General features: G+C 39.0%; 2 protein-coding genes across 5 annotated transcripts; one reads left to right on the forward strand and one right to left on the reverse strand.

Annotated features, from left to right (window-relative positions):
- The first annotated feature begins 106,603 nt into the window (after positions 1–106,603).
- On the forward strand, positions 106,604–401,426 carry INPP4B (inositol polyphosphate-4-phosphatase type II B). 4 transcript variants are annotated; one of them, XM_075150074.1, is made up of 28 exons: positions 106,605–108,287; positions 111,005–111,063; positions 185,095–185,179; positions 196,063–196,287; positions 198,061–198,105; positions 221,893–222,011; positions 223,879–223,995; positions 266,888–266,938; positions 270,273–270,352; positions 280,858–280,969; positions 281,290–281,400; positions 283,397–283,469; positions 289,683–289,830; positions 300,694–300,824; positions 307,720–307,824; positions 313,823–313,931; positions 322,912–323,089; positions 328,516–328,728; positions 334,860–335,004; positions 345,563–345,735; positions 346,736–346,859; positions 347,930–348,047; positions 352,401–352,541; positions 357,617–357,714; positions 361,911–362,023; positions 366,641–366,795; positions 396,026–396,171; positions 397,262–401,426. In XM_075150074.1, exons 1-27 carry the CDS (start codon positions 108,176–108,178, stop codon positions 396,156–396,158), a joined length of 3,273 nt encoding a protein of 1,090 aa, XP_075006175.1. In that variant the 5' UTR covers positions 106,605–108,175; the 3' UTR covers positions 396,159–396,171; positions 397,262–401,426. The 4 variants fall into 4 exon arrangements, with proteins under 4 accessions (XP_075006177.1, XP_075006175.1, XP_075006178.1 ...); XM_075150076.1 differs by lacking the exons at positions 281,290–281,400; positions 396,026–396,171; positions 397,262–401,426 and adding an exon at positions 394,615–395,977 and having other exon boundaries at positions 106,604–108,287; XM_075150077.1 differs by lacking the exon at positions 281,290–281,400 and having other exon boundaries at positions 396,031–401,426.
- Positions 401,427–462,332: 60,906 nt separating this feature from the next.
- Positions 462,333–506,420, reverse strand: IL15 (interleukin 15). The gene is made up of 7 exons (XM_075150078.1): positions 506,174–506,420; positions 498,361–498,490; positions 474,647–474,756; positions 473,301–473,382; positions 472,769–472,810; positions 471,620–471,763; positions 462,333–471,042 (listed from the first exon to the last, which is right to left on the reverse strand). Exons 2-7 carry the CDS (start codon positions 498,421–498,423, stop codon positions 470,929–470,931), a joined length of 555 nt encoding a protein of 184 aa, XP_075006179.1. The 5' UTR covers positions 498,424–498,490; positions 506,174–506,420; the 3' UTR covers positions 462,333–470,928.
- Positions 506,421–576,716: the final 70,296 nt, after the last annotated feature.

Here is a 576,716-nt window from a genome sequence, read left to right on the forward strand (position 1 = left end):
TGCGCACGTAAGGTCCCGCCGGCCCCCCGGCCGCTCAGTCTGCAGTCACAGGGATACCCGGGTGTGGTGAGGCGATGGCCGGGCCTGTCCCGCCTTCGGTCTGTGTGCACAGCCCGTCCTCTCCTCCTGGGACGAGCGGTTGTTGCTTGGTTTATCACTCGTTCTTGCCTGTAAGTGTGCTTGGAACCAGCAGCACTTGCTCAGAGAAGCCTTTGCTGTTCAACAGCAGCTTAACAGAGTAGCAGTTACCGTCAACATACGCACGCACGCTGAGAGAGTGTTCCCACCCTTGCTTAAGCCTGTTTATCCCTCGTTTTGACCCAGTTTAACTCCGGTCTCCAAGGCTCAAATTTTGTTAGTATACCTTGCATTTTCATACCAGAATGCATTCCCAGCATGAGAAAAAAAGAATTCTGCAATTTCCAAGGACTGAATATTATCTTTTGAGAGCTAGGTAACAAGAAAGGTCACAAAATTGAATTAAAACCATCGTCGGCAGTAAGCAAACTCCACTTCCTTAGTCAAATAAAATCCTCTAGGCCAGCTCACTGGTCACATAAGCTGGGTGTGCTGGCAAAGCCCTCTCCTTGGTTCTCTCTTTCTCAATACAAACACCTTCATGCTCTGTAGTTGACTAATACCTGTAATTCAGCATCAGGGAAGTATGGAAAATGAGCCTAATTAATCCCTGGTGATATTTGATGTGTAACAGGTGCAGAATCTGAGCTGGACTTAAGGTTGCCAACAGATACTGTTGAGGGTAACGAAAAAGACCCACAAACTCTACAGGGACAGCTGCAAGATATTACAACTGTCAAAAAGCAAAACATGAAACCAAGAAGTTCAGAGTTAACTTGAAAATTGAGTCCACTGTTTATAAAATATTTCAAATGTTCAGTTAAGCTGCTCAGATAACTTCAACTTTGCTCCTCTGTGCTCCAGTTTTCTGTTTCCTCCTCACAGATGTAAAGTCTAGTTCTAGAAATCACTGTGCACAAAAAAAATTGCTGAGTCATTACATTCCAGTATAAATTGTGATGATCAAGGGCTTTTTTCTGAGAACTTTACAAAGGTCAGAGACTGTTGCCACCAGTATCTTAATTATATAAATTATCTTTGTAAAGTATACTGTGTTGGAATGATATCTAAATTAACTTTTTTTTTTTTTCCCCAAAAGGACTTTGTAGTTAATATGCATTAAAAAATTAACCTTGAAGAAGGTGCTGGATTACGTAGCTAGTACACCTCTGGAGCTTAATGCTTTGCCTTTTGTGATCTTTACCAGGAATGTTTTCATTTTCTTAAGTTCACTAGTACAAACTCTCTTCTTTTTAATTTTTTTTTCCTAGCACTGTTCATGGTATCTTCTGAAGCCAGAAGGGGAGAGGAGTCCACTCAGGAGCCGAACCAGAACTCTGAAAGTAAGGGGAAGGACTGAAATCAAGATGCCAGAGGCACATGTATGGAAAGGGGTAAAGTGAGACCTTATCTGGAGAGAGGATCATGTGGAGAATGGAAGGAGAAAGAAAGTTTGGAGGTGTCAGAAGCTGCAAAGGTGCTCAGATATGTCAGGGTGTATGAGAAAGAGAATAAAGGAGGCCAAATGGAGAAAGGCAGGTGGTATGGTAGGCTCATAAGGTGTACAATGGAGTAGGAAAAACAGAGGGATGACAAGAGGAGCAGTTGCCATGAATAGCAGAGAAGCAAATGTGAAAGAGCTGGAACGGCCATCTGAAAAGCTGGAGGCATACAGATGGCTTGCGGGCACATGAAGATATGGGGAATGCAGGAAGCATGAGCAGCTGCAGATTAGCAGGATCAGGGACTCCTGTGAGCTAGGAGATCAAAGGTCTGAGCAGGTTTTCAGTGCTTTGTCCTTTGTTTACATAGCATTGTGGATGGGCGGGGAGGCAGTGCCCGCTGCTTGGGATGAGGGAACAGTCTTCTCGACAGTCCGGGAGCATTCTGCCTAGCAGCGATCACAGCGATCACTGCGTAGATGAGGCAATTCCTCCAAAAAAGCCACAGAAAGGTCTGAAAATCTACAGCCCTGAGAAAAACTAAAATTGGTAGTTGGAGCTGTATAGTTGGAGAGAGGATAAGGTAACCTCTAGCATAAGAGCTTGGAAATCGTATTCTTATTTGCATCCAGATGACCAAGTATGCGTACTCCTTATTTAATGAATTTATTTCAAGTAATAGAACTAGCAATGAAAACCAAGTGGTTCAGAGTTACAATGGTTGGTTGATTCACTGAGTATGGTTATGACCTCAGAGCTAGGAATAAACTGAGCTATGGGGATGATCCTAATTACAACCTTACTATTAGATATGCAATTATCAATATAGGCGTATGAGCTAAATTTTGGAACGCACACTGTTCCTCTGTTTTCAGTGAAATCTAACTCCTATATATAAATATAGTACTAAGTTGTGACAAAATGAAGAATAAGTGAATTCTTCAGTGAATAAAATATATCTTAAAATATTTTCTCTGAAAAAGTAAGAAAAAACCCCAGATATGTTTCATCAAAACCAAAGATTATTGGCAAAACTGAACAATAATTACTCTTACTGTGAAAGAGCACAAATAGCAGCAGAAGGTTAACCATGGTGGCATCTCCTTAATGACTCAAAAATCTTAAAGACAATGAGGCAGAAAGGAAGCTTTTTACTAAGAAGCCTGGATTAAAAATACCCTGTCAGCCTACAGACATGTTATACCTTATGCACGAGATGACTGCTTTCTAGCAGAACATTCTGTAGGTAAGGGGTCATCCTGCAGGGCCATCCTAAGGGCTGGGGAGGCTCTAGATGCAACATCTGCCCACTCCTTATGCCACCCAGATGAACAAGTCTAACATGCTGGACTTCCTGCTGATATACAGAGATATCCACATTGCATGTACAGTGAATTCAGTCTCCCTGAGAGGTAGGATCCCCATATACCTGCAGTAGGTTCAGGGCGTCTGACATTGAGCGTCATGTGGCTTGGCTGTGTGGTTGCATGACTGATAAATCTAGTGCAAGATGGGCAACGAGAGCCCCGGGGAGGTGGCGAGCAGGCCTCCCTTTTCAGTCACAGCTTGCTGTTAGATCAGTTTCACCGTAACGTGAAACTGCACCGTGAGTCAGGAGCTTCTGAGCGCTGATCATGGCTCTGATATCAACTCCATTGGTGGCTGCAAGCAGCTTATTTAACTGCAGGGTCGGTATCTGTCAAGTATAAATAGTAGTAGCTAGGTACTTGAGAGCACTGTAAGGTTCAATTAGATAATGTTTACCAAGTATTAATTAAGTATTTTAATTTTTGAAGTGTTGATTAAAAATGCCTGAATGTTGAGTCATCATGTTCTAGTTGTACACTGTCACATGTCCCAAAGGTTTGTTCATCCAATAAACAACAGGGCACAGGTTCATCTATCCAAAAATCAAGACAGCACAGCATGTGGCCCCAGTGTCTTACTGAAACCTGTTATCATGATGCAATTATTTATTTTTGAGGAGAGAAGCTTTGATTTGAAAGAGCTATTTTGTCTCCTGCGGATACAATCTGTCATGATTCAGTTTTGCATATAAAATATATATATTTGACCTGTCAAGGAGCAACATCTGACTGAATGTGACTTTATTACTAATTCTGTATTACTTTTCCTCTGTGGAACAGAAAGATGCTGCAGACATTGCATTTGGTATTCAGAAGACCTGTGTAGTAATCGCCTTGAAAACGAGGGGCATCTGTAGCTTCAGCCAACTGACTGACTATTAACAACTATGATTAAAGGCTGTAGTCCTGCAATGGTGGGAGATCTAGGTGGCTCTTCAGCATTCATGTGGCAATAATCTGCCTGGGTATTAGGTTGAGACACTAAAAAGTTTAAGGAGACTCAGGCCTCTGTTGGGATTAAAAGACATACAGTGTGGACTGCAGAGCCAGAAAGTTGATGTCTTAAAAGGCAGGCATATCCACATGAGAGAAACTGATAGACCATATCTGCTACTGGAAGTTTCCAGGAATAAGAAGCATCTCTCTGCTTCAGCATGGCTCAGATTTAGTTTGTCTGAAATACTGTTTCTAGACTTAGGCTTCTTTGCTAGATACATCTGCCTTTTTTACTAAGTACTCTGGCTCAGTAAGGGGTTCAGCTGGTCCACTATGATAAGTGTATTTTTTATTTCGTCCTTTTACTTAAAAGGATAACTGGCAAATCTTTCTACAATATCTTTCTCTCAAATCTCCATTACATGAATAAACAAAATTGCTTGTTACCAAATATAACTGTTTTCACTCATGTCTATCTTATTGCATACCCTAAAGAAAGTGAATGTACTAGCCATAGTGAAAAATTGGCGGTTAGATTGGTATTTGGACCATTGGAAACTTGGCTGTGCATTAGAATCCCCTTGATTGTTATTCACTTATGTCTTTGTGAAATTTAGAATTACGTCAGTGAAGTCCCACAGAGGTCAGGAAGGTTTAAGGTACCTAGACATTCACAGCAGCTACCCAGAGGCGATGTATATGCCAACAGCTTACGTTTCACTGGTAAGATGTGCCTAACTTTTCAAAGCCCTGACAGTCTAAAAAGTGAGCTTTTGGGGGCTCCATATCTCTTCCTTCTCTTGCACTGCACAAAATGTTCACAGTAAATGTCCCAGATTTTAAAGTCAACATAAACTGCATTATGTTTAGGATGTGTAAGGCTAGATGTTTAAATATGGAGAATCAGACTAAGTTATGCCAAAACCTCTTGAATTTGTGCAATCCTTTATCTATTTTGCTTGTGCAAATGCCTATTTTGCATGCATACATTTGCAATACAAATGCAACTTGAGTGTGTTCATATGAAAATGTGGCATTATGTAGGAATTTATATGCAATGATACATACTATTTTCAGGAAAAAAATTTGTAATGGTGATCGTCTCTTTCAAGTACAGACTGCTCTTAAAACAAGAAAAGCTGTGCCTATATGAAGAGCTTCCTTTGATAAATGAAACATTTGATAAAATTCAGATACCTGCTGAGGAAATAGCCTGTTTATAGAAATAGACTTATACATCAGCCCAGCTATCTGACAGAAAGTAATAAAAGCAAATTGCCTGCAAGGTCATCTGTGGCTCAGAAATCAGACAGAATATGGACTGTGGAAGTCAGCTGTGAGGCTATGGCAGAGAACAGTGCATACTTCATTGAATCTGCCCCAAAAAATGTGTCAAATATCACACCTTTCTCTAGAAAGAAAAGATTCAGTAGGTGAAGAAAATATTAAGCATTGTACTTCACTGCATGCACTGTTATGCACAACTGACTTAACAGGTTTTTCACCATGTGATATATCTAAAATTTTAGTGAAATTTTTGGTAGTTGCACATGCATCCAAATAGATATATATTCTAATTTGTAAAAATATGACAGCATACTTTGTTTGGAAAAGTAGCAGGTTTAGCTTAAGTTAATCTGCTGTTTCTTTTATCAGTTTTTAATGAGGCACTAGGCAGAACCAGTACTGAAATCTTTACAGCCATTGGCTGACACTTACAATGTCTGCTGCTTAATGAAGGAGTAAATTGTATCATAAATCTCCTATTTTTATTGCCGTTTCTTGATATGAGGAGTGCAAATCACCTTTCACACTTAGGGATTTCTGCTGTCTCCTTCTTCATATATTATCCATGTGTATTGTAAAGGATACCATAAAAGAATGTCCAAGACCAAATATCAAAGATGTTCATGCTATCAGATCATCTGGATATATATTTTACGGATGACATTTGAAGGAATAACCGAGGATCAAATGCACATTATCATTAAAAACAAATCCAAAAATACATGGGGAATCCAGGAAAAAAAAGGAGGAAGTGAAGTTTCACAGAACAAAAAGTTTATCTCTGAGAGATACGACCATGGCTTGGTTGGTGTGTACCTTAAAAGAGGTGCTTCGCCTTATTAGAGCCTAGGGATTTGCCAGTATTAAAAGATGTATACATCCTGTGAGGAATCAAGCATCTCTGTGTACCTTTTCTAGTTGTTACCTTACATTTATTTATAAGACTTTTTCACTAACCCAGCATTTTGGCTTATATGAAATCCTTTGCCCTGAGCTAAGAAAACAAAATGTTTCCGTATATGCCTGATAATGGGGCACAAAAGAAGTCTCATTGTTTTCCGTGGGACTACTGTAATGCTCAGCTGGTCATCATTGCCTGGGACTTTTCTGCTCTACTGACATGTGCAGACTCCTCCTAAGTGAAATAATCCACTGTGTCTTGCATCTTGGTTTGTGTCTTGTTTTGCGTTGCGTCTGCTACAGCATATAAGATCTATGCACCATTTTTTTAACTCTGAGGTCTTGGTGCTTTTCTTCTCTTACCTTTTTGGGCGGTTTTGTTGTTTTGGTTTTTTTTATAGCATACATAGAGTCTAAATTTCCTCTTACTTCCATAGTGCTATCATTACCACTGGTCAGGCTTTACAGTCCATTTCATGGACTGTATGACTTCCTTTGTTCTAATTATTTTGCCAAAGATTAAGCATTGGTTTTCCCAGGGTCTGAGAATTTTGTCCCAGGTCATAACTGTGATTTTTCCTTCTCCACTTAAGCCAGCAAAAATCCAAGATGGGTTTGTCAATTGTAAATCAGTCACAAACTTCTCTTAGCATCTTTTTTTTTTTGGTCTCTGTTTAAAAATATGCTGCTTGGACCTTAAGGCAAACTTCAGATGTCTACAGTTTCACCATTAGCTCCCTTCTGACTCTGGACTCTTTCCTGGCAGCTAGTTGCTTACAGTTGTGAAGCAAGTCATTGTTTAATTTATTCAGGTTTCATTTTTGAAAGTACGTCAGTGCTGATAGGTCCCACCTCAATATTTCCTTGGTTATGCTTACAATACTCTGAATTATTCAGTAAACACTCCATGTCAAAAATGTCTGACAGAGGTTCCTTTCATCCTCAGTCATCACTCTGACTGCATCTAAACTACATTGCATGGTGGAGATACCCAGCTTAGTTCCAGCCTGAGCAGGTATGTCTGCACCCTGCCTCAAATAATAAGCAGTGCAATCTTTTCGTTCATAGGGGCACAGCTGGGCTACTGCTGCTTCTGACACTGGAGTTCAGTTGCCACCAGTTTAAGTATCTCTGCACTATGCTTTGTTGCGGGGTAGATAGGTCCTTCATTGCCCAAAGAAAGTCTATTTGATGAGGTTAAATTGGCATTCAGAGCCCATCTGCAGTGTCAAAGTATTACATCTCTGAAATCTCTTCCTCCTGTTAAATACAAGTGAAATCAGCCCTTTTATTCTAATGCTTATATGAGGAAGAGGAGGGCAGACACATGGACGTGACCACATATGCCTTGTTCGCTTGCAACACTAAGCAAAGGTGTCTGATTTCCAGCTCAAGTAATCCCAAAACACTACAGAGATCATACACACTGTGTACACAGATTAAGTTCACCCAGCAATGACGTAGTGTGGAATGAGGAACACAGTTGCCCTGGACAATAACAAGGGACAGAAAATAAAGAGTATTTATGCAAACATGCAAGCACGTTTAATGAAACAGAAGTCAGATGCAGACCCACTAGCGTAGATTCTCCAAAATCAGGGACAGCATAAGAAGTGCATTATGTTGGTCTTGTACAGGCATCCTCGAAGCTTTCACACTTAAGTGAGCAGATCATAAGGAGTAATTTAGCCCTAAGACACAGAGTAGTCACACTGGTAATCAGAATGTACAATTAGTTTCTATCTTCTGCCAGAAATGTCAATGCAGTTTAGTGATTTTTTGGAAGACCTTGCACAGCTGCAATAGCACTTACCTATTAGATTGTGGGTTTTTTTGCTTTTTGAATTTAGCTCCGATATTTGAATCCCCAGAAGAATTCTTAGCAACAAAGCAATATACCTAATTCAGATTATTTTGGTTTGGAATCTGTGGTAATCTTCCAAAATAAGGCAGCCTGTCCATATTTTGACACTTTGTGTGGTGTTGCATCCACTAATTCAAATGCTTAACAACAAAAGGAATTGTAACCATTTTTTGGTTTGAATAGCTGAATTCTTTAGTAAAAATTTGGATCGCTAAAAAAATTTTCTATGCCTCAAGCTTACTTAAGATCCATGAAAAAAAGAATTGTGCGGTATAGAAGAACGCAGGGTCAGATGTGTACTCTGAAATGTGAAATTGTGTAAACACGTTTTTATTTGGATTCCATTTTAAATTTCAGCACAGATGGAGCCTGTGATAATTCAATAGTGGTGGTATTTTGTCTTCATCTTAAACCAGGATCTGACATGTTCTTCACTTACAGTAGCTGCTGAGAGGAGCTTAGGTTAATGTGTAAAATAATTGGTTCTCTGAACAGTTGGGCACAGTCTCAATCAGTTCCAGTTTCGGTATCAGATTTCTTTTAATCAGAGGGAAGTACAGTCTTTTTCTGATGCTCTGTATGCACTGAAATTGGTTGGAAAGAAAATGCTTTGAACAGTGCAGCGTAGAAGCAAATGTTCAATGTTATAAATAACATACGATTATACAAATATACTAAGCTTGTAGAGCTTATTTATGTTGAATCATGTGTCAGGGTGTACTATGGACTTTTCTGCCCTGATTTCAATGATCTCATTCTTCTAGGAGAGGACCTATTTAAAGTAAAAGTTCATTTCATGCAAAGCATAAATACATGTAGAAAAAAAATTATTTTTCTTTTTTGAAGACAAAATTCTCTACTACCTATTATTTACGATAGGAAAAAATGAAAACTTATTACTGGTGGCCCAAAACATTTGAAAAAATGAGGCAGATCCAGACACATCTTTTTAAAAATTACATGGTGCATACTGATATAGCTTGATACAGAACTTACCCAAATAAAAAGCAGACGGATACTTTTTTGCCTGTAGTTGTTACATGTGTTTGAGTATCTTCATTTTCCTTGAATGATTTAAAGGCAATGAGAGAATCACAGAAGGTTTATAGTGTCATAAACTACTACAGGAAAATCTGGATAACAGAGAGGAAAATTAATTTTTATTTAAGTGGCTATAAATTGCTTTTGGTTTGTTAATGCTCATTTAGCTTAATGTAAATCAGGCAACAAATACATGGAGTGTTCTTTCTGATAAAAAGAATTGCCATTTCAGTTTTTCAACAAAGATCTGGCTTAGGTCAGTCCCCTGGGGAGGGCTCGAAGGTACTTGCTACCCTCGTCATGCCCTTAGGCCAGTTGCCTTCCAGCCCAGCCGCTCACCAGTCAGAACTTCAGTTCTGACATAAGGATTTTTGTCTCATGTTGTTTCTTGCACTGCTTATTATCACTGTAAGAGTAACAGCTTCCTGGCTCATGCTCGCTTCCTGAGTTTGCTGCTAGTATTTACCTGCCGTGCATCCGTATTTCTGCTAGCGGTGGAGGAGTATCTTCCTCTCAGAGTAGATCAAGGCAGGTTGGAGAGGATTGCCAAAAAACTTCTGCCTCTGAGGGCAATGTCTGGTTGCACAAAGCACTCAAATTCTTGTTTCCTATCAGTATTAGACAGGTCCCCTTCAGAACCAAACCATGACCAATGATCATCCTCTTGTCCTGCAACCCACCATGGATAAGGGGATGGTTGAGGCAGCTGACATACCTGTGTTCAAGCAGGGCTGCCAAACCAGACATCCCTGTCTGAATGTGCTCTGTTGGGTGCTTGTGAGTCCTGCTTTCTACTAATACTCCACACGTACCAATCCTTTTGAAGGTAAAAGGCCTTTAATGCTTGGTTATTTAAAGTTTGTTTTTCCTACTGTCTCATAGAACCCTTGCAAAAGATTAACTGTGGCCCACAACTTCCTTGTGAAATAGACATCTCTATAGACAGTCTAAATGATTCACCAAAGGCCACAAAATGATTTTACAGCACCTGGGACTCTCAGAGAATTATGCTTGATGTTAGCTGGTAAAGCAATTTGATTTTGTTTATATTGTAATTTATCTGTATTTTAAAAGTGGATCGGGAGGACAAAGAAATTACACCTTGCACTTTTAGAGATCTTTATGAGTATCAGCCTTAAGAAAAGCCAATAGGGCGCACTTTCTAAAATGACTTAGGTGCTTTTGAAAATCCTCCTCGTAAACACCTTAACATTTTTCCTGATGAAGCTCCATCTCACATACCCTCATAAAAATCTGCAAAATCACCTCATTCTCTTTTCGTGACTCTCTGTCAAACTACCACTTGATGTGATACCTACAGAAGAGCTCCAGTTTGCTTTCTGTGATCGTTCCTTGTTTTACTGGCCTTGACTGTCTTGTTACCACCTCCATGCTCCATCTATTTGTTAGCTCTTCTCTCTTGGCTTATATTTACATTGACAGTGTTCAAGAACTGGACTACTCTTTCCATTTTGTGCTTTTACAGCATGTACTGGGCATGGCTTGCTTCACAGTGAACATTTCCAGCAATGACAAAATAATAATGCACCAACTTTGCACAGCAGAGAAAAAGTAAGTGAATATTACACAAACCTAGGTGCATCTGGCAACATGTAAGTAGGAAACCCCACCCACACAGGGGATTTGCCACTGCAGTGCTAAGAAGAGATTCAGAATGGGGTGGAGGTTACCAAAGTCTTGTTCATAGTTTTGCCTTAGTATGCAGGCTTATGTCCTGACAGTAAGATTGCAGAGGACATGCCATGAAAAGATGTTTCATTATCGTGGAATAGTGTAGCATTGGAAATAAGTATAAATAGGGATGTTTAAATAAAAGGAGTTGGGATTCATCTGGAACGAATGAAATGGAACTGATTTTTGCTTCATTTGGATAGTTAAAATAGGAAAAAGAGAACCATTATAGTGCCAGTGATACACTTGCTAGCAGAATAGAAATAATCAGGATTCCAGTTTAATGAGATATTGTAGAACGTGAGAATATTTTGAAGTGCTAATGAAAAAGAAAGAAGTGTTATGAGTGGTAGAAAATGGTAATTGGTAGATAGTAACACATATAAGGAATAGTGACAGTTTCATATGAAAAAGCATTCTAAGAATGTTGATCAGTTTAACTGGGACAGGAAAGATTTACAGAACAAGGGATTCAAAAGAGCAGCCTTACTCCTGTCCTTGCAAAGCATTGATTAGTCTTAATTAAAACTGAGACAGACAAAGCTTAGGACATGCATAATAGCACAACTCCTTTTATGTGCAACATAATTCCTTTCATGTCCATGCAGCCAACAAAATATCCTCTGAATGGCATTGACCAACACAGGTGAGTGGTAGGTGAGCGTAATATTGCAGAACGTTTGGCAGAATTACTAATTGGAGAGCACTTTGCATTGTACGTAAGAGGTTGCATTGGTAAAGTGTTCATATCCCAGCTGTTGGTTTACATAGTCCTGTCTGCATGCTAGGTGGCGTGGAGTGGGAGCTCGCTGCCCGCAGGAAATGTACGTTCAATTCTCATTTTGTGTAACCACTACCATAATATTTAAACCCTCTATACCTTAGTTTTTCACATGAAACTGAGAATTATGTAATGTGATGCTTCTGGCATGGCTTTGTGCATTGTATTTATCTAGATAATGAGACAGTCCCACTGCAGGAGCTTTCAGTATCTGACACAACTGGATCCTAGTCTGGGCTGATTGAGTGCGATCCAGGTCTCAAACTGCCTGTTACAACCTGCCCTCTGCTCTGAGCAGCTGCTGTGCCTTTCCCAGTTTCAGCTGGATTAAATTAATGTGTTTCTTAAAGGAGCTCTACAATCCCACTTCTATCTGGAGCGATAGCAATAACCTGCTTTCTCAACAGGCCCCAAACAAGTATACCAATAACCATGAAACCATCTTTACCTTTTGGGGAAGACAGTAAGAATCCAGCCATCCTGGCTCTAGGTGCAAAACAGGGAAACAGCAAGTGATAACCTGAACTTCTATCTGGGTGTATTTAGTAAGATCTGTCTTGTTCACACTAATCACTGGCAAAATTCATACCATCTTCAGAAAGCAGAGTTAGGTCCACTTTTTCCTTTAATGTCCACAGGCTTCTCCATTACTGTGACAAATTTGTAATTCTGCAGATTCTGAGACTGCATCTTTACTATGAGTTTTGTGCCCCTAATTGCTTTCAGCTAAGTAGGAATTCCATTTAATCTCAAAATACTCTACTACCAATTCAGCAAACTCCATGCAATGAAAACTTTTCCTTTTATTTGGTTTTTATTTTACCTTACTTATTTATGATACCGAAAATACTTTTTAGAAATACATTTAACATAAAATGAAAATTTTTTATTCAGAACCATCTAATGCCATTGTCCAAATACCTTATTGTGCTTGTCACTAACATAATTAATCTCTTAAAACAGAAATAAATTACCAGATTCATCCTAATCATTATTCTCTGATTTGTCAGCTGAAGTTAGACCACATTTAATGGTAATGCTATGTAAAATCTGACATGCTGGGAATATATAACATATTTCTGAAGGGCATGATGATAATCAGATTTGTCTAGACATGTAAAACATATTTGTGATGCTGTGAATTCCTCCAATTAATTTCATGAGTTTTTGAGACTCATGACAATTTAACTCAGATGTAGTGTGGGAATTAGAAATTGTAATAGTCACAAAGTTTTTAGCAGAAAAGCCACTGCAATCTTAAAATAATAAGGCCACATCACCACGTGTTGTGAATAATATTAGTATGTTATTTCCAGTATTTAATATATTCACTAAGCTTTTTACTTAATGCAGGTACTTGTCTGTCTGAGGAGGAATAAATTTAGCCATTAGCCAATATAGTGTATAAACTTGTTACTTAATGGCATACTTTCTTCTGATACCCATGCAGCTGTGAGCTTTTTCAGTTCGTTACGCTTCTCTCATTCCGATGCAGCACATGCTGGCTGCACCAGGAACCGGCGCTTACATGCAATCCCTCTCCAGAGTGGCTGAGGAGTAGCGGAGCAGGTCAGGGTATCCATGATGTTCTGTCACAGGTCTGTTCGGTAGGAAAATGACGTTGTCCAAAACAGCACCAGTATGCTGGTCACGTGTTTTAAAGTTGCAAAATGAGAGGTACCACAATGCCAATTTTTAAGCTGGTCAGTGATGTGGCCAGTCCTGCAGTCATGGCAGTGGCATGTTGCCACCACTTCAAAGCCATGGAAAACCCACTATTTTTCGTATCTGTCTCTTTGGTTCCCCTTGCTTTCCCCAAAGTTGGGTGTACAAGCAGCTGGCAGAAGCAGGCCTCTGCTGATGAATGTGTTCATCTGAAGTACTGATGACATTTCATTTGTCAAGCTGAGCCTTTTCCCACCCCAGTTTGAGTTTGGAGTGAGGATTCTCCATACCTCATTTCCCCAAGTGGAAAGAGAGGTTTGTCTTTCTCTCTTTATTCCCTCCTGCAGACTGTCCACAGACAATATAACAAAATGTGAGCTGGCACGGGAGACCAGGGTGTGCTGGGCATGGCCGTGGGGGACTGAAGGCAGTCTCTCTCCACTGTCTCCCTGTCTGTCTCCATCGGTCAGCTTGTCCATCTGCACTGTCGGCCTTCACAGGAGCAGTGGCCGACTGAGAAGGATGGGCTGTTTCATGGAAAGGACAGCCCCTGCCCCAGCAACACCCCAGCTGGGCTGGTTTCCAGCCCCCCCACAGCTGCCCTGCTCCTGGCTGGGGCGCTGGGACAGGCCCTGGCTGCCAGACCTTGCCCCGATGGACCCCCTGTGGGTAGCCCCCACTGCCTCCGGCTCCCATTCCTAAGGCAGCAACTCGCTCTTGCTGCGCTCAAAAAGAGCCACCCGGAGAATAAAGGCTTGGAAGTCACGGTGACATTTAAAAAATAAATCTCCATCACTGAAAGATATACTTATGTCTTTTTTTTCTCCCAGGAGAAACTTATAACAACCTTCTTGTTTAGCTTGACTGTATTAATGTAACTGCTCTTTGCTGCTAATAATAATTACAGGCAAAGATTACATAAAGAAAATAAAATTTGTCTTCCTTTTAAAGGTGTGGCTTGAAAAGTTTTGGTGTGTGAAATCCAGTTCTAGCTGGGAGTTGTCTGACTTCCCTGAGTAAAATAAGCCCATCGTGGAAGTGTGGTTAAAAATCAGGAGCAAAAAGCGTGACCTAGAAGCCATAGGGCTTCATAGGGGTGAATATAGGAAGGGTTTTCCAGGAGGCTCCTCTGCTTGGCAGGGTCATCACCAGGAGACCTCTGTAGAGGTCTGAATGCCAGCCTGTCAAGCCAGAGTGCATGAGAAGGAAAGAAAGACAGGAGGTGAAGAGGTTCCCGCTGTCTTTCCCCAGTTAAAAAGTAAACTCTCCAAAGGGGGCGATTAATTTCTTGTAGAAAGGTAAAATATCTCCATAGGATAAAGAAGGAGAGAATCTTTTAGGCAAGACTGGAATGATTGGTCCTTGAAGAACAGATGAAAATCCTAAAGAATGATGGAAGACATAATCGGAGGCTTTGACAGTCTGAGCTCGAGCACTTGCAGTGTGTTGTGGGATAAAAGAGTCTCCGAGACTCTGTGGACAGTCTCCGAAAATCTGCAAGACTATTCTCTGCAAGGATGGAGAAGGGAGGGAGTGTTCCCACTGCATCTGGGGTTTCTCAGCATAGGGTCTAGCTGTACCTCTGCTCAGAGAAGATGGTAGAAGAACAGGCACAGCCAAAGGTAAGGCACACAACGTGTCTTCCCCTTCCACCCCTGTGTCCATGCATAGGTGTCAGTGTCATTGTACCTGGGGAAAAAAAGCCTGACTGGAAACTTTCACTTGTCAGCTGTCTTCCTTCAGCAGTACCTTGGTTTGTTCACCCACCTGGCTGCTTGCTTGTGGGGTGCTGCTGAAAATGGTAGTCCCATCTCCTCTGATGAATGTTTCAGCACAGAAGGTTTGAAGATATAGGCATTTTTATTGTGATGTTAGCATTTGCCAGCTTGAATGTACGGTGCCAAAATAGCAATTCCCCACATCAGACACCATATGTGAGCCTTATTCTGAGAGTGGGGATTAGAGGAGGGTGCAAACAGTTTTCCCTCAGTTGACAGGAAAACCTGGGGTTTGAGGTAGCTCCCCAGGGGAGCTGAATATCATTCCCTGGGGAATACTGGTGATGACCTTAGCATCATCATCAAAACCATTAAAAGTTATTCCTCCTCCCTCGAGATTAGTCTGAAATGTGGGACTTAGCAGACCACCAAAAAAGTTTTCCTTGTTTCCATAGGAAGTCCTGAGCTATGATATTCTTCATACTTGCTAGAAGCAGAATCACCTCTGCAGTATAAAAAGAAATTAGGTTCCTTTTCCTTCAATTATATTGTTATAATGCCTTACTCAGTGTTCATATAGGAATATACTAGTAATGGAAAGTACAATTATAAAATCTCTTGAGTTGGTGCATGAATAAAGCCATCAAATAAGACAAAGTGCTAATAAAATCTTATACAACTTAGGGAATATTACCGTAATAACACTGAATGAAGAGTAAGTCATACATAACAAAAATACAGTAATATAATAAAAATAATATAACTGTAGTTAAGCGTTACTTAATTAAAGCCCTTTCCCTTAATGTTATTTGATTATGCTCCCATTCCACCAGGGGTCAAATTCATCCCTGGTGTGACTTCAAGAAGAGTGCTAACAGATGGATTTTTGCCTTTGATTAGGGCTACTCAGAAGTTTATGCCATGCTGCTTCTGAAGAAGTTCTGAGCATCCTCTTTTGTCATTTGTGTAAACCCGAGCTACAGTTTTTCAGGCTTCTTAACGTCATGTCCCTGCATGTCCCTGCTCCTTGTGCTCTTGTCCTTGAATGTCTTCTAATGATACCGGCACTCCTACAGAAACAGAAATGTTTGCTTAAACCCAGGCAGCAGAGTCGTCCTGTTATCTAGGGAATACTCGCATCAGTAGATGGGGCTGTACCGCGCAACAGGAGCTCATTTAGATACACTGGGTACATCCACATTAGCACAGGCATTACATTAGTACACGTCAGGGGAGCACATTTGAAGAAAATATCCTGCCAGTTGTCCCTGCACACTTTGGTCCACGCCACAGAGCGGAGCGGGGAGCGCTCCTGTGTGATCCTGAAGGGACAGGACCTTTCTGTTGGCAGAGCAGAGCATTACATTAAGGAGCCACTAGCAAGAAAAACTGCTTGCTGAACGTGCTTGAGAGAAAACTGGCGAGAGGTTGATCAGAAATCAATAAGCATTCTTTGTTTAAATACCATGTTTGTCTCTTACTAATCAGCTTGCCGACTATTTCATAACTATGAAATTGAGCATCTTCAGTGCTGCCCCAGGATGTATTAGCTACAGTCAGAGGTCTGCATGTGCAGATTACTTTCTTATTAGGTGTGTCTTCTGCCTTCTCACCAAAATAAAACCATCACTTGCACTCATTGGATTCATTTTATGTTTGTTTTCGTTACTTGGTAATTTATTCTGTATGACTGCTGGTGTTTGAATGGAATAGCTGTATGAGTTCATTAGTCAAACAATGAGTAGGCTACCTGGAGCTATCTCCCCTTGCTAGCATTAAAACTTTATTTCTATCAGTTTTACTAGTCCCTTTCACAATTTTCCATTCTGTTAGGCCACGCTGAAGTCTTTTTTCATACAAGTGTATCTCCAGCTCCACAGAAATTCCCTGATGGTGTTGAGACCTGATATTTTTATTGCCTTAGTAGCTCTCAAAAGGCGTGGTGCTCCATACAGCAAGCAGTGGGACTTATACAATATATCCTGTAACCTCTCTTGTTTTTACTCTGATTGCACAGCAGAACATGTAGAAACATAGTATTTCATTTGCCTCCTTCTTTATTGCATATATGTACAGCACAGATGGATGTTTCAATGATTCTTCCACTATAACTGCAAAATCCTTTCCCTGTTTACTTTGCTGGATGATTGCTCCATTTAGCACATTCTTGAGCTTGATTCTTCACTTCCAGGCTAATTATTTTACAAGGTGCAATGACTAATCTAAACTGTTATGTCAAACTGTCAATACCTAGAGCCCATTTTTTTCCCTTACAGAAACAGCAAACCCAACATTCAATGGAAAAAAAAGAATGTAGAGGACAACTCTCATTCAGCTGTCATTCATACTGCTGTGTAAACCACGTGACAAAGGTCAGAGATCAATGAAGTAGCACACTGTGTGTCCCACTTCTTTTTGAGTTTTCCTCGACTCTGTCACTTAATTATCTAAGTGCTGCTTTGCCATAGTAACATCTGAGAAGATCTATACTTACCCACTTTTACCTATAATCTCAGTTATATGAAATACTGCTTCAGCAATGTTTTCTTTTAAAAACAGCGGATCCCTTTTGCTGCCATTCCATATTCTGCCTTGGGCTATATGACCTTTATGCAGAAAATAACTTAGCATCTCTCAACCAGTGTTTGTTCTCCTTGTTGTCTGAGAGGCATTAATTTCTTTCAAGAACTTCTTTCCAGGGACTTCAGACTGATAAAGACATCTTAATCTTCTCTTTGCTAAAACATTCAGACTAAATGATGTCGATCTCAGTATTAGCAATGAAAACTTGTTTCCCTGCCAACCAGGTATGTGTCTTGCAGTAGGCTGATCAAAGATGCCAGTATGCAATCACGAAGTCTATGTGTCAGCAAAGCCTGAGGTGACTTAAAGCCCTTAAGATTATATACTTGAAAAATATATTTTGGAAGAAATTCTGGATGCAAGTAGCAAGGACTATTGCAATGCCATGGTTGTCTAAAGCAACAAAAGTGGTCTTGTTTTGTACCCAGTTTTTGCCTCAATCACTGTTAAAGGGAGCCGAAAGAGTGTATGGACTCAAGGAAGGCACAACTTACAGCAAGGGAAATTCCAGATAGACTCTAGGAAAAAAATGAGGTTGGACAATCATTGAATCAGGCTGCCCAGGAAGGTTGTGGAATCTCCATCCTTAGAGATATTCAACACTGGTCTGGATGTGACCCTCAGTAACTTGGTCTAGTTTTGAAGCTGGATCTGACTTTGAAGTTGGTGATGCTTAGTGCAGTAGACCAAATGACCTTCAGAGGTCCCTTCTAACCTACATCATTCTGATCCTGTGGTTATAAAACATCTGATGAGGTGGGATCAGAAAGTAGAAATTGGGAGAGTGAAGGGAAAAGACAATGCTAGTTTTGCTGCCTACTGTAAACATTTATCTTATGTTTTTATTCTGTCTTGGGCTATTACAGAAAGTTTAAGAAAATGATGTTATGTCCAGATGACTCAGATACATAATGCTTATGGTAGTACAACGGCAGCACATTTCAAAAAAGAAGTTTTTGTTTAAGTATTTGCTCTTCTTAGCATGCATTTGCTTGAATCTTGTCGAATTTAGCACCATTAAGAACTATATCTGTAGCAATACAATCTTGAAATGTAGTAGAAATATGCATAAAGATAGACCATTTAGAATCTATCTTCCAAAGAGAGTTATCTGTAAAACAACAGCAAATGTACTAATTACAATATCTGCTTTTGGCATTATTGAATCTTTTCTGTGGAAGCAAAACTAGATGGGATTTTCAGTATTTTTGGTAGCCAGTTTATCCCTTATAACTTATATCCATTCCTATTGATTTTTACATCCATCCATCGATCAGTTGTTTTGTGATTGAATCTGCAAATAGTTTCTGGCTTAAAACTCTAAATTTTGGGATGGAATAGTGCTTTAAATGGAAAGTTGCAGCTCAGCGCAGAAGAGAAAGTCAGAAGGTACTGTGGTGATTGTGCTGATTTCTCATGTTTGATTGTCTCGTTCGTTTATGAGTCTTTGAAGACAGTGCTTAAAATCCTTGGGCAAGGATGGTAGGATGGTGGTCAGTGGTCTAAAAATAGCAATGAGAACATGCGCAGATTTAGCAGTGACACTGGTGAATCATGATTTATCTGATTCTTCCACTTCAAAAATTATTTTCTTGCGTCTCTGCATGGCATCATCTTAACATCTTCTCTCTAAGATCTGCTGCATTAAAAAATCAGTAGAGCATAAAGTTGTTCCATTTTCAACATAATAGGAATCCGTTTTTTTTCTGGATTTCATATTTTTAGGGGCTCTGAATGAGATCTCTGGCTCATATTATACATTTGTAACATTTCATTTTCCTTTCTATAATACTCTTGTGCTGAACTAAGAGAGGCTACGTGTAGTAAAAATTGAAATTATTTATGCTCCAATCAGTATTTTTCCTCAGAAATGCTGTGCAAACATAGCAGCACATTACAGCCTTTCACATACACACAAAGAATATATTGTCATTCAGTGATCAGTGTAAGGGAAACTCGCTAAAGTGACATTTCAGTGTAAATTTATGATTTATTAAAACATTTGAAATGCTCTGTTGAATCACTTTCATCTTTCCTTTCTCTTGTGCCTTCACTATCTTATTCATGTATAATTCCTTTCTTCCTTGTATGAAAACTCGCTATGCCATATAAACTGTGAAAGCATTACTATCAACGCCGTTACTGCTTCTCTGATCCTGAATGAGGGACGAAGGCATTGAAAGCAATGGGAAATGACTGCTGAGAAGTAATTTTAATCTACTTAATTGAACACAGCCAAACAACAGTTACTAAAATGAAACTCCAGTGTAGTATTTCCAGCAGATATTTATGTTTATGGTTCTGTGTCTATGTTTATGTTTAGTGGTTAAACCAGTAAATACCACCATCTCTGTAGAGGCAGTGAAACTGAGCTGTCTTTTTCACTTCGCAGTGAAGAAGATTATTTCCATTACCAGCAGAAGAGTTTCTGAAAGGAAGGTGTATGCTCATCGAGATCACTGTATTGTTGATCTTCCTGTGGGATGCTCCAGGGCAATCCTCCCCAGCCAGTACTTCCAGCTGGGCTGGGCTGGGCTGGACACCTGCTGAAGGAAAAGGCCCGAGTGTCGTGCAGAAACATTTATTTCTGTGATTTTGTGCAGGAACTGAGGCTCCATTTTTGTTTGAGTAGGGGTATGGTGATGATGGCCAACTCATGGCTGAAAAGCAAGTCAAGAGCTGTCCTGCTTACTATGTTTCCAAAGTTGAATGGTTGGCTTCTGATCATCATAAGACCAGCTATTGAGATTTGTGGTCAAAACTTAACCCTGATCCCATCAAAGACAGTGAGAGTTCTGCCGAGTATAGTAGGACTCAGATTTTACATGCAGCGGCAAGTATTTTCTCTCACCTGACTAACCAACTGACAGGAGAATAAAGGCATTAGAGCCTAGGGGTGGGAAGGTTGGCTGTAGCTCTGTAACTTCTTTCATTCTCCCCAAGTTTGTTAATTAAGGGAATTTTGGAGGCTAAGAATCTGTTAAATGAAGAGCTGCTATGGCTACTCTCCCTCTGGAGTTCCCTCTTGCTGAAGAGGACTTCCTCCTCCCTTGCTGCTGAAAATCGTTTTAGAAAGCCCCTGCAGTCCTCTACTGTAATTGTTAGCTTATTCAGTGAAGTTCTTACATAGCTTTTTTAGAAGCTACTAAAATGTGCGCATATATAGCCCTGGAGCCCTAGTTCCCATCTTTGCATTTACAGGAGCGTCTGTGTTTAATTAACAGCTATGACTGGCACACAGAAAAATAATACATAAAATCAGAGGTAAATAAACATACTTTCATCCTGAGTCTGTGTGGAGAAGTAGCCTTTATACCTCATTACCAAAGTCTCTACTGCATATACCTCTGCTTGATAATAAATGACAGCCAGAGATGTAAAGTCTGTAACGAGTGACACTCCTGCACCACTGAGCAGCCCGCACTGCCACTGACATGAACTGGGAACACAGGGCTCTCAGCACCCTACAGGCGCTGCTCTTTAGTAAGTATTTAATTTAACAATATATCAGACTTCTGTCCTTGGATTGTGCTCTTACCTGTTACAGCTCTAGAGTCTGACATGAAGAAAACTTGCTTTTATCACCAAAATTCAGCAGATGTGACTGTGATCACACTTCAGGAGTGAATTTGTTGCTGAAGTAGAAACTATTTTTGTAATCACATTTTCAGGGAGCCAAGCTAGAAATTATTTAACATTGGCAAAGCAGACATATTTTTATGGTGGGAAAGAGCTCATCTTTCTATGGTTCTTGGTGATAACAAACCCAAAGATACTGGTTTTGTGTATTTGATATAAAAAATGAATTCCCTTTAGCATATCCCTGCAAGTGAGTGCTGAATAAAATCAAAAGGGAATGTGTGCATTTTTATAAATACATGGATCAGTTGGTATCGTATCTTCCATTAAAAGGAAATCAAATCAAACGCTGCTTATGTCATCATCTGTTTCTAAGAGTGCAAGTGACAGATTATTTGAATCTCAATAGGAAAAAGTGCAGTGCACCTGTGTCTCCCAGTTCAGTCAGCTTTCCATGAAATGTAGCTTGGTCTTCAAAGCCCACATACAGGTGATGGTGCATAAGAAGAATATAACCTAGCTAAAGTTTCATAATCCTGTCCAAAGGGTCTGTAATTCGGATGGCAGGAGAGAAGGGGAGGTAGAGGAGGAGAAATATTTTTGATTTACAAACTAACACATCTGATACAAATTTTTTTGAGACAATAAGCGGGGTTCCTGTTGAAATCAGCTGGAGTTGCACATGTTTCAGAGGCTCTTGTGGGTAATTGCAACGTTGAACCCATCTTGAGGACCTCCTTTACGCTACAGGGTAGCTGGGTGCTGATGTATTTAACTTTCAGTGTGACATTTCAAATAGTTCCTACTAACTTGGGCCCTGAGGTGACACTTTATGACAGCAAGGTTCCCAGGTAACAGAACACAAGATAGGGATGGAAAGTTGTACAGAAAGAAAATTCTTTTTTTCTTTTTTTTTTTTAAACATAGGGTTGCCTTAAAAAATAGTAAGCGAAGCCCTGTTATTTATCAAATCCAGGTACAATGTACCTAATTACAATTGGAAAATACCTTGATCACAGTAACCTCTCCTCCAACAAGAAAATACTGACCCTGCATCAGAAGCCCCGAAGCCATTACTACCTGGCCCAGCAGCAAGGTTGTGGGCTGAGACAGGAGCTACTTTTTATTCTGTTGTTGCAAACATCTAGCAGAGTTAAGACATAATCCTGCAGCAGTTTGGTGTTACCACATGATGTTGCTAGAGTGCTTAGTGGCAAATAACATACAGATGGAACAAATCATCTGTGATGCATTTTTTTATCACCACAATCATTTTTGTGTGATGTGGTTAGGTTTTTGTATATGAAGGCTCATTTTTATGACCTTTTGGTTTTTTTTTTTAATTTTGTGCCAACTTATTTTTTCCTTATCTCTCATGATCAAACATTGCATTAGTATTATATAAACATTTTAAAATGATCGTCATTTAAATGATTTTATTACAAATGTTATGTGTAGTTTCCCGTGTTCTTTCTATTTATATGTCTGATGAAAGTCTATAGTAAAGAGTGATTTACTAAATGTGTTTGAGGATTATACAATGCTTATTAATAAATGTCCCATGTTGCTGTTTTACCAGCAAAATGTGAAGCACAAAAATTCAGTATAAGGAAATACATTGAAATTTCCTTAAATTGTATTGAACACAGCTATACTCATCATAAGAGATGATAGCATAGATGGATAAAATAAGCTCAGTTTATCTGTCAGCAGGTGCAAGATAATTAATCAAGAAAGTACGTTAACCATATTTCTATTTCTGCCATCCAGAAGTGAAAACCCCAGAAGGAAAAAAACCCCATATCTAATAAGAAAATGCTTCTTTTTCTAGGTATTTTATTTCCCCTTTCACAAACCTCTGTAATCCTCTTCAGTCGTGTGCGTAGGTGTTTACAAATACTCTGAAGGAGCACCTCCTGGAAGAGCTTCTGGCAGCTGGGAATTGGCTCCGGTGCACACAGCAGTGTTATCAGTGCTGTAGGTTTAACTGCTTCATGCTTTCACTATTCAAACAACTTGTCAGGATAAACTTTGTATTATGCATTATCTGTTAGAAAAGCTGGTACTGGAGCAAGAATGCAGCCTCCGTACAGATATCCCTTTCTCCCTTTCCTGGCCTTCTCAGAAAGGTGGAAACAGATATATTTGCACTTTCCCCTGGAGATTTTGAGAGGCAAGAGAGTGCAGTGAAAACTCACTTTTTCTTCTTGTCCTTCTTATGCTTTTGAGACTCTAAAAATGTAAGTTTAATGAGGTAGTTTATAAACCTTCGAGTATTACTGGATCAAATCTATTATTTTTGGACTCTACCGGTAATTCTTATTCTGTGACCCGTACAGTCCAGCTTATCTGCAGTTGCCTACAGTCACATTTTCCTACTTCCAATTCAGGCAACTAAAACCCTACTGAGCACTTCCCTAACAACCCTCCTTCACATAACCAGCTGTTGCTGCTGTGACCATCTTTACGGGATGACTGATTGTAGGATTACAGCACAGGCAGTACAGGTGCGTGCCTACGGCCCCATCTTTTGGAGTTGTACAGTGAGAGAAAGTTGTCAACATTGACTTAGGAAATGTGAATTTTGTGAATACAAAGCATATGTCCCAAGACACAACTCAGGTGTGACTCATGAATACAGTGCCCTTCTGAGGACGTGGAAAGGTGGCTTTGGGTGGTACTAGTTGGCCCCTTCATCATAACTGGCTCTCTCTACCATGTTAAAGGAAGGACAGGAACAGATATGCGTAATGGCCATAATGTGGGAGTGTGCAGGGAGAAGCACTTTACAGATTCCATGCAGGGCCCAGAACGACATAATTTTTGCTCTGGAAATACTTTAGGTACAACACGGATATGTTCTGAAAGAGACTTTGCTTGCAGGCTGCTGAGGCAGAATTGGTGGGCTGAGGGCTGGTAATGGAAGAAATAGCTGGAATAATATGAAACCCTAAAGTATAGTAACGGGATGTATTTTCGAATGTAAAAATTTTATGATGGCTGTTTTTTGGAGTAGGATGAAATCCCGACTGAATTGCAATTGGCAGTTTGTTATAACAGCTCGTCCTGAATTTCTCGTAAACTGAGACAGGGTTGTTTTGGTTGAGGGTAAACAGTCCCCCAAAGGGAAGAATGGTACTAACGCGTTCCTAGCTCTAAATCAGAAAGAATTGCCTGTTGTCCTTCTTTAACTGGAATTTCATTCTAATATAATTCAATCCTTCTGACTTCCATCTTTTTTCTCCAGATAATTTTAAAGAAGCACGTGCACTCAAAGCTAATAAAAAAATTTTATTGAAACAGTTTTTATAAAGAAACAAATTTCTGTCAGATAGTTCTTCTCCCCTCCCCATTATGTCTTTTACTTTGAAGAAACTTTATCTTAAAGTGAGGAGAATTATTTTGGAAAACATTTAAGTGTCTTGTTGAACAGCTGCAGAATGAAGTGTCTTGGGTTTTGCTCTTATTTAAAATGTCTTTGCATAAATTAACAGAACTAAACCATTTATAATTTATTGACATGTTTTGACTTTGAACTTGTGTTACAAAAATTTTGATTAATTGAAAAAATCACAATAATTCGCCTCTTTCTCCCAACTTAGAATGAAACCACTTCATTTTCCAGTCACCACTATGTGCTTTTACATCAGAAAGAAGAAATATGGAAATGGATAGGCATAACAGCTACGGAAATTCTCTGGAATGCCTCTTTAAATTTTTTTCCTTTTCTATAGATTCCATCAGTTGTGGTTACATTTGGTTTTGTTGTGCTTTGGGACAAAGGACATAATTGATCACAGCAGCTCGCTATTTTACACCACCACCAGCAGCAAAATGTTGACTATCACAAAATTAGGCCAAAGCCCACAACATTAAATGATAATAGTCCCTGTCTTCTGTGTCTGTCTGCTGCTCTGTGCGCTCCCACCAGCCTGGCCCTGAGAGATTATTATAATTTTGCCAGTCTTTCCAAATTCAGACTGAATTGGTTGCAGCCTCCCATGGCGGGTTTACTACTGGGAGTTTTCTGGGCGGCTGCGCACCCTCCCATGCTTGGCACTGCACAAACACACAGCGAGAGTTTGAGCCTGACCTAAAAAACTACCTCAAAGCTGCGCAGGCAAATACGTGAAGCAGAAGCTGGAGCTGAGACTAATTAATCTAGTGCGGTGACTCCAAACATCAATTAGCGGGGAATAAATTTTAATCCCTGCTTGAGCCGGGCAGGATTTCATTTGGTATCAAGAGGTGACAGGCTGTACCGTTCATTTGCCACATTTTGTGTTCTGGGAAGAGCCTTATTATATTAAGTCCTAATCTTTTTGGATTTTGCACAGACCCAGTCTCCTTGTTTCTGGGAATACAAGCGAAGCTGCCCAGGACAAAGAGTGCTCAATGTTATTTCTTCGTTTTTGTTGGATGCCACCCTTGTCAGTAGCACCAGTTTGCACCCCAGTTTGTGTACTGGTTTGAGGTGGTCGGCCTTCCACCGCTGGAGTGCACGCTGCAGGCTGAGAAGCATGGTCCCAGCGAAGCATGGAGGCTGCCACAGATCGTCCTAAAAGGGCTGGATGCTGTTAGTCAAAGTAACAAATGTACAGCAGTAAAAGATATATTAACACAGATTTTGAAGTCATACATGAATTCAATATATAGGAAGCAAATTATTCTAGAAGCATCTGATTTGACTTCTCGTCAGTCTGTGTGATAGCCTTTCCCGGCCTGGTGGTCCTGGTTTCAATGCTGTCCAAATCACTTTTAAACTTCCTTTTTCTGCAGAACTGGGGAATAATAGTTACTGTGCTATTGAATGTAATGTCTTGGGTTGTGAAGGGCTGAAAAATATTAACCACAGTTGGCAGAACAGCTGGGACTTGAACAATTTGCCTCTAGACACGTAGATAAAGCTCTCTTCCTCCAAGCCGTAAGACATTTTGATAGGGATTAGTTCCTCATTCTCATTTTGCTTTGCAAAAATTGTGTGAAGGTTGCAAGATTATATATAGTGACAAAACAGCCCATAGCAGTGACCAGAATTATGTTACCTGTGATTAATAAAAAATGACAACACTGCCTGTATGTGGCCTATTTCAGCGTGAGGAATCCAAAAGTTGCAATCACAAAGTCTGATCTCCATCCCACTTATACCTATGGTGGAGGAGTCATCACTTTAGCTAATGTAAGAACAGGCTTGCAGAACTAGTGTACAAGCTACACGCGTGGCACAATTTATCTTCCACCGTACTGTAGCCACTACCTGCTTGAAACACTGTAAAATCCAACCGTTCACGGCCTCGCTGCATAAGGCGAGGAGCATCACAGCCACCTCAGTCTGCAGAGGGAACAGGCCCGCCAGCCACAGCCCCGTCGGGGTACCTGTGCTAGGCTGCTTACACTTAATAAAATCTCTGTGAAAGAATGAGTAGTAGTTGGTTCGAGACTTTGGGACAGATGTTTTCTCTTCCTGTGGTTACTACCTGACCCATCAGGGCCAGAGGAGCCAACTGCTGAATACAGTTTGGGGGGCATGGGCCCAAGCTAAGTGACCTGGGGGAGCTTCCCCATCAGCACCCGCATGCTGAGGGAGTCACAGGGAGGTGGACTAGGGTAAAAGTAAAGCCCTTGTGCGTGGCTCTGCAGGGTTTCTGAGGTGTACAGCAGTCTGCAGGTCATATGGGATGATCTTCTGTAACTTGGAGTAGCTGATAATTTGTCCTCATTTACTCTAGGTTTAATTTTTAACCTCCAAAATGGCCTAGACCCTGCAGGGCAAAAAATAAAAGCAACTATTAGCCATACAAATTCCTGTATCTTTTGTTTTTCTGGGTCCTCTCCAGCAAGTACAGCATGGCATCATGTCTTTTAGTTGGTTTCTTTCGAAACGAGGTGCCTTCAGCAACTCGATGCCCCTTTCTCACGGCACTGAGGAAGTGATTCATTACTGACTGGGAGACAGGACGCTGTGCAATCGGTATCTGTTACGACTTGATTTCTCTGTGCTGTTTTATTTGCTTTTTTTCTAAATATGAAAAATTCCAGTGAAGTTGGAGTGGTGATCAGTTTTGTGATCAGATGTAGCTTGCAGCAAAATAAACATGGAAATGGTAAGGAAGACCTTATATTTACTCTCTGAAGCTTTTTGTATAGCTAAAGCTCATATAGTATAAGATAAAGGTCATTCTGGAGGAACACGTCAAGAATTCTAGTGAGGCTGGCAGACATCTAACATAACCAGAGAACCAGGAGGTTTAAAAAGGATTTAAAACAGTAAGGGGGAAAAAAAAATTCTAAAAATATTTTTAGAAATCTGAGAGTTTGCTATTTGAATGTAAGAACAATCATCTGGGTCATGTCTTCTGAACTGGGCAGTACACACACTGCAGAAAGCTTCAGGTGTAAAATGATCTTTCCTGTTACTGTTTGGAGATACAACACTACGAACCCATCCCTCTCCCCTCCCTTGTGTTTTCCAACCATGTCGGTAGAGTGAGATGATACTTAGCAGACACCTGTATGCTAGATTGCAATAACAAACATATAGCTGAAAGAACAAGCCTTAACAGATACAAGTGATAATACCAATTTCTGAATCACTTCCTGAAACCTCCTTTTCCTTTGAGGTGTCTCATTCCTGCTGAAATTGGAAGAACTGGAATGCAAGTTATTACGGAGGTTGCTATAATCAGGAAGCGTAAATTTAAAAAGAGCCCTTTAAACATAGACAGGAGTATGTAAAATGTGCTTTTCATCCCCCCCCGCCTTTGCCTGATTCAGAATGACATTGGTTTTCTTCTTTGATAGTCAAGGTTTCCAAGTTCGTGTACTAACCGGTACACAAAGTATGAGGGCAAGGGAAACTCTGATTTTGAAGCTGTTGGCTTCTTATCTGGTAGGCGGATATGCAGGATCAAAACTCCTCTGGGTTTGGAGAGCTAAATGGATGAGGATTGGAGATACAGCACCATTTTCATCTGATTGACAGAGAATCTGGTGAAAAGTTGGCCTTGGTCATCAGCCTAAATCAAATTAGTAGCTTAAGAGTGTCTTTCCTGTTCTAATTGTATCACAAAGAGCACCACCATGACTGTTGCTAGTTGCCACTCTTTCTCACTGTACAAAGGTGAAGGGTAAAAAGACAAAGCAGGGTGCCCTTTTGGGGGGCAGCGGCCTGGCTGGGAGCATTGGCTGAATTGTTACTGGTGTTTACTTCTTTTTTAAATGCAGAAGTAAGTGTGATCTGCCTCACCAGCTGCTATAAAGGCCTTCCATGAGCAAAGTGGATAAAGAACATGTAAGAATTTGGCTTGGCACTTCCAGAGGATGCCTCTGAGGTTTGAAACTGGGTAATGCAGTTCAGAAAGGGTGTTTACAAGCTGGTCATAATACAGCTCACATCAGGCTTGCATTGCCCACCTTGTAGCAGTTTAACCATTTATAATCTGACAACTTTGAAAAACCCATAATGGTATGGTATTGTTTATTGTTGATAAATTTAATTATTATCTTTATTTCATTCATTTTTGAGATGAGCCTCTAAAATCAAACTTGCTTTTAGGGTCTGCTGGAAAAACACAGGCTTGTGTCAGACACTCATTTCCCAATGCAATGGGTACTCTGCACCCTGTCCCTCCTTCCCCCAACAGCAAACTAAAATATTTCAAGTGTTAATAATTTCTTATGGAAGAGCCAAAGCAACTGAGCTTCCCCAGCTAGCTGCCAGGTTGACTTTGGGCCCTCTCTCCTCCACCGGTACGTCCCCCTGCCCTCGGGCACCGTGGCCGGGGCGCAGCATGGCGGCCCCCCCCTGCCGCCGCGGGAGTGCCACGCATGTGCCGTGGGCGTGTTGCCACGCGGGCTCTTGCACCCGTACCCCTCACTTCACAGCTCCTCGGTTCCAGCTGATCCTGCCAATACTGTGAGGGTGGCACTGCTTAACTTTTAAATTAGGACGGGGGAGAGAGGTGAGAGGGGTGAAAAGACAATCAGTTTAGGGTCACTTTATTGAAATTAAGCTGTAAAATTATTATATTTTCAGGCTAGATCCCACATCATGAGCACGAGTGGTTCCAGGAGCTTTTTTTCTATATAGGAGATGACTTATCCGTGGTTTAGGACAAGTAATGTAGCTTCACTGCCACTTCTAGGACACTAGGAGTGCAGCTGGGTGCAGGATGGCACAGCTAAGATTATCAGGGCACGCCTGTCCTTGTTCCGGGTGATGTTCTCGGTTGCAACTTGATGCTAGGACAGTCTGAAAACTGCTCTGAAAGATGACTCACAAATGTGTGACATGGCTGGCCTAAGAAGAAAGAATAAAACAGTAGGAAACTACACATGCAGGCACTGAAAATTGGGACCATAGCGCCTGAATGTGTCCATAAGCAATACTACCAGAATATATGTATATCCATGCTTTTTTTTGTATTTCAGATTGATAAACATTGTGTTAGGTTATTCACCAAAGTTAATAAAAGATGCTGGTAGCAGGCTTCGAGACTGAATTCCTTTATTCATGGAAGATATTCAGCAGAGGCAGTGACAATGTTCATGTCCCCTAGACAGTTCTTTCAGAGTGCCTTTATGCTCAGTCACCATCTCTGAGACGTTAAAGGGCAGTTCAGTCACAATGTTTATTGAATCCTTGCCCTTTCTACTTAAATTGCCTACAGGGAAGGCAACGAATTCTGGCTTTTTGGGATGCAAACAGTAAGGACTGTTTTATGAGCACTGTTTTTTTTTCCCTCCAAAAATTCTAACTATGATTTATAATAAGGTTTTTCATTTTACTTAAAACTTTCTCTACTATAGTAATTCCCATATTATGCTGAAGTATAGATTGTCATGACCAAATACTCTTTGCTAATTTACAGAGGTGTTTTTATTAGGAATAGCTCCTGAGTGGGCCATGGGACTGCCTCCCTTGCACAGAGGCAAGAAATGAGGAGCTTCTGCTCACTTCCAACCTTGCAACCAGCATCCTCAAGCACAGAATGATGGCGAGTAGAGCTCCATCCCTCCAACATGCTGACTCATTTACCTCTGCTCAGTTGGTACATAAGTCAGTAGCATTTACCTCCTCTGTGAAGCATAAAAATCCTTTTTTTTATAGCTCACAGGCAACAGTATTTCTCCTCCTGCAACTGGTCATGTACCTAGAACATAATCACATTCTTAGCAGTTAATTTTAGAAAGGAGAATAAATAGTGGGCTGTCAAGATTATCTGTATATTTAGCATCTTGTTATAGTTTTGTTTTGTTCTCAAGTGTTCATTATTTGGCAATGGTAGATACATTTTTTTCCCTTGTTAAGTAACAAGACTTCCATTTGAACAGCTTATTGCTCTTAAGAAAGTGACTGTACAGAAAAATCACTCAGAATTCAGGGCGGGCTAGCCTGTTTTTGGCTAGATTTTACTTTCTGTGGTGGGCTTATGCTTTACACAGTTAATCTGGGGCCAAGCAGCCATTAAGCAGAAGGGATCTTCTCTTCTTTATATTAATTGCTGAAATAGCCTTGTGTAGAGCACATTGTAGGAGGAGATATGTGCCAAGTCGCAGGTTCCTATCCCACAAGTTGTAGAATTTTAGAGAACATAAAAAAATAAATACAAACACAGAATACTGAGGGCTTGTATTAGCTGAAATCTCATGAGGGATCTTAGGTAAACGGAGTCCATTTCACTCACCGTAGTCTGTGTGGAGAAAAAGTTAGGAAAGATCCAGGTCACCATTGCTCAACTCTTTTTGTTGGTAGTGCAAAGAGGGTATTAAAAGATACCATTTACATTTCATAGTTTTTAGTATTTGCTCTGCACCAGTTTATCATTAGTGCAAATGGACGTCGTACTTGTTTTCTGAAAGTGGCAGAGGCTGTGGCATTTTGTCTGCTTCCTCTTTGATGTTGCTTTCCTTTTATTTTCACAGCCATAGTTCAATACAGATTTGACTCCCCCTCAGTGTTGAACCCTAAGCCAGCCTAACCAAAAGGAAACATCTTACCACAGTGAATATGAGGCAGAAATCACCTTTCCATTGAGGGAAGACAACTACTTCAGGAAAACCAGCAAACCAAAGAGATGCGGAGGCAGCAGTTCTGGGAGGATGGTGACCAGCACCTGCCACCACAAGGAACTCCATGTTGTCCCATAGACCAGCCACCTAGCCTGGGCCTGCCACCTTAAAGTGGATCTGTGTCTCCCAGGATGGAGCTGGGCTGCACTCCATCGGCTGGAAATATGGGTAGGCGTGCTGGGACTGGCCTAAACATGCGTGGGGAGACTTACCCCAAATCCTCTTTATTCTATTATGGAGAGCTCCACTAGGGCTCTCTATAAGGAAATAGTCCCTCATCCCACCCCAAACACCACACCTGAAACCTCGGGCTGTCCCATTTCATGGCTACCTGCTGCTCAGAGTCGTTCCTTCATGTTTCTTCCGCTGATCACCAGGCAGGGATCCCACCCAGCTGCTCTCCCTGAAGTCCCTCCAGCATCCCTGCAAGACTTGCCTTGAGGACCAGGCTTACCACCTAGAGGAAGAGGGATGTAAGGCAGACCGCTCTTCATCTAGAGCTGTCCTTAAACATCCAGTGCTCAGCCTGTTATGCCAGATAAACCTTTTCCTTCTTTTTATCTACATTGTAGTATTACATAGATTAAAAAGAAAAAAAAAAAAGCTTTCTCTTGCTGCTTTGTGGCAATTTAATCTCCTCTGACATATTCTAACACCAGTAGTTCCTGATCAAGGAGTTGAAACCTTGTGTTTTGTTTTCAGTATTCTGTGAGCAAAGGAGTAAGTCTGACTGGTATTGAAATAAAGACAAGTTTGCTTTCCAAGACCAAATAGTTTATCATTTTCTGCCCTTCTTGGTATGTTCTCAACTTTTAGCTGTTCTCGTATTAAGAGCTGCTGTGCATAACTGGGTTGTTGTTTACAGGCAGAGATGTAACTGTCAGGGTGGTTGAGGGGTTCTGGTCCTATATCCATTTTTGACCTATGTTTACTACTGCCTCATGTTTCTTTTCTTAGATATCTAATTACCATTCCCAGTTTGCCCTGTCATTAGTTCCCCGTGCCTTTTACCTGGTGCTGCTGTGATTTAGGAGCTCTCCTATCTACCTGAAGTTTTGTGGATGAATTGAAGATACATCTCCATCTGCAAGGCTTTGGGATTGCCATGCTCTCAGTTGCATGACAGAGGAGCAGGTATTGGCAAGCATCCAAAATACAAGTGCCCGAGAAACTGCTAGAAGAAACAACAGTTAGACTCCCAAATACTAGGGGAATAATATTTTTGGTGCCAGATAGAAGTCCTGATAAGAGGAGAGCTGAATGAGCTTTGACCTCTGATTTGTCAGGTTTTGTCCTTCAGTTAAGACCTCCACAGAAGGGCATTTTTACAGAACAAAAAATATGGAGAAAAGCGAGATTGCAGTAAAAAGAAAGAAGAAAGGATTAAAAGGTAAATAAATAAATGGAGAAAATCATAATCTTTTCCCTTTGAACCTTCCACCAAATCATTTGATCTGTTTTTGGAGTTGTGGTCTCTCTGTTGAGGGCGATGAAGCAATGTCCCTTCCAAATCTTTGCAGAGGTATCTGTTTGGTTTGTTTATACCAGACAGCCAAATTCATTCTCGCTTTTTGCTCCATCAATATACTAGACCTAGGGAAAAGGGGAAAGACTAGCAGTTGTTGTGCTAATACAGCTTGATTAGTGTGTGAAACCAACGCTTAAAATCAAGTGCATCCTATCATTTTGACAGTTGGCCCAGCTGCTATAATGAAATCCTTTTCCTGCTCTACGGGCATGATGCTAAAAAATGTTGTCAATTGCTTAGATTTCAGCTCAGGATTATGTTTTCATTCCCATTTATGTGATAGCTGTTAAACAATGTTATGAGATTTTACAGGACCAAATCCTCCACACGAGTAGCCCCACTGAGCTGGATTTTGGCTCAGTAATACAGGGGTAAAAGCAGATTAGTTCCTTCAAAGGCAATGGAATAAGTCCAGAGTTACGGTGGTGTAACCAGGTAACTAACATTATTATGACTATTTCTGTGAAACAAAAAAAGACGAGCAGACATTTGCTTAAACTCTCCTGAGAGAGTCTGGAAGAAATTGTGTTCAGGTTATCAGACGTGATGGTTCAGGAGAAAGAAAAATCTGGCTGCGAAAGTTTTGAACCAACAGCCATTAATGAAGCAAGATTTCCAGAGACCCCAACAGGGAGTTTGGTGAAGAGTGAAGGATCTCAGTACTATACATAGGTCTGTTGTCAGAACTCTAACGGAGTAATTGCACAGGGAGACAGGGTGACTGCTGTGAGCAAACTCACAAATTGTTTAGGAGAAACAGTACACTTAATAGGTAGGAAACGCTGACTTTAAAGCACTGTTTTTTACTTTGCATTTTAAGTTAGCTTACAACCCAGCCTAACATTTAGATCACAACACACTAGCCTGAGAAACTACTGCCTGGGAAGACAGCCAAGAGCTAAGAAAATTAGCAAAGGGAGAAAACACGTTCTGTAAATGTTGAGCTTCAAAGAAGGTATGCTCTAGCCTGATGTTTTTACAATTTCCTTGGGACTGATATTCATATCCTTAAAGCAGTATGCTTTTATGTGAACAACAGTTACTTCTTTTTGATGAGAAGTGAAAGATTTTGCACCTCTGGTTCCTTTCGCTTTATTTCCTCCTGTGCTCACTTCTCCTCTCCCCATCCCAGTAACAGGTTATACCAACTGTTTTACAGCAGTCTAAGACTACTGAATTCAGGTTAAAAGTGACGAGTCCTTCCTTCTGTCTTGTCACTGACTGCAACTTTAAAAAGGAAATGTAGGTTGGGTGGTCTGCAGTACTGTTTATTACTAAGCTATTCTCTAAAGTAGAGAATACTGTACAATTAGCTTAGTAATAAACAGAACTGTAGTTCACTAAAGACTGTAAAATTAAAAAATTCTAGAGCGTTTTAGTTGTGCACCTTATTGGCCTGCCAAGATGAGGAGTTATATGCATTTTTTAAACAACAACACATGCCATTACAAGAGTAGAGCTTGGACAGAAAAAAATTCCCTTCAACTCTGTTGCATAAAAATGACTCAGAAGGGTGTAGTGTCCTCTGAAGATGCAACGCTGTATTTCATGGAGCTTATGGCTACAGGAGAATTCCACTTCAGATAGCGAACATATCTTTGGGAACAGAGTTATAGGATAAAGCATAGGGCTGCTAAGTAAGAATGTTTGCATTGTTTAGTATCCTGTAATAAAATAGGGGAAATAAACTGGAATAACATGGCTGATCTAATTTGAACTTACTGCCCAGAGATGTTCATAGAGCTTTCTGGTAATGTAAATCAAATAATGCTATAAATCAAGGACTATAAAAGGTGAATAAAAGGAGCCTAGGTCACACATCAGTGTTTTCTGAAGTGTGTGAGCTCCAAGTTGCTTCTTAAAGAGAAACATCTGAAATATTACTTCAGTTGAATTAATTGAAAGTCTTTCTAAAGCAGTGTAGCATTAAATTTGTTTTTACTTTCCTAAATTGTGGGGTTTATGCATTAAATTTGAGCACATCCCAAAAGTTTGGCCAATGAAGTAGTCCTAGCGTATTAGGAAATGGAGATATTTTACAGCTAAAGGAAGATGTATGCAAAATGCCGGAAACTTCAGAATGTAAAAGGAAGGGAATAACTCTTGCAAACTTACCAGAACTGGCAAATTACTCTACCACTGGCACTGAAAGATTGTGCTAGCATGACCAGTGATGAGTAAAGCTTTTTGAAATTGAAAATAATAAAACCTATTCCCATTCCTGCATGGGTCGCAAGAAGTTGAACACATTAGATGCTTAAACACAGCAGAAAGTTGTCTTTTCTTAAATGATAAATTGCTTTGCAGCAGACAAGCCTCACACAAAGTGGTTTTGTACTCCTATTTTCTATAAAATATGTGATTGGTTTTATGATCATTTTACTTTATTTTATTGCTTTCATACGGATTCTTGTAATAAATTTTCAGCATTATTTTTACCAGTAGAGTAGTAAAAAATAATAATAGAGTTATATGGTTGCTGAAATGATTTATGTTTGCATATGTAGATATATTATATATTTTGCTACTCAAAATCATTATTAATTTATTACCTTAGATGGAAGGTGGCTGAAACAATAAATAGAAACTCTATTTTAATGGCTTTATCACTTTTTAAAAAGCCCTGAACACAAAAATGACCAATCAAGGACATTTACAGAAACACATCCTTTCTCCAATAAAAACAATTATAAAAAATAATAAAATTATAATAAAATATAATTGTTCTAAAGAAATAACTGTAATAATTACTATAATAATTATATTTTTATATAATTACCAACAACAGTGACATAAGAAAATGAATCTAGAAAACTAGGCAGCACTGGTTTTTCTGATTGACCATCATTCTTTCTGTCCACAGAATGCAGGTCTAGTTTTAGGTATAAAATAGAAACAGTTCTGCTCATATCTAATGCCAGTGAGGTTCTCCTGGTTTGCAGCACAGCCCCATTCCACTTTTCCCTGCCTTCAGTACAGATATTGTGCTGTCGGTAAGCTACAGTACCTTTATGCCTGCTGAAGGCTGCCTGTGGTGAGATTCTTCTCCAGAGAAGTTGGTCCATTTTTCAGTGTCGTTCTTTGCAGGAGCCCAAAGGGGATGGAGCAGGCCAGAGTCTGGATTATAATTTTAGACACTTCAATAAGAAAGAGATGCATAAAGTTCCTGCTACGATATACAGCAGGGATCCCAGATTTAATTGGCCAGATGTTTTGACAGCTGTGATAGATTACAAGTAAGACCTGGTTCTTTTACATATGCACAAGTTCAGGAGTCAGAGACAAGGAAAGAGCTTTCCCCACGTGTGAAACCTTGCTGTGCGGTTAGGCAGGCACCTTCCCCAGGGCTTCTCTGCTGCCTGCGGCGGGCTCTGACCCCCTGCCCTGACCACACACTTCCGAGGAACCGCCTGGTTTTCCTAGCGCTGTTAGAAACAAAGCCCTGTACTAACTTCCCACCTAAGGTTTTCTTCTGATCGGTTGTCGTACGCACCAATCTGATGGGGAAAAAACCAAGGCTGGGGTATGTGGGCTGGCTAGGTATGTCCAGTGGTGTCATTTTAGTGGACTAGTGGACACAGCTGTGGAGAAGGAGCCTCTGTACTCAGTCTCTCCCTCTTCCCTAGCAATCTCTGGGGCCAGCAGCTTTTGATCTACCCTTGATGCAAACGCTTTTAGGTTGTAGCACAATGTCTGCAAGAAAGAAGCGTTACTATGAAAGGGATATTCCGTTATATTATACAACCTATCATTTTTCTTCTTCTTTTCTTATATCCCACAGTGGAAACCATCTACTACGAATTTGTTACAGAATTCAAAAACTTCTTGCTAACCAGAATCCTGGTTTACTGTGTAGGAATGAGAGCAGAGAGGAGCCTGTTGCAAACCACTGTCAGGGAGGGGGTTTCCATTTTCACTTTTTTTGGCGAACTCGCCATGCGTATTTGACATGTTATCTGTCATATTTGACATGACAATCTTCTTCAGATAATTTTTTCTTTCCTACAAAGGAAGTTTTGATACCTTCAGATATTCAGGTTTTTTGTCCTTCACAGAAGACATTTAAGAATTCACAGCTTCAAATAATGGCAGAACAGTCTACAGTAAGAGTTTAGTAGATACTAAGATGTGTGCCCTTTGCCTTCAACCACTTTTTTTACCTTAAAATGAAAACTGGATTACTATTGTGTGGTCTTGTAATTTGATTTTTTTCAATATGCTGTGCATTTTCCAGTCTCTGAAATATACATTGTGCCTTGCAGAGCCCAGAAAATTAGCTGTTTCATGCTCAGGTGATCACTTTTGTGGTAGAGGTGGATCTAAATAACGGCTTATATCTGAATCACACACACTTATACTCTCGTCTTCTTGCATACTGGTCACATTTGATTACATTTGAACTCAGTTGCTGATGACTATTGTCAGAACGGGCAAAACAAACCCTGTGGCTCCTGACTTGCTAGAAAACAGCATTCAGCACTGCTGTGCTGTGCTGGCTGGAGGAACTTGTGCTCTCTTACAGTAATTGAACTCCAGTGAGGGGAAAGCCACTTGCCGTAGAGAAGTGTAGAAACCCCCCTGCAACGTGGTCATCATCATTCGTTGGTCCTTTGCACCTCAAAAGCTCAAGCCTGAAAGTATACTTTTTTCTTTTCTTATAAACAGAGCCCAGTACAAGAAAAGCATCTGATTGTTTGGCAAGTATGCCAGTGGTGCAGGTATCTGGCACTAACATACATGTCAGAACTTGTTAAACAGTTTGCCTGCTTAATACATAAAGAAAACCCCCTAAGGAAAACATCTTAGTTTTAACCTGTGATTTGAATTACCATTGAGCTCAGTCCTATTCTTTTCCTTCTTTGCTGAGCAGAAACTCATATTTAATCCCCACTTAATTTGATGGGCATTTGATCTGTTTAATCAATCTGAATAAGGAAGGCAGGATTTGGTCCAGTGACTTTAAAGGATAAAAGACTTCTAAAATCTGTAACCAATTTTGGAAACCAATTCCGTGTAGGTCTCAGAATAGAGATACGTATACACAACTATGGTATTTTGTTTCAGCTTTTGGATACCAGTGGGTTTTCTTACTTCCTGAAAGTAAGGGTTAGAGCATCTGAGGTAAAATGGTGCAAAGAAGCAGTGCTGTTCTTTATAGCCCCAGTACAACTATTGCATTAGCAAACTTTCCAATTAACCTATGATCCACAGCTTGATGATGCAGTGATCACTCAAAGATGTTGCAGCTGTCCCAGAGGAATCCAAAGTGTCTAAAGTGCTAGATGCATTTATCACAGAGTCTACTTTCTATCACGCCAGATACCATTGTAAGTTCATTCTCCATCTGCATTAATGGCTGGTTTAACTAAAATGCATACTCAGGCTGAGTGGTCTCTAGAAAATCTGACAATAAGTGAAGACAGCCTCTGTGATGTGGGGTGCAAATGCACACATCGTAGCCGCTTTAGTTTAGAAATAGCTCAGGCAAAAATCAATATACAAGTGAGGCAGAAGGTAGGTGTCAGACAAGATGAATAATCTTGTTCACCTGCCTGTACCCCAACCCAAAATCACTAACACACTTGGCTGCCAATCTTGCATCTGTTTTTAAAAGATTCTGATGCATCATTAAGCAATCCTCATGTGTGAACTACCAGCTTAAGTCGGCCTTTGTTTGAAGAAAAACAGGCTGCTGGGCTCCACTTAGGCATTTTTGTACTCCAGAAATGGCAACAAACATGGGTAAAACCCCATATTTGTGTCTTAAATCCTAGGTTGCTCTTAAAGGAAGCACGTAATGAGTGATGTACAGTACAAGAAAGTGGGCTGTTCCCGTTTGGCACTGCTGGGCTCATAGGGAGCAGAGGCAGCCTGCAGTAGCCCTCTTCTATCTGGCACTGCTGTCGACAGCCAGCCGGCGTGATGGCAAGGTACCCACCAGTGTCTCAGACAGAGCTGAAGCAGCGCTGCGTGCCCAGGGACGAGTGCGTGCATTGCTGCTGTGCGCCCCACCTCATTCCCCATCCACCAAATGATGGCAGGGACAGGGTTTTGCCCAAAAGTAAGCAGTCCAGCTTCTGTTTTAGCTGAGAAGCCACCTAGTGCCCTCGAGTGAAATGAATGAAACACTTCTAGACCAGGTAGTCTCTGACATTGGATAACAGACAAGCAGTAATATACATCTTAAATAAAGAAATACGCTGATTTTTTTTCTAAAATCCTTACCGGTGTGACAGTATATCAGATCTGAGATGTTCTGTTCTCCTTAAATTTTTCTTTAATACTTACCTTCTGTCTAAACCATTTGAGTAAAACCAGAAAAATTTGAAATATTCAGGATAAACTTCAATTTGTTTTTTGATGGTGAAGCAGGCACAATCAGCCATTACCATGTTAAAATCTGCTGTTTCTCTAATATTTGATAATCAGTCCTTGAATCATCTGATCTGCCCAGGACAATTCTTCCAGTATGTAAAATCTAACATTGCAAATGTATCAGGTCACAAAGATAACAGCCATCCTAACTGGAAATCACCTTTTGTATTCATTTTTTAGTAGGGATCAGACTATATCAGCTTCTTAATAAGAAATTTAAGGAGTATTATTCTCAGACTGGTGAGTTGCATATTGAATAACATTTATAAGTAATTTTACCTTGTTCCCTTTTTGAAACTAAATTCTACTGCTCAGAAGTACCAGGCATATATTTTTTATAGCTCTAGCCTTATGCAGTGTTTCTGGATTTAAGAACCTAGAAACTGCAGAATACTATGAGCCCAGTTATCCCTGATACAATTCAACTGAAGTAATCAGAATTGCATTGGAGATTAACTTGGAGCTAGTTTTGATATCACATATTTCTGCAGGAAAAGGTAACCTCTTTGGGTATTTTTAAATTATTGAAGTTACTACAGAGCATCTGCTAAAGATTACTTTTCTTTTTTTGTTATTGTATTATTTTTACAAATGTTACAAATACTGTTGTTTTCTTATTAAGACATACAGCATCCAAGGAAGTCATATGCACTGTGAATCTCCATTGGGTGAATTTTGGACCTTAAAGACAGAACTTATGAAAAATAATTTAGTTGAGGGATTCTATGATGCTGAAGACATGAGCTTTGAGGACTTAAAGCTAAAATAGCAACGTGGTGATGCATTCTTCACTCTCACCAAAAGACAAGCAAATTTAAATCACTTTTTGCCGTCTTGAAATTCAGCATCTTTTTGTCAAAGAAGCTACCAGGAGAAACTAAGCAAGTGTCTTGGAATGCACTGAGTAGTTTAAAGTCCATCAGGTTTTCTCAGGACAAAATTATTTGCTTACTTCACTGGAGAGTTTACAAGCAGCTAAGAGGTAAATCTTTTTGAGTTCAATGCCAAAGCTCATAAGATACTACAGAGAACGGAGAGACTTCTGTTAAAGAGTGAAAAAAATTAGTTAGCCTTTTCTGTTTTGAATAGGACGACATAGTAGAAATGGCTATAAACTAAAAGTTGTGAGGTGAACATGGACATCATAGGAGCATGGACAAGGTATTGAGACCATTGTAGTTCTGATCACTGTCTATTCCATTAATTCTCATATAATAATTTGTCATTTAGTCTAGTTAAACGCCTAGATCTAACAAAAAGGTCAAAGCTCATGAGCGAGCTAGTAGATTACATAAATGTAGAGTATACTTGTAGAGTATAACTGCCCTCCATTAAATATTTTCACTGTTCTTGACTGATAAGCTGTGTGCTTCTCTCTGGAAGCCCCTGTGGGGCATGGAGGGAGGAGATGAAGTATGATCCAAGGTGAGACAACAGTGATTCCTCTAAGCACTGAAACTGATGAAGTCTGGTTTTCAATCATAATTGGTTGATTTTAGCATAGATTTTAGAAGGTGTAAATTTAATGGGATGTTTTCCCCATTGTAGTGTTATTGGAAAGTGTCTCTGTCTCTCTGTCCCCTTGTCCCCCATGTAGATTCTCCAGTGTCTAATAATGTGCGAGTGCATGTTGTTGCCTTTCCCTCAGTCCAGGCTCTGAGTAGGGTTTCCTTTCTACTTGACTGTCTATATTAACAAAACGTATAAAAACCAAATTATTTTGGGGATTCCTTATTTGTATTAGATTAAATGTGGCCAGGATATGAAAACAGTATTGAAGGAATGGAATGGAAATCCACACACAAGTACATATACACAGCTTGAACTTGAAGGCCAGTTCCCACATAAACCAATCTAACCTAACATACAAAAAATGTGAATAAAAGATAAGTTTCAGCCTATAGGTTGGGTACAAGGGAGGTTACAAGGAAGCGAGAAAGAGTAATGTCCATAGTTCATGCACCATAGCGCGTCTGCATAGAGTACAGCCAAAACCGGGTACGTGCGACGGGACCTTGTGATACAAACCTCAGCTTTATCAAGACTGCGAGGAATTATGCACATTGAGAAATCCTGATTGCTCAGGTGCCTAAATTAGGGACATAGCTAAAGTATAACAGTTATAACAGTTCTTCCCTTTGGCTCAGGTGCCTAAGTTTCATTCCCCAAAACCCTGGATGCAACAAGGGATCTAGGGCTTAACGGAGCCAGGGGCCAACACAGAGGAATCAGGATGTGGCCGGGGCATGGGCAACCGTGGGAGGCACATCCAAATCCTCAGGTTAGACATAGTTTAGCAGCATATTCTCCCTGTAAAAATGGAACAATCGCAAAAGGAACAACATACATCACAGTAGGATATGAAACCTGTTGCAGTTTTTTTTCGTGTTATGTAAAATGGAAGTTTCCTGCCTACTGTAAGTTGAACTTTAGCTACTGTTGGCTTATTGAAAATTCTCTTTGGTCTGACTTTGAAAGAGACCTCCAACTTGCTTTTTTATATTTTAAAGCAATAATTTTTTTTTGGAGCTAGTTATTTTACAGCCTGAGTTAATGATGATTCATTCAGTTTGCATTTCTAGGGCATTTTGTGCTGAAATTATCACCAAGGTAATTAAATGTTTGTTATCAGGCAATAATAAAACATAATAACCTCTAGCAATTATGAAGGCCTTAGAACCTGAGGTTGAGATTGGCTAGGAAAATAAAAGGTTGAATTTAAAGAGTAACACATTTTCTTGAAGGACATTCTTGCCTCTGTGCCCTATTTTAGTAGTTACATTTTGGCTAAAACTTCTTTTTTGTGACAGCGATATTGTCAGTATTTTTAGGTTGAGTTCCTTTACTATAAATTTAATATCTTATTTAATATCTTATTTAATATTCCAGCTTCACTACATTTGGATTGTTTTATTGTATATTGTATTGCATGCTTTAGAGAGATTTCTGTTATGATAGATCTGCTTTGAAACATCAACGATTTTTATGATTCTGCAGAAAGCACAACGTTCTATGTTTATGCTTTGCCAAATCTATCAATTTAAATAATGAATTATCTTAACAAACAGTATATACAAATAATTTCAAAGTATTATATTTACATAAAATTTAATTTTAAATAATTGTGTTAACTATATATATGATATATAGTTCTACAAGTTATGTAGTATGAATAGAGTAGTATGAATAGAGTATAATATAGTATACTTAACATACTAGATCTATGTTATATATAATACACTCATGTATAATATGTACTATAGATGTGTGTGTGTATATATATATACTATATAACTATCTAAATAGTTAACAGAAGTATCTACAATTAAAAGTTAGTATATATTTTAGTATGTATATTAATTTGCATTGGAATAGAATTTTTCTATTGAAGGCAGCATAGGCAGACAAGCATATTTTGTTAAGATACTTCCAAATTTTTAGTAAAAATGTAATAAATTTAGTACAATGGAAAAAATTGAGAGTATGTTGGATAACCGGGTAACATATTTCCTTCACAGCAACCCGGTAGATTTCAGCAAAAGATTGGATACAATAAGGGATGATGCAATATTTTGCTGGTCGCACCTGAAGACCAGCAAGCGCTGACAGAGTCTTGCTTCTGGACTGCAGTGAAGGGGGGCATCTGCCTGTGTGCTCAACCTGATTTAGTCCACCACTGCCTCATTTAGACTGTGCTGAGAGCTAAAAAGATCCATCTTTTGAATTGGGTCTCCACTGACGGCAATTTGTTCAATCTTTTGGTATATGCTGAATGCATATTTGACAAGGATGAGATCATATAACATCTTTGCTCAACAACAGGATGGTTCTTCTGCTGCTGGCAATGGGAGGTGGTGGTGTATCTCGGCCCCAGAGATACCAGCGATGCCTCTCAGTGAGCTTTACGTCCCTCCAGACCGCCCCGGCGCCCTCCCGACCCAGGCTGCCGTAGCAATCTGCTATCCGCTGTCTGTGTAGCTACCCATCCCCACCGGCACAAACCTCCTCACTGGACTTTCTGCCACAGGCAGGGAGTTGAACCAGTTAATGTTGCAGTTCCTCATGATAAAGGTACAGCTGTGACTGAAGTTTGACTCAGAAACTGGTTCAGACTCATTCCCATTTTGAGGCAAAAAAAGATGGTCCAGAGCATTTTGAGGCTTGGGCTTCATTCAACTCCCTTGTCAGAGACTCTCCGACAGTTTCTGCCATCTCCGAATAGGCGGAGATCCTATTTCTCTGGCTTTGCTGTATCAACATCTGATCCTCTGCTGGGAAAAATTGAAGCCCGTGGAGCTATGACACTTCACATTAGCAGGGAATCTTCATTTTTCTCCTTCAGCTGCAAGGAAAGAGGTGGAAAACACCACAGAGAAAAAGGGAGAATGAAACAATTTATTTGCGGGGCTTGGTGTATGGTTGGGAGAAGGGCTACTGGGGAGGCTGGGAAGGTCCTGATTTCAGATGCCTTGCTCAGCTCCCTCTGGATGCCAGCAGCAAATGAAGGGGTACTTTGGACTGATCTGGAATACTGGGGTTTTTTTGCCCTTGAAATCTGTATTTTCTTCCAGTCAGGAGTCCTACCTCCCACGAGGGCCCTAGCTGCAGGAGACCGCCTCTCACACTGCCTTACCTGCCACGTAGTCCGGCAGCAAGCCCCTGCCCCTGCCCCTGCCCCTGCCCTGCCCCTGCCTCTGCCCCTGCCCCTGCCCCTGCCCCTGCCCCTGCCCCTGCCCTGCCTCTGCCCTTGCCCCTGCCCCTGCCCCTGCCCCTGCCCCTGCCCTTGCCCTTGCCCTTGCCCTGCCCCTGCCCCTGCCCCTGCCCTGCCTCTGCCCCTGCCCCTGCCCCTGCCCCTGCCTCTGCCCCTGCCCCTGCCCCTGCCTCTGCCCCTGCCCCGCCCTTGCCCCTGCCCCTGCCTCTGCCCCTGCCCCGCCCTTGCCCCTGCTCCTGCCCTGCCTCTGCCCCTGCCCCTGCCCTGCCCCTGCTCCTGCCCCTACCCCTGCCCCTGTCCCTGCCCCTGCCCATGCAGACGGGCTGCTCCGTCCTGGCAGACCCTGCTCCCGGGGCCTGCGGCACCGCAGTGCGAGTGCTGGTTGATCCAGAACCCCCCCACGACAGCCCCTCCCAAGCATGAACTGCAACAACTCTTACTCTTGAAAGTCAGCGTGACTCCCATAATTTATTCATCCCAAGATGTATTCATCCATCCATTATTTATTTGCATTTGTTTTACTACTATCATTACAATTTCATATACAGCAGCACAGAGAAAGAGGTGGAAGTTAAAGACAGAGGTAGCTGCTGGACAAAGGCCCTGGGCTTGCACCTCCCCGGCTGCTGACTGCCTCCAGGTTTTGTGTAAAGGCATAGCTCAGAACAAGCAAAACTCCTCCTCTCTCCGTTCCCTTCGCTAGGTTGGTGGAAATCCTCTGTTCCACCTAAATTCCTCTCCGTAGTCATTTATATCCTGTTAATGCGATGAGGACACCGGAGCGTACCGAAGTGGTGGGGAACGCTGCCGTGTGGAGAAGCCGAGAGGGAGGAGGGGGTGGATGGGGAAGGGGTGTCGATGCTGCAGGTCCACCGTCTCCCCTCCTCGGTGCGTTCTGGGGGTGCAGGTTTCTGCGAGCAGGAGGAATGAACTGGTTTAAGGCCTACTTGTACAATGAATAGATTTAGATTTACTATTTCCGGCCGTAATCTGGTGTGGGGATTACAAGAGAAATGGGAGATTGTGTGGAAAGGAGTGGGAGGCAAATCCTGTGCAGAACGTCACCTCCCCGGCATCCTTCCTCCGCAGGCTCGACTACCCGGGCTGTGGGGAGATTATTCGGAGTGATCGGTTTCCCATGCCATGGCCACGGCAGCTGACTGTCCCTACGTGCTCCTCACTAATCAACTGCAAGGTGATAAGTGTTGGCTTAAACCGCCTTCATGATTACAGTGTGGAGAGAGAAGTTCAAATATCAGGTACATTAAGGCACAAGATTGAAAGCCACTGGGTTTCCCGTTAGGGAACTCAAGCCATTCTGTAGCACAGGGCTTTTTGCAACGTGTAATTGACTTTATAAAGGCCATAGCAGCTTTGTTCTAAGAACTGCACTCTAGACCTCCTTCTTTCAAACAATATACAGCTCTATTGTAAATCAATGTCCAAAGCCACTGCAGCAATACTACTTTAATCTGGAGGAACCATTTTGTAGAAAAGGGACATTTCTTTAAAAAAAAAAGGTATACAGAATTTCCTAAGGAATCATTTTGAGCCTTTTCAATCAGCCAGATTATTCACTTCATAGTACAGAAACACAGATTTGTTATTCAATTTAAAAAAAAAAAAAGAAAAGAAAAGAAAAAGATTGCTACTTTACTTCATATAGAAGGAAAAATAAATTGCCATGGAATTAGATGGTGGCATATAAAACTTTTATGTAAATCAGGAGAAGAGGTTAAGTAGTTGTAAAAAAGCCTTTAGCCCTGGGAAACATGAAAAGTGGACTGTTTCAGATTACACGTGTTCTGGATTTTTAGAAGGACAACTTATTTGTAGCTTTGTTTAAAACAATTGGAGGTTTTGCAATACATGAATCCAGCAAAATGAAATCAGGGTCTTAGAGATGAAAATTTAATCAGGAAAAAAAAAGCCCTAAATAATACATGGAAATGTCATGGATATTTGAACATTTTGTTGCACAATATACGGTACATAGGGTTGTTTCTTACAACACAAGAAGGTTATATTCTGGGTTTTTTTTCTGAGCATAAGCACAGGTGAAAAGAACAGCTGTGAGATGGAGGAGCAGAAGTCAGCATCCCCTGTTCTCTCCTCCATAACTGTAGCAAGTATGTTTTGCTGATTGTCCTTGCTGGGCATGAGTGAACACGTAGGCTCTAGGTCCAGCAGATCTGGGGCATGGTCTGTGTATTTCAATGTGTAAGCAGCCAAGAAAAGGAGTTTTTAGACCCTATTCTCTTACTTGGGCATCCTTACTAATATCCTTTCTACTAGATTTTAAGGGGTCCCTGGCTAGCTCTGGCTGCAATAATCAGCTTACTTCCCCATTATTTTCAAACAAAAATGCTAATAGTATGTCTTAAGTTGAGGAAAAAGCTATGGCCAAGGATGTACCATTAGATAACAAGACTAGCACGTGGCAAGTTTCCTTATTTCTGTACTTGGAGGATGCAGAGGAAATGTACACATTTGCCATTTGGTTTAGAAATGCTATCCCGAAATAATGTTCTCTCTCTGGGTATTATGCATGTATTGGAACTGTATGGTGTTTGTTAAGCACCTGCATCACATAATTCTGCATTAAACCAGTGAAAATTTGGGTCAGTTTCACTCACACGTACATCATAACACAGAATGTAGAGTGACTTAAAATATTTATAGTATTGTGCTGTATGATATCTTAATGCAATCCCTGCATTTACATTTCATTTAGCTGTTATCCTGCCCTTAGGGAAATCTCTTTTGCCCAAGAATGCACACTGTCTGTAACAAATAGAATCACAAAATCTCAAAAAAAAGAGAACAGTAGTAATATTTATAGAAGGAGGAAGTATCTATCCGTTCACTGTTATCAAGAATATTGGCCTGGAGAAGCACTTTTGCACCCGATTAAAACAGCTATTAAGTACCTGGACTCTGCAAACTTTTAAGGAAAAATGAACAGAATATTTATTACATAGTGTGATCCGTTGTTGAAACTTTCTATAAATCAAAGGTGTATGATGTGTCCATAACAATACCTTACGGCATCTGATCCCCTGTGGTTTAGATCCCCATTAGAAGTTCTCTGATCATCTCCTGTGCGGACTGAAGCAATTAAGGGAATCTGGACCATTTTATAATCCTTCACTAACCTCAGAAGGTGAATGGCAGTTTCCAGTGGTCTAGGAAAAATAAACCAAAATAAGCTCTAGGGAAATAAGTGTTTCTGAGAGACTTGCAGTTAAAAATGAGGGGAGCTTTCTCCAAAATTGAAGTTCAACAGAAACTCCAAGCCACGTGACTTGAAAGCAAATCAAAGGTGGAAGAATAGTCCTTTGATCAAGGCACCGACCTGAGAGCAAGCACCAGGTTCATGTCTTTGCTCCACTGCAGACTTCTTGCCTTTACGTGTGCTGTCTCTGTGCTGTGCTTTGTCTTCTGTGTACTGAGACTGACAGCATCTAAACTGCACGCTGCCTGGGATGGGGCTATCTTTGTCTTCTGCAGAGAAGTGCCCAGTTCAGTGAAGGCTCCACCCTGCGGTATCGTGGCACAATGGTAATGCTGCACAGGGCGGCAGAAGCACATCTCAAGCAAAATGTTTCTGCATTTGGCATGTCTTTGCAACGGTGAGCCATAGTTTCACTGCACAATACAACTGCTCAGAAGTTTTTCAGACAAAAGTTTTTCCATTGGAAAGAGCTGACTGAAGTGAATTAAAACATTTCAGGAGAATATATCAACCTCATCACATTCTTTAAGGTGCTTTATGAAAACGTTTTGCTGTGGAAGGGACAAAAAGATTTCCTTCAAATTTACCATTTACTCTTTTGCACCCTTAAAAAGAAGTTTGAGCCTTATCAGCTCTAAGTATTTTATAGTATGTTGGTTCATGAAAAATTGGGAGCTTTTGACATTTTGCCTTGACCTGTGATTAAAACAAATGTAAAAAATCTTCGAATTTCCTTTCCAACATATGTCCTACTTTTCAACCAGCGCTACTGCATAGCGTCCACCGAGATCCCCATTTTAATAAAAATGCCTTCAAAGCATTAATTCCACTGTTATTAATTCAAAAAAACCTCTCAGAAGTTCAGTATTCATAAAAGAAAAATCTTCTTTGGCTCACCAATATATAAATGTAATCCTTCTAATACGGCAGCACTGAATAATAAGGAGCCAAAAGCTACAGATCTAATTACTGGGCACCCCTAGCTCAGGAGTCATAAAAACCTTGACTCTGAATAAACAACCTAGACTTCTATTATTAAAGTATAACAATTACTTCTTGTAGCAAACAAACCCTGTATCTTCTTATGATAAAGAAATGCATCTTTATGAAAAGATTAAATCATCTGATTATGTAACAGCATATTTGTGGCCTGAAAATGTCCAACCAGCACCAGTCATGCTATCACTAATCTTTACACTGAATTCTAATCAGGGTATGGTAACGAGAAAAGGAGGAGAGAGCTGTCCTTCAATGCAATTTGAGAGACAGGGCTTGCTGACTTTCCTCCAGGGAAAGGAAATGTCAGAAATTTTATGTCCGGCTCCACCACTGTCTGTCTGAGAAGAAGACGTGTAGGGCGGCGTTTTCAAAAGTGCTCATCAGCTGGCTGATTTCAGTAGACTCAGCTCTTTCAGTGGGAACTGAGCTGGGCCACTGACAAGGGCTTTCTGAAGTCCTTCCCTCCTCTGCTGTCTGTGGACCAAATCACTCCTTCCCATGGCAGAATGAAAAAAGAAACTTTTACAAGAGGGAAATCTCCAGATCGCTCCTTTGCATTGTTTTTTGTTGTTTTCCAAATTGTAACATACAGGAAAAGAGTTTGCATTATTAAGCTAAGAAGCAAATGACTGAAGTTGTGTTTTCACTCAAAACCGGTGGTGGCAGCTGGGGAGCAGCGTGAGAGCACAGACCAAAAGGGGAGCACGGTGAAAGCTTGGCATCACCTTGGGGATCCTTGTTCAAGTGCCTGGCACCACAGCTGGCCTTGAAGCCCTCTAAGAAAGGGGTTTTCTAGCCTCCAAGGAGCACCACGGGAAAGGTAAAGGGCGTTTGATCTTACTAGCTTTTCTGGTCCTCGCTGTCCCTAGGCAGCTTCCTTTTTCCAAATACATTCCTGGACTTTCACAAAGCCTACCATTGATTAATGAGAAGATAGCAAGATAGTTGTGGGAATCGCTTTGAGGTGGTGCATAGAGCAATAGCTTTCTGTGTCCACACACTGTTACTCACATTCGTTTGAGGGGCATGAGCAGATTCTGTGTAAATCCTTAATTTGTGTCATCTGAATTCAAATGAATACCATTTACCTGGTTCTCGAAGAGAAAGTTGATTTCCTAATTATGGAGATATCCGTCACTGAGAAATTAAAAAGAAAGGGAAAAAACCTACTAAAAATGAAAGTAGTCATTTCCAGGCTCTGTTTGGTTTGGGAATTTACAAACATTGGGTCCATGCAGGCACAGAAGAAATACCGGTTGTAATACAAACACAGGCACCCTGGAATCAGAAGACTGTAGACATCAGAAGAACAGAGTCAGGCTTGCAGCATGTGCTGATTTAAGTGGTGGAGCAGAAAACAGTGGAATAGATATAGATGTGGCAGGACTGGATTTCAAATGAATGAGGCTATGCATCAGGACTACAGGAGATAAAAGATCAGGAGTGTGTAAGTTAAGTACATCTTAAATTAAGGCTGTTTTCCATTCAGATTGAATGAATCCACTAGTAGTTACACAAAGCGCTATAAACTATAATCTTGGAAAAAACATATAAAGAGCACTCAGCCTTTGTGATAACATGAGGCAAGAATAAATTTGGTCCTTGATATATCAAATCATGTGGCTAAGATCACCTTTACTTCAGTGGTGCGGAATTCAGCCCAATGTGAACAAGAGACAACTGCCATGACAGGATATTCAAAGTGCCCTAATCCTGTAGGCACATCTGAATAACCTACCATGACAGCAGAGGAGACTTACAAAAGAAATAGGCAATAAAAGACTAATAATTCAAATATAGCCATTCCACTGTATTTGTAACAGGAAAAATTAAACCCTTCCAGATTAGATTTGAGGAACTAGTGACTAGTGAGGAGCTATAAGAGAAATGGTGGAGAAATATAGTACCCTGGTGAGCAGCTGAATCCGTCTTGTAAGGAGAAGCCATGACTCAGAAGCGTCTTGAAGTTGTCTAAACATTCAGTTTAGGGTGATCGAGTTGATGTAGTCCACCTGGATTTCCAGAAGATTTTGGGTTAGGTATAAAGTCTCTTAATAAAACCTTGCACAATAGCATAAGGGGAAAGATCATGGATACATGGATAAAAAATTGTTAAACGACCATTATCAGAGGATAGGAGTAAGGAAAAATTTGGCAGTGGAGAGAGTCAGTAGAGAGTTCTGCAGGATCAATGCTCGGATCTATGCTGTGCAATATATTCATAAACAATCTGAGAAAGATGATGAGCAGTGAGATGAAAAACTTTGCTGATAATACTAACTGATGCGGGAGAATAAAAAAGTCCAGTTAAGAAATATTGGCAAAAGATCCCATCATCTTAATAATAACACAATGGCAATTGAAATTCCATATAATTCAAGTGTGAAAGGGAAAAAAACCCCTAAGTTTACATGAACTCTGCATTTACTAGTGACACTAGAGAATGAGATCTTGAGTTTGTAATAGACGTTTTATGAAAATTTCTGGTCAGTGCCCAACTGCAGTCAAAAAAAGTTAATCTAGCATTAGAAATTGTGAGGAAAAGAACAGAGAACGTAACAGAGAACCATTTCCCATCTTTGAATACTGCACACTGTTCCAGTCCCTGCATTTCAAAGGATGTAGGAGAACTGGAAAGCTTCAGAAAATGGCAACAGGCTCGTCAAAGTTATTGGAATGACTCCAGTTGAAGGCAGGATTAAATAGATGGGAATCCTTCAGACTGAAAAAAAGAGATGCCTGAGGGATGTAAACCAATGAGTGACATGACAGAGTGGATAGTGATTGACTGTTCACAGTTTCTTCCACTTCAAGAACAAAAAGACACCAAATAGAGCTAACAGAAGCCAAATTCAAAATAAAGGAGATGGTTTTCATGCAGTCGGTTACAGACCTGAGGAACTCCTTGCCACAGGATGCTGTGAACGCTGACGGTTTACAGGCATTTGGGTGAAGATGGCATGAATTTATGTAAGGGAAGTCTGTGGAGGGATGCTCAATGCCCAGAAACCAGTCTGGTTCAGGAATCCCCTGAGTTGTAAAAGGTTGAAGGGTGGGAGAGACTCCGGGGAGGACCACGTATGTTCATCCTGTTCCTCAGGCACCTGCATTTGACTGTTGGTGGAAACAGAATACTAGGTTAACTGGATCTTTTGTCCAATCCTGTATGGTTTGCTTATGTTCTTCTGTAACACTCTATCAGTAACAGGGCAAAGCAATTTCTAGTTGCAGGCCATGCTATGTTTGGAGGTTCAAGACAAACCTTTACGGAGAACAATACCAATCTCAAAGTCTTTGTGAAGCTCCTCTGGCTAAAATATATATCCAGCGCAGTTCACAGAGAAATCTTTGTCAAGCAAATGAAGCAAATAAACCCTGGCATCTCATCTTGTGCCCTGGAGAGTTGTCTGACAGACCGATATTGAGTTAAAATGCTTAGCCGCAATTTGCTAAACATACAAAGTTTCTGCATACTTTGACCCCACATGAGTATAATAGGTACAGATTATACTGTAGAGACTGTGCTGTAATTTGTAAATCTTCCGATGTCTCGGCAACAGGACGGAATATGCCAAGTTACAGATCTGTAGCAATACCGTGCATGCAATAAAATTGTAACAGTTAACGTTTAGATCTGGATTGTTGGTTACTCTGAAGCTGCTTTATACATCACTGGCAATATAACGGGGGAATTAAAGTGAGTGTAAGTTACCCTTTTACATCCATTTAAGTCTCTTTTATGCTGTCAGAGCAACGTAAAATTGTCTCAGAGTAGTGAGCAGCAGGCTGTTCCAGTTTAAATCTGCCGTTGTTCAAGAGAGGTAGTGCCTGCCCATTTTATTTCAGACAGGAAAAAAGTACGAGGAAATGGTAGGAGAATAAACTTGCCACTGATGCAGCCCATAAATGCCTGCTGCAGAGCTACTTCCTTGATTTTAGGTGACAAAGAAGAACAAGTTGAAACAAATGACACAGAAAAATGTTCTGTGATTTGAGCTGTTTCACCAATAATTTGTTGTCCATCAGACTCATGAGGCTTAACTAATGCTTTGTGAACTATATCAACTAGGATATCCTTTTTCTTCAAATATCTTTTCCAGTTGATTAGCCTGTAACTAAAATGTCTCTTAGGTAAGCTACAACTTCTAGAAGACCTAATAAACCGACTAACCAGTAACCTGTTCCCACTGCCACGCTGCTTTCACTTCTGTAATTCCAGGGGATTATTCCTGTCAGTATAATTTTTCTATAAAAAGAGTTGATTATTCCCCACCAGCTCTGTATTTGACCTCACCCTTCCCAATGTAAATTTTACAATTAGTGTGGTACCACATGTATCAGCTGAATTCTGCATTTAAAGCCAGGCCTCCCCTTTTAATGACTCCACCAGGCCAGCATCATAGAGGTAACCGGTAGAGTTGCTTTTTATGGATATTTGGCTGGTTTGAATTTTCATATGTATGATGTTGTTAAAAGATATTCATTAGCTGAGAAATATAAAACATCTTTTGTACTATGACATAGGTGTGCAGTACCATTTTTTGTGGGCTTGTGGGAAAGCAAATAACAAGAACTCACCTCTAACTGCAGTAGACTATCAACATAAAAATCAAGCCTTGCCTTAGCAGCTCTTCATCCTAGCATGGTGTGCAACAATAGGCAAAGCTTTTAGCCTGCAGAGACTAACGGGGAAGTAATTCTGATATATAAGACACAAGCACTTTCATTATCATTAGCAAGCATGCTGGATTATTCATGAAAGCCCCACTTACAGATATAAGCAGGCATTCGCCATTTATTCCTTAGTGTAATTTAACTCAACACATCACTTTTTATGTTAACCTTGTGGAAGGTATTTTGATCTTAATTGGGTTTTTTATTAACACATTACTAAAACTCTGTAGCTATTTGCACCTACCCATCTAGCACTGGGCTGCAGAGCCATTCATCAGGGACAATACATACGCCTATGTTATGGGAAATCTTGCAAGGATTACCTAAATGAGGAGTCCGAATTTAGCTGGAAGTGTGCGGGGAGGACACGCTCTATAGGGCCACCCGCCTTCAGCAGGGAGATTGTGACACCCAGCTTGCAAACATTGCTCCAGACAAAAGAGCTGAACTGGCTGAAAAAGCGTGTTTTATAGGAAAGGAAGCCTTACTGTCAGACACCATTCCTTCCCAGGCTCCTCCTTCCACAGCGCTCCTCTCCCTCCTTCCTTGAGACTCCTCGGGAAGCGTGGTGGTGCATTCACCCCCCCGTCTCCTGGGCCGCTTGTTCATCTCAGGAATTCCTGTGAAACCTTGGCCTTGGTGTACTGGCTCTGGCGGTGGAGCGCTCCTTGACTGTATCAGAAGCTCTGCATAGCTGAGACTGGGAACGTACTCCTGCTGCCTGGGCCAGGTGTCATCCCCTGATACCCTTATCTGAGTTGTAGCTCAAGAGGAACAAGACTGGAACCTTGAGAATTTTTAGTCACTACCACCTGGGACTGTGGTCAGGATGGAAATTTACGGATGATTAAAGCCAATCATCTTGTGAACCTACAAACGGTGGTCCTGAGCGAGACCCTTTGAGCTCTCCAGGACCGCAGCAAGCTGCACCCAGCATCTCCCTCTGAGTGGGACGCCTCTCAGAGCCTGCGAACTCTCGAGTCTGCGATATTCGGAGGACCGTCACCGAAAGCTGGCGATGGGACCTGGGCTGAAACCCTTCACTCCTCGAGGCTCAACCCTCGCCCGTTGAGAAATACTCAGACATTTGATGTGAATATTTCTTCACTGAACTCGAGGGGAATTTTTAACAGGTATACCTTTTGTATATTTATATATATTTCTGTGTGTGCGCGTGTGAACTAATAGTAAGCATAGCATAATCTGTAATTAAGTCACTGTTGCGATTGTAGTAAGACTCCACTAACTTACTTTGTAAATGTTAAATTAGTTAACGATTAAGTGCTGCTAAAGTCTTGTGATCCACGTTAAAACTGCGAATGAACCTTAGACTGTTGCTAAACACATAATCCCTTAGACATAAGCTGTTGACCAAGTCTGGGACTAAGGGTAGATCCAGGCAAGTCTACTTGGAACCTCGTGACTCAAGGGGAGGGTCTCCCTTACCCTTTTCGTCCTTGGTCTCTGTACAAATCATTCTAGCTCAATTATAACACAATTTTACTTTGTATACTTTATCTGTGTAGTGAGTAATAGAGTGAACCTTGCCATCGAACTCTGTTAAGTCGCGTTTTTGTAAGTTACTATTAACATCACTTTCTGTTAATACCTTTGATGGTCATTCTTTAAGTGGCCTCTAAACCACTCATTCGCGTCAGGAAGTCGCAGCGTGGAGCTGTGTCCTGCCGCTGCTGCTCCTGGTCATCGCTCCTCTGTGCGGTGCCACGGATCCCCTGCACGTCCAGGGGAGGATGAGCAAGGTGAGGCACGACTCAGCATGGCAAAGGATAGCAAAATTTGCCTCCCTGTGCTATGATCTCGTCTCCAAAGAAAAGGTTGAACAAAATGGTCTTTATGTAGCCATTTATGTAGTTTTGATTAGGCATGATCAAGTTACAACATCCTGGTATGTGTTTAGCTGAAGAGCAAATAAAAGGAATACTTCATAGCAAACTTACCTTGTTTATTTTGATGGGACCAGGAGGGAACAGAGATGTTAGAGGAAAACAATTTGCCTAGTTTTTACACTGAAGAGGCAAAAATATATTTACATATGGCTACGTCTTCAAATTCTGGTCAGTGAAGTAGCGGTAAAATGAAGTGTTGCTAAACTTGAAATCTGGTGTTTTGTGGTAAAGCAGGCAGAAGTGGTTAATTTCTATTTTGCCAAATTAGAGGAAGCCTCCCTCCGTTGACTTGCATTTTTCCTTGACTACACAACTGCATGTAGTTATATCTCTGTTTTCTTCATATTCATAATACGTAATGGTAGCTCAAATCAAACAAAAGGCACTAAAAAGTTTACACTGTTAAAGTGATAATAATCAACTCAAAATGGTCTGCTTAGCACCTTTAACGGGTATATACTTCAAAATGGTTGGCTATATATTTTTTGCATTTTTACTCCTTCATTACTGAAAAATAACTTCATTTCTAAAGAAATGAAATAGAATGCCCTAGAAATTGCTCTAACAAAGCTAAAAAGTCATGGTATTTCTACGAGATTTTTGACTTGTATTATACATTACAATTCTCTTTTAAACTGAATAGTATATATAAAAGTAATACCCCAGGGAAGTTTAATAGTTTATTATTTCATGATCCTTTTCCATAAAATGCTTTATTTTTTACACACTTCCTCTCACCTCTTCTCTTCTCGATTGTTCTGCCTACTCCCATCCCTCTTCACTATTCTAATAAATGACAGTCATATCAAAAAGCCAGATAAATCAATGAAATCATCGATTTAGCGCAGAACGAAAAATGGTGCTGTAGAAATACCCCTCAACAAGAGGCAGTGAAAGTTTGACTAGGTTGTTGCGGAGGGAAAAGCAGCTTCTTGGAGGGGGATCTTCATCTGTTAACTAGAATGATCTCTGTATAACAGCCTTATTTTCTTCAGTTCCTATTCTTCCTTGTCTTGGCTCCTACACTGAAACGTTTATTGTGGCAATAACAGACATTTATGCTGTTTATGCTATCATCCAAACGTGTGATGTCATTAGCGTGCTTGCAATATGACAGTATTACAATGTTGTTTATGGCAGCTACTGGCTGGGAAAGCGTGTAGAAGGGAGGGACACCCCACACTACCTTACAGCTCACACTGAGGCTGAACAAGCCGCTGTGTTCCTCCTTCATGGGGAACAGAAGATCAGTTGCTTTCTCTCAGCTTGTATCTCTCTGAGCTTCTTTTTGGATTTTGTTTGAAAATCCAATGAGGAGAAAATAAGAACAGTTGAAGTGGCGTATAGAATCATTGCATTTCATCTTGATTGAATGTGAAGCAATAAATACGCCCAGGCTGAACATTTTGATAGACCCGCATTACACAGTGATGCAGGGAAACCAAAACAGGTTTCATGTTATCTCAGATTTTTGAAAGAAATTACAGATATTTCCTACAGCTGTTGTGCTATCATTTTCTATGGGCCAAAATTGGGCCATCATCAAAGGTAGCATTTCTGCCCGGTTATGGGTATTTGAAATCCCTGCCAATATTTCGGAACATCCACAAATATAATTAAAATACGTGTTTCAGTCCAGCCACCAGGTGCAGGAGATGACAATTGTTTTTTTCCTAAATCCACCATCCTCATTTAAAAAAAAAAAGTCTGTCTTTACAAGCCGGTCTTGCTTTAACACTCCAGATCAGAGATTTCAGACTGCTATTTTGTCTGGGGAAGGTTTGTTTTTCTTTCGTTTTCAGGAGTTTTGCTTGATCAGTAAGTAAAAGAACTTCAGGAATGTATTTCTTATTTTTATTGAAATGTACACATAGAAATTCGATTGCCTGTATGTATTGCACCACAGAATGCAATAAATATTTTCCATGTGCATACTACCTGATCTCACAGACTGGAAAATGGCATAAAAAAAATGTCAGGTGAGAAAAATGCTAGATTCTGTGTACCCGATCAGCAACTACAGGTTTAATTTTAAAGAAACATTTTGACATATTTCCTGACATTTTAACCTTTTTATTATTACACTATTACCTTTGTTAACAGCACTGTAGTGGCATGTGGATTTATCTGAGTACCATTTCCAAACAGCAGACTTGTTTACTAGATTTCTTCTAGAAATCCTAAAGTAAGGGGAATAAATGCCTCAGTGCTGATCAGAGTAGATTACATCTGTGCTGAAATGCATAAACTTGGTATCTAAATCAGCACTACCCCATTTTGATAGTATTTCATGTTATGATAGCTTTTTGTGTTCTCTTTTCCAACAAATGTATCTACAGAAATTGTACTTGGAGATTTAAAGCATCCTATTACATTTTATACAAAGTATAACAGCACAGTAATGATCAGCCTATAGTCTGAGGGAGGAATTCCTTGATAAGACCGTGGTCATTGTTTTAATCTTCCACCTCCTTTGTTTATAACAAGTTTTGTCACAAGGAAAATATCATGCACCAGAATGCATCTGGCAAGAAAGTGAAGATGCTGTTGCCAATAGCTGTTGAGGTAAAAAATGTCAATGCTAAATGAAGGCCTGCAACACCTTGAAGAGCATCAGATCTTATTGTGCTTCTCAGTCCTTGCTCAGATTTTGGCTGGATTATCTCTGCAGTCAGATCGCTTTCCCAAATTTTGATCTGATTGTCTTAATGTCAGTTATACAAAGAAAAGTTTCAATGTACAGGAAAGATAAACATTTGAACAGTGAATGGCAAGAAGCCCTGACATACTTCTACCTTCCTTCATGAAATCTGTTGTCTTATACTTCAGGTCCCCTTGCTTTCTAGGATTTAATATGAAAATGAGTATGAAAAGAAATCCATTTCTGCAGGTGTAATCAAGAGAGATGGCATTCAGCAGTTTCTTCAGAAAGTAAAGTGCTAGTGAAAGCACTGGATAGACTCAAGCTCTTGGAGACTCATTACTAGTAGCAATTTCACAGGCTTTTTCCTTGTACACTGCCGTCCTCCTCTCACCTCTAATTGTGAAATGCTTGTTCATTCTCCATGTTTTAACCGCTGCCCTCATTAAGGAGAGGAAAATGAATGGCTAACTTAGAAGCAGTGTTGTGATATAAACGTTACCCAGTACATGTGTTTCCTCTCTAGCCGGTTCCACACGCAGGTTGATTTTGTTCTTCAAGCCCCAAGGGAGGTATCTTCACCCTGTCTTTTGCAGGCAAGTTGGAGTTCATTCTGCATGTCCTCTGAGCATGGCAGAGGTGACCCAGCTCTGACTCAAGGACTCTGTTTAATCTATACCCATTATTTCTTTTATCCAATAAATGTCTGGGAAAAACTTCTCCTCTGGGGGGATTATTTCCACCTAAAGGAGAATTTATCTCCAAAAATGTAATGTACAAACCCAGAATTCCATAGTTCCCATATAGTTTTTTCTTTGCCATTGTTTCTTCTCCATTTTTTTTTCTTTCTTCATTTAAATTAATTTGCAAGCAACCTCCTCAGGCAGACCACTATTTGGCCACAAAAGGCAGAAAGGTAAAACATATGTATATTCTGGAATGAGATTTTTGGGAAATCCTAAAGAAAATCAGTATTTGCCCCAATATACATTTCAGTAGGAATATAATTTTTCTGTGAGAACCTGAATTTCTTACCACAGCAGAAGTAAATATCCCTCAGATTCCCTTGGCAAAGGTTGCTGGACAACAACCTTGTGGAAGCCAACGTTTGCTTCACCGCTTCTACTCTCACCTTTCGTTCCCCACAAAATGTTTTGAGGTTGATTTGAAGGATTATTGTTTCTCCACAAAACAGCCCCTGTGCCATGTACAGCACAGGCTTTTCTCCTTCCTAGCAACATCAAACCCTCTGCTGCTCCTACGAGCTCTGAGTAACGCTAGAGAAAAGACAAGGTAGCCACAAGGCATGTCGTCACACCGGCCCGCGGGTGGAGAAGCGATGGAGTGCGTCGGCAGCATTTGCCTCTGACTTGCTGTCCACCCCCATCCTTCCTTCTCAGCTCACCTCTCGCTCCCTCCCCAGCCCACACCACTTGGTTCACGTTTCCTGAGGTTCTGCTGTGTAATTTTAACAAGAAACGTTAAAGGTGCAAGGTAAAACCTACCTGTGCCTGGTTGGCAGGCAGTGACATACACATCTCTTACGGAGCGGGTGAATCCTGTTCTTAGCCAGACGCTGTAGTTTCAGGAGAGTTCAGCTGGATCCAACAGAATTTCTCTGAATTTGTCTCAGGGAAAAAAAAAGTAAACCGACTCTGACACAATGTATGAAATGTAGATAACTTAATACTTCTATAAGAAGCTGTATTTTGTATTTCTTTTCTGGCTTGACTTACAAGCAGTGTATGTGTACACCAGTTGATCTCACTTTGTCCCTAAAAACAGCAGGGAGGAAGTAGTTGCAGAGTTATTTTACATATTAACACCATCTACACTTGCTAAAATACTTTTCCAGCAGCATGTTTTTATAACTCTAAAGTTAACATCTACTTAGCAACTAATGTTTGTTAACTAGTAAAAGAGACAAAAAAAAAAATGCATGAATGCAAACATTATATTGTAATGGATGTATACTTTGAATGTGGAAGTAAGTTACCTTTTATTAAGTATATAAAATAGTGGCAGTCACATAGGTTAATTAACCCTGAAATAGCTGAAATAGTATTTACTCTGAAGACATTTATCTATAGGCAGTCAACCAAGCAAATTAACACACTCTGGAGTTACTGTTACATATCTACCAAATATATATTTTTCTGAGAATGAACAAGAAAAAATATTTCTCTCTAACCAGATGTGCTGTAACTATATAGCTGTCTGCTCTGTGTGGTTCTGCTCCAGGACACAGAATCCTTTATTTTTCATGATAGCAGCAAGATATTAGAATGTTTGCAGACAAATACATAAAGCATAGAGCTAAATATTCTTACTGTTGAGCTGCAGAAAGAGGTCCTAAAGCTTCATGAGAGTAACTCTGTTAAATTCAGAGGAATATTTGCATGTGTCAAGATGACCTAGATAAAACCCAGGAAGGAGCAGGGGATGGTTCTTGACACCAATCTACTGCTAACCAGAGAAGCTGAGATACTAATTCCTGATAAAAATGGGCTTGACTTCTCATATGACCTGACACATGACTTAAATTCTTTTAAATATGTTTCTCTTAAAATGAATAATAATACTTTGCTCTTCTGTTGGTTGAGGATTTTAACTTGTGCTAAACCTCAATTAATTAAAGGCCAGTCTGTCCTAGACATGGAGAAACAGGCAATAGTCTGACAAAGACTGGAAGAAAATATGGTTCCTTCCTAAGCTTTGTGACCCTTTTTAGGCCAACTACTTCGTATGATTCCACTTTCTCCCAAGCTCTTTGAAGCAATTTACTGCCCTATGGCACACAAAGGAAAGTTTCCCCTGACACTTCACCAAAATTAATTGATTTTTCTTGGTCAAAATAAGGCGCATATAGAGCAAAATTCTTTTTTATACCCTGAATGACACACAAGTGCCGAAAGGTCAGTTATAGCCAGGGCCCAAATCTAACGGTACCTTGTGAGGGAGATTATAGCTATTTTACAAGTGGGTCAGATCTATACAAATTAAGTGAAACTCTCAAAATTATGCAACAGGTCAGCGACAAAGCTGGAACTAAACCCCACTGTCCTCACTATCAATCACCACGTACTAATTCTTTCCATTTATTTCATTTATTTTACAATGCAAGGCAGATACTCTTTGCAAACACAGCGGAAGAAACAGACCTCGGCCAGCAGAACGTACAGCCCACTTTAAGCAGTGAACATCATTAGCTCTTAGCTAGTCGATTCATCTTACACACAAGTTTCTACAGGACAGACAGGGTCAAAATTCAAAATATATCAAAGATCAGGAGATGAGAAGTGAGGGACATAATCAGCTAGGCATATATCAAGCTCTCAAAAATTTTCTTTGTATTACTGTTTTAAATTGCAGCACAGGGAAAAGAATACACCATTAAGCGGTGATGATTTTAGATTAAGCATTTACCCTAAGACTGGCTGCAATATCATACACAGACAAGAGACGGCTATTTTTGAATGGTATCAAATTGTGAATTGAAGCACAGTGGGTAGGAAAATGCTGCAAAGAGCTTTGAAAGTGATTGCTCATCTGTGTAGTAAAACATATCCTTTTTAAAGTCCTGCTGTGACCAGCATAAAAAGATCAGGGGTGAGAGTCTGCAGGCGGTCTGCCGACGTGTAGGAAACAGAAGGAAAATCATTGTCCAACGTAGGCCGGGGTACATTACAGGTACATGAATGAGCCAATACCAATTGGTGATAGAAAGTTATCCTAGAAGTAAAACTTCTCTGAAATCAAGGCGGCGGTGATTTAAAGCATTAGCTGATTAGAACAGGGGCTAGCAAATTTTCAAACAAGGGGTGTCAGAACTGTATTTTTCTGCCTTAAATTAGAGGAAAAGTGTGACAGCAGGAGCTCAGCAGAAGCTCAGCAAGAGCGAGAAGAGGTTTCCCCTTCAAGAGACGAGATGTTGCCAATTAGCTGAGTGGTGGTATCTTACCTCTGCGGCAGGCAGACGGGAGCTCTCTGCTCCTGCTGCTTCTGGTATTCACATGGAGCTGTGAGCCAGCCCCTCCTTCAGACGTCTCCCTTGAGGTGCTATACCTGCAACAGCCCGCTACGCGCTATTCACACCTACGTGCTTGCTGACTCGAGCCCTGGCTGTACCTTACGAATCCTTGATTTTGCCAGTTGGTATTTGGCGTGGTTAATCTACTTTTGTTGTCAATGACATTCCCTTTGATGCATGGATGAAATACGGTGAGAGAAAAATGTGTGCTGGAAGCTTTACATTAGTTCACTTGAGTGAGTTCCCCGGTGGTTACTCTGAGAGGGTTGGAGTGTCATGGCGCAGGGCACCAGGTTTGCCCCCAGCTCTAAGGTTTTGTTAGCACACGTGTCAGAAATCCACCCAGGAGCTGCGAAATTTACCATCCCAGGCTTTATTTATGTGCACGATGCCCTGGGAAAATTGTCTAGGTCTAAGTTAAAGGCAAAAATCGCTTCAGAAATCTGCTGCTCAACACAGTAATGGGCTTGCACAAAGCACTGCCTCAGTTATCGGCTCCACCTGCCACGCAGGCCTGGACCCCCTTCCAATGCAAGAGGGAATAGCCAGTAAATGGAAGAAAATAGAATTTCTAAAGATTATTTCTCTATCTGCATTCACACCTTATTTCTGAACATTCTTTTCAAGCTCTAGAAACCTACTTTTATATGGAAGAGAGTATCTGTTAAAGCTTCAGCTTAAATTATTTTCTTTAGTTTTCAGGTGGTTAGTTTTCTTCAGACAAGTGTGGTATCTTGTTGGGCTCTTCTTGCTATGAATTTGCAGGCTATGCATTAGAGGATATATGTATGTGGCTGTAAAAGGAAATACATATTAAATGAGAATGGAGTTCACATAATCATTTTATCAAGCTACCAATGGTAAGGTATCCTATCATCTTGCTACTTCAATCTGGCAGGCATTTGTGAATATTCAGTTTTTTAGATGTTGCTCGTTTTCAACCAGCTGCCACAAATGGAGCCAAAATCTATTTCAAAGGAGGGTGTGAACTACTGTGTGAACTGCTCCACCAAAAGCACTGGAAAGCTCTAAGGGCTGGGTTTTCTATTGCATCAAACCTTTTAATTTTCACCATGCAAAATAAAAAAAAAATGCTATCATGGTTTGAGAGAACGTTGTCTTCACTATAACGTGATATGAATAATTACACCAGTGGAGGGCAATGCAAATGTGAACTCAGCTGCTTTTTGCCAATTCGTCCCTCTGGAAAATGAGAGAATTGGGAACAGCTGGCCATTGGCAGGGGCACTCTTTTAGTAGACATTGCTATGCCGGAGGACAGTTTTGCCTCTGAATGGTGAGGCAAAGAGAACATGGGATTAAATTTAGGACAAAACCAGATTCCCTTGAGTTTTTGACAGAGTTTTAGACAGAGTTTTAAAGGGAGAAGATGGATAATATTCTTTTTGTAAGTAGAGAACGGTTACAGTTCTAACTTCTAAGAATGGAACTGGAAGTTCCTAAGAACTCTAATTTGAGGGGGTGGTTGTGGGGGAATAAAAAGTGCCACGAAACTGCACTTAAAGCCATAGGAATGGGATTGGGGTTTTGTTTTTGAGGTGTGGGGTTTTTTTTTTTTTGAGAACTTTTCTTGACAGCTGATTTTTTTTTTCTGGTGGATGTCAACACAACACTTTAAAACAGGTCTGTTCTGGCATTGTACAAACCTTCCTTGAAATTCAGCCTACATAGGGAATGTGAAAAAAGCAATGGCAAAATCTTGTCAGCAAGTAGGGAATCATGTATTGCTTCCATTTTAGCTGGTCTGATGACTTTATTGTTTTAGACAGTAAACTAACTGCTGGCTTGCCCTTTCACCTTCTGTCCCAAACAAGTATTGCTGAAAGATATTGCAGTATTTTTGCCTTCTGAGATAAAATAGAGCAGTGTGATTTTCTTGGCAGAGGTTAAGTGTCCAACATCCAGTAACAGAGTGTTTGGCCTGAAAGATGGCATACAATACTAGTCGACCTAATAAAAACTATGGCTTCTGCCCTGTGCAAAGGTCAGTAAAAAGACACCTAAAGTCTACAGAGTTTGTATTAATGCAACTGGACCAATAATTTAATCACTGAACTTGATTGTTTAGAGCCTTGCATGCTATATATAGTAATTTATGTTGGTGCAAAGTGAGCAGAAAATGAAATTAAAACTCTCTCTCTCTCTTTCTCTGTGTCTTTCTCTCTTTTTTCCCCCCCCCCAAGGCTGCAGCCCCCAGAGTCTTTAATACAAGATCTGCATATGTCTCTCTTACCTGGCAAATCTGATCCAGATTAGGCCTGGGCACACAACTCCACTATAGTCAAAGTGGGCAGAGCACGTGATACAGCGGTTATGCAAGTTTTATGAGAGGCTATCTGACATAGAGGCTATTACAATAAAGTCACTCCATTCTCATGATTTGAAGAGTAGAGTAGGCTTATGCTGTGCAGCATTTTGTGTTGCATGAATATGGTATTTCCAAGATCACATTAGTGGTAAAATCACATTTGCTGTCCTTTGGAACTCTGCTTGTTGTTCCTTGATTTTATACAAAACTTTGCACAGCAATAAATGACGAAATTCAGAGAAACTGCTATTGAAAAAGAGAACAATAATAGTGCAACAGTGCTTTGTCTGGGATTTCTAAGACTGAGTTTTTCCTGACAGTGGGGCAAGAAGTGAAATTACTGTTCAGATTGGCATTGATGATATACCGAATGCACAGAAAAACATTTGAGTCGGGTCACTTTGTTACAATCCTTCCCTACTCATACAACAAACACAATAAATATTGCCAAAGTGTAAAGGAAGCAAATCTATCTGTCTTTCAGCAGGAGGTGCAATCTACTCAGCACAAGACTTCATTTTGGTTTGGGGTTTTTTTATTATTTGCACTGCCACCCATCTCTCATTTGGTACACGGTATGATACTATCTCTGCAGTTGCTTTCTCTAGTGGTTCTGTATCGTTTTTCCTCATTGTTTTTTGATGAAAAGTCTGCGATCATTTCAGATAACTGAGGAAGTGTTTTCCTTTGACATTGCTTTCTTCGGTCTCTTGTAGTATGGTATTTGTCTCAATTCCGGTTTCACCTCCGTTATATTAGTTATACAGCTCTTCCTCCGGCGGGTGTTGATCCTGCAAGTTGTTTTATGTTGGCAGTGGCCTGCACAGGCCTCACTGGAGCCACTGGCACAATCGATTGCCCATGCAGAACCACCTGTAAAGTCAAGACTTGATTTGTTCAGTAACGCGTGGTTTTCTGTTCCCTTGCAGAACCTAGTTCACCATCTTCTCGCTTCTTTTGCAATCATTCTGTAGCTGCATTGTCGTATGTATATTGGGTATAAATCATGATTAGATTAGCAGGGTAACTGTTTGCACACATTCATCATTACTGTAAGTAACAAGGTGTGAGGCACCGAGAGCCAAACTGTAGTTCAGAGTCACCGATTCTGCTTGTTAAGAGCCTGACATAGTTCACAGACTTCAATTTTGTGCAGTAATCTACAGTGACACCGTTACGCAGGAAGCTGTACCAGTCAAGTTCAGTCCTGCTTAGGATGCGTTTTTGCTGATTTTCATCTGGTGCTTTAGGTTTTGGCTCAGTGCCAAAGCATCCTTTGGTTTCAGGCAGGGTTGTTGGTTCCACCATGAGGAGGACAGTGGCTTTAAGGGGCAGGAATGATCAGCTACTGATAGGGGAACGGCTTATGCTTTCATTAGGATATTAGGTATATTAGCTTATTAGTATATTAATGGATTAATTTTTGATTCCCTAGTTCTTTGCAGTTACAAAGCAGGTATAAATTCAATATGCTTTGCTGTATTGTGGTTAGTATGGAGAAGCAATGCAATTATGCTATGCAGTCATTCATACTAACTGTCCTGAGAACAAGCAGCCCTGGGTTTTTACCCTCGCTGTGCCTTCAAAGATGTTTCAGTGCTCAGGAATACAGAATGTTTTAGATCCTTTTCAGTCCCCCTTTGATACTGAGCTTAAATTGAACTACTCTGGCTGACACAGCCCTGCTTGCTAACAAGGTTAGCATGACAGACCCAATTGCGTTTGGTGTACATTAACTCCTCTCCCTTGGTAAACTGTTACACAGAACGCTGATTGAAGATAACACAAAAAGAGCTTCTTGAAAAGAAACCATTTTTATCCATCGAAATGTACTCTGAGCAAAGGCCTATAGCAATAAAGATTTGCATTTCCTCTTGCTTAGACCTTTGCCTTTCCTCAAAAGTTTAGTAAATTCTTATCAACCCTGTTACTTCCCCGTGTGCACTGGGAGACTCGGATTGCTTGCTAGAGCTTCTCCAGCAGAGAGGTTCTACTCCAGCTGCTGACAGGCCATTAAATCCTACTTCTTTTTCTCATCCTGAAATTCTCTAATGATTTAATGTTCTCTTTGATCCCAGGCCTTGGCCTGGAAATAGTAAACCTTGCTAGCCAGATCCAATCTGGGGAGGGGATAGCAGGGATATTCTCCAATAGCTCTGCGTGCTGTTCCCTTGGGAAGTCTTAAGTCTGTCACAGTTTAATTTCTTGTTTGCTGCCTCTCTCACCTCCTTATCCTCATCTTTTTCACTAAGTAAGAGACTCTTGATTTGACTCGACAGTCAAATAGAATAGTATCACACCAGGAAGCTTAGATATACTTAATATTTATTAGGTGGAATATAGGAGGTCATACATAGGAGTTGGGGAGATAGCAGAAAGGGAGATTTTAAAGAAAGAAGCAGGTTGATTTGGAAAATGTTGGGAAATACCAGTAAGAAAGTAACAGGAAAAAACTGCCCCAGTAGGCGTTTCATTTTAATTTTTCTCCTGCTACTACAGTTGTCTGTTAAACCCTGGGCTTCAGATGCCACTTTCCATATACCAGAATGAGTTGAATTATACAGCCAAGTACTTTATCAGGTTGGTGTCTCATCTTCTAATGGCTCAAGTCTGCATTGCTTTTTTGAGAATGCTTTTATAGCTTGTCTGAAGCTTTCTGATACATTTATTATGAAGCACAGGTATATGTAGGCTAAAATTTTCAAGCCTGAGTGGATGCAGTTAGACACCCTGAATCCATATCCAGGCACTTAAAAAAACGTGATTTTTAGAGGTAGGAAGCATTGAAACACATTTGAAATAATTTTGAGCTCAGTACTTTTGAACATCAGATGACATTTTTTATGCTTAAGTGTAATTTCAAGCTCTGAAAATTTTGACTGCATGATGAAAGAGAGTTTTAGACTATATATCCATTTTAAAACATTTCAGAAGGGGATAAAACTCTAATTATCTTACCTTTTTTCCATACTGATATATGGTAGGTTTCTGAACAGGCATCCTCCAGTAACATGTTGCATCTTAGCACAAGAGTAATCTAAAAATCAGCCTTTTTCCTTCCTGTGGTCTGCAGTATGACCAGCTGTACAACAAAGCCTTGCCCAAGAAAAAGCATACTTCAAGACCATACTTTTGATAACTGTTCTTTGTATGTTCAGTGAGTATGTATTTCTGTAATGAAACCTTAAATAAATAAGCAGGCACTCTCATAGCAATACCTTCCAAATCTAACAGGACATCAATTTTACAGCCTATGTCTTCAGTTCTGAACACATCTAAGAGCTTGGGATTGGTTTCGTTTGAAAAGTAACCGCAGACTAAACCTGAGTAATAGTCAGTTCTTAAGGGAGCACAGAGACAGAAACACCCTACACCACTGAATTACACCTAGCTAAGTTTTGCGAGTTCCCTGATCACAAGCTGGATTTTCACTGATGGCACTCTGAGCCTGCTGGTATCGACTCCTATGCCGGCAGGATCTTTTCTGCTATGTGTTATGCTATGGAACATTAAAAATTGAACAAGAAGGAAGATTATGAAGAAATTCCTGTTGTGAGAAGCATAATATTGTTCATGAGAGATATTTGAGAGAATCATCTCTGTATTTAAAAGGCAGTTTCACATCGTTACAATGGTTTGTTAAACATGAGCCTGATTCTGCAAACATTTATGCATGAGTAGCTTTACATAAATGGGTAGTTCCATCAAGCTAGGTTTTTGTGTATTATTTCTTATGTTTAAGTGTTTGGACAAGGCCAAATCTCTCTCTTTTGTGCCTTCTCAGAGTTTTCCTTTCAATTTTTATGTAACTTTTATAATGCAAGTATTTGGTTAGTTCCCCTCTGCTCCCAACTTTGTCTCTCTGTATAACTTTGTTTTCACTTCAAGCTCTTGAAACTAAATCAATCTTGCTTTGCACAGATCATTGTCAGGCTTTGTCCTGGTACCTTGCAGATGACTGCCCTTATTACAACATAGGAAACCCTAAAATCCAACCCTGTACCAAATGCTATTGAGTAGGCCAAAGTAGCTATCTAATCTGTATTAACTTCAGTTTTGTGTATGATGGTGTAGGAGTTGCTTACGCAGCTCAAATCCCAGGCGGTGTCTTGCTATAATGCACAAGTAGTCTCAACAGGATTAATTGAAGTTTGAAATACCGGAATTTATCTAACTACAAGAGAAACAAAAAACTGGATTACATGAAGATTATTATCAAGTGAGTAAGATGCATTAGAAATTACTTTTCTTAATTCCTCTGTTGCCTTACACACTAAACCAATTTTCAAACGACGTCCCAGAGATGCGGCATTTCCTAGCTGAGCTTCGTGCGGGCTGAAGGGGTCAGCTCTGCCATCGGGGCCTCCTGGGGCGGCTTTCGTGAGGAAGTGGGACCGACTACGCAAAGCCCAGCTTTGTAGCTTCGATGCAAAGTCATTTATTTACAAGGAGCAAAGCACAAAAAGCCCTCCCGCGCCATGCCTCAACGCGGGCTGCCCCGCGGGGCGGCCGGTGGCTGGACTGGCAGGCGGGGGCTGCGGCTCCCCGCGGACCGCGGGCCGGGTGTACGGAGGCCGTGAGCGCTTTCCGGAGCGGCGGCGCCGGCCGGAGGCTGGGGGATGGCCTCCCACCCCCCTCGCTGCCACGAAGGGGCTTCCCTCATCGCCCACCCCCCCCAAACTTTTGAAGCTCAAAGGAAGCCAGCCCGACGGCTCCGAGAAGCCGCTCGCTTGCCTCCCAGGAAGCCCCTATGTCCAGCTCGGAGCGGGGGAAGTGATTAACGTTCCCCCCCGGTCACGCTGCGTTCCCCTGAGTGACCGTGTCCAGGGCTTTCCAGCCCGGGGGAGGGGGAGGAGGGGCCGGCCAGCAGCTTGTCAGTCCGGGCCCGGCGCTGGCGCCGGCCTCCCCGGGAGGGACCCCCGCCTCGCCCGACCGTCCCCTCGGGCCGGGCGGGCTCCCGCCACCGCCTCTCAGCCCCCGGCACTCGGCAGAGGCGGCCGCGGAGGCCGGGCTCCCTCTGGGCGGCAGGAGGTGAATGGCAAGCGGCGGCTTCTCCCTCCCACACCCCAGTGTCGGTCTCGCCTCCTCCAGCAGCAGCAGCAGCGGGTCACCTCTGCGCGGCTGAGCCGCGCCGCGCCGCGCTGCCTGCCGGCCGCAGGGCTGCCAGAGAGGCGGAGGCGGCTCCCGGCTCCCCTCGCCGCCGCGGGCTCAGGGGCTCTACCTGCGGGGCTGCCGCCGGGCTGCGGTGACATTGGGAGGAGACTCCGCCGAGGGCGGCGCCGGGGGGGCAGGAGCGCCTTGTGCCCGCGGCCAGCGCCAGCCGCAACTCGCCCTCCGTGTGGCGGCGGGGAGGGGGGCGGCGGGCGGGCTGGGCTCCGGCTGCCCGGCGCGGCTGCCGGGGCGCTCAGCCCTTCGTTTCTTCTGGCCGTCGCGCTGCTGGAGGCTCCGGACTATAAATAGCAGGCTCGCCAGCCGCCCAGCGACACACGCACGCACCGGAGGAAAGTGCCGCGCCGGTCGCCCCGCCGGGCGGGCGCCCGGCTGCCAGCCAGGTAACCGCCGCTCGGGGCGGGCGGGGCGCGGGGGCTCGTTCCGCTGGCGAGGGGGTTGTTTCCTTGTTTCCCCGCTGGCTCCGGCGCGTCAGGAGAGATTAAAAGCTGGGAATCGGTTCCGCCAAAGTCCCTCCCTTTTATTCCCTTATCAAGTTTCTTAAGGTTACAGCCCGCAAGGCGTGCGCAGCCCTGGCAGAAGGCGAAGGAACTCTCGTCGGGGGCCGCCGCAGCCCGGCGGGCGGCGATCCGGCCGGGGGCGCGCTGAGGGCGGCTGCCGCTCTCCCGCCTCCGGGGCGGGCGCCGCGCCCCCCCTCAGGGCCGGGGCTGAGGGAAGGGAGGCGGCCCGGCCCCCCCGGGAACCCCCGCCCGGCCCGCCGCCACTCTCCGGGGACCACCGGGGGCGCGGAGGGACGCGGGCTGCCGGGGCGACTTCCAGCCGAGACCCGCTGGGGATTCCGCCGACTTTCTGCCGGCGGCGGCGGCGGCGTTGCCTGCCGGGGAGCCTCGGTGCCGCCTTGGCCGCCCCCCGCGCAGCTGCAGCCGTGGCTCCTCTGAAGGGGCGTCGTGGGGGGGCTGAGGACCTTCTTGGCGACGGTTTTCTGTCGTGTTTGAAAGTTGGGGTACTTGGCTGGTGAGGCGGGTGGCGGGCTCCCTAGGTGCCGCTGAGGGGTTAATTTGGTTGAGTAATTGAGCTGTGGAATACCCATCCCCATCTTGCAAATAACAGTCTGCTGAAATGTGATGGACACCACAAGAAAGGTATTACATGTAGGTAAGTTGAGCAGAGTTGTAACTTGAAATTGTATCAGCCAGAAAAGGGGAGTGAGGGATGATATTTCATTTCCGAACAGTGATCAAGCGGAGCTCTATTTTCTTTTCCCCCAAATGACTACAGATTTTGAAGCATGGATGGCAGAGCTTGTGCTCTCTGCTTGCCTGGTCCCCAAAGCTAACCTGGTGCCGTATCTGAAATAAAAATAATAGGATGAAGTCTTTGTGGAGCTATGTTTTCATCTGATGCGTAATTATGTTTCCATTTCTCTTCCTCGCCAGAAGAAATTTATTTGTTTATTTACCCATTAATGATGTGTTAAAATAGATATGCTAAAATCAGGCCATATATATGCCATTTAAATCTGGCTTTGAATCTCAAAAACGAGACTAATTTTCAGTCTTCACTGGTTTACAGTCACCCTCTATCTATATTTAAAGGATATCTACATAGAAAGAATGACGGGGGGAAAATGTCTGTTTCCCAATCTGTATCAAAGCAAGAATTTATGTAAATAATTGGTTACTAACAAAACTTCATATATTTGGATAAGTATTTACAAGTGTGATAGCAGTCTTTAAAAAGACAGTGTTCCAGTCATCTGATTTTTTTTTTTTTAATGTTATTTTTATTTTACTTGATTAAATTTGAACTAGCTTCAAAGCCCTGCGGTATCTTAGTTTTTTGGCCTGTGAACCTGTATATTGGATGGAGTTTGTGCATGTAAGTCCTCATTACTGTAACTATCCATGCAGGACTAAATGCTGTTTACTTCACACATTCTGATAATTCCACTAAAATTAAGATACAAGTCACAAGATTAATATGAGCAGAAATCAGTTCTGTGAGATTTTTCCAGTCCTGATGACATTAGTGGGAGCATGTGGCAGCAGAGCCCTATTTTTGCTATTTTTCCTCTGCTTTCTGACAGAATTTCTACAGTGCTCAAGATAAGATTAAATCTTTCTTTAAAATATATCTTTTCTTTTACTGGCTCTCTTGGACTATCTAAAGCTTCAAGTTCCAGTTCTCCATGGGTTCCTCAAACCTTGCAAGTGCTGCTGATCTCTCTTTTGCTCTGGTTTCTCTGGAGAGACTTATCCGTGAGGCTGCCTTAGTTCTTTTTGATCAAAGAATTCTGTCTTCCTCAGGCTAGGGTATGTTAGTTTGAGCAGGTGTATCCAGGTGCCTCCTACAGATCCTCCTTTATGACTGTCTCCTTATCTTCTGATCTGACCTGAAGATTTCACAACATTAGGTGAAGGCTTTGTGAATCAAAATGCATGATTAATAGTGTGCTTAATACCTGGAAGTCTACTGTACTGCAAGAAGACCCCCCCAAAAAACCCAAAACCCCAACAAAAAAAAAACAGGAGCAGAAGATCTGCCTGGAGCATCGAAGTCAGCCCGTGGAGGACAGCACTGCTAGTTGACAATAAAGAGTGGAGGCTGCGAGATAGTCTGCAGGGGAAGTAATTGGCCTAGGCCTAAATTCATGATGAATGTTGAGGAAAAGTAGTGGGATTGATATGTCTGCTGAATTATTTAGCTTGTTATGGATATATATTTTTAGCATATGACTTCTGCTGAGAAATATGAAAACAATACTTTTTTGGATTTATGTAACAGATTTACAGGAGAAAGTAAGATAGCTTGCTAAGAGAGACAAACGGAAAAGTGGACCATGACTCCCAACACTAATGTTTCTTCAAAATTTATGATAACTTGAACTAGCGTTCTTAAACACTTGGGCAGCTAGCTACGTTTCTCTCCCTAATTTATATTTTCATAAACTTTCCTGTATGCCAGATGCTCTGACTGATGGAAATTTTTAGGAAGCGCTAATTTTGTTTGGCTTATTAAATCTTTTGTATTACATTAATATTTTATTGTTACCATTGATGAACGGCCAATGTTATTTATCACACTTTTGAGGAAGGATTCCTTCTTCTATAGTAATCTGGACTGATACAAATCAAATTCTATGAAGTACTTTTCCTTGCCCTTTAAAATAACTTGGAAATCTAACTTCACATGTCAAAACGCGGGGTGGACGGAAGGCTGAAATGTTATTTGGGGAGAGTTGGCAGTCCTGGCCTCACCAAGCCTTCGGTCTTGCCCACTACTTACCCTGGGTTTAGGAGCCCTCCCCACGCTTCCTGATTTCACCTACAAACCTGGCAGCCTCGCTACAATTTTGTCCCAGATTCTCCATCTCGTTCTTTAGGAGCAGTCACAGTTGATTTTGCTCTTGTAGCCCTGAAGAAATTTTTTTTTTTTAAAGGAATGCCTAATTCTTCCTTAACTCTGCCAGATAAGGATCTGGTCATTTAGCTTAACAGGCTTTCCTGTGGTGGATAGTTGATCTGTAACAGAAAACCTGGGACAAACCTTGAAAGGCCGGCTGGATTGCACAGGGTTTGCGTGTGGTGCTGGACTTTACCTCATAGATGTCTTCACAGTGATAGAGGATTTTAATTAAAAAGACTTGCTCCTCTTGATACAAAATCCACCACTGGCAATTCTAAAAAGGAGTTGAGGTTTGTGAATTTCAGTTTCCTGCTGTTTGGAAGACTATGTTAACTGCTTGCCAGCTGAATATTAAGAAGAGAAAAAAATATAAATTAATAATGAAGGATTCTTTAGTTTCTTTTCCCCATAATCTGCAAAGGTAGATTCAGTTAATTTGTCCAGGTCAGTAGCAGATCATTTCAGGGAAGAGGTTTTTTGCCATTTCTTCTGTCATCGTAAGTTAACTAAAGATGGGCAGAATCTCAAACAGCAAATCAGATTTATACAATGCATTCCACTATGAAAATTGCCGTTAGGAGACAGGATACGTTGTCTGTCTTCCAAGTCTTGTATACCTTTTTGGCAAGGTATACTGAGATAACATACTGAAAAGTGAAGTGGGCATCTTACGTTGTACATGGTACGTTTATTAATTTGTCTTGTAAGGGGGAGTGAATAGAACAAATTGAATTAACTTACTCTCTAGGTTTTTCAAGTTTACAATGATAAAGTTTGCTTACGCTTTGCAGTGATGGGTTTTAAATTGTTTGATGTCAGTATCTTTAGTGAGATTATTTAAAAATGTAGAATTATTTCTGCTTCTAAGGTGTTTTAGATCCAAGTTCTATAGAACTCACCACCCTTCTGAATCCAGAAGAGACTGGGCAGGACAATTCTGTTTACAGTAGTTTCAACTCTATAGCTGCACAGGAGGTTTAATGTTGGTTTCCATAGGTTAGGATGCTAATAGGCTTTTTGCCTTAGCCTGACAAACTAAGCCTCTTCTTCCTGTTCATCAGTGAATTTGCCCCATAGGTTCCTTTAGATTGTTTTTAACGTTGAAGAAGGTTCTATTTAATGAAAATATGCTCACTTGACATAGTACGGTGTCAAAGTTGTTAAATGTGATGCTGTTTATCAAGTTCATTTCTTTGGCAGGCTGAGTTCGTGCTCTGTTGCTATGTGCCATGGCATTAAAAATCAAATCCATCTGTGTTTTTTTGGTGGATGTTTTTCATTTTGTTGTATATCCTGTTTCTATGAAATTTCACCCTATGCTATGACTTCAGTGAAAATTTGCCCTGAGTACAGTAGTAAAGTCAATCTGGGCTAAGTCTGTCTGGGGAGCATTTTCTCTTGAACTTGCCATATATACATAAGTAAAACGCTTTCATTTGTATCAATTTCTTTAATTCTGTTACCTGTACTCTTGTCAATAGGAGTTTCTTGCTTGCTGTGAAAACACTAATTTGGCAAATAGAGGGAAATCTTCTAATATGAGGCACTAAAAAGACTCCGTTTTTTATTGTAATTGTAAGAGGTGGATGTGTAATGGACAATTAAGAGGGAGAAAGTCTTACGGGAAATAAGCTTTTATTGTATTTTGACAGTTTTTCATGTGCCATCAGGTTTTTGTATTGTTTGTTTATTTATAAACTATGATCTTAGCATATTATAGCAATGCTAGTAAGATGCACTGAACCTAGGGTGCATATTTTTCTTATAAAAATGACTCAAAACCATGAAAATGGGTATAAAAGTCTAGGCGCTAAACGTGACTTGGTATCTTGTGTATTTACTGCTGTGCAAATGGAGCATTAAGCAGAACGCATCAACACTTTGGTATTGTACAGTTTTTCTATTACAGCAGTAACATCGCTGCTCTGCCTGGATTTTGTTTGCTTTGTGTATGTGTAAATGGCTAAAGAAAACAGGTATCGGTAGAACTGAGTTTTATAGGATGAAATTACTTTCACTGCTATAGTGACATAATTTTGGAATAAGTCTCTTTAATGGGTTTATACTGTAAATGAGAAAAGGATTTGGTACACAGAGTAGAAGATACTGTGTTTGACATTCAGAATAACGTCAGTCTGCTATTTTTATAGTTTTAAAAATATACTTTAATTGATGAGAAGATCTTTAATTTTTCAAATTAATAATCTAAAAGTTGGAGTGTGTATGAAAAGCGCCTTTTTGCTTTAGCCATGTAAGTGTGTGGGTTGGGTATCTCCCCCTCCCCGCCTCCAAAAGGCAGCTATAGAGCTACACTATATCTGGAATTTCTGTGCTACTGTCTGTCATGACACACAATTCGTGTGGCTTTTGCAGAACGGCCACGTGGGGTGGCCTCTCTGTGTTAGCTGGAAATGATAAAGACGGCACTGTTGCCCACGTGGGGGAAGTTGATGGTACAGCAAACTTTCCTGCAGTCCTGCACAACAGCTCTTTCCACAGGAGCAGTGCGATCAGGCTCATCAGGCGGTGACCCAGGGCCTAAACCTCGGAGTAAAGATAGAGGATGTAAATGATGAAGAAACACCTGGTTTAAAAAAACATACATTGAAATAAGCATGCTCAGTTTAGACCTGCTATTGAGAAATACCGTTTAGTTTGATCTGTAGTTTCTATACTTAAGCACAGATGCTTAACCTGCATTAATTAAGTTTTCACTCACTGAATCTACATTAAAGATTTTTCCAAATGAATCATACATGATGGTTGTTTAGCCACCGCGTTAAAAATGTACGTATATCCTTCTTAATTGTTGTATCTAGGAATTTTTTTCGGCTCCCCTACTGTCGGTGTCAGATAGCTTTAAGTTTTGGTATTTTGTTTCAGCTGGCTAGTGTAGTCTTTTTCTTCTAGGAGTTGATAGTTTCCAAGTAATATAAACAAAAGTGGTGGCTGCTACTTTTATGGAAGTTTTTTTAGTTTTGGATACCTCAGGTGCTGGTAGTTGGAAACTTGGAACGTATGACTACAGCCTACACTAGATGGCAGTGTAAAATATGAAGAAGCCTTAAGACGTTTGGAATTCTTAGCAAACGCAGTAGAAGCTGCCACACTTATGGCTCAGTTCATAGATAAGCATATTTTTACTGCATGTACTCCTGTTAAATATGAGGTCATTTATTTTTCATGATCTAAATTTGTCTTGAATTTACCTTGTCTGAGTAAGAGAATATGTTTGGGCAGTTATTGTAAGATAGCTGGCATACTGTAAATTCAGGCTACAGTTTAATCTTGGTTAGCTGGCTTGTGTTTGTAGTTATTTATTGGTTAGGAAAACCACATGTGTTTTTGAAAATGTTATTTGAGATGTATATTTTAAAACTGTAGGACAAAAGCTATCAACTGATAAAACAACAATGGATGAGACTTCATTTTAATATTTTATGGCTGTATTATGGCCATTTATCATTTACATAGGATGATCTGGTATGTATATGTTTTTTTTTTTTTAAAAAAAAAATTGTACATAATCTCCAGGGCAAATTACTGATGTCAAATTGCATGTACTGTTACAGTTTATTGTCTTTCCCTTGTGTCTATGTGTGTGAAGTGATACAAATATAAAACCAGTTGCTGTGATGTCAATCTTTTTTAAAAAGGTATGATGTGTGAGCCTCAAAAAGCCCAAAACGCATCTTAATGTTATTCAAGCATTGCAAGGGGGCTTCGGTGAGAATGGGAGTTAGGACAGTTGTTTGTGAGCAAAGAACATCCTTTGTTAGTAAACCTGGGAGTGCTTTCAAAGTGTTCCTTTAGCAGTGTCTGATTATACAAAAATTCTGATCAAGGTGGAGAAAATAACATTTACAAGACACCTTTAAATCAGTTTCTGTACCATCAAGATGTGATAGCCTAGAGATAGATTTCCCTACTAAAGCATAAAAAGCAAGAGGGATTAGAGGACCCAGCCTATAAAGGTTGTGTGCATAGTTGTTGAACTGCTTTGTTATATATTTGCAAGTGAAATTAGATAGCAGTTTGATGTAACACCGTGAAAGCTTTACGTTTTTATAAATTGGATTTTCTTTCTCTGACAAAAATGAAAAGCCTGGTCACAATAGCTTCTTTGGAACTGCGTATTGGAAAAAGCAAAGCTATCCACATGCTGGGATTATTAAATGTACTTAGGCTGTCAAAATATATATGTAAATATATGTAGTACTTTGCACTAAAATTGATCAGTAATCAATCTGGTGGTAAATTAGGAAGACTGCACATGCTTAAGATATAAGTCATGACATGCTGAATATGTTTGAGGAAAGAATGTTGTACAAAATCCCAACTTCTGATAATGACTCCTTTTAAGTAGAAGATAGAAAAGTACTATAAAACAGTAGGAGTGTTTAGTGAGGAAATAACACTTCGCTTTCCTTGCTTTTCTTCCACTACTGTAACGTTTTTCACAGAAGCAAACGTTAGGTACCATTGATACCTGTAATGTCAGTATTTTGAAGATAATGTGAAAGATTTACCAGCAGAAAATGTAGATGTTCCAATAAACCTATGCTTGGAGACATACTGCCTGTGTGTAGATGGGTCTTGGAGGGACACAGTAAGTAGTGTCCCTCTACGTTTATGCAGTCTTTTGAAAATCCAGCTTTAACTTTTGTCATTCATAGATTGCAGCAAAGGAAACCTTGTGTGAATTCTCCTTGGCAGCTCAGAATCTTAGTTGTTGCTTGAACTCCAAGTGTAAACTGAGATACCACATCTCAGTTCGGATCTCTTTGGTTCAGCATTCACAGATAATTTGTTTGTTTGATTGTTTTGTTTTGATTAGCGTTCTTAATTGAATGGCAAACTCTGGTAACCTTGCACAAAAGAAAAAGCATGTTGAACACCAGTTTATTCCAAAAAAAGGTTGTGGATGCCCATGTTAATGTGGATAGGAGTTGTCCTACAATTTGCAGCTGAAGACTGATCTAAACCTGTGTGGGGACCTGACAGAGCAGATCCCTGACAAAAGCATACTGTGAGAAGTCACCGACTGACTCACAGGGAGAAGGAAATATAGACGCTGAAGCAAGATTAAATGGCAGTTTATTTTAGACCCATATAAAAAGTATTCCAGAAATAAACTGTCTGATCTGGTGTCCAGTGCTCTTACCTCCAACCATGATCATGGGGAAACTGAAATCCCTTTGTCCAGTTTGGGATTGTGTTTCATAAAGGCTGAGGAGGCTTGGTCTGTGCAGGCGTGGTGGTATCAGTCCTATTTTCTTCCCACCCTCCCCGCCCTCAACCTGGAGGTCAGTCACCCAGTTTCCTGATATTTTTGTTCTGGGCTAGCACTTGGCTATCATTTGAGGTCCACCAGCTTGTTCTCTGAAACTTTACTCCTGAGAATGGGTCTCGTGGCTAAGTGTTTGGGACGCTCCTGAGTGTATCATGCCCATGGCATGCTGTGTGATCAAAGATGCGCTAGACTACCAAAGTAACCCTCTAAGCTTACTGTTCTTGGTAGTATGATGTTACAAGGAAGGTAGAAACTTCTTATTTATTTTACTTTTTTGCACGTGTAGGAGAAAATTCCTCTGTTTCTGTTACCACAGGTGGTTCAGTTGCCACTTGCAGATGTAGCTTTCTTGTCTGTTACCTGTGGTCATGGCTGCAAGGCGGAGGAATTACTGATACTGATCTTGGAAAGAAGGTGATGAGTCCCAGGTTAAGCAAAGCAAGAAGAGCCTCCGGAGCTCCTGGGAACAAGTCACTTCTTACCTGAGCAGTGGGGACAAAAGGAAGCTAACCCTTCCGGAGTCATCCACATCTTTTTCTGGTACAGCCGAACCTTGCAGTCGTCTTTCAGGTGGTAGCATTTGGTGGCTACCGTGTTTAAATAAATCTGATGTTCCACTGAGAAACATGCTACAATTGTTTCCATGTTACTATGAGAAGATACATTTATAATAATTATTTTAAATACCTAATTCAGCACTTGCTCAACTTGTTGAACAGCTTGCTAATGAGGTGTCCTAGAGTTATCTATGAATATTTATTAAGATTTATATCAACAAGAGAACACAGAAAAACTGTACTCTTTTTCAAAAGAAAAATTATGGTTACTCATTTTCAGTGCGCTCAAATTACCTTAACAATCAATTTTGGTATGTTACAATTGAATGACATGCTTGGGCATTTTGCCTGAAGCAGTGATCTATTTTTTTTCTCCTCTGTCTGATCTAGTTCATCAAAACAACATAATGCAGGTAAAGTGGAATTTTACCTGAGGTTTGTGGCTACCTCTTTTTTAAATACAAAAATAATTAATAGCTTTGTCCTCATGAACTGTTCCAGTTGGGGAAAAAAATAAACCAAAACACCCCAAAACATAGGCACCTCTTGCCGATTTTAAATAAAATACTGATGAAGATCTAGCCCATGTCTGTGGGAATTTGTGTTCTTGTCAGATACGTCGTAAGTTCTGAGAAACATCAGCTCTGAAAATCTGTTTCTGTGTTCTGAAAAAGCAATGTCTCCCATTATAGTTTGAAGGTTAAGGTAGAAATATTTTTATGAAAATTGAATTATGAAGTGCAAGAATACTGAAAACATAGCAGAAGATACATTTTTAAGAAATTTTAAAAGACCATACCAGCCCATCAGTTGTGATGCTAGTTTTTCACTTCTGAATTTGGAGCAGTGTTGCAGCTTTATATCCAGATGATTTGTTAGCTCTGCTCAAAAGAGCCTTTGTTGTATAGTCAGCAATGTCACACATCTCTCACCTCCCCTGCGTGATGGGAGCAGATTCTGACCCCATTTGCAGTGCTGTAAGTTTATGGAAGCTCAAGGAAGCACTCTGTAAGATCTTGGCTTTTGGGTTTTGTTTTCTAAAAAAATTTCCGTAGCTTAATTTAAAAATTAAATTTTAAAAATTGTTAGTAATGTAGCCCCTCATCAACACTGTTAAGCAGTGAGTTTTTTGTTTTTTAATGAAAGGTGCATATAGTTATTTTTTGGAACTTAATGAGAAGTGTTCAGTATGCCTGTGTTCATTAGTGAAGAAAACTTGTAAAGTCTCTGACATACTACAGTTAACTTGTCCTCTTATTACAGTCAGCGATACTGTTTTTTGCTCTTTTTTCATACATGGTTATCTTTCAGCTTGTTCTATTTCTGTCCAAATAGTGTTGTTCCCATTCTAGCCCAGTGAAGGATATTCATAGCTTTAAGACCTAGTTCTTGTCATACCCAGCCTACTATTAGAATCAGACAGTGTAAGCCAGGACCTACCGTTGAGGTGGGAGATGCGTGTAACTTGCCATGCTTTTCTCAGTAGAATTTTCTGCATCTGACAGATGATGAAACCGAGTAAACAAAATTCAGATCTTGCAATATCTGTAGGTAGCAGATGTCTGTATAGGTCATGGACTGCACTGGCTCAGGTAACTGGAAATAAATAAAATATATAATATATTTAAAATAAACACTGCCTTAATCCATCAACTTAAAAGTCATCACATGTGAAGAAGGGGACATAAAGTGTAAGGAAGTTCATAAGATTGAACAGAGAAAGACAAGCCAAGCTATGCCACAGAAAAACAAAGAAATGCCTTAAAAGAATTACCAGGCAAGGAGGAGATAATTAAACCATCAAACACAGGGAATTTCACGGCCATTGTGGGTAAACAACTCTGGCTGCTCCAGGCAAGGGACTGACTTAATTAAAAAAAAAAAATTAAAAAAAAAAATCTAATTTAGTTAACCCATTTATCAAAGAAATATGTTGGAAAACCATTAGTCTTTTTACAGACATTAACACTTTGCCTACAAGTGCAACATTTTAGAAAGGGAACTTCCTAAATTTTCTTTGGCATTACTTTAAAAACGTACAAACAGCATGGTGTGCAGAAGTTGTTGGTTTTGTTTTGGTGTTTTCTTTTCTCCCTAACTACCTGATACTTCATTCCTTTTTTTCATCATAAAATATTTAATTTTCCTTTTCTAAATAAGGGGAAAGCTGAGATCTGCAGCAGGAGTTGCATTTTCTTCTGTTTATTGGAAGATAAATACCTTATGACCTTTCTATTAGTATTTAGTGTGTACTCCACAGGTATAAAACTACCTCTCAGTTGGTCTTGATGATACATAGCTAATGAAAGTTTGTTTTTTCTCACTTCTACCAATGAGTCTGATAAGGCTTTTTCTTCAAGAAAAATGTATTTTATCTCATTTATGGATAATGGTAGTTTTAATGAGATATTGACTGTTAGAAAATATGCTTAGGTATTTAAAAATTAAGGGGGGGGAACCCAAAATGCAGAACTCTTTTATACTAATTTCTTTGTCTAGTAAAAACAGCCAGCGGAGATTTTTTTATAGTTTTTTAATTGGGCTAAAAAAGAATGAATAGTAAGCAAGCCAACATACAGTCTGGAGAAATATATTAAAAAAAAAAAAAAAGTGTTGGTCCATAGTAAAGATATAAATAACTTTACAATTGACAGAGTAAAGGCAGGTAGACATTTGAGAATCACAAAGGTAACTTCTATTAGCATACCAGAGAACAAATCCCAAATCACATGGGAAACGCATTGTTGTTCAAGAAGCATTGCATAAGCTGCAGCGCCGTGTTGGAGTAGGGGATGAATTTCGACAACTGTGAAGCCGACAGTTTTGAAACTTGAAGAAGCCCTGGTTTGTATTCCATGTGATTTGGAATGAATGCCTCTTCAATATTGGGCAATGTGAGAAAGAAAAGACCAATTATTTTTTGAAGGGAGGAAACGTGGAGGGTTTTCTTTAATCTACAATACAAAAATCTGAGAATATTTTTTGCCGCATTTCCCCTCAGTTACTGTGTTGAGAGAGACTTCTGCTCCCAAAGGTGAAAGTGTTACAAAATTAGCGTGAATCCAATTTTTTTCTACTAACTCCTGTGGTATCCTGTCTCCTCAAAATTCCGTTGGGAATCGGAGCTTTAATCAGCAGACAAGTTAACCTGGACAGCATTATTGTGATTTGTATTCCACAATTTATCCAGGGGTTTGGCTAGGGAATTCAGAATGGCCCGTTAAGTATCTGTCATCCCTGTCCTTACCAGTCTGCATGTCATAACCAGATAAAATAATACTATATGTGGTTGGGGTAATAGTATCAAGCCAGACATCCTCCTCCGGTAATTTACTCTTCAAAATAAGTAAGGTTGAGGAATAAGAAGTGAGTGGATGAGAGCATCAATTGGGAGATTTGCTGCTCATGTGTTTTTTCAGGGCAGGAAAGAAGATCAGGGAGAAGAGGCAGGTGAGGTCTCGAAGCTCTGTATACAGAGTGTAGTCTCCTTAGGTATGATTCCATACATTTTCAAAATATTCAAAGAAATTCATAGATAAATTATTAAAAAAGAATGTTTTGGTCTGGCCAATCATCACTCGTCCCTGAGTGAGCTCGAGCAGTGCATCATCTGAGCAATCCAGCTGTTTGCACTAGGTTATGCAGCTTATGGTGTGGATGGCCTGCAAGCCTTGTCTTGTCTGTTATTGCACCGTTGTGGCTACAGCATTACCAGCTGAATATACTCATTAACACGTGGGAAGTGTATGGAAATGGTAATGGCTGGATTGCCCAGGGAAGCGCTCAACTGCTCAAGTATGGATGAGTGTTTGTGTGAGCTTGAGGCTGGACTGTAACTGGAGCTGCCAAATCTAAAACTTTAAAATCACTGTTAACCTAAAAATTCAGAATGAATCAAGGTAATACTTTCAGCCTTCAGTTTGAAATAACATTTTTACTTGAACTTGGTTTCCTAAATTGTTACAGAATATGTGATGTGGTACTTGCAAATAGCAGCATTACTTCATAAATTACTGGTCTGTGTAGATGCATTAGTCACTGACTGTTTTACTGTAGTTAGGGAAAAAGCTAGAACTAAGCGCTCACGTGTAAATGAACATATATAAAGCTCAGTGCCAGAAGGGCAGCAGGGGAGAAAACACAGGCATGCCAGAGGTACCTGTGAAACCAAAAGGAAGAAATCACCGTTCTCGTAAGAAGCTTCTGCTGCTGTGCTTACACTAAATTAACAGTATGTAACAAGTTTTCCTGTTGTGTCTAGTTGTACTACTACCTGGCGCCTCTCTGACATAATTTTGGAAATGTTTTGAGTCAGAGCGTGTGCATATGAATCTCTTCTAGCTCAGTGGGGCAGTGATTCTTGATAATAGCAACTAGATTCAACTTCAAATTCGTATTATTACAGGGCATAGTTATTTAACACATTTTTTGCAAGTATCTTACTTTTAGTTGTGGATTTAATATTTAAAATGTGAGGATTCTTAATGTTAAAAGTAATATTAAGGAACATTAATATTTAATTCGATGTCATAAGAAATAGCTTACTGTCATTTTTGCAGATGAGATAGGCAAGATATCTCTCATAGTTCCTTGGGAATTTTGGTGCTTATTAATCGCTCTTTGCTTAAGGGATAAGGCATAAAATCTTCCTTTGTATGTGTCTGCCAGAAGTTAGATTACCTTGGAACTAAATAAACCCTAAGTTGGAAGGAATTTAGATTAAGATCCAGATTTGTAGATTTTTAAAGTACCTTAATCCTGAAAAACAAAGCTGAAAGTTCTCATCTGTGTCAGGACTACCGTAAACTCTGGGTTGGCACAGTTCATATTTCTGTGCTGGTCTGTCCCTGGCACTTGATATTTTACACCTCTATTCCTTATTCATGGAAGTGCATAAGTAGAAGTAGGATGTAGTGGAAAACTTGTCTCCTTAGATGTACGCTTATAAGAATTTCACTCTGCAGGGCAGTTTGCTGGTCATAGTTGATGACTTAACTGGAACAGAAGGTTCAGAGCAGACCAAGAAATTAAGCTCGATTAAGGTCTTCAGTTTTAAATCTGCACCCTTATTAAAAACAGAACACACTGGTGGTCTTATTAAAAGTCTTGCTGTGAGTTGTGGTTTGAATATCTTTTTTGAAGAATTTTTTGCAAGATTTCTTCTTGTTCCCCTGTGCCTCTGCCCCTCGAGGTGCAGGGGCACTTTTGTTTGTGCTCTTAGCTGCTTACCAGCCCAGTTTCCTATTCTTCGGCTTAGTTGTAACACAATATCATTAAGAATTATTTAATGATCTGGTTAGAACTATGTATTGCCATATCCTGAAATGATATATTCAACATTTCTTTTCTTTGTTCTTTATGTCTTTAAAAGTAGTAGTTTTCTGTCTTAATCTAAAATATAATGTTACTCTTCACACTGGATGCAGGAGGTTTAATTCTTTTCTTTTCAACACAAAAGTATAGTATCTGATAGTATCTGGCTGGAAAATGTCTTGTCTTTTTTTTTTTTTTTTTTTTTAGTGGAATGCTCTTAAAACTATTTAAGAGCATTTTAGGTACAGCCTTGTAGAGAATTTCTGCCTCTATATGGAAAAAAATTACCATGTTTACCTGGGAAAGATTTGGGAATAGAGTGATTCTTCTAGAGAAAGCTTATGGTGGAAATCCAGCTTTGTGGAAAGAAAGACTGGGTGGTTCCATCAATAAGAGCCAGGGATAATTGAAGTAGGAGGTAGGTATGAAGGATCAGGATGAGAATATTTTAGTAAGGACGAAAAGGATGGGCACTGATAGCCTGGAAAGCTGAAGGTAAGCGACTGTCCCTTTGTTCGTTTTGCTGTCTTCATTGTTTTCTTCCTCAGTTTTTAAGGTTTTTTTCCTGACAAATTCTATTAATTCAGTGACGAGAAAAAGAAGATGAAAGTTTGAAGTGTAGTTGTGCATGTTGTTTTAGACTAAGGAAGTCAAATGAAAAGTAACAAAGTTTATCTAAACTGTCTCATTATACGTCTTGTCTCCTGGTTTTGGTGGTGATAGCAGGGCAGCTGCAAATAAGTTGATTGCGCAAACCTTTGGGCAGTTTGAGAAACTCTTAGACCAGAAAAATGAGAAATGACAGAAATGCTGGGAGAACAAGGGAAAAGATGACATTCTTTGTCAGTTTCTGTCTTTGTTTTTCTTTATAAAATTTAAGTGCAGCTTACTTCAGGGCATGACAGATAGCTGTTGTCTTTTTTTTTTTTTTTTTTTTTTGTGGAAAAAGAAAAGCCCAGACAAAAAACCCTCTCAATTGCATGTCAAAAGTAGTCTTTTGTTTTCAAATAACATTCCTATGCCTGTGTAGATATGACATTCAAATATAAAATAAGACATTTAAAAATTTTAATATAGTTTATCAATAAAATGCAATTTATTTTGGATAGTCTACAAATAAATTGCCTGGTGACTATGGAAAATGCTGTGCAAACCATAATCAAAATGTTAATTAAAAAAAAAAATATCCAGTCACCCTTTTCCATTTGAAGAGAATGGGGAGTGACTGTAATTTTTCGATCCAACACAGGAATAAGTAATCTTAATTAAGCAATCTTAATCTGTAAAACTAAGACTGATTTCTTATCCTACTGGGACAGGATGACTGGTTTCAAGGCACTTGGATAGCAGTAATGTTTAGTGGTATATAATTTGTTAGATGGAGAGAAAGCTTTATTCTATGAACAGATGAAAATTTGATCGTCAGAGTATAAGAAGACTTGGAGATGTCTGTTGTAGATAGGCATGAAATAAAAGATAATCTAATGGTAGTCACTGACTTGCACTTTTTTTGTTAAAGTCAGTATCTTCTTAAATGAAGGTTGGTTGCCATGTTTTCCCCCACTCTATGGGGACCATACTGGAAAGTGGACCATGCTGGATCCATCTGGACTGAGTCCAGTAACCCAGTGCCATGAGAAGGTGATAACAAGTTCTTAGTTCTAGTAGTTTCTCTTCTTTTGTCACTTCTTACCACTGATAGAAAAAGAAGGACAGAAGAGCATGCAAAGCCTTTCCAGGTAGTATTGAGTTCCACCATATGAAATAAAAGGGTGATAGGAGTATTCTGTAATCAGTTGATACAGGACAGCAGTGTATTTATTGTACTGGATGACTTGTCACCCAATAAAGTTTCCGGAATGCTGTAACTTAAATGCATAATTTAGTGTTTTTTTTTTTTAAAAAAAAAAGTTAAGCTTATATCAAGTGCAGTGCTGAGTTGGAATCTGTATGTATCTGCCAGCAGCCACTGGCGAACTGGTACTCCTTGGAGCATAATTTAGCAGACCCAACAAAGGAAGGGGGCAGAATTGGTAACTTGGAATTGAGTCCCCCAGTGACATAAAAAGAGGCAAATGATACTCTTCTGAGCCAATGATGTAGGGGTCAAAACTTACTGTTGTGTTTTTTGACCACTTTTTACTGTTTTCTTCCTTTAGTTTTAATATGCAAATTACCAGTCAAATCTATTAATTGTTTTATCAGCATCCACGGAAATGAAATAAAATGGGGGAGAATGCAGCTGTCGGTGGGAGCTGTGCTTATTTAATGACTGTAAAATTTGACCTCAAGCTAGGCCTCCTTTTATTTCCTTTCCTATGGATAAGGGATTTGATGGAAGCATTTTGGTATGATAGCATTTCAAAATTTTGACATATATTTAAACAGATACGGACTGCGTGCTTGAATCTGTACTTAGCCTTTCACTTAACCCGAAGACTTATAAATGCAAACAAAATAAATGAACAAAGCATTCAGTAAAATCATCTTGAGTGATGCTGCCGTGTAAGGGAAACCGCAAACTGACTGCCAGGCAGTATCAGACCTAAAGGGGACAACCTCGGCTCTGGCCAGGTATGGCAAAGAGTTGTAGTAAAACATGGTTACTGCAAAGCAGGTATGAGGCGGTAAGCTCTCTCTTCTGTATTTTTGTATTTTAAATGCACTGGTTTAGAGTAAATAGACAGCATAAATGCTGCTGATATGTCTTAAAATGTATGAAATGTCCTAGAACAATGTTCCCCCACCTCTGATACACGGCAGCTGGTGACACAGCTGTCTTCTGTGACAAGTCAGTCTGGCAGCGCTGTAGGCAGAGCGGGGTTACTGAGAAACCTCAGGTACGTTTTGTCTTCAGGGCTCCTTTTCTGTTAACTAAATAGATGTCCCGGCACTGATCATCATCTCCAGAGTGCAAGATCTGAAGTACAGTACTGGATTTTGGGACAGTGGAAGATTAAACTGCTACGTTTTTCTCTTCAGGCTCAATTGGGATTGCTCTAATTTATGTCAATTTTAGCTGATGCCTCACAGTCTCTGTGCTGTTCAGATTAGTCCAAGCATAAGGTGCTTTGGGTAAATTGCTTCCCTCCTGCTCAGATTGGCTTCCAGCACGTCTCTCCCTGGGGTGAAGGGGGATGTAGGACCATTTTGTTGCTCAGGAGATGAGGGTTTAGTTTACTGCCAGCCACATTATGGCCTTTTTTAAGGATTAGCCCAGAATAGAGATGTGAAATATTTAATTTGGATACTACTCCCCTCCTTTCCCCTTCTCTTCGAAATGGTTCCAAACACTGTGCAACCAGATCCTTGAACTATACATTGGTAGGTGTCAGTTTTTCTGTTGCTGGATTTTTATTTGTTTACTTATCTTTACTATGTTGGGGTGAAATGCAGCAGCCATTTAACAGAACTAAGTAGCCACCATTAAGGACAAAGGGAAGAATAGTGTCTATCTGAAACTGCATAGGAAATTCTAGGTATGTAACGGAGTTAGTGAGATTTTGCCCAGGATGCCATAACTAATGCCCTTAATGAAAGGCAAGTCTTCATTGCTTAGACTCTTAACACCAGCTGTCATATGTACGTTTGTCCCAGTGTCACAGGGTGCTGTGCCACTATGAAACTATCAGTTTTTCACCTTTTGTTTTGAGCTGTAGGTACCCAGAAGCCCTTTCTATCTTGGCACAGTGATGAGTCCGTGAAAGCTCTTAGGCTGCTTGTGTTGTGTTGTATGTATTTTTGATCTCCTTGCTCCTGAGAATACATAATACACAATTCAATACACTCCCCAGATTTTGCTGCAGCAGCGGAAGAATGCTTAACTCACAATTTTAGTTTGAATTATTTTTTCAAATGTAAGTGAAATTGTAGCTCACCTCAGCGTGAATATTCTATTGAGAATGTGAATTTAATTAGGAAATGTTCTCAAAATTAAACTTCCACCTTTTCTTTAGATGGAATCTTTTAATAAAATTTGACTAGTTCTCCACAGTATTTTCTGTGTTCTCTATCAGTAATACTTAGATATAAGCTTTTTTTCTGAAGAAAATTTCAGCAAGTTGATCAGTTGCTGCTTTCTGCTCCATTATCCGTTTAGCTCAGCTTGATTTGTGTTGGTAGCAGCAGTGAAATGTAAGGAGCAGAAAAATAAATTGCTGGTTCTGCATGTCTCCTGACCAGAAGTGTTTGTTAGTTAGCTATTCCATTCTTCTTATCCTTCCAGTCAGGGCAGTCTGTACAGAAATGAATTTCTTCATCAAAGTGGGAGAACATACCACTTACAGTGCCATTTTCATCCTGGAAATGGAAAATTACTTTTTCTCTGGAAGGCACGAGCATTCAGACACATCTAATGTCTTTGCAACTCTTCAAGAAAATGAATAAATCAAGCTGTCAGGCCTATAATCTCTGTTCAAGAACTCTATGATTCTTCCAAAGCTCAACGTGTAGAACCAGAATTTTGTCCCTTGGAAATGAGAGTCCTGTGAGTAAGCAGAGGTCACTGTTCCACAATACCTTAAGTATATCATCGACCTTTCTAATATGTCTGAAACATTTGCTCCACAAATATACCATGCATTGGCTGGTTGAATGTTAAGACTGAGGTAAGATTTCTTTTTTTTTCTTTCTTTCCCTAGTAACCAAAATGCGTACTGTGGAGAACTATGGTGTAAGACAAGCAGAAGTGGATTGAAGTTGTACAGTAATTGATCAAGTGACCAGTCCTTGAAAGGCAAAGCATTTGCAGGATCACAGCACTAACGTCCATCTGTCTGTGATTTCCAGGGCCTGTTTTATCTACCAAGGTTTTGAGGAATATAGACCCACCTTGTAAAGACCTCTGCTGAGGAATGATTTATTTTACTGCCAACAGGATGACACCAGTCTATAGTTAGCCATGTCTAGTCTGTAATCGGACTCAGTGGGGCAGATTAGGTGCTGTCATGAAGGAAACATGACTGGAGAAGATTGGCAGGAGAAAACAACATAGATACTGAAGCAGCTGGACTTAGGTAATCAGTACTCCAGGTGGGCAGAGAGATTTGTTTGTTTCTGAATGCTTTGCTTAAATTTTAGGCTAAGAAGTAAAACTGTGCCATCCTCTAGACATAGCGCTGAGTCCTTTCAGATCTTAGGAAATTGTTTATTTGCATACATTTATCTGCTTGATTATGTCGTTTTTTTTATTTGCTTAATGGTGGTCATCAGCTATGCTATTACAAGAATTAATCCCATCAAGAGCGGTCTTGCAAGTATGGAAAACCATAACCTTCAGGGATTATGATTCATCTGTGTTTAAAAGGAACATTCAGGCATTAAACCCAAGTTTTATTACTGAACATCCTGAGATCCCTGCCCCCTGGCTTGGTTCAGGGGAATGGGAAGAAAGAGTAGAAAGCGGATGATGAGCTCTGCTGTGTCTTGCTGAAGTGGCTGGGGAAGTTACTGTCTTTACTGGTTTGTGGTGTTGTTAGTGCCGGGCAGCAGAAGCAAATGATGTTCTGGCTCTTCAGCTGTCAGCGGTCTCAGCCAGGTGTTCTAGTTTGTGTTGATACCGGTGCTCATTTGTGTTAAATAGCAGATGTTGAGGATCAGCATATCTTTATTTTTGTCCCCCTTGCTGTGGGGGTGGTGCCTTCTGCAAGTAGGGAGGAGTGGCAACTGGGAGTACTACAATTTAGCACTGGTACTGCTGAATTCAACAAAGCCTGTTTGAGAGGGAGAGAGTAGGCTTTGTAGAAAATAAAAATCTCCAGGAAGAGAGAAAAAGCAGAAGCCATCAACACTAGTTTCTTGATGTCAGTGTCTTGACACCCTAAGCTCAGGTAAGGTAGTTGGGTGTAATTGTTTTTGCTTTAAAAGTTATTCTTGACTATTACGTGTGGAGTCATGCTACTGTTCTTTTTGTTTCCATGCTCAGGTTGGTCCTACATCATAAAGGGGAAGCTTTGAGAGGTATCTAAAAGCTGTTTGGCCTTATGGAGCAATCATCATTGGAATATAGGCTTTATATTATGTAGCAGCCTAAAGAGAACTGTAGCAAATATGTGCTGTCTGCATCAGTGTGGTCTCCTATTGCATGAAAAAAATGCTGTTTTAGTTGAAGCTAGCTCTAAAAAGACTCTTAATAGTGTTAATGTTAATTCTTTATCAATACCAGTCCTGTGAAAATAACTGTAGGTGTCCATTGCAGCATCATGTTAGACTTATTTGCTAGGTGTTTCTGGTCACACAGTGCCTGGGAGCTTTGTATTTCCCCTGTGCCTTTTTTTTTCCCCCTTATTCCACACAAAACAAAAAGCCCAACAACAATAAACCCCACAATACGCAGGTTTTGGTCCTACCTGCATCTCCAGAGATCTGCTATGAAGGAAATCTTGAGCTATCTATACCTTATTGATGTCTCATAAATTAGAAAGCATGGATTTGTACTTTGTATATTTGTAAATAACCCCTCCATTATCTCTGTTCTTTTATTTTTCCTAGCAGCTTTTTGGTTTTGTGACCCTATGAGAGCACTGAATTAATATCTTTCCTTATCTATTCTTTTATTTTGGGACTAGCTTGTCTTCTTCTCTTCAATAGCAGAACTTGATGCCGTAGTATTTCCTGTCCTCTGAGGATATACCATTCTCTTATCCTCTATAGGCTGCGGTAGAAATTGCTGTAATACATACAAAACCTGCTAAAGTGATTAGGAAGTCTAAAGGTTTTACCAGTAATCCTCATTAGTTTCCATGTAAGGGTACACATCTAAATGCCAGACTTCCTCCCTCTGGCACAAGGGCCATTTGCAGTTGAATAGGCTGTTCAGTGTTTTTTGAAATTTATAAAATTCATAATAAGCAAGTTGTAGGTTGGTACAAGTTGGTTTCTATTGTCTCTGAAAAAATACAGATGCAATCAGGCATACCGAGAGTTACCTGCGGTCCAATCCCAGGCTAAATCCACAATGATTTTTCAGTAATTCATCTAATACTACCCAGAAGTCCTATCAGTGAGTTGGTCTCTTAATCCCAGATGGATTAATTTACGTATCACATGTGCTTATATATCCCGCTAATCCTTTATATGATCAATCCTACTTTAGGTTTTCAGTAAATCATTTTTCCTTTAACCCCATCAATTCATGCATGCAGCTTCTTTACTGGCTGTCATTTGACTGTCTTGTACCTGCATCAGTGAACTAGATCTGAGTATATAAGAGCTCTGGACAGAGAACTGGTAGCAGAGCATAATGTCTGGGTGGAACTTCTATCTTTTTATCATTTTTGTGAAATACACATTGCCAAGTTTGTCTTCAAAGTAATCCCAAAGTTGCAACTCGATTAGAAAAAAAAATTAATTGAATATTAAAAAGAAAAAAGGAATCAATAATAAACAAAAGACAGTCAAAGACAGACCAGAAGTTTGCTGACCTGTGTATTATAAATACAGCCCGTATGTGGGATATCAAGCTGCATTTAAAATACTAAGATGCTTAAAAATGACAAGAAGCAAGGTTGCTAGTAAGAAGTTAGTGTGTGTGTGTGTATATATGTGTGCGTGTGTATATATGTGTTCAAGCAGATGCAGTAAGTCTAACCAAGTTCTGTCATTTGCTGAAAAATAATTTGGAAGCCAAATGTAAATTACTTGCAGTAGAATTATTATTTTAGCTTTAAAAACAGTCTAGTGTGCATCAAAGCAGCTCTTCTTGTTTTACTAGACTTGTCTGATTGTATGTTATAGGCAACTTATTCAGACTTTGTCAGGGTGAAGTGCCTGTGGCTTACATTGTGCCTGAAATTAAGTAACTGCTAGAAAAGTGAGGTTGAGTAGACAAGAAACAGGGTTAGGTTAATGCTTGCAGTAGGGCCAGGCTTCCTTGAAGGAGCGAGTTGATGGCCATGAAATGCCCTGGGAGAATTTACGCTGTGCCCTTCAGCAGGTGTGGTAGAAGCTGTGCTGGCAGCAGTTACTGCGTTTCTGTATGCTGACGAGTGAAGTGGTGAGAGAGTTGCATTTCAAATCTATAAAGATGACTGGCTTTTCTTTTTCTTTCTGTAAAATGGGTGAAATTCTGGTCTGTGAATGGATGGATAGCTCTTAGATGCTATGAAGTAAGTGGAGATAATGGATGTTGTCATTTTTAGTACTTCAAAAGATGCAACTGTAAGTTTGGTTTTAGGGTTTTAAACTTCTGTGATACAGTCTGGACCCAGAGAGCAGGCTCAGTATTTTAAATAACCTTTAGGCTCAAAGCTTTTTGATAAAGGTATCTGCATATATTTAGCTTTCCAGCAAGAATATGGGGCTTACTTTGGGGGAGTGCTAAAGTAAATCAGTATCCATAAACTTTGGATTCAGTACCAAAATACATTTGGTATTGAATCCATGTAGTGTTTTGGTAGTGTTCCTGTTTGCATCTTCTCTGTATATAAAGCCAAGTGCTGGTAAAAACAAACTTGTACTGTTATGGTAACGTGCAACTACTTCTTTACTTTCCCTCCTCCATTTTTTTAACAAATCATATAGTAGCAGAAAGAAGAAAAGTATACTAACTACTGCTCTGTCCTTCCACCGTGATAATATGGTAAGGAGTTTAAGGGAGAAGATTCTGAGAAGAGATGCTGTTTTTCTTTAAAAGGCATATAATGTTATTACAAATTATGTTACTGAGATTGAGAGGGGCATGTCGAATGAGGAAAAATATCCATATTTACTTCAAGCGTGTGTGAATAACACTTGTTCTTCCTAATGAAAACATGAACACCAAATACCTTCAGAAAATACATGTTAAAAAGATTTGCTGTTCTTTTCATAGGAGAAAGTACTATCATTTCATAAATAGACCCAATAAAATTAGTGTTCTATCATAACTTTCTGAACTTTAAGCAAAGCATCTTGTAAATAGTATAATCTCAAAGAATTTTAAGTGTTACATGGATTGATTAGAAATCTGTCTTAAGGATCCAGAACAGAGTTGTTACATTAACTTTTTCTATTCTATGCCATGAGAAACTGCAACTCTTTGTCTTTGCTGCTTATATTCTGCATGTTTTTTCATTTCACATTCTCTTTTAGTAAGTAAAGCTTGTTTTTTTAATCAATATCTCCTAGTGACAGAGATAGTGCTATCGTTTCTTATTCTAAATTGCTTCTGGGTTCATTTTACATGTTGTGGGTATGGAAGTACAGATTTGTGGCTGCTGCTTTCATGCTTTGTCATGATTTTCTTTGTTGTTGCTTAAGAACAGTGACAAGCCACCGTTGGAGATTCAGAGCTTTCTTACTATGGTAGTACCCTTGCAGCTCTGTAAGTTAAAACTGCATTGTTCTGCTATGAATGTAGAACTACAGTGTCTCATAGTTTTCAGTGACTAAAGCCCATTCCAGTTTGAATGTTTTCTAACTTCAGTTTCTAGTAGGATACTTGGATTTTTGGTATCTAGAGGAGTATGTTTAGTAAATATTAAAAAGATAGAATATTTAGAAATAAACCTGCCCTGTATTTTCCTGTTGGATTTTTTTTTTTTCCTTATTATTAATGGTTAGAAAATGAGTCACTAGAAGCTCCAGGTAACCCATGTTTTACTTCAGGAGGGGGAGAAGGTGAAAGAACTGTTAAGTTGCAATGAGCTTCTTTTCCAAGCCTGTTAACCTATTGTGTTTAATGTGTTGCTTTGTCATGGGTAGGCCAAAAGCGTACAGCTGGAGGTCACATAAGACTTTGACATATTGGAGGAATGGAGACATGGGGATATGTACAAATGTAAGTTTACAGATGTGCTGGACAAAATGATAAATCCACTTCAATGTAACATGTCTATTCAGTATACCAGTGGAAGCTTGTGACTCTAAAAAACAAGGCTGAAGAGAAATCTGGCTAATGGAGGATAATTAGAGATGTATGTTTGTGACTCTACAGACAGTAGAAATATTGAAGGTTTCTTTTGGAAGAGTCCAGTGGGCTGGAGAAGCCACATGGCTGTGTGGAGGCTCATTTGGCACTGAACAGAATTCTCCCAGGCCCTGAAAGAAAGAGGTGTAGCAGGAAAACAAAGTCATGGATTACTGGAGACCTGGTCCTACAGAAAGGATTTGGAAATTTTGACCATTTAAAATGCATCTACTGGAAGAGGAATCTTTTAAAAGATGAGCTCAAACGGTAATCCCTGGAGAAACAGCTTGCTGGCATTGAGAATTTGTGCCATTGTTGAAGAACTTCAAACTGAGAAATGTGATAGATTTGCATAATGACTATGATTTTCTTTTTTTTCTTTTTGTTTAAAGTATACATGAAAAGAGGTAGGAAACCCAGGATAGCACAGCAGGTAAAGCGGTGTAACTGTGGACCTAAAGCAGTGGAACAGTGGACAATTATTAGAATAAAAGTTAAGTGCAATAAATATTAAAATAAATAAAATAAAGGTAATATAACTAGTGGGTATGACTATGCCAGCTTTGATTGCAGTTAAGGTTGTATTAGCTGAAGCGCAAACAAGGCTGAAACACTTTGTGCAAATACCAGGAGCTTGGGGTATAAAATGGAATAGGTTGAACTGCAGAATATTAAACTGGGTATCACAGCCATAAGATAGTAGCATAGCAGTCATGACAGAACATGAATGTTGAAGGATACAACCTTTTCAAGAAAGCTAGAAATAGAGGTTATTGAATAGCACTATAATACATGATGCATTGCTCTAATAATTTAGAGACAATGTAAGTGAAACAGAAGCTGCTTAGGTTGATGTCAGTTTAGTGAAAGGTGGTAAGAGACTGCCGGGGTGTTGGTAGATTTCTGAAGTAGATGCAGTGCTGGATCTGGAAACAGGTAATTGTAATGATGCAAAGATTAAAATTACTGGACACATTGTCAGAGACTACCTTCATGCTTATCAACTGGAGAACCTGATAACGGTAGATAGGGCCAATACATTGTGGTTGAGAGGTCTAACAATTTTTTTTAATTTGAAAATACATTATGGGGCCACAAACAGGTGAGGCTGGTTTTGAGTACTGTAGTTTCAACTCAGACTTTGTGTATCTTGAGTATTTATATGTTCTTGGTCCTGTATGTTTTCCTGAGAGATGGGTTCAGGGAAGGATTATGAGGACTGGAAAGCATTTTCTACAGTGGAAGAATTAAAAAACAAACAAACAAACAAAACCCGAACAAAACTTGGCTTGCTTTGACACTTCCAGTAAGGGAAAGAAGAGAACGTAAATGTAAGGCATAGGTCAGTGTTGGCATAATGATGTGGATAATTTGGACTTTAAGACATCTAGTCTCAATATTACAGAAGGTTCTTGCCATTAAACCAGTCAGGTGCTGGAACAACATTCCTTTGGGGATATCGAGACAAAGCTATCTAGCTGCTTTTAGGTTTGAGCTCAATAATATATGTTGTGAAAAGGATTGGATTCTGATGTTGCATATAATAGTAGGTTTGATAACTCAGAGGTCTCTTTCTGTTTGGTTTTTAATGTGATTGGACTAACCCTGTGTGTCCAGCGTGTGCTCTCTGGGTTCCATTGACTGTTTGATGTCTGGTAGAAACCATAAGTAACTGGTTGTAGTCAGCTTGTCTCTTTGGATTATCTCTACAAGCTTTACAAGGAGTAATTTTTTGTTACAGTTTCTTTTGAGGATTAAGTCCAATTAAGTTGAAATGCCACTATAACACTTACAAAAAGTTGCCCTAAACCTTTCATTTCCATGTCAAGAGAAATGTTTTATAGGACTTCAGGCCTTTAAAACAGGTGATATTATAACTGACGGGTTTCTGACCCTTCATAATTTTTTGTGCTTGAAAAGTAATCAGAGGAACAGTTTTTCATTCTCACACATTTCAAAAGCAGCAGTACAAAAAAAGAAAAAAAGAGGCAACACTAATACTACTCCTCCTTCACCTGCTACCCCTCCAGACTTCACACCTCTTCTGTCCACCTGCAGAAAGTCTGATGTGACTGGTCTTGACGCTCGTGCTAATGGCAAGGGAGTTGCCTATGCATCTCCCTACATAATGATTTTAAGTTAATGTTATACTATTTCGCTAGAGCAAAATAAAGATTGAATCTTCGTATTTTTGTAGAGCAGGAGGAATCAGTTGATGTATCCATAGACTAATTAAATTTAGTGAAGTATTTTTTGGGGAAGCAGATAAACAGTAAATGGCTTAATAAAAAAGTCTTGTGGGTCTGTGTTACTGCTTGGGGGGGTGGGGCACGGAATAATATTTTAAAACCAAAGAGAAATGTTGGGCAGAAGTTAAAGCTTTGGTCATATTTACCTAGAGTGTACAAAGAAAGCGACAACGTAGTGGCATTCCAGACAAAATACAAAATTTCAGTCTTCCTTTTTTTTATTTATTTAGTTTAAAAATCTGTATGCTGGGAAGGGGATAGTTAAGTCTGAGAAACAACCAGAGAAACTTGGCACTGTGCGTATCCTCCAACTAACATACTCCTAATTGCCTGACTGCCTTGAGGAAATTAAGAAAGAAACCAGTTTTCGATCATTTATGGATATGTGTTTTGTCTTGCTTGTAAGGTACTGATACACCATAGTGAATTGGGGTGTGGGGGGGGAATCTACGCTGGGTAAATTGAGTGGAACACTTTTGTAAAATACTGTTCATATGCATGCATGTGTGTGCGTGCTTGCAATCTGCAAATTTTAAGACGTTCTCTGGCAAAGGCAACAGCTATTTACCAGCAGAATTTAAGTTTCTTAAACTTCGTCTAAACTCCCGCACAAGTTGCTTTTCTGCCTTGAAGCAAGGTGGACAAAATAGTTTAGACTAGGAACTGAAAATTCAAGAACGGGGCGGGGAGAAATCCTGAAGCCATTGATATTCTACTTGAAATAACAGTTTTAAGGCTGTAATGCATTAATTGCAGAAAGTGCTCCCCTCCACCAGCTGCAGCAGAGCTGTTGGTCCACCGAGCAGCCGCCTTACCCGGGTTTGTTCAGAGAGCTGGAAGAAGCTGTGGGTGGATCATAAAACTGACTCTCTTCTGGCCTGGACCCTGAGGTTTGAGTGTGCTGCCTTCTTACCTCTCTGTTACCCTTCTAGATCTGCCAGCAGCTCCCACACAGGGCTCTTTTTCCACAATCCTTCGCATACATTCTCTCCTTTCTGTTCCCATGAACTCTAATTACTCTTCCCGGGCCAGACCCGGTTGCTATTTCAGCTCTAAACATGGACGCTGATACTTCTGCTGCTTGTCACCTTTAAAGTGCATTGGCATGTTTGGTCCTTTCTTTCTCCGTCCCTAAACATTCCTTCTCTTTGTGGTGTCCTAGTCCAGTTGTTACTCTCTGGTCTGCAGTCTTGAAGCAGACTTCGAGAAGTATGTCCTTGAATGCATGTCTTAGAAAATGCTTTTGCCTCGCTTTCTCGAGAAACATTTTTGTTTCTTAAGTTACCTAATATTCCCGGTTATTTAATACAAAAGAAAGCATTCATTGTGAAAGATTTAAATCTTAAGAGGTTCACATCCATTAATGTATGCAAATGTAGTTAAGATCAAAATAACTTCAAGTCTGCAGTGATGCAATGAAATTATATTGGAGTGATGCAGTGAGGAGGAGGAAGATAGGTTATTATGGTATTATTAAAATTTATTTTTGTCCTGAATTAATTGTACTGCTATATAGTCACTCCATCTCTATGGGTGTTTATCTTCTCCAATATCTGGCTGTATGTCACCAGTAAGCATTGATAACTGCTCCAGGGCTGACTGGGATTGAGTTTAGTCCAGCCGCACCACACAGTTGCTTGATCACTCCCCTCGCAGTGGGATGGGGGAGGGAATCAGAAGGGTAAAAGTGAGAAAACTCGTGGGTTGAGATAAAGGCAGTTCAATAGGGAAAGCAAAAGCCGCGCACACAAGCAAAGCAAAACAAGGAATTCATTCACTCCTTCCCATCGGCAGGCAGGTGTTCAGCCATCGCCAGGAAAGCAGGACTCCACCATGCATAACGGTTACTTGGGAAGACCATGCCATCACTCCAAACGTCTCCCCCTTCCTTCTTCTTCCCTCAGCCTTATATTGCTGAGCATGACATCATATGGTATGGAATATCCCTGTGGTCAGTTGGGGTCAGCTGTCCCAGCTGTGTCCCCTCCCAACTTCTTGTGCACCCCCAGCCTCCTCGCTGGTGGGGTGGGGTGAGGAGCAGAAGAGCCCTCAACTCTGTGTAAGCACTGCTCAGCAATAACAAAAACATCCCTGTGTTATCAACATTATTCTCATACTACATCCAAAACCAGCACTATACCAGCTACTAGGAAGAAAATTAACTCTATCCCAGCCGAAACCCAGCCCAGTGGTATCATACCACTGAAGTCATGGGCTTTTTACCCAAAAAAATCTGTACCTATGGAGCATCAATATCTTATGAAACCAACTCTTGAATTTTGTATTTTGTGTATAACTGCAACAACCTTATTTTTCTTTAAGTTATTGGTGTGAACTTTTTGTATTTGCATGAGGTGTTTAATCTGAAAAAACATGTATTTTTGGTGGGTTTTATGTAGCTGGGCTATTTGTCAGTTCCAACTTCTTCCAGACTAAGGTTGTTTAAAAAAATATTTACAAAACATTTGCCCATGACCCCTTATAGCCAAGAGAATAGGGTGTCATATGTTACAGAGTTGATAACTGTATGCAGAAATCCAGTTAAATATATGGCTTTATTGCCCAATTAAGAACTTATGAAATAAGATTTAATTTATTTTCCAGGATTTTTTTTTTATTTCCTCTGTATTTCCAGCTAGTGAAAAGTTGCATATTAGCAAAAACAGGCAGTGTAATGATGGATATTCAGGAACAGGAAATTTCAGTTTACTCGAGTGAAGTGTTACACTTCCCGAATTGCCTGTCTGCATGGGAAGGCATTAGTAGGTTTTGACTTTCCACACATGGTGTCTGTGTCGCTTGCAGGTTGCAATAGCAAGGAATTCTGCAGCCACGAAATCAGCAGTCACATAGGTCACCGTGGAATAATCAAGGAAGAGAGCTTTTGTACTTGCAAATATGCAGGTTGAGCAGTCCTAATCTTAATTAAAATAGGTATGTGGGGAGAGCTTGATTGTCTTCTGTATCGTCTTTTGGCCTTGGATTCAAATTGTGGTTCTAAAGTATCACCTCTTACTTTCTTCTAATCTTTTTCCAGTTTGTATGAGTTTAGGGAGATTTCATCAGCAGCTTGGTTTAAAAAAAACTGTGAAGCTTGTAAGTCTTCTTGAGGTGTCTTATTCATTCTTTAAAATACATAAACTTTACTCCTATCTGCTAATTTGAGGATATGTCGTTGATCTTGAGGCAAAAGGTCAATAAATGACTTGTTATTGCTGTAGCTGCCAGATCAGTATAAAGCAGTAACCCCTGTAGTGATTTTCATGTTCCATGAATTTTGTTGCATTTCTTCCCCCCATAACTTTGTTTTGTGTCTATCCCTGAATATTCCCTTCCCCAGACGACATAATAGTTTCTGCTGAACTGAGACTTCCATTGCATATAGAAATTGAATCATTATTATTGAGACACAGTTAAAATGATTTATTGCTCTTCCTTAATATAACGGCACTAAGTCACCATTTCCTAGATTTATTTGTTCAGCAATTATGTTCTCAACAATGATACTAGCTTTTTAATTAGAAATGTTGGTAACCAGATATTTGTGAACATTCAGGAGTAGCTTATTTAAGTAGGGAATGTACTTCATATAAAGAATTTTTTTTTTCTGGTATTTTGGTTGGCTTTCAATTAGTCAAATTAAATATCATAAACAAATACTATCTCCCTTACTTTTCCATGCTTTCCTGCTTTAAAATTACCTTTAGAGGTAATTGAGGGAAACCCAGTAATCTCTTTCCCTTGGAAAGTGCAGGAGCAGGAGAGCTCATGGTCCCTCCCTGACTGTGAGGTAGTAAAATTGAAGCCTCTGCTGGGTCTTCATAGGTGTGTTAAAGAGTTTCTGTACGGAAAAACTTCTGTTACTTTCTTGAAGATGGGGAAAAGACAGCCAAAGCAGAGTTGATACTATTGAGAAAAATGGGAGGGGTTTCTTCCTGTTAATATCAAAAGAAAAATGGTGGTGAACTCCAGAGCTGTCTGAAACTTAGTGAAGGGATTTTCTTCCAAGTACTTTACATCTCAAGTACTTTATATCTCTAATCTTAAAATATGATACTATGTTGTATTTTACTTTATGTGGGGGACTTGACTCAGTCGTCTTCTAGCTAAAATCTTTTTAGAGCTCAAGTTAACCCCAAATCTCTCAAATTTGCTGTTAAAATCTTTAAATCTTTTTAATATCTATAGCTTAGATAAACCCCAGATATCACAAATTTGGGGGATGGGGAGAAGTAGAGAGAAACTCTCACCACTATATTTTTTTCAGCAATGTAGTGATCTTTTTTTTTTTTCCCCTCTGTCAATACAGATGCCAAGACTGTCAAAGTTGCTTGGTTCTAGGATACGATGCAAAGCAAAAAAGGCTAAGAATTCAAGTTGTTTGGGGACTGCAAACTTTTTAGGATTAAAAAAAAAATCCTATATCTTACAGAGTACAAGCTGCAGTCTTAGTAGAGTAGTTTGTCTGTTATAGTAAAAACGACCAGTAAAATTGATATCATAGCAATGTTGTATTTTAAGTTTGTCCCTATCTTTTGCATCTTTACAGATATCGGAAGAGAGAGGCAATAAGTCTTCTAGAGGCAAAAGTTCCAGTTATTGCCACTCAGATAGTGTATCTTGCAGAATGGAGCATGCTACCATTTTTAATAGAGTGCAATATTTTTTTGAAACTGTTTACTGTGCCCTCCCCTCATCCCTTTCTTTATGGGATCGGTGGTCCCAGCACGCTACCTCCTCCAGACGGGTTTGCCTACTGTCACGTGTATAGGAGCTCCTAGTGAAGGGAGCTATACTATACTCAGGTTTGCTTTGGGGTTTGGTTTTGTTCGAAAGGGCAGGTTACAAAAGGTTTGCGTGTTTACATTCCTGGAGACTAGAGAAGGGAATCTGCTGTGTAAATAAATTTGTAACCAAGTAGTGAGTGAAATGCTAATTAGCTGGAGACCACCTGTGCTGAAACCATGGTGTCATAATAGTGGCTGAACTCGTATTAACAGAGTCATTTGTGTGTAGCTGATGTCTTTGAAACATTAATTGATGCAGTCACCTTTGAATACGGTTTTGGAAGACTGACTTAATCTTCTGCTATTTGTTTTCGAGCGTCGGTTTTAAAGTGGATCACTTCCATAATCCAGCTTTCTTGCTGGCCTAAAAGAAAGTCCTAGCCAGTGCAGCTGGGCTCTTCAGCAGTGGGAGGAGGGCAGTGTGGCTGGGCAGGCAGTCACCTGGGCGGACACGGGAGAAAGAGGAGTTTAAGACAGTGTCGCTTGAAAGTACAGTTGGAGATTGGAGAAAAGCTCGTGGATTAATTTGGATTGTTGAGTAAGGACTGTTTGACGTCCTTTATACGTGAATTTTGTCCTAAGGCTGCAGTTATACCATCATACTAAGCTTGACGCATCTGTGATTACCTGTGGGTGCACATTTTTGTCCTCTGTATTGGGCTGGCACCGGCATTTCTGCAGCCAGGTAGCCAGTCTGATCAGGGAACAGCTTGATTAGGTTGGTTTTCATCAAGGTAAGTTCCTTCAGCTGACTGTGCGGCTGCATCAGCACTGGTGCTGCGGTGGGGAAGAAGGGCTCCCGTTCCCTCTCAGGTCAGCGGCCGCTCGAGCCCAGCCTGAGGGAAGTTGCAGTTCGAGCACTTCGAGTCACGGTAAGGTGGCCGTGCCGGTGAAAGCAGCAGTCTCATTCTTGTTCAGTCCTCTGCCTTGCGTGGTACGGTTTGTTAGGCTGTGAACCACGCGGGGCAACTCCCACAATTGATAAATGATGACTTTTTCACAGAGCTGGTTTTCAGCTGGATCAGTGTCAGTAGCTAGAAGTACATCGTTCAGCGGGTGTGCCAGGTGATACCTGTTTGCAGTAAGTGATTACTTATATTACCCTTTTTAGGGAAAGCAAAATTTTTCTGAATTTTTCTGAAAATTCACATCTGCGCTCTGGGAAACTACGAGAATCATTTAGGAATTTGCTTGACTGTGGGGAGTCTGTCAGCTGAAGGGAAGACAGAGCTCTTCTGTGTGGTTGGTTTTTTTTTTTTCAGCTGAAGGGAATTCCTTCAAGCCAAGCCAGCATTTTATTTTTCATTATCTATCTCCAAATAGAATAACTCACCTCTCACAGCTTTTTTTAAGTCGTCTTAGTTTTAAAACTTTAAAAGGGACTTGCAGACAGTAGTGATACTGATACAAGGGTGCTGGTTTGTTTATGTGGTGCTGTATTATGCCATTGGAAGGTCATGCCTCCCTTGGAAGAAGGCTGGCACTGCGAGGGAAGGGTGACGGATCTGAGAACTTAGGGAGGATAAAGGCATAAAAGTTATTACAATATGGTGTGTGTGTGTTTCCGCATAAAATACAACTGAAATTACCACTGGTACTACTGGGAAAAACAGGTAACTATTTAATGTTTATGTTACCTTCCCTCTATACACAAAAAAAAATTTCAGAATTGTTTTTCTAGGTTATTGTTGTTTTATGCAAACTAGGAGAGATCAGTAAAGGGTGTCCTAGGAAGTGACATGACTCACTAACTTGCTGAATATCGCAGGCCTGTCATTTTTTATTCTGATTTTTTTTTTGAAGGCCACAATGGCTGATAAATGGTAGGAAGCAACATTTGAACTCGTTTAAGATGATAATCTGTTCAAATAGATTACAATAGTACTGGCGGCCTACCAAAGTATAAGTGAAAATTACAAACAATATATGATCAGCCTAGCTTTGATCTTGCTAGTAGGAAATAAAATAGTCAGGAGACAGCAGTGAAGAGATCAAAAAGTTAGAAATAAACTGAAATTTTCCATGGTTAGAATCAGCTAGCTTGACTGCGTGCAGCCAGCTGATACGCATCTGTAACTTCATATAGAAAGGAATAACTTCGGATTGCCAATAGATACCTTCTGTAAATAACCTAGCATTTAGTGATACTTGGTATATAGATCTTGCCTATCTTACCTCAGTGGGAAAAAGAAATACTAAAAGGAAGATTCAGCTGTAAGATGAATGTTCCCCTACTGTTACATCCTTTCGTATTAAGGTTGCCATCTGCAGATCCCCTGAAATCTTCTTTGGAATAGTCTCTGAATTTATGTAAGGCAGGACAGTTTTCTTCCCTAATCAGTTGATCACCTGTTAATGATTTTCAAGGTAAAACTGAAATACAGTTTAGATTTTCAAACTTTTCATTTAGATATATCAGTATATCTGCATATTTGAAACTCCTGTTATATATTAATTCTTTTTGCTGACTCTGCACTGCGCTTTTATTTCCTCAATCCAAGACAGAAAACCTAGTGTTTTGTTTGACTGTGCAGGGGATCAGTGATAGAATGGAGAATTTTAATGGGGGGGCATAATGTGTCTTATTTATATTTTATGGCCTAATAATTACTTTATGGGTAAAATAAAGAGACAGTATGTGGAATTAGCAATAACTCTTTGCTTAAAAAGAGTATCGTTCTTGAAGACAAAATTGTGGACTAATTTTGCAGCTTTCCTTTTGAAGGCTGTTTCCTGCTCTGTGTGTGTTCCGAAGATTAAAGAAGTTCTTCATACAAAATGATGTGAACTAAAAATATTGTACCTTTTCAAAGGAAGAGAAGGGAAATTTAGAATGTATTTGGCAGGGTCTCTGAGGACTTGCAGACATGAGTTCTAATGTTTTTCTTTTTGAAATTGCTAAACTAGTGAAATTGGGCAGCCGATTTTATTGACCTTGTTTTAGAGGTTTAGGAGATTGCATCATTAGAAAGCTTGTGTTTTAACACTTTACCAAAATAACTAGAATAAAATGCAGTACTAACGAAAGCTGCAAGGTATTATGTGCTAATTTCTTTAATGTTGAACTGCGCTTAAGATACATAAGAAAACTTGGAACCTAAAAGATAGTGCTGAAAGTGTTGTTTCAGCATAGTGTATGCAGCCATGAAGGTGGTTACTCTCTTTCGTGTTGGCACTAGTGACCCCCTGCACTTACTGCTTTGGACAGCTACAGCGTGGTGGTTATCCGAAACTAGTAAAATACATCTTGGTAGCTGTCCTGCAGGGTGCAAGAGTTGGAGATCCATTGCAAATTGTTTCAATGTGTAGCTTTTTTCATGCTGGTCTTACGTGCTGAAGTCAATTTTGTGCAGGTCTTGACTGATAAAACTTCCTTGTAATTTAAGATTACTTGAACACGCTACTAGTTTTGATTGACTTCTAACATTTATGTATAGGGTAATAGGTGTCTTTACGTCTCTTCAAATGATCAAAAACGTACATTCCTCTCATTGTGATAATAAAAAATGTGCAACTATACGGCTGGTGCTTAACAGTTACAATACGTCTCAGCTCTTTTTCTGCGTCACGTGAATCAAATAGTTCTGATTATTCCACGTCCATAGAAAGTGATTGGGAAAACTATAATTGCTAATGCAGGGGGACGGGGGATATCCAACAGAGACTTCATAAATTTTGTGGTCCATGAGCTGTCAAAACTGTCATCTGTTCTAAAATTATTGCTTCCAAGGACGTAGACTCCTCCACCTCTTTCTTTCCTGGCCACTCGCAAAGTAATTGACTGGTCTGGTTTCCTTATAAATTATGGTTGTGGTGATTGTGTGGGGAAAAATGTTGAGAGGGACTTTAGATTCAGCATGCCTCTCTCTAACCACGAGTATTAAATAATGCCTGTCTCTTGAACCACCAGTATTAAATAACTGAAGATAATATCTTTCCTATCTGAGTTCAAGCTAGGAAAGAGATTAGCTAGGAGAAACATTTAAAGGCACTATATGACTAAGTAGTTTCCCTGACTGACAGCTTTATTCCGTAATGGAGACAGAAGGGAAGTGGATTATTGAGCTAAAAAGTCTTTCTGCTCCTTCAGGGAGACCCAGTGCTGCAGCTGAAGATAGACACTTCTATCGGGGTTTTTTAACTGTAATTTTATTGTTGTGTCAACACTGGCTGTGATTGCCTTTGGATGGTCATCGAGTTTCTAAGTTAAACCTCAGTTTGAATCCCACGGTCTCTTATGCCTTTTAGGTGGGAATAATATTCAGACATTGTCAGATTAGTTTACCTTCTCTGGCAAACTTCCAGGGAACGGCACCTTCATTATTATCACTGTGGAACTCTGCTGGCCCAGCTGCCTTGCATTTCAAGACTGGTACTGGCTTATATGTACTGAAGCATGCTGTCTCAAGGGTTTTAACTGCTGTGTACCACTCTTAATGTCCCACATGATTTACATGTTATGGCTCATATGCAGAGCAAGTGATGCACAGATGTGATAAAACGAATTTCTAGGCCGTTACCACTTTACTGATAGATGAGTGCAAGAGAGAGACCATCTCCCTTGGGGGAGAAAAAAATAACAAAATCAATATGCACGTCTCCTCCTGGCGTTTCTTTATTCCTTTTAATAGCCTTTCCAGAAACCCAACATTCTATTTACCTGGGTCTGTGTCTTCCTTTGCTGGAAAGCAAAAGCTTTCTTAAATAGCAGTTTACAACCTGTCTCATCCCCTGGTCTTCTGGGTTTTGCAGTCCTGTGTGGAGTACAGATGTCCATGCATTACAGCAATTACTGCATTTAAGTATAATTAGAGTTTAGCCAGTAACCTTCATTACTTTGATAGCATAGGTTTTATTCCGTTATTGACGGTTTTCAATGACTCTTCCATCTGGGATCAGACTTACAGAGTCTTCGTACTCAAAAAGATTGAAGCCATGTAAAGTAACTGTACGTAGCTGAAGATGCTGGTTAGGTGTCCTGGTTTTGGCTGGGATGGAGTTGATTTTCTTCCTATTAACTGGTATAGTGCTGTGTTTTGGATGTAGTGTGCGAATAATGTTGATGACACGCTGATGTTTTGGTTGTTGCTAGGTATTGTTTACGCTAGTCAAGGACTTTTCACCTTCCCATGCCCTGCCAGATGTGCAGGGGGCTGGGAGGGAGTGTGGCCAGGGCGGCTGGCCCAGCTGGCCAATGGGCTATTCCATACCATATGACGTCATGCTCAGCATATAAGGCTGGGTGAAGAAGAAGGAGGGGGGGGCGTTCGGAGCGATGGCGTGTGTCTTCCCAAGTAACCGTTACGCGTGATGGAGCCCTGCTTTCCTGGCGATGGCTGAACACCTGCCTGCCGGTGGGAAGTGGTGAATGAATTCCTTGTTTTGCTTTGCTTGCGTGCGTGGCTTTTGCTTTCCCTATTGAACTGTCTTTATCTCAACCCATGAGTTTTTCTCACTCTTACCCTTCCGATTCTCTCCGCGTCCCACTGGGGGGCGGGGGGAGTGAGTGAGCGGCTGCGTGGTATTTGGCTGCCTGCCAGGTTAAGCCACGACATTAGGGTAGATTTATAAGGTGTTTATAAAATGGACTGGAACTGATTAGTTCACAAATAAATAACTGAGTAGGTTGCAGTTGAATTTCTAGAACTGTGTTCACCAAAACAAGAAGGCTACCAATGAGCTATGTGAAAGGTGTCTGCCTGAGAGGGGACCGGCCGGTAACAAAACAGTGCGCAGTTGGAGATCACAAAAACTATTTACCTTGCCAAGTTTATGTTTGTTTTTTTTTTTTTTTTAAAAAAACAAATAGGTCTATTGCAAACACTGTGCTCTGTTGTTAAAAATACAGTCTGTGGCTGTAAAACAAAACCAACAATTAATTCCACTCAGCGCACAGAGGCTAGTAGGAATACACACATTGCCAGTCCCAAAGTCCCTGTATGCCCTAGTAAGCCTTTTGCAAGGGTCAGCGTGGCTGGGTTTCGTGTATCGTGTGGCCAAGCCAGCATCTTCCCCTGCCCCCCCCGATGGATTTGGTCTTCAATGCTGAATATGCTTGTAGTATTAGATTACAGTGTATGATAAATACCCTTTTTGTAAGTGCTGTATGACTCATCTTTCCACAGTTGTGGTCTATCAATTTACAAAACATAGGCAGCCAGCTGCACCTGCATGGAGCCTCCCTTGGAGTCAGTAGGTCGTTTTGGGCACAGCAGCATCCTTGTATGTTGTAAATTGCAGGTCTGGTTCTGTGATGACCATAAGGTTATGAGGTTATAATTTCAACAAGATTATGAAATGGAGTCAAAGGCATGAAGATGGGCTTAAAAAAAAGAAGTATAGCCGCTGATGCTAAAGGGAAAACAAGGAAGAAAGTGTATATGGGGGAATGAATGGAAAGGTTGAAGCTGCAACCTTCTACTGCTTAGATGTGTGTTGGGACTGCTTGTGCATATTCGGTTTTTTGCTTGCAAGGGTATTTGATAATGAAAGGGAAACTTAAAAGAGCTTTTAGCTTTATGGAAGTTCTCCATAGAATTGTAGAACCTTCCTGGGAGGTAAAAATTACTTGGAGATTGGTCTTCTGAACATCATATTTATGGCTTGGCCATATTTCATACGTACAAAGTAATAGGTAAGCTTGGTCTGCTTTCACTGTTGTTGTGCTATTGGAATTGGCTGTGGTTTGGTGATTGGAAATTAAAGGACACGGCAGCAGTCATTGACTGAGGGATAAACTTGAGCAAAGAAAGTGAATATAAAGGGAAAAGTAAGAATGAAAGGGCCCACAGAAAGATACAGTGCAGAAGATGTAACTTGTCCTTCAGCTCAACAGGTGAGAGGAGCTTGATCAGGAGTTGTTAAGAGTTGTAGTTCTTCATCAGATAAAGATGTCAGTGCTGTCCTCTGAAGAACTGGCTTCTGAAGCTCAAGTGCTGAGGATTGGGTGCCTTTTTTTTTTTTTTTAAAGTGTATAGGAGTATTAAAATTCATCTGACAAACTTCTGTTACTTCATTGTATAAGGGTGGTACCAAGAATTCTTTTTTTGAGAAGGGCCTGTACAAAAGGGTTGGATATTAAGAGCATAGAGTATTTCGGGGATGAAAAGGAAGATCTATTCTATTAGATCTATTCTATTTGGAACTATCTTTCTGGTCTTATTTTCTCATTCTTGCAGCAGTGTGAAATGGTGCTGTGTTAACTGCAATTGGCACAAAAATACTTGTTTCCAAACTTCCACTGGTCAAAACTACAGCTATTGAACCTAATATTAAAATGATTTCAGAAAAACAGAGGAGGGGCTCTGAGAGAAACAAAGATCTCTTATATAAGTGTCAAGTATAATTTTTTCACTAAGTTTAGTAGATGTAATTCTAATAAATGAAAATTGTTTTTTTTGGAGTGGGGCGGCGCAACTCATTTTCTGAAAACACAGAAGAAAATGTTCCAAAAGACTTGAAAACTATTAGAATATACCATGAACAAAAGGGAAGCACTCAGTGTCCTAATCAGTGTCAGTATAGCAAAACATGAATACTTGAGTGTGTGGTGAACTTTTATAGTTAACACTTTGTATTGTATTAGAGTTATTGTTCCTGTGAAGCAGATGAAAGTACAAGGCAATTTTCCCCCATCCCCCTGCCCCATGAATGCATATTTGAGCTTTCTAGTTATTTATATGCGTACAGCCAAAATATATTTTTAGCAATATTGATAAACTGTGGAAATACTGCGTAAAATTACAGCTTCTGCAGGAGGTTATAGAGACACTGGAAAGCAAAACTACAATTTTCTTTCTTAAAAAGTGTGTGGGGAGATGATGTCACCTATGTAACCTTGGTTTTTCTCTATTACTTACACTGCTCCCATACTATGAAAGAAAGTACAGTGTTTGGAGTGCACAACAGAGTGGAAATCACAATAAACAGCAGCATCTCGTTTTCTTTTTTTGTTTTGTTTTTAATATTTCAGTTGACCTTCATATCTGCTGCCTAGATTTTGCTCAGCTTCAACAAACTCACTAGCATCATCATTGTCCTCCTCCACCTCTTACTCATCTTCATCCTCTTCCCTGGCAACCCCATGAGATTCAATGCTAAAGATTTGGCTTCGCTGGCCAGGCGACCATCAGGTTGTTTTGACAAGGAAGGAAAACTGAAGATTTGCAGAGTGGTCGGGGATGAAAAATTAATAGGTAAAAATGACTTGCACTGAAAACTACCTGTGGTAGTTGCGCATGTTTTCTGCAGTTGTCAGCTTACAGTTTCGCTAATTACATACACCTCAGTTTTCAGTTTTCTTCATTGCTGATGCTTGAGTGATGCTAAATACCTTTCTAAATAAAGTTTTTAAAGCTAGCTCTTTAGTTTGCTCAAGTTCTCAAGTTTCCTTTGTCATGTACCTGAGAAACAGTACTCAGTCCTTAACATTATTATTATTTTTTCCTGTAAAGAAAGATTGTTTTCTACTAGTGATTGCTAGTCACCAATCATTAGTTGCCATGTTTTAAAGTTTAGATATCCAGTTCCTCAGGACCCCACCCCTCCCACCCCCAAAAACTGTGTTCTTTTATCTTTACAGATTTTCTATTGCTCACTTCCCACCTCCTTTGCAGGTTTCTTCAGGCTTTTATGATCTTATTCTAAATGTCTTTCAATTTCCAGTAAGCTTGAATAAATGTCTGTTCCCTTGGTAGCTGTTAGGAAATAGCTCCTGTTTAGCTGTAAAATCAGTCCTAATGCAATAATTTCAGCAACGGCAAATGTTTTATTTTCACTTGTCCCAGTTGATCTTCATTGTGATTATATTTACTTTTATTTTATTAGGGGGGAAAAAAAACCCCAAAACAGCACAGACTCAATTATGATAAGGGGCTGAGAAAATTTTGTGCCACATTTTCAGAGTATTTTATACGTTTTCTGGTGACAAATAGCCAGAGTTTCCTGTGGAGGATGCAGGAATTCCTAGACAGAGTACTAGTGAGCATCCACTTCTGGCTGCTTTGGGGTTCCTCAACAGGATTCTCTCCCTGTCTTCTCATCGTAGGCAGTCTATCGAGCCCTGTCCAGTGAATATCTGATGTTCATGAGGATATTTTGAATTTTTCTTCACTTACGAATATGTTGACTGCTAATTTTGCTGCTAAAAACCTTAGGTTGGCCAGAGACAGACCAAACATTCATCTAGCCCAGTATCGTGGGCTATCTATGCCATGGTCAGTGGTGGTGGATTCTAGGAAAGTGTTTAAGTTGCTATGCATGTGTAGGATGTTCCTATTGCCCGGTAAATCCTTCTGGCTCCCAGCAATCAGATTATGACCCCTTGAGAGAAGGGTCATTTCTCTCGAGGCATTTTGGTCACTGTATATGCTGTCTACTGATAGGCTTGTCATCGTTAGTCCGACTAAGCTTTGGACTTGTTTATTTTTCACACTTACGAGGTAGTGACTTTCCCAATCCTATACAAAAATATCTTTTGTTATAAAAAGCTGCAGTGTGAATGTGATAGGATTCCTTCCTTCCGATGCTCATAACGCAGGGTTATGGAGGGTGGAATTTAGTCTTAGCAGAGTCCTGTACTTGTACTGTAAAACAACATACTCGATCTGATAATTGTGTTTAGATTTATAGTTGGTGGATGTGCATCAATTTATATTATATTATTTTCTGTATTGTTCTTGCACTTTAGAGGGTCTGCAAAGATCCAGGAACTTCAATTTCTTTTCTGAAAAAAAACAAACCCCGTTTATAACTGAAAACAGTTATTGTAAGTCCCAGTGCCTGCGAGTGTAAACCTTCCACTTTCTTGTAGGGGAAAAGCTATTCTGATTTTTAAACGTTGCCTATTGAAACATCTTAATCGAAATTATCAAGAGGACAAGGGAATTGTAGTTATTTATTTACTGTTACAAGACATCTCCCTGGTCAGTATTATGTCTCTAGTGGCGGCCAGCTTTGAGGGAAGTACAAGAGTTCCACAGAGGCAGTAACGTGACCTTAGGGGACAGCTCTTCTTCCAGCTCCCCAGCCATTCAAAGTTGGCTGCTGTCTGGAGACATGGGGTCTCATGTGCCCTCTCAAAAATAAAGAAGAATACACTTTTGTAAAGCTGTTCCTTCCTCTGTTAAGAAGTGATGTAGGGTTTGTTGAAAGAGATCACGTTTGTCTGCGAGATCTATATCTGTATATATCTGTAATAGGTATGGGTATCTATCTGTACCTACAGATACATATACAAGTGCTTTTTTAAAAGAAAAATGATGCCATTTTAAAAATGGCTAGTTTAGGAAGAATAACTTTTTAAAGTTTTTTGACCCACTCACTGACCCTGAAGTTCTGAAACATTCCCTGTCTTTAAAAGTTTGATTACGTGCCTGCATGTGTGTATAAACACAAATATGTTGTTATTGCCAGCGGTTAAGCTCTTTTAAAAGGTGTAGTAAAATAGTAATAGCAAAGTGACTGTAAATATTTAGGTCTCATTTGCTCATTTTTATTTTCTGAAAATTGTAAATTCAGATTAGCATGTTCTAATCTAAGTGGAATAGTAAATGTTTTTGTGTCTTAACAAGGATTATGTTTCGTCTCTTGAAATGATGGGAGCAAAAGCCGTTCCATGCTAAAGTGGCTGTTTCTGCTCCCATGTGAGGAAAAGAGAGAAAAGCAGAGAAAACACAGTTGAGTGTATGCCGCAGTCACCAATTCTCTCAGCTGCAGAGTAGAAGAAACCTTCTGGGAAGTTATTTGGCATTTAACAGCATGTTGTACATAGGCAGCTGCTGAGTGAAGCTGGCTTTTTTTGGTTAATGATTTTATTTTCTGACCTTTATAACTAATGCATCTTCTTTAAGAAGCATTTAATGTGTGAAGACAAAAGGTTGTTTTTATTAATCTCTTACTTCTTTGCATACAGAACCGAGAGAGAGATGGTGCCGACTGAAAGGAAATCTGCTTTTTCTAATGAAAAATAAGGTAATTAATTTTCCTACTGCTTTTCTTGATGTGTTAGTCTAATCTTAAGTAAGAACTTGAGTAATCCCTTTTCATGATAGTTATTGGCATTGTGCTTTTAGGGAGGAAAAAAAAAAAATTGCTATTATTAGAATAGTGGAGATGAAAAAAATTCCATTGTTTGCCTTCTATAACACTAGGTATTCTTCATGATATCAACATCCTTTAGCTGAATCATAAATATTCTATGGCCAGGTTCTGCTCATAACGTACAGGGGTCTAAATCCAGAATTACTCCACCAAAATCCATTGGAATAATGAAAGGAAAATCTCACCGCTAAATGAGGTATTGTGGTAATGTTCAAGATGCCATTTCAGACCCTCACTGCAATTTTTTAGTGTGGTTTTGTAACTAAACTTGTTACGAAGAGTGGTGTTATTTTCTCTTCCTTTGTTGTAAAAAGCAATTATAGGCCTAAAATGAAGGGCCTATTAAAATAGGGTCTGACCCTGACACGCAATGGAAGTCGTGCAGGAGCTGTTGAGTGCCCTCATTTGCCACTGGCTTTATTAGGAGTTGAGGCCACTCATCCTCTGGAAAGATCAAGCACTAAGTGTGGAATTACTCTTTTTCTTACCCTTTCTGTCTGAACACTGCTTCTGTAGTTGCCTGAAAATAGCACTGGATTGTAAAAAATTAGGGAGTAGTATGAACACTTACCTGTTAACAGTAAATATTTTATAACTGGCTCCTAGGATATTTTTATACTGTATGGACCAGCAGCTGGACGGAAATGATAGTACTGCTTGACAGATTGTATATTCTGTTTGAAAGATTTTTCAATGTGATATAGTGGCTTATTTTAATATAGTGATGAATGTGTGCATATGGTATACTTTTAAAGCAGTATCTGCTTTCAAAGCACTGTTCAGGAGCATGTGATAGATTTATGTATGTGTGCAAACAGAATGAGACAGTATGACGTAAAGGTTTCTCTGGCTTGAGTTTCGTAGGGCTGCATTCCCCTGGGTGGTAAAAGGACCAACAAGTTTTATGTAGGTGAAAGCAAGCTCATGGCCACCCCTTTGTCACACGCTCATACGTTATCGTTCTGCTGTATGACTTGCAGAAACTATTTTTAGTTAAGGGCTTTAAGTTTCAAACTACTCTCTTCTACTCCATGTTCTTCCAAGCATCCTATTTTCATGGGAGCCTCTGGCACTTTGTAAAACAGTTTCAGGAAATATTTTGATCAACATTGCAGCTGTGAAGAGAGGAGTAGGAGAGTTTTGCCGAAATCAAATGTAGCTATCAGTTTGGCTCTGGAAATTTAGAGAATTAATGTTGCTAGTAGAGGGTTTAGTGTGGATTGGTACTCATATGGTGTGCGATGTTTTTTTGTGTGGTGTTTTGTTTTGGGTTTTTTTTTTATGTGTAGATGAGGTGCAGATGGATGGAATGAGGCAATCTCAGTTGGACAAGCAAATCAGCTAACCCACTAGGTCCACTCAGGCTGTTCAAATGCAAAGCTGTATTTTGAGAAACTTGGAGGACGAGACACAAATTAATAGCTTGTTACTGAAATGATTTAGGCTTACAGTAAATAAATGGGAGTTCTCCTTGAAAGGCTGTGGTTTGACTGAACCAGTTAAATAGGTGGGTGATTTTTATCTCTATGTTTAGGTCAATGCTAGAGAACTGCATCTCATTCTGGTTTCCTTGTTTAAAGAAGTTTTCAAAATTTGCAGAAATTGTGGAAGGAACCAGGAGTTTTGACAAATTTTAGCTTATCAAAAAGACCGATGAGTTGATTAATGTCAAAGTGTTTTCAAGAGGTGATTTTATCACGTACTTTCTTTAATTAGGGAGGTCACAGTAAGAGAAAAACTTGGAAATTGAAGTCAGACAAATTAAAATGATTGCAGGCTGATTGGCCACTGAAACCCAAGTGTGGTAAGATGTGGTGCTCAGTTTTAAAATGTCACAACTTACTAGGCTCAGTACAGAGACCACTGAGTGATTAAAGGGCAGTGTCTAGAACAGATCAAACTAAATGATGTAGCACTTCCTAGTCAGCTTATATCCTAGGAATTTGTGAAACGGTCATTTTCAGAGGCTTCATCTGTTGGGTGCTGTAAAGCATAGCTTCTTTGACAACGACAGATCTCTCTTCAATCTCAAACCTCTGTTTCAAAGGATGCAATTTATAGGCATACTAAGTAAAACCAAAGCAAGTTGTGTGCTGTGAGGGAGTGCACCCTGTATTTCTCCCCCTCCCTCCCCATGTCCTTCTAGAAATGAACAAGCATCCCCTCTGAAGCAGATTCTTGACATAGGAAATCATAGTTTGAATTTTGGGAGCGTAGTTTGCCAGTATAATAACCAAAAATAGTCTTACCATAAAAGTTATTAAGCATCTTAATAAGCATAGTTGCCAATTTTCTGCTTTTTAATATCCTACTGAAACCTTTGCTAATTCAAATAATGTAATGTGTGAAATATGTGCCCAGAACAGAGCTGATGAAGCCATGTTCCTATTTTTGTTGCTGGAACCTGACTTGGCTTATGGCTTGACACAGAGGAAAAGTAACTCTGATGTTTTAGAAGCTCATCCGAATGCTGAACAGTTAACTCCAGAAGTCACTGTTGTGAAATGAAGACTGATTTGCTGCTATTCATTAATTGCTGTCAGAGGCACGTGCATGTCTGCATATACAAGTGCTTATATTTTAATGACAGACTCATTGTAGTTCAAATGTACATGAATTATATTACTTGTGTAAGAAGAATCTTCTCTATGAAATTGCAAAGGATGCTTCCTGACTTATCTGTGCTGTAAATCCTAAGTAGTGTGGCAGTACCTTTTCAGTGTGGGGAAAAAATGTGGTTTATTCCTCTACTTTATCATATTTGGATGCTGCAGAATAACCTATTAGGCATCTTAAGGACGTTTATTTTCCTTGGTCTAGCAGTGGAGTTGGTTATTTTGGACTTTGAGTGGGCTAAGAAGTAGACCTACTTGTAGGCCTGAGGCACAATCCAGCATCTGCTAGCGTTAGTGAAACTTTTTTCCTTTGTAGGCTTCAGTGTGGTTTTGTGTGGTGTGGGTAGTGGGATGGTTTGAGGTTTTCGGGTTTTTTTTGGTTTTTTTTTTTTTTGAGTGTTTTTTTGTTTGTCTGTTTTTGTGGTTTTTTTTTTTTTTCCAGATTGGTTCCCTACCATATTGTATTGGTTGTAGGGCAAAGTTATGGTAGCAAAAGGTCTGCAGGAGTGGCCTCTGTCAGAGGCAAGATCAGGGGCTCTGCAACAGACCCACCCAGGACACAGCTGTGCCCAACAGCAAAGCAAGTGGTGCCTCTGGGAAAATGTATTTAAGAAAGGGCAAAATGCTGCACAGCAGTGAGGAAATGTGAGAAACAGCCCTGTAAACACCAAGGTCAGAGAAGAAGGAGAGGAAGGATCTGCTCATCTGCTCCAGGTGCAGGAGCAGATATTCCCCTGCAGCCTGTGGGGGAGACCATGCTAGAACACATGGATATGTCCTGAATACTCTGCAGCTCATGGCCAGCCCATGCTGGAGCAGGTTCTCCTGGAAGGAACTCTAGCCCATGGAGAGGACCCACGCTGGAGCAGGTCTTCAATGTCTGTAGCCCATGGTAGGGACCCCACATTGGAGCAGGGGAAAAGCGTGAGGAGGAAAGAGTGGCAGAGAGGAGTGGACTGACCACAACCCCATTCCTCATCCTCCCTGTGCCACCTGGGGGCATGAGGAGGAGGAGGTAGAGGAGTTGAGAATGAAGGAGTGAAGTTGAGCCTTGGGATAAAGGGGGATGGGAGGAAGCTGCTTTAGTTCTTCTCTTTGTTTCTCACCATCCAGGTCTTTTTAATTGGCAATAAACAAAATTAATTTTCCCTGGGTGGAGTCTGTTTTGCCAGTGATGGTAATTGGTAAGTGATCTCTTTGTCTTCATCTTGACCCATGAGCTTTGAAATTTTATTTTCTCCACCAGCCCTGTTAAAAAGGGGGAGTGAGAGAGCAGCTGGGTGGGTGGCTGGCAGCCTGCCAATGTCAGCCAACCACAGATACAGTCCCCTGTGGGAACTATATGTTGTTAATACCTTCCTGTGTGAAGTCCTAAACCCTCGAGTTTACATGTGTAGGCTTTCTGTCCACTTCTTGGGAAATGGCAGATGTGTGCATTTGCATCCTATGAAACACAGTCAGTATACGATGCTTTTGAAGGCAGCAGTTTTGAAACTGTGCTCCCTAAAGCCATGATTAGCAGTGTGACTGGGCTGGGGAACCTAGTGCGTGGCAGGGCTTCCCGAGAAAAGTTTGACTTCATGCTAATCTTGGAGCAATTGTTACAGATCCTAGTCCAAAATACTTAAAAATAGTATTATTAGATAGTGTTTTCAAAACAGTTAAGATTTGGAACTAGAAAGCAATATGTGCCTCACCTAAAGTATGTGGTATGTGCGTTCTTTACTTATTTACTTAGATTCTACCCAATTCCAGCATGGGAGGTACTTTCTTCCAGAACTCATGTGAGTGGGAAACGGGGAGGAAGATTGCTGGGCAACAGTTGCTAATGCGTGTAATAAGTATTATATACTTATGTGCCTTTTGTCATTGGCATAGGAGGGGACTTTTGATTAGAAGTTTCAGATCTCTCTGGGGGTTGCAGTATTATGTACTGGTTTTGTTTTTAATTACAGATCAGAATTTATAACAATGGTTTTCTCTCGTCTTTTTTTTTTTTTAAAGAGCAGTGCATATTTTTATATCAAATGTCACGCTGTGTCATTTCTTTGTTTTCTGTTCATAGGTCCTTCAGAATAATTTCCTGGTTTTTTTTTTTCCAAGAAAGAAGTAACCGGATTACTTTAACCTTTCTCAATCTCTTTTAATCCTCATGCCAATTCAGGGCTGGATTTCCCCCCTGCCCCCCCACCTGTGGTTAAAAAACCTAAACTGTTGTTTGCTAAATATGTGTGAATTTGGAGTGATTGCTACTGAAGTAAAGAAGGAAGCTGCCTAACCCATCTATGGTTCATTTTCACATATACTAATATTCCCAAATGGTAATGCTGATACTTAGCCAGTTTTGTAAATTACTTTGCAATCTACACATAACTGTACTTTTTAGTGTGTCTTTTTATGTTTTTGCATCTCAGTAATAGCTCCAGAGGGCCCATTATGTTCTATTGAGTAAACATTTTGACATTCCGACTTATTTTTGAATATGCATTTAGTAATTTATTTAAAAATGGATTTTTGATCAATAGTCTGTAGTGGATTCTCTAGGAGAGTCATTAGTGTCTATTGTGTAAATCTTTCTTGGTTTGTGGTTTAATGATCCTGTGGAGGTAACCATTCCAATCTATGAGGTCAGTTTGTCCGTGCACTGGCTCAATAAACTCATGCTGCTGTGTGAAAGGTTGCCTTTTAAGATTTTTATGATGTATTGATTTTTAAAAATTACCATGTAGAAGGAAAGAAGTTTAGTTATACGGATGACCATATTTAAAATAAAAGCTGTAATGAGTGCTGAAAGTATCTTAAATTAGCAGTCATACTTCACACACAAAATTATAAACCTGTCTTTTTTTCTCTAATCTAAACAATGTTGTGGTAGCAAACTTGTACGGCACGTTCGTACTGTAGTGAATCTATGTGCTTGTTTCCTAACCCGCTAAAAACAAGGGATTTATATTGAAGAAATGACAGACTTAACTACACAGCTGTAAATTGGAGTGCTATAATACACCTAATACCAGAGAGAATTAAGTAAAAGGTGGTGAATATTTTGAGATTTCTCTTGTAATGAATTACCTTCCCTTAAACCAAATGATTGTTGGGCTTAAGATTTTGTACGCAAGATTAATGAGCAAATCTAAATGGTTGTGCTGTCAATAATCACAAGCTTTCTTGCAATGTTTGTGAAAGCTTAACATAAATTATGTTGTTACAGCATTTATCACAAGTGTAATGTATTATTAACAGTTGGCAGAAAAGCCTCAAAGTAAAATTTCAGATTGACTCATAAATCAATAACCAGAGAACCACGTGCAAGCTAGAAATAATAGAATAATGACATACTTTTGAGGTTCTGATGTGAATTACATTGTAATGCACCTGTGAAAATGTTATTCAGGTTTTCATGGCATAGTTGTATGTAAGTTCTGCCATAAAAATGTGAGAATGTATCAATGAATCTTCTCTGCAGTTAGGCAGGCATACACAATGTATTTGCAGAATTTCAGCATAGCTGTGTAGCTTTAGTATTTTCCTTTCCAATTTGATATCTTTTAAATATTCTTACAGAGTGAGATTGCTTTATTTATATTGAAGCTGTGGAGCCTTTTCTGGTCTGTTGGACTATGGGGTTTTCTCTGTGTGTGTGCTTTAGCATTCTGTAAGTCAGTGATCTCTCCAGGGCATCTTGAAATAAAAGTGTCTCTTCTGGCTAAGGATGTACTTTTTATAAACCATTTTTCAGCAGTGATTTCAATTTTCTAGAGCATGCTCTGTATCAGTTTAAGTGTTAAGGTCTGAGCAGCCGGAATAAGTGTTGCTGCACTGTGTAGCATTGCTTTGGGATTGAATGTCATTGCTGATGTGTTTTTTGGCTAAATACTACATGTATGATGTTGGTTATGACCATGTTTTGCAACGTCTGTAAGCTGAGAAACAGGTAAGTGAATCTATGCCTGTAATATAATATCCCTTCAGTAAGTTTCGGTGAAATATGTTGTTGCTGTGTTGGTAAGATTTTGATTTACAGTAGGAAGTGTGCTAAATAGAGAAGGAAGCAGAAAATGACAAAACTGTGGCATAGGCAGATCTGGAAGCCATACCACCCCTTACATGGCTCAGAAGTCTTAGTGTGTTTCTGAGCATTCTCAGCCCTAACCTTGCATGTACTTCTGCCTGCACTTAACTGGGATGTGGGTTGTCCTCTTACTGTTGGAATGAGGTTTTTATATGTATATAACAATACACACGTGCATATACGTAAGTTAAATATCTGGCAGTGTTCAGTTAAGAACTCAAATGAATTTGGTTGTGTTGAGAGAAGGAATGTTGCTGCGTGGGCTTTTTAATCGGCCTTAGTAAGGTATTGTGTCCTGTTACTGTAGTCGTGGATGAAGTCAGCGAGATATCTCGTTTATATGTTTAAAGTCCCTTACTTACGCTGGGCCTGTTTTTAAATAACCAGTTTTGTTGCCCCTTATGTTGGGGCATGTAAAGGCATGTAAAGGCATTTTAGAATGCTTATTTTTTTGCATGCCTTAATTGAAATAGAATTTTTTTTAAAAGATTTTTTTGATGTTTTAGCCATATTGAATTGGAAGAATGCTATGCAGAGAATTCTATGCTAGTTGAATGTTGTGTACTCTAGCCTTAAAACCCCATTAAGCGTGATGTACATAATGCCAATGTAGTGTTAGGAGGGAGGGCGCTGCTGTCTTCACATTGCTCATGAAGGGAGATAATGTGGAGAGCATGAAGTTGTCTGGAATAGTTGGGGCAGAACAGTAAGTAGACAAGCATAACCCTTGATTTCCTTAGTAGCTGTTCCTCCGAAGCAGTTGTAGTGCTGACCCGGACCCATACATTTTCAGAGTCCTGCAGACCACTGCAAGCCCAGTGGCACCAGAACACCATGTCTCCTTGGGGTAGCAAGGGCACACTGAGCTTTCGTTACTGAGAGTCTGTGCAGTACCACTGAGGTATATGTGCTGACTGTTGTTGCAGTCTACTTTCCAACAGTACTTGAAATGCAATTTATAACCATCAAGTAATGAGAATAATTATTTGCTCCTATTTTTACTATGAATTGAAAGACTTTATATCTCTTTTTTTCCAGCTTAACAGGATCCTGGCAAGCCCTGCTGCCTTTTTGCCATCTTTGATTCCTTTATTTATCTTGCTGTTTCTCCTTCCTGCTGCCAGATGTTACTGACTTGCTCTCCAGATAGTGAAGCCCTCCCTTTCCTTCCACTGCTGTCGGAGGCAGACCTTCTTATAACATGTGCTTGCTTTGATAATTCCATTCTGTCTCCTGGTTTTCTTCTGTGTCTACTTTCATCTCTTGCTTAGCTTGTTCCATAATGTCTTCCTTTCCTTTAGTTTTTTCATAGCATAAGCATGCTTTAATCCTTTTTTTGTGCGTACCTGTCCTTGACCTGCCTGTTTCCCCAGCTGTGCCCATTACTCTCTCTCTCTGAAGTCTATTACTACTTAGTTTACAGTGTCACCCATTGCATTTCCAACCCAGTATCCTCCCCGGTCCTGTTGCTATCCCTTCCACTCTACAGAACAGTCTTCTACTAATCTCCTTTGAATAATCTCTTTGGAATGAGAGCTAAGAAGCATCTCTCGTGTTCATGCAACTGTCTGCCACTTCCAACGCTAGCTCACCCTCTGACTGTGACTCCATTTTCTCCTGGTCGTTCTTAACTTCTTCCTTTGACTTTATTCTTTTTAGGGATTCGTGATGTGCCGTACCTAGAGTTGAAGTATATATGAGAAAGATGTAACTTAAAACTGCATATTCTTCAGTACTAAATTGCATCTAGATCTGCCTCAATACCTGTTTGTCCAAAGTACACTTTCATCTTGCCTTTCAGAGACCTCTTCCTGTGCATTTAGCCATGAATTCAATTTCAACGGGAATCAAACAGCTGCTTAATCTTTCCTGTCAAGTTCTTCCTCCTATTGCTTTTGATGGCTGAAGCAAACATCACTTCTCTTCCTGCTACTCCTACCATTTTTAGCATTGCTTTCAACAGGAATGTGTTTCTAAGTACTCATGTTCTGGCTATGTCTGTGTTTTGCAGATTCTTTTTAAGATAGACCACTCCTTCCATCTCACTATCACCTAAAACTCTGGACTGGGATAGTTGTATTTTGTGTTTTCATTTACTGAAATATCCTTCTCCTGATCTTGGGAAAGACAAGATTTGGTTATATCCATTAGAGCTCTTGCAAAAATAATTTTCCTAGGCTTTTTTTTTTGACTGTTACTCTTTCCTTTGCATCTGAATCTGGCTTCCTTCCTTTTGTAAGCTCTTTGTTTTCACTGTGAAGATTTTTCCCAGTCTCCAGTACCCTACCTGTTCTTCGTTTAAAGGTCTTCTGATTCTGAGCTGTCCCCAGCACGCAGTGCCTGCTTTCATAGATCTGTGAAACCCACAAGGAAGTACTAAAACAAGACACTTAATAAAAAGTGTAATCTCATTCTCTTCCTTTAAGTTCTGCCTTTACAAATCTTCCTTGCTATGATGCGTACAAGAAGTTCACAATGATAATGCCGTTGTTTTTTTTTATGTTCATTGGCTCACCTGTAGGCTTGATGTGGGCTTGCATGTTTGTGGTGTATAAACCCTCCGTCTTTCTTGTGGTTTAACATCTGTGTTCTGTATCTATACAGTGGATAATATCATAGGGTCCTGTGGTCCTTGATCTGCATTTGTAAATGCTCTGGTGATATAGATACACATTTAATCTGAGCAAATCACTGAATTTGTAGGTGTTACCTAGTGAAATAGATTTTTTTTTTTAAAGTTGTTTGTGTTCTCTTCTGTTCCTGCAGCAATTGGTATGTTATTTTGCATAATATATGGCATTATATATATATAATTGCATAATATATGGCAGTGTATATGTTACAATTACATAATTGGCAGTAATCAAGCACCAATCTTGTTTAGAATAGATAATTGTGTAGATAACTGTATTTAACAAAAGGTTATAGAGCATCCCCGTGCAGTTCTGTCTTGGTTCACTGGCTCTTGCTGTATTTGGTGTTGCAGTGAACCCTGTGGTGGTTCTCAAAGAGTGTGGGGTCTGGCAGATGGTTTTTTTGGGCAGCTTCATGCGTGGTTGCAGAGGGACTCTTGGGGCTGAGTAGGCATTGGCTATTTGAGATAAGGTTGCAGGATCGGGACTCTGTTAGCTTCCATAGCTATTTTGGGAGATTTGGGTGAGAACTTTTACGATGCAAGCTATGGTTTTTAGAGACGACTCTTACACTGTCTGGTTTTGGTGAGAGAAGACTTGATAGCTATATTGGAAACAAGAAAGGCTTTGAATTTCTGTGCGCAAGTGCTGAGCGGACAATGTGTAGCAGTTTCCAGCTGAGTAGACCGCAACTAAAATACTTGGCAGTTGCCTCATTGAATATTAGTTCTTAACACGTGAAAGAAACCTAGGGATGGAGGAAGACTAATAATACCAGTGGATTAACATGCTGCACTAAGAGACAACTCTTGCTGCAGTCAGTGAATCTGCACTGAAGGGAATCATGGAAATGTTTTGGTTTGTGTTTTGAAGTTGGTATCGACTGTAGCTGGAAGAGCTGCTTGGCCCGTGAAACTGTTTAACTTCACAACGCATTCCAGTGAAGAGCCCCTTAGGAAGAGAAAACTATCAAGCCAAGCACAGAACTGGCAGTTTTGATCATGTTAATCTGAATGGGGATACTACTCCTAAGAGAAAATGTGTGAAAGAAAGTTTAAAGGCTGAGCTTTGAAATAGTATACCTACATTTCTTTAGTGCTGAGTGACTAGTCAAAGGAAGAACCGCCCACCTTTTATTTCAAAAACAAACAAACCAACCAATCCACCCCCAAAACAATGGGTTACATCAGTTTTCTTTTGTACAAGGCAGTAAACCAGTTTGTCAGGATACTGTTGCTAAATTCTTCCTTCACTGAAAGCGGTCTGAGCCTGATATGAAGTGTTATTCATGCTTCTGTTGGATATGCTTCCATGTCCTGTTGGATAGGTAATGTAGCCTGGCTGCCGGTTGGTGCATGCTGGGCTTTCCTATTGAATCAGTTTGACTCATTTTAGAATATAACCTCTGTTTAAGTTGTTTTATATTTTGTTTATAATGGAAGTTGTCAGTAGATGGCAGCAGCAATCTCTTCAGATAATTGTTTTAGGTTACCAGCCAAATGAACATCTTATGCTAATGTTAACTAATCCTAAGAAAAAACACTCTACTGAAGTAATTCACTGAGGGCAAAACTTGCTTTAATTTTTGGCCTGAAGCAGGATTTTGAAGCCAGGGGCTGCTGATTAACCTCGGTTTAAGCTTGTATGAGCAGGATGATGAGAGAAGAAGGGAAGCCAGAGGAGTGTATGTACAGCTAGAGTCGTCTTGCAGCTGCAAAGTGATTGATGCCAGCCAGCCCAAGGAACTCGTGGGTAGAGCCCCTTGTACCATCAAAGATGATCTTCTGGCTAGTCTGTGCTTGTCCCACCATATACTCATTAGCGAAGGCTGTATTTAGCAGAAGGGAGGGGAGGAGCTGTGCATATTTATACATACATTAGGGTGCTTAAATTGCATCCCAGGTGATCCTAACTAGCTTTTTTTTTTCCTAGTGCTTGTTACTGTAGTGGCTCTCAAGTTTGAGACCAGCCTGGTCTATGCTGTACTCTCTGCCCCTTTAGGAAGTGAAGCGTAAAGGGTTGTTTTGTTCTGCTCACATCCCTTCTTTTCTGTCCTTCTGAGCAGGGTTGACTCCGGAGGATGTGCTGTGGCTGCTGGAAAGTGCTCCAGGGAGGGGCTGTTTTCCTCCTCCTGAGGGCCTGGCTGTATAACCCAGCTGCCATGACTCGGTTGCGGTAGGGATGAGGGGCGACTTCCACGTGTCGTCTTGGTATCAGCATGGGGTGCGCGTGGTGAGGATGAGGTGCTAGTCACACTGGGACCAGAAGGTGTTTTAGGACGGTGGTGGGAAGGGGAGGGAAAGAGGAGGTCAGTTAGATAGCAGTGAAGGGCAGCCATGCTTCCAGAGGCTCCTGGCTGTGCCAAGAAGAAAAATGCTGTTTTTTAAACGCATCTCTCACTCTGAGATCTAATGAGATTTTCTTTTTCCCTGAATAAGTCGAGTGCCTCTAATTTATAAGAAAGGCTGTAATGCAATTCTAGCCTCACATTTGGTTTGTCAGCAGCTACTAATGACTGTTAAGGACAAAATAGTGCCTTCTCCTTCCGTATCTTCACTAAGCACTACTATTTACTATTCTCTTTCTTTTTCTGACCAATCCTGAAACTGAGCTGGATTCTCCACAGTGCCACCAGAACTTACTTGCTGAGTGATGATAGCTAATTTTAAGTCCAATATTATAAAAGTGGTTATGTGTTTTGCCAAATGTGCACAGTTTGCACTTATCAGCACTGAATTTTATTTAATATTTTATCACTTGGTTGGTGAGGATACTGAGAGCCGATACCTTTGCCTTCACTTGTAGGTTTGAGTCTCTTCTGTTGGCATTAGCAAATGTTACCACCTCACTATACACATCCTTGTTCCTGAGCCTCTATTAATGCAAGGCATCTGCCCTTTATGACTTTGCAGTGTAATTTTCCCAAGCAATTGGTGAAGGACCTTGTATGCTACAGCAGTGCTTCTCATAACTCGTAACAGGTTTGTGACATGTGACTTCTACGAAACCTGTTAACTCTTTACCTTCCTATTAATATTTTATTTTTATAACTTTCTCTTATTTTATTCTGTATTATAATTTCTACCCATTTGTCCAGTACAAAGGAGTTCTTCAATAGAAAGACTGGAAATCTACTGTTACGTACCTGCTTGTAGAAGATTGGTAATACTAATCGCAGGCAAGGATAGGCTGGAATATTAACCTAACTTTAGTTTTTTAGAGTAAGTTAAACACTTTTTTTTTTTCCGGCCGAAAATGTTACCTCGATTAATCAAAAACTTGCACTTGATGATACTTAGAGCTTTATTGTAGCTCCCTAATAGAAGTTCAGAAGAAGTGAAAGGTGGGGAAAACAATCTGTAGCTGAAGTCATGCATACTCCACTTTCTTTTGTAGAAAGAAAGAAACAATTGCAGATCTGATACATTAAAAAGAATTGCTAGGTTTGGGAGAGTTTTGATTGGTGGTTTTGTGGTGTGTGGGGTTTTTTTTGTTTTGGGTTTTTTTTGTGGGTTTTTTGGGTTTTTTTTGTGGTTTTTTTTTTAATTATTTTTTAATTTTTTCTTAACTCTCAATAAAAATTCCAGCTAACACCTTGGTGGGTTTTTTGGTGGTGGGTTTTTGTTTTGTGTGGTGCGTTTTAATCGTATGCATCTGGCCTTTAGTTTGGTCGTGGCTTATTCAAGTTCTTAGACTTTGGCTCATCTTGACTATTTGAAAAGTCTGCCTGATATTGAATGTATCTGTAGACTTTTGCCATTGACCTTTCCTTTGGAGCAATATTTATAAAGAATAGAACAGATGTGGAACACAAAAGCTCGTTAAACAAAAGTGGATATCTATGTACTGTTTCAGAAGGGTATAAAAGCTTTCCTAATATAAAAACATTCTGAAGTATTCCCATGAGAGAAGATAAGCCTCAGCATTGCCAGTGATGTCTCCTTTTTATCACAGCCTAACACACTAGTGCTAATGGATCAACTCTTTAGAGGATGACAATTAATTCTATTTCTGTTAAGTGCATTGCAGATACTACTGCAGCATGGTACCTGGGGGACAAGCTCCTGTGTCCTACCACCATCAGGTGGTTTGATTTCATTGGAGTAGGGATTACGGGATGCAGCACTACTGCTTTGTTGAGCAGGTTAACTAGTGATTATGAAGAATCTGCAGCTGTTCACTCGGTCACCTTTTTTGCAGGAGTTATTTTGATGATGGTGGCTTGTTGATGTGCTACAAAGTTGAGGTAAAAGGAAAAAAAAAAAAATCATTTGTTCCATTAAAAAAAAAAATATCCCCCCCCTCTTAAAATAGCAAGGAACACACCCCTATTTCAGAATCAGTAGGTGGAACTGCTTTTAGCTGACACAATCTTTGATTTTATGGATATCTCCTAGATACATAGCAAGGTTAAATAAACAGACTTAAACTCTAATGGGACATTTTGAGGATTAATGTCAGTGTAGTCCAAGGGCATAATGGGATTCAGTAAGAGGTCAATGTGTTTGGCATTTTAGAATGGATTTTAGAGAAATAAATACAGTGTATGATCAGTTTTTACTGATGAGATTTTCTGTCTTTGAGGAGCAAGACTTTTTTATCAATGCTCTGGTAAGTAATCAGTGTTACTTGGTCTGGGTTTTATCAAAATTTTGATAGATTCCACTCTACTCAACATTATTTTAATAGCCGTGTATGGCCATCTCAAGCAACACTGATGTTTATTAACAAGCTGATTAATTCTTTGAGATATATGCAGCAGTATGGAAATGTAATTTTTTTTTCTTTTTTTTTAAAGTGAAAATGGCTGAAGAGAGAGAATAAAACGGGGAGGAAGAAGCATTAGGGTGGTATAGGTTTTCCTGGATGTGTCCTTCCTCTTTTTACATGTACTGACCTTGTTGTTTTGTTTTCTTCTTTTGGGAAATTTTGTAGACTTTAAGGAGTTAGGACTTATGTCTGGAATGCTGGACACATGGCAGCTACCAGAAGCCAAGTTATTTTTTAGAATATTTCTGACTTCCTCTGCTTTTCTCTTTAATGAACATGGCAACTCTAGTCAGGCTTATGGGAAGTACTTCTGCGTTCCCTGATTTCCCCCCTCCCTCTCCCCCCCCCCCCGATCCATGGTGTGCACATACGTGGAGGCAAAGTCTCTTAATTGATCCTGCAAAGCTCACTGAACACTTTGAAGACCCATCTTACATTTTAAAAAAGGTTTTAAGGTGTTGGTGCTTGCTGTGTTTTGTCTTGGAATCTTTCTTTCTGCTGTCACCAGGGATCACAGTATGATTGTGTTAAAAAGGCAGGATCTGAGACTTTTTCTGGTGCTGGCTGGAACAAGCTGTGCTGCACTTTCTCACAGTTTCAGTTAACTTGCATGTGGAAAAAAAACCCCAACACAACTCCATTCTGTAAGTTATAATATTAATGTTTTGAGTAACTTTAGGGTTGAGAACTGTGCTGAGAAACTAAGACACAAACAGAATTCCTGTGGTGAAAAAATAATTAACGCTTGAATAGTCACTATTAAAACTTAGGTGTTTATCTAGCCTATTCAAAAAGATGCGTATCGAAGGAAGAAGAGTATGTTTTTATACGTGTTAACACTAAACATTTTAAGGAATTATTTGAAATGCTAAATAATCTAGATTGGGGAGAATTGCGGGTGGGAATTAAATCTGTGTCAATAGAAACCTGAAAAACTGTGACGCTCTGTGCGTGCTGCAACCCCGAGGTAGGTGTTTAGCTGTTGCGGAGGCCAGCGCGGCTGGCCGGCTTGGCGTGGTGGCACGTAGCTGCGGCAGCCTGGGCTTCAGCTGCCGGGTGTTCACCCAGGGTCCTGGGCAAGCTTGTGGAAAGCCAGCTGAGCCCTCCACCTGGACTGCTGCATCGACCTGTCCCGTGTGGCACCGGGCGTGAATGCTGTGAAAGGCTGTTAGGTTATAGAAGAGGCACCGTGGGCAAAGTCACAGGCTATTAATAATCATCAGAGGCTTTAAATACCACTGAAGCTTGACCTTTGTAAGGAAGCTTGATAGCCTCTGCTAGAAAACTTATGCAGTCTGCAGCCTGGATAGAAGCAATTCTTTAAATTTATTTTGCTTTTATTTGACGTGTTGCTTGGTTCTGAAATAAAAATGATTTTTGTTGAAGTATTCTCTGCAGAGAAAGAAGGATTATTCTTAGGAAAGGCAATACAAATAAATATGCTAAGTTTTATCTGGCAGATTTTAAACCAGGAAGAAAATACAGTTTCTCCCCTTATCTCATCTTCCTAATAAAGTGTAAAGCTTTTGCTTGATTTTTGGTTTCGGGTTTTTTTTGGTTCCCCACCCCCCAAGCTAAAAATAGTGGATGTAGGATTATGATTGGCAAAATCCTACTGACTTTAAAATTGATGATCTTGAAATGACAATAAATATCCAATGGTGTCACAGACTCAGAAATGCAAGACCTGGAAGGAAGTTCAGAATTTCTCATCCTTCCATGTTATGGAACACGGGAAGACCCAGTCCTCTACCCTCTCTACTCGGACATGAGTTATGTCATTATAGCTTTCCACTGCTTCTGGAAACTCTGAAGCTGGGGGAGGAAAGAAAAGCATCTGGGGCAGGCTTCTGCTGCTGGGAATCTGCAGAGATACAGGGCTTTGTGTGTGTTTGGGGGGGGCGGGTTGTCTTTTTTTAATTTTTTAAAATTTTTTTTATTTTAGTGTTCATGGGGACAAGTGGTAGAGCAAAAATCTTCATGCATAGTTGTCCTCTAATTTGCTAGCTGTCTGTCTTAGGCAGATTCCCTTCATGGCCTAGACTCCTATGGCTGCAACTCATGGATTTACCTGGTAGTCTTTGATCCAGTCCGGGCAACAAAATTCATGTTGCTGTCTCCTGATATAACAGACTTACCTTTTGAGTTTCAGCCTGATGCTCATTCACACTTTGCACATTCATAAACTGCTTCACTGTAACTAATTTTACTTTAAAAATTAAAGTTGAGCTACTACTCTTCCATTGTTTTTAAAAAATAATTCTATTCATCCATTGATTATTTTTTTTTTTGGCAAACTGTTCAGATAAATATATTACTGTTAACAGAACTAATAGTTTATTTTCTAGAATAAAAGAATAAAGATTTTCAGTCCTAGTAGAGAAAAACTGGGAAAAAAAAAATCATTGAGACATTATTTGTGCATACTTATCATAAAATGAATGCATGACTGTTTTAGATATTCCAAAAACTTTAATAGAAACAATTGATTAGCCAGTAGTGCCAGAAATGGCACAAGGAAACATCTAAAATCTTGATTTGAATTTGGATTAAAATGTGTGTTTCTCAAAGACAGACACAAAAGCTTTGTATTTCGCCTGAACAAATTTCCCTTGACCTGATGATACAGGTAGCTACCAACCTGTGTGCTTGCTCTAGACTATTACATACAGGGATATAATGTTAAGCTTAAGAAAGATTGCATATAACAACTCTGAAAGATGTGTGGGGCTGGTTTTCCACGACTTATGTTTTATACGGTCTGGCTGCATTTGATCCATGAAGCTGAGTAAAGTTTTCTGGATATGGCAGTGAGCACCCAAAGTGGGTATTTATCCTGTAGAAGTGTATTTTAATTGCACCTGTTCCCATTCTGGTCCACTGGTGTATTGTATTTCTTTCCTTACTGATAGTTTTAGTCTGACTGCTTTTCTGTTACATGGGGTCACATGCTGGTCTTTTAAGTAAGTTCACACCTGAAATGTTCAGAAATTCTCTGTTGGGAAGAACAGGTCTCTCTACCTTGTGGAAGAATCGATCACATTCCCCCGTGCCTGCCCCTGTCCTGCTCTGATAAAATTGCTAGCAAAAATGTAGGATGAACTTTCATACCTTATTCAATAATGTGTCCTTGTTTATTCAGTGGAACGTTATTTTGGTGCTCAGCCAGGTTGGATGAACATGAAGACCTCTTACACTTAAAGCAGCATGAGACCAGGAACAAGAGTGTCATGGACAGGAATGCATTATTTGCCTTTTATTTTTTATTTTATTGTATTCATGGAGACCGATCTCTTTTTTTTTTCAGTGTCTGTGCTCCCCCACACCCCCGATCCATAGCAGGTGCAAATATCTTTTGCCTAAATCTGCAAACGGCCCATGGTTTTAGCCTCTACATCACTATTTTTGCATTTGAAAACTTAATTCAGACTGCTGTTTGGAGAGAAATGTCTTCAATTTCTTTCAGCTTGGTGCTGGAAATAAGTTGGATATGTGTCTGACCTGCTAATGCTAACAACTTTGTCATCTTCCAAAACTTGAAAGAATCTGGCAATGTTCTTCAGAGTGGTTTCTTTAGCTGTCACTTAAATAACAGGGAATCCAGATCTTCTTTGCATACATGCAAGCTAATTTGAATGTTTTCAGCCCTGTTCTACAGTATTATACACATGCTTTTCTGTGGAGGAATAGTCTTCTAACTCTTTTTCAAAAGAGGTTTTGAGTACATGTTTTAATTTATACAAAGTAGATAAATTGAGGATGAGGTAGAACTATAATTAATTTGTTACTTGATTTCTTAATTGCTTACTCTGTTTTTTGATTATATGCCTTATTCCCCACCTTCCTTTTAGAGGGTGTTTATTTTTGAGTGTAAAGCTTAAAGCTGAGAGAATCTTTATAGTGATCATTTCACTGCTCAGCTGTATTTGTAAACCAGACGTTTGTAGTCGTACATTTTAAAACGTTCTTCCCTGCTCACTGTGTAGAAAAATGTAACCTGAAAGCAAGGTCTTGCCTTTTATGAAGAAAGCAGCATAATCTGTGTGTAAACGTTACCATGTGTAAAATAAGTTACCAAGAGAAGTGAGCTTATGTATTCTAGAAATTCTGATTAAGGAAATGTGAACTGCGCTTCCGTGATCTCCTAGTAGATGCTTTCTGGTCTTTACTTCATCTCTCCCTGCTTATCACGAATCAGGATTGTCTAGGTGACCCTGCTATAATGGGTTTATTGTTTTAGGTGCCTCCCTTGTCTCCCTGCCTCATGGAAGAGGCCACTAAAGACAATGTGAATTCTACGTTTCACCCCTTTAAGGTTATTATTCCTACCTGTGCCCTTCTTGCTTCTTGCCAGCAGGAGTTCCCATCCCTGAAAGAAGGTTATAGGTTTTTTCCTGGTGCTAGATGCCGCCTAAATTGTGACTGCTGTCTTCTAGGACAGCCGTGAAGATAGACACTGAAACTTGCCAACAATGTCAAAATACTCTTTTGGTGGAATGGTGGAATCTTGCTGATGACAGCTTAAGATTTTTAAATTTGACTTTCTACACCTCTTCCCATTTTTATGGGAAAACTAAAATATTGCCATCCACTTTTAAAATATATTAAAACTTTGCCTATTTAAAGATAGGAGCATATTCTGTTAAAGTTGAAGAGATTTTTAGAGCTGTGCAGCTTAAAAAAAAAAAAAAGCCTGGTATCAAGTCTTATATGTGATCTTTTTTATTGCTTAACGTTTCTCCCAAGGGGAATCTCTAAGTATTTATTATTTTTCAAAAAAGCAGGTTATTTTTTTTTCTTCTTACAACAACCAGTGAAATAGGAACAGTGTGAAATATCTCCGTGATGAAGTATTGTTCTAAAACATTGCTGACTCTTTCTCCTTTCTTTCCAGTCGTGCAGGAGTTCCAAAACTGTAAATATTCAAATGTTCTACTTGTACAGGAATATATATTTTCCTATCCAAAGTGAATAGAAGACTGTTGAAGGAAGCCAGCTCTTGCCTATTAAGTAATATTGTTGTGGCTTGTAAAATAGGGAAGTGGAATATCTGAAACTGCAGCTTTCATTTTGATGTATTGCTGGCTGTTATGCCTTTCAGAATTATAAAAGACATACTTAAGTATGTATTGGAGAATAATGTCAAGAGAAAAAAATGTTACTTTTTGGCAGTGGTTTAAAATAAATTAAACTTTAGAAATGTTCGGAGTCAGGTGTTCCCATTTTGATTCATTCCCTTGCATTAATATATTTCCAGCATTTTGTGTCGTGAATGACCTTTTCCATTTCAAATTAAAAAAAAAAAAAGACTGAAATTAGAGAGGCAAGGCTTTTTCTTTTTTTATTCTCCCATGCTGAAATAGACCAATAAATAAGCAAACATTTACAAATGGGGAAGGAGTAGAATTTTAGAGTGAGATGTTCCGTAAAACTGCAGTAAACACAGAATTTTCAATTAACTGGTAACAGAAGGAAAAAATTGGGTAGATTTCCCCCCCCCCCCCCCCCCCCCCGAAGGATTCAGGAATGTGTGTGTAGGTGGTGTTTGTGGGGTGGGGGTGGGTGTGTGTGTTTTGGGTTTTTTTTCATTTGTTTTTTTTTTTACTCAGCAGCTCTTTCCACATTACTGGCTGTTCTTTTGGATTGTGAGATCTGAAGGCCATAGATATTGCTGGCCTTAGGCCAGGCCACCTTTCAAGACCCATGGAAGCCATGGACTCTAGCTAGAACTCGCCAGACTGTCTTCCTGAGGTGTTTTGCTTTCCCCAGATCAGCTGGTTATAACAAAACCTTAATTCTGATTAGCTCTGCTGAAGTGTAGCCTAACACACTTGTACTTCTAGAAGAAGATTAAGGTAAGCTGCTTTCTAAGAATTTCTAACCTCTTCAACATACCAGTGTAAAAACTGAGCAGTGTGATGGCCATTTCACTGTGTATTTGTGTGCATCTATGCAAACATACATTAGAAATTGGACAGAAGGTTGAGACTGTTCTCTAAACTTCTCTCGCAACAGTTCTATGTGATTTGCCATCGTGGTGAGATCTTCCGCATCTGGATTCCTCCATTTAATTAAAAAAAAAAAGAAAAAAAAAGAAAAAAAAGAAGGTCTAAATGAGAAGTCAGCCAGGGCAAAAGGTGGTGTTAATACTATATACAGCAGAAATTGGTGGTGGTAATTACCGGATTTTTGAGAGCTTTGTGCATCAGATAAGTGGTTGCAGACCTGGTCACCATTAATGCAGAAATGCTATATGAATGCTGATGTCTTTAGAGTAATGAGCTGATCATGAGAGACTGCTATTTTTAATTTCATCCGAAGGACAGTAGTGCTCATTCTGCAATATTTTAGTACTTTAACTCTGCATTGCTGCTAAATATCAGTTTGTGATTGTGCAAAGATGCATAGATAAACTTAACAAATATGATGGATGTGATGTATTAATTGTTTTAAAATATTACCACTAAGGAATGTGACTCTTTTTACTCTGTTGTGACAAAAATAGACTAGACTATTTCAGTTGGAAGGGACCTACAACGATCATCTCGTTCAACTGCCTGTCCAATTCAGGGCTGACCAAAAGTTAAAGCATGTTATTAAGGGCATTGTCCAAATGCCTCTTAAACACTGACAGGCTTGGGGTATCGACCACCTCTCTAGGAAGCCTGTTCCAGTGTTCGATCACCCTTTCAGTAAAGAAATGCTTCCTAATGTCCAGTCTGAACTTCCCCTGGTGCAGCTTTGAACCATTCCCACGCGTCCTATCACTGGACACCAGGGAGAAGAGCTCAGCACCTCCCTCTCCACTTCCCCTCCTCAGGAAGCTGTAGAGAGCAATGAGGTCTCCCCTCAGCCTCCTTTTCTCCAAACTAGACAAGCCCAAAGTCCTTAGCTGCTCCCCATAGGACGTGCCTTCCAGCCCTTTCACCAGCTCTGTTGTCCTCCTCTGGATGCGTTAAAGGACCTTCACATCCTTCTGAAATTGTGGGGCCCAGAACTGCACACAGTACTCAAGGTGAAGCCACACCAATGCTGAATACAGTGGGATAAATCACCTTTTTTGACCGGCTGGTTATGCTGTGTTTGATGCCCCCCAGGATGCGGTTTGCCCTCTTGGCTGCCGGGGCACGCTGCTGACTGATACTGAGCCTGCTGTCACCCAGACACCCCCGGATCCCCTTCTGCAGGGCTGCTCTCCAGCCACTCCTTTCCCATGTGCCCGGCATTACTTCATCCTAGGTAGAGAATCCGGCATTTCAACTTGTTAAATTTCATCCCATTACTCATAGCCCAATGCTCCAGTCTATCTAGAACCTGCAAGGCCTCTTGTCCCTCAAGAGAGTTAACAGCACCTCCCAGTTTGATATCATCAGCAAACTTGGTAATGGTGCATTCAACTCCTGCATCCAGATAATTGATAAATATATTGAACAGAACTGGCCCTAGAAATGAACCCTGAGGAACACCACTGGTGACTGGTCGCCAGCGAGATGTAGCCCCATTCAGTACAACCCTTTGAGCTCTGCCCTTCAGCCAGTTCTTCACCCAGCGCACCGTGAACCCGCTGATCCCAAAGTTGGACAACTTGTCCAGAAGGATGCTGTGAGGGACAGTATCAAAAGCCTTACTAAAATCCAGAAAAACTACATCCACCGCCTTCCCTTCATCCACTGGACGGGTGATGACATTATCATAGAAGGATATCAAATTAGTTAAACAGGACTTTCCCTTTGTGAACCCATGTTGACTGTGCCTGACGACTGCATTGTTCTTTAAATGCCTTTCAATGGTAGCCAGTATAATCTTCTCCATAGTTTTTCCAGGAACTGAGGTTAGGCTAAGAGGTCTAACAGAAGAACAAGGGTAAAAATGTATATTGAGTGCTTTTGAAGTAAGAATCAAGTGTGTTAATTCCAGAATTAAGTGTGGATTTTCTTCTGTGGATTTTTTGTTGAGTTTAACTCTATCATATCTTGTGCAGGTGAAGGGGGTAAGACAAAAGCAAGTGACGAGGGTGTGAAAAAGGGGAACAGTGTTTGCCCTTTCCACATGCCATTTCCCCCCAGCCTCATTCACACTAGATATTGCTTGACCTACAGCACTCTAAATGGAATATGGCTTGTCAAGTACTAGATGGCCGTGTAAATTAACTTTCTTATCTTAAATTTAACAATTATCTTGAGTCTCCTACAAGAAAACCGCAGTTTATGCTCCAGAGCAGACGCCTCAGTAAACTTCCTTCAACTCCTTCGGGTTCTCAGCAAAGGAAGACAATGACACGTCCCTCCAATTCAATAATCAATTTGAGATTTTATTACTCTGTTGGTCAGGATGTTTCTAAAAGCTGGCTGAGAAAAATATTTGGAAACTTCCCCATAATTGGTAAAACCCTTAGATGCTGAGAGTAGGTGGTGTGAGATTTAAAAGTCCATAGGTATAAAGAAGAGAAATTTTTCTGTAGTAACTGAACATTGTTTCAAAAAGTATCCTTTGATATACTTCACGTGATACTTACCTTTTAAAAAAATGCATATGCATTTTTTATTTCTTATTTAAAGAATGAGTATATTTTTGGAATTCCATAATACTGACTGTTTTGGTAGGCTGTATTATGCAAAAGGGTATATTATATTCTAATCAGAAGTTAATGTAGGTTAAGCAAACTTCGAATTTTCCAAGTTTAGTTCTGTTTAAATTTCCATTAAGCAAACGTTTGTGTTTAAGCAAAGCTCTCCAAAGGCATAATTTAGGCATCTTTATCTTGCAATCAGTGTCAATATACCTTTTTTCTTTGAAAATTTTAAAAGGAATAGTGTATGTTAGTGTCATTCTTTCAAATTATAGAGCTGAATGATAACCAAGTTCAGCAAATGTAGCCTATGACCTTTATTATGAACTTTATTTGGAATAGTGCGTGGTGCCAAAAATAACATTCCTTCACGTTGTTACAGATGACTGTATCACATGCTTCAGATTATCTTGTCTTTTTTGTCCTTTTCGGTGACATTAGATTTTGTGGTTGAGATATATGTTAATGCGCAGTTATATTTGTTTGTAGTCTTACTTAAGACGAAAATTTTGTAGTGCAGTCCACCTTGCTTTATTAGTAAAAATTCTATACCAAAAAAAATCTATTGACTTTTATTTACTAACGTGATGTCAGCAATATATCAGTTTATGCTTTGTGTGTAATTTCGTATTTGTCTACCAGTAATAGAGGTTACAATAACTGGGAGGCTCTCCAAACTATTCCCATATGTCATTCTTTTTGACTCACTGAGAGTACTGTGGGCTTAAGGTTTTTAAGGTTATGCCCTTAGTATATGAAACATTTGAGATCAGATAATTCAAATTTAAACTCAACGTTGCTGTATGAGTATTACGTTGATTTCTTAGATGAGTGAGATGTGCACGTACTGCATGCAAACTAATTATGTTAAATATTCTCTCCAGTGGGAAAAATGTCCAAGTAGTACAAAACATGTTAAAATTATAGAATGAACTAACTGGATGAAAGACAGTTTTCCACATCATTGAAAGACTTTTTTTCAAATGTCATAAAACTGATAAAATAACGGAATTGAGGTTATTTCTTCAAGGGTAAGACTAAATTATAAAGCAGTGGAAAATGGAGAATAAAGTATGTGCTGAATATATTTATAAAGATTAAAAATACGTACTGAACAGAAAGATAAAATTCAATGTGCTTTATTACATTCAGTGTACCAAGGATCAATGAGAAAGATGGCTAATCAAAATAAGCCAAAAATAACATGAATATTGAAATTATTAAAAAGACATTTTTTTGTGTCTTAAGCTAGGAATCTGGTATCTTTGGCTGGATAGGTTAGGAACATCTCAGAGGACTATTTATAAATTCTCAGGACAAGTTTTTAGGCTTATTAATGATATTAGCAGTAAAATCTGTTGTGTTGTTTTTTTTTTTTTTCCCCTTGAGGGGAAAACTTATCTATAAAAGCACTGAAAATCCTACTTTATGATCTCACTAGCTTGAAAAAAGATCTTTCGGTGCAATCTACCAACGGCAGGGTAGGGCATCATCCTTCAGGAGAAGGAACAAATGTAAAATAGAACAGAGCTAGCTTAAAATTGCATAATTGTAATGGTTACAACAATACTAATGTAAGTAGTATTTCAGATACTTGTTTCTGCGCAGATACCGGTTGAGGGTTAGTTAAGGATTACCACAGTACAGGACTGTAATGCTGTTCTGGTAGCAGGTCTTGTTTTGTGCTTTGCGGACCTCAGGAAGGTAGTAACTTGACTGAGCCTTTTCAGGTCTTGAAATCGCCTTGTTCTTTTTGTTCTTCCTTGTTACCAACAGAATCAGCTGTACTATGTGTGCTTCTACTTTGCTGCTGCAACTGACTGCAAGCCAAACAACGGAACAGGTTTGTTTTCCAGGAACTGAATGCTGATGTTCATCCCTCTTCCATGCTTTTCATAGGATGATCTAGAGGCAGTATCTGTCACAGTAGAAACAGTTGATGAGAAAGTGCTCCTTCGGTGGCTGAGAGTCCCAAATGGGAGATGAATACACTGTTAAACCATGCTCCAACAATCATGACTGTTGGGTATCTTAGAAAATCTTCTGTTTGTGGGTAGGAGCATGAATGTGGAATAGCGTTGGTTAAAGTAAAATGTAGGGGAGGAGGATCAGTAAGGTTCAGTGAAGAAAGGCACCTAGAGAAACAGCAACTTTCAAGGTGGTGAATATAAAAGAAATCCTTTTCCTGGATTCTTTTCTTGCTGAGAGGAATTTGAATATATGTAGAATTATGTCTTAAAGGGTGCTTTTTCAAAATGTACAGAACATGCTTCACCTTCTATGGTTCTTTTCCCTCACCGATAGCAGGGCAGCCTGCTGTCTCTCTAATAGCATTGCTCTCTGCATACTGACTTTTCTCAGTAGAAGCGAGTGACCTTACGATCTTAAGGAACTGAGGAAATTGTAGCTGAGTTGGGTCTGATTTGGTGAATGGGTCATATTCTCTGCACCAGTTTGATCCTGCTGTCCAGAATTTGATGATTAGACCATTAGAGCAATGGCTGCTAATTAATTCTTCATTGTAGCATTCATTTAGGTTGCTCTTTTTTTTAAAAAAAAAAAAATAATTTGGAATTCTGGCAGGTATTGTATATTCTTGTGTCTCAATTTCTTCCTGATTTCTGTAAGTGACAGCTGGAAATGCATTTTGCTATGTGTGGGCTTGCTTTCGTTAAATGGATTGAAAGGAAGAGAGGCTTACGAAGTGTCGCAGTTTCAGACTCCTGCGTCCAAGGCGCTAAGCCTGAAGAGCTCCTACGGGAATGTGCGTTCTATGTGGCAAGCACTTAACCGTATCTGCACTGTTGGACTGATGGTCCTTTTTTTCAGATGCCAGAGTCGTTTGTTTCCTAAATGCTTCAAACTGGATTTTTCTGCCCTGGTATACAAGTTATTTAGCCCCTTCCTTGGGCTTCCTTCTTGTCAAATTGTTGCAGGGATATCTGTTTTAGCTGTTCTTTTAATCTAGTTGCTTCATCTAGGAGTTGACGTAGTTTAATGTAGTCAGGTCTTTTTGTTTCTTCCATTTTCATTCTTTTCATCTCTCTGTTGGCTTTCTCGCCCTATTTCTTGAGGGAGAGGTTCTTCTTTCTTCCAGTTTTGTGTGAAATCCCCAGTTATCCATCTGCCTCTTGGTTTTATTTTCCACTATAGCTCTTTTTGTCCTCCCATTTTGTCCAGTTTGTCCGTTTTCATCCCAACATCCTTTTCTGCGTTAGCTGTTGTCTTTTCTCATTTTGTACTGGTATTTTTTCTTATTTTTCATGTGAGCCATGTTTCAGATGCTACGTAATTTCAGTGTTACTAGGCGTATCAATATCATGCTGCAATTTTGAAGAAGCCATTAAACTTGACATATTTTGTGACTCTTACTATTATATGTTACAATAATTATCCCTAACTATTAATCAAGACAGAAAGGCTAGTAACTAATATAATGAACTAATTCTTTGCCACATTGTTAAAATAAATTATTATTTACTTTATGTGGGGAATATTTTAAGTATGTTAGAAAGGATGTTGTAAGGATGGAAAACATTAAAATGGTTCCGTTAACAAACTGTGATTGCTTTTTCCATCTACTGAAGAGTCTAGTTGTTCAAGAGGTTGAATGACTTCAACACCCACTCATTGTTCACCATGCAATAAGAAATACTGTGCCTCCTAAATCAAATTTTAACAATCTGCTCCCAATTTAACACCCATTTAACCTTTTGAGCCTAATTATTTTTCAGTAAACCAGCTAAATCAGTAGCCTATCTTATAATGCCAACCAATTTTCACCTCTAAGTAGAGCGTTTCTTAATATTTGGAATTGAAGATATATTGGGCTACAGCTGCAAGACTACTGCAGTTTTTCTTGCTGCTAAAAGAATGCAAATTTGTCGCATATAATTCTATGTGCGTTGACAGTGACCTTACTGCTAGAACTTGCTGTGACTTGTGTTGACTCACTGACAGCAAGCTCTCGAGTTTCCTTCAGTTTAAATACAGGGTATGGAATTAAATCTGCACTTCTTAATAATAACTGAAAAGCTGATGGACCTCAAATTTAGTGGACTCCTAAATTTAATTTTTGATAAAGGAAACTTGTTGTTCAAAAAATTAAAGCTATTGCTATTTCAAAACAAATTACAGCATTGTGTTAAAATTCTGCTCATATTAGCCACAAAATTCAAGGTGCTGAAGTGTTCTGCAGTATAAATGCAATTGCATTGTCCTCTGTTGTGCTAATTTGTTTTACTTCTGTAGAGGGTGGGTGAAAATCATGGAAGAGGGCTATAATTGTGCTTTGTTTATGACCGGAAGGCAAGGATTGCAGAGAGAAAGTGTGGGGTTTTTCCTTTCTCCCCGAACCAAAAATTTAAAGATATATATAGTATTAGGCTTGTCCATCTTACTCGATTAGTCCCATAATTTCAAGTTTGAGAAGTGTTATCCAAAAGGTCTTTTGGGATCAAGGCTAAGCCAAGCAGGCAGTGCAAGAGGAGTATTGTTTGGCTTTTGCTGTCTGGGAGAAAGGCAAATGTTTGCTTTGAGGTTATCCCTCGAGCCGGATCGTGCTCCGGTTGCCTGAGGTTTCCCCGGGGTGGGAATTCCGCAGGGCGGAATGCACGCAGGGCGGATGGGAGGCCTCTGCCGCGCCAGCCCTCCTGAGCGTCTTTGCAAGAGCTGCCCTTGCCCTCGTCTGGAGCCCTGTGCTGTTTCCCTGAAGCAGGAAGCCTATGGAATAGCAGTCTCTTAGTTACACGAAGGCTCCGTGTTGACCTGTTTGTCAAAGATTACACTGGGACTAACTTGCCCCCCTCTCCAGGGCTTATGCCTCTGCTGAAGCATGAGTTTTCTTGGCTTGATCAGTTCTTTTTCAGTACCCTTTGAAAGAAATACAGTAAATAAGTTTTTCTTTTCAGCTAAACGTTAGAAATATCATGATGCAAATTGGCTGTCACGTAAATACCTGTCAAAATAATGAAGTGGTTACAAAACCCCTCCAACTGCTCACAAAAACATGAATCAGAGTCATGAATTGATCTGTTTTGGGAACTGGCATGTTTAAAGAATGCCTTTGGTGCAGTGGATGGGAATTTAAATGCAAAATAAATGGAAAGTAAGAGCAGGAAGTCATGGGGCTCCAGGCAGGTTGTCAATGCCGGACCCTGGCAGATAGTACGTGGCCATGGATAGCTAGGAAGGTAACAAGCTGCAACTTCCATAGATGAGCTATATGTTGCAGAAGAAACTCCAGGAAAAACAAAACCAAAACAACTCCCCCCAGCAATTCTATTATTAGGAATTGTGTACAAATTTAATGAATGGAGAAATGCTGCTGCACATCTGTCACCCAACTTCCCTTTCTGTTTGTGGGTGGGGTTTTTGGTTTTTTTAAAGCTCCTTTCTGTATTTTGTCTTTGATCCATCTAGGATGGAAGCATTAGTTGTTTGCAATACGGAAAATTTGACAACTGCTTTCAATAATCATTTTGTAGCTTTAGGTCTTTTCAGCTGTACTTATTTTTGGTTTTGTTGTCTAAGTTGATGTACAAAGTAATTTGGAAATCTTCTGTGGGAAGCAAAATTCATACTCTAATCTGGCCATGAATAAGTAGATGTTTGTTATATGTAACTTTGTTACTGATAAATAAAACAATCTTTAGTTATTAGTATGCAGTTTATAAACGTATGGGTGTGACAGAACATAAAGATGGGAGGAAAACCCAATAAACAAAACATGCTGTTGTTTGTGAACACAGGAAAAGCTCCTTACTTGAACAAAAAAAGAATTGGGATGGAAAACTGCATCTACTTAGTGTATTCCATATAGAAAAGCAGTAGTGAATGATTAAAGCAAAAGGTCGACTCCTGGATTGCCAGCAGTATTTTGTACAGTTGGTGTATTGAACGGCAGGGTTGGTGCAAATACATTGATATGACAGGTGGGGGTTTTCTTGAAGGTCAGCTGCTATACCAGGTGAAAATTGCTTGCTCAGTCAGGTGACACTTACTACTGATAGTGGTTTTAAAAAATGGATTTATTTAATTTGCTATGGATTCTAACAAAATTTTCTAATGTCTTGAGCTTTATTGGTTTTAGTTTTAGTTTTATTATTTTGTAGACTTCACAGTAATAGAATTATGCCCTCTGTCTTGTTGTTTTAACCACCATCACCCAAAAGGCTTAAATGCTCCAAAAGTGCCAAGGGACAAAAAGGCAGCCGAACCTTGACTGGTTTTAAATCAGTTCAGTTTGACTTTGGCCAGCAGATCTGCATCTGTTAATGCCACATGAGGCTCTGGCATAATAGGCAAAGGCCACTGATGTTGTAACTGTAATATGTAAAGTCTTCACAGACTGACAGGGAAGTATATCAGCCTTCTCTCTCATTCATTTTAGTTCCTATTCTGTTGACAACTTCCCCAGCTCTCCTCCTTGAAATCTGGCATTTATACATGTTTCTAATCTGGGCAGAGGGAAGAAAGAGAGAAGAAAAAATTTGAATGAATCTGGTGGTGATGGGGATAGGTGAGGTTGTTAATTTGTTTTCTTTGAGCACTTTTTGAGCTGATAGTCTCAAGTTTTGGTATACAAGTGTTTTGTGCAGGACAGAGGTGGGAATGAAGATAGCTTTTGTATTATATTTTGTAATATCCTTAGTGTCATAGGCAAGCCAAACTAACCTTACAATTTTGCACAGTCTCTGTTCTGCTGTGTTGTACCTTCTAATTTATAGCCCCAAAGAGTGGCTCGAGATCTACCCTGTCTTTAGACTGTAGCGTTGTTCCCCTCTGCTCCATTGCACAGAGCTCTACCTCTGCAAAGAAGCAGCATGTAGAGGTTGAAAACATGGAAAATCTCTAGGTATCTAATTAAGCCATGTCTTATGTCTTCATCACATACTTCTTAATATAAACAAATGAATAAAAGTTTAATCTTCATGGTAACTGGTTTTTAGAAGTGGAAAAATCAGTGTTAAATGTCCCTGTTAAATGTTAAAATCTGAAAGAAGTAATTTGGAAATTTTTCTTGGAACTCAGTCATTTTGTTTTGAGAAATCTTTGTTTTAAATTGAAACCGTGATTTGGGTATATACTACTCTGGATGAGGTTTGTCTATTCTGCTGCAAGCACCACAGTAAATTTGTGCTGTAAGCAGCATGCTGATTACATTAGAGAGAGAATCGTTATCTTTGCTCTAAGTGATTTGAGATTATTTTCCCTAGATCAGCTAGTCCATGAGGTTCTGTAAGCACGCAGCAGACTGCTTTCCCTTTATGTGCTAAAATGGTTGCCTGAAAAAATAAATGTGGCATCTCAATGTGCTGCTGTTTCAAGTCAGTTATTTGAATCTATGCGTGTATGCATGCAAGTGCATGCGTGTGTATACCAACAAGGGCATGATATGAGGGAAGCAGTGATAAACACTTGAGAAGGCATCACAAGCCGCACATTCAAACTTCCAAAATTACTGTGAGTAAATCATCTTCCTACAGGAGAACAATATATGGTGCACAATGCATAGCACAAAGTTGTTTCTCTTCTCTTTAGCTATGTGAGAAATGCCACAGAGTTCCTCATTTACTGTTTTCTGTTTGAGTGACAGACTGGGATCCAGCATGTAATCTCGAGGGGGTGGTTGAAAAGCACGCTAGCCCACGCGAATTTTATCCTATGCCAGCCAATGTTTTACTGTTTTTCAGAACACGTTCTGAAGAGTAATTTACTGTTTTTTCTTTACCCCAAATTCATAAATGGCTTAAAATAATCTGATTAAGGTCAAGGATGTTAACATGTGCCACAAGCTGTGAGCATTTTTATACTCCAGGATGAATTTTTTAAAGTTTATTTTGTTTACACATTCTTCAAGGTGCTGTGCAGTTAAACTACAGTCATTGTCGTTTTCAGGGCATTGTGAAATAGGGGATTCTATTGCTCTGCTGAGGCTTCTAAAGTGATGATGGCAAGTGCTGCTTAGAGACAGTTTTTAAAAAAATATTACTTGTAATTGACGGCAGGTAGAATAGCGATTTTTTTTTTTTTCCTTTTTTAATTTTTTTAAAGCATTTTTAGTTTGCCCTATTTCTTGGTGCACTCTCATAATTTACTGGCAAAGTTAATTGATTTAACCCTAATAGTTATCCTGCCTCCTTCTCCTTCTTAGTACTGGCAGTTAACTGAAATTCTCAAATTTATGCTGCTAGGTATACATTTTAACATGAATATTTCCCCCTGTAAACTATCTGAAGTATTTATCTAAACAAAAGAAATGCTTTGGGTCGTGCTGAATACCAGAGGTGTATGCTGTTAAAGTAATTGTTCATTTCTTGAATAATCTGTAGTCCTTATTGTGCTTTGCCTTCTGATAGAGGACATTTGGGTTCTAACTGTATCGCAGCAGTGGTGTTTCCCTTGCACTAAATAAAATTCTTCTGGTTATAAAGAAGTTCACTTGTCCTTAAAAAAAATTCCTATATCAGCCTTTCCTACTTCAGGTAAATGAGGTGATGTACAGGGGAGTGAAGGAGTGATTTGTGTCAAGGGTAGGGCTTTGCTTGGGTATGTCTCCTGCCAACCCTCTGTCCCATTTCACATAGCAGCGTTTAACTTTCTGTGGAGCTGAGTAGCTCAGACCAAGAAGATGCTACCAGATGTCTGTATGCTCTGCTATACAGACCTGATCAATGCAAAGTGTAGTTTGCGTAGTGTTCCTCTGCCCCGTTATGCCCAAATACTTTCTGTGCTATACCGGCATGATATCAGAGTAACTTCTATGACTTCAGTGAAGCTAATGAGTTTCATTTTAAAATGCACGTATGTGATGATGGGGTCCTATGTTTTTTCAGAGTCATATCCTCTTTCTTATAGTAGAATAGGTGAACAGAAGACTACATGTTGAGCGATGAATCAGCCTGTTTGTGCGGGCTGTGGGAAGGATTGAGGAGAGGTGGTTAAGGATTCTGCAAATACGTGTATGTAAGTGTCTGTTTTCTGTAATGTTCAGTGGGCTGTGAAATGATAAAGTATTAGCCAAGAATTGTATAGTAGCTAGGTTATTTTGAAGCCTGGTAAATTTTACCTTCAGAGATTTCCCCCCCCCCCCTTTTTTTCTTCTTTTGGAGGCAATCTGTTTTAGAATTAAAGGGAGATTCTAAAAATGACCAGATGGAAATGGAAAAACTGCCCAGGTAGCAGTTTCCCAGGTGCAGATTAGGTATCCCAATCTGTTCTTGGGGAGATTATTCTCTAAAATTTCAGATAACACCGGAGGACGGCCTACTTTCATTTGTTATGGTCAAGCTCTCAACGTGCAAGCAGGCTTGTTTTCTTCAGGATACTTTAAAAAGGTATTGAATAACTACATCTGTGGGCTTTGCATGTGAAAAATGGATGGATAAATTTTAAAAAGGAATGGAGAGCAGTCCCAGTAGTTACAGATTTAGTTAGGATGCAATAAGATATTTTTTTCTTTGTAAAGAGATAATAGAAATAATATAGCTAGTGTTAGGAATCAGCTCTCCACATGATTTGGCTGTCTGAATTCATATGAATATTGCTATGCTAATAGACCGACACCGTAGTGAAGAAAGATGGTTTCTAATGGCCTTGACAATAGCCGGGAAATCACCCCTGGAAATCTACATATACAAATCAAATAATACACTGGCACATAGAAATGAATTGCTGATCCCAGGGCCGTTTCTTTCAGACTTAATAATAATTCAGCAAAACCTGGTGCAGTGGAAAGACTTCTGCCTGAATGTGTGCCCCGATGTGCTAGCAGTCCTTCCTTCCCCCCCACGCTCTCCCTGTGGCACTCAGCTGAGCTGCGTCGCTTGTCTTCCTTTTGTGGATAAGTAAGACTAATAATTCTAAATGTAATGAAAATGTGCAGTAGCGCTAACTTTTGTGATAAATTCCAACCAAGTCACCAATATATGCAGTAATTATGAATGCTTTTACGGTCTATTATGTACTTGACATTTTTAATTAAGTCCCCAAAACCCCCCAAATATCCCTTTCTTCTATTCCTCTAATTAAGGCTCTGCTAAAGTGAGAGAATAAATAATCTGAGTAGAACGAAAGCTATATTTTAGTAGAAAAACCACTATGTTTCAAAATTACTTGTCCAACAGTGGTATGAATTGCACTTTTGTTCCAAGTTTGGGCCAGAGAAGAATATAGGGTTTTCTCCTTCGTTTTAAGATAGTGCAAACTATTGTTTTATCTTAACTTGCATCACAAGTTTTGCTTTCAAGGGCAAACTGCTGATTTGCCTTGCATTTGACGGTCCTGCATTTATCAACTGAGAACTTTCTAAAATCCCAAACTGTAACTTTGAAATTTTCTTTTCTCAATTTTCCATGTAAACATAGTATGTGGGGCTACGAGCTTTGAATAAGACTTTGTCCAAGCTGAAAGAATAGGGAAACAGCTATTTGGGCAGCTCTGGAGCTAGATTGAGCAGAGCAAGTGGGAGGAATCACTTGCATTCTCTGACTATGCCTGAGTCTGCAGCTGGACGATGTCCTTCATTTTTGCTCTGAGATTATAGACACTGGCCTGTTCTGTAAGGTTCTTCCTTACCAATGTCATCACCCTGGATGGGTTGGTTTGTACAACTGCAATTGTTGCTTGTTAGGTGAGGAACTTGGAGTTTCTCCTAATTTGTGTGAGTAATTTGCCCAAGAGTGCAAACTCTGCAGGCTGTCTTTAAATAGTGTATATTTGAAATGTTTTCTTGTTGAATTGTTATCAAAATTCTCATGGTACTTATTGAGTCTTATCATTTAAGATAGGGTTGGTCTTGGAAATAGCAAATGGAAACTTTAATCAATTTATTGATTTATTGATCAAAGCAATTTATTAAAAATTCAGGTTTATATATGTAAAAGCAACAATTTGAAGAAAAGGGTAATATTCGTCTTTCAGCATATGCAGAGTTGGTACCTCATGAGCAAAGACTGTCTCCAGAATAGGGAAGGGTGGGCATGGCTGGAAGATAACCTGTTTCAGGCAAGTAGATGAAAGTGATTTTTTTTTTTTATTTCTCTCCTCTGTATGGAAGGGAAATCAGAAGGTAGTTTTATTGCATTCAGCAGCACTGGGCCTTAAAGGGAGTCCAAGTGGAATAAATGAGCTTTGGTTCATTTTGTGTAACTTCTGTGAATATGAAAATACTCATTCACTGTATGCAGTTCCAAAATAGTGTTTTCCCTCTCATCTTTGGTAGCCTTCCAAAAATGGGAACCATTACAGTAAGTCTGTTTAATTTTTCTGACCTGGGTCAGAGAAGTGTTCTCATCTGTCTTGTGAAGAACTGTGAATTGCATAGATTTTTCTTTCAGAAACGATTAGTTTCTTGCAGTTAGTTTACTATTTTAAAGAAAGGATTCACTTGTGTGTAAAATACTGTGTTTCTTTCTACCTCTGTTAGTGGAGAGTTCGGAAGAGTAACTCCAGAATAAAGGAGCTTTGATTGCTTCCTTATCATCTTTAAAAATTCTGATATATTTATCTGTCATAGTGGTAAGTGGTGAAACTGTCCTGTTATCTTTGGTTAGACGTCACTTCACATAGGTACCCCACTGAGAGCCTGGGGGCTGAAAGAACAGACTAGACACTGCTTTCACTGTTGTTCTTCACAAAACCCTATTTAATGTCAAGAGAAACAGAAGTAGAGGATTTCTAACTCATCGTGTAGTTGAGCCCTGAAAAATAGTTTGGGACACTGAGGCTTCTCACAAGGCTTGGTTGGAAGAAACTGTATTTAATTTTGGTTTTAACTTTCTGACGTGCATCTATTGTGCATCTGAGTTAGAGACTTGAAACAGTTTCGAGTCTTGACCAGTATATACGTGGCTTGCTACTGAGACCAGGAACCATCGAAACTCTTCTGATCATATTCAGGGGTCTTTAGTGTGTTTTAAACACCAGTAATGTATTAGATTGTTGTCATACTGTGGGGTTTTTTATTATAGTTATTATTTTAAATGATATTATTTGTTTTTAAATCAGCGTAGCACATTGTAATTTTGAAGTCAGTTAGTATGTGGAGTTGCTTACTGAAAGTTAGTCTCTGTTTTCAACCTCTGTTGGCTAATTAAATATATAGTTGCCTCATGTATCTTAAGTATTGCTTTTGGGAATCTAGATGTGACTGCCTGTGATCTAAACATTATGTCCCTGCTGCCAGGCACTGATATTTGCTATTTCAGCTTTTCTGTAACGCAGTTTTGTGCAACACTTGAAAATTACGGTGGAAATGAAATAACAGAAATGAAAATTATGTTTTGCTTTCTTCTGTATAGCAATTCTAAAGTACTTGATAATGTCAACTTTCCTGTTATTAAAAAAAACTATTAAAAACCCTCAAAAGGTCTTCAAAAACACATGCCAGATAACTGAGACTGTTATTAAAGAATGTTTTTGTAGTCTGTGGAGCTACATTTATGTTATGATTGTGTTATTCCCCAGGTCAACATTTCAAAATAGATGACTAGAAAGAAGAGCTTCAGCTGAGAGCTTTAAAAGACAGACAGACAGGCAGTCACTGCTTTTGAGAAATTTCATTCATTAAACATGGTAGGAATGTAATATTCCAAATGAGATAAGACATTTAAATTATTTAGTTGTGGAATAATGCCAAATTGCTCGTAGCTTTTTTTGTATCATGAGTGGTTTTAAGGATATCACTGGTTGAATGCATTTCAGGTTCTTAACTACAGCGAAGCTGCTATTTCAAGTCCTTTTATTCTCCTGGGGTTCTACTTTTGAAGACCAACATCTTCAGTCAGGAGAGTCTTAAAAGCTCTGAGCAAGGTTTCTGTTGGCAGAGGCAACTGTTGATTTAGCCCCTCTGCGTGTCTATCTGCTCCATTTTGAGCAAATCACCTGGCTTCAGTCTGTTGGGATTCACAAATATGCTGAAGTGCAGATTTTGAGGAAGCTCCAGAACAGAACGTGGTGGGGAAGAAAAAGCTCGACTGTGCAGCCACATGAATATGCAAAGTTTGAATTATGGGACGTACCAGCCATGTTCTTGAATCCATGCCCCGCCACCAGTATAGGCATAATTAGTACAATAATTTTCTTTGACTTTGCAGACGTGGTGAGCTAATGAGAAGCAGAAGCTTGGGGAGAAATTGTGGCCATTGATTTAGACCAGATCTTCTTCCACTTTCCTCTGTCACCAGGCAATTCTTAAGGTCAGACTTCACATCAGCTAATCAGGTGCGAGATTAAGTCGTTAGAAGCAGTGGCAGAGGCTGTGAGAGAAATGAGTCTTTTCTGTTTCTGTGTAACTTCAAGTTCACTGTGAAATGGTACACAAGGACCTCGCTGATTCGAAGGGGGCGATACTGGTCAACAACCTGGTCATTCGGCAGTAACTCTAGTCTTCTGCTTGTCTGCCCTCAGCTTCCACTGAGGCTGAAGCTGAATGATGTTGTTGTGCGCGAATGAGTGCCGTGATGGCCTTTGAAATGCAGTATGTATAGTATCAATGCATGCTTTGGAAATTGTTTTTCTGAAGCTGTTGATTCTGTTTTGATTGCAGATTCCTCTGCACTGTTGGCAACATCCCACATTCAAGTAGTATGTCCTTTGAACTGTATCAGTTTTAAAATCTTTAAATGAATACACTTTTTGTAGTATTTATTTGCTTAGGTGTTAAAATTGAAAGGCTTAACTTACAGGAGTTTTTAATTTTGCTACTAATGCTTCACTGATGGGTTGTGGGTTTTTTTTTGTTGACCATACCATGAATAATTAAGGTGTAAAATGGCCATAGAATTCGCAATTATGTGAATTAAGAATTCCTGTAATGAGGTGATTAAAGTGGTTGTTGCCTGTATGTGACAGGGTTGACCAGCTGTTTAGTAGCTAATGGAAGCCATTCTTGTTGAAAGGTTCTAAAATACTGTTGTATATGTGAATGAACGAGAGAGATCCTTTAAAATAAAGATAAATTATTCAGAAAGACAAAAACAGTGGATCAAAGCTGTATTAATTGAGTTTCTTCATTAAAAAAAAAAAAAAACAAAACAAAATATTTGGACTGTGAAGGAATGTAGGGTATTCTGATGCAAAACAGTGAGCATAGATTCCCAACTTCACATGAAAATATTGCATATTAGAAAGCAGGAATTTTTTTTTTCCTCAACTTTTTGGAAGATATGGCATAAACTTGTGTCAAAACATGTGAAATCTTGTAAGCTTCAATTTTTCAACACGTTTGCCTGTGTTTTCGTAATTTGGAGACTTGGCTTAGTCTACTATTTTATCTTTTGGGCTAAGAATATGCAGACGCCGCAAATCTGAATACAGTGTGGTGAACCGCATGTCTTTTTTGTTTTTAAAATGGCCAGTTTGCACTAAGTGCAACATAGAGATACTTCTTGGTCACCTTTCTCAGTTCTGGGGAAGGTTTTAAAGCCAAGATGGATCCTTGGAATTGACAGATGTTTTGAATCGGCTAAGGTTAGCAATTACCCTCCATGGTTGATCTGAGGTACCACAATTTTCATCTGTAATACGTGTGACCTGCTGTGACTGGTCATACTGATGAAATATTAGTGGTTTGTGAAGGTTTTGGTGGTACTGCTTTTAGTGATACAGAAGAAGGATGAAAGGCTGGAGTTCTCCATGTGTGGATAACTAAGTTCTTTACCACCTGCTGTTTGACTTCATTGAGACCCACAAAATGTCTTCTCTTCATTGCTGCTGTTTGCTCAGGTGACATAGAAGTATTGCAAGGAATGAGTATCTGTGTTTTACACTTGCTTGCTGCTCTGTGTTATGGTATTTTTGTTGTTGGCTGTGGGAATTAAAAATGGACCCCTATGTGCCATTCAGAACTGGACACAGGAAATGTGGCAGTATGGAGACTGAAAACTGCTTGCTGAGGTAGGGTTGCTCAAATTCTTTTATTAGTATTTAAGCTTAGATTTTGGAACTGGAAACTTTCAAGACAAGTCAATAAGATAGCCTTTTAGATTTGGCTACAGTTTTTAATGAGGTTTGAGGATTTCAGATCCATATTCAGACTTCCACTAAACTACCCCTACTGGAAAAATGCGTATTAGTGGAAATCTGGTCTTTAAACCTTACGGTAGAGACTTGGTTAAAATTTCTTTAAAAAAACAACCAACCAATATCCCTCAACCCCGCCAACAAAAAGCCTTCCCTGAAGCTTGTTGGTTGCCTAAGATTCTTCTGTTCAGCCACTGGAAGTAGTTATCTTTATTATGGTGCCAGCTTGTACTCCGCTGTATTGTCGCATTTCTGAAATGTTCTATTTAGATTTGAAGTCATAGACAAAGGGAGCCTAAATTATATAAATCTTGTCAGAACCACTCTTCAAACCTCTAGAGGAATTGCTGCTTGGTTCCTGTCCATAAATATAATTTAAAGTGCAGGGCTTTCTGAAGAACAGAGAGACCACCTGTATAAAAGCCATTTCTTTTTTTTTGCAATTTTTCTTCTAGATAGACTTGGCAGATATAGAGACAGAAATCTTGTTATGCCAAGTCTCGATTCTTTTTCAACTGTTTTATTTCCTCTTTTTACCCATTTTTGATTCTTCTAAGAAAACTTCCTATTTTAATGTTAGAGATGAATATTATTTTATTTGATTATGTGGGGAAAAGGAAGGTGTTCTGTATTTAATGGCTTCATATGTAAATTTAATTGGATAATGATTTTGTCTTAATGGGTAAAGCTAGACATCGCAACCTTCTCTAGGAGGAGGCAGCAGAGGGTACATGGGCCTGCTTTATACAGGCTGTTCATAACCATAGAGGGACAGAAATCGGACACTGTACGTGGAAAATAGAAAGCAAGAAGATGGACTTCATTTGATTCTGACACTATCAAGTTTTGTAGATTCAAATTGGCTTCCTCAGCATTGCACAGCTGGAAAGATGCAAACGTTGTGCTGGTGTCTTGCTGGATGGGGTGACAGTAACCCTGTGATAAGGGATATATATTACAGGCAACTTACTGAGGTGGAGTGGTTTATTTTGATAGGTGGTGTACATAGCCTTAAAAAGTTCACTGGCTTAGTTTTCAGTGACTTTCATGTAAGTCTAGTGGAAATCTTTGCTGGCAAGAAGGGGCTCTGTTAATAGCTATGCTTTTATATTAACTGAAGTCATAAAAGGAAGAAAATTGTTTTATGTATTGTAATAGTGTAGAATAGCTAATGGTATTATAAGATTATCTTGTCTTTCTGTCTCCATCCTAGAAGAATTTTTACAGCAAAATAGCAGCCTGTGTTGTAACAGTGATTCTACTGAATGCACAGATTGTAACTTGATCCAGAATTTGAACTCTGAAATTGAATTCATTCTTTGAGTAATTCCCGAGTCACTGAAGAATTGCAAGGGATATATTTGACCCACAGATGTTTGTATACTGTATACTGGTCTCTTGTGACAAAAGCGAGTATGGAGTCATCAGCTGAAAAACCTGGCTAGGTTGAGGAACAAACCATACTATTTCTCAGTATTTCTTAAGGTTCTGTGCTTCTTAATGCGCTCTCTTTGGATTTTTTTTTTTTTTTAAGGGTTTTCAAATCTCGATGTCAGTGTAAAATTAGGCCTAGTAGGCACTGTTTATCACTTCGTATTTGGGCTTATAAGCAGTATAACTGTATAAATACAGCTTTTAATGCACAAGAGAAATAATTTATATTCTCAAGCAAATGTAGTCTAAACCCATGTTTTGGAACAAGTCATTACAGAAGTGTTGAAACTGATTTTCGTCTTTTTGTTTCCCTTTTTCTTGTCTCTCTGAATGCAGCCTTCATGAAAGAGATGAAAACTGAAGGTTTGATTTCCTATTTTTAACTGCAGCAGAGTTGTATGGGAGTCCAGCCAATGCATTTAAGTAGAGAAGCAGGCATGCAGATTTTCCAGAGTTAGAGGCATCTGGGAAGAAGACTTGAAATAACCATTTTGAACTTTCTCTTTTTAGGCTTGTTTCTCTGAGTAGCTTTGAAGCTTTTTAATGGGTATCATTTCAATCTAATAGAACAAAACCTGGGGCCAGGGGCGAGATGATGCCATCCGAAGAAAAGTGAAGACGACTTCAAGATGGCTCATTTATCTGCAGTCACACCTCTTTAGCATTATAGTTTCAAAGGTTTCCTGCTCTTTTAAGTGATTTTTGTTGCAAGGCTGGCTCTTGTATTACAAGGTGACAGCAGTGGCATGGCACCAGGAATTTGAAGCTTTTTGGAACCGTACAATGAACTGTACCTGCTGCTGGAACAATTGTCTTCATCAGTTAGTACTCTGCATGCAGAAATCTTTTTTTAAATGAGAGAGAATTGCAAAACTTCAGTCTTCTAGTCAAATACGTTCTTTCCCTTTTAGTTTCTTGTTCTTAATCTTTGGATTCTTTTGTGTGTATGCCAAGCATGTTTTAGCACAAGTACTTTATCTTTCTTTGGTGTGTTTTTTTTTTTTTTATTTGTCATGCTGTATATTTCAATGGGTCTGATTTATTTTCCACTTTCGAAGGGAAGGGGGGGAAGCCCGCTCACCCAGAACTTAGGGCTGATTTTCCAATTATGTCTTCAGAAAAGAAAAGGAAATTTGCTTGGTGTGGCAATAAATATTTAATGATACTGTGATGAAAGTGGAGGCTCATATAGTCCACTGTCACTAAATTTCGAGTACTTTTCACACTTAGGGTTTTTCCAAGATAAAAAGAGGGTCTTTAAAGAGTAGCTTAAAATCCATTATATAACATGGTGAATATATTCTTAATATAATTTAAAAGACTGTATGAAAAAGGATGGAAAAAATCAGTTAAAAAATAGCTCAAGGATATTTTAGATGTAACTTTCAGATAATTTCTGAACGGTTTCTATAATAATTCAATGTAAAAGACTTGAATATAATTACAAGACCATTTTTTTTTCCCCGAAGGTAAATGTCTGGTCATAAAGTTCAAACGCTTCAGAAAGATTGTAACTTCTCTTTCAAATTGTTTGAATTTGGCTTTTCTGTCTGATTATACTCCTTGAGTCACTGCATAATCATCTACAGTTCATTCATGGATGTTCTATTTACTTCTCCTTCATTGTTGTCTTATTGAAGGTCGTGATGATTTTCAAAGTAATTCCCATCTCAGCTCTGATGGGCTGATGATCTTTTAAGAGAAAGTGTGTATCGCTTGAAGGGAAGAACAGTATATTTTGGACCAGGAGAAGAGGGAGATAAAGCGAAAAGATCCTGTTTAATAGTAGAAGGAGAACAGTAAAATGAATAAAACTGAACATTTTATGAATGGTTGAAAATCATTTCTCCAGCCAGAGAACTGTTTTAAGGGGCATGAAAGCAAACTTGTACTGTTGTTACAGCCCTGAAGGGTGCTAAATGTCCCATTCAGCTGTCACACAAATCATTCAGCTTCCATAATAGCGCAGTGCTAATTTAATAGTTTTGAATTTCTGTGTGTTTTTAATACTTTTGAATATTTGAATTTCTCTCGTTATTCATAATCCTTAAGCAATAGTTCTTACCAAGTACATTCATATTGTGGGCTCTTTTCCCACAGGTGTGTTTTCCTACATGTATTCAAGCTGGATTTCATTTTATTTCTGGTCCATGCATCTTATCCCTTTAATTTCCTGAGCTGAACTTTGGTTCTCAGCCTCTTTCTTATATTGGCAGTAGTGCTCCCACTAGTATTCTGTATTAGCTGTCTTATGGGTATGAATGAAATAAATATTTCTGTAAGGTCTCTTAAAGTTTCTTCACTTCAGAGGTGAAAACTTTGCAAGTCCCAGTATTATCTTTGTATCCTAAGGTAAGCTTATCTGCAAAGGTGAGATTTTAACCTGAAATTATAAAGAAATTTAGAAGTCAGGAGTTGACAATGGAGGAAAGTAAAGGGAGAAGGAGTAAAAATGATGAAACATGATGTCACTGTTAATACTGTGAACACTTAAGTTATGCTTTTCTTTATTAAGGGTAGTGGTATTTTGGAGGACCAGGGTGGCAGAAAAGGCCATTTGTGTGTGACCACGCGATGTATCATTCTTAGAGTATTTTGTATGTTATCTTTTCCAGATCTTTTTGCCAAATGGCGCCAACAGAATATTAACAGCTTCTGGGCCTGTATCTTCATATACAAACAGCACTCCTCTGCTTAGCAAATCTGTGTGACCCAGCACTGCGTGTGTAATAGATAATTTAGGCAACGCTTTACAGAGCAGCTTTAGGAATAACATAGCAACTTGGGTAGAATTGGATTGCCTGTTTTTCTGCCCTCCGTGCAAGGGGATAATCTTCCTACCTCGGCCCGGGGGGAGCAATAGCAGGCAGGGTTCCGCTGAGGAGCAGAGCTCAGTAGAGCCTCTCCTGTAACCGAAATTTCAGGTTGAAGTTGCTTCTCTTGGCAATAGGAGTCGTCGTGGCAAATCCCCAAATGCGGTAACGATGGTAATGCAGTTCTGAAATTTCTTTTGGTTGCGGAACTAGGGAAGGTGTCATCTCCCTGTAGTATGTTCACAATAGCGGATAAACCTTAATTGTTTTAGTAGAGCACAAAGGTAACATTCATCTTGTCAAAGTATGTAGGAAGCTTGGTAGCCACAGTGTCACAGCGGGCTAGTGGCAGAATTAGGTCAAGTTTTCAGTGCTTGACTCTTCAGGGACTTCATATACATGGTGTCCAGAACTTCTTTGGCTGACGGTGTAGAAAATGACAATTTTTAATAACAAAACACCACCACAACAGTTCGGGTTTTTCTTTGTTTGTTGCATTTTTTGTTTGTTTTTGAGATGAGCAACAAGCTAGTTTCACAGTTCGCCTACTTCATGTGTGCACCCACAGTCTGATTCAGGAAAAATGCCCTAGAATAGTACTTTGTGTGTGTGTGTGTGTGTCTCAGTTGTTTTTCTGTTCAAGTTGAATGTGAATTAATTGGTAGGATATATTAATAGTTGCTTGCATGAGGAATGCATGACTTTGATAGGCTTTTAGAATGGATTTGCTAGCTGTTTGTTGGATTAAATCTTCAATATTTCTTATGTAAATCTGTGATTGCAGTTGATTATAGTCCTAGATCAGTACAGCTTCTCTGAACTGTAGGTCTATCTAGAGATTATCCATTTCTCAAAAGTATTGGTATTACTTTCATGTCTGTACTATTCTTTGTCACATTCTCCTGCAAGATGAGAAGATTTAGCTAGATACCACAGAAAAGTCTGTGTATTATGTTACATAAAACTAGTTGAACTGTTCTTCTACAACCCTTCCCAAACCTGAAGATTACTACTAGGTCCTTTCATAGTGTTTTCATCTGAAGAAGGATCTTTCATCTGAAGAAGGAAGTAGTTTACAACAATGGATGAATAGTCTTTCGTACCAATTTTTGCAGATGGGAGAGCTATAGTGGATTTCAAATTATGATGCCCAAGCAATGTAAACAGCGTTTTACCTGATGAAGCAGGCAGCGAAAGGAAAAACCATGACAGTTAAGGTAGTATTATGAGATAACTGGATCTATTATTGGTAAGATAAAAAGCTAACTTCTTTGGGTTCTAGATAGATGGATATACTTACCCATTCCTTTTTATTACAGTTAAAACTTTGTTAATTTTTTGAGTCTTGACTACTTTTCATCCTTGGAAGGTGGAGTGTTGCAACACAAAACTGTGAACCAAGTTGGCTAAACCTTTATGAGAGACTGTTAGGCAGAGCACTTAGGACTGAGTGTCCAAAGGTATGTTTTCACAGTTTGTTTCAGGATTAACTTTTTAATTTTGAATTGCAGAACTTGACCATTCATTCTTTTTTCAAAATTTCATGTTCATCTGAGAAACCTTATGCTTCCTGGAAGATAGAAACCAGATTGGCTGGCTTCACATGTTTTGCTCAGGATTATAGGATATAATTTAGAGAAGCCTCTCAGTTGATACTGTACTGAGCACAAAAGTATCTTATTGAGTTGTTAAGCTGGGACACTGGAAAACATTAGATATTTATTTACAAAAGTAGGTCATAGTGCCTTGTTTTTTCAGGTCCATTTTCAGTGGTGGTTTGTTAGTAGCATTACCATCAGCTTCCGTATGCTTCATGTCGGCTGACGCCACACTAAAACTGGGAAAGGATTTTCTCTCTTTTTATTAGTCTCATAGGCTGTTTTTTTGCTATAGTTCGCACAGGTATCAGTTTCAGTCATTTGAAAGACTGAGACCAAATATAAGAAAGAAAAGCAGCAGTGTTTTTTGTTCTTTTTTCCCCCGTTTGCTTATCACAGGTAAGGTGAACTGTCATGTGCATGCTTTTCATGCAGAACTAGAAGTGTCCTTAGTTTTGCAGTTTCCTGCCTGAGGAGGATGAGAATATCCACAGCGGAGCTGAACTAAATTTGCGAACTGATGAGACACCTACAGTTCATTCAGTTTTGCTTTCCTGTGCGCTTGTTGTGGGCTGCTATTGGCTAGTATTGTTCAAATATTCTGTATTTTGGAGTGCTCTCTTTATAGCTGTGCTCCATGAATTTTTTGAAGTGTGCATTATTTGCAAAAATTAATCAAATTCTCACCTAAACCTCCTCTTAGGCGAAAAGGACAGCCCAGGGAAGATTAGGTCTTGTTGCTTTGGGCTGAAGAACAGTTGCATCAGGAAACTGAAAACATTTTATTTTTCTTTTGAAAGCACCAGCTGGACTTTTAAAATAAGTCTTGCTTTTTGAATTCTAAAAAGAGACACTGTTTTTCTAAATACTGCTTTCTGCTGTGAACTTGAGTTGTACATGGAAATTTTTGCCCACTTGTGAACCTTTCAAAGTAATAATTAGAAGAAAGAAACAGATCTATGTTTCTGTAGAGTAGTTGGATTTTTTTTTTGTGTACAGTGTAGGCCTTTCTGAAGTTTATATCTTAGCCTCAGACTAAGTGACTTAATTGCGAATTGCTGATTTTTTAAAAAATTTTTTTTAAGCGTATTTAAAAAGGAAGTTAACAGCTGTAGTTCTTTTTGGCCTTTGACTCTAAGTCTGAAAACGTGCCATGCAATTCAGTATCTTTACATAACACATCATCAAGTGAGGCAAGTATTATCTTTACTTTAAAAAGTTCACAATGGTCATGTAGCAAAGTAATGCACCACTTTAAAAAACCCAAATGTATGGTCAAGTAGGGGTGGAATAGAGGAAAGTAGTCATCGATACACATCAAATGGTAGGACATACAAGGGAAATTGATAGGAAGGCAAAACACTTCAATGATGCAGGGCTGATAAGGCTGATGAGAATATAACGGGAGACAAAGCAGGCTTAACTATTTTATCTGTTTTACTTGGAATAGTTATTTCATGTTACTTCTATGACTTTTTTTTTTTAAAGGACTAGTCTGACAATTTAGTAAATAGGGTTGAAGGATACACTGTTTAACCTCAATTCATGAATTAATGGTAAACAGCTTGTCAGACTCTGTGGGGTTGGCGGTTGGGTTTTTTGGTTTGTTTGGGTGTTTTTTTGTTTATTTGTTTTTTTTTGGTTTTTTGAAGAGGTTACAGTTTTATTCAATAAAACTGTCTGCATAAGTTTGGGGGGTTTGTACTTGAGTCCTTTTTTTGTCTTAGAAAATGTGGGACAGTCTTTAAGATTATAGTTAAACAAACAAACAAACAAAACAAGAAACCCAACAACCCCCTCCCCCAAGAAAACCAAAAACCAAAAAAAAAAACCCCAAACAAAAAACCCCAACCAACCAAACCCCAACAGATTTGAACATAACTAGGCTTCAAACAGCTGAATGACACCTCTAAAAGCTAGTATCAGTTGAGCGATCATAGAATGGAGATTTTGCTAGTGGGAGTCTGTCGGTTTCAGCAATAATGAGGCTTAATAGTAATCAATTGTTCTAGAAAAGTTCTTCCCTGCCTGCTTGATTGCATTTGAATCTGTGAATTATGAACCTTGCTCAAGGGAGGTGTTCCCAGATGGAGTGCCTGATCTCAACTTCTCAAATAACAGATCCTGCCCCTGTGGTTTTCAAGTTCTTAAGTGTTTCAAAGGCATCCTCCGGATTTTAATCTATCTTTTATTCGTCTAAGTCTCTCTAGAAGGAGAGCTGCTCACTTTCTCTTCAGGTCTGTTGTGGGATATCACTTGGATCCCTCCATAGCAGTGGCAGTGATTCTGCTCTGTGATTTTAAACAAGCAGAAGGACTTTTTTGACTCCTCTCATCCTTAGATAACAGTGGAAGTATTTAATGTTGTAGATAAAACTTTTTTAGGCGGGGGGGGAGACAGGTGTTGGTCTAAATGGAAAAATTAATGATGTTTTAGGGATACTAACGGAATGTAGATCTGTAATGTCTCTAACCTAATCGGGAGAAAGACAATGGCAAGTCTGTATGACTGAAACCTTAGTAGTCTCTGATTTGATGACTTTATGGAAGCCGATTCATGAAAGACACGAGGTGCTTGATGAGCTTGCAACTGGTTGGTATTACGTAATTGCAGCATTATAGCAGCGTGCTTGGTAGGTGGGAGATACCACACGAAAAAGAACTTTGTTGAAAATATTTGGAGACCTCTCTCTCTGTATTTTCAGACAGAGCTGGGTCCTGCTGTTCTCACACCCTAACATGTGGCTGTGATTTCACATCCAGTGAAAAGTTGTTTGAATGAGGTCTGAAACATCATTATAGCAGTTGCTGTGCTGAAACACTGCTGTCACTAGCTACTTATCTACCCTGAACTGTGATGATTATATTGCTTGTAGTGATTGCTGTCTCAAGGGCTCAAGATGTCAAGTATTTAAGAAGAAAACCTTCAGGTATTGTGAAAATTAGCCAGCATCTCTAACTGGTTATCTAGTAAAGTGGAGCCTTGTTGCTTTAGTAGTTTACTTGGAGTGTCTACTTAACACCTTCTTAGACTCTAGAAAAGGCTATTGAGATTATTGTTCATAATCTCAATAGCTGTCCTCATGAAATAATAGGATAACCTGAATTATTTCTGTATTGGTTTGGGTAAGGACTCTGGTTTCTGTTTGCTGCAATTCTACTATGTTAAGCCACCTCTTCATTTTTGGACACCATCAGTTGCATGGGCACAGTTCCAGAAGGCAACCTCTAAACTGAAATGAGGTTGTAGTTACCGGTGCGTTCTTTGGGACTGAGCTTGGATTTGAATGCTGTCTATTGATTACACCATTTAAAGCGTTGCGGATTTTTTCATTTGAAGATAGTGGTTTTATTTTGCTAACTAAAGATTAAGTGAAATAAAATGTGGGGTTTTTTTTTTTCCCTATAAAAATTAAAGAACTTTGGTTTCTATATTGTGGGGGATTTCTAAACAGGAGTAAAGCAGAGTTAGCCTTGGAAGATCTGGAGACTTGTCATTCCAAATATTGCATGGAAGATTATTTTAAATTGTTATAAAAATCAATTAAGTGCTTCACCACTGTAGGTAGCACTTGAATGTACTATCTGGGATTTAGTCCTTCTACTAAGAATGCCCTGTGATCTTTATCTTTAATCATATGTGTCTTTTTTCATGTCTCAATCAAAGTCTTACCATTGCAACATAGTGGAACCATATAATTGTCACGTTTAGCATTGGCATGTGTATTCTCTTAAAGTTAATTGTTGTTTTATGCAAATGTTTTGGCAATTTGTAATGTTAATATGGTGATTATTTCCTGAAGAAAAACAGGTGAAGCCCAAAGCAGATTGCAAGCTCACATTACTTTGCACCAAAATGGAACTGTGTATCCGTTCAGCTAGCAGTGAGGCAGATGTTCTTTGGATTTACAGCGACATCTCACAGCCATCGGGATTAAGAAGTACTCTTTTTGCGGGGCCTCAAATGTCACTGAAGCAGCTGACTGCATTGTGTATTCAGAAACTGCTGGCAGCTGCGGTGGAATAGAGGTACTGGTTATTCCAGCCAGGAGTACAAGGTGTTGGTGAAGGGTTTATGTCTGTTACTGGCCTTCTGTTTTGTTTGTTGTCTCTCATTTAGTTTTTTTTCCTTAAATTTGGTTTGCCCAGAAAAGTTTGCTCAGACTACTTCAAGGGCATTAGTTCATTGATGGTGGTCTTTCAATAGGATGTTTTGATCTTTACTGAACTTGAAATGCATAGCTTTAAAGCCTACCATATCTAAGTTGAAAAGATACATTTTACTGGAATGCCAAATTGAAATTTTAATGGGAAAGAAGGCAGGAAGTTAAGAATTAAAGTTCTGATATGGATTAAATTGAGAATCCTGTATGCTTTATGTCTGTGCGGTGCTTTTCATTAAGGAATCCACTTCTTGTTTATTCTTTGCTGAAAAACCATGTTCCTGAACTTGTGTTTTCATTTTAAAATAAAGACATTTCTACGAGATGTGAGAAAACCATTAACATACGAACAGAAAATATAAGTAATTCTGCCCCCCCCCCCCCCAAAAGTAAGCTTGAAATAATACTGATTTGAGTTATCATCAGGTCGTTTTAACTGGTGGTTTAAATCCGTGGGTGAAGCTGTGCAGCATAGATGAGCAGATCGACAATGTGTTGCTGTTAAAGGCAAGTCATCACGCTCCTTGGATTCTCCCTTGGTCCCAGTGGTATGGTTCTATGCCCATCATTGTGTTTCTTCTGATGGTTCTTGAATAGATTCATTTCACTAAGCTAGCAGAAAAATATTTACATTTATGTCTGGCTGGATTACTCATCTTCAGGCTAATACTTGATACTGCTTATGGAGAATCTCATAGAGCAAATACCAGAACAATGACAAGGAGTGTGTGGCGGTGAAGATGGCAGTGCAAGGGGAGGAGACTACTATTTCGGAGGACAGAAAAACTAGGTACTGTGATACACCTGCATAGGGATGGTAATTAGACTGGCCCAGCTATGTTGCTTCCTGGGTTCTTCTTGGGTTTTATGGCAGGCAGCTCCAAAATCCCTCATACCAAATAAATCTCTGGCTTCCCTAGTTCAAGAGCCTGTAGGTCATGCTAATGCTTCTTTTAGACATCTAATAGTGAGAGCTTTGAAGAAATGAAATGTGAAAATAGATCATGTAATAGAAAATAGATTGCATAATAGAGTAACCAAACTTGCTTGTAGTGGTATTAGTCTGTCTACTATGAGCTTTTATGGAGGGGATGTCAAATTGGCAGTAGTTTAGGCTGGGCTGATCTAGGAAGCGCCCAAGTTTAACCTCCCATTCCTTGAGGACCGGTGCTCTTGGGTGTTTCTGCATGAAGGAAGCATCTTCTACAGATTGGATGTTGGCCTTTACAGCCTTTTCCTGCTGCAGCCCATTTGCCCAACGTAAAGGAGGAGGAGTGGGAACAGGAGACTTATCCTGGAAAAGTTTGTCTGTCACCACGCTGTATTGAAACGTAGCGTGGCTAATTTCTTACTAATCTGAAAACCAGAATGAGTTTATGTTGATCTTATACATGAGAAATTTCCCCCCCCCCCCCCCCACAAAAAAGGATGTTTGTGGATTTGTGTTTAATGAGGCCAGAACTGGATCGAAATTAACACCTAGAATGGAGGGAGCCTAAAGGCTTAACCGGAGTTTGTACCCAGTGACGCAGAAGCAGAGTGATCTCAATATGACAGAACTTTATTGTACTTGCCAAGTCATATCAGGTTGTTTAAGCCAGACTGGAAATACCAAATGGGACCTTTTACGTATCTTTTCACATTTTTGGGATAGTTGGTCTTTGATTGCTTAACAGCAGCAAATTCTATCATGCATCTTTGATTCAGATGTTCCTATTCCTAACAAGTTTTTATTGGTATATAAAACTTACAGAAGGTGATAATACACGATTGTCAATCTGTTTTCTTACCACCTTCTTGTACTATAGTGTTACCTGTAATAAATAATTTTTCAGAATGACGCTGTCTTTTTATGGCCTTTGCAAACTAGCAAAACTGTTTCAGTTATTATAGCCATGACAGTGATGATGATTTTAGTAACTTAAGATTAAGTCTTTGTGTTTTGGGCACAGTTTGTTTCAGTTTATGTACTGAAGAAAAGTGATTTCACAATGCAATTGCTCTGTAAAACACACCATTTTCTCCTGGTAAAATGAAAACATAATATATCCATGTATCAAGTAACTTACAGCCATTATGTCAAAGTGTGGGGCTTATGTAGGTCAGCATAGCTTCAGTTAAGGCTGAAATTCTGGTACACCCAAGGAATTAGTAATGAATGACCTCTTGAAGTTTAAATAGCACTTGGCACCCCTCTTGAGAGGGTTTATCAGCAATGGCATTTGTGGAGAGCCGAGGGAGCAGCTGGAAGGAGCCCAACACAGCTGCCTGCAGTTGCTTGGGCTTGGATGCGACAGCCTGTCCTCAGTCGCGGTGCAAAGTTCTGTCTCTGTACTGAAAACCTGGGAAGCTTAAAATATGTAGGCTATTTAAATCAGGGAAAATTGCAGGCGTTTCGTGCTGGCTAGTAATTGCAATAGGAAACAGTAACGCATACACTTCCTATTACATTCAGGTGTCGGTAATGCCTCTGTGCCGCTCCGGAGCTTTATGTGAAAGACGACCCTAACTCAGGAAAGTACTAAAGCAATTTGTCTTAATACTGTGGTTTCTGCCCTCATCTGCCATTAGGGGTGCATCTCCATGTACTTTTTCCTCAGAAGTGGTGCTGCTAGTACAGATTCCTGCCCTTTGCTGGTGTTCACTGCCTCATTAGTTGTACTGATGGTGCTGGTTGTAGGGCTACCCTGTACGTACTGTAAATCTGATTAGCCACAAAGTTACTGTGAGGTGCTGGAGGGAGTTCGTTCCTTCTCACATAGAATGTGAGGATCTGGAGGGTCTGCACTTTCATTTGTGCTAGGACGTGTCCATAATGTGCATCTCCTATGGGGCTGTGTGTCCTTGGACTTACCCGTGCCCTGTTATCAACTCACCTCAGACTCTGCGCTAGCATCGCTGCTCAGACGCTGCTGCTTGAGACGGTGCTCTCTGCTGAGCGCAGGGTGTGCGTCACGGGGCCGGCGGTGTTTGGCAGGATGGCTCTGCTGTTACCTCTGCTCTGCTCGCAGAGGTGGAGGCAGGGTTTTCCCCTTGGTGGTGTTTACCTGGTTCTGATGCTTTAGCACCGTGCTGTGAAGTTGCTGTGGCTTTTGCAGTTACTCTTGCAATTTATATTGTGGTTGCCTGTCATGGGATATTCTTCACTGATGTCCAAAGAGTCTGTTGCCTGCATTATTCATCAGTTTAAAACAAAAATCTCCTAAAGCAGCTCAGAGCTAAAACACCGGTCTCCAGCCTTCACTCTCTTATACTTGCATAAGAGATGTTTTCATTTTAAATGTAAAATGTGGGTGGGTGTATGTTTTCATGATGAGCTTGTTATAGAAATCGCATTTCACAACATCTACTGTACTTTCAGTTATTAAGCTAACTTTTCAAGTAATTTTGATGCCTTCCCAAATGGCAAGACGGTAAGATTTACATTCTGCATTAAACACTTAACATCAAGGCCAAATGGGGCAAGTAGTTACATAAATGTTATCTGTGGTTAATAAAGGGAGCCCAAATTAAATATTGTACAAATGGACGTGTGGGGTTTGGGGGTGTTTTCCCAGCTTGATGCATTGGAAGCTTGCCAGGCTCAAATGAAAGCGGCATTGATACTGAGCTGGGCTGTTACAAAGCAGCAGCAGTCGCTGGGGAGTGTGTGAACCACCAAGGCTTTCTGCTGCTTTCCCATACCGCAGGTGAGCCTGGATTTGGTAGAACCCCGGGGAGAGGAGGATGCCACAGCCTCTCTGCTTGTGGGAAGTGTTGGGAAGCACTGTGTCATATAGCAAGTTCATTCACTTCGCTCGTATTTCCTTTCCCTGTGGCCTTTATGTGCATCTCCTTCAGCAGAGCATGGGAACTGAAATTGTGAAAGGGATTGTCAATGTCTGGGAGACTTCTTGGTCCCTCCACTGTGCTTTATGTACCCCTGTATCCTCACGCCTTTGTGTTACTGTCCAGTCCCTAGCATGAAGGGGTGGGGGGGAAAAGCCCTTCCATATTTCTGTCTACTACAGTGTCCTTGCTGGGAAAACTAATTTAGTGGTAATTATAGTATAATTTCAATATATTCCTCTCACTAATACAGTATGCTTTTCAGAAGATGAAAATGCAAACAGGAAATGAAATAGAGCAAGACAGCTGAATCTTGAATCTAGCCTTTATATCTTTGTAACCTAGTATGGTATTGCTTTAACGTTACTTGATGTTAGCGATTCGTGTTTGTAGAAATACTTATTTTTAACATTTGTTAGTATTTTCTGGCAACCTTGAGTTAAAGTGTGAGATAGATAATCTGTCAATGTGAGGATCCCGTCATGCAAAGAGGCTGTTAACGTCGTTGGTGTTCTGGACTCAAGTTGGCCTTTACTATTGCCTCTGACAGAGTTCAGCTGTTTTAAGGTCTAAAGACATGATGGATGGTAGGGCCTGAAGATAAATAAACTATGTGAAACTCTTTTGCAGGGTGCTACATTATGATAGCAAAACCAAAATATGTTGTTTTAGGCATTCCCTTTAAAAAAAAAAAAAAGCCAAACCAAAAATACCTAAACAATAATGAGGTAGAATCAAAATGTAGTACAGAGTTTAATTCCATATAATACATATTCAAAAACTGATGCAAGAAGCTTCAAATTGGCGCAAGAAACATAATAATTTGGGGTTAATTTATTTGGGTTAATTATTATTATGGTATAGCCAGGAATGCATGTGTATGCAAGAAAATTACTGTTTTTGAGAGCCCAATAAAGAAAAGACAGTCCATTACATTAATAGGACTATTGAAAATTTTATTTACATATGCATTTTTTAGCTGTGGAAAATGAGAAATGTTTTAATGGGAGAAGTTCTTGTTTCCTGTAGCAGTACTTTGTCTTCTAAGCTGTGTTGCTTGTAGAGTGGCTGTGCTCTGACAGAAGAGCTCAACAGCTGTGATGAAGAGAGCACATCAGCTTTGAGCATAAAAACATTGCATTTTCTCCTAAAAGCAAATTTCCAGTTTTAAGCACTGTGATTAAAAAAAAAAAAAAAAGGCATTTAAGATATGTATGTTTCTTATAAATCACACATGGTTCCAGTGGTTTTCCTGGTTCTTTTTCAGTGTTGGGATATCAACACTGTTCTTATTGACAAAAGAGCGTAAAAGAGTTGGCCTTGAAAGTTTAGATTTATTTCTGTGTGTGTGTATATTTATGGATATGATACTGCTGCTTAATATTCCTAGTCACTTGCCTGGATTAAACTCTAGCTGCGTTTAAGAAGGTGCTCAGCGTGTGTCAATTTAGAAGCAGCAAAAGAGGTTAAATGTTAGCTGTAGTTCTCGTCTTTAATACATTGCATTGGGTAAGATGTTCTTGAAAGCTGATTCTCTTTTACTTGAGGACGTCTTGCTTGTGTGAGAAACTTATCTCAAGAGATGTTCTGTGGTAAAGAATTAACAAAGACTGATTGTGCATATCCCTGGCAATAGTGAGAAAGATTAGGTGGAATGAGCCTAATTTCGTTCTTTTTTTCTCAGAAATTACTGCAGTTATATTGGATCCCTAGAACACAGTAATTATAGCTACAAGCTTAAAAATGCTTAAAGTCCTAAATTTGGTTTCTTCTTCGGTTTATTAATATTTTTAGAAAAATGAAACAAAAAAGCCCTTCAGAAGTGCTTCTTTGTCTCTGGAAATGACATTTAGAGCCAAATCTTTTAAGTAATCTTCTGTTCAATTTAGTTCTGCACATGGGATGCTTTTATTACTCTTAAGGTACATATTTAGTAGTGATTAATTCGGATTGTAAAGAGCAAAAAAGTAAGCAGGTAAAATGTTCTTTGATCCCATGTTGCTTGATCTTTTTCCATTTTTATACATTGTTTCATGTTTACCAGCTTGAAGGTTTTTTTTTCTGAAGTACATAGACAGATGTGGCTAATGGTGAACAGGCATGTGCAGGCACCCCCCTCCTCTTTCCACCCCTACAAATACTGCTATCAGCCACAGCACCAGTGCTCGATTTTTAAATATTTTACTGAGCTTTCTCCTTATTGCTTTTATGTCCGTTCCTTCCCCTCGTCCTGGTCTCTTCATGAACATCTATGCCCAGGATCAATGTGGGTCTTTTATTTTGAGGTAGCCAAAATTTAGTTTGGTTGCGTGGTCATATCACCTCATCTTCCTGTAACACCGGTACTTTGACTTCTACTTGCTGTGCGTTTGTCCAGAGCGATGCTAATCTTGGTTTATGCAAGAAGATAGGACTCGTGTGACTATCAAGTCTTTCTTTTGCTTGCTACAGGCGATAAGTGCTAATAACAAGACTCGTGCAGGAAGAAGGCTGTTAAAGACGAGAGCATCTGAACAGAATTACAGATATCTCCTTTTTTATTTTTAGAAGTTTTTACCAAATGTCAAATACGGTTATCTAATTTTTTCATGGCTTAGTTTGGATTTGAGTCCATGCAAATGTGACAAGGACAGGAATCAGCTTAGTCAAAGTTGTTGCTTCCTACAAAGTTTTCTGAGTTGAGGACTTCATTGGCAAGGTCAACGTTGCTCAGCTTTATCCACCCTTTTGCCCCAAACTCTGGAAAGATGCAGGTGGCAGAGGGGCCAGGACCTGCGGCCTGTGAAGACTTTCGGAAACAGGGCTCCAGAACTAATGTGCTCAGTGGGTAAAGGGAGAGCTGGTGGCTGCAGGCTTCCCCCAAAACAGGAATTTGGAAAAGATCTGTAGGGGTTCCAGTAAAGGGAGAAAATATGCTTATTTTTTCTTTAAAATACCAAAAGAGAAGGAAATAGTTTGTATTCCCACTCTGAGTAGATTTCCAGGAAGGAATATCAGACCACAGTTGGGCATCGTACTCCTTTGGTCCCCTGACAATACAGACATGAGAGCGTTCATCTCTGGGTCCTGGTTGGGGGGATTTAGTGTTGTTTGACCAAGAGAACTGAAAATGCACGTGCAGCAATGTTGCTGTGCCTACCATATTATTTTACCAGGCTGTTTGCAAGCTCGTAATGTCCTAAAGTGTAGCTGGGGTGGACACAACAAACCAAAACGGTTTCATTAATTGTGCATATTCCCTTTTAAATGTTCAGCTGGTAAGTTCTTCTGATCCCTCATCAAATGTGATTACAGCATCTTAGTATGATAAACATACATCTTCTGTAACACTTTGAAAAGTCACTGTTAGCTGCTTTGACATTTAAATTAGTACTAATATGATGGACATATTGGGTACTGAAGTCAATGTTGTAAGTAGTTTCACAGGGTTTCTATGCAACTGAGGATACTAATATACATTGTACTAATTCTTTAATGTGCTGTTATTTTATTATACCCTAGATTGTTGGTTGCCCTTTATGCTGTGTCATTTTGATCAGTTTCCTGGGGAATATCTAATACTTCACTCAATGTTTAAGGCACAGCAGTTACACTGAGATGCTATATGAAGCAATAAAGGGCTTTTGAGGGTGTTTAAATGCCAAAGCAGCGATGAGGCTGTTAAATGAGAGAACTGTTCGTAAAAGTTTTTTGGGGGAAATATTTTTCTGTTTTGTTCTAGATGGAAAATAAAACTAGTAAGTGGAAACACGAGAAATAACAATAAACTTATTTTATATTGAGAACGTTTCACTTTGCTCGCTAAGCGTCTCTACATTGCATGTGAACTGCTCGTGAAAGCCTGTCTTGAAGGATTTGGCAGCATGGCAAAGGAGTGATCTTATTAAAACCGCAAAGGGTCGAATGGGTAATGCTGTGTGTTAGCATTGTATACGCATCTGCTCACAGGTGGGTACTTTACACGTGTAGTTGTAGTGTTTTGTGGACATATTTCCTTGTCTTTGCACACAATTGAAAGCTATATATAAATTGGAGACAGCTTTTTGAAATCAGATTACTGCTTAGTTCATTGTCTGTGAGGGAAATAAAGTGTTTTATGTGGCTTTTGGGGGGATTTGGTTTTTTTTTGGGAGGGGTACTGTAGCTGAAACTGCACTTAGGCATTTATAACGTACACTGAAAAGTTTTTGATTTGCTGTTTGAGATCAGTGCTAAAACTATGACATCTAGGGATTATTTTTTTCTCCCCTTTTTGAGAGCAGTAATTACAGCTTCCAGTCAGAATGTGAAGCCCAGATGAAGGTTAAACTTGCCTCTGAAAAGTGTTTCTAGGCTGTTATGTTGCAATAAACATTGACATTTCCAGAACACTGTACAGCTTCATCATCTTTAATCCAGTGCTTTCAGCTGCACCTTTCTTTTATTAACAGCCACGAATGTATTTTAATTTTGTTCTGAAAATACTCTGGGGAAAGTTAATTGCTGTTATCTGTAATTGAGTATTTGAAATAATTGTTTCAGAAACTTGAAGCTGCCTTTTTATGACCAAAGAAGGAAAATGCAGAAGGGCAAGATACAGGCTATTTTATCCCATGCTTGCTCAGTGAGCATACAGTAAAATCATTGTTGGTTGCCAGTGAGCTTTTAGAATATTTTATGTAAAGACCTGCAAGTGCAATATGAACCAACAACTTAAAAAAAAAAAAGAATGCTACAATGTCAAAATTATTGCTTTGTTTCTTTTTCCCAGGAAACAAATGCATTCGTGATTAGTCTTGAAAACAAATCTCATTTGTGGTGAGATAAGTTTAACCTAATTCTGCATAGCATGTCATCAAATTTACCATGAATGTTTGTTTATATATAATTTTGTAAGCAAACTGTGGCTTCTTATTTGGACTATTCAAATGCACAGACTCTTTTGAGACTGTGTATCAGTACGTTGTACGTGAAGCTAAGTTTTCCTTGAGGGTGATCTGCTGTGAAGTCTGCTAGAATTGGTCTCTCCAAATGAGGTTGCACAGCATTACTTAGCAAATGTGTCACAGGTTTAAAACTTTTCCTAAAAATTAGGATAGGATTCTTGCAATAGTTTGATTTGTGTTTTGTAACCAAGCTCAAATTTTCAGAGGTAAAAATGAAAGGAATTTCTGTAGTTTCTTTGTAGGAACTCTTTAGTCATCTATATTGTTATTTTGTATGCATTAAATGTATCTGCGTTGTATGCTTTCTGCATATTTACGAGTGTTTTCAAACACAGTTTTACTGGGGATTTTATTTTTGTTTTCTTTGGTGGTTGTCATGGGGGTACAGCAAACTAGAAGCATGGCTTTTGTAGGTTATTTAAAATAAAATCAAAGATAATGCCAGAAAAAAATGGGGGAAATTGTAATAAAATGTAGAAGAAGTGGACATGTTGGCAAATGTAATATGCTGAAGGAATCGATACAAATTCATTAAACACAATTGCCCATTTGTTCAGAAAAGTCCTGGAACTTGGAGGTGTTTTAGAGAAGCATGACGATGTGCTTGCCCTGTTCTTAAAGAAATTCCTATTTATTTGCCTTTGTTCGCCATCATAGATGTATACTGTGCTATGTGGGCCTTTGCGCAGATGCAACAATTATTGTGTAGTTTATTTGTTTATTTAAGCATTTTTAAAATTTAATTTGCTGAGTTCTGTTGTGATGTAAATGTTATTCCTCTTCTGTCAAAGTTACCTGATTAGGAGATTAACAGTTTGAATTGTTGTAAGATACTGACATAATTGGGGTGATAAGCAATATTGTTTCCCTGGAAGACGGCTAAGATTTCAAAATATTTCTATTCTTGCCCATTTTCTTTACTAGGCAGCATTTTTGGTATAATATGTATACAATTTGAACAAATTTAGAAGCAAATTGAGACAGTAATCTCAGTGATGGTAAAATCTGACATTCATTTTGTAATTAGTAGCCAGATAGCCTGGTGAAATAGCTTTACCTTTTTCTGAACTCCACTTGGTAAAGTTAAAGAAAACAGGTGTATGGTTTTTTTTAATGTGACTTTCTAAAAAGCCACGTCTACTTCTAAAGAGCAAGCATTTCTTTGTTTCGTGAGTCTACATGTTAACTTTTACCTCTGTGACTCCTCTCCGTGTTTCTTCTTCTATATACTTTGCTGGGGAAGATTTTCCACCTCTGTCAACTACTTTTATTTAAGAATGTTCAGTAAAAGTGGCCTTTAAACAGACTGATGAAAATGGACTAGAGAGAAGACTGATGCTCTGTTTTCACCTACGAGCAAGACAGGCTATTCTAAATTGTCTTACTAATGTTTGAAGTAAAAATAACCAGGTCAGTTGTCCAACATCTGCTTAGTGTGCACAAGTATCAACATATACCATCTTTTTTTTTTTTTTTCTTCTTTTCTGTAAAGTATTTTTAAAATTTTCATTAATAGCCTTTAAGGGAATCTTCTGAACATCTTAAATGACACTTTCATTTCAGAATACTAGCCTGGAAATAAGTTGATACGTTTCTAGCTGAAGTTGTGGACAACGCTGAGTTGAACTAGTTGATCTGCTGGATTTTCTGGAAGATCTCTCTTTTTTGTTTTAGTATTCATAAATAATTTTTTTTTTCCATTTAGTTTCCTTTCACTGAGGTGTTGTGTGAGGTTTTCTGTTTGTGGTTTTAGGTTTTGATGGGTGGGGGGTTTGGGGTTTTTTTTGGGGGTGTGTGGTTTTTTAGTTTTTTTGGTGGTTTTTTTTTTTTTTTTTTTGAAATCCAGGTTTTCTTTTGTAGGAGTCACGATGTTTTCCCTTAAAACCATAACTCTGCATGTAATGTTAGTTTAGGAAATGCAACAGTTCTTCGCAACTTGAAACTTAAATTTGTTTGTGTCACTATAAATGTACTACTAAATAACTTTACGTGGGAACTGCTTCACAGCCTTGTAGTGGAGTCATTTATAACACCACAAACTTAAGTGCGTCTGTTGGAAGTAAAAGCACTAATCGTTTAGCTGTCTTTTCCCAATGAGTATAAAAACCTGATTTACTTTAATTAGTAGATCGTTTTGAACAAAGCCTCAATGTTTAAAGCAGAATGCTTTAAGAAGATGGAAGTCGTAATTTAGTTTTTTGTTAAGATTATAAATACCTGTGTGTTGAATCAGTGGTTTGAATATTTTTATTATGATTCCATGAAGGATATTTGTCTTAAGGCATGTGAGAGCTTGTCACTTACCATTAATTTTAACAACCAATTTTATGCTTGCTGTTTATAGCCAGCACGTGGTACCGTAGGCCCCGGTTTCTTCACTATATCAAGGCATATAAAATGTATTGAAATAGCATTTAGATGTAAATAAAGAAATATTTAGGGCCTGTTGATGCTGTAATCAACAGAGAGTTTCTGGATAATTGCATTTGACTAAACTAACCTTATGATGCCTCTATTTGTTTTTCTTTCTGCTTTGAGTGTAGAACATGACAGTTAAATATTTGAAAATCTGGGAGACTGATAGTAGTTTCTGCAGATGGACTTTTTTGTTCTTCGTGCTCTTGGCTTCAAATAGTGATTGCATAGCTGGAGTTTGCAGTCATGGGCTCGGGCTGAATTTGTGGTTTTCTTTTTAAATATACTTTGATTTTTGTAAAGTGTAGGAAGAAAAGATTTTATTTGCAGAGAGAAGGTGGATAGGTCTAAGTACAGATAAAAGTTTGCTTTAACGTATTTACTACTCATTATTTAAAAAAGAATTTCTGGTAAATAGGTTAGATAGAAACCCCCATGCTACTCTTTGATAGGTGTCTTTGAAAACATTACTTGCACTGCACATCAAGTCACTAAATTTAGTTTGAATTTAAATGTATTATGGTGTGCCCGCTCAAACAAGTAGGTACCCTTCTTGCTCACACGTACTTACCTATTGATCTTTCTTTCCTAACTGTTACAAACACCCTTCCTAAAATTTCTTTCTGTGGGCTCGTTACTCCCATTTTATTTTTGTGCACGTTACTCTGAACAATGATAGTGGTGGTGTATCTGTGATGATGTGAGAACATAATCACGGTCAGTAGTTAGAGGCTATGGAGTTTATTAGACCAAGTGACGCAGCTGGGAAGTGACAAGCTCTTGATCACAAATGCCTTTGTTAAAGTCTGACATCCAAACATCAGTATTCAAAGCTAAATAGAAGGTGAAGACCATTGCTCAGAGTACAATTAAATACGGATCAATTTTACCCTCTTGGAAAGGAAAGATAGCTCCTTGGAGGGGAGGCCGGAGAAGAGTAGACAGGGTGTTCTTGGTGGAGGGAAGAGATGAGAAAGCAGTTGTCTCCTAAGGAAAAGAGACGGGCAGTTTATAGCTGGTGGAGTGTGAGGAGTTGGCTGTGGAGAGAGAGGTCAGACTGAGCCCATGATTTTTATTTTATGGCCCATTGCATGTATTTGCTGTCTAGCAGAGTTATGAATTTTAGCTGTTATGCCAGTTCAGTTGCCTGTAAAACTGCACCCTCCGTTCCAAAGCTTGTATTTGAGAAGTGGTGTGTAGGTTTCCCTTGAGGATGGCCTGAGAGATTAGAGATGAAGCAACTGTTTTATGAGAAGTGTCCTTCTACTGATATCTGGCTGGTTTTGTCCTGAATCAATTGTCTGTATGAATGTACTTTTTTTTTTAAACATTTTTTCATGCTTAGTTACTGTTCTTACGAATATCCTAAAATAGAATACATGATGTTCTAGTAAAGCAAGAAACTTTTTTTTTTGAGCTGAGGTATTTGTTTTTTTCAAAATCTGTATACAAAATCTGCTTATTAAGAATAAAATGGGATGGGCTTAATATTTGTGAGATGGCACCATTTCCTTTGGTACTTAACTTACTAAAAATTGTTCTTGCTGCTTACAGTGTTTGTCTTCTAATTCCCAAGCATCTAACTTCTACAATTTGTCACATGAATACTTTACTAGGTCCTGTTTAGTGAGAGAGCTCCTGAGATGTAATCCTGAAGATCAGAAAGTCAGTACCATGTCTGAAATAAAATAACGTTGTTAATCAGTAGGGAAGGGAGGGATTTTTCTTTTTTTAAACTAAAATTGATGAGTTTTAGTAAGTCTTTCTCATTTCACAGAGTATGATGTAAGCTTTCTAAATTGAGAGCTTGTAACCTAGGTGGTTTTTCTCTGGGTGCCCACACACAAATTGCTCACTCTGCCTTTTATGTCCAGTGACTTACTGGTTGCAAGGGAATATGGGAAGAAAAGTTTCTTTGGGAGAAAAAAAACCCTCGTCTTTCTTTCCATGGCCATAACAGGTTTGGGTTTCTATGTGGTCTGCCTTTTTTTGTTTTGTTTTATTTTTCTTCAAACATAAAATATCGCAGATATGCATATAGAATATCAAGGGCCTAATTTTGCAGCTCTCACAAAGAACACAGACATGGATGCCAGGGCAGGTTAAAGGCAGAGCTGTACTCTGGCATAACTTGTTACGCCCCTTTGAGCTTGGGAGTGATCTGGAGGGCTGCCATTCCTTTAGCTGCAAAAAAGAGAGGAGAGGACAAATAAATGCTGGAGGAGGAGTGAGGAAGTTAAAATGAAGAAGCTTAAAAAAGAATTAAAAGGCTTGTCTTACTTGGTTCTCTGTTTAGAAGTTGGAATTTATTGATGTTGGGCAATTGAAGACAATTTACAGGTGTGCTAGGAATTCTTTTGATCCTCTTAGGGACTATCGCTAATGACACAACACCCATCTCTTGGCACACTGAGTCTTGAGCATCTTGAAAAATATTCTGTTTGCTTCTTTCAAAAGCACTGTGCTCAGGGGGGAAAATCATAGCTTGCTTTCAAATAAAAGTGAACATCACTATGGGCAGTCCAAGGAATCAGAAGAGCAGGGGTTATTTTTACAATACATACATTGGATATATTAGCACTTAAAATTTATAATTTAAAATATTCAAACCGCTTAATTTTTGCAGTGTTCTTATTCCAATTTTTTATTCCGAGGTTGTGGGAAAAGTTGATAGCATATAGTGAATTTTGGATTGATTTTTTCACTTTGGGAAAACATAAGACTTACATTGAGAAGAAGGTACTATGAAGAAAGGTTTTTGTTATGAAGGGGTAAGAGTCCATCCTGAGATTGTCTCTTTGGAGTTCTGTGGATCATGAAACTAAGTCTTGAATAAATTACAGTTCTCTGCAGTGGTAATTTGCACAACATGTTACTTGTTGGAGGCCGACCAGCAGAATGCAATTTAATCTTGGTTTTCTCTGCACTTGAAATATTTTTTGAATACCTTGTTTTTGCTGCAATTTGTGTTGTCATTTATGATGTTCATATTTTCAAAGTATTTGAATAACTGCACATGCAGTCTGTGCATCATTTAAATCAATGGATGATCTGTATGATCCCTGAAAACATCTTTCACTTCCAAGAGTGCGTGCAAAATGATTATATAAGCAACTATATTTGTTTACTTTATATACACTTACATCTTTTATTTGCCTTTCAATGTAGTTTTTTTCACGTTCTGATACAAATAATGCTGATCACTACATTGTAATAGGAGAGGGGAAGTCTAGCACGGATAACTAGTTGAGCAAAATACAAGGTCTAGGAACTACGACTACTTGGCCAGTTCTTACAGTGGAGTGCATCAGCAGGGATGTGTGCTGAGGCTGGTGCTGTCACATGTACATGAACAGTGAGAAGGTGGTAAGCAATGAGGTGAGAAAGTCTGATGATACGAGCTTACTGAATAGCTAGGTTGGGGGGGTCAAGTATGAGTAATTGTAGAATGACCGTAGAAGCCTAAATCATTAGGCAATAAAGTGGCAGATAAAATTCAACATGGCTAAATGTGAAGTTACGCATGTGAAGAAAAATAATAAAAATTTCCCATCGAAACAATGGGCTTTGAACTATTTCCGCCCCTTGCCCCTCACCCCCCCCTCCATCCCCCGAGTGAGATCTGTAGAGAGTTACAGTTGCATGAAAGGATCAGATGGAAGATCAGTTGTGGTCAAAAAGTGTATTGAATGTTAGGAGTTGTTGGGAAAGGAGAGAACAAAGCAGAGAACTCTCTCTGTAAAGATCCACCATGCAGTTCAGTTCCCCTCATCTTACAGGATATAGAGGAGCTGGGAAAGTTTCAGAGAAAGGGCTGTTAGAGTCATCAGGACAAGGAATGAAGAAGATAAAACTCTTCAGCCTGGAAAAAGAGATGATGACTAAGGTGGTCTCTGATAGTAATCTGCAAAATCATGATCAGCTCGAAGAAGATGATATGGGTTACCGGTTGGCTGTCTCTTCCAGTGCAAGAACTCAGGATGTTAAATGAAGCCAATAGGAACTGGATTACAAACCAACAAAAGAAGGTGTTTTTTCATGGAACAGGTAGTGGAAATACTGGAGTTGCTTGCCCATAAGATGCTTTAGATGCTAAAAGAAGACACGTATTTGAAAAAATACTAGGTGCTCTCAAGAAAGAGGAGCATCATTGAGAGTTAGTGAATGGAACAGGCATCTGAGGAAAAACCCTGATGTGAAAACAGCCAGGGGCTGAGAGTGTCCTGCGTGTGATTGCCCTGCTTTTCCTCTTCCTTGGACACTTACTTGTGGCAATTGTTGTAGGCAGAATAACGGGTCTTTGGTCTGATACAGCTGTTCTCTTGGAAATATTGCATGTCGGTTTTATGTCAAGTATGCATGGGCTCAGACATGCCAGAATTCACAGGATTACTGTGACCTGTCTGGGGGCAAATCTGTGGTCAGGGCACCTTGACATTGAAATCCAGAGATGATGGGTTTTTGAGGGGTCTCTTCATAGCCGGTAGCTATGCTGTAGTCAACATAATGGTAGAGGGGTTGTTAACTCATAGTACTGACGTAGCTGTTAAGTGGTGATATCATTCTATGTTGGTTAAAATATTGTTTTACTGCAATTCCGTTTTATTGTATTCTGAAACGTAAGTGTTCTATCTTTAAAAAAAAAAAAAAAAGAAAGAAAAAGACAGAAACTGTGCAACATTGCTGACAGTTCAATCATTTGCAGTACTGAAAGCTAAAGTACATAAAGTACACTAAAATCATAGTAGTCATGTAAGTCATGAAATCATTTAAACTCTGAAATTGTTACAATATAAGAAATGTCCAGTTCTGGGCTTGATGTTCACTTCTGGGCTTCTCAGTAGAAGAGACACGGACATACTGGAGAGAGTCCAACGAAGGGCCACAAAGATTAAGGGGTTGGAGCATCTGTCATACGAGGAAGGGCTGAAAGAGCTGGGCCTGTTCAGCCTGGGGAAGAGAAGGCTCAGGAGGGATCTTAACAACGCCTGTAAATACCCGAAGGGAGGGTGCAAAGAGGATGGAGCCAGGCTCTTTTCAGTGGTGCCCAGTGACAGGACCTGAGGCAATCGGCACAAACTGAAACACAGGGGGTTCCCTCTGAATATTAGGAAATACTTTTTCACTCTACGGGTGACCGAGCCCTGGCACAGGTTGCCCAGAGAGGCCGTGGAATCTCCATCTTGGACATACTCAAAACCTGTCTGGACACGGACCTGGGCAACTGGCTGTAGGTGGCCTTGCTTGAGCAGGGGGGTTGGATCAGATGCCCTCCAGAGGTCCCTTCCAACCTCAACCACTCTGTGATTCTGTAAAAAACTTCAGCCAAACAGGGAGCCAACTGTAATTGTTTATAAATAAAAGTATTAGACTACATCCAATTGTTTTGATTGGGTGTTTGCAAGTTGGTTTTCTGATGGGGAGAGTCACTGTAAAAGGAAATGATGGTCTTTTATTTATCTTCAGTAATAAAGATACAAAGCTGATTGCTCTATTCAACACTGTCGGTGTTTACGTGCATTGGTAACACATTATCTAAAAGTGCAGAGCCTTCATCAGAGCTGCTGATAGCTTGAGCCACTTGTAATGTTATGTCTTCCTAAAGTTCTAGACAGCTTGTTTTTTAAATTGATATATTTTGACTGTCAGTCAGAGACTGGCAGAAGAAAGAGTCTGTGAATTATGCCGAAATGCTCTTATTTAAGGCTTGTGTTTCACAAGAGCAGTCAAATAACACAGAGGTAAGAAAGTGGATGGAGTTCATTGCATGCCTGCCACTCATGTGACCCAAATTCAGAATAAAGAGCAGGTAATAAAGGCACAAGAAACTGCTTTTTTGAATTAATTAGGGAAATTAATAACTTAATTAAATGACAGCAATTGAAGGATGATTGCTGTACAACAGGGGGTATAAGTTACCAAGTAAAATTACTCCAAGTACATATTTTCCCTTCTCCATTTTCTTTTTCTTCATTTTGCCTGTCAATTTGGATCATCTCTTGTTTAAACACTTTCTGACAAATAGGTACCCTGTTTTGGAATTAAATCAGAATTAAACATCTGAACTGCGAAAAGATTTCAAATCTGTGAGGAAAACATGAACTGGCTTAGGTAAAGGAAACTCTGATGTCCAGAACTCGCACTGTCTGAAATGTCCCTTTCATGAACTTGTGTGGAGCATTGTGCAGGGTTTCCTTTAGTTGAATATTATCTATACCCAAGAGAGTGGAGAGGGGTCATAGTGCCCCACAATTTCTGAATTTCTTCACATCAGGATGCATCCGTCAGGCATACGGTGTAACTCCGTCCCCTCCGTGATACGGTTTTAGTGGCAAGCATCCTCTAACTTTTCAGCAAGCAGTTTCAGAAACGCAAAGACCTTTTGCTACCCTAATTTATCTGGAACTGCTAGGAAGTCAAGGAAGTTGTTATGGCTGTGGGCTAAATGTATTATACCCAGCACGCGCTCCTTTCCTTCCTCTCTTCCTTACTCATGAACTCTCTGTATCACTCTTCCATGCCTGTCATATTTTGGGGACTGCCAACAGCAACCATTTCTGCTTGCTAGGAGTCTTTTTTTAGACACTCTCGTAGCAAAATTAATTTCAGCATGGGTTTAATAGCATGGGACTCAGTGCAACCCAGAAAAGGTGTTTGTTCCTTACCTTCTTTATTGCAGGGGCTGCACAGCCCATGTTCAGACCCTGTGTCAGGGAACCATTGTTCCCAGTTGTCTTACTTGGCTCCTGGGGTTTTGTCCCCTTCTTTCTTACTTGCATACCAAAACACACTCATACTCATGACAGTGGTCTTCCCTCCACCCCCCCCATTGCAAGTGGGACTTTGTATTGCCTATTGGTCCCATTCCAGCGGTTCCCTGGTGCCCTAGAAGTCCTGCGTCACGTTTGTTCTTCTCAATACCAAGGGGAATATCATAGCAATGGAGTGCCGTAATTGTCATCAGACCCTGGTTCTTCAATCCTTTAGCAATCAGAGCTGGTAAAATCTTGCTCAGCAGAGTTTGCCAGAGGAATAACAGATCTGTATGTGCGTCCCCTTTCCACTGGGATCAATTTGGGCCTGGCTAACTGGTGCTTGAAATGCTTCTATTTTTGCACTTTCTCACATGTTAAAGTCAAATAGCTAGAACTGTCCTAGCGTTAAATATGATGTTCCTTTTAACTGGATCTTGCCAGCACAATATTGTTCGGGCTGAAATTGGTACTGAATTGAAATGACCAAATAAAAAATAAAGCTTGTTAACCATTCAGGTAGGACTTTTGTTCTCATGTAGGGAGCGCAATGAGTACAGCCATTGTTGTGTTTTTTGTTTTTTTTTTTTGTTTTTTTTAATAGCTTACTCACAACTGGAAATGGTTACTTAAAAGGAAAACATAATATGTTGGCTACCAATAAACTTATTTTGTGCGTCCTGAGTATCAAGAGAAACTTATCATCTGTTGTTAGTCAACTGTACCAAAACCAGTAAAATATTTCTTTTCTCAAACACTTCAGTGAAATCTCTTTTTCTTCCTCTAGCAGAAAATAAAATTACATTCTTCTGAAATCTTTCTGCAAGCTATATTCTACCCTGCAGAGGTATGTATACCTCCCTGCGTCAATGAGGCACAATGAACTTGGCAGAGAATTTGTCCCCAAGGAGTGGCTGGTGGTCTTCCCATCATTCTCCTTGGGCTTCCTGAAGGAAGGGGGTAGTTTGTATAATCAGTTGTTTCATCTGAACCTTTTTTAATGTGAAGAGGTGTAAGCTCTTGTGACTCAAATTCAGCAAGGAGATTTTGGTTGTATCTCTTTTACAAGGGTGGTATCACCACCTCAAGATTTAAGAAGTTACGGCCCTGAAAAACTAGGAGTTTGGCTTAAAAATCATGCACATCTTTTTAAAAGCAACAAAAAGATCTCTGGAAACCTTGTGTTTAGGGTGCTTGGGTGTGGTTTGGGGGGGGGGGGGGGCATGAGTGGGTGGGGTTTTTGTTTTGTTTTGTTTTTTTTACTTCTTTTCCCCTCCTCCAGGAAGCCTGAGATCTAGAATAAAAGCGTGTGATATTGTGGCTCCAGGAACTGAGAGTTACTGAAAGTTATGCCAGATGTTGCAAGACTTGCAATAAAATGGTAAAAATTGTAAGAATTCTTAGCGGTGGAAAGAAACATACTTCATTGTCCACTTTTAAATATCCAAAGATAATGCATTTTACAAACACACAATACTTGTAGCAATAATGTTTTTGTATTCTGCCTTCCTTACTTCCCTGGTACTGCTGAAACTGGTAAAAGCTGTAATTAAGCTGTCATACCTAATTTTAAAATCCAGTTAACATTTAATTCTTATTTTAAGCTATTTTTAAAGTAAAAAGGCAATGTATTGGGAACTGAGCCAGAGATTAATAACACATCTTTTAAATGACAGTGAAAAAGTGTAGAACAAAGGGGGAGAATTTTTTTTAAAAAGCATATTATCCGAGGCATGTGTTGTGATACAGCACTGGAGTCTTGCACCAAAATATAACTTTGAAAAACTTAACTAATTCCTATCTGAACTGTATATAATTAACTTTTTAGGTAGGAAGGGTAATTTGAGATTGTTTCAAGCTGTGTGTAGAATGTAGAAAGTGTTTAATTTTCATTTTTTAATTATGCTCGTGCATAATAAACTGAGTGAATGCGGGGTGTGAATAAAGAGAATGTGTATTTGTACATTATTAGTACTACTAATGCATTTTGAAACTGAAAAGAAAATTACTATTGGTTAGGTATTCACATTTGTTAAAGGTAATAGTCTATTAAAAGTACTTGTCTGTTCTGCAGGATTTGTTCAGTGACGTCAGTCCACAACATTTTCCAGAGTGAATGCAGATTAGCGGTATTATATTGTCAGCATGAAGTTGGTATCTGGTAGCATTGCATGATGGATTAACCACAGGGGTTAGGGCATTTTTTGAAAAACATGATTTGAGTATCTCTGAGTGAGCTGACAGTTTGTAAAGGTGGTTGCAATGAACTACCAGGTTACAGCCTGTCTGGAATAATTGAAGCGCCTCATCAGATGCCCAGGAAGCATATTCTTCCTTATCACGCAGCTTGGGGCGTAGGCTTTGCGATTCTTAATAGGCGCAGGGTGGGAATATTAATATGGCAGAAGAATATATAATACTAAAGGAGATTTCAGATTGTTGCCAACATTTAAAGGGGCGTTTTTAATTCTGCAAATTATATGCTTGCGTATGTCGTGCAGTCATTTGTTAATACCTCAAAATTAGAACAGTGTATTTTGATCTATTTGGCAATGGGCATATTGCTGTAGAAGTATGTTGTACCTGCCTACGTTTTAAGACTATTAGCTTTTCTATTTGTGAATGAAATTACCCTGACAAATCCTGTTGCTTTTTTCTTGTTCATATATATAAAAAAGCTGTGCTTTAACTGCGGATTGATGAACATTATCTGTGCTAACACTGAAATAGCAAATGTAGGCGGTAACGTTTATAGCGTAGTCAAAAGCACGACCTGACCGTATGCGTGCATTATAGAGCTATTATCAATCTGACTAGCTCAATTGCCAGTACCGGTGAAGTTGTAAAAACTCAGTATCATAGGCAAGTTGTACAGCTTGTGCCATTTTTAATGCCGTTAGGACTTCGCTGCTAGTTAGGTTAACACTAGGCTATCGTTAATACCATTATATGTTACGTATGCGTGGCAGACCTTTGGTCGCACTGCAGGCGTGCCAAGAGATAGCGGCCGTATCATCACGCCTATTCACTGTCTTCTAGCTCTTCTCCTGGAAAGGCAGCTTTCGGTAGGAGTCTGAGGACACTGAGATTTTCTGAACCAGGTTTACACAGTAGGTACGTGGTGGAGCTAGGGAAGAGTCCCTGATGAGGAGTGGGCGCGTCACTTTGCTTTGCATGCTTGCAAGTTAGGCACTTGGCCCGTGTATCACTGAAAGCAGCCTTTTAGGTGCCCAAATACCTGGTCTTTCAGGTTTCCTAGTCACGAACTTTTCCTCTAAGGCTTCCAGTGAAGGCATTAGATATGTCTTCTAGTAAGTGGTGGACAGTGATGACTTTGCAGTTTGGGGGAGAGATGATACGGGTTCAAAATAATTTGAAAAACTTCACCTGCTGCTACCAGGCCCTTCAGGCAAACCCCTCTGTTGCAAATACTTTCTTTAATAGCAAGCAAGAACTGAAACCAAATCTCGTCGTTTGTATTTTGAAAGTATTTTCATTTTTTTTTGTTCCCTAGCATATTCTTTTGTGTTACTTCTGTGTGACTAATTTTGTCCATTTTAGTTATGTTTTGTTACCTTTCCGTAAAATTTCTGTCTTCAACTTGTTTTTATCATAGGAATACTTATAAATGCAGGCAGAAAATAACTGTTTTAAAAAGCATAAATAGATCGGTGTATGTAGCATCCCTGCTCTATAAGGCTTTCGATTTAATTATTTCAAGTTTGCAAAAATATGCTTTTAAAAAAATAAACTGTGACATTCACACCCACCTCCCCCCCACCCCCCCGCCTGCCCGTGGTTGCCTGTGGAGGCTTTTTGTAATGTCTTATTAGAAGAGTTTTTACTTTCTGTAGTGTTTGTTTTTTCTACAATGCTATAGCTTTACTTTTCTACTTATTGTTTTTACACAGAGGAATTGCTTGGAATGTCCCTTCTAATTTTAACTGTCAGTTTAGTTCTCGACTTGATATAGCTAACAGTAGGTTTTTTTTTTTCTTTTTCCCCTCCCTACAGCAACAAATCTCCTATTGTAAAACCCTTTCATAATGACACACTTCCTCCCCCCCACAATGGTACATCAAGTCAGATCTACAGGAATGCAAAAATAGCTCAAACATGCCACTCTGCCTGACAGTTTTAAGAGTTTCTCAGCGCTTTCATTTTTTTGAAAGCTTTTTTTTTTCTCCCCAGTCCAAAGAAAAACGGCAGACTGAAGTCTGCAATAACGTGGTTACAAATTCCAGTCACAGCGTAAGTTACAAATTCAGTGCAGATAGTTAGCAACAACTGCAAAAATGTACCAATGTGATTTCAAATCCTGTGTGCTTCCCTCACCGCTGGACAATGTGGGTTTGGTTTTTACGCTTTCTAACTGCGAAAATGCTTAGTTTACTCTTATCAGAAAACTTCTCTATGCCACGTATACTTCAGATTGCTTGTGAATCTGGAGCTAGGTACTTGAATGATGGTCGCCAGTTTAATATCATTAAGCTTCCTTTATGTTAGAAGGAGCTGTGTACAGTGGTGTATGTATGAATATGCAGTTAGCAGAGTGTGTTTTGGTGTGACTCATGCGTTTTGGTGTGACTATCTCTTATTTCAGTTTTGGGCATGGACTCCACAGAAGCAGGGATGTCTTCATGGAAACTCCTGGCAGTTACAGCAGACGGCAGTGGAGTCAGTAGTACAGCAGTACTTTGGGTTTACAACAGCGGTCTGATAGCAAAGCTCGGCCAATCCTTTGGCAAAGCGAATTGAAAAGGTTTCTGCTAATTCTAGGGTTTGGGCACTCTGCCACTTTATCAGTTTTACTAGGATATTTAAGTTAGATTTATGAATCATTTAATTTCCTCCTCAGATCAGTGTTTTAAAGCTCCCCGATCTGGGGGGTTGGTGGGGTGCCTGTAGACTTTGTCAGTATTTTAAGAAAGATGTACTGGTTCAAGGCCTAGGTGCTGTTTGGCATTTGGATTGATCCAGTAAGGTTTTTTAATAACAATTATCCAAAATTACCAATGGTAGGAAGAAAAAAAACAATATATTGGATTGTAACACATTACTATAGATCTGATTTTGATCCTATTTGCCATGCATAAAGACCAGATCATTAGAAGTTACCCTTTTATTAACAACAAACCTAGAAAAAATAAAATAATAGCTAGTCCAAACAAGCTCATATTATGCACTTAAAGGAAGAGAAATTTTGGATCTCTTCAGATACTGAAAAACAAAGCTGATCTCTATCAGATACGCATAATGGTTCCCTTGATTACAATTTTGTCATTTCATTTGTAAATAAATTTCTTGTTAGCTTTTTGTGTGACAGACAGAGCATAGCTCATCTAAATGATGAAAAGTCGGCAATAATAATAATTCTGAAGGTCTTTTTCTTCAGTTTTGTGTCAGGATGTGGGAGATGTTTTGCAGCAACATGTACGTTCTTTTCTGGCAGCGTTATGCTCTTTCATCTTTTTCTTTCTTGTTTCCCTCCTTGTTCCCTCTCACATACAGAAAAAGCAAATGCATCTCCTCTGATCACTGTACTGGATTGTGTATCTTGGAAAAGCATTCAGATTCACTTGAAGTTGCAGCACTGTTTCATTCCAGCTTCCGCTGGCGTAGGGAGTGGAGTAACTTGTCTCTAAAGAGGCTCTTGTGCTGCAGCATCTGCTGTCTTAAAATGCAGAAAGCTTGAAATACTCTGAACTGTCCTCTCTTGTGTTCGTAGTTACTGTTGTACGTCAGCTGCCTTGCGAGACTAACCTTACTAATATAAATTCTTGTTAATAATTTGATAGTTATTTTTTGCTCACCGCTTGCCAGTTTGTTTGTCTTATACATATGCCTTTCATATACAAATCCAAACATCAAACCTTTAAGTCTTGGCAGCTATAGCAAACGACATGGAAGCTGTGATTCTTCATTCCTGGCCTTTCCGAATACCTGACTTGTCTGAAAGCCATGCAACAGGGAGTTGCTTCTCTTTATACACGGACAGGCTTCCACCTACTATAGATACATGTTTTGGAGGAAATGTTAAGTCTAGGAGTTGTCACGTTTGCATGTTTCATCTGTGGGGCATGAGCATCAGCAGAGGAACCATTTTCTATAGGGTTGAAAAGGGGAAAAGCTGTTAGAGTTGATTGACTATTTTTTGGACAGAGGCTGGATAGGAGTCTTTCATGTACTCACAGCTGAGTGTTAAGTTGTCTCGGACCTTTGTTAACTTCTGAAATAAACCCCTTCTTTTGGTCATATCTCTTCTGAAAGATTGCCAGCTCTTGGAGGAATCAGGCTGCATTATCCACTTTTCAAGTGAGGGTTATCTGGGAGACTGTATCAGTGTTGGTATCTTGCTTCAAAATCTAAAGAATTAAGATAGTTATCAGCATCATTGCAGTGGAGAACTCTTCCTAATTAATCTGCTGTTTGTTTTTTGAACTATTATTGCCTATTTTTGCAAGCTGACTTTAGCTGTTGCTCATAAAGACTTCTTGTATTTTACTTTCTCTGGTAGAACCTCAAAGAATGCCTCACTCAACAGCACCTGAGAGTCGCCTCTGGGTTACTATGTATGCTCGACTTTCTGGGTTCTATAAATAAAAAACTTCCCAACATAGCACTTGTATTTCTCCCAAAACTCACTGTACTGTTTCATTACTTTCTCACTTTTTTTTTTTTTTAAAAAAACAATCAATTAGCTGTTTTTCAGTCTACAGGACAATGCATCCCTTTTAGACCAGCCCAGCCTGAATAATATTTCAAAGAAGTCAATGTACAAGTGGTTTCTAGAGATAAGTCTGATTGCTTTTTCTTAGTCTAGTAAACCTTCTCTCTTGACTTCTGGCATATTTCAATACAACATCATGTGCTTTTTCCCTGCTCCTCTGTTTTATTTCAACCTTTTGTCACCTTTGGATGTTGATTTGTGCTTTAGTAACTGGGTTTGGAGTATTTATTTAATAAGTGGTAAAAGATGAGAGGGAGGGAATAAATATAGACTTTCTCAAGGAAATCCGTGTTAGACTTTCCGAAATGTTACCTGTTGTTACTCGTGAGTCTTACTGTAGTCTTACACTCTTGCTGTATTAAATTTTCACTCTTTTGCTCATGAAAGACAATGGTATTATTAGGTAAATAAAGGCTCTTTTTGTGAGAAAATGCAGGATCAAGCCATCCATATAAAAATGAACATGAAACTCTTGGCAAAAAGTTTGAGTTTAATTCTGGGAGGCCAAATAACACAGTATAAATGCAGAGAAAGAGGTAGACAAGAAAACTTGTATATATTAGGCAAGTGTTATAAATATGAACTTTTCTATGAAGTCATTCATTAAGTGTTAAATATGTGGAACTAAAGTTCAGGCTTTTGGTAAAATTGGTCCACAATATGAAAAATTTTTCATCATTAGGATCACTTGGAATAAAGAAATACCTGAGGAAGGAATGTTAAAATAAGAATTCACATTAATCCCTGCAGAATCTTACTGAAGTAGAGGATGAGCTCTGTGACATACATGTTGGGACCCTGCAATGAGAAAGTGTATGGGTGCATGTTCTAAGGATTATTTGTTACCAGATGTTAGGGATAAAATATGGATAATAAAAGTTTTAAGGGAAAAAAGATTAATTCTGAGGGAGTGATTGATAGCTTCGCTTTTCTGAAAAATGAGTCACACGTACTAAAATAGAAGAAGAGTCTGCATCTTCTCTGCAGAGCATTCACAAAAAATGATAGTGGTAATTTGTATCATATTGCACTTTGCAATAGGTCCGTATCACTTAATGTCATGTGAATTGCATAGCCAGAGACAACATTCAAAGTTTCAAGTGATGATACAGAAATCCCTTTTAAATAAAAAATGAAGAAAAATGCCTACTGTAAGATTGCGTGTTATTTTGTTCACTTGAAAGTACCCTACTCTGAATAGAATCCACATTTGATTCAGCCTTATTAGTAAATATGAGCTGGGCTTGCCTGGTTTGCTTAGGAATGAGGTGGCACCTAAACTTTTGAATACCTACAATATGAAAAAAACCTAACTACAGAGTTCCTTTTTCCTTAGTTTCCTGTGTGATCTTTTCTAACAAGTTGATTCCCATTATAGCTCATTGAGCTGAAGTAGGATGGCACAGATCAGTAATTAAAGAATGCCTGTATCCGTCTGCCTAGTGACTATTATGCTTTGTTGTCTTTATATCTACACGTTGCGTTGGCTGTGAGCAGCCAAACAGAAGGACTTCCCAGTCAGGTTCCAAATCCTAACGTTTTGTCATCTTTATGTCTGACAGAGTTCTGAAGCCTCTGAAGTGGTAATCCTGGAGCGCTGCTGGATTGTGGAGTTCAGGAGTAAAACAGCTGTTTCCATAGTTCTCAGTAAGTAAGACACAGCTCAGTATGTTTTTTATTTTTTTTACTGAATTTTTTTACTTCTGTCAACCAAAATGACAACAAAAAAAATAACCACCCAGACATTGAAACTTTGCTAAAAACTTAGCTAAAATATATCCTGTTGTCTGTTAGATGCATACATCTAAATACTACTTGTCTCTGAATTCATGCCTAAAAAGGAAATCCTAAAAGCTATTGTTTTACTTTTCCTAAAATCAAGTGAAAGCCTTATGTCATCTTCTTCCTCTGACAATAAATAGAAGTTTGATGTGCTGGTTTGTTAGTTATTATGTACAGTATGGGTTTTACGTTGATGCATAGCCGATTAATCTTATTCTTGAATGATTAATCATTGCCAACCTCCCTATTAAATTAGGGGTTTCCTGGTTTTCTCACCTCCTATCAACTCTTCATTAATAAAATTAAAAAAAAGTAGAAAAAATGAGTTATTTTGTAGAAATCATAATAATTATTTTAGTGGAAAGATTTTACTTGGAGAAAATGGTGACATAGAGTTTTCTATGCAGGAACAACTCAAAAAGCTATTGTGTTAGAAATTTTTTATGATGTGGATTCTTTCTGATACCACTGCAGAGTTTTGAAGTCCTTAGATCAATTTGCCATTTTCTGTTAGCTGTAATGGTCTAAGAGCAGTTTTGGTAGGCTAGTAAAACCAGCTACAGGGGAAAAAAGGTTATGCTGCATTTGTGGGCTCGATGGCCAGCTTTACGTTTAGTAGAAGTTCCTACTTACTTTTTTTTTTCCTACTGACCAAAATCTCCAGTCTACTTCAAGAAAAATGTTGCATTAATTATGCTAACTTTTGTCCTCACCTGCTGAAGTGATTCTTAGTGTTTGGTCACATTTGAGAAGGCAATGACTTAAAATGTATTTGTTGTGGGTTTCATCCTTTTCTGGGTAGTATTCTGGGGAATAGCTGCATCTTTAGGAGTGGAATTAAATCTTATGTCTTGTGCCTGATGTTGAGGCACTGCATCAAAAAGGACTTCTTTCTGGATTTGGAAGCATCGCTTTGCCTAACTATAACAGCTGAATGATTACCATTGACTCTCAAATTAAGACTTTTCTAATTGTGCCCTTATTGGTTCCAATTCACTGATTGGAATCATCAGCTTTATGAGGTGGTGGTGTTACAGTTTGGGTATAAATACAGTCATGTCAGCTCCCTTCTGGTATGTCTTTTACAATGCTTGAACATAACACTGCTGAACTGAACCAAGAATAGAGTTGTAATTGCTGACAGGATTCTTTCAATTAGCTTTGAAGCCTGCAAATGGGACAGTTTCTGTGGCAGCGAGACTGGCAGATTTTGAGTCCAACAGCTGGGGAAGGAGACAACAACGAGTACTGAGTAAGCACGTCAGGCTGCCTGTGGAGGAAAAGAGACTGTGGATATGTGTGGAGGAAGACATATACTTGCATAGTTAGGAACAGAAATTGCTACCTGAGAAACAGGTTTAGAAAGCAAACTTTCCAAAACAAAGTTTGAAGGTCAGTAGAGTGGTGTTAGAGGTAAGGGTGGCATTCTGACCCGCCTCTAAAAACATATTAAAGTAGAAAAGAGGAAATAGTACAGAAAACTCCAGGTATACAAAGCCAACGAATGATTGTGAGTGCCTGGGGCACAACCAAAGGAGTACAAAAGAAGACAGAGGAAGAGACAGACCGGTAGAGGAGAAATGGATTTCAAACTTGGCAATTTTCCCGTGCTGGAGAACAAGGATAAGAGCCTGGCTGATGATTTGTTGGATGGGAAAAGAAAAAGAAAGCTGGACTATTATGAGGTATTAGAACAAAACTGAAGACAAATGAAGATGATATACTATGTGAGGATAAAATACCAAAAGAGTGAAATAATAATCCATGTACTGTAGGAGAGAACAAAATTCAGAAGACCAAAGCGGGGAGAAAAGCAAAACTCGGGAACTAAGAGGAGAGATCTTTGTCAATGGGGGCTTTGATCATGAAAAACTAGCTGCATTGTCACAAAAATATATCCATTGGCCATTGGGAGCCAAAAAAAGCTCTGAAATCTGTATCTGGGACTTAAAGGATTCAGGTGGAAGCGGGATAGGAGGACATTACCTGCTCATGATATCAAATTCCTTGTGGAACAGAGGAGAGCTCTGCCAGAACACAGCAGAAGCTCCAAGAAAGGAGGCGGAGGTGATCTGTGAGATTTAACTTGTGGTGTGGCTGGGAAGGGACATTTTCTTCATCTTGCAGGTTGCAAGATGAAGAAAATCAGCTGGGGCTTCAGCTTGGAACTGTGAGGGGGGTTTTGGACTGAGCTTTTGACTGATTCTCTGAGTGGTGGGCTGAATCCTGGGAGACGTAAGTAAGCGTGAATAAGTGGAGACTGGGATATCTAAGAGGAGAACGTAATAAAGGGCAGTGGAGTAAACATGGAGGGGAAAAAGAAGGACATTTTCATGCAATATTTAGTGATATTGTAGAGCTGATCATCACCTTAGGGTGATGCAGACACTGAAACATAAGGGGAGTGCAGAAGAGGTCAGGCAGTCGCAGCGGATAATCCTGTCAGTGCTTCAAGTGTAGTGCTCCCAAAGCAGCCTAGCTCAAAAGGTTTCTAAGCAGACCATGAAAGAAAACAGAAGGATTTGTTAGGTGAACTATCGCTCTGTGTGTGGCTGGTTGCTTGCATGCCCTTGTAACATGAACTAGTTGCTATTAGCAGAACAGGTCAGACACTGGTGTGAGATGGCGACTGAAGGTGGCAGTTCACATGAGTGTGATTTGTTCCTGAAATCCCGACGGTGTGATAAGGAGAGCATTTCAACCCTTTTGTCCAAAAAGATCTTAAACCTGGAAACTGCTGCTGCGCACTGAAATGTTTGAGCAATGCAGTGTGAACTGCCTTGCCTTGGATGCTTCTCAGGAATAACCACCGTGTTCGCGCCGTCTAAGCTTGCACCTTGTACAACATGGGCAGGCATCGTGGCCTCACCAGACAGAGAAATGTATAATCATCGCTATTTAGAGAATAGCTATGTCTCTGCTGGACCCTGGAACCCCTGTTCAAGGTGGTTACTCTGCTGGGTTTATGTGCCCAGGTGCTGGCAGTGGGGGCTGCAGGGCATCCTCTGTGAGGAGCGGCCAGGGCTGCTCCATGCCGGCTCCAAGGGACCCACCGCAGGGCACGGCTCAGCCCCTCAGCCCTGCCCATGGCGCCTCGGGGAAAGCATATTTCAGAAAGGGTAAAATGCTGCCCAGCAGTGAGGAGTGAGGGGCAGAAAGTGTGAGAAACAGCCCTGCGAGCACCAGAGTGAGACCAGATGGAGGGGAGGGGGTGCTCCAGGCGCCCGAGCAGAGATTGCCCTGCGGGTCCTGGAGAAACCCCAGTGGAGCGAGTATTTCCCTGCAGCCTGTGGAGAGACCACGCTGCAGCCAGGGGTGAAGTGTGAGGAGGAAGGAACAGCGGAGAGGAACTGTTACGGACTGACCATAACCACCCCAGCCCTCAAACCCCCATGCCGCCTGGGGTGTGGGGAAGGTAGAGGAGTCGGGAGTGAAGTTGAGCCTGGGAAAAAGAGGGGAAGTGGAGGCAGGGAAAAGTCTTTGTTTCTCCCTAGTCAGCGCTATTTTAATTTGCAATAAATTAGATTATTTTTCCCCTAAGATGACTCTGTTTTGCCCAGGATGGTAATTGGTAAGTGATCTCCCTGTCTTTATCTTGACCCATGAGCTGCTTCATCTTTTCTCCCCCAGCCCTGTTGAGGAGGCAGAGTGAGTGAGCAGCTGGGCGGGTGGCCAGCAGCCAGCCAAGGTCAACACACCACAGTTCATTTGCGTCAGGTGCTTTTCTTTAAGTGTTTTGTCCACTTCCAGATGTGTCAGTGTTTGAGCAAAAGATGCAAAAAGATAGACAACCAGGAACAAAAAGTTGCATTAATGTTGGTAGTTTTTGGTCACTGTTACGTTTCTATGGAATAGGGCAGTTAGAGCTCGTGTGGCTAGATGTTTGAACCGATCCCAAGAGCAATCTGAAGTTGACCACTGTGTTACATAGAGCCTCGTGGGTGAGAGCAAAGAACTCTGTCTGCCTCCTTTCCTCCACGTGATGATGCACAACACAAAACTGGGAATGAACCCAAGAGACGCAGGCACAATGAAATGAAATCAGATGTCAGAGACAACATTCAAGGACTGCCTTCTCTTGATCTGTAAATCTCTTCTGTTTTTCAGGATAAGAGATTCCTTTAAGACTGTATTAATTGCATTACTGTGTGTGGTCCCTTAGTGAGAACTAGGGAGGTCAGAGCTCCAACATCCAGGTAGGGCTGGTGAGGCGTGAGGAGGAAGGGAGGGAACAGAGGAAGAAGACAGAGCTTTTAATGCAAGGTCACAGTCATCTAAAACATATTGCAGGGTATCAGGCAAAAAAAAAAAGCTTGCATATAGGAATACCCTTAAGACGGCAAGCATTCCCTTTTGCCATTTGTAGTATGTAAGCCACTTAACTTTGGAGCTTTTAGTTTCCTTCGATAGTAGTGGCTTGGAAAGGCAGGTCAGTATCACTCCCTGTTTTAGAGATGGAATAACTGAGGCATGTGCTCAGGTTACTCTTGCAGACCTGGGCAGAGAATCAAGGTCTCTGAATCCTGCCTTTTTTAAGGCAGAGTGATGGTCCAGCCAGTGATGTGATATACTTCCTTTCAGCAAAAGCAATCTGCTGCTTTGCAAAGGCCACGCTTAGTACTTTTGGTGAATGCTGCAGTATTTCTGCTCAGTGGTCTTGAGATAGCATTGTGGTATTTAAATATTTGTGTGGTCTGCCTTGCTTCCAGCATAGGTGTGGTACTTATTTAATGAAAGGGGAGAAGCAATGAGGCATGTGTGGAAGCCTACAGGTATTAAAAGAAATGAAGTATTAGACTGCACTAGCCAACCTGGGGTATCATGCTATATTCATTTCAAATACCTCAGGCTTTTTGTGAGCTTCTGTGGGGACTTAAATGGAGATTATAATGGTAACTTATATAAGTTTATTCCAGCATAGAAAAATAAAAAACCCCCCAACACTGAAGATAAACTTTTTAATTAAATTCTTTATCTTTGATTGAAAATTTAACTTCCAAAGGAAGATTAACATACTGTCATGAGTAACCATGGGATGATTTCATCACTACTAATTTGAACATGAAATGCATCAGCATATAGAATTCAGTCAGCTTAGTGAATTAAAAGCCTCTGATGTCTGTATTAGAAATATCCTGCAGATATAATTTACGTATCAAAGCTTCCATTCTACTTTTGTTACAGCATATGGCGGTTAACTCTGATGGTGCTTTATATTTTAGAGTGGCAGTGGCTCATTGATATTCTCAACCATTTTCCACTGCTGAGGTAGCAACTGAGAATTACTTTTTGCTAGCGTGTGTGAAGAGAGAGAGACAACCTGTAACCTTTTAGAAGTCTCTTACTTTCCATATTGGCATAGGAGGAAAAATAGTGATCTGCTAGAAAAGGAGAGGCTGTCATCCTGGACATTGACCATGTGCTTTGTACTTGTTTTTATTTAAATCCTACCTGTAATTTCTTTTTTAATCCTGTTCAACATGATTTTATGCTTATAATTCTCATTAATGAAAATAAAGCAAGCCATAGAGTATCAGTTTTCCTGTCACTTGTACACGTTTAGTAAAATGAAACAATAAAGCCTTCTTAAGAAAAAAATGAAAATTAATGACAAATGAAAAAGCTTTAAAACCAGTGTTTGGAAATGTGTTTGTTTTATTTTATATTTTAAAAGGCTTTCCATTAAACCGCAGTCTTTTGAAAGACAAGGTTCAACTCCAATAACTGCCTACACTTTTTTTAGTGACTCAATTCATTATTTGTGGTTTCACATAAACCCAGGTTTCTGTGTAAGAGATTATGATTAAAGTTACAATCAAGTGCACTTTAAAAATTAAGAGGGACATCATTAAGACATTTTTAACAAGAAATTTGTTTTCATTTTTAAAACAACTGAAATATCAAAGTACTTGCAGAGAAAAGAGGCAGTTACTATTGTTAAATTGAAAAACTTGGGAAATTTAAGTATTATTACAAAATAATGGGAACAAAAAAAAAGTTATTTGAGGATGATGGAACTAACACCAAAATATGCTTCTGACTTTAGACAGTTGGGTTAGAGTAGAAAAAGGCTTTCCAGTGCCTGGGGATCTCTCAGCTTCTCTTTCTGCTGTTTCGTTATTTGACAGCAGTCCCATTTGAGCAGGGGGGTTGAATTCTTTATTTGAGCTGGCTTCTGTGGGAGAAAGTCTTACTGAGATCACGCTTCAGCTAAAGACTTGTTGGTGAAGAGAGTCCTGATCAGAAAAGGCTCCATGAACAGACATGTTTGCTTTCCAGTATCTGCTTTCTCAGCTCATGCCTCCAATTGAGTCTCTGATACTGAAATAAGGAAAAGAAGGTGGGCAAGCTGCTGGAAGGGCCGCTAAGCACCTGCTGGTGAGGTGTCTCCGCTTAAGAAGGTGCCTGAAGCAGCGTAGCCACTGGACCACGTTAGCTTTCCGTAACGTCAGTGTAAGTGATGTCTCTATTTCTGCCCACTTTGTGTGTCAAAGGACGGGAATTCAAGGGTTTGAACACAGTTATACACTGTGGAAGTTGGGCAGTTCCTAGACGACAAAACTTTCCTTCAAAACATGTGTAGCAACACGACTGGCCAAGTGGATGTGAGTTTCTATAGGCCCAAGTGCTACATCCACCTGCTGTAGAGCAAACACAGAATGCTCTGCCACAGAATCTGTTCCCACAGATTTCACCAATGATGCCTCGGCGTGAGCTTGCTTTTGCAGCATTATCCAAGTGCCAGTTGCATTATCCAAGTGTCAGCGCTAACATTTAGAGGCTACTTCATGCATTGGAATTAGTAATATTTGGCATTTTTTTTTTTTTTCTTTTTTTCCTCTCCTGAGGCTAGTAGCTGTGACTCTTAATTTATTTTCAAGTGGACAGTTCAAAACTGAGAAAAAGTGGAGAAACGAGAAGAAACGTTCTGATAGCTGGTTATTTACTGCAGTTGCAGACTAGTGTTTAACAGCAAATATGAAGAGTATGCCTGACTTCACACATTTTTAGATTTGCTCTTGTAGTAATGCAAGTAGTATAGTAGCAGTACTCTTGCTTTTAAGCACTCTGCTAGGTTCAGGAAACAAATGAGATATCTTGGGAAAAGCTGAGGACAAAGCTTTGTAAAATGTTGATTTAGGTAGATAGTGATTTCAATTAGATATATACAAATCTATTGTCAGAACAAACACTATTGATACATCAGCAGTTAGGTTACATCAGTATCCCAGTGTCTGATCTCAGAATCTTTCCCTTTCTTTCGGTTTTTGAGTTTATGCACCTATTGAAAGGTCCTATGTTGATTCTTGTAGCTATGTAGACTTTCTTGGGTTCAAGAAGAAAAAGAGATAAAGATAGAAGCATATACCATTTTGCTTTGAATTTAGGGCTAGTACATTGAACGCTTGTTTGGCAAAAAACCCCATTGTGTTTAACTGTGTGAATGTCTTCCCTGGGTTTATGCCACTGAACTTGAAACCCCACCAGGGATGTCCAGCACTGAGATGAAAATTACTGTTCTGCTATTGCAGATTCCCAAGTAGATAGAAAATTTTCTTAGTATTGTATGTTATTAAACATTACATGTCCTCCTATTCAAAAATTATATCATAACAGTAAATCTAGGAATGCATACCAGAAAAAGAACTGGTCTTGTTGAAATCAGTAGCAAATATTCTCAAAAGGTCAGGATTTTTTTCCAAAACTAACTCATGGTAACTCGTGTCAGCAATAACAGCATAACAAAGGATGCTTGTGTACTTGTATTTTTTACAGTAACTCCTTAATTGTAAAGTATAAAGTGCTTTTGTCCACCCGTGAAATATTCCTGCGTTTAGGATGTTTCAATACAACTATAATTCTGCTGATATGTCTGCCACTCATTTGAGGCCTTCATTACATTTGTGGGTCTGTTAGTTTTATTTTCAGAAAGACTCATTTCAGCTAAGTTTTGTCTCCCTACTGAAACTTGGAATTAAGTGTCTGAGCTTGTTAGGGTTTACTGTATGCAGCTGATTTAAAATAATAGTCAACATAACAATTGGGAGAGAAGAGCAAAGAGATGATGATCTTTATTATATAAATAAACCTGCTTCTTTATTGCAACAGACATTTTTGCCAATATGCATTTTGAACATTGTGTTTCTTCTAGTATGTGAACTTGTTGTACATAAACATTACATGCATTGAAACAGTATGGGAAAAATATAATTTACCAACTGTTGGATCTGCAGAATAAAACTTTCTACATTTGCAGGGATGAATATTTTTCAGGTATTTTCATATGCTATGCTCCATAGCTGTCAGAGTACTCTAAAGAGCTAAATATAGCAGACTGTAGTGTTTTCAAGTGATAGTTTAGAATGAATTTCCAGATCTCAAAACTGGCACCTGTTAGATCAGAATACAGTGAATTATGCCCACTCCTACTGCATTTCACTATCCATTTCTGGTTCCATGCATATTACGGGTGATTCAGTAAGCCTTTTGTGCTTGGCAGTCTGATTCCCACAGCTAAGAAGTAAATATAAATAGCGTGATTTCAATTGCAAAACATTGATTTCCTCCCAAAGCAGATGTTTTTTATCTAGCTAGTGGTAGGATATTTCAAGACAAGATCACTGTTCCTATTTACATTTAAAAATAAAGAGTAAAAAGAAAAGAACACCTTGATATATTTGTATTTTGGTTGTTAAGTGTTGGCTTGTTTGTCTGGCAGTCTTTCCTTAGCTAAGGTATCTTGGATATCCAAACCACTTTTATTAAAATTGTCTGTGCTTTTAAAGGCTGAATGGTATAAGCAGGTGTTTTGCATGCCTGTAAATTTTTTTTTTTTTTTAAATTATTATTAGAATGACCGCTGGTTAATTTTGGTCTTGATACTGCTTGACTACATGCCTCTTTTTTTCCTTTCCTTTTTCTACTGGTAGTTCCAAAATACTATGAAATAAAAACAAACTTCTGAGTCATTGAGGTCAGTGCCAGAAGGGAGTAGACCACTGTGCTGTTGCAGATCTTACCAGAGCAGCAGAAGAGTTATCAGCTCTTCTAATTACCAGTCTTTTTGAAGTTACTGCCCTCATGGCTGAGATGCAGTAGCAGATTACATGAGAGCTTACAGCTGAAACTTCTATGTCTCTAAATTCATCTTTGACAAACAATTGAACTCAACTTGTTCAGATTTGATCACTGAAGTACGTATTTTGTGTGTAAACAAGGATCTGATGAACATCTGCAGCTCCCTCAGGTTTTGAATATTCTTGTCTCAAGAACGGAATACCTCCTTTTCTGACTGAGCTGGGGCTAAGGCAAGAGTTTGAATCTTTATTAGCAACTCTTAAATTGCCTGTGAAGCCAGAAAGACGTTCCCCCACTTTCTGCTCTTCATTCCAATCTTTCCTCATGAATTCTACAGTCCAACTGGTATGTGAAATCTTACCCAGCATTCTTAGCAGCAGCTGCAGCCACACATTTAGATTTCCTTAGATCCACCCCAAGACAAAAAACTTGTCCCACCTGTATTGGGATTTGTGCCAGCACAGTTTCAAGAGGCTTCCAGACTTGAGGTTTGCATCTTTTGTTCCCCCATAACAATAAAAGTGGAGTTAATTGTAAGTGGCAGATGCTCAGTTTATGAAGTGCAAACGGGTTTAGAATAACATGTGGGGAAGTGCCCAAGGTTAGATACTCAAGTTAGTAAAAGGGAACTTAAGTTCACTTTGTACTGAAAAAAACTTGGATTTTCAAACTAAATATGAAAACATTGAAATGTTCGGTTTCATCCAGTAATATGATCTATGGCTTGCTTAGGTCAAAATGATTTTGATGTCCAACCAAATACTTCAGTCCTTGTTAATACAATAGCACAGGTGTTTTATAGAGTTTTATGTTTCTAAATCAGTTGGTAGCTTCTTTTAAAGAAGCATTGATTTTTCTTTCTTTCCCAGTTTGTTCTTCTCTGTGTGTGTCACACTAAATGTCACATTGTATTTGTGACTCTATGAAGCTATCTGTACCACAGAATTTTAAATGCCTAAGAGGTGTTTTTTCCTCCTGTGCTAATCTTAATCAAATGACTGACCCTTGCTACTTACCTAGATTCCTTGGGAGCTTCAGCTTTTTTTTCCCCTTTTTTTCTTTTGTTTTTAGAACATTTGGTCATTAAACAATTAGTCTTAAGGCAGAACAGCAAACGACACGTGGATAGTAATGAGGTCAGAAGCTCCCACATACAACCTGTTGAGTCTTTACAGAGGAACTATGTCATGCTAAATTATCTGCATTTGTTGGTGAGCAGTATTCTGGCAAGGATGAATGACAGGCTGAGCACAAAGGAGAGCTCTAATAGAAGAAATGATGGACACATTCATTCTGGCGAATCCCGCTATCGTCAGAACCGTGTCTGCTGCCCCTGCTAAACCAAATTCTTGTTCAAGTTAGCAGCTCTGATAGATTCTGCAGCCTAGCAGGCAGCTGTGCTAAAAAAAGGATTTCCCATTTCGGTTTGATTCTGCCACCTAGTTTAGCAATATGTTAATTGCTTTTGGAACCACTCTGTGGTTAGACTTAGTACTTCACTGAGTGTGAAAGGACTGGGGTTCAATTCAGGAGGTGGATGGAGTGCATGGTTCTATGACCATGAAAAGAAATGTGTGTGGTGGTTTTAATTGCGTGTGACATCAATATTTTCATGATCCCCCTTTTGAATCAGAGTTCCTAAAAGCTGTGTTTATGTTTTCTGAGTGCAGAGTTTCAGAGCGGAGAACCGGATCTTTACCTTGAGGCTGCATCAAAGCCAGATTGCGAATCTTGGGCTGTGGCACTGGGAGAGGCAAACTCGGAAGGTTTGCAGAATAAAATTCAACAGCTCCGGAGGTTGATCATGGAAATCAAAGAGGAGAGATCATCAGATGAAGCACAGCAGTTTCTCCCTTCATCCCAAGTAGACAATCTAGGAGAGCCGCAGTTTACGAGTAAGTGCATGTACTCATTTTATTGAGTGGAACAATAAAAATGGCCTACTCTCTGTAGCAGTACAGGTAGTGTCACAAACAGGGTACCTAATGCTGTGTAACTTGTTGCTTGACAAAGTGCAGTTGTAGAGGAAGTAAACCGATGATGATGATCTTTAAATATCATTACCTGATATATTTTGATTTATGCAGATAACCTTCAGGGGGACAAATGTGTGATTACTGTGTTTCTGACTCTTCAATCTGTTTTCTTCATAAGATTTAGAAAATGTTTAATTAGAAATATTCCTCTCCTCTTTTGTGTCCTCTATGAACATATGGACTACTGTTTAAAATATAGTCTGATAACTTCGATAATTGTATAAAGCTTTAGTGATATTTAAATTAGTATCACAGATTTGTTCTTTGTGATATAGAAGCACTCTGGGGATTTAAAAGCACGTAGCTGTATGTTGAGTCGCGTTTGGTGCACTGGAGTCTGGGCACTGTATTTCAGTTGCCCTGTTACTTAATCAAGTCTGTATCCAGCATATTCATAAAGGTGTTCCAGACCAACATGCTGACTCTGCTAGCGGCAGAATTCAAGTCGGAAATTTGTTATAACTCTATTTAAAAAACCAAACCAAAACAAACCCCCCAAAACCCAAACCAAAACAAAAAAAAACCCAAAAAACCCTTATTTGTTATTTCTTACTGACCAAGGCCTTTCTAAGCTCTACAGCTGTAATTTTTCTTGCACAGACTTGAGTGATTAGTTAATAGCAATGAGAACAGTGTGAAACTAGACCTATTCAGCAACATCAAGTTTTCACGGAGCAAGAACAGCTGTAAGTTTTGGTGGAGGTTTTTTGTGGTGCTTTTTTTTTTTTTGATTATTTTTAATTTTTAACAAAAATCTTGTGTTCCACTTCATGTATCAACTTGGTCCTTCCCATCTGACCAATTTCTTCAATATTGGCAGATATGTGCTCACTAGAGATAAAACATAAACGTTAACTAGGGACAGTTTAATTTCTACAAGGTTCACTGATACTGTAGTTGTGATCCAATTACTTCCTGCAGAGGGTGAACAACTCAGTGTTATTTAACTATCCTTCCTATGTTTCTCTTGTTGCAGCTCTGTGGTTCACTCCTTTATCCTAGTGCAACAAGAAAATATTGTCCTTTGCAGTAAAATATGCGCTAGAACATAATTCCACAATGGAGGGAATTAAAATGCTCTTGTTGTCCTTGGTACATGAGAAAACGAATTCATGTGCTATTTTCCAACAAAAAGAAGTTAGTTTTGTTGCTTTACGATTTATACGTAGGTCAATAACATGGTGATATATTTTACTGTATTAACCTGATTTACATTCACAGAACATGTTTTTTTATTTCCATTTTTAATGTGATGACATACCTACTTTAAAATGAGTCATTAGATTTAATATTTTTCCAACAGATACATAATTAGTTGTTGTGATCAAAAAATCTTACAAGAGCCCATCCATGAAAGGCTGGGGTTTCTTTTCTTGGTTTCCTTTCCCAGCAACAGAACGTTTCTATTAAAAAGAAAGGAGTCGTCTTCAAAAGTAGTCTTTTTTTCAGGCAAGTATTTCATGCAAAGGTCTCTTTCTCTGTAAGTTTGTAACATAAAATGTTACTCTGGTGGCAATGGCAGGTAGGTAGAGGTATGAATTAGGCACGTGAAAGTTTTACTATATATTAAAAAGCTAGACATTGAAATAAAATTATTTCTAATAACTTTTTTCTTTTTCTTAACCTTGAAAGGTATTCAGAGAATTGCAAATGAGCCAAAGCTGGAGTTCAGTCTTGGTAAGATACAATTTTGACTTCTTGGAATTGCAATGGCCTGTGTGCGTGAAGAGTTTATGAATATAGTGTTACACAACGTAACATGTTACCTGTTTAAAAAAAAGTAGAACAACCCTGGTTCCTTTTGGTAGGAGATGTGCCTGTGCATGTCTTCGAACTGCTGACTTTAGATTCTTAATTGGTTGAAATGGCTAAAGATCTCCTGAGTTCTGTAATGCTATGCTGCTCTACCAAGCTAAAATTTGCCCCATAGCTTTGTGAATGTTGTTTATGAAATATTACTTACTTGGGACAAGACATTTAAGGTGGAGTGTTTAAAAAGATATTTTATTCAGATAAAAGTACTGTTCCTTTAGAACAAACTTTTATTTAAAAGCATTATTATTTTGTAGAGAAGAGTCAATATAAAAGTTGACCTGATTTTCTCTTTTTATACTTAGTATAAGTAATTAGTATATGAGAACTATATATTAATTTAGTATACAATATAAGAGAATTTTGTTTCAGGAGGTTTTCTATCAGCTCAAGCCTCCCTCTCTATTCAGAGGTATACAGCATGATTAAAATTGCTCAGTAAGTCAAGCAAGCTAATTGAATGACCATGTATTTGTAATACAAGATAAAGGTGCACAATATTTGCAGCACAAACTGTGTCGTTTCGAAAGGAAAATTGTCAACTTTGTCATTGCTCTTTCAGTGCAAAAACTTGGAAGCTTTTGAAATAGTAAGTGAAATAATTATTTTCTGTAGAAGCACTACATACAATATTTCCGTATCAGGTTTAGGTGATTAACAGTTGGACTCAATGATCTTAAGGGGTTTTTCCAACCTAAATGATTCTATGATTATTCCCAGCTCCTGTATACAGTAAAATATACAGTTGCAAATAATGTATCTTTTGAAATATCTGATGCTATATGCTGCATGCATTCTGAAATGACTAAAACAGGTTCTTGCCCTACTCATTCCATCATGGTAGCCTGTTTCCTGGCCCTGTCCTTTGAACTGGGTTACACTTGGCTTGTGCGCTGCTGTAACTATGCTGATTTAAAAGCTGATACCCTAAAGCTGTGCCCTTCGGGCAGATGCAATTCTGTCTGATGCAATAATTTTTAGATTCCCTTAACTAAATCTGGGTAGCTTTACCTGTATGCCTTTTAAAAACTAGACAGTTACAGCATTACAAAAACTTTGTGGAGTATTTTTTTTTTCTATAGGGACTATTTCTGCTGAAATTGTTAAATGTTGGCATAGAAGAAGGGCCTAGTTCTCTGTTGGGGAATTACCATGCTATAATAATCGTTAAGAGCGATTTTAACTTTTCTGTGCCTTTCTATATGCATTTTATAGGTGATGTGACTGTAGTATTTGGGCAGAGCTAGTAATTCATAGAATCATAGAATAGTTTGGGTTGGAAGGGACCTTTAAAGGTTATCTAGTCCAACCCTCCTGCCGTGGGCAGGGACATCTTCAGCTAGATCAGGTTGCTCAGAGCCCCGTCCAACCTGACCTTGAATGTTTCCAGGGATGGGGCATCTACCACCTCTCTGGGCAACGGGTGCCAGTGTTTCACTACCCTCATTGTAAGAAATTTCTTCCTTATATCTGGTCTGCATCTACCCTCTTTCAGTTTAAAACCATTCCCCCTTGTCCCGTCGCAACAGGTCCTGCTGAAAAGTTTGTCCCCATCTTTCTTATAAGCCCCCTTTAAGTATTGAAAGGCTGCAATAAGGTCTCCCCGGAGCCTTCTCTTCTCTAGGCTGAACAACCCCAACTCTCTCGGCCTTTTTTCATAGGAGACGCGTAATTGTTATGCTCCAGTGATAACAAACTCCTCGAATGACCCTGGTGGAGAGGGAGGAAGGTGCTACAGGCAGTGACTGCAAATTAGATGAGTTATACTTCAGGAGAAGTTGCTTTCAGTGATAAATGTGCCCCAATAGGCAGAAGTGTAAAAACGATGTCAAGCCATTTTCAGACTTCTTTGGGCTCATGCTGGATGGAGCTCTGTTCACTCGTGGTGTCAGTATTTGTGTTTTGCATTTGGTTGTTTCTATTTATGTTCTGTGGTTTGTTCTGCAGCATTATTGATTGAGTCATTGCAGCTCTGTGAGTGATCTTATACATTGACTTCTGCTGCTGCTCAGGTAACAAGTAAGAGTAACAGTGTAAACCTCTTGGTTTTGACTGGTATTCCTAGCCGATGTTGTAAGTCAGGGATATTTGGCAGCATAGGCAACTATGTAAAGCTGATTCTTAGTGTCTTGATCCTAAAATAATACTAAATATTGAAGCATAACACATTTGCATTAGGGCAATCCACCTTGAGTGACTGGGTGGTCCATGGAAGACTTCAATTTTATCGTAACAGTTATCTTTCTTACCGGAATATGAACATACCCATGCCAACACTTCCTAGCTCCAGCCACCCAACTCACCACCATGTGCTACTCATACGCGTACAAACATACATGCACGCAGCAGAGACCTCTTGCTGGTAAGTGAGACAGGAGCAATGTAGCTGGGAAGGTTGCATGTGCTGCCTGGCCCAACCAGCCAGTTAAAATACCTCTTGCAAGGGCAGCCAGTCAAGATGCCTTCTGTGCTGTTCACTTGGTGATTGATGGGGCTGGAAGGGACTCTCACCCTGACAGGCTGGTCCGTGCGTCTGGGAAACATGGACTGCCTTGCTGTGCCAGCGGAGCCAGGTAGCTGCCCCTGGGCTGCTGGCAGGCCAAGGGCACTGGTTGCCTGATCTCACCTTTTGAAGACTTGGCTTATGTCAAATTAAAGACTTGGTATTAGCTTTAGCTAGTCAAGGACTTCCAAGACCTCTCTGTGAGGCAAAACAAAGCATGGTAAGCAGGGATGAGAGAGAGATTTCTGCAAGGAGGCACACTGCTGCAATGTGTGCCTACCTGGGGTAACCAAATCTTAGGGCTCTGTAGAGACGTTTCAACTTTGATTAGACTGGTCTTTGGCATTTAGAATTTGGAAGGCAAATCTAAGAGTTAATAACCTATAAAACTGGTCTCTAGCCCTGAAAGAATGGCTTATATCTTTAATTTTGTATGTAAATAGACATTTGCTTATATCAGTTAATTTATACATGTTTTTAACTATGTTAAAAAAAATTGTCAGTTATCACATAATTGTACTTTGTAATTCTTCTGTCACTAGTTGGTCAATGAATAATATTCAGAAATGGAACTCTCCAGTAACTAAAACAGAATATAGCTTTTTAATAACATTTGGGTGCTGCCTAATACATGAGTTTTATTTAGGGACAGTATATCTAAATACTGCTCTTCAACGTTTGAAGTTCTGATAACTAAATTTTGAAATAATGTTATTAAAAAGTCTTGCTAGGGGCTTGTTGTGGTAGCTAACTTGCTGCCTTCTATATCCATAACACTCTGGAAAGTGTTCTTTTTATAAAGTGTCCAAAATATTGCCGCCTTTTTATTTTATTTTAAAGTTCAGTAAAGTTGTTTTGCTGAGGTTAAAGCAAACAAGATAACTTTTCTGAATTATAGCTTTCCACTGCAATACACTCAGCATTTTTGGGAGTGTACCTGATCTTGTAACATTCCTTATTTTGCAGTCAGACCTTCCTTTAGACTAAGATTTTTGATTTTTATGTTCCTGAGGACTCTTTGGAAATAGGGCTGGGTTTTGAACCTTGTAAGTCTTGGGAAGTTTTACTTTTCAAACTTTATCTTGTTGTTTGGCTTTTCAAGTCATTCTGTTCAGCATGCTGTTTTATGAAGCACTAGGAGGTTGCACATGTCAGTCTGTGCAGAGTGCTGAGGAGAGAGGAGGAACAGAGCAAAAGGAATAAAACCAGATCCTGGGCCTAAATAACAAACCAATCTAACAAACAGTGAAGCTGATAAGAATCTTTCCCATGACTTTGAAGTGCACAGGGGTAGTTCTTTTATAGATGTTTATTTTGGAGTTACTGTTCTTGGTTGCTGCTTTAAAATATCCCAGCCCTTGAATCCCAGATCTAACTGGGATACTTTGTGATATGTGAACTTAGCTGAAGAATTTTGTAACAGTTCTGGGAAATAAATTATATTTTGCGTATTGGTGAACACTATTGTGAAGTTTTTAAGAGCTTGCACCTCTAAAGGTATTTGCATTTACTTGGTGAACTGAAAAAACAGCACAAGAAAACTCAGTAATCAGAAAAATGAGGGAGCGGGGCAGAGGGCACAGTTGGTAGTCAAAGTGCTCAGACATGAACATGATGATAATATGGAGAAATACATTGGAAAAAATAGTCTAAAAGGAAAGTTTGTTACTCCATCAATGACCAGTAGAATTCATTTTGACACATCTCACTGTTTTTGAATTTGTCTAGTCGATTAGAGTTGTAAAGAGAGAGCAAAGAATATTATAGTTGTGGGTGTAGTATAATAATCTAGGTATAGAACGGAATGTCTCTGCATGTGTTGTAGGCATATTCAGGTACTAATTTTAATGAGAGCACCTGTCTAGCATCTCCAAAAGCTTTCAGTTTCTTGGGAAGTGTGGTAGGGCAGTGAAGTTTGATGGACTGTCCTATTGTTGCATAACCTCTAGGTACTTTTCAAGGTATAGAATAATGTAAACCTCACGGTTATGTCCTTTTACAAAATCTCATTAAATAGTGCACATTTCATAGAAAACTTCAGCAAGTAATTGAAAGAATTAAAAATTAAAATTTTGAGGGTATTTATTTTTTCATTTTACCAAGTAGTGGGTTGATACAAGAGCTGTCTACCTGCAAATCTACCTGCAGAGATCTTCACTGTCTTATTTTTCCCAGAGTAATATTGTGATGGCATCCCTTGGAAAAGGTCTTGAAGCAGATTTAACTCTGTATACTGAACCTAAATGGTACATCGATGCTGCTCAAAGACCATGACTGAAAGATTTTTCCAATTCTGAAACATAATCTGGAGCTTTTTCAGCAGCAGCTGTTCCTAGAAGAGTGATAAGCAGAAATACTATTTTTATCCATACTACAAACTTGGAGTCAGAGTCCTGATCCCAGCAGAATTTTCCCATCTAACTCTGTTATCCTTCTGCTTCATCATGTTACAAGTTTGTGAATAACTGATACTTTGTTGTGTTAGCCAAATTTAAAAAAAAATAGTCATCATCGCACTTTTGAGTAAAATTTAAAAATAAAAGTGACCATTTCTCCGTGAATCAAACTGAAAGTGTCGCTTTATACTGAATGATGTTTATCCCTCAAAAGAAGTTAAGTGTTGGCCATGTTAGGAACAATATTAGCAAAAATATAAAAATGAAGGGTGGGTTTGTGCTTTTTTAAATTTTATTTTATTCTTACATTTCACCTTTTTTTTGTTGAAACAGTTTGCTGAATTTTACATGAATTTGTTCTGATCCCACACAAATTTCATCTTCCACCAAAACTCACTAGTCAGGTTTTTTCCCTAGTTTTACTGACGTGTATTAGATGCTGTTTCCTCCCAACAACAACAAAAAATAGATAAAAGACAAGATAAATTGGACAGAAGAAATTAAGAAAGCAGAAAAGTTACCATGTGATCGGAAAGAATGCTCTTTTTTCCTCTGGGAACTACTTTTGGGGCTTCTGCCTGTTTTGAGACTTTTGCACTGCAGCATAAGATGCTGTAAATGCATTTTATTCTTAGCGACTTAGAGTTGCTAGGGTGAACTTTTTTTTTGATAGAAAGGATCCTCCCGAAGAGGTACTAATTTCAAGCCCAGTCTATAGACTGTGTTGACATGTTTTGAGTGGTTTTGACTTAGGACTTGTGTTTTTGGACTAACTCCTAGAGGAGTTTCTTTTTCCCCTCATCTTATGCAGGTAAACTTGAGCTAACTTTCAGTTGGTTTCAGTGCAGTTAAAGCAACAAGTGAAACTATCTTCCAAAAATGTTCTAAGGTAGTGAATGCCCATCACCTTCCATGTCGTACTGTCATCTCTCTTTTGGCAGCGTTTGATGATGGAACAGGATAACGCATATCGAGCAAATCGATAAGTGGGATCACCTAGAGTTGAGTGATGTTGAATTAATGACCCCTGAGGAGAGTAAGCTCTCCTTACTGTGCTTCTGGATTCCGTGGTGCTCATAGTAAGCTTTCTTTATTATATGCAGACATTATGGGAACGCTGCTGAAAAGTAATTTGAGGATGGATTTGTCAAGACTCCACATCCTTCTTTATCCACCTCTCCTCCCACAGTACTTTCTTAGCTTTTGAGAAGGCTTTTGGGATTCTGTCGTAGCCCTTGCCAAACTGAAAGTAACTGTTTTTTTACAGAGAGCTTTCTGAAGCTCTGCTCCTTCATCATTGTCCACCTCTTTAAAGTAAAGCATCGCTCCTGAATTTTGCATGCTGCATACCCTGTCAGAGAAAAGGACTGTCTTTTTCTGTGGTATTGCCAAAGCTGTCCAGATGTTACCATTATGACTTGGTAATTTTAGGCCATTTTGTTGTAATAAAGTAGTAATAATGCCACTACTGGAGTAACTAAGAATACAAAGGGAATGTATTGGTGTGTTTTCCCTTTAAAATCTTGCCTTCTTTTAGTCTTGCATGACTCTTCTGTGATGAGCATATTCAGCCTCCTTCTTGCACAAGGTTGTCCCATTCTGTTTGACAGAGTCAGCCTCCATTCTCTGTTTGTCTTTCAAATTCATTATATTCCACCTCACCTTATGCATAATGTATTATACCATTGTGGTTTGCTAACCTACAATGTTCACTATACTAAACCCTCTTTTAGGAATATGTTATGTATATGAGGAAAAATTTTTGAAAAATCAAATCCAGACAATGGGGGGGAAAAAGCTCAAAACCAGAGTCCTTTCAAAAACTCATATCCTTGTTCAGTTTTTTTCCAGATATGCTGGATTTGAGTCCTAGAGAATTAGGCCAGATTTTCAAATCTGTATCTGTAGGCACTACTTTCATTTTAGAAATCTATCTTTCAGTCCCTTTAGGGCAGGGATTGTCTTCATTTGCATTGCAGCTAGAGAAGCAGCATGCTGTCACAAACCTTAAATATTAATCTGTACTAATCGTATCGCTGAATATGCAAGGACTCAAAAATCCCCAGTAATGAAACTTTGGAAGATGTTCAGTTAGTGTTCTGCCTGCTTCTTGCATGTTGAGAAATCTGAAAAATTCTCTCTATAATATAATATACTTTACAGATAAAATATATCTCTTGTAGAATGTAGATATATCCATACATAGAGTTATATAGATATCTATTCTATGTATGTAGTTCATATATACAAAAATTTGTTTTGCTGCTGACAACCCATTATATCTAGTATAGCATTACTCATTTTTGTTAACTGTGTGAGTTATCTACTTAGTTTCTGTGTCAGTAAGAAGTAATTCTTGAGAGAAGTAGTCACAGAAATATTTTCAACCTGTTGGCATCCATTGCTACTTAATGATATTCATTAAACAGCTATGACTTCTGTAAATTCAATTTCTGTGTAGGTTATAGCGACTAAAATTCTACATTACACTGTGCTATGTGGCAGTTAGTCACCACAGTGGACTCATTAAATGCAGAGATGTTTATTTGCGCTGAGGTGGGTCAGAGCACATGATGAACCAGCATGAGCGAGTAAATCATTACTGGTTGAGCATATTCCAGTATGATGGAGGAATCCACTGACAATACTGATGTGAGTAGTAAGTAGCATGAGCATGTTTTGGAGTTTCAATATTAGTAAACCCAGGTGCAAACTGGGTTTCAGGCAGTTTTCTTCCATTCCGTTCTATGAAATTTAAGTATCTTCTGTTTCTGGAAGCTTTTGCTTTTAAGAAAAAAAATTGTATTTGAACTACCAGGAGAAAGTGGATGGCAGCCTTGTAAATACAAATGTGTATAAATCAGGGCTGCGACTAAGGGAAACTTTTAAATCTAATAGAATAGAGATTCTCACAGCGATTCTCACATGTTTTGATATAAACACTTATCTAGAGATAAATTTTGAATAGCTATGGCTAATCTGTTTAGAGAGGAGTTTGTAGATACCTGAATTTGAAAAGCTATTTAACAGTTGAAAGGATTTTTTGGAATTTAACCAATCTGAGAGACAAGGGTTTATCATCTTAGTTTGTGAGTGATGCAGCAGATAATAGGATTAAATTCTGTCAGAAATGTACAAATTCTGAAATCTTGTCAGAGTGAGCAAACTGCTGCATTTACAAGGCCAGGGAAAAAGGAGGATAAGACTAGGAAGGACCTTTCTTTTTCCAATCTTAAATAAAATTGGTAGGCTTCTTAGTAAAATCAGTTTCTTCTTGATATTGAAAATGATACTTTTGTGTCTACTTCACATTTTTCTCATAGACTTCGTAAATGTTGCCTCATGTTTGCAAAATCCCTTCTATCCAAAATTTCAAAGGGGTAAGGTTGTGTCTATGCTGAAAACTGTAATGTTTTCTGTGAGGTTGGGTGCTAGTTCAGTGCCCCAGTTAGGTTGGGTTCTGGAAGCAGATTCGTTACAGCAGCTTAGTCTTAACATGGGTTCATCTATCTCATTCCTTACCAACAAGGGTACACATGCTGCTTTGCCTGAACTAATTCTAGGTTCTGAGGTAAAATACTCAAAGCAATCAGAAACCTTTAGGACAACTTGTAAGGCTTATTGAAAGTCACTTAGGAAAAGGGTTCCAGAGTTACTGAAGTATTTATAGATGTAGGTAGAGATTTAATGCAATTCTGTCAAAATTGGGCTATCTTATTAATTTTTCTCACATAGATATTAAAAAAAAAAACCAACCAAACAACCCAGTAGGTACCTTAATTTATCCTTTAGTATTTTTACAATGTTTGGGGCTTCTGAAGTATAGGGTGTTCTGGCGAATGTGACATAAACTTTTAAATTATTCTGACGAAACTGAAAATTTGTGTTTCCAGGGTATTTTTAAGCTAGTTCATAGGAATGTAGGATTAAAGATCATTCAGTTAGAGAGAAGTTTATTTTTGGCACAAACTGCTGCTCTTTTTTCCTTATTATTTTTCTCTTCCTGCTTTTCCCCCAAAATACACCTCCTACTGTGCAAACTTTCTCCTATTTGTCTTGCCAACCTATGTACTCTTTCCAGTTCGATGTTTGAACCTCATTCTCTCAAATGAGTCTCTTCAGATTCCCTAGCATGCCTCCCATGTCGGTCTCTTAGATCTCATACTGTGAGACTTGGTTGGGGGGGCGAGGGTGTTGGTGTGTACGCGTGCGTGTAGCCTATGACACCTTTAGCCTTTAGGGTGCCAAAATGGTGGAATAGAGCGAATGGCAAAGGCACGTGTGAGTTCAGTGGCTGAGCTGGGAAGGGGAGAGCAATGGCTTACCTAGCAGTTCTCTGCTATGGAAGGAGTTTTTACGGGCAGCATCTACCTAGTTGAGACTGGCACTGAGCCCACTCTCCCATTGCGTGACTGGTGTGTCCACAGGTACAGCTCTTACATGACCTAATGGCTTTGTGCTTACCTGATACATAATGAGTCCATTATTCCTCTGTGGATCCAGGAAACTGGTCTGAATGAAGAGAACTATTTAGATCCTTATTGAGATCCTCGTTTCTGTTGCAGACATTTATACACAGAGAGCAACAAGCCAAATAAGGATGAGTTATGCCTTTGTTCTTATAGAAAGCTCTATAAGACTTCCTTACCTACAACAGAGATTTGGATGGCAGTCCTGGCACTGCTGCCTTTTTCCAACCTTTCCTTACCTCCCAGGAAGCTGACATTTTAACTTACTCAGGATGTAATTGATTTTTTTTTTTTTTCTTAATTCTTTAACTATGCGGTTGTCAGGGGGGCTTAGAAGGCATACAGTGTCTGCAGAATGTTTTCAGCAATAGATGTTAGTCTACTCCACAGCTTCATTACTAAAAATAAACTGCATTTTCATAAATCCTTTAAAACTACACTGCTTCTCCTGGTAGAAGGGCTGTTTTTCACCAAGTTGCAGTGGCTGGTAGCATTAAAATTTTAAACTTTATTTCTACTTAAAAAAGAAATTGTGTATACCACTAAATTTGCTTAAGAGCCATTTTTAGTATTCCTGGTTTTGTGCTTCAGTGGCTGAAATCTTAGTTTTCTCTGGTGCTGTCCAATGCCCCTTACACTCCTGGGATTTCTTGTAGGCAGGTATGAGAAATAGCTTGTATTTTGGAATTATTGGACAGAGTCAGCTGGGATGCCAAAAGTAACATTTATGATTAAGGGACTCGAGCTTATTAAGGAACTGGAGCATCCTTCATATGAGGAGGGGCTGAGAGAGCTTGGACTACTCAGCCTGGAAAAAAGAAGGCTCCTGGGGGGATCTTATCCATGCGTCTAAATACCTGGTGGGAGAGATTGAAGGTGAGGGAGGCAGACTCTTCTCAGTTATGCCCAGTGAAAGAACAAGAGACTATGGACTGAAGTTAAACACACATGAAATTCGATCAGAACACAACCCCCCCCCCCCCGACTTCTTTACTGTGAGGGTGGTCAAACACTGGCACAGATGACCTAGGGAGGTTGTGAAGTCTCCATCCTTGGAGATGGTCAACTAGATGCGGTCCTGGGCAACCTGCTGTAGTTGACCGTGATCGGGCAGGGGGGTTGGACTCGATAAGCTCAAGACTGATTCTGCGATCCGTGTGGCAGGTATTTGTCATGTAACTTTCCAATAGGATTTTTGAGGCTTCTTAGAGCTCGCTGTGGAAGTGATTGGTTTGCGATGGACTTTTGTCACGTTCTGTACCGTATCTTGATAGTAAGGTATCTGTTGCCTTCATCTAGAAATTCTTCAGGATCTCTAAATAATCCCTCATAATTATGTTGGAATTAGACTGTTTAAAATTATTGCCATCTATGTGGACTCAAGCAGTTTTAGGGAACTTCCACTCTTGCACTGTTATTAAATCCTTTATGGTGTGTTTAGTGTGCCTCACATAAGGATATAACAGCAGCTTGAATTGCCTTGCTTTTTGGGCAAAGAACAAGTTAGGACTGGAGAGAGTTGAGCAAATGTGGAATTAAAGTTTTGTGAATGCTCTTGGCCTGGGATAATATCTTATTGGTGCTCATTTTTATGTTTTTTTTGCGTACATTTGCATGCAAAGTTTTGTTTATTTTTTTCTGTATATTTTCACAGGGAAGACTTACTAGTGGGAATGCTTGCAAAATGCAAGCTTAAAGTAGAATGTTTACTGAATATGTATTTGCAGCAGTGGTGTTGGCCAGGAATAAAATTGAAATGGAGATTTTTACCCCGAGTTGAAACTCTTCCCCCTTTCTCCATAAATAAAAGAATTTGGGTGAAAGACAAAATAAGCTGAGGATGACTGTTTAGTGATTAGTGCCCTTTTTCCAGTGGGGTGGGCCTGAGTTCTGGAGTGACTGTGGACAGTGACCCGAATTCAGTGACAACTGAATGTAAAATAATATACATAAAATATAGAAATTACCTCTCAAAGTGCCTTTTGTTCCCCCTACGCCTGCTGCCGGTAAGTCTTCCTTTTTTTAAATTGAGCTGGGACAGCTTCAAGAGGAAGACTCGAGCATCTGCTCGTACGCGCTCTCCTGTGCGGTAACGGGCAACTTCTTGTGGTTCGTAGCCGCTGTGTTGGCGGTGGGTGGGATGACAAACCTGTGGATCTGCTCTGTACCTGACCTTTCTGGGCTGGTGCTCTGTTGAATTAAAAGGGACGCTGGCACCGTTTCTCCTTCAGCCGCCCCGCTGGGTCTGTTGTGAAGGAAATGGGCAGCGATGTGTTTGCGGAGCGAGGGCCGGCAGCTGGGCCCCGCCGGCGCCTGCCAGCCGCGGCTGTCGGGGCGGGCACATCCTGACAGGGCCGGAGACGGGCTCGGGCCTGCTCTGCGTGGTCAGGGCTGAGGCAAGCGGGATGTGCCCAGAAGCCAACCTGCAGGCAGGTAGGGACCTCTTACAGGCGAAAGCTTAAATTCCCGGAGACTTTTAAATACCCCCAAAGCTAGGTAGCAGGTGCGGGGGGGCGTAGAGTATTCTGTTTAAAACCCACTTGTGGACATCTCTGTCTTTTTGTGGGTTTACGCTCGACTTCTTACTGTCACTTTTTGCAGTTGGCCTTTTCTAACCTTTAGCCCAGTCTGTAAAACACTTCATGAAGGATTGTCTGGAGAATTCCTTGGATCTCTCTCCTTGTGTGTCCTTCTCCTTGAAGGTAAAGTCACCTTATAATTCCAAAAGAGTATAGAACATTTGGGAGACAAAAAGCAAGCAAATTATTTACAGGTAACAGTAGTCATGTAGTTCATACTTCTTGTTCTGCATAATGGTAATGACTGAAGAGATATGAAACAATTCTGTTTTGTTAGGCCAATAATATATTAACTGAAACATTTTTAAGTAATTCAAAGCATGATAGCTCTTGACTTTTTTGACTCTAATGGTACTGCACTGCATTAACTGAACATTTGTCTTTCAAATGGCAGTTATTAAATACATCTCTGAATATGCCTATAGAAATAATTGCAGTGATACTTTCATGTTATAAAACATTTCCCGACGGACTTTTTTTTTTTTACCCTTATATGTGGAAATAGAAGTTCCATAAAAAGCAAACCATCTAATTAATAGAAGACTGAAGTCATCCTCCCCTTTTGAACACATTAGTTATAGATGTACTTATTTTTGGAAGTTTTGAAATGCATGTCCTGCGGTGAGATTTGACTTGAAAATGAGGTTCCCCTGCAGGCCCTGAAAAAAGTGGAATTCTCCTAAATGCAGCACCACAAAATCCCACACGACAGTGGATGCAGCATGACAAGCAGACTGACCTGAGGTGCTTGGAAGCGCTTTGCTAAAAAGAAACAAAATGCTTAAGAATGCTTTTCTTCATTGTTTTACCCCCGTCTCCTGCGGATAATAAAGTTTCTAGTACAGTTATGGACACTTTAATTATTGTGATTAACTGTATTTTTAGTATGGTTTTTTCCTGTTATGTGGAATATGAAACTGAAATGAAATAAATTGAACTAAATTAAAAAAATACCTATCTTGTGAAATATAGTTCAAATGTTCAAAACAAGTTAAAGCTGACACTTTAATCTAAAATCCTCTTGCTTTTAAGATTGATTTCTGCGTGACTGAATGAGCACAGAATTTCATTATGATGAGTTAAGAAGAATTTGGTCTTAGCATTCTTTGAAGACCAGAATTCTTCTCACCTAAGAAGCTGAGGATTGTTGGCTGTAGGATTGTGAATGAACTGCTTTAAAAACTAAAATGGGCTAGCACTGTTTTCAACTTTGAGATCTGAACATGCTCCCATTGAAATGAAGAGCAGCAATACCGAGGTCATTCTGGATTTAAATCTCAAATCTGCCAGAGGGTCTCTCTACAGAGACAAATGAAGGATTTTTATTTTTTTTTCCTTTTAATCCTTAACGAATATTTCTTTGCACAAAGGAGTTGAAATAATTAAAAAATATTTCTCTGGGAAGAAGTCAGCTATGTCTTTACATGTGTCAACACATCAAAACCAAGGCAGTTTCAAACATAGTATTGTAACATGTAAATAGCAGTTTTTCACGTTTGTAGAAATTCCTGCTGGAAATGACAGTCTGTGCATAGTATAAGGATCCAACTTTCTGGCTTAACGTGCTGCATGCTGGGCCCTACTGCTCTGTAGAAATCATTAATGTCTTCCCCTTTTAGATCTGACTCAAAATAGAAGCTGCAGACCTTTTGTAAATCTGTGAGTTAACAATTTAGAGTAATAATTACAGGCTGGTGTCTTTGAAGAGATGATCTCAGTGTTGATTTTGAAGAAAGTGGAAATACAAATGTATATGCTGCTTTAAAAATGTTACTTTGAAATGACGTCTAAGTGTGTCACAACAGCTACAGTCAGTATAGTATTTTTCACCCTGTACTCTTTTAAAGGCTGTTTGTCTGTACCGACAGAGTTCTCATGGTTGAGACATACATTTTTGAGAAGTTTAGGGGTAAAGGTTATTTCTTCAGAATATGTGAGTAAATGAATCCAAAATGCTCATGGGAGATGGATTCTTTGAAACTTTTCCTTTGACACAACCCTTGATCTGTGACCTTTTATTATTTCTGGACTCTGTCATTTATGGGAAAAGATACTAATATATATATATTTTAATTCCTTATAAAGGGGTTATACTTTGCTGTCTCATGCAGGTCCCATGCTATTAAAGTAATCTTAATTTGTTTGTTAGAATGGCTGTTTTGAAATCCTCTGAGAAGTAAAGCATTGTCTCTTACTTGGATCTCTAATTTGGGTATTAATCCAGAATTGCCACCTTTTCAAACAAGTCTTACTTACATTAGAATGTCTTCTCCTTTTAGCTGCAGCTTGCATGCAGATGACTTAGCATTTATCATGCATTTCCTCGGAAATTTAATCATTACAGGGCTAAAAGTGATTGTTCTCGATTGCAGAAATCTGTTTTCTCCTTCAATTGAAAGTGTGTCTTGCTCTTCTTTGCCTTGACTTTGAAGTACATTTTAGTCTGGTTTCCTTTTAGATATGTCAAAGAGTGTGGTTTTTCTTTTGCTAAAAGATGACGTCTGGTGTATTGGAGGGACTAGTGCTTTGCTTTCTATTTTCTGTAGAGGACCCTCTTTTTAGACGGAGACTCACTAGTCATTTTCAACATTTGACAGGCACCTGTGGAACAAGAACCAGTTGTGGATCAGGCTAGCATTTAGCATCCCAAAGGCGGGGGGGGGGAGGGATAATAAAAACCCCAGCGCAATCATACAGCTCAATAATACCCTGCCTACTTTTTTTAAAGGCCATGTTCCGCCTCTTTGGAGCACTACACATGGAGAGTACTACAGTGCTCAAACCTTTCTGCCATACTCCCTTGGGTGTTGGGGTCTTTTTAGGAATCTTTGTGAAGTTGATCAAAACTACACCGCTTCCTCGCCCTTCACTGGAGGCTCCATCCTTGGCATATGTAAAGGAAAGAACACAACTCTTCTCAGACAAATGAATCTTAAAGGCTGGTCAGTTAGCTTTGCTTGCAAGTCTAACTATTGTCAGTCTTTGCTTTTGTGAGTTACTATTGTTAATATAGCTCCCTACTGCATCTTGTCCTGGCACCTTCATCATGATTGCCTTTACTATGTAATGTTTTCACTTAAAGAAGAAATGAATAGTTTTATTTACTAACAGTGTCTTATGGGCAACAGGGCTATGACCACATAGTCGATTAGCTTATAATTAATTAGAGAGCTGGCTCCAGAGAAGTTTATGTGAAAGGGACATCCTTAGGCAACCTCTAAAACTGTGCTGTTGTTTAGATGTACTCGGGTCAATGTTAACATCAGCTAGCTTGGGTGATAATAGCAACATAGTTGTGGGACCCTGAAGTCTTGTCCAGAAGAAGACATGCTGAAGAAGCAGGGTGGATCACTCCCTACTGAGGTCTGGGCTCCTGTAGCTGGACTTATACCCAGAATCCAGAGTAGGTCACTTACAGCTGCTCAAAGCAGCTGTACTGCAGTGAAGAAGCACCCCAAAAGACTTCAGGTTGTTTCGAGTTCTTTCTGAAGCTTGTGGCCTGCTGTAGTCGCTGGACTCTGTTGTTTGACTGCCTTCCTTTATTTTGCAAGGGAAGCTTCTTTCCTCACCAAGCCTGAAAGTATGTTGTAAAGATGTATATGATGACATGGATTTGGAGTGAGGCTAAGCAACAGCTGAATTTTTTTTACATATTACAGAAAAAGACTCTCTCTACACTGTTGTGAAGTAATACCGCACACTGAGGATCAAAACCACGTAATGCTTCACTTAACAACTGGTATAGCTGTGTATAAATGCTTATGTCAAAGGAAGCAATGTATGCTGTTATAATAAAAACAGATGTGGCAGACTGAAAACTTTGAGACACTTGGCACTTTTGTTTCTTTTCATCTTCTTGTGGTATTGCTGATGTATTTTTGTGCATTTATTTTATTTCTGAAGAGAGGGACAAAGTTAGGAACCAGAAGAATATATTTTATTTATAAAATCTGAAAGAAATTGTTACAGGTTCTAGATGTTTGCTATGAGCTTATAGTATAAAGAAACTCAAAAGAAAAAGGGAAGTCTGTATACCATTTGCTGTTCTTCTAATTCTTCAGCTGGTACTTAAATGTATATCCATTCTATTTTCGGGATAGAGGAAAATCTCTGAAAGAAATTACAGCAAGTTTACTTCTTTATTAGATACTTGATATGACAATATTGGGAAAAGGTGAAGGAGGAAATGATATTTAGCTCTGTTTCCAGGAGATTTAAACTCTTTTTTGGTATTCTAAAATACCAACAATACCAAAATAAATTACAGCCTTGGAATAGCAGTATCAAAATCCATTTTGATATGAATATATTTGGGAGTGTAGTAATGTATAGCAAGTTTTTGTAAGACTTCAAGCCTTTTTTTTTTTAACTTCTTTCCTCATTTCTCTCGCCAGAGAACTTGAAGTCGCCTTCAGGTCAGAGCATAAATACCATTAATAGGCGGTGCCATGAGCAGAATAGTTTTGGACAGAACGTAAAGAGGATAATTGAGAATCTAAAGCAATAGCAAGAGCTCTGCTTTGCTGTCATTGGGCTACTGCAACATCTCAGAAAAACAGAGTTCTCTGTGCTGTTAGAGGCACAGTGTGTTCAGTAAGGAAATGCAGTCTTTTTTGGAAGAATTACATTTTTATAACTAAATATAGCACTACATGAAAAAGATACTCGGAGACACGGATCTTCTCAGATATAGGTTCAAAAATTCAAGGAGTTGAAAAATATTGATCAAGAGCAGTTTGTTTCATAACTTAAGGAACCAGCTGTTCTGAGCCAAGCTAGAAATTCACTTCCATGACCTCGTTGCCACTGTGTAGCTTAAGCCTAGAGCACGGAGGTGGTGGAAGTCAGTTGTACACAATTGTAAATAAAACCGGAGGAGCGTGATCATTAGCAGTGAATGTGCTGGAACAGATCGTCTAACGTTAGCAGTGGATTAATGCACTACCAAAATGTAAGTCGCACTGAATGGATGGTTAACACATGTAACCACGCATTCGCTTCTGCAGTGGAAATATGATGGCTGTGAGCTGTATGTTGATCCAGTCAGGCACTTTCCTGAGTCTCTTGCATCTATCATACTTAAACTCTATAAATAACTGGGGTTGTCCAGGCTGAATAGCAAAGCTGCAATATGAAATAGGCCTGTTCTAACACGTCAGAAGAATTGAAACCCACGCTCAGGAAACGGCTATTATTGCTGCTGGTAATAGCAATGCAAAGCTACAGTCTAAGCCTTTGCATTTATTTTACCTTCTTGGAGAAAGCAGAAGGATGCACTTTGAAAGTTCTGTACGTAATGCTCTAGTCCAGCATGAGGCTTTCAGTAAAACACAAAAGACACAAAACCTAAAATTTCTTTAGTACTGCAAAACCCAGGGTGGGCAGAATTTATTCTGAAATAGATCACTTCTGATTTTCACAGTTGTAATTCTAACCAGATATATCACTTCATATGCAAATAGGATGATGAGTGCAGCTGGCTTCTCAACTCCTGGGCATGATCACTTATTCCTACCCTCCATCAGCATACAGCATTTTCCCCCAGCAGCACTCGTGTATCTTATTTCAGTGACTCCTAAACAACTGTGTTCTTTTAGTGCAAATGAAGTGGATAATGATTGATGTTTTTCTGGACAGTGTATTGATATATTACTTACAGTGAGTACTGCTAATATTGGTGGTGTTTGTGGGTTTTTTCCCCACACCTGTATTTGTAGAGATGTCATAGAGATACCTTTCTTTATGCTTCATCTGATAAATGATTATCTGACAGATGCTGTCATCTCTTTCTCCTCGGACTGTTGGTAGAAATTTTCTTCCCACTGTTTATTACAGGCATCCCCCAAAGGATACTAATTGTATTATGTATGTGCATTTCCTTGAGATATAACCAGGTTACTTTAGCAACCAGCTGTACATTCCAGAGAACAGATAGGTATTTTATTTTTATACAAGCCTCTCATCCCCTACTCTCATCCCCAGAGACAGGAACAGTGATCTTGGACCTTTTCTTAGGTAAAAATCTGTGGATCTTTACTTATTTGTATATGTGGTCCAAATGTAGTCTTCTATTCCGTAGAACTTCATTGCAGGCTTTATCCAAGTCTGAGCATCTGTTTAAGTCACTACTGTTAATGAGTGGCCCTACCTGTTTCATGACAATGTAACTGTGCCCTCATTTTGCAATAACATGGATGATATAATTTCTGTGGCTGCATCCTTTGATGTTTGGTGTTGTACAGTGAATTTTATTGGGAGTCCACATTGCAAATTGTTGTGGGAGTAAATTCTCTGTTCTTTTGGTCCCTAGGTAGAGGTGTTCTTTACCCACCAGCAAACTGAAGCATTCCTGCTGACACATGAATGGGACAACAAATCAGTAATATTTATGATAAACCAATTAATAATATTTATCATGGAGTACTAGCTGGAGGGGTGCTCATTAACACCATTCTGTGCTAATACCAGTCCTCAAACGTTTGTCTTGTTTGCTTTCAGGCATGTTTTGCCATGCAGAGAAGATGTCACTGTCTTGTTCTCATCCCTCTCGCAGTTCTGTTTACGCTCCTCATTGAAAAGGGTGGCCAAAGCTTTCCTGTATGTTCTGAAGTTGGATTATTCCTAAGTCTTTTTGTGCCTGACTGAAGGTATTCTTTTCAGCAAGCTTGGTTAGCACTGTGTGTTCAGCGGAGGCAGCAGCAGTGGTGATGTGCACTTTCTTCTCTGACGCCTCCCTACCCTCCTCTGCACCCCCCAGGGTAGAGGAAATAAAACTGTGTACTGTTTAGTGCTCTTGCATGTAGCACAGGTCTGAATGTGGTGTTCTCTTATTTAATGTGTCCTTTTGCCCACTAAGGAATAGCTGCACCTCGATTAATTAGTCTGTCAAGACAGATTGTACATTATTTATAAACTAAGTTGCTTTGGGATAATAATGCTGCTGCAATGCCAATGAAATGAAAAAAAATTTTGAACATTATGTTCACATATATATGTGTGTGAGACAGAGAGGCTTCTCCCATACCCCTTGTCTTCAGATACTACTAATTTTCTGTTCTGAGAACATACAAAATAGCGTGCCCTGGAGACAACAGGGCTGTGGTGGTTAATTCCTGTCCCTTGGCAGCCCCTTGGAATCTGGTTTGGTTTGGAAAATGGGAAGAAATGTGAGAAATGGTGGTGTTTCTGCCACTGGTTAGAGAAAAAGCAAAGTATGCAAATTGCCGTGTAGACTAATACATTGTGTGAATCCATAGTCTGGGAAGACATTCACCAACGTGCTGTAATTTCCCCCACTAACAAAAATAAACGTTGCAATTTCAATGCCATTTCCCAATTTTTGGGCTAGTCCTTGGCTTCTTTCCCAAACAACTCTGTGAACTCTAAGCTGAGGATGTCTTTCAGTCCCTCTGCCCATGTCGTTTGTTCCAGCTACTGGATCTTTTTCAGTTCTGGGAGATGCTGCATCTCCCCGTTTCTCTGCCAGATTAATTTCTTTTGGCTCCAGTGGGCTTAGTCCTTGGAACAGTGCTGAACGCCTGGTCAGAACTGTTATAGTTTCAGGGAAGGTAGATGATGAATTTCCAGACGATTTGTTTTGTTTGTTTTCCCCCTTTTTATTGTTATACAGTCATTGGGATTTTTTAGTCTTTCTCTCAGTGCTCTGTTCCTCCATACAGGTAAAATTTACAGAAAATTCTCCCTGATCCCATGAATTGGTCACTGAAACCATGAAGCAAGATTCTACTGCATTTACAGCATAGCCCGGTTTTGAGGAAACAGTAACCAGGCTTTCTCTTCATTGTCTTTACGTGCGCACACACGCACGCGGAAGGATGAAGAGTACAGCCAGCATGTTAGTGCAGCACAGAGATCAGAGAAATATTGAATGTGGCAGGACTTGAGAATCAAACATCTACTTGTGCGGTTTGTGTTCACAGCACACGTGGTTTCTGTGCATCGCAGTGGTACTGGAATGTACAGGGCAATGTACAGGCATGACTGATAGAAAAGGAGCACTTGTTTACTGTGATTCATGTAAGAAGAATATTATAGTTTTAATAGTAGAACAACAACAGTAATGGAAATGAAATAACAATATTCTCTTTGCTTTTATTCTTTAGAAAATAAGTGTGGAAGGATAACATTGATTAAATGTTATCTGTTTTAAGGCATTTTAAATGGTAAGACAGTTTTATATATAGACCACAGAATTTTGCAAAATACATATGTATTTGTAAATATATTCTAGAGCAATTCTTTTTCCTTGCAGCCTTTCATCTTGCTCTACATGTAGTGATTACTTTGCTGTCTGTCTTTCCTTCTTTTTCTTTGCTAAATATGTGGAGGAGTTGTTTCTTCCTGCCGTCTTAACTTTTTTTCTTTGTTGATATAAACCCATAAATTATTCCTAATGCAGTTCGTCCTTAAACATCTGTTGTACGCTGATAGGCTTAGCAGAGGTGGGATCACCAGGGGAATGGATGACTCAGGCTTTTACACACTGAGTCAACAGTCACAATGAGTAGATTCATATACTTTTGGCGTGTAAGTACAAGCTATCACTTCAGTTCACTGAGTTTTGTTGATGAGTTTTTCCAGAATTAATTCAAGCATAGTGAAGTATTGAAAAGTAACGTGACCTATGTATATGGTCTGCTTGGGCGTAGGTTATGATGGAAAATGTATTGATGTTGTTACCTGCTTTCACTGTATTAACATTTGCAGTTAAGAAAACAGCCTTCACATGCCTTTCGTGTTTGTATTTTCATCAGTTTCTTTTTGAGTAGAATGTCAATAATGCCCAACAGACATGTTTGAATATGTAATGTATAGCTGGTACTTCACTTTCACAGCCATGCAATGTTTCACTTTGTTCAAAGAGTGTTGACTGTTTCTTTGAGAAGACCTAAGATTTTCGGAGATACTGCTAGTAAAATAGTTCAAAGAGCAATACTGCAGTGTGGGGCTGTGGAACTTGCCAGGCTGTGAACAGGATATAACAAACTTCTATTCTTTGGCATCAGCTTAAAAGTAGTCCTTGTGTTTTGTTAAACATTTCACTTGGCTGTTTTTAGGGGAAGTGATGCACTGTGGCTCAAACTGACAAATTCTGTGTCACACCAAATCTTCAGTTCTCTGCCAGCAGCAACCTTATTGAATATTCTCTCTGACTGAAAAGATAGTTGTGAACAGCAGTACCCCAATGTCACAATAGAGACAAATAACTCTGTCGTCGAAATAGATGCAGGTTTCATTTTATTTCATTTATCCTTCTGCACTGGGATCTCCTAAAGAGTTCTGATACTTTGGCTGATTCTCCCCATTGAAGATATACAGGTGAATTATCTTCGTGTCAGCTCGACCCAATGAAATTCAAGAACATGTTGCTAAGCTGCCTTACTACAGGAAAATGGATTGCCCTACTATCACAGAAATTATTTGTCTCCTATGCTGAGATATCACCAAGATGGTGACCACTTAGTGCAAATCTTCCTATTGTTAAAGGTTTATCAATAGGATAAAAGCCTGTGCTCTTGGCTGCTAAAAGAATTGGTCACATCTCGTTAATGTATTTGAGACATCCCACAAGTAAATCAAACCGTTATTTATGGGGGATTTGCCTCCATTCATCATGCATTAGTACTTTTTACAGGAGTTCAGCTGTAGGGTTCCTGCCAGAGTTGCTGGTGAAGTTCTTTGGGGATTTATTTTTGTTTTTCCTAAGTTTCTGTCTCTTCCTATTTTTCCCTTCTGGTGTATTCCTGTCATCTTTGGAGGTCCATTGAATTGTGAGCTGGCTAGCTTTCCTTTCTGGTGGGTGTGAAAAATTTGACTACATCTGTCAGTGTTCCAGCTTCTGGTAGTGAACATGAGCTTTCTTGCCATTCCTCTGAAACTGTGCTTTACTGTGCTATATTCTAAAAACATGATTATAGAGCGGAACATTTAAGGATTGGGTGGTGGCATAAGATCAGGATTTGTCGGGGGAAATGGCTGTATCTGGAAATTTCAACGATCTGATACTGCATCTGTGTCAGCTTTAGAGAGGGTATAGTTCAAACAGGTGGGTGTCTGCCCAACCTTTTGTGCTTTGGTAACTGCTTTTCAGTAAATCTACTCATATAATTCTTCAGGTCATATCAAGTAGTGCTAATATTTAGAGTCATTTCAATAATGCGGTGAGCCTTAGCAGCAAGGAATTGCTGGCACCTTGTTATTCGAGTCTGGTGCTGTCATATCATCTGTTTCATAAAGACTTCATCATGCACAAACTTTTATTCTTATTCCACTTTTACCACCAAATTATGATAGGGTCAGTCTGAGACTGTCTACCAAGAGATTTCATTGGCAATTCAGCATAAAACAAAAACTTCAAAATATTCTGTGAAGGTTAGATTTAATTGATTCCTTGTTCCCTTTTACCTGTTATGGAAGAGTGGTAAAAAAGCTTCAGCCAGTTTTCCTTTTATTTCCTCAAGCAGCAGGTCCAAGCCCAAAGGAAAAAAAAGTATAAACCAAGCTGAGTTGGCCTTTTGTGTGTATCAGAGCTTTCCTTGCCTTGGCTTCTCATCAGATGAGGTTTGCTTGCTGTGAGGATAATCTGACTCACCTTTTAAAATGTTAAAGGTCAGCTGCACTTGAGGAAGCCCCCGGTTGGCAGTGACTGCTAGAAAATGTCCTCAGCTCTTTCTTGACAATTAGCCTCTTGAAACAGTGGGCTTTTCTTTTCTTGCCTCAGGCTTCGAAGATCCAAGTATAGTTTGATGCGCTGCAGAAAGCACCTATCACAGTATTCACTGTTGCATATTCCTTATTGAAGAATGTAAGGTGGATGGGTCTTGCTTTTTAGCCAATGCTTTTCAGCCCGTTAGTCCATGTCCCTTCTGCAGAGCAGCTGATGGTGCATTGGTTTCTTTCCTCCTCCTTTTCGTGTTTAATTTGGTGTTTTCATCCTTTTGGTTAGAAGGCATGAGATGTGTCAGTCTAAAGAGTGAACTCAGTCACTTGCATGACTGAGCCCAGGATAAAAATTATATTAAACAAGAACTGAATTTCTCTGTATTTATTAAGTAGAATGAGTTTTAATAATGATGTCATATAGCCAGAATACAATTACTCTTCTCATTTATATGCCAGTCACTGACAAAAGAATTGGTTATTTTGCTGTCTGCTTTTAGGTATGTGGATTTTTACTCGGCGATTAATTCTACTAAAAAGCTCATAATGTAGTATCAGACCATATAAACTAACCTAATCACTGATAGCATTTAACTGGTTTAGAATGTGTTTAAAATGGTCATGTACTGTGAAAATTGTTAGACGAGAGGTGATCAAGTTAGTCTGCTAAGAGAGATTGCGTGGCAAATTAAATGAGTGCTTATGTAAAATTACCTACCATTGCAGTGTGTGCAAGTGTGTGCGTATGCGCACGCACATCCATATACTGGAGCTGACGAGCCTCTGGCAGGGAGCTGTGCAGAAGCTGCAAGTATTTTTAGTGGAAACGAAATCTCAGTTCAGTTCTGCAGCATGTGACTTCCTATTTCTGCAAGTTATTTCCAAGGGACTTCCTCTGTTAAACCGGCTTGTCTCTAGAGATTTAATCTGGAGCCGGAGTGTAGTCTGCTTTGTCCTGTGCCTGTGACAGCGTTTTCCCACGGTTTTCTTTTGAGTATTTTATTTTTATTTTGTACTGTCTCCAGCATGCAAGGATCTAGTGGCTGCTACCCGTGATCGGAAGCTGAATACGTTTATACAAGTCTCAGTGGTACATCCAGCAGAGCACATTTTGACAAGGTATTCGAGCACTGAAATCGTGGAGGTGAGAGTCTTTCTTATTCAATTAACATGTTGATTAATGAATTGCTCATTTCTTCCTTAGAAAGTGAAGGAGAACTAAAACAAGTTAGTGCATAGTCTTAGGTAAGGCAAGCACACTCTGGCAGTTAGTAAAGCATACCTAAGAGCGTTCTGTAGTTCTTGGCATTTCACCAGGATAAACAGTTAGAAATGAACTTGGCTTTTCATGAAAGCTCTGTTGTTCCAAGTAGAGGCATAAAGAATACTTCGGTTCTTCAGACACAGGTCTAGAATGAAACAGGGAATAGTTGCTCTCATGAAAGGACAAGGCAATGCAAAGTAAAACTAAATTAAGAGTACAGTGAGTTTGTAAAGTATTCTTAAACTACAGAAGAACATGCGTATATTATATATGGTCTGTTATCCTATCTGTTTCTTGTTCTATTTTTTCCATTGGAAAGCTGACGCTTTTGCAATTTGAAAAATATCAGGCTACTTCTATAATTAGGGAAAAGAGTGTGTGTACGTAATGTCTGTGACTTTATATAAAATAATTAGTAACTTGCATCATATATTACAGCCAAAGCTGTCTGAGGCTGCTTTGCTAGTCTTCACTTTGCCCTGTAAGCATCAGTGTCAGAAACAGCAAAAATGGTTCACAGAGAAAATTAAGTGTGAGCAGGCAGTGTAGGTGTAACTTGCTTAACTTACTGGAGAAGGGAAGAAAGAACAGGGAAGTCTTATTGTAAACACACACATGATTTTGCCAAAGGCTTCTTTTACCTCTTAAATACAGTGAGAATATTTCATGAGCTCTTTGTGCGATCGGTTTCAACCAACTACTAATTAAATTGTTATGGTTTCAGCCATCAACCATCCTGAAACTGCTTAATTCAAATATCTTGTATCTGATCAGGATGTTTCATTGCAGACTGTCTGGAATGATGTCGTGCAGAAGATGGAATAGATTTTTTTTTTTTTTTTTTTTTTAAATAGAAGTTGATGCATTTCCTAACATAATGTCCTAGAGTAAATCCCTGAATTTGTTGTGTCAAGGCTCCCAGCTTCATAGTCAAGCTTTGGGGGAGGGGAAGTCAGGGGCACAGAAAAGTTATTTTCTTCAAGAGAAATTACATTTATCATGCAAAATCCTTTATTTTACTTAATAGAAAATTTAAGGATACTAGCCTGGTAATCTTTGGAAATTAAGTATAATTAAACATTAAGAAATTATAAACAACATTTTATGTGATTCATTTAATTGTTTGTATATCTGAAGCTATGATATAGTTACTTCTGTGTACAGCTTTTAGATATAATCATAATGTTACAAAGCGCAGGAATGTTATCTTGCTCCACTACTGCCTAAAGAGGGGTATTGTAATCCCCTCCCCACAAATCAGTATCCTTAATGTAATACAGGGAGTTTCTATAGCATTTCTATAGACATTTTATTGTAACTTAATGAAGATGTCTTTTTTGTGTGTGTGTGTGTAGGTTACATCTTTAGTTCATTTAAATTAAGATGAAATTGCGGTACTTCCAGAAAGTATCGTGGGAGAAAGAAAGGGATTGTTTATTACAGGTTGTATTCCAGATACTGATACCTGCTGGCTGAGCTGTTTAAAGGCATGTTGCTAGGCTCTCTTGCAGAAGCACTTAATAACTTTTCCAGTTAAAAAATTTGCCAGAAAGTTTTTTGAAACTTTCCTGACAAAGTTTTAAAGTTGTCTGGTTTTCTTATTGATTGGATAATACTTAGCTGTTGACATCTCTCTGCTGTAGAAAGCTAACTTCTTTTAAAGAGCCCACAGTTTTTGTACATCCATAATAGCATGCTATACATTGCACAGCTGTTACCTTACTAAATGTTTACTCATGTTACACAGGGTACAAGAGATCCACTGTTTTTGACTGGTGTGACATTCCCACCGGAATACCCCATCTATGAGGAGACTAAAATAAAACTAACAGTCTATGATGTCAAAGATAAATCTCAAGACACGGTAAGTGCTTTGCTTCATTTCTTGCATAAATCTTGCTGAGGATTAAGTTTCTCACCATGTTGTTCTTTAGCTCTCTTTAGCAAGTTTGCAAATTGGGGAAATAGGTTTATATAAAATTGGTTTTGCTCTTCTCTTATACCTACTTTATTTTTTTGTTCTTATATCAGATAATAGAGAAAGAGAACGATGCACTTAAGATGGACCCTTTGCTATTGCTTAATTGGTTACATGAATCAGCACAGGTATTCCTGGCAAATAAAAGATTACTCTTGTGTGCTTTTTGATGGCAGAGAACATATGGAATAGACTGAGATAACACCACTGTGAATAATTTTTCAGAAATATGTTTCTGATAATATTTTACTTATATGCCCAGACCAGAATGGTAATAGAGCCTGTAACCTGATGTTAGAGAGAGATAATCATATTTTATTTTAGTCTCTTGCATGGTGATACCTGCACCTTTCCTGTGGCTGCTACTATTATTAATTTGTAAGGGTCCAAAATCTTCTGTGTCACTGCTAAATGGGAATCATTTTGGGTTCCAATGTTGTACATTTTTGGTTACGCTGTCAGCTTCTTACACTGAGAAACAGTTACTCACTTGAGATCGTATATGGAGGTCAGTGGGACTATTTGAGTGATTTAACTGCCAAATATAGACCTTGAGTGCCATTTTATGTGCTCCACGTGATCTAAGACAGCCTTACAAAGCTAGAAGATATCATAGGACCTATGGGAGATCTGTGTTTTTCTTCTGTGGCAGCAGGAGTCCAGCTGATAGTTTTCTCTTGGGCATCAAAACTGGCCCTTGACACCTGTATTTAATTAGCTGAATTGCTCTTTACATATCTGTAGTTGTCCCCCAGTATGATTAAAGACTCTGCAAGTTCGTGTCATGACTGTATATGCGTTCATTATTCATAAGAAGGAAATTAAAGGCATACCTTAAAACTTGAGACTGTCTTTGAACTGCTTACATAAGTAAAGCTATATGTTTAGAGGACTTCTCATTTTTTTCAGGTAGAAAATAGTTGATATGTTTGTTTAAATTTTGGACATTGTGAGCAAATAGGCTGGATCTGTCTCCTCACTGTGCTCTTTAACGGGAACGTGTGGAATATTTTAGACATAGAATCTGGATTTCTTTCAGTTTATAGACCAAGATATTTTTTCTGTTTAAGAATAACCAGGGAAGGGGCATGTATGCACATTTTCACAATGTGTATGTTTTAATTTTTGGTTATGGTTTAGACTACAGGGGCTTAAAATGATATCTGCTATTTATTCAATAGAGTTGTCATCCCTGGACAGATAGAGGAATTGAGTGAAAGGAGCTTGACTTTGTCCCTTCCCTTCCAGTTTCTATTGTGACTGACAGGTGATGGAAAATAATATCCTGTAAGTGAAAAAAGTGGACTTGATTCATAGAGCTATCCCTGTACTACTACTCTTCTAGTTGCAGACCTCTATACTGCCTCTTATATAGGACAAGATCTAGCCTAGAGAATGAATATAATTTCATAAGTTTTTGCAAACTTTTAAGAACTTTTTATAACTGTTCCTTACAATTGTTGTACAGGACTAGATTCTCTCCCAGAGAATCCCATTAACGTAGCTCATAAGTCACAAGAGAGAATACCTTTCTCTTCTATATGTAGTTCCTATGTAAAACATTCTAGATCTATAGTTTATAATACCTTTTTGTACGGGAAAATGTTAATGCCATCTGTGGTTTACGTATATTTAGCCCTTTTTAATATTCAGCCGTTTTAAAACTGGATGTAGGTAAGAAAAAAATTAAATAAGCTGTAAGATTTAAATCAAGGTAGACCTGCAGCATGTGTGAATGACCCTGGGCCATTCATTTGTGACAATACTTGGACTTCTGTTTACATCTTACAATATCAGTGACGATAAAACTAATGGCTTGACTTTCTTTCCTATAATTGGAAGCCATTGCACTTTTCTGTAAATTCAGGTGACTTTTTTGAGTCTGGAGGTATATATAGATTCATAAAAGTCAGGTTTAAATGAGCTGTAGCTTGATACCATTACCAGCATAGCTGTAGCTGCACAGACCTCAATGCTTGCTTCATGACCCAAGAAGTGGGATGTGTCCCTTTGGCAGTAAAGCCTGTTCCAAGTGCTGTGGCTTCACAGTCTGATTACCCAGGCTGCAATGAAGCTGGCCGGCTGGGTCTTCAAAAACTGCTGCCACAGCTTGTGGCCGCAACACGTAGCCCCACCGTCCCTCCAGACAGACAGGTAATCCACTTGGGGATGGAGGGGCATCCAAGGCTGTTAGGTATGCTCTGCTCTTCTAGGCTGTGCTTCCAGACCAGTCACCAGCTCATCCAAGTGAGCATTTATGGCAGAATAAACCTTGGATCTGACTGCAGAATATTTTGCAGAAATTGGGCAAAAAGCTACAGTAACAAGAATTCCCACAACATCAGGGCTATACTCCTCCTTACTTCACTTAACCAGTTCAAAGTAGCTAATATCCCTTGTCACAAATATGTACTTATTCTTTTCTTATTTCTCTTGTAATTGAAATGAAACTGAAGGAAGTGAATTCTGTGCGTTAATTAAACTCAGCAGGATTTTACTGCCACAAATAGAAGACTGTAGAGAAGGCAGGGAAAGGACAGTGGGTACATCACAGGGTAAAGCAGTTTCCTGTTTTTTGCCTAAACCTGCCTCTGTCTATACAAGAGAATTAGGTCTCATTTTCAAACCCACTGGATTTTTACTATAATACAAAAATAATTAGATACTGCTCAGTTTATGCACACGGGTCAAATGCTAAAGTGAAAGGGGATGCTCCCCCGTGAGAGACAACCAGAATGTTTTTTGGCACTGCTGACATGCTATTTGTGCTGCCCTTTTTAAAAAGATTTTAAAATAACCTTGCAATGCTTGCATTATTGTACCGGAAAGCAGATAGTTAACTTCACTCTTGCCTGCCATTTAACTTAGATTATATAAGAAGTGCAGTTTAATTATATCAAAGTACTCTGCAGCTGGTATCACATTCACTGTGCTTGACACACTGAATGTTCTAACTGCACTTTTCACTTTTTATGCATGTCTGTCTGATGTTGATCGTAATTATATCCTGGCTGTGTCAGGCTTTCTGTAATTGAGGCTTTTAAATATAATGAAACACAATTTTTTTTTTTGTTTTGGCTAGTCTTCCTAAGTTAGGGTGATTGGTTACTGTAAGTTTTCATGTAAATAGAAACTTTTATGAAAGACTATGCTATTCCTGCTTTACTTTGATATAGTTGGAAGAAAGAAATTAATAGAGTGTGTTTATGAAATATAATTTAAATATATCCAGTGAAGCCGTGCATACAAAGCAGTGGATAATGCCATATTCTGAAAAATGTACAGTGACATCTGTTTCTACATCACAAAGATTTTCTTCCCATGTTGCCATGAGCAAATTTATGTTTCACTGGCTTGAGCTGCACTGTCTTTAAGATTTTAGATGGGTTTTGTCTTAATGCTGGGGCTGCACCCGTTCTTTAAGTCATTGTTCAAGAAAATTGGAATTAGATGCTCACATGCTGTTAAAATACTATCTCTGTACCCCTTTTGCACAGGCATGCTATTCTTATCTTTCCTATAAGCATGCAGGTTTGCCCAGTTTGGTCTAGCAAGTTTTAAAGCTGAAGCTGGATTCATTCTCTTGGAAAATACTGCTTAGCACAAGTCAGGTACCACTGCCACATGGCAGACCCGCAGAAAATACAAAATAGATGATTTGTGTTACATTAAGAGGAGGGAATGCCTAGTGACTAATTTAGGAGGCAGCAGTCTTTCTGTCCTGTGTTTAGAATATATGTACTTGTGCCCTGGCTATATTTTTAGGCAAGTACTGTAACATTTAGCTATGGTGAGGCTTTTGTTTGCTTGTTTTCCAAGATCGGTTCTTCCGTTGCCTCATCTACATCTGATTTGTGTTCATTTAATTACAGCTTAATTTCTTACTACGTTGACTTTTCTATCTGTAAAGTGCTTTTGAAAATGTTACACCTACAGCTTAAATTCTTACTACATCGACTTTTCTGTCTGTAAAGTGGTTTTGAAAATGTTTGCATCTTGTATGATGGGATTGTGTTTGTTTTAATGCAACAAGATCTTGCAGTAAACACTGTTCTAATGTTCTGGTATGACATGTAGTGAGTCGGGCCACCTCCTTTTGATCCACACATGGAGAAGTGCTGGAAGCAGAGGACAGGAGCAACTTTCTGTATCTGGTGACAGCTTTCTCTATCCGGTCTCTGCATCACCCCTTCACAGATTCCCCTTACCTTTAGGAGGGGATGGAAACCAGGAAGCTTGAGAAGAAGCTTCAACAGCAGAGCCTTCATATGCCGACTAGGGTTAGAGACTTAACAGATGCTTTTGCTGTTTATCTTAAAGACCAGCAGGTAGATATAATCTCCTCTGGATGGATATAACTTCTGGAATTCACATGTGATATTGAAGATATAAACAACCGCTCTCATGCTGTTCCCTGAGAGCAAGAAGAAGTTGGACGTATACAAGGCAGTTGAAATTTTACATGTTCTACAGTCTGGTCTTGCATTTGTTACTTCCCAAATTTTCTCTTAATCACTGAGAATAAAATTAGATTAATTTGATAATTTTAAGAGTAGTAGGGATAGAAGTGCAGTTTTGGATGTGGTGACATACGTTATCAAGTGACAATTTTAGATTATTTAGGCTTCAAATTACATGCCTTTTAACTGTTGAGGTTTGAGTCTTCCATTAAACTTGCTCACTCTGAATGAAAATTTGCAAAAGGTTTTTCTTTGTGTGTTTCTTGATATTGCAAGTATCCCTGATAAAATTGAATCACACTGGGGTGAGTGGGAAATGAAGACTCTCTGTCATGGAAGAGGCATTTTGAGTTCAGTTGTGAAGCCAAATCTGAAGTGACGGCGTTCCGTGTTCCCTCATGGGCATCGATCTGTATCACAAAACCACCACGCAGTTCAGTGTGGTTTGCCATCTCTGCTGAAGAGGCCCACGGCTTGAATATTAGGAACGCTGCAGAGCAGTATAGGAAATGCCTTAGCAGAGATAAATGTGAGAGCTTGCACATCACCTGCCTGCACTCTGCCCGTACCGGAGTGCTCTTAGTGCCTCACTCTTGTGAACACAAAAACTACTGAAGCTGTTTTTCTTTTTCTTTAAAACTTGAAGCGGTGTTGAAAGTGCTCTACTTTGCTTAAAGAAAAGGCACTTCAAATTCTTCCTTTTCTCAGTTCTGTTCACTGTCATCTCTGCAGGATTTGTAGAGAAATACTGCCTTAAATTAGAAACTCTTATTATCTCATTCTTCTTAATAGAGCAGTACTGTACAGTGCCGCGGTCCTACCCACAGAAATACTTGCAATAAAGCTTTAGATATTCATGTTTCTTTTCAAATCATGTAATTTTTTTCACAAATATACACTTGATGATAGATTTAGTTTTCCTTTTGCATCAAACTCTCTATTCTTACTAAATGCCATTATTAAGAGATATTGGAGGGGGTGGAATGGTTTTTCTTCTCCTGGGTACGTGCATGTGGAATCCACTTAAAGCATTATTGTCAATCTTTCTCAGCATTTTTTTTTAAAGTCTGGATACATAAAGGGAAATTCAAACTGCTGACTTCCTTTTGAGCTTAGATTGAAATAAAATCTTTCTATGAATGGCTGAGGGTATAAGAAAATTTTGTATATCTTGGTGGATCTATGAGAGAATTGGGGATAAGTGTCAAGACCAGGAAAGTTACAGGTATGGACTTAAAGTCCATTTGTAGCCTTACTGCTTTTTGTGCCTAGCCCTTGAAAATTCAATGGGAGGATTTGGCTTTGCAAAAATCTTTCTCCCTTTGAAAGCTTCCTACTTTTTCTCCTACCCTTTTATTATTTTTTTTTTTCCCTCATTGAGGCAAACTCCCCCCTATTGCTGTATCTTCAGGGAAAGTTGTAATCTACTGTCTGTTAATTTTCCATTTTCTTTTCCTTTTCTACCTACTCTGTCAATCAAATGCTGCTGCTGCCTCACATCAGGCAAAGGTTTGTTCTAAGACCTACTCTTTGGAAAACTGTTATAAAACTACGTAGTGACGCGGCCAGTTGTATTCTGTAAAAATGTAAAGGGTTGCCGTAGAAATTTCTTAGAAATAAGGGAACCAAACGGTAAATGATAACTTTTTTCTGCAGATTTTATTTTAACCAGCTAAGGATTTCAATAACATAGGCATGATTGTTACAATCTCTGCAGCACTGTCCAAAAAGCTTGCAAATGTATCATACTTCCATGAATACTTTGTGTACACATATTCATAGATATCCTTCATTGCTCCATCTCCTCACGAGACCAGCTTAGAGCACATCGGAATAGTCAAACAAATCCAGGGTGGTTATTGCACTGCCCTATCATTTCTAATGTCGACTTTTAGGGGCACGTGCCTAGTATAGAAGGCTGGGATATTTTCCCCTGAAATACGCATGCTGCAGTGAAGAGAGGAAGAAGAGCACGGCACAATGTTCCTTTAGTCAGTGTGGAGCAGCCTGGCTGTGAAAACATGACCTCAGGTTGAAGAATATGCTTCTGTCCTTTCAAAGGGTTGATCTGCTTTCCCTCCCAGTGCCTTGGACGCAGGCATCCCCCGGAGGAGGCAGCTCCTCGGGAGGGGGGTGCCTGGTGCTCCCGGTGGGGCGGGTGCTGCAGCCCTCACGGGCAGCCCGGGCACTGCAGGCGTTGGAGGATTTCCTTGTTCTAAACGCAGCAACGTGGGAATGTTTGAATGACTCAAAGGACAAGGTTTGTCTGGTTCTCATTGGCGATTTCCCTGTTTTGTCAGGTGAATGATCAGTTAGTCCCATTACTCCAGCACAAACTCTAAAAGGCACAAAAGGGGAACTGACATTCAAGAAAATAGTGATATGTTTGCCTTTAATCATTATAAGTAGCTACAGCTATACACACAACAGTTGACATGTCTACTTATAGTTGATGAGTAGTTTATAAATGAGAGGCACTTCCTGCAGGTGAAAAAAAGCAGAAGACTTAAGAAGATGTTTTTTCCAGTATGGAAAGCTCCATTTTTGCCTATTGGACTCATTTTTGGTAGTTTCTTTACCTGGAAAATAGTCCCCCAAATGGATGCCTCTCTTGTTGATGTAGAAGCACTTCTAACTTTTAGCAGATACATTGAACTTGAAAAATCACAACTGTGAGCTTCTTCAGTTTAATTTTTCATGTTTTGTGTGCTTTTGTCAAGGCTTTAGAATACTCTTTCTACTCCAAGTAATTGTCTTTATACTGCAGGAAAAAATGTTTATTTACTTGCAGCCAAAATTGTACATCAATAGAAATGAATTAACTGTAGAAACTGTATTAAATGTTGAAAAAAAAAGAAGAATAAATGTTTATAGTGTCTCAAAGCTCTGCTAATGGAGGTAATTCAGGGACTTCCTGAAATTATTTTGATTTTTATTTTATAATATTTGTTATCTTCATTTTTTAGCATTTTGAAAATATCAAACATATCTGTTCTCATATTCTCAACCATCTCCCTTCATTAAAAGGCATTTACAAATATTGATGTAAAATAGAAGGTACAGTGTATTTAAAATCTAGTCCTTCAGTGGCAAAAGTATTTCTGCATAGTATTAATATATTTAGATGCAATAAGGATTGAAAGGATGAAAAGAAATGAATGTGGAGCAGTGGTAAGTCTGCTCTTGCTTTTGTGTTATGAAAGCAGGCACTTAAAAACAGTTTGGAAACAGATTTTTCTTCTAAAGTTTTGGGGTGTGTTTTCTGGGAAATGGAAAACAGAACAAATTTGAATGTATTAGAACAGATTTTTCTCCCTCTACCATGTGTCTCACAAAAGTGTTCTTTACAGTTATGGATGTGCTTGTACCAGTAAATGTTTGCATTTGAAATTTTGTACTTACAAAGTAAAGCTGAGCAAATAATTCTATTTAAAAATCAGGTAAGAATCATATGCATTGGACGTAACATGAGACTTTATCTTCTTGAGCAAGTTTTGTTAGAAGAGCATAGTAAATTGCTCTCAGAGTAAACTAGTTAAATGTTTTGTATTATGCTGTATTTTAAATATTTGATGAATAAACATGAAAGGCTTGTGTAATCATTTAGGAATTCCAGTGCCGTTAGCAATGCATGTATCATTGAATTTTACAGTAATCAAAGCCTCTTTATGTAATCATTATGCAGTATATTACAGAAACAAATTCCCATGTGGCTGAAAATCTCCATGCTTGGCATTCTTCATGCCAGAAATGAGGATTTTGTTTTGATCTGTTCTTTGCTTTGTCCTGTTCACCATGGATTGCGTGATCATAAAGGAAGGGGAAAAAACCTGCTTTCTAACATGCAGTTTTTTAAGAAACTGTTTGCAGCTTGTGTAGTGATGGCTGGAAAGCCAGGAGAACAAAGGACAAATATAGTCTGTAGCGTGGTCAAAATTTAATGCATTTGGTTCTCTCTAAATCTCGACAGCATAAATGTGAATGAACATTATGAACGCCAACAATTGAACTCAAGGTTTCAGTGTACAAAGCCGTTACCGTATTGAACAGAGGATCAGCTGCTTTCTGGTGTTACGGCACTTTGTGGTATATGAGAGAGATTTCCTTTCACTGAGGAATAAACTGACTTCCCTCACCTTGAATTTATCGCTTACTGATGAGATCATGGATCGTTACCAAGGAGTCACTGGCACAGTGACATTGGGTGTGATTATATTTAGTCTTTTGGGTTGTTTTTTTTTCAACATTCTGGGGTGTTGAGAATTTGGTGGATTTCTCCCCCCCCCGCCCCGGAGTTCTTTTCATCACAGTCATGGTATTTTTAAAGCAAGAATAGTTGGAAGATTTTTATAGTACCATGCAGCTGTTGATGTTTATTCTTGCAATCTTATTATCCTTAAATCCTTTGTCATATATGCAGTCTCACTAATGTGAAATGAAAAAGCTGCAAGTCACAATTATCCAAACCACTTTAATAAGATTTCTTTTTTTCTTTTCTTTTTTTTTCTCCAATTCAAAGTGGGGAACACTATGGCTTTCTATTTTATGTACAGTTCCTTCCCCTAGTTTTGTTTTTCTTCCCCAGCTTTCTCTGCAGGCTTCAGCGTATTTCAGTAAGGCACAGCATTTAAAACATAACCGTTGTAATGGTTCACAGAGCTATCAAGGTAACTTAGTTTAGAGCAAAACCGAAGATACCAATTAGCAAAGACTGTTCTGTCAGTTTGGACTGTAAAACTTACACCTGAGCCATCTTGAAGTGAGATTCAGAGGGTTCTCACTGGAGAGAAATTGGAGAAATGCATTTTGTCTACAAGCTGATAAGCAGGCATGTTGTCATACACACCGTGGAGTAGTACGTTTGCATCAATTCTAGTGTATGTATTCTTGTGAGATAAGACGAAATTTTTTTGAGGATGTGTGTATTGCATTGATCTGACTTGATATGTACAATCATTTCTGGCAGAGGCTGAAGTCGTCTGTCTTTGTGTGTCTCACTGTTACATACAGTTGTCTATGTTCCTCAGGTTTTTGGTTCTACAGTAACACTATGGGCATTTGTGACTATTGTTGTTAGGCCATACAAAGAAAATCACTGGATCTCTGTAGAGTAGAAGTAAGAGTGGAATGTACTACCTTATCTCTCATGGATCTATTCACACACAATTACGCAGGTGTTACTATCTAGCAAGTTGATGTCTGTACTACTTCCACCAAAATCTGGGAGCAGGACCAGAGGCAGCATTGTGGATCGCAGGTCCTCAGTTTTATGTTCCCTGCATTACCCTTCAGAAGTTTTACTGGGGGTGTCAGAAGCAGTCAGAGTACTAAACTTTTTTCTCTGTGCATTGAGAGATAAAAACTGATTCCTTTGATTACAACAGCATCTGCACCATGAGCAGTTGTATAAATCCGTTTTGTCTTAAAATGCAGATTCACAAGTTTGGGTTGGGAGAAAAACCATTTCTCTCTTGAGATTACTTCAGACAGGATTGTCTGCTTCCTGACAGAAAATCTGTGTCATGTGGGACAAATGTGACTTATTTCCTATAGAAGGCAGCAGTCAGTATGTCTTTGAGATGCTTGGAAGGCTTGGATTTTGACACACAGCTGCTTTAGTGAAATCGAGCATGGAGGTCCTTGATTTGTTATAGCTATAGATTCTCGCTGCCTCCATTCCTGGGGAATAACTTGGCAGCTTTTCAAAAAGAAGTAATTGCAAGGCTCTCGCTCAAGAAATTATCTCTAAATGTGGAAGCTCTGGACAGTTACTGCCCAATTATTGCTACCCTGTTCTGAAATAACGTCACCCCTGTGACAAGGAAGTTTCTGAATAATTAACTGTGCCCAAATGTCTTTCAGGCTTGGGTATGACAGAAGAAAGACTGTCCTTGCAGTATAAATTAAACTATAGGTACATACACCCTGTTCCATTGAGAGGCTTCCTGAAAGACTTTTTCTGTGTATGTACAATACTGTGCGAGACTTCTGTCCAGAGTTTCATTGTCCATTAAGACAACATGGGGCTTACCAGTTAGCAATCCTCTCCTGGTGGATAAATCTGTCTTGATTTAGAATTAGCCCCAGTACGGAGTATTTCGTAATAGTACAGTGGTGGGTTCCTTTCCCCTGCTCCTTTCTTAGAGTCTTCCTCAGGTAGAGGCTTGTTGGTCCCAAGAACAGGCTCCTGTAGGAAGGCTTAAAGTTTTCATGTCTGTTTTTACACATGTGAAACGTCATAATCAGCAGTACCTTCGGTACGAAGAAGACAAAAAGCCTGTCGACTCCAGTTGCATTAAACCCTGCAGGAATAGGATACTGGCATTTTTAGCATCTATCTTAAATATTGTTCCCCAAAACCCACGAGCTATCTACTGAAGGAGTTAGAGAAACAGTAACAAGAAGTGAAGGTGCATCATCTAGTTTGAAAAAGCAAATTACTATTTGCCTTGGTTTTGGTTTGTTTCCCCCCTCTTCCTACCAGTTCACTTTTTTCCAGATTTGCAGTTTGGTTTTCTGTTAGGTGTGCAGTCTGGTTTGAATGCCTGAGGTGGACCATGCTAGTGTTTCTGAAACTCTTAGATGAAGCTGCTTCTAGAGTTACCTGAATTTTTTTTCACCTTTAGTTAGACATACTGGACATATCCATTGAAATACTTGAATGAATACTGAAATTCCATACTGAATATGAGTAATCTGTCCTTTACAGAGGAAAACCTGGAAATTCAGGTTATTTAAACAAAGTAGTTCATACCTCTTTTGATCTGAACACTTAGCTAAAGCAACATAAAATATTCTGGATTGTCAATCTCCTTTTTAAAAGAAATTGTCATGAAATTTGTATTTCCTGTATTTGCATCTATGATACAATCGTAGTGAATCTTATGAGACTCTATAGCTTAGACACTCCTTTTGATTAGGTTATAATTGTTGATGTGTTTGAATTGTTACAAACAGAAGGGGCAATAAATTTGTTGCTTCTTTAGTGAGTGGCTGTCATTTATAGCAGTTTATTGAGATGCTGTAAGTTAACCTGTTTGCATACAAATAGAGCTGGATGTCTGAAGTGGGCTTCAAGTCCTAATTCCTTTGATATGAGCTGTTGGAAAGAACAATGACACTTGTAAGGCCATGGAAGGAGTTACTGGAGAAATAACTACGAATCAATACTGTGGAGCCTCAAGATGGTACATCTTTGTCTTTGAGTTTGTAGTGTGAAATACAGAATTAGCTAAAATACGAGTAATACAAAGACTAAAAAGTTGTGTGATAGGAGTACAAAGCTCAGGTAACATGAAGGAGACCACGTTTCGCTGCAATTGCTTTGCTTAATCCAGAGTTCATGTCATTACACTGTATACCTGCACACTCTTGTTCTCTGTGCCTAAGGCTTTCAGGTTAAGTGGTGGTGTTAGTGTCATTTGCTTCCACAGTCGCTAATACAGTAACATTGAATATAATAAATTGTAATTTTTTTTGGTGTGTGATGTTGAGTATGAAAGTTGGGGGAGGGGGAACAAATGCAGTTTCATCCTCTATAAACATGGAACTTAGAGCATTACTAACTAAAATAACTGTAAGTAAAATGTATGTTTTATTTTCCTTGAAAAATGCAGCCGATATATACTGGTATTACTAGCAAGTGCAATATGATGAGTTATGCAAGTGTATTTCTTACTGTCTTTTAAAAAAGTATCATATTTAGAGAATATTGACTTCTGTGTAGTTTGCTTACCTACACCAAAATAGTAATTTCAAGTAACTTTATTTCATTTTATTTGTGGTTTCTTGTTTATGTGATTTATTCACGGCTCATTCAGATTTAGTCCTTCAAACTATGAGAAAAAGCCTGTAATAATTTATTAAAGCCACTTAATTTTTCAATGAAATATTTAAGTTGCCTTTTTCAAAGAAGGAAACATTTTAATTAGTATAGAATTAATGTAATAATACTACATTATTATTAGCACTTATTTTAAGCAGATAAACACTTTCTCCCAAATTAGCCTATGCTGGTGCTGTAAGACCATTCACCTGTAATAACACCTCACCTTCCCGAAGAATACAGTGGTTTTGGGGGGACACTTGGTTTTGGCTCAAATTTCTAAAGTTAATGTATTTTCTTGTCTTCCATGAAATGAAACCTGTTTTAAAAGGTGATATTAGACAAAGCAGCCTTTAAGTGTTTGGAAAAAAGGCCCAAGAATGTTCACCTTGTATGTTTGATTTGTCTTGAAGTGGTTTTGTTTGGGTTTGGTCTCGTTGGGGGGGATGCTTTTAGGGGGAAAGGGACTGTTTCTAGTAAGCTCCTTGGCCTGATGGTACTTTAAACTTGCCAGGTCTGGGCTGACTGGGTGAGTCAAAATTTCCATGTGGCATAATTTGGGGAGCTTGGGCTGGCAGGGAGTCTGAGGACGGGGTGCTGCTTGCAGCCTGGCATATAGATTAGTGTCTGAGCAATAACAGCGTTTGCAGGAGAGAAGGCTGAAGTTCTGAAAGGTGCGTGTATTTACATGAAGTTTTTTAAACTCATTTTTAGAAGAGGGCTTAAGTTGTTCCTTTTCAATCTCTTCCTCCTTCTCCCAGTTTTCAGATCACTGAGAAGATCGCGTTCAAGTGGTTTATTTTATAAGCCGGGTGAAAAGACTGGAGTTTGTCCCCCGTGGTCTAAAGAGTGGTGTGTGCTGTTTAGCGCTCTGACTTTTTTCTGTATGTTGTTTGTAGAGTCCAAAGAGTTTTTAGAGTAACAAAATCCTGAGGAAGATGAAAATGGTCCAAACGGAAATTCTGAATAGCGTTGAAGGTCTACTACATGTTAATAGAACAGTTCCTATGTATACAGGAGGGACTTGTATACATGTATTTACATCATGCAATCTTTTAGAAAAGGTGCTACTTTTTGCGGTATAGTTTCTTCAGGATGTTTAAAGAAAAAAGCTGAAATATAGGCTACCATATCAGGTGTCTTTATTGACTTATTTATTTGTTAGTGTTTTTTTCTGTCTCTAAATCTATATGGTCCTTGTAACCACTAATTAGGTTAACTGTCTCTCCTTAACCTTTCCATTTTCAGAGAGGAAAATTAAAGAACTAGGGCTTTTATTGCTACATTTGGTTAGCTTCAGATCCAGAGTTGGAATTTTACCAGTTCTGTTAATCAATCCTTTTCTCTGATCGCTGTATCTGAAAGTGGCGGTGATGTGTGACTGCAGTATTTCTCTGGTGGTATTAGTTCAAACACAGAGTTGTTTGCAGCACGTACCGAGTGCTCCCACTTGTCTCTTCTGGGGTTCTATGAAAGTGTTACTATGTTCAGAATATTTTGATACTGAGTATTAACTTGAAGCAATTTATCAACTGGAAAATATTTGTGCAGGGAAGGACAGCGACTGCCCCGTTAGTCTGGAGATGTCCACACGCGTATCCTCCTATTTTTAAAATAAAAGCCTCATGGCACCAGGTAATTATTTTAATATTGAAGATATAACCAAATGTTAGTTATCTGGAATTGTGGTTGTTCTTATGACATTGTATCTTGTGTGTAGCACCATTGCAAAGTTTTGCCAAGCGTGCAGTCTCTGCGCGTGCCTCCTGACGGCAAGTTTTCTGTACTCGCTTTTGCGTAAATCCTTATATAGAATATGTAGGCTGGAAGAGAATGAAATGTCTTTGGAGTAAGCTGGAGGATGCTGAACCCGTGATCTGCGTGGCCCTTCAGCTCCTGCCCGTGTTGCTTCTAACAGTCAAGCTGAAACTCAGGCTCAGAGCGTCAGCGCTACACAGAAGTTGCTGAGTGTGGGGCATATCTGGAGAAAAGACCACACAGAAGTTGCTGGGTGTGGGGCGTATCTGGAGAAAAAGCCGTCGTGCTTTTCCCTTCGTGCTTGGCCTGTTCGGACGGCTTCAGAGCTTGGACAAGGCTGTCTGTAGTATGGGTTAGTGTGCTTACGCTGTGGAGAGCAGGTGAGTCCGTTAGAATTTCTGTCGAAGAGACCTAGCCACATCTGTACATATATCAGTAAATTAGATTTATGTGCAGTGCTTGTTAGTTTTAGGAAAACTCTCAGAAGTATTTTGCAAACTGAGACGGTTGGTGTGGTGTCAGACCTCCAGCAGAAGGTGGGTCTGCACGGCAGTCTTGTGCCAGGGAAACGGACCCTCTTGTCATGGGTGAATGCAGTTTCTATACACACAGAGAGAGAGAGATACACTTAAAATTAAGTTAAATGTCCTCACCTCTGGAGTTAACAAGTGTTTGACTGAGAGATGGCAACACTACACACTGTTTGAAGGTAAGAGCTGAAGTCACACCTTACCTTACTGAAGGTACTGGGAGGCTTTTCACAGGCAGGTGTAGCTATCTGAATCAAGCACGTGGCTGGAACAGGGAACCGGACTTCTGTTTTGGGAGTAAATCCTCACGATGAGCAAGGATGAATTGAAGTAAAATGCTTCCAGAATGAGCAATGACATTCTGTTTAACTGAATTCTCCAGGCAGTCTTAAAGATAATATTAATCTCAGTAGCTTTTATGATGGAAGATGACGTTTGCAGTACGTTAGTGCAAGCTGCGTTCCCCCCCCCCGCAAGCTGTTAGTATTTTTATAGGGTTTGAATTGAACTCTGAATGTAATTCAACTCTGAAAATTTCTTCTTAATGAACATTTTCTGTACTGTAAATGTATATGAAAATTTACCTAATTATGTCTCCAGAAATAATATTTGAATCCAGTATTTTCAGAAATAACGGGGTACTTAATCAGCAGTTTGTCCTTAATTTGGAACTGAAAGGGAATTTGCTGAAAAAAGCAAAGAGAAAAAGGAAAGATGGATGCCTCACTGATCTTCATGGAAGTTGTTAAATTCCCTGTGAACTTTTGATATGCTCATGTTCCTTGCTGTTGGAGTTCCTATCTTTCAGTTCCAGAAACTTGGAGAGTTAGTTCAATAGTGAATCAAACCTGATTTGCCATGGCCTCCCCAGCACCTTCTGGTGGTGTAGGGGCCCCGCTTGACTAGTGCAGCTTGGGCTGGGGCAACCAGCATGACAGGCAGCTGGCGGTGCAGAAGTAGCAGCTCTAAAGACTTGACAGAGGAGCTGAAAATTTCACAGAAGGATTTTAGTCAGCTTTATTTGGTCTAGATTTCTGAAAAATGCATTAAAAATAGCAGTTTCTTTTCAGTGGCTTTATAGTTTGTGACAGCCTCTGTTTCATGGTCCTACCTTGTTAGGTCGTCTTTTAAAGCACAAGACACGTTACCCTTGAACAAAAGAGAACTTTTTAGCATGGATTTCATTGAATATTTTTTGTTCAGCTGGCACCTGCAAAGACTGAGAGAGTTGATTCTTTATATAGTTTTTGTTCACCTTTAGAGTTAGATTTCTGTAATTTGTGACAGGCTCTGTTTAATGTCACTTTATCTGTTACTTTTTGTGTTTTAGCATAGACATACCACATCAGTGAAGAAAAAAAAAAAAAGGCAGTTTTCCTGATATGACAAAGTTATTCCCTTAACAGATAGAGAATGCAACTAACCTACTTAGGCTGTTGCTATTCATACACTATAGTAGTCATTGAGGAAATCATAGCTCAAACGCTGGACTGGAAAAAACTGAAAGGTCCGTAATGGTATTGGATTGTCTAAAGTGCTTTTTAGGAATCAAACACGAGTTTTTAATTTTTTTCTTTTTTTTCTCCATATTAGAACTTTCACTGTAGCTGAAGATTATGTTAAGGCTTATGGGTTGAATTTATAAAGATATTCAGACTGGAGTTATTTATATACCTAAAGATGCCAGTGGGCTGCTGTATGGATTCTAATCAAATTAGGCATCCAATTTTCCATTTTTTAGCTACTTGAGGTACTTTTAGTCTCCCTGTACCTACTTAGGCACTTTTAAAGCTGCCTAAAGAAATCTGTCAGCACCTTTTTCAGACTCTACGTAGGTTTGAAAAATGTGACCCTAACTCCCCCACGTTGGTGTCCGCTAAAGCGTCTCTGTTAGAGTACAGATGTCCACGTGCCAACACATAAGCGATATGCTCCATGAACTTTCAAGAGGGAGGTCAAGTACCTTTTCAAGAGTTAATTGACCAGTGGTCCGGATGGAACACATTCCTGGCCATCAGACCACTCCTCAGACCCGCTCCTAACAGTTGTCTTGAGTGGGAAAATGGATCACAGCTCTTCTACAATCGGATGGGGGGTGGAGGATATATTGGGCTACACAATGATGCATGTTTTCAGGGAATCTTTGGGCAGACTGGGGGAGAGAGGTGTCTCAGCTTCTAGTCCTTGCCTTGGTGATTATTTTACAAAATGGAGTTGAAGAAATGCAGTTATGTGGTTGATAGGCCCTGAAAAAAAAAGGGGGAGGAACCCAGGTTTTAATGCAGTTATGCCAGGTACATGTACAGTGAGACAAATACTGTGAGGATTGAAGATCAGGTAGGAGCACCCTTGGAATATAGAACCCGGAAACCCATATCTGGCAGGTTTCTAGGCAATCAGCAACATGCCATCAAGATAAACTATTTTCAGAAAAAATGCTGCCATAACTGTAATGAAGTAGTAATTCAGCAGAACAGACTGTTTCCATTTAAACATTTTGGACTGAATTCCAAAATATTACTAATGTGATATGCAGCTTCCCTCACATTTCTTGGGAAACTGAGTAGGTATCACTGTGTCTAGTCTCAGTTGTTCTAAAATTCTGATTACTTTTCTTTGTACTTGAACACACAGATGGTTACTATAACATAATTTTGTCTTATATGCCTGGAGAGAAGTATATTGTTGAATTTGGTTGAATAGAAATTACATAATGTCTTCTGTTTTTTGTAAATGGACTTTCAGTTCAAAAGCCTGCTTTTTTTACTATACTGTGTAAAATTTGTGTATTCACGCTGTGTTTGGTTTTGTTTTCTAGAGGGGATGAAGATTTATGTTGGTTAGTTCAGTGGGTTAAAACCGTCTTAAAATTGAAGTTGAACTGAGCATTCAGAACAGTGAGAACAGATGCACTGAATTTGAATGACTTTTCAGTCTTGGAAAAAGAAGGAAGATTTTTGTTTTGAAAGAGGTGAAGCAATAGTAAATATGCGACAAACGGGGATTTTAATAAATAAAAGGGTTAAAGACAATTAGTAAATTTGGATTCAACCTGTGCCCTTGTTTTTTAATGAACGCTTAGCAGTTAAACTTTTGAACTGAGATATAAATAATGTCTTCATTACTCCTGTTCTTAGAGTCACAGGAAAGTCTGTGAAGGCTGTCATCTTTTGCTTCTAAGTCTTTGTTACACGGGACCACTAGAAAGGAAATTAAGTGTTTAATACAGCAGTGAGAATAGATTTATGAAAGTTCAGCTCTGCCAGCGTGTCTTTTCTAAACTCCTGTTCTCCGAGTTTTGTTGTGCATAAAAACTGGCTTCAGGCTGAATGTATAAAGATATAAGGCTAAACTCTTACAAGTATATGGGGATTTTTATACTCTTACGAGTATATTGGGGATTCTCACTTATTATGACAGTGAGAATATATGTCATAATGAATTTTTTTTTAATGAATTTTAAAAATAGGTAGTCATTGTTAAGTGTTGGAGTGTGATGGTTTGGTTTTGTGTGGAGATTCTTGGGGGGGGTTGTGGGTGGGTTTTTTTGCAACTTTCCATTTAAAGTAATTAGAAAGGGAGAATAGGCTGCTAAGAAGAAATGAGGAAAATTGTGGGGGGGATAAAATACTGATCTTGTGCTCATACAGATATATGTAATTAGCACAACAGTACTCTCACTGTTACAAGTAGGACAATATTCATACTCATTCATGCACCTCGGGACCAAACAGCAATTTGGATTTGTCTGAATCTGTCGCACTGAATATTGGATGTACACAGGCTAAGTGGTTAAAAATGATGCAGGGTATCTCTGCTCTGGTCCAGAATAGCAGTCACAGCCCACAGGGCAATGCAAGCATAACGGCAGTCAAGAATTCAAGAGGAGTAAAGCTCAAAGGGGATTTACAATTTTTCAATTACATTCAAAAATATGATCTTTTGGAGGGGAGTGTTCAGTTAAGTTGAAAATTAATCTTTTTCTGAAAGAGAAAGAATTATGCTGAGTCACAAGGTGATCTATTGTTGAATGGTTTTGGTATTATCCAGTGTCCAGACAGTGACTTTAATCTATTTTATCAGTGTATGCTAAGAATGTCTTTTGTGTCAAATATAAGTGAGAACATGAAATTGGAAGGTCCACTGTCCTTCTCTATCTAATTTCCAATAGCCCTGGTTTTAAAGTCTGGGGAAAACTGCCTTAGTTTAAATAGCTGTTCTCCTTCCTTTGACGTTAATGCACAGATGCGTTAATTTAAAATAATCATACCTCCTTTTAGCTCTTGTTTTCTGATGCTAAATAAATTTGAACTATTTTAGTTTTCTTACCTAAAATTGGTTTTCCATTCTTACCATCCTTCATCCTGTTTCTTGAATATGAATGGCAAGTGTACACAGTATTGCTGATAAAGTGGAAATACCTTTCCTGATATATCTGAAAAGCATATTTGCTTTTTTCAAAGTTGCTGATGCCTCATACTCAGCCTGCTTATTAATGATATGCTTAAGTCTTTCTGCCGCTGTGTTTTCTGAACTAACGTGCTTCTAGCTTGTAGAGGAAGTGCTAGTTGTTACTAATTGAATGCATCGCCTTGTATTTAATATGGTTATGTTTCTGTTACTCAGATCTTCCATGTGTAATTCTTTCTGTATCCCATTGCGGTTTTACTCGTTATAGATTCTGCTTTTTAAATTTCATTATAAAGCTTCTACAATTTTTGCTGTAGTGTTCAGTGAAAATCTGAAATAAAATTAGCCCTGCCACTGAGTCTCAAGGAACTCTCATTACTGTTTCAAACCTACCACTTCCTGATTAGCCAGTCTGTTAATCTCTCTAATTTCTTTCCAACTGACTAATAATTTTTGAAAAGGCACTATATCAAATGCTTTATTGAAGTCCAGAAGATAAGAGCTAAGCTACTGCATTTCCTTTGTCTAGACAATCAGTTATCTTATTGAAGGAAAATAAGAAGTCAGTCTTGCTTGATCTCCGTTTAATGAACACGTGTATTTTTCCAGTAAGAATATATATATGTATGTATAAATATTGTGGCATCAGTAATACCGTCAGCCAGTCAGTGGGAATGCAAAGTAATGACTAAATCTTAAATTATTGGAAAGGTCTAGAATAACTTGCAGCTTTTAGTAAGATGCCAACTAGACTATCCACTATCCTCGTGAGCCTACTGATGTTGGAGAAGTCTAACTATGAAGAGCATGAAACGCTGTGAACTGATGGGACTTGGGGAAAAAGAAGATCCAGAACTGCCATTAACAAAGGTCTGAATCATAACTGATGGGGTTCTGGAGTGGTGGGTGGGGTGTTTTTTTTTTCTTTTCTCCTTTAGCATATTAGAGAGGTCTGACATCTGTGAGATCTTTCCGAGATCTAAAGTTACGTTTTTAATCTTAAGAGTCTAACATGCAGGGTTAGCTTCTGATTTCATTATTTTATATTAATTGGTGGTTTATATTGCCAAATACTTTCCGGGTTAAACATATCACTCGTCATTTTGGTTTTCTTTTTACATCGGGCAATGTAGCTATATTTCCCTTTAGTACTTACCACTGCTTATTTGCAGTGTTTCTGACAGCAACTTTAAATCTGTTTGGATCTCAGCCTGTTGGTGTGTTCCAAACGGCAGCAGGTGGTTCTAGCTGTCTCACAGTTGATCAAAGCCGTGAGGTGGCCTTACATGCCGCTACATAGCAGTGTTGTTCAGTCTTTAGCTTTTTCCCCTTCTCAGTTTTATGGTTCTTCAGGCAGTTTTAGCATTAACACTGAGTTAGAGTAACATGTCAGAAAGTAATGCAGATTTCTTTAAAACATAGAATTGCATTCATTTTGCTGGAAGTCTAGTCCAGTGATAGACTTGAAGTTGTCTTCATGAAATAATGAAACTGTTATCATCAAATTGGTTTATGTACATTTGAAACACTGTTCTCTCATGAGCATTTTAAACTTGGGCAACAAGTTTAAACTTTTTAATAAGCTCAGGAGGTACCTCAATATCTGCAGAAAAATGCATTTTCTGGGTCTCAGTTCATTGCATAATTTTCTCTTGTTTAATAAGTAATTGTTTTTCTATGGAGAAAATAGGAGTTTCAAACTTTAGGTAGATTTCTGGTATGAAGCATTTCTCCTTTGCAGTTTTGGAGTTCTCAAAAACAAAGAATCTGCTCTTGTATTTAAAGGAAGAATAGGTCAATTTTGCTCAGAGGTAAACCCATTTGTTAAGAAAACAGACTCCTGAATTTTCACCACGGGTCCTCAGAATGTGTCCTCCCCTTTGCCTGCTTAGTGAGAGAATCTTTTTCATGTAAGAAACAGTATTGAAGTAATCAAACTCTTAAGATGAGGTTGAAAACACAAACCAACAATTCTTTGTATTAATTTCTGTTATGATTTGGCATTGTACACTTAATCTGCAGTAGATGTACTGGATATTGCAATAAAATTCAATTCCATTTTTTTCCCCCCAATTTTAAGCCATGTAAATACCACTTTCTTCAGCTGTTAAAATCAAAATTTACTATTTGGTTTAATTTCAAGGAAGTTCCTTTTTTACACTAGATTCTCTTTTATAGACCGGAAGCCCCTGGTATTGTAGTGGTGTTACTTCAGTGTCCTGCGCTTGCTTCTAATTCACATTGACACAGCTAGGAGCTGCCCTTAATTGCTTTAAGCAGTATCTGTTTTACAAAAAGCATGAGGTATTTATATTCGTGTTTGGAAAATACCTGTTAAACAGCACATTTTTATTACACTTATTGACTCTTTCCCTGTTAAGAATAATTTTTGTTCAGACTACTTTTTTTACTAAATTGCTGCCATCCAGCATTTAGCTAAATCCATTTTCCCTTGAGGTATCTTGGTGAAAGGGCTATTCTGATTAAGTGTATCACCGTTAATTAAAATGATACTGTAATTTCGTTCCTTTTGTTATGATCCTGAAATTCTGAAGTTTTGACATCAATTTCTTGTCTCCTTTTATACTTTTCCCCTTGTTTTGCTGGCTTTGAAGAAAATAGCCATTAGCAGCTGAGACATTGTTAGGGCAGAAATTACGCCGGTATATTGATGTTCCTAGAATGGAAACCACTGCAGAAACCATAAGTGTTACCTTAGCAGTAAAGTAACTGCAGTTGCACAGTTTGTTTCAAGGACAGTGATATTATTGCATTGTTTGGTGTTTGGTATTGAGTTTAGGGAAGTGGGAGGTGGAAGTGAAATTAAAAGTTAAGATGCTCAATTTAGTGTGGATATGCCAAAAAGAGGCATCATTATAAAAGAAACATCAAAAAGAGCCTTGTTAAATACAAGGAATTAAGACATTTTTTCACTTCTTAAAGTGTTGATATTGTATTTCTTGCTGCTTTTACTGGAGAACAGACATGGAGTACGCTGCTAGTGCAGAAACTTTCATTGACACCGATAGGCATGGGACCCAGATTTCAAATCCCAAAATCAAAATTTTGAACTGTGAGTGAAAAGTATTCTTTTTATCTTCCTTGAAAACATTTCTACTGTACAACCTGAAGGAAAAGGTTTTGAAAAAGTGATGTACAAAATAACAATTTCTTTCACTGAATCTAACTTCAATGTTTTTGTTTTCCAAAATAATTTTAAATTTGTCATTAAAAAAACCTAAACTACTGATTTAGTAATAAAACCAGTTAAGTAACTGGTTTTAGTGTATTAACAAGAGCTGAGGTTATAAAAGAAAGGTGGCTAAGCAACTATGGCTCTTTAAATAATTTCATATGTAGTCTATCTTCTGTCCTAAGTCAGCACCCAAATTCCTCTTCAGAACAAGATGATCCTCATAGCTCTGAGAGGCCCATTGTGTTTTGCTAACCGTGTTTCTAAATCCTCTGAGGAGATAAATCGCTCGAATAGCGTGCTGGATGGGAGACTGTATGGGAGTTACACATCAGAAGCCTCTGAATAGCCTGGCTTTAAATGTAGCTCTGCCCAGCTGGATTGTATGTCTGAGAGGCATGGTTTTTTGGGATGGTTTCAATTAGGTCTTGGGCTTTGAAGAGGTATTAAAACAGTACAGTGGTTGGAATACATAAATGTGTTCGTTAGGGGGATACCCCTAACTGTGAACAGAGGAAGGAAGCTGAGTAATCCTGTGGTATGTGGAACGGGAGACAAGAACCTGTGTTCTTAATTTTGCCCCAGGCTTACTGTGTTATCACAGGCAAGTCACAAATATTTTATTTCTATTCTGCAGAGGCTTTGATTTTTATGGAATTACCCCCAGTGCATGAGATTAAATATGTTTGTGTACATTGCTAGGATCAGTGTGTCAGGGAACCAAGCTTAATGTCTGAAGATGCTAAGCACCAATATAGTGGCTAGGTAAAGAGAAGCTTCTGCCTCAATAAAATGGGGGGAAATACCTAGGTGTTTTACAGAGAAATGCATGGGATGTTATATAGTTAACCTTCCCTTTTAACAGAAGATGCTGTAAAAAATGCCAAGCTTCTTCCATCCGTGTACCCTTTTTCATTTTCTAACAATACTTGGTTGCGAGGAAGCTCTCTTGTCTAACAAAATTCTGTTATTTGTATGGTCATTAATAATTTTAAATGGAGGAATGCTGAGAAGCTTAGAACAGTTTGGAGTCTTTAATACACTACTCCTTGCCTTGTCTGGTTGTTCCCACGTGCGGTTGTTGCGTGAAGTCTGGGATGTTTCAAAAGCTTCAGCTTGAGTCCTTTGTTCTTGGTTAAAGGACATCCCTGCTTTTAGGTAATGCTGATAGCCACTCTGATATTAAAGATCTGCATTCTAACTGAGTGGGAAAATTAAGTGTTTCTTCTTTCTTCCTCAGAATGCCAGTGGGCTACCAGTGGCATTAGAACTGAGTTCTCATCCTGGTGCGACGACTGATTTGCACTTGGCTGGACATACTTTTTCCGCCCCTTCCTAAATGCAGGGTGCATACCACTGCCAAAAGGCAGCTGTCTGACTGCATTGACCAGTGAGGAGTTTTGAAATGGCACTGTTCACGTTCCTTGTAAAAGTATCGGTCACAGAGAGGAATATTTTTAGTTTTCTGTAGCTAAATTCCCCATAAGTAATTTGTCGTACCTCTGGCAGTCTTGGGGAGTGTGGAGGAGGGAAGGTTACTGATTTTCCCCCACCCCTTCTATGAGCAGAGTGCTGACCAGGATGGAGCAAGAGTGCGGTAATTTAAAAACAGTTTCTCAACAGCTAAACCAAGTAACAGGACTGTAATGTGTTTCTTTTTCTTCCTCAAAGGAAACCTCAAAGGTTTAAAAGCGCATAGTAATAAAGGTAGTAGAAGCAGAATTTTTCTTTTAATGGTTTTGTGGCTAGAGTTCATCAGTCTGCCTGAAATGAGCTGGGATCTGTCACAGAGAGTTGGTACCTGAAGCACTGCTGGAGCTGTTGTGTTCATTAACCCGTTGTTGCAGGAAGGGATATATTGGGCTGGGAGTTCCACAGATTATTTCTATGGATGATGAAGAGGAACGTGATTTGAGCTGGCATTTAATTTGGGTACCTAATTGAGCAACCTTTAATGTAAATGTTACTGTGTATAACTTTCACTGAAATATTTTGTGTTGTCCTACTTTGTTGCCAGTTAGCCCCTGGGGACTTCACCTTGATTGCATACTGCAGCTTGTTTTTACTTTTTTGAGTGTGGTGTTGTTGCTTATTTTAATATCCAAACATGTGGAGATGATTGATTTTTTTTTCTTTTCTTTTTTTTTTTTTTTAAACTTGAAATGTGGGTGTCAGACTCTCCTGATTTATTCTACAGGAATTCCTGTAATTTGCAGGAGCACAAAGCCATTTGTGAGAATGTTTTTTTCATACATGGAGAGAACAGATCTTATTCTCTGTAAGTGAAAAGCAGGAAAGTCAGGACTAGATTACAGAACAATCACTTAATTCAGATGCATGTGTGTGTGTTTTCATGGAAAATTACATATATAGTATAAGTTCAGCAATCAAATATTTGTACAACAAAGAATTTCTGTGGAATGCTATTATAAATGCTGGTATATAACACCCAGGAATATGTTTGGCCACATGCTGTGGTGAGTATGAAAAGAAAGCTGAAAGGCATATTTGTGAACTTTCATCGTTTGGAATTTGAAACTCTGCAGATCCAGTTTGCAAAGGCTGTAATAGAAAAAGGCTGCGAATGTAGAAGTTCAGAAAAGCGGAGAGGACCACAAACTGGCTGCTGTAAGTCAAGCAGAGAGCCTAGTTCAATTTCTGACTACTAAAAAAAGAAAAAAAAAATGCAGAAAGGAGTAGAGCTCTTTTCTCAGAAGGGGTTCAGTGTAGCCATGCTGACTCCTAGTGTCTCAAGAGCAAGTATATGTGCTTTATTGGCCCTGTGCCACAGGGCAGCCTTTAGCTGTGCCCTGCACGCACGAGGAATTATTTTACCAGCCGATTCATGGGTTGCCAGCAGAGCAGAATTTATAAAGAATGTGTTGGGACTGTTTGTTATCAGTGGAGGATGTGGGAAATTCAGAGGAGAAAAAAGTGAGAGGAAAAAATATTGCTGTTAATACAATTGAACTGCGTAACTGGAAGCGGCCTTTGTGGTTGCTCTTCTGTATGGAGGCACTGCTGGAAATAAGCTGAGGCTCTGCTCAGGAAATGTGGTTTTCTTAAATGATATTCATGAGGTACTGGTGCTTATCTTTACAGAGCAACGTTTTCAAGACAAAATGATGGTCTGTCTGCAGATTTTCCTTCTTGGAAAGAAGTTTACTGACGTGACACTATTAGATGAAGTGAAACAAGAATAGTAGCTCTGCTCTTGAGAGATCTTTAGCATCTGTAACACAGTGGATTAACAAAAGGTTAAACACATGAATAATTCTTTGTTATTTTAAAAGAGCGGTTTTTAACAGGAAAAAAAAATAATCTGCCAGACTTAACTTCTTGACCCGTTTTTTCTGAAGTTTACTTCATTTGGTTGTTGATGGTAGCTGTAGTACTGGCAGGAGATCTCTTGAGTGTAGGCACTTGTCAAGTGAAGTGCATGATTATAAAATGATCTTCAATCCACACAGGAACTCAGAAGGATTAATAGGAGATCTTTGGCCACAGAACTTACGATGCTAATGGTGATGTTGACACCTCCAACTGCTACTTCTTAACATTGTCTTTGGAAGGACTAAGTTTGGTATAACATAAATATAAATACTAGTAGTTTTAAGTAGAAACTGAAGTTAGAAGTAAAATAGGCTCTGTCATTTGGGTAATCCATGCAAGTAACAAACTGATGCACCAAAAAGTAGTCCTGATGCATGTCCTTCAGCAGCAGTGGGTCTTTTCCAAAGGCTTCTGCCAGCTGTGTTTACAAATAAAACTACAAGAGGGGAAATGGTAATATTTTATTTATAAAGGGATTTCTTTACATACGTTTTCTTTTTATGCCTATAATATAAAATAGGGTAATATGTTTTACTTTCGTTTTACACATCAGTTGTAAAACTTCATAATAAATTACATGAAAAGTAAACTTCTGCGGCAAACTTCAGTGTTAAATTCTTGATAGTGAAGAATGGAAAAGAGTGGAAGTTTGGCATACGGGCTTGGGAGAATTTCTGTTTGGGGGAGTGCATAAATCCTGGAAAATTGCTTCTGGTGTGTGATCCTTACTGGTACTGTCAAGGCTGAGATGTAAGTGTCAACTTCCCTCTGGAGGGGCTCGCAGCTCTCTGCGTTCATCTCATTGTTGAGGGAAGGAAAATCAGTATCTCTTCTAGGAGAAAAAGACCCCAGGAAGTAGATACACTGCAGTTGGCATACGAGTTTTGAAGAAAAGCAGGGTCTGGGTGTTTTCTGGGTATCGTGGAATCTGAAATGATTCTCTCTGGCAGAGCCCGAAAATCCCATTCTTTGTGTCGTCTTGTGAGCGATGGTGAGATATTAAGTGAGGGGCTGTTTCAGGAACTGCACGTTTCACTGTGGCAGCGTTTCCTGTACGCAGTTGTCATGGGAAGAAATTAATATGTGCTAGGAACAAAGATGCTATGTAGGAAAAGAAATTAACAGCTGAATTAAATTGTGATGGGAGAAACAAAAATTATCGTGATAGAAATGAAAGGACATGGGGAGCAGAGTCTTGGCATCCGGGACTTACGGATGGACTCCAGTAGCCTAGGTCCTCAATTCTGGAGGGCAAAAGTATTTAGTTTTAAATAGTTGTTAGATGGCTTTCCAGTGATAAATGTAGATCAGAAAAGAATTTCCGTCAGGTCACAAATAGAAGGCTTCTAGATTTTAAGTACTTGCTATTTTGCACGATGAGTGGGCTTCCCCGCTCCCCGCAGGGCTCTGGAATTTTGTCACTCTTGCGTTTGTGAAACATTCTTCATGAATTTCATTCAAGGGGTCTTAGTTTCTTCTCTTGTGTACAAGGAGGAAGGCAAGTGTTGTTAACTCAGAGCAATCTTGAGATTTCTTGGGGTTTTGGGGGACCTTCATATGCCCTTAAACCGTCCCTCTCGAGATATATGCAATTGTGGATTGCTCAGAGGTTTGTGGAGCGATGATGTAGAGGGTGGTGCATAATTCACTGCCTTTCTGTGCGATGATCTCTGTGTAGGAGGATGAGAATTTTTAGCTGCTGTGTTTAAATCAGACCTGTCATGCACATTTTGTTAATCCAAATATTATCTTGAGCTGAAGCCTCACATGCCGTTTCAATCAATGCTGGGCTTCCCTTTTAAAGAATATTCAGCTATTATTTTTAAACATGAACTTTCAAATAAGTCCAAGTATGTTTTAGTTTTTGCAGGGAGTGATGTACTGAAGATCATTAGAGTTGGTTTTATTCCACTCTGCTCTTTTCAAAAACAAGAGATATGGAATTTAATAAAGTGCTTTTTATTAACTGCTCTGTGATGATGCTTATGCTGACAATTTTGGAGTTAAGGTTCTTGCAACAGTATTAGATTAGCTATTATTTCAAGATCTTTAGTGCTTAAAACTGAGCAGAGTGACTTCATGAAATCACAGAATGCAATAGAAAGAAATTAACCTCTTCTAGACTGTGTCCACTGAAGGTGTATAAACAAACCATTTGTATACTTTGGTTTAACCTCTCATTTTCATTGTCATACCTCTGATTAAAGATGATTTCTTATGATGCTTACATTTATGTGCAAATAGAAGAAATTGTAGTAAATTTTAGCAAATATGTATGGGAATATTTATATTGATTTTGCTGATCTTTTTTTTTGCAGTTAAATCCTTAACCCATTGGATTTAAAAAATATTTTTCCATTTAAAAAAGTTTTGTTAGTCAAAATACTGAAAAGCATTTTGACCCCTTTTATGCTTTCTTTTGAGAAATTAACTGTGTATAAATGATAGAATAAATCTAGGCATGCTTTATGGGAGGTTTTAAGATAGGGGGAAAGGTTTCAGTATTCATTTCAAACAAATTCTGATGATACTAGTGCTGTGCAAAATAATCACCAAGTTGGGGAATACATGTGAAGATGGGATTTTTCAGTCTTCAGAAAGATGTAATAACCTGTTATATAGGCAATTTCAAAACATGTTTATAAAATGTCTGTTTCCGCCCTTAAGTTATACTCTCTTTCCACTATATTATGTATATTCCTATAAAGTATCGTTTATCATTAAGCAAGTTTCTTCATTCAGATTAATCCATTGCCTGTAAAACTGAAAAATTCCTTTTTTATTATTGCTGTTTTAAGTTCTCCTCTGCTTTCATTTGGGATAGCAATGCTATTTAGAGAGCTGCTGAAATGATACCTCAAAATAGAATGCTTTTCTGAATCGGGACCTTTCTTTCCTCTCCTCCTTATCCCATTTCTCATGTTCCTCAACTCCAGTTTGGAAAACAAACAGCTTTGTGTAGCCTATTTTCTCTGGTAATTTTACCTGTCCTATATCCAGATTTCTTTGTGGTCCTCAGTTAAAAAAAAGTTTTGGGAATTGTTGGGAAAAAGCCACTGACTAATACAATATTTAACACAACCCATAATACAACGCAATTAACTGTTTGTTCTTGTGTTTTATTAGTAATTTAAAATGATCTGACATGAAAGCTATAAATAAAATGGAGTATTGCTCAAAAATACCATATTGCTTGGTGAGACTGATTAAATTTGTAATGTCAAAATAAGCTGGTCCCATGCATACATATGCATTTCAAGTAGTTGATGCTAGAAGAGCAAGTATGACACACAAGTCTTATAACTACTCTAATATGACTGATTCTGAATTTAATTTTCTATGTATCCACTTTCTTGTCAGCTGTTTTATCCTTTTCTCATTTGTTCCACTCATAGGTGGAATAAATTACAGACGCTAAGCAAGAGTTCATCCCAACACCTCCAGTATTCATTACCCTCGTTACATTCTCAGTCTTTTTATGTCATTTGTAAATGTGGCTTTACTATTCTAGATAAGCATCCTGACTGCTTACCTGTGGCATAAGAAATAAAAGTCATAAATGTGTGCGGGTGTGGGTGTTCATGGGTGGTTTTGGTTTGGGCTTTTGGGGTTTTATTTTGGGGGTTTGCTTCTAAATGAAACTGTAGAATTCAGCTGCTGGATGTGGCTTTTTTAACATTGGAAACTGGACGGGTTTTGTTAGAAAACTAGGCACGTGAGCCTTGACATTCATGCTAAATTAGTTTATGTCTTGCAATGCTTGCTAGAATTGGTTAGATAAAGATTCATGCATTTTATCCAGTGGGGTTGTGTCTTGCTTCTAATTTTTGTTTAAAGGGCCCTTCTGCAAGATGGCTGAGTTTGGGCAACTACTTAATAATCAGGTTGGATGCAGAGGGTCTGTAATAATTTATACAGAATTTATTGTATGAGTTGGAAGATGCTCTATGAATACAACATTATTTCACATATAAGCTGTTCTTTGTTGCATATATCTTTTTCACTTTTAGATATGAGTTGTGGAAAGGGAAACCTCCAAATGTAAATTTTCTAGAACTACCACCATCCTGTCAGCATGTAGGATGCTGTGCAATTCAGGGCACTACATCACAACCTGTCCTCAAGCTGAAGAGATTACCATATTTTTACATGTATAACTACCATTCATATACTTCATCTTGTATTAAAATGCTTTTCTTTTATAAATATTCCCTGTGTCAGGGGAAAAGATTCTACTGAGTGTTGGGGGAAGGAGTGAGGACAAATTGTAGGCTGCTCCGTACTTGGATAAAGCGAAAATGAACCCCGCTTCACTATGCTAAAGCCTGTATTTGCTAAGCTTTGCTGTATTACTTGTGCTAGAATGTAACTAGGGCCATTCCTGTCAAGTTGATGAATTAAAATTGTTTTGATACGTAAGGCTACTAACACAAGTATAGCCTATGTGCTGTTTATTAAGTAGATAGAATCTCCTACTTGTTTTCCAAAGTCCTTCTCAAGATGTTGCAGTATCTGTAGTCAGCCATTAAAAGTTATGCAAATTTACATCATCTGTGGCAAGATGTATCTGTTCCTTTGATTTATTTAGACAGAAATCAAATCTGTGTCGTCTAATCTACATGACACAAAATCATTCCTGCTAAAATGTGCATGTGCTTATTTATCCCCTACTCTTGTTGTATGCTCACTTTCTAGTGAATTTCTAATATTAATTTTGATCTCTCTGAGAACTGTTAATGATTTAAAATGCAGATATCTTCCGTAAGTTAGTTTACTTAGACCTGGACCCAAATTGAATAGAATCTTATACACCTCCCCAAACCAACTTCACTTTTAATGAGTTGACAGGTTTTGGAAGAAGACTAGCTAAGGGTGTTTACTGACAGAGTATTTTTTAAAACTGGAGTTTCTGTTCAGTGGCATTGAAATACATGCCTCTCTGAAATTTCTAGTTCCCATTCCTGGTGTCAATTTGTATGTATCCTGAGATATGATACTGACTTTACATCTCGGCACCCTACAGTATTTCATGCCATTTGCTGAGGAAGTAAAGGGTGAGTCAGCGAGCGCTGTCATCTTAGCAGAGCGCTGTTGGAAGCAGCAAAGGATGCCACAGTGAAAAATTACACTGTGCATCAGAAGTGAAAGAGTGTAAGGTGCGCAAGGGGGGAAAGCTGTCACCGGGGTCTGTGCTATGGCTTCCCTGTCTCCTGGTTGTGGCAACTTCATTTAATAAGCTGTAATGTTGTGGCTGACATTTGGATATCTCACAGAAAATATGTCTGGTGGGCTAGACTGGAGGTGGCTGGGCTTTGAAACATCAGAAAAGACCACAGAGAGAGTGTCCGTTTTCTTACGTAACTTACGGCAATTTAGGGGTGGTGTAAGGGTCTATAGGAGTAGGTAGCCTTTTGTTAGACAACCAGATACGATGGAGGAGCACAAGCTTTCTTGAGTTCCTGAAGGAGACTTCACGTGCCAAAAAAAGTTATCCATTTCTTTCCATCTCATATCAGCTCTGATAACAGATACTATCTTTCCCAGAAGACATTATCTTGCTGAATTTCCAAATAAGAAGTTGCAAGATAAAAGCAAGAAAGAATCTATAACTGACTTCCAGAAATAGAAGCATGGTCAAATTTCAGACCTAAACATCTTTGCTAAGAATACTGTTCCTCATATTTTCTGTTTATTTGCTGATAAAGCATGATAGAAATGATCCCGGAAAATTACCGCTTTTCAGTTTTATAAAAAGTTAATCTATTTTATTTTTTTTAAGTAGTGAAAATACTTAAATATATTTGGTGTTTACTCTGAGCCTTAGGATCTTTTTGCATTATCAGTATATAAATTCTGACAGAAACAAATAATTACTTTAAAATATTTACCTAATGTCTTTATCCACACTTTGTGATTCGTAAGAATCGGAATTTAATTACTTACCACAGGCAGCCATGACTATCAACTTTCCTGATCCTGCTCATCAGTCTGATAGCAGGGTGTTCATAGCTTATTCAGTTTTAACTAAGATCTCTGCAAGAGCTTGATCATGCTTATAGAAAAGGATTACCATGTCTTGGAGATTGCAGTTATGCTTTAAAAAAAAAAAAAAATTGACAATCTAGTGGGGGGGAAAAAAGGGTTTATCTTAATATGGCAGTTAAGCACAGTGACACATACTCAGGTGAGGAAAACCAGTCTTTCTGTAAAATGGTTTTGAGTTCAAAATCCTGTGCGTTTTATATGGAAGTGACTATGAATATAATTTCACTGATAAAACAATGAAATATTCTTAACATAAACTTGTCTCTGTTGCAACTTTGTATTGAGAAGTAAAGGAACTGTGTGATGTCTGCTTTTTGCCTTCTCTTGTAGGTATAAAGCTAGGTTTAGGGTACTGCGGAGTAAAATAGGCCCACGGTGATACCTGCTTCCAGTGATACCTCCTTCTTGCCTTTAAAGCAGAAACTAATTTAGATTGTGAGAGAGATGAGACGTCTATCTTGAAATCACTTCTGAAGCCAGCAGTGAATTTATTTAATAAAGAAATAAAAAAAAAACCCTTTCAGTTTCTCATCTCAGAAGAGAGAGGGGTTGTGCAAAGGTCAGAGTACTATAAAAGATTGTCTGTTTGTTTAGAGATGGTTGACAAGTAGGTTATTTGTTCGAGTATTTATATACTTAAGAACTTAACTCCAGGTTTGCAGTTTTAACTGTTTTAGTCCAAGAACAAAATGCTTTCTCAAATGAAAAAATGAATTTGTACATCTTTTCTTTGTAGATAATTTTGGAAATGTTTATATTTGGATAGTTGGGAATGTTTATATTTGGATAGTTGGGAATGTTTATATTTGGATAGTTGGGAATGTTTATTTTCCCAGGAACTTCCTGAGGTTCCTGTGAGAAAATTCCTTGTTCCCCTCAAGTGTGGATTGTTAGCAATGTGGACAAAGTATGTGGGAGCTCTGGACACAATAGTCATTCTCATGACAGTGAGTTCTACAGGTTGGAAGGGCCATTGTCTCGGGAAGTACAGCTATAAGCTTGCTAAAATGGACTTTTATTAATAGATAGCTCCTGTCTACTAAGACAAAGAAAATAGAGGTCATAGCTAGCCCAAAAAAAATTTATGTACTCCCTTTCATCTGTCTAACCTATATTAATGCCTTCTACCACAGTAAATCTGATGAGCAATTTTACCCCGAGTTCCCCCAACCCGAAGTGAATTACTGTCCGTTAGGTAATACCCCCACCAGACCTTAGCCTCCACTATTTCTTAAACATTATCACAAACTGTCATAAGAACAAAAGAAAAATCCTTATTGATAAATCTTATTTTTCCTGCTTTTCTGGAAATATATTGAGAGTCCTTCAAACTCCCACTTACTAGAGAAAAAATTGGTGTGTGCAGAAAGCTCCCGATCTCCTAAGGGAAAAGGGGTTGCCAGCTGGGAGAATTCTTTACCCATGGAGCTGCTTCGAGGCACTCAGACTGGAGTCATAGAAATGGGATGAAAAACAGTAATCTGCAAGTACATGACCCTATATTTTCTACTAACATGCACTTTTTGGGTGAACTAAGACTTCATGCATCAGAAACAAATTACATGAAGGGCGACGCAGGTAAATTAGTTGATCAGATGTGACTGAGCAGCGGATCTAATGCAGCGGAGAGAAGCAAACAGGATTCCCAGATGAATCCAGGGAACTACGTTCGCTATACGCAAGTTAGGCCTTTTCTGGAAAGCTGTCAGCAATGTGATCGTTTGTGTTCATGAAAGATGAATTAGGACTGGAACAGATAAGGCGATCTGGGGAATGGAGAGCCCATTGTATGACAGTGTATTGGAAAAGCTTGGCTTATTATCCTAACAAAATGAAGTACGAGAGGGCATATGATTCCTTTCTTATGAATGCATCAGGAGACCAGTATGAGGAACAGAAAATAATTACTTAGCTAAAAGACCATGTTGGCAGAAGAGCAAATGAGTATAAACTCTCCATGAATAATGCTGGGCTGCAAATTAGAAAATGACTCTGAACTATTACAGCAATTATTTTTTGGAATGACCTTCCAGTCAGAAGGGTGAGAGAAGAAATTCAAATAATTTCAAGGTGTAGTTCAAAAATGTGTGAAGGGGGTTTTATTATGCGATGTCTGTGACAGTAAAATACTGAAACAAATGATCTGGAGGTTCTTAACAGCCCTGTGTTGCTAATACTTTTTTTTTTTATTAAAGTATCAGGCTTTTGATTGCTTTTCAAACTTTTATGACTGCTTTTGAGGGGAGTGGGGTTAGTCAGAAAGTGTGTACTCTACGCATATTCTTTCATACGGTAGAGCTGAAGCAGCTTTCTCTGCTTCTCTCAACATCTCCTATGGATGTCCAGAATACTGACGGGTGGGCACTGCTTGTAAACATGGCACAGACTTTAGGGAAACGATGTTATTCATTTTAAGTCTTCATAAAGGCTCTTTCTGGTGGTGCTACTGCTGCAGCTGCCTGTAGCAGTAACTGCAGGGAAAATCTACTGCTGGAATTCCCTGTGGGAGACACCCCATGGGAAATGAAGAAGGCCAAGACTGAGTGGCTGAGCAGAATTGCTCAAAAATGTTCACTTTAAAATTTAAAAACTCATGTTAAAAAGTTACCTTAAAACAAGGGAGAGGGGGATAAAATCTTTAACTTTCTTTTTGGGTAATGTTATGATGATCTTCTGCTTCTGTGGGAGCTGAGAGTTGGTTAGTGCTGTACCTGACATAAAAATAACTCATTCAAAATAGCGACCTTAAGGCCCCCAGCAGGCAGCGCGTTCCCGTGTGGCAGAGGGATAATGCCGGCTTCCAGAGGGCACTTAGGTGGGGGGGGGGGGTGCGCTGGGGACACGGCTGCTCCAGCTGCAGAGGGGTTTGAATTCCGAATTCTCCTTTTCAGCGGCTCCCGTGAGTCAGAAGGCTGAGGGATATTTTGTACAGAGCATTGAAAGGTCTGGACTTGTTTAAGGCAGCAAGATTATTTTTTTTTTTTTGGTGTTTAATATGTGAGTAACCTTCTGCCATTTGAGTAAATGTTGCAATCTGTTGAGGAACTGGGAGTGTTGGAAATACCTGTGCGAGATGCAAATATAACGTTTGTTTCTTGTAAGTAACTGGCTCATCAGTGTAAATGGTGTCATGTTTAATTTATAGTAAGATTTCTGAAGAACTTAATGCGATTTTTATGGCAATAGATACAAATTATGAAATGGAGATTTTAGCATGCTCAAAAATAGACTGTTTATTCAGTAAAGAAAAAATGGGAATTTCAATTTGTTTTGTCAAGATATTCGAAGTCATAGTGCAATTTTTACTCAAGTTTTGATGCAGAAGATTGTGTTCTGGTAATTTTATATTGCCGTTGAGCTCATCGTCTGATCAGTCCAGCAATATTTGCCTTAATTTATGTTGTGCGTCATACACTGAAGTGAGACTGTGTTGACTGGCTGTTCCTCAGACAACTGTATGTGCTTTTCATCACCCTTGGCTTGTATCCTCTCAAGTGTCCCCTGAAATAAGTGGTTAGAGTACAAGCTTTTCCCTTGGCTTCTCTGGCATGGTTTTTTGGCACAGGTTCTCTGATACTCATATGGAAATGAGATTGTTTTTTCCTATCCAGCTGCCTCAGGCCCTGTGAGCAGTGCTGAATACCTTCATTCTAGGAAGGCATTTTTCCCTGAAATTCCAGTTTGAACACTTGGGTTATAGTCTGCTGCTTCAGGGGAACAAGATGCTCAAAGAGACAGACTGAGAGGTTGCCAGATCCGTCATGTTTTGCTCGAGGAATATGCACAGCAAGATGCTGGGGTGGGGGGGGAGAGGGAGAAAAAGTGTGAGAGAAAAGCATGTATGGGTATTTCTACATCCTATTTTCTTAATCATTTTGCAGTGAGTATTCCTTGGGATGTAATTTTTCAGAACATCTGGGTTGCCCTGGCTGCAGTTAACTGCTGCTTTTTTTGGATTGTGGAGTCTGTCTCAGTGATCTTTGGATAGTGGAATTGTAATAACCAGCCTGAGGTATTCGGATTTGAGGAAGTAACAACTCCCTTGGCTGGCCCATATAAATGAATAGCCAAAAAAGATTAGGAATGCTCCATCAGTAGCTTGCTGACAGAAGCTAGAATTTGCCTTCTGTGACTTTTATTTCACAGTGAAAGCAAGCAGGGAAGAGCAGGCATCACGAGCACTTCGAAGAGCAGTTTTACTCTTCAGATTTTGTGGATTGTTCCCAGTGTGCAACAGACTTTAAAGGGGTGATTCCCAGAAACTGTGATGGGGGGAAAAAGAGCAGCAGGCCTACTGGCTCATTGTAATGACTAAGGACTTCAAACATGATGTTATATTATATTATATAAAAATTATAACTGAGGAAACGCCTAGAATATTCAGTACCTATATGAGACTACAGAAGGTTTCTTCACATGGTTGGGCTTTGTTCAAAAGAACTGAGAGATGGAGGAAAAAAACTGTATTTCATTATTTTGCTACCAGTGGTCATTATAATGATTGCAAAAATTCGACCTTTTTTAAAAAAAAAAAAAAGGTCGACTAATAAGCAACCAACCAAACCGCAGGGACATGCTGCCTCTGTCAGTCAGCACCTATCACCGGGGGACTGTGAGCGGGTGAGTGCTGTGTCGCTTCCCCATCGTGGCCAGATGCATTGCAGCTGAGGACGGACGGTGTTTCAGACCCCCGCAATGCTTGAACCATCACTTGTAGGTGTTTCTTCATGGGTGCAAACTGTGCGCGCTGAAAGCGCAGTGCAAAGGTCATCTTTTGGTAGCAGCTGTTCACGAGGGGAGTGACGATGACCTCCTCATGCAAAACAAGAATGCTTTGCAGCGCAGGTCTGCCTTAGCTCTTAGCTGAGAGTTCACTGGGTGCAGCAATTCACGGCTTTTTCTTCTCCCTGAAGAGCAGTGTGCTGCAGCAACTGATACGGGCAGAGTATCTGTACCCCAAGTTTCAATAAAGAGCAAATTAATTACTAGTAGCAGAAGAGCATCTATTTTTAATGATGCTAAGACTCAAATGTTAATTATCTGTAATTTATAAAGACCATTTTTCTTTGTCACTTTTAATCTCTCACATAACCTTACATTTGACAGATCTTTCTCAGTGGAAAAAAAAAAAAAGCCGTTTCAAATAGGTTAAAAAAATTGAATCTAGTGCTCATGCTGTGTGCTATGTTAACAAGGTAAATAAACAGTTTCTTCCCTCCTTTTTTTCATTGCATATACTGAAAACATATTAAAGGTTATTTAGATTTATATGGATAGATTTGACAGCTTTTTCATATTTACGTTGACTCCAAGAGGTAAATCAAACTTAGGACTTTGCCTTCAAGGATTAGTTATTTATCGTATGAATAGCTGTGGAAGAGAATAGACCTAGATATAGGGAGGTTGTTACACCTGTGTTTCAAAGGTGTGATTTTCAGCTTTGTTTTATTCCGGTTTTGGAGCATACTTTGGGGAAGAAGCCATGTATGTGATCTTAGCGCTTTGTGGGGCAAAGAGCATTAACAGGAGCTGCCTTTTTGTCCTCCGAGCACGTCTTCAGTACACTCAGTTCTTAGCTGTGTTTAGTAATTTGCAGACTGAGTGTCAGCAGCTGAGGCTGTGAGCCCTGCTGAGTCGGGCCCTGTACCCCGGCTGTAACCTGCTCCCGCAGTCGGAGCTACAGTGGCCCATCGCATGGGTACGGTCGGTATCGTTCTGCGCAGAGGCACGGTGCAAGGTAGTACAGCTCTGGTATGGCTGGCAATTATGTTGAGTTAATAAGCCTTGGTGGATCTGATCTGACTCTGTAGCGTGTCCCAAAGCATTCATAACGCATAGATTTTTCTGTCAGTTGGTCTATGCCAGCTTCCATTTGGATGTTGCAGGGGTGGCATGGTTTTTGTGATGCACTCAGTACAGAGAGAGTTCCTAAGTAACCTGTTATTTCTGAACTGTGGATTTCAGTTTTTTGAAGGCAATTCTGATCATACACCAAGCTGTAAAAATAAACAAACAAAACTGTATTTGTAATCAAATACTCAAGGCTTATGTGTTTTTCTGTTCGTTATTCATACACCTAGTTATGCACCTACATAAGCTGTTAAATTCTGTTAACCTCAGTCTTTGCTCGGGGGGATCTCATAATGCTCATCTTGTACCATATGTTGGTACTCTTCTCTAGAAAGCATACCAAGATGCAGCCTACACAGAGAAAAGAGATTCAGTTGTAGAGAAGTTGGAAAGAAAATCTTAGAGACTGAGAAGTTCATATTTTCTATTATCCTCATATTATTTCTTGAAAAGTGTGCCTGGAGGTAGTACACAGTCTCAGTGCTGCACAAATGAATGATTCTGACTCCACATCTGCAAGACAGTCACGATCAAACACTGCCTATAAAAAGTATCCAACCGTATGCAGGTAGGCCTGCCCTTCTGTTTGACCCTTTCAGATAAATAAACAGCTGAAACTGTTGCTTGGTATACAGCAAATAATAGGGGCATACAGATAGTAGGGAAAATCCCACTTTCCCTAGATAGTAGGGAAATATATATAGATAATATTTTATAATTTTTATTCTACATTTTATTAATATATAATACACATCATATATAATTATACCACTGCAAAAATGTTGCAGTAAAGTTGATATAGCTTATGTTCCCTTTACTTATTTTTATCTTTAATTTAATTTTAACATTTGTTAGTGTCTCTGCATAGCAACATTGGAACTATAAGCCCTGCAATACCACATGCATGTCTATTGGGAAAAGATTTTCTTTTTTGCTTTATATGGACTCTTAGAAATAATTATGCACTAAAGGTTGGAAAATTACTGTATTAACATTGTCCTCCATCCAGTAAGCGGGTATCCAACAAAGTATTGATGGAAGTGTTTTAACTTTGCTGGCTACGCTATGTTGATTGAACTATTTAGCAAATTGTTAATCTATATTATGAAAATAAATAGCTGGTAAATGTACAGTCTCTCATCAATATCTTCTTTTAAAAAATGAATTTTCTGCATGTACTGGAATGGGATCTATCTTATAAAAGCTGATCAATACTGTTGCAGAACCTAGTAACAATTTCAGCATTTTCAGCTCCTCCAGCACACATACATGAAGCTACAACTTCTTTGACTGAAAAGTTACCAGAACCAGAGTTACTCCCCGACTCCGACGGGTGGTGCCGCGGGGCCGGCGGGCAGGCGGTGGTGGGGAGGATGGGGACTGACTCTCCGTAGCAGCTGTCCGTGGAGTTGTGGTGGTTGTGTTAGCAGAGTTCTGTCCTCGCTTTCTATGCAAAAGGGCCTGTGGGAGAAAGAAAGGTGCAGGTGGTCGCTGTCCCAGAGCACCTCCAGGTAATGTCAAGGTAGAATTGTCTGCACGTGTTGTGTTCTTATACCGCTGCCAGAGTTATACTGAGGGAGTGAAGTTGTGAATGCCTTCCTGGAAGGTGCTATACTGAAAGAGTATAAGTCAATTTTTCAATGACGACTTTCAGTAGTCTCACTCACCCTATGCTTTGCCTGATGTACTAGTTAGCGTGTGATGCCGGGAGCATGTAACAGGGGTGACAGAACGGTGCATTTGAGCAGCCAACAGCAATAAGTACTGGGAAGTCATCGGGAGCCACTGGTGATTTGATGAGATAAATCTAGGGTAAGTGAGAAAAGGATCTAGCATTACTTCTCTGCAAAACTTAAATGCCTTCCGAACATGGCTTTTGATCATAAACTGAAATGCAAAGGCTTTAATTAAGGGCAGGCACAAAAGTTTCAGTAACGATAATGATTCAGTCTTCTGAACTTTGACAGTGTGTGTGGATGCAGCTTAGACTGCCATGAATGACTGAAAGAAATGTTCTTTTTAATTATATAAAGCTGCCTTACACTAAAGGACAGTTAATTAAAGCTGAATTTAGCATTTATGCTTAGAGAAATTTGACACTTGGATACGTCTGTGATAAATGCACTAGAAAGTATAAGGATAGCTACTCATTGCATATTGTTCTATATGAGATTTAAAGAAAACGAAATCTATCGTGAGTATCCACTCTAGTGCACTAGTGTTCTTCCTGGTAAGACAAGCTGTGGTGTATACAAGATAGCTGTATTATTTTACAAACTAAATCGCTTGTCATAAACATTTTATATTTGACCTAAGTTACAAGCTGTCTGTCTCGCTTACTTTCTTGATCTCTTCATACATCTCTTGTCTGGGAAGGTAAGGCTGTAATGTGTGTTATTCCAGGGAAGTTCAGTCTTACCCCAATTCTGAATAAACTCACCGTTCAGAGGTTTGCATTTTTCTCAGGAAAACCTAGAGCAAATAATGAGAAAACTGAAATAACAGAATAACGGATGCTTGAGATGAAAATCTGTCTCTTTCTTTGTATTTATATTTTGTAGTTGTTTTAGAATACTATTGGGGCCATTAGGGAAAAGTTCATTTATGACAAGGTTTTAAAAAGTACAGCAGTTTGTTTAATCAGGTAATGTACTGGGAGAATATTTTTTGCTCCTTCAAATCCTTTGTATTTCTCTCTTTTTCTCTTTCATTTAAGCTGAGTGGTTTCTTATGTTTTATATTTGGTTGTGAACTGTCTGACTTTGTAATGATGCTTGCCTGGGGCTATGTGGACCTCTTGTAATGGGACTCTGATAATTGCAGTATTCTGAGAGTTTAAGTATGTTTGGGAACTCAACTAATAGATAGCATGAAAGGGACGAGACTATAGCTCCCATATACGTATTTACATACACATATATCACTTCTCTTTTTAATGAATATTTTAAAACTGTTTCTAAAAAAGAAAAAAATATTTGCACATGCTTGGATCAAAAAATCCAGTTTCCTTTCAAAATAAATGTATTTCAGAGAAGAGAGGCACAGTCTAATGCCAGTCCCACCAAACGCAGTATTTATGTACATTTGGCTGTATGACTACTGATTATAAAGTGGTTAAAACCAAATGAAAACAAACCAACAAACAAACATGTAGCTGAACCAAAAAGTATTTCAGAACTGAAAACTGAAGTTTGTGGATACTTTTTCTACTCCTTTCATTGTGACACTAATGAAATTGAGCTTGGAACTGCAAAAAAGCAACAGAAGTTTTTTCTTTATTTAACTCTATTTGGAACTACAAAATGTGTATTTGTTATATGGAAGGCTTATACTGTAGGTTTGTCAGGTTTTGACATCCCTTTCCAATTCTCTGCTGGGTCAAAAAACCAGAAATGAGTTCTCCTGAACTGAGACTTTATCCGGCAAAAGAAGGAATGAATATTCTATGATTCTAAGTGTATGTTTGATTCCATTGATTTCAATAAGCATAAAAGATACTTGGGCTTCCTCTTGCTTTAAAGCACACCTTAGTATCACGCAAAAACAATTACACTTGTTTTAAAATACTTGCTGAATTACTTCTGGGTTACAAATGCATCTTCCTATAAATCAAGGATGAAGAGGAAGGTTCATTCTTAAACTATTTGTTTGTGTTTCTTGAATAGATATCCATAATAATTAGAAAATGGAAATACCTCACTGCCATGTTGGGCCAGATGTTACCTGTTTGAGGCTAGCATATAGAACAGCTGTTTAGCATCTTAAAATGACATAGAATTTTTGGCCTGGCATTGATAGCCCTTCCTTCTTTTGAGTTATTTCCCCAGCCTGCAAAAGGCTAAGACAGGTATCACCAACAAGGAAACATCAGTAATTTTATTTTCATTTGTGACTTGAAGTATTTACAGGTAAATTTTAGATATGAATTTTGTGTTAAAAATTTTGTACTAGTGTTCTGGAGAAAGCCAAATGCCTCGGAGTTGCTGATGTTATATTAGTGGAAAAAATCCAAATGTAAAATGACATCCAAATGAGGACTCCCACAGATTTCTGAAGTATGCTGGCCCTCATTAAATTAATTATAGCATTTCTTTACTATCTTCAGGCTTTTGTGGAAGAAAAGAATTGTTCTCACTGTAGAGAATCAAGGGGTTCTACTTTGTCATGTCTCTGTGGTAGATTTTTGGTTGGCCCTTTCTAACAACATGTTGTATTTAGCATAAAAAACAGACAAGTAAAATTATCTTTGTTTTAAAGGAGGGCTTTCTTTTTGTATAGTAAGTTGCAGCTAGAATAAAAGAGTTGAGGGCATGGGACAAAATGAGTCTTTTGCTGACAGGTTTGCAAAATAAGTTTGAGTTTTACTTTGAAATCAAGCCAAAAATTTGTCCTTGGGGGGCCGTGCTGTAAATAGATATCTGTTATTTAGGCGAGGTGATCGAACAGATGTGAATGCTCAGTACATGCCTCCCTTGTGTGTTGCTGAAGCTGGCATCCTTTTACCAGCAAGCGAATCCAATGGGCTGTTTTGGCTCAGGCAAACCATGTTAGAGAGGTGTTACGGAGGTTTTCTTATACTTTTTCTATCTCATTTTTACTGTTTAATCAGTTCTCTGTTCTCAACCAATATTCAATAATAAAATTATATAGACATTAAATCCAGCCCCCCAAAACCTGTGCTGTGTTTTGGGAAATACAGAAGAGGAAGTCAGGTTGACCCACACTTTTCTTGTATGATGATGATGATGAAAGTAGTTGTGTACAACGGCAGCTCCACCCTGCAGAAAATGCAGGGCCAACTGGAGGTTCCGTGTAGGGGAGAACACAAGGGCTTTCCTTCTATGAATGCCTACAAGTACCTGTCGCTTCAAAGATGCTCAGGAAGTGGAAGGAGGAGACAGGGCCGTACGTTGTGTGAGACTGGGGATCAGGACGTCTATTGCAGGTCAGCCTGCAAAGGCAAGTACTTATTTGGAGAAAATGCTTTTTAATGTGCTGTGTTCTTTCATTTGTGGTTGAAAATTTTGGTTCCAGATAACGAGTCTAGATGAAGAATTCTGGCATTCAAGTCAGAGCCAAAGAGTCTGGTTTTAGGGAAGGAACAACTGAGCACACCTTTCTTCCTTTGGAGAATCAGGAAAGGGTAGTGGTGAGAGACTTTCTCCACAGGAACCAGAAGATATGTGCTTAAATTATTAATTAATTGTTATTAAATTATATATATATATATACACCTCCCTTTAAATTTATCTCCAAAATGTAGAAAGTATGAGGAAAAAATGCATGAGCGCTTCTCTCATTCTTATTGGAAAGTAACAACAAAAAAGTAACGTTTTGTGTGCCTTTTTTTTTTTTTTCTTTCTTCCTCTCTCAGGTCCGCACCAGTGTCCTACCTGATCACAAGGAGCCAAGAGCAGATGTTGGAGTAAGCAATTTTTTTTCATTAATTGATTTCCCCCCTCCCCCCCCCATCAGCACACACAGACACCCAATGAAGAGAAATGGTGTTCTGCCTAACTGCTAAACAGGAGCTGGCAAGCTTTTTTAATAGCAGAATTTGGGTTAAATGAATAAAAAAATCAAGGCAGGAGTAATAGTCTCAGTGATTGATATAATCTCATTCACAAATTTCTTGAAAATCCTTTTCAACTGAAATTATCCTGAGGGAAGCACTACTATCTAGACTCCCTGCTACTGCCATACAAGCAATCTGGATGGCATCGAGAGCTTGGAATCGCATTGCTTCAATGAGCCTGGCCTGTCGCCTAGAAGAAGTTCTGCTGTAGGAGCTGTCTTTGGGTTCACTTTAAGAAATTACACAGGTGACATATGGAGGACTTATTTTTCTGTGTGGGTCTGCAGAACTTTTGGCAAAGGTATTGGGATGTCATTTCTGGGTCTGAGAAGGCTAGAACTTCCCAGATAATATGGACACCTCATGGGGGTGGGAACTGTTGGCCCTGCTAGAGCTGAATAAAAGACCAAACACCATCTGGTGCAGGTATCAGACCTACGTCTGCAAACATTTAAAATAACTGGATTTTTAAATTTTTTGCCTAAGGTGTTGACTTTCCTGCATTACCAGGGTTTCCTTGGCATAGTTTCCAGGACTTTAGCTAGTGTTTGAAAAATCTGTAGCTGGGCAGCAAGTTCAGTCTTAGTGAAATAATCGATGTGTTTCAACTTTTCATATAGCTATTATAGAGACTTTTCTCTTTGGCTAGCTGAGATTATTCATCAAACTACTCAAGGCACATATCTTCAGATTTATAATCGAAAGTACCCCACTAGCAAAATTACAGAGGAACATTAGTCTGTAATTAGCATTACAGCAGCAGTTCTGTCTAAAGCCTACTTTTCAAGCCTCTCCAAGTCACATGTGCAAAGTTAGATTGGTTTGTAGACTGCCAGTTCAGGCCCAGGGTGGACTATTTGTATCTAAACCAGTATGGGAAAAGTATTCTCCAGCATTGTTTGAAATTAGACCCCTTGAACATTAGCATAACTCTCTTCATTTAGGTAATGGGATCATGCACAATTTTAATTTTGCATGTAACTCCTAATTGCATTGTCAGGCAAAGAAAATTTGATTCTAAATAAGCATAAAAATATGAAGCAGACAAATAAGTAGAATTTTTTAAGCCCATAAAACTATTCACCTTTAATTTCATGACCTGGGAGAACTAGATATGACACTCAGGGATGGTTAGTGGCTACAATGACCAAAGCTCCACCTAGGAGCGGTGTAATTGCTTTTTAGCCCTGATCATATGAGGACTCTGACTTAGGGTTATTAAAGAGATTTATAGTTCTATTGTGCTGCAGAAAGAAGCCCCAAGTGACCCAACCTATATCAGTTTCATTCCAAATATCCCTCTCCCTCTTTCTAAACGGTGAGGTTGCAAATACAAGCACTCAAATACCATGAAATGCCAGAAGAAAGGCTGCTATATAGATGTTGTGCTGCAGAATGCGTTCTTATTGCACTAAGAAGGATATACTCTTGTAAGGAGATAACTAATCTGAGCTAACCGTGCCACCACGGAGTTTTAATGAAGAAACACTGTCACGCTGACTGATCTAAAGGAAGACAGACCTATCTGTGTGTTCACTCTACCGAGGCTGTGCATCACCGTGTGTCACACCTGGATGTATGTCTTGTAAAAGTACATGTTTCGTTTTGGCAGTGAAAACCAACCATAATCTTTGCTTGTTCAGCTGCGGCATTTTTCTCTATATATTTCCCATAGGCCTTTTTAATTCCTTCCTTCCTGTTCAGCACTTCCCAAATCCAGTGTTTTCCCAGCCTTCCCTAGATTCTCAGCTTGCGTCTTTTTTCCTTTGCTGCTTAAGTGCCAACCAAAGCACAGGAAATCTAAGCCCGTGTCATTGATAGGAATGAGCCATAACTGATGATGTAGTTTACCAAATTGGAGACGAGTGCTGGTGCTTACCTAAATTGAGAATTGTGATTTGAACTGTACGTTTTATACGCAAGAAAACCTATCTTAGTGTAGAGCTTTATTGTTAGCATTCAAATACCAGCTGTTTTTTCTGAAACAAAGCAGGCTGCAGGGTTTTTTTTACCAGAGGAAGTTACGCTTCTCAGTAGCAACAAATTCTCCTCTCTTTTTTCCTGAAGGGGAAAGTTGCTGTCTGCATGCAGCCTGTGTTGTCTCAGAGCAACTTGATTCTTCTTGAATTTGTATATCCAAGAGTATATATAATTTAGCCTGGAATTTTACTTTGCCATTCCAACAATAGAGTAAAACTAGTATAATGTAATAAAAACAAACTTTGTGTGCTTCTTACTGTTTTCTTGCAAAAATTGAACATAATCTTATGATCTCATTATAATTTATTCAGTGATATTGAGTTGTGTATTTCAACGACAAATGGATAGAAGATGGCTGTAGACTGTTATTTTCTTTCCCATTGTTCCCAGGGCAAGAGTACTACTGTTGGCCAGGTTAACCAAATGAGATTTTGAGCAATGTGCAGTGGGTAAAAAATAACCAAAAAGCAAAAGAAGATCAATTAGTTTTCCTCTTTGCACTGTTTTCTTGGTGATGAGTGAAAGTGATTTTGATAGAAGGAAAAGATATAGTGGTGTAGCTTAATTTAACTTTAGATATTCTAGTTTCATTAGCACATTTCTCTGCACTTTTACTGCAATAAATAGGTCCACCTTACAATGGAAATAAAGGAAACAAGTACTTACAAATACTGCCATAAACTAGAGGAATACAGCATTTCTATTAATAAACTTGCACTGAACTCAATGTAAAAATACCTTCTTAGCAGATACATTCATATTTGGAATACATAGATGTAGTGCCTAAGGCTTGAGGAAAAACCATAGCAAGAACAACTTTGGTAAAACACTGAAAACTTAGCGTTTCTTGTAATCTAGAAATCAGAAATATAGAAAGAAGAAGATGCAAAATGCAAATGCTTGTACTGAACAAAAATTTTCCTGTATCTGTACATTTTACAACCTGTATTTTGTCAGGTTGTCTGACTGTTCTTAATGAAAAAGAGAGGTTCCTGCCCATAAAACCAGAGTTTAACAATTTACTGATAATCATGCTATAGATGCATTAAAAGCTTCTATTCTAGTGTGTCAAACTAGAATATTGGAATGTAATATTCTTCTAGGTACCAAAGAAAGATTTCCAAATGTAAGACCAAAAGAAGTAACAATTAAAACTTCAAAAATTCATAGAGATGTTATTTTTTCTTTCTGCTTTGTTTTGTAGAGAAGCTTCCTGGGCTGTACGACTTTTAGAGTAGGAGACTTGGTAAAGTCAAAGGAGCAACAGTTGACCCTTACCCTCAGGTAAGTGTTTTCCTCTATTGTAAACCATGCTGAATTAATAACCCATGGCATTTGATGATTGCTGCTTGACTGTGTTTGAAACTCCGTATTACTTCAGGTATGTTAGATGTCAACTTGAAGTGCTTCTATTTCTACCATGCATAAAGTCAAAATGAAATACCAAGCTGGAGCTTGCCATGTGTCAGATTAGAAAAGATTAGTCATTTTTTGGTATGATAACCTATGGAAGAATTGCAGGGAACTTGAAATAGGGGATGTTCTTTCAAAGTTTCCTTTAAAAAGGAGCATAAGTTTTCAGTTTCACTTGATGTGTGTGATTTAAAGAATTAACACGGTACAGTTTGCTGGTTTGGTTACCAGGCTTATTTAAAGTCGGTGGACCTAATGACTCAAGGCTTCTCTCATGTGAAATCGGTTGCAGTCTCCTAAACTCATTGTTACATGCAGCCAAACACAAATGCCAGTCGGGGGAGTGATGTACAACTCTAATTAATGACAGAGGGTACAGAGCTGCAGGAGAGTCAGATTCAGTGTTCAAAAACTAGGGCTGAGCTGAACAGATATTTCTTAAAGCTGTGCACTGAAGGAAAAAAAAAAAGTTTTCACCCCTGATACTCACTTGCATGGCTTAAGATGAATCAAGATACAAATCAAAGCTTTTTGAAGGTTAAAGGAAACCTGTTAGGTGGTGATTTTCAGAATGAATTCGTTGGACTTTATATAGTGCTGGGATTTTGTTGAGCTGATTTTTGCAAGCACAATGGAGGCTTATTTGAGATTGCCAGGTAGGTACAGGTTAGCTTCACAGAGCAACTACCCAAACGCGCCATGTGTCTGCATAGGCAAAATTTTGGGAGGAAAGAAGCTGTGAGTAGGAAAACTGAGACACTGGTATATGTTCTGCCTGTGATATTGTACATAGGTGCTGTAGAAAAGTTGGTTTACATTCTTTATCCTGTGGACATGAAGCCAGCCGTGATTTGGCTCAAGGCCCAAATTACGACCCATTCAGCGATGTTGTGGTACTGTCACTATGTCGAGGACACTGCATTTTTTTGAAACGGAAACTTCTTGAAGTATTTTGGTTTTATTTCTGCACCTGCCTTCCTATTATGACAATAGTAGTTGCATATGTGTGTTTAGTTTACAGGGCAAAGTTAACAAAATGCCTTGATTTTAATTTCTCCCAAACACAAAAAATGCCATGCCTAACAAGCAGATAGCTGTTGTCTAACAAACAAAACCGATCAGATAAAATGTGAACTGACTACTCTCTATGGAAATGTATGGCTGGATAAACAAATACTAACTTAGTGTTTGTAAGAGTCTGTTCTTACAGAATTTCAAGTTGTCTGAAGTTCTTTGAGACAAACTTTGCCTCTCTGGCTGACATATTGAAAACTTGATCTGAAAGAATGCCTCTGACAGGTGCCATAATAATTGACAGAATGTAAAGCTTCAGGAAACTTTGAAAAGAATAAATATTTTGTATCTAACCCATCTAATTTGTAAACAAAAAGTTCAGATGGATAACTAATAAGCAAGAGATGACAGATTGCCAGGTTAGTTTCAGATGAACCTCTAAGCCTTTTCAGATTTGTATGTCCTCTTTGTGCAGCTAACACTGGAAGACAAATATTATACCAATTCAAATTAATTTGCAGATACATTGAATGGTAGGTTTTAATTGGTTGGATTTTTTTTTTTTTTAAAAAAAAGAAAAAAGTCCTAAGCTTTTAAATATGGGATTGTTTCCTGATTATGGCTCTTCAGCAGCACAAAATCAGTAGGAATAATCCACATTTTTTCAATGGCAGTTTAACCAGAGCAGTCTAGTAATCTAAACTTGCTTTCCTTTAATTGCTCTATTATATTAGTACCCCTCAGGAGGAGAGGGGATATACCAAGGGCCGTGTCAGAGCATGCAATTCTATTTAATTCTTGTTGATATACTTTGGATGGGAGTTTACCAGGGAGTGCCTGTGATTTAGAGATACTCCTTTGTTAGATCTGAAGTAGAGATTTAAGGATCCGGAAATAACTCTGTGGTGTGCCCTGTAAATATTGGTGTAATTATAGAATCTGGTTACTTTTCACTGTTTTTTTTGGTTATTATGTCTTGCCATTGTCTTTCTGAGGTACAACGTAATATTATGGAAGTGTTTTTAAAGGAATATTCCTGTATTTTTCTCAGTTATTTTGTGGAGGGCTGGCATACATCTACAATTCCTCACTGTTGACAAACCGTGCTCTGCTTTTTCTATCTCCCCGCCGTTGTGCCTTAATAGTGATTAGGGACGCAAGTTACAAACGTCTGCAAAAGAAGTTGTTATTTTGATTGTCCTTTCTTCTGTATAAAGGTGCCCTAAACTGATGACTGAGTGTTTATTGTAGATGTGTGCACCTATATCTAATCATCAAAACCTGAACAGGTCAATTTGTAGAATTGCTTCAATGCTGACAATGTACAAAACTGATGTTGGCAGAGGAATTTAGTTGCTAGAGACTTGGGATTGCAGTTTCCAATGTGGAATTTATAAAAACAGAACTGCCTTCTATAGATTTGGATGTTTCATTTTGCAATTGTAATGCAATGCCACTTGCTTCCAGCTTTCTCATAGGGTTGTGATGATGAACAGGCTAAAGTAGGCTATTGAATAAAACAAAAGCCATATTCAATAGTAGAATATTTCTTAATATTGACTATATGTTACAGTGTATCCAATTTTTTTTTTAAAAAAAAGCAAGCATACATGCTTTTTTCTTTGTAAATGAGAGTTAGGTATACTGATTGGTATTTTAGTAATTAATACTGATTTTTTTTTTTTTTAGTTGAATTACATTTTAAGTTCAATTTGGAGGATCTTTTTGCCGTGCCTTTCTTTTAAGAACAGCATAATATGGTTTTTTTCTTGGTTAAGGTCTATGGCTTTTTGTACAGGGCTAGCAATTACTACTTCCATTAGCTGCTTCCCCTGGGTGGTAGTTTGCCCTTTTTCCAGGAAGGTCCTCTTTAGCTTAGGTGATTTTGGTATGATTTCCAGTAAGTTACATGTAAGAAGCAGCGAAGGAAAAAAGATAATAGTGCTTTTTTATGCTCTCTGTAAAAATAAGGTCCATCTGTCTGAGATGCTCATCTTAGTAGACAGTACAGAAGTGTAAGCAGGCTACTTCAATATGAAACTAGGGTAATATCAATACCACTCGGATCCTTTGCCCCTGTAAGCAGGAAATTTATAGCGATGGAGCTAACCATACAAAAACAAGAACTAGGATGGAAAAGCATGAATTATACAGATTATCTGAGAGAATGTGCCTGTGGATGTCTGTCAATCATGCATTCTACAGACTTTCTTTACACATGGACAATATATTTTTCTATCAATCTGCTTTATTTAGCTGTCTTATTTTCCTTAATCTTGTGCCGGACCGAATCTATTTCCTTTAAATAAAGGAGATAAACCATAGTTATTTTTGGAAAGTTCAAAAAAATAACTCCAGTCCAAGACTCCATTAAAGAAAGTCCCCCCAACTTCCTTCCCTCCTAACACTGTCCCCCAAGCACCTTGTAGTTCAGTGGGCCAGAAGACACGTAACTGCGCTTCAATAGTAGTTACGTTCACAATGCTTAACTAACTAGAGAGAATTTGAAAGCAGCACACTAATTTTTGCAGTCATTTATGTACATATAACTTCCTTGGCAAGTGATGACTATAAAATACAATATATTTAGCTGCTTTTCGCTATTAAAATTCAGTATAAGTCTGCCTACAACTAGTTGTACTTGGTCTCCGTCCTGGAATTGTTTCTTGGCTGCTTCATGTCACGTTATCCACCACAGGTGGCAGGTGAACAACGGCTTGGCTTTATAAGCTAGGAAAATCTCCCGTACAGTTGAGGCGAAACTTGTTTTGACATTGAAGGGTAATCAACAGTACATTGAAATCATGAAAACTGAGAAGGAATTGAACAGCACAAAACTTTGTTTATTTACCATAGAATGCAACAGAATGTTATTTACCAGTGGACTTGTTCAAAAACGGTATTGATTGCAATAGGCTCCACTGTGAATTCACAGAATAAACATTTCTATGCAAGTACAACAGTTTTGTGCTTGCGTATTTCAAAATACATTGCGTCAGTGAAGAAAATTATTTTATGACAATCTGTGTGTTAGTCTGTACTAATTGCATTTGTTGTGTGTTATGCATTGGAGAAAGGGGCTGCCTGCTAGACTGAAAGTCATGCAGTTTGCTTTTCAGGCAGTCACTCACTTCATCATTTATAATTAACACAGTTATGCAAATACACAGTCTGCTTCTCTCTTTCTTTCTGTTCTTGAGACATTTCTTTTTTTTTTTTTTTTTGAAGAAAGGTATGGCCATGGGAACCAATTAGCAGGCCTAAATTTGCATATTCAACATGCAGCAATGAGACTTGATGAAAACAGCATTGGAGGCAAATGGCTGATATTCTCAGTCCATCTAGCTCACCTCTTTTCCACCGCTAGCTTGTTACCTTCTTTCTCTACGCATCATAGAATCATAGAATCATTATGGTTGGAAAAAACCTCGAAGATCGTCGAGTCCAACTGTCAACCCAACACCACCATGCCCACTAAACCATGTCCCTAAGTGCCTCATCTACACGTTTTTTAAATACTTCCAGGGATGGTGACTCAACCACTTCCCTGGGCAGCCTGTTCCAAGGCCTGACCACTCTTTCAGTAAAGACATTTCTCCTAATGTCCAGTCTAAACCTCCCCTGGCGCAACTTGAGGCCATTTCCTCTCGTCCTATCACAAGTCACTTGGGAGAAGAGACCAACACCCACCTCGCTACAACCTCCTTTCAGGTAGTTGTAGAGCGCGATGAGGTCCCCCCTCAGCCTCCTCTTCTCCAGGCTAAACAACCCCAGTTCCCTCAGCCGCTCCTCATCAGACTTGTGCTCCAGGCCCTTCACCAGCTTCATTGCCCTTCTCTGGACACGCTCCAGCACCTCCATGTCCTTCTTGGAGTGAGGGGCCCAAAACTGAACACAGTATTCAAGGTGCGGCCTCACCAGTGCCGAGTACAGGGGCACGATCACCTCCCTGCTCCTGCTGGCCACACTATTTCTGATACAGGCCAGGATGCCGTTGGCCTTCTTGGCCACCTGGGCACACTGCCGGCTCATGTTCAGCCGGCTGTCAACCAGCACCCCCAGGTCCTTTTCCTCTGGGCAGCTTTCCAGCCACTCTTCCCCAAGCCTGTAGCGTTGCATGGGGTTGTGGCCCAAGTGCAGGACCCGGCACTTGGCTTTGTTGAATCTCATACAGTTGGCCTCAGCCCATCGATCCAGCCTGTCCAGGTCCCTCTGCAGAGCCTTCCTACCCTCGAGCAGATCAACACTCCCGCCCAGCTTGGTGTTGTCTGCAAACTTACTGAGGGAGCACTCGATCCCCTCATCCAGATCATTGATAAAGATATTGAACAGGACCGGCCCCAGTACTGAGCCCTGGGGAACACCGCTCGTGACCGGCCGCCAACTGGATTTAACTCCGTTCACCACAACTCTCTGGGCTCGGCCATCCAGCCAGTTTTTTACCCAGCAAAGAGTGCACCTGTCTAGGCCGTGAGCCACCAGCTTCTCTAGGAGAATGCTGTGGGAGACAGTGTCAAAGGCTCTACTGAAGTCCAGGTAGACCACATCCACAGCCTTTCCCTCATCCACGAGGCGGGTCACCTGGTCATAGAAGGAGATCAGGTTGGTCAAGCAGGACCTGCCTTCCATGAACCTGTGCTGGCTGGGCCTGATCCCCTGGTTGTCCCGGACATGGCCTGTGAGTGCCCTCAAAACGAACTGCTCCATAATCTTCCCGGGCACCGAGGTCAGGCTGACCGCCCTGTAGTTCCCTGGATCCTCCTTCTGGCCCTTCTTGTAGATAGGCGTCACATTGGCAAGCCTCCGGTCGTCCGGGACCTCCCCAGTTAACCAGGACTGCTGGTAAATGATGGAGAGTGGCTTGGCAAGCCACTTGGATGCCTGGGTTGACCTTTTATTGCCATAAGTATTAAGGTGGGCCCATATTCCTGATGCTTGTGATGGTGGTGGCTAGCTCCTTCCCTCGCATTTGAGGGTGATCCTTAAGGACTTGGGATGGTAAGGAAATCCATGTGTATAATAAACTTTAAATTAGTATTAGAAGCATTACAGTTGGACTTGGTGCTCTTAAAGGTCTTTTCCAACCTAAACGATTCTATGATTAGTAAGTAATTGTGGTTTTAAACCTGAGCAGATTTCATGATGGCTTCAAAAGTCTCTCGGTTTGGCTCAGCGAGTAGAACAACAATGTTGCTTTTAACACTGATAGAAGTATTTTTTTTAAAGTTCAAAACACACTGTTTCACTCAGAATCACCTCCACGAGGTTCATCAGAAGATGGGTCCTTGGTGACCCCAGCTTAGGTGAGTGCGGACTGTCACAGGATTATGGCTGTGGTAGGTGGAGTGAGCACTGCAGCGTGCAGTCATGTTGGACTGAACGGTTAGGGATAGCCTGAAACATTGCCAGCTTTGCTGCCGAAGCCTGCGTCCTGTGATACTGGGTTCTAAATCTGGTTTAGAAATCACTCTTCTAACACTTTGTCTCCTTTTCATTGGTCATATTCCAAATGCAGATGCTCTGTGGACAGGTATCGGGCGATTGATGCTCCTTGTCCCAGGCTGCTAAAAAACCCCCAGCAGTTTCCAACTCCATAAGCCAGCTAGAGTTTGAGCCATATATGGGCTTCTTCGTGTTCACACACTTTTTTTATTCTTATTGCTGTATTCCCCATCCCCACTGTCCCTACGCAGGTTTGTCAAGGTGTAATGTGAAGGTGTAATCCTTTGTCCTGGGGGTCTATAGTACCTCTGGTCTCGTGACTGTAAGCAATTTGGTGCAGGGACAGTCTTCACTGCACCAGGTGAGTGCAGAGTGCACTTTTCAGCTTTATTAAACTATAGCAAATAAGCTGATTCTATCCTAATGCATTATGAAGTATCCTAAAACTAACTAATTCTTCTCCTGATGCTCTGTTGAACGGGGGGTGTGTATGAGATTGTCTCCTACTGTCGGCGCAGGCGAATGACATGAAGTGTGTACATATATGTGTGCGTGTGTGTGTGCGCAATACTGTTTCTGTTAATGCAGAGTAAAATAATATAGATTTTTATCTTATTTAAGTGTGATCGCTAGGCTTTTTTTATTTTTCCCGCTGCATCACTTTTTTTTTCCTGTTTCTCACTTTTCATTTTCTTTCAAGTGAAATTTTAATCTCATGATGTTGCTTGAAAGTTTTAAATGCGTGCCATGTCTGTTGTTTGAAGACTCTCGTGCACCAGTGGTATTTTAAATTCACAATGTCTGACACAGCTAATGATGGTTTCTCCCTGGACATTTATAGAGCTTTTTGTTGATTTGTGTGCCTGTAGCATTCAAAAGAAATTTTGGGTTTTTTGTTTTTATATTGTGTTTTCATATTTCCATGTGGAAAGATAAGAAGAATGGAGGAAGGAGTACAACTACAAGGCAACAGTCCCACTGTTTAGTTTTATTCTGTTGCATTACCTTCCCTTGCAGATACTGCATGTTTCAGATTGTAATATTACATGTGTGTTAGACCAGAACAGCAGTTATTTTGAGAAGAAAATAATTGAAAAAATTGATATAAAGTGAAATTAGGTCAAACATATTTTTTAAACTTGTATGGAGAAAGCTTCCAAATACATATTGCTGCTGGTGCAGGCAAGCAGTGCAGTGCTCACTGCCGTGCTGAGGCCAAGCCTCTAATAACAGCAACAAGGGGGAATATTTAGTGTTCTAAAGAAAGGGAGACAAGGACTGAGAAAGCGTAACTGGCATTTCCATTTCTATTTTATTTTACTTGAGCAACATGCCTCGTTGGCTTGTATCAGTTCATTTTCTCAACATTTGTTTATACTCTTAATTTACCCTGATGTAATTTTAAATCAGATCTGTTTTATGTAGTTCAGTCTCAAACTTGCAGGTCTCTTTGGCCTTAGAAAAATGTGTTCCCTGAAAAAAGAATGGGTAGGATTTTACTTCTGGAGGTCAAGTGAATGCAACCTTTTCCTTTCAGACCAGGACAACAGCAAAATGCTGTTGCGTATTTAAGTCAGCCTGGTAACGAGGTCATCTACTTGCCACTTTGATCGGGACACGTTAAGCTGAAAAATTGTCAGTCTTATGGCAACACATTTCCTCTGATTTTTAAGTATATGTGATTTGCTACTATCTGTTGTATTCCCTTTCTCCTTGGCCATGCTGTAGTCCATTTGCTGAGGTAGCCTAGTTTGCGTGCTGGTTTGACACAGAAAGGAGAAAACAAATGGAGTCAAACCACTAAGCTGTAGCAACTCAGGGGAACGTTCTTCATTCAGAAGACACTTAAGTTGTTCTCATGCATTTCCAAATTATTATGTATTTTTACTCATGAACACCCTTTGGACATTGAACCCTTCTTCCTCATTACTTTTCTTTCTTTTGTATACTTTGTTAATTAATGTAGGCTTCTTTGATTGCAAGGCTATCTGGAATTGGTTCATTTTTAATTGTTCCTTTATTTTATTGTCAGTAATGGATTTGGCTTAGAGCAAATGAAGTAGTGACACATGTAAAATATGAAGAATTATGTGTATTTTGCAACGTTTTATATAAGAACGTATTTAATTTGTACAGTTGCAAGATGAGTGTATTCTACTGAGTCGCATATTAAAGCATAATGATTTGCAACCAAAATAATTATTTAAATTTGAAGCTTGGGGATAGCTATATTTTGAGACTTCACTGTAAAAAAATGGAAGTTTTGATTTAGCATGATAAATAAGTATCCGTGCCTGCAAAGACTAAGGTGCGTGCTTACCTTTAGTCAGTGTAAAGAGTTGGCATGCTCTGACTTAATTAAGGCCTTATACCGCATGCAGAACTACAGATTATGTAAAATTGTGGGAGCTCAACACAGAGAGAGGGTTCTCCCGCCCGGGGCACGAGTGAGCACTCTGGGAAAGCCTGCCCATGGCAGAAGGCGGCACGGCAAAGCTGAGCTGGGCCTGCCCTGCCTGAGGGCGGGAGACAATGCGCGTCGGCGCGGTGTTGCACGGGGGTCTCGGCGCTGGAGCGGGAATTGGCTGGCAGAGCCGGCCTGGAGGGATGCCTCTGCATAGCACCGGGCCGTGCTCGCGGGCATAGCAGCGGGCCAGCGCTGTCTTTCTCCTGGTTGGTGACATGAGGAGAAGGGTGTTTGGGCGATTTTTCCTTCCTTTACTAATATAATGTGAGGACTATTTTTTGAACTTCTGGAAGGGTGTCTGAGTTGAAGGGGTGTTTTGATGTTTTCCTGCAGCGAGGATTGCCCTAGGAATGTGGCAGTTTTTAATGGAAACACTTTTTTCTAATATTACTGTTTCTGAAAGTCTTTTTTTCTTTTTTATTGCCAGCCCTCTAGTCCCTCTTCTATGTATTCCTTTGTCCTGCTTCATCGCTTTTCATCTTCACTTCTGAGGTTATACGCAGTATTGCCCCAAACCTATTTGTTTTCATTCTTCTTCCTCTCTGTCCTTTTGCAGTTCTGCTAACCTTATTCCTGTCATTTCCTTTTGCCAATTTTTTGCTTGGTGGCTGTTGTTATACTTTCCTCATTATTATTATTAAATGATCTGTTACTCTACTTTCCTTCCTTTCCTAAAACCCAGCTGTTCAGAATAAGCCAGGGGAGATAGACTGTGCCGTTAGCCTCGGTGTTTTACTACCAGGGAAAGCTGAATTCAGAATCTTTTTGGAGTTTAAACCCTTGTTTCTTCCAAAAGGTAGTGAGCAGTACTCTTTATTTGGAGATGTAAATCTGAATTGCTATTTATTTTTGCCTGATTGGAAGTAAACTATTTGTGGAGATGATAATAAAGGTATTCACCTGGAACTATATTATCTTCTCCCATATAGTTAAAGAAATGGGACTGATTCTGAACAATTACTCTACGGAGGGACTACAAAAGGAAAAGTGATATTCAGATTAGTTTCATTATTTCGGTTTAGCAGGAGGCTTATTAATATCCTGAGCATGACCTTTCTTCGCAGATTACATTAGGGAACAAAGCAGTGTACCGTGCAGTGAGATTGCAGGTTGTAAGTGGGGTATTGGTGCAACATGTTACAGCCCTTTCTCTGTCAGTCCACGGGCAGAATAATGTCTAGAATGAAAACTTGGCAATGTTCGTGGGTTCTTCCACCATTTATAGCGCTTACCCATCCTCAGTTTCATGCTAAAACTTCCATTGCTATAAAGAATTTGGAGAAAATCCAATATGCCTTATTGTTAACATTTGCTTTATGATTGTAAATAATGAGTTCAATACAGGTGACTGCAGCTATACAGAATGGAGAGGGGACTAAAGGTTTACTGAAAATATTTTTACTGAAAGAATGCAATGCTGCAGATGACCAAATGTCATGGGGTTTTTTTCCAGGACTTCTGATGGTGGAAAGACGGTTGGTACCATTGAAGTCAATCTTGTGAAGATGGGAGAGCTAGAGGATGGGGAAACGGACCACATCACATCAGACGCCCAGGATCAAAAGGTAGAAACTCAGTTCATTGCACAAAGTTAATTAGAATGATCAGCTGTACCAAATGCCTAAATTACTAATTCCAAATTGGGTTAAGTGCTTAACCAAAAATTTCTGGAATAAAGTACTATGTACAGTTAATATCCCTAAAATAAAAATCGTTTTTCATGAAAATGTACAGAGTAATACTCTATCCTGAATTTCCTAGTTCCTCCCCTTCTTTAGGAAAAAAAGAGCTGATTTTGACCTCAACTGACCATATTTAATCACTCCTGATCAAAAAAACTGTCCATAGAGTCGCCATAAATCTGACTTCTTTTTCCCTTGGACAGTTCCTCTGTTTTCTGCCCTTGAAGTCCTGTTCACGTGGATTTTTATGTGCAACCTGTGCCCACAATACTGAAAACCTGGGAAGAATGACAGACAGGCAAGCCAAAGAAGAGGTGAATCCCCTTGCAAAGGGGCAGGTTCAGCTGCATTTCATGGGAGCACACAGTGGTGGGGAAAATCAACGGGAGGGATGGCGCAGCGATGGTGCCTCGGAGTGCTAGCGTAGGGCAGTGTTGACCAGAGGGTGTATGTAGGGATTCTCAGTTGGGGTGCTCATCATGTGGGACAAAAGGAAGGACAGAAGGGCTCAGAAAGAGCAAAAATGCTCTTAAGTAGGCAGGTTGTTGCAGGCAAAAGCGGTGGAGCCTGGGGAGGATATGGGAGGAGTGGATTTGAGAGGAATGGAGAACCAAAGGAGGGAGGGTGGAACGGATGGGCTGTCTATCATGACAAGAGGTTTGGGCTTGGGAGAGATGCAGAAATGACTGCTCAGAATGAGGAAATCAGGGTTTGAATCATTTGCAGTTAATAAAAAGGTCTCTTTAACTGGGTCCCTATTTGATGGCAACTAACATACCTGTACAGAGTTGCCTTCTCCTGGTGTCTCTGCCTCTGCAGCCTCATTCTCACTGACGGAGTTTTTGCAGCCTAATGCTATGGTGTAGTGCTATACACTATGGTGTATTCTGCTTTTCATTTAAAAAAAAAAAAAAAAGTAACTTTAGATAATGCTACAGGGGATGTAAAATTAAGGACTGCGGTTTTTTTTTGTTTGGAAGTAACATATAAGAATATATTTTTGGAGAAAAGGGCGTTGTTCTGAATATGTTTTCTGCTCAACCAAAACAGTCTGCTTTTGGGCCAAACTCTGAGGATAGATTTTACACTTCTTTTTTCACCATTCTTCTCAAAGGACCTCAACGCCCTTTTAAAACAATGGACCAGTGGGACCAGTTCCAAAGAAGCCAACAAATGCTGTGAAGTCTTTCTGGTTTTGTACTACAAAACTTCCACGAGATATGCAACATGAACTGTTTTTTCAGCCTTCTCTTCCATTTTGCTTTTCTTCCATTTCAAAATGTGGAACGATATTTCTCACAATTATTTGAGATGTAATTAATGAGCTTGGGGGAGCCAGAAGGCTTTAATAGCATCTTTCTAGGGGGTTCTAATACTTGTCAAGAAAGACCAACCTTGTGACAGCTGTATTTTCTGTGGTCTTTAAAGGAGTCCTTAGTTTTTATGGATTAGTTGCATCATGGAGTCTTAGTTTATGTGTTCATAGTGAGGATGTAATTGTAAGAATGTAGAGTTATTGAATTACTTCAAAGAAGTAAGTTCTGAATTAGGTTTGCTAACTCATTAGATAAACTATGTGCAGGAAATTCCTTATGGAAGAGTAAGGTGATAGTTAAATTCAGTCTGAGATATCAACTGCTAGAGAGTACATCATGTCTTGCTCTTTGCTTTGAGCTCTGCAACAGAACATCTAGAAACTGGGGAAGCCCTGGGAATAGAGCTCCCTATCACCTTTAGAGGCTATCTGTTTTTTTTTTTTCTGACTGGAAGGAGGAGGAGCATTAAAATATACATCCTAGTATATTTAACATAGGTTTACACCAGTTGATTTTTCCATAAACTTTTTTTACTTTTATTTTGTACACTAATCTTATCAAAGAAATCTTCCAATTCGCTTGTATAACAAATGACTTTAATCACAAACCGAGAGCACATTTTAAAGACTTTCTGTGGTTCCTGCTTTTCCCTTGTTTAAAAATTCATGGAGTGCTTTCTGACGCTGTGCATGTCAAAAGAAACCTCTCTGAAAGCACAGAACTTGTCAAAAATGATTTTAACTTCTGCCATTGCATTGATAGGAAACCTGGTTTATTATGGAATAGCTGATCATATTTTGCCATTTTCTCTGCTATAATTCTGATTGTGTTACAGTATATTGGAACAGAAATATAAAGATAAAAATGTAAATCATAATTAAGGGTTGGGAAGTTATATTATTAGTGATGTTTTTCAGTCTGCCATTTAGAAACTGCTATGAATTTCCTTGTAACACCTGAATGTGTTACATCTGTGGTTGCATTTCTTTTGTAGTGTGCATTGGTTCGTGAATGTACAGCCACTGAAGGCATAAGTGGTAAAGACAACTTGCCTTCATTAAATGCAGGTGAGTATTCTAACATCCATAAAAGATGACTGTTGCAACACTCTATCGGATCCTGAAGAAATCACAAAGATTTGGGGCAGAGCTCTTAAATGGCTCTTCGAATGATGCACAAACGTTTAAGTTTAATATTTTAATGTTTTATATGTATTTGACAGTATCATTTTACTGAGAAACGTGAGGAAAACTTTCAGAAATGTCAATTATGCTTTCTGAAACACTGCTAAAATCTCCCACTCCTACATCTTTACTGACAGTCTTGAAAATCATTGAACAGTGACTTCAGCGGGCATGGAATTGGCCTCATAAGTTTTTGTCATGTCATTGCATGACATTCTATTAAAGTAATTATGCATTATTTGCAACTGCATACCCTGGAGAATTAATCTCTCTCATAACTGATGAAGTGGCCATTTCAGTTTGATCTGGAAGCTATATGTCCTAAAATGAAGAAAGCTGTTGGCAAGGCATTCTCAATTCTAGGTCAACTCTGGGCTTGAGTGTACAGTGTTGAATAGATCTATTGCTCTTTCATTATATTGAGAAATATTGCATGCTGATATGCTGCACCATAAAAGTTTTATTAGCCCAAGTTTATGAATCTCCATTACTCTGCCGTAACAATGTCACAAATAAGTTATATGGGTCATCTGAAACCACAGCGCTGTCAAGAATCCTGTGTATTTGCTGCATACAATTGAAGAGAAATGTTACTGAAGTTTTGAAACCGTTAAAAACCTTTACTGAAACTTTTTTGTATGACTTCACTGATACGATAGGAGACTTATTAGACTAGCTTTGCAGTCTGAAGGAAGCACTAGAAACCTCCAAAAAATAGGTTTTTACGTGTATGTATGAATGCTGTGATTTGTTGAGACTAGATCAGAAGCAGGGAAAAATTTTTTTCTTCAGAATAGCCATTTCTTTTCATTGGTTCAATGTGAGACTAGATATGTTTGTAGAAAGGATACTCATTGAGAATTACTAAATGCACAGGAACTACATCTGGCTCCGCAAATACCTGAACTGAAAATAGCTGGAGGCGGGGAGAGTATCTTGCATCTCTGGGTATCTATTTATGGTTCTTCTTGGAGACAAGATACAGAGCCGGTTGAACGATTTGGTCTAACTCAGGGCAGCCTTCCTTGATTCTGATTCTGTATGTTACCCAGATAAGTGGGTCTTAAAGAAATGACGTTTCTGTTCAGAGAAAATGTTACTGATTCACAACTGATTTTTTTTCAATTTGCTGCCTCCATTGGGTGGGTTTGATTGGAGTTTTTTGTTGGGTTTTTGGGGATGGGGAAATGCTGTAATTTGGGGAATGTACTTTGTTGGAACTGTTGGAACTTCCAAGGCAGATGTCAGTTTTATGAATAATGAAGTTTAGATCACTTTGAGTATTTGCACAGGATTCTACAGTATGTCTAGACAGCACTTAACACTTCTGCATTTATTGCTCTCATTTACAAGCACACAACATAAAACCGAAACCCCCACACTACCCAACATTGCTAAGGTTTATAAAGTCAAACATATCATGGAGTTTTTTTTGTCATTTTTTGTTTTTGAAAAGAGTTGAGGTGAAAGAGCAGAACTGCAGATGCATATACAAGAAATGACAGCAGGCAGGATATTGGAAAGAGTTTTCAGTCACGGGAAGTTCGTTCTAATAAATACTTATTCTTCAGTCTGTTTCCTGGACTTGTGACTTCCTCTTCTCACCCCAGCATTGCCTCCACTTCCCTGCTGACACCTGGCACCAGTTCCAGGTTTTGTCAGCCCCATCCTTTTCATTGAATTCCCAATTTCTTTTCTAGGAAAATTTTAGCTCTCCTTTTATACTCTCAGCCTCTTTGCCTAACCAGTCAGATTTCTTCCCCAGCCTGCCTCCATGACTGGGCTTCATGTGGGTCAAAGCTCTCTGTGTTGCCTTGGGGACTGTTTTTCTCATGTGGGTACCAGTGCTGCCCTTAAGCGTATTGTACCACACACCAGCTCTGCCCAAAAATGTATTCATCTGCTCTGTACGAATGACATGCACGGTTCTGTTGGTATTGGAAGCTGGGAAGGATGCAAGAATTTTCAATGAAGGTAGACCCTTGGTGCTCGTATGAGGCGTTAAGTTCAAGTTTTGAGTTTTTACATAGTGGGATTTCTCTCCCAAGGCGTATGTCATTATTAGATCTGGGTGGATTGCCATGGATATGGTGAAATGCACATCTCTCCAAAAGATTTACTGACAGAATTCAAGTCTATAAAGCACAGAACTTTCTGTTGCAGATTTCTGGCCTCATTCTGTGCAGCTGGACCATCTTAACTGAAAATTAAAAAAAAAAATCAGTTTACGCCAGACAAATTTCAGTGTGGCAAAATTAGAGGCAATCAAAAACAAGGACTGAAGGGAAAGGAACCATTTGGTTCCTTCTGCCATGTGGTAGAAGTATATTACAGGCAACCTGATAACATTGCCTGTACTACTTTCCCTGCTGTGTACATACAGAACTATCTACAGTGTGGTATATATTCCATATACGTATGTATTTAGGACATGTGTATACTGTTGTAAAGATTTCTGGTTCTTTCTGTCTCATGTTGTTTATCAGGCCTTCAAAACTATGAAACTGAAAAAATACCCCTATGTGAATCTTTAAGCCTGTAGGCAAAGATGCACATTGGCATTCTTCGGAAATTTAAATCTTAATATAAGGAACTCGCAGCCCTCAAGTGAGTTATGAGGCACTTATTGAGTGAGTGGGAATGAGTATCATATTTCACAGAGGCTTATCACTATTCCATTTATACCCCCAGAGATTGAATTTATATGTCTCAAAATTCAGTTATTTATTTACAACACTGGAGAGTTTGCCAATTGTTTGCATGTAAACATATTGTGCTTTACAATAAAAAAGAGAAAAAAAGTAATTGAAATTAAGCAAAAATTAAGAAAGCTGAAATTATTCTTCCTGAGATGGTATGCATAATACACCTACCCTACAAAGGAAGATATAAATGGAAACACTGTTTGTAAATTAGTATATGGCAGCAGTATGCTTTGGTCTATGTTCGATAGGGAACAAAAATGAAAACAGAGTATTCAATCTTTTATTAATTTTTTATTTTACTTGCAGGGGAAGCAGTGTGAAGGATATCGCGTGGAATAAAAAACACAGAGATCTTTAAATTTAAAAATGAGAATGTCCAAAAATATGGATGCTTAAATATATGGCATTGACTTTTAGGCTTCATGCTATAGAGAAAGACTTTTAAAATAGTTTTTTTCTCTTTCTAACCACTGCAGTTGATCTGGATTTGTTTTTTTTTTTTTAGTGCCGTTTCATGGTCACTGTCTAAATACAGGAAGGATTACCTTTATGAAACTTTCACTCATTTTAAGAACTACTTTTTATAAAAGCCAAATCTAGTCTTGCCATTCTTACTGTTTGGGTGGTTTTACATGCCTTCTGGATTTCTTTTTTAGACAACTTGTAATTAGAAAGCAATTATTGTTGTAATTGGAAAGGAAAATACATCTGAGATTTTTATGGAATCACATGACTTCAGTAGTTGTGTTTGTAAGAAAAACATAAAGTATTGTGCAGCTCTTATTGACAATCTCAAGCTTTAGCAATACTGCAAAAGGGAATTATTTGGATTCCATGTGAAAACAAAATTCCCAGGCTTTTTTCTGAGTTTGTAAATGAAATTTTTTTCATAAACCCATGGAGAGATGTTTTGGCTATTTTTTAAAACTTGCAACACACTTGAGATTATTCCCATCTGAAAATTCAGACTCGGAGGTAGTACCTGAAGAGTAATTCAGTAATTCTAACAATGATAAAAGTCGCAACTTCAATCCATATTTTCAAAGTCATTCCTAGTCTCCCTTGCTATCATGCTGGATTTTTTGTTTGGTTTTGGTTTTTTCCCGTGATGGTGGTGGTGATAGTGGGGAGATGGGAGGAAAGAGATTGTGGAGCTACGTATGTGCATTAGGTTCTCACAGACAAATGTGAATTTTTGAATGTAATAGATTCTGAGTGCAAATTTAGGGGCTATTCTTTGAAAAACATCCTTTGATAACTTCTTAGGAAGTAGATATAGAAAGGTAAAATAGAGAAAAGAGCCTTTTCTGTCTGAGGCATCATCATTTGAAATGTCCTGGTAAAAAGTATCAGCCTGCTTCCCAGTGAAGAGGTGGCACTACCAAAAAAAAAAACAAAACCACCAAACAACAACAAAACCAAAACCAAAACAAAACCAAAAACAAAACAAAAAACAACCCAAAATTATCCTCTGTTTTGGCAGATTTCTGTTTAGCCCTTCGTTTCTTGAGCTCTCCCTGACATCTGAAGATTGTCATTCCCTGTCTTGTTAATGGAAGATGATCGGTGCCATATATCTACTTTGTGGATTGACAGAGGCTGTCAATATTATTGACAAAACTGGTTTCATTAATTAGAAGAATCTCAGCAAAAGAGGAGGAAAATAGGAAAGCATTATAGCATATTTTAATCAAGTAATATAATAAAGCCCAGACACTGGGTGTAAGTTGATCATAGGCACAGGACTTGGAGATGCTTTTTTTGTAGTGGACAATAATTAAATCTGTGTGGTGAGGATTCTCAAGCTGTAAAATGTGTGTAAAGATGCTTGAACATTGAGGTGTTTTGACTGTTAGTAGTAAACAAAAATTGCTGTTATTCATATGCCATAGCTATCAAGCATCTGTTAGGCTTATTTCATAACAGTAAGTTAGAATTTCGTTTTTGTAAGTAAAATCACTAATAAATAAAGTCAAAATGACTCTAAAAAGGCTTCCAGTTTCTCATCGAAGACTAATGATTAAAGAGATCTCGATAGAGTGATGGGAATAGAAAGCAATACATCTGCAATGACTTAAGCATGATTGCTTACAACATTCCTTCCTTTATGAGTTGCCGACAACTGTTTTATTACAGATATCTTTGAATCTGTGGTCTTGTTTTAGGCCTTTCCTAAAGAACTTCTGTTAAAAACCAGTTTGATTAGATCGACAAGACAGTTTTTGTATCTTCGGTAACTTGGTCTGTGTTTTTCATTCTCTATAAATCAGCCTACGTAGGCAATAATGGTGGCAGTGTGTTGTGAAGCTGAAATTTCTATTAGTAGACGTCGTTTTGACAGCAACAGTTTCCTTGCAGCGCACATGGGAAATGCATTCCTTTGAGTTATAGACTGTTCCGAGGCAGATCAATGGGAGCCTGCTCTAAGGCAGCTTTTTCCAGAAGGCTGATAGAAAGGTACTGTTGGAGGATTTGGATGGCTGTCCAAAGTCATTCTGAGTTAGGAAGCAGTGGATGTATATGTTAAATGACAATCATTTGTCTCCCAGAAAAGTTATCAATGTAGTCAAACAAAACTTTTCTGTCTCAGTTTTTTTCCCCATTTCCTCTTTCTGGAAAATCAGTTAAGAGAAGGGAGAGAATAGAAATTTCCCACCTTTATTATAGAGCATCATTGTAAGATCTGAATGGTAACATGGTGGGTTTTAAACATAACCTTCCAGGACACTGAGTAAGGTGATTTTCCTATGTTAAGTTACAATAGTGATCTGAGAACAGTGTGTGTAACATGCTTACGGAATTGTTGTATTTATTTCTATGTAGTGGCAGTCTCTTGACCATGTCAGTGATCAAGTTGACTCTAAAATGGCGTCCTCTTGACTCTGTCAATGGTCAAGTTCCCTTTAATGTAGGTGCACACCATCTATTTGTGATCTGTGTGTGCATATCATGGAGAAGATGCATCAGATTTAGGTAAACTCTGAGGCATGTTTCACTTGTCCCATGAAATTTATTAGCAATGTGAGTGATTCTAGATGGTAAGTGATGGCGTTGACTGTATGTGAGTTCATTGTTTATTTGTGCATTCCATTTTTCCTAACTGTATCTTAAGTGTAAGAATAGAGAGCATAATTTACATTCTCACCATACTGAAATCCTAAATTCACAGGATACCTACTGTGCGGGTAAAATGTGATTTATCTACTGCACTAGTAATATTTTGTCCTCCACATGCTGCTATAATAAATTAAATAAAAATTTAATGTCTAAAATTAATTCTGGAAGCAAGGGGGGGGAATAATGTATTATTTTTGGATGAAATTGTTGTCATAAATTTTCAAAGAGTCATATAACCACAGTAATGCAATGATATAATTTTTCCTCTCTGCAGTGTTAAAAAACCCGATTTGTAAGTTATATAGATTCCCTACTTCTGACAACAAGTGGATGCGGATCCGAGAACAGATGGCCGAGACCACCCTCTCCTTCCATGTTCCTAAAGAACTGATCAATCTGCACATAAAGGAGGATATGAGAAGGTAAGGAAGAAGAAGTAGCAATAGTAAATACTAAATTTTATTTTTCTGTAAATGTAAGTGATGAGCTAAAAATACCGATTTGTAGTATGAAATAGGCAAAATATAGCGATCTTTTTGTCTGCTGAGAATTTACAGCTGTAACTGAACAACAGAATTGATTGCTCAGAATTTTTAAGACTCCAGTGACTTCGTAAGTTCTGAGCAATGAACTGTGTTAGAATGCGGTCATGACTTTAAATGTGTAAGCATCAAGATTGGGTTAACAATATAAACAATATAAATATTCTGAAAAGTTAACATTTTATAAAGAAACAACACATGACAAGGGTCTGAACTACATTGTAGTGTGTTTGGCTTTGTGTCTGGGCAGTGCTAATGTAACAGACAAACATGCAAGCAACGTGTTTGTCGTTAATCGAAGAGCAATGAGAATATAAATCACATTCCTCACTAATGTAAATTAGTTGGCATAAGAAAAGGATACCAAAGTAATGTAAGTTTGAAACTTTTGTTCATGTTTCGTCTTGTAACCAGGAGGGACATCTGAGGATCATTACAATATGTATGCCTGGGAAGAAAGAGGATAGGGAGCACAAGTGTCCCAACGTCCTTTGTATGTCCAAATTCCCACTGCAGGGACTAAACTGGCAACCTGTCCTTGAATACTTGTAAGTTGTGCTGATACAACTGTGGAAAAAAGCAACATTTCAAGCAGTCCCGGGCTTCCCTGAAAGCACACCTTCTTTTTCCAGTGATAACGGATGGTGTAGAAGGAGATATTGCCTCTTTCCCCCTGAAAGTTGCCTCACACATAGGTGGACACCTGGTCTCATGTATAAGAGTAACACTGTGAGCTAGCGCTGCATCCCAAAGCCATCCTGTGCACTTTCAGGCAACTGCCTCCATCAGAGGTTGTTTACAGTGGTTTGTCCTGCAATAGGAGCTTCTTTTCTTTTTTATTCACCCCATCTGCTGCTTCTGTATGATCTTTTTATGCCAATAGAACAGCATGTGGGAGAGCAGAATCTTGCTTTTAATAAAGTCAATGGACTGATACATGCTTATGCATGGTGATGATGGGTTATAAAAATCATATGAATTGTTATAATACTTTATTTTATTCATTTAATACAATGTTTCAGCATTTATGGCCTGATCTTGTTTGAGAATACTAATGTGTAAGGTTTTTTTAGTAAGCAATAAAAAGAGATTATGCTGACTTGTACAGTTCATCCACTTCCCAGATTTTCATTTGCCCCATGGGTAAATGCCTTTTAAATGTTAAGGGGATTACTTTAACCACTTTTACTACTACTGTGTTATTCTCACCAAAAGCATAATGCAAGTACTAGCGCTTGCTGTTATTTCATATTATAGCATTCACCTCCTTGGATAAAGTCATAGTAAAGAATCACCATGATTTGGTTTTTTTAATGATTATTCAATACTCACCAAAATAAAGAAAAGCTTTGAGGAAGAAAGAGAAGTAAAAGTTGCTCAAAGATTGAGGCAAGTGGTTCTGATTTTCCTGACTGCCAATGAAAGTAGAAAGCCTAGTAGAAAGTAGGGGCATGAGAGGGAGAGAGACAAAGTGATTGTATCTATCTGAGGGAAGGAGGTAAGACCAACCAAGAGGAGCAACAACCTGTGTTAGAGTACTAGTGGGAACAGGGGCCTCTGTGTCACCTAGCATTGTATAAGCGTGTAGGTTGGAGCATCAGCTTTGTATGGGCTTTGCTTTTCGAAATAATTGCAAAGATGTGTGCTCTTGTGGACTCCTTACATTTGTAAAGTAGTAAAACGATGTTAGGAGGAGGTTATTGTTATGTTAGTTCTTGAACTCATACAAAACTTACACTGTACCATCTTGAGGCCATTCTCTTCTGAAGTATTCTTCTCTGCATCTTTTTTCCCCAGTTAGTATAAAGAATAAATATTTTTGTCTCAGAGGCCACTTCCTATCATCCTCAGCCTGTTTCATTGTATTCCTATTTTGGCTTCAATACAGTCAGGTCTGAAGCAATTACCTATTAAAAATATCCAAGTAAAATGTTAATCCCATTCAGTATTGTATTTTAAATTGTAGTTTAAATTCCCTTTTCTCATAGCTCTTAAGATTGTTTACCTCTTGATAAAACTACAGTGTTCATTGTTAACCAAACTTTTTCATTTACTGACGTGATACTCTGAAATATGTAACCTTTAAGGATGTTTAACTTTGTTTTCCAGCATGAAACAATGTTTTTAAAGATATGCATACATTAAAGATTTTATCCTTCAAACCTCCTTGGAAGAAGTTTTAATAGGAGCTATATGGTCATATTTATTGTTCTAATAAGTGTCATACAGTCTGCTTTGCTGGTTTTTATTAAGAAATTATTTCTGTTTCCTCCTTGAGGTTTTCCAATGAGTCCTTTCCCCTGTTTTTAATATTTCTTTACAGAAATCTTGTCCAGATATTTTGCATCTGTCATGCAAGATTAGCCAAGTAGTTCTTCGAACCTAATGGTTATAAAAAAGACTTAGTAGTTTACAATAATTGTTCAGAAAGTTGGTTGACCCATATAATTTAAGCTTGCAATTGTAGATGTAACTTGTGTTGCACTAGATGAGCACAGCAACAGAATTAGGAGACTATAGTAGAAGCTGCAGTACACGTGTCTTTCAGATTTGCCACTAAAGCTCTTTTGAGTCCCTTGGAACCAAACCCGGCTTTGGCTGAAAGGAAATTCCACCTACTTATGGCTGAATTTGGCCCGTGGCATTTGTGGTCACAACCCATAAACAAATTTCAAGGATAAATTGCTGAACTTTCCTTGAACCCTCTCTCCAGAGTACAAAGCACACTCAAGGTTTCCTCCTGCATCAGGAATGGCTGTCCTGTCTCAACTCCAGTAGCCTTTTCTTGTGCAAACCTATGCTGTTTGTCTGTTTTCTGATTTCTTTCTTCTAACATTACAGAATGAGGACAAAGTTCAGACTGTCTGAAAGATGTATGTTTTTCTACTACCTTCTAATACACAACTTCTACAGACAAATGGAGACCCAGGCAGAAATGCCACGTGTTGGGAGTAGCATTGATTTTTCTGGACCTTTGCATGTTATTTTTTACATGACTTATTTTTGAGCAATTGCACTGCAAAAACATTGTATTGATAGGGGTAATAGCATAAAAGAAGTTATTCTGAGGAAACTTACCATGACTTCTGAAGCTGGTTGAACTTGACCACATTTAGACAGGCATTGTTAATATGCTATCCACCTAAGGACTTTTAAAACCTTACCTCAAGTAACTACCTAGCACAAATGTAATTTTTTCAACACTTAAAACATCTCCAAATTTATCAGTAGAACGTAGCTCAAATACATGCATATGCAATATTGACCCCGTTGTGCATCAAAAAGGATGCAAAACCTTTCTCTTATTCTCCGTCAGATGCTGCATAGAGGAATAAAAGTATATGAACGTAAGTGTGACTTGAATTTTTGTGAGTAGAGTTTAGACCATTTCCCCCCTCAAACATGGTCAGTTTAAAGAGCATTAATTTATAAACTAAAGGATAAATCTGAACACTACATAATTCTCTGTACTCTTGATTTTGCTGTTCATAACTAATTTTGGAAAAGCTGGCTTCTGTGAAAGTCTAAGGAGTTTTCATGTCACACTTTGTGACGTAAAATTTGCTCAGCTTTACTTTGTTATTCGGTGTTTAAAGTTGTAGTGCATTGGAATGGAGTACCATTACCTGATTTGTTTTGTGATAGTTACCTCTGCATAACATTACCTATTATTCAGCAGCGCTGAAAGCTATAAAATGTTAACTTATGTAATGGCTGTCCTGTCAGAGAGGGGTTTTTGTTGTTGTTTTCTGCAAAATCTACCCAGGTATTAAGACTCCAGAAAATCATTCTGTACCAGTCTGCAATGCTTCTCAGAGACTGGCTGCTAAAATTCCAGTTGTTACATTTGTGCACAGCATGCCCCGGTCTCAAAGAAGTCCGTATTGAGCAAATGATATAACCTGTAGCGTCGTCTTAGAGCCTCCCACATTATAGTGAAGGACAATACAAAACCAAAGCAAAAAATAATCATCTTCTCAAGACTATAATTATTTTAACACACTCAAATTCTGAAAGTCATCACAAAAAGCATTTGAATTTTCATGTTGTTAACTAGAGATCTTGCACTTACCAGTACTTACCTGTGGTTCTAATAGCACTAAGTTGAGTGTAATTTTGTCAGTTCATGTCAGTGGGGATGCAGAGAATATAAATCAGAGGCGTTAAGGCATTAAGGTGATTAAAAAAGCTTTGTACAATTTTATTATGTTGCTCGTGTCATAAAGATCCTCACTGTTTATTTTGAATGAGGCACTCTGATTAATAAATTGGGGAAAAAAGAAAACAGTAACCCACAAAACTGTTTAAATGCTTGAGTAATTATGCAATTAATAATGTGATTAATCTTGCCACATGTATGATTCCAAGCTGAAAGAAAAAAATGAGGTTGTAAATAAAAGGTATGAGAGTAAAATGTTTTTGTTTATGTCATAGAGCTGAAGCAACATTGTCTTAAGCTGATTCCAGTGTTTCCTGATGAAACAGTAAAATTTAAAAAACAACCAAACAAAAAAACCACCTAAAACAATTCTATACACCATTGCTAGTTACTAAAATATAATTTAAGATTAAAGTGTAAATTCCACAAATGCCATTCGGAGTAAAACTGAATTTGAGATTCTTTGAATTCGTGTGATGCAGGAGAATTATCCTCTGCTATTAAATGCAAATCATAGAATTAACCTCAAATGATCATGCTGTTTGAAGATCTTGAGTCTTTCAGAGATAAACCCAGGTAATAAAATATCCAAGGAAGGGAAAGAGTTTTAAGGCAGGAATAAAGAAATGGGTTTAATTTAGCTTATATATTGTCTACACTTTTGGATAATAAAAAGGGGGTGGGGGTGGGTAGAAATGCAAAATGAATTTTAAAACTCTAGCTCTCAGGAACAGTATAAAATATTCTCAAGCCTTTGCAAATCCCAGTCTATTCTCCACATATATACATAGAAGAAAGAGGTTTTAAAATATTTTTAATGTGTTTGGTGGTTTGGTTGGTTAGTTTTGTTTGGTGTGGGGTTTTGTTTTGTTTTGTGGGGTTTTTTGGGTTTGGTTTGGTGGTTTTTTTGTTTTTAAAATGTTTAAGGAGTACAAAAAGTAGGCACAACCTACATTTTAGTTTTTAGTTACCTGTCAGGTTGGGCTTACCAGAACCTGAAATAGTTTTGGGAGATTCTCTAAGAAGAGAAAAGTGGCAACTGTTTTCAAGAGGTTCTAAATGAAAACTATTAGGAAAGAAAAAAAAATATCCTTTTATTCGTTTTTGAGGTAGCTTCCCCAGAAGGGATTAAATCCTCTTTAGTAATTATTTGTCTGTTCTAGGAACAATATAGTAAAAAGGCTATGGTCCTTTTACTTGTGGAGAGACTGTTATATTGTTTTGATGTCTTTATTGCCTGTATATTACAGGACCATAACTTGTGGTAAAGAAAAATGAGAGTAATTTTATCTGCTTCTGTTCTACAAAAAAAGATTAAATGGTTATCCATAAAGGTATACACTTTAAAGTAAAATTTGTTAGGAAAAATAATTCCTGTGCTCCTTTCCTTAGAAGGAAGCTTAGAAGCTTCCTTATGAGTGATTGAGTCATGCTCCAAAGCTTATGGTTTATATTTACTCCAAAGCTCTTTGATAAATATTCAGAACTTTGTCGCCTTTATAATATTATAAAACTTTTTCAAATATAATCTGCAGAAATGTCTTGTCTTGTTTTGAATCCTGCTAAGCACTTTGCTTCTGATGTTTTGTGAAAGTGGATTTCAGAAGCTAATTTCTCTTGGTGGAGGCAAAAAGCACTTCTTTTTTTTGGTTTTGAATTTGTCATGTTTCCTTCACTGGGAATTGCATCACTGGATTTTTGAAGCTGAATGAATCTAAAGTTACTACTTTGTCTTCACACAGCATTTGTGGTTTATGTGCTTTTATCATATGTCCTCTTAATTATCTCTTCTTTATATAAATAGACTGATCTTTTCAACTTCATCTTTCAATATGCGAAGATTTGTGCTGTGTCCTTAATGATGCAAATGGCCATTCCTGTTGTTCCTTTTTCTGAGACAGGATAATCAGATCCACAAAAGTTCTTTGAGGGAATGTCTGCTTCTGACTCATCTTGCTCATCTTAATATCTCGCTACCTTTTTTTTTTTTTTTTGCTGTATTTTGATTTTATTGTCACTGACAAGAGGTTTTCACTGTGCTTTCCACAATGGTGTCTGGACTGTTGAAGCTAGTGGTAGTTTTGCAAAAACAAGTCCATTGGGAACATGATTTCAGCATTAGGACTTTCTTCAAATAATTTTTGAACATGATGCATACCACTCGTTCCAAGTACGCCTTACAGAATTCAGTATTTTGCATTTTCAGCATTGAATATGTTTCCTTTAGACTTCTAAGCTGTTCCTATATCCTCCTATCCAAGTGATGAGAAAGAGACTTTTTCTGTTGCTATGGTCATTAGAGTGCATGGCACAAAGCAGAGACTGTTTAAGTAGAAATTACCAGCATGAATAATACAGGAAATTCTTTGTGCCTCTTCCAGGTACTTTTAGTAGTTTATTTAATCATGCACCTAAGGTGTTCTTAAAAATAAAAAAAATAAAAGCATGAGTTGATAAATCAAAAGCCAGAATATTAATCTAAGCCTTGGGTGCTCAACGATCATTTGATAATGGACTTCATTGAACGTTTTCTTGGAACAAAAAAATTGCATGTAATTTTACTTGGAGTCTAATGGCAACAGTATTTAATTGCTCGTAATCTCAGCAATGTATCCAGTCGTGTAGTGTTTACAGATCTCTGGTTGCCCTGATGTAGTTATTCATAAAGCACAGATATTTCAGTCCAGGCAGAGATCCTCCCAAAGCATCCTGCGTATCAGTGTAACAGCTTGCGCGATGACTGTACTTTCCATCAGCTGGGGAAGGCTGGGTGAAGCTGAAGTCCCCTAAAGGGCAGAGTGCCCACGCATTGTAGCTATGTAAATCAGTAAGTCATTCCGAGTAAAAGAGTTTGTTGGTTTTTAAGTAGGAGCCTGAAATGAAGGTTCATGACGTTTCTGATAGTGCTGTGGGATCCTGAGGAGTCTTGTAACTTATTCTTAGAATTTTTCATCTCTTCAAAATTGTGTTGTGTTAGCACCAACTATCATTAATCTTCATACTAACGATCAGTGTGGTATATAGTGCTTTCAGCAGATAGAATCCAATATTGAATTTTTCTGCCATAATGGCAGAAAAGAGTTTTGAAGAAAGAATAACAAGTAGATTTTAATTTTTTTAATGGGGAACTGCTTCCAACCATAATGAGAAGTGCTCAGTGGAAGCTGGCACAATTAGTCTACTAAAGGAAAGAATGGATGTGAAAAACAGAAAGTACCTGAGAAAGGCTTAAAAATAAGCTATTTAGCTAATGTTTGAATGGAGGAGGGGGAATGGGACAGACTGTTTACATCCACGTTCTGGTTAGATACAAATGGTGCAAGATTATGTCGAGGCCACCAAGGAAGATATTGAAGTAATCAAGGCAGGAGAGAATGAAAGTTGAGACACGCTCCTGGGTGGGAGTTTCCATTGTGCATTGACAGAAAAGACTATCCAGGAGGCAGTTTGAGGAGCTGAACAGCAAGATGTAGACAAAGCTCGGATTTGATTCTATAAGAAGGGTTGAAGTTGATGCTCAGCACAGGATCTGTCATGGTGATGAGTGCAATTACCTGGAAAAGACTTTGAGAGGGGATTTGGAGTGGAGGAAGAGGATGATAAATAGCTCTATTTCAACAATGTTGAGTTTGCTCTGAGTTTACTGCTCTGTTGACAAGCTGTTCAAAATTCCATGGCTGCATTGAAAAGGTGAACTGATTTGCCCTCTGTAGAACCAATATATATTATAAATATTAATTTTCTTTTATAGCACAATTGTTGTTTGATGCTATTACTGGTTGAAGTGTGTTTTTAAAGTTATTAAATGAAATAAGTTCTGGTTATAAAAATTATAGTATTATTAAAACAAATTCAAAATATTTTGAAGATTGTTGTTGTGTGGGTATTAGTACGAACTATAAACTTCCAAATCTGAAAAATATTATGTTGCTTCAATCTATTTGTTTACTTTTGGGAGGGACCCTTTAAGATAATGATAATAAAGCTTGGTACTATGCAGTATTTTTGATGGAACTTAGATATAGGAAAGATAATTCTTTTTTCAGCCATAACTCAGAGTTGTATTGAGTCAACAAGAGCAGTGACAAATAGTAAGAAATCACAAGACACAAATAGTATCTAAATCCTATGTCTTATATATTTGCATTCGAAAAAAAAGATATAAAATGTGCAAGAAGGCTATTTTTGGAGGAATAGTGTCTATGCCATATAATCCTGTTATCTCGTGGCTTTGATTCTACCGTATTTTTAAATGAAAATAAATTTAGAAAAGGTAGTATTTAAAGTTTCCATGCTATATGTACTCTAGATTACTTTAAAACTGCACGCTTACTTTATTAAAACATTGCTGATAAGATGTGTCTTTTAATGACATACTAGTGGCTGTATTTTGACTTCAGTGATGTGTATGTGTTTCTGAGATGAAACAAATACAAGCCTTGTCAACAATGATAAGAGCAGGATTTGACATTCCTTGAAAACGTGTTAAAGTTAATATGGTGGGATTTGAGCTTTCCCTTCCCGTTGCTGTTGGTGTCAATGGAGTTAACTTATAGTCAACCAGTTAAACCAGTTTTGGTTTTTGGTTGGATATTTTAGTCTGAGATAAGGGGTTTCTACTCCTGTTGTTGCTTGGCTTCAGCATGGGACCAACTCCAGGAGTGGGCTTAGACAGAGGCAGGGCGCAGAGCCCCAGCAGTGGGTTTCCCGTGGGATAGAGGGCTCTGAATGTGGCGTACTGATGTGCCCACCTCTCACTGTCTAGTACTTCTCCAGTCTCTGCAGAATACTATATTCCTGTATAGGAGGAGCAGAAAAGTTCTGGAGCTCAGCCAGGTCCAAACATTGTTCCTAAAACTATTAAATAAGGCAACAAATAGTAAGGGCCAAAATATCCTCACTGCAAAGAAATACAATTGTGTACCCTGCCAAATCTTACGAGCTTTTCTTAGGAGGAAGCCCTGGGTTTTCATTTAATGGGATGTCTCATTTTGAGCTGCTGAAAACTTGCAAGGAAAATGGTGGTTGAAAATGGTGGGTTTGTCTTCTTACTGCTGATGACTCTTATGCTACAGCATTGCCCGTTTGTGTCAATGGAGGAAAGTTGAACTGTTTCATTTACTTCTGTTCTTCAGGTTGAATGAAACGGAAAAAAGTAATCATATGTCATTAGTAAACTCCCAACGAGTTCATGTATTGTAATCTTTGTTTCCATTTTGATACTTTCAGGGACACGTATAAACAAAGCGCCTTAATTCTGCTTCCAGTGCAATCTGTTTGATTTTGGTTGTCGTATTAACCAGGAGCAGAATTATGCCTATATAGCTTATTCTAGTACTATTCACTCTAATGCAAAGCTAATAATGATGGGGAAAACATCAGTGTATCACTGTGGGGCTTTTCTGTCTAAGAAATAATTTTAAGACTTTTTGGCTAGTGGTCAGAACTGTTGCGGTAAGTGTAGCTCTGTCTTCCTGTGCTGCAGTCTCACTGGTCGTCTTCTCCCCCTTTCTGCCCCCTCTCCCCCTGTTTTTCCTTTTTCTTCAGTAATTTTCCTATATGCAAGAGCTGTCCTCTGGAAGTCTTTTTTGAGACTTCCAAGAACTGCAGTGAAACAGTCGGCTTGATACTTTGAGGAAGATGAGGAAAACTAGTTGGTCGTGTTGCACAAGTTTTCTCCTGAGCAGTCCCAAGTGTTTGAAGACTCGAGACCTTTCGTTTTCAGTTTCTTTAAAAGCAGGTCCCCCAAAGTGGTTCTTGGATAGATATAGAATGAACTTCCTTTGCAATTGGGGAAAACAAACAGAAAGCTCGGTGTACTGTAACCATGCTTGTTTGTGTAGGAAATTAAAATGATCTCTATTTCACTCAGGTCAGCTCTCAAGAGTGTACAGGAAAACTGATAATTTGCTAAAGGATTTCCTTTTGGATTTTCAGTGACATGTTTGGTTGCCATAACACTGCTGTTTTGTCCTGATGAACACAGCTGTAACGCTGAAGATAAAGTTTTAGGGGACTGGTGGTGGTGTTTTTTTTTTTTGTTTGTGTGTTTTGTTTTGTTTTTAACACTAAAGAAATGTGGTAAGGGCTGGTGTGTTGTTTAAACTGACATTTGTAGGCTGCTAGAACTGTGTTTATGATATGTATGAAAGTATCCAAAGAATAGAGTGTATCAAAACAGCTATGCTGCAAGCATTGGAAAAGGAGCAAACTTTGTACTCTTTACAATAGCGCTTAGTATTTCTTCAGGAAAAGTTACTTGCTGTGAACACAGCTCTCTGGAGCCTGGAAGCCTTCTTACCTCCAGGGAAGAAATAATATTTCCGTTTGCAGGCTATTCCATTTGTACCAGATGAGTTTTGAACACAAATTACTGGATCGTTCACTGATTTGACATTCTTTATTATGTGGCTGAACAACAGAGCTGAAATCAGCAGATTTTACAAGCGTCATGAAAACAGATTTTATTTCAATTAGGAAGTCCTTTTGATGTTTTTTAACAAACTGGTTTTGGCTTAATTGGCTTAATTTGGATGAATGTGAATGGATTAATGAGTGCCTTCTCTTTTTGCCTTTTGATACAGGAATCAGGAACTGAAGGACTTGGGAGAACTTGCTCCTCACTGGGACAATATGCGCAAAAGTGTTATTGCTCACTGTGATCAGATGTTGAGCATGTACCAGGACACTCTTGCAGAGCTTGGGAAGCATACAGGTATGAAAGTAGCCTCTCCTTTCCTGGAGCAATTAAGACTTAACTAGATTGATTGTTATTAAATAGTGGCATATTCAGCAGAAATAAAACACACAAAAATGAAATATTTGTAATCATCGTATTTCCCTATATCCTCTTCTAAATTTTTTTCATGCATTCCATCACTTTTTCACAGTTAACATGGTACATGGTTACACAGCAGCCAAAAAAGATTGGAAAATTGGGGGGGTGTGTTCTAATTGCACGTTTCCTTGAATATACTGCTCTGCTAGTATTGAATACCATCTGCCAATTGAAACCAGCCTTAGAGGTAGTTCTGTCAGTTTTTCTTGAAACCTAACTTAAGTTACATTTAACAGTCTACAGGATAACAGTAACCTCTAGCTATACTTTGCGTATCCTTAGCGTAGTAGTTATATTGCCCACCTTGTGCCACAAAAGCACAGAATTAATATGGGATGGGCAAGTCTGTCCTCAGTCCAGAAATAGCAGCATGTACTGCGTTGCTTTTTTTCATATGGAGAACGTGGTCTTATATTCTGATGTGCACTGGGTGCTTGTTCAGTTAATGTATCGTAGTGTTTGCATGCCAGTGGAATAAGACAGCATCAGCAACAAATGTGCAGAAAAGGCAGCTGGTCTTTTCCTCCTGTAGTAATTCTTACTCATAAAAAGAACAAGAAAAGACTGCAGAACAAATTATTTCTTCTTTTGAATGTCTTGTCTTTTGATTATTCACAAATCATTCAAGGAACTCATGATGATTCTTTCCTATTTTGTGAGACTACTGGAATTATTTCCTGAATAACACTGTATTTTGAGCAAACAAAAGTTTCTGTCTGTTTATAGCATGCCTTTCTGCCTCTTCCTGCTGGTGTCCTGTCCCTCCCCCCTCCACCGCCCCAGTTTTTGAGATGTTCTGGAAGGAAATGGGCACATTTGTTCTGAATTACTACAAAGGCTTTGTTGTTGTTGCTGCTTTCTTGCTGGTGTCAGATTTCCAACGCCAGTCCTCACAATCACCATCTCAAATATGTGTTTTCGATGACCATGCTGCCATTATCGCTTGCGTATGCTGTTTCGCTCTATAGTCTCACCATTAGATGTTCCCATGGTGGCCTTACTCCCACAGTTGTGTGTCAGGTTTTAGTTCAATATACAACTAAAATGCATAGCAGAATAATTTCTTCTTATAGAGAATTGGGTGCGTTTACTTTTATTATAATGAATCTGCTGCATTTCGTAGGTGAGACACAAATCTTTCCCTTCCAAAATAGGCATTAAACCTGTACTTTTATCGTTCATTCATCATCATCTAATACAGGACTGGGCATGGTATTTTTCATTCCAGATTGCTCTGGGATAGCTTTCTTGGTCACAGGAAAAGAGAAATCCTGTTTTAGTGTGTGAACAAAAACCAGTCTCTAATTGAAGTTAAGCATTTTGGGAGCAGCTGATCACCTGCTTAAATATGGGGGGGGGGGGGAAGCTCATCTGTTACACTAAATGTTGTATAAAAATTTGCATTTTGGTTGCAAAAGTGTAATTTTTTTGTATTTATGATTATTTACTATCATCAGAACATTCCAGTTCTGATTTTGGCAGGCTACCTCCTGATCCAGTATGACACTTCCTACCTTTCTGTGTTTTAACTAATATATTATTTTTTTTAATGCTTTGCTAATTACATTTTGAAAGCACTCCGTAAAGTATCATATGCGAGGCAATAAATACAGATCATGAAGGAATCAACGTAATAATTATCACTTGAAGGAAAATATTGAAATGACCTTTTGAGATTAAAAAAAAAAAATAGACAGTGTAATCTATGAAGCATAAATCCTGCAAGGCCTGTATCGTGCCAAGTAAATTTGAAAAGGGTTGGTGATGTTAAATGACCTGTCTTAGCTGTGGTTTGAGGGAACTGCAGTGGACCAGGGAACCTGAGATTATTGAGGAGGACACAACCAGCACTTATAAAAAAGAGTAGGAACATTTCTCTGAAAACGAAACAAAGCAGAAAATCAAAGCAACGTGATAATTGTAGTGAAGATGAGAAATAACGAGGGGGTGTTAATTTGGAGGCCAACACTCAGGAACATACCTAAATCTCATTTCTTCAACAACCCCTTTTTCCCCCCTTTCTAATACAGTGCTGGTAAGATACTTGTTTATACTTGGAAAACACCTGATTTTACATCTTGTGTGAAAAGTTACTTTAACATTTGAAAACTTATTTTATTGTGATCAGTGGGATATGTGTACATTCTAAAGCCAAATAATAGCCCGGTCCTTCTAATGAAGACAATATTTACTTTTAACCCTGCACTATAGTATTTTTATTTTTATTAAATCACAAATTAAATTAGATGATAAATCCTCTGAGTAGTGAGTGTCCCTTTAAAGTTGTTCCACAGAGGTCTAACATTTCTAAATTATAAATATAAACTGGGGTGGGGGGAGGAGGAGGAATGTATTGTGTATGTATATGTAAAGCTAGGCTAAAACCTCAAATGTGCATTTTGATCCTTAGGCAGTGTAGGATTTGGCTGCCCAAAAGTAAAACAAAATCTGGAACAGGTTCTTATATGCTTCTGCTGTCCATTACTTGACTTCAACCTAGATTTTTTTCTTCCTAGATCATCTGCAAAAAGTAATTGCAATTCTCTGTGAAACAGAGATTAATCTCCCTGCGTACAGTTTTCAGAAGTTTGTGCCTACTGCTTTTTTTTTGAAGGAATAGGATGGATGTGGATAAAATTCATTGCATGTTTTAAGATGTCCTGGTTCCTCTTCCATTCCCATTTGGGATGGTTCTTCTCTATAAACAGTACACATTATAACTTTAAAAAACACAATTATAGTGTTTGATAAGAAAGCAAGACAGACGTAGATTTGACTTCATGCTGTAGTTGCACAAAAAATGATGTTGAGGGAACGTTGTAGAGACTAGAAATTTAAATATTCACAAGGTAGAAAATGCTAAGATGAGAGATGTGAGTGCAACTTGAATTCAGACTTTTCAGGTCAGCATATTTCAACGCAGTCTTTACTTTCCCATTGTCAGAGATTCATGCCAAAAAAGATTTTGCTTTACAGTTCGGCCTGTGTAGGCTTCGTACTTTATCTGAGTCAGCACATTGCGCGAGCTTGGGTTGAGGCAGTTCTCTCCGTTCTGAAACAGCATGAAAACCGCAGCGCTCTGGAGTTACCAGTGCATCTGCACTGGAGACCCAGATCTGCTCGGAAACAGGCACCTACATCCTGGGGGTAGTTTGCGATCAGCAGTACTTCTGCTTAAGAACTTGACAAGGTTGGTTTTCTAAACTGGATCAGGCTTCTGTTACCTGGCCTTGGATGCAAAATTCCTGAGTCGGGTTGTTATTTTGGGAAGCCTTATTTTAAGGCAAGGCCAACCGGCCGCATTCCTCTAGGAAAGGAGTGCTTTTGCCTCTGCCTTTGCTTCACTGCCATGTTGACAGCCAGAGGTACGTGGAAGCACTAACTCATTGACACTCATCTCTCTCCTTGGTACATCAAAAGCAGGGTTAATGTTAACGTGTTTAGCGTTTTTGCTTTGTTTTACTCACTGAATAATTGTTTTCCTTTAACTAGGGGCTTTTTACATGTTATCTTGTCAGAAACGGTTCTGAAGGACCAACTCCATGTAAGTCATCTAGGTGCAAATATCTCCAATCGCCTTTTGTATCAGTGCTAGGGAAGACTGTTCACTCATAAGCAGTGTACAGAAGGGGAGATAGCATCTGTAAATAAAATTTTTCCAAAATATTTCCACATTGATCCTATACAATCACATGTTGGGTTTTCTGAGAGATACCTACTTTGCGCTCAACTAAGCTATTTGTAGCATTAATGGAGAAGGCTGTTGTTAGTAGACCACTAAATTTGTTTTTAAAATTGAGAGATTGCACTGGAAGTATCAGGAGACTGCATTAGTGTTAGACAGCAATTTTGATTTAGCAGCACATTTACTGAAAATGGAGGTTTAAGGAAGTTAAGACTGTTTCAAATTTGAATTGCTTTGGCAAACACTTTTATCCACAAAAATGGGGGAGAATTTTAGAGAATGCCAAGTATTTTTGTTTCAAAAAAATATAATAATAGGAATCTAAAAGGGTCAGGTAACACCAAAACAAATCATTTCAGGTTAATCTAAAACACAGATTTGGTGATTTTGGGAGGGAGTAGAACTTTGAAACTTTTTTTGTTTGATTCAGTTTGACCTGAAATGATTTTTCCCCCGCCACCCCCTTATTTTTTTTCGTTCCATTTCAGTCATCAAACTGAAAATTCTGTTATTCATGCAGCCCTAGAAGGAGAAGAAAAGACAATCGAGGTTAAGGCAATTGAATATTGCTCTGGAGAACTGGACACTATCCCTGCCTCTGTCACAAAGTTCCTATGTGACACTACGCAAGTCAGAGTTCAGAAGTTAGTGTGCGTTCTTTTTTGGAAGCCTGGCAATAGACGCAAACTGTTTTGCAGAAGTACTCAGTACTTATGGATGTAATTCAGCTCAGTGGGAGCTGTGCTTCCAAAATGGAATGTGATGTTGCATTATAAAGCGTACTCTGCAGAATGACATCCTCCATATCTCATTTTTTGATGCATTGTTTCTTAAATGCTTCGACCTTAAGTTATTCTCTGCCATTAGAATGGATAAAATTATATCCCTTTTACTCAGCCAGTCAAAATTATTCTATAAATATTTGTAAAGCCCTTAGAAACTGTAGTGATGCATGCAATAGACAGATTTGAGGAAATTAATAATCCTGTCTTTGTGGGAGGCTTGAGCAATATATTTGAATCCAGATATCGAAGTAAAAGTTGGAAACAACATATTGAACCACTGCTTCTAAAGTGGGCAGCAAAGACCCTAAACATTCAATGAGCTGGAAAAAGCGAGTATATAACATGTCATTGAAGTCTATTTCACAGTTCCTCTTCAGGTGGATGTCAGATGAAGGTTGTGTCTATATTCTGGTATTTCCTAACTTTGAAGAGTTTAATCTTGCAACGATAATAACGACAACTATTTTAATAGAGGGAATGTAGTTTTCTTGGTCCTTAAGTACAACTTACCAAGTTATTTAAAAACAAACACACAAACTATACTGAAAAGTACTTTTATCATATGGATGATACTGGCAAACGCAGACTGAGGTATTTATTCCACTGCATGGATCTCTCATACCTGAGTAAACAGAATAACTGATAGCAGTGGGTAGTTATTATCCCATAAGTTTCTGGCACTGGACGGGAAGGGATTCTTGCTTCACAGGTCTTCCCTGAGAAAAGGAATAACAAGACTCGGCAATGCTGCATGTGTTCCACTCCAGCTCAGGATAGAAGTGTACTCCAGGGAGAGCAAGCTTTTCTCCCTCCTACTCTTCTTTTACCGGTCCCTCTTAATCTGCTGTCATCTTATTCTCCTCTTAGTCTGCCAGTGATTCCTTGTCTCAGATCCAGTTATCATTCCTTAAGCTTTGATCTTGGTCTCAGCTGAATTCTTATAAGTAATCTGCCCCCTTTCTGTTTTCTTTCCTAATGATTTACAATCTCCTCACCCGCACTATTCCCATTTCTTTTCTGATACAGTTCGAGTTCCCTTCACTGCTCCCATAATTTTGTCTTTCTACGCTTTCCAGGTGCAGGTTTCCTGCTGCTATTCCTCATTATCAATGACTCCTGGTTTCAGCCTGCATCCCCAGACTACCTATCAAATCTGAGTCTTTGACTCCCGTCAATTGCTTTTCTTGCTACCTTTGCTCTTAATCTTTGTTAAATTATTATTTTAAGTTAGTAAGCCTAGGTAGCAGCCTAAGCTGGTCTGGAGCATCACTGGTGCCCTCTGGCAATGTGATTTGCATGGGGAGGCTCATGTTGGAATCTATGGCAGTTTCAACAGATAAACTCTAGCAAATCTTGATTGAACAAGTTAAAAGCAAGAATTTCAAATATTTCCTTTACCTTTTTTTTTTTTTTTTTTTTTTTGAAGAAAATGTTGAACCTTTCCAAAGTGGTATTTTTGTTTTGGTTTGGGTTTGTTTTTGGTTTTTTGTTTTTTTAAATCCTATCTGAATCAGAGGAACTTTAGTCCAATTGATTAATAGTTGGCAAAATGATAGGGTGCTGAAAAAATGGTCTAAGTAAATGTTGGGCTGGCTGAGTGAGAAGACAGGACCACCTCTCTTTCCTAATCTATATCTTTCTATTTTTTATATATGCTGTTTCAAATATCTCCAGGTAAATTACATTTTCATACTGTCAGGCTTTAATTATATTCCTTTATATCACCATAGGGTTACTCATAATCTCATACTTTTGAAGTATGCAACCAGATAATTTTTTTTTCCCCAGAGCATTGTGCTTCTTGTGGTTCTGGCTTTTTAGAAAGAAAACTAATTTGTAGCTTTTTTTAAGCTAGTTTATGTTTCTTTATTTGAACTTTCTAGGAAGAATGCATAGGCTGGTCAATGTAATACTTTTGTTTTAAGAAAAAATCTTACTTGGTGAAAATGTAGTACCATTGTAACTCTGTACCCCTGTGTTTTTAGCACAGAATAAACATAATGCACATTAACTGTGACATTGTTTCCAGCAGACTGCAGACCGATTTCAGACAGCAGGAAAAAAATGTCTATCACCTAGAATAAAAAATTAAGTCGTTCTGTGAATTAAAAGCTGTTTTGTTGCTTCCAGTATGGATACATGCTGAGACTCGGTTAGTGAACCATTCTCCTAATATACAATTACACATTAAAAGTAAATTAAAGACGACTCCTAACATACAAGTATTGTCCTCACATTAAAAAGAATACAAGACATCTGCTGGGTGCTTAAGATAATGATTCTTTAAACTTTTGTTTTTCAGGTTCTTCCTTCAAATCAAGCTGTAGCAAAGGAGAAAAAACATTAGAATTCATCCCAATAAATCTTCATCTGCAAAGAATGCATGTCCATAGTCCTCGATTGAAAGGTAAAGTATATTCTGTGGAGAAATTCCCTCAGTATGACAAAATATGCTTTGAAATACAATTAAACTTGTAACTGAGAGGTACGGTTTCCATTTTAGCCCTTTTTAAGATGAAAATATCTTAATTTATATATCCAGTTTCAAGGATGAACATTAGGTGGACATGCTTTCCGATGAAACCTTAAAACCACAATAGAACTGAAAGGTATGCTGTTTAGAGAGTAGAATCTTGGTCATTTTGAATTTTTCACTTAATGGTAGGATACTGGCAACAATCGTGTTGAACTTTGTAAGTGGGACATAAAGATGCTACAGAAAAGCATGGAAAGTAGTAGTATTAAATTTTTTTTTTTAGTAAATTTACATGCAATTTCGGCTTACATGGATTTGGAAGAATGCTGAGGAGAAAAGAATATCACGAGAAATACAGTGACTTTTAAAGAAAATTCTGAGATTCATTTCATGTTGCATGTGTTTTGCCAGTCAATGAAGTTTGTACAGTATTAGCTTGTTTGTAAGATTCATGCAGTAATGCTTGATACAGAAGGTTTCTTATATGTCTAGATTGTTGCTTGGTTTTTTGGTTGGTTTGGTGGTTGTTTAGTTTTTTTAATAAAATCAAAATCAAGCTTCCAAATTCATTATTTACAAATCTGTACTGCTGTACAGGTTTAAAGTGTTTAATTTTTCACTTTGTTTAATGAGCTCTAGAAACCTTCTGTGGTTATTTCCTGCCTTTGTTTTGTGTACATATCTGGGACCTGCCTGTCTTCCTGAAGGGTTTGATTTCATTCTCTCAGGCCTGTGCATCTGCTTCTAAAACCCAAGCTTTTGGTTTTGGGTGGTGTTTGGTATATTTCTAGAGCAACTGAGTATGTACTGTCCGTAGAGGACCACACTTAAATAAATCGTGAGATCAAATAAGTGACCAGCTTGCCCGTCCTCCACGTTTCTCTACAAATTCTGAAACCTGCACCCGGACGTACTGCTGCTGAGATTGATCTGAAGTCCTGAGCCTGTGCTGAAATTTAGGAATCGGGTCCAAAGTTAAAGCTATGCAAGGGATTTCTCTGCCTCATCTTCTGAAGCCACAAGTTTTGGATACTGACTGCAGATCTTGGAAAACTGAGGAGTGGTTAACTAAATTTCTTTTAAGTTCTTTTTTTAAAAGAAATTACAGGAGTGTCATGCTCATTTTGTTTCTATGACACTTCAAACAAATAAGTAAATACAGAATACATGTTCACTGAAATGTATTGGTAACCTACGCGTGGTTAAAAATATTCTGTTGTAGCAGTGCAGAACTAATACTGTCATGATTCATACTGACACACTGCACAATCTTCAGTAAGATTCACATCCTTCTAGGGCATCGGCTTAATTTTTCATTGTGATCCGTAATGCCAGTGTAGTGTAAAAGTCAGCCTTACCTGCCTTGTTTCTAAGGTGGCTGGGTTTTTTTTTTTGCAGTGTGCCACCAGAGACAGTGATAGATCACAATACACTTCTTCCCAGAGATTGTCAGGATGAACTCACCAGCCTAGGTGATGCGAGTTGCACGGTTCCCTTAAGGACAGTGTTACTTCTAAACTTAATATATCCTATTTCTTACGAAGCCTTAATGAGCCCAGCGCTGCTTGTGCCCAAATCAGCTTATTCAGTGCTACACTGTGCCACATAGGCATTTGCTTAGTGTTAAGTGCAAATATCTCACTATTATGCTGAAAATACTGTGAACTTCTAATACCTTCTGGAAAGAGGGATAATTTTCTGGAATGTCGTCTGCGATTCTGTTTAATACAGAATTCTGTTGCTGCTGCTTGCATATAGTTTTAGCAGCATCCTTTACAAATAAAAGATTATATTGATACATACATATGAGCAAATCATAGTGCAGTCAATAATTTGTTGATAAATTGAGATCTATTAAATTTCTTTTTTGTAGAAAGATGGAAATTACAGTCTGTAGGGTTTTTGCCTTGTAAATACACTCTGCATTTAAGCACATTGTAAAATAGTAAGTATAAACAGTAATCACAGGAGTGTTGTTCTGTGTACTGGTGATGTTCACCCACTTCCGAGCTGGGACACAGGGACTTCTGATCATCTGTTAGATACTGTATTGGTTCAATATTTTGTTATTTCTTTTACTAAACAACGGTGCCTTCAAACATTTTAACAAGATGGGGATTTATAGTGATGGGATATGACAGCACAAATTTTAATTTAGCTGATGTTTTGAATTTATTTAATTAACTCAAAAGCATTTTTAGATTTGTAATGACTACAGGTAGCCAGAACCTTTATTTCATGTCATTTCAAGAAAACCTCTCTGGGAACAGGGCATTGTATGTTTATTTGCTAAATAAAAAAGTGGAACGAAATATGCCACTTACTTAATCACCCACAACTTTTACACTACTTGAGTTTTGTTTTGTTTGTAATGAATTTTCTCCTTTCTCCTTCAAAACCACTTTGCTTGTGGCATATGGTTAATCCATAATTGAAAAGGGTACAGAAAGAGATAAACATTAGAATCACTTTCTAAATTTAGAACTTTGTTTAAATTATAAAACTCTCCTTTTCTTCTTTAGCTAATGTTCACTCCACTCACATGAGAATTAGATAACACTGTTCTTGTTACACTCAAGTTCAAGTTTAGAGATTGTGAAACGTTAGTAAAGAAGGGAACTTGTGTTAAAATCAGGGAATTTCTGCCTACACATATTTTTGGAAGACTGACGCCTTAGTTATGGGGAGCTCTTTTTATTTCTCTATATCCAAAATGGGTTCCTCAATATGTTTAGGATATTTTGGTAGCACTATAGTATAAATATAACAAAAGTAATTGAAGATTGTCTCCAGGAAGGAGACTGACAGGAGGAAAGAAAGGAGAAAAAAAAAAAAAAAAAGAAAAGAAAGCATTTAAACATTCACAGAGGTGGTGATTAAACAAGCTGATGAGCCATAAAGCTGTCATTAACCCTTACACTGTCAGATATCTTAATTTTGGGAATGCAAGATAGGTTTTAATCCCATCTATCATGTTTATGCACATGGCTAAGTGCTTTTTTATTCAACGTGTTCAATAACAGGTTTACTTTTGCTGAACTTTGATTCAGGTTGTTACTGGCTACTGACATCGCATAGAAAATACGTGTATGTTTAAACTTCCAGTAGGAACAGCTTTGAGAAAAATCCTATTTCATTATGGGATAACTGTATCCCTATCCATTTGATAAACACCACATTTTGCTCTCTTCATCATTAACTACAGAAGTTAAATTTATATATTGCCATAGCTTTGCTTTTGTCCCTGTTTATACGTAAGTGTGCTTGTTTTAAATAAATTTGGTGGACTGAAGAGATTTTTATTTTGCTTCTGGCCAGTGTGAGACACTGACTGCCTCCTGTGAATGCAAGCAGGTTGCTTCAAATTTGAGATTGAGCAGTGCTTGACATAAAAATCCCTCAGCTCTTTTAAATTGGTCTGATAAAGCTTAGGTTTGTGGAACTTCTACCGTGCCACTGCGGATGTCATCATGTTGCAAAAAGTCTGTGTTTTATTCGGGAAGGACTGATGAGCAGGTAGTTTATATTTCTGCACGGTGAAGGAGTTGTTGGTTGTTGGCGAGAGTGTGACTGGTGTTAGTGTTTCACTTCTATAAGTAGGAGGTGAGTGTATCTTTGAGTCAGAATAATTAGTATGAAATGATGATTGATTTAAAGCTCAATTTCCTTGCACTCTAATCTTTTGCATTTTCTTCCTTCAAATTCTGAAGTAATTATTTGAGGAAAGGTTGTGGGTTTTTTTAACATCTATTAATTAATAATTTGGGGGGAGCAAACTGACAATATGATACAGCTCCTACAACTCTCTGCTGCATTTCAAGCTTTGTCTCCACTGTAGAGAGTTGTCGGCAGTAGTCTGTTCTTGAAGCGGGTGATGGTTCTGAGTTACTGGAGCATTCCTGTACCAGTGCACTCACGCTGACACTGCACGTCCTTCGCAAGGAGCTGCACGGATGTGTAAATGGAGCATATCGCAAGGCATTCCTCCCCGAGTCTTGCAGCACTTTCCAGTGTACTGTGCTCTGGAAGGTGGGAGTGAGACTGCCCCGTGCCCATCGCCAGGGTTGTAGACATTTTCTTCTTCTTTGCCACCCTCACTCTCCGATGTTCGCTTGCATGGGGTAGGTGCTCAGCTGTTCTGGGAGAGTTTGTGCTCAGACAGCTGCTCCTTGACTGTGCAAGAGGAGGCCGCAGGCTGAATGAAAGCTTCCTTCTGGGTAAATTCTCCCCAAAGTAGCTATAAGCAGGGTCACTATTTCTTTTTAAAACAGAGTCGGAAAAAGCATCAGGCTTTAGTCTTTTAAATGTAGTTTCATGAGTTATCTGTAAACATATTCAGAAGCTATTATCTAGTTAACCTGATGGGTTCATCTCTTATTTTGGTTTCAAGCCACCATTGTTTTAAGCAATGGAACTTCTTATTGTCAAGTACCGACAGAGCTCTAATAGCCCAAGATTATGTCTTATGGGTAAATCTCAATGAAGACCTGAAAGAATGGGCTATTTAAGAATCTTGAAGCTCACCTGAGGCTAATGAAATTATGTCACTTTTCCTTTTAAGTGGAAATTGAAGAGTCACCAATTCATTGGAGTTCAAATCAGTTTGAGCGAATATGCTTTGAGATTCAGCTCTGCAAGTAAAACATAGTTCATTAACTGTGCATCATTTGTACAGTGTTCTTGCTTTTAGGGATATTTATCATCAGAATGCAAGAAAAGTTCTATTTTAGGAGAGGATTAGATTTAATTTACACGGAAAGCTTTCTTGATGAATAAAATAGTTCACAAAAAAAATCCTCTAATGTTTCCCTTAGAAATGTGTTTTAAGAATGAGGCATTCTGACCTGTATTTTTATACCTCCAGTGAGCTTGGTTATAAAACAGGTACTGCTTAGTGCAAATGTAAATTTAAACTTCGAAGGAATAATTATTGTGGTATGGGATGTAATTAAATCTTCATCTCTGCACTGACATTCAATCACAGGCACAAATTGAGAGGTGTTTTAAAAAAGGTGTTTCATCTTCAGTTCTGTAAGCATACACCCATAGAAAAAGTTCATCATGTATGTCACAAGACATCAGGTACATACAGAGAGTAACAACAGTTTGTTGTCTCAGCAAAAATTTCAATAGTATAGTTTATTTCCCATTCTGGTAGCTTTTCAAGTGAAAACAACTGACTTGCTCTGTGTTTATAAGCATATGTAAAAAGTAAGTATATGTCATAGAACACAGCTCTTCAATTTAGCATTAAACAGGTAATTATATCTGAAAGCGGAAGCTACACAAATTCAAACTAGAAAAAAAGTAGAGAATTTTACTAGTCAGATTGATTGATCATTGGAGCAACTTCTCTGGGAATGCAGTGAATTCATTGTCACTTGAAGTCTTTAAATCAAGATTAGATGTCTTTTTTTTTCTTTTTTTTTTTTTGTTAAAAAAAAAAAAGAGATGCCTTCACTCAACCAGAAGACATAAGCTTGATGCAGGAATCATTAGCTGTAATTCTGTAGCCTGTGTTATTCAGGCAGGCAGACTATTCCATCATAATGGTCTCTTTCGACTCTAAAATGCATGAATCTGTGCATCTCAACGTGACTAGTTAAATAATGAAAGGGGTAATAAAGTGAAATACACAAAGGGCCAATTTACTTGGCAGCTTTGTAAACTGCAGAGCTAGAATATTGTTCTACACTGTGGCATATAATTTAGATGTAGCAATAAATCAGGTAAACTTTCTAAGGTGTGCAGGTGACTGTATGGAAAGACTGATTAGCTCTTGGGCCTCCTTCAGACACAGATTCTCGATTATTCCTTGGAAATAATACAGACTTGTTGTCCTCACGTCTCGTAGAGTAGATATCATAGTGTTGCCATACCTTGGGCATAGGCACATGCAAATCTCTGTGCTTGTCTGTTCCTGTTCCAGATGCTCTGTATGATGTCATCACCGTGGGAGCCCCGGCAGCCCATTTCCAAGGATTTAAGAATGGTGGTCTCCGAAAACTGCTGAGTAAATTTGAGGCGGAAAGACGAAAGTAAGTATTTTTGTAAACTGCCTGGGAAAATAACATTGAAGTTGCATTAAAATGTTATGAGCTCACTGAGTAACAAAACAGTTTACCCTGCTGAATGCATGGAAGATTAAAATCTAGTAGGACTGGACAAGGATGCATTCATAAAACACTTCCCTGCTTTGCTGGACTGCAAAATTGAAGCACAGTTTACTTATTTTGAACACAAACTCAAAGTTGTGAAATTTCCTTCCCATATTTCAGGACGCTTGAGGAATATCAGCTTGAAGACATGCTGTTCAGAATGAGATATCTCTTCGGTAATTCTTGTGCTAAGTGGAAAGTGGCTATAGACAAATTTTCAATAAAGAAACAGTAGCTTAAGGTAGCATCTTCATTTCTGACAGCCCTGGGCATATGTAAACAAAAAATATTTTTAGCACGCCTGTGAAGTAAATGAGAAACTACTCTTTTTCTTATTCTTCACAAAGCCAAAATGAGACTAAGCAAAGATAAAGGCCTTGATTAGGGTTTCAGTTTATTGCCATACTCAAATGCTTTGTTAACCACTGAACATGTACGGAAATGTGAGTTCCATATTTTACTAACTAAGAATTGGACGTATTTGTGTTTGTTGCTATGGCTGTTAAGAAGTTTCAAGCAGCCACAGCTGACACTGGCAGCACCCATAGTTGTGACTGCTCAAAGCTTGGACTAACTGTGCCAACCCCATGCAATCAGTGGCACAGCATTCGAAAGGGAATGCAGGAAGTACAGTATGTACGCTAATCTAAATCACCACAACGCTCCATAGAAAATGAATTCCAATATATTCAATGCTCAAAAAAGTTTCCTAGGTACAGTATCATAAAGAATAAAAGGAGAAATTATAAAAGTCTACTCTTGACTTCTAGGTTGACTACAAGTTGGCGTCAATGCTAAAACTGAACAAAACCCAGCAGATATATTTGCTTTGAAAACTGTATTATAATTATTTTTTCTGTTTGCACTGCATGGCATAAAACCCCTGTTAAATCTTCTAAACTCTTTCATTACCCTGGCCACCTCTGGTGACAAAAGTTGCCAATGAAACACTAATATCATTGATCACATGAATGGACTTTGTGTGAACAGTAGGTACCTATTCTGCTGTTGGCAGCCCGGTATAGGCAGCCTTATCCCCATGATATGAAGGCCTATGAAGTACATGCTCCCTGATGAAGGAAATGTCTGAAGACATTTCTTAAAGTATCTGCTACTTAACTACCCGATTAAAATAGTTGCAATAGTATTTAGTGGGTTTTTATTATATTTCATAAGAAGAAGTTGAAGTCATAAGTGATATAAAGAACTTTGCAGTTCCAGTGCTCACAGTGGTCAGCTTTCAGAAAATAAACCATGTCTCATTTGCACGGTCCTGCAGCATATCCACATTGGCAGAATGTGATTTCCCAAAACGGAGGATAGCTGTGAGGCAAACTTGAAATTATTATCTGTGATTTTTGTTCATTGGCGAAAAAAGGGAAAATGCCTTATAGAGAAGAAACTTAGTCTTAATCTTGAGTTCTTCCTGGGAGAACACATACTGCAGTATCTCGTGGGAATGAATAGACAATACCCTTGTTTCTTAGTTGCTCATAACAAGGGGAGAGGAGAAGGTGATGGGCTAGACTCCTTTCTTTGCATCCTGTGCAATGTTAGGTGTCAAAAGGCTAGGGTGGCAAAGGATACTCAGCGCAGCACAGCCTCTTCTCATTTTCATTCGCCCTTATTTCACTGACTCAGACCATATATACTGCTAGGTTGATAGAGGATTGTGTTCAGGAGCACTGGGTAAAGCTTTGTGCAGGTTTTATCAAGGCGTTTCATACCTATTTCCAAGTGCCTACACATCACCTTGTATTTGCCCTGCTGCTTAAACTTTTCTGCATCTCTCAGAAGCACCTGTATTTTGGTGACTTTTAAGGACAGGGTACTAGACCTTTACTCTGACAGTGCAGTTTTCTTTGTGTTTCTTTGTTCCCCTGGAAGAGCAAAAGTCTGTCTTTAGGATGACATAACTAGAGTAATTATGTTACTATCCTAAAAAAAGAGCCTGAGTCAGGCTAACAAGCTTAGGTTTGAGCACGCAAAACAGGGGACTGCAGTTTTTAGCGAATCACTTACCAGACCTGAGGAAAAGGTCGCTTAGTGTATGAGTTCCCATGAAGTAGAAAGGAAGAAACCTCCAAAATTCATCTTCCCTTCTATCTTTGAGGGCAGCTCAGAGAAAACTCCACATGGTTGGTTTTGGTTTTTTTTTTTTTTTTCTTCAACTAGAAGAACTTGTATGAGTCAAAAGACAGGAGAAAGCAAGCTCTGAATATGATCTCACTTATTTTGAATATTCAAGAGTGCGTCTACTTTAAATAGATACACAAAAGGACCATTCTCATTCTTACCACGGAGAAATTTCTTTCACTGTGGCAATGACAACTTTATTTTGTAGGCACCTGTTTGTTTAACTGCATGAGGATGCTTTGAGGACACATAGCATTTCCAGGGGCAGCTTTTACAATTTAAATTTTCTGTTTTACAATGGGAGCAGCGTTTCTGAAGATTTGGTTGAAGGAAGAAGTGGCACCTTGAGATATCAGTCAGAATATAAAATGAACAGAAAAAAATGCAGATTTAGCAGCTGTTTCCTCTAGGCTAACTGAGCTGAAGACCTAGAGGAAGATGTGGGAAGAGATTATTTCTGAAGCCAATCCCAGTAGCTTTCAAGACGTTGTTAGTGCACATGACAGAATGCCTTGCATGCCTTTGACCTTCAGGCTGATTATTAGAACAGTTTATTGAAATATTCAACAGTGTCAGCATAGCGCAAAATATTCCTTGCTCAAACCTATACTTGTGGAATTGACAGACAAGAGGAACTGTTAACTGGTAGCAAGGTTATATCCCACTTTGCAAGAGTGTAATTGTATTTGCAATTGCCAAATTAAAACAAGAGTGAAACATACGTTTCATGAAAGTTTATCAAACAGAACAATGTGGAAAATGTGTATCTGAAGATAGGTCTGGCATATTGTCTATTACATAGAATATACATTTTTGTGCAGACAAAAGAGGGGAAGGTATTGTATAATAATATTTATAAAAAATGCAGTATTTTTGCAATTCTTCTCTCATTTGTTACCACCAAGCAAGTCATATTAAAAGAAAAAAAAAAGGTGAATTTCTAAAAATACAATCTCAAATAAGAGGGAGAAAAGTTTTTCTTTCGGGTGAAAAACAAGACTTAGTGGTATGTGATCTGAACCCAATTCCCATTGCTTTATAACCCATTCACAATCTGTACTGTTCTTTATCTGCAACAAAGAGACAGATAAAAGGCTTTACCACTACAAACATCAGGCACGTCTAGAAGGCATGACTCTAGTGTGTCTGTCCCTTTAGTAGCTAGTAGTGAACTTCATAGGACCAGTAAGAACAATGGATGGGTTTTTTTAATCTTGTTTAGACATGATAGCATTTAAATTCAAATTATTGAAGTGTGATGATTAAGGTGTGCTAAATCATTGCAGAATATTAATTATCTGTGTATGATATACATTTATTTTAGAATTTCTTTTCATGATGCTCTATTGGTTTGTTCTTTTTATTTTTTCCTTCCTTATTTCTAGCTAAAAGAGAAAGTCAGTCAGTTGTTCAGATTCAGTCTTCTGTTGGCCTGCTAGTATAGATTACTTCTCCTTCCAGCAAATAGAAGGGCTTGTCTTCTCATCAGTCTAGATGGCACAGCAAATTATTATTTTTAGAGCTCTGTTGTGCAGGAACGTTTAAGGCAGACATTTTGTAAGTTATACCCATATAATGCCTCACTGCTTGAAATGTTCATAAATCACTTTCAAGGTACCCCAAGGACTTTTTTTCTTATTTAAAATGTAATTTGATGATCTGTGCTTTAGCCAAAACACATAGACTTATGATTACAAGATTTTTAATGCCCCAGTACTAACCATCAAGAAAAACAGAGGTGGCCCACAAGCTGCGTTAGGTGCTGTGATTCACTATGGTTTTGTACACCATTTCTAGCAAGTTCTTTAGAAACGATCCTGCTTTAAATTAGCACAAGCTTAAAGCTGGAATAGTACTGAAAAGGATTTTCTGTGGTGGTTTTTTTTTTTTTAAAGCCATAGTAATTTAATTTGGGTTTGAACTGTCTAAAAGGACCCTTTTTTGTTTGACGAGGCCTAGATTTTTGGTCAAGGTATGAGGTGTGCTCCTTCACTAACATACTTGTTACCAGAGATTTTATTAACACTGAGATCTTCAGGGTTCCTATTACCTGAGTTTCATAACCTTCGACCCATTTCCATTGTCTGAAGAACCTGAAATGGTACTGTTTCACAGAAAATCCCAGAGGTGTTGAAATAATAATGAATTGTGTTTGATCTAATTGTAATCTTTATTCTCGAAGGGAAACCACAGCATGCATAGCAGTTTTCACAGAGACGTTAATCTTTGCTCACTTTCCCTTTTATTGCGTCTGTGTGTGTGTGTGTATATATCTATGTGTGTGTGTGAGAGAAAGAGAGATTAGACTTCATGGAGATGAACGTTTTTCACTGACCATAAAATCAACGTATTAAGGTTGTTGGAAGTTTAGCTGAAAAACTGCCAAAGTTTGGGCTGTTAATTGAGATATAAAAATCTCATCATAGTATTTTCCAGCCGCTAGGCTCTCTGGACAGAATTGCCAGAAGCATTTCCTCCTTAAACAGGCGTAAAAGAAAGGGGACTGGGGCTGGAAAAAGAAGAGAAGGAGGAGTTGGGGGAGCTTTGCGTGTGAAGGTTAGAAAAGACCATATACTCTGGAGAGCAAGAAACTGTTCCAGATAGATGGACTCTAGGAGCGGAAGGAGGAGAGCGGATCCCTGACTTGGCCGTCCTTTCTTGTAACGCGCACTTCAGCAGGCTGCCAGGAAAAGGGTCCCCTGAAAGGCACCATTTAGACTCAGGCTGGTATTGAGGCACAATACCTTTTTTCTTCTGATAAGAACCATGCTCAGTTACCCTGCATAAGATTCTCCCCTATGTTAAAGGCTACTTGCATCTTTCCACCAATGTAAAGACATTTTGAAATTAATTTGAAGAACTGTGGAAGGCTTTCCCTAGGCATTCAACCTTCCTGACGTGAGTCTTCCTAGGAAGATTCACTATGAGATTCACCTATGCATCTGGCATCTGTCCTACCTAGGTCTCTAGGGGGCTGATGAAGGGCATCTTGACCTTTCCTTTCACTGAAACTCATGTCCCATTACCAGTTGATGTGGAGTTATTCCAGGGGTCAGTTAGGAATGAAGAGGAAATAGAAGAGCAGCAAGAGAAGCTCTGTGCATACAGCCTTAGCCATTGCTTCAAGATAAGGATTCATGAAGATTTGGACTTCATAAGTAAAGAAAGATTAGACAGAACTAATAACATAATTTCATTTTCTTCAGTATTCAAAGTTAGAATTTCCAAGTTTGCAAGGGAATCTTAAGGAAATAAAAAAAAATAATTCAAACTTCTGAACTCTCTCAGGCCTGTTTTCAAAGCCTCAGCACTGATCATATGGTTTAGTTTTATTTCCTGAGGCAGTGAATTGTCCTCAGGTTTTTTTTCTGTAATCAATTTATTTTTGATCATAACTTCCCACATTAGACAGAATACATGTGATGCATAAATAAGCCACTGAGTTGGTATCTTCAGTAATGTACACAAGCTCGAGGTTATCTGGGGGTAGATGTTCTTGCTGTGTATGCTTTAACTGTATTCTTGATGTTAATGTCTGTGGTTTTGACCGTGAAAAATGCGAGGTCAAATGTTCATTGTTGAAAGAATTTAACCCAGTCCCAGATGGTGACAATTTAACTCAGTCACACAAATTACTCAGTTAACAGCAGGAGTGGAGTTACTCGGAGTGTCATTAAAAATTAGACATTTAGCATATTGCAGTATTTATTCTCAGGCAAAAACTTTGTTAATTTAGAGTTAAAACTGCAGATGTAGTCAATGTAATATTTATTCAAATTACATGACAATGTCATTAAAGCAATTTTAAAACTGAGATGACCACTGGCAGTCATGTGTACATAGTTAATGATGGTGCCAATATATGGAAGTGATTAAGTATGATTTTATATGCTTAGTGAAAACTTTGAAAATTAACCCAGAAGACATTATTATAGACTTTTTCAAAGGGTACATGACTAATAATTTATTTTACATATCAAAGGTAGATTTTTGTAGTGCTGCTGATTTCCAGCACTGGACCTACCCATGTGGCCTTTGCCCTAATGCAAAAGTTTCTTCAGACTTGTAATTCCTTTCACCTAGTCTCTGCATTAGGACACCTGTAAAAAGTTTCTCTATATGTTCTATTGGTGGCTGCTTCTTTTAAGTAATACTACTTATATACCATAGCTATATGTGCCAGCAAGCTCTAAAACCAGTTATTTATAAGGAAACTAATTTCCAATTATAAGTTAATTGGAAGTAGTAATGTCTTTTCATGAATGGTAAGGCCACAGAAAATCTCAGGGTAATCTTAGATGCAACAGTGTTGAGACACAACAATTAGAAACTTCAGATACTCCCAAACATGTTGCTTCTGAAAAATAATTACTCACTTTCTTGAGGGGAGAGGGGAAGTTGCCCTCTAATTCTGAAAGAAACGGAATATTTGGAGTCATCTCGTGCTTTCTGGGGTTCAGGAAGTGTTAAAATTAGCCAAATAATGAGACCTGAGAGAACACTTCATTCTGAAGAAAGAGTCATTCTCTCTTCAAGATTTCCTTTATTTAAAAGCTATGATTGACTGTATTAGAATGAGACCTACCCACAGGTTTAGTATCTCTCTCCCCTCTTTCTTTTCTTATACCATTGTCTGTAGCTTTTCTGCTGCAACATTCACTGGAGCTTAGAGTTGTGGGAGATCAGTGAAAATGATCTGGGAATTAAAGGCTGAGGGGAATCCCAGAAAGGAGTATGTGCAGGGTAGGCTTGATAACAGTGTTAGCCAGATTCAGCCTGCAAAAAGGCTGTTTGATAAAGGGGGGGAGAAGCCTGAAGGGGAATTAGAGAAGATTATTCAGCGCTGTGAAGTATCAAGACTTTTAAGACTATGCCTTCACTACAATTAACATAGACTATTACTCTTTGTCCCTGCCCTGTCTACTGAGTCTGACAGCTTGAGAGTTGCAGTGAATACAGAGAGAGATCTGACTTTGGAAGTTCATTTCACTACCACTGTTGCCACCTTGAAGGCAAAGCGGTGGCCGTTTCCTCATTTCTCAGGTGGACAGGGATTTTTTTGCCCAATTCATTAGGAGAGGCAGTTTATACGATTGGTATTGTTGAAATACTCAGAATTCTGACCTGTGCACTCAGCAGTCTAGCAACCCACATAGTGGACTGCGAATTGGAGACGCGCAGTAATTTTGGTGTGGCTGGTAGCATGACTGATCATGGCAAACTTCGCTGTTCATCCTGACTGCCTCTGCAAAGAACTGTATCTAAAAATGGAGACATCAGTGAGAGACAGAAAAATAGGATGGGGTATTGTGGAATTTGGGACTGTAACTCAGCGAAGTATCTAAGCAAGAGGCTTAATTTTAAGACTGCTTGAATCTATCCTTGTTTACCAAAAGACTTAAGCCTTTTGAGTGTTATGGAAGTAACTTCATTTGGACTTCTGAATCTGTGTTGCGTATGTCCTTTATTGAATTAAATTTAATTTCTAATTTGTGGAAAACTAATGAGGAGAAACTGGAAGGGACATTAGAAGACACAAAGGGGAAAAGGGGGAGTGAAGAGATCTGGAAAAAGACTGGAATGAAAAGAAATGCGTGAAGTTCAAAGGATTTCAGGAGTGTCAAAATTCAGATCGTGATATGTGAAATTAAGAAAGAAATTAAATCAGTGGGGAAAGGGTGGAAGAGACTGAAGGATGTATGATGAAAAGACACAAGAAGGAAGAAGGGACATACATACAGATGCAACTGGGGAGTAGCATTTACATTGCTCTGGCATTGGTAATGTTCCAGGAGTTGCTTGGTTATGTTTTTTCCTGTGTTAACGTTACAGGTTAATCTGAAACTGCAAAAGATTTTTGTTAGTTTCTTTGAAAGACTGAAGCAGGGCTTTAAAAAGGGAAGGATTACGTACAAAAGTTTTAGGTGGGGAGATGTATGCTACAGCAAAGAACCAGCAGGTGTGTGCATGCTGTCTGAAATGGTTTTTTGGAATAATGGTATGGAAGAATATTGCATAATTAGTAAGTGTTGGGGGAAAAAACGAGGGATAGGAAAAGAAGTCATGCAAAAGAATTGCAGTAGTTTGTGAACAGTTAAAAGGAAAGTAGGAAGTTTGCAGTATGCATTTGTGTGGGTTTGTAGTAATTAACTCCCATACCCCATTTCTGTGTCTTTTCTTGCCAATTAGACACCTGGGTTTTTTTGGAAATAACTCTGGTTATCACCACTTCCTGGACGTCACTGATGCTAATCAAAACATAGTGTGGGCTGCTGATCAATTAAACATTAATGACTCATTTTGAAAGACTTAGTGAGGTAGTTAATAATGTGATGGGGAATTCAGTTGGAAAAATAAGGACCCTTACGCTCTTTGTGATTATTACCTGACTTGGTCAAACCTTTCGTTTCTCCAGAATTATACTTTTTAAAATAAATAAGTAAAAATCTGTTTTTTTTACGTTAAGATCAATCACTCAGAGGGATGATTAGGTTGAACAGTATACTACTTGGAGCGTTTGGTGGTGGGCAGTCCATTGTCCTCTACTGTTCAAGCAATGATTTGTTTTTACCCTTAAGGGAAGGAACATTTCAATTATATCAGTGAAGTTCAGGTATCTGTCATTTTTTTGCAAAACTAGTGGTAAGATTTTTAACACATTAAGCACTGTTATTAATAGCGGAAATGATTTTGACATTATGTGACTCTTTCTCTGTTACTACAGTACTGGATACCAGTGTATTTACTATTCACCTGAAAACACAGCCAAGGCAAAAGAAGTTCTCAGCAACATCAATCATCTACAACCTCTCATATCAAGCCATGCAGACCTGCTGCTTAATTCTGCAAGCCAGCATTCTCCAGACAGCTTGAAGAATTCTTTAAAGATGCTTTCAGAAAAAGTAAGATTCAAATCTTCACTGCAATGGAAAATGGCATAACCAAGTCTCTAACTGCTGGGTTTTTTTTCTGCATAAATTGACTTTCATAGCATCAGGAAATGTTAAATAAGCTCTGCTAAAATAAGCTTCAAAATGTTGCTATCAGAAAAAGAATATTATTTAGCATTTCTGTAGGCTTTCCATGTAGAAAATTAATGAAATCTATAAAGTTTGTCTTTATTTGAAAGTCTAATTAATTTAGTTTCATGTGTCTTTATTATCCTCTAGTGGCCACATACTGGGGTTTATCAAAAACAGATTATTGTAAGTAATTTTGTGGTATGATAAACCGTTATTTTATTTCTATTTCTGTGATACTTCAAACTACTGCTTGTGGGAGGTAGTTCAAGCCAGGTTTGTGCATAAGGTTTAGAATAATAGCGTGATCAGAAATGGTGATGCAGTCTGGAAGGAGAAGCTAGGAACTTGGCGCCAGGAGGTCTCAAATTTTAATCCTCTCTGTCCTATTAAATTCCTCTGTAGCTGTAGGCTCTTCCTCATCTTGGTTTCTTTAGTTCTAAATTAAGGAAGATAATATTTTCCACCTGTCTCACAGAGTGATATTGGAGATTAGCTGAAGTCTGAAGTACTTTAAAGCATATGTTATCCTATAAAAATATTAAGCACTATAGCTCTGACCAGAGGGGTTGAGAAAAGTTTCCCATCGCTTCATGGGCCATACCTTCTGTAATGTGATCTCAGTATGGCTTAATAACACTATCAATAACCATTTCCATATATCTTCAGCTATTGGGAAGTGGCAACCCCCGTGCTCTGTTGAGCACTATTATCCCAGCAGTACATCGTTCAATGGGAGAGTTTCAAATCTGAATATTGAGCTCAGCCACATGCTGTGAAGGCATTGCATTGGAGCCACGGGGGAGATAAACGTTGCTCTCGGTTACAGATGTGTAAATCCACAGTAACTCTGAGAACACTGGAGTTGCTGTGAATGTCAGGGATATGTAGAAAAGTAGAATTCAGCCTGGAAATGAAAGGGAGGAATTTAGGAGAGTGGGGGTTGTGGCAATGATAGTGTACCTTTCCATGTAGTATTGAAGAGGCCATTTCTAGCTGCCCATAGAAAAAGTGAAGCGGCTCTGTTAGCAGTTAGTTCGAAGAAACATGCATGCATAAGTAAAGCAGATCAACAAAAAAGTGCTTGTTCTGAAGCTTCAAGACCTGATTGCTAAGGAATTTGTATGTTAGCTGTAGCGATTTGCTTTGCTTTCCCCACTGTTGCCTGTTTGGCAGGAGGTGGCTGCAGGCAGCTGTGATGCTAACCCACTGTTTGAACCAGTTGGGTTTAGTTCAATGGCCTGCTGGAGAGTCCGACTACAGAAAAGGGCCAAAAAAGGCAATCCACTCAGTTTGGAAAAGTCACGGGTATTTTAAATTTATAGCTGGTGATTTAGTTGTATATGTTCATATCAACTTTTCAGGGCCAGGATTAAATTGCTGGTTAGTGTATGAGCACAGGTTCCCAGAAGCGGAAGCAGGAGTCTCACCCGACGTAGTCCACCTGACAGCCCATATCTAGCCGCCTCCTTTTGTTTGGAAGAGATGAATTCCAGTTGTCTGAACAACTGCTGCATGAACGGTTGAATTCCCGAATTCTCTGTCTATTCCCAAATTTACTCTGAGGAGGAGACGATAATTGAGAAAGAGTGGGGCCATTGCTGAGGAAGTTAGTGTGGAGGGACAGCTGCTTGTAAAGAAGGGAAGAGAGTTGGAGAGGAAAAGAAAGACCAAGAAAAAACTTCAGGGAAGGGCTATATTAAGTTTCAAAAACCCAAATTGAGTAAACCCACACGGTGCTGCAATTAGATCCCTCATGGTTAATACAAAGCATCATCTCGATATCCTGAGATAACCTATCTCTATAATCCGATACAGTGTGGGAGAACCAAGACTAACAGACTGCCCCTGGTTATATTTGAGGTAGGCTGGCATACTCTTCTGGATAGGATTACATCATGCCTAGTTGTATTCTTGAGGCATATGAGGTGCTTCTGCTCTCCCACCTTTTGTATAATTTTTGTATGTAAAAAAGAAATGTTCTCTTACATTTTAACTTGATAGAAATTTAGAAATTAAACAGCTGTTTGAAGAAGTCGTAAAAATGATTTGCCTGGTGATTAAATTCCTCCAGTTTATTAAAAAGCATATCACTTCTTATTTTAAGATAATGTTAAGCTTGATATATAGACTAATTCTTTCTAAAAACATTAGGTAGCAGTCAGTATATCTGAGCTATCAGTTATGTGAATTACTGTTAGGTATTTGTGTTAGAAATGGAAGGACCGGCTGCCTGCATTGAAAGTGGAAAATTAAATCAAATAATTCCACTGCTGTTTCATAAATTGAGCTTATTTTCTCATATTAAGCATGGTTTTACTTCTCCATATATGATTTGCAATTTACTGTAGTATTTTCCTGAGACTAACCTTTTATCAACACTTTCAGTTAATTGATTAAGGAAGCCTTTAGCTGTCGACAAGTGTATCAGTATTTGCAGCTTGCAGAAGGCTTGATAAATTCATTTTCCAGCTATGCCTATCTTCATTTGCAGAAATATTCTTTAGTCAAGTATCTAAAAGAATTTGCAAAGTTTTCATTTCTTTGTATAGACTCGTTTTGTGATTTCAATACAATTTTATAAATAGTGATGTTCTGCAAATTTAGCTGTACTGAGCTGTAAGAAAATGTAGTTAAAATGTAGATTGTTGTTAAACCAATGGAATCCTTGAATGGAATTTAATTACAGAAGCATTTTACTCTCTATATGAAAAAATGGAGCTTTGTTTCCATGCCAGTTTGCTTTTTAAAATGAATTTTCCCTATAAAGTATTTGTATTAAATTAAATTACTTAAACTTTTCAGATAGTTACCTAACATACATTCCAATCATAGTGGGCATTGCTTCCTTACTTACAATTTTCTGAAACCTAAAGCTTTTTTGAGTCTACCATGCCTGATGCAGAGACCTGAAATGATCTCAAGCAGACCTTGGCAGGGAGGGGAGGTACAAAACCTCAGCAAAACCATGATGTTGTCATTTCTAAGGACAGACAAGTGAAGTAGTTTGGACTCTCTTGATGGGGAACTGTAGAACAGTCTTGAAGAGGAGCTCTGCTGTTACCGTGCAAGAAAAGACAGCTCCGCAAGTCTCACTTTGCCTCTTTATAGAAGAATGGTAGGGTTTACTAACAATATTCCCCAAAGACTACGTATTCTCTGAGCATGCACCACGTGAAGGTTGGAAATGGAGAAAGCTGAAATTGTCCAACAGTGCAGTTCAGGACTACCATGAGGCAGTCCTGAGGGTACATGTAAGAAAACTGTCTCTGTTTAAGCACCCTTTCCCTCAGGCACCAAGTTAGTAAGGAGGAGCCAGAATGGGTCTGGTAAAATTGCCAGGGAGATGAATAGTGTTGCCAAGCCTAATCACTGAAGAATCCCAAATCAGGTCTGAAAGAAGTCCTGATGTTGGTTTAAGAAATCAGAAGTTAGCTTAGCTATCCCTAAGGTTCTTATTTTTTAAGACTTTTGAGTTTTATTTGCAGCAAATTTTCAGCCTTTCTATGTGCAACCATTAAAGATCAAAAATACCTTTTTCCTAAACATAGTGAAAATGGTAAAAAGCAGAAACTTCTCAAGCAGGTACCTAACCCAGCAGTTGGAGCTTTAAGAAAACCATCCATTATTTAGAGCATTATGGTCTAAATGTCAGTGAACTTTTGAGGGGGTATTGAGGCAGAAAAGCAAGAAAATCAGTTGAGTAGGAGTAGAGGCATACAAAAGGGGGAGCAAGTACTAGCAAAAAGGGATGGGATAAGACTTAGAAGTAAGAAGTGCAGAAGCTGGGAGAAAGAGTTGCTTAGGAAGATAGATGCTGACACTTGAAACTTGTTTGGCTTGGGGTTTTTTGCTACTTCTCCTCCAGGTTTTGCATAAGAAGTGTGAAAGGGCTGAACGAAGCTTGGCCGGGCAACCTTTATTTCTAGCATTTCCTAGCTTTGTGTGACTGCTTGTTCAGGCTGGTTGCTCTCACTCTTATCTACATACTTTTCCGCATGCCTGTTTAATTAAGATTGTGTGCACAAAGGCAGTTCAGCATCTAAATCTGCACATGACAATCCACTATGTTCTGGGTAAATAGGAAGGCAGCTAAACCCCACTGACCCGGGATAAATAAGTTCAGGTAATTGTGCTGTGAAAGAAATGCCAAGCAGTGTTTCATCATCACCTGTGAACCTGGGCTTCTGGCCGGGGAGAGGAGCTAGAGCAGCCGGGGTGGGATGTGGTGTAGCGACAGGGTGCGTGCTCTCCCCGCTCCGACAGATGAACCCTGTTGAATGATGTTGTAGTAACCCAAATTGTGACTCTCCCCAGCTGTCTGTCACCGCGGCTTTGCTAGTGGTTACCAGCCTGTAGTGAAAGGGGACGTGTCCTGGCACCTCACTCTCTCCTGTTCAGTAAGTGGCGTCAGCTGATGGAGCGAATAGGCCAGCCTCCGAAATAAGAGGAGTAGCGGAGGTAGGGCCACATGTTGTGTGTGACGGCAGGAGGTGGGCATGTGTGGCAGACTGGTGGCATCAGCAAGCGCTGTTGGATGGAGACAGAGTCTAGAGATGCTAAAGACCATATGCAGAAAGCATTTTCCTTTTCTTGTTGGGGTGGAAGGGAGATAAATAATGCAGGGAGGTTGGAGATTTTAAAAAATATGGTAAACTTGCAGCTGTTGCAGTCAACAAGAAGGATTTAGAAAAATGATGCGGTGATTGAATAACATCTTCAGAGAGTCTGGACAAACTACTTCAAGGTTTCCTTTCTTTAAAAATAAATAAAATAAAGGTAGAAATCAGGTGTCATCACCTGCCCTGATATCTGGGTTGACACCTACACGTAGCAAAATTTCTCTCTGAAACACTGCTCTTGCAGATACTGCAATCTCAGCAACGTAGAGTGGTGTGTTTTTATTTAAGATGATCCTTAAATTTGTTAATCACGTTTTATCTGACATTTATTCGGAAATTATTGAGCTGTGGTTGATTACTCTTGGAACTGGTTCTTGTAGAGGCTCGTCTCTGCAGGCAAAATTTGGAACTCCAATAAAATAGGATTGTGTGAAAAGATGATGATCTCTATGGCAGATACTGTACTTCTGTGTTAATCCTTAGAACAATGGGATTGTAGAATGTGATGATGTCCCAAAAACCCTTGAATTTTTCCTCGTCGTTTATTGGTCTATTTTGTTTTCTGCCTCTTAGGCTGGCCTGAAACAAATATTCATTCTGCCTAAGGGTAATTCAGTGTTATAATAGCTATGTTGCAGTATTGCATTCTTTGGTCTAACCTGTTCGTTCAATTATTTTTTTTTCTAGACAGAGTTATTTGTGCATGCATTTAAGGATCAGCTGGTCAGAAGTGCCCTTTTAGCACTATACACAGCCCGCCCTGGCTGTGTCCTCAAGAAACCAGCTGTGCCTAGAAACAGTGCAGAAGAGGGGGGTGATTTACAGCATCAGGATCATCCTTCTCAGCTTAAAAGACAGGACTCTATACCCCATCATTCTGAATATGATGAGGAAGAGTGGGTAAGTAGTCAGAAACTCTTGGTTGGTATTCAATCCGAAACCCTACAAATCAGCATAAACAAATACAAGCCCTAAGTGTCCTTGTCACATGTTATTGGGCGGGGGAAGGAGTGCAAAACTGTGAAGTAATATTTTTCAGATGCATTGTGTATTTTGAAACTAACTTGAAAGAATTTTCCTAAGTACAGTGTGCTTCTGTGTGACTGCTTGGTTGTGCATGTAAGTGAGGATGATGAATATCTTCTTGCCCAGACAGGAAAATAGTCTTTCTTTGCTCTTACTCGAGTTCTTTTTGCTAGTTAGGGAGATTTAAGGAGACTGGAACAACATATACTATTATAAGGGAAAATTCTTTTTTTTTTTTTTTTTTTACTTCCCCCCCCCAAGACCGAATATAAATAGTTCAAATACACATGAATTAACCCTCAGCAAAACAGAGCTGTTTTCCCTTAGACTCTGTTCTTAGAGGATGTCTGAGATTGCATAAAAGAATTAAACATGGCTTTCATATTTTAACATTCTTAGCATATCTTTCAAAGATTTGTATTATTTATATGGCTGAGATTTTGTAAATTAATTATTTTGGTGGATGTGTTCATAATAGATCTGCTTCTTTGTTATATATTCCCTAAACTCAAGTTATTTTTATTCAGTTCAGGCTCATACTTTCAGTTCATCACTGTATTCTCATAAATATAAAGGATGCCAGCATATTAATCTCTATTGTAAATAATTAATAGCTTGTGTGAGCTACAGTACTTACACCTGGACTGTAATTTTTATCCATACCACAAACAAGGGAAGAAGAATATATTTCTTCTAGAGAAAAGACTATTATCTCCAACCCCATGCATTAAGTAGTCATGAGATTTAAACAATAAATAACTAACTCATTCTTCTATTTGTCTTCTGGTTCTAGAGCCTTGAATTCACTTTTTCATGTTTTCTCAACAACTTGAGGGGCTGGAATGGTTCTTCTTTCCTTGAAGTGAAAGCCAAAATGTTTGTTTCCAGCTGTTGAAACATTCAGAAAAATAAATATCACAATAGATTTGATAAAAGGGAGAAATTTTGCATTGGAAAAATGACATTTTTGTGCAAGTTGTATTTTAATTTAGTACTTCCGTCTCTGCAGAGAAGCTAGCTTTACTGTATGTCATTATTAATTTTTTTTTTTTTAATTTATTTCTGCCAGGTGCTTGGGCCTCATCTGTTAAAACATATAAGCGCATTAGTTTAAAGTGTATCTATTTGTTCTGCTGAATTAGTAAGATTACCTGCTTGATTAAAATTAAGTATATCTTTAAGTATTTTCTGAGTTAAACTGAGTCAGAGTCACTGTCAAACTTGAGACAGTATAAATCTTAGAGAAATTTTATTTTTCTAAATTGGAAAGATTAGGTTTCCGTTATTTTTCAGTTCTTTCTGTCAATGAAGGTAATGAATAATGCTAATTTTAATGATCAAATTGTCATTAGCATGATGAAAAGAGAAAGAATAAATGCATGTAAAATTTGAAAAAACTTAATCTACTCTGAAAGTCAACTATAAAGGAAAAAAACTTTGAGATACATTGCTTTGTATGCAGTACGATATCCTCCTTTGTTGTTTCCCCCCCCCCACACACTGTTATCAAGCACTAGAGTTGCGTTTTACAATCGGAATTTCAATTTTAGTTTCACCCGAGATCTAAACCAGAGATGTCCAACAACTCTTTAAGCTGACCCTGTTCCATCCACTTCCAATGACTGCATTACCTTACGACCATCACGAAAGTGAATTCAAGGCAGTGTTTGAAAACTACGTGAGATCCACCCTCTTTCCTTGGTGGGATCCACCCTTACTTTTAAGGAATAATCCCAGTTTCTTAACTGGGCAAGGTGCTCTTTCACTGAGTGACCAGTGTTTTCCAAAAAGCCGCCTTCTCAATTGCAATGCTGTGTTGCACCTCTCTTCTTTGATACCAAGTACAAATATTCATGCCAGAGTAGCTGACAGCAGTATGGATTGAGCTATTTATATTGGTGCACTGCACGTAGGCAGTAGTAAAGCATTACTGTTGAAGGAAAAATATTTAACTTGAGAATTTTAGATTGCCTCTGGGTAGATATTCTCTTCTCTTGCCAGCTGCTTCTGCTATCCTAGAACCTCCCTGCAACAGAGAAAAAAGCATGTTGTCATGAATAATACAAGAAGAGGTGGGCACCTTGCCACTTGGAGCTGTTTCTGCTCTACATTTCTGACTGACTACTTAACATGGTTGGAGCTACAAAGAACAGATAAAATGGCATTTCCAATAAGTTGTGTACAAATACTGACATGGTACTCAGGCATGGGTCTGAAATACTGACCTGTGTATGATATATTCCATTCCAAAGCACTGTCACATCCCAAGAGGGTGTTAATCGTGCACATTTAGTTAAGATATTTGCTTTATCTATGAGCATACCTCAAAAGGACCTTAAGGTAATATATGGCTATCAACCCACATGAAGGAGACACAGTATCTTCAGGGCACTGGGGAATGCAGTTGCTGTGTCATACTTGGCACAAGTAAAGCATGCAACTGTAGTGGTGTGTATGGAAGGACGAGAGATTACTGAGGAGCTCTGTAGTGAATTTAGAAAGCTTGAGAATCCTTTAAAAACAGAAAGACAGCCTCTGGGACTCCACCGGCCGGCAGTGCTTAGGAGGAAGACATCCAGTCAGGTGCAATGACAGGAAAATAGTTTCCACTCCTGCTCTCTGAAATGAGGGAGTTGAATTGCCTTTTTGTGATAGTTTCAGAGCCGGTGGAAATGAATTACATTTTTTGAGTTGGGTGGATGAAGGAGAATTATTTTACAGGTTCATTTTTAAATGTCCTAAGAAAAGTGCCCAGCTTTCCACGGAGATCATTATGAGCATGCATGCACGCCTGCCAGTGCCACAGCAGAGGCGGCAAGAGAAGTGCGACTATGGCCATTTCTAACTACTAACACCTAACTACATGTGCTGGGACTCCTTAATGTCCCAAATGGCTTCTGAAATTTGGAAGAAGTAGATGATGTCAATGTGCCGTTGCCTCGTCCCAGTCTGCCTTGTCCCAACGGGGTCAAGCCCTGCTAGAGATTTCCACTTTCGCTGTCATTGGCTTGACTTTTGAGCTTAAAGAAGCAGCAATGACAGGGAGCCAGAGACCTTGTTTCTCTTCTTCTTTCACACTGCAAATACACTTGCCATCCAGTTAGTTCCATAGCAGCTGATGGGAAAACTGGTATTGGGGGAGAAGCATCCTGCTTAGGAATCTAGGGTCTCAGTACTTCGGTGTATCAAGAAATAAGACTTATTTTCTTCTTATCCCTCACTTCACGCAGAGGGCTTATAAGAATGCTTACTTGAGAGGCTGTGGGTGTATTTTGTCCTTTAACCTGGCACATGCTGCAAAATGATCACTTGTGAGGTAGTTCTTAGGCAAATTGAAAATAGACCACTTAAGAAGGTGAAAGGTAGGTGGAAGGTGCGCTACGCTACAGGAAAACATTACGGGATTAGTAAGGGATGACAAAGAATGTGAAATGGATGGATTTCTTCTCACGGAGAATTATAGGGAGTCACTTGATTTTCATTGATTGGGAACTGCATTTTTACTCGAGAATTGTTCTTACCGAACTGCAGAATTTCAGCAGCCCTCTTGGAAAAATGTGCCCATCTTCGGTGCAGACAGAGTAATGTTGCAATGAACAGTAGACACATCTGTTTTTTTCTGTCTGCCTATAACGATAGCTTCTAATCCTAGGAACCTCCTATGTGGAGAAAGAGCTGTGGGCCAGGCCCTTGCTCCCTCTGTCTTACTTGCCCATATGTAAAAAGACCAGATATATGGTAATAAAAGTGAGGTTTCTGTCAACAGATGTTTATGAATTTTGCTTCTAAACCCTCGGGGAATGTTTGTGTGAATATTGTATAGACATCATCTCAATGCTGGGTTAATAGTTGGTTTAAAAAGAGAAAAGTGTTCTTTCCGAAATGAAACAAGGGCTCGTATTTGTGTTGCTTGTGCAATTACTCCAGACGCTCATTAAGAGCTTAACACTCTTTGTGTTGGGATTAAGCTCCCCTAGCAGAGGGAGGAAAGGGAAATTACGTTCCTGCAGCCACACTGAGCAACTTGAGTTCATATACCTCAGCAACTTCAGTGAACAGACAGACTGAGGTTCCCTGCTACTCTCTGGGAAAACTTGCAGCTATTTGGGGCCAGAGTTTTACTATTTGCAGTATTTTGTTGGTCTTCACAGAATCCTTCTCCCAAAAATAATGCTTTTGGGTGGTGGAAATCAGTGATTTCACCCATATTCTAAATGTTTGTCAGGAACGCTTGAGGTACATACAGGATGAAACTTTTGAAGGAATCTATATCTGTCCTCTGTCTTTGGCTTTAAATTGTATCTACACATATAAATATCAGATAGTCACGTGTCTAATGGTTTGTTTCATGCATACAGGTGCAGATATTTCCACTTGTTGCATTGTACATGCAGTACCTAAAAAAAAAATAATAATTTGTGGATTAAATGCAGTTTTGCATGAGAGTGACCAGCTTCTTACCTCTTGTAAATCAACAATGCCTTTCTCATAGTACAGTTAAGGCATGGGTTTATCTAGGGAGAGAATCAAACCATAGTTTCTACATCCACCTATAACACTAGATGCTCACACCTCTGTAGGCAGCCCTATAAGATCTTTCCAGGAATCAGGTTTGGGGAGCTGGAGGAGAGGATATGTGGTGGTGGTCAGATTCAGCAAGTACCTGCTCCTGTCTGCAGGCCCAGGTCACGTCCCTCAGGGCAGGATGCCCACTTGTCACAGGCTGTGCCCTCGAGTGGGGGGAACAGGGAAAGATCAGATCCCTCTAGTCAGGACAATGGCCTAAGTAGTGTGGCATGTAATCAAAAATAAATCTTAGATTACATGTTTGCCTTAATAGTAGTTCTAACTTTGCCTTCACCCAACTTCCAAGTGTTACCATTTATATGGAACTATGGTATTTCTCCGAGTTTTCAGTTTTCTTTATCCTTTTCTCCTGTTGTCTTTTGCAACTCCATTTTTACGCCTCAAGGCCTGACATACACATAATGCTTCTGGCTATTATATCATAAAGTAGAAAAAAGAGTGATATTATCTTCCCATTTTTAACTCTCAAGCAAATTCTGGTTGCTCTGCATTAGTTTCAGAATGACTCAGCATTAAAACATGTACATGGGGGCTTTTTTGTGGGTTTGTTATGTTTTGGTTTTAGGCTGATTGCTAGCCTTGTGTACAGCCTCATTTCTTGTACAGCTTGGTTTTTTTCCTTTTTCTTATTCAGCCTCACAAAGTAGGTGCAAGATCTTCGATTTCTGCAGCATCCAGCACCTGAAGGACCCTTCCTGTATCTCTGTTCCCTAACAGCTCTTTCTTTCACTCCACATCATCTCTTTTGTTCACTGCTTGTACAGAATTTCTTCGATCACTCTATTACTTCTGTAATTCTCATATTTATTATAAACTCAGTTAAGTGTTTGCAGTTTGTGTGAGAGGTGAAGAACGAAATTGAAATTGTGTTACCTAATAAACATATCGTGACAGCAAGTTTCTAATTCTAGTCCTTTAATTTTATATTTGCTTTAACAGAGTAACTGATGTGATAAAATACAGGGTATGTAAAATTATCAAAAAGAGGTTGTCGAGTACCGTGGCAAAACTGGCAGTTGCATGCAAGATTTGATTTGGCAAGGTTTTGAATATATATGCTCTTACTGTAGTATTTCAAATAGACAAACTGCTCGGTTCCTTGTGATTGGACCTGAAACTTCGCATGCATTTTCATGTAGAGTTTGAAGCGCACGTGTTTTCCAGTGTCTAAAAAACCCAAACAGCTTCAGTTCAGTCATTTACACTGCAAGAAAAAATGCCATGAAAAAGGCTTAAGTTGGTAGTAGGCTGAAGAATGAGAGAAATGATAATATGCTGACACCTCATATTTCTTTTAGTAGTAATACTTCTAGTAATTTGCACGTCTCTGTCTCCACTTCAAGGTGTTCCTAAGAAGTTAGTATTGTCTCTTTTTTTTCTTCTTCAGTAATGTGCACTGATAATTATGCTCTTTTCAGGACAGGGTGTGGGCCAATGTGGGAAAGAGTTTAAACTGCGTTATTGCCATGGTGGACAGACTACTTGAAAAGGAGAACATCAACAACATTGAAGACGGTGAAAATGATCCTTCAGCAGCAGATTGCAAGGTGTTGCATACAGGTGGTAAGCAACCTTTTTTTTTTTTTTAAATCATTGGCTAGAGTAAGTAAAAATGGAAAAAGTCAGAGAAAAATGATAGAGAGAAGAGTCAATAGTATCTTTGATGAGAGTGCTGATAGCAAGGTTTTGCACAGTTGTAGCCTTGAATGATTGAAGGCTATTTATCAAATTACAGCTCCATTGTGTGCTCAAACTGCTTGCCGTGCTCAATTTTTGTGCTACAATGGAAACCTTTTGAAACCACAATGTTTTCCTTTGAAGGCTGATGTAGTTTAATTTATTTCAGATTTTACTTGAATGTACCATTTTAAGAAAAAAAATTGGAGTGTGTCTTACCCCATAGGAAACTTGTAAGGAAAGGTGAACATTCTGTTTCAGTGTCATTCTCCTGCAAACCCTTCCACTTTTCTGAAGTGATGTACTGATTTTTGTTTTCTGATTTGCTAAAATTCATTTTTCCCTGAATACTGTTGTCAATCTGTGTCAATACTGAAGGCTGATAGAGTGATTCCATGAGATGATGCGAAGAAAACTTTGTCCACAGCACATCCTTGTCACCAAATCTTCTGATCTTCTCTTATGGCTACATTCCTTGTTGCTTTCTCTAAGCATAGAGTAGATCTGCTTCATAAGCCTGATGAGACTTTCTGATGTGCAAGTGTGTTGCAACAAATGAAACAGCTTCTGAGTGATAATGGTGGTAGTCCAAATATAAGGAAATCAGAACCAACCCTTGTGCCACTCTTCAGTTAAAAAACCAACCAAACAAACAAAAAAAACCCACAAAACAACAAAGCCTCCGCAACCACTTTATGTTATGGAGCTTTGTATACTTTTGGCTTTTTTTTCTTTTTTAAATTGTGCATTTTATGCTATATTTTCCTTTACGTGTTCCCCCCCTCCCCGATTTTAATGACATACTTTTATATCAAGGGTTTTAAAGTTATTAGAACTCATTTGTAATTTCTTTCTTACATAACAAGAACTAAAACTATTTTTTCAGCAGTATATCATTTTTGTAGTACTGGTGAGTTTCATGCAATAGATTTTGGTTGTAGTATTGATTTTTAATGCAGCTGCAACGGCAGCATTTTTACCAGTATGAGAGATTTGTGCTGGCATCCTGGAATTCTTGTTTTCAGTGCCAGATGTGTTGCTCTTGTTTTTGTATGAATAGTCCAGAGACCAGGGTATTTCTTATCCGTTTGCTTCTCTTGAGCTTCTGTCTACCAGGCAAGTATCCCTATAACGTTAGAGAGATTGATGATATCATCTTTGTTCTCTAGTGTAGGCTTGCAGGTGCAAAGTATCAACACAGTTAGCTTTCTACATTTTTCAGACCTTTTTCAGATAAGAAGGTACAAATATGCAACAGTGAGGTAGGTGTAGTTGTCAACTTGAAAGATTCTTTCAAAAGTGAACCCAAGCATGCTGATTTTGATTAAAAGAACAAAATTGAATATTTGCTGTTGTGCCTAACTCCCTTCTCTTCCCCCTGGTGCTAACAAGCTTTTCTGCTGTTGTTAGCAGAAATCCAGTATGTCTATTAGAAATGTTTTTCAGGTAAAGTAGTAATATGCTTTCACTCAAACTTCCCCCAAGTTACTGCAGTGCATTTGTTGTATGTATACATAGACACGCACGTACTGGTTTTTATCTGTATTCCATAGTTATGGAACAAAACTTCAGATTTCCCCCTCCCTCCCTGGTCTGAAAAAAAGTCATGATTTAGGATAATTCTTCTTGGATGCTTTCTGACATGCTTAGCAACATGAATGTTTACAGATTTTCCTTCACTCTCTTCAACCCCCCTTGAACACGTCCTGTTATTCTGTATAAGCCATGAAATGTATTTAACCAGTCCATTTGAGTCTTTGTAATTATAAAACAGTGTGCTTTTAGCTTTGATTCAGGCTCAAGACCCTACGCAGGCAAATGAAACACCGGTTAGAGCTTTTAGCTCACAAAGCCAAAAAAACTTAAAAGTTACTTCTTTTTAAGTACTATAATAAGCAGTCATCAAGTAGAATGAAAGGTACCTCTTGCTAGGCATTAATGGTAATTGTAATGGTTAGAAAATTATAGATGTGTTTCACTCAGCTCAGGAGTCGTCGTCCGGAGCTGACAGGCCAAGGGCACAAAAAATATCAAGATGTTATGGCACAGAATAAATTCTTCCTTTTTTCCCTCATTTCAGGGCCTTCCTTATTTCTCTTGAATCAGTACAAGTGCCCTTCTGTGAGAGCAGAGTCCGTGCTTCTGTTGAGTTGTACTGACTGTCCTGCAACACCCCATCACATGGAAACTGCAGGAGATTTGTGGGCCAGATCGCTTTGTTTTCATGTTCTGCTTTTTGAGGAAGACATCATTTCCTAATGATGCTTTCATGAGAGCATCGTGCAGTGTCTTTGACAGCTTATAGCACTTTCAAGGTCATGTAGAAATGGAGACGTTATAAAATTGCTTTCTTTTATAGGACTTACTTAAAAGATGGAGCTTTCTGAAGAACCATCTAGGTGTGTGCCAAAGTTGGTTGCCTAATGGTTTTCAAAACCATTGCCTTTGGGGCCAGAATTTTTCATGCTTGACTTCTCTATGAGTGTGTCATTTTATATGTTTGTTTTTTCTCTGCACCTCCCTCTCTTAAGTTTGACATGAAGCCCTGAGGATGCACTGTGAAGCACCTACATAGAGGCTGAGATTCTAAGTTTAGGGTTATAAATTCTGCCTTAATTCTGCTCCATTTTATATTTGAAGCCTGGTTGTACGGGTTCATAAGTTTTTCCTAGATATAAAATCATACTGTGTTTATGCCCATAGATACGTTTCTAAAATTACAGAATTTTATGCTACATACAATTCACAAACATTACATATGTGAAAGGCTTGACATATCTTGTGATTATATATTATACCGTAATTTGAGCATAATGTATTTCATTAACTCTGCGAATGTATGGGCACAGATAGATCTTTGAGTCTGAAACTGCTTCAGTGCTGGAGTTGATCCTAAGAAAATTTATGCTGCTATTTGTAAGACAAATGGGGAATACCCAGGATTTTGACCAAAAGATTGCAAAGTATGCCTTAAAGTATGGGATGAAACGTTTGCTTATGTTAGTGAACCTGACTGTTTTAATACAGTTTTTTTTCCTAGCATACACCAATGAAAAAGGTGTCAAAGAATGCACACATGTTCATTTTAGATGCTAGGAAATGTTATGACAATAATTTGATGGTTTTGAGCAATAGCATATTCCTATAACTATAGATGTTGTCATAACATATATTCAGAGCTTCCTAAGATAGGTTTATATTTGCAGTCTCAGTGTTGACATCATGTGATCTTATTCTTTTTTTCCCAACATACTTATATTTATTGTACGGGATCTTTGTAATCAGAAATATCGGTGGCACCTTTTTCTTCTACTTACCTTTCAACATGAATTATACCTTCCTTAACCTAACTTTTCATGCAGCCTGACCTTTGAGTGTATTCTTAAGACTCAATTTGAGTTATCAGTTACCAAGGTAACATGCTATGGTTTCATCAGTTGCAGGATTATGATTTCTCTGCAGGATAAATCAGGAAGAGTAGATGGATTTCAAGAGGGTTTTTTTTTTTGTACTTTTAACTCTAGGCCGGTTTGCCTTGGAGAACTAATTGACAACATTAAATTCTTTTTATTTTTTCCTTTTCATTTTCCATGGGAGTCAGAATGTGAAAGCCTGTCCTGCAGCATCAGAGGTGCCAGTGAAACACAGTAGTTTGCTCTTATGCTTGCGCAGCCCCTGACAGATCTCCGTGTTTAGCTGTGCTGCTAAAAGAGGCTGTTGTTTCCATCTGCTCCTTGTACCAGAACTATCACCCAGCCGTTCCTCCGCTGGCTCTGTGTGAGTCCTCCTTAATTTGCTACATACAAAATCCACCATATTATCTCAAACAATTTAAGTTGGCAGTGTGATTGCACCTGGATTTTGCCTGAAGTGAATTACGGAATCATGAACTATGTTGCTGGGCGGATGAATTGGCCAATGGTAACCTTCAGCATAGGTAGCACCTGGGGAATGGTGCCATATTTCCTAGCTGGAATGAAGGAAAACATCTGTTCATAGCCACATTGCTGCTGGCATATGTGGGTTAATTTTTGTTGAATAATCTGATACATGATGGGGACCCTGTAAGTTTGTTTCTGTCTTTCAGTGCCCTAGGGATGGGCACTGCATCCTTTCAGTGCATCCCTCCCAGTGCAGTGCTGGTAGAAATGTGAAATAAAACTGTGTTCTCGTTTCGTTTGCATCTTCAGAAGAAGAGCTTTTACTGTAAGTTATCATTTAGTCAGGAAGATGAAAAATTCTCCCTTGGTCTGTGTTCACCTGAGTAGCAGACGTTATTTATTTTGAGGAAACAAAAACACTTCTGAAAAAGTTTCTCTTCCCTTCCTTTTCCCCACATTTTTCTTTCCTGTTCTCTTAAGCTTGTCTTTGCGTCCACTCTATTTCTGCTTTTTTTTTTCTTTTCCCTCTCACTTTTGTAGCATCCTTCTCTTTTTGATAGGGTCCTTAACTGGGCTATATGTTGCCCAGCATATAAGACAACCCCTTCAGCAATACTTTCTCTAAGTAGTTTGGCTATTGATGAAAGCTTAAAAATGTGTAAGGGAAAGGAAGACTATTTAACGGAATTAACAAACTATTTTTTAAACAAGACATCAGAATATTTGGTTGCATAATAGAGCAAGGTTTATCCATTACTCCTATGTTTTGAGTATATTAGGTTTCCTTAGCTTTGTCTGTTGCCATCGCCTTCTTTCTGTGTTTCCACTGTGACTAAAGCTGCTGAGACACTTGTATATGTATGATTAGACGGTTTCACTATTTTCACTATTAATCCATGTGACAGTATAGAAAATCTCAGATGATTACAATGGAATAATAAATCCCCAAGAATTCAAAATTATTCTTCTGGACACCAAAACTGTGCAAAGTAGACTGCTATTATATTAACTGCAGAAATACCAGGAAAACTTATGCAGGTTTTTGTGTTCCTGTGAGAAATTCTGCAGAATTATGAGCATAAAACCTCATCCTTTCTCAAAGAGCTTAGCCCTCATACTAGAGTTAAACTGAGCTCCAAGAGCTGAGTGGCAAGATGAAGGAAGCTGAACTTTTCATGGTGCAAAGTTGAATACATGAACTCTACTAAGTCAGTTTTTAAACCTCCTTGGGGAAAAAAAAAAAAAAATCAAAAGAATGTTCCTATCCAAGGTCAGTAAATTCAGACTCTCTGGGTTAATTATTTCATACTGTTTGCACTAGCTGTTTCTGAGGTGGTTACTACTGTTTTGGGTTGGTTGGCTTGTTTTGCTTACCTTTTTTATAAGGTATTAGAGTTTGTCTAATGTTCAGTTTGTGATGTCAAGACAACTCCTCATTTACATTGTTTGCCCTCTATCATTTCAGTCCTGTCATAGATCATTTTTATGTTCAGGTAATAAGGGAAAAAGTGATTAGCTACATAAGAAGTTAAGTTGTGGGTAGCTGCTGTTACCTATGTTTCTAGGGCCCTCTGTTCCTTTAAGAATACGACATTATGCTTTCTTCTGCTTTTAATTCCGTGTTTAGTTTTTAACTTCATACCATTTAAGTTTTCAGGTGACTTGAAACCATCAAAGATTTCCACTGATTTTTAGGTGGTGCAGACAGCAGTGACAGAATTGGCTTCTCTGTTGCCAGGGCAAAAGGAGATAGGAGTGCTATTCCAAAGCCTTAGGGCTTTTCCTGTTTGATTACCAGCACATTTTAATAAGCGCTTCAATGGGTCTGATTTTGAAAAGAGCAGGAGCTTGCTTTTCTGCCAAACTTTATCAAATTTAACGTGCAGTTTGACATATTGCAACTTGAGTATTAGCATGTAGAAATGACTAGTTGGGTGCTTTGCAGGTCATTTGCCTGTGCAGGCATGTTGATTAAGAGAACATGGGACTGAAGGGCGTTTTCCAGAAACCAAAGGGCGAATCCTGTCACAAACTGAACTTCCACAACTCTCCCTTAGCAATGGAAGTAGAGTATTTACTTAGTGCTGCACATACTCTTGTTTTAATCTTACACTAACTGCATAGTGGTGATACTACTTCTTTTAATTTCATCCTTCCATTTTCCATTTTAATGTATTTGGCTTTTATGCCTTGTTTTAGTTTCCTTTCCAAAGGCTGACTGGCACGATTTTTGAATTGAGTTTTCTTGCTTCATCAGTAGGCTTTGACTCTTTTGTTTGGATGCTAAATATTCCGAACAGGACAGGCTGCCCTTGCCATTTGAGCGACCTGATAGTCATCCTGTAGTCTCCTTGTTGCTTATGTTCTTGCTCCTAATGTCTTTTTTGAGATGTTTAGTCATTCAGTTAATTCTTCAGTCTTTTTCAAAGGATTTTCTGCTGTGTTGAGGATGTAAATCTTGCAATTTTAACTTAAATTTGACACCTGAAGTGTCAAACGTGTGTAAGTCCTTGAATGTGTTAAACACAAAAGCAGTAATTTGTACTATTCCCTTCCCTGAGTGATTCTACAAAGCTATCGTCAGTCTCTGTAGGAGTAGAGGTCCTGAGCCAATGGTTGGCCCCCTGCATCTTCTTTACAGCAACAACTGATTCTGAGCTGACTGCCCGTTTTCTCATGAAGGAGGAATTGTAGGGCATCTTGCACCTCTCCCAAACTCTTTTGGACGTGTAAGCCGTGACTCATAACCAAGCAGTATCCTCACATGTCAACAACGCTGTGGCAAGATAGATCAGGATAATCTAAACCTGAGTTTAGACCAGGATTTTAAAGCTCCCTTTACAGATAATATCTCTTTATGAATTTCATTAATATTCCATATTTATCCTTTGCATACAAGACAATTTTATTTTCCAAATTCTACTGAATTTACTTGTAAGCTTCAAAATACAGTGCTTTTTTTTTGTTTCATAAACTTCATTTTTGCAGTACTTCTCAGTTTCAAGGAGCAACTTAAAAGCTGCAGTATTTGCTATAGGCAAGTGCTTCTGATGGATATTTGGAGCTTTGTACATTGTTAATGAATGACCCTGATTTATATTCTTGCTGGAATATTTGCAACAGGATACCCTGCATAACAAGTGACATATGGCGATTTTAACAGACCAAAGATTGAGCAGCGATACAGATTTTTTTTCTAGGGTTGTCTTTTCTGAGACCTCAGTCTTTGATACACCACTTCTTTTGATCTTAACACACTAAACTTGCTTTAAAATAGAAGGACAAACATGAGAAAATACTAGTCCATTCATGAGTATTGTTTTCAAGAAACAACGCAATCCCTCTTTTAGATTTGCTAACTAGCTCCACCTTCTGGGGATTGGCCATCCTTGCTAATTGTGAACAAGAATTTTCAGTGTAAGCAAGGAGTAATGATTGTTATGGATAACTTAATCACATGAGGGTATAGTTTTCTCTTCTTTCCTTTTGGCAACTACAATTCTATTTATATTCTGTAATAAAATAATTTATCTGTCCTTGGTCATTAGGGTAAGGTTTCCTACAAACTTACAATTTTTATTGTTTCCTTCAAAGCAAAATACATATGTAAGTAAAGCACGGTATTCTTTGGGACATTAAATACTCGGTAGGATTTATTTTTAATATATTTAGCATGAATGTCCTTTAATGAAAAGATGACCCTGAGAATCTCAAATCATTGAATTCCTTCTTAATGCTTACTGACAAAAATTACTTATGTTAGTAAGTTGGTATTCCAAACATGTAGTCTCCCCAAAAAAATCCTTGTGAAAAAATGATCTTGAAGCCACTACAAGGTATGTGCAAAATAATTTGGAAATCATGATAGAAGGTAGTTATCCGTTGTTTACTGCCAACCTGGAAGGCTGCATGAAGTACAATCCACTTACATTTTTTTCTGGGTGCAGTATTATTCAATATTTTCATTACTGACTTGGCTTATGAAATATGGATGATGCTTATAAAATTTGCAGATGCTTAAAGCTGGGAGAGGCTTTAAGCACCATGGGAGCAGGATTAGAATGGATCTTGATGAAACGGAGCACTGAAATATTAGGATGCAGTTCAGTAAGGACAAGTACAAAGTTATGTTCCTAAAGAAGCAGGGGTACACGGTGCAGATTGACTGGTTAAGTGGCAGCTCAGTAGAAACAGATCTAAGTGTTATGTGACTTGTGGCCAGTATGTGACCCCCTCTTTTATGAAAAAGAGCGTCAGTAACGCTCTTTAGTCCTATCCACATAACCTGAAATTGTAACAGCAGGTTCACAACGTGGGGCTAGTTCTAGAAATTCAGCTTTTTCTCTCTTGCCCTGGCTGTCAGTGTGCTTGCAAGATCCTTGGCTGTGTCTGTATCCAGCTCTGCTTTCCCATTAAAGAGGGACAAACGTCTGTTAGCTGTAGCCTCAGGTCTACTTTAAAGTGGCCAGGTATGATCTTTTTTCATTATTTGCTCAAGTCAGAAGCAGCCAACAAACTCTATTCTTATCACATGCAGCCCTGTTCACTGGTTTAGTATGCATTGCATCTTTTAATCTCATTCTGTTGCAGTTGCTTTCCTTGGCATTTATTTATTGATTAATTTAATAAATTACTGTAATTTAAGACTAGAAATGAGAGCTTAGATTGTCTGGTCTGTCTAGTCTGACTTGCAGTATGTCACACCTTGTTGTCTACCTTATTTCTAAATTCGACTGTCTCTCACAGCAGCCTCTGGCCTTTGGCTTTTATTCCCTAGAATAAACATCGCCGTTAGTACTTGTTATCTTCCCCTCGTGAAGAGGGGAAATCAAGTTGCTGCTCAGCCTTTTTCATAGGCTTAGGGAGATTAAACTCTAAATCTTGGTAGCTCTTCTCTGCAAGCTCTCCATTTTTTTCAGCAGTCTCTTCAAAATGTGTACACCAGAGCATGGCACGCCGTGTATCAGCACTCTCTTAGTCAATGGCATGTATAAAACCACCTCTTTTTGCTGGAGCATGAAACTGGGGATGGCTTGTGTTCTGGTTTGTTCACGACGGTTCTATCTTTGTAACTGCGGTTTTCCAGGGAACAGTTCTTCAGTCTGTATTACTCATACTTAAATATGTATGACTGTTAAAACACACGTTGTCTGACCACAAAGACGTTCTTTGCAAAGGATCCCAAGTTGTTCTCTGTGACTGCCCTGTCCTTGTTCCTATTTCCTCTTTCCTGTGCCTTATTTTTTTGCAGTTTCTCCTGGCTTTCAAAGTTCTCTCCAGTCTTCTTGGTTACAGTTTGATTCATTTACGTATATTTCTGGAGCATAGCCAAACTGACTTTGCAACAGGCAAGAAGAATACTGAAGAATTCCTTCAGTACTGATGAGTCTTTCATCGGCCTGACGCAGAATGTTACCTGAAACAACGTGCTGTTATCTTCCACCTAATTACAATTTAAATGGAACACATTTTAATTATCACTGATTCTTAATTACACTAATCTACAGAAAATATGAGTCAGCGATGGACTGTATTAAGTCAGTTACACTCCCTATTTTTATATAGATTCTTTTGGAGTGTTGATTTCTCTTTCATTTTAAACTATAACAATGAAACTGAGATGTAGATTCTAAAGGAGGGTGATTTTTTTTTTTTTAATTTGCTCATCTTAGAGGAGTAGGCAAAACCATATGCAAGTACAATGCAGGTATGGTTTTATTAAATCCTGAAAAATTCAGGAACAACTTGGGTAATTGGGCAAGTTTGATTAAGCTGTTCTGATTTTCCTCCATTTCTAGTTATCACTTCGTTTCATTTGTAATATATTAAGGATTCCCATTTTTCAAGCGGTTCACTAGCTTGTTTTTTCCGATATCCCTAGCATATATTCTAACAGAGCAAAACATATTACAATATAGTTCTAAATCTCTGTGCTCAAAGTAGCTAAAAAAATAATGAGTTCAATATCTCTAAATATTTAAAGAGACCAATATAGAGAGAAAAAGGAATGTGACCTGAAGGTTAGTATTTTGCTAGACTATACATTAAACAGATAATATCCTTCCAGATACCTATTTGTTCTTCTGTTTTGCCTTCCGGCACCCACTTTTTCTTAAATATAGGCTCTTCTCCCCCCTTTTTTTTTTTGATGGTACTTCATTTGTTTAGATAGCAAGTTGTCAGTGCTAGAAAGAACAGGAGATCTTCATCTCCACTGTACTCATCTTGTGCTAAATGAGTTTTCACATGTATCCTTGTATGCTCTGTTTATGACACTTTAATGCAAGTTTTACAGAGAAGTTAGGTCTGTTAAAAAGTCATTGTTTCAGGGTATAGTTGGATTCAGGCCAAGGATTTAGCCCCAGTCTCAGTGGTAAGCTGGAGTCCTACCTCTAAGCATATTCTCCGGTGGTGTTCGCTGTACCACAATGGTTAGGATAGAGCTGCAGGGTCGTTTTAAAGTGTAGGACAATCTACACAGCCACTGCAGCCCTCTTTCCATTCTGAAAAGGATTTTCACTGCAAGTTTTCTGTTTTGGAACGGATGATCTGTCTTGTTCTAGGTGACTGGTATGAACAACTTTATCCCCTGGTGATTACGCTGAAGGACTGCATGGGAGAGGTGGTGACCAGGGCAAAGCAATCGATGGCGTTTGTTCTGCTCCAGGAACTTGCCTGTGGTTTGCCACAATGTTTGATGCTGACCCTAAGAAGAGACATCGTCTTCAGTCAAGCAGTGGGTTGTCTTGTGTCACTTATCTCCTACCGTTGCTGTAATTAAGCATACTATTCATGCCAGTGTTTGTGTTTTTCTTTTTTGTTGTTGTTTTTTTCTTTTGCCAGTTTAACACACCTTTTTCATATATTTTCCATTACATCCACTTAAATATTCTGTAATGTGATGGAGAAATTAATAGTAAATGGAAATCCATAGTTACTGTATCACTGAGTCAGGGAAGTCTGCAATGGACTGGAAAAGGTCACCTAATCTCCCTTTTGCACAAAGAAGGATCCATAAAGCTATTTTTAGTCTTCCTAGATTATATGCCAATATCCTCACCCATAAGTGAAGTTCTAAAGTCTAGCCTTGAATATTCCTTGCTACTATTCAAACCAGGTATTTTTTTTTCTCCTGGTCACTTTGGAAATGAAGAACAGATTATTTGTTTTCAGTTTGTAACAGTATTTTATGTGTTTTGAAGCCTATTATCATGTCTCTTCTCAGACTTGTCTTCTCTTGGTAAATAACTGAAGTTCTTTTGATCTTCTCCTGTAGATCATGTTTTCCAGATAGATTTTTCTCTAAATGATTCGTCTAATTTCCCCTTAAGTTATATGTTTTTCCTAACATAACTAAGGAGTTAGGGTGCAACTGCCAAGGAGAGTCAGTTGCATTAGGTGCCCAAATCCATCATAATTTACAGCCTTATGTGTTTATAGCCTGCCAACGGAGGTTCTGGTCTCGCTTACATCAGTGTAAATAACACACAACCCCACAAAACAAATTAAGCTTATCTAATGTAAAATAAGGAACTATTTCACTGCTTTTTACACCAAAAAATGCCTCAATAATGTATTATAGGAAATTATGTATGTAGTCACTAAACAGAAATATCTGTGCTGTTTTCTCAAATATCTAAGTATTACTTCTGTTGTGTATAATGATAGCAAGCCTCATTTTAACTGTGTTATAACAGCACATCTGATAATTTCACATTTTTTCATTGTCTTTGTAGCTCGCTGGATTGGTCTGTGGGTTTATAATCAAATTGCACACAAGTTTACATGATCAAGGATTTTTACAACAGCTTCATACTGTTGGATTGCTTGTGCAATATGAAGGACTCCTTAGTACGTATAGTAAGTATTGTTCTTGGACAAAGTTCCCTTTGCATCCAGACCAGAAGTTTAGCCGGGAGGTTAGGTTCTTATTTTAACCTCTGTTCTGCTTCCAGTAATTTGGCGTGTTGAATCAACAAATATTATCCTTAGGAGACAGTAGGCTTCCGTATAATAGCACAGTTGAAGTCATTGATACTGTGTTGTCAATTCTGCATCAAAAATTACTCATTTATTTTATTCTGAACTCCTCTGAGAACACTAGTTTCTAATTATTCCATGCAGAGTGCTGAACTACATTGTCTTAAATACAGGAGACTCCTTCCTCAGTACAGCTAGTGGAACTTTTGGTTTTAATAAAAATTGTCTCCATTTGTTTAGGCATTTGGCCTGACCCAAAATAGCGGGTTTATAAAGCTAACTCAAACAGCAGATTTAAACGGTTACTGACTCTTATCAGCCTTTGCCCTGACCGCGCCAGTATTGGTTATGTGAAGATAGCTTGAAAACTGTTTGATCCCAAGCTTGTTACAGATGCCATCATTTGATAAGTATTAAAAAGGACATCTGGAGGGAGAAACTGCCATATGTTTCAAAAAGCTTTGAACTAGATGTGTGGGAAACCTTCCCCAAATTGGAGATTTTGACCAAAGTAGAGGGCTTTAGCATTTGTGCAGCTCTTTAATGCACAAGCAATTGCAGATCCTCACTTGGAGATCGCTGTCAGGCTCCCTTTTGCATGATACTCATTGTTGTTATTCTCAAAACCTTTGTCCTCCATCAGCAGGACAGTCTTTAAAAACACTTTCAGAAATAGACAAAAATGGCTTTCCTGAGGTTATTCTATGCACATATAGAGCAGGCTGATTTTCAGAGGTGCTTAATACTCATAGTTATCATTTAGGCCACAGAGAATTGTCAGCAGTTCTAAAAATCAGTCTGCTTTTATGTAGGTTACCTTAATGTGGATTTAGGGCTGTGATTTTTAGATGCACAGACTGGAAAATATAATCCCCGTATTGCTTTACTATAACCTATTCAGTGACTGATCCGTCTACTCTGTTAATAACGTCTGTAATCTTTCCATATAGGTGAAGAAGCGGGAATGCTAGAAGACATGGCTGTGGGGATTTCAGATTTGCAGAAAGTAATGTTTAAAGTCATTGAAGCCAAGTCAGAAGATTTTTTGCCTGTTATAACTGGAAGGCGGTAAGAACTTTGTTTCCTGGAGCCCATGGCATGTAGTTTTAATCTGTAGCACGTGAAAACCCAGATAATGGTTTTCTTGTTGCTGAGTTCTATTGTATGGAAAGTGCAGGAGTTTTAATTTTCATGAGGTGAATGGAGGTGTAATGAGGTAGTAGGGATTTGTAAAGCTAGTAGTAATACAGGCTCTTTTCCTGATGAAAAGCTGAAAGTTCCAGTTGTATTACTACAAATTAATCAAAACAGTGTCTGGGTTGTGCAGAGTTTCTGTTGCATTTTTCGTGTATAGATACTGAATCAAAGAGAAGTGACAAGGTCAATATTTACAAAAGTGGCCTTTAACTGAAGAAACCTTGTTTTTGAGGTGTCCAGAACTTGTATTTCAGTGTGACAAATGAAGTTGCATTTTGAAGAGTTAGGCTGTGATTGTCTTAAGACAGAAACTGAAAAACTCAGATGCCAAAACTTAGTGGTTACTTTTGAAAAATGAAGCCTATCTTAGTTGCTGAAGATCACACAGGACATACGCAACCTCAGAAATCCTTGCATAAAGCCACTAATACATTATGCATCTCGCATAAGCACTGCTGAATATCAGGACATAAACTGAAATACTTCATTAATTGTGGCTATAAGAGGGTTAACAAGATTGTTACGTGGGAGGAATGGGTTTTTCATCTTCATTATTATTCTAGTCTGAAGCTCCAAATGTTTTTACTTTTGCAGAAATCACTTCCTTAATAGTATCATTATTCTTAAGATGACTGTAAATTAAATTCAGCTAAAAGCAGCAACTTTTAGAAAAGATATGTTTCCTCTGAAGGGGGCTTTCACCACTGATTTACTTAATTATTCTGGATGATTCACTCTCATCCTATGAGCCTTCCGAGAAAGGATTGAAATAAATAGCAGGAAGGCCGGAGTATGATAGGCAACACATCGGGAATAATTAAGAATAATTATGGTATGTAGATAAAACAGAAGAAATACATCCTTTGTAAATCACAGCAGTCAAAAATCTTGAAAAATCCAGCGGCTACATTTACTGGCTTGCTGCCATTACTGCAGTACACTGAACTGTCACGCTAGGAGGTCCTGGGTTTGAAAGAGACTCGAGCTTTCAGCTGCCTCAGGCATTCTGGACTGATGGAGTAGTCAGTCTTTAGGAAGAAGAGTTACTGCCTGTGATTGCTGTACTGTACTTACTGGCAGGTATTCACTGGGTGGAATCGGTATCAGACAAAAAGAAAAAAAAAAAAATCTTTAAGGCTTATGTAGAGGAGCCCTATTCCTCTTAGAGCTATAATGAGACAGCTCCGATCAGACAGCATTGGAAGTCAACCATAAAAAGAGAACACAGTGGAAAAACTAGTTATTTTCTAATTAATGTTTAAAAACCCCACGATTTTTAGATCATTTTGGTTGTTGTATGGTGTGGCTTGATAAAACGAGACTAAAAGACTGTAGAAACGCAAGACAGAAAATTAAGCTACAAATTCTTATCTTGCAGAGTCAGAGTATTCGCTTGTAATTGTTTTTCTAGGGAAGTGCTTACGACTGAGATTCTATGTACACGAACAAATCAATCCAAAGAGCGTGGCGTTGACTAGCAGTGCGCTAACCTGCTGATGTGGGTGGCTGACCCCGACCATCCAGGTGCAGTGAAGTTCTGTTCAGGCACTCAGGTTCTTTTATTATAGGCAAAAATAGTTAACACTAACTTTTATAAAATTCTTTGATAGAATGTATTTGATTGTGCACATGAACTTTGAGGCATCACAGGGTTTGATGCCGTGCTTTCAACGAAGCCCACGATCAGAATAGCACTTACAGCCACACTGAAGTGATCTAAAAAGTTGGCACTGAGCTGAAAGAAGAGCTGGGTAAAGCACCTCCCAGCTGAGATGCAGTGACTGACCATGTGTGCATTTTTTTTTTCTGTTACAAAGCAGAGCAAAGGTGTCTGTAAATGACTTGTTTTGTGTTTATTGCGACAAACTAAGAGTGTTCAAAAGCAATTTCAGCCAACTGCAAGTAGCTGCAGGGTCCATGGCCTACAGCTGCGTGGGGGTAATTTTTAGAAGCTTTCTAACAGGACTGCAAGTGTTTGTCTGTCTTCATATGTGATGATAACAAATACTAGAGAATAAGGCAAATCAAGGCAAAGAAAGGGATATTCTTAGGCAGTCCTGTTTTGGTGAAATCATATACATTTAGGTATTTAATACCTAAATTTATACAATTCGTTCTGAAAGAGATGATGATTTATTATTTACTCTTTTAAACACGCTGGATTTCTCCACCCTGTGTTTTCCTGAGAGATCATTAAATGTTAAAAATTATGTACTGATTTTTGCTTCTCATTGTAAAATGTAGTAGCCGCCTTATCCACCTCATGCCAAAATCACCTGGTACCTCTGCACTGAGTCTAACCACAAAAGAGAGAAACTGAATGGTGATAAAATTTACTGCTATATTACTCCTTCTTGTTTAAGTAAAAGCATAGGACCTGTAAGAACTCAAATGGTACTGATGTTAATTTATCGTGCCTAAAGTTCAGCATTTCTCGATGTTCTTTCACACACTGAAAGATTTGTAGTAATTTTGGGGGTGTGAAATGTAGATTTGGTGGCATTTTGGTTCAGTAGCGTATGCTCTTTGAATTAGACTAAACTAACATTTCTTCTCAACCTCGTGAAAGCACTCCATCACAGAAGAACGTTCTGGTAGCACTTGACAGCAGCTAGGAGCGCTCACACGCAGGCGGAGAATGAATGCTGCTACGCAAAGATCATTTGTACGGAGTTCTTTACTGTCATCCTTGCTAACTCTCTATTTCCTTCACATGGGTGAATTAATTAAACAAAACACAAATCAAATAGACTTATCTGGAGAGCAGAACTATTTTTTTTTTTCCTTCCCCCCCGCCAGGACATGTATCTTCCATTCAAAACTGGTAACCCCCCTCAGTCAGGAGCACCAGGCATTTGCTCAAAGATTACACGCTACTTCTAGCCCGTACCAAAGCATATGCTGTTGTCCTAGCTGAATGTCACAAGCCTGTACCGGATCCATTTTATTTTGTTCTCAGACATGTGGGCAAGATAGAGGTTCAAACATGACCGCTAGGTCTTCTAAGCTGAAGCTCTTTATCCACACACCTACTCTGAGATAGTGCCAAGGGTGTCAGAGCTACTGCAGAAACTGCCCTTTTTCTTCAAGGTTTTCTGCCTTTTCTTCCCCAAATTCTACACGTGGCTGATCCAGATTGTGTTTTAATTCTTTAGCAAGCATATGATTGATTAAAATAATAAATCTATCTTCATGATAGATTATTTTAATAGGTGCAAACAGTTTTGCATCTTAAGTTTGTGACTTCCTAGGCCTGGTTTCTGTAGGTAGGATATAGATCCTCCTTCCCTCCAGTTGCTGTAATACTCTTCCTTCTTGGTGGTATACCAAATGTGCTCTGCAGGAGAGAAAATTTCAGTCTTCATTACCAGTTGGCCTTCTTTGAATGATTAAAATGCCAAATCCTGGAGACAAACGGATTTGCTTCTAGTCTGTTCTTTCTTTATTAGACTGATTGCTCTAATAACAGAAAGAAACCTAATAAAAACTTAAGTTAACAGTATGCCGTTGTTTCTGTCGTGGGGTCAGGCTTCAGTCCTCAAAGACAGGTGAAATTCAGCTTGGGGGTTCCACATGATCAGAAGTTGGACTGGCAGCCAAAGTAACATGTTTTTGATAAAGTCAGACCAAACACGAACATAAAACCACAACTGCTATATATCATATCCCTTCTCCTAAAATAGGATTCGTGTTTGTGTAATGAGCCTTCAATTATTATCTTCACAGAGTCAATTTTGTTATTGGTGATGCTTTCTATCCCCAGGGAGAAAATCCAGCCACTGAAGAAAATGGGAATTTTGCTTTGGGTTTTTGTGGAAGGTTTTTGCTCATATTACATTTAGAGTGGATATAGGATCAAGTTGTGACTTCTGAAAGGAAGTTGTTTTTGTAACTCAGCAGGATGCATTTTAAGAGTCGAGGTGTTCCCATTGATGTTTTGGTAGCAGAAGACTTTTACTGCTTTCGTCTTTAGTCCTATTTCACTTCAGTAAAGAAGTCAGTATCAAGAGTGTGTAATTATATATACCTGCCTTTTTCCGTATAGCTTGGTTATGCTCTTAAAACAAGCAAGCTGAATCGTCACATGTTATGGTTCAATACAATTAAGGGGAAAAGGGGGGAACTGATTTATAAGTCTATATGTTCTCTGTAATTTAGGAAGGTTATAATTTCAAGCAAACCAATCAATATTCCCATCTTTACTCTTCTTTTTATTTTTCCTAGTGAACATTACGTTATAGAGGTCCAGCTTCCAGCAAAGATGTTTGAGTTGCTGCCACAAGAGATTAAAGAAGGAAAGCTACTTCGCATGTATCCAGTACTCTTTAATGTTGGAATCAATGAACAGCAAACACTTGCAGAGAGGTAAGAAAAAATCGTGTTTCATTTTCTGTCTAAGTATGCCGTGCTAGTACAAGATATCTCTCAGGATTGAAAATAAATCTTTTTTGTTATTTGCTCTTGAACCATCTCACATTGACTCGGTGTGTATTTTTAAAAAAAAATTAAAGGAAATAAGCACAAGCTATGAAGCAGTGCAAAATAATGAAAAAGTCCAAGTGAAGATATGACCATATGCAGGACTTTATTTCACACAGTCGACCCCAAGTTTCCTTTGGATGCAGATATAAAATGGATTTCTGTTTCACGGATGTAGAAGTTTGTTTGTATGCAGTACTTTGGCCTTCTCAAACATGAGTTTGAAAATTTGAAATTAGTATTATCTTAAAGGTGGGGTTGAAGATGCTGGACAAGTCATAAGCTAGAAAGAGCTCATTTTTCTCAACTTTTTAGGGCTTTTTTCCAGAGTTGAGGAGGGTAATTAATAATAGGGAATGCGTTATTAATATGTTTGTAGAAACATGAAGGCTGATTTAAAGTTCTGATGTGTTAACGGTACTCCTCTGGAAAGATTGCTGGAAACTAATTAATTAGGGCAATAATAGTCAAAGTTTCACCAACCTATTAATTTTCTCTTCCAAGAGAAGGGTATCTGTCGGTCATGTTAAATCACCAAGTTTGTGCAATGCTAAAACTGCAAGGCAGACATCAACAATGGTTTTATTAACAGAACATCCAAGAGACATAATACGTATCTTTAGATTGCATTCACTACAAACTCAAAAACAAAAGCAAAATTGTAGCTGGGGAAATAGAGGGAGACAGTGAAAAACCATTAACCTGGAAAACAGGCAAGAAGTTAAGCACAACAGGAGTTTCATGTCCTGTTCTTTGTAGACAGCAGAGTAAAAGGAGCATTTTAAGGAAGACTTCTAAGGAATGCCATCAGGTAGCTTTGTGGATGTATATGGGAGACTTCTCCAAGTTGTGAGTGGTGGTGTGTGAGAAAATTAAGGTAGAAAATTGCAATGGGGGACATAGGCTGAATCAGGAGACAGTAAAAACTGGTATTTTACTAGTGAAAGAGTTGAGTAGTTGGTTAGAGAACTTGAAACATTCTTGAAAACGAAAATAGCTTATTCTTGATGCCATAAAGAAGGGAAAAGTGATGCTATGAGAGGAGTGACATGGCCAAAGTGATAGCATACAAAACCAACAAAATCAGTCATGACAATTGTGACTAGGACATGTTGCATTTTTCCAAAATCAGAGAAAAGGAGTATGCAGTAACCAAGAAGCAAGTTTGTGAGAGTTTCCATGGGTGGGATAGGCAGGAAGGACTATATGTTACAAATATCCTGAAGAAAGATTTGACAAGATTTAGAAATAGCCTGGATATTTGGGGACTTGTAGAGGAGTCGGTGTGAAAAGATGTCTGGCGTGCAGGTGGAATGGCAGGAAGAATGGTAGTATTGTTCACAGTGGTGATTTTACACTGTGCACAAAGAAAGCCATGAATGAAAAATTAATATATGTATATCTATAAATATAGATATATATTGATATCTATATCTATCAAGCAAATCAAGTTGGATTATTCCATGCAGAAACAGCTTGTCCACATGCACTTACAGGTGTAAACATTAGACTTAATTCAAAATATTACTTGACTCCTAAAGCTGCACATTTGTCTTCGACATTGGAAACACTGCACATGCTTTTTTGTAAAAAGGTTTTTTTTGTGGGAAAATGAATATGAGAACAGAAATAAGGTTTTGAGCTAAATTTCTAGACAATGTTACTTTATTACACGCAAACATCTCTTCTTTCAATAAACCACAGTTTAAAAGAAATACTCTCATGTGACAGCGCAGCAAGGGCTACTGAGGAAGTAGCCGAGTCTTTTGCCTCTTTGGCCATTTAAATATTTCATAGAATCATAGAATCATAGAATCATACAGGTTGGAAAAGACCTCTAAGATCATCGAGTCCAACCGTCAACCCAACACCACCATGCCCACTACACCATGTCCCTAAGGGCCTCATCTACACGTCTTTTAAATACCTCCAGGGATGGTGACTCCACCACTTCCCTGGGCAGCCTGTTCCAAGGCCTGACCACTCTTTCAGTAAAGAAATTTCTCCTAATGTTCAATCTAAACCTCCCTTGGCGCAACTTGAGGCCATTTCCTCTTGTCCTATCGCTAGTTACTTGGGAGAAGAGACCAACACCCACCTCGCTACACCCTCCTTTCAGGTAGTTGTAGAGCGCGATGAGGTCTCCCCTCAACCTCCTCTTCTCCAGGCTAAACAACCCCAGTTCCCTCAGCCGCTCCTCATAAGACTTGTGCTCCAGGCCCTTCACCAGCTTCGCTGCCCTCCTCTGGACGCGCTCCAGCACCTCCATGTCCTTCTTGTAGTGAGGGGCCCAAAACTGAACACAGTATTCGAGGTGCGGCCTCACCAGTGCCGAGTACAGGGGCACGATCACCTCCCTGCTCCTGCTGGCCACACTATTTCTGATACAGGCCAGGATGCCATTGGCCTTCTTGGCCACCTGGGCACACTGCCGGCTCATGTTCAGCCGGCTGTCAACCAGCACCCCCAGGTCCTTTTCCTCTGGGCAGCTTTCCAGCCACTCTTCCCCAAGCCTGTAGCGTTGCCTGGGGTTGTTGTGGCCGAAGTGCAGGACCCGGCACTTGGCCTTGTTGAATCTCATACAGTTGGCCTCGGCCCATCGATCCAGCCTGTCCAGGTCCCTCTGCAGAGCCTTCCTACCCTCCAGCAGATCAACACTCCTGCCCAGCTTGGTGTCATCTGCAAACTTACTGAGGGAGCACTCGATTCCCTCGTCCAGATCATTGATGAAGATATTGAACAGGACCGGCCCCAGTACTGAGCCCTGGGGAACACTGCTCGTGACCGGCCGCCAACTGGATTTAACTCCGTTGACCACAACTCTCTGGGCTCGGCTGTCCAGCCAGTTTTTTACCCAGCGAAGAGTGTACCTGTCTAGGCCGTGAGCCGCCAGCTTCTCTAGGAGAATGCTGTGGGAGACAGTGTCAAAGGCTCTACTGAAGTCCAAGTAGACCACATCCACTGCCTTTCCCTCATCCACTAGGCGGGTCACCTGGTCATAGAAGGAGATCAGGTTGGTCAAGCAGGACCTGCCTTCCATGAACCCGTGCTGGCTGGGCCTGATCCCCTGGTTGTCCCGGACATGGCTCGTGAGCACCCTCAAAACCAACCGCTCCATGTGATTCGCTTCTGCATAATGTAGCAGTACATTTAGTATCTTCTGATTTGTGTCCCCTTTTGTCTGAATTTCTCACTTAACCTGTCCATGTCTCTCTTTCTGTACTCCTTCATTTCCTTTTCTGTCTTCCTTTTCTTCATTTCAAGGCTATTCTAAAGATGAGTTGCAAAAATTTGGCCCTAACTGCCCAAGGGACATTCCCATCTTTACATTCATTCATATCTCTCGTGGTGGAGGTACCGGGGGGGGGGGGGGGGGGTGGGTGGGTGGGTTGGTTTTTTTAGCCTATGTGAAACTTGGCTGTTGTAGAAATTCTGGTCTCGAAGAGAGAGATATTTGTCCATATAGCTATAGTCAGTTCATGGATAAGTGTAATGACATTGGGGGTGCTGGTTGACAGCCGGCTGAACATGAGCCGGCAGTGTGCCCAGGTGGCCAAGAAGGCCAATGGCATCCTGGCCTGTATCAGAAATAGTGTGGCCAGCAGGAGTAGGGAGGTGATCGTGCCCCTGTACTCGGCACTGGTGAGGCCGCACCTCGAATACTGGCAACGAAGCTGGTGAAGGGCCTGGAGCACAAGTCTTATGAGGGGCGGCTGAGGGAACTGAGGTTGTTTAGCCTGGAGAAGAGGAGGTTGAGGGGAGACCTCATTGCGCTCTACAACTGCCTGAAAGGAGGTTGTAGTGAGGTGGGCGTTGGTCTCTTCTCCCAAGTAACAAGCGATAGGATGAGAGGAAATGGCCTCAAGTTGCGCCAAGGGAGGTTTAGACTGGACATTAGGAAAAATTCCTTCACTGAAAAAGTGGTCAGGCCTTGGAACAGGCTGCCCAGGGAAGTGGTGGAGTCACCATCCCTGGAAGTATTTAAAAGACTAAAAGTAGATGAGGCGTTTAGGGACATGGTTTAGTGGGCATGGTGGTGTTGGGTTGATGGTTGGACTCGATGATCTTAGAGGTCTTTTCCAACCTTAATGATTCTGTGGTTCTATGACATCCTGATGTTGTCTGGGTTTTCTGTGAGGTGCAGGATAATGAGGATTTGGGTGATGTGTTCCCAGCAGACTTGACTGCTGCAAGAAACCCCATAACGTACTCCTGAGCCAGCTGCAGCACTGTAGAGCAACCGCTGAGGTCTGTGTGCTGCAGCAAGCTTAAATGCAGACAGCCGAAGTCAGCTAGCCTGCGGGTCGCAACTCTGTGAAGCTTAATGGTGAAATCATGGCTCAACAGCAGAGAAATTGATTCAGGTACAAGAAACCAAGATAACTAACAGCTCAGGAGCAGTGTAGGGCAGAAAGGGCCGAGAGAAGTAATAAATTTGACTATTTATAGCAAATATTCTCAGACCAGAGCAGAAGTTAGTTCTTCAGAAGGCTTTCCACCTGACACTTGCGTCTCTTCCATCTTGTGTGGCTTCAGTATTGTCCAGCTCTGGTAGAAATTAATATACCTAAGCAACAGCAGCAGTAAGAGATGTAGGAGTTGATGTTCTCTGCCTGTGGTGCCATTTGAAATTCCCACAAAGAGCCCTTGCATTATTCAGGATTTGTGAAGGGAAAAGAATATGTGCTTTATTGAATGTTTGTTTGTAAATGGATTACTTTGTCTGTAAGTTTTTGGAAGAATTATCCATGAGTGATGACCTCGTTCCCAAATATTAGTTCCAAAGTACATGAGACATTAGCAACTATATGTTTGACAAAATCTAGTACATTCAACACTAGGAAAAAAAAAAAACAAAGTGTTTTTTTTATGCAAAGAAATAATTCTGAAGGATAATTTAGCTTTGTTTTGGTTTTGGGTTTTGGGAGTTTTTTTCATCATTTTACTGTGCTTTTTTATAGGTTTGGAGATACCACTTTGCAGGAAAACATTAACCAGGAGAACTTAGAACTTCTAAAAGAATATTACAAGCTGTTTACGGAAAAAATGCCTCCTGATTGTGAGTACAAAATAATGCAATATCCAAATGGCTTTGAAAAGGTTTGGTAGGTGAAGGATTATAAGATAGTAATATTAGCACAATATTAGTGTGCAGCTTTTAGATTTAGACCTCAATCCCATAACTTGTTCTGTAAAGTTAAACACTTTATGCCTGTACGCAGCCCTGCTGAAGTCAGTAGTGATTGCAGGCCCAAGGTCACAGCAGAAACTACAGGGAGAGTGAAACAGAGTAATGATGAACTAAACAGCTCTTTTAAATTATTAATATAATATGCTTTTTAATATTTCAAGTAGAGGACAGTCTGTACCTACTATATTTGTAAAGAAATACTCAGTGGGAATTTTCATCCGTTTCAGTCACTCCCTCCATTCTTATTTTGAATATATATTAAGGTATGGCAAACCACTGAGAAATCTGCAGATGCAAATACAAGCAATGAGCCACATCATAATGTCACTGATATTCTAATGGAGCCATGCTATTAATAGGCCCTATATTCCAATTTTATAGACATTTGGTATCATAAATATTACTGTTCTCTTACTTTGATTGTTGAAAGCAAACACTGAAAAGACCATTTGTATCAATCTAATCCTGTTAAAGTAGTCTTAATGCCTAAACTATATTCCCAAATGCTGCAGGTTTTACAGCCTGATTTTAAATAACTTGGATTTAGGTCTCTGCTCCTTCCCCTTGGGTAAAGGGGGGTGAATCTTTTGAATCTAAAGATCTATCATCCTACAGGATGTGTGACTCCTCATGGTGGATACTGCTGGTTAAAATCCCGTGCAAAGCTTCTGTTTTCTTACAGAACACCTTGTGTTGATTACTTTTGCAAATTATCCATTACATGTATGTACTTGTAGTTATATGTAATGTGTCACTGTATATGTGTACATGTTTATCTTTTATATCAGGATGATTTTCATTTGTTAATAATTTTGACAGAAGTGAAAGCTCTGTTCCTAAACGGTGGGCAGCATGCCCATCCAGCCACTCACATCTCTAGCATTTCTAGGATTTCTACAGAGAAACTCATACAAGAGGTTAGTAATTAACTTAAGGGAATCGTGCCAAGAGAGCATCCTGAAAAACTAACCTCATCTGGCGTTAGGTCTAAGGTAGATCTGCTACCTCATAAATGGATCTGATTACATAAAAGCAAAAATTTTCATGCAGATACTATTGGCTGCTTTTCATTGACAGAAACTAACCTTGTACTGCCTTCCCACAGAAGGATTATTAGTGAGCCACACAGTCTTCCTGGACTTCTTCCAGATTGTGCAGGCTTTTGAGAATTACGTTCGTCTAATTCATCGTGTCTTTTCTAGTTATTATTACCTTCTTGCTTTTTCTCTAGCTCTAAGATCTGAGTCTGTTCCTTGTCCAAATTTTTACAGAACACAAAGCACCTTCTCAGTAGCTCTCTGCCGTTGTACGGAACCACTCTTTTGGCTTCAAGGAATGTGCCTTTTAAACCAGCTCCCTGGAAAAAAGTGAAGCTCTCCAAATTGTTCAGCTGGGGGAGACCTTCAATTCCCCCCCTCTTCCTCCACCTCTGTGCTCAAGTTCTCAGGAAGATAAACTTCCATCCAAGCTGGCAGCAGCCTTGGTGTTGTAGCCAAGTGAGAGCCGTTCAGTATTGATGGCTCCTTGATGGTTTTGTCACACCTTTCCAGATAGTTTCCTGTAGTGCCAAATCTGTGCTACAAAATAAATGCAGGACCCAGTTCACAAAGCTGTTAGTTACAAATAGTGCTCATAAAGCCGGACAGAATTTGAGGACTCGCAGCCCTGTTGGCCAGGCTGTTGCATCCACCATCCTTAGGCAGCCTCACTTGCCTGCTGCTTCATTCACATATTCCATTTCAAAGAATTCAATTTTCCGCTCCCATAAAGGTATTGCCACCTTTGCTATTAGTTTTTCTCTCATCTCTGTAATTCCCATTGGCAATAATATTTTAGCTTTCTCTCTATTCCCAATTATTAAAAGTCTTCAGCTGCACGTAACTCCATATGCCAAACACTGACCTTCTATCTTCTTTTAGATGAATATGCACTCTGTCACTCTCCTGCTTCTTAATCTCTTTAATTCTCTAATAGGAAACTCTGAAAACAATCAATAACAATGTGCTCCCAGAAAGATTCCTACCAAAAATGCCAACCAAATGTAGTTCTGGTTTAGGCACCAAAATAGTACTGCTTTTATAGAACAGCTCATGATAGTAAGGTTACAAAAATGTATGATTGTTGTTTAGTAGTACATAATTAATTGAAAAGAAGGGCTTAGAACTCAATGTAAACAGCTGAAAGCATAAAATCGGAGAAACCTATGTCACGAGTGATATTCAATGTTGCTGGTTTGATGCCTAACACCCACAGCAACATCAATGCTGCAAAGTCTTGTCCCATGTGAAGAGGGGTGCATGCAAGGTTTAGAAATCCTGCAAGCAAATTAAGATTTTCTTCCATAGCATTACAACGCATGTAGCAGTACATGCATTTTCAACATAAAGTCTATCAGTTTGTTTTGTACTTCCAGGCTTCTTCCCCTTATAATCTATGAAAATGATTTGACGGTTTAATACTGCTTTGTGACACAAGGAATTTAAGCAATCGATCACATCCAGTCAAGATGCAGCTCATTTGGCAATATTATAAGTTGGGAGAATCTTGCTTTACCTATGGTGAACTCATCTCTCTGAGATGATGCGTTTTCTGCTGTGAACCAAAGGAAAACTGCTTTGAAGCAATAAAATGTTTACGTAGTGATACATTCTCATAATCTGGAAGCATCTCTTTAGAGTACTCATTGTATGCTATGTGTTTTAAAGAAACAGATGCAGGATAAGTATAATAGTCTAGCAGGTTGTGATGTATTTTTATATGCTCTGCATTATCTCATTGTATGATCAGGAATTGTAATACACAGATAAAACAATCCTCATTAAGATTATTACAAAACTAGTTTCAATGTACTTTTTCTGCATTTTTTTTCTTTTTGGCAGCACAGTATGAGTAAGGCAACTTAGACATTTTTAGAATAGTTCTTTTTGAGTATATTTAAATTACTTCTTACTATGAATCATGGATAAGGGAAACTAGAGAATTCATTAGAGATAAAAGGTAAAAGCCTGTTGATAAGAGGGATCATTCCAGCTGTGATCAGGTTAGGAGAATGGATTTTTACCTGCATTAGTAGTTGCCTCATTTTCACTCTTTGAATTAAACATAAATCTTAGGTTTGGGGTTTGGGTTGCGTTTTTTTCCCCACTGGATGGAACATCCTGCTTTTTCTTGTTGAAAAAAAAAAAAAATCAATTTATCAATTTGGTTTAATTTTGTTTCAACTGGTTCTGAGCCTTTCTTTGGCGATAACTATTATTAAATTTCTTTTTACTTCACTACCATAAGAAGAAATCATTTTGAAAAACAGGTTTTGGTTGTTTCTACTGATTTTCAAAACTAGTGAAGATAAAGGTGACATTAGAACAAAACCCTCCTATATATACACACAAAACAGAAGAGCAAATTAAATTGCCTACTCTTGAATTCCCTCTAGACATCTATGATTAATAAAACCTCAGCTCAGCTGCCACACCATGGGCGAGTAGGTAAAATTTTGAATTTTAAGTAAACCTGGAATTATTTTGTATTTCAAAATTAAACTCCCATTTAATTTCAGACTTAGAAATATCCTTTGTTAGATTGAGGAGGGGGGGAGGTATTTAGTGCTGTTTAACCCTCCTGTTATGTTATATTAGGAACTAAAGCATCATTCCGGAACACAAATGAGATGTTCCATTTTGAAAACAAAAGCAAAATATTCTGGCCTCCCATCAAAGGAGATTTTAATACACTCAGTTATTTCTCTACTCATTTCCATTGAATGTCTATAATAGTTGATGAACAGAACTACAGCAGAGATTTGAATGTTTTCACCATCCATTTATAAGATAACAGTTGAAGAAACTTTAATTTTCCATGATGAAGGTCTTAGGGAGGACAACCCAATACTTAGAAAGAAATAAGGTTTGCTTATTCCTTAAATATTTAGCTGGTGCTTTCCATCCTGTGTTTCTAAATAAGGCTGTGTATAATAGCCCTGTTCTTTAACATGGACATTCTTTGGTCAGCACAACCCTATCATCAACTTTATCATAATAAGCAACCTTATCATCCTTTTTTTCCAGGTCTACCACATTTTCAAGAACAAAATGATTTAAAGGGATTGCTAGAAAATCTCCATCAAAATATCCAGGCCAAAAAGAGAAAGAATGTAGAAATCATGTGGCTGGCTGCGACGGTAAGCCCTCTTGTTTCAAATATGTTCACATGATGAATTTTCACATGCCTGCTGATATTGTAAGTGCAATGGATTTTAAGGATATGATTGGAAAACTCAATGATTAATGTAGGTAGATATGCTGAAATGGCTCTCTAACATTTCCATTCTGATGGTCTGTCATCCCACTCATTAATTTATCTCTTCTTCCTACACTTAAATTACAGATATTTGCTTTCTCTCACTTTCTTAACTGGTAGAACTGGCTAGAATTCAAAGCGAAAGGTGGTCTTGGTCACTTTGTTGTCCCCTATGTCCTCCAGGCCCTTTTCCGCAGAGCTTCTCCTAGCCAGGTGGTCCGTGGCCTGTGCTGCTGCTTGGGGTTGTTTTGTCCCAGATGCAGGGTTTTTCATTTACCTCAGTGAGTTGTGTAACAGGGTAAAAGAGGTTTGCTTTTTGTTTGGGGCATGTTTTTTCTTTAACTGAGTCTGTTTTTAGGCAGAGGAATCCCTTCATCCCCAGTATGGGCAGAATCAATTGGATGATCACATATAGCTGTGAATATATTGCCTCATATGAGAGAGACAATACAGTATTCAGCTACAGTATCTAACTTTTTTTTTTGTTTAAAATCATATCCATTCTTTGATAATATAAAATCTTGTTATTCAAAATATCTTTCTTTTATTGTTTAGTATCCATAAGCCTTGAGGTATGATGCAGGACATGATTACTTCCTCTGGCTTTTGTTTAATATTGCTGCACTCAACTTTTGAATTTCTGTAATTACTTATGTTTTATAAATAAGTGTTTAATTGTATCAGTATAACTTTTAGTCAATTGCATTTTATGGTTTTTTTTAGCCAGTGTCACCATGATAGCCACTCCAAGGGCACTGATAGCAACACAAAATAAGCTAGATATGTAAAGGGCAGACGTTCAGACACAGGGAGGACACAAAGAAAAATGTTTATCAAATAACGAATAATATTTACTTTGCTTTATTCACATAATTCCTTTTTGTTTCCCAATTCTGTGTTTTTTGCACAGACATTTAAAAAAAAAAAAAACAAAGACAAAAACAAAACCAACAACAAAACAACTCTTAGATGTTTGTAAGGAGCTCAAGCTTTTCAGGAATGTGAAATTCAACCAGGTAATTGTCTTAGATTTAGAAAAGTACTCTTGGTGTCTCTGCCCATTTATACAAGCAGAGACTTGAGTCTTTGTATCTGCTGAAATTGAAGCAAGACCTTGTGTTTTGGGGAACTTTCAAATGCATATACCCTTCAAGGCAAATAAATATTTGATACAAAATATTAATAAAATTTTCCATGACTTTTCATTAACACCAGGAACAAGACAATATTAATTATGTCTTTGTATTAATAACACTGTTGTAATTTTTTATATTGCTAATAACATTTTGCCTTGTGGTTAATAAATATTATCACATGCTATTGCAGTATAAATTTATTGTGAGTAAAAATATAAGCTTTTCTTGCGGTACCAGTTCTGCAATTACTATGAAACATTGCTTTTTAAAGAAGTAAAAGATAAATCAGTATGAGATAGTGTAAAATGAGCTACAAAGAATAGGACAGAATTTACTTAATCTTTAGATATAGAAAGTTGTCTTCTACCATCTATTCAGGATTTCCTGAAAATAATTTCATGGGTAAAAAGCATTCTTTGGACACACAAACTGTTTCAGATTTTTCCTTCACTGTATTCTATTTCTCTTTATGTTACCTTACCGTAACCTTCTGAAATTAGTATTTCTGGACCCATTGATCTACACACTGTTATACTGTGTTACATTTATTTATTGGAAAGGCACGATTCCCTGCCGTAAGGATATCACTTTGTTTTTGCAGTAGATCTATGAGATTCTACATGGATATGCATATGTATCTGCACCTGCATGTAATGCCTGTTGTAATGAAACTGTGAGAATACATCTGCATTTTAAAAGCCAACTTTTGCAAATTGGTATCACAAACATTTCTTTTTCTAAATATAATGGGACAGAAATTTAACTGTTATATCTTTTTATTTCCTAAGCTGCACCCTTCACCTTTTGTCTCCTATCAGGATAAATAATCAGAGTATTGATTTATCCTTGGTTTAGACTTCATGGCTTTATATGCTTTTATCATCCCCTCTTTAAACTTTATCACAATCCTAATCATTTAAATCTGTGTTAGAGACTTTATAAAGCTCTAATAAATGTAAAGTCTATTTCTCCTCCTCCTATATCTTCAACATATTTGGAGAAGAAGTGAGCAAAATTGAGGATAAATTCAGGCTGGACACTAATCGTAAGCTGATATGATGATATTACCATATATTTGGTATTGTCCCTTATTAGATTTCTAGAGCATCAGATCATTGTGTTTGCCCATTTTAATTATTTACTTTGTTTAACTGCTGCTGCTTAGTGAACTGAGTCATTCTGAGGATTTATCTGGGCCAGCCTATCAGGTTAACCTACATTTCTCCTTAAATCAGAATCTAAGGATTTTTCAATTTATTTATTTAAGTTAACAGATTGTTTTCTATTTAATCCACTTTAAAATGATTGAGACATTTGTACTGAACTTCAATGCAAAATAAGCTTGTGGTTATGGTCATTTGCTTGTTGTGCCTAGAATGCTTCTCAGTTCAAAGCTGACTCTCGCTAGCCAGCAATTTATATGGTGCTGTCAGGCCAGATTTGGGATTTAGTCTCCCCTCCCCGCATCAGAGGCCATCACTCATCCAGAAAAATTACCTGTTTTTTTCTTATGACTCATTCACTTTGAATAGTCACAATGACTCACAGACTTCAAAAGAGACTAGTGTAAAGTGAATTAATCTCTTCAATTAAGCAGTTAACTTCTTTCACAGTGTTATCAGCCCTGCTTGATGCTTTCTTTAAAAAAATTGTCTTATAGTACTTTATTTAAATCCCAATACAACTTTCCAAATTTTTAAACACATTTGAGTTTTAAAATTTTGAATTATAGGAAGGAAGAAACACTCACGGGTTCTCCTTTACTAGACCGTACTTCTTTGGGTTCAAAGTTAGATTCAATTAATTAATTCCCTGAGGATTCAACTTTTGAGGTCGCCTTTACCACGATATCACAAAGGCCTTAAAGACTGTAAATATTGTCTGGGCCATTAATTTTAATAGAATTTCTGAGAATGCAATTAACAGATAAAAAAAAGTGCTTATTTGCTGAAGTGAGATTATGAAGATCATGTTCCAGTTTCATCCTGCAAGATCCCAAGTAAACGCTTGATAGCCAAGCTGAGAAGTTCCTTAGGATGAGGCCTAACTGCTGTAATTTATTGCCTTGCCCTATTCTCATAACTAGTTCCTTTTTTGATACTGTTATAGCTATGATTGTCCAGGGACAGGAGCAAGCAGAGCTGGGCAGAGGGTATTACCTTTTCTTAGGATGAAGTACATCAGGGGAAAGGTAGACCCATACTTGGGCACACCAGCTCTCCTTCAAATTTTTCTTTTTCTAGTAAAATACTGTTTGAAGCCAAAGTATAAACTAATGGGCTTGTACAATGACAAATTGATTCTTAAGGTGAGAAATTATCTTTTAAAATATGTCACGGTTCCCTTATAATTTTGTCAAAATGTACAGTGAAAGTAGACACTCCATGGCAGTCGTTTGTGTTAAGCTTTAATTGTTCTAGGTCACGCATTGAACAGTTTACCTGTTGAAAAAAAGTTGAAAATAAACTATGTTTAAGTTCAGTATATAGATAGTTGTGTCTGAATCCATACCCTCATGAGGGATCAGTCCTCTACGTTCATGAATCTGAGTTAAAAAAGACTTGTCAAAATTTTTCTTCATTTTTTCAACATTCATTAGGTGTTGAGACAATTAAGCTTTAATTGAATAGGGTGGTTGTCACAAAGTGAGGAAAAAATGAAGCAACTTTTCCTTTTATAGCCTAGGCTAACACAAATAGTTTTTATTTCAAGTTCAGGAAATGGGATGCAATGGTTTGGTAAGCTGTAGTACGTGTAGACGTTTTAGTGACTTGGATTTTTTTGTTGTTGTTGTTGGGTCCACCATCAGTTTCTTGCTTCACTTAGGGGGCGTGGGTGTTGGGGTGGGCAGGAGAGAGACTTGATTGCGACTGCGGTACAAGATTGTTTGCAGCTTTCTCTTAAAATCAATAAGGACTCCTTTTTCCTCAGTGGGCAGGTTATTTGTAGGCTTGTCCTGCTAATGAAAGCCCTGAAGATCTGCTTTTAAAATGTGTCATTTGGACAAATTGGAAACGGGCTATAGATCAGTAGCTATAATCTTTTGGTGCTATCTTTGTAGAGTGTTAATGCTGCAAATTTATAAACAAAAGATAAATTTACAGTTCTTCTCAGCACACTACTTTCACCTTTTGTGGCACTGTGTCAGGCCAGCATGGGCATAATCCTTAGAATATGAAAATCCCCAAGGCAGCACTAATAACTGTTTTAACTGCAAAGACACACGTCAGCAGCCGTATCATTCAGGTTCTCTGTATTCATTGTCTGTGATTGCAAAGTTGTGGGAGTTTCACAGTCTGCCTAGCGTGTAGAGAAGACAAGGTGTGAAGAGGGCAATCCTTTGACGTCTGCCTGTGTTTCAGATTTGCCGTAAGCTGAATGGAGTCCGTTTCACCTGTTGCAAAAGTGCCAAAGACCGGACATCCATGTCAGTGACGCTGGAGCAGTGCTCCATCTTGAGGGACGAGCATCAGCTTCACAAAGACTTCTTTATTCGGGCGCTGGATTGTATGAGAAGGTATGTGGAGATTATTGCACATCCCTTGCATTTTGAGCTAAGCCAGGAACTATGGTAAACAACGGTCGAAAGCCGGTTGCAAATGCGCGATAGGCCCCAGTCCTAATTTAGCAGAGAACTGACCAGCAGCATGCCAGCTGGTAAGTCACTTTTGCATGCAAGGTCTTTGCAACTGTGTGTTTTATCACTAGTTAACAGTTTCTGAGATAGATGTGTGAAACCTTGTAAGTGTCACTTCACTGACTGTAGAATTTGACCAAGGTAAATAGCAGTTATTTTAACAATTTGTTAGGCTATCATAAGGCTTAAATTTTTAACAACATTCTATGACCGTATTAAAAAAAAAAGTTATTTTCTGTTTTAAGAATATTTTTTAAATGTTTATACACTCATTAAATCGTTTGTATGAAATTCAGACAAATATTGTGAAAGCAGAATAAGCATTTGTTATAGATGGCAATTCTTATTAGCTCAGGCTATTAAAAATAAAAGAAACACCCAAGTAGGTTTGGACTGATGGTGGTTGCCACTAATATCTGATCTTCACTGTGCTTAAAAAAAAAAGTTTCATTCTAAATTACAACTATGCAGAAATTGAGACTGATGTTATCACGAATGTGTAATTAAAAGATGTAAAGATTTCTGATTATCTGAATCTTTGATGAATAAAAAAAAACATTGAGTAAACAAGTTTTGATCATAAAATGAATCCGGAAGCTATATTCTCTAAAGAAACTTTCATCATTGGCTTTAATGAGTAGTGCATTGTATTTTCTATACGAGTTTAAAAAATGTATCCACAACATTCAAGTAATATATAACAAAGGTCACTGCAAAACTAATAGAAAATATTCTGGTCAGCCTGCAAAGAAGTAACTGGATCATATCTTGCACTTCTGTGAAACACAAATTGTTTGTATGTTGGATTTGCAAAGATCATATCTAAGTAAACAATCATGTTTAAAGTCTGTAATTGATAATTCTTGACCTTAATGTTTAGTATTGTCAGATTAGATGTTTAATGTCTAGATTAATACTGTAAGTTCACACATTTAGGGTCCTTTTGTCTTTTGGCAAAGTTAGGTGTTCTAAAGAAAAAAGGTAATGTTTACAAAGAGTAATTGAGCAGAGGACTGAGATGGCTTAGATGTAGAGTTGGTTTGCAAGGTGCTAGTGTAGTGTGATGTATTAAACTGAGGTATATTGTTTTGTCTGTATCATTAGCTTGCATAAATCCTTTAGTCTCTGCAGTATTTCAGTGAGTGAATGACTCGTGTGCAGTCTTTCATAACTACATGTTTTATCATTAAAGAAAAATTTCTGAGTTTTCTGTGTTAAATTTCATTTGTGTTGGCATTTCAAATATGTTTTTTTCTTTTATGTCTCCAATAAATACAAAAGAGTGTAAGCCACAGTAAATTACCAGATACAGGCAAACTAATTATATAAAATCATTATTATGTTAGAAGAGCATTGAGTAGTAGATTGGAAGTTTCACAGATATAAACCTGATTTAAAAAAAAAAAGTCCTGTTATTTATAAAAGCGAACTTGTTAGTACAAAAGTGTAGTAGGTTTTTGTAGACTAAAATGTAAGCGACTTTGAGTGCTTTTATATCACATATCTGATCTGAAAGCTGAGAAGATTAACACATTAGTTATATTTGCAGATAACAATAAATTGGAGTCACGAAAGAAGGGCGAAAAGCCCAGAAAATCTTGAGAAAACTTAAAAAAATAAATAAGCAGATGGGTGTATGAGGCTGACGCCATCACAAAAATGTTAATTCTATGTTTTTGCTGTAGTTTTAAACAGAGAAAAGCTTTATCCTGCTAATATCCTGTAAATGAATTTGAAATAGCCTTGAACTGAAGTAGCTGCTGTGTTGGATGGAAGGTAATAATTTTGGCTTGGGTGGTAGGATTGTCTGGGACTTAAAGCAAGGGCCTTGCAAGTAGAGGCAGTAGCATACCAAATAATCTGCACCATCAGGATAATAAATAAACAGATTTTTTGCCTATGCTAGCTTCTGTCTGTATAACACTGTTCACACAACTGGAGGTTAAAACAAAATGAGCGGCCAACTTACTTTTTTTTCTCATGAGCTGGTGAATTAAAGCCCAAAAATTCAGAGCAGAAGAATACAAATGTCAAATGGGGATACGTAGTTACCTACTCGCATTGAGAGTTGGTCAGACAGTTTTCAGAGCTGTGTTTGGGCGCTTTTTTGGCATCTTTGGTGCTGCAGACTTTCAGCAGGGACTGTTTCTCCCTCCCCGCTGCCCCCCTGTTGCTGGGGGGGGTGCTTCTGGGGCAGCGCTGGAGGCGAGGTGGGCTTTCCTCCCTCACCACCGCTGACCAGGTAGTGTGGCAAGGACCCTCCAGCTGGGCAGTCTTCTTGCAGGCAGGTGGAGAATGGTGAACTGCAGAGAAAGGCAATTTGAGAGAGCAAAACTGGGAAGGAAAGAACAGCCAGGCAAAAGAGCCGGGGGGGGGAAGCCATAATTTCCACAGGAAGAAATATAATGGCGTTTCAACTAAATCTCCTGTATTTTACTTGAGGGAAGTTTGGCAGCTATGTTTTTGAGGTTTGTGTGAATGAGGTCGACAGACTTGTTTGGTAGTTGTCGTGATACTTGCCCTTTTATCCTTTCTTTTTATTTGATTACTATTGCAGAGTGTTATTTGAAAGATTATGCTGTGCATTTCTAAGCTTTTCATTGACTACTTGTAGAAGCTTTTAGAATGATTTTCACGTCTAAAAGAACCTATTTTGTTTTAAGAGCAGACAGAGAAAAACTCTGTTTGCCATTTAATTTATAATTTCAGCAATTTTCCCCTGATGAATCTTCTCTAGATCACTTAGTTAAACTCTGTCAATCAAATCCCGTTATGCTGATTGCCACAAATCACTTTTAAGCCTTTCAAAAGTACAAGTAGACAAGAAAAATTCAATTTTAACATCCAGAATCCTAACAGACTAGATTGATCTTTGAAAGGCTTCTTTCAAGAGTTAGCAGTAGGAGATAGAGAGTACTGTGAAACAAAGTGAGTTGTAAAAGTAAATGGCGATTCAAAAGCAGCCTTTATTGGAAATGCCATAATTTTGAGATATGAAAATTATAAAGGTGCCTGTGTAGCTGTAAAGCTTTTTCTTTTCCCACCAGTGCTGACACAGCTTTGGTGACTGTTGTAAAAGGGAAGGAAGCATGTGCTTATGGGTTCATGCTTTCTGGCCACCAAAAGTTTGGAGATGCTGGGCATCTGCGTGCTGCTGCTGCTGCTGCTTTTCAGCTTCTCTGATGTGCCTAGAATTTTGAGCAAACCAGAGGCAAGTTCAGGTATTTCACATTGCACAGCGCAGTTTTGGAAAATACTGCCAGTAGCTGTTATTTAATGACTTAGTTCGTAAGTGGAATCAGTGTCTTGTAGTGATAAACTATATAATGTTTTTCGCTTCTTTAAAAATAAAAAAAGAAAAAAAAAAAAAAGCTGTGCAAAGATCCTTCCATTAGTTTTCCGTTTAGCTTATGAAAAATGTGGTGAAACGATGATAGGAATTCCAGCTTTATCACTTACAATATATAATATATGGTTTTGTCTTCTGAGTGCAACTCTAGCCATTATCATGCTGCAATTGATGTGTATGTGAAGCGGCTATTCCATAAATAATAAACTACATCTTATAGTTTCCTTGGTATATGTATGTGACTTCCATTGATCTTAGTGACATGCAAAGTGCAGAATGAGGAAAATCCATATATTATCCCCTCTGTATCAAGTGCTTGCAATTCACATCAACTAAAATCATATTTATAATGTTGCTGCCACTTTCAAATCATCGTTTTTTGCAATCAGTAATACTCTTTTCTTATTTTTCCATTCACCAATATGTGAATATTTCCTGTCATTCAATGTTAACTATATTCCAAGAGACAGTAGAGAGACAAAACTGATTTACCTGAGTTCACTGCAGTACCTGTCACACGGTTCTACTTTTCATCTTTAGAGCTGGCCACTGCTTAAGGGAGGTTGGACCCTGGTAGGCAGCATACTATGAAGGAGTTCTGTAAAACTCATTTGATTTTTTTTTTCTTTTTTTTCCCCCCTTTCTTTTCTGAACCTATTTAATTTTAATGTTTCAGTGACAGGGCCCCTTTTGGAGGCCATGGGTAGTGAGCAACCTCAGAATCTCCTGGTTTTTGAGCATGTTTCCAATAAAGCGTCAACAGTAAAAACAAGCAAAAGAAATGACAAATCCACTGTCTACAGTGAAGCCTCCAGGCTTGCAGCCTTATCATCATTCTTGGCAGGGCGCAATACCTGTCAGATATTTCAGACATTGAATACAAAATTTGACTCAATGTAGGACACGCTGTTTTCACCTGAAACAGCAGTCAAGGATATTTCAGATTATTTTAGATAAATTGCCTATCAAAAATCTAATTGAAGCACAAATACAAAGAGTGAATGGTCTGGGCAACAAGGCATGGGCGTTTGATGGCCCAATTATGAAGCAAATAGCTCCTTTTTAAAGAGCTGTTTGAGGGCATCTTTTCTTAAAGATCATCTTAAAGATGTGCGAGTTGAGAAGGAGGGATAGCTGTAATAGCTCTCTAATCAGGGACTTTCAGATATTCTGGGTGGAATCCATAGGTCCAGGCTGAGATAGACCTTGGCCACAGAAGGGCCTATACCGTACAACACAGTGTTGTGATTGCTACGTGGAGTAGGAGCAAAGGGACAGGGTGAGAGACTGGGATCCACGTGCAGATCTTCCTCTGCCTTTCTCCCATCTCCCAGCTTTCACTCTGCCCCTGCGAGCTTGTGGCCATAGATGCAGCGCGTGAGGAGTCACGCAGAAGAGGAAGCACGTGTTCTCTTACCTTTTCTTTTTCCAGCCCATCTGACCTTCCTCATCTTTTTTTCCTGAGAGTATTAGTGCAGTGTAAGCAAAACTTAAAAGGGAGATCCTGGCTCCCAACATGGATTTTTCCATCATTCTATGGTTCTTTAGAAACTTCACATTTATATTTTGAGGTACAAACTTTAGACGGAAAGATTTACATTACCTAATGTATTGAAAGAAGCCTGGCATGAAGTAACAGCAAGGTCCAATTTTGGTGCATTGAACCACCATAAATTTTGTTTTTTCAAACTAAATTACTACTTTTTTAAATAGCAACAGTGTGCAGAGGAAAAGAAAACAAAATGGAGAGAAATGGTCACAAGATGTAATAAGAATCAATGCAATTGGCACCTTGTTGGACTGTTTTAGAATAAGGGTCGATTTCTGAGCATCCTTCTGGGAGGAGGAGAATTGCAGACAACCATTGCGGACAAAGTATCAAACAGTAGCTTGAAAAGGCTGTGTTAAACTTAAGGTTTTCTAATATAGGTATTCAATTTCACAAAATTGATCTTTATAATGTGTCTTTAAAGCAATTCTCTGGTTTTTAAGGCTTAGGGGAAAAAAAAAAAGCCAAGGGAAAAAAAGAAAGGAAACCCAAACACACTTTATTTGCACTATATCAGGCTCAGGAAGGTCGTCAGTGAGGTTCAGGCTTCTACATGGGCAAAGTAAGTAAAATTGACAAAGTAAAATTGGTAAGTAAAAAGCTGTTTTGTAATATAGTCTCACACATTTTGTCTGTTTCACTGGGGTCGGATGTTCAAGTCCATTTTTTTTTTTGCAGGGGAATGTTCTCTAGCTGACTACAGAAGTTTCATTTCTCCTGTACCTCGTTTCTCCAGCTTCTTCCCAAACACTAATTTCAGACTTCTTTCTGGTCAGCACCCCAGTCAGAGTCCTGAGAACTCTCTCATGAGAACTTTCTCATCTTCCTCTTTTTCACCAGACTATTGCTTGAATATTTCCCCCTGGTTGCTCCTTCCTCCTCTGCGACGCGTGTGGCTGCCTTTGTCTGTCTTCTCTTCTTCAGAGCTTGGGCACTGGCCTCAGTAACAATGTAGAGAGAGCAGCGGAGACAGTCCCCCTGCCTCGTTGCTTTTGCTTCATGCTGCAGCGGTCATCATCTGCCAGGGAGAAGTACAGTAAGGAAAAGTCTTGTCTAACCCCTTGACCTGGCAGACGTTCAAGCATGGATTGAATCCTCAAAACATGTACCTGCTGAATTTTAACAAGTCTTTGTTAAGAAGAGGTGATTTGAGATTCTTGAAGGAGCAGGCTCTTACAATAGTTACATCTCTCATACCTTTATTACCGTAATGCAGAATATCAACTCCTGCTCTTCAGCATGGAGGTACTAGTAAGCATCTCAAAAAAAAAAAAAAAAAAAAAAAAAGACGCTATATTTTTTTCTTCTTTACATGACATTGTAAGTTTGAATTTTATCCATTCAAAATGAACTAACAATTGAAAGTAGAATCTTAATGGAAAGCATTGTGTAGCTTTAATTATAGTTGCCCTTCCCCTGGAACCTATAATAATATTCTTAGGCTAATCACTGGGAAGGAAGGGAGCGTTCAAGGGAAAACAGTAAAAACTTTGCCATTCTTTGCAAGGAATATTTAGAGATGTGACCCCGGCTACATCACTGAAACACTTAGCTTTTCAACAGGCAGCAAACCAGAATTTCTGAAGTAAATGCTTAGTTTTCCTGTCAGTCCAGGGGGGGAAGGTAGTACCATAAGCAATCTGTATTGTCTCTAATTTTTGACACCAGTGTTAGGTGGGTGAGTCCTTGAAATGCACCTGCTTCTCCTTCACTGATTATGTAGCAAAGGTGGGTACTTCAAGAAGACTCAGAACCTGACAGTAAATTTCCACTACTGAGTAGTAAAACATATTAATATATCAATTGCAGTGTATTAGGGAAAAAAAAAAATGTTCCTTATCCATTGAAAAAGAAGATGTTTGCCCATGCGTGGGTTTTAGCTTTGTGACAACGAGAAAGAAACTTTGGTTTCCTGTGATCTTTTTGCTGAAGGGAGTCCTTGTCCTTTGACTTAAGGATGTGTATGAGACAGTTCTCCAAAAGAGAACCAGATTTAGTGGAATTCCGATCAAAAACTCGCCCTACTCTGAGTTCTTCTGCTCTGAGTTGTACTTTTTATTTCTCACTGAGATATCGACAGGTAAATGATCTGTTAACTAGCCCATATTAGTATTTGCCATATCTTGACCCAAATGAGAGTATAAGGAATTGAGCTGTGCCTTCCCTTTCAGTGAATGTTTTCATTATTCAGTATAGACAGTGAGAAAGGTGTGGAAGTAATTATCAGCTGCACACTATGATCACTTAGTTTTCAAAACCAGCCAAACAAAAAAACCTTATCCAATAAATTTTGCTTTCCCATTTAGTACCACAGTCTGTGTTTGGATCCTTAATAGCGCAGCAATGAATTTAAACACTGCATCTTGATTAATTAAAGAAAGGAAAAGGGAAGCGCTTACACTGTTTGCACTCCTAAAAAAGCTCTTGTAATGTAAAGTGTTTTGGTCACTTTTGTCACACGTAGATTACAGGACCATAGTTTTCCTTGACTTCACCTGCCATGGTTAGGCAAATCTAGCACGCAGGCAGTCAGATAACCTGAAAATATTGCTTGGTGTTCACTTTTGAGATTCTTCTAGACGTCCATGGAAGACTTCATTAATTGCCTCATTCATTTGGTGCTTTAGTGCTTATGCTATTGCTTATTCAGAACTTCCATGAAAGACGAGGTCTTACCTGAAATCAGAAACTAGATGCGTTATACTCACCAGAGTGAGTAATACTAGGTTTCTTCCTATTATATTTCACTTCTATTAAGATTTTCTGAGAGAATGTATGGGGAAAGTCCTGTATGCATATTTATTATCTGTTAAAACATGTGCCACAGCTGAGTTACCGTGGCTTTGACCATGTACAGCTAAATCTCTCAGGAAAAGCAACACTGCCAAGTCTAAAATTTAGATAAGAAAGGAGCAGGAAATGAGAATAAGTGGGTAGTAATAGCATACAATAGCTGGTTAAAATTATCACAGATCCAATCTTTTCAAGAATTTATCTGCCTCTAAAACTATATTCTCCTCAGAATAATATAACATGGGCAGGGAGAGCTCGTAACTTCCTTCCTGCAGCCCCAGCCATGTACAGACTGTGGAGAAGTTGGAGGAGACACAGAAAAAGAGTGGCAACTAGCTGCTGTTCTGGAAAGGTTCTTTTGTAATAGAAGATTCTGCATTTCTTCAGGAGAAAGATGATGCAGTGTCGGGCTACAGCTCTAGTTGGCTTATGTAGAAAGCAGGTAATAGAGATATTTCTAAGTATATTTTCACTCTCATTTTAGGCTCCCTTAATCCAACTTAGTTTCTTTTGTAGGAATACTCTCCACTCAGACAATCATCTTCTCTTCTCATCCAGCATCCCTCTTCCGGTTTTCTTCCATAAGCTCCCCGCTTTTCCCCCCCCCCCCCTCTTCTGTCTGCTGCTCTATTTCCTCTTTCCAGTGAGCGTTTCCCTGTTTCCCTCTTTCCTGCAGTATCACCTTGGTGTATGATATTTTGAAGAGCTCCTTTGACAGTAGCCTTGCTCAGCTTGGTTCAGAAGTGAGTTTTAGTAGTGGTTTCTCATTGTTACTTTCCGTGGCAGCTCTGATTTGGTGAGCGACATTTTGTAAATGTGTCCTCCTCATTACAGCAACCACTGGCAGACTTTCACTGGCGTACCTAGCAGCAACAAGTTTCTCAGTGTTGCCTTGCAGTACAAGTCCTGGTAGCTCTTTCTGGTAGCTGTTTGCACTGGAGCGACCAAAGGAGTTTCCATTTGGACTATTATGTACTACTTATGGATTTCCTACTTCCATGATGTTATCTGTAGTTGGCTGGAACTACATCCAGTAACAGAGCCAGCAGCATTATATTACTATCCTGTTCTCTGGATCATTCAGAGATAAATTTGGGAGATAATTTTGGGAACTTGCATTCTTAATAGCCTAAGCCTCTACTATAATCTATTTGAATAGGAAGTATGTGTTTATAAGGAAGTTAAAGCAAAGGAAAGGTTGGAGTCCTCCCAAAATGCACAGCCAAATCATTCCACAGTTGACTCCTGCTGTTATAACGGTTAAAGTGGCTTCTGAAGCCCTGGGACTTAGTGGTGCTGTAGTTGTGTTGTGACTCTAAACATACCTAATGCCAAAATCACTGGGCACTGGTTTGGCTGTGCATCTGCAGGGCTGGTTTTGTGCCCTGCTGTTGTGGACTTACTTCCCCGCCAGCTTATCTTCTCTCCCCAACCTGGATGTTGCCACGTGCGTATTGTCTTCCAGCAGTGGGAAAAGCAGCTGGGTTTTGTCCTCTGTTGGAGATGCTCCTAATCGCCCAGGAAGGTGCCAGAGTTTCTACCGGTGCAGGGTCCTGGGATCCACGGCAAGACTTAGCCAAGGTTCCCATAGACTGGGGAGGTCAGAGGGTGGGAAGGGAATCGCTGTTCCCTGTAACTTCTGTCATGGGATGAAACATTTTAGGTATATGACCCAGCCTGCTAGTTAGATTACCTGTTAATGCGGCAGGAGATACCTCTGCCTGTGGTGCTCGGAAGCTTCGCTTACCCTTGTGTAAAAGATTTCATAGTATTGTGGTATTAGGGGTATCGTTGTTCTTTTTTTGAATCAGTTGTTTGTAGCCTTTCTTTTTTTATTTCTTAAAGGAGAAAATAGCACTTTGGAGGGGTATTTTGATAACTCTTGAAATATTCTGAATATCTGTAGTTTTAATATAAATACTGTTATTGACAGGACTAAAGCTTACCATACCAATATAGTTAGCTCAGTGAAGGAGTATGAGGTCAGATTTGTGTCTCTTTTTAGGGTGGTTAGGAGTTTTCTGTATCCTTTCATGGCTTATAGACTTTCTTGGGGAATGATTATCTGAGGCCCAACGAAGTTCTTCCACAGTTGGGCCTTTATAAGAAATCTCCTTCTCTTTCTACTCCTCTCATTCATCATACGGGTTTCCTGATGTGTAAGCAGCTTCAATTTCATGCTACGGCCTCCCCCTCTGACAGTGTCTCTCTGCAGCTTGACTCTATTTCCTTACACTGGTGAGAACATAATAATCTTTGAGGTTTCTTATCCCTCATTTTAAATTTAGTTGAACTTGGACAATGTGCCCAAAGGTTGTGAGAATGCACAAATGCATCTTCCTTCCCCTCACACCAAGCACTAACATGTAACCTTTGCTTCTATAGGAACACAGACTAAAAAGGCAGTAGCTAGATCAATGAGCTTGCACTTTGCTTTAAAAAAATAAGTATTTTCTCCTCAGCCACAGATCCACCCACAGTCAGCATTGTCAGAGATGAACAACTTGTTTAGATTACTAAAAAAAAAGAGAGGATTAAGGAGCAATGTGATCACATAGTCACATATTTATAAGAAAGACCTTGCTCTAGGATCATCTGATTAACAGTTTGTGTCTTGGATAAACTAGCAAGTCTGATGAAAACGTATCATTCGTATCATTCCTGTCAAAATAATGTTTTTATATGCATTCTACAAAAATCACTCCTCACTGGTCCGAAGTTGTTAATTTTTTTATTTAAATCCATTTATAACTCATTCATAACTGTTGACAGTGGAGCATCTACAGAATACAAAGTAATCGGCAACAGAAAGGTTTGCTGAGCAAGTTCCAGCAAACTGCCTTGTGGTGGTGTGATAAGCAGAAGATGGGAGTCTCCACAGTAGGCTGTTGTGGAATGTTTTTCATAATACATTTCAGGCAGGAAATAAAAATCAACACCTTTAGTCTGGTTTGGTTTGGGTTTTAGTTTGGGTTTTTTTTTTTTTTTTTTAAGCTCACTTAGTTTAACCAAGACTGGCATGATCTCTGTCCTAAGTTTATTTCAGCTAATAAAATGTCTGTTACATTGAACGCCTCAGGAAAGCTAATAAAAATGGCTAAACTGGCACTCTGTCAAAGTCATTATTGGCTGGTTTTGAAATGATCAAAGTAGCCTTTAAAAGACAAGCAGTTACAATAATATCTCATTCTCAAAGGTCCATTAATTGATTCTGGGATTCCAGAAGAGCGTGCTTTGATAATATTAGAACTGGTTAGAATATTTGTTCATGAGTTTTTAAAATGTCTTTGACATGTTCAGTGTTTGCTCTTTCACCTTTTGTTGTCATCAGTGTGCACTTAGAATATGTGCACACATATCCTACTTATACGTTGCTGCTAGTTTATGTTGCTAGGTATTTCTAAGATGTCTTCTCTCTCATTTAAGATCTTATAATAAAAAAGATGTAACGTGAATTTGTCTTCTGAAGAAAATGTGACACTTTCTAATACCTTATCGCTTCTTATTTGTATTGTATTCTCCGTTTTCTCACCCATGTGGCAACTGCTAACGTGGTAAGCTGCATATGTACTAAATGCCTTTCATTTAATAATCGCAAGTTAAATATATTAGAAGTAGGTCAAGAGCTGAGATTTGAGCAGATGTGCAAACACTTCTTAATGTCAAATATTCTTGACTCAAAAAGCTTATAATTGACAAGAAGAGGGTGAGACAAAGAAACACATTTGTATCTTTTTCACTTTTCAATGGGAGAAAGATGGTATAGAGATGTCAAGTCACTTACTCATGACCATACAGTCCTTTCCTTTGTTGGAAATTGAATTTAGATCTACTTTTTTTTAAACAGAGACTCTTCTCATTGTCTGGTTTATTTTAAATAAAAGTTGCGTTGCTGTGCTTGAATGTGCAATAGCAACGCTTTATTGCCTTACTGACATTCACTATTCTGCACATTAATAATTCTCTTTTCCCACTCCTTTTTGCTACTTGGGTTCATGCTGACAGACCGCATGCAGCAGTGCTGGCTGCACACTTTAAGCCTCTTTCCCCCCTGGACACCGCCGAACTGGTGTGTATACTGCCTGCGTGCTGGTGGATAGTCCTCCCTCGACATCGTACTGCGTCAGCAAGTCCTCTCTTGCTTTCTTACTGCGTTGCTGCCTAGGGGAGAAGGTTGCTCCCTATGTCCTCTTTCTCTGTAAAAATTTGCTGCTACAGTGGTATTATCAGCAATTTGTAGACAGTTGCTTTAGATACAGTTTGACATTTCTGTTGCACAGATTAACATCATTTGCCACATGAAGATGCGAACTTGAATTCATTTTTAAAGTGAGCTAGTACGTAAGGCTGCTACTATACTGCTTATTTTCCCTCTTGTGCAGTGGAAGTGGCCCAAGAGGTGCTGCCAAGTAGAGGGGTATTCATTTTACTACTGTAGGATTGGTTTTCCCCCGTTAACCTGCCTTGCTGCATTCTGTAACATACTGTCTTGTGTTCTCATTGCACCTTAAGTCCTTCTGCTCTTCCCTGAAGGGAAAATCACGTTGTTTCAGGAAACCCTCAGGGTGGGCCTGACCTAACGCTTCACGCTTACTTTGCTCTACAGAAGTATTAGAGTATTTTTTGTGACCAAGGTTATTGTCTGCCTGGCTGTAATTGGTATAATTTTAATCTGGTAGATTTTTCTGGCTAAAGAGGATTTAAATCACCTTTTGGTGGTGCCTTGACAAGGCAGCATTGCATACAGCAAAGTCTTGCCTCCGAAGTGTGTTGGTCTGTATGGTATAGCGCATAATGTGCACACACACATAATTATAGTCAAAGAAAATGTACAAACGTAGGAATTGGTGCATTTCGTTTTGTCACATGTTGCTGTTTCATTATGTGACTTAATGAAATGAATTTTTAAAAATGGCTTAGAAACCTTACAAATATTTTTACAAACACAAGAAGCAGTTTTTAGAGGACTATTTCTGTATCACTGTGGTTTCTGATTGTTTTGCATGCTTTGACTGGCAATTAAAATTTAGTTAAAAGACTTGAGATCTTCATGTTCTGTCTCGCCCCGCAGCTTTTACTATCTTCAGGTAAAGATACTTGTTTGTAGATGAAGATTTTACTGAGGTAGAAGTGCCGGGAAAATTTGGTCACTCCATATAAGGTTCTTGATGTTTCAGAGAGGAAGACAAAACTTGAGCGTACTAGCATTTTTCAAATTGGACACTTTTTCTCACTTTCAGGCAACAAGTATTCACTGGTACGAGCGTGCTGAGCGAACATATAGCACAGTAGTCTAGAAAGGCATTTGTAGTCTTAGCTGAATTTTTTTAAATTATTTTGTGACAGAGGTACCTCCAATTCTGTTTTCAGTCCCAAAGGCAATCATTCTTCCTGCTGTCACAAAGAATCTTCCTCCGTGCAGCACAATAGGGCTAACAAAACTCATTTCAGTCTCAATTTAAGTTTAATTCCAAGGTAAAACTTGAAATGAGGTGGTAATGAACCTGAACTCACGGCTTTGATTATCTCCTGCATGCTTATACAAGTGCTCAGACACAGTACAGGTATTTTCCAGACGTGGTTCTGTTCTGAGAGTGTTTGTCTCTTCAGCAGATGAAAACCTGACATTTTCTGCTTTGCTTGCTGTTACAGTTAATACAGTAAGACCATTTGGAATTCAGCTCTTAGGTTTGAATCAGATCTACCTAAATACATATCCAAAAGGAGAAAGGATAATTGTTGTGACTATCATGATGTGATAATTCCAGGAAATAATGAGTTAGTAAGACAAAGAGACTTATCCTCTGAAACAGAGAATGATCAAACCAATTAAAACCATTTGGAAAGCAAAACTCAAAAATGTGTTTCACAATCCCAGCTGTGCAGTCCAGTGGGTACTGTGGTGATAACAGCCACCGTCTCCCTCAAATTCTTTCAATTTGGACATGTATGTCTTTTCTAAAATACCAGTTTGCACCACATACATTTAATATACTCATTGACAAACAGCCTTTACCTGAATTAAAACTGGAATAGCTCTAGCAAAGTCAAAGGAACTACACCAACAAATGCTGGCTAGAAATTTGCCATCAGAGGTCTCTGGTGGGCCTTGTCCCGTCCCCCGCTCCAAGCAGCCGCACCAGCCGTATCGTAAGCATGGAGGGGAATGCAGATCTTTATAATGCTGTGATCGGTCCTTTCTGGCCAGTCTGTTCTCCACTAACGGTCCACGCAATTAGTTAAATTGAAAAGCATCCTCTCTCCATGCATTTGGCTTTTCTAGGCACAGAAGAGGTAACAAGCCTTCCCGAACGTGGCTTTCCGTAGTGTGGACTTCACTGATCTCTATGATAATATATAACCAGACAGAATAATGAGCCCACACTGGGCTTAGCAGAAGTCAAAAGACCTTTTCCCAGACAGGACCAACACCTGCTATTACAGTGGGCTGCTTTATGCAAATACTACCACTTTGTTATTACTGCATTACAAAATGCATTAAGCATCCAATTTCCTTTGTAAATGAAGCAATGTGTTACCTCAATAGCTATTTTTGAAGCTATCTGCAACTTAAAACACAGATGTTAAAACTAATGGAACTAAATGAACCCCCTCTGAATTGTAATCCTTGAATAGAGAAGTGGGTTTTTTAGTAAGGTTTTTTTAATTATAAAGTTTATTAAATGAAATACATATTACAATGGAGAGGAAAAAGTCAAATGATCTTTTATGGGAAAAATAAAAACTTTAAACTTGCTATCCATACTCCATTGGGTATAAAATGCCAAAAGAGAAATAAAAAGACATTTAATCTTGTTGCAAAGCTTAATGTTCTGTACCACATTGTAACATAGCCCAAAACAGACGATTGCTTGCTCATAAATCTTTTTTTTTTCTTTTATTCACATTACAGAGAAAAATCAAGACTGTCCTTTAGAAAGAGTCTGTAGTCAAGTGAGCTTGAAGGTTTATGTTGTTAGCCATCATGTTCGACTGTATTTATGGTGCTGGAAAGAAAATCTGAGGCTTGTGTGGTTCATTTTGTAAGTGATGCAGTGGTAGTGCAAGTATGGGCTGGAGATCATAAAGCTCTGTAAAGATGGGGGGGAAGAAAACATTGGGCAATTAACCATTGGAGAACTTTTTTCCAAAGCCCATTGAATTCAGTGCAACACTCATAATCAAGCTGTTTCTATCATAAAACTTTAGATACCTATTGTATGAATGTCTAGGTTAAGAATTCATGTTCCCAGTACACACCTTGGAGAATGGTTAACTACCTGATATAGGGGCTCTGGATCATCCTGTGGATGTTCTGTAGACATATGGGAAGCCTGGGCTGTTAAATTTGGCACCTAAAGACTTGGCACTCCAGGTTGGGGAGTATACGACGTGTTGCCTTTTGAAGGATTTGGATCAGATGTTGGAATCATATTTTGTAGTCCTCCTAGTTAAACAACTGAGGGTGAAATAAAGCTAGGAGGGCAAAACTTAGCATGAGGAAGATTTTGCTGGCATCAGCACACTCCCTGTTGTGTTTTAAACATAAATTTGTCACCAGACATCAATTTATTTATTATTGTGGGGTCAGGGAAGCCAGAAGTTATTTTTAAAAAAAAAAAAAAAGTAACAAGTTAAAAGTGCACTGTTAAATTGCTGTTTAACTTTCAGCCACTAAAATATTTGGGCTGCTTCCTTTGTTTATCTCCTTAATTCGTATGGTAAAATAACTACTGCATGCTTTGATATTTTGGGGGTAAAAGTCCACTTTTGTTAGTTTCCTTGTTTATGTAGAGAGCAGTAGCCATTAAGCAATGTACTTGAAGTGCCATTATCCTAAATTGCGGTTTATATATATATATTTATATATAAACTTTTTCATTTGATAACTGTTCTGGACCCAAAGTTACTTTAGCTTACATAATTTGGGGAACACTATGAATTCTGCAAATGTTTAGCCATTTTAAGTAGATACATGTGTAGAAATTGTTTTTTCAAAACCTTTTTGAGTGTTACAGTAAACACGGTTCTAATTTTTCTACCGTTATGATTTGATGTATTTCTTTTTAAAAAAGAACTTATTTATAGCTAGTATTCCTTAGTAAAAATATGCAGCTACTCATTTGAATGAATGGGAGGGAGAGGAAGCTTTCCAAAGTATCTCCCCTTTAGGGAAGTAAATGTTTGGTAGATAACTCTTTGCTTGCCCTCAGGTTGTCTGTTACTTCTTCACTTGTTAATTATTCTGAACTCAGGAGCACATTATTGGGCCAATGTAAAACTCATTTTTTCCACTGAAATTTCCATTAGCTGTGAGTAATTCCAGCTTAGGATGGATTATCGTAAATTTTCTAGTGTTCTGCATGTATTTCATTACTACGTACCGTACCTGGGAAAATGTCGTTTATTATTTCATGCACCAGATATTCTGTCTGCACTGATGTACCTACTCGTCTGACAAGTGCAATTGCTGGCCTGCACTCATGTGCCTTTAGCTTTGTCTGAATCTCATATCTGCCATCCTTAATTATTCATGCGAAGAGCAAAACTGAACAAAAATAGTTTAGTGCATTTCTGCTACTAGTTTGTTTTAACTGTGTTGTAAGAGAGTAAGAAGGATATTATTAACCTACTGGTACACAGACAGTGCAGAAGCCACCTCCGCCCCCTGTGTGTATTATTGAGATAGCAAGAGACGCCTGTAGCTTGGCAGTGATAATTTTTAAAAATTACTTTTGCTGTTTAATTGCAGCTTTTGTGTTTTATTGATTTTATTTAAGCTGTCAGTAACAGCGCATTAATAGCACATTACAGAATTTATTTTTAACTAACACAGAATTAAATACTAATAAAATGAGACAAGCATCCCTTCCATGTGCTGGCTGGGCTCCGGTGAGATGATGTGAAGCTGATTTGGATTTTAGTAAACGTTAATGGAGAGTAAAACTGTGAGAATGGTTGAGATCTTTTAAAAAAGAACATTGCATACCTGTCCATATACATTTGTGTTCATGGCAGAGGATAATTCAAGCAGTTTAAAAGTCTTGGTCTCTGCTGTGTTCTTACCAGCGCAGTAAACGTATGCTAAAAAGAGAAACTGTTTAGTTGCTAGAAGCCCCTAAGTGCTGTCCAACAGCCACAGAAACACAGTATTAACCGAAAGGCAAGGAGAGCAGCAGCCCGCCCAGACTCGAGTAGCTGGCTGCGCTTTTTCATAGCTCGTTGGCCATGAGCAAGTGCTGGAGAGGACTGTGAATGCTGACACGTCTCACCGGGCCCGGAAAGGCAGTATCATTCCCAGGGAGGTTAATGTGGGATATGTTACGAGATAATTGAAGGGCATTAACATTTATTAGAAATTAAAAGGGAAGCAGAATTCCGTAAGGCCTGCCATTGTAATGGGCATTTGGGGAGGATGAAGTGTTTCTAATTAACAACCTATTTGCTTTTTGGCTGCACTGAAGATTTTTCTGTTTGACCACCTGGCCTCTCGCTCACAGTTACTCAAGCCAAACACTTTAAGCATGTGAATAAGTGTTGCTGTTTTTCTTAGTGATTAAAGAAAAACATGACCAGAAACACGAGCAATACCAGGATTAATGTGTCTCAGACTTGACTGGGTTGAGAACTGCATTCTTATAAAGAGAGTGTAAAATAGGAGGTGCTGAAATTGCCCCCAGCACAATCTCAGTCAGTGTTGTGTTCTAGGGACACTGAAGTTATTTCCAAAGACAGGGTTTTTCTGGAAAATTGGTGCAGTGTTTATCCCAAGTGGGAGCACCATGAGATGATGTCTTGCTGAAGTGTTTCTTAAACTGTTTTCCTTCCAGCATGCAAAATAACCAGCATACATAATAGAGTAGAAAAACGTACTGTAGACAGAGATAACACTCCACCATCTCAATGAGGGAAGATTTATACCCTCCTGCAACTTCCATGTCCCATCCTGGGGAAGAAAGGAAGACAATACTCAAACATTGCTACTGGCTTGCTGCTGCTTCAGAAGAAAATAATAATAGATTATAGGTGGATAAGTTTTCCACAAAATCTTGGATGTTTCCAATTTTATGTTACATGTTTTGGAATTTTCATAGTAAAACACCCTCTTTACGCCAATTATAAGTATTTTTAAAATAGTATACATTCTGCTTACTTGTAAGTGATGGCAATTACCACCATTAATGGAAAGCCCCACTGCTGTACTGCTTTGCACTTCCACATGCAGCTTGCTGCAGATGTGCTTGGGGACATTCATTCTTTACATATCTCTATCCCAGAGACTCCAAAGTTGCAGGAATTGGCAGATTTCTGTAGCTTTTTGCAAGCTGCAGTTCCCAAGGCATTGTAGTGATAACTCTGGTGAGAGAGTTTCCTCACTACTGATGGTGTGTTTGAGAGAATACAGTCTGCAATACAGAAGAAACCGATATAAAAAAATAGTATCTATCTGATAGTTCAATCCAGGTCAAGAAGTAAATTGGCATTTTTTTTCATCTGTCAGTGACTTACCTCATCATTAAGTGATACTGCCAGTGCAGTGAACTCTTCTTTTTCTGTTCAGGGAGTCCTGAACGAAGTTCATAGACCATATCCTGAGAGCTGCATCTTTGATCTTTGGCAAACTGTGAATTACTGTGACTGCACTGAGCCAAACCATGTCCTTCATTTCTTTGTAACAGTAAGGAAAACGTAGCATTACTATAGAGAGGAAGGTATTTGCCCCTGTGTTTATAATTTGTTTGTTTACTCCTTGCTGCTAGCTTAGGGATGCCGGAGGTAAATACACTGGTTATCGAATCTTAAGTCTATATAGTCTTATAGTCTTGAGTCTATAGTGATCTCAAATCTTCCAAAGGTCAATTTTTCTGGAAATTGTAGGAGCAAAACTGTATGGGTTTTCATCTATTCGCTCTCCCCATCAGTGCAGTGCTGTTTTTGCTTAAAAAGTGATGGTCTATGCTAATATTCACTTTTTGAGATATGATGAAGGGAGCTGGAAGAGTATGTCTGAAACTTACTGAGAAACCTGCAGCAGCATTCGACATAAAAATTTCCGTACAAACGTGAGTAGTGACAACAAACAAAGAGAAAAAGCTTGTAAAATATACAAATATATTTTTTAAAAGATTTCAGCGTCGGTCCTCCTCCTTGGTACTTGGGGAAAAAAAGTACTTCCTTCTGAGAACAGGCTCCAAAAAACTTTGGCCATCTCCTAAATAAATGCTACAACAAAACAAGTAAAGAAAAAACAGTCACATCCACTCTCTTAATTTCCCACAGAAAGGGTTTGTTCTTCAAAGTCTCTACATATTACCTATTACCAGAAAGGACAACAAACGCTTTCAAGGCACTTCATGAGAATTTCAGCTGAGCCCTGTCATTTGCTCTGAAGGAAGTGGATTTGGGGTGCATTTGGGGTTCAAATAGGATGTTGCTTGCATTTTATAAAACTGTCTTAGTCATGACTAAAATCAACCTGCTAAAGAAAAGAGAAGGTGGTTTATTGACAGGACTGTTGGGGTGCGATCTCCAGATGGCTACAGCCTGCATCCCAGCCGATGCATTTTTGGGTAGGTCGTTTTGGTTAGCCACTTACCTGGCCTAAGTAGGGGAGCTTTCTTTGCTGCATTGAGTGCTCCTGGTACCGGCACTTGTGCACCAGCTAAAATCAGGTTTAGGTGCATTTTTCATGATCGGGGAATCTACATGTGCACTAACTCCCCTTGCATAAATACACCCACGTACTCTGTGAGGTACTAGTGCTCAAAGAATGGCTGGGATCTGAACGGATCAGATCTCAAACTGTTAATGTGTTTTAAAAAAAACAGTGTGTTGGTTGAAAGTAATTAATGAACTGGCATTATTTACTTAAAATGGAAGAGTAGTTTTCAGATCTTTCCTGTGATTTATTTTATGACTCACACATTGATTAATCCCATGAAGAGATTATGTGAATGGGTGTCATTAATCAGAAGCAGTCACATTCCTCCTTTTGTCGATCTCAAACTGAAGTTGCAGGTATAAAACATTAAGTTACAATATTCAAATTTATGCTTATTGCTGTTCAACACCCTCCTCACTTAAAATGACCCAAGTTACAAATGCAACATAGATTAAGTGATCCTCTGTTTACACCAACAGTTCTCTCTGACCTTAATTTTGTCATCCTACCCATAGATTCAAACATCCAGAAATTAATGTCAGATTTTAAGCATCATTCTTCATGCATGACTGCTGAGTTGTACAGCAAGCCTTTTCTGCCTCTTAAATTAGCTTTGCCACTTGTCCTCACCACGGGGGGAAAAAAGGCAAAAAAAATCTTTGCCAAAAGAAAAGGGATGATTCATGAAGATTTTCATGGTCAACAGAAAGTATTTAAAACCTGATTAGACATATGAAAGAGAGAATTTATCATGGGTTTATGTTTCACTGTGCTGTGTGAGCTAAATGTATAATCACATCCTCAGTAAAAATCCCTTGCTATGACAGAAACAGACTGGAAATAAGTGTGACTCACTAGCCAATTAAACTAATACCATTACCTTATGGAAGGGAAATGTCTTGTATGTTCAGAACTAACTTGAAGGATGTAGTCGTCATCATTTCACACATGCTCAGATCACTAAGAAACCTGAGATTTGGCTTATGGGTTGGTTGTGGGTTTTTGTTTGGTTGTTTTCCTGCAGAAAGACATAGATCACGTTTGCTTTAATATTGGTTGCACCTTGGATTGAATTTCAAACTTTGCAAGAGAAGTTTGTCAGGAAAGATGTTGCAATTTTGTCCTGAGAATTTCCCAGGTATGTAATCCTAATATTTTACAGAACAGTGTCTGGGAAGATTATTAGAACCATATTTTTTGACAAAAAGAGAAACCTTTGTAGAATTGATGTGTAATACTGCGCAGCAGTATTGGTAAATAGTAGAATGAAACAGCAAATCCTTTGCTTGGAGTATAATAGAGGCGAAAATCATGTTTCAAAAACCACTCAGCTGTCTTGACAGGTAAAGAAGAATCTCTCCTGCAAACCCATCGCTTTTCAGTTCTGAAGCTAATCTCTCACACAGTTACCAGAATGACTTTGCAGGACTTGAAGCCTCTGCCCATACTTGTAAATTAAAAACCACTGGGGAATGCTTCTAGGACATGGTCTCAGTGATTTTATACAGTAAAATTATTAAATGTTTCCTGGCACAATTTTGGCTGATTTTAGCACTCTCCTAGGTGGTTCCTGGGCAGTTTGGGAGTTGGCACAACAAAGGGGCTGTTCCCATGTGGTGGCAATCTCTTGTGGCAGATAAGGGGACATAGGCACGTAACGTGAACTTGGTTTTGCTGTTCGGCTGCAGCGGCGGCAAACTGCTGAGAGTGGGGTTAAACTGCTAATGTAGGTGTCTTAAAATCAGCAGTGATGAAAATGGGTTGTGATTCTAATTGGAATGTTTTTTTTATTTTTATTATATTTTCACTGTATGAATTTTGTCAATGTTACTATTTTACCGACTCTTTAATGTTGGGGGAAAAAACATTCTTGCAGGTGGTCTGTATCAGTCACAAAGGAAAATATTAATTCTCCTGCAATCAGCAGAGATTTCTGAGGTGCTGGGATTAACACTGATGGAGATTTATATTATCAAATAGCATATGTTTTGTGCATATTAGATATAAAGCTTGAAGCTGCCCTTTCATCTATTCTCCAGAGTTAATGGTATGTTAAAAGTAAACAAGGACAAACAGGAGTGGTTTGCTCTTTGGTGAGCCAACAATTTTGGGACTGAATGAACCAAACTGGAAATTTTTCTGTTTTTCAGATCTGTCTGAAATGCTGTCTAAACAAACTAAAAAGTTTAACCTAGCATTTAATATTTCAGCATTGTCTCTTTGACTTTCTCAAATGTAGGACAGTATTGAAACAAAAATTGCATTCATAAACAAGAAGTCAAAATATTTTTCTTAGACCTTTCCCCTTCTTGGGCTGAAACTGTCAAGTACGGTCTGACGTCATGAATAGGTCTCGGTTAACCTGGACTGTATTTTCAGGAAATTTTGTTGTATGCCAAACAGTAATCGAGCTTTAGCTATATTCTCTACTTTTGGTAAATAACAAAATACCTAACTTGGGAACTATTTTTGTTGTTGTTAAACTGTAATCATGTGAACAAACAAATGGTGCTCTGATGTTTTATCATTGCACACTAGTAAACAGAGGATGAGCATGTGCTTTTGTGGGATTTTTTGGTTTTGTTTTGTTGTGTTTTGTTTTCAAGTATAGGTAGGTATTTTCCTAAATTTCATCTCAGAATCAACTTAATATCTTCCTCTTAATCTAGGGGGGACATATGATCAGTTAATAAATTGTGAATTCCTGGTTCAATCTGTAAGACTCCGCATCCTTCAGGAAGGATGCTGCAGAGCAGGATGGCAGGAAGATGTTTCCACAGCCCAAAGTAGAGTGAGTTGCGCTTTATTGCCTGCAGGTGCGGGGTGTGCCTCTCTTCCGCTTGCCCCGGGAAACTCAAACACAGCTAAGCTGATAAAACTTGGTGGGAAATGTGGACATTTATAATTAGTTTGACCTTAATGAGAACACGTACGCAGCAGAGGGAAAGAGAGCAACTGTGTAAATTGAATTTTGACTTCACCATTCCTTCCGAAGAATCTGTGTCTGTCAACGTGATCCCATAAAACAATAGGGTTTTCCAGGATGTGGTTGTGCACATGGAAACCAAATGTCTCCTTCCCTCTTATAACGTCCTACTGCAAGACAGTGTGTTGATTAATCTGTTGCTCTTTACTGAACCACTGCGGCCTGCCCATAATGGTGTTTAAAATCTGTACCGTGACTATAGCTGAGCCTCCAGCACGCTGCTATTTCTGGCCAGCTCCTCAAAGTGGAATCTTTTTTTCTGGACAGACTGAGAACCCATAGTAACAGTAGTATAGTTTTGAGCGCAAAAAACTATATTACTATATATTAACTGTTTTTCAAGGTCTAGGTGTCGTGTCATCATGACTACGTCATGAATCTGCTGCTTGGTCAAACTTAGTGGACAAGCCTCATGTTATATGATGTGCTCTCCTTCTTCTTTCCTAAATAATGACATTAGAAAAGTAATATGTTATGACCAAACAAGGGAGAGAAGAAAGGAGTATAGGGAAATAGAGGATGCTGGCAAAAGCAAAAAGAATGGGAGAAAAAAGTTGCAGTACAAAAGGTAAAACAAAGAGTGGGGTTAGTGTAACAATTTGATAAACATATTAGATTGTTTGTATTGTTGGTGTATGTTTAAATAGCCGCTGTCTCCAAATCACTGACTGAATTAATCAGTATTCATAGATCTGAGACTGCTCATCGATTTCAGTAATTCCAGTTGTTTATGTTGAACCAGAGTAGAGATTATAGGATCACATAAGCAGCAAAAATTGATTTCTAGCATCTTTTACTTTATTTAATACCATCTAGATTTGAGGAAAAATTTGTAAGTTATTGACAACAATATGCATCAGAAAAATAATTATTGTAAAGGTCGTTGATACAGAAATTGTCTCTGATGGTTCCCTTCCTATATCTTCCATTTTGAAACAATGCAGAAACATTTTTTATTTTTTACAAATTGTTGGGGGTTTTATTGTATCAATTTTATCTTTCAACATAAAGGGTTGTGGCCCAATATTCCTTTATATGTTTTATCTGAGTTCTGCTCTGATTCAGCAATCCTCCAGGACTAGTCTGAGATCTATTTATTTCCTTGAGTCACGTTTTATTCTTCTAGATGTTATAGTGCAGCATCTTCATAATGGCCAGGAGATCTTCACAAGGATCCCATCTTTCCCCTTTGAAAAAGTTAAGGCTGCCTTCTAGAACTGTAACGCTGTGTGTTGAAACAGTTGATTTTTTTCTGAAGCATTTCAGTGAATCACAGTAAGATGTATAATGTAGAAATTAAGCAGCTTTCACTCCAAAAACTTTTTTTCTTTTTACAAGGGCAAGCAGACAGTATTCTGTTTAAAATCTTTGAGAGGGCTGAAAACACTCTTTAGAGAAGCTACTTCTTAAAAGTTCTGGATTGTGATAGTATTAAATAAAAAGAAGAGGTAAGTAAGCAAAATTGTGTAAGATGGAGAACTGTTAGCAATCCCTTCTATTTGAAGAAACGTCTGTGCTGCTATTGTTGGATGGGATTAAAGAGAAGCATCTCACTTTTGCCATTTTTCTGTGTCAGCACTGGAGTTTGACAAGAAAAACCCAGCAGGCCCAGAAACTGCTTGCTTGAGTCTGTCTGCAAAAAAGGAAAATTCCCCCAAAGTATGCGTGTTATTAGACGTGAATTCAGACTGAAGTCACTGCTAGCACACGGGATCCTTGTCTTGATAGGAAGCTGCCTGTCTATTCTACCTGAAGCACTGCTTTAGGACAATTTAGCATTTCCATTCTCGCTAATAGCTGGAGCTGGAAAAGTTCTAACAAGAGAAGCATATATTCCAAAGTGTTAAAATGCGTCTCCTCCAAAAACCTTGCACAGGGACGTCACTGTGGATGATAATCAAAAGCCAGAATGTGCCCTCATATGCGTGCTTAACTTTATAAGGACTCTTGAGAGGCTGCTTTTTTCCTCACACCATTTTCATCGTCTCTGCTCCACTGCTTAGAGGTTCAAATAATTTATCATCTGAATTTAAAAACAACACAAAATACCTGCTGTTTTGCCTTTGTCTCATTTGATAGGCATGCAGCATTATCCCAATAGGAGTTTAAGATGATAAAACACTGAGATAGAAGGCAGACTGAAATGGTTATACCATCGTTAAACTTACAGCACCCTTGGCTGTTACAATGTATTTGTGCTATGCTGTAAGCCTCAGATGAACAATTTGAAAGTAAATGAATAAAAATAGTACTATAGGTTAGAGAGGTGTTCATGACCGCAGATGTTATAGATTTAGAAGCTTTCACTATTCTTCTTAAAATTGTGTGTGTGTGTGAAATAAAAACTTGCTGGGTATTTTGGGAGTCGTCTTCCTTCCCCTTGGTGTGAGTTCAGAGCAGGTAGAGTATTGTTTGTTATGGAGAGAACATCCAAAACTACGGCTATACCTTCACGCCATAACAGGGTCAGATATCACTCTGTTCTGGTTGTGCTGAGTGTCAGTCAGAAGCCAAATAAATCCAGCTGACGTGGCACCAGCTGGATTCATGCTGTTTGCAGTAAAACAACTACAGGTTTTGATGAGCCAGGGGAAGCAGTGTTGTCACGTTGCTGACAGCTGAGTGTAGGGCCTCGCTTTGTTTAACTAGATACATTAGTCACTGCGGAGAACACTTTAAGATGTGTTAGAAGACATTGTCACTGCGGTGCATTGAAAAGTATTAGCAGAGCTTAGCAAGGCATCTGACCGTGATCAAATATTCCTCTTAAATTAAAAGCATGTTTAGGTATTCCGCTCAGCCTGTTCTTAGGTAGCTAATAATGGAGTTGGATCCTTTTTCTCTATTTTGAGGATGTCTTATTGAATCATGCATAGAATTATGTGACTAATTTGTGGAACAGAAGTCCCTGTGCATCAGCTGTTCACTGTGGTTTTCCTGGGGGGAATATAGGACTTTTCATATTGAAAGACACTGATCATTCTTTTCAGCATATCAACGAACAAATGTACTGTAGGCTTTTCTGTTGAAAAAAAATAATAGAACAAATGGCTTTTAGCTGTATTTCCATCATTACATCTGCATAAATCTCACCGATGCTAATGGGACTTGTAGCAACATAGATAAAAGACAGTCACGCTGTCAATGAGATATGGAGCAAACCAGAACAAGGCACACTATAGAAGCAGGAGAGTTCATCCCTGTAGGGGCAACCTGCAAGCGTGTAACTCGGCCTGCTTAGAATAAACTGTTGGCGTGCAAAGCTAAGGCTCTCCAGAATGAAGTACCTAACAGTGGCTAATGCAGTGGCTGTGCAAACTTACTGAATGCTGAACTTCGTTGCTGCCTAGATGGATCTTTTCAGAGAAAAAAGAGTTTAGTCTCTGCATCTGCTCTGCCGTAGGCACACATATGAAGTCTGTGATGGAAGGCACCCAGAAGGACAGTCCAAAAGGGCCTGGGCTCTGTGACTGGAAGGGTCAAGGAGGCAGACTTGTGGGATCCTGTAGAGATTAAGAAAGGAAAAGGAAAAACAGCAAGCAGCATGTTTTTAAAAGTATTAGAAATACACGATAAAGGAGAAAACTAACAAAGAGCAATACATTTAGTCCTCATGGCTGATCACAAAGGGTAACATTATCTCTATAAGAGGAGGAAGGAAGTTCTGGGGGTGGACCCTGGGACAAAGGTGTTAATTGGAGTGGTCTGATACAGAACACAGAATTATTTATTTCAGTGTAAGCCGCGGTGTTGACAAAGTCAGCATAGCATACAGTTAGCTTCGTTCCTTGACGGTTTCTGAGAGGATTTTGTCTAAAATACTGTTTGAGTTCTGTCCAAGTTCTGTCCACGGACACTTGAACTGTAGACTGAAAGCAGCAGACACACTGACACCACTAATTGCTTTGACCTAGATTCAAATATTAGAGATTTTATTTTTTATCTTCTATTTTGCTATTTAAAATAGTATGGGTTGTCCTCTTTATTAGCGTAAGATACAAATTGAATGTTCAAAGCAAAGAAAGAAATGAAGAATTTACTATGGAAGGCTTTTCTAAAAGGAAAATTTTGCGAGGAATGGTTTTGATCAGCCCCTTTCCTAGGATCCCACCTGTAAATGCAGTTCTTGCACCTCTCTTGCTATCCAAGCTCAAGAAACTCAACATTGCCTTTAACACGCAAGTCAGAAAGGCAGGCTTTCTGTAAGATGAAGTGACTGCTGCTGGCTTCGATGCACCCTTCTCATTTTGCCTGGGGCTGTGTGATATTACCTTTACTGTCCTACAGCCTCTTTATGGTATGCCAGCATTTTCTTTCTTGAAAAAACAGCATACGGGGACACGTGCTTCTGAAAAAGCACTGTGTTGTAAAATCTGATATATTTGGATATTTTTAAGTCCACAGAGAAAAATGGCAAGTTATCTTTTCGTCCCAGAATATTCATAGTAAATAGAAAAATAAAAATCTTACCAGTCTTTACTGCCCAAAGGAAGTCCATAAACGGGATTCCTGAGTGTATGCAAATAAAATTAAGTTCAGAGGGATTGAAGAGGTATAGTTGAAATTTGCATAATTCTACTTGTAGAGAAGCTACCAAGACTACAGTAGAAAAGATTGGCAGTGATTTGAAAGTATCCCTGCTGCTCTGGTAGGAAAATGACCGCGCAACTTATGGTGATTCAGTAGAACTTTGCTGTAAGAAGATTAGTTGCTGGCTGAGTTGACTGAAGAAGGTACAAGGTAATTTTCTTTCAGGAATGTAGGTGTGAGCCTTTAAATAAAAAGAACTGCTGTTGACTTCAAAACTGAGTCACCAGCACTGATGAATTTTTGAAGAAGTCAATTTACCATCATTTAAAACTATTTTAGAATAGTTGTTAATTCTTTCAAAAAAAAACATGTGCCCTTTCTATTTCTGCCTATAGATTTCCTAATAGATAGTGAAGCAGAACTGAAAAATCTGTGAACACCATGGAGACACTATTTTGTCAGTGTTGCATTGTGACATATTTATGATCTTTTTTTCTTTGCTTCCTTAACTGTTTTTTTAACTTCCTTATTTCATTTCTGTTCGGTGTGTGTGTTCATTTTAGTGATAGTATAGTTCATCTCATAAGTTATTTAATGTTAACTTGCGAATACTACTCCGAAGCACCTAGCAAGCTTAATAACATATTGGCCACCTAGTCATTGAGCTTCCCAGGTCAGCATAGAACACAATAAATATATCGGAAGTACTTAGCATAAATCTATTTCATCAAAATGGCTATATAGTTTCTCTTTGTCAAAATGCCTACATGTTGGCTTTCTTTGCTGTTTAAATGCTGTTCTATTTGTTCCTAACTTCCCCTGTTTAACAGCAGACAAACCCAGGGAGCACTGAATGAATCGGATGATCCCGAAACAGGCTGTCTAACTGATAACAAGCCAACTTCTCGACACTTCTATCCTGTCGCCTTGCTGCTTGTCAGCTCACACTTGCTGGTTGTGTGGCTTATTTTAAGTCTTGCTTTGCTATTAGCCAAATATCAATAAACTTCACTTGTGTTCCTTTCTTTTCTACAAACAGTAACAAACTAACTTTAGAAAAAGGAATTATGCTGTAATATTTCTACAATCTCAGACCCCAAGGATTCGTCTTTAAAATACAAATGTCTGAAATGTACTATGTTTTTGTTATTTTTTTCTGAACTCTAAGAAGTATACTATGCATTGAGTGAATTGATTTGCTCTTTCTGTTTATGGTAAAGCTTTCCCACTGTAATTAGCTCAAAGAAAGCCCATTTACAATGCTGTCACTGTATACAAGAAGATGTGGAATCCTGAATGCTTGAACCCCTCTTTCCAGAGTAATTAGTCTGACAAAAAAAAAAAAAAATTAAAAATGAATTTGCACAACACAAACTAACCCCTAGACAAATATTACAGGGTGGTGGTTTGTGAGACTTCACTTTCATTGTGTTATTTTCATTGTTATTAGCTGATGGGATTTTTTTGTTTAACAAATGATTATTACTTTGCTACAACTAACCCTTTTCTGTCAAGTAACTAAATGGAATAGAGTAAGTTCTGTTTTGTAATGAAATTAACCTGTTTGTAATTGTTGCTTTAGTTGCTTTTGCTTTCAAGACACTTTTATATTCTTTTTAACAAAGTCCTGTTTATGTCTTGATGCACCACTTTGGCACTTGTGACTTTTGTACTGTCTGTGAACAAACATCCTTCCTTTATAAAGCAGAGAGTTGGATTGGGCTGTTTGAAAAGCCATTCTCTCTTTTTTTTTTTCATTGCAAAGCCGAACATATGGGAAATGAAGCAGAGATGAAACTTTCCTTCACAAATCTCTAGGGCCAGACTTAATAAAATGCCTTATTCCTAGAATACACATTTTTAGGGCAACGTGTACTCTCACACATACAGTAAACAATTTGAAAAAAAGTATGAGAAGGTTGAAAAGTCAAATATATTTCTGGAATTAGAACAAAATGTATCATTAAAGTATTTAATTTTTTTTTACTAAACTTTAAACCTCAAGGGCAAATATATTAGGGGGAAAAAATCTTATCACCTATTTCTGAGGGCAATAACTGTACTGGGCCTGGCCTTGGATTTAATTTTGTAAGATGTATCATCACTTGTGGAAAACAAAAATGTAGAGTTGAATCTTTGTTATTTTTACTTCAACTGTTGCTGAAACTCTGCAATGAACAAATAAAGCATATTTATTTATTCTGTGTTTCATGAAGTTGTACTTTTTCCCCCTTTCACTAGAGAAGGATGCCGCATAGAGAATGTACTGAAGAATGTCAAATGCAGAAAGTATGCATTCAACATGATACAGCTGATGGCTTTCCCAAAGTACTACAGACCTCCAGAAGGGACATATGGAAAAGCTGACACCTAAGTTTAACAAAAATGTAATCAGGAACATAAATCACGCTAATTAGTGAATATAAAAATTGCTGTTTATGACTTATTAATTGGGAATGTGTAACCAGTTAAGGTGTTATTTTTATCAGGTTTTCTCATTTTACATTAAAATAACCCCAGTTAGTCGTTATGAAATAAAATATCATGAAAAAGCAATGGACTGAATATTCTCAAAACCAAATATATTCAACTTTTCTTTGTGAAGTTGAAGCTTACTATGACTCATAAGCCAGCTGGAATTAGTTTTTTGGGTTGTTTGATTGAAGATTAAAAAGAGAAAAGTCTTTCACTGTAGGAACTGAGGTTAGCAATCTGGAAGGTGGCATTCTGACTCCGAACCAAAACCTGAAATTTTATTTAAGGAGTCTCTTCTGCTGGAAATAGTGTTTTCTGGAACCGGCATAGCACCGAGGTCTTGATCACTAATCATTAAATCCTTCACAGAAGTGTTTATGAAAGATGCTAATGTTAATACCTGGGCTAAATATAATTTTGGTAATTGCATTTAGCTACTTTACATAAGCATGGTAATTTCATAATATGTTTTTAGTAATTACAGCCTGTAAATTCAGTAATTCCATTCTGATTCCTTGCAGTTCATTTGGATGTATCATTCTTGGCTTTCTGTACCACACCCAAATACCACTTATTTCACTTTCACATAAATCACATTGAAATCACAGGGATTAATTCTTCAGTAAGGTGACCTGAATTTGACCTGTCATGTTCCCGTTTACTGTAAACCCTTAAAACTAAATTTTCTTTAGTGGTAGGGAAAATGAGCTGTATATACAGGAGTTAATGTATCTTTAGGCTATAAAAACATGTATGTTTTTACAGAGCCTAAGATAAATGTAGTAATTATGAGTAACCTGCTGTATTAGGACTAGTTAGCCACTGCAGCTGATTTATATCAAATTTGTAATGCTGCATGTAGACGCTCTAGGATGAAGAATTATCAGCTTTAAAAATGAATGTTAATGCTTCTGGCAGCATGTGTTAGTCCTGAAATTTGTCTTACAAAGAACATTTGTGTTTTCTAATTGTATCTATTTATTGCCTCCTTCTGCCTCCCAGAGAGAAATACAATTAAAAAACCCCAAGTATTCACTGCTTGCTGACCTTTATGTAATGCATTCATTTTGAGGAAAAAATATCTAGAGCAGAAGCATGAGAATTTTATCCTAATGAAACTGCACTGGGAATTTGAGCATCTGTAGGAAATTGTAATTGCCATCGGTAAAGAAGTTAATGTTTGCTTGCTCCTATGGAAGTCAAAGAAATCTTGATGCACTGTGAGTTATAATTTGTTCTTTTTAATCCATTAATGCCCATTCCTGGGTATAAGTCTGTAACTGTACTGGTAAAAATGCATATTTAAGAGCCTGATTCTGCAAACTCTAATTGGGTGATTACATGGAAATGATCTATTGTATGAATAAAATTAAACCCATCTTGTATATTTGTAAGATCAGGCTTTGGGGCTTGTAGGAGAACATCAGGAGGACATCCTCGTTCCAATATTCATTGACTTCAGTGAAGCCAGGAATTCATCTATACAATATATTTACCTAACTAATTGGAACTTTATTTCAAAGTAAAGTTAGGTCATTTAAATAGTGTTTTGGTGCATTTGTTGTTTATTTCTATTATATAATGTGCTATCATGAATGACTTCTTTGTTCTTCTGGAATGTATTCCTTCAACAATAGATGTCAGAAGAGTTGGCATTGCATCATAGATAAGCTCAGGCAGATGAGAATATAATGCCTTGATTTTTCCCTGTCGTGTACCAGTAGAAGTGGGCACTACTCATTGGGTGGGTGGACATGTGCATTAATTTGTGGTCGGGTCTTTAACTATAACATAGCTGATCTGTACAAAACTTTTTTGTGGATTTATGGAACATAAATCTTCCTAGGAAAGTAATGTTTTGTTCTGTCAGAGTGCCGCACTAGCCCTCGCTATCTGCTATGTTTATTATTAGCTTAAAAAAACCCTACATGTACAGTTTAGAAACAGTGATAAATTCCTCATGCACCTCTGAAATAATCCCACAGAAGTACAATAGAGAAGGCTGGCCTCCGACAGTAGTTCTGAAACAATCTGTAAAAGTCTATGTGGGGATGGTATTCACTGATGGGTAGTATAGGTTCCTATAGTTGTTTATCTTAGTCCCATGGGCAAGTTCAAAATATGAAGTTCTAAGATTTCTTTCTTATTGGGAAAACAGTCTTTCAAGATCTTGCCTCAGCGTTTTAATCCCACTTGGGTTCTAAATTGCCATTGTGACTATCATGTTACCTTTATATTTAAAATGTTTTCCACGATGAAGCCACATTTTTGGAGGGGGAAAAAAAGATAAAAAAGGCATTGGATTACTGTCCTTTTTGTTTTAACAGCCACTCCCAGTATGTTCTTGTGAAACTAAATAATTTGTTATTTGTTAAAGATAATGAAGGAAAAAAAACCCAAAACCCGCATCAGCGTGCTGCAGTGAAACTTCATTGGGCTTGGGCCATTACAGAAGAGTAGGTTGGGTTTTGTGTTAAATACAGCTGAACTTTTTCAAGCCAATTTTTTGATTGGAACATCTTTTTGTAGGTCACGAGCCCCTTGTAAAACCTGCTGACGCGGTTCCAAGTGTCCTAGAAGAGCCTTGTTGCTTCAGTACTGAAACAGGTTCAAATGTTTCCGTGTTTGGTCGTTGCCTGCTGTGGGCTACTGCAGTCCATATAGGCAAAGGCTGTGTCATCAAAACTGTGTTGTCAGCTAAGCATGGATTCAAAACCAGTGGTTTTTCTGGTTTTCCTGTTATGAAGAAACAAAGGGGTTTTTGCTGCAGGTTGATAGTTAGGTTACTTGGAGTACATTTACTCTTTGTAGAAGCTGCTTCAAGCCCCGGGCATTGCTTGAATGCCTAACAGAGGAGTTAAATCGTCCCTGCAGCCTTGCACATATCCTTGTAGTTCACTGTGAATATCAAAGGAGTAAAATTAAGCAAATTAATTTTTATGAGCAAGTTACACCATTTGTTTTGCAAAGTGTTAAGGGAAACATACTGATCTTGGTGGCAGATTCACAGAAAATGTTCCATATCTGCTCTCTTAAAACTTTTGTAAGGTATAAAATAATCTGCTTTGAGAGGAGGGCAGTTCTCAAGGGCTAGAAGATGAACACTCAAAAATATATCTGGCACCTAAAGCCAAATCTTGTCTTACTCACGGCAGATATTATTTAGAAATAAGGTCATCAGGATCTGCCTCGAGGAATCCTGAAATAAGGGCTTCTAGCTTTGAATATTTGTACAATGCGTTACACCCTGATATGGGGTTTTTGTACCACAGACTAGTGTCTAAATAGAGAGCTACTATAAAATGCCTAAAAAAATAAGGAAAGGAAAGTTAAAGTAATTTCTTTTTCAGAGGTGATTGTAATACTGTTTATAACACATACCATGCATAAGCCTGACATAATTAAGCAGGCAGGTCTTTTTTTCTGAAGTCTTTTGGGGAATTTAAAACATATTCTTGTTAATGTTTATACTTTGGCTTTTATGGAGCAATTAGGAAACAGAAATTTTTAATTATGTTATCTGATTTTTGTCTATGTGAAGCTGTGCATTTTGATGGAATACTAGCAATGTACGTATTATAAAGAACAAATAATTTAGGAGGACAGCTGAAACAAAGTATTAACTGAGAAAGAGCCTTAATGAAGTCCTTTGCAATGTTAATTTTTGTACTGTCTGAATTTTGGCATTATGTAATAATAATAAGTAAATAAGGAAATTAACAAACACTTCCTGTGTCTAAATCGATCAGTCCTAATGAAAATTCACATATTTGCAGTGAAGTAAAATGTAATGGTATTCTAAATCATCGCTAGTAATTTAGGTGTAAAGAAGTGCAACATATCATTTTGAAGCCCACTGTATAATATGCCTATTATGAGCTTCAGAAAATAAGCTTATTTTTATTTCTAGTTTAAACACAAGTTCCAGGAAATTCTATGGTCCACTTTGAAAAAGCAGAAAATGCACTGAACATCAACTGGTGTAATAAAGAAAGAAATCGCATTAAAAACTATGCAGCACGATTACTTGCGTGAATTAATGTATCTAATCAGTTAACAGTCTTAAACGTATATTGTGTCAGTTGGCTATGTTGTAAACTTGAAACCATTGGTATCTATATTTATGCTTTTTTTATTGTAAAGCAGTGTGATGTACAGGCAATGCCATGAGACAGGAATTTGCATCTTGCTTTTCACCTATTTGCAGCTTAAAAGCAGATGTTTACAATCAAAGTGCTTTAAAATAATTTACTCTTCTTCAAAACACAAACTTACCTTGTAAATTGCATGTTTAAAAAAAAAATCCTACAAATGCTTTTTTTAAAGCAAAAAAAGAAAAAAAAAGAAAATTCCCAGACTTCAATCTCTAGAACATTGGGTTTTTTTCCTTAATCCCGTGACACGTTGACTGTTGTGTTGCCAGAGCATTCAGCTTACACTCTGCAGCACTCAAACATTTATTTGCTCTTTCTCTCATAGCATCTACTGAATAAGTAATATAACAACAATAAATTTCAGCATGGTACTCATGATCCAAGATTAAAAACTTGCATTTGCTCAAATAAACGTGAAACATAATTCTTCAGAATAAATAAAATAGAAGACATTTGTGAACCAATGTATCCATATTCCAAAGAGCTGAAACATAAAGCATGGGGTTTGCGTGCTGACAGGGGGAAAGAGTTATGGTAGAAATCTAACTGTGATAATAGACTGCCCTGGATCTGTGGGGTTTGGAGTGCTGAGATTTGGACCACACTGCTCTTACTTAGATCTCTAACTATTGGCAGTGGTGTTTTGTACTCTTTCCATGCATGCAAAGTACTTTAAAAATTTTCAGCACTTCTGTTTTGTTTATGAATGGTCTGACTTTAAAATTTTTAAAATCCCGTTACTTTGGTACTTGTTTTCATTTTGTGTAGCTGTTCCTTGTAATGTTCCTGTCTCACACTCTGGAGCACATGGGGCTATGTATAAGTAACTTTAACAGGACGTTAGTCCATAGTGTGTGTTTGTTCAGAGAAATGAAGCACAATATAGCAATTCAACTTTTTATATTTCAGGATTTAGCATTTTTGTTTCATTGCTGTCTGTAAGCCATGTCCATTGTACACTGTGTGTATATTTTTATTTAAATAAATGTGATGTCTATTTTTTATGTTTCTGACTTTTTTGTTTGTTATTCATTTTTCATTTCCATTATAGTGGCGTTGCCCAAAGGGCAGATTGTGCATGATGCTGAGAGTGGGTTCCCTCCTAAAGGAGGCGGTGGAAGCCCACCCACAGGTCTCATCACTGCTAGGAGCAAGTATTTAAGAAAAGCTCTGATACAACAGTAAAAAGTCTGCAATGACCATAAATTAATTGTTCCTATTGTTCCTAGTCTTACTACAACTTTCATCTCAGAACCAGGTGGGTCCTGCATTTTCTAATTAAAAACAAAATGTTCACATACCCATAAGGAAACCCCTTTCACCTAACTATTGATCTGTAGAGAGTTATTCAGTGTAACAGAGGTGGAATCAACATCTTTCATAATGAAGACTATTAAAAAGGCATGCTTTGGCTGGTATTATGTCTTCACCATCTTGATGCTGGATTCTAGACCTTGGGAAGTAAGTAAGGGTGGCTTCTGTGCTTTTTTTTTTTTTTTGAGCTGTTGTTGATAACAAGATTTATTAGATGATCTGTTATCACAATGAAAGGTAAGTTCTCCATGGTTGGCTGAAATGTAGCAAATAGACCTTTCTGGGCATATGATAAAATATGGCTCACCTTCTGGATTATTAGTGCTATGATTAGAAGCTTGTTGCATAATTTACTTTCTCTGTTTATATCTTAGTATGTTTAGCTGTTTTACTGTGATATATTCCGTGAGATGTTAATTACCTGCAAGGTTCTTGATAACCTTTAGAAAGCACCAGGAACTAATGGTTATTATGGTAATAAGTTATAGAGCTGTTAGCATTCAGCCTAGGAATTTTGTCTCTTACTAATAAAAATGACAGTCTTTAAAAAATACTTTGTCTCACTTTGCATGCTTACAGATTTAATCTTCCGTGTCAACCGGGAACCACTTTTTACTCATGACAATATAAGAGAGAAAAGGAGAAAGAGCCTACAACTGTAATGAGATAATAGAGTAGTATGATAGTGTTTCACCAATTCTCTTTCCAAAGTTACTTTGGGGCATGTTTGAGTAGAAATATGACCTGATGTTTCTGAACCGTAGTCTGCAGTGGTCTGCACTGGGCTGTCCATTGTTGGCACTGAGAATATATGTACACAAACGCTGCTTCTGCTAGGCAAGTCAGTGGGAGCTCTCCTGTGCACTTAGTGTTGAGCCTTGTATGGATCGCAGCCTCTAATAGTTCTGTGACAACTATTGTTGATGGAATTAAGGACAATAAGGTTCTAGATGCAAACTGCTTGCTTTGCCCAAATAAACAGACCCTATGCATTTCTGAGCAGGCTGTCCAAGTACAGTCCTAACCCAGTACATAAATGAGAAGTACACTTGCTCTGCTGCAGGGAAGATTTTTGGCATTGTTAGTGAAGATGATGTAAACTGCTTCTAAATAAACTGGGATAAGAAGTTGAATTCGAAGAGTAGCTGAGATTTTTTTCATGTGTGTATATATATGTATAAATATGCATATTATATATACACTTGCATATTTTTGATATACCGTAGGATGGGAAAAGGCAGTTAAATAAGATCAATTAAAAAACTGAACTTGTTATATTTCTAGCAGTTGAATACAGTTTTGCTATGGGAAGTGTTGCACAAAAGATAGGTTCACATGAACAAAGCTTCAGCAGGGCCTGTGGCACGCTTGGTGGCGTACGTTGACTCTCATGGTAAAAGTGTGTCTTTGGGTCTCTAATGAAAACCAAAGGCTGGAACCGAGGGGCAGGAAGCGCGGGAAGGAAGGGGCGAATTCTGTGCCAGTGCCAATTAGTTCCCCTAAGAGCCTGCCATAACACTACCGGGCTGCAGGTGCAAGGCTGTGAGAATAACAGCATAAGAACAAGGGAAAAATACTGCTGTGTTCGTCTTCTTTCCCCAGCAAAGTCCACATGGATATCCATTGTTCATGCAAGAATAATTTGTGACCGCTGTAATTTACAGGACAAAGCAGTTTAAACTGCTGACTTGAACAGAATTAGAACAACTGTCATACATAAGCACTGATTGCCACAGCAGAATTTGCCCCTTGGGTAATGTCGCTCTTTAGAGATTTTCTTTCAGGGTAAAGCTTAACATATTTTAAAACAGAAAAAGGTTTTTAAGGTCTGATCCTGAAGTCATTATTCATAAGCAAAGGATTAGAAATGGGACACTTCAGGTGAGAAACTAACTCCAAGGACCAGATTTTGAGAGAGGATTCAGAAGCATTCACATTCCTGGACTTTGGTTCAGAACTGTGAAGAGCCAAAAAACATTTTGTTTGTACAAGGCCCCACACGAGAAGAGCTTGTTCATGCTCGTGGTCTGTGAATACTCTTTTAGCATGCATAAAAGTTGATGGCAGTTTCTTGTAAATTATTATAATAAATAGCTAACTCTCTAATGAACATGCACACAGAAGCAAATATATGCCTTTAACATGGTCTCTTTAGAAGGGGTATGTGCAGTAAAATATTCAAAAGCATCTGTATGGGGTCTGATTTTGTTAGTAAGACGTAGGTTTCCAACCTGTTTGGGCACTTCTCAAAGGAAAAAATACATTGCATAAATCACAGCTTAATTCTGTTTTCCCTGGTGCTGCTTAAATCAGGGTAGGATAAATCAAGGTAGATTCTCAACACTTCCTGTTTTAATTTCATTTCTGGTATGGCAGGTGGTGAAGGAAATGCTAGAGAAGCCCAAGTTAATGAAATATCATCGCCTGGCTCTTAGTATTTTTCAAACAAGACCAGAATGTCAGGAAATAGTGACAAAGGATGTGTCAGAAGGATGTTCATAAATTGGGTCATCTGACTTGGTTCTGTTTCCGGGTGGCGACTTAGAGTCTTTGTGACAAAGATGAGACTGATGTTAACGTGTGACACACAGAGGACTTGTTTCCAGCAGCCAAATTCTGCTGCCTGCCCTGAAATATGGCAGTCTCAACCAGGCTCAACTGGGGCTCAGTAATCCCAAAAGAAACTTCTCAATAAATCCCAGCCGCCTTACCACTCAGTTCCATGCATGATGTTTCAGTGTTGGGGAGCAACAGGCAAGCACAACGGTCCCCCCACCCCGATAGTGCACCATGGTACCTGGATTCTCATCAAGTATAACAACTGTATGGCTAGATGGTTATGTGCTGGAATTCAGAGTTCAGTTTAGGGGATGTATATCAAACACCTGGCAGATAAACAGATGTAATAAAATCAGGGAGCGAAGAGATCTCCGACTAGTCGAGGACCGGTAAGGAAGGTCATGTCTTAACCTAAGCTCTGCATTTTAGACTGCATTTGATCTTTGTCTTCACCTCAGATATGCTTGGAGTTAGAATACTTTGTTGCTTTGTGACTTGGTAGCAGCTATGGTGGAAATAGACAACCGGTTTATCAACATATATATGAAAAATGTCCTTGAACAAATGACAGGATTGTTTAAGAGCCGTGGCTGCTCGGCCAAGCAGGTATCATGCATATACATTCTCATACAGGCAAAATGATTTTGCAGAAAAATGGTCATAGCACTTCATACAGAGCTTAACTGAGAAGGTAAGAAGTGAGTGCAAGAATGCATCAAGACAATCTTTTTTTATGATCGATAAGCATTGTGTCTCTGAATTTTACATCCAAAGATTCAAAGACCTTTTAGAGGTTGATTACAAGCCCTAATATAAATAGAAAGTACTTGCTTGTTTAGGTAAGTTAAATATTTGCACTGTTCCACAGGAACTTTTGATCCAAACCAAGCTGATTTTCACCCTGAAAAAAAAAACAAAACCCAAAACTCAAAAAATACCATTAAATAATATTAAACAGTAATTTTAACAGCTACCTTTACCTTCTTAAGCTACACCACATCCACGCTTTGTTGAAACAGAAGGTTATTAAAAAAATGATTTAGAAAAAATTGGGGCTTTTCCTTTTTTAATATTGATGTGGGAAAAAGAAGTGAGTATTACAAAGAAGTGGAAAGTAGCAGCTGTTAGCAGGTTTTTTTGTGTGAATCCAGTTAGTGTGCTTAGCTATAAAATGCTGATAAGAGTTAAAAAAAAAAAAAGTGAAGCACCCAGTTTATATTTATGTATTCATGGGCATAGTTAATGGACATCAGCAGGGAAGATGTGCTCCCACACTTCTTAAAAATCAACAGGAAAGCAGTACACACAATGCAATTCCCTTTTGCATTAAACTTATTAAGTCAAATCAATTTTTACGAGCACATAGGCCAGAGCTCTGGCACTTAATTCCTTTTGATCTTCCGCCTGCAAAATTCCGTTTCCCACTGTGCTACCACACAGTTTATTTTTCACAGATAATTTATTTGGGCATCATTAAAAAGAAAATACTACAACTTCTAGCAGTACTAAGGCACTAAAATGCCTGTCAAGTTATTAACTGTCTGCATACACACACACACAAATAACCATTCGCACAAAGGGGAATTTTAGAGTTCAGAAAAACGCCCAATCATTCTGTTCAAGAGGATGAAGCAGACCACCTGATACTGACTATGCAAAGCCAGCATCGCAGATAACTCTCACTAATTTCTATGCCTGAAGTGCAACTTCCAGTTAGCATGGCTTAAGTGTCTGGAGAAAGAGACTGCTATGAAGTGACAGGTTTTGAAGGGAAGCTCCTGTGACCAAGTCAACGGATTTGTCTTGCAATTACAATGCTGCTAACTCAAAATTATCCTTTACTATGATTAGTGCCCTGAAAGGCACATTTCCTAATTATGGATTCTTTTCCAGCCGACTACTACTTCGAGCGTCTTCTATACAAATAACGCACGTCTCTGGGACTATGGTTTTCATGGTGCTTAAATTTTTCTGTGATGAGAATCATAAAACGTTTCAAATATTTCAATTATTGATCATGCTGTGATTATACCTTAGTAGATTTTTTTAGTTAGAAAACTAGTAATTCAATGCTATTTAGTGATGGGCCTATGGACAGATCTTTGTTCTCATAGGTGTGCTAACCTTGCAGCAGCCAGATCTACATTTGGATCCTTGCACCAGTTTGAGCACCAAGGATTTGAATACCCCCAAAGGCTGATGGATTGCATAAGGCCCTTGAAAATTGATGTCATGGAGCCTCAGTAAACAAGATCATGTACTCAAACACAGATTAATTGCTCTGCATGCCTCATTTAGGGAGGTAGGTCTGAGAGAAGGGTGGTGGCATATTAGCTGGAACTGTGTGGATCTTTGAATATTTTCATGGTTTGTGATTGCACCTCCATGGATTGTAAAAGCTGCCGTAATCCTGTGGTCTGTTAAATATCCTGACCTTTTTGTCTTGCTCTACCCCCTCTTGGCTTCTTTTTAATTAGTCATTAATGATCTACTCAACCAGATTACGAGTTCATGTTCTCAGGAAGGATGGTATTACAAAAGATAACCAGATACAGAAGTTCCTTCTTTCAATAGATACTCTGGTGAGTCTGAATCTGAATCATCCATCTTTCAATAAAACCCGAGCACTATCAGCAATATGACGCCACTTGAATCTTTTTGTACCTAGTTTTCCTCTGCCAGAAGTTTTTATAATCTAGCTTCCTGCTTTTGTTTCTTGTTTGTGTAATAACTTGGGAACCTGGATGGAGAACTGGGTTAGGAGAACTGTTGTATAAGCTTTGTCCTTTGAGAACTTGCAGAACTGCTCAATAGAGTACTCTCTAAAAATTAAGTTAGTATTATGTACAAGTCATGCTACTAGATGACACCTCCAAATCAGGGATCAGATTCACCAAGGGAAAATTCTGCATGACAGCTTTGCTTTTGATATGCCTAGCCAATTGCAAATACAGGGGGCTTCAGCAAAATGTAGGTTCTTTGAATCAGTTCGGATTTTATTACACAGTAGGGGTGATATGGTGGATTAGGCTATGTTAAGTAGAACACCTGGTTCTCCAAGGCCTGAAAAATTTATGTTTTAAAATGAGTTTTCATGAAACTTTGTTAAGAAGGCAAAGTTATGATGTGGATTCCAGCGAGAGAACCAAAGCCTGGAACCTGTAACAAAATTATTCTAAACATGAGCCAAAAAGATCAGAAACTACCCACCTAATCTTCTGCAGGATAATCAAATGCAGTTCAGGAAATGTCAGGTATAATACCTTCTTCAAAATGCGCATTTGTTTTATCTATCAGGTATAGAGCACATTTTGTTCTGACTTTTCTCTTCCATTTCTTTAACTCGGGCTTACGTCTTGCATCCAAGGCAGGATGAACATAGATAAACTTCACAGTTGTGGGTTCACACTTCACTCACCCTTTAGTAGAAAATTACCTGGTCCTCCAATAAAGTTTTGAAGTAACATATGCTGTAAGAATAAAGTGTGCACCCACAAATATGAAGTTAATCTATGCTTATGGAATGCAAATAGAACAATAAATACGACAACAGGAAAACAAAAAATGTGCTTTGTAAATAACATTCTTACAATGTTATTTGTAACATAACACAACCCAGGATTTTGGTGAAGTCTTTATGTAAATTTTAAATTCAGTTAATCAAGCAAATAATTGATTAATTGGAACACAAGGTATGTCACTCTTCAGTATTTTTTTTTTGAAGGTATGGTTTGTTTTGGGGGGTTGCAGGTCGGGAACGACTGTTATGGTTTTTCTGGTAGACTCCTTATTTTCAATTTGTAATAGCGCCATAGGTCAGTGGAGAATTTACACCTAATGTACTACTTCTTTAGGAAAAAAACACTTCTCATTCCATCTGAAATCAGATATTAAACAAATGAAAAAAAGTTAGGAAAATTAGCCATCTATCAGGAAAAATTTAAGCATCCTGGGTGGTGGCATTTTTGATCAGCATGCTTAAAACTTAAAAACGAGAATAGCAAGCTCAGCCCTCTTGCATGGTAGTAAAGACTTTTTTTTCCACTTCAACAGTTTCCTCAATCATTTTCTCCCAATGCACTGCTCAGTACAAGACTATGTTTGACAAGAAAATGTGTCATAATATCTGCTATTACTGTAATGTATTATTGAAACACCAAAATGAATATGAATAGCAATTAAGGCAACTTAAATTCTAGTTCAGCACACAAGGTAGATAGGAGTGTGTTACATTTATTCCTATTTTAAGCAGCTGGATGTTCATACTTGCGCACCTTTGCTTTCCTAAAGCAATCTGTGTCACAGGAGCTTGACCTTGGAATGCCGGCGGTATGTTAAACTCCTCTATTACTTTGTCTGGTATTTGCTACAGTTTTTATTGGCTGATAATTTTCATCCTCTTCCGCTGTCTAGAAACGAACATAAAGCAAAAGGGCAAAAAGTATAAGGGGATCAGTGTAGTGCACAGTAATATATATTTTTCTTCATAACTATGTATATATATATATTCTGCACCAGTGGGAATACAGAGACATCACACATTTTTCTCTGTGCCTTATTCTACAGCAAATTACCGTCATTGCGATGATATATTCTTGAGGTTGAGACATAGACTTCAGCAGTGAAAATACTACTGATCACAGTTTTCCAAGTTGCTAACTGTATTGAGAATTTGCAAATGATGCAAGATCTAATACATTGCCATCACAGTTCTGAGGCTGCAATCTAAATCTAATGCTAATTTATTTCGTTTGATCAGCTGAAGGAATTGTGATGAATTCCACATCAATATACGTTTTCCAAAAGAAGATTAGATGTTTGCATTTCTTCCGTTGATAAATTAGGTATCATTAAGACTATCAAATTTTAAAATGATGTGGTTTGTTTAAGATGGATCTTTTCTTTATTATACTTCCATATTTTATTAGTTATATTTGTAGGTAGTTGATAACTCATTCACTGTGTCTTTTCCCTGCAGAGAGTTTTATAACAGCTTATTTATATCTGAACTTATCACAACAAAGAGAGCAAGACAAACAAAAGTCCAAATAGATGAATATTGGAAAAAAAAGTTGTGCACTTGTTCTATGTCGTGTCGGATCCTATCACAACTGATAGAAGAACATAAATTAAAAGCAAAGGATTTAATTTTACATGTGTATCCAAGTACCTTAGGCAAAACCAGCAGTTTCTTATTATGTCCATAAGTGGGGAAGGTCAAAGTAAGTACTTATAATCCAACCATACCTGTCTGGAAGGCGGTGGTTGTTATAAAGCAATGATAACATCAAGAAAGCATATTTGTGAAGGTATTCTACTGTTATAATTACACTAAACTGAAAACAATACCATGGTCAAACCACTTTCACAATAACTTGTTTCTGTACTGAAGTCAAATCATAAAATTAATTGAATCATCAAATTAATCATGATCTCCCTAAATGCTGAAGAATTTGGTTATCTGAGTACAAAATCCCACTCAAGAAAATCAGCTTTATTCTATATAGTTTCCTAGGGCTTAAGGCCAGAAGAGATGATGAACCCCTCCATGCTTTATATTTTAAGGTACTTCTAGTTTAAACCCAAATGCTTTAGTTAGACTAAAGAACTTTACTTTTCAGAAATATGAAATTAATTGATTGCAAAACCCAGCAATTATCATAAGCGCCTTGGGCCCTTGTTGTGGTATGTCATGGATCAGGTAAAATATGCCCAGATAATCCCATATAGTTGAGAGCAAGGAAAATCCCAAGGCCATTGCCAATTTCCATCTGATAATGAGTGAGACCTCATGCATGCATGAAGACTCATTAGTGGGACATGTAGGAAGCACCTGTGAGCTTTCTCAGAGCATTGGTCTCATATACTGTTCTTCACCAGCTGTGGCTATTTTATTCAGTGTTGACCACTGAATCCAAATCATTTAGCATGAGAAATACAAGCTGAAGCTTGACGATCTTTGGAAAAAGGAAGTAGCACTGTGCAGCTTAGCTCAGATCAGGTTCATGTGTGGTAATCCTTAGTTTTAGGATAGGCAATTCAAAACCAGCAAGTTGAAATACATAGTCAGGGTTTTTTTTTTTTCAAGTGGAGACTGAGGCTTGGGTTTATGTCACCTAACTTTTGTTGTCTGATTTTAGTCTAGTTCCCAGGAGAGAAATGGCCACAGCTAGAGCTATCTTAAATCCAACTGTTTGAGGAATGAGTGAACTGTCCTCTAAAGATACTGATCTCTCTCTAGTCAGGAAGGGACTAAGTGGGGAGGTCTGAAAAATAGTTTAGATTAGGCACCTACATTCAAAGTTAGGGTGTCTGAATCTTAGCCACAGCAGCTGCCAGCTGTCAGTGTTCTTTAGCTGTGGGGAAAAAATAAAAGCTGTTGTTAAAAAAGCAAGGAGGAGCCTAAGGTATATTAGAATAGGTATTTCCAAGAATCCTCAAGGTATGGAAAAGCAAGATAAAAACTGTTTTAAGGAAGTGAATAGGGGGTTGTCTGGATAAGTCTGCATTATGTTGCCAGTCTGCAAAAATTCAGTACCAAAAATTCTTTTTAATAATCAGGAGGCACTTCTTGTGTTTGGCCAGCAACAACATTCACTCTGGAGTGACATTAAAAATAAGTAATTAATTTATGACTGTAGTCCTTAATCCATCTGCAGACAAGACAGTAATATTGAAAGTCTGCTATTGGTCAAACTGCTTATCTACTTTAAATTTTTACTCGGTGAAAAAAAGTTTCAAAATGAAAGGTAGATAAAATATGCACATTTCAATTTCATGTAAGGACTCTATTGGCTCCTTCTCCGTGTGCTAATTCAATAGCAAAGCATGTGCTGAGCTGTAATGCCAAGCTTTTTAACCTGTAAAGGTTAAAAATCATTGTTATTGAAAGCCGAGTGGACAGCACAGCAGGTATGGCCATCAGTCGGACACCTGCCAGCCCCGTGACCTGGAGAGGCAGTGGGAGGGAATGCAAGACTGCCATTTTAAGAGAAAGAACGAACAGCCACATTGCTTTAAACATCCGGATTGTGAGATTAAACCATCAAATAAAGCAGCAGCAGCATGAATATCATGTACTGAATTCCTCTCCTCAGGGACCTACTTCTCAGAGTCTTGAGGAAGTGTAAGAAGTTGCCTAGACTTGCACTGAAATTACAGAATATTTACAGCAGTGCCAACAAGAAATTTGTTGGCAGTTTTCACATCTGCACGGCCATAAAAAGCAATGGCATTCAAATATACGGCAGCAGGTTGGCTGCCCCGAATCTCCCCTGGCCTGCGCCCTGCCAAAATGGTTTCCTTTCCTGTTGAAGGAAGAAAGATAAATGAGGAGATTCACTCTTTGGAGGTTGCTGCCTGTCAGTGAAATAGTGAATATTCAGCACTTCTGAGAAACCTCTTTTAATGACCTCTACTTCTCAGTCATTTAAATGCTAAGAACTGCAACAGCAGTGGAATAGCTGTTTAAACAGAGAGTTTTAGCAACCATCCCAAACAAAATCAATTCCCCCTAGGATTATTAAACATCTTGGGATTGAACACAGAAGGGTTGGTTTTTGTTGGGGTGGGGGTTTTTTTTTGGCTTCTCAGCCCTTCCAGATATATTTCAAATGCAATCGCTAACGAAAGCAGCCTTGAGCTTAATCCCTCCGATGGCAAGTGGAGCGCAGCGCGCTGGGTCCAGTGCCAGAGGAAGCGGCACAGCGGAGGAAAACCATCGATCCAGGCGCTTTCCTCAGTGCCTCGCGGAGAGCCGCTTCATCGTAGACAGCGTATGAGGGCAGGCAGGAACGTCGTTAATATCTAGAGAACTGGTGTCTTTCGGATATACCTTGGTAAATTAATTTGTAGCTTGAGAGGTAGTCAGATGCCGAAAGAGAAAGCTCCCAGCGAGAGCCGACATCGCACCTTCCTCTGCACCGCCACCTCTCAGCACGGGCTGCCATTACGTAGGGAGCTCTCTGACCCGCCTTCCTCAGAGACAAACTCTGTTAGGGACAGACTGAGGGGGTTTTCCGAATCTCGGTCTTACTCTTCTTCGCTGGGGAGGGGGGGCACCGCAGGTGGGCACAGCTGGCTGTGACCCTTCTGCTGAAGCTCCTCAGGGCTGTTTCCCTGCAGGGGCGGGAGAACCTTCTGGAAGATGTGGGGAGGCGGGAGCAACCTTCAGGAAGGCAGGGGAGGGGAGCGGGGGGAAGGAAGCTCTGCAGCGTCTGTTGTGTGTGTGGGAGGCAGCTCCTCCGAATCAGGTTGGAGACTCCTGGGGGTGGCTGCAGGAGGCCTGGGGATGGGCAGCCAGAGCCTCTGAGGCCATGACAGAAACAAGGCTTCTCTCTGGAGGGGCCGGGAGGGCTGTGTGGTGTTCCCACCTGGGAAACCACCACCCATCGGTGAGTTGAGAAGAGCCCTGAAGGAAAGGCTCCATCTTGTCAGGACGGAGTAGGCAGGAAGGGGAGGTCCATTTTCAGCACTGTTTCCTCCTTTTGCCTTTAAAATCAGAACTCTAAGTGCTATTTAAAAAAAAAAAAATCATCTTTTTCTAGTGAGACTTGTGGCACAAGGTCTTTCTGCTACTGCTGTGGTGTGTTTGTTTTGAGGGAAGGCGCAGGTGGCTCCCCTTCAGAGCCGTGGTGGGGTCGGGGGCTGGTTGTGGGGTGGGGTGTGCAGGGGCGGCTCTCCCTGGGGGACCGTGGGGGTGGGGTGTGCAGGGGCGACGGGGGGACCATGCCTTCCCCACGTCCCATTTTAGCAGGCAGTTAGCATTTCCAAGGGGGACCACATCAAACCTGTTTGCAGCACGATCACAGATGGCAGCACTGCAAGGAAAACTTATGAGCTTCACAACATCGGAGTCCTTCATTTTGTAACCTAATGGCATGTAAAAGTGAGTACCTTTAATTCTCTTTATTTTTTTAAATCCTCTTACAGAATGAAAAAGAACGATCGAGAACAACCTGCCTGCCATAGATTCAAGGATATATATAGGCAGATAGTTGTTTTGGCTACAAACCCAGCAGCATTTAAGTTCCTTGAACTGCTGAAATGCCGCCCTTGCAGGGTTGCAGGCTCTGCTGGCTCTTGCAGCAGAACCTGTCGGCTTGTTCTTCCGGGATCCATGGGCTCTTTTCCTACAAATACGCTGCATCAGGAAGTAAAACTGAAAACGTTGCATCCTTGGCATTGTCTGCACCCTGGTTTTTAAACATTTGCCTTACCCAACCTTACAAAATGGCAAAAGAAACTATTGTTAAGAATTAATGAGTGCTTAAAAATCGATAGGTTTGTAACTTTTTTTCCACCCTGATTTCATACTTTTGGAGTTTCTAGAGTTCACAGAGGTGCTTATTGTGGGTGTTACCTGGATGAATCAGTTTTTCTTTGAGTGTGATGGCCGGGGTTCACTTAGCATTTATACATCAAGGCAAGGAAAACTTAACATTGGGCAAAGACTTTTCTCGATCAGACTGTTGCGTATTTTCTTTTGTTGCTGTTTGTAGCCACTTGTTCTGTAGCTTAAAGATAGGGCATCACGTTTCAGCAAGCACTGTATAGAGAACAATGTTACCTTATTGCCACCTTCCTGATACCTCTTTGTCAGGAATCACATCAGGGCCCTTTGGCGCATGGGACTTAAATAGCTGTATCTGTCTCTTCAGGCAACAGTGGTCCTCAGATTTCAGTGCCTTGTAAGCCTGGTTACAGAATTAATGATGCCGGGCAAGGTATGTGGATTTTGAACACTATTATGCTGTTTTTTCACATTTCCTGGACATATTGCCTCAGGTGAATACACATGTGACATATCAAATGTAAAACTTTTATAAAATGTTTGTTCAGGCACTGAATTTAGTAAACGTTTACCTCTGTGCAGCAATGCCTTTTCTTTCACGTATACAGTCTATTAAATCACTGTATGACATACAAGCTGTAATGACCTGACATATATGGGCTCTAAAACAAACACTTAAGGCTTAATTTTTGTTTTCTTGAAAGGAGATGAACTTTTGCCAGGGCTGGAGGCCAGAGTGTGTATTCTAGTGCACAATATAACAATGCATTGAAAGTTTCTTACACTGACTATTGATTCTTGTTATTCACAGGCCATGAGTCAGACTGCAAAGAGCAAATAATTCACTGTAGTTAGACAGCAGTTACCATACAAGTTAGGCACCCTCACAAGTTAAGATTCTTGTGTTTCAAATCATTGTTGGGCTATGTGATAAAAATGAATTTGCAATGTGACGGTATATTCAACAGAGTGGTGCTATCTTCCTTTTCTTCTCCCTTGAAATGGCTGTAAACCCTGGCTGATCTGGAAGCAATCTTGCCTTAATTTTGTTCTGAGGACTTTGATGTAACAAAGACTTTGGGTACTCCTTTGTGGTAGCAGTTGAGGAATTTGAGGCTGCAGAAAGGAACAGAAGTGCTTGAAAATCTCCTGTTCTGCAGTTCGCTAGGATCAGTTGATGTGTGATGCTACTGATGGGCCAAGATTCTGAAATGGCTTTTAGTCATATGGACTACTGGGGCTCTGGCAATGTCACCAGAGTTCACCAGAGAATGAGAGGATTCCTCAGGTGCCCTGGGTCTGAGGACTCTGTGTAACACCATGACTTTTCATGGGAATGAAATAGTCCCATAATGCCACCAGGCTTATAATGCCAAAGTTAAGGCATTTTAGGGTTAGCGTTTGTCAATGGTTTTCTCCTTTTGACCACGCTGTGACATGCGTAGCCAGCCGATCAGATAAAGCAATTTTATTACATATGTGGGATGAACACAGCATGTGACTCACTGTGCGTAGTGAAGGTGAGCTGTAGACATGCAGGTCTTTAAAACACATAAAGGTCTTGATGCTGTGTCCGACATTGATAGACACATGCACAATTGCCATACAGCACTGGCACTGTAGCATCAGGATTTTTGATTGATGATAGAGCAGTCTCAGGCCCAGAGATGCAAACCAAACACAGAAATTTATGATGGACAATATTTTCAAGTGGAAATACAGACATGTTGGGAAAAAGGGAAGTGCGTATTAACATCGTCTGTGCACTGAATTCCAGAAGTGGCCTCTGTAACGTTGCTTCCACAAAATATATTGTACATGTTGGTGCAGTGGTTTTTTTGTGCGCTCTCCATGCACAGAATAGCTTGAGACTGCACAGCTAGAAATTCATGGAGCCTGTGCAGAGCTCTGTTAAAACTTCCTATTGAGTCTAGCAGTGCAAGAGTATTTTCTGAAGCTGCAATGTGTCCTGAGGGGGCACTCTCATAGCCTTTGAAAATCTTTTCTGGTTTTCTCAGAAGAGTTCTTGGTTCTATTTATCTGTACAAACAAAGCAAAATTGACTCTCATTTAATTCAATTATGGATCAATATGTGTTGCTGTACTTAACAGACAATAGTGTGGAGATGCTTATCTAGTATAAGTAATGAAGAATTTGCTCTTAGCCATGGAGGAGAGAGAAATTAAGAAGCAGTCACCTGAGCTATGAAATTTAACTATTACATTGTATAAAAAGGCAGTGAAAACTGGGGGAAAAAGCATTGCGAGCATAGACAGGTCTGTTTGCTGAGGAAAACAACTGGCAAAATTTGTTTGCAACCCTTTAAAAGGTGTGTGTAGTGACACATATGGGACAATTAAACAGATAATTGACACATGGTGTAGTCTAGTATTGACTGTTCCTCCTTAGAGCAAGCTATTATTAAGGCAGTGATTTGCATGCCTTCAGTACAGAGGTGAGTATGTCATTAGCAGTTACGATCATTATATTCTTTGCTCGCACTAGCATGAAGTTTCTATCACCTGGTGCTATGGAGCTTATATCCTTGATCACTGCATATGAGAGACAATTAATTTTGTCTGGAACTTTTACTTTCTCCTTTGTTCCGTGGCTGCAGTCTAGCAGCTAATTTCACACCAAGGACCTAATTACTTTACCTTTCCTGGCATTTCTCCTCTGCCTAAAGCATTCATAAAGACTGTGTAACTGTTTCTGAAGTCCTCATTAGAGTTGAGAAAAACTTGCCTGGCAAGGAAATACTTTAAGAAATAAATGTGAATGTGTGTGTATTTTAAATGTTATTGAACTCTTTAGCCTAGTGAAATTGTATAGTGCTATTTTAAAACAGAAAAACTGATGCCAGTGCTCTGTCACACACTTCTCTAGTGCTTAAGCAGAAGTGGGCGTAATTAATAATGACAGACTAATAGTGTGCTCCGCTTCTTAGCTGTCTCTCTCTTAGCTATTTCTTTGTATTGGAAAAAAATTAGATGGAGATGTAATTTTTAAAAGGTATTTCTATCTTTTGTGTATTCCAATGTCTTTTCAACTGTTTCAACCAAGAACAAAGTCTAGAGTCTCCTGAAGTCTGAATTTGGCATCCTTAACTCCAGTAGAGTCAGGATTTTCATGTCTGTTGCCTGCTTCACACACCTCTCTCCCCCCATGTCAGTGAAGATTCCGGTGTTGTATAAACTAAGCAAATTTCTTTTAGGAAACCAGTGGAGTGTGGCAGCATTGATATTCTGCCACTACATAAAGTACCGCAGCTTTAAATTTCTAAGCAGTGTGCAATGGCGCTTGCAGCCAGTGTTACCAGGATATCCATCTCTTGTCCCCGCTTTTCACTGCCTGTCTCTTCTCTGCCTCGTCCTTGACCACTTCCCTCTCAGAGGAGGGCAATGCTGCTTGTACATCTTCTCCACTTCCACAGGGGATTCGTAAGGGGGCTTCTGGTGGGTTGTGCTCCATCTTTGTTCTTCTGTCACTTGAAAACACACCCCACTCTTTCCTCCAAGTGCTGGAGCAGAACAGAGGTGCAGAGAGCGGGTCTGCATGTTGCAGAGAGGGAGTGGGGGGGGAAAGATTTTTCCTGTGCCTGATTCCCATATGACCTTATGCTGCTGTCTTCAGCAGGAGAAGTTTTAGGGGGACAACTCCAGCCTTCCAGTAAGATCAAATCATCTGGGGAATAGACAGTAATGGGAGGAGGTAAAGATAAACTTCCTCTTGCTTTTCCTGACCAGCTGGCTGAAATGACACTGAACCCTTGTCCAGTGTCTTAATGATAGCAAAATACTTGGTGATAGTCTGATACTTTGGGAGGTATCACCATTGTGGAAGGTCCAAATGGAACTGCTCAGCACAAGACTGCAAATGAGCATTCACGTATAATACAAACACAGTAAAGTTTAAGTGTTAACCTATGTGTTAAAACTTCCAAAGGATGGAAGAGGAGAACATATTCCTGTATCATTTTTTCCTCCCTTTCTCCTACTCATAATCAAATCTCAACTAGTATGGCATACCCAAACGGAGTCAAACTTTTCCATCTTTCAGTTCCAAATGATTCCATATCAAAAGGTAAACAAGAATCTGTTTCAAGTAAACCCACAATCTAAAGCATGTCAAAATAACTCACTTCTTCACATATTTATAATTCTGCCACCTGAAAAAATTGCAACACTTATTTCTTTATAGATTTTGCAGGTAGAGTGGCTAGACTATGCAGGTTCCTGCAGCTTCTCTGTCTTTTAGAAATGCACGTAACGTGAACAAAAATAAGGCTTTTCACTCAGATTTTAGGTGCATTCGCTCCCTTCAAAACAAGTTGTGGTTACCAATCTGACTACATCTGTGGCATATTTCTTCATCTGACATAAAAGCAAGACAGGAGTGAGAAGGGAAATCAGAACATCTTCAACAAGAGATGCCTATTAATGCCAAAATACACCGACAGTGAATTTTCAGAACAGTTTCAGCCTCTCTCACTTGCTGTAAGTAGGAACCCAGCTGGGTGATTTTGTTTTGGCATTAAAGTGATGAGTTTTGTACAACTCAAAATTCAGCACTGAATGCTGAGTTGATATATTCTGAGACAAAGTTGATTTGGAATGTCAGGTGCTTTCTCATGAGGAAAGATTTTATCTAAAACCATGATCTGATCTGTCTCCCAAATATGATAAAGTTCAAATCTAAAAAGTTTGACTCTCCCTCAAAACAGGTGCTGCAAAACCACATACGTTATTTATTTATCTTTAGGTTACTAAGCTTTAGTTACCAGCTTTAGGTTGCTAATGATAAACACACAATTAAAGTACACTTATGATTAAGGTACTTGCAATTACACTATGTTGCCTTATACATGCCTTTTTTTTTATTTAAAGAAAATTCAGCTTGTGGATATGCAAGGTATTCTGGACCTATGGTTTTGTTTAAAAATCTCTTCTTTCACTTGCAATCAAATAGGTTTTACATTTCCTTATCCTAACATCAGCATTGAAAGATTTGGAATCTGCTGTCATGCTAACTGATTGCTGATAAATCTTTTTTAAAAACTGTGACAGTGAGATAATTAAAGCTTATTCTTCTCTTGTACTTAGTGATAGTGCTTAGAATTAATTTTATGCTCCCCAACAGTTTTCCTTTAAGTGAAGGGTACGACTTTAAAGAAGCATATTTTGCACTGATTTTCTGCATTCTGGGGTATGTTAAATTAATCAGCTGGTTTTACAGGCAAAGCAGTGGCTGAAATATAAAAGGAATTATTGCTTAATTATCTCAGCTTTACGAATAAACCAGCATAGATTTTGTAGCCTTGTCAGAACAGAGCCCTCATCATCCTTGCCTGTATTTCATAGCCCACTGGAATAACTAAGCTTGGGATAGGGTTTACAGATGCCAACTTCTTGCTCTCACATTGGGTTCACCTCATGCAGATTTCTAGTTCTCATGTACTTTGAGCATCCTTTCACATTGTAATGGCAGAAATGCCGCAAGAATGGACCTTGTCCAGTTCTAAATGTGAATTTTGCCATTTTGGCTGTTGCATTAAGTTGCTTGGGCTGAAGGCAATTGAGGGCCCCTAGGTTGTAGCACAGTTTATCCACCCATCTTCAGCCTCTTTGTCCAGCAGTGTTCTGCGTGGCACTGCCTTGGAGCCCACCAGTGGGAATGCACAACATTATATTTGTTAAAACTGTTATGGAGGAAGCATTCTTGAAAAACATTTCATCATACATAGATTGTTTTTTCTTGCATCTGAATTACTATTTCATGCACTTAGGGCGAAAGGAGGCAAAAGCATTATAATAAAATTGCTGCCTCTGTTGGATCAGGTTTCATTTGAAGAGCTTTAGTGAAGCCAGTTAAGACATGGCCGAACAAGGGCTTCCCCACATAGAGGAGCTCTGCCTAACATTGTTCCTGACACACAGTTCCCATATTAAGAGATTATGTAGCACATTAGGGAATGCATAGTTTGTAGTCTCTTAAAAGAATATTCCTGGAAAGGTCAGATAGAATCCAGTACTTCTGAAGGCGTATTTGAAACCTCTGCCAGCAAGATAATCTTAAAAATTAGATGCAGATTTACTTAGTCATTTTGCATCCAGTGCTGCTGACTTTCCTAAGCAAGAGGCTGATAATAAACTAACTGATAATAAACTAACTCAGGAATGGGTTCATGCCTGCAGGCAAATGCCCGTGATGCAGAAATAAGAACAAGGTGTAGCAAAGCTGCTTCAGCTGCATGCTGGAGTCTCTGTGAAGACAAGTTGCAGCTTCCTGGCAAGAAGACTGCTTACAGCTAAAAGGCTGAGTTTTGGATTTTCCTCAAGTGGACAATAGTGACATGTCTCAGCAACAGCCCGTAAACGCAGAGGGGCTGAGGAGGGCACTGCGTCTAGCTGTCTGCGTGTCCGTGGCCTCAGCACCCTTTGACCAGGCTGACTTAATTGTGTGTGATGCAGCTGAAGCTCTGCAGTTTGTAGCTCAGCATATTAAAGGTAAAATTGCATTGGTATTAGGCTACTTCAACATACTGAATTAAACTTGTTCATACCATAGACACGGTAGTCTCCACAGGAAAAAAAGACAGTGCAGAGGGCAGGGTGTGGCAGGCTTCAATAGTCAACGTTTCTTACATCAGTAGTGTTTTAGATTTCCTGGTGTAAAGAACCTTTTAACTTCAATAGAGATCAGATACTCTTTTTCTTCTTCATCTTTTTCTTAATCCCAAATTGCCAACAGCCCTTGTAGAAATAAAAAATTCCGTCTGGTTCTGCAAATGAATGCCTGACTTTTAATTAACCCAGTGAACACATATAGATCAAATTTGCTGTATCCATTCATCTGTACTTGAATTAAGAAAAGGAATGTGTTCAGCACTGTAATGTAGTAAAGTTTATTTTTAATTAACCTGATTTGCACTTGTAAGTTAAAGCTCATTAGTACAGCTTATTCATGGTTTATATCTAGGGCCACTGGGGACAGTTTGATTTTCTACCTACTTGGTTCTAGACCATAAAAATATGTCCATTACCTGCAACTTTCAGGTTTTGCATTGAATTGATACTAGTATTTGTAGGACTTAATATTATATAACAGCACAGTTTTCTTAGGGCTGGGTCACGTAATCCAGATTTCTGAATCTTTGCAGTATGTAAATTATGGATCTGAATTTTGCAGATTGGACCTATTTTTATTCTTCCTAAGCAGCTGTGAATTGTCCTTGAATAACTTCTCATTTTGATGGGAGAGCATATTGAATCATAGAAAACTGGGGCTTACAGAGCCCATTTCTCTCCCTGTTTCATTCCTGAGTGATGTTTAACTTGCTGGCAAACCACTGAGATTCCAGAAGGAAGAAAAAACAATGCACCCTCCTCCTCACTCGCCCCCCAAAAATTCAGGCAAGTTTATCCCAGTGACTTCCTATCTTTAGTCTTGGAAAGATTTTCCTAATGTCCACCTGAATCTTCCCAGAATGCTGCAAGTAGTGTGTAGTTTCTTTCAGGAAACAAATGAGCTGCCGCAGAAATGACCTGGGAAGAACATTTGGAGGGAAAATGTAACACAGGAGGTCATATTCCATTTTGCTACTCACAAGCTAAAACAAATATGTTGCAAGAAAGTTCACTCTAGTTTCAGGGGTGTTAAAAGCAGAGAAGACTGGGACAGGATGCATTCTGAGCTTACTGGTTCCCTTAAAGGAATAAATAATGGCAACAAAAATATCCCTGGTATTCTATAGCTGCTGTCAACTGGAGCTGGTTAAAAGATACTTGTTAGTGGTGTATATAGTTAAGTGTTTTCTTTCCTGACAGCTTTTCCTGAATAAACAATTTAAGTTGGATTTCTTTGCACTAACTAAACGCCTGTAAATGTGGTCCAACATTATTCTATATATACTTTTTATTACTCCTCAGTGCAGAAGCCCTTATAACCAGCTAATGGTAATGTTTCCTTGTAAAATGCAAATACAACTTTTTGTATGGGAGCACCTGATTCCCTCCCCCTGCTAGCCTACACTAAGGGAAATCAATGAACTAACTTCCCAGCATGGCACAAAGCAATCAAGTAATTTTTAGGACCTAAGTGGGTCAGAGATAAAAATCAGATTCCAGGATAGGACAAAATAGGAGCCTACCAGATAGTCGGGGAGTGGTGAGTTGTTGGTGGAACTAAACCTCCTTCCTGAGTTATGTTGTTGTTGTCAGTATGGGCTTAAACATGCCCGCAGATGGAACAAGGCAGGTTCCTGATGTTGCTGAAATTGTGTAGCCAGCAAGTTCTTTTCCTCAGGTGCTACATTCACTTTCAAATAGGACATTTCCTGAATAGGCCCTTCTGAGCATTTATTCCTGCACAGATTGTATTGTTCAACATGAGCTGTGCTTTAACCAGTTTAGATAAGTCTTCGTAAAAGGCTGTGTGGACTCTCTTTCATTTTAAGCCACACTTATTTTGGTTTCAGGTCAGTAAGTAAAACCAGGTAGGGGCAAAATTAGAATGGTTTTCAATGAAGTAGGAGTTTTTATAGTGATTCCTCTGTTCTATTTAATTCTTGTTTCAGACTTTTTTCTTCTGCACATATGTATAGGTGTCTTTCTTGAATAAAGTCTGAATAAAAATTTACTAAGGATTTCAACTTCTAATTTTAAAGCTTAAATGTAAATTTATCATGGCTTTTAATGAGTTATCTTGTGAGTAAGGACGTAAGGATTTGACCAGCAGAAATAGAACCACACAATAAGCTAAGCTGTTAAACATTATTTTTACTTAAGAACAAACACTATCTTTGAAGGTTCTCTATGCTTTGACAATCAAGGTTTTAACGGTCTGTATGAGATGGATAGCATTAGCAAAGACTTTGTGGAGAGTTGTAAGCAGACAGCCTTTTAGAATGGGAATATATTACACTGTGTTTGACAAAGTAGATCCAGTGTATACTTTTATTGCAGTGCTGCCGTTACTGGAACAAAGAGAAACCTCTTTTATATAAAATATTCCCCAAGGGTAAAAAAGAAAGGTAAGAAAACATATAACTAGTATATTCTCTCGACTGTTTTATTCCCGCCTCCCCACCCCGCTGATGATTTAGCAGAGTTCTAGTAAGAAGGAGGGGGAGACTGAAGGAAAAAAAAAGAGATTGGAAGAGAAAGCTGTCCTTATGAGATGCTAACGTGTTCTTCAGGAAGTCACCTGTCAACAGAGAAAGTTATTCACTTTAGCAACTACTGTCTTCGTGCAGTGAAGCTGCTGAGCTTTGACAGTTTGTAATGTCAGTGCTATCTTTGGGTCCTTTTACTCTACTTTGTTTCCCAGAGTCTCTAGTATTCTGTGTCAACTGCTGCTTTCCTTCAGGGCAGCATTTTCTCGTAGTCTATTCTTAACCGTAAAACCTTGTTCTTAATTTCCTATATAGAATTTTCTCTTTAATTTATTTTTCTGGGACTAGGATTTTTATTTACAGTATGGTGTAATTTCTCAGGAGTCAAATATGTAAATTCAGAATTCCCAGAACTTGTGGGCATAGAGGTTCTGCTAATATAAGCTGTATCCATATAAAACCTCTAGAGCCACCTGGATGTTAAACTGGTTACGTGACAGCTGGCTAAGTCTGAATCCACATAAGGGGACTATAAAAAAAGCCCTTTATTTGTAGCCATGTCCAAGCAGTATCCATTGAAAATTCTTTGGTTCTGAGTTTCAGATGTGCCAGCAGTAAATAAACCATAACTAAATCATCAAGTGAACTCTGGAGGAATATGCCACCATTCTTCCCCCAAGATAATTAAGCTGCTTTTATTTGTATTGTGATAACTCCTACTGACCCTGCTCAGAAATTAAGATCATTCTTTGCCTACCACTTTAAACTTATGTATAATAAAGAGAGAGCCCTTGTACCAAAAAGCCTGCAGAAATGATGCTAAACCAAACTGAATTGTGAGGCCAGGATCTAGGTAACTTGACAGGACATAGTGTCCAACACGGGGATGAAGTTTTCCTCTTGTTCAGTCTATGTTGATGTTTTATGATAGAAGGAAATATTGTAATTATTTTGTAAATTTTTGTTTTCAAAGCATTTATTTTGAAACTGATATATAACAATTTTAACCTCTAAAAACTACTTCCCTAGCTCTGAGTTGTTGAAGGCATTGGTTTTTTATAACCATACACTTGATAATGAATAATACAAAGACCCATCACCCTGCCTGTGTATGACTTTCTGTTTAGCCACAAACCAAACTAAGTGGCAGTGGCTTGACAGGCACTTTTTAGGTATTACAGTCCTCTCCACTTCTTTTTAGCATTTGTAGGATGGATTTCCTTGGTGAAGAGACCGACCAGACATAATAACTCCCAGAAGGAGTGTAACTAAACCAAATAAATAAGATGATTGCTGAATTTTCCCCCTCCCTGCCCCCCCCCCCCAAAAAAAAAAAAAAAAGTATCAGAGAAAGCTGAAGGGAGCATCTTACCTAGAAGTGGTGTGACACAAGTACCGAATTCAGGACTCCTTTCATCAAAGTGCTTTGATGACTTTTCTGTTCCATGCAGGGAAGCATGTTTGTAGGATGATCTGAGACTCTCTCTATCAAAGAGCATGAAACTGCATAGAACAGGTATGGTCTGTGAGCAGTTGAGCACAGTTCTGCTGATCTGGTTTTTCTTCTATATTTAAGGTGGCTGGGTTTTTTTAAAGACCAAGCATAATGAGTTCTTCCAATTTAGCAAGAGTTGTGTTGCAGTTAGTGCTTTTCTGTCAAGCCCTGGCTCCCTAATTTCTCAGCATTCATGAAAGTAACTTTGTATTCACTTCCTTTCAGGTTGTATTATGATAGTAGAAAGGAATCACCATATGCCATAGAATAGAATGAATATGAAGTTTCAGTATAGAGCATTCAAAGGTTACATAGAAGAATTAACATGGAAAATATGTTGTACTAAAATTGGTATACTCATTTAAACGTTAGGGGAATGAAGGGTGAAAAGTTCATATAGCTGTAGGCTTTTACAAAATGTCTTGTAGCGTTGTCCAGAAACTTGTATGAGAATTTACAGTTTCCATCTGGATTATTGATTAATAAATATACATTCTGCTGAATTTGCAAACCTTGGAGTACCTTTTCAGTACTTGAATGTAAGGGGGTAATGGGGGTGGTATTTGAATTTTATGGATAGGGAGTTTTTTTCACAGGAGGGGAAGAGAATAAACTGTAAATCTCATTAAATGGATCAGTCAATGTCTTATGGACTTTGGTTTCATAAGACCATTTTCTCATCTCAAACTACTTCCCCATGTTTCATAACCAGGTGTGTGCTGTGCCTAGTAGTGGAAGGCAGGAAATGCATTCCTCTAGTCCTCTGCCAGTAAATCCATAGCTGTCCGATGTAACTTGCACCAACTATAATACCCAGACTGAGAGAACTGTACTTATAAATTAACCCTGTATTTAATACTTTCTCCGGTGCTAATGTATGTTGGAGACTCTGGAAAAGAATCCCAGAATTTAATTGTTAGTAGTATCATGCTGGTTTATGTTCTGACATAAACCAAATTTGTATCATGTGCTCCCAATAGTATATGAATTTACTGTTATTGTGTTATTTGTTTATTGTGGTATTCTCTGGACCTTTGAGATGGAGTCTTAATAAAAATAATTAAATAGTGCTGTCCATAGCAGCAACAATAGTAATAAAAAATCAGATTAATCCACAAAAAGAAACTCAGCATACTGAAAAGGGAGATTATCTAAGGAGTAATCACAATGTTAATACTAATACCAAGTTAATCTTCTTGAAATAATAAGCTTACCCAAACCCTAGCACTGGGCATGAAAACTCAGTGCCTGAGTGCAGCTTGAGACCTTTCTTGAGATCTGAGGAGCATGTGCAGGGGTTACAGGCTTTGAGAGTGTCAAAGGGCAAATTTCGCGGGGCAGGACATTGCCCCATGTCTAGCTGACAGTAAGTCAGAGCTGGCCTACACTTGAGCAATACTGCCCTTCCATGGAGGTTACGAAATAATGTTTGCTTTTCTTCTGCATGAATGATGCCAGAGGAGAGGACTCGGTGGTTTATCAAAATATCATGCTTAACTTCCAGCTTCCAGCTCAGGATATTTCTGTATTTGAAGTAAGTTCAAAGGTGAATGTGCATTTAAGAATCTTATAAAACAGCTGAATGCTTGCATAGGACTTCTTAATTAACCCCTCTCAGTTGCTCTGTGGAGTCAACTGTACTTTAAAAGGTAGGAGGATTAAGAGATCTTTCCAAAGAATCACTTGCAAGCCATAATGTATAGGGGACAGAGCAGTGAATGAATCCATGAATCCTTTATTATTAACTGGTGTGAATTGGCAGCTGTTTCCCTGATGTCTGGTGTTTGGAAATGCTGAGCAACTTGAGTCTGGCTCTACCTTTATAGACTGAACGTTTTCTGAGAAGAAAGAAGCCATGCCTCTGATGCTGGACAAGGAAAATCTTGTGCTTTCAGAATGAGAATGCTGGGACTGGATCTGTCCCAAACTTGCATTGAGCTATTTGTATGCATATTTTGTATGCTTTGTTCCCCCATTGGAAGCTGCTCCATAATGCATAACTCTACTATTTCACCTCTTGCTGTTGTGGCATTTAAAAACTATATTCCAAAAAGCTGCTCAGGTAAATGAAGATTCCTGTCCATCTTCTTGGACAAAGTGGGACTGGCAGTAGATTAATTGCTGTGAGCAGTGGCATTTTTTACCCAATCATGGAGTTGTAAAAGCAGCTGTCTTATCTTCTTTCCAGCAGTGGGAATTATTTTTCTAATGAGTTAAATGGGCAGAAGGCTTTCAAGGACTTGCTCTGCATCTCAGAAACTCTTCAGTACCATAATGCTCTGTTTGGCACACAAACGTTCTGCCTCTTAACAAGAGCCAGCTGAGAAGATATCTCCTTGAAGATCTGCATTACCATCTTGACAGCCCACCTGTGAAACTTCTCATGTAGTTACCTCCATCTCTACTCAGCCTTTCTAAACTGAAAGGGAAGCAGAGCTTAAGGGGTAAGGATAGAAAAGGTGGATTTTTCCTTATGAGAAATGTAGCTCTTCGGACTTCCTGGTTGGCACCTCTGCATAAAATAATAAGCCAAGGCTAATATTATGAGCAAGTGTTTTCTCTAAATGAAATACCTGGAGAGATTCAGTGTTGGTCAGGCTGTATTTAAGTCTAGACATTTTATATTCCTTTTGACTTTCTGACATTGCCATTCCCTCAGGCAAACTGATTTTGTTGGCAGTGTCTGCCCGGCAGCTTATCCTTTTTTACAGCTGGTAGTTGGTTCATAGGAAAGCTCTTGTTCCTTGTTGGACTCTTATGATGAGAAACAACATAACAGCAGGTACAATTATTTCTGTTTTCTTTCATTTGGCTTGATGAAAAATCTGTGGAGAGAGTGATAGGGAAGGAGGCTGGAACCTCTGAGAAACAGATGTCCATTGCAGGTAATTAATGCCTGGATCTGGCATACCCAAGAGTTTTATAAGGGATCTGACACATGTCAGGATACAGCTGACTGCTTTCCCTGAAGCTCCTTTTCTGTCAAGCATACTTACCTTTTGACATATCTGTAACTACCGCTGGGTACAGAGGTCTCAAAGTAGGAGTCAGATAACTCTTTCCTTGATTTATGGTGGGAGGGATGAGAAAGGATAGAAAATGCTCTTCAGGTGAACAGTTTGCCTTTTCCTCCCATTTATGCCTGAGCATGGTTTGATCCAAATGACATTCCCAAAATGAGCAGGAATCTTTAGGTTTCTGTCACTGTTAAATTTCTTATAGAATTCACAACAGATTAATCAGGACATTTGTTTGCAAGTATCCCTGGAGATGTTGCTGGAGAAAGCAATAACGTTTGTGCTTGTAGTAAACTTTCTGCACAGCAAGTCTTGAACTCATGCTATTTTCTAATTGGAATAACACTTCTGTGGCTTAAATGTAAAACACGAAATCCCTTACTAATTCTGCAAATTGAGGTGTCTTCAAAGTAGCTAATAAGTAAGTATATTTTTCAATGGTCTGAGCTTCAAGATTAGTATTTTTCAGAGCTTTTTTGAATGCCAATCCTTCCCTTCTGCAGTCTATAGTCTAGAACTTCTCTTCTCAGGACCTGCCTATGTCACTGACATGCTTATCTTAGTTGCTTAATGTTTGAAACTGTATTTTGAATTAAGGACTTCACAGATTCTACAGACAACCCTACCAGATTATTTTCACGGCTCATCTACCAGATCAGCTGAATACTGAAGGAGAAAACAAGCCTTTCTCAATGCCAGCTGGAGAACTTGGGCATGCAACATCATTGGTCTTTTCTTTTTTTTTTCTGATCCTACTGCTTTTCCAAGTAACCTGCTATCAAATCGTTTAATATAGGATCATCTTTCTCAGTGGCTGCCTGTCAATTTACAACTGTATTTCATATAGTAGACTACAGTTTTTGATCTCAGAAATCTACCCTGGAATATGACCAGCCACCAAAATGACTTCTGGAATTACTGGAATTCTGGAATTCCTCAAGCTGGCCAATTAACAACTAGTTCTGGCTTTCCAGTCTGCAGCACAAACACATGCAGCCAGGAATAACAGGATCTATTTTGTATTTTCTGTTGTGTATGCTACTTCTGCCTACTAAGTCTTTGCTCACAAATGATCAATTTTTGTCAAGTACTGTGTGAGAACATTCAACTTCTTAACATTATAAAACAAAATTCTGGTTTATTTGATCTCATTTTCAGGGTTTTCTTTTCTTCGGGAAACAGGTGTTCAACAAATAACCTCATACTTTTTTCTTTTAACTTTGTAGTATTTAATTAAATGAAGCAATTGTCTAGTAAATACCTTTCCATTTAAAAAATGACAGGCTAATTACTTGTCCATTTTGCATTACTGAGAGACAAACTTTGGCTGTGAAAGGGAATTACAATTTCTAGTATAAACTATATTTGATGCTTTCAGTCAGAAGGGATTGTACTGACAGCATGTATTTTGCAAGGGTCAAAATGACCTTGAGAACCTTCCTTTTCAGATTAACTTTTGAGGTTTTTTTCTTGTCTGGGGATGCGAAGTACTCAGAGTGCCCTAACTCCCCACCTGCCTTTCTCTTTAGAGGATAGCATGAGAAGAGATCTCTCTCTACCTCCTCCCTGGGAACTTGTAATGTGTGCACTGATGCTGATGGGGAGTGCTGTACTGGAAGATTCAGCAGCTGAGGGTAATTGGTCCATGGTTGCTTCAACTATAACAATTTAACCATGCCATTCAGTTCCCTTAGGGTGTAATCTGGTATAGCTGGAAAGCACTGTGGCTTGCCAGAGCAAGCAGGCAGCCAGGAGGTTCCAAATCCTTATTCTGCTTCCGCTATCCACGCTCTGTAGGGTCTGTCTCATCACCTTCCAGCCTTAGTTTAACACCCGCGCTGCCTCCCTGCACAACGAGGGTAGTGCCTGTTTAACCACCAGCATCACACAGCCATTTTGAGTACTAACTTGTTAAGCCTAACTCATTGCTCTCAGGCATGCATTGTTATAAAAACATACAGTCCAACACAAAATATAGCAGAGGAAGCAACTGGGGAAGAAAGCACACAAGTAATGAGCAAAGAGCATTCCTGAGGAAGTGAAAATTCCTCAATCATTGTACAAAGATGCAAAGAAACAAAAGAGTTTGGTTCACCAAAGCTGATGCTGGGAAGCTGATGCTCGACAGACTAGAGGAGACAGAAAAGAAATCAAGATCTTAAAACATTATACAAAAAGTTAGACTGGATACAAACATTTGTTAGTCAGTGATGCAAATGGTTAAGAAAGACTTCCTCTGAATATTAAAGGAGTTGCTATTTTGACAAAAAGCAAGATTTTTTCTGTGAGGTGAAGGGGAATTACTGCTATGCAGCTAAATGAACAGAGCAATCTGTGCACAGAACAGCTGCCAATACTGCTCCACTCTCAGAAGAAAGAATAGAAAGAGCAAGGGAGAAGTTAAAAACAGGGCAAGAACACAATAGCTGAATTGTTAAAAGCCAGTTAGATAAACATTAGCAAACCATTGGATCATATGTACCTGCTCGTGTTTTTTCTTTTTTTAATCCTTCTCCTCAAAACCCACTGTTTCCTTTGATGAAACCAGAAGCCCAAATTATCTCTGCATGACAGAGGCTGATGAATCCTTTAATGCAGGAATGGAACCTCACTGCTGGAGTATAGGGAACATAACACCTTTGAAAAATAAGTATAAAGGATTCAGGCAATAAAAAAGGTAAAGATCAGGAAATAGTAGTGGGTGGCTAGATAAAGGCAACGTTTGTACTGTGCGGAAAGTGTTTCTGCTAATGCAAATTATACAGGTGTCTACCTTTATAGTTTACTATTAAAACTGTAAAAAGGATATGAAAGTTATTATCAAGGAGTTATGATTGGTTTTATAGAGGGGAGAGGTGTGAGACAATGCAGTGTCATGATTTGACCCGGGATTAAAAATGAGAATGAAGGTTAAAGTGTTTGTTATCTTCAGTGTTTCTCTGGATGCACTTCAAGTCAAGAGGGGTGTGTTATAGAAATAACAAAGCAATAGGGTGTTTTCTGCATAAGATCGCTACTGCTATAAAAAACTATAAGAAATAACTGCAGAGGCACTAGAACCATGAAGGGGAAAATCAATTAATAGCTGAAAAGTTTGGCGTGATATGATGGTATTTGATGTGATATTAGGACCTGGATTTTCACTGTACTCTTCGAGTGCATAGAGAGAAATGTGGGTGAGTTAGAGAATGTGATGCTGGATGAGCTAATAGAGAAACCTTAAACTCAGATTGCATAGATATTCTTTTCACTGGCAACAGCAGGAGCTGTTGTTTCTTCTGGTTATTGGACATGTGTACTCCTCATTTTCTAAAACAAAAAATGTAACTGTATTGTACTATGTTCTCACCCCCTTACTGCATGAAATCCCTCCACCAGCTAGGAACTCGGCTTATACTCTCCACTCTTTCTAGCCTTCTATTCTAGTTATCAAAGCTGGACAATCCCTGAGTATAACTGGAAGACACATTTAATTGATTGTGATAATTCTTAGAAAATTGGATTCAACTTGGACAGTAAATCCATGTAGCTGGATTACTATACTTACTATAAATGTCAAGAATATCCAGTGGTTGCAACTAGGAAAAAAATACAGAATATTGAAATGCCTCAACCAAGAAATAACAGAATAAGACCCATGGAGGCACCCAGGGGGCTTGATAAGCTCTGATGGTTCAGCCAACACTGAGATTAAAAAGATATACCTCTTAACTGTTAAGTGCTTGTGCTAGTTTTGGCTGGGATAGAGTTAATTTTCTTTATAGAAGCTAGTATGGGGCTATGTTTTGGATTTGTGCTGGAAACAGTGTTGATAACACAGGGATGTTTTCATTATTGCTGAGCAGTGCTTACACAGAGCCAAGGCCTTTTCTGCTTCTCACCCCACCCCACCAGCGAGTGGACTGGGGGGGGCACAAGAAGCTGAGAGGGGACACAGCTGGGACAGCTGACCCCAAATGACCAAAGGGATATCCCACACCATATGACGTCATGCTCAGCAATATAAAGCTGGGGGAAGAAGAAGGAAGGGGGGGACATTCGGAGTGATGGCACTTGTCTTCCCAAGTCACCGTTACGCGTGGTGGAGATGCTTTCCTGGAGATGGCTGAACACCTGCCTGCCGATGGGAAGTGGTGAATGAATCCCTTGTTTTGCTTTGCTTGTGTGCACGGCTTTTGCTTTCCCTATTGAACTGTCTTTATCTCAACCCACGAGTTTTCTCACTTTTACCCTTCTGATTCTCTCCCCCATCCCACTGTGGGGGGAGTGAGCGAGCGGCTGTGTGGGGCTTAGGGGTTAAACCACGACAGTGCTGCAGAGAAATCGACAAAATTACAGTATAATAAAACATTGCATTTGATATCAAAGTGAAGCTTTATCCAGACAGTGCACTAATAGTATTACTCTCTGGACTGGAAGGTGATGCATGAAATAAAACAGACATGAAAAGGCTGTAGGCTGTGCAGGTGAGAATTCTTCAAAAGATGGCAAGTGCCAAATGGAACACTTTAAAATCAAATGTGGGTGTTAGAAAAAGATTAAGGTCTCAAATCATGGGACAGAAATAGCTACAGAGAGATTAGGAACAGGCCTAGAAAAAATTAAGGGCAGGTCAGCCCCAGAATAATCACTGAAAGGAGGACAGGATACTATATAAGAAACATGCCCACGATGCCCTGAACAGTGCAGTAAGTCCTAGCAAAGCATGAATGGATACACTGTACTGACACACTGAGTCAAAAAAGTTTAGCAATCATCACAGTACGTTTCCTCAGTGACAACCCTCATAGCAGCAGTCAGCTGAGCGCAAGAAGGCATTCTTGTGCCCTTGAGTCCATTAACCTCTGCTTGACAAGTCATGGCAGTGACTCTGACTACTTACCTGTCTCAGACCTCTGTTTGCTTAGAGGAAGGTGAAAGATGACAACTTTCATGTCCTCTAAAATATAAGGCATCAGATATAAGTTTATATAAAAGTTATGAATACTCATTATAACTATTCCTTTTACACCACAGCACTTGTCATTTAATAGCATGCTGTCAAACAGAGATGTCACAAAATACATACAACAAATACTTTGGTATAAAACTAAATTTGCATCAATTACATCTGACAAAGAATGGAATGAGCAATGTATTTTTGGCAGGCAAGTAATTAGTGAAAAGTGGTTTTGACAAAAGGACTGTTTTACAGCTCAGACAATTAAACTATTCAGTGTTCCTCTAACTGAGCTGAAAGGAACGATCTTTTCCCATGTCTTGCCTACAAAGCTATAAGAAATCTGCAGCAGAGCAGTATTACCCTCCTTACACAACTCCTCAGCTCATACACCTGGAGTGTTGCCGTCCAGACTGTGCCTGGATTTTCTTGTTTTCTTGCCTCTGTTGCTATGTCCTGTGGCCCCACCTTGTGTGTTAGGTTCGAATTCTGTGTTCCTGTTTGCAAGCTTATGCCAGGTAGCCTTTTCTATGCCAGCATTCCTATTGGCATGACTCTTCTGTTACTCTCAGAGGGGTTTTAAGATCAAAAGCTCTTGGGGTGGGGGAACTCTCAGATACTGACATAATGAATGGTGTATAAGTAGTTGGGATAGATTCCAAACCAGGGGAGTGCAAGTTAAGAAAATATTACAAACCTTTCAGGTATAAATATGAAATGTTTAACACATTTTCCCCTTTCACCACCAAATGCCAACACAAAGTACTTAACATCTTTTCCATTCATTTCAGGTCAATACATTGTCTTCTTGACAGCACACATCCTAGAAACAGACTGATTTCAGTATAATGCATAGCAGAACGAAGTTCAGATTCTCCAGTGCAGCGGGACTTTGACTCTGGTAAATGCTGTAAAGATGATGGTATTCCACAACTGAAAATCAGGTATGTTGGCTTGGAGGGGCACCTGGTGATAATGGATTGATGCTGGCAGGCATGCTTTGTGCAGGTTTGAATCTTGCTTCAGTTTGTTATTTGCTCATCGTGAATTGTATTGTTCTGAAGTCATTGACTTGAGAAGGGCTTGTCTGAACAAGAATTTGCTACATGAATTACTTGAATCAGCTTATAAATCTGCAGTGTTAAACTGTGCAAAAGGGTGTGTGGAAACACTTGGTTTGTTTTTTCGTTTTGCTTTGTTTTTTTCTTTAATACATTGTAGGTAATCACCTCAACATTTGCTTTCGGTGCAATGCTCTGGGAAAAGATCAGTTGCCATCCTGGAATGAACACATAAGAAATTTTTAGGTAGAAATTATGAAAGTGCATTGCCTGTGTGCACAGCATACACTTGCTGCTAAAATACGGTGCTCAGTTCTGGTGTCTGTATAAAATGGAAATTAATAGAAAGGAGGATTCAAACAATGGGCTATATAGATTAGGCAGAAGACAAGCTGTGCGAATCTTATAGAATTCAATGTGCTTTATTTCTCAATAGGTCTATCAATAAGGCTGGATAGAGTTTTATTATATGCAGGTGTCTTTGAATATGGAGATAAGAGATATGTTACAGTAAGGCAAGGGAGAAGGATAGGCTTTTTGATCTCAACAGGAGCCTAGCAGTATCCTGGGGCTGCGAAGTGACGTCATGATCTTGCTGGCTATTGGAATCTCTTAGACAAATTTATTCCTCATATTGGAAAGAGGATAAGATGGTTCTTGCATTGGTATGTATGGAGGATCTGAGTAGCTGTGCTCATTCCCCTTCTTCACAGGTCCTGAACATGGATGAAACTCTTATGTCTCCACATTGAAATAATGACTGCAATTAATTGTCACGTGTCAAGACTTCAGTCAGGTGCCTGAAGCAATCCTTCTTCCTCTCATGCTTAACTCGGTTTCTGGCATTTTTGTTTTTCTTTCTCTGAAACATCCAAGATAACTTAGAGTTGTAGATAGCATACTGCATAGGGCAAGCAAGCTGGGAGATGGTACAACGGCCTCTCTCAAATGCCTTGACGGTATGCCCTACTAATATGTTCACAGTGATCTTGAATGCCTGAGCTAGGCTTTTTTTCCCACAGGTCAGACTGCCAGGCACCTTTAAAAATGTTTTGGTCCACTTCCCTAAGAAAACAATGTTTATATAGTCATGTCTGGTTTTGGCCTCCAATAAGCTTAGAAGGTGTTGGCTAATTTTAGTGAAATGACAGGAAAATCATAGTGTCAGAGACATTAAGCTGCCCTGGGTTTTGGACAACTGGGTTAATGCAGCGGCAGAAGTTGCGTTCACCTGTGAGAACTTTCTCTGTGGTAGACATTTTAGCAGACACCAAGGAATCCATCCAAGAGATACACATCTCTCAAAATCTTTAGAGCCACGATCCATGGAGCTACTCATTTGCTCTTGGCTTTTTTTTTTGGTATCTTTTCTGGGATTATCTTGTATATTTCAAATAAATTCCTAACCTTGCAGGGCTTTCAGGTCTCGTCTTTCCTGTTCTCTACCACAGCGTGGCCAGTCCTTCTTTTTAAGGACTAACATTCTTGTTTTAACTGGAAGCTTTAGACATGTTACGGGTCATTTCTGTAATATGTAATTCACTGGCATGTGAAGGGGTCAGGTCTGATAATCTGGCATTGTCCTCAGGCATTATTTAATTTGAAGCAAAAGCTCTCCTATGCAGTTTACCCTGGCTTTGCACCATTGGTTATACAGTGGAACTTTCTCATGTAGTTAACAAAACCTGTTCTTAGAGTAATATCCATCTTGTGACCCTGAAGTTCAATAAACACAAAAATCTATTTTCCCAATGAAAAAGGAGGTCTGGATTTATCAGGATTAATTTTTTCAAACGGAAATTTCTCTATCATGTCTCAAAGGTTGCAGCACTTAAAAGAAGAATGTGCTATATTCTAGAAAGGTTTGGATCTATCAAGGCAAATTCCCTAATGGTAGCTAAAAACATCACTTAGTACCATGTCTACAACTGAGGGGACAAAATAACTGTGATAGTCATACAAGGTGCTGCCTTTGATCATAAAATGAAAATTAATCAGCTGAGGAGCTATGAACTTTATGTGCAAAACCAAAGTAAAAAGGAGCTCCATATAAAATCTTTGTCCTATTCACTGACTGTGAATGTTTCACTAGCATTTCAATCCAGTTTTCAAATTTACTCTCTGGTCCTATTTTATTTAAAACACATTAATTTTACTCATTCATCTTTTTTCTGCAGCAAACTCTATGATGAAAATTTTGGTTATTTGAATGACTATTTTAAAAAATATATATTATGTTAATTGCTCTGTGAATGTTACCATTTATCTTTCTGGATGAAATTAATCCATTTGGTCATTATGGCTTACTAGACTGATAACTTTTGAATCTCTTGGCAAAAATGTCTGTTTTCACAAAACATACTAAGCTGATACAGAACATCTAATTTTCACTGTTCCGAATATACTATTTTCTTTTTAGAAAAGAATATGGGGGAGAAAATGTCAGTAAATGTGTTCCAGAAAATCATCACCTAACACGTTACATCAAATCTTCTCTGGATCCTGGTAAGACTAGTAAGTCGTTCAACCTTGGTTCACTGACAAAACAAATCATTGTCCATTCATTTACACATTATCTTCCAAATCAGTGCAATGAAATGTCATACCGAACCTACCATATATATTCTCAGGAGAAAATCAATATAACACATGGGCTACAAAACCTACTAATGTCATAGAAAAGAGAGCATGTGATCCTATCACTACAGAAATCTTGGTAACAATTTTTAATGACAAATATCTGAAAAATGCTGTATTTCTCCTTACTGATTAATAAGGACTCAAAGTGGAATAACTTTCAGAAAAAAAGTGTTTTCATCTTTTCTCTGCTTGCTAGTCCTGGGACTCCATTTTGATATTAAATCTGTGCAACTAAATCTGTGTTTCTCTGACACCCACTGATTTTAGAAAGGTTTCCATGTAGACAGTGTAAAATTCCATCTTCATTTACATCTGGTAATACATAAAAGATTTTTATTTTATGGGTAGCCTCTTTTGCCTGCATGATTTCATCAAAGATTTCCAAGACTAGGTATGACTGACCAGTGCACAAAAATTTCTGCTGGTGGCCCCTCAGAGTAAAACGAGAACTGTCTAAACTGGGTTAATGGGCAAGTTTGGCAATCAATAAAAAAATAACAAAGAAAACATTTTCCTTTCAGTTTGTAATATGTGTTTCAGGGTTTAGGGTGTGTTTTCAGGGTTTGGGGTTTTTCAGTTTCATGTAACTTTTTCATATAGAAACTAGGATTACAGAGAAAAGGAATATTTCCGTATAAACACCTTGTTGAAGGCACTAACAAATAGTTTGGGATTTTCCCCAAGTCCAATGAATATTCTAAAAAGAAATACACATTCTTGAAAAGCATTAAAGCAGAGGGCTGGCCATATTCCACACAAATGTACAGCCCGTGCTTCCTCTGTATATAGTACCGCCTCTGACACATGAGAAGCTGACAACTGGAAAAGGAGTGTCACACAAATAACTTCATCAGAAAAGAATAGCCTGCACAAGCATTCCTTTCAAGTTGTGTGCCTATTGAAAGGTGACAAGAAAAGGTTCACTGAAGATTCATTTTAGTTTTTTGTAACTATCAACAGAGGTCTGCTCTTCCCTATGATCTTAAGCATACCTGATTCTGAAAAGGGATGGCTGAATGAGGTCTTACCCTATATTCTTTTTCTCTGTAGGTGCCAGCAGGTCATCAAGCAAGGATTTTCAGTTAAGGCAAGCAAAGGTGAATAATAATTCACTACAGAGATTGTTCCCAGTTCTGCATGATGTGTGCACCTTTGCCTTCTGCAAAACACTAACTCCACGTGAAGTGGCAACACCAAGAATTCCTTTACAAGAACTGACACAGGCAACTCAAAGCGTTCAGCTGTGCCCTTGTGCTGGCTCTGCAGGTTTTCTATGTGGGTCACCATGTAATGTTTTATTGGCTCCATGGACCACTTTACGTCAGAAAGTGACAATGACTGCTCCAGTTAAAATTTTAAATGGGGAGGAGGAAATTAGAAGTTGAGACCACACAAAAGAGAAGACATTTCCCACAAATGATAGGAAAATGGTAGTAGGCTTTTAGCCTACTGTGTTGGAGGTAAAGTTTTTCTTAGAATTGGCAGACAGGATGGGACAGGATGTTGTCAGATTGCATGTTGCAGCTCCATTAATGTCTGCTTAATTTGTAAATACAGACAGTGGAAAAAAGCCCACAAAGCTTGATCTTTTCTGGAAGCCTAACACAGCCAGCTGTAATATAAATTAATTAGAGGGTGATTCTCACTGAGGCTTTTTTGTAATGAAAAAAAGTCACAGTGCCAATATCCCTTTTATATGATTGGGGCTTCTGATATATGACAGATTGTTAGCTTTTTTAATCTTAGATCCCTCTGCCGTCTAGGTAGGAAAGCAATCCCGTAGTGCTTCCAGCAGGGTCTTCAGGAGACTTGAATTACAACTCATAGCACTGTAATTAAGACTTGGAGTTGGCCTTTTACTTGATTCTGCCTTTAGCTGGCAGATTAAGCTGTTGTAGAGCTCAGAAGAATTTTCTTCAAGTACAATGAAGGGATCTCTGGTGCAGGTTCAGACTTAACCAGCTTCCCACTCTTGCCCACACAACTCCTGAAACTGTAAGAAATTTTGAAAAAAACCACCACTTGGGGACAAGAGAGGAACAGATACCAGGTATCTTTTAGAAAGGCTGCTCCTTGCCTTCTGAAATTTCAAGGACTAAATGGAAATACTTTCTTCCAAGGAGAACTGGCAGAGGTGTTCCCAGGTCCTCCTCCTGCATGGAATATGGGCGGCCATCTTTGCTTCAACGGTCTTCAGGAATGTGTGTCCCTTTTTAAAATCTTCATCAGACCTGGGGACTACCCCACAAAAGCAGCAGAAAGCAGATTATTTTAATATGTTGTTGTGGGGTACCAACTCTATTTTATTTTAGCTCAAGCAGGTTGAGGAACAGACAGATAAGAGTGAAACAATCCCAAGCTGGGGGAGTGGTGGGGAAGCAGGGAGTAAGTACTTTTGAAATATTGGATTCTTTGGATTCTCAGCTGAGTATTTTGGAGATGGGGTGATGGATGTTATCTGGCTGTGTGGGTCACAGTACTGAGACAGCATCTAGCAGCTGAGAATGACAAGGACAAAACGCACCTAGCCTAAGTCCTTCTTGTTTCCTGCATAGAATAGTCACAGCTCAGGATAGAAAAGCCATTATTGCACTTGGAAGAATACATTAAAGAAAAAAAAAAAAGAAAAAAAAAAACAGGATTCCTGTTAAGAGGTGTAACATCTATTCCTTCTAGTGAAAGGAAAAAATCTCTCATTAGAGATCAAAAAAAATTGATCAACACAATAATTATTCTTTTTGTCATGGATTCACATAGGAGATTTGTGAATTGCATGCTAAATTCTAAACGAAAAACAACCCTGGATCACATTTATAATACCTATATGGTCATTATAGGAAAGGATCTGACCAGTGTAGTTTAAAACTGAGCTCCTTTAAAGAATGACTTGAAGCAGGACTTATGCCGTTCTGCTTGAGGGCTTCTGGGAGTGAAACTCCCAGAGTTTTCATGTCCTCAGGGTATCATGGTTTTTACTTTTCTAAAAAGTAAAGGAAAAGATAATTTGGAAAGCATTAGATCAGGTTTCTGAAAGGCAATTCTGGTACAGTATCTGTCTTGCTGAGATCTATATACTTGTTATCCTGATTCTATTAATTAAGCTCTGAAAATATGCTTATCTATTTGAAGCAAATGCTGTGACACAGAATTTTGTGGGGAAAAAAAGGATATTGTAGAAGATAAAACACAGCAGGACTCTGAAACTCACAGGAGGGAGTAATTCTGCAAAGAGGGAATGGAGAGGGAAGTGTAAGAATCTCAAGACCTGCACTAAGATGGTAAAAATTAAGATTATTAAGATTATTCCGGAGCATAACAAAATGCCCTTTTAAACTTCCTCTTTAAAGACCCCTTTAACTTTCATGACAATAGTCTCTTTTCCACAAGGCAACTTAAACTTTCATCATTAAATATATTTTCTATAATATACTACAGAAATACAGTTCAAAGCCAGTGGTGTCAGAGAGCATTACATCTATGTGTAAAACAGAAATGAAGAGAAACTGGTGTTATTCAAGAAATGTTTCCTATTTCCTTCAGTCATCATATCTGATGTGTATTAATTTTTAGAAGACAGCTCCAGGAGAGCTAGTTTCTTAAAAATAAAACGGATGCATAAACTTGTGACCCTTGTCTTTACTACTGTCTAAAATTCTCTGAGGTTCTCACCAGATGGAACAGATACTTTGCTATTAGCAAGAACTCTGTTGAAGAAAGAAAAAAAAAACATGCCCCCAAAAAATCTCTTCATAGGAAAATATATTAAGCAGTGAAATAACAAAGAAAATTACAGCTAATTTAGACTGACAGTGTTTTCCAACTAGGCAGAATGAAGTGAACTTTTTAGACAAGATGTTGGGCTAGATCCTTAGAGGATGTAAATTAGCATAACCATTTTCTTCTTTCTGAGATGAAGTCAATAATTTTATTTTTAAAGGCAAGTAAAAGAGACAGGGCTTCAGATTCTCAGAAGCACAAAAGATCAATGTAAGCAGGATAGAGTATCTGAGGCTGGATAGGTCTCACTTCTACTATCTTTATCTTGGAAAGCTGCAAAGGATAAAACAGGCCTGCAAATAATTCACATCACCTTGATTGTTCTAAAGCCTCTGGTTTCTATGAGGGTTTTTGTCATTCATTCAGGGACCGTGAAAGCACATTATTTCTGGAATGTCATCACTCTTCTACTTGAAAGGTAGCACAGAATCAGCACAGTCATCATTAGAAGCGGGGAATATATTTACAGTTATTTTATGACCTTTAACAGTCTGCTGTACAACATCAAACTGCTCTGTAATGTGATATGCTTTCCAATCTCTGGACAGGGAAGAGTCAAAGGATTCACCGACTTTGAGAACCTTAACCTAGAACACATTGTGATCTTCAAGGCGGAGCGTATAGAACAGCAGTTTCTGAGAGCAAAATGGAGAGTCCTCCAGACCCTGTATTCTGCTTTCTGCTTACCCAGAGAGAACAGGTATTTCAATGAATATTGTGGGAAGAAGATGTTTGCATGAATATTAGCCATCTGCCTGAAGACAGGTTTTCTCCTGTGGGGTAAGAAAGTCAGAGACTGATTTGCTGGAAACCTTCTTGATCCTCTCTGGTACAGAGTTTATATACAGCTGGCACCAGCCTTCAAAGGATCGCCTTTCTTCAAGTGATCTAATGTAGTCCGTGTAAACTGCTTTCTCTGAATACAGACTTGACTGACCTGACGGTACTTCTTCCATAGAGTACATTCATGAAAACATGTCGCCTTTGAAAACACAGCTAAGGCAACACTCATTTACAGAGAGTAGGAACACAGAGCAGTAATACTGTTCACAGAGTATCACTTGCCAAGATGTCTGAGCTTGTATCAGTACAATATCGTGTGTGAACTTACATCTCTAGCATCAATCTGCCAGTGCTCAGGTGCAAGATGATGTGGACCTTAAGTGTAGTTACAGGTTCATCACAAGAACTTGCAGCATTCACACGCACTCCACCTGGCCCCTTCACATGTTCATGTGAAGGTCCCCTCTGGATAATTTGCAGCTGGCAGATGTTAGCAAGCTGTTTCCCACTGCTTATCAGCTACTAGACATTGCTTCCTGATAGAGATCTGTTGTCTGAACGTCTTCATACCAAAGGATAGTATAAGAAGATAGTATCATTCACCTTCAGCTAACCTCTTTGATTTTGCCCTAAAGGGAGCTATGACATCATTGTTCCTTGTAGTGGAAGGGTAGTTTAGCTGCCCCTCAAGTGAGAGTTACTGCTTCTCCTCTCAGATTTGATACCTGATTAAAAATAGGGCTGGACTTACCATTCACTAACCTCTCAGATGTGGGTGCAAAACTTACATTTTAGCAGGCATCCAGTGAATGAACCTTGATCAAGATCTCGGTCAGAGAGGCATGTAGACCCAAATGTTGTGGAAACTTCAGAGATCAGATAGCCAGTCTGTTTCCAGCAGCATTTGGCAATAGCTCAGAGAAGAAATTACCGTATCATAAAGGAATGCAAGATAAAGAAATATTATTTTTTGCTAATGATGTATAGTATGTTCTTTGTTATTTCCTTAGGGATGGAAGGCTGCTTCTTACTACTTGTTTCATTTCAATAAAAATAAGAGGAAATACAGGGTTAATGTAGTTTACAGCTCACTTTTTCAGACTACAGCTATCTCGATATGCAGTTGCAGCCAGGTAAGTACCATTATCACAAGATAATGGGAGCCCTCCTGCTCATACACTGATGTGGGGGGTTTTGTGGGGGGGTTTTTTGGTTTGTTTTTTTTTTTTTAAACAGGGCATCAGTGAAAGTCAGATTTGTTCTAGAAGCAGAGGAATTTGAATAAGACTAAACTGTTAGGGAAAAAAAAGGTCAAATTTTTGTTATAAAAAAATTGTGAGTTGTCTCCATAGTATATAAATGCAATGCAAAACCTTCTGTTACGATTTTATAAATATCAATAAGAATGAGTCAATTAATGTGTAATTGTGCCTACTAGGGCTCTACTTATAAAGCGTACAATGTATAAAGAACAAAATGAGGACTTCTATTCAGTCAAGGAACAACTGAGATTAGGCTATGCTTTGAGTTGTCCATGGCAGAAAATGAATCCTTCCTTCCATTTCAAAAAGAAAAATTTCACGTTTTTTATGTTTGAGCAACTAAAACATCTCATAATTCTACAGTATATGAGATCTGGTGGAAGCCTCATTGAAGTAGATTGGAACAGATCCACTACTTTCAGTGAGTCTTGAAGCAGACTGTCACATTGAAGATTTGAGCAACCAAAAAATTGTTTTGAGTGGAGTGAAATGACAAAATACTAAATACCAATCTTGATTTCATTCAATAAATTCTAGTGATATATGGTCCTGACATACATGTGTTTTCAGGTTTTCATTTCAAGCATTTGAAGTTCAGTTGCATAATGTGATTTCACACATTGAAAGATTGTAAACAAGTTGAAAAAAACAACCCATAAAAACATTTTTTCCAAAAGATTTTTTTGGTGAAAAATATCAGCATTAAATGTATTTTTGATAAAATAAGTTTCGTTTGACAGTTTGAACCAGATATGAAGTTTCAAATGTCAGCCTAAAAAATTCTCAAACTGAGACTAGTCTGTGAGCCTTCAGTTTGTTTTTGCTCAGTTTATGAAAAAAATGCTGAAAGAAACCAAGGGATACCAATGTGCCTTTACATGCATGTCTGGTCATGTTTTTAATGTTCTAAAGCATGAGTAGTGTCTATGACCTATCTGCTATTTCTGTTATAAATAATTGCAGTAGCTTCTGCTCTGAATCATGTTCTGGGCGCTGAAGAAAGAAGGGAACAACAGCTGTGCTTGAGATCAGCTCCCATCAGCTTGAGATCCTAAGCGTTTGGAGAGCAGGCCAAAGCCAACCTTTGAATATATGCCTTCTGCTGTAGCTAGGTTCTTTAGGTTCTCTCCTTAGGAAAGTTGGAAATGATTTAAATCACTTCCTGCTCACTTCATCTCTGCTTTTGCACTTGCTTACTTGATTGACCGATGACCCAATTTTTAATCATAACCTTTTTTGGCTGAGATAAAATTTAATGGCAAAATTCTCAAGAAGGTACTCTGTTGGTCCTTCACCTTTATTCAAAGGGCTGCTTTTCTCCTTAAAATACTTTGCCTCTTTCCCCAACAGACAGGACATGGGATAAAAGGGCCTTGACATATACAGCTGAGTAAAAAATATCCATTTACATCTAGTGTGAGCTTTCTCACTTTCATAATTAGGTCCATCCCACATGAATATTTTTTGCTCCTGTTTTGTACCTCCCCTTTAGGGGTAGGACTCCAAGAAAAGCAAAGGTAAATTTATGGTCCGGAAGAATACTAGCAAATTTAAATTCAGGCTAAATTCAGAGCTGACCTGACATAGGTTATCTAGTTAGTTTGGATGTGGGTCCCAAAGGGGTTTTTGATAAGGTTAAGGATGTTATTAGGATTGAGATTAGTGTTGATGCTAGTAGATACTGGTAAACACTGACTGGAGACAGAGAGAGGCTGGAGGAATCAACAGGTTCTGCCTAAACCTGGTGGTGTTATGATACACTTTTTCAAGGCTGATAAGACCCTCTGGACAGACAGGATTATGATTAAAGCTAGGCCCTGCAAGGGTCAGTGAGATAAATTTATGGTAATTAGAAATATTTTTTGTTAGATTAAGTGGGTTAAGGGTTACTAAGAGTAGCTCTTTTACATTGGTTCGGTGACTTAAGCTTTCTAAAAATAATAGTGGACTGCTTACTATGCTTTCTTTGAGCACCTCATTAATTTTTGTAATTCCATTTTTTACTATTTTTAGATATGTTCTTAGAACTTTGTGAGTTTTTTGGGAACATTCAAAGAAATAGGAGTCACAACGGAATAAGTATTCTATTTTTTATGTGTTCTTGCTATGCAACCCATATGCAGGTCTTTTTGCATATTTTAGACTTTTGTCTTTGATTTTGCATTTTTAGAAGAAACATTCAGGCTTAACACTCAATACTTTAAAACATTGCACTGATTAACATGTTTTGCTGTCTATCTATCCACGCTGTTATATATGCATTATATATATAGACACACTAGTATATATTACAGTGTGCATGTTTTTATGCACATCATAGTATGTATATAGTAACACACAGACACACACAATTAATATACTTTATGGACTACTTTTAAAAACTGCATTCTTTACAAACTACTAATAAAAACCCAAACCATGACATCACATGACATGACATAGGAATTAATTTCCCTGAAAATATGTATTTATTTTTTTCTGGATTACAGAAGAGTATTTATTAAGTAAGTATAGTCTTTCAAACATACAAGACAGTGTATTTCCATTAATTGATTTAGAATCATAGAATCATAGAATCATACAGGTTGGAAAAGACCTCTAAGATCATCGTGTCCAACCGTCAACCCAACACCACCATGCCCACTACACCATGTTCCTAAGGGCCTCATCTACACGTCTTTTAAATACCTCCAGGGATGGTGACTCCACCACTTCCCTGGGCAGCCTGTTCCAAGGCCTGACCACTCTTTCAGTAAAGAAATTTCTCCTAATGTTCAATCTAAACCTCCCTTGGTGCAACTTGAGGCCATTTCCTCTTGTCCTATCGCTAGTTACTTGGCAGAAGAGACCAACACCCACCTCGCTACAACCTCCTTTCAGGTAGTTGTAGAGCGCGATGAGGTCTCCCCTCAACCTCCTCTTCTCCAGGCTAAACAACCCCAGTTCCCTCAGCCGCTCCTCATAAGGCTTGTGCTCCAGGCCCTTCACCAGCTTTGTTGTTAGTGACAGAAAAAAAGTAACAGTTCTGCTACAACAACCAACACCACCAAAAAATTGCTATAGAGTTCAACACCATTTCATAGGATTTCCAGATAATAACAAATTTTTTTTTTGCAAGATTGTTCTTTTAGAATTTGTTCTACAAGCTTGAATTAACACATTTGGCAGGGGGGGAGAGAGAAGTTGTGGGTTTTCCCTTATATTCTAATTTAAAATGTTTTGTTTTCCTTCAAAATGTTACTGCATTGAAAATCATGGTAGCTTTTTGCTTCAGGTGAGAACATTCTGTATGAGATGAGTATAACATATTTTGTTTTGGTTATTTGATTTTTGCTTTTGACTATATAACTTTCTCCCGGTTTGTCTTGCTGAGAAATCTTAGGTTAAACTTAAGTTAAACCATCTACTAATTTTCTCACACATTGCTTTTTCAAAAAGGATAAAATAAAGATTTTATGTTGGATTTGACCCAGCTGTGTTTGATGACATAAATGAGGACAGAGGTTAAACCTGACTGTGAAATTGGGACCTTCTAAAGAATTCAGCTGTGGGCACATGAAAAGCAAAGCAATGCAGCTTATTCACTCATTGCTCTTTTGAATTTAGTGTCTTTGATATGATGATGATTTGATATCAGTAAAATAGTCAAACATATTTTAAAATAAAGAAGGCAATTGAGGTTGAGAAATAAAAACAGTACAAATAGCAAACTTTTCGTCTTTCACTTGTTTCACAAAATGCATAGTGCCACAGACTGAGATAGGGATATTTGTAACTGTTACCCTTAAATGGTGACTAAGCTGTGTGTAGGTAACAGAAGCAGGTAAGCTGGCTCCCAGACAGAGAACCTTATTCCTCAGTAAAGGCATGGACCATCTGAGATAAAACAACATCTGTAGAAAATTGAATTTGATTTAATAGAGAATGGTGAAATTGATAGAAAATTCTATTTTAAAAAGTCTGAAGGCTATTACTTTCTTTAGGTTTCTACAGTAACTACTGAGTTGATGTGGTCACTATTCAATTTAAGAAGTGAGAAGAGGAATAACAGAGCGGCATGATATCATCACCAACAGAAAACTCCTCAGAGAGTAAGTTTGTAATTAAATCATTATGGATGCTGACTTAGGAACTGAAGGAAATCAATGTTTCAGGTTTGTACAGCATTTAAGGGGATACCAGCAGATCCAGTGGTGAGGAGTGAAAAGCATCAGAAATCATGTGTGCATTGGATTTGTTCCTGCTGGGCTCACTAATGTCAGTGGCAAAGTTCCCATTGACCATAAACTCGCATGCTCAGGCCCTACGGCTCAAGTTGGTGTTTGCTTTTTGTTCATGAGGAAAACACTAAGATATGAAATGGGGGGAAAAAGTTTCATTGGGGTAATTGTGATCTTCAAGGCCTAACAACATTTTAATCTGACTGCAGCTGCAGTATTGGCCGTTTTCCTTTATATGTGAGACATTGGTTAAACTCCCTGTACAAAAAATGTCTGTCCTTTCTCTATTTGCACTTCAAACAAAACATGGTCTTTATTGTACTATCAGGGCTGATTATAATACTAGGGGTAACAGGAAAGGGATAGAAAATTTTTTACAGACTTAAGTGGGTTGATGAGACTAGCAATGTTCCTTTTGGCTTCATTTTGTCTCTCTTTAGGAAAGGGGTGTGTGAAATGGGCTATTAACTTTTTCATGTTGGGCCTCTTCTAGTCTGCGAAACATGTAAAGCATAAATGTAACTGATGGTGTTCAACAAGTTATTTTAAGCACAGCTCCCAGGTATTTACCACTGAATAGAAGCTGGAAGATACAGTGACTGTTCCGTATGAGAAACAGCATTTCTCCTAATAGGTGTGAATTCTAAATTCATGAACATGCTTGCATAATTATAGCAGTAAGAGCAGAAATAATAACAATAAATAATATGTAATAATTATTAAATAGGAGTACATTTCCCTGTTCAAGTAGTCTTGTTGGTACTGTGGTGAGGAAGTTCATAGGAGACTGAGATGAAATCAAGACTCAGACCATGATTTGTAGACATTCAGAATTTGACTCCCAGGTTTTAAGATTAGTCTGCAAACCACATTCCCATTACTTGCGCTTGTGATTTTTTTAATCAACCTCATAAATGCATAAAGTATCTAGCATTTTAAATATTCAAAGTAGTGTAGAGGCATTACTGTTAATTATGTCTCTTTTATTCCCTGACAAAAAGAATCATTTCTTACACCTCTCTGTCTTTTTTTCCCCTTCAGTGAAGTATTATATTCAGTACTGAATACTGAGAATTTGCAGGGCCTCCCAAGTTAGATGCCTGATTAACTCCTGCTTCAGATTTGATGAGATCTTTCTCTGCCTGTCCTGAAACTGTGCTTGGACAGACTGGAGAATGGCATGTTATGAAGCAGAGCTGTAAGTGCTGGAGACAGGAGGGCAAGACCCACAGCTGAAGAGATGGGAAACGAGGTCTGAGAGAGTTAGGAGCAAGTGTTAAACCTACACATCCTCCTGCAACCAACTTCTCCAACTTCTCTGTTAATTGTCTTACTATGTTGCAGTAATCTTTATCCTAATTAAATAGCAAACCAAATAAATATGAAATTGCCCTAACGGGAATCTGATACTTTCTTCACATCCCAGGAGATGCTTTAGCAGCCACTTACAGAGTATTTTCAAAATACTAAGAAAGAAGTTTGATATTCTCAAGTGTTTGGGAGTGAGAGAGAAAAACATCCAAACTTAGCTTTGGAAAGCCTGTTCAGTGCAATACAGAAATATCCTTGCTGAAGTGAATGACGTAGCTCCATCTTTCAGCCTCTAAAGAAAAATCAAGTGCAGCGATACAATTTGCAGGAAAGGGACTTGATAGTGATGCTGAGGCAACGCTTCTGTTGTCATGCAGACTTGTGTCTCAGGTCCCAGCCTCTTTGCCATTTCTGCCATTTGCATGTTAGCCCCACCTCTAGCTCTAGTTTGGGGTGAATCCACTGATTCCCTAGGTTGGAAGAGGGCAAAAACTGACTCAGAGATTGGATTCACCCGGAGCTCTTTGCAACTGCGAATTCAGGCTCAGACACACACCCAGCTATCAAAGGGAATAGCCAGGAAAATCCAGGGCAGAGATCCTCAATGGCTATCAAAGCAAAGTGAGTAACACAGATTAGACTTCAAGCCTTAAGAATCTGCGTTGGCCAAGGACACTTATCATGAGCATATACGGTTTCTATGATTGTTAATGGTTTTTGATGTCCCTTATTTATTTCTGATGAAGCAAATATGACATCAGTCGGTATCTGTCTTAGGTGAACTCTTTCAGATAACACACTCTTCTAATAATAACAGCACCTGTAGGCATGCTTGCCTTCAAGGCAAAATGTGATACAGCTGCTATCAAATTTCCATGCACTACAGCTTTTTAACAGTCAGTCTCTTCCAAGATAAAATGAGGACAGTTAACACTATTTCAGGATGAAAACAGCATCTTGTATATATGTACAGCTTGCCCAAGCAAGGATATATCATATTTTTTCTACAGTGTGAGCCTATAAGATACTGCAAACTGTGTGTTTAGCTGGTGTCTGAGATTGCAAAGATGGACTACTATAGTCTGAACAATCCATCCTTATCCCATCTGCTGCTGCTAGATAGGGTCAGCTTATATGAGGATGAGGAAAAAAATGGTAGCCCATGTAAGTAGCCCCAATCCAAAGTAGACATTGTCCCTACCACCACATCTGCCTCCGGCCTGCCAGGAAGGGGTCAGAAAGGTTCACTCTCTGGGATCCCCAGATCCTTTGGGTTCTGCTTCTGGCCCTGTGTTGTCTTCAACTTCCCAAGTCATCTGTCTCCATGCCATCTCTTCCACCCCTGAAAAATACAATCCTTTTTCTGCCTCGGGAAAGCAACATTCAATTTTGCTTTCATAGCTATGTAGCTTTGAGTCTTCTCTGCTGTAGTAGTGCTGCTGTTGTTATCTGCTATAATTCTCTGTCCAATAGTTCAAGTGGGGAATCATCATGTTCTTAATATGTATGATACTTAAAACACTTCCCCAACTTCTTTCCTACTATAAGAAACATTCTGATAGGAGGAGAGAAGGAATTACAAACTGACTTCAGGCTAGAAAATAACTATAATCATGGTGAAAGTAACTAATTGACTTTTTTTTAATGTTGAAATTCTAAATAGGGAGCTTGAAAAAATATTTTAATGCTGCACAGAGCTGCCCATTCCATCAACATTCTTTAAATCAGACGTCAGGGAAATAGAGTGCTAGCAAAGGGTAAGGGCTTTTCTTGTTTGCTCAGTGAGTGTTTGCTGAACAATAAATATTTTTTTTATTGGGGTGTGACTGGAAAGTAATCTTCTGATGAAATGTGCTCAAGTATTCTCAAGCACAGCTTGTTCAAAGGAAAGTACTTGAATAAAGGGAGCAGTGTTAAATGTGATCCCAAAGGAAACCCCTTCCAGTGACTAGCTAGAGGAACATATGCCAAGGTGAAATATTCCATTATCAGATATAAAGTATCAACTGTTGGTTGGTTACATTCTAGTAACGAACCATCTTGAAATTACCAATCAATCTGTCTTTGATTCCTATACTGTGTTTTAATGCACAGTGAGCTATTTTCTCTGTACTATTCCATTTTGCTTAATTGTCCATATTGTTCTTAAGTACCTAAGAGAGTCAAGGGGTTTTGGCTGAATCTGGAAAGAGTACAGTAAGCTATTAAATGGAGAATTTCTAACATACCCTTACATTTAAAATGTTGCAGTCTTCTTTCAAAATATTAATCCAGGTGTCATCATTAAAATCTGAAATTCTTTATATGAATTTTATTGACCATCAAGCAGATGTGCAATCTAGTTAAAATGCATAGAATATGATACGAAAAAAATTAGTTCTCTTTAAAACCATTCCTTAAGATTGAGAATACATATCATATATGTATACACACACACACACATACTGCATATACACACACATTGTCTGCAACAATAGTAACATTGTCATGTTGTTCTTAGCGGGCTAAGTTAAAAGACCACAATGAGTCAGAATGCTGTTTCCAGGATGCTGTAGGAATCAGGACAAAATTTACACAAAGTATAACTAACTATTTGTTTTCCTGTCTTGCATGAAGAGAATCATTTCTTGGTGATCACCACAGAACAAAACCAGGACACCATCCACTAGCAGCTCTATTTCTTAGCTACAGTTAAAGAAAACTGATATTCAAAAGCCAAGTGGACATGGTTATGACCAACCTCTTCTGGATGACTCTGCTTGAGCAGCAGGCTCGGACCAGATGACCTCTAGAGGTCCCTTCAATCTCAACCATTCTGTGATTCCTAAAAAGGAGTTTATGAAGATGAAGCCTTTACCTAAATGGAATTCAAAGACAAAAGTTTATTATGCTTGAAGGCTAACAGACAAATATTTCACGGCATTTTCAAACTCTTTACTGAAGATGTAAATCCAGTCCCATGATAGTTATCTGCTTCCTTTGCATACTTTATTAGATAGACAATATCTTTATATGCTTCTCTACAGACAAAAAAAAAAAAAAGTCTCAACTCTGGGGCTTAGTTACAGCTGCAGAACTATAAGGCTTGAATGTTGCTGAAGAACTAATGTAACTAAATTGCCTGCCCAATACAACTGAAAAAAAAAAATCTGTATTTTTATTAACTTTAATTAAAGTTTGCTTTAAAATATAGGTATAAAGTTCTTTATTATCTTAAATGAATTTTCATTAGAACTTTCATCCAGCAGAGATCCAGTCTAGTAATGAAACTTCTTAAGTATATTTGTCCTACTAAGTACAGCACTACATACACCTTTGGGAATTCATCACCCATCACAGAGAATCTGACGCATATGCTAAAAATGGGATAGTAGGAAAGGACAAAGTGTGTGGGCACTGAAACACAACGGTTATTTTCAATCTTTGACTTATAGCTGTAAGTTCAAGGAGAATTTTGATTCCTTTGTTGAAATCCAAAACAAGCGCTGAGACAGTTTACTCATCAGGCACAGATCCTGTGGGAAGATCAAGACAAAGTTCTACTTCAGAAGGTGACAACTCTTGTTTAGGATCCCTATTCTAGGTCTACACGTTGCTGGAAAAAGTTTAGTCTGATAAGCTTTAAGGGACAGAGCAGATGTTTTTGACATAATCATATTAAAGAAAATGCAACTTTGTGCTGGAAAAGCTCTGATTTTCCTTTGCTAACTAATTGAATTATTGCTGGTTGTATGTAAAATGGTTTTTTTTAATGTAATTATGGAACTGCCAATGCCGTCTCTGGGATAGGAGAGACCTAGTGGTGATGAATGTGCCATTAAGTTTCCCACTTCTCTTTTCAGAAATTTCTTCAGAGACATACACATCTTACATGTGGTGGTGTGATTTGCAGAACACCTGCATCATTAGGAAGTCAAACTGTGCTCTGAAAAATATACGTTGAGGATCACGTCATTATCAAAATCTCTTGCTCTAGAATTATTCACGAACTGCTGTAACAAGTCTGTAGCCAAGTGCAACAGAGAAAGTAACACTCCAGTATATTTCTGAATAGAGGATTGGGCAATAAACAAGACTATGGTTATAAATCATATAAATGTCATGAGGCAGCAAAGCAGAGAATTAAAAGAAAAATGGCTATTACTGCTGACTCATAATTTATCTTCTAATCTAATTTTCTGTGAGCAAAGATATACCAATATCTCTGAAAATGTCTCGCCACAATATTTGATGCTTATCACTCTGGCATAAGTTCTAAGTATTAATTCAGCAATTAATTTAATTTCAGTTATACTGTGGTACCACCTCTGCTTAATAATATGTGCTCTTCTGCAGTGCCTGCCCTGTAGATTTCCTATCTCTGGGAAGTTATAGCCCATAAAGATTCCAATACCACATCTTTTTCCAAGAAAAACTTAACATTGCTGAAGAGACAGTATCCTAACCCACAAGTCAAAGTACAAAATCAGTTAGTCTGTGACAAAAGCACAAATATTCCTCAGCCCCAAAAAAAAGGTGTTTAGTTTAGTTTTTAATAATCAGGTTTTATTTAACCTGACATGAATCATAAGCTTGAGTCAAGTTCAGGAACTGAACTGAAAGAGGAAGAAAAGCTTTTTTCGTAAAAGAGAGTAGTCATTTGTGAACAGACACTAAGCATATTGGATAAAAATAATGCACCTTCCAGATATTTTTCATCGTGTGTTACAATAGATCTAACATTAAACATTTACTTGTTTGATAGGCACTAGCATTGATTTTAAGTTGTAAATAAATTTTCATAGTTGTCTGATAAGTCACTGAGCTGAAATTTGGTATTGCCTGTGTTGGTGTAAATGCTTATCAATGACACACTAATGCAGAATTTGACCCTTTTGCACAGGAGAGAGGACTGAGTAGATCTACATATGAAGAGTTCTTGTTATAAAATACAATATTCCAGGGAAGTATTAGTCACTGTTTACAATCGAGCAATTATCTGACTGATATTGCCCCTGTTATGTATGTGGTTAAAATTGATTCCTAATGAATTTTTTTTTCAAGACTTTTCAATCCTCAGAAATAATTTTTCAATACAAATACAGAGATGTTTTCAATACAAAAACACAAATTTTGTGTTTGGCTTCTGTGGTCATAATTTAGATACTTGATTGTGGGATGCTTCAGGGTCTCAACATGTAGGAATTTTTTTTTATTTCACGTTAGTATTTGTCCACTTGCAAGAATCTGTTTTCATACTCAATTATGGCATATGCCCTGCTATTCACAGAATATTTTAAGGTCTAAGGATTGTTATTGGAATTATTTTTTTTTAAAGTTTGTGCTCTTGAGGTCTAGCCAAATTTAGGTAGCAACCTTTTAAGATTAGAAAACAAGAAGCTGCAAGACTATCCCATTTGATCTCTATTTATACATAACAGTTCCACAGAGATTTTTGCCTGTGCTTGTCCGTTTCCCCCCTTTTGACCAACAATATAGCTCCTCCAAATCAACCTGGCACTTTGAGCTGGCTATTTTGCAAGCTCACTAGAAACAATACTTTTGAAAGATAGATTTTTATTACTTGTTTCTTCAGTCCATCCTATTCCTAGATCAGGAATCCAGTGATGTCTTCTTGTTTGTTTTTATTTTTGATAGTGCTACTTCTTATTTATTTTTTCTAAATACAGATACTCTAATAATTGTATTATGGATGGCTCAAGTTTAATGGGAGATACTGTTGTGATTTAGGCTAATAGTTACAATTTATCGTCTGCTGCCTCTTGTATGAAAGATGTCACACAACTGCATGTGTTGCAAGAAGTTTTTGTTAATAAACTTGGTATCACTTGAAAACTTACAAGAAGAGATTATACTAGTTCACTGAGCTAGACTGTGATTCTATTTACTGCTATTGTTAATTTGGCCTATCCCCTTTGATATCCTAGAAGTTATTTGGGAAATCGTCCAGCATGTTAAGGGCCAGAATGTGGCAGAGTATTTCACTGTTGGTTTTTTTTTACCGTTCTAGTAAAATATTAAGCTCTAATGTGCAACTTCTTAAGCCTCAAATACTGTTGAGAGCTAGAACAGACTGATCTTTCAGAGTAGGTTTTCTTTTGATAGTCAGAGGACATTCACAGTCATAACTCATTTGTGTTTTCTTCTGTGGCAATGTGATGGCTCTGTAAGGAGAAGAGTCTGCACACATTTGTTCATTAAGCCTGGTTCTCTGGCTATGGTAAGAAACCCTCCTTGGGACTGCATGCACATAGAAATGGGGTCACAGGGTAATCCATATTCAGTTTGTTAGCCTAGTAGTAGAGTCTACAAATTACTTCTGGCCGTGTAGTTTGGATTGCTATTTGAACACATACTTTGTCTGCGTGGAACTGCAGCATTGCTTAATTGGTATTTTCCCCTTGGTTACTTGGTTGAAAAGTTCAGTTTGTCACAGCTAATCTTTAATCCACAGTAACTCCCAAATGTATTTAGTGCACTGAATATATTGAGTAATACATGTCGAGGACGGAATAACAAATTAAAAGGTCATTTGTGTGCAGTGAAGTATGATTAGGGATCTCTGTAATTTGCACGCCTCCAAGCACAGATACCTACTGGCCACAGTTCTATATTGAAAGTGCATAGCATGGGTATGGTGGGTTAACCTCAGCTAAGGGCTGAACTCCCCCCCATCTTCTCGCTCACTCTCCCTCCTCAGAGGGGCAGGGACAGAAAACAGGATGGGAAAGCTCATGGGTCAAGATAAAGTTAGGCAGATTGCTTACCAATTACTGTAGAGGGCAAAACAAATTCAAATTGGGGAAAACTAATCTAATTTATTGCCAATTAAAATAGATTTGGGTGTTAGAACCAAATACAAACTTTAAAACACCTTTCCTCCCCCCTTTACCATCTCAACTTCATTCCATCACTCCAGACTTCTCTACACCCACTCCTGATTAGCAGTGGGGAAAGTATCGGGGCGTGTGTAGGATTGTCAGTACATAGTGGTTTCTCTCTGCTGTTCCTTCTTTCTCACACTGTTCCCCTGCTCTGGCATGGACTCTTTCCATAGGCTGCAGTCCTTCAGGAAAAACCTGCTCCAGCATGGGCTCTCCATGGGCCACTCTTCCTTCAGGAAACATCAACTGCTCCAGTGTGGGGTCCTCCATGAACTGTGGAGGATATCTGCTCCAGGGCCATAGAGCACCTCCTCCTCCTTCTCTGACCTTGGTGTTCCCTCTGCTGTTTCTCATTCTTTTCGTTCCTACCTCCCCTTGCTCTGTCTGGCTTTTTTTTGCCCTTTCTTAAAGATGTTTTCAAGATGTTTCACATAGTTGGCTGATGGGGGCAGCCTGTGGTGGGTCTCTTGCAGAAAGGTAGAGAAAATCTCTGTAAATTGAGTGCTTGTGCTGCTGGTGTAACCGAAGTTGTATGCAATTTGCATACCTAGTTTGCCTTGCCATTTTGTAGGCGCATGGGAAGGGATGGCAAAGGGAGGCAGCCCTATAGCTGGCTAGCCAGCAGCTGTCATATGCACATAACCCACTTACGCTCATCACGTGATTTGCAGAGAGGGTATTTGTAGAAAAAGAGTAGAGAAGCTGCAAAGGCAGGAAAGAATGAGATTAAATTTAGGTGCAGTTTCCTTGGGATTTCCCATGCCCTCTCAAGATACAAGCTGTAGTGGCCTGCCTGACAACCATACAGATGGGCTGGGAAAGGGTCCTTAGTTCCTTAGCTCTGCAGGTTATCTACTCTGTTCCTACCATGGAAGTAATGCCCTGTATGATGAGACTTCTGATCCAGAAGCAAGTCCTAAGCTTAAAAAATGGGGATGTTCCTCCATCCACTAATTGAAATTCCCATTTTTAGCACTGCTGGGTCAGAAATGCCAGCTTTTAAATTTGGTGCTAGCATAAAACAGATTTTAGTGCCATTTTTTGTAACTGAACAATGGATTTGCATTTAAGTTTAAAAAGTGTTTACCTGAAAGGTAGGTTCTTATCTAGCTGGATGGCTGGAGAGCTAGCTAGGTATTTTCAATAGCAGGGGATTAAAGATGCTCAGTGGTTCTTTGTTAGTTGATTACAGTTAGTATACAGCTGGCAAGAACTTCTAGTATCTGATTTATCTGTTGTCTGTCATTTAACATTGACTTTCATGTATGTTTACATGAATCCCTAAGAAAGAACGTTACACGTCTATCAATTCTATGTTGCAAAGAAGGGCTATTAGAATAAGTAGGGAAATGATGTAGTTATTTCATTAGAGATACAATGATAATGACTAATTTTTACATTTATAAATATCTTTAAGGTTAAACAGCAAAGAAAAAAAGAATTATTTTAATTAAAGAAAATACTTTCCTCCCCCCTTTACCATCTCAACTTCATTCCATCACTCCAGACTTCACTACACCCACTCCTGATTAGCCCCTTCTTTTGATCCTGGGATCAAGAGGCTGGCCATGAGTGAATTTCCCACTTCTCTGTAGTTGGGAACATCCTTTTAACTGAGAGTTGTAACTTGAGCTGAAAAAAACCTTACAGCATAAGAGCTGCTAATAGTGCCTGATTTCAGTTACTGTCTCTCATTCTCTTTTCTTCTTGCTTTCATATAGTTCTTTCAAATTCCTGAAAAGAAGGGATCAAAACAATGTATCGGCGATAAACTGTCTTAATTTAAGCTGTCCACAGCAGTTGAAGGCTGGTGATGACAGCAAAAGAGCACAGATGCACAGCCTTCTGTAAATTCTGCTTTTCAACCCAAGGAATTGTCACCTCTCTGCTCTACATCTTCCTTGTTATGCTAAGCAGGATATTGCCATTCTCTACAACCCAAATTAAAGTCTGTGTCCTGGAGACACAGTCTAACCCTGAGGGTGTAACCATCCATTTTAAGAGATATCTTTATAAGCCTAATCCCTAACTGAGAGAAATACAGGAAGGGAGAATACAAAGGAGGTGATAGACAAAAAAGTAATATACAAAATGCAAGATAATAAAATTAAATTATAGTCATCTGACTCGTGTTCACATTGAGATATGATTAATATACTTTGCTTATCAAATTTTTTTGTGTGTTTTCTTTTTATTCTTTATTTAATCCCCTACCCTCACCCAGGATGTTGCAGGGTTTCTTCCCAGAAATGTATTTAATTGCTAACAGTTGGGATGCTTACAGTGAAGTTATAGAAATTCTGACCTAAGATTTACAGTAACGTTCCCTGTTAAAAATACTCAAAACTTTCTCAGAATATATTCTAACTGGAGTAAAAATGGTTTTAAAAACTCCCTCAATTCTGAAATCACTTGTATATATTTTGGACAACTTGACTCTCTGACTTTAATAAGTAAAAGACACTTTCAGGTCTTTTCATCAAGGAAAAATACAACCAATCTCAAGCATAAGGTGGGTTTTACCATTATATTTGCAGAACAAGAATGAGTTTGTACAATTCGTTGTAGAAATATTGCCAGAGGTACACATCAGATAGTATTTGAGCAATCTTGAAAAAAACTACACAGAAACACTGCCTTGTATTTAAAAGAGTTTGTAGTTTTACCTTTGCACAAAGAATGTCTTTTGGAAAATTCTTAATCACTTTAGATATAGCCAAGATTTTTACTGTTGAGCTGATTTTGCTGGATTGACTGAAAGCTATTTCAGACTAATTTTAAGTTGGCATTTTTTTTAGACAGTGAAAGTTGAAAATTCCAGTAATTCTTTTTGGAATACAGAATAAAAACCACTGTAAATTTCCCTGAAGTCCAGAGAAAGTTTGAGAATGTAATCTATATACTCTTTATATGTGCTAGTATCCCACACAGTATTGTCCTAGGGCATGAGAAAAATACAAACTACATCAATACACATTTTTTGACATACATTTGTTATCCTCTTTTCACAACGTCATCAGTAGTCTTATAATAAAGCTGTAACTTAAGAAGTTGCTTAAAAGACTGTGTCTGAAGATGTAAAAAGCTTCTCTGTTAGAAAATATTTTCAAGTAAAAAAAAAATTTGCAACTCTGCTTACAACCAGAAAACAGCCAATAATAATCTTTAGCATGAATAGATTTCTGAGCTCTCCTGATATGCTTTTGTTGTAGCAACAGCTGTGAGTGAATATGTTTGAAGTAAACATCTTTTCCTTGCAGAAATGTTGTCCAGCTGCACTGTTCAAGTTGCAACATACATCCCAGTGTCCTAACTATTGTGCAAAAACTGGTCTGGAATACTTTCTGGCAGCATCTGAGAGGTTAAAACAACTTTTTGGGTGAGCATTGTTTTGCCTTTTTGGATGATAAAGGACATTTATAAGGCTTTTTGTTTTGTTCTACCAAGTAGTTCTAAGATCTATTTGCTATAACTGTACTTATAACTGATCTATTTGATACACTGTAGTTTATTAACAGAAAACTTGCATACAGAGTTAGGGTTGCCTGGAGGTATAATCATGCCCTTCCGGAATGGCTTGTTCAACAAAACTCACTCTGATGACCAAGAATGCGCAGACAACCTTAAGCACTACAGATTTCATAGCCAAAGGAGATTTGCCCGCACTGAAGCTGTATTCACTGTCTTAAGCATAGCTACTGTGAATATTGGAGGGCTTAATTAAAGCAATTTGGCAGTTAGAGAGTGATGCAGTCTAGAAGGACTTCACTGTGATGGAATTGAGTGAAACTCTTTTCTTGCATGGGGATGCACATGTGTCATGGTTTAACCCCAGTCGGCAACCAAGCACCACATAGCCGCTCCCTCACCCTCCCCCCCCCAGTTAAATGGGGGAGAGAATTGGAAGAGCAAAAGTAAGAAAACTCATGGGTTGAGATAAGAACATTTTAATAATTTAATAATGATGATGATGATGATGATGATGATGAAAAGAGAAACAACAAAAGAGAGAGAGAGAGGAACAAAACCCAGGAAAAACAAGTGATGCAACCGCTCACCACCCGCTGACTGATGCCCAGCCAGTCCCCAAGCAGCGATTGCTCCGGCCAACTCCCCCCACTTTATATAATGATCATTATGCCATTATGGTATGGTGGAATATCCCTTTGGCCAGTTTGGATCAGCTGTCTTGGCTGTGCCTCCTCCCAGCTTCTTGTGCACCTGGCAGACCATGGGAAGCTGAAAAGTCCTTGATTTAGTGTAAGCACTACTTAGCAACAACTAAAACATCAGTGTGTTATCAACATTATTCTCATACTAAATCCAAAACCCAGCACTATACCAGCTGCTAGGAAGAAAATTAACCCTATCCCAGCCAAAACCAGGACAACATGGCACGAAGGAAGGGGTGGATGTACATCTCGAGATTTAATATGTCTCTTGTTCAGTACTGCTTCAGCTGCAGAACCTAGGGTGGTCTTGCTATTGACAGCAATTAGGTTGGAGATGAGTGTAGCCTGGGTGTTTAATGAGAAGAAAACAAAAGTGTAACACCCTTAAGGAGAAGAGGGCATGTATATATGTATGAAGCACATACATTTTTTACCATGAAGAAAGAAAGTATTTTAGTGTGGGAAGGGTAAAGGCAGATCTTGTTTTATATTGTTCATAAACAAAGATATTCATGGCATGGGTTGCTGGTGAAAATAGAGTCTGAATGCATATGCTACTTAATTCTTACTCCCTACTTCTCAGAACCTTGAGATCTGCTAGTCTTACCATTCATGGACATGATATTCAGCCAAGGAAATAACTGTGTGTTATTCTTTTATCTCTCAATTTCCCAGCATTTCCCACTACCATTTTGTAGTAGTTACAGAGTACCTTTAGGTGTTCTTGATCACCGTTACCAAGATGGTTTGCACTTGAAATGCTACTTGTAGCTGGGCAGGGTGAAAGGAGGCTCTGGTTTCAACGTATGGTACACCTTGTTATTGGTCATGATTTGCAGGCTTGGAAGATGCAGCTAACAGCTTAGTGAGAGCAGTCACAGATATCTGTGTGTCTAAATTTCAAATCTTGTCAGCTTTAATATTTTGTGGTTACAATAACTTGAAGGACCAGAGAAAAAAAATTACTTTCTATGCCTTCACCCCTTCCTTTGTGGCTCCTTATAGCATATTTGTTAGCGGTGCTATCATTTTTGTCCTGTCCCTTTATGTCACTGCAGCTTAAAAATATTCCTTACTTTCTGGCACTAGACGCAGATTCATTCATTCATGAGGTCACCCGCAAATAAGCTGTGGTGTGCCAGTTGGCCTTGGGGCCAAGGAATAATTCCTCACCTTTTCTTTTTACTTGTATAGGCATAGAGGCCTTTGATAATGAGAACAGGACTTTGGAATTGTTATTTTAAGGCAGCTTGCATAGAAGAATATTATCTGCATAAACCCCATGTTCTATGACAGCCATCATCACCATCCTACTTAGTTGCTAATGGGACTTCTTAGAAGCTCCATTGCACAGAGTCAGAAATTATGACTTCTAAAGAACTGTTTCAGGAGCCATTGGCTGTTGGTGATTGTGTCCTTTTCCTGTGCATTGAGGACAAGGCATCATTCCCATAGCTTGGTCTTACTGTCAGTCATTAGACAATGGAGATCCTGTACAACCACGTATCTGGAAAAGCTTATGTCCCACCTGCTGACACAATTGATGCCTGCTTTGCGGAAGTTTATCTGCTTGAGATTCCTTTACCAATGCTGAAACAAAACATAGATTATCCAGAGTTATCAGTATTTTCAGAAGATCCCAGAAGATCATGAGGGGGAAAAAGGGGACATTAAACTGACAAAAAACCCTTTAGGTCCCCTCCCAACTTCTTGTGCACCCCCAGCCTACTCGCTGGGGTGAGAAGCAGAAAAGGCCTTGACCCTGTGTAAGCACTGCTCAGCAATAACAAAAACATCCCTGTATTATCAACACTGTTATCACCACAAATCCAAAACATAGCCCCATACTAGCTTCTATAAAGAAAATTAACTCTATCCCAGCCAAAACCAGCACAGTGATGTAAAATACTAGAGGATGAAGTCCTAAAAAGGAATTATGTCAAGTGATAAAAATATAGTACAGCCAAGGGATTTTGGATAAGTCACCTTATTCAAATGCCTGATATCTACTGCTAGGGGAAGATTGTCTAGGGTAAAAGGAAGCCCAGTCACTGTCTGCAGTAGGCAACGTAAGAGAGAGCAATGTTGTCTGAAGACATCAGTAAAAGATTTAAAATGTTGAATGATGCATGAAAGCAGGAAGCTTGTTACAGAAAAAAGTTGCAGAAATAGCTCATAATGATCTAATTTTCTTTGAATTAGTTGTAGCAAGCTTGCCAAAGGAACAACCAAAGGAAATATAGATTAATCTCTCATTTGTTATCTTGTGACTAAAAGAAGAAAAAAAAGATTCTTGCAAAAATGTGATGTAAAAAGTCACAATTGAGGTTAATGAGGAGAAGAAATTCCCAGCTGTCATAATTGATGATGATGAACACCTGCTATTCAGTATTGTTGCCTTTAGATGATTGGGGAGTTCCATGTACTACTAACTGGATAAATATTAAGTGACTTGAATGCTTTGAGATTGACCAAAAGTATGGTTTGACTTCTCAGTACTCCATTCAAGAACAGTAGACTCTATCAATTATAAGAAATATTAGGGGTTCTTTTTTTGGTGGGAGAGAAAATTTTAGCTCATTGGGAAACTGATGCCTCAAAAAATCCCAAGCTGGGATTACTAATATGTCCTGTATTACTGCAAGACTATAGATTTCAAGCTATCTGAAGGAAGGAGTTTTAGAAGAGCTGGGAAAGGCAAGTTTTAAATAAAATGGTTTCTCAGTTTTACCTATGGCACAGATAGCACACTGCTATAATACAATGTTATCATTGTTTGTGCCATATTAGAAACATTCTAATGACATAAGTATATTTTAGATTTCTCTTAAATTCTCTTTTGTTACTTTAACAAGATCTGTCATTTGTGGTAGAACAGCCATTAAGGTTGTGTAATGATTACTGACATGCAAAATTTCATTTTGAAAAGCTCAGTACAGTTGCTTCCTGAAAGGCATTGAAAAACAAAGCTGCAAGCTGATGGCTTCTGTTCTTCTCACAACAGAAATACTGTATTTGAGTCTAATGCACATTCCTTCAGCAATACCGTCACTTATCTTAAAATTTGATTTCGAGAAAGCAACTTGACATACAAAAAGTTAGTTGCAGTTCTTTGTTTTCCTCAACTACTACTTGTGAAAAAAGTGCATTAGAAACCATTCTCAGAGTATTTACAAAGTTTTTATTTTTATTGGAGGCAGTCCTTAGAACTATGGGGTTTTTCATGTTTTTTTTATTCTGATGACCGTTTAGCGTTTTCTGATGGACAATAGTGTTGTTTTTCTTCGTTACTTTTTGCTTAGGTGCCCTGTGGACCACAAGCTGAAAATCTCTTGATTAGGGCATATGGTAGTCGACCCTGTACACACACACACACATAAAACAAGCAGTAGTATATGAATAAGCTCACATATTTGATGTAGGAAAGTGGATAAGCTCTAAGCTGTTCCAGTTAGAAGTAGATAAATTCTCATTACTCCTGACGACTCCAATGAATATAACAAAAATAATGCCCCTGTTTTAAAGTCCTTGGAATGCAAGATATGACTAGATAACTACAGCAAATATACTAGGTAAAAATAGGTGTATTTGAGCCTGTAGATGTCTACTGGTAAATCTGCACATTCTAGAATTCTAGAACACTCAGTGTAAATAATTTGCAATGGTTTGAAAACCAAACCAAATCATCTTTTAATTTTGCTTTTTTAACTTTTCATAGTCAGTCCTTGATCCACAAAGCAATACCTGTTTTTTTTGTGAAATGTAGATATAAATTAACATGTCTCTCTATTACAAGTAGTAGATGGAACATTTACCTCGCTTGTATCACAAAAATTGTAACATTTGGATTTTTTATGTGGCTAGTGCTCATACTATGTACCTGGCAACATAGATTGAATGTGCAGTGCAAACCACAAAAAGAAATTGCATTGGTTGAATAAGCAGAGTTAGGAATTTTATTGATAATAAACAGTATGGGAATGAACACATAAAGCAATTATGTGATTATATTGTATTAAAGCAACATTATTTTATTATTAGATTATGATTATATTATGTAACATAAACAATATGGTTATGTATCATTATATTGTTATTATTTTATTATTATATTCTAACATAACCACAGTTTTCATCATTTAATATGTTCTGGCATAGAACATATTAATCTCTCATACTAGAGTTTGACCAGTGTCTATTTAAAAGCAACACTATTAATGTATCATCATATAAGACAGCTGCGCATATTTATTCATAAATATGACTTAGATAACATAAGAAAAAAATATTTCTTTTTAGTAGGAAAAAAAAAACAATTCAGGTTAGATAATGGTAAATTTACCATCTGGATAGAGCAAACAAAACACCAGAAGATACAGATTCATAGGAAGATTGAATAATCAAAAGATAAAATAAAGCACATAGAATCATAGAATCATAGAATGGTTTGGGTTGGAAGGGACCTTTAAAGGTCATCTAGTCCAACCCCCCCGCCGTGGACAGGGACATCTTCAACTAGATCAAGTTGCTCAGAGCCCCGTCCAACCTGAACTTGAATGCTTCCAGGGATGTGGCATCTACCACCTCTCTGGGCAACCTGTTCCAGTGTTTCATATATATATATATGCTTTTTAATATATATAAAACTGTCCTAGTTTCAGCTGGGATGGAGTTGATTTTCTTCCTATTAACTGGTATAGTGCTGTGTTTTGGATGTAGTATGAGAATAATGTTGATAACACACTGATGTTTCAGTTGTTGCGAAGTAATGTTTACGCTAGTCAAGGACTCAAGGACTTTTCATCTTCCCGTGCCCTGCCAGGTGCACGGGGGGCTGGGAGGGAGCGTGGCCGGGACGGCTGGCCCAGCTGGCCAATGGGCTATTCCATACCATATGACGTCATGCTCAGCATAGAAGGCTGGGCGAAGAAGAAGAAGGGGGGGACGTTCGGAGTGATGGCGTTTGTCTTCCCAAGTAACCGTTACGCGTGGTGGAGCCCTGCTTTCCTGGAGATGGCTGAAGATCTGCCTTCTGATGGGAAGGAGTGAATGAATCCCTTGTTTTGCTTTGCTTGCGCACGTAGTTTTTGCTTTACCTATTAAACTGTCTTTATTTCAACCCACGAGTTTTCTCACTTTTACCCTTCTGATTCTCTCCCCCATCCCATTGTGGGGGGAGTGAGCGAGCGGCTGCGTGGTGCTCAGTGGCCAGCTGGGGTTAAACCACGACAAAAAAATATTTTTATTTTTATATATATGTGCTGCATATTGACCCCCTGAGCACCAGATAATTTTCCAAATCATGGATTATGCATGTTTATTTAATTTGAAAGGCACAACCACTTAGAGAAAGATATAGAAAGTTTTGGCACTGAACAAACTGGCTAATTCTAAGCTCTATTTCATCAGGTTTAAAGAAAGCATTATTTTGTATAAAACTGTAACCACAGAGTAGGAAATCAGAATTACTGAACCTCTTTTTATGCTGAAGAAGCTAATGGCACAGGGAGAAGTGATGTAAGGCAGAAGAGTTTCAGTCAGCTGCAAACTTTGTTAAAGCCTGTAACTTTGACAAATACTCTTCTGCTCAACAGAAAATGCAGATAATCCTTTTTATGCTGTAAGAGTGGTTGATGTGAGACACAGGAAAGGAAAGTGAGGTTGCTGGAGGATATATTAAGCCACATAGCAGGTTGGTTTATCTGGGTGACTACAGAGTTTCTGTAATTGTACATGGAGATTGAACTCTGACCTGTATATATTGAAGTGGAAAACCCGGAGGAGTACTGAGTCTCACTAGGAAAAGAAACAAAGGGGCAAAGTTTGTGTAATTCAGGACTTTCTGGAATTACAGTCTGGGAGTGAACCCATGCTGTTTTTTCTTCTTGCCTAGGGAATTTGAATATAATGAAAGACTAGCTGTATTACAAAATAAATCTTAAGTAAATACGTGGTTTTAGAAATTTGGAAGAACTGTGGAGACATCCTATTGGAATATAAACCTGTTTATGTTCCCCGGGGAAATCAGATTTTGAAGGAATAGGATGAAAGATTCAATTCTTTTCTTCGGCGACATAGCATTAGAGTCACAGTTGATAGGAACTCTGTCATGATCCATTTCTGTTGGACATATGTTTTTACAACTGGACTCTAATAAATTAGTTGGGGATGAAGGCATTTACATCAATTCATTTCTTTTGTCCACGAGGACATGTTCTGAAGATTATGCCTCACACCTTAGATAACTCCTGACATTTCTTCAACTGCTTCCCTCCCCATTCACCACCTGGCTGAGACTTTAAAGCTTTTACCCAATAGTTAGTCACCATCCATCTCTGAAAAATCTGATTCAGACTCAGAAGGAAGAGAACCAGGATAAGATATTCATTTGTATGCTAAAGTTAAAATAAGCTTCTTTAGCCTTAGGTATTTCTCAAGCAATTTCCCAGAATTCCCCCTGATTTCTGTTTATGTTCTAGCTTCATCCCTTTTTTCCCCATACATTTTTCACTTTTAGAGGTAGTGATCTGCCTATGCCATGGTACAGATAAGTCGGTCATATAAACAGATGTTTCATTCTTTATTGTATTTGCCCATTTTCTCCGATATTTTTACAAATCCAATTGATTCTTGATCAGCTTGACTTGACCAAGAAAATACCACCTCTAATAAGCATTCAGAAGGGGGGAGGTTTTGGAAGATTTTTATTTCTTTATGTCTTTGTTTAAGGTGTTGATTATTGGCCTAATTAAGCCTTTTGATAAGGAGATGAGAATTCTGCAATATTTCCAGGTTTTGGAGGAAAATAATTGGAAGGAAACAACTTAGAGATGCTGATTTGATCTTATTATTGCAAAATACATAACCTACCCATTTATGGCTTTCTTTTCCTCTTTAAGTGCATGTGAGTAATATTCCATAGAGAGCATAGTAGCAACGTTTAATTGTTTTTTCTTTGCCTCTAGAGAAGGTATAGCTCTTTACAGACTACAGAATAGTCCCCTTTTAAGTATGGCTCAGTGTCATGTTGAGCAGTCTCCTGATGCTGTACCGATTCTGGTTTGCAATGCTGTTTCTATTGCTAGTAAGGTATGCCTTCATATGGATGAGCTGCAAGTGGAGGCCAGTTTGGATAAAAATCAATACTACATCTATTTTCAAGAACACCAATACTGACTTAAGGATACAATGAAGTTTGTGTCTCTTGCTTTGGCTTCATCCACTTTTTCTGAGCAGCTAGTTCATTCTCACATTCTTAATACTCCTGTCAAGATATCCCACCATGACCTGGGTTCAGGGACTCAGGATGGGAATTTCCAAAGTCTTCTGAAAGTCCCCTTTGGTGCCTGTTAGGGGGAAGACATGAATGATCTGACTGCAGTTGTGGGAAGTACTCTTTGAAATTTACTCTTTAACTTTGAAATTGCAGACATATCCTTATTTCCATCCAGCCTCTTGCCAAATTCTGCTACTCAGAAAGAACTGATGCAGTAGATTCACAGTGAGTTGGAATAATTTTGCTTTCACTGTTACCATTTAAGGTGGCTCTCATTTCTTTTCCTTTCTTCTGTTTGCTTTCATTCCTGTAGTGGATGTTTCATTTTTCCTGTCTTTCCAATACTACAAGGAAGAAATTGGCAGCTCAGTAACCTTTGAGCATAACTGTGAGAAAAGCAAATCTTATGATATTGGAGTTATTGACAATTACAGGTGGGCTAATCTTAAACAACTTTATTATAATATTTTTTCTATATACTTGTTCCATATTCTTCCTATAAGAAATGCAACAAAATATTAATAGCTCCATCCTGTTGTGGTGTTGCCCGCATTAAACTAGGAAAGAATGGCAGGCAGAGAAAGAGATTCACAAGGATGACAGAGCACTTAGTTTGGGTTTAGTGGGCAGTTGAACAACAATATCTGTGATGCAGCTCCCTAGACAAATGAGTTGACTAAAAATTGTGCATGTAATTTACATACTTTGAATGGGTAGTGATGTGATTATCTAGTCCTATATGTCATAGGGGAGATACTTTGCAACATGCCTCTGTCCTAGTCAGTTTACCCAGAGGCCATAACCTACTGGGCACTAGTTTTCTGTGTAAATGCAAATGTCCTTTACTTTGCTTTACAAAATAGATGATACTTCTGGAAACATTCACTGTTCCTCTGGTGTGATAGGAGGTTAACATTGTTGCTCCAGTGTAGCCACTTCAACCTCTATGATCTGCTGCACCTGCATGTCTCGTATTCCTACTTAGAGACAGAACTACTGAAAAATCGAACAGTTCTTTGGTACTCAAAAATGTAACTGCCAAAACGTGCAGGCAATGGTAACTCAATGACATTTTCTGTTAAGGCATGTAACAATATCACTATTTTTCAGGTGCTGAACTAGACTTATGAAAAAAACCTGAATCTCCGTTGAAATCTCTGTTGGGCCTGTTCAGAAAGCTGCAGCAGGAAAAACAAGAAAAAGTAGGGTGTTGCTTTCAGGGGATTAAATCAACATACGCTGTATTGGCTTCTACAGTAGCTACCCTCCTTGGCTTCTATTAAACTTTGAATCTGCACCCTGGATTGAAGGGTTGAAGCAGTTGAAACACTTCTTTAGCTGTAGAGAATGCCTGTTGATATATATATAGCAAATACACTGTTTGTCCTCCTTCATAAGTGTTACCACTGTACTTTGGGCTGACTGACTCAAATGTTCATTGTTTCTCTGAGCTTTTGCCACGTGGAGCTGGAATGGTTCCTAAAGTATGTTTCTATCATTTTCCTCACACAGCCATATGAACAAGATGGATAATCTGAAATTGCTGCTGAGCCCTCAGCTACTTCACTGCAGGCAAAGAATTCCTTTTTTTTATCTTTTCCCCAAAACAGTGAAGCTCCCAACAAGACAGATGATAGCTGCAGTTCAGAATTTGCCTTTTTCCACTAGCATTAATGATTCTGGCTTTCACAAAGCTCTCATTTCCAAATGAACTAGCATCAGTGAACACTTATATCAATCCCTTAAAAGGGAATTTGAAAAAGATGAAACCACTCATATCATCACTCAAGTCAAATGAGGAGTCACCTGCTTCTGTCTGGGCAAAACAGACCATCAGCTATAGACCTGCAGTACTCTATTAGCCTGCCCTTTGCTTGCTTTTAAGGTTCCCATGGCGGCTGGCTTCTCACTGAAGGCATCTTGCCTATAAAAATAGCATCTCCTTGGTTAAAGAAGGGACAAATGGACCACTACCTCTGGGCAGTGATTAATTATTACAGACTTATGCATCCATATGGGTAAATGCCTAAGGAGGGCCACTCAGATGTAAAAACTTACTTTGGTTATCAGACGAGAATACTCCTTCAGTGTAATCAATAGTGATAATGCCGTATTACTAGCTTAATTAAATCACTGTATAACCTTAGTCAGAAATTGGACTGACTTAAAAAATTGTGGGGAAACTGTCAGATGCGACTTTTAAGGTCCAAATATCTACTAGGGAAATGAAATTGATAAGACATACTGTGCCCTGTAATTGTAAAAGACAGTCGAACATTGCAGAAACTGAAATCTGTGGAACATGCAGCATAGATGGACTGCTTAAAAGAAAATCTGGACTGCAGAAATTATTCATTAAATTCTCTTATGTGTTTTAAGAGGGAGGTATAAACATACTGATGCTGATCCAGAACTGACTTTAAACTGAGGACTTTCAAACGTCTCCTGTGAAATTATCTGCACAGTACCTGATCAACAGGTGCTCAAATGTTGGGAGCCACTGGAGGGAACGTTCTATTGATAAGCAACCAATATTTATCTTCAAGGTCTAATAAACCAACAAGAGGCAGAGGATGTCAGACATCATCTGCACTAGTGCTACTTGCATTATGCTGTTAAAATGTAGACAGAAATATGGCTACTGAATACCAGGAAAGGAAAAATAGATTTTAAATTATTGCAAAATCAGGAGCACAGAATTATGTAGTCCAAAACTTCTGTGGAATAGCATTATTCTTCTCTTCTGGAGTCAAAAGGTAGTTATTTTTCTTTCTGAACATAGAAACACTCTGCTATGAGTCACCTTAGTCCCAAACTGAGTTGGATTAATTGGAGAAAATATAGTATTAATCTTTTTCTTAATATTTACCAACAGTAGTTGGAAAAGATTAGGTAGTAAATGCCACACAAATGACTAGACCTTCTGTAGAAGAAATACCTTCCTCAACATAGGGATGTTTACTTCAGAAGTAGGCACCCTGAATTAGTTTTTACTGCTCTGCCTGCAGTACCAAGTCAGATCAGATTCACGCATGTCTTAGTCATATTGAATCTTTTCCTCTGGGTCATGTACCAATTCCCTCACTAAAAAAAATACCAACCTGGCCTTAATTTAGTCCATCCTCTAGACTGATCAGATCATTTCTTATAACCATAGGATTCAGGATGTAGTAAAGCTTTCAACTGGCAGCTTAGCTCTCAGGAAAAGGAAAACCCCAGGAGAAATATTGGAGAACTAGATTAGCAAATGGCCTTTTTTGGTTCTAGAATATGCATCTGGAACAGGTGGAGGTGAAACAAAATAAAAGAGATATGGCCAATGTCCAACAGAAAGTGACTAACAGGGTGACAAGCTGAGTGGTCACAGACTTAGCAATATGCTTGTGGAAAGACAAATTCACAGTATTTAACATACTTGCCACTGGTAAATGATTTAATGAAAAACAGAATAAAATTAATCAGGTAACTGTTCTTCACAATGGCCAAGATAAAGCAAACTATCTGAGCAAAGGAGCTGTTTGTTTCTCTCATCATGAATACTGCTGGACTGTGTCTCAAGCTCCCTCAAAGCTAGAAATAAGGAAAATCCTTTTATCTCTTTGATTAAAGAACACAGTTGCAACTCGGTATTACCTTGCCTATCCATGTGACATCAGGTAAGAGAAAATCATATTCAATGCATAGCATTGTTTTAAGGAAAAATTTAAGATGTAGGACCAGTTTATTTCATCCAAACTATGTAATAAACACTTCTTTCATTGATGTTTTGCAGTCACAAATACTTTGTTTATTTTTCCTGTGATACCTCTGCCATTGTTTAATCCTGATATCAGTGTGCTTATGAATTTACCAATCAGTTAGTCTATAAGTCACCTGGAAGGTGACATCCACTGTACTCACATTTATGTTCTTTCTCTTACAGTTTACTGGAGATTCAGCTCCTCAGAGTGCAGAAGATTGACTGTTGGGAGTAACCCAACAATAAGGGAGTACGAGACAGTGTATTTGTTGCCATAATGAGATTGAGACTTTCTTCCTGGTAAGTGGACAGCTGAATGACTCAGCCATTTATCAAATGAAGATAGAGAAATGGAGGCGCCTGGAGGATATTATGGTAGCAGTTGGTATGACATGGTTATGAATTATGAAGAAAGCAGTTACTTTAGGAAGAACTGAAAGAAGACTATGCAACATTTCAGAACTACCAGGGGACAGGTGACTTTGCATTGAGTCTTAGAAATACAGTTATCATGATTTCCAATAACTGGTCAAAAGTGATTCCTGCCTTCAAAGTTCTTATCCCAAAAGGAGACCAAAGTTACAAACTCTACTACATAGGAAAGATTTCTACCACATAGAATTTTTTTTGTGTGTGTAAGAGACTTGGTCACATGTTTTATTCAGAGAATGAAATTTACAGTACTTTTCTTTGGTTGAAATTTAGATTTAAATCTTTGGTAATTGCTAAAGGAACTGTAGTAATTACCATAATGTCTAAGTAGTGTCAGAGGTAACAAATGAACTAACAAAGCATGTTCTGTCATTGGACAGTGGAACCAAGCACCAGCATTACTGTCTGTTGAGAAGACTTGAGATAATTTTTAATACCCTTATGCTACCATTGTACAAAAGGGGAAAAAAGGCAAGGAACAATCTCTAAATAAATATTCTAATTTTTGACTTTGAATTCTTAAGTAAGACAAGTAATTGGGTTTACCTGAAAACCATAGTAGAAATAAATATATTAAGAGATAGCTGATAGACCTTTAAGACAAATAAACCTCAGCTTGTGTTTTGACACTAGTTCATTGAAGGAATGTAGTGAGAGAAAAAAAAGCAAGGAAAACTGTCAGACATGACTAACAGAAGTGAGAGATGAGCTAGGATCTTCTAGGAGCACAGATGGTAAAGGGATAGATTTCAGATAACAAAAATAGCTATAGCCAAAGGCTTTAACAGGGTATAATAATTTTATATTAGTAATAATAATAGAAGAGCTTTTCTCTGAAACCCCATTCAGTTAGCCCTGAACTGATGTTCATGAGGAGGTTCCCACTGCAGATATCCTGAGATCCTCTTAAAGAATTTTGTTGAAAGGTTGGTAAGTTAGGCAGGATTTCTTTTCCTAAGATGGACTTACCAAAAAATAAAGACACTTTACATCAAGAAGAAGCTTTAAACCCTGTTAAATTCCTTTCATTTATATTTCAAGTAATATAATTTGTATGTATTCAGTTATGAATACATTGTGAATTACAGGGATTTTATTATTCTTGCTTACGTGTCATGCTATGTAAGTAGGATTGTAAGCGATGTTCTTTCCAGTTTATTGTTGGCGATAATCTAATTTCTCTGAGGAAGTTTGTGAAAGAATCTTGGTTCCCCGCTTGTGTCTTTTGGTCAGTGCTTGCATTCCTTCTGTATAACCTTTACAAAACTCTGTATAAATTCTGTAAAATTTTTTTCTTCATACTCTTCACATTCTTTGCATTTTGCTGATGTTGTGGAATTCAACTGAAAAAGAAAATGCAATAGTAAAGCAGGATACTGATCTATTTGTTCTGATAGAGAACTAACCCTTGTTTATCCTGTTTTTGTGAATAATTCCAATGCAGTCAATGGCTACAGAAAGCATTGCTGGAGGTTCCAGGGTACTTCTGCGCAGTTCCTGGCTTGCTTTCCGAGTAGGATCGGCTTTCAAAGATACAGCATTTCAATGAGAGATGCAAGTGGCTATCCCTTTGAAAATTAGGATACATTTCTGTATGTGTCTGAGCATACCTGACTTGAGATACTGAAGTTACAAACTGTTATTTATACATACACATTCAAACACCCTGACATACGTATGCATGCACAGTCAAAAGTATTTGCTTTGATGGGAATCCTGAAAGTATTTTTCTAAAAAACACTAAATTCTGCTTTTTCATCATTGTATGTGTAGCTTTTTCATTGTTATCTGTACAGGTTACTGGATCTCATTTGCTTTCATCTTTACCATCCCACCTTACATATAACAAAAGAGGTATTTCTGCTACTGAAGAAATTCTTTTGATTTGCCTTTTTTCCACAGACTGTTGGTGTTACTTACCTTGTTATTTTCTAAGCTTGCGTTTCCATTTTTCCATATGTTCCATACATCCTGTGTTTTACTACAATTTTTGATAAGACATTCCTGAAGAATCACTTTCGTCTCTAACAAAAAGCATCTCATTACAGGTTCTTGGCATTCTTTCTGAAAAAAATGAAGTTATAATAGTTTTACGATTAAAAAGGAATAAGTGAATATAAGATATAATTTACCACAAAGTGGCTGATTTTTATATACTACATATCCCTTCTTACTATGCAAATACTTTTAAACATCTGCAAAGATTGGCTGTAAGGGCTAACAACATAAAGGCCAACCAATTTGCTAAGATGATGTGAAACATAGTGTCTTGATGAAGAACATGGAAAAATAACTAATTAGGGTAGGAATTTGGGATATAATTAAACATAGTGGAATTAAATTAGTATTATTCTTAGCAGTTCTATAGCACTTTCATTCAGAGATCTGAATTCAAAATAGGTAGGGGAGAAGAGAAAGTAGGTATTACCTGTATTTCACAAATTAAAGAAAAAGAAGCAGAGGTACTGATTTCTCCGTTAAGTCAACAATAAAGCCAAGAATAAATCCCAGGTTGTCTGACTTTCATATCAGACTGTCCCATTTCAAGAAAATCTTCCTGACATTACCAGGTATTAAATCAGCCCTTACAATAGATTAACCTCTCTGGCTCAGTTCAGTTAAAAGAATGTGCGTGTGGATGGCAAAAGCAGAGAAACGCACAGGTAGATGCTAACAGTTACTCTCCAGTTACTCTCCATGTTCCACTTCTTTGGTATTTTATTCCATTAAATAGCTTTGGAAGTATTTTCTTTGTCACTTTTTTCCTTCCTCAAATTACAAATGAATACCAACATTATTTTAGCAGTGTTTGCTTTGATAAGACCATTTTGGATCATCCTTTTTAATTGATTAATTTTAATAGCAGGTGATTCAATAAAAATAATGAATACCTGCTTACATAATTTATCATAAGTACTTGAACTAACAGAACTGTTCCTTCCAAGGCAAACTATTTGATTTCTGAAACGTTTCTCAAATTAGACCAAGGCTGCCTTAGGAGAAAGTTGCTAATGAAGAAATGAAGCTACCGTATTAGAGCAGTTTTGATCAAATTTTAAGTTTACTTACATCCTCATCTGTGTTTGCAGTATATAAACTGACATCAATGTCCTAAAAGAAAACAAGAGTTAGAATTATGAATGTTAACTAACAGATTTAGAGATAATAAAGCTAACTCGGCAAGACATGGACTAGCTCCAAGTTCAAAGGCTCAATCCATCCAGGTACTGGGAGCCAGCAAGTCAGGGGATCTTGAAGTTACCTAATAACCTGCAGGATGGGCTTCATTATGAGGAGGACTCATCAGAATCGAGTCCCATAATACTTCCTCCAAAGGAGCTAACTCCGAAGCCTACTGCCCCTTTTCTTAGAAAAAGTGAGAAAGAAAATAATATTTAATTCTAGAGTCCACAGTATTTGGTCAACTCCAATTCCCTTTAACCTTCTATTCCTTTGCTTCCACCCATGAAACAGCATTATACAAACACCATCGCTTTTTCTGCTCCCTGTCACTGACACTTCTTAGCTGAGTACAGTGCTAAGTATTTAATTATGTCTGCTCCTATGATTTTATGAAATGCTGAGTTTTTTATGAACTTACTTTGGATGTCTTGATCTGCTCCAAATCTTTCAGAACTTCCGCCCACTTGCAATGACCTGCTGCTGTCTTTGGTACATAAGCACTGGAACAGAAGAAAACCAGTGACCTTTAGGCTAAACAGTAGGTATACACAATGTTTATGCTGAAGAGAGAGTCAGAAGTTATTAGGATACCATAGATACATTGTTTATGTATATATATACATACAGTAAATGTGTGGGGTGAGTATATTTGACAAATCATAAGATCATATAGATACATTAAAACTGTATCTCAGAGTTACACACTGTATAAAGAGTCAATGTGTTTTTTAAAAAGGGCAGTTTTATAGAACGTAATGCAAGAGAAAGGTTCAACTACTTAATGTAAAATACCTACAATTCTTTTAAAGCATACAAAAAAATCAATAATTTCAAAGTCTCTTATACTGAAAATTTCCCCCCCTGCTACTATGGAATTTCTACCTTAAGCCCTGTAGAAATATAATTTGTCATTTTAGATGTAATTTTTTGTGTACAGGAAAGCTTCCTCCTGTTATGGATAAGATTTTGCCCAAAGTGAACCACTAAAGGGTGGAAGGAAGATTTCCTTCTCTTTGGCAGATTTTTGGAATGTGAATTGTTTTAATGTGTGCCCACTTGGATCTTTAATTTGGATGCCTTTCAGTACTGCTGTACTATAAATAATATAGGACAATGTAGGGAAAGACAGACCAATTGTTTTGGGAAGTTGGTTTAAAACAAGCAGTTGTTAAACATTTAAGCCTTAACCAAAGGCTCAAAAATTACAAGATTTTTGGGAAAGGGAAAAAATGGGGTTTATAACAAGATTCAGAGGACACTTACTTACCATGTTTTTGCCAGGGGGAGAGAGAGAGAAGAAATATCAGACCTTAGCAAAGAGATTTGACTGAAGGGCCACAAGGAGAAAACAAGTGGGGCATGTAGGCCCTAGGAGCAGGGCCAGTTTTCTAAGACAGAAAACTGGAGTGAGAATGGAAGGAGGCGTCTCACATACATAATTCAGCATACATATTTAAAAATGTTCACATGTAATGGTTTTTTCATTGCAAAGACATATGGCAATTGATGGAGGTCTTTAAATGCAACAATTCCAACAACTTGAGGGTTATCATGGAGATTAGGACCAAGATGCATTCTTGACCAGACTGAGCCTAGTCAAAGACGGAATAAAGTAAGGGACCGTGGCCTGTGAAGCAATGGGGGACTGCATATCATGGCAGGAGAGGATCCACTCTCTAAAGCGACTGGAGGCAAGTAACAGCTGTAATAGTAAAAATAAATAATTTGTATTTACTATCTAATTAACATTGACTTTGTAGTTACCATAGGAAGAAGATGATTAGTCCCATCTCATTCTTTAAAAGGCAAAAGAAATGGCTGTTCAGGAGAAGATACAGCTGATATTGCAGACAAATACTTTTCAGGTGTGTTTTCTGAAAGACACAACCAAGATGATAGCTTGTCACAACCGGATTTCACAGAATTTTGCTTTAGTACTGACTTAATTAGCTAATTTGACAAGACATCCAATCAAGACAAGACTACCTGTTGTGTGTAGATTGAAAGACCAACTGATTTGTAGCTTGCAGAAATATATAATCACTTTACAAAACAGTTGGTAGAAAATCAGATGCTGAAGACACGCTGCAAAAATCTGAACTCATCCTGGGCTCCCTATTTATTTATGTGTTCATACTGCAGACTGCAATATTAAAGAACTTTTGTTTTGTTTTCCACCCTGGAGATCTTTCCCTAGCTACCTTTTGCCACCCACATTCTATGAATTACCGACAACTATAACATTACCTACAATGTTGTGTTTGCATATATATGAAACTCTGCATCGAATACATCAAATGCTATATTTATGTGTATAGATCTTAAATATAGTATTTAGATATGGTATATATTTATACTTCTTTACATAGTGTATGTATATCTAATAGCGGGAAGTGATGCATTTAAGAATTCTGTCAGTGGAGTCCGGCAACTGGAAATAAGCAGGGGGTGAGAGCTGTGCATTGACCATCAGCAAACGTTTCACCGCACACAGCCTGGGAACCTTTGTTCCAAAGTGACAAGCCCTTTGATTTAAGCTGATACAGTTCCTTCACAGAGCTAGGTTAATTATCTGCAACTGTGCTTTTGATCCAAGGTTTTATTTCTTATCATATGTGCAACACTTTTTTATTAACTGACTCAAACAATGGTTTTTAGCAGTAGTTTATTTACATACTAACTTGCAAGTGAATATTTAAAAATGGACCAGAGAACATAATAAAACAAGAGCTAGCACTGTGCAGTGGTAAAAATATGAAAATGGGAGGTCAATCCGTACATTGTCAGGTTTGCAGCTAACTTGCTGAAAGCCACCTAACTGTTACTAAAGCATCTACTGGCGAAGCCAGGAGACTAATATTTACATGTGTCACAGGGGACTTCTGAAGAGTATTTGTAACAAATATTTGTTACTCTCTTAAATAGAAAATGTTTTAAATATGTTGCAATTGTATTGTTTCCAATTATTTTGTTTCCAAAACCCAAAGATATAGCCGAAATAGCATAGTAACCTAATCACTACATAAATTCCCACACTCAATAATGAAAAGCAGTGCCAGACCCTTTTATCACCCATGTGTCCAAAAGCTGTTAAGTAAGAAGTATGTAAGTGAATGATAAATAGATAATCTAAATTAAAGTAAGGCCAGAGCAAGTAATATCTCATCCATCTTCTGAACTATTTCAGTACGGAACATGCCGTGTTATTGTTACCCAAAGTGTGTCTAAATACAAGGCTCAAGCTGTCACTGTTTCCACAACAAATGGAAATCCAAAATATGTGAGTATTAAAACCAAAATATTATGTATATAAATACAATAAATATTTTCCAAACATACAAGAATGTAATGGGAAAGAAATATTAACTGCTTGGCTATGGTCAAAAGAGCTAAATCATTTTGTTATAGTATGACAGAAATACACTAACCTTTCCACAGTTAATATTGTTTGATCTGAAATTTGTCATGGTGTTTTTGTTTGGGTTGGTTTTGTATGGTGTTTGTTTTTTTTTTTTTAAATTTGCATATTAACAGTTTTGATTTGATTTGCCAATCCTTAAAAAATGTCCTATTTTGTTTTTTGGCTTTTTTTTTTTTTATTTAATTGAAGTTCAAATGTAGCCTTATGGGGAAACTCCAAGTACATTTAAAGAAATTTAAAATCTGATTTGTTGGACACAGCTGAAGAAAACATGTTTTAATCCCGTGTTTAATTTTTTTAAAACATGTTTTAACAAAATTATTTTAAATGTATTAGAAACATTTCACAGTAGGAAAACATTTTGATCATTTTATAAGCCAGTTTTTATAAAATGAGATGAGGTGGCTACAAATGAAAATATGAAAGATTTATGTTGGGTCCATAAGCACTTATCAGCTTTGTGTTTCATAATTAGTATTACGGGGCCTTAAAAAGCTGATTTGAGAGGGAGTTCCAGTCCAAATGCTTTGTCAAATCTATGCTGTAGAACAAAGTGTTCAAGGTGAGGAAAATAATAGATTACGTACCTAATGAATAATGGGCCAGGGTTATCATTAGTTTGTCATTTGTTTCCTTTTTTTAATAATTGTTCACTGTGATGACAATGGAACACTGTGTTCTTAATGATTAATAAAGTTGTCTTGATCTTTGGTTTTCTAAAATATGGTAGGTAACTATTTTATTGTAACAAAATAATCATGGCTAATTTAAAATAAAAGCTTAGTTTTTAGAAGTAATAGAGAACCTGTACTGATTGCAAATATATAAAAAATACACTACATGCATATTCTAAAAGGTATTCCATTTGTTTATGGATAAAGTGGTTCTTAACATCCAGTAGATCACCTCACACATGCCTTCCAGCAATTCAGGGCCATTTTCTACTTGAATTTCTTAATTATTTCATCCAAACTATTATTCAACAACACAAGAAATGTTAGTTCACTTACATGTTTTGACAAATTATTCTTGTCACACATTGTTGTAATTAAAAAATTTCCTTTGGCTAGTGTCAGTTTTTCATTTCTTATTCTGTTTAATCATTAACCAATTCCTCTCTGTCTTCATTATGTCTGTGATACTTACTCCTGTTTTATGGAAGCTTGAACTTTGGACAAGGGAGCAGCTCATATTAACATAGATATTTTTATCTGTAGCTTATGTCCTGATAACCTGCAACTCTAGGTTAAGGATTAAAGCCTTTCTAAGTGAATATATGTTATTCCAAAATGCAATTGAGAATTATGATATACACAATAATCTGTTTGGAAAAAGAATGCTGTTTTCTTATAATGATGTAAAAATGAAGCACTTCAATAGTCAGTTACCACTGAGTAAAATCTACACCACAATAGTACTGTTTTCTGTTTAAGGAAGCAAATGTATAAGCAAATGACAAAACTTTTCTTTAACAAGGCAGAAACAGTTGCTGATTTTGCTGGTTTGGCTGTCACAAAAACTATAATCTAAATCAAAAGAAGATATTCATATACCTTTACAATATTTAAGTTACATGTGAAGGAAAATACTGAAAGCTAAAATTACATATTTCTGCCTACATACCATATATCTAAATGTCTTTATTAAGATTTGCTTATAAATTTCTCAGTGAATCCTTGAGATGTGATATTTATAACTAAGAAAGTTTAGTTCCTGTGCAAGTTGGTTTTACCTGCAAAGGTCCACTATTTTTTGTTGCTTATTTTGAACTGCTTTTTTATTCTTAGTTAGAGAATTTACATCCTGAACTTACAAGTCCTTGACCGTTGCTTGTTTATGTGTGCATATGCCTCAATACTGTTCTTCAGTCTAAAACAGCTCCTTCCTTCATTGGGATCCCTCTTCGATAAGTAAGTAGACAGCAGTCTTCTCTCAGCCTCCATTTTGCTAGAGTATTGTACTAGGTCTGGTCGGGATGGAGTTAATTTTCTTTATAGTAGCTGGTGTGGTGCTATGTTTTAGATTTGTGACCAAAACACTGTTGATAACTCACCAATGTTTTAGCTATTGCTGAACAGTGCTTGCAAGGCCGTCTCTTTTTCTCACTCTGCTCACCCCTACCACCCCCAACAAGTAGGCTGGGGGTATACAAGAGGTTGAGAGATGACATGGCCAGGACAGCTGACCCAAACTGAGCAGAGAGATACATCACACCATATAACATCATACCCAGCATTAAAAGGAGGGGGAGAGTTCAAAGGTAACGTTTGCTCGAAGACTGGCTGTCCATCGGTCTGCTGGTGGGAGCTGATGAGTGTTTGCTTTTGCATTATTTGGGTTTTTTTTTGTCTTTTTTTCTTTACTTATTAAACTGTCTTTATCTCAATCCCTGAGTTTTTCTCACTTTTACCCTTCCAGTTCTCTCTCCTGTCTGGCTGGGGCGGGGAGTGAGCAAGTGACTGGGTGGCATCTTAGCTGCCAGCCAGGGCCAACCCACTACAATTATACAATGCAATCTCTTGAAGAGATTTGCCTCCATTTCCATGACCTTCCTAGCAGTCCTCATCTGCTTCATTTTTCTTGAAAACAAGTGACCAGAAGCATACAACATACTGAGATGTCACAAAGGATTTAGAAACTGGTACTAATATTTTCACCTTCCATGGGAAATAGGGAAATGGCTAGTGCCAGTGTTTCTTCGTGACTGTATCGCGCTGGTGGCTCATCCTTCAATAATATGTTCCTGTGCCAGAACTTTACGTCCATTTCCTTCAGAATCCTGGAATGTCTAAAGAATCTTTCACTCTTTGGAAAAAACTCTCCCCCTCAAAAAAAAAACCCAAATCCCAAAATCTAACGTGCTTAATTTTTGGTTACTCTTAATTTATCCCTAACTTCTTAACCTCTAGCACACAGCTTTTTTCTTGATCAGTCCTTTCTCCTTTTGCCTCTGGGCTTTCTGGCTAGGCTCAACGGTGCTGATAGGCATCACTAGTCCTTCCATTCCTTACTCCTGTAAGCAAATCATCCTCCTCAGACTGTTCTCTCTTAGGACACCCTGTATTCCATTTTTGTTCATCCTTGGCTTCTTGGTTTCCCTCTCTTTTTTGTGTGTTTGATGTGTTGTTCTTCCCTTATTTGTTGCCACGTAATGTTTTGTTTCTGCCCATTTCTCATCTTGATTCTCTTCATTCTGCAATATACCTCTTCTTGCACATTATTTATCCTATTTTAGTCAGTCTCTACTTCTTCCCTGTTCTACAGATGCGTGTCCTCAACTGTTTTACTTCTTGTGCAACAAAGAGCTGTAAATATTCTCTTCTTTTCTGTTACTGCTGCAAATTTCCCTCTAAAATTGTACCATCACCTCCAGCTGTCTCTAGTCCTTGGACATTTTATTGAGCAACATCTCAGGCATAAAGTGTTTTTTTCAGATCCATATTCAAGTACTGCCTACATCGTGCAGAGCTGAGTTCTACACCCATTCATTTGTGTTGTTTCTGCAATTCTTCTCCTTCAGTGTCTCCTTTGCCATAATAATTATAGCCTCCTTCAGAGAACTCTGCCTCCTCAACACAAAATCTCATCCTACGGCTCCTGTTCTGCTGTTCTCTGTTTGTTGGCTCCACTAATTAATTGTTCTGTCCTCTTGTGCTAGGGCAATCCCTTTTAAGGGGACAAATCGTCAAGTAGCTGCACAACTAGAGTGCTGCATCTATTTAAGGTTGTGTACTGTGCATAATATTTAAGCTCCTTCTCTACGCTCAGAAGCATAGAGAACATTTTTCATGTCAGAATCTATAAGATTGGGAAGAAAATCAGATGTTTTTCCCATTCGTATCCTAGTCTTGTAAAAAAAAAGCTTTTTTTTTTAAAGATTTTTTTTTCAGGAGAGAAGCCATGGAGAGTAAAGATTCCATAAACTAATGGAAGTGACTAAAAAAGGAATAGAGCCCATAAAGAAAGCAATACTTCTGAACTAGGTAGATGTTTCAGTATTGAGCCCTTAAATAAGTAATTTTGAAATCAAATTTTCATGGATTGTAAGTAAGTTTTAGAGGAAAGACATATTCTTAGTGCCTTGTTATGGAGTAAATGCTGGAAAACACTGCAAATCAAAGGAGCAGACTCATTGAAGGATCCCTCTGCTCTTCATTCCTAAGTTATTCTAGACAGTTTAGAGGGAACTACCAAAGGCAAACAAACAAACAAACAAAAACCCTGAATGTTTTTCAGGGTGTCAGAATGTAGTTATTCTGATGGGATAGAATTCAGAGATAAAAACAGAGAACCACATTAATATACTCTGAGACAATAAGAAACTCTGTAACAGATGCTACCTATAGGTGCAGCCCTCTAAACACACTTTGAGAGTAATTTCATTTGTGTGTTACCAATATCAACAGAAAGTAATATTTTTCTATGATGGGATCTAGTACTAGATCCTTAAATCCTTAAATCCTTTCCCAGTTTCTACAGATTATTCCCATCTATCAAAGAAACATATTTTACAGCTCTGGTAAGTTCTGTTTGGAACAACGTTTGATGCAGCAACCATTATAAAGTTGATTCTTTGCTATCGTGGTGCCTGAATCCATTATGATTCCACAGCCATTTTAGTTCCTCTTCTCCCTTCCTACCCACCTTTGCATAGAAGCCTAAGAAATCAGCCCTCAAGCTCCATCAGGTGTTACCAGCAGCTCTCCTCCTCAAGGCTTGAAGGCAAAGAGCAAGCTTTCCATGTTTCTGTCTAGCTTGTACTTACTGATCCAGAAAGGAAGTCCGTGGAATTACTGAATGTGAAACTGAATCACATGCTTGAATGCTTGCCTGGATGAGAGCCAAAACACACCTTAGACTGTTATGTCTTCAAGCCTTTATTCCACAAAGCTAAAGTGCAAGTTTTGTATTTAGCTAGAGTTAGACAGGCTAAAGCATTTTTGCAGCTGCTATTTTAAAACTGGGCATTCTTTAAATATTATTCCTATTTGATTACTTCCCTTTCACTCCCCTGCCCCCAAGAACAGCTTTCCTTGTTTTTATTGTATAGTGGCAACTCTTCTGTGGAGTACTATTCTACCTAGCTTATTCTGCTTGTATGTGAGTAGTGTTGACCTTCAAAAGAGTATTCTCGGTAATCAGCATGGCAGGAAACTCTCAGTTGAATCACTTATCCATTTATGTGTTCTTGGTTTGCTTAAATACTTGTTCATTTGCTTTTGACGGTCATCCAGTAGGACTTCCTTCTGCTATATGCTCTCACTAACTGGCATTTATGCCAGAAAATAAAGTTTGCAATGCCTATTTGAAAATTTTGCCAAAAGGTCACGGAGTCATTGCTATTCCACTCAATACCTTAAACATCAGAATTTGAAATGTAAGAAGTTAAATATTTCCTTTGACCTTTTTTTGCAAAATATGCTTGAGGCCCGGGGCTCATACCACTGCCTTATGAAGATGTGTCCTATACTTGGCTATAGGCCTGAGAAGTTTGTCCTTGGTGCAAAGAATGATCTTATACCTTTCCAAAGAACCTTACAGTCACAGTAGCAGTGAAGCCCAACAGAAGTGCTGCAGTGTTTAGGGATAAATATTACTAGTTGAATATAAGTATGAATATTGTAAATTAAGAGCTTTCCTTTTAGTCCGTCTGCTTTCACTAATTTGTCAGTCACAGTCTCAGAACAATGCATACCCCATGACCACAGGCCTCCTCCATTAATAGCTCTGCTTGAAATAGGGGTGCTAGCTCCCTATTTACATGCTGGAGAGACCAGGACAGCAAACATGTTGCTTACTCCATTGGTTAAACTTACCTCTTGCCTGTCAATTCAGGTTCTCTCTTACGCATTTTTTACCTGCTGGCAAAATCCAGCCAGAAAAGAAAGCTAATACATGCTTCTTTCTTTTTACATCCTTCCATGTAATGTCAGTCTTTTCAAGGTATCAATCACTTATTAAATTATGAAAGATCAACTTAATGTTATCCTGATGCAAGCATATATGACATTAATGCTACAATTGCTTGACAAAGACTGTGATTGATAAATAGAGAAGCCCCAAGTTTCGGTAGTGGCAAAATTAATGAGTTAAAGGCATAGTCAGTAAAGTAAAGAGGAAGTACACAGCAAAAACATCCTTTGTAGGGCACAGATGGTTAGCTTTGACCATTTACCCCCAAACGACCCCCCTCAGGATGCAGTATACAATAATTAGTGAAAAGGTCTTTCAGAGTATTTTCTCCCGGATTAGTAAGCAGTTGAATCACAGGAGATTTGAAATGTAAAGGACATTAATAAAACACACAACAAAAAGAGCCAGAACTAGTCAGCGCTGAAGTTTGTTTAGCAAAATATGTCCTGATCTATATATGCCGTTAGGCACTCCCTGTAAATATTATTTGTGATATTTTTATGCCACAGCAACAAATATCCAACAGGGAAAAAAAATACAATTAGAGACAAATTTTTTGTGCGTTGAGAGGTAGGATGTTAACATCTAAACCAGTGCCAAACACAAAAACTTAAACAGTAAAAAATGTAAAGATGTCATACTGATGCATAAAAGTTGGAAATCCTGAGATCATAAAATAATTATCATGGGAGCAACTGCTGGACAAATGATATCTCAGTCTTAGTGAAATACTCAGCTCAGAGACTGTGAATAATATCATATGCTAATTGAGTTCTGTAACACACTTGTAGTAGATAGAAGACTAAAAATAGTAAATGCAGTTCTCAAAATGGTAAACCAAGGCAGTATTTTCAGAGCTTTTTTAAAAAAGGAAAATTATAACCTATGACCCTCTCTTACAGCAATACTTTTACTGGAATTTACTGGATCCTGAAGCAAACAGGCAGGATGTAGTTTGAAATACTCTACTTTTTCTTGTGCTTTTATTCTTCTTTAAAGAGCAGAATGAAATCCTAATGTGTCAATTGCCATAGCTTTACCGAAACCAATCAAGTTATTTCCATTTCCAGAGTTGTTGAGAATTTGACCAAAATGTTAACCTGGGAAAAACAGATTTATCGAACAACTGAGGAAAGCAGCACACAAACTTCCAAAAGAAATATTGTAAACAGATCAATAGGCAGAAAAAATTAGTATCAGGATTCAAAGAAAGAAGAACAAAATATCTCTACTATAGATTTGTTTCATATTTCTGTATAGGAATGACAAACCGATTTATAAAGGAAATTATTTCTGCTTTATATTACTCTAAATCACTTATAAATAACAATGCAGTAAGACTTAGAGCAACTGAGCAATCATCCTTAGTTTCTTGCCTTAGGATACAGGAAAATTGATTATTGGAAAAGCTCTAGTCTGTTCTGCAGAAGCCTCCTCCGTTCGTGTAAATTTTGAATGTATTTTTGTGGAATGTAACAAATGATGAGATTGCACACTGAACCACTTTTTCTGTATGTATGCAAGTGGTGAGTGCAATACAATAGTTGTCATTATCTGAGGTTTCTTCAATTTGTATGGGTGATGGTTTTCCTTCATTTCTTGGCAGCCAAACCCAGAATGCATAGAGGAATGGAAGAGGTTATGTGTGTGCAAACTAATGAGACCTGAAGCAATACTAAATTATATTAAGCTGGTTTCTGTATCATAGCTCTTAAAAAAGAATAAATGGTAGTCATGGTTCTTAACAGTGCAGCACAGCACACATCCAAAAAACTTCAAATTTTCTTTCAGAGAGGGTAAGATGAGTCTACTAGCGAGTACATTCATTTAGACAAAAGTGTTTTAAAAAAGATTGAAAAAGGGACATTTAACATCACAGCGATGTTAAAAGCATTTGTGTATGAAATAATTGGCAATACTGCAAAGCACAAATAAATTCCTGGGTGCCTTTATATTATAGAGCTGTGTGGAACAATATTATTGAAAAGGAGTAAACTCGGATAAAATTACAGGTCTGCACTCTGGAATTGCTTATGTCATTGATTTAACCTACAAGATGTTAAGCCAAAAACAACTCACTGTGTTGACAGTAATTAAGAGATAATAAATGTTTCCTATATGCTCATACAAGACACAAGATAAACTGTAAGAGATGAAATACACATTGTAAGTTTAACCCATGAACACATCGCAAAAAGTGAATCAATTCTATTAAATTAATAGATATGTGTATATATATTATTTACAGAATTATGATTAGTCTGATAAGTAAAAGAAACATTTTGGGAGATAATGCAGCCTGCCAGAAAAATTAATACTTCTTAGAAATTGGAAAGTGCACATCTTCAGATCAATATCAATCAATCAAAAAAAAAATTAGTCTCATTTTCAAAACAGACAGCTTTCAGCAGCTCCCACTGAAATGAATGCCTGATTCAGCTGTAGGGAACCGGTCTAGTAAATGTGCCATATCCACCTTGTGGGAAGGCATAAGAGGAGGATAAGCTAAAGATAATATTTCCCCATAGTCTTTTTTTCAAGGAAGTTTTATTCATCATTTTCAAATGGTAAAGCTAGAAATTAGTTCTATGTCATTCTAAGCAAGGGCTGATACAGTGTTTGGTCTGCCTCACAAACATAGTGTCTCTTTCTTAAAAAAACAAACAAACAAACAAACAAAGATATTAATAACTGTGTGTCATACTGTTTGCCTGAACAATACTTGGTTTGCTGAAGGCAATACAGCCCTCCTGTCTTATATAGGCTTTTCTTTGCTCTCCCACCAGGACTGCTTACTGTTTGCTTGCCACCAAAGGAAGGTATGTATTTGTCCTGAATGGAAGCACAACATTGCAAACTAACTTGCTTTATTTTCTTTATAAGAACAACTAACAAAGTTTGGTTTTGGCAAATATTCACCCAATGTAAGGTGCACATGATTGGTAAAGCTAGAATCAAATTTAGAAGTCACCAAAAATATGGCCATTCACATACAGCCTGGCACCTTCTGGTCTTAAAACCAAAATAGGCATCATACTGCACATAGATCCACATGGCAGAATGCAACTGAAATGAAAACAGTAAAGAAAGTTCACATGAATTATCACAGATTAGTCCCAAGCTGCCACCTGACTTCTGAAACTTCTCTGACTAAATGTTTGAAGACCTTAAGACTTAGCTTTATACTGAAGTCTTATGATTGCATTCTCTATGACTCATGCTATTAATAATAAATCTCTGCATATTTCAGTGTGGGACCTCAAGAGGCCAAGGAACCAGCTGACTCTGACGACGTAAGCATTCCTCTTTGGGTTTTTTTGAAAACTTAACTGATAGCATCAGGTGCCTTTTTCCACATGGGAACAAAATCAGAACAAAATGAGATTGTGTTACACCTATCTCGGGTCAGATGAACACACCAGCACACTTTTGCGACTTTCAGATTACAGCAACTCCCAAACCAAAACGAGAATTGTCATCAAAGCAAACGCTTATTCTAAGGATCAAGATAGTGCAATAGGCTCTTTCACCAATGTTCCTAGTGCCCTCTCCGTAAGGCATGCAAACTGGATAATCAGCATAGCAGAAAGTATGGCTGAAATGTGTATGCTGAAGAATTTTACACTTTCCTTCCCTAAAATCAGCAACTTCTACATTTCTAACTGAGCTCACTGAGTTTTGCTCCAACTCAGTTTTCTCCAGAAGCTGAACTTCTGAACTACTGAACTAGACTCCTCCTCCTGAGAACACATACCTGTCAGTTTTCAACACTTCGGCAAGAACAGATCCAGCACCATTTCAGTCCCAAAACCCAAAACTTTCTTCTTAATTATTTTCAAAATTTTACATTTGATTTTTCAAAATTTTACATTTGATTTTTCCAAAGGAAATTATCCATTCCTGCCACTCTACAGTAGCCCTGCTGTATGCCGTCTTAGAAAGTCTTGCAAATTGATTAGGCCAGATTTAATACTATTGTTTGTTTTACACTTGGATATTGAGCCTGCAAGTTGCTGTGTCTGCTCTTTTCCCACTGGGTTTTCTACCTTTTGCTTTCAGAGCTTGACTGACATTACTGATCTTTGTCTTAGACCTGTATAGGCAGCCAATAACAGCTTTGCATCAGAGTAGCTGTGCAGGAGTCGTCTTGTTGAAAGCCTGTTTTATATTAAAGCTTCTTTACACAGCTTCAGTATATTCAAAGGCCTGCAGAAAATCCTGTTGTAAGAAGTATATCACACATAGTGACTCCTCATTAGCCCCGGCTGGTCTCCAGTTAGTATGTATCTTATGAGTAAGTTGTAATAGGCAGATGAGAAAGGGTTATAGTCCTTACAGGTCTATAGGTACATGTCCCTGATATGAATTAGAGAAGCACATCGAATTTAGGAATAGCACAGCTGACTGTAAGCAAAAGTCCTCTAGGCCTGATGTCTCCAAACGCAGCCAGTTGTGAATGCCAAGGGAAGAGCATACTGATACCTCCCTGATATATCCTCCAATCTCCAGCAAAGGAGAATGCAGATAAAGCTTGTCAGATTTGGGGTTAGTGTTTTCAAGTTTATAACCTCTCTAGCCTTTTTTCCCTGCTATTTATCAGCATAGATAAGTATTTGCTTTTTAATGGATTTTTTAGAATTTTATATAGCAGTTTCTTCTACATAAATATTTTTTTCAACTTACGTTTCAAATTTTGACAGGCAATGTTAAGTTCTAAACTTAAAATATGATGGTAAGTAGTTTAAAAATGCAAGATGTTACATTAATGAGGCCTCTTCATAATGTAATTCTCTAAAGAGTACTGCTTTTACAAGCATGTATAACCTAAGGGAACATACCTTTCATTTTTTAGGTGAGCTGAGTTTTCTAAAAGTTATAATGTCACTGCCCTGAGTAAACATACATACTATTTTCAGATAGTATGGAACAAATGCTGGTATTTACCCTTTTCCCGAAAACAAGTATTTCATTTATTTGTGGTTTCGATCTATTTATTTTTGTTTCAGTTCACCAGGCACTCTGAGAACATTTTCATCATTTGAAATAGCTATTTCAAAACTGAGCAACCTAATTGAAAAAGAGAAAACAAACTTTCTTCTCTCTTAGTTGCAAACTATGAATGAAAAAAATGCATGGAAGGGCTATCATTTACTAACTCTAAATACCGGGGACAATGTACCATACTTTCCAGATTACTTTTGGCACCAAGGCAGGCACATATAGAATTCTTCAGAGCACATAGCAAAGTTGCATCCCATCGACCCAAGCTTGTGATTAGCTGAAGGGATGATAAATACCAGTTTATTCTGTTGGTTTCAGTAAGAGTGAGGCATTTATTCTACTCAAATGCCTAACATATTTTTTTCCAAAGGTGCTTCCTGTCCATCAGAAAATCAGAGGGATATTCAGCAAGAAGAATAACCTATTACTTTGAGAATGCTCCTTTTTTCTTCTATATCAGAAATAGTTTAGCTACTCATATTTAACTCACACAAGACAAGATTCAAATATTCTTTGAGCATGTTACTTCCATTCCCATTTCTTTGGAATGGAATCTGACAAAAGTTGTAAGCAAATTACAAAACAAACTAGCAAGCAAAAAAGTCATCATTCACAATCTTATCGGATAAAAACTTTTATCAGTAAGTAACAGTTAAGAATCTGAGTGTACAACTTACAAAATTGCTTAAGAAATATGGCACATTATGGTTTTTTTCTGGTTAGAAATACTAAGTACTTTTAAAGTGAAGGTTTCTTTCATTTGCAAAAATTTTTAGTGGTTATGTGAACTAGAAGAAATGACCCTTTCTTTAGAAAATAATTGAAGTATAAACAGAAATCAAAATTAAGATCCATTATTTAAATGAAGGGGGGTTTTGTTTGCTGATATTTAAGTCAAAAGACACAAAACAGGTGTCTTAAACTACTTTGAGATAAATCAGTCTGTCCCAGTTCTTGGATGCTACCATACTTTCAACATGGTATGAGCACTGAGCTGTTAGGAAAGGTACTGGCAAAAACCTTCAGATCCTAGAAAGCACAGAGGATCATTACTAGCCCTCCATCTTGTTGGATCACCTTATTGTTGAAAAGTCACTTCTACTAAGTGTAATACAGAGCTTGAGTTGGCCTTCTCAACGTTTATACATCAGTTCACCTTCAACATTGTATCTTAGAGTAGTCAAAGTACCTATTAGTTTCTTGTTAAAAATTGTCACATATGCACAGCACATAAATTTGCATTATTGTCAAGTCATTCATCTTTAGCTGGATGAAAACTACTAGAAAAATACTTTGTCCTCACTATGACCCATGTATCTTGAAATTGCACACAGTTTAAAATGAAACCTGAAATATTCATGTGTCATTTAAATTATGCAAAATAATCCAAGGCATCCATAAAATCTTATGAATCTGAGAGATATTTTCAGTTACATGAGGGCAGGAGATGAGTGGGGGTTTTGTCCTTCAAAAAAAAAAAAAAAAAGGAAGACAGAAAAAAGAAGGAACTGTTTCAAAAGTAGAACATGAGAAAAGTTTCACAAAGATTCCCTTGGGAAAAAAAGTCTCATAAATACTTGAAGTGTGAATGTATCAGTAGTGTACATGCTCTAGACATTTCTATTGTATCACCATACATTTATAATACGTTCAGGTACTGTTAGATAACCCCTAACCAAGATAACAGATGTTAGTATCACAGGGTTTTTTGAGTACAATGCACAAGTCACGTGGTTTTGAGTATGGAATAATAGAAGAGAGTGAGTAGGAAAGCCGGTAAAGCTGCCTGGATTATAGGTATCCAACTGCTGAAGACTGTTTTCTCAAAGCTCAAGATACATTTGAATACTAGAAAGGAGAGCTACACTTTGTGTTCTGATGAGCTAGAGGGAATGCAAACGGTAACAGCAGGTTCCCATAACAGAATTTTCAAGTGAGTTTATGCCCATGGGGATTTCAGAGCCAGTGCATCATAGCTCTTCACTAGGGTTTCCCTATATTCTCTGTAGCTCCCAGCTCCTTGCTTCTACCTGGTAAGGAAATGAAAGCAAATGGATTGATTTTAAACTACTGGCTCCTACAGGGAGAAGTGATGGCATCAGCCGAGGAATGCGTATCAAATCAACGTCTGTAGTGATGACCCAACTGTTTTATATTCCCAAAACATTTTTGATTAATCAAGGTAGGCGTCCATTCAGTAGATTCACATAGATGTGGTAGAAATCACACCCACACCAGAACACAGGGTATGTTCAGCCTATGCAGATCACCTTCTAGCTCCTGGTGATACTTTCTGAAGCCATGGTGCTGAACAAAACCTCTAGAAGGTCCCCTTCATCCTCAAGCTGATAATCAGAAATATTCTATGCTAAATTACATCATAATAACTTATAGAGACAACATAGATGTTTCAAGAGTCCTCCACTTGAAACTGAGACAAAAATCATGTAAATACAGCAACTTCACATATGCTTTCCTTTAAAAATAACAAATTCCTCTCCTGATCCAAGGTGCCTTGTCCCACAGCTGAGCTCTGAGGCATTTTCTTATACAGAGCTCGCTATTGAGAATTCTCAATTCTCCTCTTTCTCCCTCCGGTCTTTGTCAGCTCCAGCTTAGACATCACTCTTCCTCCAACACATATGCATACACTGTGTTTCTGGCTAGAGGAATAAGCGGATTCCCCTCATAAATCAGGATTGCAAGGGCAGAGACTTGTCATGTCTCTCTCATCATTCCGGAGTACTAGACCCCAAATGCTTCATCACATCCTGAAAAACCTTATATTGAAAAATTCTGGCCTTTATGAAAGGGTGGAGGTATTCTTGAGATAAAGTTGTCAATGAAAATGTCTCCAGGCCAAATTTAATATCTTCAATGTATTTTCTTCAAGTTTTACCATACAAATTAAATAAGGGTGTGTTCTGTGATAAGCTTTTGTTTCAACTTTTACAGAAAATGAATGCTGGACTGCCTCACTAATGTCTTTTTTTAATCTCAAAGTTAACCTACACAGAGTCTTCATAAAGGTATGTGTCTCTTACTCTGAAATAGACTCTTCCATATGATATTGTTAACTCTTATGTACTTGAATTCTATTTTTAGAAATAGTGAATGCAATAACATTTTAACTATGTAATTGAGCAGAAATGGAATCAGGCACTTTGAATCATGCACCAATCAAAGTAGAATAACTTAAAGTATCCCTTTAATAATCTAAAGCCTTGCAGTTTTTATAGAGCTGTGAGATCTATTTAGATGTTTTCTAGCAATGTTTTGGGTCTGGTATAAATTTTCTTCAATAGTCATATTCTGACCTGATAGCAGCATACTGTGTATCAGAATCTCAGTAGTATATGAATGGTTTTGAAGATTTTTGGAAAAAAAGAATTGTCCATTCCTTCTAACCATCTCTGATGTGATGTGGCAGATGTACATTTTTCTAAATTGCCTACCTGCTTTTAATTGTCCTCCATGGGTCTGCAGGAGCTAAGCAGAAGTGAGTAAAGCCAAGCACAGGAGATCAGAATCAATGGGAAAAAAAATATTGGGAAGATTCAGCAGTTTTCCTGAAGCTGTGTTTGTTTATTTAATTGTAATGATCTCCTAATGGTGTGAATTTCTCAATTCATAGCATATTCATACACCTTTTGTTTTACAATTGCAGAGGATACTGATTAACATTCAGTCAGAGGATAAGCTCAGTTAAAGAATACTTATTGAGTCATTTCCAAATTGTTGTTAAAATTTCACTAACAAAATTTCACTAATACACAGCCAATTTTGTGTGTCTGATTTTTGTCTTTTTTAAAGTGGAGTGAATAATAGGAATTAATTTCAATAACTTTATATGCTACTTAGTTACTTGAATACCAGCGTGATCACTATCAGAAAAAGATAATAGCTTCACTGAAACAAACTGATTGTATTTGCCTCTGAACTCATTTTTTAGAAAAAAAGCGGAGAATCACCTGCTTTTTGAAAAACTGAAATTGTTTTGAGAACTCATACTTTATGTTAATGCTATACTACTGTTTGTCTAATTGTAGCAACTGAAAACATCCGCTAAGATGGAACCTAGTGTGCTGTGCTCTAAACTATGTAAACCTGTAATTAAGACTAACGTTTTCCAAAAGAGATTACAAAACACCTCAACAAGTCAGTCAAAATGCAAAAAGGAAGGAGTTGTTATGTCATTTTTATTGCTGGAGAACTGAGACACAATAATATTGCTTTAATGGCCCCTGGTCATGCATAGAATTTGTGGAGGTTTCGGAAAATGAACTGAATTCTCCCGAATGCCAGTGTGGATTTTCAGATGAACAAGCATTCTGCTCCTTAGAAATTACATTAATTTCTCCTCTGGACTCATACAGTGGAATTGTTCTTGAGATTGGCTACTAAACCAAACACTTTGCAGTTGAAATCTCAGTGACACCTAGGCTTCAATGGTTTCATTGGTCTTGAGACACTGCATTGGTTTATTGTGCAGTATAGTACTAATGTCACAGACTAGAAGAGATTCTGGGAGTCCAATTCCTAGTTCCAAGACAAAACCAAATGCCGATCTCTTTTTTTTTTTTTTTTAAAAGAGATCTTTGCCTAGTACCTAATGCTTCTAGAGAAGATTCTTCAACATTCTTAGAGAGCTATTTGTCTCATAACACATATGACAACTGCATATCACAGCTTAATCTCTTGTAGTAAAAGCATGTGGATTCTTGCTTCTTAGAATGGAAAAGGATATGAAAAAGAAGATTAGAAACTTTCAAGGACATCTAACCGTTGCCTGTTGCCAGCATATTCATAAGAACCTCTGAAAGGGGAGCTGCTGGGCAGAATGGGTAAGTAAAAGATACTGCTGAATTTGGGTTATGCCTGACCTTGCTACTGCTTGAATCAATTGTTTTCTGCTGACTGAACAAAAATTTAGGCCTAATTTATCTGGCACTTTGAGGATTTTTTTTTTGTTGAAGACTGGTAGATAATATGGCCTAACTCAAACTTTTACAGCCCAGAGACTGTACTCTTTTCTCCTGCTTCTTTCTTTGTCTGCCATTGCTGCAGACATCTCCTGTAATTTCCAGATCCTGTAGGTTACTTCATTTGATGCTCCCAGATGGCAGTGTGAATGGGATTTGAAGAGCAGAGCAGAGGAAAAAACATCTGTTGGGGCTTACTAAATATGAGGAAGATAATGTGGTATTTGCTGTTATGAGATATAGGATTTGAGGCCGACAAACAGGCTATCCTGTGTGGTAGGATCATCTGTTGACTATTCTAAGGAGGGGACATAATATTGAAAGCTGAGAAAAAGAGTCACGGGATATCTACAATAGAAAAAACCTCACATCCCAGATCTTCATGTTTGAAAAAAGAATGGTAGCTGGGAAGGGGAAGCACAAATTATTTCTAATTAATTAAGTAATGATATTAAGTGAAGTGAAAGGCACATTCTGCCATAAGGCAAATAAAGACAGGAAGAAATGACTTAAGTCTAAAATGCCATAGCATACCTCTTGAATTACATTGACAAATTTAACTGCAAATCAACAGCAGATGAGATGAGAAGTATTGTGGATGATTAATATGATTCAGGATCTTAATTTTGACATATTATTTGGTCATCTCTCCTTTGCATTAGTATTATGATGCAAAATTAAATTTGCATTATTTATTACAGAGAATTTTAAAATCAGACCTCTGTAGTAGCACAGAGAGTTGTATCTTGGAAGGACTAAATCCACCAAAATATGCTGGGAAAGTCTAAGATCAGTTTAATTATGGCACAACATTTCAGCATTTTGAATTCTGAATAGAAGCAAGAGAGCAGGACAATGGGGCAATTCTCTAATTGTGCGGAACAGGATAATGAGGTGAGAAACATCTCTTTTTTATGAAACAAAATGAGCATAACTGCAGGCTTAAAGCCATAGTCCATTAAATAATATTGTGTTTGTCTGGACATGTTAATAAAAATATTTTTTAAAAAGTAAAATCATGTAGTTATCCATATAGCTTCTGTAGGAAATTGGAAGTCACAGGAGTCGTCTCACTATTTTTGTGTAGCTAGCTACTTCTGGGGAACACAAACAACTGGTTAAATAAGCAAAATTACAGAGCAATTAAGGACACAAAAGTGTACAAAGCATACAAATCAAGGTTCTCTGTCTTTGCTGAAAAGTTTGCTTGAGGGTGTGACAAGGAGACACCAAGAAACACATACTTGGGATTCAACAGAGAAGGAAAATACATACCCACACAAGAATTTAGCCAAGACATAAAGGCTAGCAATTCTACTTTTGCAAAGAGTATCATGAGACATAAATGGTCTGGTGCATTGTGTTATGTTGCAGTAGAAACAATTACTTTCATAGCAGCCTGTGCTTTATGAGTTTAGTTGGAAATTGTCTAATAGCATAGACAAGAGAACTGACTGTTAATATCTGCATGGCGAATGTCTTTTTAATATATATCTGTATTTTTTTTTATCATAATTAACAGAATTCATTTGAAATAACTGTTATTTCCACAGCTGTTTTTCTTTAAATCAGTACATACAAATGGCACTGTGAGGTCTTTCCCCCCCCCTCCACCTCCCTACCCCTCCCTCCCCCCACAGGATATCTGTTAGAAAGCACTGGGGTTTTGTGATTGTAGTCAATCCAACAAAATCCCATGTTCCCTCCAAAAAGGACTTCATGAATCACCTGTCTTGAGCTGAAGTGAAACTTCTAGATTGTATTTAGGGAGGGAGCTTTGTTTTCTTCAAAAAAAAAGTGCTAATACACTTCCACTTGAAGCTGCTTTCATTTGAAAGTAAGTTGCCATGCTGAAATTTTCCTCTCTTTCCTCCAGCAAAAAAGCTGTGAATAAACTTTTCCTGGAGCAACTTCATTCAGGAGAGCATTATTTCTTGGCTCAGGAAACTACCTGTGAATGTTGGGTAAGAACGGGTGATTCACAGCAAAGCTGTGCTGGGTGGTGATACGATAGCGAAATCACTACATGGCATGGAAATGAAGCTTATTATCATAAATATCTGCTCAGAGACAATCTAGAAGTTAAAACAGTATACCAATGAGACAGTTCCACCTCAGGGCATAGTTTAGTACTAATCCCTAGCTCACCGCTTTGATGAGGACAGATCAAACACCAAGGCTGTAGATGAGTAGATTACATCAGTTAAATGGATACTGAAATCTTGGCTTCCAAAATTTTGCAATGCATGGGTGACAGATGGATTTGCACAATTTGAATTGCCAAGCTACATCAAGACTGTTAGGTCTCCTGTCTGCACAGTCCTTCAGGTCTCGCAGTCCATCTGCATAATATTCCAAGGCTCAAGCATTTACTACACCCCACTACTCTGCCCCTGATCCAATCGCCAGACAAAATGGATAGGAAGGAGGATCCCAAGAAGCTGTAGAATGACCAAAAAGTTTTCTGCTGGGAGGTAGAAAAGGAGTTTGCAATGGTTAATGATGAGGCTAATTAGTAACGTACAGAAGGTGTCTGCTTCAAGTGCCTGAAAAACTTTTCCTATTTGACAGCATACCAGGAAAAACAAGGAAGGGGACTTCCTCAGTGGCTGGGAAGCAGAACTGCAGAAACTTTTGTTATTCACGCAATTTAATCCCTCCTGACAGCTGAGCACAGCATCAAGGTAGTCTGCAAGGAAGCTAGAAGTTGAAGGGTTTTATGCAGCTGTTCCTTTAAAAAACACATTAGGATGCTGCATTAAGCCTTTGTCAAATATAAATGTGTTTTACCAGAAAGAAAACCCCACCAACAATGCAAACCTTACACCATGAAGTTCAGCCTTTAAGAATAAATATTTCAAACTTCACTGAATGTAACAACAGAGATGCAGTGGGCATGCTTGCAAGTACTGAGGCCACCGGTTTGAGTTAGTCTACGCTACGATAAACATAGCATTTCTGTCTGCTGTTCTTGACATACGTGCAGAAAGGCAAGTAGCAGAAAAAGAGTTGAGGTTGTCAGTGATTCATCATCTTGCAGCCTGAGTGGGGGAGATGTGCACAGTTGTTCTCAGCATGTCATTAATTTTGGGCTGTAGGGCTTTTCTGGACTGGAGTTTTAATTGGAGTATTCTCCAGCAGGACCAAAAATTTCTGCAGTTACTCCAGCAGCTGCTTCTGGATGTTCCTGTGTTTCAGTACTGTCTTCTGACAATTTTCTATGCCTCTCCCTTTTTTCAGAGAGGCTTCTCTCTTCTTTCTGTGGTCTGATCCCTCTTCAGGATACGATAATTGAATTGATCTTACTCTACAGGCGTGGATGGTGAGCAAAGCAAGTAAGAAAAGGAATATTAATCCGATCCAGCTGATCTCTGGAAACTGTTCTGAAACTTCTAACATTATCAGGATATTCTTAGTTAGCTTTTGTGCAGTAGTTTCTAAGATAGTATTTTATATAAATAACCTCTGTTAAAAATAAGCGAGAAGATAGCTCAACTACAAAAGCATCATCCAGTTCAAATGTTTATTGATCACTAAAGATTTAAAGGAAAAAAATCTTCACAAAACTATTACAGAGTGCACAAGAATATATTCTCAGTAGATGGAATCCAGTCAGCTTTTTTCCTCATAGTAGACTATTCTACCTTGATTTACTATTTTCAACTTATCTGCACTTTTTTTTTCTTTTAACAGGCACAACATAGATGTTAATGGCTATATGTTACATCTGTTTTTAGATATGAAGCCCTATTAGGAAGGATGTTGTCTTTTTGTTTGTCTTTTTGTCATCATTCACTAGAATGAGAAATAGCATAAAATGATTAATTTAAGAGATGATAAAGTAATAGCATAAATGCCAGACAAATAAATTTGCACATACCTTTAAAAGGGGTAGTGGTACAGTTGTATTTAAAAATGTTCTCTGGCTTTGGAAGCAAACAGAATTGCTTCCAGAAGACATGAGACTTCTTTTAAGTTGGCATGAAGGAGGAAGGAGATTAAATAGGTAAGTTATAACAGAGGCAACATTACTATGCCAAAGGGCAAAATAAACTTTCTTACTGAGCTAGCCACACAATCCTGTGTCTGCATCTTGCTACATGAGTAATGGCTTTTTATATTCTTTAAGAGCAGTAGGGGAAATATGATAGTCAAAACAACACTGATGGTATTTATTTTGAAATGCTCAGCATAAATAGAAACTTATTTGCTTGTGATGCATTTGATTTTTTTACAGGCTTAGAAGAGTAAATAACCTTAACTTGACTCACATGTGCTACAGGCGATCATTGTGGAAGAACTGGCATGCAATAACTTGTACCTGCTCAAGACAGTGGCTCATGACCTGCTTTGTCATTATCTTGTATCATATCTTCAGCACCATCTGAGAAGTGCTAGGACCTGTTTTTTTTTTATATGAGAACATGGGCAGGAGACTGAAAAAGTAGGGACAAAGGCTCAGGGAGTTATAGTCTGGTGTGGAGAGATGGAATATGATGCAGGAGATGGTAGAAGCATAGACCAGAAAGAATGAGGTGTAGAAGTGGGAGCTCTATAACAAGGTGTGATTTTGAAAGACCTGTGACAAGTAGGTCCATGCAGTAGTCCAGATCACAGTACTAGCAGACACCTGAAGCCAGCCAACAAGCGGAAGGTACTATGATCTCCTAAGAGTGATCTTTTATCTTTTATCCCAGTCTCCCCACAGAATACAAACAGCAGAATGGTAAGGAATTAGATAAACACAAGAAACAAACCTTATAACAAGTGACTCTCTCAATACATGAGAGAGATTTGGGTGTGTGACTTACCTATGCTATATTCCTCACCTGTCCCATAAACTGCTGCTGTCTGCTCTAATTCTCCTAACTTTCCATAGGCTACATGGGGTTTGATTTCCAATTTTTCTCCATAATCAGGAGGGCTATATTTTTGCTGCTTTTAATGAAAGCTAAGATTCTGATTAAATCCCTCCAACACTTTGCATGAAGTCATATGAAGTATTGGGTAATCGATTAACTCAGCTTTGAGCGGATTAATTGTTTCTATGCCTTCTGCAGAAAAGCAGCTGGGTAAGCCAACAGAAAAGTTGAGCTATAGTTTCAAGTATGAGCAATTACACGTTTAGAATTGAAGCTAAAGAAGCTTTGATCAAAATTCATTGTAAAAAAAATCCACCCTGTCCTAAGCAACAACTTCACTGCCATAACTAACATGAAGATTATTCAGACAATTCCTGTTTGGCTTTTCCCCCCTACCTGCATATTTAGGCAGACTGGTTGTGCACAGGGACCTATCCACTCACAGTGCAGCACGTTGACAGGGAAGGCCGGGTGGGATGGGGCTGTGGAGTCGTCGTGGAGGTGCCGTGGTGGTAGGGCTATATGCACAGTGCCTGCCTTGGAGCCCCGCTGCAACCCTTGCACAGGGCACTCTGTTTTTTTTCCTCCGTGGCAAGGTACCATGCAGGCAGCCCTCTGCTCTGCTTGTTGCCATGGGACAATCAAGTGTTTGAAAGCGGGAGAATCCCACCTCAGGCTGCCGGGTCCCTCAGCAATAGGCCCCACCGCTCAGGAACGGAGCCTGCCTGGAGGAAGGGAAGGACTGGCCCGCCAGCGCGGAGCTGCCTGCAAGCCTGGGGGTACCGAGTGCCATATCTAATGGCTTTTGGGTTATAATGAGGTCACCTGGCCACGCTGCATACTGGAAATGCAACTGATACAGAATCATCCAGAAAGCCTGTTGGGGAGCTCTGAAGAGGGCTACAGGTGCTGGACACTTGCAAGTATTTTCCTCCTGTATTAAACACCCTTGAGGGTCAGGGGTTATGGCCTCGCATGTTGCGAAAGGTCAGCTAGGCATAGGCATTAAGCAAGAGGGAAAGTCTGCTAGAACTTGCTGTGCCAGGAATAAGCTGTGAAAAACACAAATGTGAAAAAATGCAGACCTATTTACTATGTAATTCTGGTATAAGTGAACAACAAGGAGTGGAGAAACCAAAGCAGAAAATTATAGGGTGCTAGTGATCTCATCTAAAACACTGGCAATGTTTCCAAGCCTTAAATTTGCTGTATTACCTAGTTGTCTCGTTGGGCCGTAAAATAACATTTAAACCTTTGCTGAAATTTCCTAAAATGTCATGTTGTTTAAGTGACACTTACCTGACTCTCCAGCCTGCTCAATGCTCCAGCAGAGTCTCGCGATGGCTGCGCCATCCCCAGCATCCCACCTGCTGGAACATTACTCAGAACAGAAGCACAGAATCTGGATCAGGAAAGTACATTGTGGGACCTAGACGTGGAAAAAATAAGTATGTATAATGTTGCAATAGGTTCTGAGTGGCTCTCAGCCCATCTATTAAGGATATTCAAAGCAGGAAGTTGCTGAAATTTCGCAAGTAACTTTTGCAAGTCCCGTTTAAATGTTCTAAATTAATGGAAAACACAAGACACAGACTTTTAAAAAGGTTATTTTTATCTAGGTAACAGAGACCCATCTTTGAATGCTGCAATATAAGGGGGGTTCCCCATGGAAAATTTATATTGTCACCAAAGGATAATTTTTTGTGACTTCTGATAACAATCTGATAACAATCAGAAGAGAGGTTGTAGCCCAGGCAGCTAGTATTAAAGTCATTAACATCAGTATGTTTTTGTTTTTTATAAAGGGCTGGAAGAGTTCCCCTAATTACTACAACACAGCATGACAATTGCTTTTAATAGTTGCCTTTTACGTAGACACAGTACAGTCCAGCTATGCGATTTCACTTTTGTTCTCCCCTATTTTATGAAATAAATTAGAAGACAATAAATGAGGCAAACCATATGGAACCAAGGTCGGGTCAGCAGCAATTCACTATGCCACCTCCATTTAAGCAGTGTTTTCATAGTAAGGACCCTGGCAACTGTCTGAGCAGCTCATTCCCCCTTTTATTACCTTTTTACAGATGACACAATAAAAGCTAATTGGAATGTTTCTCTTCTTTTTTAGAAATTTCTTTTTTTCCTAGATTCACTGTCAAATCTTGCAAGTATTGGGTTTGGAGAAACAAACAAATTTTTGTTCAAACAGCTGGGTTTGTATTCATAGCAAGACTTTGAAGAGATACAGCAGAAAATAATGAAGACATGTTGACAGAAGAGTTTATTTGGACACTAATATTGGTATTTTTTATAAAAGGAGTCCCAATGCAATCTGCAAGAAAATAAGTTTGTGAAGGAAGCTGCCTACAGAAGTTGTGGAAGCTCCGTCCTCAGAGGTGTTAAAAAATCAACAAAGCCTGGAGCAACCTGCTCTAATGTTGAAGTTAGCTCTGCTTTAGGTGGGAGGCTGGAAGAGGTGACCTGTAGATCCCTCTTCCAATGTAAACTATTAAATGAAATTAGGCCTTGAATTAAAAAACGTCATGGAGGAGGGAGGCAGAAATATGCAAACACGTACAGATGTGTGATTGCATAAGCATTATTTTCTTAGAAAATTAAATTAAACACTGATAATTTCAAAGATATGGGCTGAGAACACATTCCTATTTCTCTATGTGTAAGGGGGCCTACGGTTTTGTTAGGGCCTTCTGCAGCTGAGTCTCAAACAATAAGACTTCGTTTCAGTTGCTTTTAGTTTGGTCAAGCTGAAATTGTTAGAGCTGAAATTTCCTACTCTGAATTACTTACCCAGGCGAGTGATTTTCTTTTAGGTCCTCTCAAGAGTAGTTTAGTCATTTCCAAAAACAAATTAGCAGAAATATGCATTTCTTTCATATAAAGAAAATGTTTATAACCATTTAATTAAAGCTGTGCTTTTTAGTACTGTGTTCAAGTTTGGCAGCCTAGAAAACCTGCATAAACTTGGCCAAGTCATGAGTGGCTTAGTTTATATAATTGTGGAAGAGATTTGTTGGCACTGTGTAGTTGGTCTCCAGCAGTCTCTTCACAATGAACATATTCCATCTCGGAGCTTCAGAGGCAAGCAGAACTCTTTGTATATGAAAAAAAAAAAAAGGCTTCCTACAGGAACAATGTGGTGTAGGCTGAGGAACAGAAATCAGTGATGCTGCTGGTGCACAGCAGTGGAATTTGAGTAGTATGACTGAATGGAAAGCACAGCAAAGAATTAAGACAGGGTGGAGGTGAAAGGAAGGAGGAAAGGTTGAGTGTAGCAGAAGTGGGAGGATTTATGAACACTAAAGCATATTCTTCTCGAGAACTTGAAACGCAATCCTGTGCTCACCGCCTTCCCATGAATTCATAGTTTTAAAAAGGTATTAAATCTTTAATCACAGTATGATGTAACGATTTCCTTTTTCTCTCACAGGATTTATGAACAAAATGGATTCTGTTCACCAAATGGACAAAGCTCCTGAAAAAAACTGTATAAATGTCCTTATTTGAAAAAGGAAGATGTGTGGAAAAGGAGACAGAAGATCACAGGAAGAAAAGCATGGGTTCAATGACAAGGGCAGCTGAATGCAGCCCTGTGGAACAAGAGTCCTGTCCCTGCCTTCATCTCACCGTCTGCCTGTGATTTGGGCAAGTTCCTTAACCCAGATTTTTCACATGCGACAATCATTTTCTGAGTTCCCTCCTTATATGAAATCTTGACTTTAAGTTGCTTTGTATATCTGTCCTTAGGATGAGATGCTTCATGCTCCTCAACCATGTATTTCTAGTCGTTATAGTCAGCTAGCTCAGATGCAGGTTTCTCCAGAGTAAATGCTACAGTTTGAAGAAATGAGTGCCCTCTACAGAGCTTAGTTCAAAAAAGCATTGAGTTCTCACAGCTGCAACAGAACACACTGGGGGCTATGTGTGAACACAGACAATCCTAGAGAATGCTAAACAATCTCTTAAAAAAAAAAAATCCATCTCCAGGTATCACATACTGGACCCAAAATCATTAGGTTCTTCCAATCTTTTTCCGTTTGTAAAGTAAAATTCCCATTTTCTTATCCTTCAGGACTTTTGAGAAAAATGAACTAATTCATGTTCAAGAAGCAATTGGATACTATACTGGTAAGTGCCATAAAGGGAGGGCAAAAAAAGATGAAATTAATTATTCTGGATTTATAACATGGTGCAAGGAATGTGCAGCAAGTCAGACATGGGGCCATACAAAAGAAGAATACAAGAAATAGAGAATATCTACTTTTCCTGGGTTTCCTGAGTTTTTAAATATATAGATATATACACACATACATATATATTTTAGCCAGTGTAAAACCACGTCTTGTGCCCATGTAACTAGTTGCTATAAGATACAGTGTAACTAAGGCTGTAGTCCTTTTTTTATTAAATAAAAATATTTAAAAGTAAATAAAATGAGTGAAAGAAAGCTGTAAGCAGCGAGGCAGCATGTAAACCCCAATACAATGACTTTTGCTGTACCAGCATCCAGCATTGGTCATCGCAGGGCAGGTTTACACCTGGAATCCCCAGGCTGAGAACAGGGACCAGTGCAATCCCAGGTGGGCTCCCAGTGCTGCCCTCCTTCCCATCCCCTCTGCTGCCCAGCAGTGATCTACGCTGCACGTGGCAGTCCTGAGTACAACTAATCCTGTTAACTCTAGTATCGGAGCTAATCTAACCTGAGGAGTGTGAAACACTATCATCTGATCTATATTTACCCTGCCAAGAAGCAGCATAAAGAAAAACTCCACCTAGCAACTATACCATTACCAAAGTACACTAGCAGGAAAACAAATCATACTCTTTGTTCTTCTGCCGCAGACTACAATAGATGAGCCTGCGAGAGTTACTGTGACTCCCATTCCCTTGTTCTTAAAAGCACACTACATGCACTCCGTTTTAACAGATATGCAGATGTCTATTCTTCTAAAATACTTTGACACAGCCTAATATGACATTCAAACTGAGGCTACATGACTCAGGAGAGAGCCAGTATGGCTTAAACAAACAGATAAAATTAGTTATTTTTGAACAAGTGTGCTTATGTTGATACTTTTTACTCTTATAAGCAGGTTGGTGGCAGTAACCAGCTGCAGCTTTCAGATGTCAGGCCCATAGATTTCCATGTTCCTGCAATACCTCTGCTCAGTCCTGGAAGGGCAGGTAAGGTTCCTAGTTCCCCTTGGATGAGGACACAGTGACACTTTGTCACTTGCTGAAGGTACACACAGGCACCACTGGTGCAAGTGCCATAATTCTTAATTAGCCAATGCATCGTCAAAACAGGCCACAGAGTTCATGTCTAATTTTCCATCATGTTGGTTACAGAATTGCTATTATGTTAATAGTTAAAAACATATCAACAGTTACTATGATATTTAAGATATGTGGAGTGAAACCTTGTCAATGCTGTTATTCCTTTACATAAAACGGATCTTGTACTGCCATAGTCGTTCACAAGATCATTAGCTCAACAACTGCATTGTCATATTTTGTATCTGCACAAACAGGATCTGTGGCAGATGGTGACCTGACATCACCAGTGAGCTCAAGTCCTTTCTCCAGCAGAGACAATAAACTTCTCCACACTGTCCTCAGTTATAGCTTAAACTCCAGGGAAGAAAATTGCTAAGCATTTGCCATTCACAGCCTTCGGGCAGTCTGCAGCCAGGGAAAGGTGCAGTGGGAGCCATTTTTGGCTAGCGGTTTAGAATATGGCAATCCCTCTACTCAAAAATAAATTATGGCCAGTAAATTTGCTTCACTTGTACTTTTATTTACAAAAGGGCACCCTAAAACATTTGATAAATTCTAGTCATGGGTGGGCTGGTTTAGCAACTTTGGTATAAGATTTTTTTAACTGTCACAGGGTCAACTCTTCTAGTCTACAGGTATTTTTATAAAGCAGTCTTTTAAAACCAGTTCCTCAGTGGGCAAAAAAATCAGCCATTTTTTGGTAAAGAATTTTTAAGCATTGGCACTAGAGTTAATTGATAAACTATTAAACTGTTAAGTTGTAATTTATAGCAGCTATAATGGCAACAATGTCTGAGTGATCACCCTATGCTGCCACTAAAGACATACCTCATCTGTTATAGCATGAAATACTGTAAGATGGTTTGTAACTGTATATATCTTGTTACCTGCTGATAATAACCTATCGGCAAGGACAACAGTTTAATTATACAGTACATGTCCTGCTGGCTTCCAAATATTTCTGCTGCTCTTCACTAATTTCTTAGCTACAAAAGAATCATTCTCCTTATTTTACACTATTACATTAATTTATGAATGGAAGACAGCTGCTGAGGTGCCTGAATTATTTGTTGTCATCATGATATAAAAATCTAGCCCCAGCTGCCCATAAATCTGATAGATGGTGGAGAACAGGCCCCAGATCAGCTAAAGGACGTGGAGGAAATCCCAGACTAGACCTCTCACAGAGATGTGCAGAATATTATCTGCAAGGTGGTGCTCAGCCCTGGCCAGGTGGGGTCTCTTGCTTACACTGATACAGTAAAGGCAGCTTGGATGAAATGTCTTTCTCTTATAGTCCCTTCTTCAGGTTCATTCTGAGTGTGGATCATAGCACCCATCTTGGGAACGGCACTGGCCCAGCAAGAGCAGAGGAACCTTCAGTACGCAGGAACCTTTGAGATGGGCACCAGCGGCTAAGGTTCAGTGTTTGGCACAGAAGCAGTGAGAAGGTAAGTTGATCAGGGATTAATGATGCAGAATCAGAAGTCCTTTTGTCTGTGGAAGAATAATCTGTGCGTCTAGGTACTGGGGACCTCCAACATAGTCCTATCCCTTTGAACTCCTGCTCAAAAAGGAGTTTTGAGCATATATTCCCATGAGGACCTATTAATAGTGCTTTCTACCAGAGTTTGGTCTTTGCAGAGACAAATAGATCAGCTTCAGCATTTACTCCTGGAGTGAACTGCTGTCCTATCAAAGCCTGTAAAATGGGAATCAGAAATCTGGGTTGAGTGAGAAGAATGTCTTTAAATTTGGGAACTACTTATAAAAAAAAAAGATGTTGTTTCATACACATTTCTCTGAGTAATAAGTAGCCATTAATAAATAACTGATAGTAGGGATTTCCCCTGTCCATTTCTGAGCAATTAGTTTTGAAATACTTTTGAAAATTAGAAATATTTTAGCATGCATGCACAGCAAATGGACATGTTTGAGATGTTCTTGCTTTGCCTAACACACTATAATTTGGTGTAGAGAATTGGAAATGTATTATAATAATGAGAATTGGCAGTGCATTACAGTTCTGGAGGTAAAATAACCTTTAAAGTCACTATCTTCCATTATGAGTTTTTAAGTGCACAGAAAGAGCTCATGAGCAAGGATTTTAGCTCCTACTGCTGGTGCAGTGATGAAATAGAGGATATAGCACAAGACCGTGTCATGTAAAAAACAAGAGGAATAAAATATGCAGACTAACAAGTTTGTTTCAACAACTGAGGTTGGGCTGCTGTGCTTTACTGATCCCTGCAAGAAATAACACTGAGCTGGCCTGCAGGACAGTGATCTACTTTACACCTCAAAACACGTTATTTTGATAGAACAACGTGTCTCACTGAGGGGCCGTTCCAGATTGTCCTTCCCCCTGCTGTGCTGGCTGCAGCAAGCTGAACTCCCTGAGCACAGAAGAGGGAAACGTTTGGCTGACAGAACCCTGCACCTGACATTGGAAGGTTTGTGTCAAATATGTTACTGGCCATGGCCTGGAAGAGATGCAAGGTGAAGTGAGAAGGAACTTTTCACTCTTCAGAAAAAATCTAGCATTATGTTACCATACTGCACAATTACTCCACATCAGCCTCTCTACCTCTGTCCCCTGTGATCCTCTCTATTTTCAGTGAAGATCTAGGAAGCCACAGAATGGATCTGACTGTAATATTCTTTTTCCCAGGGAATTCAAACATTCTTAAAGACAGCAGGGTATAATGTTACACTCTAAAGAGCTGGCAAAGCTGACCATTGTCGTTTGAGTTCGCAGAGCTAAAATGATTGTGACAGGCTATAAAGTCATACTACACGTTCTTAGAGTTTAGAACAGTCTAGTAGGCTCCCAAAGAATGAATTTGATACCTCTATTGATCTATAAAGATCATTTGTTTATACTATAAACAAATTAATAATAAACTAATTAATAATAAACTAATTAATCTATAATTAGGTATCTTCTTCCAAGACAAAACAACCAAGTGATACCTTTCCATTTATCTAGTACATGTCAAATAAATTGTTAACTGTAAATAGAAATAAACACATTCATAATGGGCAAAAGAAGTGCTGTGCTATTGACTATTTGGAAAGTATAGCAAAACATATTGTGATAATTATAATCAGGAATTTGTTCTGCAATATCAAACTCTTTTAAAATTAAGGAACACAAATATACCTGCTGTATACAGAAGGAATCACAAGGTAGTAGTTGTGCACAGCAAGGAGAATTTCCTATTATTGGCTTTTATAGAGGTAATTTTGCAGGTTTTAACAATACAGTCCTTCACAAGTTTCTGCCCTACGTGTCCTTTTCCTCCTACCTTTTGCATTCGTTGGGTGGAAAGTGGTATTTTTAACAGCAGCCTCATAAATCCATTTGCTTACTCAGGTTTACTACTGGTTAATACCTCCCTATTACACTGCTATCAGCTACAGTATCTCTGTCTCACTATTTGCAGTAGGATTCCACTTGACTGCAGATTTTCAGGTCCCTGCCTGCATTTAATGCTCTTTCAAGTGTATACACTAAGATGGTAAATAACTTTTCTCCCAGCTTTTTATCTCTGTCCTTGCTATGTTAACTAGGCTCACAGCAGTATCTTTGTTATCTACTCATTTTTGCGTGTGAATTTGTTAGAAAACAACAACAAATTTTCACCTGCTAGCACCAATTCTTAAGCTATGCCTTTTATATTTATAATAAATCTTACGAGTCAATTTTAAAAAACATTAAATAATGGGAAGCTAAGCAGTATGAGTTCCCTCATCTTTTTAGTACAAGAAAGAAAGAAAGAAAAGCAAGAGCATATTAAAAGTGTAAAATACTCACAAGTCTCGGAAAAGCTGTGCAGCAAGTTGGCACAGAAGAAGTTGGGATAGAGTTTGCACTGGTGACAGCAGCAAAGGCTCCACCCCTGCTCCGGTCTGTTTTACTTTCAGTTGTTACGTAATACCGTAGGACTGTGTTTGTATCTCACACAACGTGGAGATTATTCTCACCACAAATAGCAGATAGTAGGGATTACCTGCTGCCATTTCCGAGCCATTTTCAAACTTGGGAAAAAAACCCAAAAAACATGGGGAAAGACATATGTGATTTAGAAGGCAGGCAAGTGACTGACAAACACGAAAGGCAGCTGCTTGCTGTCCTAAGCAGCCCCATTTACGCATGCTACCTCTTATCCTTACATAAAGGGAAGAAAGCGCACAGTTTGTGCCCTTGTCTCTGCACAGTGCCTTCCCCCTGTGTAGCTTAGGTGTATCCTCCCAACCAGAGCTCCGAAGAGTTGCTTACCTTGGAAACAAACGCTGTAGCTTTATGCTGTAACTCCTCCTCTTCTCTGCAGCCTGAACAGTATTTTACTGGGGCAGCCCCCACAGGAGGAAAAGAGAAGTTGCCTCTCAGGGCAACACCAAGAAAGAAGAGCACAGCCATAGGAAAGGATTGGCAGGACAGAAAGGAGTTTCTCCAGAAGGTATGGCATCTGGCTTGCTGTGGGACGGCAGCGCAGAGCGGTGTCATAGACCCAGGAGACGTCAGAAGAGGATCCTTATAAAGGAGCTGAAAAAATACTCTGCAAATTGCACTGAACTCAAAAGTTGTGGATTTTAACTGTTAAGATAAGTGTGGGTTTAGTGCCTATGATAATCACAGGGCATGGCAGCTGTAATCCTAAAGTCCTGCTTAGACACCTCACGATGAAAAACCTTTCTACCCTGAGCTAAACTTTAATGTCCTGAAGATGAGGCTCAGCTCCCTAGAAGCACTCTCAGGTTTCCAGGAACAATCACCAATGTAAGGGTCATGCACTCCAGCGGCAAGAGTGAAAATGGTATTTCCCCTCTGTGCAATCTTCTTTTTGTCTTCTTCTGCATTACTCTGGGTTGTTATTGTTATGCTGGTTGTAATTTTGTTCATGTCACACTCTGTGAGGTGGTAAAAATACTCTGCAGCTAAATGAGAGGGTTTTAGAAATGGCTGTGTCTCCTTAGAGAAGAAGAGATGAGTTTCTAGATTTGGGCATTTCCTTCCTGTTTCTCAGTGAAATAACATTTTTTCAGGAACACTATTTATAAAACCTGGTGAACAATACCAGTTAGTTCCCTGTTCTGGGATATTCCATGACAGCCAGATTCAGAAAATCTACTTAAGGACCTAAATAAGACTTCTGTATCTTGAACAGCTGTCATACAAGAGAGAGAAACAAGGACCGGAACTGAGTGTTTCCAGAGAGTAGTTCTAGATGGCTGCATGATGATTTCATTACACGAGGCAGCTTGCTGCCATTTCTCAGCACCCCTGCGCACCGTATCCTGTGGTCCAACGCTTGGGCTCAGCATCCATTCTGCAGAGAAGGCACCACAGTGAAATGCAGCAATGCTGATTAGCTCCTGTACAGAATCTGGTTTGCAGTCACTACCACTGCAAAGAACCTTCCAGCAATTTAACACAAGACAAAAAAACAGAACTCACAATTTCATGGTCTCCAGGGACTCTTGTCTCTCTCACATGACACTGTATCTGTGTCTCCAGAAAAGCAGCTACTCACACTCTTTGTACTCTGTCTCAGTATAGAGTGTTAATATCACTTTTTAAGCAGTTGTGCAGACATGGGAGGTGAAATCTGCCTCAGCTGGCAGCTGTTAGAAACCTGGGCAGGATTTGAAAGAGAAAATAAAAGTACAGACTTGGCTGGAATTCTTGCTGTGACAGAGTACAAAAATATAAGTGAAAAGGAGGGATCAGCATTGCAGGAAAAAACACCAGCCTAGATAAATATTTAAACCAAGGGAACATACTCATTTATTAACTGTCTTGTGACAAGGGCACTTCTAAGACAAAAGTGGTCGTAAACACCTCTGTTTCTTCAGTTTACTCCAGCTCAAAGAGAGTAAATGATTTCAAGTATACATGTGAGTGTATGTATTTGGACTTGGGATCCCAAAGTCTCTCATATTTGTCACTGTTTAAAACTAAAAGAAAATAGATTGTTTTCTTTTTCTCTTTGCTTTTTAATGTGATACCTTTGCTAGACTATAATTTGTCAGAATTTTCTCAACTAGGAAAACTTTATAAGCAAACAGCCAAAACCAAGCACACAAAGCTTTGGGTATTCATGAACTATATTCTGTGGGAAAAGGGGAAGAATCACTCATTTAATTTTTTCTTTTTAATCGCTTTCCGAACAGTTTCCTTTGAACACTGCAAAATGGAAACACTGTATATAGGGTGGATTTTTTTTTTTTTTTAAACTACTTCTCTGGCTTTGTTCTTTTTTTAAGAACTATGTTTTGCTGGCATTTCTGAAGTTGAAATATATCCATTTCTAGCTTAATATAAAAACTGTTCCTAAACATTACATAGTTGTATATAAAAATAATGCAAGTGTCAGTATGTATTATGTTACAATAGGGTGGCAATGCCACCTGCACTCCTCAAAATTTAATTCTCGTTCATTTTCTTAATTACATAAAAATGTGCTTCCTAATTACACAAGAGACATTTTATAGTCATCTAAACACTACTAGCCACATCAAGGTGCTTATTTATAGCATAAATTATTCTCATACTCTCCTACAAGCAAAATACCCCTTTCTAATTTATGCAAGTTTCATTTATAGTGGACACAGGCTATTTGGCAAGATATTGGCAATTACTCTCACTAATGAGCTACTAAATTGTAATTTAGTATTATAAGTGCAGTGACAAAGAATGTGAATAACTTACATCATGCAAACGGTAAAGTGAAAACAGATGCATGAATGTCATTTTGAAAATAAAACAGGATAACTGAAAATTCAAACATAACCATCCTGATTTGAAGCAACATTGCCCAAACGTTCTGTGCGGCTGCACGACAGCCAACAACAAGTTTGGGTTTGCTGTACTCTTAAAAGTTTGCCGTATTCTCATGAAATTAATTCCTTTGGAATTGGCGTTAGTTCTGTCGCTGAACACCAGGAGAGGAAGTATTGCTACAGAAGCAAGAGTGAAGAAGTGGGAGGGAAGAAGGCTTTTCCAGGGCAATGTGATGTGGGCGGTTATACAAAAATGCCATATTTTCTGAAGGTAGCCTGGAAAAAAATGGCAGTTCTTGCAGAGCCAGACCCCTTCAGGATGGCCTCCAACCAACCCAGCTCAGAGCCAGATTGCTTTGCTAAATTTCTGAGGGCTTAAAAATGGGACTGCACTATGCTCTTCTCACCTACCGTCTCAGGATGAGTTCTTTTAAAAAAAACCATCTTGAAATGGAGGCCTTCTCTGGTAAGACGTGAGCTCTCATAAGACATTATGCTCTGATAAGCATAATGATTTTTTTTTTTCTTAAAGTAATTACAAAATTTTTAGAGAACCTGAACCCAAATATACAGGTAGATGCAGAGGACAGTAGTTGGAATTTGAGTAGTGTCTCTTCCTGGGTATTTTTTTATTATAGTGTTCCTGCTGTGTTTGAATTTTTGCTGCAGGGCTGAACTACTACACCTTCAGTTGTCAACCTCAGGAATTTCTGCATAGGAGAATGAAAGAACTGTTGTTTTCTTCCTCTAGGTAACAGAGTGGATATAAAGAGCTGTTAAGCAGGTTCAGCTTTGGCTCCCCCCAATCCCAGTGTGGCAGCCAGAGGAGCTAGCTCAGGGGGAAACAGCCTTCTGCCTCTGAGGAGTCACATCCCAGTCATCCCACCAGCATTCACCATTACTGCATGTTGTTTCAGCTAAGGTGAGCCTTGATTCTAGTGATAGCGGCCAGCAGCAGAGTGCCTTACTCCTGAGCAGGAGAGGACAGAAGGGAACTTGGATGATGAGGGACTTATGTAAATCTGTCTTTGATATATGCTAGGAAGATGCGTTTCTGGAAGTTATAATCTTCCGCAAATCATACACATAACTGAATTTGGGAACTGTTCTGCACCAGTGGTGTAACAACACATAAACCAATATTCAAGTCTGAAATAATTCTGTGGTGGAGTTATTGCTGTAATAGAACATGTAACATACTAAACACGTTACTAGGTGGGAATGTGTGCCTTCTGAAAATCTAGGCAACTTCTGTTTCATGGCTGGTATAGGACTATAGATAATCTGTCTCTTTTTTTTTCATACTAAATTATAATGTGTCCAAAATTATAGACTCTTCAGATGGGTTATTAAAAACTTCTGGCATCTCAAAAATGCTATTTAATTTCTAGACACATCTGGAGAGACATTAATATTCTGCCTTTTAGAAGCATGCACAATATTTCTGGCATGTTATAATTTATCAACTATTGCCACTAAGCATGAGCTATTCCTATTTAAAGAGAGAGTGTTTCCAAGGAAAACCATATCAATTGCTAAGTTAGCAAAAACAAAACAAAGGCAAAGGCATTTAATGCTTAAAATGAGTAGGAATATGTTTCTGAATCTGTGAAAAAAGCTGACGCAAAGAAATGTGCAGCTTTTAGTTGGAGTCATGTGAGGAACCCATAATCTTAAGTGTTTTGTTTAGTGCCTTGTGAACAAGCACTATCCTATTTAGACAAAATATTTGCAGTATTGCAGCCTAAAAGTTTTCCTAAAAGAGTTGCTCCCTAAATTGCATGATAGATACAGAAAATCCTACACAAAATAAAATAAATAAGTGAATAAAAAAGCTGGCTAACATCCCAAAAGGCATGTCTTCACTATAGCGGTTCTCTCAAGTTATACTTGTGTTATTTCTCTCTGTGTTAATCAACCCTGAGTGGAGTGGCCAGACCATAAAACTCTTGCAGTCCATGCTGTCCATGCTGTCGTCTCAGTGGTCTCTGATGTAGAGAGCTACATGCCAAATCCACAAAACTGTTAGTGAATCTAATCCTTAATTAAGTTCCCATAGGAATAATTCTCTACTCAAACACTTTTTTTGAAGTTAGGTGCTGTGCCACTTGACTTTAGATGACTGGGCACTTTCTGAACTGGGGAGCTGGAGCCCAGTGCAGTTGCCTTGGGAGTCAGGCATATTTTGCTGTTCGGTTTCATGTGCTGAACAGAACACTGTCTAAATTAGCCAATTAGCAGGGCTGGGAAAAGCCCTTTGAGGGTTTAAGTGCCCTTGGCTGCACAGGCCATGCCTCCAATTAGGATCCATAGCTCAAGGTCCTCCCCTGAAAGCAATGCCATTCTTCAGTTTAAAGAACAGCATCTAAGACATATGTCAGTCAATTATTTTTTCACTAGACAAGCATTTTATAAGTGTTTCTCAACAGAAATTCTGGAACAATGAATTGAAGAATCAGAATGTTACATTATAATAATGACACGGAATCACTTGTGGATCACGTGGGGGGGCAGGAGTGGATTCTTTTCCTCAAAGTTAACTGTTTGTCAAAACAATTTGTCAAGATCTTTCAGTCTTAGTCCATGTAGACACCCTCTCTCAGGTTAACAGCCTGCTTTGTGGCTCACTTTGCCATTTGTAGTTGGAGCTTTCAGGAATGGAGGAGAATTAGATCCTAACCCATATGACGATGCAAATAAGTCAATCCTACTAAAAAGAAATAACATACAAAAGAGAGGGCTGAAAGAGGAAAGAATGCAACTGAGTAATGATGTGCATTCCATCAAGATTATTTCCCTTTTTTTCTCTTTAATACTAAAATGACATGTAACCATGACATATGTATCATATTTCTCATTTGAGAATACTGTTTTATAGTTTCATTATACTGTAATACAGCTGGTCTCTTTAATGCTCAGAGCTTTTGTGACAAAGGTAGAAATCACTCATTAGAAAGTAATTTCTATATAAATAGAGAAAACAAGATATTTAGCTACCATGTGGACAGAATGTATTCTAAACACTTGAAATTTAAGAGACTCTGCACAACATACTGTATTTAGCCAAAAGGAAGGAAAGGGCTTTCTCCAAGTAGTTTAACTTAAAATTAAGAGTCATACCAAATTCAAGGTTGTCTTTAGTTTTGTCACATCACTTTCAGGTTACTCCTTTTCATATATTATGACACGCTTGTGCAATGTTAAACTCCCACATCACCCCACGATATTTTGTTCACTCCTTTACATGAAAAAATCAATGTGCTTTCTGTAGGGAATCTTAATATGTGACATACTATGTACAGAAAGGATGAATGCACTGGGAGTTATCAAAACTTTGACTAGTTGATGAAAAGGTAGTGTTTTGAAATTTACTATCAATAATTGGTCATTTGTCAGAAAGCTTATTGTCCTCAGACCAGCAATTTTTCCCATCTGTTATTTCTTAAATTTCCCCAGAGCACCTGTTATTCAGAAGCAGCAGCTTTTGCTGGCACCGTGTGGGACACGGAAACGTTCAATATGCATAAGAACAGAGATTCCCCATTTTTAACCTCCACTGCTCACTCTGAATTCTTCTATCCTCTTAGGCTGTCTAGCCTAAGTCACTGAAATTCATTGTAGGAAATCATACAATGGCATGTAGCAACAGAAATGTACAGGGCATTTCCAGTCCTCTCCATTTCCCTGATTATTTATCTGCGTGGTCTTCATGTACCCTGAAAACAGCAAAAGATAAGATGTTTATGGACAGGATTTTTTTAGTATCAGGCCATTGAACTCCTTGTCTAGTAAGCAGTTCAGATGAAATTTCTATATCAAGGTCCAAAATGGTGTTGGATGCAGATGCAACCAGTGGCCCACAGAAGCAGAGACTGCTGAGGTGACTTTGCAGCTGCTCAGACCCATGGCCAGGCCAGGCCCATCCACAGGGAAATGAGAAGGACCCCACTGCCCAGAAAAGGCATAGGAAGTGACTTTTAGCGGTGTGAAAAATTCAGTGTTTCCTAGTATCGGCATGTCTAGCTACCCCTGATCTATGATTTGCAGTTCTTGTTACTATTCAAGGAGATTCACAATCTGCTCGAGATTGCTCAAAATAGAGGAAGACCAAAGACTGACTTCTGGGCCGTATCCTAGCACGGAGCATAAAGCAGCAGCAGCCCTTTAAATTGCCGCTGCAATAAAGTGCGTCCAAACTGGGGAGACTGGCAATAAGCCAAAAACTTTTGTCGGTGTGGTTGGAACAAATTTTCTATGCATTAAAATAAAAGAAGAAAGGCGCTCAACAGATTATGATATTCCCTGCAGAGTTGAAAATGTGGGAGAAAAAAAAGCAGCTTTTTGTAAAAAAACATTATTGAAGAGATGAGACTCAAACCACCCATCGTTTCTAACTTTGCCTGGTTTTGTGTGTCTCCAGAAGTTACTCATACACTATTTTGTCAAATATAACCAAACAGTAGCATCCAGAAATATCTGAAATATAAACAAAAATCATATATACTGAATTTTAATCAATATAGGTAAAGATGTTTTTTCACTGGAACAAAGTTGAGACTTCAACGCTATGAAAGGGAGTTAAAGAGACTGTAGAGGGCTTCGCAATTAGGTATGCAAGTAGAGATATGTGGCCATTAGGCTTTCATGTATGTATTTAATAAACAAATTAAGCTTAAACTCAGGAAAATACACTGCCTCAAAAAGATTTCAGTTTGTGAGAGTGTGACTACACATAGTAATGCTAGTCCATAAATCCTATGTAATAAAGATACTAAAAGTAGTGAACTTGCAAGACGTGGACAAGTAGTCAGTGTAAGCATACTCCAGAAGAACAGTGGACTTGGTGTCACCTGAGAAGGGCTAATAAAATCTCTCCAAAATCTTAGATACGGAAAACTATGACATTACTTGTCACTTCCCAGATATCTAAATTACTGGCAACATCTTGTCATTTGCTTTTATTTTACCACAGGATTCCTTCTGAAGTGACTCCCACTGAATCCACCAAAGAGCATCTATTTCTGTGCAGCTCCCAATGTAACTGGTTTCCTGTCGTTAAAACGAATGTTGTGTGGCTTAGGGGAGGTATAGAATTGACTTCCTGCTGATATTACACTTTCTTGCAAACCCTTCCATGTATTTATATCAGTGGAGACTGTGTGATTTCCTAGATTTACATTACATGCAGCTGGTACATAAAGTTGCATGCTTTACTTTTTTCATTCCTGGGTGACTGTATGAAATCAATTTTAATCTACTCTCATACACATATCAATAGAAGCTTAGACCTAAGAATCTGATAAACACAGTTGACTTCTGGCACGCCAGGAGAGCAAGAGATCCATTTAATCTTTGGCAAGGAGGAAGGGCTAAGTCTTTGCACTGAATGTATGAAAAAGTGATTTGAAATTTTGATGGTGCAAGTTCATTATATCCTAAACCACAAGGTCTCTGGGGCCATTTTCATTGCCAGTCACCCCAATTAGCAATAGCTATATTCAGCAACTTTGAATAAAATCCTGTATGCTCTACTTCGGCTGAAATAGGAGGTTTAGCTTAAAATGATGGTTTTTGCTAATTTGTGCATTTCTCAGAAGCAGGGTGAATATATGAAACTGGTGACCTTCTCAAGGCTGCCTCGGGAATGTAAATGGCCACTGTGTGACTGCTGAGGGACAGGTAGTGTAACGTGAGGGTTTAAAAGTACTAGAAATATTAATATATTTCACCTGATAATTTAGAAATAACTGCTTCCTCACCTGAGAAGGAGAAGAGCCGATTTCCTGTGGTCATTCACATTGTGATTTCTGTCTGCTTGGGGGTTTCTCTATGCCCCCCTCCCCCCCCCCCCCCCCCCGGTGGTTGCTGAAGATCTGCTCACATTAAATAGGAAGCTCTGCTCTTATAGCATTGGTCTCCAAATATCCTTTTTCCCTTCCAAAGCAAAATTTAGATTTCATGGTCATGTTGACCCATACTACCCCCTTTGAAGATGAGCACTGCTGCCATAAGGAGGCAACTTCAGTCTCCATAAACATTGATCAGGAGCAGAAACCTTCCTGTGCCAATTAAATAGTAATTCAAGAGGTAATGCTGGATATTCAGGTAGTCTCTGTCTAAAAATATTTGTTAGGATCTGAGTTTTTATCAAGGACTCCATTATTTACTTTTTCTCCTTCCTACCTTATCTCCAAATAAGAAGATTGGCCCTTCAGATTTAAATGAGTCTTTCATCTGTGATTGCACCTTATTTTAATATTTTGCTTAAAAATACATCACTGATCTTTCTGTTGTATATAGAGTGTTCTTCAGTTGTGTATACAATACAGTTTTAGAGTTATCTGTGTTAAAACAGATAAAAAATTGAGTTGTAAAGGTTTTGTGACATTGTTTAGTCCATCCTTCTGCCCCAAGGTGTGGGCGCATGTGCCTAAACCACACCTAGTGGATATTTTATTGAAGTGCTCTTCAAAACCTCCAGTGCACTGAAGAACTTCACGGGGATGTGGCATAATATGGCCTGCAAGACAGTTGCACAGCAAAGGTAGAATCCTGGGGCAAATGCAGGGAAACTGAGAGAATGAGAATACACATAGCAGAGAGCCAGGTCTTAGAGCTGGCCGAAAAGAACTTTTAGAGCACCAGAGGAAAGTGAGCACTATATGCTCTAAATCAGGACCAGAATTGATGTTCCTCCATGCAAGGATGAGTGGGCAGGGAGGGAGATGTGTTTAAACTATCCGTTCTGTCTGACCTAGTGACTCCGAGTTAATTTGAAAATGTGGGTATTTTTATGCCTTGGGTATTTTTATGAGCTGTTCAGAATCTTTCGGTGCTGTTTGTGATTTGTTGACTGCCCTCTGGCCTCTGGCTGAGCAGCAGATTTTCTTCCTGACTTGTGTGTAGGCTACTCTTGGTCGCTTTTTTTTTTTCCCTTTGCATGCCTCTGCCAGCACATGGCTGATTGTGACTGGTTGTCTTCTCCAAAAGGTGTGCCATGGCTCGTTATCCCCATGCCATTTTTGAACAGCTAACTATTCAGAGTTTGCACTCAGTGTTGGTGTGTTGCAGTTTGGGTCACTTCTCCAGTTTTTCAAGATTATTTTGCAGTCTGCTCTTCCCTTCCAAAACATTCATTCCTTCTGTTTAGTACTGGCTAAGATTTTGTCAGCAGAGCTTTCATTTGATAGCTGCATCACAGGTGAAAGTGCTTGAGTAAGACTGGATGACCTACCTGTATTTCTTTCTTTCAGTTACACCAGTTCCTCTGTGAGCAGCAGTCCTGAGTCCACCTTCCCAACAGGTTGTGGCCCCTCACGCTGGCAGATTCCTTCCTTGCTTGCTTATATTAATTTCACATGACAGCATGTCGACACAGCTACTGCTTCTCCTCTATCACTTAGACTTGTTATCCTGTCATGAAAGGAAGAATAATTTGTCATAATTTGTCTATAACAAAATGTATGGGCTTCTTCCTCCTCCGATTTCCATTTTCTGCGAGCATTTCTTCTGGTAGGTTTTCAAGAATGGGAGACTGCCTGTCTGGACTGCAGAGCCCTGACTCTTTCTGCCCCCGTCTTGAGGACAGTCACTCTGCGCCTGTTTTCTACCAGCTTGGACCCTAGCACATCAGTCAAAGTTTCTGAAAGGGAAGGAGATAGGAAGCCCACACTCAGCCAAACCAAAGGTCTGTTAGCCCAGATTGCAACCTGCCTGCTCTCCGCTGGCCAGAAGCACATGGGGAGGGTGAGAGCAGAGTGAGGGCACTTCCCCAGTGATACCCTCATGTCCTCCAGAGATCTCAGACAGCTTGTCTCTTTCAGGCAGCAAAAAGCTCTGCAAGCTGTCACAGTCATTCACATCAGATCTTAAACAGGGGACCCATTTTGTTCACAGTTGGTCCTATTTGTTTACTATTTGTTCTCTACAATTTTCCTGCTAATGAGAATTTACTTTTTATTTTTGGTGGCGTGATCTGTTCTCTGTCATAACCAAAGTTAAATTTTTAAATTTTATCACTGAAGCTCCAAGTGATTTTCAGCTGTGGTGTCTTGATAAGTGAAATGGTGTATATTATTTTTTAAATATTATTTTATCTAAAAATTATGGTAACGCCTCCTTTTGCATCTGGTGGTAAATGCAGTATTGTACAATACTTCCAGAGGCATGGAAAGTACAACTATTTCATTATATGAATGCCCAGTTTGGCCCTAAGTGAGTATATGTTTGGTTCATAAATGCTGACCTAGGTATATCTGTGCTGCACTTTCAGAAGCAATTAAATCTTTCTATGTAAATATTTGGACATTTGGAGCCTGGGATTTTTAATAAGGTGTAGGACATTGCATGACAGACTGGCTAGTCTAATGCTATAAACCGTTGCAAGTAAATGCCTATATTTCATTTACCCTCATGTCGTCAATTATTTGTTTGCACTTCAGGTCTTGACATGGTCTATTGCTACTAATTTGTAGATTATACATCTAGAAAAATTTTAAACAGAGGCAAAGTAAAAACTATTGTCTGTCACTGAAATGTGTACTTCACTTATAAACCTATCCCAAATGGAGGATAAGGAAAAACAGTAAGCAACAGTAATTTAGAATAGAATAGAATAGAACAGAATCATTTAGATTGGAAAAGACCTTTAAGATCATTGAGACCAACTGTTAACCTAACATTGCCAAGTCCACCACTAAACCATTTCCCTAAGCGCCACATCTACACGTCTTTTAAATACCTCCAGGGATGGTGACTCAACCACTTCCCTGGGCAGCCTGTTCCAATGCTTGATAACCCTTTCAGTGAAGGAATTTTTCCTAATATCCAACCTGAATCTCCCCTGGTGCGACTTGAGGCCATTTCCTCTCATCCTATCACTTGCTGCTTGGGAAAAGAGGCCGACACCCACATCGCTACAACCTCCTTTCAGGTAGTTGTAGAGCGCGATGAGGTCTCCTGTCAGCCTTCTTTTCTCCAGGCTAAACAACCCCAGTTCCTTCAGCTGTTCCTATTAGGACCCTTCACCAGCTTTGTTGCTCTTCTTTGGACACGCTCCAGCACCTCAATGTCTGTCTTGTAGTGAGAAGCCCAAAACTGAACACAGTATTCAAGGTCTCACCAGTGCCGAGTATAGGGGGACGATCACTTCCCTAGTCCTGCTGGCCTCACTATTTCTGATACAAGCCAGGATGCTGTTGGCCTTCTTGGCCTCCTGGGCACACTGCCGGCTCATGTTCAGCCGGCTGTCAGTCAACACCCCCAGGTTCTTCTCTGCCAGGCACCTTTCCAGCCACTCTTCTCCAAGCCTGTAGCGTTGCAGGGGGTTGTTGTGACCCAAGTGCAGGACCCGACACTTAGCCTTGTTGAATCTCATACAATTGGCCTTGGCCATCTATCCAGCCTGTCCAGGTCCCTCTGCAGAGCCTTCCTACCCTCCAGCAGATCAACACTCCCGCCCAGCTTGGTGTTGTCTGCAAACTTACTGAGGGAGCACTCGATCCCCTTGTCCAGATAATTGATAAAGATATTGAACAGAACTGGCCCCAATACTGAGCCCCGGGGAACACCGCTTGTGATTGGCCACCAACTGGATTTAACTCCTTTCACCACAACTCTTTGGGCCCAGCCATCCAGACAAGTTTTTACCCAGCGAAGAGTACACCTGTCCAAGCCATGAGCAGCCAGTTTCTCCAGAAGAATGGTGTGGGAAACGGTGTCAAAGGTTTTACTAAAGTCCAGGTAAACAACATCCACAGCCTTTCCCTCATCCACTAAGTGGGTCACCTCATCATAGAAGGAAATCTGGTTAGTCAAGCAGGACCTGCCTTTCATAAACTCATGCTGACTGGGCCTGATCACCTGGTTGTCCTGTACGTGCCATGTGATGACACTCAGGATGATCTGCTCCATAACTTTCACCAGCACCAATGTCAGACTGACAGGCCTGTAGTTCCCTGGATCCTCCTTCCAGCCGTTCTTGTAGATGGACATCACATTTGCTAACCTCCAGCCAACTGGGATCTCCCCAGTTAGCCAGGACTGCTAAGTATTGAAGCACTTCTGCCAGCTCTCTCACTATCCTTGGATGGATCCCATCCAGCCCCATAGACTTGTGTGTGTCTAAGTGGTGTACCAGGTCACTAACCATTTCCCCTTGGATTATGGGGACTTCATTCTGCTCCCCATCCCTGTCTTCCAGCTCAGGGGGCTGGGTACCCGGAGAACAACTTGTCTTACTATTAAAGGCTGAGGCAAAGAAGGCATTAAGTACCTCAGCCTTTTCCTCATCCTTTGTCGCTATGTTTCCCCCTGCATCCCAAAAAGGATGGAGATTCTCCTTAGCCCTCCTTTTGTTGCTAATGTATTTATAGAAACATTTTTTATTGTCTTTTACGGCAGTAGCCAGATTAAGTTCTAGCTGGACTTTGGCCCTTCTAATTTTCTCCCTGCATAACTTCATGACATCTTTGTAGCCCTCCTGAGTTGCCTGCCCCTTCTTCCAAAGGTCATAAACTCTCTTTTTTTTTTCCTGAGTTACAACCAAAGCTCTCTGTTCAGCAAGGCTGGTCTTCTTCCCTGCCAGCTCGTCTTTCAGCACATGGGCACGACCTGCTCCTGTGCCTTTAAGATTTCCTTCTTCAAGAATGTTCAGGCTTCCTGGACTCCTTTGCCCTTCAGGACTGCCTCCCAAGGGACTCTGTCAACCAGGCTCCTAAACAGGCCAAAGTCTGCCCGCCGGAACACCAAGACAGCAGTTCTGCTAACCCCCTTCCCTACTTCTTTGAGAATCGAAAACTCTATCATTTTGTGATCGCTATGCCCAAGACGGCCTTCAACCATCACATCACCGAAAAGTCCTTCTCTGTTCACAAACAACAGGTCCAGTCGGTCATCTTCCCTAGTTGGCTTCCTCACCAGCTGTGTCAGGAAGTTATCTTCCACACACTCCAGGAATGTCCTAGACTGTTTCCTCTCTGCTGTATTGTATTTCCAGCAGATATCTGGTAAGTTGAAGTCCCCCAAGAGAACAAGAGCTAGTGATCGTGAGACTTCTGCCAGCTGCTTATAGAATATTTCATCTGTCTCTTCATCCTGGTAGGGTGGTCTCTAACAGACTCTCACCATGATATTTGTCTTGTTGGCCTTTCTCTTGATTCTTACCCATAAACACTTGACCCTTTCATCACTGTCAAGCTCTAGACAGTCAAAACATTCCCTAACACACAGGGCTACCAACCACCTCTCCTTCTTTGCCTATCCCTTCTGAAGAGTTTATAGCCATCCATTGCAGCACTCCAGTTGTGCGAGTCATCCCACCATGGTTCCGTGATGGCGACTATATCATAGTTTTCCAGCTGCACGGCTTCCAGCTCCTCCTGTTTGTTGCCCATGCTGCATGCATTGGTGTAGATGCACTTCAGTTGGGCTAATGATCCCGCCACCTTTTTTTGGGGAGAAGCCCTAATTCCTATGTGACCGTTCTCAGGCACTTCCATGTTTTCTAACACATCAATAACCCTTGTCTCTTTGCTGCCATGTGGATCTCTATCCCCTACCCCCACTGAGATGGCAGACTGAAGGACCTCACTAGCACACTGTCCCTCAAACATTGACATGCCACCCCCAGGCTTATCTTATTTGTTTATATACTTATCCGAGTGTGTACTGGATGCTGTTAAGTACCTACTGCAACATCAGTAGATGATTTTTTAATTAAGCTTTCAAAAAATTTCAGTACATTTTTATTCTTCCAGCAGGTAAGCTCTCTTATATGGCTTATAACTCTTAACTTACTTTCCAAACCATGATTTAGGTGTTCACAGTGAAAAGTATACCACAAAATCTTTGAAAAGGACTGGAAAAAAAAAATAATTTACTTTGCTACAATCTTTCACTATTAACAAGTTTTCCCAGCAAATTGCTGATCTTTAGAGATTAAGACAGATTTGAACCACATGTCAGGTGAGGAAACATCAGCTGGTATAAATTGGTATAGGCTGCTGTTTTGTTGCTACATGATCATTGTCTACCAGTATAGAGGATTTTGAAATTTTCACTTCTAGGGAAACTACATTTCTACCTGAAAAAAAATATATTAATTCCTTCTCTGTTGTTATAATTGCTCATGGTGTTGTAACAAATAAACAATAGGATGCTAGCTGGCATATATGGAATAGATATCTACAGGAAAGAGACAGTTTTCTAAGGTAATTTTTCACTTGGAAAAAGTTCACTTTTGTGTTACTGTCACGTAGAAAGATGAAGGTACTTTTAAAGTGTGAATGTCAAGATTAGAGATGATGATCCTGTGGGTGAAACCATTAACATGGACTTCTTGAGGAGGATTTATGGAAGATCTTCACATCTAGGAATCACAAGGACAGGAGAAAGCACTGACTTTGAAGAACAGACAATTCCATTCGGTAGATTAGCAAGGGGAGTTAGCAGATATGCAGATGATATCTTTGAAGCTTTAAAAAGATTTGTGTTCCAAAAGCCACAACCAACTTAATTGGTTTTCTAGAACCTTTGACTCTGTTCAGTGTGGCACATTGTGAAATAATAGACCATTCTAGTAAAATATATGAGCATTATTGCAAAAAGGAAGAGAGGTCAAAAGGACAGGTTGAAAGGAACTGGAAACAGATTATTTCCAAGTTGAAAAACGCATAAACGTTGAGAGGAGCTCAGTGATTTAATGTTTCACGATAGTTCACTAAAGTTTGTAGGTTTTTAGACAAGCTCCATTTCAGTAAAAGTATCTTAACTTCTCTTAGCCAGATAGCCCAGTGAACAGATAAAATGGATATTCAGGTGGGATGTTGGTTAGGATTTTTAGCAATTTAGATAGCTGTTTATTCTTCCCATGCTTTTTTTTTGTTTTCTCACCTACCTTAGAAGATAAGGAGATGGAGAAACTCCAGTTTCTTAAACTTATGAGCGAAAAATGAGTTTACAACTGCTACAAAAGACCTGCATCATAAATCAAGTTCTTTTGCAATTTGTGAACAAATCTTGAATTTGTTAAGATTACTTTCTTTTATGTATTTGGAATTAGTACTGCAAATGCAAGCGTTAGCTTTGTTTCATGTGGAACTGAAAAGTACTATATAAAAGCTACGAATTACTATTTATTTACTGTATGCTATTTATAGTGAGTAGCGTGTGAAACTAAGTGGTAACATGCCTCCTCTTTGTTTGCATGAGCTGACCTTTATAAGCTTCCTCTTCTTGACTAAATAAATCTTACAATTCAGTTTTCCCTTGCACGTCTGTAAATGAAACCATTGTCAAATGCAGGATATTAATGAATATTAAACCAACAAGGTGCATAGTTGAAGAATTCACTTGTTTGTTCAGCTTACATCCATACCCCGTGGATTTTTTCTGCAGTCAATGGAGACTTATTCTACAGAATTTAAGCTTTTCTATTTTCAAGGCTTCATAGCCTAAAGGGTCATGAGAAGAACTTTCCATAAATTAACTAGATGTAACTGATGGGATATTGTCCAGGAAGTAAAGTGTTTTGAACAGTAAGGAAAAGAGTTGTGTGAACTATACTATTTATCACTGATTTTTCAAGCCAGTCGACAGTATGAAGAAAATGTAAATGTTAACTATTGTATTGGTAGCCCCAGCAGACAAAACTAGCTATTGTGTCTATCTGTTGACACATACTAGGGAAAAGTTTCTGGCTGGGGAACACAGCCACAGTCCCTTCTCCATCTCCCCTTGGCCCTTCCCATCATGCTTAAAATCCTGGGACTCTACACACACAAGACAGGTGGAAACAGAAGTTGCAAAAGGCAGTTGCCACCTAGTCACCCTTTGGAACTGCTCAATTTCTTGACGTATTGTTGTCGTCATTACCAAGGCGAACATTGCCAACAGTACTGGGACATACTATGATTGGAAAAGCAGGACCACTCTGTGCCTGTGAATATGTGATATAATGCTTATAACACCATGTAGCCATAAATTTGCTGAGAAGTGTCTTGTCTGCCAGAAAGCTGGCTGGACTGAATGGCAGCAACTGCTGTAGCTAAAAAGTGTGTGCATGTGTTTTCTGGACTGTACAAAAGTCAACCTCTTACAGACAAATAAAGCAATCTGCAGCAGAACAGAAACAGGATGGATTACTTCAAATAAAACCGTATCTTGTTTCTATCAATAGCATGAGTAAGCTGCTACTTTACCGGGAGGTGAAGATGACAAGTATTTGCTTTATAGGCTGTTGAAACACGTAGTGGTTTTTTCCCTGCTGGTTTTGAGGAGCATCAAGACTCAATCACAAAACATAGTTGTTTGAATTACGAGCTCTGCTTTTGCTGCCAATTTTAGGAAGATTCCTTTAGGCCATACTTCACACTAGCATGAATGTGGGCTTTTTTAATATTTCCATCAACAACCAAAAAGTGTGTTACATAAGTCTGAACATGTTGTAACAACCTTGATGTTAACCCACGTAAGAGCTTCTCTACACAGAGAGATTTAGAAAACTGAGGCAAAACAACTAGAATGATACGCATAAATGAAGAGTTTTAACACCTGTGTTCTGTTGCCTTCATTTGGGAATAAAGGGACTTTAGCTCAGATCAGTTCAATAGCCACCTAAACGTAAAGGGATATACCTTTTCCTTCCAGGGGATTACAGGTAAGAAATGTGTGTACCAGCCAAAAATTTTCATCTTTTAATAGGATGTCATTTTGGGAACTGCTGAAATAATCGAATTCTTACCTTGCAAGATGCAGTCTCTTTCAGGGTTCAATATGATCAGTTTTGTTGATGTTTTAAAAGTTTCATTCTGTCCACATAACTGAGCATGGCTTTGAGCTTACTGGCTCCACCAAATACTTCGAAGCAAGGATTACATACAGAGATTTTTGTTTAAAGGATGTCAATGTTTTCAATCTTGGCAAAAGAGTAGTTGCTGAAAAATTCTTTGGGTCACAATGGTTACTGTGAAGAAAAGAATCTTGAATATGAAGCAATTACAATTTTTGAGTCAAGGAATACAAGATAAACCTTGGGTTTATTTAAACGATCTTTTCTTACAAATTGCTGTTGTCTTTGTTTCTCTCGCTGTCTCCTCCAGATGTTTTTGGTTTTCTTGCTTTCCACTAAATATATTTGGGTTGAAGATATGTTTTGATAATTTGTTCAATACACTTCAGTTTGTTTGGATGGACCAATTAAGGATGAAATATATGTTTATCTAGAATGCTTATTTGTGGAGGCAGAGGAAATTGTGTAATTTTTCATGTGTATATTCAATAGTTTGCCTGTTGTTTATGATACTGTTTTATATTCTAGCTTAGAAGTCTGAATCTTCAGATCTGACCACTCAAAATTCTTTTTCTTGATGAAAGTTCAACCTTTCTGACCTATAAAATGCTTATAAACTGGAGTTCTTTGCAAGGTCTTTTAAGAAAATCAGCCCGGTACAATTGCAGGGAAATGCTTATTATTATTTTCTTCCTTCCTTTTTGTAATCACACCTTTACTCTTGTATCATATTTTCTCATCTAGTATTTGCTAGTTAAGTGAAAGCTTTCTTTAAAATTCTGGGTTTAAGTTTTTAATCAGCACTTTACTTTTTCCCTCTCAGGTTTCTTATGAAATCCTGCAATTTTGGCATATGTTGCCTCTGTAATCCAAATCCAGCAATTTTGGTTGTTCTGTGGCATACTTTATATTCTCTTTGTTTGTCCATTTGCAGCCTCTGGGAAAACAACATTAACTTACTTGAATATGCTAAGCTCTTTGAGATTATATTTGTTGTCTTGTCTGAAAGACAGGTGTTTTTAGTCAGTCCTTCATGTTAGTAAGTTTAACAGAAGATAAACCTGTCTTGCTAAGAGTGTGTTGTAAAATGCATATAAAAATAACAATGTTGCAGAAACCAACCAGAGGCAAAGATCTGTCACAAGTCTGCTTAATTACTGTCATATTAACTGATTATCTTTGCGTTATGGAAAAGCCTATAAAATCAAAACGCTGCTTTCTAGACCCTCTGTTCCTGACTGAAAGTAATAATATCAGTTATTAACAACTAGACTCGGGACAAGCAGGACTGCTTGTTACATGCCTAAGCCCAAACTTGCAAATGTGGTCTTCGTGCTCAAAAAATGATGACACATTCTTCAGCAACAGAATGAAACATAAACCATGCCCAGTGAGAAGAGCATGTTATATCTAATACTTCTTCAACTGTAATATCTTCTAGTAAGCCTATCTCAAGCCAGCAAGAATACTAGGTTCCTTACAGTCACTGTGAACACATCCAAGCTCTTCTGGAGCAAGAAATCTTAGACCACCATCAGGCTCTTCTGTAATTCATTCATTTTATCACCTTTTACGTTGTTCGTTATGGTCTCCTCCTCATTGAAAACTCTCATCCTTCCTGCCCTGTCCTTGAAGTTTCACTTCAGGCACTGAAATGATGACAAACTGCCACAAAAAGGTCAGTCTCCTAGATCTGAGCAGATCCATCTGCTATTTAGCAGGGATTCACAGAAAAGTAGCCAGCCCAAATACTCTTGTTAAAAGTGGAAATAATTTCATTTATGCATAAAACTACATTAGCCTAATTTAGCAGAACCCTTATTGTTCAACTGTGTGGAGTATTTGTTTAGTGAATCCCAAAGGTGGCTTGTTTTTAGCCGCAGGGCATAGGCTGCATGCAATCATTGGCCTTCTCCCAACTTTGATCATTGCCTTATCAAACAATGTTACTTTGGTGAGCTGTGTGCAGAATTTTAGAATGGCAGAATTTCTCAAAGCACACATTTTATTGCTGATCTGTGATATTATCACTTAATTTGATAGAAAAGGAGGGTGAGAGGGCAAAAGGTTTAATTACTGCTACGTGGCTGGAGCATTGTATCATCATCAGATAAAGTGCTGTATAATTTGTTTGTAGAGTTTTACCTTGTAATATCTCTAATGGTGTGATATCTCTAACTGGTTTTCCATGTATGTTTGCAAATTTCATTGTTAATAACAATCCTAATATGGTATTCATTAGCCTGTTAATTACATTGTCATTTAGAAACCCTTGCTTCCAATTAGCTTTAATGACAACATCGGAGTAATTTTTCTGTGCTGCCATTTTTGTGCAACACTTTCCCATTTAAACTGCCTGCTGTTCTATCTTAATTAAATTTAATAACAGTAGTGGTAGTTTATAGGGGACTTTTTAACCTCATTTAATGTCAGACCATTTATACTAGTTTGAAGCAGGCACTGAAAACGTTTGCATTAATCCAATTACTTTGAAAAGGAGCAAACTTCACTTGTTTCAGATTATTTTAATTAAGGCAAAATCCCCATGAAAGGTCAAACTCCCTACCTGTGCAAATACGTAGAAACATTAGGTTTTTTTCTAAGTACACTGAAGACACAGCAAAAAATCAACAATACAAAGAAGGGGGCCATAACTTTTTTTTTTTTAATAGCAGGAGAAAAAGGTGAAAAAGCTGCCAGTGTCATTAATGACTTGATACTGCCGTTCAGACATAACTTCAGGAAAGGAACAGTTGCAGTATTTTTTAACTTGAGACTTGAATAATATACTTAGCATTATGCAGCACCCTTGAAGTTGCACAATGAGACTAGAATCATGGTTTTCATTAAAAATAATTATCTTTTTAGCCCACACAAATTTAAAGCCCTTCAGAGAATCTCTCCATGAGATTATAGGAAATCATAGAAAAGTAAGATTGAAAGAGATGCTAGAGGTCACCTAGTCCATCCTCCTCCTCAGGCAGGCTGTCTAAACCAATGCCATTTCTGAAGAAAAGTTTGTTAGACTTTACAGTCCTACTTTAATAAGGATTTCACAGCTTCTTTGGTGGGCTCTGAATGATAAGGTCAAATTGCTGTGATGAAGATTGCTCTAATACTGACTGTCTCTCTGTGAATTTGGAGATGATTGCAGACACCTTTATCCTAGACTAGCTATTTCACTCTCGGGAGGCAGTAAGCTTGACTGTGCTCTGGAAAATCCTATGGCTCTCTTAGGGTGTTGCCTAGAGCTCAGATATGGGTTTGTATGCAGAGGCTGATGAAGGAGAAATTGGAGATATTCCAGTGATCTGACAAAGAAGGTAGCTGCTAGGATGGCATGCTGAACCTGGGAGATGCAGCAAAGTAAAGGAGGGGGAAGGAAGGATGGAATTTCACAGTTGGAGGTGAGAGGGGAAAGCCAGCTGTAAGTAGAAGACAAGCTGCAGGCAGCGATGGTGAGCTGTGCCGGGAAGAATCTGTGATTCCGAAGCAGAAGCGGGAGCTGAAGGAGCACAATCCTTGACAGCCTCATAGGGTCATTGTCCCATGACTGGCAAGTAAAGTAAGATAACTTCAAAGTGGTTGTTGTGGTTTAACCTGGCAGGCAGCCAAACACCACACAGCCACTCGCTCACTCCCCACCCACCCCTCCACCCCCCCCCGCAGTAGGGGGGAGAATTGGAAAAAAAAAAAAAAAAATTTGTGGATTGAGATAAAGACAGTTTAATAGAACTGAAAAGGAAGGGGAAAAAAATAATAATAATAATGATGATGATGATGATAGAATATACAAAATGAGTAATGCACAATGCAATTGCTCACCACTCGCTGAACAATGCCCAAAGCAGCGATCGCTACTTCCTGGACACGCCTCTTATTTGTATACTGAGCATGATGTCATATGGTACGGAATACCCCGTTGGCCAGCTGTCCCGGCTATGCTCCCTCCCAGCCTCTTGTGCACTTGGCAGAGCATGGGAAGCTGAAAAGTCCTTGACTAGCAGGGTACTTAGCAACAACTAAAAACATCGGTGTATTATCAACATTCTTCTCATACTAAATCCAAAACACAGCACTAGGAAGAAATTTAACTCTATCCCAGCCGAAACCAGGACAGTGGTAAAGAAACTGAGGCAGGAAACTGTCACTAGGGGCTTCCTTCTCTGCAGCGGATGCAAATCTCGGAGAATTCAGGGGAGGGAAGAGGAAGACAGGTCTTTCCTTCCCAGAGCACTGCTTGGATCTTGCTTACCTGGTTTTATTACACACCACAAAGGTGTTATAGGCAGCTTTTTGCTCAGCTTGCTGACTTCTATAAATCTTGCTTTTCTGTTGGGCTCATAAGTCACCCTTAGATCTGGTCAACAGTTTCATAGAATCATTTAGGTTGGAAAAGACCTTTAAGATCATCGAGACCAACCATTAACCGAGCACTGCCAAGTCCACCACTAAGCCATGTCCCTAAGTGCCACATCTACACATCTTTTAAATACTTCCAGGGATGGTGACTCAACCACTTCCCTGGACAGCCTGTCCCAATGCTTGATAACCCTTTCAGTGAAGAAATTTTTCCTAATATCCAGTCTAAATCTCCCCTGGCGCAACTTGAGGCTGTTTCCTCTCCTCTTATCAAGTAACATCACTTGTTACTTGGGAAAAGAGACCAACACCCACCTCGCTACAACCTCCTTTCAGGCAGCTGTAGGGAGCAATGAGGTCTCCCCTCAGCCTCCTCTTCTCCAGGCTAAACAACCCCAGTTCCCTCAGCCACTCCTCATAAGACTTGTGCTCCAGACCCTTCACCAGCTTCGTTGCCCTCCTCTGGACATGCTCCAGCACCTCCATGTCCTTCTTGTAGTGAAGGGCCCAAAACTGAACACAGTATTCGAGGTCTCACCAGTGCCGAGTACAGGGGGACGATCACTTCCCTAGTCCTGCTGGCCACACTATTTCTGACACAAGCCAGGATGCTATTTTCAAGAATATTGAGGTCCTGACTGGGTCCTCTTGGTACCAGATACAAATAACACATGGGTAGTGTACGCTCTAATATTTCTAGAAGGTAATTTAAAGTAACTTCAGTGGGTTACATACAAAAATAAGTACTTGTTTCCCTTTGACCTAAGGGCTTAATATTTATGACCTCTTATTATTGCTTTTGGGGTAAAAACTGATGACACAAAGGTAGACTTTACCTGGACATACTTGTGTTAGGTAAACCAATTTACATCAAAGTCCCGTTTCTCTGAACATACACAACAACAACAGCTCTTGCTTTTCTGATATGCCATGCCACAACCCCTCTGTCTTACAAGTACTGCCACATGTCTGGCTTCTTCTCAGCTTCACACATTTAATTAATTTCCTGCTTGGTTGAAAACCAATAGCTTACCCCTGTGTTTGCAGCTTGTGTATCTTAGCTGTGATGGGTTAAGTACCTTGCACCTGTGTTCCATTGTTTACAGCTGCTTCTGTTACTGAAAGGACCTTGCTGTTTGCACTCACTGCATTGGAAAGAGTGCTTTGTGCTACTCTGGTTTCAGCTAAAGCTATGTTTCTCTTCAAGAAGGGGAAGCACTCCCATTAATAGTAGAAGCAACTTAGTGGGGGTAACAAGAATTTTTCACCATGCAGGTCTGAATGCAGGATGTATCCTTTCTCTTCAGCTGAAATTCTCCTATCTCATTTTTTGTAAGTAACTTGCTGAAAAGCACAGGAAAATGGATTACTGCTTTTTCTTTTCTATAGAATTGAAACTGCAAGTATAATTTGTCTGTGCAAATACAGTATTTTGCACTGTGCAGGGCTAGTTGGTATGCAGGAGATCTCGGGAGAGGCTTCCTTACCCTGAAGTAGCAGAGCCTTGTCAGGGCCATGGTTCTTTCTGGCCCAAGCTACAGCATCGTGCAGAGAAGGGGCTGGATGTAGGACAGGAGATGCTGTTACAGTACCAGGTAACACAGAAGTGACCAGATGAAAAGATACCATCCTGTACCTCCCAATAGGACATTTTGTGCGTGTGCTCCACCACTAGTTTCAGTAGATATCTCAGCGCACACTGTTTCGTTTGGTCACGAGCTCTTCATCTAATGCTGAGAGACACCAATCCCATTATTAGATCACAACATTTTTAAAGCAGGCGCCATCTCTGCTCTTCACAGAGTACATGTAACAACTGAGATAATTTGGGTGACCACAACAAAAAATAATGATTAATATTTTAGCTATTGAGATAATAGGAATAACTTAAAATGATATTACCTGAAAGTAAAATAGAATGGGTAGATAATGAGGAGAGCATCTTGTAAGTTTGATACCTTCTAATCCTAGTATGAAATTTTTATGCCTTCCTTTTTATCTGCCTGAAAACAGGCAAAGGGAAAACAGCTGAAAGAGGAGAGGTGTCCTAGGCACTAGTGTTACTGGCTGTTATACAAAGGGGGTTGTCTATTAACTTTGACAGTTAGGCAGACAAGACTCAAAATATGGCTGTGTGGCGCAAATGCAGGTCTCTGCACTAAGTACTTTAACTCATGTACCAGACACAATTATTCTGTAGCTCTCCCTGGGCTCATTTTATCTGGCTGGGATGCACAGCTGCATCACTCCTGTTAGCTTGTGAAAGCCAGCTGAAGTATCATAGCTCCGTATTCTTTTCTATAGGAGTTGTATTCATCGATTCTGTCTGCTGAAAACTAAGCTGAGCATTCATTTGTGTCCTTATCCCACTGCAGTGACTGTGCAGGGATCTGAGAGGGTGAAAATTAGGAGTCAGAGTTACGCCTAAACCAGTTGTCCAGAACTAAAGTGTGAATATCCTTTCTGTGCTTGCCTGTGCAGCTGCAGCAGGACTACAGTATTAAAACCCAGATATATTACTCTCCTACACTTCCAGCCCTATCCTTAAACAGGGGTTCCTGTGACTTTGGTCCTTCTACTTGCTCTGTGTGTTCTGTTAGTTCTATATCAGTTTCCATTTCAGTAAATTTTTCTTCTCAGACTCTTGGCTTACTAATTTTTGATCTAATATTTATTTTAAATATTAATTGGAATTCTATGTTTTCTTCATTAAAATACTCATCTTACTCTAGTGCCTCTTCCCAGTAGGTCTTTCATGTTATGGCACTGAGGTTTTTTTCTTAACTTCAGGTATTGTAATAAAGAAAAGGTGTATCTGCGGTAGATCCTGTGAGTAATCATAGAATCATTTAGGTTGAAAATGACCTTTAAGATCATTGAGTCCAACCTTTAACCTAGCACTGCCAAGTCCACCACTAAGCCGTGTCCCTAAGAGCCACATCTACATATCTTTTGAATACCTCCAGGGATGGTGACTCAACCACTTCCCTGGGCAGCCGGTTCTAATGCTTGACAACACTTTCAGTGAAGAAACTTTTCCTAATGTCCAACCTAAACCTCCCCTGGCGCAACCTGAGGCCGTTTCCTCTCATCCTATCACTTGTTACTTGGGAGAAGAGACCAACACCCACCTTGCTGCAACTTCATTTTAGGTAGTTGTAGAGAGCGATAAGGTCTCCCCTCAGCCTCCTTTTCTCCAGGCTAAACAGTCTAGCAAATGAACAGCCTAGCAAAGAAGCTCCACATCATCTCAGAGGGATGTGTGGAAAAAGTATCCTAAATGACTATCTGTGCCTTGTCCCTATTAACCACATCAGCTGGGATGCGTACATTGCCGAAGAAAGGGGGCAATTTTAAGACATGGGAAAGAGTTAACTCTTGCATTCCCCAGCAAAGGCTCATGAGGAATAGCTTTGTGTCTGCAGCTGTTTCTCAGTGTACTTGTAGGTGCTGTTGGTATCTTGCAAAGTTGAGTGCCTTCAAGAAGCAGATGGGATTGCAGAAGCCTTTCCTGGGATCAGGAGACAAGAATGTGCTTTTAGGCACATTGAAATGAAGAGTAGCTGTGAAAGTTAAAGGCAGATAGGAGTTAGGATGAGATTTAAATAATAAAAGTAATAAAAATAATTCTCAGTGCAGCTCAAAAGCAAATAAAAAGGACATTTCAGGATTACAAATGACAGGAAGGAAGAAAGGCGGATTGGGGATTGGTAAAAAAGCTGGCAGGGAAGAAACTCCTGCAATATGATGTCAGTTTGATATATGCGTATCTGTTAAGTTTGCCTGAATTCAATAGCAAGAAATAAAATAGTTTGAACTACACTAGTTTTACAAACAAGTTTTATTGCTCAAAACTTCAAAAACAAAATGTGAAGATGGATCACTTGTGTGTCTGGTGACACTAACTCTGTCTTGTGTATATTGTAAGATGGTTTTTTGTCCAGCTTTAGGAATCCACTGGCATTTGTTACCCAGCTTTCAGAATAACTTTTCAGACAGATTATTTTTTTTCTTTTATTACCAAAACCAAACGAGAATGTGCATGAAACATAGCTTGATAGTGGACAGAGTTACAGAAGTTGTCACAGCAGCAAAAATCTGAACATGATCTAGTTGGGGTTCAGTCCACAGAACACTGGAGTGTAGAACAGCTGCAGTCAGGGGAGGGAAGCAGACAGAGGACAGTAAATGTGTCATGTGGAAAATCCTTCCTGGACAATACGTCTTTGTTTGTGAAATTTATTGTAGTGCCCCTTCCCTTCCTGTTCCTTAATATGGAGTGTGCCCAGAAGAAGCATTATTTAATAGATCACTTAACTGGGTATTATTTAGAGTGTAATTTGGAGGTGACGTAGATTATATGCTTTCTTTCAGACAGACTCATTAAGGGAATTGACACTTTGAAAAACAGGTATTTCAAGGTGGTAAGTACCCTAAATCCCAATTAATGATGTGATAGCCAAGGACAGCGAGGACCATGCAATGCAGCATCTATTTTCCTCCCTTGATGATGCAGTGCACTGTAGAGACATTCTAACTAACTAAGCATTTAAAAGTAGGATTCTCTGCATCTCTGCCTCTCCCATGGAGAACTTCCTTGGTTACCAAAAGGAATAATGAGGACATGGAAATGGCTTAAATCTAGGATTTAGAAGTGAATGTAACTAAATACAGGCCTACATCAGCCCTTCCCATAAGCACAGCTTGTATGCGGCCCTCACCTATTCTCTCTTCTGAATGAATATCCACATGGAGAAATGCCACTGACCATGAACATGTTTTCTGTATAAGCGTTCTCACTCTTGCTACTGCAAAGGCAGCTCTTCCAACACAAGCTAAATGAGAAGTTTTTTCTGCCTCTTTTGATGTCTTCTAAGTATAGATAGCAGAACAAATGGTCAGAAAAGTTCCTATCCAAAATCTTTCTTAACAGGGATTTTACTAGATGCTGCAAGACCTTTCTAACTTGCAGCTGAATGGATCAAATAAATTAAAAAATTGTCACCTTGTGACTAACGCATAATTTCTTCTAAACTCTTCTTATGTTGGGAGCACATAGCAAGGTTGTCCTCAAAGTTCTGGTGCTGGTTGGGGGGAATGAGTGTACCTAAATTCCTATTGGCATTCTGTGCAGATGTCCAATATTATTCAACTTTGAACTAGTAACTTCTCTTTGATTCTTTAAGTATAAATAAGTCTGTACATGTTTATATAACCTCTGAAAATGAGAGAGATTTTTTTTTATGTATGTCGTTTACTTTTTCCTATCTCTTGGGCATGAAGATATGTTGAGTTGCTAACTGGGGATTTTAAGTTTCTGGCCTTTTTGGCCATTTGGATTCCTTTTCTCAGCACCTCTCTCCATTCAAATCCAGAGTCTTGAGTCCTCCCGAGTTTGGTTAATTACATCCTTCCTTTCAATAAAAACCACATTGTCGCTCTTTCCTTTTAAAAGTTAGTTGTTTGGCATCCCTGTTAATACTGTAGCTCCAAACGTAGAGTACAGGGTGAGCCCTCTGTTTGAGGGCTCTCAATTTGAATTTCTAGGCCTCTGATTTACTGTGCCTAATGCCTTGGCTTTGGACTGCTTTGAGATCAAGGTGACAGTTTTCCTTGTGAGGCTGTTCCCACACGATTGTATCCTTTCTAGAAGGTGATATGTATAACTAGAGACAGGCATAATAAACCTAGTGAAATGTTTTAACTGGTAAACTGGATCCAATGTTGTTTATGACTCTTGCCTGAAGAAGGAGAATAAAGTCTGCCTGAAATACAGTGGGCTGCTCCCAGTTCCATGCCTGTGCTGCCTACAGCTCTTGGCACAGACTGAAGAAAGAAAGCATGCTTAAACAACCTGTCTGCTACTGGCCAGAGGAGGAACAGGAAAGAAAACCTGACCTGCTCAGAGACTTGGGTTTGAGCTCAAATGTCCAATTTCAAAAGAATGAGGTTAACATAGTGTCTTGAGAGACCTGGGTTTTGTGGTGTATCAGTGTGCTGAGAGACATCTACTAGATGGAGACTTTCGATCTTGTTTGTGAAATCCAGCTAGACTCAGATATTGAATTAGGAACGGCAATTTGGTGTATGTCCAGCAATCTAATTGCAACTGCCTGGAGAAATGTAAAGTCAAGTCTAGTCAAGAAAAGAGGGATGTATTAATTTTGGTGTTTAAAATACTGGTTAGCAGCAACATTCCTGCAGGGGGAAGGAATGGGGGGGATGTATTAATTACAGCTTTGGGCATAAACACTTACATTGCAGTATCATTTTTGTTCATATTAGCCTTTTCTTGGATCTAGCTTCATAAATATAGGAGCAGTAGGGAGAAAATCAAGCCAGATTGTTTAAGACAGTATTGCACTGACAACAAAGCTCAAGGAAAGATGCTGACAATTCATAGTTCAGAGGAAAAACTTAGAGACAAGAGTAGAGATACAATGAAAATGCTAAGGTTTGTAAGTTCTTTTAAAATTTCCATGGTACCTTTCTGTGTGTTAAGGGGGGTTTCTCTCTCAACTTCCATGGAAGTGAAATTTGTTCCTTGATGTATGCAAACCACTGAATTAATCCAGCTGTTTGCTTCTATAGTGTCCCAAGAAGGCTGAACCTGGGAGCTGTAACCTTCTTTAAAAAACAGAAGTTAACTTGATAATGAATAAAATAATGGACATCATTGCCTGTCCATCCCTAGCAGCCTGCTTCCATTGACTTGCTGAGTTGTTGGTTTGTTTTGGGGTTTTTTTATTATTTTGCTGTGGTTTACCTGTCCTATCTTTAAATTTCTTTCAGTTATGAAGCTATTTGCTAGAGATTCAGATTGGCTCGTTTAGACTTTAAAAAAAAAAAAAAAGACAGTTCAAATCGAATAATTCTGGAACTTTCCAGTGCAGAAATAGTAATGTTAATTTTTTGATTCAGCAGATTCAACTGTTCAGTGACATTGACTGCAATACTTTTATCACTGCACTTGCTGGTGTTATTCTTTGATGTGTTGTGAGAATTTTTTTAATTAACTTTCTTTCCTGTTCCTTTAATTATCTGAGGTTGTTCACAACACCTACTTCTGCTACCTTTGAAACTGTTGTAAAGCCATATGCTACAAAGCCAGAGTAATAAGACATATGGAGACAAATTTGGCCGATATGCAGCCAGCTGGCTGAAAAGATTTTAGGAAATATATCTTCTTGCTTGAAAAAGAAAGAAAAAAAGACAGGAAAAAGAAAAAGAAAAAGTGTAATGGCAAGTATTTGAAAGCATTTAAAACATCTCTGTATATTAAAAACAAAATTATTGCTTAGATCACTCTCTGTGATTCCCAGCTTAGAACTTGATTCCAAATACCCTGCTTTAATACTAACCAAATGTAGGTATCTTGTGAATGATCTTGGGGTCACTGAAGTTAACAGGTTTGTTTTTTGGGTTTTTTTTTTCTTTCCCACTGTCTTCAATGATCTTGATATGAAGTCCTATTTTCTGTTTTGCTTAATATTCCTTACTTCCTTGGACATCCTGAGAGAATTTTCTTCTTGTACAATATTTACTGAATGCAGCCATAAGAGGTGGGGTTTTTTTTTGTAAGATAAATTATTTTTTAGTGCTTCTAGATCCTTTTTTAGGTTTATAGCAATATCTTCATGCACTTTTCGATAACATGTAAAATTAGAAGAACTCTTCTGTCTAAAGCAGGCACAGAAACTGTCTGTCACTGATAAGCTGCTTGTATCTTCTAGCTACAACAAACGCTGTCTTGATTTTTTTTCCATAGTCTTTCCAGCTGACTGGTTCTAAATTTCTGTGCAATGACACTCCACGATCACCTGCCAGACTGCTGGTTTGGGACAGGATAATGGTGGCACAGATTTCTCAGCAAGTTTTGACTTCCTTTCCTGCTGTGACCCATATCTAGCGTAGTAACTTCTGTGCTTTCTGATGTTTATATTCTTTAGCAAGCACAGAGCTGCTACTGTTGCACGTTAGTGCCTCAAGCAGTTCTTTGCAATGCGGCCTTCATCTGGGAGTCCCTGGATGGGGTTTTAACAATGCAAACGAAATATATCACTTCTTCTGAATAAGCTTCCTATAGGAAATGTTCTTTCTGTTTCTCAAAGTGGATGCTAATTTAATGGTTTTGACTGATAGCTGTTAAGCACTCACCAAAATCCTGACAATCAATATTTTTCTCTTTCATGATTTCTATGGAATTCCAGCCTGCCTTATGCTTTCCCTTTATATAGGGTAATTGTTCTACAGGTTTTTCGGAAAATCAGTTTTTCAGAAAAGTATGAATACTGATCCACTTAGCTCTTCTCTAAAAAACTCTCTGGAAGACTTTTTGCAATACCTGTGCATATATTGCAATATTTAGTCCTCTGAAAACTTTTCTTCTGTATTTTCATCTTAAGAAAGAAGAAAAAAAAAGCTATGGGTGTAAAGTGAAAATATATTTAACAATTTCACTACTCTTGGAAATTCTTGCTGAAATTGCTACAAAAACATGGATGTACAAACATTGACGTTAGTCAATCAGTTTTAAAGGTGATCTGTACTTAACATATTTGTTCAGGCTTCAATACCCCTTTCCTGGCATTTAGAGAGTTGGGGTTTTTTTATTTACTTTGATTAGATCAAAACTAATTGCCTCTCTGGTTTTGTCATCACGGTCTGTTTAAATAGACTGTAATTAGAAACTACATAATGGGCTTGCTTGCTTAATTGACTAGTAGCAGTCTCTGATCTTATTACATAACTGATACCAAAATACTTATTTAAAAAGTCTCTATTTAAGTTTGCACATATAAATCAATAATGTTAAATAGTCAATCTATAATAACTTGCTGGGGATACTGTAGAACACGCCTTGTCTTCCCCTCTCTGTTTGAAACTCTTATCACAGAATAAAAGAAGGAAGGTTTGCATGCAGAAGCAGTATCTCCTCTTAGATCAGCTGGTATAGGCAAAAGGATGGGGCACGTTTCCAGGCTCTCTCTTCTGAAGCGGAGGCAGCAAGCTGCAATCTGGCAGAGATTAGGAACAACTGTCCTGCGTTGAACAGCCGTCCTGGGTTGCCAGAGGAAGCCCTTTATGAGAAAAGGGTACTTTGCACTTGCAGAGAACAGTGGGATAATAAAAAGGAGAAAAGGAACATCATGTTAGGCCTTGGCTGAAACAACTCTACTTTTGCCACTTTTCTTGAGTAGAGTCTTGATCCTAAAGCGCTTCCATTACTTTCTCGTTGTTTTATCAGAAACAATGAGAGCCAGCACTAGAACAGAGGAATTACTACACTAGAAATAACATCAAAATACTGCTCTTAACATCAGATTTCCTTTGTGCACCAAGAAGCCATCCATCATCTCATCTTTGTTATTTGTTGCATTGAACATGTTTCTAGAAATCCTGTGCTGGCCAGAAGCAGCTTTTCAGGAAAACTGTGTCACCAGAGTACCTGGCAGTAAGCAAGCACAGCAGTGTAAGGCATGGCAGCTCTGTGATGATATATTAGAGTATTTGTACTGCATTTACTTTCTCCTGCTGATGGATTTTCGTGGTTGCATTAAGTTGACCGAGATCTGACAAAGCTGAGCAGTGTCTTGCAATCAAGTGACAATGTTCCTGGGAATAGGCTTTGGAAATAGCCAGAACCATATCGTGTCATGTTAGTCATTCCAGTCAATCTCAACAAATGAACTGGAATCCTTTTTGGAAGTCATTTCACTCTTTCACTGTTTTACTGTTCATACATACCTTAAAGAAATCTAAGAGGTATTTAGATGGCATTCCCTTGGCAAGATTTGAGAAGACATGTTAGAAATGCTGAGCTGGTGCAGCCTGTATAGTGCCACTGATCACTAAGTTTGAGTCTCAGAATTTAAACTTTAGCAATAATCCAAGTGTCAGGAAGAGTACAGATGGAAATGTTTGCTTAACTATTTTTCAGCCAATGTTGAGCAGTTTCATGCTGCATGTTTACTATTGCTTTCTTCAGCCCAGCTTAAGTGTCTTGAGAAATAGTGATTCTGCAGTATCCTTGGCAAGTGTTTTGTAGTAGAGGTGGCCTTGCCATCCTGTAACTGCTTACCCTGGAGAACTGAGAAAACAAAATACTTGACTATTAACTGCAGATCTGAGTGGGTCATGCCATGCAAATGTCTCTGATTAAAAGCACAAGAGATACTACTATATGTGAAAAAGGCACTTTAACATGAGTACTAGAAATGGAAGTGTTAGAATATAACAAGCACTTTTGTACCCGAGTGCAAGTGCTGAGCAGATGCACACAAGGAAAGGGTTAGCAGGATAAATCAACAGATGTCTGCGCTTTCAAAACAGGACTGAAATACAGTATGTTGGATTTTTTTTTGATGGAAAAAGCTGATCCTCATTTTCAGGTACCAAAGGTGTTCTGAGAGTGGATATTACATCTCCAGCTGCTCTGAATTTACGTACTTTACAAATTCTCAGAGCAGATAATAAGAACTCTTTGTTCTTTTTACTTTTCCACTGTTGTGCCCTGACTCTGGAGGTCTCTTTTTCTACTCTTTCTGACAATCAGTACTAGCAAGTGCTGCTCCTGTTGTGGTAGCATTTGTGAGAACAACCCAGTAGTCTGTAGCTACCTCTATGAAGTTTGACAGAGTTACAAAAATGGCACCAAGAGTTTGGAAGCTTCAGCAGCAAATGACCTGAAGGAAATTTATAAATAAAGCTCAGAAACTTGGCTGAGCAGATCAGCAGCAGCAAATTTCCTTTAGGTCATTTGCTGCTGGTGATCAGGTCAGCCAAGTTTCTCAGCTTTATTTAAAGGCTAAGAGAAAGGTTTATGGGCAAAGTTCTTTCACAATATGATGTTTTTCTAGCATAGATTGTAGTTCTTTAAAAATTGTTTATTAAAGGTTTGATTTAGGGTAGAATATGACAATCAGAGATACATATTTAGTGCCAGTTTATCCTTTTGCCTCATGGTAAGTTTCTCTGTAGTACTCAAATGACTTCTTCAAGGATGCTCATCCATCCTTTAGAGCAGAGTTCTTATTCAGCTCTCTTTAGATGGATGAGGTGAGCTTTATGAGCGTTTTTCTCAATGCGTATGAGAAAAATGGTGACATGAGGTACCTGGCAGTACTTCCCAGATATTTCTGTGTGCTTTTGATGTAAAATGGTGGTATGGAGCTAGGTGGATTGTTCTATAGATTTCCTCTTCAGGGGCGGCATCTTTAATTTTCCATTAGATCTCCAGTTGTTCCTTATGCTCTGTGTTGTCACAGCCATTGCAGTATGACGTTAGCACAGTTACTGTGTTGTTTTATTTGCTGCAATTGCCAGCATGTTTTCCTGCATGCACTGGAATTCAGTTAGCAAGTGTTTTCACTTCACTAAGGTCACTGTTATTAGCAGCTATTTTCCTAACAGTGTGCGTTACATCTCATGCCGGTCAGTCAGAATATAAGAATGTCCCAAGGTAGCAGGTAATGGACAAATCTAATGGATTAAATTAATGCCTGTTGTAGTCTGAACAGCTTCAGCTAGAATTATCTCAGAAATTAACCTGACCCAATATGTGAACAGAACTGTTATTATCAAGAGTACTAGTGATATCTTCTCTTTTACTTCTATTATTAGAACTATAATACAAACTTTAGTCCTTGTGAGAGTGATCAAGGAGAGATCTGCCCTCACTGAAGTCAAAGTCAGCTGTATTCTTCAGACGTAAAACCAGATCCTCGGCTAGTGTTATCAGCCCAGCTGATTTCAATGCCTCTGCAGAATCAAACACCATTCTCTGATGTCCTCCAAGAAACCGATATTACAGTAGGTGTGCGCAATGCGCTTGGCACGTAATTACACAATTTAATGTGTAATCTGTTGTTTTATGCTGTACAGGCCAGAATGGAAGCTAAGTGTCCAGGCTGCCTTGCAGATGGTATGAGGCCAAGACTGGTCATGATAATATGCCTCTGCAATCAGTAAAAGTAGCAAAATTGCTTGACAACTGGTTAATAGCTAGATGCATGTCACTCTGCCCGATTGATCAAATACCTGCCTCCCCCCCTCCTCCCCCCCTTCTTTCTTTTTTTCTTTCCATTAATTTTAATGGGTTTGGGGCAAATGCATTTTAGTAATGAAGAACTTACTATCACAGTATGAGAGCTTTGTATCTTACAAATCAAATATATTAGGTGGTCCACTGCCACCAGGCTCTTAAAAAAAAAAAACACAACAAAAAACCCCAAAGACTTTCTGGTGGTCTGAAGCAAATCTTTCTGTTTTTTCCTGAACTATGAGTTGCTATCTTGCAACTGTTACTGTTGTATTGCATTTCGTTGATAAACTCTGCCACAGTGTGAAGTGTGAGGAGTTATTAAGTAAAGTAACAACATGCTCTTTTGGCTTACATTTTTTTCAGGGTGCAGAAATGGAATATTTGGATTTCTCCTTTTCCAATTAGTGCAATGTAACCTGTTTGTTTGCTGTCTGAAGAAAAATTCTGATATTATAGGAGAAAATTTTCATTTCTACAGGAAATCTACTATATTCTAAAGATCTTAGATTAGTACCAATATTTTAATGTTTTTCAAAGAATAATGGAGTGACCACTAATGCAATCTCAAAGAGAGTGGAAACAGTCAAAGAAGATTTTTCTTGCAAATTTTTCCTGCTTAGCAAAATAGCTCTTTCACTTTCATGGTCAGTCTACCATGTCCTTAACCATCTTTACGACTTGGCAATAATGTAGGTGTCAAAACTGGTTCAATGTCTCAGTGAGAAGTCATCCCTAAAAGGGAAAACCATCAAATGAAAAACAATAGACAAAAAACCAATGATAACATTCATTGACTCATAACAACAGAAGTCCTAGCTTTTGAGGCGTATAAATATTATTCTCCTTAATCTCATTGCAGGTAAAAACTGGCATGGGACTTGGCTTTCAAAACTGGGGGTGTTAAAAACAATCTACATTAGGACAACATTTATCTTGCTATTCCGTGGAAAAAAGGCTAATGAAGTACATGTTGTATCGTTTTCCTGAACTGGGTCATTCTACAGTCTACTGTGTTGTATATTCAGTATTTTAATTAGCTCCTTTCTAATTGCATATCCACTTTCAGTTAGCACTGTCTATTCCAAGGGAGGCCTTGCAATGTGTTTGCTTAAAGCTCTGAAGTATTTGAATGTTTTCCCCCAAAAGGGGTCTTCATTTTAAGATAACCTTCAAAAACCAACAGCAGTCTAAGGTGTTTAAGAGGAACAGAGATACTGAAAATAATAGATTCTGGCAATCTCCGAGTCTCTTTTGTGCCCTTTGAAAATTAAGACTGCCAGAGAGGGAGCTTTTTCCCAGAGGCGTTTCCCTAATGTTTTCCAAATGTTGCTTCATCAGAGCCAAATGGTCAGAGCTGCCTAAGAATCCTGTTACAGATGCACAGATTTTTTTTTTTTTATTCATTTCCAACATATTTAGCTGCATTCCTGAAGCTGTAACTGAGATAAAGCATGTGTAAAAGCTTTGCTTATGGACTTCTCCATAACTGAAGCCTAACCAATTTTCCTTCAAGATGCATTAGAAACAAAATGTTCCCAAGTGTAACTGATGCTGGTTGCTTTGTGTTATAAACGGTTAATCTGGTTCATGTGAAACATTCCTTAATCGGCAAGGAAACACGCTTTCTGCATACCCTTGCACAAAATGCAGCAGGAGTTCAACAAATTACAATTCAGCTGCTGAAGCATAGCCAGCTTGGACTGCTTGGGATATCTATATTTCATTTATTTCACTATCTGTTTTATTATCCCCTACACTGAACTAAAGCTAAAAAGAAAATAGGGAAAACAGAAGGAAGGGAGAAGTCAACGGTTCTGTAAGACTAAATGTGATAGCCAGGAACAGGTATAATAAAAATTAAAATTGTGTATAGTTAGACCAAACTGAAGCCCGTGTGTGTGTTGTACATATGCCAAGCTTTCCATCTGAGGGTCTCAATCATTTACACTAATGAGCTGACTGAAGGTATGGGTTCATGGTTTACTACCTTCCTATTTACGAAGGTGCTTCAGATATAATTTTCAGGCATGAGTAAGTAGCGTATAATTTCTTGATGTTTCTTCTGAACCCTTCCCTTTTCTTTCTCCAAGTTCTATTTCTCCTGTCTTTGTAGCCTCTTTGTTGAGAAGTTTGACTGGATTTTTGCTTGAACCATCTATGCCCGTCTTTGCCGAGGTGAACGTTTTATGGACAGTTCTCTACAGAATCCTGACTTTTGTTGCCAGACCATTGAAGCCTACATAGCATCATTGTTACACTGGGAAACACGCTTCTGTTCTTGCTTCTGACGGTATGGGTAAGAAAAACTGTTCTTCCATGGCTAGACTGGCAGTAACAGGGACCAGCGGCAAATTTAAATGGGCCATTACTGAAACACAGCTTGAGAAATGCAGAAAATCAATCTAAGCTTTCTGGTCATAATGAGCTGATTTTCTTCTTTTGTAACAACAAATCAGTTGCTAATAGCAACTTTAAAGGAGGTTATATATTAACTTCCATGTTAAAGGAAGAAGAGAGAAAAATGAGCTGAAGCCTCTCCACCCATAAGCTTTGTAATATTAAACCCAGTTTCCTAGTGTGCAATGGGTTAATGTTTCCAACTTGCAAACATGAGTCAGTTGGCTTCAATAATATCTTGGTAAGGAAAAAAGACAAACACCAACAAAGTAGACGACCAGGATAACACATTAATTCCGAAGTGTAGCTATTTCATAAATCTTTTCCCTTTTGAGGAAATCCATGAAGGCAACTATAGTATCCACACGCCCCTCTTGAAGCCTATTGTGCACGTGGTTGCTGATCCACATAATGGCTAATCCAGGTGTATGCCTTTGTATGTAGTTGATCAATGTGTGCATAGTCGATGCATAATTAGTCAATGTACATGAAGTCAGTGTGTATTTAATCGTAAGAGTACGCATAGTGTAGTCTTGCCTACTTGAAATATTATATGCACCTGTTCAGAAACTTTAACTTTATTAAAGAGATGATAATATCAGAGCACGTTGTCCAAGGGACTCTTCAAAGCTAATCTTCCATCCCAGGCTTCATTCCTGTCAGTGACTCATGAATCTGTTTTGTGAGCAAGACTCTTATCAGAATACTGCTGTTCCTAGAGGGGTGAACATCACCACGGGCGGCATCGGCATGCCTTTAGCAGAGGTCTGCTTGGTACTGTATCGTACCAGGGTTCCCAGCATCAGGAGCGACGTAAGATTTAATAACGTGCTAGCAAATTTTCTGGGCTGCGCCTTTCTTACTGGGATCTGGAAAGGGCTGGCAAAACACCTCTGTGCAAAACACCAACCTTGGCCCCACAGCAACACCTGCCGCGTTTGGCATTGCCAGGCTGAGCTGGGCAGCCAGGTTCACCGGCGCCTGACAGCGACTGGCATAAGTGTCGGTAGCTGGTCCCCACTTTCTAGGCACTTCCATCTCTGTTTTTGGTTCCGTTCTCCCACTCCTCCTTTCTTCTGCTCTGCAGCATTCCTGAAGTGGCTCTTTTTTCAGGTCCTAGTGAGAAAGACTTCTTGCACATTTGGGAGGCTCCTAAATGGATTCTTGTCTCTTGGTTCTCAGGAGGCATCAAACACTTTTCACACTAGACAGTTACGAGAGTCATTTTAACAGAATCTTTTACTTTTCTTGTTCCTTTTCTAGGCTACCTTTGCACCCCAAGCCTGGAAATTGCTGTTCTAAAAGTAAATGCCCTCACCTCTATGCCCAGTTTGGGCATAGATGGTTTGCTCTGGTTTAAATTGCAGGACTGCCCAAACTATGTAAGCAAAAAACAGTGTCTCTCCTTAACATTTCTTTCATTCCTTTCATTCATCTCTCCTCACCATCACTGCAAAGCACTCCGGAGAGGGTGGGGGAGGCTCCACTCCAGATGTCTCAGGGGTAAAGAGCTTTCCTTTCCTTTTTGGCCTCAGGCACTGTCTTAAACAAGGCTACTATTGCAAGACACTGGCAGAGATTGATACCAAACATAAAAGTTCCCAGAGAGACTATTAAATCAGTGTTGACCTGATTTTAATAGCACATAATATTTCCATGGATTGCAAGCAAGTAAACAAGCTTTGACAAATACCTTGCATAAATGGACTTTGAAATGGAAAAGACCGATAAAGAGTCAGAAAGGATGCAGAGGCTATTTTCTGGAGGAAAAAAAAAAAGAAGGAACGTTTTGTAGGACAGCATTTCACTGAGTTAGAAGCTTTTTGCATCACTAATGTGCCATTTCTTGTCTTGGACAGCTCTGCTATAAAATGTTATTGGGAAAGCTTTTTAAAAACCTTACTGTCATACCTTGTCGGGATCAACTGGGAAAAAATGTACTTCAAAAATCATGTAAGTGACCCGAAAGAACAGTGGAAAGTTTGTCTTGGGTTTAGTCCTCTTTCAGATGAGACATGTGCCCGCTGCTACAATTGAGATACTCCACATTCCTCTTTTGCAGATTCTTCATGATAAATACAGGAAGGAAATGGGAGTGCCTCTTCTAATAAATTATAGTTGGGATAACAATGTGAACTTAAAAACAACGAAGTTCAAGAACTGACAATAGGGCGATACTATGCCCTTGCTCCTTTGAGACGAATTACTGGTTAGTCTTGAGTCCAGTATTGTCGGTGATGTGCCTAAAAGTCGCTGATGTCCCAAGTAGGAAGTAACCAACCCATAATTTTCTGGATTATATTTTATCCCTTTTAAGTAAATTTTACCTTGCTTAGGCAGCTACTTACTCCTTAGAGAGCAGTCCATGTAGCACTTACTCCTGACAGCATGGCCAACCCTGGAATGTGTTTTGGCTCCGTGAAAGCCCAATGGAGAGATATTGTTATATGTTGAGAGAGTGCTTACAGTTCTGTACAGCCTTTAGCAGTGCATCTGGGTGTAGTGCTTGTCCCTGGAAACAGTGCCTGCCATGCACGTCGGCTACGGTTAGTGAACTGCCCCGTTGCCGTTGTGCTATACCCAGTGCTACAACATGCACTGTCTCTGCTCGGTGCACTTGTGATGTTTTGATGTGAGCAGACCATGTATCCACTTTATCTTGCAAAAGAATTGCTCCACACCCAAGAGCATAGATTATATCTACTTTTCCACCCGTGCACATTTGTGTGTCTGTCTACTCATGTGTGTTATAGACCATTAGATTTACATCAGTGCTGCTGTTCCTCGGACTCCTATTGGGGCACAGAACTGTTGCTGCAGTTGTTGTAAAGGATGTAACACTTCAAAATTGGTGTCTTGCTCATAGGGTGGTTTTTTACTTTGTTTTACAAATTCCAGGTCTTGAGTCTTTTCTTACCTTACAGCATTCATTGTAAACCAATTGTTTTAAAAGCTTCAAAGTTGCTTGAGTCTTATGCAGCAGCTAAGTCTTGTGAGTATATACTTAATGGCTCTTAGCTCCTCAAAGGATATCTAATGTTTAGGGGATTTCATTTCTGCTCAGGTGCAGCCTGTGAATATTCAGTCTAATATTCCATTCCCAGCACATTTAATAGTTGTCACATCTTGGCGCCTTCTTTTGTGACCTCTCCTCTCTTCAGGTGGGAGTGCTGTGATGTTTAAGACAATGAGTCTCTCTGGATCTGGTTCAGTTGACATGGGGTCCCTTGGCAGGCCGTTGAGGTCCTGTCTTCCATTAATAATTGTACCCGGTGATGTGGCAAAGGTTTGAATGTCTGATTTGTATCTTCTGTCACAATGGAAACTCTGCCTGACATTGCAGATGCCGCAGGTATATGAAGTAGGAAGGCTTATTTGGTCAGGTCGACTGACCTCAGTTATTTACAGTACACTGCTCAGAGGCTTTGGGTTGACACCAGCTTTGGAGAAAAGGTGGTGATGCATTTGCTGTTAGTTTCAGTGGCTCCTCCTTGCAGCTCTGCCTGGGCTTGCCCAAATTCCATGTTGCGAATCCTGTGCTTGGGCAGGCTGGGATGGACTGACTGATAGACACCGAGGGGTCTGCTTCTAAACTCAATCTGCTGTCCTGAAGACTCTCTCCTTAAAATAATAAAAGCTTTTTAGAGAGATCTTCTTTGGAAGAGAACAGAGACTTCCTGATTACTATTCTCTTCCACCTTGTATTTCAAATGAAATCTGGTACTTAATTCAATATTCAAGCCTGTGGTTTGCCCTGCCCTGCTGGCCAGCTATGATTGATATTCTGTACATCAGCCATACAATGTTTTAAATGATGGCACAACTTGCTTTTCTGAGATCTCTTATTGGCAACTGCATTTGCTGTTTAGCCTCAAAATGAGGCTAATTCTTCCATCTAATTATTGAGTCTAATATTGCTGCTTTATCAGTTCTCCTGAGATTACATGTCAGCTGCAATCAACCATCCATTGTTTATACACCCTGGCTGCAAGAATGGCAGCCAGCTTCTGTAGCCTGTGCACATGTGAACTGAGTATCTTTGCAAGCATTAGTCACACCATGAACAACCTCCCCTTCATTACCATTGCTTCATAACATGAATTACTGTTTTCTTTTCTTGGGGTAGCTGTGGTAACGGGTCCCAGAACTGCTGTTTCCCATAACTCTTACATCATTGCCTCTCAGCTGCATATTCATCTTCCTATGAGGCATGATGTTTCCACAGAATATTTCCTGGCCCTAGACACATGCATCCTCAGTTTGCATCCCTCTTTTCCACTGGATCTCTTTCAGCTTTAGCCTGTGTACGTGTTCCGTCTCAGCAGTCCTTGCTGGGAAAAAGAGAAGGTGCACCACAAATTGCATTTAAACAAGCCCAGGGACAGAAGTTAAATGCTATAAGAATGTCAGTAATGGGTTTAGCCATATGCTCATCTTTTTTCACCCTACTGGAATTCTGTCTACTGCTGAAGCAAGAGGGAGAGGGGCTAGGGAAATTCCAGCTGTCATTGAAATACACTTCTCTACTGACGTAGTTAGTAGCAGTGTACCAGATGGCATGCAGTGCATTGAGCAGATTCATTTTAAAGAGCTCAGCTGAGGTCATCTATTGATTATATAGTAAATCCAACTTTAGAACTTCTAAATTGGGATCGGAGAGGTTCTGGCTGCACGGCACACAGCAGTGATCCAGTGTAAACTCACCCTGCCAATTCAGATTTGTTTAAAAGCAGTAGGTTCAATAGCTTAATGTTGTACCAGCATGCTTTATGTCAGATCATGTATTGCTTATTCTCACAAAACCAGCATAAAAAGCACTCTGTGGTGTGTACTCTGGCTAATCTGCCAAAAATACCATGGCCTGATCCAGATCAAATTAGTACTGCTGGGAGATCATGCGCAGCCCTGGCGTTACTGGCTGTGGACCTGCAGTGACAAATACGTAATAGTAAGTGCTCTTGAGGTCTTGGCAGAGCTCATGCTGTAGGTGTTGCTATTCAGTCTGCCTAATGCCATGTAGGGAAGCTGGAGAACCACAAAAACCTTTGAGGCCACAGAATTAACATCTTTCTTCTTCAACCTTAGCCAGCAGACTGTTTTGGCTCTGGCCTCTGCGGGGAATGGTTCCCGCTTGTTCCTTACTGTTTCTGTAGCTTTAACTGCTTCCAGCATTGGAAGACCAGGAGTCCACCTCAAGTCATGAGAATGCCCCCTGGTGCCGAGCTTTTATCCTGCAGCACTTACCAAAGTTGAGATTCTTACTCTGCCCATAGGTGCAGTGCAGGGTGAAGAATATCTTAAGTCAAGATAGAGGAGGTAACGTTGCTTAGGCATCCCCATTTCTCATCCCCAGATTACAGAGTTCCCTTTTGACTCGCTGTGTGCTGCTGGATCTGTTACCAAAAAAAGAACCGTATTTTCCCATGGTAAGTGTCCCCTGACTGTATCCTTTGAGGAAAAGGTTTTTTTTTTCTGCTGATAAATTGCCAGCCAAACTTCAGAGTAGCTCAGTATTCTGAGGAAATGTTTAAAAAAAAAAAAAAAAAGCAGAACAAAACAAAACTCTACAACCTATTCTGTGTTCAAAATTCCAGTTTGCACAGGCTAGCAGTTGTTCTCGCATGTTAGTGACAGGAGTTGTAATTTGAGTGCCATTGCGGAAAGAAAATTTAGGCACTGTCCCTTCTCTGCCTGCTCCTCTGTTTATCAGGCTCTGATGTGTTGGGAAGAGATACTTGAATTCATGTAGCCACCCTGTTCTGTTAATCTTACAAAACCCATAGTTTAGGCTATACATTATTAAGTATTATCTCTTTGCATATCTGCTTATAATTTGTTGTGGGCATTCAAACTGATTTGGAGTATTTCCTAAGCCAAGATAGCTCTTTGGTTTCTCTCATGCAGTTCAAATGCAGTAGGGCAGTGTCAGAGCAGGTCTGCTGGGTGAGTCCCACTGACTGCAGGAGAAAAGGAACAACCAAAGGTCAGTATTGGAAAGCTGCCTTAGATCCCAGCTGCATATTCAGCTGAGATCTGTCTTACAGAGGCATGTCCTTCTCTTTCTCTAGGCACTCCAAGGAACAGAGGTCTGTCCAGTGGCTCTCTGGATACATGAGTTGGAGGTTCAGAAAGGATGGCCTTTGAATTTGAAAGCTGCCCTAGCAGTAAGAGAACAATTTCATGAGCAGTGGATACGATTCATCTCATTTTATTTAGGGTGGACCTGTTTCAAGCTCTTCCCAGCTCTTCCTTTGCCTTTGCTTTGGATCCATAATAGCTCTATCCACTGTGAAGCATGGTGACTTTCTGTGTTGGATCTGCCAATACAAACTGTTATGGAGAATCTGGCTGGGACACAGGTATCTTGTCTGCCAGTAAAGCCTTGAATTCCTGTAAGACAGGTAAAACCTATATCCCTAGCAAAGTGAAGAGGCTGTTTAATTCTCCCCCGAGCTGTTTGCTGGTGCGTTGTCCTTGCTGCGTTCAGTGCTGCCGGGAGCAGTGCAGTCCTGGAGCACCCAGGTTTCTTCTGGCAATGTCTAAGCTAGAGCATGGTTCTGGGCTTTGCTTCAGCCACTGAATTCCCACTTGTGTGTATAAAGGAGTCAGCTGGTTTGTTTATCAGGCCTGGCCTACGGTCAAGGTGATTCAACTAAAGAGATCAAAATAAGGAAGGGGCTGATCTGGGATACTCTTTAGTTTCATTTCTCCGCTCACCTGCTATTGTGCTTTTTGGGTCAGGGAGGACTCTCAGACAGTCCCCAGGTCTTGATATTCCCCAGTGCTCCATCTTGTATGAGGCTGTCACTGTCTTTTAATGATCATATCACTTAACGACCTCCTGGATAGCTCCAGGAGACAATTTGGAGTACATGGATTACACCATATTAAAGCCTGTCTGTACTATTAAGATGCCTGTCCTGGGTGACAAGCAAAATCAGAAAGCATGAGAAAAATATCGGTCGGAAGGGCTCCACTTAAGCAACTTGTGTCACTAGTGGGTTTGTGCAGCTGATCTTTTTTGCTGCTGTTTGCCTCTTGGCCATTCAGAGAATTAAACAATACACAGTGGTACAGTGCAGGGGTATATTATATCTTCCTGCACTGAAACACAGCCCTAATGGTAGCCACATTTTGAAATGGAGACCTATCTCCAGTTCAGCTGGTTTAAAAAGAAAAGAAAAGAAAAAAATAAAGAAGAAATCTCTAATTGTGAGAAAGAAATGCCAAGAAATGTCAGGGTTGATGCAGCCTTTAAAGGTACCAGATAAAAGGGGGATTAACTGTCACTGATGCTAGAGTCCTCAGTCTGGGTCATGCAGCAGAGGGGATTCTGGATGTCTTCTCTAGATGACTGAAAAGACGACAAAAGGTGGTCTTGACCCCAGTGACTCCTGAATTTTGCCCCGTGTATGGTGCCTTATTTTATGTGGAACACTTCAGCAGCGCAGCTGCAATCTCTGCTCTCTGTGGAACACAGAGGAGTAAATCTACTTGCTAAGCAGAGCCCGACACTCAAAACCTGCCTGGGAACTGGGGTGGGCACCCAAGCACTGCCCCTCGACCTGCCCTGGCTTTGGGTCTCAGGCTGAGCCGGCAGGCTGCCATTAGTTGCCCCTTGGACCGCAGTACAAAGCACACGTGGATGCTTTCCGTGCTGGTTGCTAACCTTAGAGCACTGTAATCATAACCTGTTCTGAAAATGTAAGTGATTGCACTGACCAGGCCCCGGGTGTTCAGCTATATCTTGCCAGGCGCCCAGCTTTTAAGGGCATAAAGAGAAGATTTCACTTTTCCCTAAAAAATGACCTGAAATACCCTTTGATAAAGCCTTTGGAAAATTTACATGCAATCTTTCATTGTTTATTTTGACAGCGAGAGAAAGAGGGATCTTGAGAAGTTCTAACTAAACATGAAAGGTAAAACGGAATGACAAAAGAGGATGTGGGAAAGGAGCTTTTCATAACAAATTCCTTTTCCAAATACTACCTATTTGTGGCATTTGGGCCAATTTCATGAAGTACCGTAGTGTTGTGTTTTGATTAGTATTTAGATCATTGAAAGCAACAGATTTGTGGGAAATGGTAACTACTGGAGAGATATTTTGGAAGGAGGGAAACTCCTTATAATGCGTTAATATAGGTGTTACCAAATTCACTACTATAGAGGTATGCTTAGAATCCATATTTTCTGAGCATGTCACATCATAAGGTCCTTGTTCTTCCTCAGTATTTATATGTATAGCCTCACATTTTTTTCCCTTATCAGCTTTCTCAGCGATCTCTGTGTGTGACTATTTTCTATTAAACCTGTATTTGTATTATTTACAGATATCTCTATATTATTACCAAGAAGTTTTTCATATTGACTTCTTTATTTGTTGTAGTTTATATTTCTCTTTCAAGGGTGGCTATAGGTTTTCCTGAAATGACATTCCAATTTTAACATTGCAATATAATGTCAGTGTTAAAATGTGCGTAAGCAAGAAATGCACTATGATAATTTAAGCCTCAGAAAATGAAGAGGCGGCTGTTATAAATGAAGCGGCTCCTCGGTGGTCAGGCAGGATTCAGCACTGCAAGAGCTTGCTTCTGCCACCTTCACTCACCCTGAGCAGCCCATGATTTCTGAGAGGCCGCGCTCTTTCAGACGACTCGGGCTGCTTGCCCAGTGAAAGACTGGTTAGCGGGGACAAGGGGAGATGAATCTAAGAGTCCGCTGCCTAGAAGCTTTCTGAAAAGATTCATTACTCTGTGAAAGAGTCCAGTAACGAGAAATGATGTTGCTTTTGTCGTAGGCCGTTGGGTCCTGGATGGTCGTTCCCATTTTCCAGGGCTAATCTCTAAAGTAAATAGTTTTCTTTTTGTTGACTGTCAGCGGCGTGTCACTGTGCAGTGACCTGGATGTGCAAGTGCTGTGGACTAGAGATCTTGTGGCCCTGCCAAATCTGTACAGGCCATATCTCCCGCTCCCCCATGCCCCCTGCCATCGGTTCCTTTCAGTCTGAAAGGAAGGATATTGAGCAATTTGTCACCGCTTGTTGAGAAGCGGCCTTTGCTGCTTGATGGCCAAGTCCTTTCTTGCTGGCCTTTCTTTTCTTACTTCTGAACTTCTTTTTCATTTCAGCAATGATGCTTTGCTCCACACCTCCTCCTGCCTTTTTTTGCCTTTTTCTTTTCTCTGCTTACCTCCTTTCCTTACAGGATATGGCTTTACATGTGTGTGCATGCACACACACACAGACGCATACAGAGAATTTAAGTACATTCTAGAATCTACTTCCAATAGACACCTACAGACCTTGCCATTTACCCAATTTTTCCCTCTATGATTTCATAGTGTTGTGTTGTCTACTGTCAGTCCCTGACTAATTAGTGATCATGACACCAAAGCAGCGTGCACGCACTCTTCCTAGTATTTTTGTCTTTACTTGCAGGTATTTGTTGTTTCCTTTCTAAGAGATATGAGAGCATCTTCCAAGGCACTGTTTCTTTGAAAGTTACTGATGTCAATGAATGATGTATGAGTAGTGATTTGCTGTGCAGCTGCACTGAGTCTTCCACAAATAATGATGAGAATGCTTAAATTAAAAGTCTTGAATTTTATTAGAAAACTTGCCTTGGTCATGTGACAACTTTCTCCGGGTGACAAATTTGCCTATATATCTACAGACAGCCTTTAATATGTGCCCCAAAAGCTTGAAAAGACTGCAAAAGGAGGAGCTGAGGCTACCCAGAAGTCTGGTCCTCCATATCCCACAAAAGTCATTCTTTGTTCCTGCTGTCACGCTCCGCAGCACGGCCATCTTCCTCGGTGACAAGATTGGTGACTGCAGTTTGGCTCTGGGAAGAAAACCAGGTGCACAGGCTCTATTCTGTGTACAGCTACACAACTATTTATTTTTCAAGTGGTTGCCACATGACAATTCTTCATGAATAAAAAGGTGCAATGAGGAGATTCTCACTGTGACGAACCCTGCAGCGCTTCAGCAGTGCTTCCATAGCCGATGACTGAAGGCAGTCAGAGGGAACCAAACCTTAGGCATATCAGCCTAATAAAGTGATTTGTAATGCAGCACTGTCACTTTTTGTGCCTGGTCCTTTCAGGGACTTTATTTCTTTCTCGTAGAATGATCCAAAATGATATCAGTGGGTGACTGCTCGCAGAGCTCTTTCTAACCTAGGGTATCACAGTGATCCGTTCCCACCTCCCCGAGGCAGCTGGCCAGGAAGCATACTGCTTTATCCCAGCTGAAGGGAAAAGCCAGGCATGTTTTCAAAACTAAACATAGGCTCAGCACTCTCTGGGGCACATGAGGAAGTTGACTTTCAGCCACGTATGTCCCAGGTTTTACACGAGCTGAGATCTTGTGCACACACCTCTGAAAGCCTTAACCTCTCATCTTGTAATGGAGTGTTTCTAAAGCAGTCGCATACTGGAAACAAAGCCCAGCCCTCACCTCACCGATCTTGTAACCTGAGTACGTGATAAGAAAATGAGCAGATGCAAAACCAAAGGTAGCATCCAGCTGAGCTTGAGAGTTTGGAATAAGTATAAAGGGAGTAACCACAGCAGAGGGGCAATGAGTCACTGTCAGGTGTAATGTGCCTGGGAAGGCATCAGTAAGTCTTAAGTAGAGATTTGACGTGACTTTGTAGATTTTCTTTACAGGAAGCTTTTCATTTGCAAAAGGAACGTGATAAAAGAGGAAGGAGCAGTATTGGAGAGCACCAGCAGCTGGAGAGCCATCTCTTGTCTTCTTGGTCAGCTGCAAGTGAGTACTGACCAGCGTGTGCTTTGAGAGAAGTGGCTAATAGCAAGGTACAGAGCTTGTTTGATGCAATAGGAGAAGAAAGAGGTAGGTGAGGGATGCAGAGTACGTGAAAATAGAATAGAGATGGTAAGTCAGCAAGATAATTTTTACTGCAATGCGTTAAATGCAGGGGGAGAAAGTAGATTTGTTGAAACCAGGAAGAGGAAGCTTCAGTTGTGGACATGTGAGACAACGAAAACCTGAACCAGAGCTTTACCAAAGAAAAAGGGGCTTAAGGATTCTTAAGGCAATATGCAGGAAGAATGAATGTGATTTGTGTCGAACAGGTTGCCTCTTCTCTTGCCAGCTGTGCGCGTTAAAGAGAACGCTGCTTTTTGCCATTCATAGGTTACTCCTCTTACAAAATTACTGAACATTTCCATGCCTGTCGTTATTTAGAAATGGTTACAATTAAGCTAATCTAATTATTTCAATTTCCTCTGTTTTGGTTCCTCTTATTGTTGAAATTAGTTCCTCTGCTAGAATCTGCAAGCTTTTGCAACTTTTTTTTCACTCGTTATTCCCGACGTAATCGTTATGTCAGCATAAAAGTCCTCCAGCTTGCACAGTATTTTTCTATAGTTCTGTCTTAGGCCATATAAGCTGAAATCCTGTGAGAAGATTTTTGTTCAGGAACCTAAAACTTTAAGACTACCCAAACTGTGTTCCTCAATTTTTATCCTCCTGTTTATATCACTACTAAAAGCAAAAGCTCACACAACTGTTGGCCTTTTTTAATTAACCCTGATCAAGCTCCCACTCATGTTCATAGAAATACTTCCTTTCATGTCAGTGAGCCTGCGTAAAGTTAAAGCCTTGATAATACCAAGCTTACTTCAAGAATCCTAAAGATTGGCGTAACATGAGCAAGGACCAATGCTTGTTGTGAGCTGTAATGATAATTTTGGTGAGAGACAGTCTTTTAAAAAATGAAATAAAAATAAAAATCAGAATCTGTTATGTTCCTACAGCTAATACCCAGGTTTGCTGGAAAAAAATTTCTCTTTGGAACCATTAGAAATTGCTTAAACTCTCAATTATAGAATCCCTATTTTACCATACTGTACAGAAGAGATGTTTTGCAGTACAGCAGACGTTACTGAGGATTTTCCAAGTGTACTTTTCACAATCTCTATTTAGCCTAAATAGTAGTTGTGTTGGATTCATCCTTATTATATGTAACCTACAATGAAAGAAACAAGCCCTCTGGTTGGAAGGCACAAGGGAGGTAATAGGACATGCCATGCCAGAGGGAGATGATTAGCCAGAGGAATTGTAAGCACCTGGAGTCAGTTGTATCTCCTGGAGGACGTCAGTGCTGAGAGGAGACAACACCCGAGTTGTCCTGGGGAAGAAAGGTATGATGCCTTTGCCTTTTGTTTAGTTTAGCGCTTTGTTTCCGTAACAAGATGAGAACAGAAGTCAACTTTGGGCCAGGAATGAACAAAAAAGAATATTTTGTATTGCTTTTCATTCTTAGACAGAAAGGAAATTCTCCAGGTTGTGCTAATGTTTTTGTCAGTGAAAAGCCAAGACGTGGAAACTCAGTGACTGCAGGGAAAAAGGGAGTAATCTGGGGAAGGTACAAGGTAGTACAAGACAGCCTTGCTCCTCTTCTTGTTACAGGGCCTGAGACTGAGGATCCAAATTACGATATTATGACACTATTCATAAAAATATTCAATAGGACTGACACATGGGGCTGTGGAAGTGAAGATAAGGTATAAGGGCATGCCTTCAAGCCATGGTCTGAAGTTTCTCTTTTGTCTCCATGAGACAATACAAGTCTGGGGAGGATGAATAAAGCCGAGGCTGTGATTCTGCAGTCACTCTGTACTGACGCAAGCACAGGCTGCTGCCAAAGAGACAGAGCCGCACATTTTGACAATAGTCTGCCCTTATACTTGCTCAGGGTAACCAGGGTGTTATGCCCTCAGTTAATTCAGGCTTACTTGTTGATAGAAAGTAGGGTGTTACTCTAGTTTGCATGTAAAAAGAAGCAAAAGCCACAAAGGTAATGTTTTATAACTCCCTAAGTACATAGTTAGGATTTCTCTTCTAGGTTTAGTTCTTTCAAAAGCACTAAGGTGTTTGAGGCAATCTTATCTTGCCTGCTACACCCAGTTTTTACATAAATTTGATAGTGAACATCAGCCATCATAACAGAAAAAAAGGGGAAGGAAAAATGATACCAGCAGGTTCAATTAGCTATGGGCTAATTGCTCTTGCTGATGGGCACTATGCTCGCTGTGCCCGTGAGGAGAGCAGTTTGTCTATGCCCTGAGAGGGTGTGTTGAAGCACGTCGGGTGCCTGGACGTGCTGGTGGCACTGCCTGCCTCCATCCCTGCTGTGCTCTGGCAGTAGGATCCAGCTCTGTGGCGAGCTCCAGCCTTTCTCACCTTCTTGGCACCGACGCTTTGTCCGCAGGAAGCAGCGATGCGGAACCTCAGCTCCATTCCCTGCTGCTGGTTCCCAAGATGCTGTCCTGTCACTGCGCTGACTTGAAAGGTCACATCTTCATGGGCATTGCGCCACCAGCTCAAAGACATGTGCAGACTTCAGGAGAAGTACAGAAATGAATTATTCTATAATTAGCAGAAGAGAGGTACAAATCTAGAGAAACCAGCCAAAACCACTCCAGATTACTTGTATGTATTCTCCTGCATGAGTTTTTCATCCACTTGTAGGGCATTCAGTAAATTTAAATCAAACTGAGGAAAATTATTTGTTCTCCTGATCCCATGCACAGATTCTTTTCTTTCTTGAAATGCAGTCTCTTTCTCCAGTACAACCAGTTTCCTTCTTCCCTGCTAATCACCCACACACCCCACACCAGCCCTTTCCTTTTTTGTGGTAGTGTCCAGTCCTCTTTGATGGTATCCGCTTGACAGCTTCTTCAGGCAAATGCCTGAAGTGATGCCTCCAGCTGATGTGCTCTTTTGGTAACAGCCTCTCAACATACAAAACACTCAAACAGTGTAAAGGACAGATGAAGGTGTACACACTATTGCTAACTACCCAAAACGTATGCAATCTGTGATGGGTTGGAGCTTTTTTTTGTTCCCCCTCCTCCTGCCATTCCATTTTATACATGTCTGTATTTATCCACGTTAGGTACTTTTCTTTCTTATCTGCCCCACACACTTGTACAAGCGCGTGTAGACAGAATGCAGCACTATCGCTGATGGAAGCCTCTGCACTAAGTGGACTTGAGAAAAGAACTAAAACGAGCACGAGACTGGTTCTGAGTAAAAGGCTGAAAGAGTGAGAGCCTGGGGGGCGTTTAATTCTGTGGGGTGATCCTAACACAAAACCTTCCTAGTGCTTCTCTTTTCCTAAAAGAGGGATAGAGCCTGAAATACTGGAACAGTATCATTAGGCACAACACCATAAATGTAAGCTAAATGGGTCACCACAAAGGAGTTTAGGTCACTGGCTTTGAAGTTTGCAAATCCAGTAGACAGGAGAACCGTAGGCGCTTAGGTGTTCCATGTTTGTGGTGGCTGACTTGGTGAGGTTTCAAACAAAAGGGAATGCATCAATGTTCTGTCTCTTCAGCTCTACTTCACCACTCAAAGTGATTGTGCTTTTTCCACCTACAAAGGAGAATAAAATGTTTTTGTCCCCTTTTAAAATTTTCTTTTGTGGTGATGCCTGAAAAAGCACTGATAGCAGGCCACATACCATGGGACTGCCTACCTTACTGATCTCTGCTGTCTCTTGTTCTCACCATCTGTTGATTTGTGGTTTACAAAAGGTGTGAAGCAGAGATTATCTGTGTACAAAACCCAGCAGAGTATGGCTTTGATCTGTGACCAGCTCTTATTATCAAACTCATTAACAATAACGTTCCTTGAGCACAGTATTTTTGTGGAATACTGTCCCTGGGGGGACTTAGCATTGTCCTGGTTTCAGCTGGAATGGAGTTGATTCTCTTCCTGTTAACTGGTATAGTGCTGTGTGGATGTAGTATGAGAATAATGTTGATAACACACTGATGTTTTAGTTGTTGCTAAGTAATGTTTATGCTAGTCAAGGACTTTTCATCTTCCCGTGCCCTGCCAGGTGCACGGGGGGCTGGGAGGGAGCGTGGCGGGGACGGCTGGCCCAGCTGGCCAATGGGCTATTCCATACCATATGACGTCATGCTCAGCATATAAGGCTGGGCGAAGAAAAAGGAAGGGGGGAAGTTTGGAGCGATGGCGTTTGTCTTTCCAAGTCACCGTTACGCGTGATGGAGCCCTGCTTTCCTGGAGATGGCTGAACACCTGCCTGCCCATGGGAAGTAGTGAATGAATCCCTTGTTTTGCTTTGCTTGTGTGCGCGGCTTTTGCTTTCCCTATTGAACTGTCTTTATCTCAACCCACGAGTTTTCTCACTTTTACCCTTCCGATTCTCTCCCCCATCCCATTGTGGGGGGAGTGAGTGAGCAGCTGTGTGGGGCTTAGTTGCCGGCTGGGGTTAAACCACGACAAGCATATAATTTCCACGGAGAACGCTGTCGCTCAAAAGGTGCACAAATAGCATCCCTCTCTTCTTCCTGACTACCTACTTTCATGAAACATGCTGAAAGATAACATACAAGAGACTTTTCCACCTCTGTCAAGTTGAATTGCAGCTGGCCAGAGGTTCAGAATGATGAAGGTGGGAACTGAGAAATACCAGAACAATGACTTATGTTTAACCTTCAGATCCACTAAGGTAAAAATGAGCTGCTTTATTTCCAATTAAGGAAACATGAAACTAGGATGATATCATAGCAAGCAATGTGCAGAGCTAGTGTAAAACAGGTCACAGAGCAAAAGTAAGGCTGCCTTACTAGGTTCTAGTTTTTAATACTGTCCTGGGGTGTAGAACTCATATTTTTTGTTTTGTTTGGGGGTTTTTGTGTTGGTTTTTTTGAGTGCTGTGAGCATGACTGACTGGAAATTTTTTAGTCCTAGGACGTAGGCACCTCTTCAGCTTTCCTGCACAATATAATGCATTGCCAGTAATGCATCTTTCTGCTAACAGAGGGTAATATAGAAAAGCAAACACACAGATACGAAGCCTACTCTTCTGTAAGTGTGAATTCAAGCCATTTTCCCTTTGCTTCTTCATGTTAAGTCAGATCCATATTTCTGGAATTCTTGTGCTTCATATAAAATCTTAAACCATCTATAGCTAAATCTATGATGAGGATACCCCAAATCACAGTCCTCATGAAAGCTTGCTTCAGTCCATACCAAGTCGCTGTCTTCATAATGAGCTCTCTTGGAAAAAAAGTCTGGAGGGAGTAAAATGGGATCTCACTATCTCCACTTTTTTCCCAGCTTCTCAGAAATAGTTCTATCAGAAGACAATCATTTCAGCAATTTAAAACCTGGTTTTAGAGGTTGTTGAAGGATTTGCTTTGCTTCATAAGAACGTGCTTCAAGTTCCTCATGCAGAGATGGGAGAAAAAAGTCACGCTGCGTCATAGTCTGCAAAGCTGATGGGGCGAATGCTGGGGAGACAGGCCAGCGTTTTGTGGTTTCTGGCTGGTTAACCAGCAATGGGATTACCAATCAAGTAAATAAATAATAACCGTATTTTTTTATCTTTGTTAGGTAGATTTGGATTTGGTAGGGATTAAATAGGAAACATGTGAGCATAATCTTTCCTTAAGTGCACAGCAGCCACTGATATTCACATTCTGCGCCCTGGGTGAGAGAAGATTTCCCATTTGTCATTAGCACTGCAGTGCTGCTGTTGACAGAGTGGCTGCATCTCTTGTCCCTCTACAGCAGTTGCAGTGTACGCAACAACAGCAGCCAGCAGCACTGTAACATAAATATGTCCAAAATCATACTTCAATTTAATTACCTATAAACTTATACTATAAAAGAGGGGAAAAGAATTCTCTATTGCTTTCCTTAAATAGATCAAATTTCAGTAATAATCCTGAAAGTTCCTTTACCTTTGATTTAAAGAATGCAGGCAAGGCCTGAATAGTCACTAAATCAGCTGTCCACTGGTAGAAGGAGCGTGGTACTGCAGCAGAGATTCGATGCTCTAATTAAAAAATCTCGAGCTATTAGAATTTTCCATTATGAAAACAGAATGTCTGTTTGCCTTACAATTACGATGGTATCTTGACTCGTCTCATATATCACAGACATATGGAAATTAATTCGGGGAAGGGAAATTTAGAATGTGTTCTTTTACACCACTCTCTTTTGAGAAGGTGGGGGAAAAAAGAGCACTGACCCTTTAAAGGTCCTAAAATTTCTGCTTTTATATTGCATCCTGGTACCTGACTTTTTCTTTTTCCCACCAGAAAAAAAAAAAAGCATCTGTATTTCTTATCTTCCTTAAGAGGTGCAATCCTGTAGGAGCTATAAAGGGCTTAAAATCTCTACTTACACTACAAATTCTTCCAATTTTCTGGGCGTAGGGCTTTGTACCACTGTCTGTATTTTCTCTGAGCAACCTATTCCAGGTTGGTTTCCATTTCAAAAGAACCTCTTCCATTTGAAAGCGCCGTTTCTTTTGTTCCTTTCTAAATATTTCTTGGAGGTCAGATTTCTAAATTATGTAAGCAAATCTCCACAAAAAAGGTAGATCCTATCATGGAATCAAAGTCACTGTCCTGGTTTTGGCTGGAATGGAGTTGATTTTCTTCCTATTGACTGGTATAGTGCTGTGTTTTGGATGTAGTGTGAGAATAATGTTGATGACACACTGATATTTTGGTTGTTGCTAGGTATTGTTTACGCTAGTCAAGGACTTTTCATCTTCCCATGCCCTGTCAGGTGCACGGGGGGCTGGGAGGGAGCATGGCTGGGACGGCTGGCCCAGCTGGCCAATGGGCTATTCCATACCATATGACATCATGCTCAGTATATAAGGCTGGGGGAAGAAGAAGGAGGGGGGGCGTTCGGAGTGCTGGCGTTTGTCTTCCCAAGTCACCGTTACGCGTGATGGAGCCCTGCTTTCCTGGCGATGGCTGAACACCTGCCTGCCGGTGGGAAGCAGTGAATGAATTCCTTGTTTTGCTTTGCTTGCGTGCGCGGCTTTTGCTTTCCCTATTAAACTGTCTTTATCTCAACCCACAAGTTTTTCTCACTTTTACCCTTCTGATTCTCTCCCCCATCCCACCTGGCGAGGGGGGGTGTGAGCGAGCGGCTGCGTGGTGCTCAGTGGCCGGCTGGGGTTAAACCACGACAGTCATGGAAATGGTGTTCTCTGCTAAGTGGTATCTGGGCATGTTACTATTCAATATAAAGGCAAGAAGGTAATACAGTCCCAAGTATTTAGGAAGTCCTGTTGAGAAGAATGGCAGAACTGAAGAATAGAGAAGCCATTTGATGATTGTGTTTTCAGCTGCAATCTGCAGTACAAAATTCTCTTGCTGCATATCTATTTCAAGGTCTATTATAGATATATATAGTGTGTGTATATATATATAAAAATTTGTAAGATATTGGGTAAGGCAGTAATTGGTACAAGGTGACTTGGCAATAATGAATACTGAGACTCAGTAAATGAGCATGTAAGAAGGTATTTTCACTCCTTTGTGAGCAAACCTCCCTCTCTTAATTAACAGAGAGAGGGCCTTTTGTAAAGAGGAACAGAAACCACCCAGGTTAGACTCCTCTTCTGAATTGCCTTTCAGAGGAGCCCTTTTCTCCCTACTGAGAGCCCAGCCTCCTGATTTTGACATCACGATTAAGTCTCCAAAATTGGAATACTCCAGGATAAACATCCGTATAAACAGACACTTACGCGTGTAAGCCTGTGCATGTTGAAACTAATTCTGAAAATAAACTCTCCTGAAGCAGACGTTGCTTTTTGTAAAGCTTATTTCACACTTCACAGTTCACTTCACCTGAAACCACCTTTTTCACACACATCTTCTGTGTGGTTGTTATTCACAGACGACCGTTACAGAACTAGGCTGCATCTGAATGGCAGAACTTTGACATGGTCCCGTGCTCACAGACTTAAGTGCACATCCAGTCACATCCCAACTTATATCAACCTAGAGAATGTGGATTTACGGTTTAGTTTCTGATGCAGAATTTTTGGCAAGTTTATCATTTGAGAATAAATTTGCTAATATTTTTAGTCTGAAATAACTTGATCTGTATTCGTAACTTCTCAAAGGAAATAGTTACTATCTTTGTCGTTAAATGTGGAGATATTAGACTGTTAGTTTTTCCCTGCATTGATTTCTCCTTTTTTTTCTTTTTTAAAATATGCCATTTCTTTTTTATCGTGTCTGCATTTTCGGTTTGGAAGAAAGAATCTCCACTTGCCTGCCTCTGAATTGTCATGGAGCTCATTACCTCGGATGAGATGAGCAGTGGCGTGGAATAATTAAACTTACTTCCTGCTGGCAAGCGGGAAATCTTTCCACCCCATTCCTTTTGATTTGACCTCTGACTAAAGACATTTCTCTTTGCTACATGGATGGTATTTCATCCCCTGGATGCAGTATGTTGCGTTATCCTGGATGAGGCAGTGATTTCTACAACACTGTTTTCAAAACTATGTTTGCAAGAATGAAAATGTGATCTTTTATATTGTTGAACGAAGACAAAATTTGCCTGTGCAAATCCTTGTTAGATGGCAATAAAATCTGATTTTTCTGCCTGTGTGAATTGGTTTCCATAATGGAATTTCATTATTAATATTTTTTAATGAAGTTGTGTTGCTTTGGTTATACAATGTGGTGTTTAATTATATAAGAATCTAAATCAGAGCTTTCTGGTGTAACCCACTATGGAAGGATAGCTTTTGTGAGGTTTCACAGAGACTCAGGAGTTAATTCATACATGAAGAGGAATAATGCTTCTATTATAAGTTTTTCCTTAGTTACCAGTAAAAAACATCTGACATCTTACAAAAAAAACCCAAAACACCAAAAACCCAAAGTGAAAAATAAAAAAGGCTGCCTGTCAAAGTGAAATGTAGCCTACTTACAGTATGACATGAGTTTGATTTAGTGGTATCCAGTCATTGCCTGTGGGTAACTGGCATTTTCCTGCAGCAATTTTTCCTTCTTTTATTTTTAGGTCATTTGAATGTTTGTGAACATGGGCACCCTATAGACCTAAACGTGTGAAAAGCAGTGCATGGGAACCAACAGCACGGGCTTACCCACACCATCCGCATAACGTTGTCCAGCTGCATTTGGTCAGAAAGAAAAACAAGGGAAATGTCACTCCTCAGCCTGCTGGAGGCCGACCTCTGGAGACATCTGGTTCTTTTTCCCTGCTCTGTTTTTGCAATTAGGTTTATATCAGTAAAAACAGTCATAGTATAGTATCTCCCCATCCCTAGGCAAGAAAGTAATTCCCCTTCCTTGATTTCTCACTCTGACCCTATTTTCTTTTTCTTGTTTTTCAGTGGGGAAACTTGCCTGCCGGGGTTAACAGAGGAGAAGATGTGGGCTTGAGTCCCTCTGTAGCAGAGAAGGGAGGACTAAACAAGGGTCTTCCCGATCCCGAGGGCGATCACTCACCCACACTGCACCGCTTGCAATTCTCCACCCCCAGCTGACAAAGACTTGTTTGCTGCTCAGTTTGTGAAAGAAGGATACTGGCACCTTTCCCCTCTGGAGAACGGATGGAGGTATGTCCCTGAAAATCCCTGAGGAAAATCCTACCTCTCCATGCCAGCTTTGCCTTCTGATGCCCGTAGGCATTTTCCCGGGGAGCACGGGGTACCACGCAGACCCTGCTTGGAGCTCCCGACTTCAGCTCGGGTTGCCTCCCCAGGTACCCCAGAGGCAGCTGGCACAAAACAAAGCTGCCTGCATCCTGCCCGGGCTCTACCTCCAGTATCAGTGACAAGAAGGCACCCACCAGTGAAGGGTCACCCCCCTGTCAGGTGGGAGCGCAAAGGCTGCGGAGCCAAGCGCTTCAAGCTGAGTCTCTGGTCCCTTCAGCACTGCTCTGGGGGCATCTGTGGCATCGGGCTGTGGAAGCAGGTCTGGTATCAGTGTGTTGAGCAGAGCAGGTGAGCTGTTTCTATCTGATACGTTCCTTCTGTCAGGACAAATTTTATCATTTTATCATTTTATATCATATATACTTATTTTTAAGTATTGACAATACCAAACTGTATATAAGCGGAGTGGGCATAACTCATAACTACGTGAGCTTAAAAACGAAGTGGAAAATCCAACAGCCAGTAAGGTACATATGTAATGTTGACTTGAAGGAACATTTTTGTATACAAATAAAGTTCGCCACTTTCTAAAAATGTGTTCCAAAGCATATTGAAAGGTATAACTTTGAAATCGAAGCTGACCCTTAGGCAATAGAACTGAGGTAAAGTTAGCTAGCGGTATATCAGCACAAGATACTAAAAGAAGCTGGTAAATAGGACAGTGATGAATAATAGAATTCTGAGGAAAGTTAAGGATTAAATGTCCAACTTGCTAACCTCCACACCCCCAAAAAAAGAAAAAAAAAAAAAAAAACCAGAACAAAAAAACCCACCTTTATTTGCAATCCTTCTACAGCTACCTATTATTTACAAAAGGATTTCAGAGGTTCTTTTTGTTGTGCTTTGGGTGTGTTTTTTTAATTAAAATCACTGTAAATTGAAGATCAGTAAGCCTTACTTCAATATAAAAGAAGTTAGATAAAATGATAATTAAATTCAGCTTTAAATAATGTAGTCCTGATCTAGAGTGGCTTTTTAATGGAAAATAAAAGATCAAAAGATCAGGAGTTAAAAATGTAAGAGGAAATAATTTTATGAGGAACACAAAGCACATAATTGACCTCTGACAGATATTCAGTGTTCAAAAAGGTATGGATTACCTTAATTTACTAAACACTTAAAAGGGATATAAATTCTCGTGCTTCAGTTAAGCCCGATTTCTAATGAATGGAACAAAGAAAAGAAACTTTCACTCTATATACCTGTCATTTCTTCATCGCCCATAAGGTAATTTCTTGGGATTTTTCTCCAGTACTAACTTCTGTCAGGAGCAGATTGCTGGGACTGATTCTGGCTGGTAATTCAAGTTCCAATTCTGCTGGGCAAATAACTGCAAGGTGAAGCAGATACGGTGCAGAAACAGAAAAGGTGAGAAAAGAAAACAGAAATATTTCCCTCTTCGAGAAACTGGTTACAGCACTAGCATATCTTTTAGGAAATCTTTGTATCCCTGCTGTCCTCCTAAGATGCCCTGGTTCAGCCACTGGGAAGAAGACACATCCCAAGTGACCCATTAGCAAAGAGAGGAATTGGGAAGCGCACACAGAAGAAAATAGGATCCCACAGGCTCTTCCATATTTTTTGTGCTTTGTGCAGTATTAACATCAAAGGGAGTTTTGCTTTAAAAATATTTCTTGTTTCTATAAAACCTTCTTTGTAAGAATGCTAATATTCGTTCCATAGCAAGGAAACGTCGTTTTTTTAAGCTTTGGCCAATGATCTAGTTTTTTCCAGCTCTTTTCCAATAAAGTTAGTCTTCTGAAGTCCCCGAGTGCACAAACAAGACTTATTGTAGTAAACTCTCTAACGGCAGACTCTCATTTCACTGAAGTCACAAGCAATATATTTTTATCCATATATCCAGCACCAAAAGGCTCTGATATGGTAATTTTTACCTCCTTTACTTCCTTTTCTCCTCCTTCCTTTGTATTCATCTCAACTTATTTAAAGCAAGAAACACAGGGCTGTGTATACGCATTCATACTGGAGAGCCAAAAAGCACATGTGCTACGCCCACCAGAGAAAACCGGAGACTAGGGCTGGCTTCGGATATATTCAGGCTGGCCTATTTTATCAGGAACAGCATCTGAGAAGAGAACTGGTCTAGAGAGAACCAGTCAGGCTGCTCTCGGCAGGATGGTTTGCTGGATCGAGTTTGCTGTTACCACCTGTTTTTTTTAATTGTCTACCTGCCTTATAAAAGGCACCCACAGCTATCACGGACCCCTTGTAGTCAGTTGAATAAGCACAGCTTCTAGGTTTTAATATGATTTCTTTCATAGCTTTCGATTTTCCTGTCAACTCAGGATTAATATTTTGGTAATACTTTCACGTACTGTCTTCCAGGGGCTCATACCCATTTATTTTTTCAAAAGCTGCTGAGTCAAATTAAAATTCTAACAGATCTTTGGTTCCCTGGTACCTAAGTTGCTCTAGAAAACTTTAAGCTGTAAGTTGCTACATAAAAAAAAATTCAAAGTTTATATGTGCAATTTTAACAAAAAAAATTGTATTGAAGTTGCAAATTTTGACATTCATCCTGCTCAAAGAAGCAGGATTAAAATACAAATGGCCTAAGGCCTATGTAAGCATTCCAACCAGAACAAGCAACTCTTTAAATTCAGTCACAGCTATGGTGCAGAAAATTTCATCTCAAGTAAGAATGGAAATACTAAAGAAAGTATTTTAATTTTCTAATACCTCATATAACACAGAAGCAGCCCTGGGATGCACATCTGAGACTGCATAATCTGGGAATTAGCTAAAGAGACAATGGCAGTAAAGATTCTTTAATTCAAAAAGCCGAGTGCTCAAACCACACAAAAACCTCTAAGGAAGTGCTACAAAAGATGAAGTGAACAAACTGCTGGCCATGTAATTATTCTCCCAGCAGGCTCATCAAACAATTCCCAGCATGCCCTCTTGCCTCTTCTGGGGATGTTTTGACTAAATCTAACAAAATAATAGCTGCAGTCACCTCCTTTTACAGTCACTTGCGATACAGATTGGATGCAGCGTCAAGTCCTTGAAGGAATTGATGGTTCTCATCAGCAGTATTTGACTGTCAGATGCAAACCACCTGGCAGACATGCAAACCTTTTGAAGGCAATTGGAAAACACATCCATTTTTTTCTAGACTGAGGAATCCTCAGGGAGGAAGCATGCTGAAATATGTGCTTTTGAGATGTTTCTTTTTAAGAGGAAATGGATTTTTTTATATAATTTTGGGTTATTTTAGCAAAAGGTATAAATGCTTTTGGAAACATCTCAAGCAAATCACTCAGTTCACTTTTCCTTAGCGTAGGCATCATCTTTGTCCGCATTAGGAATAAGCAAGTTGAGCAAAACTAACTTCAGAAGCTGTTTCAAGACACGTGTCCATTCATTACATCTTTTAATCCTAGTCATAAATATTTATTTTTTTAAGAATTTGCTTCCAAAAATTGAACTAGAACTTAAAGCTTAATTACCACAGGTCTTTAACATGAAAATTATTCTCAGCTTTAACACACCTTGGTGAGACTTGAACTTCTAATATAAATGTCTCTTTCATCCTCTCCGTGACAAACCCAAAAAGTAACACAGAGCCAGAGCTTCACAGTTAGTTAGGTCTTTCACACCCATTGGCCTCACAGCACAGTTTTGGTAACTATAGACATGTTTTATGTCTGAGTAGCACATAACAATGGCAGCTATTTTAGCAACTTGTAGGTTTTAACTGTAGAAAAAGCTATAACATCTCCCAGGAGAATAACAGTATGATAACGTTGCAAGGTGAGGTGTGATTTCTCTGTGTTTTTTTGTACACTCTCAGGCATAAACATAAAGCAGTCTTCTGACTCCTTTAGGTCATAAGAAGTTGAAAAAAAAAAATCAGTTGCCCTCCTCGATGTACAGAAGTCTGTTAGTCTCCACTAATAACCAGCAGTACGAGTTCATACAGCTTAGTCAGATTTTCTGGATTTGAATGAGGAACACCTTTGAAATCCACTTTTACTGTCGGACATGAGCTTTGGAGCACCTCACCTTCATTGTCCCAAATACAAGGCTACGTGCCTATCTGTTAGTGGGAGAGGAGAGGACACCTCCTAGAATATCTGAGTAAGATCATGGTGGTCAAGATGGAAAGTTGATCTGTTGTCACAAGGAAGCTGCAAGACTACACTAGGCACCCATGAGACTTCAGGGTAGAACCGGTAGGAGATCCCGTTTAGGTTTGGAGGGCTACAGCAAGAGGCTTTAGCCCTCATATTATAAACCTGTCCACCACTGGAGATTTCTGCTGATGTTGGATAGGTGTCAAAATGCATTTTTCCCTCTCCTCTACAGACATGGAGCTGAAGCAATACCTGTGGCATAAGTCAAAATGGTTCTGTTGAAATCAGTTACCTCTGAGAGAAAAAAAACGTGCTTCCTAATGTATGTGCTATCTATGTCTTGTCATACTTTTGTGGGGGAGAAAAGTTATGAGTCTCTTGATGTTTCTGACTGCTTCACAAATTCATGTCCTTTAAGGTGAAGAAGGACCATTAGCTTCTCTCCATCCTGACTGTGCCTCACATGGGTCACAGCATCTCATTACCAGTACAGCAAGGCATATAACTTGCAAGTTAGGAATAAGGACAAAATAATTCGGCCAGAATGAAAGCTCTGGGGTGTTCCTCCTGCTGCATCCCCAGAGGCAGTAGGAGCGTGTTTGGTGACTGCCCACCCAGCACCAGCAATGACCCCACACCTCTTCCAGCCCAGGCAAGAGGCCCTGGCTGCCCCGTTCTAGGTAGTCCTAGGTAGGGAGGGAGCTATGCTTCTAGAAATATTTGCTTGTGAAAAGATTATGAAGTAGAAAATGTTATCTTAAAAACCTCTTTATATCACTCATAAAGCAGAACATTTTAGTTTTGTTCTTTATTTTTTTCCTTGACTCTACATAGTTTACAACCTTAGGGTAGCTGAAAAATCCAGCTTGCCTTTGGTGAAAGCTGTTTTCAGTGTTGACAATTCAAAATGTTAGACTTATTCAAAACATGACATTTGCATGTCTAAGTGGATAGATCTGTTTCAGCGTGTGAGTTAGAATGTCTGCTCTCATCTGTCATTGAGTTTATGGAAGTGTATGTTCTTGGAACAGGCTTCTCTTTTTTTTAAGGTCCTTACCCACAAACTTCACCATCTCAAGTTACAAAATTAATACTGTGTGGACAGAGTTTACCATGGTTTTTACAGTCTTCAGGGAAGTATGTTGGATAATGGATGATTTGCTCCAGATTTCATTGTAAGAGCAATTTAACAACAGGGTCATCCAGAATATTCCTCCTTTACACTACTTCAAGAATTGCAAATGTTCTTTCTATACTAACATGCAAATAGAAATATGATCCCTAGCCTTTGCGAAGCTAAACTCCATGTGAGATAACTGGCAATTTCCTTCATCTCCCAGAAAGATTCCTTAGCTTCTTCAGTCCTCAGGAGATCTGTTTCTCATTTGTCTGGCTTGCCCCACCACTTTTTCCTGGTCACATTTGCTATGTAAGGGTTGCTTCTGTCTCAACTGTTGCCTCTCGTTCTGGATCTAACCGAGCCAGCTCTGAGACCAAATTAAACTTGAGCGTATGGCTGCAACGCTTCCCAGATCTCCTGCCTCCTGCCTGCAGGAGCGCAGGTCCTGCAGGACTTCCCTGCATGTCATGGCCAGAGCTAGCACAACTGCCCCACAGTGCCAGGCTTTTTGCTGTCCCCAAAAAAGAACATTTTACTATTCCCACTGAATTCAGCAGAGCCGGGACTTGGCAGCTGCTCCTTCTGCTCAGTCCCCAGAAACTCGTGTCTGTCGGTATAGACATCATGGGTTCAGGCTGGACAATTTCTTCTTGTCAGGATAGCCAGGAGCGCAGGTTACAGTGGTGATGAGGGGTGCGAGAAGACAAGTCCTCACCGCCTTCCTCGCACTTGCAGGGACCCAGCCCCGCTCCATCTCTGCCTGCTGCAGCTGAAGGCAGAGCCAGTCCCTCCATCTTCCCAGCCGTACAGTCGTTCCCCTCAGGTCCCGAAGGCATCGACCCACTGTTTTATCTGAAAACTTCTAGTTTAAGATGTGGTCCGAGAAAAAAGAGCATTCCTTTTCTTTGGGGTATATATTTCCCCCTGCACGTCTCATTACAGCCTGGTCTGTCTAAACATCAAAAGTGCTTGTGTAAATATATACAATGAGGCTAAGTGATTAGAATAATCTAATGCAAATTTCAAAGACTGAGCAGATCTGAGCAATCAACACTGTCATAAGTTTTATTTCCATAGCCCGAATGGAAATAATATAACGAAAATACAGGTTGTACTTCAAAGAAAAGCAGTGTTGAAATTCTAATAAGTAAGAGGATTGCTTGAAGGTGGGGAGGGGAACATGGCAGGTGGGGGGAATACTCCTTCCCCAGTTCTAGATGCATTTTAGTTGTTCATAAACGCCTTAAAAATGTAATAACGTCTCCGCGAGCAGTGAGGCACTCTTTTCCATTAACTTTTGCCATATACTATTTTCACACATTCTCATTCGTCCCCTGAGCCTGCCTTCAACTTCAAAGCAGTCCCCCCCCGGGCCATCACCCCGGCCGCCCGCCGCGGCACCGGCTGCGGCCGCCCCAACCGCTGAGGGCGGGAGCCATCTAAAGGCGTCCCGGGGAAGTGAAGCCCTCCTCCAGGCAGCACCCCCCTTCAGCCACCCCTCTCCCAGAGGCAAGGATCCCTGCTCGGCAAAAGGGAACCTAGCAGAAAAGCAAAATACGGTGCACAGATTAGCTGGAGGGGGGCAGCGGTGGCTCAGCCCCTGCAGGGCGCCAGGGATCTGATACCTGCAGTTCTTGAAGTGTCTGCCTTGTCCCCCTCACGTCCCTGATGTGGCGGCGTCACCACTGAAGGAGACGGTGGAGAAGGGAGTTAAGGTGCAGAGGCACCGTGTCTCCCGTCTGATGGAGACGTGAGGAAGCCTCGTTAAACCATCTGCTCCAGATTCAAACTTTCAGGAGGCTGCAGAGCTCTGCCTGCCAGCAGCGAGCAGCAAGTTGAAAAAAAGCTCCTGGGCTCCGGAGCTGCCAGAGCGGAAGCGGCTGCCTTCCCACGAGGGAAGTGTGGTGCAGAGCAGATGGCATCTGGTCCCTGAGCTGGGCCTGAGTCTCCCACCTCCTTTCCCTCCACATTAGCCACTGAGACCCAGGGCAGCTCCACAGCCCAAGGTGCTCATTTCCTCCATCGTCATCACTTCCACCCAAAGCGCGGTGGGCACCTCATCAGGGAGCTGATGGAGAGGTGGCACATCAAGGCTAGGAGTATGTCTTTTTTTAATTCTGAGGGCAGGCATTTTCATGAGGAAAAAGGTACATTTTCAGATCAATAATAGGTGAACAGTTCAGAAATAAAAGCCTTCCTCTCAGAAACACAAATCATCTGGACTGCTCTAACATCTTCAGGGCTCTTAAAGCACTGTCTTTTTGCTGTCTGCAAAGCAATCATAGCTTGTCCCATGAAGGACAATTCAAGTGACCTGGGGAAGCAATAAAAATGCAAAGACAAAATGGAAAGAAATATTTATTTGAACACTCATGGTACTATTTTTATTTGCATCATAGAGATCATCGACCAGTTCTGTATGATTTTTCCACTCCCTAGAAATTGCAATGTTCCACTGTAGCAAATGCACAGAGTTTAAGGTCAACGTCGAGTCATAAAACAGCTACAAGTACAATTTAAGCATTTGCAATTGTGGGCAAAACAAGAAAAAAGGTACTCTGTACTCCATCTGGAATTCTACTCACTCTGTACACAGTGTTAATAAAATACAGATGCAACTCAGGCCAGTGGTAATTAACATCAGAAGCTGTTCAGTGGCCTGTATGAATGGTATTTTGTTGGTCTTAGCCCAGTGCCCATTAGACAGACATCTATATTACAGCCAGAGCCTTTGTGTCATTGGCAAGGGCCAAGGGCTGTAACGCATTTTCTCACTGAATTCCCCTTTTGGAAGTAGAGCTAATTACTTTTGGACACCGTGGGATCCCTCCTCCCCGGCACTGCTCGTGCTTGTAACATTCGTGGTCTCTGAGGGCAGAACATCCATCTGCAAGGCTGCTGGGTGAATAATAAAATGCAAATACGCGTTGGCCAACTGAGAGAGCTGTGACTGATATAAGTGCAGCAAGTAAAAACTACCAGGCTGGCTGTTTTACGCGGAGAGGGGTGGTACCTCTTCACCACCTGCCCATCCAGAATCGGTCCCATGTGCTGACTGCAGTCAAAGGCATTGCTGCAGGCAGAAGACACAGTGTGCCTGCAAAGCAGCTCTCTGGGTGCACGACACCCAGCACAGTCAGGGCTTTGCTATTTAATAGAACTCCAAGCAATTAGAAGAAAAAGATTTGTAAGCACACCTCTCTTCTCTGCTGTGCAACTTCTCCCCAACCCGCCTGTGACTCTTCTCCATGGGAGATCGCTAAATTCAGAGCTTAATACTGAGGCAGCATCTCCCGTACCACTCTCTCTGGTTTGTCCTGCTCTCTATAAACCAGCCTTTACTTGCATTTGGCATGAGGGAGGCACTGGTTTCCAGTCCACATTTTGGAGGATCATCCTTTCTGAGAAACACAGTCATCCGCTGCCAGCGGAGCATGCCTGAGCCCTCCGCTCAGCCCAGCTTTCAAGCCTCATTGGATCCATATGCTTTGAATGATCAGGGTGATTTTTCTCCTAGTTTCTGCGTGGGTATGACTTGTGGCTATCTCATCCATGCAATGATGGCCATATGCTCTTGGGTACCAGCAGAAGCATGAGAGAAAAGATGATGATCTTCAGAGAACTGTGTCTGTCATTAGCTCAGCTGTCACCGTAACAGTACAGGGCCGGTGAGCTTCAAGTTTTCCTGTTAAGACTCGCTATTCTTCTATGATGTGACCTTTTGTGCTCAGATTTGTCATGCACCTCACAGGTTGGAAATCATATCCTGAGCCATTAAATCCCCCAGTCCTATCTCGAATAATATGCTTTGTAGAAAAATTTCTTGAAGGCATTTCTGTGAAAATACAAGTAAATTTGTTTTTTAAGGCTGTAAGGATCTGGAAATATGTATTCGTTCACTGAGACACTTTAAAAAGAGTACAAGGCTTAGCAAGTGAAAATAAAATAGGTCTGATTTATACGGTAATACAGTAAAAAGGCTGCACAGGAAAAATGCAAACAATCATTTTATATGTGTTTATGCGCATTAACTCTCTACGTGATTATACAGTCTCTAACATCTAGGTTTCCATGGGGTTTTGTAATGCTTCAAAGGAATATAGCTGCAAACAGACAAACATAAGTTCATTTCCCTTATTTCAGTAACAGCAAACGCATATTTTTGCTTTCAGAAGCTGCCTCTTCTGTCAGTTGTACTTAGATTTTTGTCTGCTTTTATGCTGATAAAATTCCACTGACGTCAGCTATAGCAAAGCTTCATGCTTGATAAATGTGTGAGCAAGAAGAGAATCAGGGTCATACTAAACAAACAAATGTCAATCATCAAGGAATAAGTGGCGTTTTTAGCCTGGTCAGAGGAAAGGTAAGTGGAAGAGCCTTTGTATAACTCTTCCTCCATGCTCAAAGGTAATATGTGGATGGCTCTAGCTAAATAAAAGCTTATTTTTTGCCTTCTTTTTTCCTTGTGTGCTCTCAGAGGGAATGGTATTGAAAAGGCTAAAGCCACTGACATTTTGGTGTTGTGAAAGAGTGAGAATGTAAGCTAGAAATTAATGGAAATGCTCCCCTAAGTATATGATCCATTAAGTTGTTTTGCAACGCTGAGAAATGAAGCACAGAGTATTTTGTTAAAGTCAATATCCCATGGGGATGGAAGCAAGATTATGATCTTTCACTGCAGCAGGCCAAGCCCTGCCGGTAAGCACGTAGGTATACATCCAGAATACCTCCAGCTTAGTTAAAGGAACTGCCCTGAATTCACACCGATGCAGCTGAGGACTAACCCAGGGCCTGTATCCCCAGTTTGGGGGATGTCTCTGGGCCGGTGTGCCCAATGCTGTGAACCAGCCGGTGGCAGCTCGCTGGCCTGTGGGCAGAGCACGTCAGCCAGATGTCTTGATACAGGAGCAACGTAGGACATCACGGGCCCCTCCTGCCCGCTCTCAAGTGAGGGATACCTTGTTCAGCGCTAGGATTTACTGTAGTTTTCCGAGTGACTTTTGTTTTATTCTGACTGCACGGAGTTGCTTACCTTTTCAAGAAAATACGATATTCATTCAGTGGAGAAAGGAGGTTGCATTATTATTCTGCAAACAGTGTTTATAAAATTCAGTCATTAACGCTTTGCCCACAGCTCTAGTACCAAAGGGCAGCGTTTCACTCTGTCCTGGCAGATCAGATCGATTACCAGTTCTCACTGGTGTGTATCCTGATGTGCCGCTGCCGTAGTTCCTACAACTACTGACTACCTTGTAGTTGCACTGCTCAGCAGTTTCTGCTCGCTCTGCCAGGCGTTCAGCTATTCAGTTGGTGTTCCAGCATATTTTTTCTGCTTTGCCTACAGACCTGAAGGACAGGAAAAGGACCTCCCAGGTCCTGAGATGAATCTGAACTGGTGTTTTCAGGGGTGCTCAGCTGCAGCAGGTTTTCTTTTCAAACTCAACTCAGAAAAATAACTCTCCGGGGGTTTTCTTTACATTGCGTACCTGAAACCTGAATAAAAAGAGAAACCAGGCATTATAAAAGTGCCAGCTTCAAAAAGTTGTTGGCACTGACAGAACGTGGCTGATCAATGGTGTTTTGTTGCTACAAGGGGAGCTTTAACTGAAGCTCTTTCCCCTTGGTCTGCTGCCAGGGACAGCAGCAGCAATCTCTGAGGAGCTCAGGAGGGAAGGCAAAAGAGCCTGGAGGAATTCCTTTATGGCAGTGACTACAGACCAAGAGAAACCTCTCGGTCATGTACATTTTTTACAGCCAAAAGCTTAGTAAACATTAAAAGCAGGCAGTACGCTGTTGAAAAGAAGGGCAACTCAATCCTCAAACACCCTTTTCACAGTATTCTCTCTTCAGGTTTCGTGAAGGGGAAATGAAACACATCTGAAGACAGTTAGCTACCTCTCCATCTTTCTCTCTGCATTTGCTATACTGGGATCTAAAAAGCAGCAGAATTATGAAGCCGCGGTTGCCCAGAGTAAGGGCTCTCTCCCCGTTGTCAGTTCAAGAAAAGAGAAGACCTCAGCAGGAGTTTTGCCCTAGTGAGGAGTCTTACCCAAGCACAGCAAGAAGTTTGTGCAGGTTAGTGTGCCTCAACCTGGGATTTCCCGGATGACCCCCACGCTAGAGGTGCAGCAAGTCTGATGCTTCCAAAAACTATGCACAATGCACTCCTGGAGCGCAAACATATGGGTCTGCACGGAGAGACCAACGCTCCCAGGGCGCAGCAAACTTGCTCTCCGCTCCCCTTGGGACCACGCAGTGCGAGGTCAGCGAGCGCGGGCCTTGCCTGGGCTTTTTTAGGGGAGGCTTCAGCCTCTGCTGTGAATAGGTCAGGAAGCCACAGTGTCAGACTTGCAACATCAGGCCAGATGTTGAGGGACGATGTTGGCCCTGCTGCACACCACACTGCTTCAGGGCACCCCGGGCCCGTGACCCGGGACTGTGCCGCCTCGTCCAGACATAGCCCAAGGAGCTTCCCCCCGCCCAGCTCAGGTGCTGCGTGCTGCTGAGGCACCTTGGGCTCGGGAAGCTGGGGGCTCATCCACTGGCTTTGGGCTGGTTTTTTTACCACTTCACAGCTAAATTAGGTTTGTTTGCACAAGCCAAACCCACACGTGTGAACCGCGCGGCTGACGTACTCCAGTTAGTGCCCCTCAAGCAGTAAGGGAGTTATGCTGAAGTTAGCAGGGCTGCTGGTGTGACCGACAATCACGTTCAGTAAGGGCTAGAGGCAGGGGAGCCCTGTCATTTCACAGACTTAAAGTCACTCTGTCCTTCCAGTTCTGTCACACACTTTTTGAAGCAATGATTTTTAATTTTTCTTCTGGAAATAAAACGGATGCTTTTAATAAACAAGCAGAGCCCTTGGGTGCTGCATCTTTTTAACTAGATGATAGCGAGGCTAGAAACCATCTCTCAATATGATAACTTTTGCCTTATCTCTAAAGTAACACATTTGCCTGATCAATCAAATATAAAAATACAATTTTAAATGGCTACATTTTGGTTTTCTGAAATTCGCTACATCTTTAGACTGTTACTCTTCTCCCCTAAGCTGCAATATAATTTTAGTTAATAACCTTCTCCTTCACCTTACAGTATAGTCCCATCAAGACTCCTTTCCTTTAAAAGAAACTGATTTGATTTTTTGGCTGCTGGGGGGTGAGGAGAAGGGAAAACTGAGTTTGGAGAGGAAGCAGGATTGCTTTTGTGTTTTGCTTTTCTTTCTGTGCGTATAAAATTTAGACAATGAGTAAACCTTTCCCATCTGTGACTATGCAGAAGTAGGTTACATTGCCTAGAGCAATTGCTATAGCTCACTTGCTGCTTTTATACAACTCTCTGCTTTACTAGTTTTATGCTGATAACTTTATAGTTACTTTCCAGGCATATAACAAGTAGCTAATTGAAATCGCAAAGGTAGCTTAATACCTGAGTTATCATGTAATCGCCTGGATGCCTCTGAAACTAGATTAATACTATGTTAGCTCTTTCAAACAGCCAGTGATGTAGTTTATGTATCAGCTAACCCACTGTTTTCCATGTAAATTGGACCAGTGACAGAAGGACCTCTTTTCCTGACAGTGCAAGTTCTGTAATATTTAGGAGCACAAATTTCAGACCATCTGGTCAGAAGCCACTCTTCTACTGATAAAGGAGCAACGGGATAAACCTGCAATCCTAATATTTGGAGTAGTGGCATTAGTAAAAGCAGAAAATTCTACGAATTTGCTGGATCTCCAAAGTGTTAAAGAACTCGGGTTTATTTGTATCAAAAGCTAGTGTTTTCATGGCTCGCAGGCACAGATGGAGAAACAGCTTTCACCATTTTGGCCATGATGAAACATTTCAGAATGCAAGAGTGAAATTAAAGACTTCTCTTTCCATGGCAGAAATAAGAATGAAGACCATGGATTGCTGGTGCAGCCAGATCTCAGGATTAATCTGAACTGACTAAAAGGATGGCATGCAATTCCAACGCCTCAAAATATATCGGAGTATACAATAGACCTGGGAATTCCTTCTCCTGGCACCTCTACTTAATCTTCCACATCTTCAAAAGGTATTCCTTCAGTCAAGCATCATATCCATTTCCTCTTCTCTGCAGAGTGTGGCTGTAACAGCAAGCAGTTCAGCCAGGGTGCCATAAATTTCTGAGTAAGATGGCAATAGAGGTCTCACAGTACATGAAAGCTGAGTTTGGAAAAACTGTTTTCAGAGTGGGCCCTTAGAAGCAATGGAAGGTATTTCGTTGTTCATA

This window comes from Calonectris borealis, chromosome 4 (assembly GCF_964195595.1).
Source record: "Calonectris borealis chromosome 4, bCalBor7.hap1.2, whole genome shotgun sequence".
Taxonomy (NCBI): domain Eukaryota; kingdom Metazoa; phylum Chordata; class Aves; order Procellariiformes; family Procellariidae; genus Calonectris; species Calonectris borealis.

What these genes read in the sequence shown, in the direction of transcription:
- INPP4B (XM_075150074.1), top strand. Translation starts at nt 108,176, where the DNA reads ATGAGATTCAATGCTAAAGATTTGGCTTCGCTGGCCAGGCGACCATCA. An exon ending in CGAGCACTGAAATCGTGGAG is followed by an intron (nt 222,012 to 223,878) that starts GTGAGAGTCTTT and finishes CATGTTACACAG; the next exon opens with GGTACAAGAGATCCACTGTT. An exon ending in ACAGGCAAGCCAAAGAAGAG is followed by an intron (nt 281,401 to 283,396) that starts GTGAATCCCCTT and finishes TTTCTTTTGTAG; the next exon opens with TGTGCATTGGTTCGTGAATG.
- IL15 (XM_075150078.1), bottom strand. Translation starts at nt 498,423, where the DNA reads ATGCTGGGGATGGCGCAGCCATCGCGAGACTCTGCTGGAGCATTGAGC. An exon ending in CTAATCATCTTCTTCCTATG is followed by an intron (nt 473,383 to 474,646) that starts GTAACTACAAAG and finishes CTTCTGTTCCAG; the next exon opens with TGCTTATGTACCAAAGACAG. An exon ending in AGCAGATCAAGACATCCAAA is followed by an intron (nt 472,811 to 473,300) that starts GTAAGTTCATAA and finishes GTTTTCTTTTAG; the next exon opens with GACATTGATGTCAGTTTATA.